Below are 576,716 nucleotides of genomic sequence, written 5' to 3' on the forward strand. Positions count from 1 at the left end.
GGTTAGTGCGTTGGCAGATGGTGCACTTGCAGGTGATTTGGTTAAGTAGGGTTTTGTCTTCAGGAGAGAGAGGAAAAAAAGATTGTAAAAAATGGATTAAGGATTGGGGGCTGGGATGGAACAGGTCATGTAAGAGGCGGAAGAGAGACTCTTTGTCCTGAGAGCAGAGGGCGTCTTGTGATAAGGCTAAAACTGCAAGGGCAGACGGATTGTTGTCTGGTGCGTTTTCTGATAGGGCAACTGACCGGGCTACTCTGTCGGCCTTGTTGTTACCTCTTGCAATGGGGGAGTCATCTTTTTGATGTGATTTGCAGTGGACTATGCCTAGTCGGTGTGGGAGTTGTGAAGCCTCTAAAAGTTTAGTAATTAAGGCTGAATTAGTTATGGAATTCCCTTTTGTGGTGAGGAGGCCTCATTCTTTCCATACTGCCGCGTGGGACAAGAGAATGTGGAATACGTACTTGGAGTCAGTGTACAATGTGAGAGACGTGTCCCGGGCCAGAGTGCAAGCTCTGGTGGCTGCAATGAGTTCAGCCTGCTGATTGGTTGTACCAGGGGGTAGGGCTCGTGCTTCAATGACATCTTCGAGGGAGACTACTGCATATCCTGAGTAGTGGATGCCCTCATGTTTAAAGGAGGACCCATCAGTAAACCAGATGAGGTCGGAGTGTGAGAGGGCTCCTTCGGAGATTGTGGAGTGGCACGGAAGGAAGTTGTGAAGGGCTTCCAGGCAATCATGCGAGGGAGTATGAGGAGAGTAGGGCAGAGGAAGAAGAGTGGCCGGATTTAGGGGCGGGCAGGGGAGGAAAGAAATGTTTGGATTTTGGAGGAAAGAGGACAGTAAGGTCAGGAGTCTGGAGGGGGGGAGAGTCTGTAAACTTTGGTAGGTTAAGAGATCTTCTAGGTGATGTGGGGACAGAATGGTAAGGGGCGCTCCGAATGTTAGTTTATGAGCTTCTTTCTGCAAGAGCTGTCCAGCGGCTAATGCCCGTAGGCAGGGGGCCCATCCCTGAACTGTGGGGTCTAATTGCTTGGAGAGATAAGCTACTGGGGCAAAGGATGGGCCATAATATTGGCCTAGGACTCCTAGAGCTTGACTGGACCTCTCATGAATGTATAATGAGAAGGGTTTTGACAAATCAGGGAGATGGAGAGCTGGAGCTTTTACAAGGGCTTGACGGAGCTTAATGAAGGAGTGTCGGGGTGAGGATGATAATGGTTCTTCAGGGGGGCCCTTGCTGAGGTCGTATAGGGGTCTTGCCAACAGGGAGAAGTTAGGGATCCACGCTCTAAAATACCCAGCCAAGCCTAGAAAGGAAAGGATTTCTGTCTTGGTTTTGGGAATGGGCAGGTCAGAGAGGAGTCATTTTCTGTCTAAGATAATGGACTTTCTTTGCTGAGACAGAAGGAATCCAAGGTAAGTGACAGAAGGGGAAGAGATTTGAGCTTTGACAGGGGATACTCGGTAACCTCTGGAAGCTAGAAGGTTAAGTAGAGACGCAGTGTCAAGTTGAGACTGTTCCCACGAGGGACTGCAGAGCAGAAGATCATCTACATATTGTAATAAAGTGGACTCGGGGTGATCATGGTGAAACTGTTTGAGGTCTTGAGCTAGGACTTGTCCAAAAATATGGGGACTATCTCGGAAGCCTTGTGGTAAAACTGTCCAAGTAAGCTGTACAGAATGTCTGGTGTATGGGCCCGTCCAGGTGAAGGCAAAAAAATCTTGGGAGGAGGGGTCTAGAGGAATAGAAAAAAATGCGTCCTTGAGATCTAGGACTGAGAAGTGGGATGCAGAAGCAGGGATCTGCGATAAAAGGGTGTATGGATTTGGAACTAAGGGATGGATAGGGACAACGGCTATGTTGATGAGGCGAAGGTCTTGGACAAGGCGGAAAGATCTGTTGTTTTTTTTCACAGCTAATATGGGGGTATTAAATGGGGAGTGAGTGGGTCTGAGGTAGTTTTTGTTTAAGAGATCTTGAATGATGGGTTGGAGGCCTATGAGGGCTGAAGTGGTTAGGGGGTATTGGGCCTGACAGATATACTGAGAGGGGTCACGTAATTTGATAGAGGCAGGGGGACATAGGGCCATGGAGGGGCTTGTAATGTCCCAAACTTTGGGATTTACAGGGTGTATAAGGGCAGAACTGGAGCTTTCATTGGGTAGAGGGGGGTTGTCGGCTATGAGGGCCATCAGAAAGGGAGTACTGGGGCTGTGGGATTGGATATAGTTATGGAAACATGGAGGAGGGAAAGGATGTCCCGTCCTAGTAAAGGGATGGGACACTGGGGCATAACTAGGAAGGAGTGGGAGAAAGGTATGGGACTGTCTAGGATTGTGCATAAAAGGGGGGGGGGGTTTAATGGGAAAATCTGTTTACCTCCTACCCCGACTATAGGAGTAATGGCTGGCGTGGTAGGGCCCCGGTATTCTCGCAAGACTGAGAAGGTGGCTCCTATATCTAGGAGGAAGGAGATGGGGCGACCGTCTACTGTTAAAGTAACCCTGGGCTCCTGTTTGGTGATGGAAATGGTCGGGCGAGAAGCCCCCGGGCCCCGTCAATCTTCTTCTGCCAGCCCCACTACGGTGGGCTTAGGATGGGGGTTGTTCGTCCAGCCTCCCCTTCGGGTGGTTGGGCAATCAGACCCCCAGTGGCCCTTTTTGTGGCATCTGGGGCATGGGGTGGTAGGAGATCTGGGGGAGGGGCACGCCCTTGACCAATGTCCCTCTTTTCCGCACTTGAAACAAGTTCCTGGGGGGGGCTTGTCTGTAGAGGGGCGCCCAGGTTGTGGTTTTATCAGCTGGGCCAACATCTGGAAATTGGCCTGATCAGCTTTTTGTTTACGGTGTTCTTTCTCCTCCTCCCGGTTATGGAAGACTTTAAAGGCCACTGTTAGGATCTCAGTCTGTGGGGTAGCGGGGCCCTGTTCTAACTTTTTGAGTTTAGCTTTAATGTCAGGGTAGCTTTGAGCTAGGAAGTATGTCATAAGGACCTGTCTTCCTTCAGGTGTTTCTGGGTCCAGGCTGGTATACTGTAATAGGGCTTGAGTGAGTCTATCTAAGAACTCGGAGGGGGTTTCGTCTCTCTTTTGAATTATGTCTTGGAGCTTTTGAAAATTGACTACTTTACGAGCTGCCTTTTTTAGACCTGCTATTAAGCAGGAGGCAAAAATATCTTGAGAGTGGAGACCCACAGCGGTGTTATAATCCCAGTGTGGGTCTTGTTCGGGGACAGCAGTGGGACCAGGGGGACAGGTGGGGTCAGTCCTGTGGGTTTCGGTAGCATGCATTTGGGCGAAGTCCCAAGCTCGTCTACGCTCCTCAGGGAGGAGAGTATTGGCCAGGAGCATGAAAATGTCATGATGCGTGAGGCTGTAAGACTGGAGGGTCCATTGAAACTCACTGATGTAGGTCGTGGGATCAGTGGAAAAGGAACCTAGGCGTTTCTCTAGTTGGGCTAAATCTCCTAAGGAGAAAGGGACGTGAACACGCAAGATGCCTTCGGATCCTGCTACCTCCCGGAGCGGGGCGATAATTTTGGGAGGCCCTCGGGACCGAGTCTGAGGGGGACTGAAGGGTTCTGGCTCAGTCTGTGCAGGGGAAACAGGTAATGGGGGCAAAGCCGCGATAATTTTGGGAGGCTCTCGGGACCGAATCTGAGGGGGCAAAGACGGACGAGGCTCTTGGAACTTAGTTAGAGGGGGGCTGAAAGACTCAGGCTCGATTTGCGGGAGGGGTGAAGGTGAGGGAGACGGAGGAGGAGGTGGTGAGGTGCAGGAGGAGATGGTGGAGGAGGGGGAAGGGAGAGGATGGCAGGTTTCTGCGGGGGTGGAGGCGGTGGCCGCGATAGAGGAACGGGGAGGGGCTGTTGTAGGAGAAGAAGGGGAAGGGAGAGGATGGGAAGCTTCTGCCATGGGGAAAGAGGCAGCGGTGGCGGCGGTAGAGGAAGGGGGAGGGGCTGTTGTAGGAGGAGAAGGGGAAGGGAGAGGACGGGAGGCTTCTGCCATGGGGAAAGAGGCAGCAGCGGCGGCGGAGGGTGGAGGGGTTGTAGGAGAGGGAGGGGCTGAAGGGGGAAGTCTGTATGGCGGAGGCTCGTCGGCCGGGTCAAAGGTAATTGAAGAGGGACTGGGAGTGTGTGGAGGGGAGGGAGACGGCTTGCAGGCTAGGAGTACTTGGGGCGGGGAACAGGTGGTGCAGAGGCTGGGATTTTGAGCTAGGAGGCGAAAAGCTTCGATATAGGGAATCTCCTTCCATTTTTTCAGGTGCTGGCAGTAGTTAAAGAGATTGCGAGTGATGTTAGGATCAAGAGTTCCCCCTGCGGGCCATTGATTGTTATTGTCTAGGGGGTATGTCGGCCAATCTTGGGAGCAATATTTACGGAGAAGTTTTGGTTTTATATCAGGCGTCAGGGAGAGGGTAGCTAGATGCTTAAGCAGGCATTCAAGAGGTGAACTTTCAGGGAGGGATGAGGAGGCTCCCATGGCTAAAGAACAGAGAAGGAGACAAACAGGGGAAGACAAATGGAGATCCTCGGACTGGAGGCAGACCACAAGGAGACAAAATGGCTAAAGGACAGAGAAGGAGACAAACAGGGGAAGATGAACGGGGATCCTCGGACTGGAGGCAGACCACAAGGAGACAAAGGGCATCCCCGATGATCCTTGGTGGTCTGCGGAAACTCGTATACGAGTCAGAATTTCTTGGGAAGTGTGGGTCGTCACCCAGACTTCCCTAAGAAGGCAGAGTGCCGGAGTCACGAGGTACCTAGCGCTAGGCGTTTTCGGCAGACCGAACAGGTTTTGGCGGACGAAACAGAAGGAGGAGGGGGCGGGAAAGGGAGCGTTCTCATCCGCAAAGGAGTCACCTCGTTTATGGCTGTTGGAGGGGGGTGCCTGAGAGTCGGCCGCAGCCGTGAAGGCCTGAGGTGGGGAGCGTTCCCTCCTCGTCCCCGAGCGTCAGGGCCTTGCCGGACGATCACGGTCAATGGCACTGCGATAGCTCAGGGAAGAGTGGCCCACCCCGGGGATGGGGGGGACTTACCTAAAGGCCAGAGAGGAGTGGTGAGTGTGATGAGCCAGTGCCGGAAAAAGAGGACGAGGGCAAGCTGCTGCTGGTGTTGGGGGAAGACGGGGCCCAGTTGGGGTGTCCCGTCTCCCGGGTTTCGGCACCAATGAAAGGAAAGGAGCGACACACAACAGCAATTCACCGGAGAGTTCCGCTTTATTAGGGAAAGGTGCTGGGTTATATAGGATTGGGCATAGGGTGATTGTGGTGTTACTTCTACGGGGCTGGTGGCTGTTGGCTAGGTGCTGGGATTGGGAGGGGGGGTGAGAGGTGATTGGGCTTCAGGTGGCGCCGGCAGGAACCGAGGACTCCGAAAAGAAGCCGGAAGTTCGCCATCTTACTGGTGGGGACCCTTCAGAAACTATGCTCTTTCTGGAAGTCCTTGTATTGGTATTTTTATTTAAAAAAGAATTAGTTACTTATAGAAGATTGGGATTGGTGAGAAATAGATTTTGTCTATTGGGTCTGAAATCTTCAAAATGGTAGTAAGCACTGATTGAGATATCAGATTTTATTCATCTTTAACTTTTGTTGTAACCAAGCATAGAAAGACATTATTCTTGAGGTATCAAAAGCTTATTTGACAAAGAGACAGTAAGTGAAAACCTACGATTTTTCTTAATAGTATTTTTTTTTGCCACTACAAAGTAGACACACTATGAAAGCCAGATATTAGCAAGTTTAATTGTTGATACTTTTAACTTGATTGCAGTCTAGTTTGAAAACTCACACAATTTGAGATTAAAATTTCAACAAGACTCCACCATCCCTTCTTTTTTCTATGTTTCACTAATTGTACCCGCAATCAACCAATTGCTTGTTCAAGAGGTTAATTAGTTGCACCTGCATTTGTGCACCTGTAATTTTGGTGACCTTTTTACATTAATATGCATGCCTTTATTTACATTTCTTATTTGCTAAGCTAACCAAATAGTAGTTTTTTGCCTTAACAGTTCAAAGATTTTTTTTTAGTGTTTCCAAGATGAATTTGAGGCAAGCAAAAGATAAGCTAACAATGGTTTAATCAAATAGTTGAGTTCTTTTTATTGTAAAATGAACAAATGATTACATTTTCTAAAAGAACAGTCCTTTCAAATAAGTAAAACAAACTTAGGGATCAACTCCAAAGTGTTAGATACGCTACTATATGAAAAGAAATGCTATTTTAAAAAACAAAAGTACACCTTCTCAATCTTCTAAGTTATGTCTAGTTTTGGCTTTGTGGGTATTTTAAGTTAAAAAAGAAATAGTTACTTATGGAAGATTCGGATTGGTGAGAAACAGATTTTGTCTATTGGGTCTGAAATCTTCAAAGGTTGTATTGAAAATATGTTCTTTATGCAGTCTGAATGGTCATCCCCATAAAAGAGATTAATAGTTGGGGCTCCTGGACTCTTTGAGATTTTTATCTTTTACCAAGTAATGTATAAATTCAGGTCCTGGTAATTTGAATGAAGTCAAACAGATAAACTACTTAACTTGTGATGAAAATCAATGGTTGGAAATGAATTAACTCCCTAAACAGTTAATCACTTATAGATGTAAAAGTCAGTGGTCAGGATCAAAGGTAATCTTTTGGCACACTATTGCTCAGTAGGATCTTCATGACTAAAAACTTTGACTTATTTTTAGGAAACATTTATAAGAAAGTACATTTCTTTAAAGTTAAATGGCAACTCTTGTTTGTTCTGAGAATACTTGAATCCTATGGTCTCTGTTCTTTCTCAATTTTTTTATGTAAAAGTGTTGACTAGATGCTGAAATCCTATCAGCACAAACCTAAGGAAAAAATTAGCTGGTTGAGACCTTGAAACAGACATACCAGACCAACCCAAATTGACCAAATGTGTTGTCAACTGTGAGGCTGGATAGATCTGCTTCTACATTTCCTGTGTCTGCTACTCTCATTAATAAAGGTGAATTTGCAAAGGAGAGAGGGGAAGATAGATTTATTCCATGTTGCTCTGTTATCCTTCCTGTTTTGGGATTTGCCAGGTCTATGGCCCTTGACCAAGAATTGTATTTACTGAATATACTCTGGGTGGCTATTATTCAAATTAAAGAAGGTCATAATAAACTGCCCTTGAGAAATGCAGCAATGTGTTTGCTGTAAAGATGTTGCTGCAACCATGATTCAATGGTTTACACATTGTTCTTTTTATGAGTACCATGGGGAAAACACCTCTGGACTTTCCAGAGTATTTGGGTTTCCTGTGACTCAGGAGTTCATTTTTGTCTTATGGATACTATGAATGTGTTGACTTGATCTGTTTTCCTCTTCCTTTCGATTGCCAAGAAGCTTAAAGCCAACATTATGATCAAACTTTAAGAAGAGATTTGTATGTTTGACATGCATTTTATGTATTTATCCTCTAATGTCCCTGTATATGTTTTCCTTTTGCTCTTCATTTCCTTATTTTGGGACGTGGAGGGAAGCAACAGTTACCTCAAGAAAACAGGTATGTTTTTAAAACTGGATACTGAAGACCTTTGTCTCTGATAGAACCTCAGTTTCAGAAGAACCTTTGATCAAAAAACCACTAACTGATTTATTCAAACCTTACAAATTTTCTAGAAGTTTCTAACATTTTTAGAGACAAGTGAAAAAAAAGGAAAAATTAGGAAAGTTGATGTGAAGAGAGATGACAGTTTGTTTGTGAACGTTATGCTTCCTCCTGTACAGTAAATGTTTGTGTGTATATGTGTAGTTCTATGCAGCAGACATAATAGATGCTCACACAACATTTCCCTTTTAACACAGCCTTGATTTTCTTAACACGGGAGAGATCCCTTGATCTCATAGAAAGTAGGCCTAAAACTTGTTTAGGGAATAGTCACTATTCATTTCTCAGCAAAGAGATGAAGGAGAATTCTGCTAAGTGTCTTTGTGCAGAAAATAATTTCACAAAGAGGAAAGCTGTCTCACTGCCATGTCTTGCATCCCTATCTTAGAACGAGGTCTCGAAATCTTGAGCTGCAGCAGCCTTATTGTAACTAGGAGGCAACAATTTAAGACTAAAGGGTAGAAATTCTAAGGATCATGATTTGAAAGATGGAAAACTCCTGGGTTCTTTATGATACTGATACTGCTGAATAGCTGAGCCAACAGTATCAAATTTTTACTTCCAAACTAATCATTATATGGAAGAAAAACACTTTAATGGTACTTTTTGATTTTATAATATCATTTGAAATTACATATGTTCCTGATTATATAGTCTTAGAAGACAATAGTTTGGAATGTTTGTAAGTTTAGTCAATTTTTTCTAGTGATCAATAACAGTAACAAGGACTATTTCCTCTGTAGTTACAATGCTGAAATTTATTATAATTTTCTGTACAGTAAGTGGTCTGACAACTTTATTTCTATGTCCTTATTGGTATCTATCACAGAAGATATCCGATTATCAGAAAAATCAAACCAAGAGATATTTACACTTTCCTGTTTTTACTTTTAAGCTTTTGAATAAGGTATATATATACATACACATTAACAATATATAAATTATATACATCCATATATGTATTATATGCAGTATATACTATAATTATATAATATCTAATGATATTTACACATTTTTATTAGAAGTTAGAAATAAGCTACATTGGCTTCCCTTCCAAAATTGGAATATATTCCTTCTATTGACATATCATTGACAGACACTATCCTACTAATTTCATGTGTACATCAGGATATTCAGTATTTTTAATACATTACAAAATGGCCCCCTTGATAAGTCTAACTACTAAATTCCAAAATTGGTATTTTTTAATGTGGATGTCCTTTGTATTTTGAGCTGGACTTACCAATTTAAATTGGTTTGAAATATGAATTGGGAGATCACTTTTCACTTAACAAACATTATAATTTAATGCTTCCAAAGGAAAACCTGACACTCATTGCAGTAATTTTGGATTTGAAATGGGATGGTATGTACAGAAATAAGAAAAGGAAAACCTAGAGAGAGAATTTCAGAACTTTTCAGGAAGTGTATTTTGCTGGTCTATAAAAATGAAAAGGAAATTAAATTTATGAAATTCAGTAAAATTACAAACAGTGAAAGCTGTTAGTGAAAAGAATATGAAATAAAATGTAAAACTGTGATCAAGAATACATTTAAGCAATGAAAGAGAAAAAATCAGTGAAGTGATAGATCTTAGACAATATTTAGAAAACATTTATCATTTGCTAACAACATACCAAAAAACTTGCAGATAGAGTTTCATTTAAGATTTGCAACCACCCTACTAAGTTATATTATTATTCTATTTTACACTTAAGAAAACTGAGCCCGGGACAGATACAGTAACTTACTCGGTTACACAGTTAACAGTTAAAGCAAGGATTGACTCATGTCTTAACATAAAGTCTATGCTTCCAAAATCCACATTTTAGTGCCTACTAGTAAATATATTAGTACAACAGGGTGTATTCCTATATAAATCACATTTACATTTTTGTCTGGCATATATTTATATACTCATCTATACCCATAATTCTGTTCTCAGAGATTTCAGAACTTAAGTCCAATGTTATAATCTGAGTACTCATGCAATACAAAATTTTACCATTGTACATATCAGCCAAACCATTTTCTGCAACCATTTTCACTTCTGCTCTTCAATTAATGTTAATCACAGTGATTATGCTAATCTAGGTTGTATACAGTATACAAGAAATAACAAGGAGAACCATTTTAGACTAAACAGCCAAAACAAGATCCACATTAGACACAAATACTTGAATTGTAAATAATTTGAATTAGGTCATATGCTGAATAAACAGCAAACTTATTTGAATATTGAAGAATGGGCAGGATTTCTATTTAGAATGGTACACCTTAGTATTTATCTCTTGATATTTGTGCTTTTACATTATTTCTGCCTTGTATGTATTTTCATATTTTTCTGAAACAATATGTACATTTTAAAAAATGATAACGGTTTTATCTAAGTGGACATTCAAATTTATTGATTGTCTGACTCTTCATTATATAACAAAGCTCAGGGTGATAGTGAACACCACCCATGTAACCTTTGGGGAGCTATAAAAGTGACTTTCTACCAGTGCCTGGAAGGAAAAGGCAAAAGACAACTACAAAAATCTTGGAGCTCAAGGAAAATGTGCTCTCCTGTGTGTGTATATCAAAATAATCTCCTTTGTTTAGAGACAAGTGGAAAAAGTTAATGAAAATTCTATAATTTAAAAAATGTGAACTTATAGTCGTAGTCTATAATATCTAGTTTGTTTGTACACACATTGTCAATCCTCATATACCCACCCAGCTGGGACTTAGCCCAGCCCAGGGACTTAAGGCTGAGTATAAAGGAGTATTTTCTTGCATGATAATACAGGCTGGCAATACAAACATATGCCTACTTTTATTTAAAATTTTGATATTTTGCACTCTTAATGGACTCTTTGCATTTATTTAGATTTGCTTAATGATTTGCCTCAAAATGTTATTTATCTTGATTACTAAATATTTTGGGCCCCTGAAAATTGTTCCTGAAGTCAGTGCCCTACTCACTTCAACTAGTCTCTCTCCTACTCTCTTTGTATCTTTCCCATAATTATATACCCAGATTCATAGAAAAGTCTGGGCATGTCCATGAACAAACATTCTCTGTAAAGCTGGTGATTGAGGACACATTGCAGCACATAGTTTGGAGAGCCGCAGAAGAAGAAATCATAACAAGCAATTATCTGAATTAAAAGTTTTCTTAGAAAATAGAATAGGACTAAGAGAAGGAATACAATTGTCCTACTTCCATAATCTTAGAAACAGCACGTAGATGAAAATGTAACACTACTTCACATTTCTTCTTTTGTAAAACGTGAAGACTTTTTTTTTAAGTAAGGGAGATTTGGCTATAAATAAAGATATGAGCAAATGTATGAGGACCATCACACCCAAATAACATGTTGTTTTCTTCAAAGTGGTCATCATATTTCTTTACTAATTCCAGTGAAGTTCCAATCAGCATTTCAAAATCATTCCTGTGACTTGCTCTCAGATCTAGATTATGAACCACGAGAGTGCAGCAGTCTTGTGAATTTACAGGCAAAACACATTTTGTCTTAAAATAATTTTTCCAATTTAAGTGCCTAACACATGACATGAATTTTCAGTATTACTAGAAATCAAGTCTACTAGCTAAGAATGGCCACATGCCAAGATTAATTGAATTTAGATGATTTGAGCAAGCTTCAAAGGATATTCAAAAAGACAAAATTAGAAAATATCTGAATATATATGAATTTTAAAATAAGAGAACAAGTACCAACTTTTAAGAAACTAGTTCACACTTGTTTATAAATGCCCAAATAGGTGTGTTAAAACTAAATTGAATTATTTTATCATCATACCTTGTACATAATTTACAACAGATGTTCTCCAATTATATAAAGCAGGCCAGGATGATGGTGAACACCACACATGTAACCTTTGAAAGCTACAAAGGTGACTTTCTACCAGTGCACTACAGATTAATAATGTGGTGGGTTTCAATAGTAAAATCATATAGTAAAGAGAACAAACTAAAGGCATATAGATAATCATGCACAGTCAATAATACCTTGAAAGTCCCTGAACATTTCCTCTCATTAAATTCAAATCAGCATGTAGATGAAGGTACATCTCCCATTGTTAGAATAAATTGTGGTTTCTTCAAGTTGAGCACTAGGTGAAGTACTTGGATTGTACTTAGGAGCTCATTGTCAGAATAATGTATCTCTAAATTCTAGAAACCCACTGAGTATGGTGAGCAGTTCACATTGTGGGACACACGTGGAAACCAAGGCCAAGTATTGGAAAAGTCACTTTGCATTCTAGTTTTTCATGGTGATTCTGGGACTTTTGTTTATTGAATGGAATGTTGGAAAAAATATCCTACACCATTTAAAACGATATTGTTCTCTATTTAATAGGCTTGTGCGTATGTATGTGTGTATTTAATTTTCAATTCAATTTTTGTAAGTAAAATGCAACTATGATGCAACTTCACTGTATTTAATTAAAGAAGAATGTCTCTTTTGAGATACCTGATAATTATATTATAATTTATTCCTTTCCTATGAAGAAAAATGGTTGTTTTGTTTGTGAAATATGTGTTCTAAATAACCCAAAGGGAGAGAAATTAAGCTAAACTAGGATTTATCATTTATGTGTTGGAAAACCTGGATTAACACCTTTGAGCTACCCACAAATTTGATAACCTAGATGAAATGGGCCGATCTTTTGAAAGACAATTTGCAAAAAAAGATACAATTTAAATAGGTCTATATCTGTTAAAGAAATTGGATCAATCATTAATAAATTACCAAAACAAAAAGAACCAGTCCAGATGGATTCACTGGTGAATACCACCAAACATTAAAGAAAAAAAAATTATACCAAATCACTACTGTCTCTCTCAAAGGAGAAAAACAGAGGGATTACTTCTTAACTAATTCTATGAGATCCCCATTACCCTAATACAAAAACCAGACAATAAGAAAACTATAGACCAACATCTCTTACAAATCTAGATACAAAATCTTCAATGAAATATTAGCAAATTGATCCAGCAATGTATAAAAATAATTATATACTATGACTAGGTAGATTCTATCCCAGGCATGCAAAGCTGGTTCAACGTTTAAAAAAAAAAATTAGTTAATATAATCATCAGACTAAAAAAAAAGAGATCACATGATCATATCAATATGTACAGAAGAAACTTTCGACAAAATTTAATACCCATTCATCTAAAAACTTCCAATGAATTAGGAATAGAGGAGAATTTCCTCAACTTGATAAAGAATATCTAAAAATAGCTATAGCTATTGTCATACTTAATGCTGAGAAACTCAAAGCTTTCCTACTATCAGGTATAAGGCAAAGATGTCCCCTATCACCATTCCTTTTTAAAATTATACTCGAATTTCTTGTCAGTGCAATAAAACAAGGAAATAAAAGATGTATAGCATGGGAAGAAAAAATAAAACTGTCTTTGTTTACAGAAGACATGATCATCTATGTAGAAAATCTGAAAAAAACTGACAGAAAAATTCTGGAACTAACAAATGATTACATCAATGTTTTAGAATACAAGGTTAATATACAAAAGTCTATCATTTTCCTATATTTCATCAATGAACAAGCAGAATTTGAAATAAAAACACAAAACCATTTACCTTAGAATTCAATAAAAATTACTTAGAACTAAATCTAGCAAAATATGCACAACATCTTTATTCATCAAAGTGAAATGATGAATGAAATCAAAGATAAACCAAATAAATGAGAGATATTCCAGGTTTATGGGTAGAAAGACTCCATATTTCCAATGTACCAGTTTCTCCCAAGTTGATCTATAAATTAAGTGCAACACCAGTCAAATACCAGAAAGCTGTTTTGTGGTTATTGACAAAATGAATCTAAAGTTTATATGTAGAGGTGAAAGACCCAGATTAGTCAACACAATATTGTAGGAGGAGAAAATGATTGGAGGACTAACATTACCAACTTCAAGGGTTACTATAAAGCTACAGTAATCTACATAGTGTGGTATTGGTAAAACAACAGCCAAATAGATCAATGGAATAGAAGAGGAGGTCAGAAGCAGACTCTCACCAATAAAGTCAAATATATTTAACAAAGGAACAAAGGCAGTGCAGTGGAGTAAATGCAGCCTTTTCAAGCATTGGTCCTGGAACAACTAGACATCTAGATGCAGAAAGAATCTAGACATGGACTTTATTATCCTTTGCAAAAACTCACTCGAAATAGATTACATGTCAAAAAGGAAAACACAAAACTATAAAACCGCTAAAAAATAACATAAGAGTAAATCCAGATGACCTTTGGTAAAGCAATGCCTTTTTAGATACAATACCAAAGGCACAAATCATGAAGGAAATAATGGATAAGCTGGACTTCATTAAAATTAAAAACTGCTCTGGAAATGACACTGTCAAGAGAATGAAAAGACAGGACGCAGCCTGGGAGCAAATACTTGCAAAGCATAAATCCGATAAAGGACTATTATTCAAAATACATAAAAATCTCTTAAACTTAATAATAAGAAAACAACCTGATTAAAAATTAGGCCAAAGACCTTAACAGAAACTTCAGCAGGCAGATACACACCAGGCAAAGATATACACCACAAATAAGCATAGAAAAGATGTTCACAACCTACATCATCAGGGAAATGAAAACTTGAACAACAATGAGATACCACTACAGACCTATTAGAAACTGGAGCACTGATAACACCAAATGCTTGTAAGGATGTGGACCAACAGGAGCTCTCATTCATTGCAAGTGAAAATACAAAATGGTACAGCCACTTTGGAAGACAATTTGACAGTTTCTCATAAAACTAAACATATTATTACCTTATGATCCAGCAATTACACTCCTTGGTATTTACCCAGACCAGAGGAGCTGAAGATTTGTGTGGACATAAAAGTGTGCACAAGACTGTTTCTTGATGCTTTATCCATAAATGACAGAACCTAGAAGCAACCAAAATGTCCTTCAGTGGGTGAATGGATAAAGAAACTGTGGTACATACAGACAATGGAATATTATTCAGTACTATAAAGAAACGAGCTATCAAGTCATTAAAATACATGTAAGAACCTTAAATGCATGTTACTGAGTGATAGAAGCCATTCTGAAAGGGCTCCAACTATATGACATAATGGAAAAGGCAAAACTGTGGAGACAGTAAAAAAAACAGTGTTTTCAGAATTTGGGGTTGGGGCTGTGGTGAGGGATTAAGAGCCAGAGCACAGAGAATTTTTTAAGGTAGTGAAAATATGCTCTATGGTACCATATGCTAGATACATATCATTATATATTTGTCCAAGCCCACAGAATGAACCCTAAGGTAAGCTTTGGACATTGGATGATTATGATGTGTCAATGTAGGTTCATCACTTGTAAGAAATGTAGCACTGTGGTGGGGGATACTGATGACTGGTGAAGCTATGCATATATCAGGCAGGCGTTATAGGGGAGATTTCTGGACCTTCTCCTCAATTTTACTGTGAACCTGAAACTGCTCTAAAATAGAATCTTAGTAAAAAAAGAAAAAAGTACATGAATGTACAATAAAAAGAGGGAAGAAAAAGAGAAAAAAAAACCCTTGCTTTACCACTTTTTACTTCAGTGACTCTCATTATACATTCTACATTTTTGTTTATTCCTCTGATAAAGGTAAAAACAGTGTAAGAATCAAGTGAAGTTATATATAAGAATATATGTAATATATTTGCTAACATGTATTTTTAAAGCATTATGATAGCCATTTTCATTTAAAATAAATATGCATACAATGTACTGATTTGAATTATTATATACATACTAAACAATCTTTAAATTGTTATAGTATAATAAAAACACATATCTATGTCATTTTTTACCCCCCAAGAAATTCACTGGATATATGGAATCTATCTCCACTGTTGCACAGAATTCATTCTAGCACATAATTTCAGATAAACTAATACCAAATCACAAAATGAAATCATAAAATCCACCTAATTTGCCATACCAAATTATTTTCTCCACCGTTTTTATTCATTTTTTCCCCTAGTCTTCCTTTCCATGCACATTTGTTTTGTGTAGTATTTTATGAATCTGAATCCAGACTTGAAAATCCATGATATATTAGTAATTGTTGATTGTTTTAATAGTAGACAAAGATCTGTGTCTTCCAAAAGTTCTAGTTCTGATAACTTTGGCAATTTTGGCATCATTTACCAGTTATATTTCACACTAAGGATATAACACAATTATATCCTTATATATGACACCACCAGCTTATCCCTCAATCAAGCACTGGTCAGTTCCCTACTCACCACACACTCACATGGGGTCTGTGGGAGAAGAAAAAGGTATTGATGATAGTCTACTTTCGGTTGCTCTGATATAAAAGGGGTCCCTTCTGGCCTTCAGATTCCCCATCTTCTAATGCCCAGACTCTACTTCTCGGGGGGTAAATGGAACTTTCTAACCAGGACCCCTGCCTGGCCTTGATAATCCTGTTTGCACATCAACGGGGGTATTTACAGGGGGCAGAGCTGCTGGTCAGTGATGGGATTGCCATTTGGGGAAGCACCCATTCTCTCCTCACCTCCATTCCTGGTATGTAATGGGTCAGGCACTCGCCACCAATCACTACCAGTGACTGTCAGGGACCTGCCCACGAGTGCCTCCTGGCAGAAGGGGCGGGGGTAAGTGGAGAGCATGCTCTGGCTGGAGAGGGAGAGCCGGAAAAGGAACCAGCTAGAGGGAGAGGAGCCCAGGGAGAGGGGGGTGCGTGGGGGTAGAGACAGCGCCGAGCAGCCATGGTTCAGAGGAAAGCATGGTCGGGGAGAGGGACTGAGCCGTGAGAAATAAACCTTTGATCCCCAGCCTACCCATTCCCTTGTCTTCCTTCGGTCTCATTGGATTCATAGGGAACTTGGCCTAGACGGGGAACCGCCTTCCTCTTGGAGCCACGACTTCCAATTCTAAACACTTGGAGCAGCTTCTCTGATCCCGCCAAACCCTGACTCACTCACCAGACTGATCCCCAGAAGTCAGGTGCGTGACATGAGGCCTCTACCTCCGGAGCAGGAAGATGATTCCAGCTGAGCCAAGCAGAGCTCCTGTCTTTGGATTTAGAATTGGAAGAGATACCAGTTTCCGCTGGATTTTTCTCTTCAACAGGAGACATGGCAGAACAGGATGAGCCATGTTGCTCCATATGGATTTAGTAGCAGGGAAAGCTGATCTGCAGGAAGGGCAGGAAAAGAAGGAAACATATGTCCAGAAAGAAGCAAAGGAAAGAGAGGGTAGGGGCTGTGGGAGGGAAAAGGGGACAGGGATGGGGAGAAAGGAAAAAAGGCGGGGGGGGGGGGGGGGAAGGAGAGGTACTTCCCAGAGCTGGAGGCTCCGATTTCTTTTTGCAATACCACACTGCTTCCCCATGAGTTCCAAAAACACACCTATGTCCCTAGAAAAAATTCTTTTGTGGGTTAATCTAGCTAAAGTTTGTTTTTACTATTTGCAACAAAGTGTTTCAATTTATGTGAACAGCTGCTTTCTGATTTATAATTCTTATCAAGTGAGTGGATGTATCTAAGATAGAGAGAGACTCTTGAGTAAAAACATGTGATTGCTTATTTACCAACTTTCATCAATACCCGGATATGTCTGGGCTTAAGAGGCACATTCCACTCCATAACTCCTGGGGAAAAAAGCACATTCTTTGACCAATTCTGGTTTAGAGATATCAGGTTCATGAGGTTTCTTAGGTCAGTAGATATATTAGGTGATTTTTTTAAGACTCAAGATTATTGGTCTGTTTATATGCACTTCCTGGACATTTTGGCCCTTCAGGGTATGTCTAATATAATAAATCAAAAACAACCCTTTGCCCCATGAACAGAGCTGAGAGATTGTCTTTTATTAAATTCTAATCCTGGGTAAGCTAAGAAAAAATTTCAGATCAAAATTAAAAGCTGGATAGGTTTCAAAAACTTTATTATTAGCTATTTTATCAATTGGAAATCTCAAAAACTCTGCATTCCTGACAAACCCCATGTACATCTGGTCTCTAATAGTCAGAGAGATCAACAGCAGTGCTGAAATATTTTGAAGGACGCCTGCCAAAAAGACAAAGTCAAATGATGATGTCTGGTTGCTTAAACCTAAGCAGCTAAATCTAGAGGGGAAAGTAAATTCCTCCAGGAAATGCCATGCAATTGAAGACAGAGCACTTCAAAAGTCCTGAGGAAAGGGTACCAGTCTTTAATATAAAGATTGATTAGAATGTAAGAACTCATAAGTGTTTCTCAAAAGGATACGGATGAGGAAATTTACACGGAAATCACTTCTAATCAGGGCAGAGGCCTGATGGATTGAATGCCGACTCACCTGGAGCCCTCAGAGATTCTGGTGGTAGGTTAGAAGTGGGATCACTTTTCTGCCCCTTAGATTTCAACTCAGAAGTGGCACAGCCAAGGGAGGAAAGAACAGTGTATTAATGTTGATTAATCATGACAAACATTTTATACTAATGTGAAGAGTTAGTAGGTTGTGAGATATATAGTAACTCTGTTCTATCTCCACAATTTTTCTGTAAAACTAGAAATATTCTATACAAAGTTTTTAAAAATATATATTACAAAAGAATAAGATAAGTGTTCCCTCTCCATATCATAAACTTCCTGAGGGCAAGAACACTGTGAATATACCCTCCTGTTCCCTTACACTGATATTAGCAGAGTGTCTAGAACATACTGGTATCTGGACAAGCTGTTTGAACAAATGAATGAACGCAGGACACTATGGTAATTATTAAAGTAACGCTGGATTTGAAGTGATGAATTATACCAGGGACCTTTAGGAAAGTTTTTATAAAATGATAACCAGTAATTTAGGAAAGGAATTATTGTACATGATGTATGGTCCATAAAGAGCAGAGTATATGGTAAAACCATGTTCATGCTTCATCTCCATTTTCAAATGGTATCGTGGTGCATAAGTATTTAACTCTCCTACCTTGTCTCAGACTTAGTATCTGCTGTTCCTATGGTTCAGTCATAATGGTCCTCAGCTCAACTTGTTCCTTAAATGGACCAATTTCCTTCTTATTTCAACATCTCAAACCAATGAATCCCCTACCTCCTTGCTTTCCCCCTCCCACCCTTACCTGATCTTATTCTCATTCAGTCTTCTCATTCAGATTAACTGTCACTTTGGTTCCCTGCCTCCTTGGACCAGGCTAGGTTTCTATTTATTTTTTTAACTATTTTATCAGTCCCTATTTTTGTTTTTCTCACCACAGTTCTCGTCATCATTGCAGATACACAGACACACCCACACACATTTCATACTGCCAATTCTATAAGAGCAAGGATTACATTAGTTTTGTTCACCTTTGTAACTCCTGCATCCAGCACACCGCATGGGAAATGGTAGGACACAATATATGCTTGTTATATCAGTCAGTGTATTAAAAAATACATTAATTAAATAGAAATAAAACATTTAAAATTTTTTGGAAAATAATAGACAAATGAGTATCACTTCAAACGCATCATTTCCTCTGTCAATTATGGTTTCCTTTAATCTTCCTTTAGCTGTTTACCATAGATTAAGATCTTCCTGTCACCAGCTTACTCTGAAATAATGTATTTTGCAATTGCCCCCTGATATTACCTCTCTATACATAATATCCTCTCAGTCCTTAAATTGCTTAATATAAGAAAGCCAGTACAGGGCACACATGGTAATCCTTTATGTGAACTGAAAATCCACATATACACAGAAAGAAATAATAAGAAAATATTCCCTACTGACCTTGCAGCCTACTTTAAATTTGCTTCAATTTAAGGGACTCCATGAAAGATAAAAGCTAAGTTTTTCTGCTCCATGTGGACATACTGCACTACATGAATTATTTGGCTTGGTTCAGTGTCTGAATCCAAAAATATCTCCTTATGTTATGGCTGCTGCTCTCTCGTACAAAATTAGCTGAACCATGGAGATAAGAATGTTCTCATGTCTCATATAAGACATGCACACTGTATACACACGTACATGAGGGAATGAATGGAGAGGAGCAAATGCAGGCTTTCTTAACATGGAGCACAAAAGCAATTCTGATCATAAATATTCTGCTGTCAATCTTCCCAGTCACAAGATCTTACAGAAATTTACCAGTACTAATTGAATTGAATTATATGCACTTGCAAAATCTGAAAGAAAAAAGTACTGAGGCTAAAAGTATTAATATATTTTAGCTTTTTTTAACCATTAAAAAAAAGGTTATTTTTTTTTCAGACATTTCACTTTGGAGAGTATCAGTAGTTCTATGAGAAACTGAATTTTGAGGACACCAAGAGTGGATATAGAAAAGATCCTACCTAAAAGCAAAATGGTTTAATTTGATCTTATCCTGATTCTATGTAGTCAGAGCCCTCTTCCAGTTAAATCTAATTGCCTCAGTTATTAAGAGAGCTTGTGCACTGTTACGAGTAATCCTATAGAATATTTAAAAGTCCCTAAAATCAGGTATGTTTAGTTTATTTACAACTCAAGGGGCTTCTAGAAAATGTAGCAACCTGTGGTTTTACTGAGCAATCACAGTGGATATTTGTGGAACTCTTCACTTTGTTACCCATAAAAACATTCTACAACTAAGGAGAAATTAAAACAACACAATTTAATTTAGGAAATTAACTAAAACCTCTATCTGCATGTATAACATATTGAACTATTTTAGGTGGCAAAAGATTAGGGAACATGAGGATATGTAAATACAATGAGCTTACAGTTTCATTCTAGTAAAATAATTCTTAAATCCGTGATTTAAGCCAATCTATTAAATCCTGGATAATTCTTACTTATTGAACAATTTTCCATTATGGGAACTTATAGTATTGCCCTCTAAAGGCAGGTTGCATATCAGTTTTTTAGAGTAACAAGACATCTACCTCTACAATGTCAACAGGACAAATATATATTCATAGAGGGGTTATTCTAAGCTGGGTGCCCTCTTGGACCAAGAAAAGAAAAATACAATCACTTTCTTACAGGCAACTTAATCTAGTAAGGCAGAGACATGTACTCAATTAATGTGATATGCATTTTAACAAAAACATGTAGACTATACAATAGGAACTTGTATGAAAGGGCAAATTCTACACCATTAAGGGTAGTTTCAGAGAGCTGTCCCTTGAATTAGGCCATGAGGAGAAGAAAGGTGTCTTCTAAAATTAGTACTGTAAAATTTATTCTAAGTCTAAAATTTATTCCCAGAGGAGGTTCAGAGATTATTTGATCCTTCCCAATCATACTTACCTCTGTATCTGACATACAGGAGACCTTGATTTTTAAAAATATTGATTGATTGGCTGATTATTAAGATACAAGTGACATGAGAGAGATTGGAGGCTGAACCAATGGAAGTAAAAGAAAACAGGAAAAAGACCAAGAGAAAGAAATGGTTGAAAAGCAAAGGTGATCAAATGTTAACAACCATTTAATGAGTAGTCATTTGATACCAGCTGCTTCTTTACATTCTTTACAACCCTCACCACAACCACAAAGTTGATACAGTTTTTGCCTTTTGTGGGTAAGAAAAGTGAGTTCTCAATAGGTTAAGGTACATAGGTTAAGGGGTCTCAGGGCCCCCCTGCCAGTGAGAGGAACTGGGATTCATGACCTGTCTCTCCCATATCACCCCCATCTAGAAGACAGTGTCTGCCATGGCTGCAGTATCATTCGGGGTTTAACTTCTGTGTAAGAAAACTGAGCATTGTGAGCAGTATTATAGCAAATTTTAGTTGGTTGATTGCAATGAAACACAGGTGGAAAACCCTGTGATTTGTATATGTTAAAGACATTCTGAAAAATGCACGCTCTACTGTGTCCAACTTTCATGGTTAAAAATCTTCCCTCCTGCACTACTTTTATAGTTAATTTAAATACATACACAGTGACAGAAAAGAGAGGATCGCATATATTCCAGTGGTATGACAGGTTGCTGATCCTCATCTCATCACAAATATACATCTTAACACTTTTTAAAACTGAATTTAAAAAACAAGAGAACAAAGTAGGCTCTAATTCAGGGTGCCAGCATTAACCTAGAAATTCTTTTCCTTTGTCCTATTAGATAACCATGACACAATAACAGATTGTGGCTCAACTTTATTACTTTTACATGCTTCATTAGCTTAAAGAAATTTAAGAGGAAATAATCTTTGCACATATTATATTTCTATGAAAAGGACCTCAATCTCTTGAGCTGGAAATCTCTTCACAAGATTTTATTGCCCTTACATTTAATGAAGAAGAAATCAAATTACTTTTATTTTGAAGGGTAAAAAAAACCATCAGATGATGTATTTAGATATCTAATTAAAATGCTTATGTACCTTGCCTAATTAAAACTAGACTCTATTCAAAATAACAGGACATCTAATGCATCTATTTATAAGTAACTCAGACAAAATGCCTGGAAAACAGGAGAAGCAAAGTATCTGAGCTCTGTGCCTTAACCTTCAAGCCCCTCCTATCTTTTCACAGGAAAACCCTGTCCTAACAGAGCATTTAAAAAGATTTCTAATTGTGGCATAGCCTAAAGAAAAGTATCTAAAGCTGAGTTTGATTCCCCCGACCCTGAGTGTTGTGACCACAACCCAGAAATGCATTAGTCATGCTAGGATTAGAAGATGGCCTTTTTTTTAAAGGACTTCAAGGATCTCACAAATGCAAAATTCACCCAAAGAGCCTGCTTATTCTTTATTTACTTAAATGTCTTTAATCACAGAAAGACCCTCTATCTTAAAAGACAGAAACTATTTGTAAAAACCCTAAATAAATGTTAGATGAATTCTGGGGCATGCCATAACATTCCTAAATAGTTGAATGAATGATATAGGATAATGAAATTTTGCCTAGAACATGGAAGAACTCAAACTTGATTTCAACACTCAACAAAAACTTTTGCAGAACCGAGTTCAAAATCCATTAAGTTGCAATCTGTTATATTCATTGTCATTACAAATTCTCAGATAAGATTCATGGTACTCTCAGTGTTTGAATATTAACAGCTATAATTTTAGGACCAAAAAAGATGTAAAAAAGCATGTTTAACTGCAATAATTCTGTGTACCCCCCATGGAAATTACAGATGTCTATACGTGTTTGTGAGAAAAGCACTTTTTTTTTTATAACATAATAGGACAAAGTTTAGAATGGAGAAGTAACCTTGTGAATTTGTTCTTTCTAAAACAGGCTAAAATTTCTGAGCATGTTCACAATGAAAATTTGGAAGCCATTTATTTGCAGAAATATTACATTACAGAATAGACTATTAAGAATAACACTTCCAGTAATGCATTCTGTAAATCAGTTAAAATGTCTTCCTTGCTCTTTTCTTTCCTACCTCCTTCCTTCCCTCCCTCCATCCCTCCCTCTCTCCCTTCCTTCCTTCTGTCATCACATGTTACTTGGCATCAATTATGTGCCACGAACTGGGTTAGTTTCTGGTGATACATGCTGAATAATGTAGACATTCTCTCTGTCCTTTGGAAACTTAGAATCTTAAATTGAAGAATCTGTCCATTTAATTGATCCTAGTGGTTAATTGAATCCATCCTGGAGACTATAAAAATAAGTTACACTCTTCTTGTTCAAGTTCATGAACATTTGGTTAGTAAGTTAATGCCATCCACAATCAAAATCAACTCCATTTATAAATCAGTTCTACTTAACCTTAATGATTGGTTATTCACTGATAGTTCAATCCCAGGATTCCTCCAGATTTTCTTTAGGATTCAGAAAAAATGTATATATATATAATAACCCTTGAAAGAGCATTATCACCACTTAATTAGCTTAAACTTGCTTCAGGTTTGCTTTGTTTAAGTGAGTCCTTGTAATTCCAAAATTGACTATGTGACACAGCTCTAAGATTTGAATACTCATATTGATTGACTTGGGTTTATTTTTTGCACGTCCTGTATCTTGAATTTTTATTAATCTCAGCTTTGAAGTTTGACCTATATCAATTATAAACAAACAGACTTAGAGAAGTTATAATTCACAGAAATTCAGTAGTCTTCAGTAGGCCAAAAACTAAAGTCACAGAATCTCCAGAATTATTTAAGTCTCCTTGCAAAGATGCAGTTCCACAAAACTCTGTACTCTATTCACTTGGGATGTCCTCTGAGGTCAGCTTCTCCCTGGACTCTGAAGGGCCACTAGATTATTCAAGATAGTGAGTTGCCTCTGACTTAGAGGAAACATTTTTGGAAAGAGATGTTCCTCCAAAGCATTAGAAAATCTTTCTCCAGCTTCTGAGCAAGTGTTTAAAAATAGTCAACCATTCTTCTGTGTCTGAAGGGCTGTAGTAAATGTGACTGCTGTAGTCAGTGAGGTGGTTTAGCATAGTGGTGAAGGGCACAGACTCCAGAGGTCAATAACCTGGGTTTAAATTTGCAGTTCACTATTAGGTGATCTTGGGCAATTTGCTGAAATTTTCTGTGTCTTGCTTTCCTCACCTGAAAAATGAGATGATGATAATTATTTCACAGAGCTGTTTTGAAGGCAAAACAACTTGATATTAATTAGTAGAGCTCTTGAAATAGTGGTATAGTTTTGGTACTAAGTCATATGTACGTATATGTATATGTTTATGTATGTATATCTGAATTACTTTATGATAACTGGAAAATTAGCTGTCATCGAATTGAGCAGAAGAAGACAGGAATACTCAAATAACCACATGTTTAAATTTCATCTTTTCCTTATTATAGACAGGCATAGTTGCTGCATGAATGGAAACATCAAGAAAAACAAGCTAAACAAGAAAGGTTAGCACTAAACTCAAATAGCCAAGAACACCAGAGCAGCCATGAGAATTACAGTGGAAAGTCATCTAAAAGTTTTCATTCCAGACTGTGCTGTACGTACAGGCAATAAAAGAATCACTCGGGGTAATGAGCACTTCCGTTTTCGCCAAAAGCAGGTCAGAGGCATTATTCTATCTCTTAGTTATCCCAGTGAGCTCTGGGTGGAGGAAATAGTGACAAATGTGTCATCCTTATTGATCACTCTCATGATATAGGAGCAACTAAGCAAAAGTCATACAAAATTTCAAGGAGGAGCCCACTGATCATTACCACATAGATAAGGAACTATCTTTGTTTCCGCCCCAGCTCTAAGCCTAAATTCACAAAGTGATGTAACAGAAGAGCAGATTCGAAAAGAATAGGACCTTGTGGTCTTTTTACATATTTGTCAACAGTGTTGGCTTCTTCTGCCTCCTCAATAACTTGCTAAAATTTCAAATTATTTTCAGGGGATGTTATAGTTTATGAGAACCTATTATGGATTTCATTCTAGATAGTCACATCTATATTATCTTTTTTTTTTCTAAATACAGTGGGTAATTATTAAGATGGTCAAAAGTCAACAAAATTTCCTTCTGACTTTAAATCTCACTGTTGTCTAAATAGTTTTGGCTGCTGCCCTTTGACTTTCCTATATTTACCGCATTGCTCCTATCATTTAAATACTCTTTTTGTTTCCATTAAATAAAAAAGACGGAAAAATATGAAGGAAAGTACCATTTTCTCTTATAATACTCTTGGCATTTCCATTGAATCAAAGGAATCAAGTATAAAAAGCAGAAAATGACTTTTTAGACAGGAACTAAGTGGTTCTTAATGTCCTTGGTTTATTGTGTTTAATAAGAACCATTTAAGTTGTTGTACCTACCATTCTATGTTACACTTTATCTTGGTGAAAAATTTTAAAATATCAGGAAAATGTTGTTTACACAAAATTAAAGTCAGTACATACAGGTTTTTTCAAATTCATGTGTCAGTTGTAGCAATTGATTCACTTTAATCTCACTGACAGCTTGTAATTTCCTGTTAAAATAAAAGACTTTTTCAGAACTATTTGTCAAAAATGCAATATGAATCATTCTGGAGTCCAAATTATCATGCAAATTATCAATCTCTCAAATATTTTGCTTTTTCTCAATAACTAAAATGGCTAGAACATTCAAGGCTAAGTTAAAAGCATGTGCTATTGAGTAGTGATTGTTTCTTTTTAACCTATCTCAGCAAGGAGAGAGGAAGGAGCAGAGGGAGGGGAGAAGGGGGGAACAGAGGAGTGAAAGACAGACAGAAGGACACTGGGAGGGGAGGGGAAGAAAGGAGAGAGAAGGGAGGGGAGGAAAGGATGAAAGAAAGAAGGCAGGGAAGAAAATAAAGGGTATGGAGGGCTCTGGGAGAGTGGGGAGACCTGGAGAAGGAAACAAACATACACACACAGGAGAGAGAGAGGGAGAGAGTTCTTTCTAACAATTTCTTCAACGCATGTATATAAAATTACTTCTAGTTCAGAACATGAATAACCTTCCACATTCTTTTTGTTCTGAAATGGTGTACTGGATTAGGAAAAACTTGTCTTTATGTTTTTACACAAAAATTCTGCATTAGTATGTATCATGTAAGATGCCACAAAACATGTATTTCTCAATAGTCAACACTCTGGCCTAGAATTTGGCCAGATTAAAGAATGACTATACGAGAGCAGTGGTTTCAACCAGGCAATTTTGCCCCTTGCCCTATTCTGGTGCAGAGTGATGGGGAGGAATATTTGGCAATGTCTGGAGACACGTTTTATTGTCATGACAGAAGAGTAGATGCTACTGGCACTAGTGGGTAGAAGCCAGCTGGAACACTCTGCGATGCCCAGGGCAGCCCCTCACAGCACAGACTTATTGAGGCCAAGATGTTAATGTCACTGTGGAGAAATCTTGCTCTAGAAAGAAACTCATTCTGTCCTCATCATGTGTGCTAAGTTAACGAAAGAAAATGCTCTGCACGAAGCACAAATACTGAGCAAGATTTGAAAGTCTGCATTGAAAAATGAGAGGGGATGGTGTTTAAACACTTAGAAAGATGGGCCTTGAAGTCATTCTGATATGGTTTGGGACTCCCAGATCTTTCAGATAATAGCCAAACAAATAATTTATCTTGATTGAGATTTTATGTCTTCATCTGAAAATGGAAAAAGTAAAAACTGGTATGTATATTTATTCATGCATAATAATAGGATGGTATTAAATTTAGAGCCTGGAACATGGATAGTTGATATATGTCTGTGGCCTTTATTACTGTGATTGTTGTTATCATTCTGAAAACATAAAATTAAACTCATATTAAGAAATGTCTAGGCCTCCCACCAATTTCTCTCCTATCCCTACAAGTTAACTAAGGTTAACATCACTTACATTATAACTTATGAAGGAGAAATCTAAGTAAATTTATTTTTCATCACCTGCACAGGACCTGCCAACATCTCATTCCTTTCTAACTCTTCACATATTTATAGACATATTTCACTAGTTCACCATGACATATTATTCTTTATTGTAAGGTCCTTAATCACTGGCTAGGTTTTAAAATAATATTACAGCTAGGTGTGTGGGTGGCTATTTACCTTCAGGTGAACAATTAACATGGTATTCATGCCATCTTCTATATGTAGAAATTGAAATGCTGCATAAAAACAGTAAAAAGAGTAGACAGAAGGTGTGTGAGTTTGTACTGTATTAATTAGTTATTGGATATAAAACTCACAACATATTAATGAGTAATGATACTAAGTTTAAAACAAAGTATATTTTGGTATATATTAATTTACATTATTCTCAAAGCAACACTAGGAATAGGTATTTTTTCTCGTATATTACAGATTCCAAAACACATACTCCAAGTTATGCCAAAGTGTAGGGAAGCAAATTGCAAATAAAGGTTTTATTTCCACCTTTTTGTTTATTCTTTGCATTAGTATAAATCACCTTTCCATGAACAATGAATTAATCAGCAATATTAATCAGCAATAAGTCACTCAAAATTAGTTCATTAGTGAATGTTGAGACTGTTGAAATATGTTGAATGATTTAGCAGAAAAATGTGCTCAATTTCTTCCAAGAATGTTATTCCATAACTACATGTAATGTCACTCTTGAAATCCTTTAGTATTGGAACAAAATTTTTCTTATTAAAAAGAGACTTCAAAAGCAAAGACAAGATACTATCGTATTTTATCAATCTTGGGAGTCTTGGGTGTCACTATTCTCACTAGCATTTGTGTAACAGGAGATCTCAGAAAGATGCTAAGAAACCTTTATTTTTTAATTAAATTAAATTAAATCAAATAATTTATTTACTTGTTTTAATTATTTTTATTGAAGTATGGTTGCTATACAATATTATATTGGTTTTAGGTATACAAGGTAGTCATTTGACAGTTATCTACGTTATTAAATGCTCTCCCCATAAGTGTAATTACTGTCAACATAGAAAGATATTACAATATTACTGACTATATTCTCTATGCTGTACTATCATCCCATAACTAATTTATATTATAATTGAGATTTTCTGCCTCTTTATTCCCCTTCACTTATTTTTTTCCTCCAACCCCCCTTTCCCATGGCAACCACCAGTCTCTTCTCTCAGTCTGTGAGTTTATGTTTCTTTCGTTCATTTGTTTTGTTTTGCTTTTTCGATTCCATATATAAGCGAAATTCTCTGCCTGGCTTACTTCAGTTTGCATGATTCCCTGTAGCCATCCATGTTGTTTCAGATGGCAAGATTTCTTTCTTTCTTATGGTTGAACAATATTCCATTTTATATATGCACATCTTCTTTATTCATTCACCTATTGATGGACATTTAGGTTGCTTCCACATGTGCTGCTGTAAGTAATGTGGCAATAAATATCATGTACATGTATTTTTTTAACCAATGATTTTGTTTTAGATTCTCTATCTCTCTCTGCATATATAACATGATCAATGGATGGGGCTGTCAATAAATGCAAGAAGCAAATATTCTACCAAAGAAATGAAAGAAAAAAGAATCCTTTGTAGTCAAACAATCCCTTGTGGGTTTTTCTGATAAAAACAAACAAACAACAACAAGACCAAATTCCTCTGGATTCAAGAAAGAAAATAAGCAAATGTATATTAATCATTCATAAATAAATTCATTCTTCTGCTAAGAGAAAGTGTAGGATGTGGAATAAAAAGCCAGGAATATTTTGTGAAATTCTCTCCTGTATGAAATCATAAATGATGATATTTATCTCCCAAATCAGAGTTTCAAGGAATAGAGAGATAATTTTGAGCTGTAATAATCAGAGAAAGCAGTAGAGAATCTAGGGCTAAATTAGGATTTGTACAATGGGCAGGATTTGGACAAAATTTGGTGTAATACATGTTTTGGAATGGGAGGAAATGATCTAGAAACTGAAATACACAAGGCAAGTTCAGAAACTGTGAATATTCCTAATCAGGGCACAGAGTGGCCATGAAGAGTTTGAGGCAGACACAACTGGAAAGGTAGAAAGATAAAACAGTCTGAACAGAATGCTGAGAACATGCATCTGTTTTTTCTGTTTTCATGTGTTGACTTTTTCTTCACTCAGTGTTATTAAGCCTTCATTGCAGATATGAGGATTAAAATATTCAATGAAAGGCAGGCAGTAGGTGAACTCCTATAGGGATTTTTGGAAACAGCTCTGGGGCTCTAGGTTGCAGACACCATGGAATACTTTTAGGGTGCTGCGATCAGAATCAATAAGCTCAAGCCATTTCTGTCCTTAGGTCCTCTAAATTGGAGAAAGGATCAAATTGACCCAATATGAATCACCTTCCCAATACGTGGTCAGGGTAAATGGAGAGCTTTAAACTCACAAAGGAAAACTGAGGTGATTTTACAAAAAGACAATAGTACTGTTTGGAACGAATTTGATTCAGAGACACAGGGAAGTCAGAGTGAGAGGTAAGGAAGGAGTTCCTTAAAATGAGAGCAGCAGGGACTGGAAGCTGCCTTGCAGGCAGCAGAGAGTAAGGAAGAACAGAGACATAAGGGGAGTTTACTGAACTGCTTGTAGGTATAGGGCAGATCTCTTGCCAACTTCTAAAGACAGTGTCACCTGGCATCCCATGTCACCTGGAGTCCAGTGTCTGCTTGTATCTGCATAGTGTGGGAACTGAGTCCCTAACACCCCAGGATTTGGGGGAGCTGCAGAGCACTGGATGGAATGAGATTATGTTCTGAGAACTTCCCGGTGGCAAAGAAATGAGACTTTTCAGGCAGGCTACTAAAGAGCATGATTGCATAGCTGCAGTTCTGTCCAGGTCACCCAGGCAATGGGAACTTACAAGCCCAAATCAGAGTGCTTAGCAGCCCCTCCTTACTTATCTGAAATTGGACAGAGACTGAGTGAAGACTTAAGCTTAAGTCTGAAGGATAGGAAGAAATACCAAAGTAACAAATGCTTAACCGTTGGTAGAGCGCAGAGACAAAACATTATAAATTGAGCAATGATAAGTTATTTAAGGCAAATTTGGGTGCACACTTGAAGAAGGGGCAGTGTGGGAAACCTCAGAGAAGAGGTGCCCATAAGGGTTTAGGGTCTGGGGTTTTATAGGACTTTTTTGGGTAGGAGTCAGCATAAGGAATGATGTATACAGGTGATTTAAAATTTCTTTGAAGTTTTGTCTTAAGAATAGGCTTATTTAGGTGACTGTGTTGGTCTGGATCCTGGCATTCTTTGTCCACATAGGTTTATTTACACTTCTGAGGTCTGTCTCCTGCCCTGGTTACAGAGTGACTTGATTAAGGGGAAGAAAGAAGAGGAAAAATCAGCATATAGGTTAAGTCAAAAAATAAGCTGGGCCTTTTAGCAGGCTGAAGTAAATTTTGTAATGACATGATCTAATCGACACAATGAAGACATGGGCTGCACTCTGATACTTTTCTTTACCTGAGGAGTACAGGGACATTCCAAGTTGCTCCTGGCCTTTGGAGCTTCAGCTGATCAACTCATTAACTCTGAAAGTCTTTTCTGGTTCTCTAGTTTTATCTGATTAATGCTTTGAGTCTTTTTTACTGAGCTTTACTGGCTTTATTCTCTCTCTATCCACTCATATCTATCGTTCTGCCTAATAGAAGGAGTGGTTGGTCAACAAAAAGAGTAAGTGTCTAATATTAATTATGTATCAAAACAGTGCAGAAGGAAGATTAAGTCATATGCAGGGTGGGGGTAAGAATGGGAATAAGAAGTGGCACCTGCAAGACTGCTGTATTATGGGATGTAAGGACTCCTGCCCTTCCTCGTTATTTTGCCCTGTGAATACTGAAGATTTGCAGGTACAACCTCTGATATCTCCATTTTCTTACTTTTAACTTTTAGCACTGCTGTTCCCTTGAAATACTCATTTTTCTCTGATTATTTACTTTTAACCCTTCCGTGTTAACCTTTAATGAGCCTTCTTTATCAGCCTCCTCAGTTGCCCCAAACCAGTTTGTTTGTTTTAACGTCCCAGAATCTTATATATGCATTTCTCTTCTGTGGTATTATAGTTGCATCTATTATTATCACTATTCCAATTAACTTGCCTCTTAAATTTATGGAGTATGTCTTATTCAACTTTGCATCTTTAGCATCAAGCATAGCTGCAAATGTCGAAAAAAATGTATATTGTATATGATATGATGCTGTAACCACTTTCTAAAAGTCACTGAAAACAGCAGATTTAGGGATTTCCTTGTGGTTAAGTTATCACATTTTGTTATAATAAATAATCATTCAGTTCCCCGAGGGACAGTGCTTCAGCTATTGAGATGGACCCTGAACTTTCTCACTTCTCACAACCACTGAGACAATTTGAATATGTCTTAGCTTTTTGAATCAGAAGGGAACTATATAATGCAATTATTGAATCATGAGTATTCTTTATTTTTTCAAGCAGCAGAAAGCAGCCTTTTGAGAGTTCATCCCCTTTTTACCACTATCCGTTACATGTACACTCTACCCCTTTACTCCCTACCCTCAAAACACTACATACTCACTCCTTCTCTATCATTTTCCCAGCCTGTACGCCTTTCAATTCCTCCAGTCTTCATGCTTTCAGACCCCCTGCCCTTTATACACAATTATTGTTGTCTGAAAACCCCTTTGTCCTTCACATCCATCTATCCGCCTGCATTCTTCATCTTAGATGCCTCTTTCAGAGGCTATTCTCTATTCCTACCAAAATTCCAAGATGGAAGCCCCACAAGGTATCCTAACAACTTTAACTTCTCATCATCAAACATACCAAGTACCAAGTGCTGTGCGATTCTTAACATTTTCAATTTTTTCCCCCCTCTGGCCACCTCCCACCTATATTCTAATTCTATGAGAAAGGACCATCCATATCTTTCTCACAGCATTGTGTTTGTTATGCCTCATATATTTTTGTTAAGTTAATAAATTACATCCACATTTCCTGGAGGAAATGTAGAATGTTAAACAGCTCACGATGGGGAAAGATAGATGAGCAACTTTTCTTCAAGTTATGATGCATTTTCTGCATGGATATGATACATTTTCAGAAATTTTGTCCTGAATTAAATTATCTTTAGTGATTTGAAAATGAGGAGAAACAGCTTTGAAAGCCAGAATAACAATGACCGTTTTAATAGGTGACTTTTACCAGAAGGTTGTTTCCCTGTACAATTGAAGACTGAGAAGTAGCATCATATATTTGGGAAGATGTTGTTGAAATAACACTTTCTGATTTGAATCATAGCCTAGGAATTTTGCTATGCCTCACGCAGTTAATAACTAAGACATACATATTGGGTATAAATTGAGTTGAATTACAGCTAAACAATAAATTTGGTTCTAATGGGCATATCTAAGCTTTCCTAGATGGAAGTTGACTTCAGTGTGAGTAAAATAAATATGTTCTACCTGATTCCTCTTTGTTGGTTACTTTCAATCTGGATGAGCAGATTGATTATCTCTGGGAATTCTTTGTCATGTGCTATAGGGGAGTAAGTAGTACAAGGTCAAGGTCTTTCTCTTTTTCCTTGAGTCCAGTAAAACTAAGAAATGCAAATTTCTTCAGGTAATTTGCCTCCAGACCATTATTCTGAATAATCTTCTACTATTTCTAATCCAGATTGAAATTAAACCTGAGTATATCCTTCTGTTTACTTATCTTCCTACTCTTCGTGAAAAATTAAAGTATGAATTGGTGTCTTCATCTCCATTGAAACACCAAAGCAACATGTGATCCTTTGCCAGTGTGGGTTTGATTACAATAGAGTGAAGGTTATTTTTCCAACTGTGACACTGCCATTATAGTCATTTGACTTACATTTAGAGTCAAGTGGGAGTGTTTCTTTAATAACTTAGAGCCTTTAAATGTGAAGATAACAAAATGCTCGCTATGAAGCACATATAAATCCTAAGCAGAGAGAAAAATCAAATCACCTGTTATACTATTTATTTTCATCTAATAAAAAAAATGGAGAAAAATAGGAAGAAATAAGCTTGGAGGTTTCCAGGTAATTTTAGGAAAGAAGTTAACAGGTAGTACCCTAAATATTTCTCTCTGCATCCCAGTAATTGACTATGCAGGGCTATAGCTCAAGTCTTACAAAACAGATGGCTCACTGAAAGGACAAGTTTCCCTGGAAAAGAGCGGTATTTCTCATCCTGTTCACTCTCTCATTGCCAGTAACCGTAGCCTTGGTTCAAGTTTCCCATGTGATAGCATTCTCAATTGTCCTTTGTTATTTCTTAAAATATCTATGGAATGACAGTACCTGGTCCTTATGATGGAGAATTAAGCTATCTTCAGTTATGTTTTCAGAATAGTTTAGTCAGTGGGAATGCATATCTTTTTTAGATTAGGTATAGATTTTTATAGTAGCTTTTTTTGATGGCTTCATTTCTGGATATTTGAAAAAAATACAAGTCTTGACCACTGTACAATCAAACTCCATTAATAATTCCAAGATGGATGCTTCAGAGATAGTCCTGTTGGAGAATTCATATTGATGTGATCCAGTTTACACATCCAAGCACCCATTCATGTTTTCTATGTTGATCAGATCTTAGGTAATAGATTCATTTATAGATGTTGATTTTTTTTCTGCATAGTTATATGATACTTTCCTCAAAAAATAAACATCACATTTAACTGACAGGCTTAAGACAGTTCATATTTAGGCTTAATATGAAGATTGATTCCTTTGCACTAGTTTGGTAACAACAATCTCTGAAATTATTTAACATATCATATTCACTTCGCTGGGATAGAAAACTGCTGATTTCAAATGTCACACACAAAAAGTGATCATCTAATTTCTTAAAATCTGATTTGCTTTGGGGACATTTTCAGATGAAAAATGTCCAATGTTTCAAAACTAAATTGTTTCCTTTATCATTCATAAGTTTATTCACTCAACTGCCCATATTTTAGAATACTTCAAAACGTTTGCCTTTTTATATTGTTAATGTAAAACATATTCATGTATACAAGTTGGAAACATAAAAAAAGAACAAAATATGTTACCCCATTCCAAGAAGGTCATTACATTTATCACAGTATTTCTTTTTTGTAAAATTTGTGTGGCTCATGCTCTAAATATGAAACTCCACAGTACTTTTTATATAATATAATGAGCCCTTATCACGACATTTAAATGGAAGTATATTAAAAGCTTTTGATCCAATGGAGAAAAGCAAATCTCCCACCTCTAAACTAAACTGGAAACTTCCAAAATAAGATGCTCTTGTTAATTTTTTTAAGTGTATGTAAGATGATAAGTCCTGCATTGAGAAGATGATGATATCTTTTCCAGTTGCATGAGGGCTTCAGGCACATCAGCTGCATCTGCTACAGAGTCTACCTTTTGTGATCTAGGGATGAGAAGTGTACATAGCTAGCTGGTCAATAAAAAGGCATAACCTGATAACTAGGGTGACCACATAACCTAACATTTGAGCATGATTATTAGTGACTTTGCCAGAGAAAGCCATAAGAAAACACTGTCCTGGTCAAAGATATACTTAAGTAAGGTGTAAAAAGAGGAATTTTAGTATCAATTGAAGTAGTTTTTGATCTATAGCAGAGTCAGCAAACTGTAACTCATTGGTCAAATCCAACCAACTGTCTGTTTTTATGTGTTTCCTCAACTAAGAATGATATTCATGCATTTAAGTGATTCCTTACCTACACTCATCTGATCTGTTCGAGAATTCTAGTTGGGAATCAAGAACCCTCTCTCTCCCAGGATGAGGTTTCACCTAGTACACACAGACAAACCTCCCCGGATGTAGCTGCCTGACAACAGCTCAGTGGACCACAAACTCCAGTTTAAGAAGTACTATTCCAGCATATTCCAGCTGTCTGTAGGATGTGGAGAAGCACTCAAATAATTGTTTTTCTCTTAAAGGCCAGTGTTAAAACTATAAGTAAATGACTTGGCCATCTGCTTAATTTCTTCACTTTTTTCTAGTATTTTTTGCCCTCACTTCCTTTCCATAAATGCCTTATAAAAACATTTAAGTACACAAATTTTTTACAATATATTAAATGACAATAAAATGTTCAGTGTAATATTGTATAAAATACATTTAGAAAAAACTGACATTGTCCTATCAAGTTACTACTAAATTTACTAAGTTTGCAATATTGTAAAGTACTTTCAATTCAATTACCAAAAAAAAAAAAATCTGGTTTTTATCTCTTTCTTTAGATTGCTTATTCAGGTGTTTCTTTAGAGGACTTTTTAAAAATTAGGCACATTTATTACTATTGTTTATTTTTCAAAGCCCAGTCTAATCTCCAAGATTACATCTGGCATTTTTCTATTGATCTTATGCATCTCTCTTGTGACCTTTTTGGTAATGGATCATCCTATTCATAACATTTAATGGAAAAAATAAAACTGAAGATCACCAGCAAACTGTAAGTTTTGTTTAGCATTATCCAAAAGTATTGGGGACAAATATTACATTTATTAATGATTAAGCACCTTCTACGTCTTCCCAAAGGAGGTTCAATAAAAAGGCAAAATTGTATCTGTGTTGGTCACACATATTAAATTCAACCAATGAATAAAATTTCCATTTAACAGCAGCACAAGAAAAAATAACATTAAAGTTAAAGGAGAGTGTCAATGTTTAATTTTCCACATTTTACATTCATATCCTTTCCTCACTCCCTACAACATAGAAAATTTGTATTATCTCTGTTAATCACCTTCTTCCATGAAGTTTATAAACAAGTATTAGAGTAGGAATAAAGAAAAAATAAAGAAATAAAACTTCAGTCCCTATTCACTCTGCCACCTAAGAGCTCAAGTAGTGATATCGTAAATTTTCATTAAAATAAAGCTGATTGTGTTGCAAATCATCCAGTCCATGTTTAGCAACCCAACATTCCACCACCTTCAGGGAAAACTAGGTTTACTTCAGAAAGGGGAAAAACACAGCAAACAACTTCTCAAAGAATGGTGAGGGGCTTTGAGATAGGGACTCAACAAAAGTTAAATATGAAAATAGAGAAGGGATAAGACAAGAACTCAGATTTCTTTGTGAGATCAGTCTGTTGAAATCAAAGTAAATTGGAATTCTGCAATTATCTGATCAATTTTGATAGTGCTGACTGTCGTTTATGGTCATTCAAATCCCCAAATCTAGAGGGATTATTTATCTAGCCAAGTTCCACCAAAATCCCATTGCTTGATAGATTAGGTCAGGGGTACTGAGCAGGAAGAAATTAGGCTATTATATCTTCAAGATTTACAATTTACTGTCAGAAATACCATGCAAATTACAATCCCTGCCATGGTATGTTGTATAATGTTAAGTGAAGATAATTACCTGCCAGTCTGCATCATTAGTGATTCTCCCACCTTACCCTCCAAATTCCCACTTTACAAATGTCTATTTTACTCAGGTAGGTGGGTAGAGTTCATTTTTTTGTCACTCTGCTAAATCATGCAAAATGTTTTGATTGGTACATAAGCTAGTAGAGGGGAAAATGTTAATACTGGCAGAACTTTGCATTCAACTTTTATTCAATCCCCTAAGTAAGTACATGGAACTCTCCCAACAAGTCAAAGATGTAAGAATAAGCAGACTTAAGCCTTCGAAGCAATGCATGCAACTTTTTTTGGTCTCTTTTCTGTCTTCTTTCTAAAATATGTCATTGCATTTTTACGTGTTTGAGATTTTTAATAAAATATTTTTAACCTAAGAATGTTAAGTTCAGGGTAAAGAGACATGTTTGTCAAATTAAAATCAAGAATTTAAAAGAAGAATATGTGGTAGTTTCATTTTACATACTGTTACACCGATCTATGTAGTGATGTTTGGTTCTCACTGTTAGGAAGCCTAATAAATGCACATTTCACTTGTTCACCTCATTACAACTTGTGGCAGACTTCCTCACCATACTGCACTCCTAATTCATTCCCTAGAGAAGGAAGGTCGCCAACTAATCTCAATTTATAAAGATATCTTTGATTTAAGAAATAATATGTCATTTTATACACAGTGAGTTGAATTTTCATCCAAGAGAGAGAAAATATGGTAGAGAAACTTCAAGGTTAGGATCTTCAGAATGTCTGTTTTTCCACGTAGGTAGGTTTTAACAGAACTGTTGTGAGATGGCACAAAAATTCCATGCACTCTGTTGTACAGAGAGAAAGTATTTTCTTTCTCTTTTAAATCTCTGAATTGGATTGGAAAATAAACGTTGTTTAAATAGATACCAACTTAATAAATAAGAAGATAACAATTATTATTTGGGTTGTAATCTGGAAAAGATTAAATGGAATAAACAAAGATAAATTTCTAAAAAGTAAATTATTGGAAAACATAAAACATAGAGAAAGCTAATGAAAGAAAAAAATGACTAAGGTAGAAATACTATGTTTTGCCATAAGTTTTTTCTTTATACTACACATATGTTTCTTTTTAGCCTCTAAGTTTTTGTATTCGTCATTACTTCAGATTATAAATGAACATTTCCTTTACAGACACATTTTTACTCAGAATTAATTTTGCCTTAAATGTGAAATTTCTATAGATAACACCTGAAAAAAATAAATCTTTACATTAATGATAAATTATTCTACTGTTTTCACTTCAGATTTAACTGCCAGCTAGATAATAATTCTCAGGAATTATTTTGATGAAACTGAAGAAATCCTAGCACTATCCTAGGCAAAGTAATATGACAGTTTGCATAGCACTCTCTAAGTCAGCAATTACTGCAGCAGCATCTTCCTTTCTCCATCTTAATTTAGCAGAAATCAAACCATTTAAAATCAAACTGGTACATGCATTCATTCATTTCTTGTCCAGTCAGACTGAATTACCTGTCAACAGAGAAGTACACTTACAAGTATGAAACCATTTGACCATGTTATATTTTAATTTGCAGAGACAAAAATGACAAGCAATTTATTTACATAAAACTGTACAAAAGCAAATTAAATTATGTAAAGTATTTCATAAATAGTTGGACGAGTGTTTAATACATTTCGCCGTGTTTAGCATAGTTGCGTGCATAGTGACTCATAATAAACGATGATAAATTGTTCTCTGCTTCACTATCAACATCCAAGTAGCAGAACAATAGTCAATGATTAACATTACGAACAGATCGGACCACGCTGAATGCAAATGCTTCAAAATGTAGGAAAAGTTGTCTGAAAGTAAACCCTAGGAGCTGAAAAAATGATGCCTTCCTCCCAATGTTCTAATATCTCTGCCTGGGTCACAATGAACAAGCTTTATGATATTCATGATCAGTTTCACTTTTTCCCCCCCTTAAGGACACGTTGTATATTTATCACTGATACACTGTACCTAAAACCACTTAGATCTTCAGGTTTCTCATGCTTGTTTTCGGATGGCTATTTGATTCTTGGCAACTTCTTCTGGTCTGTGTGTTTTATTTTCCTAGAAGACAGTTTCCTAGGGCAGCCTTTCAGCCAGCCATCTTCAGTACGATCTTAGTTTCTCTTTCCATAAAAATAATGCCTCCCTTGTTTTTTGAAACTCAGGCAGCAGGCCAGTCAGAAACCATATGGAAATGATATCTGGAGGTTGAGAATGAACATTAGATTTTAGACAGAAGCTACAGATGTTTTAATACACATAAATTTGTATAGCTACTCATTAATTTATAAATGTGTCCTAATGTGTAATGCATGCAAAGTTCACTTGAGACTCTTGTGTACAGAAAGCAAGTATGGTTTATATACTGTACAACCAAAATGAAGCAGTAGCTAAAAGAAAAGGAACAAAAATGAAATAAAGAATAGAATTCTAAATCAATATTTTACCTTGCAAAATGGACTGATTTCACCTCTTATAATATCTGTCTGTGTTACTATCACAATGAATGCTTTAGCCTTTGAGTGAGAATTAAGCAACCCATATCAATGCCTTAATTTTTTTTTATGAATGAACGATATTTAAGACTGGTCCATTATCTGAGTTTGTCAGAAGGCAAATTTTTAATATATTATTTATTATTTCCAGAAAATAAACATGGATAAATATACAGGATCAAAAAGTCGGGAATAGCCCATTTTCCCTCATTGTCCAAACCCAACAACCTTTTTTTTTTTTACCATAACAACAGGTATAAAAGGCACAGTTGCTTATTTTGCATTCACTCATTTATTTATTTTTTGTTTCTTTTTATTGATTTTTTTTCAAAAGCACTCTATATATGAAGTGGCACCAGATTTAACCTATTCAAAATAAAAGTCATACAAACACAAAATATATTTCTGTGTCATGCCAGTTCATTGTATAAGCATGTTATGATAGCTAATTCTACTAGAATTACTGTGAATACTTACAGTACACTGAATTTTTTTCTTTCACACCCATTTTAGTTCTAAAGAGAGGCTCACAAGTTAAATGACAATGACATGACTGTCCTGAATGTGGTGTGAATGTAATTGGGGAATGTGGATCCAAATTAATCTGAAGGTCCAGTATGACCCGTATTAGCTTTATAGACAACTGAAGGGTTTTAAGATACAGTGTAATGAGCTATCTAATGGTTTCAAGTGTTTCATGAATGAAAAAAAATGCATTAAAATGTTTCTTGAACACCTGTGTTATGCAATTGAATATTTCCTTTGTAACGTGCAAGAAAAAATATGTATACATTTCATAAGTATCTTTAGAAGTATTTTGTCTTAATAGGTACTTACAGATTATACAAGGCAGAACTGCTTTAATGCAGTTTCCTAACAAAGTACTAGAATTGCATCTTTCCAAAATGTAAATAATAATCAAACATAAACATGTTTAATTATTGATATTTTAGTCTAATGTTTTTGTTTCAATTACATATCCTCTTTCATCCTAACTATTATACATAAACTAGCATCAATGAAAACTCCATTTAAGAAAGAGCATAAGGAAATGGCCCCAAAAGAGTACCCCCCGAAAGAAGTGGTTTTCAAAGATAAGCTTTGATGACCTATAGTGAATTAACAACCTATATTCCAGGCTGCTTCACCTTATAGTCTAAGAAATTCTGCAAAGCATGAAACTATCCAAAATTACATTGTTTCTACAGTTTGCTAGAGAGCCATCAAGGCTCTGTCTTAACCAGGTTACAAACATTCAGTGATGGGAACGTTTGTCTCTTCACCTGTTACCCCTTATTTTGTCCCTGGATTGTCACTTTTGTCTGAATATCCCAGCTCAATTTACAGCTGTATTAAATCATCTTCTATAGAGAAAGTGACACAACTCTGCATATTCTGTTTTTTTATTACACTAAAAAAAAGCTACATATTTTCCAACCTTGAGATGTACATACTATGAGACATGTCACTACCCAGAACTCATTTTATCATGTTGAGTCTGAATTTATCTTAAGACATATATTAAAAAATGTTTGAATCACATTAATGACAAAGTCAATTAGGGTGTCACCTTGTTTCAATGTTGTGATTCTCAAAATAGTGCTACATTGCACAGGATTCAAAATTAATGCACTTTTATAATATGGAGGCATGCACTGAACATGTAAACAAATATAATTGGTAATTTGAAATGTGGATAATAAGACCAACAGGAAAAATCTGAATTTTAAAGTGATAATAGTGGACTTAAGTTATAAGACTATATGGCCATGTATCTTTCTTTCCCTACATTCCCACAAAAAGTGGAATCTTCCCTGATATTTTTTTGAAACTAAAGTCGAACCTCAACTAACTATCTATTAAAATACCAAAAATACATCTCATCTGAGCTTTCAATGAAAATCCATTTCAAAATGAAATGCCTGTTTTTTGGGTATAGAGACGATGTAAAGTAAACTAGTGTTGGAGTGTTTCAGTCCATGGGTTCAGCTGCTTTTGTTGCTTAACGGATTTCCATGTCAAGACCAAACCTACTTCATGATTCCCTGATCTTCCATATGATCTTTGGCCTTTTAAGGACACAATTTTTCCAGTTAGTTGATAACACTGGTGCTGTTCTGAAAAAATATATATATAATGTTTACAAGTTGTTTTTAGTGTACTTGATTTATGTGGTCAATCAAGATTGTGTGTATACTAAGAATATTTGACGACTGTATGGAATTGAGATTGATGGTCCTGATTTGAAAAGGAGTGCAATTTGGGATTGCAGTCTCCAACTGGGTACTGTTCAGCTTTCAGTCTTTGTTAGAATATTAAACTGTGATCTTCCCAAGATGTTTCTTATAGAGACCCCCTTTATAGGGACTGGACTTTCAGGGGGACTCAATCATTTTTTTAGGGATTTCCTTTTATGGTGATTAAACATATTCTGATGGTATGTCTGAAACACATTTTACCGTATCTGCTTTTATTGACCAGCCAGTTGACATTTGAACTAAATCAAAGTGACTAAAATCATGCTTCAGCTTAGGGATGATGAGTGTGTGTTGTGTTCTGCTCATCAGGCTTGTTACCATCAAAGAAACTTGCAACCATCTTTTTTCTTTTCTCTCTTCTTTTTGGAGCAGGGTGGGGAAGAGGGAGAGGGAGTGCTGGGAATAATCAGTGAGGGGGTTCAACATGCAAGTAACAAGGATGGTTTCTACATTGTACATTACAATCAGGCTGACATTATCACTAAAGGCCTGATCTGGAGGCAGAAGTGGCAGGCAGAGCTTTGTCTCTTTGGTAGCCCCCTCTTTTTGATTAAATGGTTTTACTCTGTAAGGGTTTTGCCCCTTATTCTCCTTCTCATACATGAAAAGAACTTTGCTGTTGCTCTTTATAGCCTACAGATAAACTTCTCTTCTAGTGAGAGTATTGACGGGAGATGGCTTGTATTCCCCTGTTCTGGTAAGGGGAATATCCTCAGGGTTGGCTTCCTCATTTTTGCTGAGACTCGCTGCACTGAAGGTCTCATAGGATGAGGTCAACTTTTTGTTCAGGAGGTTTCTGTTGCGGTCGCCCATGATGGCGGCCTCACCATTGGCCAGCTTTTCCTGGCTTCCTCGTTCATCGACAGGCATGAAAGTGGAGAGTTTGGGCTGGCTCTTCTTCCTCTCTGGAGAAGTGCGGACGGGCATCCAGCAGGAGTCTGAGTGGCCGTATTCATCGCACTCGCGAGTACACTTCCCAGTCAGGGCTACATCTGGAAGAGGTCGTGAGTCTGAAATTCAAAAAGAAGGAGCCATTAAAGTTGGACATTCCTCAATAGGCTTTTCTGATCTGTATGAATTTGAGGGAGATATACATATATATATTTCCTTTACCAAATTATTTCCTTTTCTCAATACCCTGCAGTTCATCAACCCTTAGAGCAGTTTCTATTTCATCTCCATTAAAGATGTCTTACAAAACCATAGAATATTATAGAAAGAGAGGAGTGGACAGACTGATAAGTTTAAGTGTGTAGAGCAGACAGGTATAGATGCATTTGTTACAGGACAGGGATGGGTGCGTATTCCCAAGTGGAAATAAAGTACATATGTATATCTATATGGGTACAAATTTTTCCACATTTATAAGAAAAGTTACTAAATCCAAATAGATAATCTTCTGTATTTATAAATTATCTCAGAAATCGTGTACTTTGGCCAATTGGATTTCTTCCTGCTTATACATTATTCATAGAATACAAATATGCAGAACCTTTGGTTTAAAATAAATTCTAAAACATCAGGACTCAGAAGTACCTAAATTGACAGCACGTCAGGTGGTTGAAGTAAAAAGGCGAAGTACAAGTAGGTTATGGGTGTGAGTATACTAGCAATATCACCACATACCCACCCTAGCCCACATCCCCTTACCCCCCACCATGTCAAATGACCTAATATGTACTGTAAGACAATCTCCTCAATGTTCACATAAAAATACATTTTCCAGTGTATTTGCTGAATGGAAATATTATGTGAAATGCAATGAATTAGGTAAATATAGTCAAGCTCCTACTAAAGTTTTAATGAAATAGCATGTACTTCTAATTATGGTGTTGTTAATGGAATGGGAAATGTCTTCTACTTACGTAAGGCTAAAGTCATATTTACAGAGTTCTTAGGGATAAGGATTAAAGATGGCAGCTAAGAATTATCTGTATGTATAATTAATATAATAATATGTGACTGTGGACAACAGTTATGTATTTTCTTACTACTGCAAAAATGTTTTTAACAGCTTTTTGTTTGTTTGAGAGAGAGCGAGAGAGAGAAAAACTTGCTCTATTGAAAAGATTCTAAGAATAACTTTTAGGATTTTATTTAATACATATTATAGCTTATTTTAGAGCCAAACAAAAGAAAGTAATAAGAATTGCTCCTATTTATATCTATCACATGGTGTCATTTTATTACAAGGCTTGGGACTTAAAAGATAGATAAATTTTGAGTTCTGCAAATACATTGGCAACAAATGGAATTGGTGAGATTTGCATATACATAATCCTGGGTAGGTGTGGTTTAAAGAGAAGAGGGTGTTGTTTACTGTATCCCCAATATATTTGTACCTTCTGCTTTGTCTCCCCACACCATGCCATGTAGTTTAACTATTCCTATTTTGGCTATCATTTGTTTAAGACATTTTAAAATTTGCTCTGCCAAATCTCCTAAATCAAAGCAGTCCAATATCATATGCCATTTTTTTCCTTCAGTGATGGATAACCTAAATATTGACATTTGTCATTTCATTGATTTTTGAATCACTGTGGCCTTAGATTTTTATGCCATGTACTTTGAGTTCAACAAGGAAATACCAGTGTTCTTCACAGGAAATCTAGAATTACTTTTCTCTCTCCCAAAGGTAAAATGCAAAGATAATCATTTATTGTAGTTGTGCATGCTGCTATTTGACTTCTAAGTGGGCAGACCCTATCAATTTTGTCATCAAGAGAAGAAGCATTTTTTTTCTGTTCATTTTTCATGCTAAATTCCCTGTGTCTCTCAAACCCATATTTTAGATGCATTTAAAAAATAAAAGTATTGACAAATTCTATGAATGATTTTTGTAATCTAGTTACTCTAAATGAGCAAACTGTGAGTTTGTGGGGAATATTTCCTATTTTGGGATACTCTGTTTATTTGAAGCTGACCTAAATCTTTGCACAGGAAAAACCCTATTAAGATGCAAAGTGTAAAATCAGACCTACATTTTACTCGAAGCATTCCTGCAATGCTTTAACAAGTTCAAATTATTCTTTTTCTCTTATGATACTGCCTATCAAAGACACAAGGTAAAAATCAGGAATTTAGCTACTGAAATAAGAAAATAATCTCTGTGAATGTGGTTGCCATTCCCTGCAGAAATGAGCTAGAATGTCCTCCAATCATTTAAGTTTACTTGTCTCTCAGAATGTGTTAGTTTACTTACATAATGACTTACACAGGTGGCTGTTTTTCAGGGATTAATTTATGTTTTCAGTTTGAAATTCATGGCACCTTCTTTTTCCTTTGTTTGAGCTTCATTTAGAGACAGCTTATAATACTATATTTATATATCAATGACTCTTCTTACCTGTTGTTTACTTAACTTCCTTTGCTCATAAGAAATTGTATTCATTTAATAAATTGACTGAATTTCCCATTCACTTGAAGTAAGGTACTCTTGAATTCCTTCCCTTGGCCTTTACTTCATCATCTGGGTTATTTCCTACTAAAATTGATTTCTTCTTACTGTTTTTCATGAAAGGCATCAGCCACATATGGGCTGCCATATCTCTATCCAAGAATCATGACTTGTAATAAGGATGTCCTGTCATTTCCAAAGTCAGACACTTGATTGGGGACCTCAGTGGAAGCTGACAAGCCTAATTGGCTGAGACATGTTGTGGTGTTTGTCATCAAATTTAGAAAATAATCAAGAAAGACTATAAGAGCTTCATCACGAGCAATCAGAACTTCCACTCTTGATGAGTCAAATGAATCCTCAAAAGAAATGCCAATGATTAACAAATGCAATTTGTATTATGATGCAATTTATTAAGGGAAGTCATGAGTGGAATAGTATTTCTCTGCATTTCTGCATTTTCTTATTTTAATTCTGCAAGTATGTTATAAAATTTTTAAAACACAAAAGTTTTATAGGGTCATACAGCATCACCAAACATAACATGTCCCATCTGTTTTGAGGGGTTATAGAGACAGACCTTCCACAATTACTTTTCCTTCCTAGGCTTTCAGTTTTTCACTGAGGGATGCATTTATAATGTCTAACGACATTATTTCATGCTTTTATTTGCTGCTATTTCCTTTAATTTTGACCTGAGTGAAGATGGAAAACAGTTAATGTCAACTTTTGTTCATTGGTATTGAGTAAATGAATTTTAAAAAGTAAAATGTTCTATATTGAAATATAATGGTATTCTCTATCAGTATTTTCTACAGTAAAGTCAGCTCCTTAAAGGTTTTTCCCCAACACCCCCCCACACTTATCATATCAAACCTTAAGAAAAGTGGAAGTAGGAATGGTATCATTACACCCTGCTCTTGCTTTGTCATCACTTATGGAGTGTTCCTTTTTTACCTACTTATGCTATTTGCTTGAATCCTTACATCATTTTGGAGACTTAAGTCCTTTCTTAGACATAAGATAAATTTCCCTCTTGAAAGTACACAATTTTAAGCCATTACAATAGCAAACAATTTTAGAACAATTTATAACATATAACATACTTTCCAACATTCCATCCCTTTTACTTGACTCCTTAACCAAATAGCAAGGAGAATCAAAGCACTGAGGGGTCAGGCCTCTGGGAGAGCAGAGGCTGAAAAACAAGTTGTTTTGACTTTCACTTTAGCATTTCCCATAACACCGTATTGCTCCTTCTTAAAATGTAACAGCTGTGTTATTTAGAGGTCAATTACTGCTACCCATGGCCATTAAAAAAAGCTACTACCGCCTATATATATATAGGTTTTTCCCCAACACCCCCCACACTTATCATATATATATATATATATATATACACACACTATCGCCAAAAATATCTCCAAAACATATATATATTATATGTGTGTATATATATAATATGTATATAATATATGTATATAATATATATATTCTCTCTCTCTATTTATATATATATATATATATATATATATATATATATATATATATATACTATCCCCAAAATATCTCCAAAATATATATATATTATAGGTATATATATCTCCAATAATATATATATATCTGAGCAGCACAGGAAATAAATCCCACAAAGTCACATACTGTACTATTTAATGAAAAAAAAATGGTACCACCTCCCTAGAACTATACATTTCCAAGTTCTTTCCCTAAAAAGAAGTATATTCATCCTCAGTAGGTAGGGTGGGTGGGTGAGGAGACACTGCTACAGTGACTTCAATAAGACATAACAGATGGCAGTATGTAGAATCATTAGAAAAAACAAGGAAAGCCCAGATCTATGGTGGCATTTAATGTTTCCAGAAGCTGTCCTATGCAATTCAGAAACCATCAGGGGCATCTTTATTATAGAAGAGCACAGGAATTGTTAAGACTCTTGAAGACCGCTCTGCACCAATAAGGAGTTTCATATGCTGAGTTATGGATTCTGCCAGAACCCTGGGCACCCACTCTACTCCAGGCCCTTGGCTTGAGGCTGAAGATTTAAGGATATTTCCGTTTGCTGAGAGAAGGCATGAATATGTCACATTGAAGTTTTAAAATACCTCCAATGAGATTTTCTTTTGAGCTCACATACATAAAGCCAAACGCATCCTTTGCTTATTTAGTATACAAATTACTTAATTCCCTGAGATAAGTAAGTTCTTAATCAATGGGTAGATATCTTGGAGGTACATCATTCATACAATTTGTTCTTTAAAAAGAACTAGCACATTCTCAACATTATTTAACAAATTCTGCCGGTAGAAAATTGTATTCTCTCGTTTAGGAGAGGAAAAAACATTTATAGTCACCTTCTCCTTTTTTTTTTTCAGTATTTAGTTTTCTTTTTATACCTCCTGATTTCCTGTTCTACAAAGATTTCTTTTTCTAGGCACACACCTCAATTCTGGTCAAATTTGTGGACCATGAAGAAGTTTGACCAAAGGATGAACAAGAAAAACAATAATTAAATAAGCCTTTTATTGGAAAATTATTGTAGCCCATAAAGATTAGGTGTGAGATCCAAAAGGTACATACTTAGTTAGACTTTGCTATTTTATATAAAAAATCTAAAGATCGCTACCTTTCGTCTATCTGGGGAATGTGGGAAGCCTAGAGAGGGAAGCACACAATGGGTTACAGGGTGGGAGTCACTGACAGGGACAAGCAGCTTGTGACCCTCTGTATATCCTAAGTTCTGGAAGAAGGGGATATTTATAGTTACCTAAGTGTCACCTAAGACTACAACAAAGGGGTTAACATTACTAAATACTATTTTAATTTACCATAAAAGCACTTAGTCCAACCAAATTAGAAGAAGATATAAGGATTGCATAACCACCGAACCCTTATTTCAGTCATGTTGATAACAATCTCCAGCACGTCCCTCATTGAACAGTGAATTTGGGAAAAGAACAGATGTGGGATCCTAAACATTGCAGAATGTGATTCTGGCCCATCATGGATAAACTGCATGACTTTGGATATAATTTCTCTGAGCCTCAAGATCCTCACATGTTAGATAATAATCTGTACTCCCCTATTTATTGTGGGGACAAAAGAGTTAATGCACATGAAGTCCATAGACTGGTCTCTGGTGCAGTGAAAATGCCAGGAGAGACCGAAGGAGGTGGAGAGATTTTTTTTTCTTCCTGCCATCTTCCGTGATATAAATGGGTATTATTTAAGGGGATAGGTTCTGGAGCCAGGCCCCCTGCTTTCAAATTCTAACTTTGCTACCTAGTAAAGTGTGTAACTGTGAACAAGTTACTTGACGAATTTAAATTTTGTCATTTGTATAATGGGCATAATAATTAATTAACTTCTTAGGATTATTGTGGGGATTAAATGGGGTAATACAAGCAAAGTATTTGCAATAATTCTTGACACACAGTAAGCCCTCAATAAATATCAACTACTTCAGGGGCACAATCCTTTACCCATAATTCAGTCCTCCAAAAAGATTCGTGAAAACCCAAAGTTTCGTTTTTTCTTTCATAAATTTCAATTCAAGGCTATTTTTCTTCTCTATCTCACATAGTGTGAATATTTACATGTTTTATTGTAGAAATAGTATGTTTAATTAAGAGCACTTTCTCAGTCTCTTTAAGATTTTAAAAATAATAAATGATGTTTTTGATATTACTTTTCCTAACATACAAAAGATTCTAAATTTTGATACATACATGACCCCAAGGGATTCAGATAACTTTTATGGAATTAACTGAAAATTAACTTTTATGGATAACTTTTATGGAATTAGCATGTACGCTAATAGAGTCAACAATACACCAGCGCTACCACGTACTTTGGAATAAACACCAGTTGCCATGTCCTGTTAATATTTCAGGTATCTCACTAATACTTATTCATTAGAAGTTTTCCAGAGAAGACTTACTCAGTATGTGTCCTTATGGTTGCTCAAAATTAAAGGGGAAACAGTATTATTTTCAGTCATCTTTGCAAACTAAAGGTTCTTCCCCAGCAAAACACATCAACTGCACAGTTAATCATTTTCACTTGAAAGAGACATGCCCCTAAGATAGGGTTGTCACTTGCCATCCTGCTTTGCCTACCTGGGTCACAACATAGAAAGGAGTTCAATTTTAAAGTATGTCAAAAATTAGCACTGAGCTTATCTAAGTCTAAGAAGTTGAAAATCAGGGAAAGACAACAAATAGCAGGACAGTTACCTAAAATGCAATACACCCTTCATACATCAAAAATAATGACACAAAAAAGCCATTCAGTAAATGAACTATGCAGATTTCATGACATATGAGCATGATTATTTTAAATCATAATAGAAGAACAGAATTTCCTCTAATCTCCTTACACATACTCCTTTGTGTCTAATGTGACATCACTGCTCCTGACGTCCAGGTGTAGATTCTATTTTGCACCTCTTGAAGCTGGGCTGCTCTGAAAACTAGAAGGTGGCAGAGGGTGACATTGTGCTATTTACAGACTAGGTCTCAGGAGGCCTGGCAGCTTCTGCTTTAGCCTTGGAACCCTTCAGTCTTCGTCCTGAAAGGAAGCACAACCTCACCTTTTTGAAGATGAAACACTATTTGAGAAAGAGACTTAACTCTCTTAGCAGTGCCTACTCCCAGCCAGCTCTCCGAGTGCATGCAGCCGCAAGAGCGAGCCAGGCAAAAGAGCAGAAGAATCAAAAACCCAATCCACAGAGATGTGAGAAGCAATAAATCTTTGTCGTTTGAAGCCCCTGTTCGGGACTTCAAAAAAAGTTTGTTTGTTCGCTTTTTTTTTAGAGGGTGGGGAGAGTTCATTGATACAGCAAGAGATCACTGAGCTCATGAGCGTATTATATTATTTACAATAAATGAAACTACAGCCTGAGATCTGAAAACAGTATATTCTACTCTATTTTATGTCTTTAAATCATGGGTAACAAATTGACCAATACTACTGAAAGTTCAACACTTCAAAAGAACATTTTGGAGATGTAGGCACATTTAATGAAGTTCAAGCAGAGGGCTACCACAGAAAGCTCTAGAAATTCTGGTCCTATAATTACAGGACTTCACTGTATTTTATACCTAGGAGTGCTCTAGTTAGGGCTGACATGCCAAGACAATATTACAATGCTTAAACATGTTTGAAAGCATCAGCAACTTTTCTCCATACCTTAGGCTAAACTCAGTTAAACAGCAATTGTTATGTATCTCAGGAAGCATTTACTGCCTGGAGGCTTAGACCACTGTCATTCTGAATGTGGTCTTAATCTTATATAGAGGAGACTGCACATCCTGTGTCTCAAGCAGTCTTGCTGAATCAACTCAAACATGAATCTGCTGGTTGGCACATGAAAACTGCTCTACAGCAGAAAATAAATGGTGGCTGTTTGTGAGTGATCAATTTATGCCCATCAGAGATGTGGCTTTACTTCGATTTCCCACTTCACATATACAAAATCAGAGGCAAGGGAGGTTAAGGGAGTGTTAGTGAAGACAGTGAAAGGAGAGGTGGTGCTGGAAAAGAGAAGACGTTCCAATATTGATCAAAAGAGTTTATAAAACCCAGAAAGAAACTGAGGACATTTATTTAACAAGTTAGAAATTAATTATTCCATTAAAATTGATATAATTTTGGTTTTTTTGATCATTCACGTGTTTTTTCCACTGCAATAATCATAGCTTTCATAACTTTATTTCTAGTCTCTTGGGTTTTCTTATAATAGGAATTATTTGCTTTGGGTGTTATATAGAAAGTACAAGTATTTCCTCTCTTCATAAATGCAGGTATGTACCCCCAAAATTTGCATAAAATTTCAAAATACTAAGGCAGGATCACAGTATACTACCAATGTCCTGGCGGATGGGAGAACGAATGGTATATTTCATACTTAGACTTCTTTGAATTTGAATCTAAGGTTAAGATATATTTAACAATTTCACACCCACCCTCGACAAAAAGAAATAACATGCAGTAAACAAATTGCCATTCAGTAACAAGATTAAAAATGAGGAAACAGATTATGAAACACATATTTAGAAGTAAGGAAGGTAATTTAAGTTTCCTTATATTAATATTTTAGGTTGGTCATATAAATGTCCAAATCTAAAACCCCTAATAATAAGGCTTTGTATAAGTAGGAAATTAATACTTGATGATGGATCTAACGGACTGCTGATCACTGATTTGAGAAGGTGTGTCCTTTCCTAAAATCTACATCCCACATTTTCTTCAAACTGGTGGCCTGGATTGCCAGCAACTAAATCTTTATTCATATACCCTAAGAAGGGAGATGAGTTCTTGTCATTATGCAAGTTTTTAGAAAAAACACCATCTGGGTGAGATTCTCTTTTTTAAAGTTAATGACATTTGTTAGCCAGTTTAATATTGGTCTTACTGTGAATTGTGATGTGGATCCTTTTAGAAGAATTGCTAATACCAATTTAGAGTCACTTTCCTATAATGAGATCTGAGTTTCCTATAAACCCAGATCTTCAAAGTTTTCATCATTGGCCATAAGATTGTAGCATATATATCCTACAATAAATATTAATACTGTCTTCAGAAATCTATGTCCTAAAAATCAAACATAAAGGCTCTACAACTGTAAGAATATAGCCTTTGGATTTTCTTCTCGGAGGCAGTGCCTGTTTTATCTTAGCTCCCCTACATAACAGAATTCAAATTAAGAGGTTGAGAAAAGAAAACTGAAATAATCAATCAATAGGTATTATTTTCTCAAGCTTTCCTCCATATAAACCATGATAAAGTTTTTTTTTAAGTGAGAAGTTAAAAAATAGCTCTGGGAATAAGCAGCTGGTATTAAATGTCTTAAAAACTTAGTGCAAATATGTTAAATATTGAAGCAAATAAATTTGGTATTTAGGGGTGTGTTAAGGAAGAAGAATATCAATAAAGAATTTTTTTCTATGGTTTGTTTTGTGTGAAAATCTAAAATGAACTATGTCAAAGCTCTAATCATGTATGAAGTAGAACTATAAGGCAATGTGATTGCTTTTTGAACAGGGACAAACTGTAGCAAGTTAGACTTACTAAAGCAATATTTTTTTGATGTGGCAAAAAACGCAGTAGCCATTCATTTTCTCCTTCAATGTAGTGATGCTGAGAAGCTATGCCAATTTTCCAATTATATGGCCATTTTTTCAGAACACGTTCTCAAACTCTTTGCTTGGGTTTATGTATTGAAATATTTCACAAATCATACAGAAAACTTTATCTGGTTGGAAATACTCCTGTAACAAGCTGTATTGTAATAGAATTTCATTAGTTATTGTGATTTGCGAGGAAGACATAGAGTTCCTCTTTGTGTCCCTTACTGGAAGCTGTCACGAGAACTTTGAGTTTTGAAATACTACTGAGAGATGAGGCCCCAAAAGCTTTTGGTAGGAGCTAAAAAGCTATTTATGGGGAGAGTTTTGAAACATTTGAAAGGCTAGATCCTTACTGTGGTCAATAGGTTGACCAGTTGAAACTAAAATTGACAGTCACGAACAGGACCAGAAGAGCGCTGAAGAGCTGGGAGTGTGTAGGGGGGCGATGATCTCTAATGACTAGCAAACAGGAGTGGCTAAAGTGGGGGAAATCGATGAAGCAACGCTGGATCAGTTTACTTCATTGATTTTTGGTGGCTTATTGAAATGTTTTCCTTTATTTACTTCCTTTATCTTAAGAGAGTGGCAAAGCCTCACTGTTGAACCTTCCCTGGAGCCTGCGGTGGGCAGAGAAGCAAGCTCTGGAGACCCTCGCACGCGTGCATCCCACTGCTCGGGCTGTGTGGATTCTTAGGCACTTCTATTGCTCCCTTGTCGTGCTGCAGGCCCCGCCCTGCACGGCTGCTCCCACAGCCTTCCTGTGCTGGGTGCAACGATGGTCCCTTCCAAAGACGTCTACCCCCTGATATCCAGAACCTGTGAACATGTTAGGGTCATGGAGAAGGGGAATTAAGGTTTCAGCTGGTGTTAGGTTTGCTAATAAATTGACCTTAAAACAGGAAGTTGATAGGGGGCTAGGCTACAAACAGAGGAATATGAGCAGGCCCCAGGAACTGGAAAAGGCAAGGAAACATTTGTTCCTGGAGCCCTGAACAGGAACACAGCCCTGAGGAGACTTTTGTTGGGGGGGGGGGGGGGGGCGCTGTCAGACTTGTGACCTATAGAACTGTAAGAGAACACAGTTTTGTTGTTTTAAGATACTAAGTTTTTAGTAATTTATTATAGTTGCAATAGGAACCTAGTTCCCCGTCTCACAGATTCTCTAGTCAGAGCAGAGAGCATCGACTTGATGCATTTGGTCTTTTCTACCCATATTTTATCTATTAAAGGAAATGGAGTGGAAAAACTTGTCAAAGTTTTCCTTGATTCTTTATTACCTAACTTTCAAGCATCTGCTCAAGAATTTTCATTTTGAACTTTTGAAAATTTCACTACACCCTAATATCTAATTGTCCAAGTTCTGTGTATATGACCAGACAACAAAGTTCAACTTCCTTTTTGTGAGTGATAACACTTTTCGGAGTGATAACATCTACCTCCTATGTCCTTTAGTGATATCTGTCTCTGGGATAATTACCAGAAACCACTTTAAACCATTCTAAATATGGGTTTGTGTGATTCCCAAGAAAAGAAAAGAAATAGGATATGGCAAAATTAGAAGTACAGCCAGGTACCAGGGCACAAACCTAACGAGGGCTTTGCCCTGTTTATGGTGCTATTGTGACTTCCTGATACTTGAGTGTCACTTTTTTTTTTCGTTTAGCTGTTTCCCTCCTAGTGATTAGCCAGAAAGCATCCAATAAAAATGAACTCTATGATTATTCTAAAAACAGCAAGTAGGATAACAAGTTTATCCCTAACCCTCTTCAATAAATTTCAGTATATATTTCCTTTTTTTGCACACATGGTGTTTCAGGGATCTGTATCCTACCTACCTTCTAACTCTTCTTTCTTTCCCTCCTTGCTCCCATTTGCCACGTGTACAGACCTAATTTAGTGCACTTCTTAGAAGCCTCTTGCTGTTCCATGTCTTTGTGATATTAACGTACTGCTTCTGCTATTCCTTGCTTTGTCATCTATCTCCCACAAACCCTTCAAAATCCAGTTTCAGGATGTCTTCAAACCAGCCTAATTCTGATTTCGTTTTGCCTCTCTAGTCTTCAACCTATGTGTATCTCTACCATAACATTTAAGAGATTGCATTGAAAGCTGCCACTTATTCATGGGACATTTTCTGTAAAAGGTAATTCCCTGTGGACATGGATCATAAATGACTTCACTGTGTGCTCAGGATCCCTGTACCAAGCCAGTCACATACTCGTACTTTTTGAATGGGTGAATTAAAAATATGGTATGGAGACATTGCATGTCATCCCTCATGATTATGTCTAACCTCACCATGGCCACAGGTAGAAAGATTATAATGACATCTGTTAATTGAAAACCAACTGTGCCAGCTTGGTCAAACAGAGAAGATGAAGTGGTTTTGGTTGGTCTGTCTAGTACATGCAGATCTGAAGGAACTCCACTACTGACTCTTCTTCTCCCCTTTCACAGCCTGTCCTATAATCTCCCCAGTTCAGTTTTGCTTTCCAACAGAACAATGTACTTGACTAGAATAATCCACGGATATATTTTATAGAACAAAATGAGGTCCACACACCTGGGGTTGGAGGTGGACTGGGTGGAGGAGGCAGTAATAGGAGGTGCTAAGAAACAGTCTAACGGGAAAATCCAATACTTAGTGGTCACAAGGATATACAAAAAAGAACGAGTTTGTTAAGCTTCTTTGTTCACGGACAGTAGCTATCTTAGAGTTTCTTTAGTGTTGTCAGGACCTCTGGTTGGCCATTATACAAATGTTTCAATAATAAGTTTGGGAAATATAATTTATTTTTTTCTTGTACACAGCTTGTACCACAGACAAAAATTTTCAAAGCATGGAGTCATGAAGGAAAGGCATTCTATGTGATAGTAGAAAAGATGAAAAGCAAAATGCTCTCTTCTCTCATTCTTGTAATATGGGTCTATTTTAGTAGGAATTATTGCAGGCAATGTGCTAACTTATTTCAGTTCAAAAAAATTTACTTGCTTTTGGTAGCAACTGGATGGGTACATTTTTAATGGCTAGCATCGTGGGCAATTTAAACCTGTGCATTTCAAACTGAGAGTTAGGATTCACTAGTTGGTGGTTGAACCCATTTAGGGAGTCATAACCAGTTCACACTATCTTGTGAAGGTTTTGTTGTAGTTCTTTATATGTGTATATAAATATGGGTGTGTGTGGTTACTCGGTCCCTACACAAAATGTAATTTTTATTCTGGGTCACACTGAAAAAGACTGAAAGTCTATAATTTAAATCACATCACATGGAAATCTGTATATTCTTGGCTATTTCTGAGTAAGCTATATATGATATTTAATATAAAATATAATCTTAATATGCACACAATGTCATGTGAATTTTAAACTTTACTTTTAACTGTCATTTCAAATCATACTTCAGAAACTAAAGTTTTATCCTTATTAAAAAGGAATTCATATAACCCAAAGAATAAGCATTAGTCACATCATCAGTAACCACTTCAGGAAATCTACTATAAATACAGTTTTTACCTTGAGACATTCTGAATTTACAGTTAATTCCCTAGATTCTAATTTTCTAGAATTACATGTAATTGTGATGAGCCTTCTCATAATCCACTTAAATCCTCTGATAGATTTCGATTTATTTCAATCAGCAAAATTGCAACAGACCATTTAAAAAAAGGAGGACTTAGTGTGACTTCTTAAAGTCACATAGACATTAAAATGTAGGACACATTTAAGCGGTCTAATTGTAAGGCTGGTCTAATGCCTAAGTATTAATCTGTCACAATGTCAAATTACATACATTCAGGCTTTTTTTTTTTTTTTTTAGTAAAACGTGTCTGCACTTAACAAACTAACAGTGTAAAAAACTCAGGAGTGCAATTAGAATGTCATCTCTTCCACAGATGACTTAAGAAAAGCATGAATCAGAGCTTAACAGTCAACATAATTTCATAGATAATCATGGCCAAATTATGGTACTGCAACAACTTGAAGGCAGTACAGTGAGATTAGCAGACAGCGACGATCAACTATTTATCTCTACCATCTGCCATGCATGTTCTTTATTTAAATCTCTCTCTCTCTCTCTTTTTTCTTTTGCCAATGTTTTCAGTTTTCTCTTTGCCAGCAGTGGGCATCTCATAGGAAAACAGGTTTCATGGTGGGAAAACAGATTTTCCCATGTGTTCAATGAATTAGGTTCTCTGGCTATTCTGTAGTTCTAGGCAAAGAAGACTGGCTGGAGGGAATTAATTTCAACAAGCTTTTGTGTACTGACCAATGTCTTGTACGATTCAAATGAATCAATCCCACAAGCAACAAAACAGATAAAACTACAAAATTATTGTAACAATGGAAATGATCATTAAAGCATATGCTTTGGGAGTTTCCTTTAAATGACTTACTTCACAGATAAACCATTGGATTGTATTCTTTGGGTACTTAAGTGAATCATTTGATGGGAGTCTCGCTAACTTGTCAGACTTCTCTTGTCTGCAAATAAACCAAGGATTAGTGGAATTAGGACTTGCTATGGCAGAATACAGGAACTTGGAAATTCCACTATGGAGAGAAAATAACAGAGATGGACTTAACTGCATAAAGCTGGTATGAAGTTTCCAGGTTTGGGGAAGAAAGGGCCCACTGTTGTGGTAACATAATCTGCAAGACCATTATCATTCTTTCAAGAAATATCGATAAACCAGAAACTATTCTAAAACTTTACAGCATAGGACACGTTATATAGTGCCCCCATTTTACAGATGAGGAAACTAAGGCACAGAGAAGTTAAAGGAGTTATGCAAGACTTCACATTTAGTTGGTGATAGAATGACGTTGCAAACCCAGGCAGTCTGACTTCAGAGCTGCGCTCTTAACCACTATGCCATACTATTTCTTGATCAATAACGCAACATCAGTGTGCTATAAACTCTTGTCATAAGTTTTAAAAAAATCATCTTTGTCTAACCTGAATTAAAGCAGAAAAGCATTTCCCCATATGGAAGAAGTCTGGAACAGGCGGTCTCCCTGGATGTCAAATATAGTAGGAATCGAAATAGTCTTAGCTTGAAAGAAGGGGAACAGTTTTAGCTTGGACAGACAGAAAGGTGAAAACTGGAGAGTAAGTGTGTGTGTGTGTGTGTGTGTGTGTGTGTGTGTGTGTGTGTGTGTAGGTGTCAGGGCCAGAATGGCATTGGGATATGCCTGTTTTTCCTTGGGGTTTTCTCTCACAGCTGTGCCTCAGTTGGTCTTTGAATGGGATGAAGAATTTTGTCTCCAAGTCAAAATAAGGAGACTAAATGATTGTGTTGGTAAAAAGCCTCAAACGTATACTATTATTAAAGCCATACTCGGCTAAGAAAAAGTTTCATCTTCACAATATAGTTCTATTCTCAATTCTACGTGGTAGAAAGAGACCTCAATTATGAGGTTTTGAATCATTGTTATTCCAGACACAGAAAAGCGACGTTTGGAAGCCACAGTGTGCTGGGCTGAACTTCTGAGAACGGGAGATGTTGAACCACTCCTTGGGGAATTGAATGTTAAGAATTGGAAATAAATGCTTTAAGAATGGCAAAAAGAAGTATGGACAGTTATTTCTGAGCAACAAAGCATCAAAGAGATTATGTAGGACATATTAACCACAATTGGGTTGGTTAATGTGGAAAGATTGTACTGACTTCTTTAGAGAAAATGAATACAAAGTGATAGTTGTGCTCTACTTATCCAACTTGATTCTCCATACTCATCAGATGATTAATAAACATCTAGATCTTTACTTTATTTGAGAATATATAGTTGCAACCCCTGAAGTTGAATGGTTCAGAGGATTAAGTGAAATAATGTATGTTAAGTGTTTGGCAGAATGATCTACATGTAGGAACATTTGATATATTTTTCTATTATTATCACTACTGTTGCTCTAACTACCCTTCAATGTATCTTTTCCATGCATACATTTGAATGGTAAAATATTGATTCTAAGTTATTGAAAATTAAGTGTTACTCAGTGTTTTCTTGGTATAAATTAAAGGAGTCAAAACCTTAACTTTTTAGAATAGTTACCAATAACTTTAGGAAACAATAGTTTACACATAGAAAGATTATAGCTCCAATTCTTTATATTATAAATTAGAGTCCCAAATATATATCTTTGAAATAAAGTCCCAGAATAGTAGATAAAAAATACATCTTTTAATGTTGTTTTAAAATTAAGTTAATACATATCAAAAACACATATTAGAAGAATCTTAAAAGATATGCAAGCTAATTTAATTTCAAAGATTAGGTGTACATAAGTTAATGGTTTTTCTATAATAAATTTTTCAATAATATAATTTCATTTTATAATTACTAGTTGTTCAAAGTTAACTGAAACATAATCTGTTGTGGCTTGTAGGTGTATAATAACAAAGGCTATGAACAATAATTAGTACTCTGTCATCTACTTAACTAGGTATAATATCTCATTTCTTCCAAAGAAACAATTTCTACCTAATCACTATTTTGTACATCTTAAAATTACATTTTTTTACTGCTTAAATTCTAGTTTGCCTTTTTTTCATATGAGGACATGAAAAGATGATAAAATTGAGAAATGTAAAGAGAATATGTGCCTTCAACACACCATAATCTCTAACTTACTACTTGGGTAGACTTTACAAGTATTTCAGCATTAAAAAAAATGAATTTAGTCTAAAGAAATCTCTAAAGAGATTAAAAAGTATAAGAGGTACAGGATCCCAGTTAAATTCTCTTCAAAAAGAGGAGGAAAAGTTAAGAAACAGCTTTCTGCTCTGCATGTTAAGTAGCCTAAATAACGCAGAGCTTAAGGGCAAAAGCAAGAGGATTTAAAAGGGAAAACAAATATCTTGAGACGACTTGTCTTTTAAAGTGACTGTCAAAGTTAACTTGCCCCTCTGAATAAAAGCTAGCAATGACTTAAGGGATTCATTTATCCTTCAGGCTGTATTAAGAAGTGTCATTTGACTATTAGACATGCTGTCCAGTCAAAATAAGGACTAATTACTGGCTCACGATTTGCCTGTATGGCTTCCCAAGAACACATGGGGATCTGGCGCGATTAAATGCACTTAGAATTACAGTCAGGTTGAGGATTCACAAGAAGATGATCTGAGAAGTATGATGGGTTATGCATTATTCATGAATATAGGAAACCAGTAAGATAAAATATGCTGTTTAGAGTGTGCCCAGATAGTTAAGACCAAGTATTCCAAAACAATCAGCATCGGACTGGGGACTGGCTTTTGCTTCCTTAAAATACTTCTGGATAAATAGTGATTCAGATGTGATAATGATCTTGTTGCATATTTAACCCGAGGGCTACAAAAACCAAGAAGGAGAAGCACCATAAATTTTTCCTGCTGGGAAAGATATAATTAAATCCGCTATCTTGTAGAAAACTAGAGATCCACTTTTTTTATTCATCCTATAAAATGGAGCTACTTACAGATGAAATCACAGAGCCACTATCCTCATGCTGGATTAGGTTAAACTAAATTGGAGTAAGTTAAAATAACTGATTTATTCACAATGAGGGATATGTCTCTCTCCTCCCCTGACAATTTGTTATAAAATACTCAATGTTGTTCCTATTTGGAGCTTGAGAGTATTTCTCTCTCTATATGAAAAGCTAACAACAATGACAAAATTCTCAACACATAATCATATTTTCCAGACTGTATTTAAGAAGATAGTGGGACATAAAAAAGTCCAGAGAGATAAAATATCTCAAATGGCTAAGCAGCCACAGAATATTCTACCGCTGCTTGCTATAAACCTGGGAATCAGCATTCAATAAATAAATTATTCTTAACCATTCTTGCACTTCTAAGCAATCTTTATGGATGATAGCCCTTCTAATTTGCTCCTTTACAGTTAAAGAAAAAAATCATAGCCACTGATATTTTCCCCCAACTCTTCCTTCCTACTTAGTGCTGTTCTATTAGATTAAAAATCAAAAACATAAACAAAAACAAAAAACAGACAGCCTGCTAATTCCTAAATGCTGCTCCTCTCAAAATTTGTCTTAAATGACCATTTTATTCAACCCAAATTGAGTTTGGTTGAATATGTCTTTTCTCCTCTTGCAGCACCTGGACATGAAAATGAGGACAAAGGCATCTCTTGGTCTTCACGTGGACCTGTGAATAATGACCATGTGCTGATTAAACTCAGCATACCAATATTCATTAAGACAAACAGCTAAGCTGGCATTATGAGGGCATGCATTTATACATGTAAAGTGGCAAGGAGAGTTTTGGCCACACAGAGGCTATATCAGTATAAGCTATCATCATCATAATCATCCCCCTAGGAATTGATTATTGAATGCCTGACACAATTTAGGGCATCTTTTCTTCTGAATGAGAAAGAGGCAAGTGTTATTGTGTCCATTTCCCAAAGGGAAAAAAATAAGAAACAGGTGTCAAGTGATTTGTGTAAAAGAACTCTAGAAAATGAAAAAGGTATAAAGAAATTGGCTAAGTTGGGGATCCTGGTGTAAACATGAGCACGATCTAAGATCTAATCTTACCACTTGCTCACAGTAGGAGTTCTGCATGCTCCTTAACTTTGCTTAGCCAATGCCTTCTACTCACTGTGAAGTATAGGATTCTGCACTTCCAATTCCTAGGTAAGTGTACATAAAAATTTTCAATGAATATGTATTTTAAAAAGGAAAGAATGAAGGATTAAGAAAGGAAGGCTGGATCCTTACTATCTGTTTCTTTCCATTATAACTAACTAGTTTTCAGTAAGTATGGTAAATATAACAAAGAGATTGAAAAAAATACAAAGAAAAAATAGAATGAAAGAGAAATAGTAAGAAAGTTCTCCAGCTTGATGTGTGACTTGTGGGAGAATTTATATTTACCATTAATGTTAAACAGATTTTCAGCTTTGTTTTAAGGTAGAGTGTGTGGATTAATTATAAACACTGACTCTCAATGGTTACAGATTTGTGGCAGATTAATCCAGGTTAGATCCATTAGAAGCTGTGCTGGGGCTGGGGCTCCCCTTTCACCCATACAGGCAGGCTGAAACATAAGGCTAAGATGTAATTTTTTAAATGTGCAGGATATTAATACATCTGCATGAAAAATAACAGAATGAGTGAGTTGATCAATCATTTCCTTTCATGAAGAAAGAAAATATATAAAAGCTTCTGAAATGAATCTAAAACAGGAAACAGGTAGACAAGTTAATGAAAAACTATGGGCCCAGTAAGAAACAAAAAAGCTGCATTAAGGACAAAAAGCAGATCAATGACACCCAACAGCTGAACATTTCATAATGGGTGCCCTTAACTTCAAAAACTTCTTGGTAGTGCTTTAGAGATTAAAAAGGATTAAGCCAACAGGAGCTGTTAAATATATTTTGAAATTTACAGTTTTCTTTTCCTTGTCTTTTCTTTCCTTTAGTTTGATTCTTGAATATCCAGTCTAATTTAGAGTTTTCTGAATGTTTTAACTAGTTTATTTTTTTACTGTGTTTAAGAGCGTAATTAACTTTAAGCTCTTTCTGATTTTAGTGTGTCAAGTATCATAAGTAAATATCACTGTTGGTGATATTATCTTTAATATAATAAAGAGCCTCTTTGTCTTTAGCTCTTGTTCATTTCCACCATCAGTACCTTCAGTGTGGGCAGAACAAGGATCAAAAACAAAGATTTAAAATCAGATACTACTCAGGTTGACATACTGTTGTTCTTTTTTGTTTTGTTTTGTTTCTTAGGGGTGAGTAAATACTAAATATGTTTTCACCTAAAATCACTTCTAAACTGGAAATATGATAAGATTCCTAGGAAGGGAAAACTCCCAAATGACTTGGCTAGGCAGAGGCATGTATTTTAGAGCATTAAAAAATACTATTTGAGAATTTTTTAATGTTCTCATAGACGAACAACTAATGACCTACAATTTAATAAAGGACTTAGATGGTTCCCAGTGGCTGATTTCAATTCCCTTTCAAAGTAAGTCTGGGTACTGTAGGGACAGCAGAGCCCTCCTCACAACTCATACAAGCGTTGCTACTTTCTTGCAATGCTGGATGTGGGTTTAAAAGCAAATGATGGGTTTTAATGTCTTTGAGGGGTTATCTTACCTAAATGCAGAATTTTGCACTCAGTTATTTATTCAACAAATAGTTACACAGTATTTCCCACCAAGGCATTGTGGGAGTTACACAATTAATTTGAACATGGATGCTGTCTTCAAGATGCAGGCAATCTAGGAAAGGGAGATACGTACATATGGAACTTTAATCCTGGCAGGAAGTAATTACTTTCATAAGAGAAGTACCGTAAATTAGGTGAAATGTTCTAGGAAAGATATAAAACAATAAAATTTAGTTTTTTGTCATTGAGCCTGTTATTAGAAATTGCAACATCAGTCCACAGTAGTCCCCCACCCACATTCAGCAAAGACATCATAAATAATATCCCCACCCACCCTTTCCAACAGAGGCTGACCTCTGTTTCCAAGTCCTTCCAAATGGCATCACCCAGTGTTGGATGAAAGATGAAAACTTTTTTCCATCCCTGAATATAGTGAAAAGGAAAATTCTTTCTTCTAAATTCCAGCCAATTATCTCCATCTGTCATTCTGTTCTATAGAGAAACAGATATAGACTCATCCAAACTGGAAAATTTGTGTTTTTAGCACTATCATAATAATGCTAATATACTTTAAGGAAAAAAAAATTAGCTTGAAAAATATCCTTCCTAGAAAATCCCTTGGCACATTTTAGATACCTGATGAATAATTATGGGATAAACTAATTAATGAATTCTAAAATATTAACTCTGTCTCTTCATTGCAATACTTCTGATTGTTCAAATACTTCAGATATATACAGGAGTCAAATATATACAGGACTGCTCAGTGCAAGGCTCGGTGCCTATGGCATTACCCTACAATAAGCATCATTGACTTGAGTTTGTACATTAGTTTACTGACCTTTTGCTCAAGACAGAGTCCACAGTGTCTCTAAGTTCCTTAACTGCTTAACATTTTAAAACACAGCCCAGCAAACATTATACAAAATTCACAGATTTTCCATCAGAATGCTATATAATCACACGTACCTGGTTTATATACTTTTATAATTTATTAAAGCTTCTTTTTTTAAAAAAAATCCTATTCAGACTCTTCTATGCAACTTGCATTTGAAACCATACTGAGAGAAAAGAATAAGGGGAAAGATTTTTCTAGAGATGACAGAGTTATCGTGACCTGTATAGGGTTTCCCAAGCAGCCTACAAACTACCTGTGCAAATAACAGAGCCAGTGGAAGGTGAAAATGCCACCTAAGTGTTTTAGACACAACCTTTGTGTGCCTCAGTACACTCACAAGTGAAGTGATGATTTCAGCGTAGCTGAGTTGAAGCTTTTCCTGTATTGGTAAGCTTTCAGGATGTTACAGTTTCTATCAGTTATATAACACTTGTTAAAAACACCTTTTTGGTTACTGCCAGTAACAGCCAGAAAAGTTTGTGAAGAGGGGTCATGGACCTTTTTATAACCAGATCTACTTTTCATAAACCAAAGATGTTTTCATGTTTTTCCAGAGAATGACTACTCTAAGGGTGTCAGATACAATGATGCCAGCCTTCAGATACTCAGCAAAGAAGGAAAGATGCTTCAGGATGTTTTGAGCAAAAGTCAGACTTTTCCAAAATTAGAGGCACTTACTCACAAAGAGGGCTTAGACCTCTTAAGATCATGTCTACCCACTCTGCTGACCAGGTCTATTCTTGTAGAAATCTTTTAAAACTTCATTTAGACAGGGATTTTAATATATTCTGTAGCTCCCAGGAATAAGAAAAGGAAGAGTTGTCATGTCATTATTTTTTCTAAGTTCTTTGTAAATAATATTATTTTAAGAGAGAGAAAGAGAGAAGCATTAAACCATTCCTAAGGCATTTGGACACAATGGAAGTTTTTCTTATCCATTTTGCAAGAAAAATAAAAGGGTGAATTCAATGGTGATAACAGACTAAATTCACTGAGATGGCAAAATGTATATTTTAAACTGATTTTCTGTTGTGTGAGATCCAATTATTTTTGTTAAACTGCTTTAAAATTCAACATCACTTCCTCCTACCCATGATTATTAGAAGGGAGGGAAGCATCGAATATGTATTTTTCAAGAATTCTTTTCCTAGTTATGTGAGTCATAATAAAGAATTCATTACATTATATTGATATTACTAACTTAGAGTAAAATATGAGAAAAACTAGAATCCTATAGTTTTCCACACAGTGAGTGAACACAGCTTATGCAATATACATATATGAAGAACATTTAAAAACAAGTCATTGGATGACAATACTAGCCACAGAAAATTAAGGAATGAGCTGAAAATAAACTAAAGAATTTGTACTAAATAGCTGTGCATATTTCACAACAAAACTGTGAAGTTATCACATCAGTCATCTTACCAAACTACTTTTTCTTGAAATTGAATATATTAGAATAAAAATTATCCATAATAATAACAAAGTAAAAGTTCCAAGGATTAGTAAGAATACTTAGCACACTTTAAAAAGTCGTTATGTCCCCCAAAATTATCAAAATATACTGTTTGTTCATAAGCTTCTTTGTGTTCTTTGTTCAATACATACAATTCCATTAAATTCAAGATAACATGACAACTTAATTTGTGGTGGGCTTTTATTTTCTACTGTGTGCTACTGTGTATGGTGTTCTATTTGTAGATTTTCAGTAAGTCAGAGTGGAGGAGGGAGAGGAAGGGGTCAGAACTAACAGCAAAACTGAATCAGTGCACCCCATGCCAGTGAAGTAATGAAAAACTGCTCTGTTCTTACAGAGGCAATAATGAATATCAATAGACAAAGGGCGTTGAATAGCTACTGGGAGAAAAAGAATGAAGCATCCATTTCAAGAAAGACCCTTTTTCTGGCATCACAGAGAGCTCTGTGGACAGGCTAAATTAGGATGCCATATAACAATTTCATGCTTTAAGTGAAATCTTTGAAAGATAGCTCTCACATATTTTATTTAAGGGATCTGATTTAATAATAGGAATTTTGCTTGTTGTAATAGTTGTACATGCTCATCACGACCTTTTTCTTTCTCTCCTCCCTCCCTCCCCCTCTCTCTCTCTCCTTTTAGTGAGTGTATGTATGTTTGAGGTGGATGACTTTGACATGGACAGTGCTAAAATCGATTCAATAAACTTCATACCTTAATAATACAGTTTTATGCGGGTCCTGCAAACAAGTCTGATTATGGACTACAGGAAAAGAAGGGGTATTTTGAATATAGATTTTGGGTGATTTATATGCCAAATCTGGACTATGATAACTACTTGGAAGGCAGTCTCTCAATGGATTCTGGAAAGTTTAAATAAATATTTAAAATAAATCGTTCAATACATGTGATTCTGTTAAATTCGAGCTAAATATGACAAGTTAATTTGTCATGTGCTCTTAATTATTACATTAATATTAATTATTTATTTACCCATGGACATCACACAGAAATGTTAATAGCTAACCAATTAAATGTCAGAAGTAGTAGTATATTGGTAATTACATGAGGCGATTTCAATTAATTAGGAATGTTTTTAATTGAAAAATAAAACCAGAATAATATAAAAACTATTTCAACAGTGGGTTTACAAATTAAAAGTGCTAAACTTACCAATCTCTAAAACTGTTTACAAATTAACTGACAACAAAGAGTTATTTTGTGATTTTTGTGGAATTTCTCATAGTTACATGGTCAAAACTTGATAGATAAAATAACCTGTTCTATTTCTGAAATTATTAAAGCTAATTCTTAAAACTACACAGATTATAATACATTTTATTGTATCTAAATAAGATTTTGGAATTGCTTATGCAGTATGATATTATAAATGGATAATTTACAGGGAAAGCCATATAAAATGCTTAATTTTTAGCTTCCCTAGGTCACAACAAATGAAAATTCACTGAAGTAGAAGAGTAAAGTTTGTAACATGTTCCCCTAGATAAGGACTTATTTAGGTTAAGTAAAAATTTTAAGACATAATATATAAGAATCATTATTAAATACAATGACATATATTTAACTTTAATAATACATTAATTCTGAGATTGTCTGTTAATGGAAAATCAAATGGAAGATTTCTTCAACCTGTCACTTGACTTTACTGATGAGCATTTGATTCACTCTGAAGATGGAATTTTACACACAGGTGGCTACTGAACCTTCTATACAAAAATGGAATTTATAGAGCTTATTTATTTCATAAATATTAGATCAACAACCGAGTCAGTAATGAAATATTGGACAAAAAAGGAGGCATAATTTGCATGAAATTTTTATCTCTTGTCAATTCAAAAACTTTCCAATAAACAATTGTGAAGTGCAGACAGGTCAATTTTAATATTAAATAGCATTTGTTCTGGCAAAGCTAGACCCAGTTGTTTAAAAATATAACAATAAGAATAAAAAGGGAGTGTGAAAGAAAACCTGAAAAAAATGAATCTGCTTTCATCTAAACAGGATCTGAGCAATTATACTGAAATTCATGTAGTGTAAAGAATAGCAGTCCTAGACAGTAAATCTGACTATTATCCCAAATAGCATAATTATCTCCTCTCTACTAAATACTCTATGATCTCTTCAAAAGGATGGGCAGAGGGATGAATTCTCTGTAGTTATGCAAATCCCGCCTAGAAAGAACACTATCAGTAATAACTAGAGGTCACTTGATTTCAAGACAATATACCAGGTGTCCACATTGTCAGAATACCTGCATTATAATTCCATTCCAGTTGCTGTTTTTAATTATGATGCTCTTCTCAGCAGTAGACAATCCCACAGAGAACTGAAACAATTTATTTAAAATACTGTAAACAACAGAGAGGCTCCTCTTCATGCTTTTGAGATGCCTGTTCATCCTGAGAGCTCACAGCATGTTATGCCAACTGAACATACGATATTGATAAAGATAGATTCTCATTTCAAAATGTTTGCCTCATGAAAGACCTTAAGTAGAGACTCAAATGGCTTTTATTCCCAGTAATAATTACCAAATATTGCATTTTTCTTTATTGTCCTAATAGCTTTCATAGCAATACAAAATATTATATGAATCAAAAATACCAGTTCTACCTCCATTGCACACATACTCCAAGGAAAGCATTTAGATAAAATACAGCACGGGACAGAAGCCTTCAAAACTATGAATAACTAATTTTAGAATAATAAAATGTCCCTAAGTTTCCTCTACCAATACTAACTAAACTTTACCTGCTTAAAGAAGAAACATAAAGTCCCCAAACCTAATGAGTTTAATGAATTGAAAGGTTTCCACTGCGGCTTGCAGGTTAGTATATAAAAAGCAGCCAAGAGGAATTTAAAGAAACTTCAAGAAAAGTAAATATCTGGGTTAATTAACATCTGTCCCTATATGGGCTTATAGAATTTGTAATAACAATATTTGTAGAATGCTTATTAAATGCAGTCATGGTTTTAAATGCTTAATCATTAACCCATTTAATTTTTATCCTCATTTTAGAGATGAGTCACAAGAAAGGTGAAGTTGTTTGCCCAAATCACTGTACTAGTAAGTGCCCTAGTCTAGATTTGAACTCAGTCTAAAGTGTAAGCCAATGATAGAGCATAAAAGAAAAATATGTAAAAACTGTAACCCTTTGCAGGAATTGTTCCACACGGGTGTGACTTCGAGCTGATTGTTAGAAGGCACGTTAGGGTTGGGAAGTGCCTTATCTTCCAGTACTTGCTCCTAGGGTGTCTACAGCACAGAATGGCCTATTGTCGCCAGAATATATTGTTTCCCACTTCTGTTGCTCTGAGTGCAGTTGTTGTTATTCTTGTTTGTTTGTTTTATTGTGGGTGGAGACTAAATTCACAGATGAAAATTGGAACTAGATATCCATATTATTTAAGACAGTAAATGACCAAAATTATTGAACTTCTACTTATATATCATTTTGTGCTGCAAATTACAAAATATGCTTTAGGCCAGCTATCGAGGAGGCACGCTACGGGTACTTGTTTGTAACGTTTGAAGAGTAAGTTACTCTAGAATAAATACGAACTATATATTTTTGGACTGAATCTGCGAAATCACAAATATACAAAAATTGAACTTCAACCATAGTAGACCCTGTGCAGATGCTGTGAGTCTCAATATAGAATTCTGTTGATAAACACAGGCTTAAATTGAACAATGATTTTAAACACATCATGGCAACATTTCCTACATTCATGTAAACTTGACCCTTATTTCATGTGAATTGCTTTTGGCCGTTCTGAGATTTAAGATTTATTTTCTGATATCCAAAGTCATGAACTGCTTGGTAAAAGCAATGAATGCATTTCCTTCTACAATATGTTTTGTGGTTTATATGAGATGACAAACTAGTTTTAAATCTTTCAGCTTAATCGACAAAACTCATTTTATATCTAATGGAATTTCACATCTTTTAGCTTCCATAATTGAACAAATAAAACCTTTACAGATGCTTTTTCAGGAAAAGATGATAAAGCATTAACCAGCAAGTCATTAACACAATGCAAAACTTGTAAGAAAGTATCAGACATTTGATAAGCCTTTTCTTTTCTTTTCACTGAACAGCCTAGTTGAATAAACATCCTATAGTCTGTATCTCTTGGAAAATTTTCCAGACATGGTGAAGTTCAGTGGCAGTAGAGAGCCACTAATTGACCTTAATCTTGGTCACACATAAATATCTGGCATTAGTCTTCTTGGCAGGAAAATACTAAATAATCAACAGCAAATGATTGGTTTCATAAGTGGTTATTTGCATGGGGAGGCAGTATATAGTGGATGGTGAAGAGTGCTGTCGCTTTGGAGCCAGAGTGTCTATTGGAATCATAGCTCCACTGATAGAATATATGGCCCTAGGAAATTTCTGTATTTTTTGCCTCAGTTTCCTCAGCTGCAAACAGGGCTAAAAACAGTACCCACCTCCCATGGTTGCTGTCAATATTAAATAAAATAAATAATACATGAAATTAACATAGAGCAGGCCTAAGAAGCCAGGCATGTTTTAAGTATTCAATAAAAAAGTGCTATTCTTAAAGAGATTGTTCTATCGATATTCATCATTTCTGATTAATAATATTGAGCCTTCAGCTGAATTTCACACCTTCTCTGACATCAGTCAGTTTATACTGAAGCTAAGCATTTTAGAATGGCTGCCAATGAGTTCGAGGTAAGACTATAAGGGAATTCTGCCTGATTTCTAGAGAAATGGATTTACGAACCATCCCTTGGAATGATCAATATCAGGTGAAGGATTGACTGTACAATGGCAATATCTATGTGACATGGCAGGGAACTCAGATTTGGGATTTGGTAATACATATGGGGGAAAGCAAACCTTTTCTTCATTGATCTAAACCAGAGAATTAATTATCCATTTAGTCAGGACTGCCAGACATAAGCTCTTAAAATTATTATACTTGTTAGAAACACCCAGCAATGAGCATGTATTTGTCCTGTCTTCTGAATATTAAAAAAATAAATAACTACATTTAAATCTCGAGGTAGGAGCCAGCTAATGTTCATTATGTTATTTTTACCTTTAAGTACATTAAATCTCTAACATGTAACATTTTAACAATAAATTTGACCTATCCTGTTATATCTTTGACCAATTTGTTTAATGTCTCAATATTTTTGGGCACTGTTTTGTTTCATTTTGAAACAGTCAGAGACTAACAACTTTGCATTGATAGAAGTGGTTAAAGTTATTTCACAAGCAGACCTATCAACGATACTTTTAGTATGGTCTTCACATAAAGCTGCTAAAATGGCCATAATTCTCTGCCCTTCCCTGTATCAATCCCCATTTTGCAGTGTGAATTTACAACTTCTCCCCCCATTGGCAGGTCTATTTCCCCACATGTTAGATCAGGCCTGGCCTTGGAACTTGCTTTGGCCAGTGGAATGGGGCAGAAACAGCATTCTGTCCACCTTTGGGTGTTCCTGCTCTGGTTTTCTTTCTGCCATGCCATGAGAAGCAGCCTGGGCTAACTTGCTGGGACAAAGTTGCCTGTTGTCCCAGCAGAGGACATATGAAAGACTCCAGTCAAGGTCAGCAAAGCAACTCCCAGACCACCCATGGTGGCCCACAGGAGCACAGTGAGCCCCACCATGGCCCCAGTAAGAACCACCCAACTGCTGCTCACTGTATATTGGCCTCAGCTGCTGAGTCTTGGGTTAGTTTGTTTTACAACGACAACAAAAAGAGATGGACAGCCTTCTCTGAACAATTCATACTTTCTCTTTATATGACTAATGAAAATAATGTTTGAGATACAATTGTGAGAAAAGGGGATCTATTAATTGAAATTCTCTAATATGTTGTATTAGCAATTTATTGCACAGTTATTTGTGCAAGGAATGTTCCAAAATTTTACATAAATTATCTAAGTTAAGCACCCACCTTCCCACCCTCACCAAGAAAAATAGCAATTGTGAGGGTGCCTATAGGTTTGTCTTTTCTTGCAGAATTTTCAGTGAGGATGGCGGAAACCAATGTGGCACAAACACTGAATCAAATCACTGAATTAGCAGTTAACTTAGTTAAGAGGATTATTTAATTACTTGGCACCTTTTCTCCCCTCTGTCTTTCTTATATAATTGTGTGTTTTTTACTGGATGCCTTGTGTTGCAGTTTACTGTAGTTGCAGCTCTGTCTTTAGAATGTCAGTATATGTCAGCTGAATTGTATATTTTTTAAATTAGTAACATTTTTTCCCCAGAGGTCTCTGCTACCCTAAATTTTATATTTAAAAAGAAAAGTTCAGTTTTTATTAGTACAGGACATAGGAATGAAGTGAATGTTTCCTGATTTCAGACTATAATTATGTCCAGGGTCTGTTTAGCCTTGGAGATTAAATTTTAAGACAAGTTTTCTTTGATGGGCATCATAAGTAATATACAAATTTCCCTTTCTGTAATTTTTTTTTGGAAATATAACAAACTAAAAATGAAGCAGTACAACATTTTGTATTTTAGAGTTTTACCTTTAATTGCTGGTTCATTTTGCTAGCATACATTTATTGATTCTTTTGGTTATCCTTTAAGTGAATTTAATAGCAGCTACTAATAAAATGTTTTTGCTAAGCTATTCCATGCTAAGGCACTGTACATATATTTAATTGTAAATACATACAAAGTTCTGATAAGAAAGGTAATTTAATACTAATTTTAAGGAATATAAATTCCTTATTCAAGTTGTTGACATAAAAAAAAGCCTCAAAAGAATTATTTTACAGATATAAGGATTATATTTTCCCTGCTAGATTATAAACTACTTTTATTTCTCCCAACTAAGAACTGTGAACTTTTTTAGATACATATTGATATGAAATCTTTTACCCCAAACCCCAAAGTAAAACTGAACCAAAGAAAAAGATTAGAAACTCTAGTCCCAGATGCTTAGCTCAGTGGTACCTGACTCGAAGGAATACTATACTGACATCTCTTATCATTTTGACTGATGTCCTGTTTCTGTCTCAGAAGAAAAGAACATTTTCCTTCCCCTGTCATCTGTGTAAGCCAAAGCAGGCAGGAGATTGCTTTTGGCTCATTCTAATCATCAAAACTGCTTCCTCACTCTCATTGCATGTCTGTGGTCTCTCTGCTGAACAACACTGCTTCAGCGATTTTGTTGCCAGTTAATGGACCTTCTACTACATTTATTTGTATCATCCTTCTCCAGCTCATTGTGAAAAGAAAAAAAAAATGAAAATATAAAATGCACTTTTATTGCCATTTAGCCCTCAATTAGCCATCACCTGTGTATTTATGCCATTACTTGTATACCTTAGTGCTTAGTTACAATATCATCTGGGTCATTTTATCAGATATACACACACTGCTTTGAAAGTGTGTGAAGATTGGAGATAGGGTTAAGTTTTACAGCAAGGAATATTACAGAAAAACATTTGAAAACTTAAAGTAAAAAGGAAATATAGAGACTAAGTTAAGTAGTATTAGCTTCCTATATTACGAGTAGTTATTTTAAGCAAATGATTTTCCAAAAGTTAGGAGAAATTACAAGTATAAATAGGATGCCAAAGAAATTAAAAGAGTGGTCCAGCACGATGGATTACTAAGAGAGGCTAGAATCATCATCCTCAAAAAATCTTAGTCTATTGACTAAAATAAGGCTGGAACCTCTGCTCTTTCATAGATCTCACTGCATTGCCACTTCCAGAAAAAGAAAAAGAGAAATATTCTAAATGGACCATATTTTTGAAGCCATAGGACAAGTCTACCTAAGACCCTTAAACATGAGTGTGGTTATTTCACCCACTATCTCTTTTTTTGTTACAAATAATTTCATGGTAATTGATGCAAAACAAATAGTCAAACTTTGGCTTTCTGGGGCCAGGAAGTATGGTTAATAATCTTAAACTGGAAGTACCACAGCATTCATATTTCAGCCCTAAGGCCGATCTACTTTTAGCACAGATACTAATCAGGAAGTGGTTCTTCCATCTAAAGAAGCAGAGGATAAAACCTCCTTTTCATTTCCAGAGGACACAGGGAAGTCTCATTTCACCAAACTCAGAAGGAGCCGTGGCAAGGGAAGCTCTATTTGTGCATGAAATCTACCTAGTGGCGAGAAAACTGCAGACACTAAGTGAAAAAAAGCAGATCCTTCAGAGAAGCACATATAAAAATTCTGTATCTTAAGGGAATTTGTGTGCAACCACTGATGCAAAGTTTGAACATTTCTGCAAATATTAAAGGTTCAACTCAGGAAAGCCACTTCCCAGCACAAAAAGCAGATTTGGGAAGGTGGGACAAGAAAGAACATGGGAGAACTCACAAAGAAAAGGAATCAAAACTGGACTAGAATGTAAATGATTGCCTTAAACATACCCAGTTATTTTTGTTTTAACTAATTTTTGTCTGAAAGAACATAAAAGTAGCATTGTGCTCCTACTACATACCATTTGAAGTTTTAAAAATATGTATGCCAAGCTTGTGCTTAAACCATAGAATAAGTTCTACGATTCTCTTAATACTCATTATGGCCCCAAGTTAAACACACACACACACACGTATAGGTAGTGTTATCTGAAGAATTCTGGAAGAGTGAACCCTATGTCTTCATTTTATTGAGGTTACAGTCCCCCAGAGTGAGTGTCTAGAATAAACTCCTCCAGAGAACACAGTTCTAGAAGGAATATGCCAGTCAGGGAGTTTCTCACCTCTTCTTGTACCTATTTCCATGATTTCTAGGAGGTTCTCTTGATGTCTCTCTATCTTATATCCAGGCAGAATTTAACATATTGACTTTGTGGATCATTCACATCCATTATTTTAAATCTAATGATGTTATTATAGTCATTCATATGAGCCATATTTAAGGTATGACTTTATTGTTGCAGAGCTCATACAGTAATTGTTATAAACTGGGTAAATAACTTTATATTTAAAGTGTCCTCTATTTATACACAAAGCAATACATGAATTATGACAATTATTCAGTTAGAGTGAATAGCTCAGTTTGAAGCTAGGTTGTTGATTGGACTTTTTACACAAGTAACCTTATTCCCCATCCTACTGTAGATATGAAATTAGACACCATCCCTCTGGAACAGTATGAACCTCTCTTACGTTCTGTTAGGTACCAATGAAGTGCTATCTTCGAAGTATTGTATACAAATTGTCATACATTTCTCAAGCTACATACTGCTTTTATATTAAATAGCTTGTCTCACCTTCTCACCTCCAATCCTCGCCAGATTTTACCTACCCAGCTTTGCACACAAATCTGACTTCCCTTCAGGTTGGCGTACTCCTTGTTTGAGCTGGCACTAGTCAATCAATACGCTCATACTCAGCTGTTCAGGCAGCAGCTACCCAGGCAGCCACAACAAACACAATTCTGGCAGCTTCTAATTCAGATGCTGTTTGCAAAGAGCTTACATGTAGACCACGTTGCTCTTAGAAAGCTCAGTGCTAGGATTTTAAACAGAAAGCTTATTAGGCACACAGTCCTGCAAATTAAATCATTATAAGTAGTTGCTCAAAATAGTTTGGGAAGATGGAGTGCATGGTAATGTGTTTTTATACACAAAAACAAACATTTTCTTGGGCAAGATAACTGCTAAAGAAGATGCTAATATTTTGGCAAGAAGAACTGAGTATGAATTCAATTGAGTACTATACCTTTACCTTAAGAATAAACTGATCTCTTCACAATTTGAATCACAGTGGTTGAGGAAAGAGGGTTATGTATTAAAAAAAAAGCAGTTATTTTTCACTTGCTGTAAATATATTTGGTGGAAAATATAATTTAGTACATACAATTAGGGATGAACATACTATTATAAAATTCATGTACCATTCATTTTGTACAACAGTCTTTGGTTATATTAGACATACAATCACTGTTCTAGGTGCTATGGTGGTAGAAAAATAAACAGAATTTACAGTTCTTACTATAAGAGTTTACGGTATACCAGATAAAATAAATATTGAAAACATTTAAATGCACATAGCATTATGGTACAGCAACCCATATCTGAGGGAGGAATTCTGCCAGAGAAGTTGACATGTAATTTGGGGCTTTAAATGAGTGGCTTTTGCCTACGCAGGAGTGGAGCAGCAGTGAGGAGAGCATTCCAGTGAGTTGCACAAATCAAGGCAGGGAGGCATTGAAATGGTATATTTCAGGCCTTAAGCAGGTCCCAAATGGATGGACTGATCATTAGAGGGCATAGCATTCTGTAGTGCTATGGTAGTGTTGTCTCATATACTTTGATCAAAATGGTAAATCAATAATGTCTCCAGATAGGTCAGTGATATAGTGAGATATATTTTGGGAAGAATGTTCTTACTTCTTTGAAGAGAATAGACTGGAATAGAAAAGAGGATGCTTTAGTAATCCAGGTAAGAGAGTACTGGCCAAGGAGCTGGAGGGGAACAGGGAGATTGGAGAAACATTCTAAAGATAGAAATTGGAAGCATAAGAAGTAAGTAGAACAAAGAGAAAGAGAAGATGCTAAGTCACCTTTTTTTTTTTTTTGGTGAAAGAATGGCAATTTGTTAATGGCATTTGACTGATACAAAGTCAAAAGGACTACACAAAGTTTTCCCTAAAATAAATAAATAAAATACATTTCAACATTATCTAGACTTCCTACTTGCAGACATATTACAAAGAAATATAAGAAAACATATATAAAATAATTTGATTATCTCTCAAGTAATATTATAATCATCAAAAGGAAAGGGCATTGGTCTGGCAATTAGGTGTTTGCCTTGTAAGGACACCTTTATTATGGTTAATATTAAATATCAACCATGAAGATAGTATTATGGACATTATTATTTTTTTCTGTCTGCCACATGGGGATACTAATATAAATATCAAATTTAGAAGAAATATATCCACAAACATTAACAACCCTTCAGTGACTAGACATTATACAAATTATGTTTTTATTAGACAGTTCTAGTAATATACAATGCACAAAAAATAGTATTACTGAATGTAATAATCTAGATCTCATGATGACTGTAAATTATGTCTCCAAAGGTAGATTGCTATTATTACTTCTAGTATATAAGATCCAGAGAAGGTACAGTGCACTATGTATACAGATAAGACACACACACACTTACTTCTCTGTGCATGACACTTGGCTGGCATCCTGATGTCCATTTCACAAACTCCTTCACTTTTCTTGTGTTTACAAAAGCTCTCCCTCACTGTTCCCCTTCCAGAGTAAATCTTCAACATTACAAACATAGGCACCCAGGAATGCTGCCTCTTTCTGTTAATCTCAATAGCCCCAGAGAGGTTAGCAAAATAAAACATTTTATTTCTATATTTTGCACTTGGCTTTGGCTGATACCAGGTGACACCATTACTTTGGGCTTCAGATGTTGTTTGGGAAAGAGGAGGGTAAAACAGTGGATAAAATTGTCATTTCAAAAGTGGCTACATTTTGTGGCTACTACACCTACCAGTTTTCACTTAAAATAACAACTCTTAAGAATGATACCTATTGCTGGAATTCTTAATGTCTTATTCCATTTTAAATAATTCTCTGTTACTAGCAGATAAAAAAAAATTAATAAGGCTTCAGAAATGCTCCACAGGGGTAATATTTAAGTCTTTAAGGTTAAAGCCATGTGAAATTTTTCATTCATAAAGAGATGAGTTTTTTTATGGCAAAGTATTTCTACCTTGTCCTTTCATTTGTAATACAGAATCATGCTTGGTTCGTCCATATTTTACTGGAAGATTGTACAGATGCAACATGCACAGCACACACAGGGAGCATCTCTTGTATTTTTGCTTTGTGCTGTTTTGCATTTATAAAAAATATGCTCAATGCATTTATGTAATGTGCTCAGTTTTTAAACATTTCAGTTAAAGGGGAGATTTTAAAGTTAGTGCTTACTCTGCTAAGATTAGACTTTTCATATTTAGAAATAACACACCAATATGCAGGAATTCAACACTCACATATCATTAGGAACTTAAAAGATAAAGAGTAGTAGGTTTTGCAGAACACCTAAATATATAAAGTTTAAGGCACTTGCACTTAGACTTGATAACTGTTAATTGATTTTCCCCTGTATGCTTATCACAAACAGGAAAAAACAAACCAAACCTGTGTTTGGTTGTGTCATTTACAAACACACATATCTCCTCAAATCTTCTCACTAAAATGCATGAATACCTGAATTATACTTACAGGCATAATTTAAAGTGATGCCTAGAACAAGTTCTCTTTGAAAAAGTCTTTTTTTTAATAAAAACATCAATTTAGATATAACTGTGCAAAACCCAGTACATAATTAAATAGATATGATGAATTTTACAGAGTGCTAAATGCATGTAAAATTTCCTTTGACAATTCAAATTCAAACTCATTTTCGTTCTTATAAATCTTGCAAGAGTATAATTGACTTAACATTTTTTTCCCAAAAACAGCTAATACAGTACTTTCACTTCTATCTGGATTTTCATACAAATGAGAATAAGAAGTGAAAAAATAAATGCTACCTGGTAATAATCAACAGAGAAGCAGCTTGGGAAAACCAAATTAATTTTTTTTCCCTCTCTTACACAGTCTTCTGTGTAAGTTTTTGGTGATTTTGAATATGATTCATTACGACCAACACAGTAAATAGGGTAAAATTAATTTTAGAGTTGCACATCCGCTGATAAGAATCAGCAGAAAGAAGGCTCCAGGCAGAAATTAACAATTTTCTCTGGAGATTATGAAACCAATTTTCCACATGCCAAAGATATAAGTAAATGCATGTGCAAAACTATCTAGATAAAAGGACATTTTTTCTATAACTTTAAGTATAAACAGTTTATGTCAGGCCACAGTTTTATTTTCCTGACACATTCACTTCTGACTGCTCCAGAAAACTGGAGAGGAAAGACCTCTGAGAAGGATTCAGGAGATCTGGGATTCAGGTCTTTTGCTGCTCCATAAACTTGAATTAGCCCCTGTTAATTCCTCTTCAACTCAGTTTTCTCTAAAATGAGAAAAAAAATTATCTCTAAAATATTCGGGAACTCTTAAATTCTGCTTCTGGCTTCCAATGTTAGCCATGTGAGAAAGGACAAGTGCCTTGCCTAATAATAAGAAGTGTTTTCTATCAGGACTCGCCAGTAGTTATACTTCAGAGACCAGGACTCAACATATCATAGAGCCAAGTATTAAGAATTATTTGATAGCACTTTTCTTCTGGGATTGATTATCTCATCTCAGTCTTACTGAATTTCTTTGCCTCCAGAAATATTTAGTCTTTTATTTACATTTTTATTTCATACTGATTCTAAATCTCAAAAACTTTTTCTCCAATCCTGTTTCAGCCCCACTGAGCTCCTCACTGCACCCCTATCAGCTGAACAGTTCTTCTTTAACATCAAAATCGACTTCTCTTTTAACTCTAAACTACAACTTTTTTCTCCCCTTTAGGACCCTTCCTGAACTAAAGAAATCTGAGATATTATTTAAGCTTCAAGTTACAATTTGTATGAATTTAATGCATTTGCATAAGGCGCTTGTGGTTGTGGTTGTGGTATGACACATCCGTGGTGGAGCAGGAAGAGAGAGAACGCTCCTTAGCCATGTTCGCCTCCCTCCCTCCCCCCTCCCTCCCCCCTTCTCTCCTTGATTCCTTCCTTCCTTCCTTCTTTCACCTGAGCATTCATCTTGACCTCATCATGGAGTAGGCACAGAATTAAACACTGCTAATGTAAAGATTCATCAATCACGTCACCTTCCCGCAAGAAATGACAGAAATATGCGCATTACTACAAATGCTAATGGAGAAAAAGTCACTTTTTCTTTTTTTGGCTTATCAGTCGGTATGATAAGAGCATGGACTTAGGAATGCAAGGAACCTACTTACTTGACTCACTAACTGTTTAGTCTTAGAAAAGTCTCTTAGCTTCTCAGGTACTCAATTTTCCCACATGTGAAATGTGGAAAATAATAATCTTCTCCTTACCTTTATGTAAGAATTAAACAGATAAAGTATCCCAGTCCCTGAAATAGTAAGCAATAAATAACTGCATATAGATATCTGTATGCATATGATGTGTTTGTATGCATCCTAAGACAAAGCTTCTTACCCATTATCAGTCACTTTCCCTAACATGTATCTTGCATGTAGTAAATACTTAATAAATATTTTAAAATTTACCACTTGTGATAAATGTAGGTCTGCCCAAGTTTCCCTGATGTTTTTCTGAGAATATGACCTATCAGACCAGAGTAAACAGCATTAGATAGATTCCCTCTGCAGACACATGCTGCTCACTTTACCTAGTGAGGGGATTGAGCCAAACTCAGACCCACAATACAGGGTGATAGTAACTTTACTTCTGCCCCCTTTCAGGCTGATTCACAAGAGGCACATCTATGTTCTATAGTGGAGTACACCAGCATTGGTACACCCAGAAAGTGTATATGGCAAATAAAATAATTACCTTTCCTTCTGTGTTCTGGACTAAATTGTGTCCTCCCCAAATTCATATGTTGAAACCCTCATCCCCAGTGTGATCAGACTTTTAAAATGGACAATTGATGTTAAATGAGTGGGAAGGGCAAGGTTTAATCAGTAGGACTTGTGTCCTTATGAGAAGACAGAGACACCAAGCGTGAGCACACACAGAGAAAGGACCATGTGAAGACACGTGAGAAGGCGGACCTCTGCAAGCCAAGGACAGAGACCTCAGGAGAAACCAAATCTACACACCTCCATCTTGGACTTCAGCCTTCAGAACTGTGAGAAAATTAATTTCTGCCATTTAAGCCACTCAGTCTGTGATATTTTGTTATGCTGGTTTCAGCACACTAATGAACTATATTAAAATGTATCTAACTATTCAATTTTGGAGGCAGAAAGGACTATTAGAAACTAGATTAACATTCCTAATAATTTAAGCATAGAAGAGAACCAATATTTATATTATGTGTTTACTGTTTCCCTGTTAAATAACTTTTGAAGTTAAAGTGACCAAGCTATTGTGAACCTAAGTAGTCTGGTACCAGATCCCCTGCTCGAGCCACAACACTGTTCTTAACTATTTCTAGCAATAGTTAGCTTTGTGGCTCTGCAAAAGTTGGTCAACCTCTTTGAGTCCTTGCAAATTGGGTATAATGGCACGGTTATTAGAAAGATCGAAAATAATATATCTCAACTGGTAAAAATTAAGTGTTCAATATGTGATGATCCTTACGCGAGATTTTCTAAACACTGATTCAAATTTGCTGGAAATGCATTTCAGAAAAATAGGGTACAATTAAGTCTGACTTTTTCTGGCGGCCAGTTTTGAGAACTAGAAACAAGAACACCCTCAGGGACGATGATAGTTTTAAGTACGGGAACAGGAAAGCTAACAGAGGTGTTGCTGGCCTCTCTACGTGGGCAGTAACGCCATGGTGTAGGGGTCTTGGCAGCTGCTGGGACATAATCCAAGACCTGATTCCATTTTTCATCTCTCTGGATGAAGAAACAGACCTAGGGTTTCCTAAAGAGAAGTACATGAAAGATTTGAGGCTACAGTGTTCCTCCCAAATGTGTTCCATTTTTAGGATAACTGTCGTGGCCTGAGAGACATCTCTTGGAAAACCATTCATTTAGATTAAGAATCATCTTATCATGAAACATGCAGATTTTTCTTAGTAAAGATAAAATAACAGTACCCTATGCACTCAGTGTGTTGGGTCTCTGATAACTTTGCCTTAATTTAAAAGAAATCTCTTATTCCATACTTAAAACAAGAGGGTGTACTTATCATAGTTAACATCTGAAGAGGGAAAAATATGCATATGAAGTTATATAAAGCTAGTCTGCCTTCAAAGTAGACCCGCATTTTGTTGTTGTTGGTATACTTTCATTATACTTGCTGGATATATCAGATAGATGACAACTTGAATATAAAGTCATTAGGCCTCACTGCAGAAATTACAGCAAAAAGATTGAATACATATATTTTTGGAGAAAAACATAGCCACTTTCAGATAGTCAGTGCATATGCATTACTTCAGAATACAAGTTTTTATCATTTTTTTAAGATAGAAATATGTCACCATGGCATAATCTGAAAAATTGGCAGGTGCATATCACCTATTTGTCACAGTTTAGTGGATGTCAGTGGTCTAAAATTCTCTCTCCTTCTCTCCCTTTTTCTCTCTCCCTCTCTCCCTCTTTCTGTCTCTTTATATATATATATATATATATATATATATATATATACACACATATATACATACACACACAACCTAATAGAAAATGACACACATGCACACATTGATAGAGCAACCTATTGACAGAAAAAAAATCAAAGGAATTTATTTAGTTTTCTATTCATGTTCTTACAGTGATCAATTATGGATTTTTAGAGAAAATATATATATTTTTTACTTATCTCTCTTTGGGTGCTATAAACTCAACAACAAATTTTATGACCCGGCAGAGAGCAAGATCATAGAATCTGCTCACCTGGATTGCTCTTTTCCTCACATTGACAAATGTCTAAGGTTTAAAGCAAATAACATGTCTCCAGTTATGTTTCACTCTGGGAAATGTTTTCCCTTGTCTATATATCACTTTATGCCTGAAAGTGTGAGATTTGATTACTCCTATACCATCACCTAAACTCTTGCAGCTATGAAATCATCTGTTTTTAAACTCTAGACATAGATTTAACTCAGCCTTCTGAGCTGTAAATCCCACAGGTTGATTATATGCTATAAAAGAAGTTCTAAATTTGCTACCCTTTAATTTAATTGATAGTGCCTACTTTTACCCTGCATTTTGGGGCAAGGTGAAAAGGAGGTTCTTCTCAGTTCCTTTTTATATCCCTCAATTACTCCCTCATTTTTCTTCCGGAGACAGGACCTAACTTTCTATTTTCATGAATGTTTGATCACATCCTTTTCTATATTGGAAAGGTGACTCAAATTTTGGAAAAAGGTAAATATAAAATAGATGTCCTTGAAGTTTTAAGCTAAATACATAGTAAAGTCCAGAAATAACTCCATCTCCCTGCCCCAAACTTCTCATGGAAGCAAAACAATTTTCAATTTTACACAATGCAAATAATTGAGAGTATTTTGTTGGAGCCTAGAGAGTGTCTTTTGCATGTATGGTTTTTTCCTGTGTTGCTGGATATATAGGTATATCCACCATATATACTATTAGAGAAGTTATGTCATAATATCTGAGAACTTACTAGGGGCCTGAAATGTCAGGAAGGTTACTTCCTATTTCCCCTAGATCATTAGCACCAAGTAAATGCAGCACTGGGTGATGGACTCACCATGGCAAGACTGCTTCTGGCTTAATTAGGTAAAAATTTATAATATCCTGCTTGAACTTCCAAAGCTACAATACATTAATAAATGATCAAGTATGAAACAATCATTCTATAACAATGTTCAGAAGAAATACTAAACAGAGCAAGGTTACAAATTAACAGAACATTTCCTAAACACTATATTAGAGCAGAGGGTTTCTCTCTCTTTTCTCTGTTTGAAAAGCATATTATTTCCCTTGCAGAAATTTCAGCTGATTGCTCCACATTGAGGTCTTGATCCACCAGTGCTGGACATTCTGATAAGACTAGGCTCTTTTACAACGTTAGAGGAGTGATTTTGGATTTTTTAATAAATACTTCTACTGAAATCACTTGAAAAAAAACAGAATGAATGATTTCTTATCACAAAACAGAGACCTAGACAAAAACATCAGTGGAAATTATTTTGTAAGATGGAGTGAGTGCAGATGCCTGGACCACTCCCGTGCCCTTTGGCCCCTCTCCTTAAACATCCTCAGACTCAGTACTCCAGGGCGGCGGTGAGGGTGGCAGGGAAGGATCCACTGGACCAAGAAGTGTAATTCAAGTTAGGTACCAACTCTAGCATGGGACCAATCCTTATAACCATAATTAATAGCCTAACATAAAAGGAAAGGAAACAGCACTCGGGAATATTTCAGGCTAGGTTTCAATCATAAAAATACCCTGCCTACTAGATCTATAATTCAGTTCTCTATTATATCTTTGGCTTTCATACAGGCAAGGTCATTTTTGCTTCTGAAAATATACACCCAACTACTGTTTTGGATTTTTTCACCTTATAATCTTTTTACTAAAACGATTACTCATTTGGCTATCAATATTCAAGCCCAAGATCTTGTCTTTTCAAATAACAAAAGAATTATACGGCAAGTTGACATTTGATGCTAACTCTGAATAACTTGTCCCTAAAGCAAAGTGTTTTTGGTAATATTGATTATAAAAAATGTTGAATGTTTTGAAGGATTTAAGGAATATGTGCACTGGCTCCAGGCAGTGTTTTGGAGGAGCAGCCCCAGCTGACCCGTATATATTTTTTCTGTTTATGTGTTCCCTATCAGTGGTATTTGGATGTAGGGCAGGAATTTCGCTAATGCTCTCTCCATTTTCATTTGCTTCTAACAGACACTGTGAAACTGCTTCTCATCCCACTGCTGGATATGCCTTGTTGATTTGCTTCTGTTTATCAGAAATGCTTTCTGTTATCTCAGTATGACCTGCAATTCTGCAGTATAAACTAAAACATTTCTTCCCAAGAAAACACACTGCCTCTCACAATCCATTATGAAGGTTTTTCAGTCTTTGAGACATACTTTGCCCATTTTGGAGCCTTCCATTGGTTTATTTTAACACATACTTACCCAATAGCTAGCAAAGGGATGGTCATACAGCTCTCTCTCTTTTTAATGCAAAACCTAAATGGACTGTTCTGTCTTTACATCAGGATGCCTGCACTGCTTCTATTTAGAGATCATTACAGATATCTGCAGAGTCAGATACTTGGTTCTGCGCATTGAATTAGTTTTGATGACTTTATTTACTGAAAAATCCTCTAGAAAGTAGAACTGTCACCTCATTTTCTTCTTAGTAATTGTACTTTACAAATATTTTTCACACACATTACTTCATTCAATCCTTAGAACACGAAAGAGGCAGGTATTAGGGTTACTATTTTCATGATATGGAAATTGTACAGATGGAAGTTACAGATGTCCACCAAAATGGCACCAAATAAAAGACTTGAATTCACATCTTTTAATGACATATTTATCATAGATTGGAAAAGAATAACAGAGGTGGGAAGATAATTTAAGATACCAGTTATCAGGTAATGATAAACTTAAAGCAATAAAGATTTGTAAATGACTTCTATATTAACTTTTGATATTTTGTTTACAGTAGGATTTCTTATATATTATCTCATTTAATCTTCACAACTACCATGGAGGAAAGGAAGGACTCTTTGGATTATGATGTTGCTTTTCTAAGTCTCAAAAGTATAACTTCTCCAGGATCACACAGTTACTAACCTGGTTAGGGGAGGAACCGAAGATGAATCTCAATGTAGTGGGTGTATTTGCAGTGATGCTTTTAAGAAAAGCTTATGTTTGAGTTTTAGTTTAAATGTTTATCTTCCAACTACTATATAGACAGAAATTTCACCATACCTTGCAATTTCATTTCTATAACTTTGAAACAAATCTGTGGAAGCCAAATCAGCTTCCCTGGAGGCTCAGGAAAATCCCAGCTCTGTGCAATATTCTACCACCTCAAGAGATCGATGAAGAAGTAGAAAAAGAAGCCTGTAAGTCATTTTTTCCCTACCAAATTTCACTGAGTAACTTTTTTAACAAGAGTTATGCAAAAAATAGAATTTATCTCTTGACTATTACTCAGAGCATGAGGGAAACAAGGAGTTTTATCACTGACATCCCCTTAAAATTGTGATGAAATGAATGCAATGGAAAGGGTTTTTACCCCTTATATTTATCAAGTGCCTCATAACTCCTGATACGTTTTGGTTGTCATGAAGCTCTATTCTAGGAGATTCAAAATAATTCCATGCTGTTTACAACAATAGAACACTCCATCCTATTTGAAAATAAGGTATTATCTGTGGGAAATAAGAATATGGCATCCAGGTGCCTGTCACTGGGCAACAGTACCCTACTGCACATGCTTCTTGGGCAGATAGATGCAGAAGCAAATACTGAAAGTGGAGGGAGGTGAGACAGTCTGCCACAGACAAAGCTTTGAAATGCTGATGCGCACACACACACACTTGAAAAAAAGAGAAATGAAGGAATCCCTTTTCCCCCTTATAAAGACAAAATTAGGCAATAGAACAGACTAGTCTCCGATGAAACTGGAAGTTGCTTCTGCACATTTCCATTTCCCTTTGGTCATAGAAATAGGAAAAATGAACACACAGTAGAGTCTGTTTGGAACATTATCAGTACAGATGGCTGGACAACTTGGAGAGGAATTAAAAGGTCAGTGAATTTGGAATTTCAGCGGTTCTTCTTTTGGTCTCTGGCTTACTCATTTACAAAATGAACTTTGCATAATCAGGGGCTCTTTTATTATGTCTATGGGTTGCCTGGATAAACTGGAACTCCTATAAATGTATGTAGAATGGTGGGCAAAACTAATTCTGGCCAAGTGTATAATTTTCTGGTGAAAAGGTTTTTACCCCTTATATTCACCAAGTCTCATAACTCAAGTCAGTTAAGAACCTTTGGGCTAGGTGATCTGTAAGGGCCCTTTCAAAAAAATGTTCTAGGATTTTAGTACAACAAATACTTCCAGAGAAATATAACTACATCTCTCCAGAGACTAAAAACATTACCACTGTTGATATAAGAGAACTTGATCTAAGACATACCTTAATGTTGGCAGCTTTGTCTAATTCCTTATTTTTTCTTTCTTCAATGTCCATCCCTATGAAATTCTTTTAATCTCATTTATTATTTATTCTTATATTTAAGAAAGATAAAGATTTGACATTTGATTTTTAATATCTGGAAAAGGATAATCTCATTTCTTAGAACTATAGAAATATGTATATTTTAAAGTAGGTATCAATGGAAAATATTTATACATTACTTCTCTTATCCATAAAGAAAACTTAGTGCACATCTGCATTGTACCAAGCACTTCTCAGAACATAAAGATTAGTCAGTTTCTCGTAATGTAAAGTATGCAGAAAATTTGAACACGTGCTTGAGGAAAGAATAGTAACTCCATCAGGCAAGAGATTACTGAAACAACCACCGGAATGGAAATCATAGTACTTCAGATTGAGCCTGATTATAATTTCACAATTCAACCATTATAAATACTTCTAATTTTTCATTTCCTTTAATCATGCAAGCATTTAGCTCCACTCTTTAATTATATACATCCAGAATCTCTCTCTGTGTTTCTAAGTTGTGAAATTCTTCTTGAGTTAAGTGGAAACTAACTTTATTCACAAATTTGTAAGTGGAATGAGAATTATACATTATATATAATTATATATTGTACTTTGGTTGAGTAAACGTTCCTCAAAATAACTGAGAATAGATGGGTGTTGAACTAAGATATAAAGTTATGTTTTCCCTCAAACTCATTTTTACTTTATTATTTTAGTAAATTTAATACTATGATTCATTCACAATAGAGACCACAAAATATTTACCAATTAATAAATATGAAAAATCACTGTGAATCCATTTTAAATAAGATACAATAACTTTAACAATCATCTACTTTTATGTCTTTAACCTCATAAAAAAGTAGTCAATTTACTTTCCAAATTTAAAAATATTTTCTTTTTTTTCTGTAACAATCCACAAATAATTGAAATCTATAAGCATACATATAAAAGCCATGCAGAGATTTAAAAATATTTTTCAGGTAAGCAATAAATGAAATATGTTCAATATGCACACATTAAATCTACCTGAAATTATGCGTTTGAAGTTCCCCATTGATATTCTTAACGTGTTTAGATACATCTATCTCTGAGTGTAAACATTTCATTGTTTCCCACGGGTGGGTCAGAACCCATTAGTAAGTGCAAGATGTTGCCTTCAGACTTTGGTGACAGGATGTAATAATGGCATGTCCAAAAATTTTTCTGGAGAATAGGTGTTTAAAAAAATGAGCTAAGCTAGAAATGAAAGTTGAAAATTACTAATCATGATCACATTGAAAGTATTATTTTAAGAGATAAACTCTAATAACGTTATTTTCATGTGTATTTCATAAAGACTTGTTAACTAAACAAGTTCTCTATTCCCAAATTATTTGATACATATCATGAACTTTGGGGAGTCATCAAGAATGGATCTAGTTAACACTTTCCATAGGTATCCTGAAAAAGAGACATGGAGTTAAATTTTATTTAAGCATTAATCAATGAATTCGAAACAGAAAATGGTAAAGAATGAATATAAAAATAGTATGCTTTTCATCAATTTGTAAACCTCAAAGATTAAAATACAAACTTCTCATATATAAAAGTAGGTGTTGAGTTCTAGAGGAAAAAAATCTTTTTTGGTTTCCTTCAGAGTGTATATTCACTTTAGGGTAATTGCAAATATTCTTACAGTTTATACTACTTTCTTAGTATTTATTATCATTTATATTCAAGACATAAACTAATCCCCTTTTCCTTTCTCCCATAAAGTCTTTCAGAACAATGCATACATTTAAATAATTGCATGCATCAATGACCCTCTTCTTGTTAGGCACATTCGATAAAAGTGCAATGACCTGAATATACTGTAACCTGGCAGGTTATTCCTGAAAGCCAGTTCTCAGCCTGCTGACTTGGTGTTTAGCCACTGAAATTAAAGGAGAGGAAGGGGTGATGACTCGCAGTTTGCAGATGTACACTATGTGTGAGTCAGGTGTTTCTTAATGACATCTTTAGGGGTAATTATTAGGTCAAATTACATTTGACAAGCAACTCTAAAATCTTATTGAGTTATCTAGGGCCTTGAAAAGAAAATTAGTTCACTTTATTCAACAGAAATTATGAAAGCTAAAATTCTGAGCTCATTAACAAAGCTGTTTTGGGGATCTTTCTTTATTGTAAGACTCTGAGAGTTAGTTGATGGTTCTCTGACTATAATGTTAGTTCTGCATTAGCTAAAATTCCTATTCAAAGAGCATCATTAAGTAGAATTATGGGGAAAAATGAAAACTGTTACAGGGAGCTTTTGTAAATTGCTCTAAAAAAATTCTGAAGTAAGAAAACATATCTAAATATGTCACTATTCTAAATTTAACTTTAATATTTCTATACTGGTAGTTGAAAAATATAAAAACAAAGTTATGATTTAAGCCCTTTTTAAATATCTTATATATAGCATTCAGTACAGCACCTATCAGTACAGAGGTTAATTTACAATCTTACTCAACTTAGCAAACAAGCAATGCCAAGAAAAGGAAAAACTTCCTATTTTGGTAAAGTAGCCAAAAAAGTTCTTAAATTCTTAAAACAGCAGGGTAGTCTTTAAAAGTCATATTTTTTTCTGTATTTATTACATATCTTTTTTATGTTCCTAAAATACATTGTATTATTTACCTTATAAATTATGTCATGTGTTTTACAGTTTAAACTGTAAAAATAATGTTTTGAAGACATAGTCCAATTATACTTACTGGTATAATTTAGCCAACGTTTGCCAACAACACAATCGCACTGCCATGTGGTCATTTCTAGTGTGAGAGGTGATGAATGACCAGGAACTCATTTATCTAAAGCAAACAAGTGGTGCTCTTTACTATTTTCTGACTGAGTCAGAATTACAAGATAATGGGGCTGAAATACTTCAAAAATGTCAGGCAAATATACCATATTAGGAAGTAAATGTGGAATACTGAAAGTGTAAGATATTTTTGCATGTTACACATACTATACTGTATCATGCAACTAAAATATGTACTGGGGCATAAAACCACATTTTAAAATTGTTATTGAAAACATTTAAGGTACTTGACCCCATCATTACACTCTGGTAGGCAGGTGAAAAGAATTAAGATTATTTGTTTTTAAAGTTGACTTTTTCATAGTAAGTTGATCACATGGAGAAGATGGCCAATGGGGGTACAAAGATTCTAAGGGGACAGATGCATTTTTCTTTATGTTCTTCATCAAATGTGCATTTTAAAGGAATTCAACGATAACATTTTAGGTCAAGTTACAATGTAAGACGCTCTTATCTGCTGATTTTGGGAGTTGTCACTGAAAACTTTTGACTCTTGTACTTTTTACACTAGCAACAGTTTAAATTATAGAGACCATTAAATAATGACTCTTGTCTTCAAGAAGCCTAGAACGAAAGAGAAAGTGTACATGAATAAAACACAAAACAAAATTTATGGCATGTAAAAGATACCAAGAAAGGCTCAGGATAATCAAAGGACATTTTCTTTAAGTGGTTGTTTTATAAACCCAAATCGACCTAAATAACATGCTGCTCTTTGTGTTTACAGTCTGTTAATAGAGGTATTAAGAGGAATTCTTAAAATCATATTCATTTCTCCAAATTAACAGAAGAAAAAGGGCTTCTCTGTTAGGTCTTCTACATGGATAACAGGACACTGACCCCATTGAGGTGATGCCCAAGAATGAAGATAAACCACCTCATTATCAATACATAGCAATGGTTTACTTCAGGCCTAAAAGCATATACATTACAAGGGAACCATGGCTCTTTTTTCATGTACAATATAGCAAAATGGTTAAGAGCATAAGATCTGAAGAAGGAAGGATGAGTTCAAATCAATTATTAACTGAGTGATATTTGGCATTTTACCTAAAACCTCTGCCTTAGTTACAGAAACAACTGGGGATCCTCATTGCATCTACTCCTTAGAATTATTATGCAAATTAGATGAGTTAATATACATAAAGGGTTGAAAAGAGTGATTCTGTTTTATCATCCTAGTGTCTCCAATAGCTAACTGTTGAGCACCTACTATATGCTCATAATAATTGGTGTGTCTTAATAGCAATGTATGATGCTTCAGAACACACATTTCCAGGGCAAAAATATGAAATAGTTTGAATGGAAATAAAAGTTCACAGGAAATTCTGAATTAATTAGTATTTAGTGTGTTTCACATTGATTCCCAACTTTTTTCAGTGGGTGAGTTAAGGGAATCAGGGTCCTTTCCTTAACATCTTACAGCCACTATTATTTCTCTTACTCTGTTGGCTGCTGTTGCTATCTACCATTCTATGCCACTTCTTATTCCACAGAACATTATCTATCCCTTAATGCCAGGCTGCTGCCCTAAAAAAGATGCAGGCTTATTTTGTAAGGGCATTTTTTTTTACAGAAAAATTTGGGCTTTTCCCTAAGATTACCAGATCAAATATAAAGTGTAGAATTCTGAGTTTTACCTTTGGGACAACTATCATTCATCGGTCTTTTAATATAAATCTTCCTATTGAATATCACACTGCCATCGTTCTATTATCTTTGTAACTCTTACTGAGTGACAGGGAGCACAGCGTGTTTTGAGAGGGAATAAAAGTGCAGACACCACACACGGTAGAAAGATTTAGATTCGCTCATGGCTTATAGTCGACATACTGTTCCAGAAATTATTTGAACAGGGTGACTACCTGGTGTACGTTTATTTACTACCAGCACCACGAACCAGGCATGTAATTAATCACACTGCACTAGCAGGAAGGAAGTCTGCTCCCCACATTGCAGTAATCAGTTATTTGCCTCTTTCTCACTTGGCGTTTCTGCAACCCTATTGTGATTTTTGTTTCCAGAAAGACATCTGTCCCTGCTGTTGGGGAAATGTATCTATAATGTCTTGATCCAAGAATTTCATATTCAACAGATGGTATTTTTGGCTATACATTCACTTCGGTTTCTCTGAGCGGAGTGGAGTACTTAATATTGCTTGTTCTCTGCCAATCATCTCATAGCCTACAAGTGAATTTTGATTAAATATGCATTATTCCTTGTGATTTCTCTCTGACTCTTTTGGAATTCTGATCTCTTGCATGAGCTCTGAAGATACCAAGCATGTTATTGTATAGTCCAGTCTTAAGAGAGATGCCCAAGACTATATGTTTACATGCACAGATAAATATAAAATGTATCTATATATAGAAACAGAAATATATACATATGAATTTCCTACAAGGATTCAATCTTTTCTGAAAGTGGAATTTTCTCCATACTATTTGTCTCTGTGTACACAATAAAACATACATATATGCTTGTCTTCAAGTTTTATAAACCAAAACAAGATGCTTATTGTGCATGGTTATGTGTTTAGAATTAAGCATATTTTTTTTTACCAGCCTCCAAATCCTTGTGTGTATGGACAGTATGTCTGTATTTGCAATGAGATGAGGTAATGGTATACATACATGCAAAGACACATACATATACACACTGTACACAAAAACAGACTTCTTAGAAATATCTGTAGGAGACCATCACATGAAAAGTCTTCGGAAATACCGTAGGTCAAGAGTAAGGCTTTTGTGGCAATTTTAATTTACTTTCCTAAAACCAATAAAAGCACTCTCCTCTGCTTTCTTTCTATATAGGTGTGGACATTAAAAAGACAAATGGAATAAGAAAGTGATAGGGACAGTAAAGGCTTCACAGAAAGCAGGAACTCAAATCTCATTCATTTTTCTGCCTCATCTAACAAGCTTCTACAAGGCTACAGCAGAAAGATTCTAAGATTCTATTTTTCCAACTGGATTAACTGATTCAAAACCTTCAGTTTCCTGATGCTTTCCTAGTTGGTAAAATCCACTATTTCTCCTTTTCAGCTTACTTTTTTTGTTTACTTTCTAGCATTCTTTAAAGAGTGCTTCCTGTTAGGCATTAAATCTGCCATCAACAGGTTTGCAATGGCCATTTGTAGACAAAAGTCTGCAATTTCTTTGTGAAGAAAAAAAGATGAAAAAAAAAGCATCAGACATGTAGGCTCTCACAATATATGTTTGACTGTATGATCAATCTTAACAGTTGAATTTCACATCTCAGGCTATTGATACAGGGAGACTGAATTCCTGGTCCTATAAATAGACCTATCGTATATTTCTCAACTTCTAAGTATTTCCCTGCCATTTGTCTATATATTCATTATTGGAAATCAAATGCAGTCAACCTTTCAAGTTAGTATTTCTGTATCCCTAATGTAGGCAGATTTGCTTCAGCCTTGATATAATCAGGTCAGTAATTGTTGTGGTATTTCTTAATAATCTAAATCAAAACTGTACATCAAATCTTTACATGGAATTCCTGGATAATATTTATCCTTTTAACATAATAAATATAATGAATATGGTAAATGGCAAAAGTATTGGCTTAGAGCACACTGTGTAATTAATGACTACGGATTTTTCACTTTTACTCTTATCTAATTTCCACTTATAATTTCTAAAGAAAAAAATATTTATGACATTAGGCATTTCCTATTATTTCAGCATCACTGAATAAGGCTGGGGAGGAAAGTGTTACAAGCAAAAACTGTTGCATGAATTACCACCATATTACATAATAAAGTGAAAGCAGTCCTACTTTGACACAGCTGACATCTTTGGTGAGGTGGAGGGCTTAGCACCCTGCCCACCACTGAAAAATGAGCGTATTGAAGACAGGTTGGAGCGCTCTTAGAGGCGCCGCAGTCTTTCCTTAAGCCTGCTGGAACATTTACAACATCGCAGTATGTCTTCTTTGAATGTCAAGATTAAGAACATAATCCTTTAAAATTTGGATCAGAAATACACAAAGGTGAAGTTAGGCTTTTCACTTCTTTTAAAAGGATGGCAAAAAGATACTCTATAGGTAAGTTTCCAGGAAAAGATGATTTTGAAAATAAAACAATTCAGGTGGTGTGTAATAAAGATAAAAAGAATATGATTTTAAAAGGTCTTTCTTAAAATTGATTGTAACAAGCTATAGTTCCTATTTGAGCTGTGCAAAAGATATCACAAGTTTAAAAATAATTTCTAAACACCAATACAATATATTCTGATTATAATATTTTATTAAAAACGAAGGCAAAATTAAATTCAAAGTCAATTCATTGTAATCCTGCTATTTTAAAGGCTATTTCTCGTCAGTTCCTCATCTACCAAGTTTCCAGATACCTATAATACAGCTCACTTTCACTGCACCCAAAAAAATTGGTAAATATCTGAATATGTTAAGTATTAATGGACCAGTCCTTATTTTACCATATTTTATTCGATGTAATTCAGAATAAAACCTGTGTTTCATAGTTGGGAAAAAATGACTTACAGTATTTTATATGCATATTTAGTGTATGATTCTCTCCTTATACTAGTTTTATTGTTATTACAACTCTACAGATTTTTAGATTGGTTATTGATTGGTGAGCACAGGAAATTCACTGTAACATTGGACAATGTTTAGCCTAGAAATAATGTACATTCATATGACTTGTATCTGTAGTCTAAGACTTTCAAAGCCAGCTGATTTTATATATTACTCAGTGTCTGTTTTCCCAGTTTCCAGAAATTCATTTTCCTTTAGAAATGAGGAAAGTAAAAAAAATGTTCTTCTTAAACAAATTTGTTTTATATTTAAGAGGTTCATTAAAAAGCTATCTGATCGTTCTGACTTTTTTAAATAAAGAAGTTGGGGAATGGGAAAAATGAACCTTGGTAATATTCTTGAGATAAGCTCACATAATCTGAGCTATCTTGGTGAAAAATCATATAAGGGAACCTAAAATAATAATGTTGCAATATTGAAAGAGACAGAAATGTGAGTCATTGTAGAGGTGTATCGTTGGGACTTTTGGCGAAGTTCTAATCAAAAGAAACAAGGACTGTGTTAAGAAAACACTAGAAAATGCCTCCAAATCAGTCACATTTCCACTTATAAAATGATCAAAATCTATGTATACATATGTGGTTATTCTTAATTAACTGGGTGGAAAACCTAAGAAATAAAGTATGGTCAATTTTAGAAATAAATATAGATAGGCTGATTTGATATTTCCTTGATTTCCTTGATTTTCCTAGAATTAAATAATATATAGAGTGTTAAGTACTAGGAGGCCTATACGGTATTTAGAAAACACCCAAATTGAAGGCAACTTTTTTCTCTGGAAATCTATAGTATGAGTGGATTTCCCCCACTTCCTTTTTTTTTTTAATTAAGGTATCATTGATATACACTCTTATGAAGGTTTCACAAGAAAAACAATGTGGTTATTGCATTCAACCTTATTATAGAGTCCCCCCACCATACCCCATTGTAGTCACTGTTCATCAGTGTATGAATGGATATTTTAATATCAGAAATTCCTTTCAGATTTTTTTTCTTTATTCCAAAATACTGTATATTTTGCATTTATTCTACTTCATCTTGGTGCCAATGCTAAGGCCTATGGCAAGTTTATTGCTCTTTTAATAACTTTCTGTGGCTCCATCTCTGCAAACTTTGCTATATATGACTTTTTATCTTTTATTCTCCTTTAAAGGTATAATTACATAACATGTATTAGCTTTAGATATACAGCATGATTTGGTATATGTATACACTGTGAAATGATTATCATAATAACTTTAGTTAACATCCATTAGCACACAGATACAGATAAATGCAATATAAGAAGAGTTCTGCTTTTTTTCCTAAAGAACATCTTGTTTCAATTATCAAAAGCTAGTCATTTACTTGAGAGTGAGACCTAATGTTTTTTATTAAATCAAATAATTAAATATCATGGGTTTTAATAGTACCTGGTACTATTAAACTCACTAGTAATTTTTCACACTGATACTTTTTAAAAATCATAGCCAATATATAATGAATGGGTGTTGTCACTTTTCAATAACTAGGATATTCAGTTGCTTTCATCATATTAATTGCACATACTGTTACTTTTAAAAATACAATATATTAATTAAGGTTGGGCCAAAGAATGAATATCCTAGTTAAATAAAACTTCCTCAACAAGGTAAAGAATATATACAGATTTCTGGGGGAAAAAAAGCAAAATCAGATGATATTTTTAAAACCCAAACATTTTTATCAGTATTTGTTAGAGAAGTAAAAGAGACTATCCAGTTATACTTAAATGTTTCCAACTAATTGTAAGATTTGTGGAAGGCACTTTGAAGGGTTTAGTAGCTAAATTAAACATATATTGGAGACCCTGCTTTTATGCTATGAAAAGACTTAAAGTGGTTAGGGGTTTGATTATGTGAAGTGCAAGAAAGGATATAATGCTTCTTAGTAAACACTGTGTGTTTACTCTTATTACTGATTATTTTTTGTACTTTATTTGTTTTCTTCATCATTTTGTATATAATAATTTCTTTTTCTTGCAATGCATACCATAGTCTCTTCTATTTCTAGGTGCATTGATTTTAACTGTGATAAAATATAACATTGTATGAATTCACCTGTGTTTGATCTAGACTTCTGATAATGAACACTGGGGCTATTTCCAAAACTGCAGTTTACATTCCTGGGCATGTCTCAATGTGTTCACTTATAGGAGATTTTGCCAAGGTCTGTCTAAGAGAAGAATTAGTGTGTTATTAGGTGTAGATACCTTGAGCTTTACTAGCTATTGTCAAATTTCTCCCTAATGTGGTTCTACAAGCTTGTATTCCAAAATGTTTGTCAAACAAACAGTATATGAGAATTTCTATTTCCCTGCATCCTCACCACGCGCTTGGTATTTCCAGATGTTAGCCTTCTTTGGAGTCTGATGGTTGTGAAGTAGTATTTAAATGTAGCTTCAATCAACCTCTACTTGATTAAAAATGAGATTGAGCATATTTTCATGTTTATTGGCCATTTGGGTATCTTCTCACATTAACTGCTATCTTGTCTATTTTTAAAAGTTGGTTTATATATCTCAGTATTGCAAATATCTTTTCACACTCTGTGGCATTCTTTTTTCACTTAGTTTATGGAGTCTTCTGCTGTACAGAAGTTTCTAATGTTAATGAAGGCAAATTTATAAAAAAACTTTCCGTGCAGTTTGTGCCTTTAGTGTCTTGTTTGAAAAAACAAAATTGTCCTCACTCTTGAGACCATAACATTTTTCTATGTGATCTAAAAGTTTTACATTTCTACCTTTAAATGTGGTGCTTAATCTACTGAGAACTGATTGTGTGCATCCTGTGAGGTATAGTTCTGTCCATCACCCCACCACCTCTGCATTTATCCCAAGATCATTTATTGCTTTGCACTGATGTCTAATGCAGCTTCTGTAAGTTAATTATCCACATATATTGTGGATCTATTTTATAGTTTTTAATTCCACTCCATTTGTTTATTTTGTCCAGCACTGTGCTAATACCAAACTTTTACCTGCTTTGGCTTTAAAATAAAATAAGTTTCAACTTTGGAAATTTCCTTCCATCATGAAATTTTTCTTAAAATCTATTTTGTGAACTCTTGGACCTTTTAATCACAAATGAATTTGGGGATTGGCTTGTAAATTTATCTGAAAAAGACAACTTAGTTTTTTATTGCTTTAAATTACAAAAAAATTCTCTGAGGAATATTGGCTTGGGCCTGATAGATGTTTAAAGCTGACTTTACTGTAGGATTTTTCATAACTTCTACATATGCTCCCTTGCCATGTCCTGTCCTTCTACAAGTTCCACGGTGTGGGTGTCATTTCCTTCCAGCTTCTGTATCTGGCCTTAGCCCCCAGTTTCCCAGGGTAGTAGAGAATCTTACTGTTTCATTCCACCATTTGATGCTTGTTAAACAGTAGTATAAAAAGCTGTTAGCCAGCTCTCTCCTCTTCCTGCCCCACATCTAATTCTTAGGGGACGTTTATGCCTTTAGCCTAATGAATTCTGGGATGCAGGCTGATCCTAAATCAGCTGTCTCATTTTAGTTCTCCATCAAGGAAGCTTGCCCGCTCTCCTCTCTTGTTCTCTACATTTCTGTTTAGGACTCAGCCAGTGGCCCATGTGCCTTCTAAATATCAAGGTGATGTATCAGATTCTCCATGTAGGGTCATTGGAGTCGTTCTTTTTGGGTACCTCAGCATATAAAAAGTGCTCTCCTTATCAATTCCACTGAAGAGGGTGGATGAGATGCACATAATATTATCAGTTCTCACCAAAGCTAGCTCTTGCCAAGTCTCTGCCATACCACAATGCCCTTTCAACCTTTTCATAAGTATGTCATGGTGAAGTATGTTAAGAGACAGGAGATAAATCATTTTGAATGTATTCTTTGAGAATTTGCAATGGATTTGTCTACCACTCTCTTTGGTATTTGATGTGTTATCTCTTCAACCCATTCTAAACTTTCAATGTAACAGCCTTTTGCAAAAGCTTTGCATTTTTTTCAAGAGGTTTTTGCATATATATATATACATATATATATTATCAGATTTATGTGAAGTTAGATAGATGATAGATAGATGGAATTTCCAATCACTATATTTTGTTCTTTTCTTGGATTTGCCTTTTGCTCTGGAGACCTCTAGCAAGATGTATTAAAATGGTAGTAATGAACATTGTCTCATTTCATATTTTAAAGAAATTCTTCTTATGTTTCACTACTAACATTTCATGAGGATTAAGCAAATACCTTTTATTTCAAGTTTGCTAAGATTTTGTTTGACATTAATGACAGTTGTTCATCATCTGTTGATATGATTAATATTTCTTCCTTTTATAATGTCAGAATGTGATGAACTATATTAATAGGTAACCTGTGTGGTAATGTTGCATACCAGATCTCCCTTTATGTTTTAGATCACAACTACAATAATATTAACAGGGTTGAAATGCTGAAAAAGTATTATTTGGAATTTTTCCTTTGGCATATGAATAGTTTGAGAAAGTAAGAATAAAACATAACTTAGTATTCATTTGTTTGATTAAAGTGCAGGAAACTTATAAGTATAAAGGTATATAAACCAATTTGGTTAAGAAAACATCAACACCAGAAATATATTTTAGATAATACTTTTGCTTTGAATTAATATGTTATGTTTTAGGAAGATAAAAATAAATAAGTTTCTATCTTTTAAGATTTTCTTTTAGAACACTTCTACATGAGAAAACACATTTTAAAATGTGTTTCTTTTCTAATACTAACAGGCCACAAAAAGCAATTAAATAAAATACAATTAAAACAATCCTTGCTGATACGGATACTGCCACAAAAGGTGAACATGTTGTGTCCTCCATGTAGGATTGACTGACGTTGTTTGCTACACACTAAGAGTGTTGGTAACACAAACTTGTTGATGAGCGTGTCATCACGACAGACACAATTCACTCCACACCATTCTAATAGCTTTACAAACAGCGTGGCTTTCAGACTTCAGATTACATAGAAGCAAGGAAAATAACTGCCTCACTAGAATGAAATATATATGCCAAATAGTATTTGTGTACAACTTAACCTTAAGGAGATTTGAGAGATACAATTATTCCTATGAGATCAAAACACACATTGGAACATCACTTGGTTTCACACCTACGCAAACTCTGCCAGGGCTTGCTGGGAGGGTTCTGTACCCCTTTAAATTTAAAGCTGTTGGAATTTTGAACCTGGGGTGATAAGGAGGTAAAGGAAGAAAATTTTAATAAGGACACTGAGGTCATGAAGCTGATTAAAAGAATAAGGAAAGAAGGAAGTTGCAGACTGAAAAGCTATTGACAAGTCACATTCCTCCTTGGAGCAAATGCAGTTACAGATTTCACTGCCCATGAGACACAATAGGACTCACATCCAGCTAGGCAGACATGGACCTCCACTCGCTGTTGTGACAGAGCCAGCTTTACCTAAAGGGGAAAGGAGCTGGCCACCTGCCTTGAGGTTCTCAGATCGTAATCCAGACCTCTGCTTTTCAAGCCCAGTGCATAGCTAAACTGCCTGTGAATCTTTAAAAAATGTATACAAATGTCAGCCATAAAGAATCAGAATCATCACTTAGGCTATACATGTTTTTCTTTAATTTGTGAGGAAGATACTATAGAAGGAGAAACTAAGATTTCTGGACATTGAGAAACATACATGCCCAACATGTGAACTGACCAGGTAGCAGAACCAGCCATGCGATATCATTTCTGTTGTCTTTTTATTTACTCTTATTCTCCAGCTGTTTCTATTCCAGCACATTGCTAATCTATAAACTACACTACATCATCACTATAATTAGTATCATATCATGGAAAAGGAGCATTTTCAGGCAAATGCAAAGGTTGCTTTGCGTAGAACAAAGCTTGAGTAAATCAAAATAAGGCAACAAGAACAAAAAAAAGGACTTGATGGCAACATATTGTTACAAAGGGATGTACATAACAAATATACTGCCACTTGTATCCACGTATGTCTCTGTTTGTAAGAAAGGGCGAGGTCCAGACAGTCATGTAATTTCTTTTATTCAGGCTCCCTTTCAAAGCCTGTTTCAGTAGAGCCTTAATAAGTACTCTGCAGATGAGAAGAATGGGGTTGATTATATGCTAGAGTAGGAGGAGGAGAAGGAAGGCCACTAACATTTCCTCCTAATTCCTATTAATTTTCCAAGTACAAATGATGAGCAATGTATTAGAATAAACCTCATATGCAGAGTGGCATGACCAGGCCCCTCAAGCAGATGAAACTTTTGACTCGCCGAAGAACCTTATCTTTTGGATAGTGTAGAAAGGACTAAAAGTTACACATTGTTCTTTCCAGCCACACTGAAACATAGTTTATACTATTGTTACTGTTATTAACAACATCTTTATAAATAATGATCTAAATATATGTATATCTGTATTCATTAGACTGAACACCTATTGTCCGAGGCCTTCAGAAAACAGTCATGAGCTGAGTGGAGAGGTTGTTCTCTTATTTTTTAATCTAGTATGTGTGTGGGCAGGAATGAAAGGGGGAGACAGAAGAAACACATAAGCAAGGAGATGAATGGAATGATTTTTAGATAAAGGGGTGATATGGTTGAATGTGACTGGGGCTTTGAGATTGGGGAGGATAGCTAATTTAGAACAGAAAGTCAGCTGGTATTTTGGGCTAGGATCTGAAAGACAAAACTATCAAGAGCATCTAAGGCAAAGAGGATGTGGGCAGTAGGAAGAAAGGGCCTGGGGTGTTGAGCTTGGTGTGACAGAGGCATAGATAGAGAAGCAGTTAGTCTGGAATAGAGACAGTCTAGAAGACAATGATAGGACATGAAATCAGGATATTTAGGGTTCAGGTAATCAAATATTTATAAAGCATGACAAGTAATTTAGATTTCATTCTCAGAGACATGGATTGGAGGATTTTCCAGAAAAAAATTTAGTACCTATATTGAAAAGGATTATGATTTACATGTATTTACCTGAAATAAATACTGTATTTTGTTCTATAAAATTACATATACACACAGTGAGACAACCTCTCCCTGTAACCCTTGTACATCATTAAGTATTGTCTTGATATGAGGTGGGGCAGAGCAGGTCACAGAAACTACTATTTTATTATATAGTAAATGTGCTTCTTTTTAGATTATCATGTTCATGGCCTTATGAAAGCAACAGCTAGAATTCAGTTTTAAAATCTTCCAATTGGCCAATTGAGTTGTTTATGACTTTTAATGAGTTATTATCTCTTCAGTTGCTCTATTCTCTTGAAATTAACAGGCTCATATTAGGCTGATTAGATAATAATGAAGAAATTGGCTAATAGTATATCATATGAATTCTTCAATTCTTTTTAATAATTGACACATTACAAACTCTACTTGCTCCAAGATATTGATATAATTTAGAACGTACTAGATACCAGTGGGTTAACTGTGTTACAATCCATTTTGTTTGTCTGTGCATCCTATAAATCAATGCCTACATAATGGTGCTAAAGCTCAACTAAGATCTTGCACTTCTCAAATACTTGCAAAGGCTGTTGTAGGGCGATGGAATAAAGTTCAGTCACCTTAGCACAGCACTCAAGACTCCGACTCTGTAGAATTACACCCTTCTATACAAAATATTCGTTTACAAATATTTATTTGTTTGCTTTGGCAATTTATCTTACACTCTCACCATCCACTCTAATATTTACATAGCTTTCAGGATTCAACCCAAGTGTCAGCTTCTCTGTTTAGTCTTTCAAAATTCTTCCAAATGGATTTAGAGCTGATATATGTGTTTTACTCCTATAACTCTGTGAAAGTTCCAGCTGAAGCATGTATTACATTGTCTTGTAATTATCTGTTTTTACTTCCACACTCCAAAATAAAGAATGATTCCCTCCTGGACAGGTGTTATTTTTAATTCACTTTTTTTTTTCTGAATTTATCACCAGTGCTATACTAATAACTAACCCATTTCAGGAACTCAATGTACTGGCTGGATGGGTGAATGAACAGATGAATGTGTGCCAGCTATCATTCCTGCCTTATATTTGATTCATTCCTCTAATGTGATCTGTGTAATGTGACTGAGATAAAATAGCTCTCTCAAATGGCTCAAGACTTCTGGCCTTTGTATCATCACTCATGCTGTTCCCTATTCTTGCAGTTTCCTCCTTCCACTAACTACTCTACCTGTTAAATCTTACACATCTCCCAAAACTCATTTAAAATAGTACCCCCTCCACAAAATTTTTCCTGGCTCTTAATCCAATCCAAGGGTCATCCCTCTTGCTCTGTATTCAGTTACACATTGCCAGTGCTTTCTTTTTAATTTTTGTCTCTTTTTACATTGTGTCTGTTTATGCCCAATCAGAATTATTTGTACACAAGTATTCATAGTTGCATGCAATTATGAGCTCTTTAAATGAGATCATATATGATTTTCTTTGTACCACTCATAGTTATGCACAGAAGCCCCTATCTTAGGGTGATGCAACAGTGAGGCTCAGTAAAATAACTGATGACATTATAAATGTTATCCTGTTGGCATTTTTTTCTAAATAGATTTCACATATTATTTCTGCCAAAGTTGACAAAACCCAGCAAAAACTCTTCATTGAATTGGGCACTGTTATTCATCCAAAGGATTTCCTTAGCATTTTATACCAGTGTTTTTTTAATCTGGAGGTGTACTAATGTGCATTTATCTGTGTGTTTTAGATTGCCCTAATACTGTCTTCCAAAGAAAATCAGCTTTGTTAATTTCCAAACTTAGAAAAACAAAGATAGTAAAAATGAGTCATAGTTCTCACATTAGTTTAGTACTAAAAGTAGTTATTTACATGAGCTAATCTAAAAGTAATAACAACTAAAGAAAATGTCTTACTGTGCAGAAAACACAGGAATGCAGATACTGTATTATTGGTATCTCCTATTAATTACAAAACCTCTTTAACACTGTAGGAAAAGATCACTCTAAATGCTGTATTCCTGTGTATTTTTAAAAGAACACAGGGTAAAAAGGAATGGCTCACTTACTATTACAAACCTCAGTGAGAGGTGATTTATGCCAGGAAGGATTATGGGAGTACGTTCTTAGAAAATCACAGCACGACTCTGCAGATGAACGAAAGTGGGTGGGATGAATGCAATGAATTGAGCTCTCTCTGCAGACTTACCCCATTATTTTACCACTAATGAATTGATTTGTCAAACATCAAAAGCAGAGAGAATAGAACTGAGATTTATCTACATTTGCTAAAATCTTCAACTCTTCTGTAATTCCAAAGTGTCATCCTGATAGGGTGCTCTCATCAAAGATGTGTTTGACACTACTCAGTTTATTAAATGTTACTTACTCAAAAAAACACACCAGGTTTTTTACCAAAGTTGTTTTTTTTCCTTAGTGAGTAACTGATTTTCTTCCAGAAGGAAAAAAAAGTAAGCTTCTTTGTAAATAAACAGACACGTACATACATGGTAGGTGTGATAGGATGTCTTCAGATAGGAGTTTTTGACTTTTGGGAGAAGAACAGCCTCATGGTGAATTAATACTAGGTATTTTCTCTCTATGTTTTTCCTCCAATGGAGACTTTTATAAAAGAATCTATTAAAGACTATTCTACTTGTGAATGAGCTTTGAATTACCTTTGCTATTGTCAAAGCCCATTTATCAACCTGACAATGTAAGTCTCTAAAAGCAAACAGGGGCAAGAAGGGGCCCTGCACTCTTGCCTTGGCAGAATTAAGTGTCTTTTCCACAGAGAAAGGAGTCCTAGACACAGCTGTAGCATTTACACAAACTTAGCGAAACACTATATAATGTCTTTTTTTGGAGGGCCCTATATAAAGCGTGTCTGATATATTTCCGCATGCCCCTACCTTGCAACAGTGCATTAACAAATACATATACTTGTCCATCTCCATGAATCTGATGTACATGCTTTTAAAATGCAAAGGTCCAGGAGAAAAAAACAAACATATCTGTTTTCTACAAAGTACCTTCTGATTATGCATTCTTCTGATATTTTTATGTATATTCTCATAGTCTCTATATAGAAACCCAAAGACAAAATGATTTTATATTTGTCTGAGAACTATTTTCTATTGGCTACAGTGATTTTAAAAATCTCATTAGGTCTCTGCAATCTTAAATTTAATACAATGGCCATTTTGTTAATACAACAAATGGTTTGCTCGAGCAAATGTGTACATATAAACATTCAACATCTAGACACAGATGTCTGTGTTTTATTAGCCAGTGTCCTTGAGAATGTATCTATGTAACTTGAGCAACTCCTTTTCACTAATGGAGTGGAACATTGTAAAGAGAATTCTATTAAACAAAAAGTCAGTCTTATTACTGGATCTTGCTGGATCAATGGTGCTAAAAACATTACCCAACCAGTTTGAGAAGTATTCTTGTCAGATGTCCATCTAAATAATTACAGTCATTTTGTTTAAGTGAAATAACTTAAAAATTATACTGTTGAATGGGTGCATGTGTTGCACAGTCGATGAATCATACCACAGGTGAAGTAAACTCTTGAAAATACCCAGAGTGGAAGTTGATGGTAGGCAAAAAGCATTAATTCGCACATAAAAATGCATATTTCACACTTTTCTAAGAAGTCACTTTGTATTATTTCTGCATTGAATGGAAAGGAAAATTCACTTTAGGCTTGGGTTACCTGTACACCTTTTGGTTATGAAAGATCATTGCATAATATTTTATAATATTACATAATATTCAGAAATTCATATTTTGAAGAAAGCCAAACCTCAGAAATTCAACTTAGAGCTGATTTGTTGAGAGAACCTCCAACTGAAAATGAACTTAAACTGAGAACATTTGAGATTAATTTATATTCACGGAAAATACACAAAATAAGTGAAGGAGGTCAAAAAGTACAAATTTCCAGCTATAAAATAAATGAGTCACAAGAATGTAATGTACAGTATGGTGACTGTAGTTAATGATATTATATTGCATCTTTGAAAGGTGCTAAGAGAGTAAATCTTAAAAAGATCTCATCATAAGGAAAAAGAATTGTATAACTATGTATAGTGTCAGATATTAACCAGAATTCTTATGGTAATCATTTGCAATATATACAAATATTGAATCATTGTGTTGTACATCTGAAACTAATATAATGTTATATGTCAATTATGCCTAAAAAAAAATAAGTGAAAGAAAAACAAATACCCCCAAAATAGCTTATGTTATCTTATAGGTAGATATAAAAAATTAACATAAACATAACCATGACACAAATGTTAGAAAAAATTATGCCTCATGGATAGGTGGCCTTGTAAGAAATATTTCCTCACCTTTTATTTATAGAAAGGTTTCAATTTTTAAGGAAACTCTGTTATAATTACATCTAATTTCTATCATCATTTGTCCTGAAAACCTTAAGCAAAAACAAAGGCTTATTCTAAAGGAAGTCAAGTCATTAAAGTACATTTGAAGGAACTGTATTGCAACATAATTTTTGCTTTCCTTAAACATTTTTAATATTTAAGGTGATGCAAATTTCTCCTCTCTGGAATTTCTCTGTTAATCTTTTGGTCAAAAAATTCTTCAAATTTTCACTGAGAATGATTGAAATTCTATGAGAAGTAAAGGTGTTTTTACAAAGGACCCTGAGCCATGAAGTACCATAAAGACTTGCTTATTTAATTTAGCAAAGTGAACGAATTGGATAAGGTTTTTGAAGCCAGGATTGAACAGAGTAAAGGAAGTCCATCCTGGATTAGTATTTCTGAAAATCAGAAGAGCCTCTTCTCCAACAGTTGGCAGAGGGCTGCCTTATGGTAGAAGTAAACTCCGTTTTTTGAAAGCCTCATTTATCCCCAAAAATAAAGATGCAGAGGAAGAAACAGTAGAGTATTTTAAAAGACATTTATATTGTCTGTCAGCTTAGCTTTTAGCTCAGACATAACAGCTATTTCAATACGTAAACACACACATATTAAGAAGTTAACACACACTTAACAAAGAGGTCCTCTTTTCTGTTACCCAACATTTCTAGGACAAAGCCAATCAAGTATCTGGAACCATATTTTAGAACAAACGTGATTCTCTGAATTATAGGCCTTAAGTCTGTTCTAGAAATAGTTGCATGGCCAGTGTAATTACGGTTTGTGTGAGTCACAGAGGCTGCTCTAGGCACTGTTCATCCTATTTATACTTTAGCCCTGGAACAAATACTGAGAAGTTAAGGAAACAATGCCAAAGAACTGTGTCAGGTGGAATTCAATGGCCACAACCTCCTTTCTCATAACTTCAACTAAACTTAATGATCCCAGCAGACAGGTTAGGGAGACCTCCTGCTTCCCTGAAAGTCCTCAGCAGTTACAAGGGGACATGCAGGTAGGTTATAGCTTTGTTTGAGTTCTGACCTTGCTGGGCTATTATAGAGAATTGGATCCAAGGAAAAATTTGGACACAGCAAATTTCTCTATGGCAGAATAATACACTTCACAAGAGAAGTGTCAGATTATTGAATTCTTTGTGCTGAAATGTGCTTTGTATAAGGGTGTATTATATTGGACCCTACCAGCCAAATACGGTTTCTATATATTCTGTCTGCCTTCAGCTTACAAGTCATCTTGATGTGTGGGAATTTTTGTAGAGCAACAAGTTGTTAGTTGAATGCCATCTAATATTTTTTTGTTTTCTCTTGAATTAATAAAATCAAAGCAAAGAAAGAAAATCCAAATTATGAGAATTATAGTTTTAAAAGTAGAAAAAAAAAGAAAGTCCCATGTTCCAATTAGACAAAACTAGTAATATATTTGGAATATCTTGTCTCCATATTCAACCTATAATTAAGTGTATGTAAATTTGATCAAACTGTAAACTCACGATTAGATGAGACTACATAATAAAATTGTCAAGAACAATTAGATCCTTAAGGAAAAGACAGCCAATACTGAAAAGCATCTTTTGGTATGAGAGAGATTGTGAGGCTTAAAATATTTTTCCCCCAAAAGATGAGAGTATTTTTGCGGTTCTCATTATTTTCATTTATGTACTATTTACTTCTCACAATTTAATTATTTACTGTAGGAAATCTTCTATTATATCTTAGAATGAATCTATCATGATTTCACACAGATTTTAAAAGGAAAAAACTTACTTGTTCTATTGAAATTTTTTTGAAGTGTTTTAAACTCAGAAAAATTTAAGCTCATTAAGTTGGGATATCATGAAAGCTTTGCAAACATGATCGAACTCATCACTCACTCCCATTACTTATATTTCTTTCTGATCCCTGATAATGTTTCATTTTGTGATCTGATCACTATTTCTGTCTCAGTTTCTCTGTCCCTCCAGCTAATGTTTACTGACATTATGCTAAGTGCTGTAATATGTGCAGTAAGCCTAGGGTGACAGGAACAATCTGCCCTCATTTTTCAGAAAAAGAACTTGAGTGTTGCCTCACAGGCAGCAAAATAGCACAGGCCAGATTCAAATCCTGGTCCTGCAATTCAGTTAGGCATTTTGCATCTCAGTGATGAAATTTCCCTTCGTTAGACTTGGAGAATCACATCTGTTGGAACTGAAATAGGGCTCAGGGATCCTTAGAATAGTGGTTCCCAAACCCATTGCCCATCCAAATCACTAGGGAGTATAGATTCTTGGGTGCTGGTCCTAATTTCAGATTCCTCTGGGCTGGGGTGGACCTATGGTTATTTGTATTTTGAATATGCTTCACAGCTGAGATTTGGAAAGCATGTATCTCTTTGAAGTCTTTATTTCACAGAAGAGACAAATCAGACTTGTGTTGGTGATGATAAGAAAAGTCCAGGCTTTTACTCCTCATATCAATCCTTTTTCTACTCTATTGTGATCAGCTTGTTCTTGTACACATCAACTGCCAATGGGGATTGCACAAAATTATTTTATTTCCATTTTCTCTAGTGAATGAAATTAATGCATCTATTGAGAGAGATTTGCTCAAAAATGTTCATGGAACACTGTGCTTTTCCTATTATTTTTGTTAAAGGACAGAAGGAGCAATTGAACCCTTATGAAAAAAATTATTTAATACCACAGATGGCACTGTCCGTGTGGCAAAGCATATTGGCATTGTTAAGTATTGTGTCGGTGGCCTGACCAGAATGTATTAAACCCCACTTAAAATCAAATTTCATGTCAAAGGGCCTTGAAAGAGCAATGCCATAGTGAAATTCCAAAGGGGAAGTGCACTGAACAGGTTAATAGAGCCCATTAGAGGGTGTTTGCAACACTGTTACATTTCGAGAATGTGGCTTTGGTGAGTGAAAATGGCTAATAAGGACACCTGAACTAATTTCCCACTTGAATTCTCACTTTGTTTATAATCCTATATTTAATATGGAGAGGAAAATTAAAGGAATATGAATTCTCTGAATATTTCTCAGTATTTGGCCAAAGAAAGACAGACTGTCTTTTTTTGAGGGGGGGCTGGCTTATGAGTACAGTTACCCTAATGGAAAGATCATTAATATTACATGATGACTCATCATATTAAATAATGTACAAGCTGAGCTAGTTCTAAGCCCTTCATTTAACATGGGAGAAACAGAGCATTTCCTTCTAATTATTTGCAAGTATTATCTTCTAAATTAATGGATTTTAAGAAAAAAAAGCTTTGTCTGATATCACATTGTAGTATAACAGAATCTCAAATGAGGCCTTGTTTGAATTAGATGTGAATATTTGTTGACAGAATGATACAACTGACCCAGAACTAGATGGAAGTCATTAGTTAGCGTTTTTCTGAGAATAGAAGAAACACTCACATGTGAGATACTAGCTTTCAAGAATACTTAAGGAAAATGTGGCACTACTAACTAGGTCTAAGACTTAATTACCACACTCTATCATCAGTGAAACTCAGCTTTTGACCCTGAAATAGTATTGTACAATTAAAAGTGTCCTGATAGGAAGTAATTTTTTCCTGGGTTCAATAGATTCCAGTGCCATAAGAGATTTATATTAATACTATAATGAACCCTAGTGGGTAGTAATACCTGCCTATTCTATCTTGACAGGGCACTTCTCAACTTTCTTAAGGGTTAAAAACCTAAAAAAAAACTAAAACAAAGAAGATAAAGTGAATTGCATACAGTTAAGATGACAGACCCTTAACTGTTCACCACTCGGCAACCTGATTCATTTAATAATCATTTGTTGTATGTCTATCATATGCATAATTTTTTCTCTACTGCAACGTATTTTTCAGAAGTTCTAACTGCCAGACAGCATGTTACATTTCCTCTTCCACTGCTGACTACATACCTCGTAACAGGAGAAGCATTAATTTGACCTTGAATGTGATCTCTTAGCAACAGGTAAATGAGGGAAGAGAAAGTTGAAAATTGCAACCCTGACTCCAAACTACAAAGTGAAGACAATTTTCTGTAAAGTCCATTTATTCCCAAATCTTTTTTTTTCTGCCTCTCAGACAGCCTTACCACTAAACGCTGCTATTAAAGTGCTACTCATTCCACCTCACTGAAGAATTGCTCTCCTAGTTGTTACAATGACTAGGAAACAAGTAGACTAGACAGAAGTTGCCACATGGATCTTATATTTATTCCCAATATGCAGGGAAAAGGATGAGAATAGGTCAAATGTCTATTGTTCTTGTATCATCAAAGGAAAATAATAACACACCAGGTTCACATAGCATCTCTCAGAAGGGTGTCTTACTTCTTCACAAAGCACCAGAGGGTGATAAAATACATGGTGGCTATGCTGTTTGACAAGTGAAATTCTAAATTAAAAATTTTAACTAACATATTCACAACCAAAGTTGGTCAACTTGAGAACTGTAATCAAAAGGTAATCATCGTAATTAATGACAACGTAAGTGGCTCACGTTATACTAGGCCTATAAGGCTACAAAATAATAGGGAAACTAAAATTCTCATTTTGGAAGTGTGTATGTGTCTGTGCGCCTTCGTGTGTTCCCTGTGGATTTCGTTGTGTCTCAAAAAAGATACAGTGTCATCCTAACCACCCCTCCCCTTACAGAATGTGAACTTACTTGGAAATCAAGGCCTTGCAGGTGTAATTAGTTAAGATGTGGTCATACTGGAGTAGGCGGCCCTTAATCCAATATGACTGGTGTTCTTATAAAAGAGGGAAGACACTGCAAACAGACACACAGTGTGAACACCGTGTGGAGGCAGAGGCTGGGACTGGAGCGATGCAGCTGCAAGCCAAGGAAGGCCGAAGATCGACACTGCCACTGGAAGCCGGGAGGATGAAAGAAAGGATCCTGTGGCCCTGCCAACACCTCGATTTGGGATTTTTAGCCTCCCGAGTTGTGAAAAAATTAATTTATGCTGTTTTAAGGCACCTCATTTGTGATATTTTATGACAACCCTAAGAAACTTAGAGTTTCTATCTATATCTATCATCAAGTTACCTTTCTATATCATAGACATATATATATATACCAAGACATACATCATCTCCCAGAACAGTCCCCATACATACACATAGAGCAAAATAAGAATATATGTATATATGTCAATATTTTAAAAGTTGCTATCTCTGGGTAATAGGAGAAAAGGTGACTTTTAAAATGTATATTGTTTACAAATTTTCTACATGAAATTTATAATTCTGTTGTAATAAAATAATAAATTAGTCATAAAAGGGTCATCTCCAGCATGGCCAAATGTACAGAAACAAAATTTAATATGGCTTTTTCTATCGATAATCTAAACTTCTTCGTACTTAACATTCTAATTCTTCATTTCGAAAATAGTACTGATACTTATGACATGGCCCAAATATGTTAGGTCTCTTTACTGTTTTTTGGTAAGTTTCAACAATTTTTATCACTGTTAATCAAACTTCGTGTCAGTACAAACTCAAAAGTAGTACATATTTTTCAGTTGGAACTGGGTTGAAGCTCTTCTCCAATTTCTAGAAGCTATTTGATTTGGGATGAATTTCTAAGCCTCTCTCAGTCTCCAATTTTTTATCTATAAAAAGTGGACATTTATATATAAAAATAAAACCTACACTCACCGAGATGTATGATCTTTGGGACACAAAACATACACAGTAATTGCTTAGCCCAATGTCTAATATATACATACTCATTAATGCTCATTATCATTATCTGCCAAGTGGGAAAGAATACTCAAATAATGAACATAGTATTTTGAGTATCTATTCCCTTGTCATGAAGGAGATAACATCAGTCTTTAAAATCAATTATCCACTGCTTTGAATGTAATCAGTGCCATGTAATTTGTACAGTCTCTTTTAGAAGTTACTTAATCTGACAATAAGTTTGCTCAACTGTGTAATGAAAAAAAAAACATCTCATTTGGATAGTTTTGAAATAACAATAATGATAACAACTATTATTTATTGAGTCCTGATGAGGTATCAAGGCTCTAGATGAGAAATTTATGCACAGCAGCATGTTCAATCCTTGCAAAATTTTATGAATTATTTTGAGGAATCACTCTTTAAGAATTAAATGTAGGAGAGCAACATAAATCTAATGGAATTGTTTGGTATTAGAAACAAGGCATATTGTGTACTTGCTGGTATTAAAATTATACTATCTTCTGAATATCTGAATAAGCTTTTGAAGGAAAAGATATACATATATTTACCCTGCCATTACAGTAATCCATGTATAGTCCACAACTTTGACAAATACTTTGAATAAATGAATACATGAATGACAGAATTAACTAATGAATAATGACCTGTCTGGAAGTATCTGAATTTTCAGTTATGTTTAAGATCTGTAAGCTTAACAGGTCTTTCTTTTTAAAAGTGCATTTTAATCTTGATTCTGCTAGTATTTTTCAGATATCCATTAAGGATTAACTCAACAAATACATTTATCATACATATATAATTATACACACATGCCCTATATATGAATATACTACATACCATATAATATATTATACATTGCCTCAAATTTTATGCAAAAAAAAACAACAAAAAAACTTGGTGGTTCCTTCAATATTTTTAAAACTATGAATGTGAAGTTTTTGATTTTGCTTAAAGCCTGCATTGCCCTTCATACCAATCAAAAATGCACGTGAAAAATCAGATTTCATGGGACACACACACACAGAAACACAAAATCACATTTTGTATGGCCCTGTGGCATTTTGACAAAATGGCCCTGAAAAGAATATGAAGAAATAGTATGAGAAGAGGAACATGAATGTAGAGAGAAATTGTTTTTATTGATTTTCCTGGCAGTACAGTTCATAACATGAGAACTAAATTTATGAAGTCAGTTGTTGATTTGGCACCGAGAAGCAGGCCACCGTTACAACTCAGAAGGTTGACTCTTACATCCTTCTGATTATTAATTTCTGAGTTTCTGGCCTGTTTTTGACATCCAAATGATAATAACCAGGATGAAATCAAAGAAATTAGGTACTTTAAATGAACAAGAAAATTCTTATTTTTGGAGATATCCTGCAGCGAGATCTTAGAATCTGTATTGGGTCTTTTAGGTATTATTCAACTTCTTTGTACACAGTGGTACCCTGTTACAACAAAAAAAATTTGACTTGGAAACAGATAGAATGCAATATCCTTAGTAGAAATGGATTTATATGATTGTTCTAGGACACACTCCAAATTTTTTTTAAATGTTGGAAATCATACAATTATAATAAATGATTATCATACTGCCAATAGCTTTTGGTTTCCTGATAACTTAGCTTTACAGAAGCCAAGTGTCAGATAATATCTTTAACAAAACAAATATGAGTAACATACAAACTATGTGAGAATCTGAAACAATTTGTAAGGATTGTTTCTTTGGATGTTAAACAGTTGCAGAATCCACTGTTACTCTCCCTTGTGTACAGTTCTATTTCCATTTGCTTTCTGACACATTATTAAATGCAATCATCAAGCAGAGTGTTTCCTGGAGCAGAAGAGAAGCAGAGGGAAATTATGTTACTCAGAATATCCTAAATTCAATAAACAAAGTCTCTGTGTATATGCACAACCAATTTAACCATGTTGACTCAATTGGTCAATCAATTCTGATTTAAAGCAAAGGTCAGCTCAGTCAAACTAACAATCAGTTCAAAGAAAATCAGTAAAAACTTTCGCTTTCAATTTGCATGCCTTGAATATTACAGATGATGCCATTATTCCAGAAAAGAATAAGAAAAACATCTGTATGTAACACTTAATTTAAGATTATTGAGTTCTAAGTTTGTTTTGTTAAATATTGTTTTTACACTTTCTGGACTCTGTATATACATTTTTTTTTTACTGCAAAAGAAGGAAATTCTTTTGCAATAAAATAGGAAGAATACATAACTTTCCTTGAGAAAAATCTAGATAAATTTTATAATGAAAGAAAAAATTATGATTTCCTAAGAGTTACAGTCTCAGGGACAAAACAAGGTGGCATCCGTTAGAAAAAAAGATAAACCTTCTAGAAGAAGAAAATTCTATAGAAGAAAATGAAAATTGTAATCTTTGGATTTTTCATCATCAAATCACTGTCTGAACACCATATATATTGTATGATTTAAGTAACAGATCAAACAAGCAAACAAAATGATTTCACGGGCCCTGAGAGACAAACTTAATACACTGATTATCAGCAGGTAGTTTCTGCTAAAATACATTTTTTATAAAATCACAAATATTCTATCTAGGGCACACCACAAATGCATAGAATACAAAGTTGTAAGAAAACATGGACACTGTAACTTAAAGCTTTCTTGTAAACTATGCATGTTTTGGAGTTATATCGCATAGAAACCAACATGACAAGAAGTGGGAGTCAGTGACGAGCACAGTCACGCTCTTTCAAAGAGAAGTTTGTCCTGTGAAATGGTTAAAACCTGGGCTTAGAGAGGACTGGACAGAACCAAGATTCCCTTTTATAAAGTATCATAAACTTGAACAAGGCATCTAACAGACTGTCTGGTTTTCTTGAGACTAATGAAAATTTTGTGTCGCGTGCTTACTACAGAGAGCATTGAAAAATTACCATTAAATAAATTATAGCTATATTGTTATTGATACATTACATAGATTAAGTTCATCAATGTGGCAGAGGGTTCTTGGTCTTTTGAGAAAAACGTAATGACAATTTACTAATTTAAAACACACTGTAATCAGATTACAAGAAGAAATTGCTTGTGAGCCTCTAAATATACTGAAAGTGAAAATTTTTAGACTGGAGAGAGTTTGAAGTGATTGGTCTTGGGGAGCATTTGAAACTTAAGGCATATGGACAGCATTAAAAATATACACAGAAGTAGCCTATGTAGACATCAAGGCTTGGTAAAACGAGCTTTGGCAGATGTCCAATAACAAGTCATGAAAACTGTCCCCTCAAGGGACTTTAATTAAATGTTTGGCCACTCAGGGCCATCCAAACAATACAGCAATACACAAGACAAAACTATTTAAGAACCTAATGGCACTGGGAGCTCTTTGGAGATGTAAGAAATAGGGGTTTCTTGAAAATTAAATGCTACCAAAGGTATAATTAAGTGACCTCAAATAAATTATCTCTCTGTGGGTGGGCTCCTGGTTATTTAAATGTTAAGAGAAGTAATTCATTATCATGGAGAGATATTTAATCCCATAACTAAGACAAAGAACTATATATCCACAAAAAGTCTATATTTTATCTGCAAATATGAGCAAAGGGAAAATTAACTTACTACCAGATGCTGTTAATTCTTCTTGATAGGATTTTGCCAAACTAGTTAAACTTTTGTCCAAAGATGAAGGCAACATTTTTTCTGGTCTCTAATATGCCTGACCAACCAGATTTGCTGTTATTACCACAAAAAAGCAGGCTGTTTGCAGTTTCACTATGCCTGAATAACTGTGTAGTTTCCTAAGTCCTTCTGCCTCCTCATTGGTCAATCTCTTCAATTAGTAGGTAGAACTTAGAGTAGATCTCTAAGGTTATTTTCATCTCAATATTTTATACATGCAAGAAAATAATAGTTTAATGAATATGCAAAACACTTCAGTTATATTTATATAGATCCATAAGAATAAGATAATATAGCATTAATAAGAAAATATTATGTTGCTTCTAATTTCTTTGGTGAGAAACATAGAACTGAATTCAGAGATATTCAACTCACCTTATACTGACTATAAATTGTTGCTCACTCTAGAATATAGTGGACACACACTGTGAAAATGAAAATTGCATTTATCTATCTCAAGTTGGGGAATACATTATTTAACTATTTTCAAAACTATTTAACATGTCTCATTGGGGGGGGCTAATGAAACAACATTGAAATAACATGATGCTTAATCATTAAAGGAAAAATGTTTATGTAAATTATAATGTAGATTATGTGTAAATATGACAAGTATTCCCAATTTATACATTCTACAGTCATGTTCTTAATGAGTGTCAAAATAAGACTGAAGCACTATACCCAAAATAATCTTTAAAAAGTAATAACAATTCAATGTTAGAAATGATATTGTGTAGCAAAGTGTTTCATTTATATTATTTTAAGAACATGTTGTTGAAGAAGTTACGAAAGTCATTTGATGTTGTTTTCAAGGACTCATGGAACGTTTCTTTTCAGAATGAACATTCCTTCCAAATTGGTTGTCGTTTCAAGTTAATTGAAATATAAATAATCACAGACTTCTAAAATAAAAATGAAAGCAAGCAAATACAGAAAAATTAGCTTAAGGAATAATGGTATGACATATAAAGTCAAGAAGAATGTCACAATTTCAAAAGAAAATTCTTAGAAAGAAACTTGAAGTGTTTCCTAATTGTTGGTCTTCTCTGTATAAGGGGGAAAAGTTGCTTTAATGCCTACTGAGTCTTGTTCTAGAAGCTATGGCTTTTGCCCAGTAACAATGGAACAACAGGATTAGGTCTGCAGTCAGTTACACGTGGCAGTGAGTGTCAGCCTGTAAATAACTTCACAATTCTGTGCCTTGCTGCCTCTGTTGATTCTTCTACTTGGCTTTGCTTATTCTATTGTTCCCCTTCTGAATGACTGTATCTGGAATCACGCACTCAAAGACTCTATCATTATCTGAAGCACATTTGTCTATGTGAGAGAGTACTTATTAGGCTTGCCACTAGATTGCCAGCACAGTTGGTGTGAAAGGCTGCCAGGCAATTAACTTTTTCATTCAGTAATTTAAAAAATATGACCTAGATTGTATGGAGGCCTTTTACCTCCTTAACTAAATCACTTGTCAAACTATATTTATTGTCCTCGGGAAGGTCATTAAAATAAAAGTAATACAAATTAAGAAAGTCATCATTGTAACTAGATGTCATATATACTTTCCAAGTAAATGCATACTTCCTAGCTACGTGATTACTATCCATTTATCTGTCTACATTTATAAGTTTTTGGATAAAATTTGTTTTGATGGCCTGGCATAGGTAAAAGGAAATTTAACAAGTTAATATTGCTTGCACAGTCATCAACAATATTTAAGGTGAATTCTGAAGAACCTCACCATTGGGAATACTCATTAAATCAATGAGTTAAAACAAAGAATACAGTAATAACTTTAAAGTGAAAATGTGTATCACATAATTTCTCAGTATAGATTTGTCTGTCTTGGAATTCACAGGTGGAAATATTTTGTCTTTGTTTTTGTTTTCTGTGTGTGTGTGTGTGTGTGTGTGTGTGCGCGCTTGGCTATGTGTTTAGGCAAGACAAAATTTCCCTAATGCTCCTATAAAAAAACTTAAAATGTTCAAATTCTTGTTCAGAATCTTATTGCTTTCAGTTTTCCTAGGCCATTTCAACTTAATTAGATATTTAAACCCTAAGAACCTCCTGTGAGTGTCTATCAGAAGATTTATTTTCCTTGAAATTCTAACATGCTATCTATATGATTCTTAAAACACTTAGAAAATTCACATTTTTTTCAGGTACATGTTTTGTCTCCTCTTTGAGAGTGTAAGGATCTTGTAAAGATGTCACATAGAGTTCACCCTTCTGGTTATATAGACTGTATCCAGTAGGTGCTAACTAGGCCTTTCCTAAAGAAAGTAATGGATGAGAAGTAAATGGCTGCAGTGATGGGTATATTTACAAATGAATTTACAAACATGCCTTTTCCAGACGAGAAATTTTTCTCAACTGAGGAAGATTTTTAAATCCTGCATTGTATTTATTTATTTTTTGCCTTTGCTCTCATTTATGGAATACATAGTATTACTTTGGCAGCTGAATTCAGTGTCAGCATCATTTTCTTATAGTAGTAACTGGCACCTGACCTTCATTATTGGATGTACCATGAGAGCCCCACTCGTCCCCAGACACATCAACAAACTTTGATTTTCTTCTCTAATTGCCGATACAGAGAAGCCAATATATGTTTATGTGTAGAAATTCATGTAGTTAACCCCTGAGTGCTTTGAATCACTATTGTTAAAAGTGATAATGCTTATTCTATTTAACAGATTGTGCTTTAGTATCATGCTTTTTCCATTTTTTTTTCTGTTTTCTATGATTATTCTGTTGTGAAGAATATGGGAAAAAGTTGACTACTTAAATAGAATCAGAAAAATAATGTCAGTTTCTCATAGGTGCAGAACAGGAAAAGATAACATGGCTAAACTTTTCTACTTCTATAGGCAAATATCTCTTTGAATATAAGCAAAAGAGATAGTAAGAAAGAGAAAGTCTCAAATGTTTCCAAATATTTTAAATAAAGCACATTTGGGTGTGCTTTTATGAAAGGATTTAATAAAGACCTAACTTATTAGTGAATAACAACATATTTTCCCTTAAACAGAGATTTTCTAAAAAATAAGTAAAACTTTAATATGTAAATAAGGAAGTTGGGATATTCACTGGCAACCACATACATATCTATAAAATTTGTCTCATTTGGATATTTGGTTAATAGATGAAAACAAGAAAGTGTCACACAGAGAGAATATAAACATCCAATGTTTATAGAGATGAAGGTAGTATCTGCAATCTGTTTGTATAAAATATGTTTCTCCTCTTTACACTGGAGCTCAGCTATGTTCCAGGTGGGTAAAATGTCTCCAACTTGAGTCCTAGTTATCAATAACATTATTATGTGAAAATTTAGTGTTTCTTTATAAACAAGATTCAAATAAAGTATCAGGTATTCTCATCTCAGATGCATATGCCTTAAAAATTATGTGAAATTTGCATGAACTGATAAAATACATCCTTCTGACTTTTCTTAGCCCACTTCTAGGATACATTGTTAACCTCAAGGTAAAACATTGCTGACAAATGACTTGGTTCTCAAATTTGAGAATTGCATTACAATGCTGTGCCAATAATTTGTCTAGTATTTCCTATTTGATAAAGATGACATGATGAGTGTTGCCTTCAAAAGTACTTAAAGAAGATTATATTTATATTTTTATATTATAAGACTCAACTTTAGGACCTAGTATGATGCCAGATGCTTACTTATGTGAATGAAATAGTTGCTTAAGATTTTTATAAGTCTGCTATTCCCAAAGCCATTATAAATGTACACAATTAGATTTTTTAAAAACTATTACCATCCAAAGATTTTGTAAACTTCAAAATACAGTTATACATCAGAGACATTAAAAGTTAGTATTTATAAATTTTCAAAATATGACAATTAGAATATCTAAGTTTCTCTGAAATTTAAAAACTTTAACAAAGAAAATGCTTTATAAACCTGAAAACGTTGTCTCTTAAAACAAGTCTAACACTTTTCTTTTTTCCTGGTGGCAGGAAGGTATAAAAACATCATATTTCACTTGAAGATGAATCACATTAAGGAAGAAATAAAAGTATCAAGGAAAGAGAAATGAAGCACGGGCATTTGTGAATTAAAATTAGTGAATTTCCATGTCAAATATATATTTGCTACTATGAAATGTAAGTGTTTCATTAATTATATGTTCCTATAACATCTAGCAATAAAACATGTAGAGATATAGTCATACAGTAACAGCAAGAAAGAAAGCCAAAAGAAAACATTGGTAGCAGTAATAAAATCACATGAAATGGAACTGAACTAAAAATATCCAACATTTGATAAATACCCTACATTCCATATTAAAAAATTAAATGATAAACATAATAGGAGAATATATTGAAATAAATTCCAGTTCTAAAGAGAAATCTGCAGGTAAGTCAGCCTGATTAGAATCAACAAAAGGGCACTGAGGACTCAGCAGCACAGACGCGCCCAGCTGGCACCTGTAACCATCCTGCTTCTCCCTTTTTCACATCATGAAGAGTAACCAGAATTTTTAGTCTTGCTAGTCTAGTGGCAGTCAGATGACTTCTTTCTTATACAGAATAGAGGTGCTGAAAGATTTTTAAATATTAGAAACACTGGATCTAGAGATTTACAAAGCAAGGCAGTGCCTTACGAAGTTTGTGTGGCATAAACTAGAGGTGTCTCTCCCTCATTAAATTCCTATCCAGTGTAAGAGGTCAGTCTATATAATCTTGCTGTAAGATTAATAATCATCACCTCTCTTTGGATATAACTTGGATATGTTAATAATCTTCAATCCTTCTTGTAGATGTTAAGTTTGCTGTGACTGTTTTGAATTCACATGTTGTTCCCAGGAAACTGCTTCAGTTTTTGGATCAAACGTTGTTTCAGGGTCCAGGTGTCCACCTGACATGTATTTTACTACATACTGCTGAAAGCAATTTCAAATAACCAGTAACTTTTTATTTTTTTAATATATTATTTTATTATTTTAAAAATATATTTGCTTAATGGTATGGAGAAATTAACAAAATTATAAAATGGACCTTGACCAACTCCTAGGAAGTAAAATTTAACTATAGGGACAGAGCAAGTATACATGACAGGATACGGGACAACAGTGTTTGGTAGGTGACAAATAGCAGCAAATAGTTAACACACGGAGTGTCATAATGTTAGTAAAAAACAGAGTGCAGTGACATGAGAAGGGCAGGGAAGTCATGAGAAGATGAAGAAATCAAACTGAATATTGACATATGCAAAGGCTCCAAGTTAGTGGTGTGGAGGGAAGAATGGTGTGGGCTGAGGAAACAGTAGGAGCAGATGCATGGGAGCAGGAGAAAACTGATAGGAGCAGATGCATGGGAGCAGGAGAAAACTGAGCTACGTTTGGGTGTAGACTTTGGAACGATAGGCTGTGAAAGCTGGTGAGTAGGCAACAAGATGGGAATTGTGTGTAGGACCGGTGGGTCTGTGAGTTGAATGTGGCATTGTGAATACGGTGTTTTCACAGGAATACCCGGTGATGGCATGCAGACCTGTGGATGTGAGAAGAGATGGAAGTAGGGAGAGTAGCTGGGGAACTCTGACAGAGTACACGCGGGAACTGAGGGAGTGAGAAAATGAGTATATGGCTTCCCTTTTTGCTTTTATAAATCATATCTAATTTTTAGCTCTTACGAAGAAAACCATACACTGCCAACAGAAAAGATATCCTAACTGTTGCGAAAAGAGGGATCTGAAAAATAATTTCTTTTAAAAAAAAAAAAGCCATCAATGCTTCAGTCAAAAGTGTAATTCAACTCCGGAAGGATAGAGAGCAGTCACAGCCTACCATTTAACTATTTAAAAGGAAAAAAAAAAGTTGAGGAGGAAGAAGAGAAAAATCATTAATGAAAAAAAAAATTATGAAATTATGTATTTATTCTGAAGGGACATGGCTTGACTATGTTATTTTATTTGCTCTTTTCCTTGGAAGAGTCTGAAATTCATGCTAATGTGATTCTTGTGGAAACCATCAGTCAGATGCAGGCATCATCAGCCGCTTATCAGATTCAACAGAGTTTACAGTGTGTCAGAAACAAAGGCCCTTTTATAAATGCTGATGCACATAAACTTCTCAGAATCTCTTGTGCTCATTATGATTTTCTGATTCCTGGTCAGAATTATATTTTTGTTTCCTGAGGAGACTTTTATGTTTGGGAGGGTGAGTTGAGGGCAAAGATTTATCATGGGACTCTTACATCTTTCAATAAAAGATATATTTAAAAATTTTTTTTCACAAAAGTGTCTTTGGATTAAATGCATGGCATTGTTATCTACTATTTCTCAATAAAGCTAAAACAAGAAAAAGAATCCCAGATACACTGTGAACTCCAAGTCAAGAGTCTCTATATTTTTGATGTTCAGTTGTATAGTGATAAACTCCTTCGTGTAGTTCAAAAATGGTTAGTGGTGAGGATGATATTACCACTCAAAGCTGATGGTACTAAGAGTAGAAGGGCTTATGTAGCAGTTTCACAAAAACTCAAAACATTGGTTCTGAGATTTTGGTATAAGAGGACACTACTCATTAAGCAAGATTGATAAGGAATTGGCATGAGAAACCATTCTTTCCTGCACCATTTCAAAACTTTCCTAATGTCTTAAACATAAAACTGGCAGTTATATTCAGTTCCAAGACACAAAATTCCATTAGGCGAAGTTCTCTTAATATATAAAGTAATAACCTTACCACTTAGTTTAGATACTTGCTAAGTTAACAACCATATTTTTCTATGAAGCCATAGAAAAAATGTTGATTAGAAATACCACCGATAAGCAAATTAATGTCATAATATTCAAATACAAGTATCACAGAACTAGAGGTCATCCATTTTCTGCCAAAAATATATTAAACGTATAAATTTCATGAACCACTTTTCCCACCCCCAAACACACACACACACACACACACACACACACAAAACAATAGTTTTAAAGAGACCATGTCGGCTCCTATTTAAGAAAAAGTGTAAGATTTTTCTTTAGAAGATTGAATACCTGATGAAGTGTCACCTCAAAGCTGCTATTTTTATGCTGTGAAGGTTTAAGTTCTGCTGCTACCCATGAAAAAAAACATGAGATTTAGTGCTGTTTTACTGTGCTTGTTAAGAATTAAATTTAAGACAAAAGGTATTATTTAAGGCTTTTAATACCTAGGTTAAGAAATAGAATCCAGCTCTAATGTATTCTAGAATGGCAACTTAAAACATTAGAAAACAATGAAGAAGAAATAACTACATAAAAAGTCCAGGCATTATGACCCTGTGGCTGGAAATTAGTTTGCTTCTTTCTAACTTCAATGTTCTCCAACAAGGCACTCTATCCATATAGCCATGCTGCTCTGTTTTCAGTACGGTTCATTCATTAATTCATCAAACACTGATTGCTTAATTCCCAGGTGCCAAGCCCCTGGAGTACTAGTAACTGGGGATACACAGATGCCTAAGAAGCAATCTCCATTTTCAAGAAACTCACAGTTCAGTTGGAGGCAGTCCTGTAAACAAATCATTATAATACAGTGAGACGTGCTAACAGATGCTTATACAATGGGGCTATGATGACAGAGAAGGCATATTTGCTTGGGGATTCAAGGTCTTAAAGAGAAAGTGGTGTGTGAGCATATTTTGAGGAAAGAATTGGACTTTCCAAGGCAGATTCCATAATAATCAATGAAAGAAATGGTAAATAAGTAGGTGAACCAAGTGACTAAGATTCAGGTGTTACTCACAAATAATACCCAGCTCAAAATATATTATCATAAAAGAGGACAGACAATGTGAAGGCAGAGGATTTGGCTATAAAGCAAGATAGTGAAGTGACCCTGGAAAATATATGTAGTTCCATTTTCAGTCTTCAAGATACAGATTAAAATCTGGATTCATAGGATTTTTGAGGAAAGTACATGAATCTGTTCTGTGAGTTTTAAAATGCCTTATGTTATTTATCTAATTATACCTCTTTTTGTCCTATGAATGTAGAAGTAGAGGTCACTTAATAAGTGTAAATATGTGATTCTTAGAAGTAGCAAGGCCAAGAGTCAAATTTCACTTTAAAATAAATATTATTTCAGCAAAATATAAGGGACACACGGTAAAATCTCTTTATATTATATTATTGTCATTAACGCCCATGAAGTTAATTTTATAGATAGATAGAATGCCTTGTTGGAAGGAAGGGAACAGATTATTGTTCCTGAAATTTCACATAGTATATATATTTTCCCTCAATAATTTTATTTTACTTCTGAGCTCATGTAATTTTAAGTACAATTATTGTATCATACAGAAATTATTTTCCATGCTTGCCTCCACCAACATACAGTGTAAAAAATAATGATATAGTCTATGTTATAGAGTGCAGTGATGATAAAGATGAACACCCAATTCCAAAATAAGAATATTTTTATAAGCTGTTTCTTAAAATTGATTGCAATGAATCTGACACAAACCCAGCATTTGGCAAGAGTCTGCCTAAGGCACTCTTGCCTGTCTCCATCTTTCTGAAGCAGCTCTTGATGCCAAATCATGCCCAGAACACAGAGAACTTCCAAAGGGAGTGCTGAGCACCTAGCGTCGCAGCCAGAGATTACAGTCCTCACTGTAACGACCGATTTATTGACCGATGTAGGAAACCTTTGGTGTATTTTTACTGCCAGGATACACTTCTCTATTTTTTAGGGTGAATACGCTACTTTGCTTTGGAAAACTATCCCGTTTCAGCTTTTATTCCCCACGCTGTTTTGTTTGGAGCTAGTCCCATTCCTAGTTCTAAAATAGACACATGATTTCAACCTGAGCCAGTCAGAATATCACTTTCTTCCATACACATGACTGGTTCAGATAGGAGTAATTTGTCTGAGTAGAGAAAGAGAGATAAAGAGATGGAGAGAGTCAAACTGGGGCCCTGGTGACCACATCTGACCTTGTGTTCAGCAATGCCAGGCAAAATTCCACTTTTCAGATACCTGAGGTTATGCAAGTGATTAAAGCTAATTTTGTTCCTGTTTTCTGTCACTTGCAAGTCAATTAACAGATACTATCTACATAAATATGGAGACCCTATCCCCGTTAATAGCAAGAAAACAATTGTAACTTATCTCTTGATAGTTACTTCCCTGGCTGCTCTTCACTGTCTGAGTTCCTCTTGTTTATACATAGCTGGTTAGTATAAAACACTAGTATATGATATAAATGCATATAATATAATTAGTTTGGCTCCTCATATTAGCCTATACGACCTCAATCTCCAAACTGCAATGTCACATGCTGTTGGCAACTGTTTGGAATGGGTTACGTTTATCTAAAACTGACATTCATTGTTACCTGCCCTGAAGCTCCTTCACGTAATAATATAAAAATGTACTTTTAAATTATACCCACAGCATGCTTTTCATTTCTAGTTTTTTGGTGAATTATACCATGTCATCATAGTTGTCTTTTCCTTCATCAGTACTTTTACTCTCAAAGAGGATTTTTGTTATTTTATGGTGTGGAGCTCTGTCAGGACCCCATTGTGAAAGGCATTTTTAATAGATCTTTTGGAGGAAGAGCTCATGTTGTGCTGGGTTAAGTGGATTTCCTTTTTTGAGTAGCAATGACAACCTTACGTAAGGAATTAAGCTTTTCCTTTTTTCTCTTCAACGGCACCAGTAGGATACTTTCTTCTGAAAAACTGAGTATCTAACATATGAGAAAAACCAACTATTTGTAGTAAAAGCTTCTGACGACTTCTGTGGGTATCCCATACAAATTCACTGAGTTGGAATAAACAGGTCTGTCCTTGCATAAATAAACAGAAAGTCTGCAAAGTAATTCTCTGTTAATCAGAGCAAATTAGTCTTGCATTCTACTGACATGGAAAAATTCTAACTGGCATCAAGCCTAAGGACTAGTAATAATTATATTACTAGGGATTAGAAAGTGTTAATATTTATATCCTTTGCTCAGATGTAAACTTTATTAAAAATTGAATAACTAAGTTTTACTCATTATTGTAATACTCTGTTTAGCAACATGCTTTTGGACTTGATATATTCATAGACTGAATATAGTTGTAGTTAAGAAGTCCAGAAACATCTCCCATTAATCTCTCAGTTTTCCAAACTCCTTAAGATGTTCTTATTCTTTACTAGTCATTTCAGTGTTTACTAATTGGTAATCATTTTATTTTATACATTTATTCTAAAAGTATTTATTAAATACCTGTGCTGCACCAATCATGAACTGCATAGTAGAGATAGGATTATGGGAAAGGAGAAGACAAGGTTCCTTTCCTTATGGAATGCATATTCTAACAAATGCTCACATAGATAATTGCTTAACTAAGGTATAGGGGAGTAAAATAATATTCAGCTATAATACACTTATTTTTGTTAAATATACAACCAAGCCACAAGCTACCTATGCATGTAGACCTTTAAAAATGTTAATTGGAACACATTAAATATCTTACAATTTTTTTGTGTGGATTTCATCTCAGTAAACCTGGAGTGGGAGGAGTTCATCTGAATACTTTTTTAATGAGATAGAATAAGTGGTATTTTGCATCACATCGGGCATGATGGGAGACTTTTCATCAGGCATACACTAAGGAAGCCAAAGCATCAGAGTGAATCAGCAAGGAGGGATGGTTAGGAGTCAAAAAAGATAAAGCCCTATTTTCCTTCAAAGTGCTCAGCATCCTTAGACTTTAGGAAACCTGGAAGACGATGCGGAACAAACATTGTGGTGTCATTTCTTCTTTACTGCATCCTTCTAAAATGTAAACTGACTGTTGAAGTGTAAAACATGGACCAGAATTAAAATCCCAAAATATTAAACAAATAAGAAAATAAAATAATTAAAACATTAACTGAAGAAGTCACTAGACAGATTGAATCAGAAAGACTTCCTACCAAATGGGAACTTTCCACTTTTCTGTGTCTCTCCAGTTCTGAGTGTAGAACTGAACACTAGACTCAAGGCAGGAAACGGCCAAATTGAGTGAAGTGTAGGTAAGGACATTTGACAAATTTGCCTTCGCAATTATGAGAGACAGCCAATTAAATAAGACTGTTGGCAACTTGTTAAAGCAACATTGGTTTCAAAATAAAGAAGTGGTGAACTCATAAAGGAAATTCAGAAATCAATCAGACATCCAGTCTATCAGTAAATTAAGTGAGCCGTCTCTCTCTTCAACTCTACAGTATTTCTCTTTTGATACAGGTAAGTACATTTTAAGGAATAAATTTTGAGAAGGGAGAAATGACAACGGTTTGGTTCCTATGGGGTAATAATGATCATATAATCAGGGAAAGTCAGAGACAGTGGCTCCTATTACAGTGAGCATTTGTCCAAAAGATGCAGCTGTACAGGCCCCACTATAGATACAGAATTTTTTAAATTCAGTAATGACTAAGTTTTGAGAGCACTGGTTTGCATTTTGAAACTCATAAATTGACAATTATGTTATAGGACAGTGTACAGACGCAGGGGGTATTTGTTTTTGAATATTTGCCCTCAAAAACAGTTGAAGAGAAATCCACATGAAGTCATTCATTAGTTTCATCTTCAAGAACATTTCGAATCCATCTTATTTTTTTAAAAACTGCTGTTATGTAGTATTTAATATAATCAAGAAAGAAATTTTCAGTTATTTGAAAATTCAGACGATTTTTTAATAGTATTTTAGTTAACTTGAAACCACTAAAATTTAACTACCTACATACTGACAAAATCAAATATAAATAGGCTCTACCGTATACAGAAAGTACAGTGGCAAACTTTCCTATTTTATGCCTTTATATTAATTATTAAATAAAATGACTCATGTCTATGCTTATTAATTATTATGGTGGATTTATAACAAATCTATGGCTATTTTTGTGTAAAACCCAAAAAATTATATTAGAATATTTACCCTCTTATAAAACATTTGCAAAGGAAACAATATGATGTTAACAAAAATAATTTATTTTAAAGCATTTAACTTATTATGCTTTGGAATATTTAATCAAGAGGGTTTGCCTCTTAGAAAAATTAAATCTAAGTCACTTTAGAATTTCCACAAAACTGTATGTATATATGTGTATGCATGTGTGTATATGTGCGTGCACTTCTAGAAATGTCTTCAAAATCTGAGGGAAAGTTTATGGCTAAATAATTAAAAGTATTATAGATACTTTGAAAAAATTAATTGAACATTTTCAATCATTGGATACCAACTACACTTTACACAAACAATAAGCTGGATAATTTGAGTCATGGCAAGGATAATGGCAAACTTCTGAAATGTATAATATTAATAAAATTAGTTTATTATTGTACATATGTAACTCATGTCATCCTCATAACAACCCAAGAAGTCATTTGTCCATATTCACGTTAAATAGTGGAGCTTCTATTTTAACTCAAGAAGCCTGACTCCAGAGGTGAGTATGGCATGTGTATACATTTTATCGCAGTAAAGTCATTTATAAACTACACCTTAAGAGAAAAATGGGAAAAAGATCAATGTAAAGTGGGGATGTTGCAAAAGAACCTTATTATTCAGGGTTAGACTGGACTAATTTTTCCTAGATAAGCCTTAAATTTCATAGCCAAAACTTAACTACCTACACATATCAATTTCACACATAACAAGTATAAAAGAGGTGCTCAGAAACACTTCTTTGATTAATTGATAGCTAAGATTTAAATAGTCTTACTTATTTTCATAGGTGGAACAAGTCAAAAATGGTTATTTTGCTATTATACAGGTAAACCTATGATACGTAATAATGCACAGGTGAGGGGTGTTAACAGATGGCAGGACTGCGTGTGATGCAGAGAATGTAACATTCCATTTCAGGTAGAAATAGATTAAAATCATTCTTCAGGTATTGCAAGAGTTCTTATCAATCAAAGATTCAAATTATAAACAATATAAAACAGGTGACAGTGCCCTCTTGAGGATGCTATTAAAATTTGACACCAGGTACCTATCTAAGAGTTCTGCAGGTAAAGTGATGTTCTTTAATATACCATGAAATCACTGCCTTTCATTTTTACGATTTTAAGAAAATACAATACAATTAAATAACTATTCACACTGATCTTTCAAACTTTTCGACAAAAGGCTGCCTTTGTAATAATACTCAGTATCAAATTTAATAAAAGGTGCAGTTTTGGTTTCCGTAACTATAAAGGAGGTAATGCTGCAATAATTGAACATATAAAGAGCATTATGGCTTAGTACTACTGAGGATTTCAACCAAAAATGTTCTACTAACACATATATCCATACTAAACTACAGCAAATCAGAAATTGTATTCAACAAAGATTACATATATGCTATCATCCTTTGTATTAGCCTGACATTCAGTGTGTCATGCCATAACTTCTAGCAGAAAGAATATAATAGCCTGTCTGAATATTTTGTGAAACTCTTGTTTAATTCTTTGGCCTAGAAGTTTATGCATCCTACAAAAGTGAGTGTGCATGCTGACTCTTCTTCTTATTGTTCTTTGGACGCACACATGCACACACTGCATTGTTCCTTTCTTAAATCTGACATCATAGAAGGTTTACAATCGAAACTACAAATACGCATGAAACAACTTCAAAATAATCTAAAAAAAATGCAAAGGAAAAGAAAAAAGAGAAGATAAGAACATGAAAATAAAAAATAGCCAAGGTTTTATCAGAATGGCAAAGATTCCAAGATTCCATTTGGGAAAAAGTACTGGAAATTAAGGAAGCAAGAAAACAAACCCGAAAGCTCAAATGATTTATCTTTCTTAAGGTGCAGAAATTTCTATGTGTCGCCATGGGCTAGAAACGAATTGAAAAAATACCTGGAAATTACAAGTCATTCATTTACAGGCTGGCTTACTTCCTGAAAAATACAGGTGGTTATTTGGATTTCTTCTAGGCTACATAAGAGATACGGAAGAGGTAAGAAGCAAAAATAACATGCGTAGAAGAGATTCTCCAAGCACTGGTAGCTCGCTGGATTTTAAACCTGAGGTGAAGGAGTGAGGGGCCAAAAACCCACTGAATTTCCTCTGTTCACTTGCATTTCAGCTCTGGAAAATCGACAAACACACAGAAGTAACTAACGGATCTTATAATTACATATACTTTCGAAAGAAAATACTGCAAGCTTATAAAAAATAACCAATTAATTAACTTAGAGATTCTTTAATAATTGTTTGTTAAAGCAGTAAATTATATTGCTAAGAGCACTAACATTTTTATTGTTTCAAGACTTGGTTAGGAATGAGTACTTTACAAGTGTGATAGTAATTTATTATCCTAAACATAAATATATTTTATTGACCCAGATATAAATAAGTGACTATTATCTATGTACAATTCAGACAAAGTACATAAAAGTGAGAGTCTTTGTATGAAAAAACATAGAAATATGAATCAAGAAACTATAAAACCAGTGTCTTGTTAGTTTGGTTTATGCTCTTGCACTGCTGATAGTTAAATTAAGAAAATGAGAAGAAGGAGGCATAATATATTTTTGTCACAGAATCCTTCTTTTTACAGAAATTTGGGATGTGAAATTAACAATATATTTATGCAAAAAAAGGTGTGGTTTTAGGATGTGTACCATGAGAGTTACACCTTTTGGCTTATGTCTGCAGACGCTTGATAAAAATTTTGGAATCCACATGGTTAATGCTGAGAACACCTAACCTTCTACCAAACCTGCTAATTTCTTGCCACCCCCCAAAATGTAGAATCAGCTATATTCCATGAACCCTCTCATTATTTTATCTCAGTGGCAAGCACCACTATTATTTGTTTACTTACTTACTTATTTCTATATTTAAATAGGCATAAATCAATTATCTATTAAAACATGCGCTACTTTCAGGCCTGAAGCATGAAGTTCCATTTGTAGCTGCCAACTTCTCACTTTTATCATTAGACATCGTTAGAGAAATGTACATACTTTCCATAGTCTCCAGTTTCTAATCTCTCATTCAATTTTAAGCTCCTTACACTTTGACCTATGACTTTAGCCTGCCAGAGTTATTCTCCTGAAGGTTTACGAGGATCTACTTCATAAATTTAATAACCTGCTCAGGTCTCATCCACTCTTAATCTCCTGAAAATACTGAGAGTTGAAAACTCCTTGGCCTTCATGATATCATACTTCCTTTATTTTCCTTTTTAGAACATTCTTGTTGTCAGACTTTACCTCCACCCACCTACCTTAACCTTAATTGTTCTCCATAATATTGTTTCTGTTGTCACAACAATAGTTGTGTCATAAGTGCGATGGCTTCAAACATCACTTCTGTGAGGATCACTTGTATGCACATTTTTAAATTTGTCTTTGTCTTAGATTTTAATTCCTTATTCTGCCTCCTCTCCCTAGTTTCCTGGTCATCTGTATCTGTTTCAAATAGAGTACTTCAAATATTACATCAAAAATTAAATACATCTAATGCCCCCATAAGTCATTCCTCTATTCCCTGTTCTTGAAATGTTTTCATGGCCATCAAACAAAGAATTTTCTTAGAGACCTCCCTTTAATTTTTTCTCATCAAATTAACTGTTACATTTTTGTACCTTGTACTTCTTTACTATCTTTCTCTCATGCAACTTAATTTCCTCTTAAATTCTTCTACACTACCATGTTTTAGACTCTGTATCTGAAGAAAAATATTGTAGTAGTTTCTAAATACCCTTCGTCCTCCTGTTTTTTCTCACTTCACTTTATTCTGTCTTCTGCTGTCAAATTATTTCTTCAAAAGCAGAAAAATGTACAATTTCCCATTGTATGTAAGTTAAAGTCTGGTGTCTTGAACTGATATACAATATCTCATATAATCTGGCCCCATTTCACCTCTCCAATATTTTGTGTGTCCTACCATCATTCAATTGTGACATTAGTTAATTCAAGTTTAGTGTAATTTTTTACCTTTATTCCTCTTTCCAAACTATTCCTATCTATTGGAATGCCTTTTCTCAAGGTTTGTTTTCACAAATTCTGTCTATTGTTTTTTTTTTATCTGGAGGGGAATGCCACTTACTCGTTGAAAACCTGTTTAATCCCTTGCCATAGAGGCAATACAAGTAACTCACACTATTTTAAGGCAGACATCGTGCACCAAATCCTTTATGTGCATTATTTTGTTAAAAGCAATCTCTCTTTTCTGTTATCCATCACCAAGTATTATCTGTACTTTTCTTATGACAGTTATTACACTTTGTTGAACATGACATTTATTTTCTCTGCCAAAAGTAAAATCCTTGAGGTCAACATTCTTACATGCTCCCTCCCCCTAGCTAAGCATTATGCTCCAAAGGTAATAAACTAGGAGTTAATTTACAAGTCTCTGTTTACTTGAAGCAACCTGGATAAATGACTCATAAATATGACACACATACATACATATATACATGCACACCCATAGATACATAGATATGATGGTTTTGATGAATTACTAAAATGCCATTAGTCAAAAAAGTCAAATACTCTGCATGCAGTTATAATGAAGAATCATCAATGCAACATGCAAAGATCAAAAAGAGATTAGATACTGTTGGGAAAAGAGTCTGAAACAGTATTTGACTCATTGCTGCTATGCTAACAGTTGGATGATTACCACAGAAAAAGCATTGCTAGGCTTTGCTATCCTGTGTTCTTACCGAAAAAAACAGGGAAGAAATAAAATGACAATCACTCAAAGAATGAACAGAAACCAAGACTTGAAACACTTGCACATATTCAAATGATATATATGATTGAGTGCTACTCATTTCCACATTACGGAGCAAGGCTGCACACCAGCTGATAGAAACTTTAATGCCCTAACTCACTGAACACTCTTGTCGATTAGAAGCACTGTCATCCAGCTGCAGAGGGCCTGCCGCCTGGATTCACATGATGAACTTTTTGATTAACTTTCCTATTCCCATTGCAACCACTTGTCCCCTGTTGCACACAACTCTCTTGAAGGAGAAGATACTCAGTTCCATGAACAGAAAGGCTTTTTTATTCTTGCTTTTCTAAAACTTCTAGATAATATTCATTTCTCCCTTACAAATACTAAAATTTGCTTTTACAAAGCAGAATTAGCTTTTAAAAAATAGTTCAAGTCACTCTGTGGCATTTCTTTATCATCTTCAATATGAGGAAGCACATTGATTGGGCTAAAAAAGCTACATGAACAATTTGAAACAGCTTGTTTGAGGAGACATTTCCCTGCCCTAATGAAAATGTGAGTAACTAACAAAGTCATACCAACTGAAGCAATGGGCAGCTTGGGGCAATTCCCTTCTTTGCAGGACCCCTCAATGCAAGGGCTAAACTGGACTTTAACTTGGATGCTACACTGGGCTCCTTCAGGGCTTTTCCTAAATTGCATGGATTCAGCCATCAAGAGTCCATCCAGTACCTGTGACCTCAACATATTAAACAGGAAGCTTTCTCTTTAAAAAGTACAGAGTAGAAGAAAATGAGATGACGAAACATAAAATACCAGCATCTGAATATTAAGTCAGTGCTCCGTTAAAACATTTTCATTACTCATAAAGCATCCCCAGAAGAAAAATCATCTTAATAGTAGGTAGAAATCCCATATACTAGGAAATCCCATATGAAGAAACAAATTTCCAAAGAAAATGTTCATTGCATCCTCTTTCAGTGGCACTTAGTTGTAGAATTTCACCCTAAGGGTCACATAAATGGATGAGCAAACACAAAACAGAAGTCCTACAGAGCTGTTGTTGCAAATTTGTTTAATATTATAGAATTTTAAAAGTTTAGTGATGAATAGCATAATCGAAGCCCTGCTAAATGGAAGTCAGTACTATCAAAAATCAATTGAACTTTTCTGTCTCAGAAAGCTGAGAAAATATCCCCAGCCTCTCTCCCAGCTCTCTATCTCCATGTGTTCTTCTGGTCTCGGCTTTTCTTCACCCCACATGTCATCTGAATGGTGACTCAGGAGAAAACACTTTTCATTACTAAGCGGCATGTGATTTCGTTTTTCTAAATTTCACTTTTATCCAGAACCCATTAATCTGGGCACTTTGTATCCTTTAATGGCACTAATTTTAGCTAAAATGGTCCAGTTTAGGAAACCATTACTAAATTTTGAGGGTGGTTGAACAAGTGACGAGTGAAAACCTATTAATGAATTGTCGAATGGCTAAATTTTTGTCTCATCTTGGTTTGGCCAACCTAACCTAAACTCAAGAAGTTTCCAATTGCTGACTAAGGGTGGGTACGCTCTTTGCACTCAAGTGAAACAACTTATCATTTATTTCAATGAATTCAATATACTAAAGTGATTCAAGTCATTATATATGTACAAATTTTAAGTGAATATAATTATAGCAAAATAAATTGAAAAGCATTCTTCTCTTTTGTGTAGTTCATGCACAAATTCTTGAGCAAAAAGAAAAAAACAGACACAAAACTTTAACATCACTATGCCTCCATATACATGAAATTTTAGAACAGATAAAATGAATAGACAATAATAAAATCACAACAGTAATTACTAAGGTGGATCAGGAACTTTGGGGAGGATAGAGGGGAGAGTGCAAAGAGTCATAAGGAAATTTTATGAGGTGATGGAAATATACTATATTTTGCTTGGGGGTGGTGGTTGTATGGGTGTATATATTTGTCAAAACTCACTGAAATATACACTGAAAAAAAAAATTTGCATTTCATTGTATGTTTATTATGAAAATTCTAACTCAATAAAGCAGACATTTAAAATATAAACATTTGGTCTTGGATATTTGCTCTCCTAATGCAGAAAGCTACACAATATAATCCTAGAACTCCTTTCAGAAGCTCTGCTTATATTTAAGCCTATGACTTTTAATCTGAGTGCAGATTCTACGTAAGGGCATCATGACCTCAGCCTGCAGCCCTAGCAGCCCTGTCAGTTGGCTAGCATTAATGACATTTACCTATCCTGATTTGAGTATAGCATCATCTGACTGTTGCCTCTAATTTACACTCTCAGCTTAAGAGTAAATGTAGCTGAATTTTTTTCAGTTGTGAAGTGTGCTTACACACACACACATAGACATACCAACAGACTCAACAGAACACACACCTATGTATTTAGAAAAAATAAGACTCTCAATTGCTCTTCTAACAAAGAATGTGTAGAGTCAGAGAATTACTTTATTGTTCCATAGCTAAGAAAAAGGGTCAGGAAGCAAAGGGCATGAAAGGTAGATTTGAGTTTGTAGAGAAGACACATCAAAATCATAAACTGTGGACCACAGACCATCTTAATCTTAATTCAGGACATGTCTCCTGTTCCTGAGAAGGAAGAGCCTTTTGCTGGTTTTTAGCCTTCGGAGGTTCTAATTTTCACATGTGATGGTATAGGAGCTATGATGAATGCTCAAATATCCTCATATTTTTATAAAGTAAACGTTACTCTAACATACTAAAGACAAATGCTAAATTGAATCTATGATTTTGGCATTTCAAGTCACACTGAATATAAAAAGCTAGTATCTCCTGATCTTTAGGATCAATGACCCACATGGAAATGGTTTACCACTTGGGTTAATAGTTAATATTTGCTTTACACTTATGGGCAAGTGCTGCTCTAAGAAGTTGGTAGGTATTATCTAATACGTCTCTTTATAAACACTCTATGTAGTAAGTTACTACAATTATTCCTACATTTCACACAAGGAATCTTTAACTCAGAGCAAGTAAGTAGCTTATCCAAGGTTTAACAGAAGATTTGTGGTGGACCTGGGATTTTAAAATATGTGTGTCATAGAACTGCATAAGAGTATACACAGGCACATAGTTATAGCAAAGAACTGGACATAATTCTAATGTCTATCGATAGAAGAACTGATGAATATACTCTCATATAGCGTTCAATGATATGCTGTAAACAACTGAAAATCACTGAACTATCTAGCTACCCACATCAGCATGGATTAATCTTACACAACTTCTGGTTAGTAAGTAAAGGCACACAGAAGAATACATAAAGTCTGGTTACATTTACATACAATTAATAAATAGAAACACTAAAAAATATGTCTTTTGGAGGTACATATCTATTTGTTAAAATTATAATGAAAAATGAGATATCAATAAACCTTATTTCTTTTCTATATTGCAAATTTTTATTCAATTTCAAATAGTCCCCCAGCTGGCTTTGTTTATTTCACTTACACATAAGATTTTCACCACTATGGAAGAAATATTTTTGCTTTCATCTCATACTTTATAACTCTAATAGTATATTTTAATGAATTTTTGAATTAAAATGAGTAATATAAGTCATAATTACAATAAAATTGTAACACAAACTCTCAGAAACTAAGCATATAGAACAATGCTTAAGAAAAACATGTGCAAAGATCCTTTGCCACTGATAAATGTCAATCAAAGCCTGATCTAGAATGACTTACTAGACATCAATTTACTTTACATTTTTTCCCAGGGTCAAGTAGCTTGGCTAAACCCTTGAGAAAAAAAACACCCTTCTTTTCTATATCTTGGAACTTGTTCTCTATAACTAGATCTCTGCCTCTCCACCATACCTCCGGAATTGCAGGTCAGGCCTGCTCTCAGAAATCTTGACCTGGACCCCAACCATCTGCTGCCAGACATTATTGAATCCATTTTCTTGCCTGCCTGAATTCTGAACATTACTTGTAGCCATCTTCCTTTGTCAGTGAACTCTGATCATCAGCCTGGAAACAAACACGTCACCCGTCATCTACCTGTCTGACAAAGCCATTGTCTCTTTCTGTCAACATTCCATAGTGATGCTATAGTTCATTAAGGTTTCCACTATTTAAAGCAAAATCCATACTGCAGATGCTGGCGCCGCATCAGGGATGTAGTGGGAGAAATGAAAGGTACCTAAATCTTCTCTGGGGTATATTCTCTAGCATTTCTTCTAGAAAAGAAGCAATGGTAGGAAACAATGATTTCATTCAGTATGAGGAGGTAGAAATATTCCCAATTAATGTCGGCTACAGGTATATATTTTCTCAGCATTTTTTCAGTCATTTAGTTGACTAACATTTAGAGACCTTTGAATGTTTCAATGATTGAAAAAACAGAAATAATAATACATGGTCCCTTCTTTCAAGGTGTTCACCAATTTTTTTTTAAAGGAATATATAGAAGTTGACTAGAGTTGCAATAGAAATATTGTAGTAGGACCAGGGGAATTCCCCTCCAGAGAGCATGATTTCTAAGCTGAAACTTGAGTAATATCAATAATGGCAATTAAATGAGCAAATAATTACTGCTTAACTAGTATTTGCCAATTATTTCCAAATAATTGAAATTATTTCCAAAATATTATTTGATTTCATTCTCAATTGTGAGGTTACATTGTTATTCCCAATATAGAGGTGAAGAAACTGAGTTCCAGTGAAATCAGATAAAAGTTGTCAAGGATGGAAACTAGGGCATGGGATGGGGATGCTGAGGTTGGAACACGGAAGAAAACAACGTGATTAATGAAGGATAAATACAGTTAATTAAAAATTAAGGGGATGATATAGGAGAGGTAAAGATAGTAATGAGTTCTAGAATTATAAAAGTTTAATTTAGAGGTCCTACTACAGAAGAGTGCTTTGCATGCAGTCCACTATGAAGACATTTGTTAGTGAAAATATTACATGGGTTTCTCTCTAACCCAAGTTTCTTCTTTGTCACTTAACAAAGTTGACCTTCTATGTATATTAAAACAGTTTCAAGTGTTTTTGAGATGGAATCTACTATTATTGTTACACTTTAAGAATTATAATTTCTTAGCTTCTTTGTTCAGTGAAAAGACCAAATAATATGGAACAAAATACTGATTATGCTATTTTTAATTAAAACAATAGGACACACCACACACATTGATGCAAAAGACATTTATAATACTTACAAAGTTTCTTTCTTAGCACTTCCTAAGGTTTTGTTTAAATCCCAAGAACCAAAAGCATATGAATAGACAACATTTTTCCTAACATGGAAAGTCAAAGGTTAAAGTCCACTTATAATTCTTATGAACATCTAATGATTTATGCCAAGGCAATACCACAGTCATAAAAATTTTACTAAATGTGCCAAAAATAATTACACACAAATGTTTTAAGATAATTTGTATGCCAAGAAAATCCCTCCACATCTTCAAGGAACTCTAAAGAAAATACATTTTAAAATAATAAATTGCCTCCCATTTTCCTCTATTAAATGATTACCTAATGTCAGATACTCGTCTCTTAGTTGAAGCTTAATTACATGGCAGCACCATCATTTGAGGAAGTATGCTCAAATGCCATGCTCACCTAAAAGTAATTTGCATGCCACCTGCTCTTTGGTTCTGAGGATGACATCAGCCACTGCAGCAGTGGAGAGGGAAAGTGTTATTAAGAAGCACAGACGTTCTCTGGGGTCATATCAAATTGATTCTACAGAAAAAGCTAAGGACAAGTACATCTCTTCCTGGAAGAGATGCCATCACCCTGTTTTCTGCCACAAGAGATACAGATTCCTAAAGAACCACATCGATCACTTAATGAAAAGTGACCTGAATTTTAATTCTCTTCTTTAAAATCTGCTTTGAAATATCAGAAAAGCTGTTGATTCTGTATGCCCCAATCTCCCTGTTTTAGAGTTGAGGATACAATCTCCCAATCTCCCGCATTGCAAGGGTGGGGTGTAATTAATTAAGGTGTGTTTTCCAACCTGTGGATGAAGGTAACAGGTGCAAATTACCATTTGAAAGAATGATTCATGTCACCAAAGCTAAATGCTGACTAGAGAGGCTTAAATCAGTCCTATTTGAAGTTCTATTATTTTTTAAACGCTGACAGAGAATCCACACTTAGATACAGTATTGCACAGATAAGCTACGCTGCCTGCCCTCTGGGTCTGTCATTTCAGTAAACAGATGGTGAGATTACAGAATGAATGTGGGAGCAAGGGGCAAGGAAATGAGGATAGATTTTTTACGACCTAAAAAAGTTCTGGAATAACATTACCAGTAGGTAAAAAAAACTCAGATAATGCCAATTTCTAAAATCAGATGTTCATCAGAATGTTTGAAAAGGCACTGAGCAACTAGGTTTCACCTGTCTTCATAATAAAACTGTGTTTTTAAAACAGGCATTATCACTCATGCTAATATTTACAGTGAAATGTGAGAATCAAGTACCTAAATATTCTAATGTATACAATTGTTCTTTAGATCATAATTATTGTTATAATACATTGTTAATGATGAATGATTATTTCCCTTTTTAACTAAGTTTCCTTACTCTCTGAGGCTGTGAAGAGAAGCATTTTAATGTGGTGAATTTGAAGCCTCGGTACAATTTGGTGTGAAGTAGCCAAAGGAATAGGAGGAGGCAGAGAAGTTGGTGGAGCATTACTGTAAATTGGGTGTCAGGATCTGGGGTTGCTGTTGAGGTTTTGGGGCAACACAAAGAGCAAAGAAGGCAGTGGGAATCGTCAATAAAGGGTGCTTAGAAGAGGCCACTTTATTTTGCATAAAGCTGTACTTATATTGCTATACTACTAATTCATGGCTACATAAGTGTTGAAGATGCACATGCATGTGACCTTCATGGCTGGGTGCCTGGCCTTCAAGGCCCTTAGCTAGCTCCTTTCCCATTGGTACAACACCCTGTGTTCTCAGGTTTCTCAAGGCCAGACATATTTGGGGTGAAGCAGTGGACAGCTATCCTCACAGAACAGTAGGGAAACTGGGGATAGGGGAGGGGCCTTCTTACATTGGGCCAATTGATGACCAAGACAGGAATATTTCTTTAAACTGTAAAGATGCTATTTACCAAAAAAAGTAATTCAGTAAGCTTCTAGGAGGAGGATTTGAAAATGCAATCAAAGTAGTAGAACAGAGACTTAAAAGTCAGAGTTCAAGGAGGGAGAAATTGATTAGGGCAAGATAGTTGTGTTTTTGCTGGATCTAGATAGGTTTTAATATGAAAGAAAAAGAGCTACAGAAAAGCCAGTAACTGAAGATGAGAGTGAATACAGAAGAGGAGGCGACGGCTTTAGGAAGCACAGAATATGGGGACAAAGGATTGGCTGGAAAATTGTTAAAAAGGCAGAAATCAATTCCTGTGATTCTTGACTATGCAAATAAGGACCAATGCCTAAATCAAAAGAATTGTAGAGAATTTTTTAAAATATTTTGAATTGAGTTTTTGAAGCAGATGTGTTACAGAATGAAATTGCAGTCAGCACCCAGAATCAAATTCTACCAAAAACAATCCTGTCTGATGCTTCTCCACACCCCATATTCCTTTTTGCTATATTTCTATTTTTTATAATTCCACTGAAATACTACTTTTATTATCTGAGTAAAAATTCTCCAATCGTAATATATATTTTCCAGCAAAGTTGGAAAATACATAAAATTTCAAATAATATTTTATAGCTTTATTAGGTTGCCGTACATAGTCTCATAGATCTATTGGTGTATATTGCTGCAGGTCAGCACCTGTGAGGCCCACTATTAATGAACTAATAGAAATGCATTCCTATTGGCTTTACACCACATTCAGTTAAAAAAAATTACAAATAGTAAGCTTAGGAAACTTAAATATCAATTTTATGTTTGTAATTGATGCTTATATTTTTTACTTTGTAGAAACTGTCTTTTGAAAAAACAGGTAATATTACTTTACTATTTCTCATTGTATAAACATTTTCAAATGTTAACCAACACAGTAGGCAGGGTTACCTGTTTGTTTTCCAAAAGTAACCTTTAATCTCTTTCCAAGAGTAAGTTGAAAGGAAAATAACAAACACAATTATGCACATAAATACAAAAAAAAGGCTCAATCTTGATGACAGGAAACAGCCATCACATAAAATCTACTTGTTATTTTTTATTGTTCATTAAATAGATTCTAAGATAAAACATTATTTTATGGCAAATATCCCTTTTGGGGAGGGGAAAATGTGGGTCAAAATAGCCGTCGATATGAATCACTATTTAATCCTTTCATATATATAATTGTCTTAACCATTCTCTCTGCCTTCAGGAACTAGATCAAATATAATCTTTCCATCTTCCTCATACTAGCAGATCTTTCAATCTCATAGACAAAGTGGACTGTTTCAACATTTGAATTTTAGTTTTCAAATAACTTGTTTTGATTTAATGTATGTAAAAAGATCAAATGTTCAAAATGACATGTATCATTTTCTAAATCCATTGTGTTGATAAAAATAATTTTAAGAGAATATAGGCCATGTGAGAACTCTCTAGATATCTTATATGTTCTATACACGTGCATAATTCTATAATTAGAGTCCAAACCTTTTAAGAACAGACTATCAACTGATAAAAATCTCTCAGATCTTAAGAAGTTGTTTATCATAACTTGACAAATACAGATAATTATAGACAAATAATTTTGCTGAAGTAGTTACAGTAATACTTTTTAAAAAGTTAATTGAAAGTAAAATAAGTAACTACACATTTTATCTTGATTCTTTTTGAGGTTAAGCCCAAAACTCACAAAACTAGTTAATCCTGTACAGATACTATATACTACTTATGTGTAATTAAAATAGTCATGAAAATGCCATTAAAAAATTAAATGTTTAGTATAGCAAAGTCATGCCAGAATCAGGAAAGGCATATGTTAAAATTCCTCTGCTTATATGAGGAAACAATCTCTTATTCTTTGAAATAAGTTTGAAGGAAACTGACATAATAAGAACATTTTTCCAAGGAGTTATTTGAATATGTTTCCAAATGCCATGTTATTGCCTTACACTAAGGGAAGAAATATTTGAAGAGAATGAAGTCTACTGAACATTTGAATAAAATATTGTTTGAATAATGAAAGATATATTTTCTATTCTATTGTATCCAACAGGAAACATTTGTATTGGTGATACTGGAAAGCTAACAACTAAAAATTTGAAATATTTTAATCTGGCATCAAGTTTGTCTACATCTAGTTGTGAACCATTTTTCTAGCCTTCACTTGCCTAGTACACCTTCAGATAATCTACACCTCAGACAAGCTTAACATTTGGGTTTTCCTGAAGATCTCAGTCTTTCTACCTAGAATATTCTTTACTCCAGCATTGCAATTTTGGCACCATTGACAATTGGACTGATCATTCATTCTTGCTGGGGGGTTGTCTTGGAAATTATAAGATGTTGAATAGCATTCTTAGCCTCTACTCACTGAATAAAAGTGGTATTTCTCCATTTGTCATAAAGAAAAATGTCTCCAGACATTGCCAAACATCCCTTTGGGGCGAGGGGAAAATGTGGCTCAAAATGGCTATCTTTAAGAATCAGTATTCAATCCTTTCATATATAATTGATTGTCTTAAAGTTTCTCTCCCTTCCAGAACTAGATCAAACATAATCTTTCCATCTTCCTCATTCTATCAACCACTTGTATCTTAGTCAAACAACCTCATTCTTCCATATATTGCCAGTATTTATGTGCATATCTTATCTACATAATTAGACTGAAATCTAGTTGAATGCATTTTCTTTATTTGTATCTTCAAGAAGCTTTCTTGGGACAAGTTCCTCTAACTCTTAACAGCTCAGAAGTTGTCAAACATTTGTTTTATTAACAGTCAATATTATTATCATCACCATGTTCTTTTCCTCTATGCCACTATCTGTACTATAGATCTTGAAAAAGCAAAACATGATTAATATTAATCAATCTGAAGAATGGTAAAGGCACATTCTAGTCCATTTATTTTTTTCTTTTCACTTAAAACTGGAGAGTAAGTCATTGCTGCTGATTTCAGTTATGGTCTTGTTGTCTTTTCTCTCTGCAGATAAAGTTCATTACTAAACAAATTAGCTTTTCAATCACTGTGTTAAGCCATAAGTAATTGGAATTCAATGAAACTTTCAGTCTTATTTTTCCAGTTGTTCTTTTCTAAGCCCAACAATTTGAAATAAGATGAAGTTATGCTGCTCATGATCAAAAAATATATATATACATACATACACATATAAATGAATAAAAAATGTAACTTGGTTCTTAGCATGAAGACAATCAAGTTGGAAAACTAACTTCAACTTCCTATTCTTTCTGTCTTTCTAAGTCTATGGTTAAGCCTGGTTAGTGTATAAATGGGATTTTTAAATACAAAACTTTGGGTTATTACAGGTAGTAAAGCACATAACTATGTCTTGCTCTATTATTTCTGAGGAATCATAACATTGTAGAAACAAATTGCTGAAATAAGGTATAAAAATGAAGACAGACACAATGAATGAAATTTTGAATCAAATGGAAAATGAATGGTCGGGCCTTTATAAAATGAGTGAACTGGTAAAGCGATGCTCTCACACCCTCCTCCTGCTGAGACTGACATACGTGAAGGATGAGAGCTCCTGGGTTCTCTAGCTCCAGGCGGAGGCCCTGAGGAAGGCAAAGCAATCTGAGGATACAGTGCAGGATAGCTGAGATGATGCGACAAGACTTATAGGACAAGTGGCTGCAACTGGCAATCTTGCCACTGAGTACTGCACTGTACACACACCTAACAAAGACTCAGTTTATCCTCTCAGTCACAGTCAGAGGTGCTAAATTCACAGTTTGCAACTCAGCAATGGGTCTTTTGAGGCGTTGATTCATCCATCACTAGGAAACTGGGCATTTTTTCCAGACCTAGGAGAACCTAGCCCCTGGTAGAGTGGGTTTATTTGTTTGTTTTACTTTGTTTTGTCTTGAAACTACTTTTGTATTAATCATTGTTTCTACTACCTGAACATGAAGGTCTGTCTAGACTAATACATGACCCTTAGAGACCAGTTCTTATGTTTGAGCCACAGTTCATGCTTAGGGCCCTTATTTATACTAGAGTTTCACGATAAGCTCTATCTGCCTGACTGGGGTTTCTAAATTTTGCCCATGCTCCCCATCCCAGCAATATACTGACTTGGAATTCTGAACCACCTCATCTGGGGTGAAATATGAATTAAGAGGGGCAGATCTAATGAGGAAACCCAAATATTTCTGAATTCAGGAGCCAAGCATTGTTAACACTATACCCAGGTGTAGTTCTCCTAATAATGCTGGAGCGATGACCCCTCAAGATCCCCAGCTGTGCCTGCAGATATCATGTCTTCACAGTCCACTCCGGAATCCACTCAGTAATCAAAGGACCTTGCTCTTGATTCCACTGGCTCCCATCTGTGGCTATCCAGTGTAGATATCTGGTTATCTAGGACATTTCTAACTCTGCTTTAATATTTTATATGCACACTTCTCAGAAGGAGACTACTGTTTTTATGTTATGATTGGTTAATAGTACATTAATTTCATCTCCACACAAAAAAATAGACTTACATGTTTAATTTGGGTGAAGTTGTTTTTTTTTCCTGATCACAAAATATATCAGTCATGAACAGCAAAATGAATTAACTGAGCCTTTAAAAATCAAAGATACATCTAATATTTGCTACATTTCAGGGGGTAGAAGATAAATTTTGTAATCATCTATGAAAATTACTGCCACCTGTACCAATTTATAAATTTTTACAGACTTGCTTAATTAGCTGTTCTGGGCATAGTCAATTATCAAAATAAATCAAAACCACATCGCCAGTTTGGGGTTGCTTCTGATCACTGGGGTAGCTTATGTTTTGTAACATAAGAACTTTTTCTGTTTTTCTCCCAACCTGTTACTCTTCCTAAATTTTCAGATTATTCAAGAATGTGCTGCCTTAATTTCTTTTTGCAAGATTAGCACATTTCTCAATGTTTTTCATCTCATGTGTTACCCATTATGAAGAACTCTAGTTTAAGGCTAAAATTAAAACATCTTTTTTAAACAATTCTAATAGAATCCTAAATTTTCAGGAATTTTGAAATGAAATATTTATCTTCCTGTCTTCCGTTTTAAAGGAGGTTTTCATATTTAAATAAACAAATTTGAATGTGGTATATTGCATGAGCACTGAGCAAAGAAACAGGCTGTTAAAAGCTATACTTAAACTCTTCTACTCTAACAATATTCCTATGTACAATACTACATATCAGATCATTTTTTACATGTCCTAATATACTATATACTAATATACTAAAGCCGTGTTAGTGGACATTATGGTCAGTTACTCAAAACCAATATCATACAAAATAAATAATTTGGCTAAACTAAGAATGCCTTCTATAGTAATTCTGTTAATACTGTAAAAGAAAAACAATTTTATTTAAAAGTTACAAAAGGCATAAAATTATTTTAGCCATTAATGAGTCATCTAAATACCAAAAGAGTTTCTATACTGAAAGTTCAATTGGCTAATTTAATTTCCACATGAAATTCAAGTATTTCTACAATTAAATTGAATCAAGTTGATAAAATACCAATGAAGAATAAGCAAAACTGATGCAAAGCAGGTTTGCCCACATGGTGAAATGTTGTAGTCATTTCAAATGGAGGCCTACAATCAGAACCATACTTACCTTAATAACACATTTTAATGGCATACACATATTTACATATATGTCAACATATATATGAATATTACACATATACCAATGATATTTATACATATACATGCACATAAATGTAAAACTAGGGAATTTTTTCCCATAATTTTTCCCCCATAATTTTAAAAAGAACAATGCCGAATACAGTAAAGAATAGTGCTGTATACTATGTCAACACTCAAATAACCAAGGTGTTTGATCAAATGCAAAGTGAAATTTTCTTCACAGAGAATATAATACCTGTTTGTGAAAACGTTCTAAGCAAGCTTAGCTGGCAATACGAAGAGTCCTTGGGGGAAATTAATTTAGCTACTTTATCAAGCTGGGGCTGGGTTTCCTTCTGGAAAATCATGAAAGTTCTGTGGGACTTGAGTGGAGGATTCTAGGGCAATAATTGCATTAGATTAGCTTAAAAAAAATTAAAAAGCTTGGGAATAGATATTAGCAGCTTACTCTTCTATCTAAAATTCAAAAATTTGAAGCTCTTGTGAAAAGACAAGCAACCAGATCACTTTTATTCATTAACCAAATTACAAATCATCCTAAACCAATCAGCTCTGTGACATCGCTGATTTTATTTCTTTTAATGTTTCAATGGACATGCAACATCAGGTCAAGATCAAAGGACACAAGTCCACAGAGATGTGTTTATGTTCATGTGTTTGTATGTATGCATGTGTGCTTTACTTTTTTTCCCCAGAGGGAAGTCAAATAATGCAACATATTTTAATGGAAAAAGTAAGAGGGTTTACAAATATCAGTGATGTGTAGAAAACTTTTAATTCTGTGGGATGCGAAGGTAGCAGAATGTTGTTTCCCAAAGAAAGAAAAAGAGGCAAGTATAATGGTGTGTATGCTAATACATATTTGCTCACAGAGACATACACTTAGAGCTTTAAAGGGAATACATAAAAATTATGGTGCAGACAATGTCTTCATACAAATTTATCATAGCATCTGTCAGCTCCATAATATGTTCATAAAACTAGAAACACGTGTCTTAACAGCATGCTCATTTGGGTAGGCCCACGGTTGTTATCTCAACTTTTTTTGCTGTTTAGTCTGGCTGTTGTCTTTCAGATCATAGCCTCAGGAATTCTTGTTATTTTACCTCTCCATCAAAATGAGAAGTTTAAATTTAAATATATCAAAGGTACAAATTGTGGTACTAAAGCAGAGGGGAATAAAACTGTATTTAGAAAGAGAATTCATAAACCGTCTAGGACCAGCAGGAACTCATGAACAAACTCGTAGATGGCAGGACATAAGGGAGCAAATAAGGAGGTTAAGGAGTTATTCCTGTAAATCTAATTTCAGCAAACATCCTGGTATGTTATTTGGAACTTCAGTAGTGAAATGTAAAGCTTGTTACATAACAGCACTTGATGAATCACTTGATATATACTAATCATAATTGTGTGAAATTTTAGAAACATATATACTTTATAAATGGTTAATCACAATTCTAAAAATACTTGTACCTTACCTGTTAAACACCATTACTTTTTTGGTCTGTATGTACTGAAAACTTCCAGCATTTTCCACAGTTTTCAGTGGATAAAAAAAGATTCTTGTAACATTCATATTGTCAATAGTATCCATTAAATACATTCTGTTAAACTCTACTTTTACAAAGACTAAACTTCCAAAATTCAACCTTTATTAAAATCTAGGAGGTTTAGAATCTATGGAATAATGAGGTTGCTGATTTCTGAAGTATTTGGGAAAGAATAGATATTTGGGGCTGTATGTTGTAGTGTGAATAGAGAGATTTCAGGAAAATTTTCTACTAAATAATAGGTAAATGGAAATATTTTTTCCTTCATTCATCTGGTATCCACCTATGATAATTAGAAAATAAATCATCCACTTCAAAACAATCTCAAAGATTTGCTTGGTACTCAAAGAACAATACAACACTGTGAATCCTAGTTAAATGGGATCAAAACATTTCAGCTGAATGACAAGCAAACAAAAATTCCTCCAAATACTTATACTCTTTGCCAGAGTTGGGACTTCTTCCAACTCTTACTAGAACTACATTAGGAAACAAGTCACTCTCCCAGTACTGTTTGTACACTAATAGCCATTTCATTTAGCTTTTCATAGCTGAAAATTAAGGGCAGATGCTATGCAAGATGTTAAATGCAATGTGTCCTCTATGTGAGGCAGGCATTTTTCTCCGAAAACTCTGTGAAATTTATGTTAACCTTTTCCTTTTCTTTCAATATCCCTTGAGAGAAAAATGACATAGAATCTTGCATTTCCTTAAGCTGTCCTCAGAAAGTAAAAAAATTCTACCAGTATCATAAAAGGATTTCTGTTTCTTAGTACATTTTTTATTATATAATTTAAAATTTAAAAATCACAGAAAGCCTAAATACCTGCTAGAATTTACTCAATTATTATTAAGTAAGAAAAAAACACATGTTCTTTAACTAATATTGCTATAGTTTATAGTTTCGAGGACTAAATTCTTTGAGAGCATCTTGGAAGTGAAAAAAAAATATGGTAAGATGGAAAGAATATAAATATCATACTCAGATTTAGATTCTGGCACTGGCTCTTATATTTATTTGTGTCATGATCTTGGATTATGAAATCTTCCAGAGCCTCAGATACTGTATTCCCTAAATAAGAATAACAAGAATAATTATAAAAGCTGTTATTTATTGAAGAGAGTCTAATGTGTTTCAGGCATGGAATTAGATGCTTTGCAGAATCAACTCTGATTATTTTCAATAACCCTATCAAATAGGTAATATTATCCTAGTTTTTAACAGATGTAGAAACTGAGGTTAGGGGAGAAAAGGAAACTGAAACACAAATAGTATCTACCTTTCAAGTTTTTCCAAATATTAAAGGAAATTATGTTTTATTCAGTGAATAGTAAAGTGCCCTGCTTGAAAATTAAAGTGTGCACTCTTCAAATATTATTTTCCACAGTCCTCCACTCCACTCCATTTTGCTGGTGTGTATCTTTCTAAAAACTTAGAGCTCTCTTCAATCAAATGACCACCCATCCACATTGAAGAAAATTAGCATTTCAAAGTTTTAATGCTCTTCTTACTGACAACTGTCAATCGTGCTTCTACCCAAATGGACATCATGGCCTGCAAAGCCCCTGCCTGCTTCTCCTAAGCCATAACCTCATTACATCCCTCGACCTTGATTTCCCTGACATTGACCTTGCTGGATGTGGAACTCTCTATTTTATATCTCTGAGCATTTCTCCTGTATCCAACTCATTCTAAATCCTGAATATGATTCTCAGGAGCTGTTTTGGATTCAGTCTTTCTTTACTGAAATGGAAGGTGAAGAAATTCTGTAGCGTATTTTTGCAATTTTTGTAATCCTAACCATTCTTCTGTAATTTGAAAAAAAAGGAAGGAAGGAAAAAAAAGGGAAAAAATGACCCCTTACATGAAAGCAGGTGTTCAAGGGACTGAATAATTATGCTGGAGCTCCTTTGTGCTTACATTGTTTCAGGTTCTTACATGCACGCACACGTATTATTTCACTTACACCTAACAATAGGCCTGCAAATCAGGAATTCTCAGTTTTATTTAAGAGTAATTTTAGGTTGAGAAAAGAAATGTCAAAATCATAGTGTTAATTTGTGATAGAGCTGGAATTTGATCCTGGTCTGACTCTGAAGCTCTTGCTCTTCCTGCCAATTCTCTTACAAAAGGGAGGCCTAGATGTCAGGATAAGAACAGGAATAATGAAATATGTCATACACGCAGTACCCTCATCTGAGTTCCACGGGATGTTTTTACGACCCCCAGAGGATTTCACTGCATGGCCCACTTCCACGCAAACAGCCATCTGGCCTTGCCGGTAGTCAAGTCTGAAGATGAGACCCAGAAACTTCCATCTCTATGCGTAACAGCCTTGTTAACTCATTCTCTGCTGCTGGACCGTGAGCTACTCCCCCAGCCCAGCATCTCCTTACATTCAGAAGCATGATGGTAAGATTTCCTAGGTCTTGTCTCAATGTCCATGGAAAACATTTTCCAGTTTCTATTTTTCATATTTGCTTTACTTCCCTATCTCAAGTCTCTCGTTCTAAGCAAAGATTCTTGGCATCATTTTCTTGAGTATTTTGCTTCCATTTCCCTGTCACTTCAAAATCATTTTTTTCTCTTGAATGTTTTCCTTTATCTTCCCCATCCTTTACTTTCTTCTTAACACCTGATCTACTTTTTTCCCTTTCCTCATCATACTCCTCATATCTACCATGTACTGCAGCTTATGGAGCTTACATTTCTATCACTATGTGTAAGCTTTCTGAAAGGCAAGGTCCAAGACTGATTTAATGCTATTTCTCTCAAGGCCTGATATGATGGCTTACATCTAGTAGTTTGCAACCAATATTCATAATAGTAGAGCTAAATTAAGTATTTGTAAGTTTCTCTGTAGGAAAACTAAGCCTAGGAATGGGAGAGAATTTAGAAATTCCACTTACCTCTCCCACTGATAAATGTGACATATAGTTTAAATATCTTTATTTAAATCACTTAAAATATCTAGGGTTGAAATCACTTTAAATACCTAGGTGGTCTACCCTTGATCCAAGATTGTGTTTTTATTAAATAAACACATGAGAAACATACAAAATATTCAGTCATGCATTATTCGTAATGTATTCTTCTACCTTCCCACCATGCTTCAGAAAATGTTTTGCTTCATTACCTAAATAGATTTAATTATACAGTAAGCAAAATCATGTATAATAAAACTAAACACTAGGAATTTTATAGCTTATAGTGAGAATTTTTTAAGTCATTACCTACACTACCATTAGAAATAATCAAACATCAACTGAGCAAAATCACATAATCTCTGCAATGCCAAGAGTACCTTTGTCATTAAACCTAGGAGTTGTTTTCCGTGTGGAGCCCTTGAGATTTATAAAAAATCATTACTGATACCCAAAGGGCACCTGAAACAATCAGCTGTAAGCAGAGTTCATTGCTACAGAAAATCAAAAGATTTATTATTATTTACTATTAAGGAGGCTTTCCAGTTTAAACACTGACTTCCTAAAAGGTAATTCCAAGGAAATGTTCTGTATGTCACACCTTTATAAGAAAATAATTCTCCCCAAAACATCACACATCTTATTTTATATAATTTATTTTCTAAGGACACATCAACCCATTTGGGAAAACAGTTGAAAGTGTCTTAATGAATTAGAGGTAATGACATATAATTCTCTGGGCCTTGTGCTTTTGGAGACCCCTTGCTCATGGCCATTATTTATCAAACAAAACTGGTAATTTCACATCAAGATATTTTTTATTTTCCCACACATGGCTTTATCATGTAACTTGATTAAATATGTACAAATATTTGTTGTTCCCTAGATTCCTCAAAATACTTTCCAATGGGTTATTTTATTTTGAAATGTAGCACAGAAAAATAATGTCTTCCAAAGAACACAAATATCTTCCCTGAGTTCTACCATTCTGAAGGCAAAATAAAGGAAGGGAGAAGGAGAAGAAAATAGTCAATTTGGATGAGAATCTTTGCACACAGTCAGTGGGTAGAAATTAATGTGAATCTTAGTCCAACATAGATTTCACAGTGGGAATATATACAGCCCTGCATTACTCAAACAAATAGTTAGTGCTGCTGTGAACAATTGTAATGAGGTTCGGATTGCACGCATATTAAAGCAGACAGAATCCCACTGTTAATTTACTAAACCAAGAGTGCTAGCTATTATAGTTTGTGACACTTGATAGCAGAAGAAGAATTTAGTTTCTGAACCCTCAGGTCTCCTGCAAATCCATCCCAAAGTATTTCCCTGTCCTGTGTTTCTTTGTTCTGAAAGGTAGCACTGGATGCTGGGAAGAGCTTAAGAGATCTTAACAACTGCAGGGCCTCCCACGTTTACTGTAAAACTACCAAATAGAGTTTGATTTGCCCACACAACTTCAGAAGCTATCACAATATCCAGTGTCTCTAAATTACTCATATCACACACACACACAATATCCAGTGTCTCTAAATTACTCATATCACACACACACACACACACACACACACACACACACACACACACACACACACACACACAAGTCATATTCCTTGAAGTAAAATCCTAATAATAGGATAGATATTTCCTAATTTTATAGATTTTGTAGTCACTCAATGATAGAATTCTCAATAAGTGTCCATTCATTCTCCATTGGAAATTGCAGCAGCCTGCTCCGAGCACAGCACCGTTCCACACACTTCTGTGCACTTATCAAAGTTTCACTCTTATGTTAGGTTAGTGTGTGTGTGTGTGTGTGTGTGTGTGTGTGTGTGTGTGTTCAGTAGAGTAGATATTTCCTTTCCTTAACTGTGCATTCCATGAAAGCAGGAACTCTGTTTCTCTGATCTCTTCATTTTATCCCCTTGCCTGTAACACATAGCCTCATACAAAGAATTCAACAAATATTTTTACTCACTAAATGAGCAGAATATGATCATGGTTTTTTAATTGTTTAAAAAACCTTTTCCTATGTCAATAAATACAACTCCAGCAAATTTTAAGATAACATATTTCACTTTATGGGCATATTATAATTTATTTATCAATGCTCTTATATTTTATATAGGCATTTGTCTTTTTTTTTTAGTGACCACACTGGACACCAGTGTATATACACTTGAGGATTGATCTCCCTCTTAGGAGATATGACTCAAACTGCAATGTAAGATCAATAGTTCTACATATTTACTGACAATACATATTTTTGAGCTACTCATTAAAGGTTGTGCCGATTTATACATTCCCACAAAGTGTAAATAAAAGGGTCTATTTCTCTTCAGTTTTGCTGAATACTATACCTATATTTTTACCTCAGTTAGGTAGACAAAAAATCAGTACTAGAGATATTGAGCTATTTCCCTATAACTTTGGACATTTTCTGTTGCATGTATGTGTGTGTTTTAAAAGATATTCATTCCAAAATATATCCTGATCTTTTTCATGAAGTGGGTAGGAGATACAAGAAAATCATGGAGCAATAAGTTACGAAAAGGATTACAGAATGAAACGGTTGCTGATATTTGTTCAGGAACAATACATGGGATGCTGTACATTTTCACTGGGTTTAAAGCTGTCATGCAAGGGCAGCAGGTGGTTGCAGATTTTGACTCAGATTTCTAATTCTACCAAAATATACCTGATTTACAAAACCTCTAGCCCAAATCTTACAGGAATGCAGAATACAATGGGCACAGCTTCAAGGCTTTGATTTTATGTTTGTGAGGTTGTAAATTACTCAAATGAGACAAGAGAAGACTTGACCTCATATATAGCTCCTTAAGTGAAAGTTGCTGGGGTGGTATCATTATATGGAAAGACATGCATGACAGTGATGTGCTAGGTGAAGGAGACTGGGGAAAACACTGGTTGTAAGGGAGGAAAAATGTAGAATAGAATCAAGAAACTGCCTTGGACTTAGTTCACCTATACTTGCAATGTGTTCTAGGTTTAGTGACCTTTGTTTTCTAATCAGAATCTTCTTTCACAACTTACATCAGTGAATACTTTCCTTTTATTGATTCAGTGGAACTAAAAATAAAACTGAGATAAACTGATGATATAGGAAGAAACTCAAGTCAGGCTAAATATATCAGGATTTTGCAGAAGAAAAATTTCATTATTCTGTCAATCACCACATGCTGATAATCTTCTTTTCCAGTCTTTTCAGCAAGTTAATTAAGACTTCCAAATATTCATAAATGCCAAAGGTTTGAAAAATAAAGTTCCATGCTTTGATGCTATAAATCTTGGAATTATTAAAACTGTCTATTTCTAATTAAAACAAGGCTGTAACTGGCTTTAAGTTGCTCAGGTAAGTGGGAAGTTTTATTGCTGTAACATTATTGGGTGGAAATATCATTTATTTATTTTGGGTAAGAAATAAAATAAGTTCCTTATTTCTTCCCACTTTGATGTAAGAATTATTTTAATTTTCTCTTTTCTATATTGTTTTCTCTAAACAACTACTCAAATAGGCTGCACTACTTTTGTTGTACTGTTTTTGTTTGGTGATGGGGGTGGTGGTCATAGTGATGGAATGTGTACAGTGTTTCATTTTCACGAATACATTTATGCAAACGTTGGGTGTATGTGAATTCTCACTCAGTCCAGTGGAGATGCAACACATAGACATCCCTCACATGTGTAACTGAGTCTATGTACCCATTATGCAGTCTATACTGGGAACAGTTTGTATGTTTCCATATTTATGGGATCTGTGTATATGTGAATGAGTACAGCTAATAAAGTCCTTGTCTGCATTAAACTTTCTTTATAGCCCTTACAATTCCATGCACAGAATGCATTTGAATTATTTTTTAAATAATAACTATCACTTAATTCAATATCTCATTCGTTGCATAAATTATCTTTCATGTTACATATATAAAAGACAGAATTAAAAATATAATTTTCAAGGTCTGCAAGATCTAGACTATACTTAGAAGAGTATACACCATAACTCCTCCATGGATAGCATTTATAGTATGTTCACCAACTGGCTCTGCTATTTTATACTACATTTCTAAACACTTTTATTAAGTGAACTCCCACATTAATTAAGCAAACGAGCCACACATGATCTGGACAATGCTGCAAACAAAAGGAATATATAACACACACATGCATACATATATAACCCACATATCATAAAACAACCTTTACACTCAACTATTTGCTTGAGACATTTTATTTAGATAGTCATGTAAGAGTTTTTCAACTAAATTATCCTATATATTGATTCCAAGTTTTTTTTAACTTTATACAAAGAGAACACAATATAATTATTTCCTCCACATCTTACTATAACGTAACTTATGAGAGCTGCATGCTTGCTACCAAAGCCCATTGCATTGTATGGATCCAAGGACATTGCTCCAATTTTAGGCTGTGTAAATGGTGTCCCCTGGAGTTGTTCAGTGCACAATATATGACTGAACCACTGGTTCAAATTATTACCCTTCCTCCTCTCCTAAGAAACTCGATCATGGTGTTCAATCAGCAAAATCTGTCTTTTCAGTTACTTGCTTTGTAACTCAAGCTCCTATAGTAAATTGAGTGCTTGTAAGAATATCAGGAGTCAATTTTCAGAAAGACTTATTTAAGAACACCCAAAAGAATGTTTCCGAACCTGTTTTTACTCAAAGCTCTCTCTCTATAAAGTGGTTTTAAAGACCGATATCCTCCTTGAAATCTAATATTCATTAATGGGTGGATATTGCATTACCAATTACAGATGTGCAAGTATATGTTTTCATTAGGTCATTTGGGAATTTAAACATGTTTTGCACATTAACTTGAAACTGTAAAAAGAATCTGAACACTGGACTTTAATAGGTGTTACTTTAATATCCCTGGACATTTAGAAACCACTTCAGTACATTTTTGTAATAATTGGTTGGATTTGGCAGGTGGAATACTTTCCTTCCTTGAGCAGCTTCATTGCACAAAATATAATGGCTTATATTACACCCAACATTCCAACCCCATCTTTCTGTTGCCAGAAGCTAAGCAACTTAGTAATCATAACCATACTACAAAATTAATTTGTGAAAATTAATAACATATATGAACATAATTAATAGACTTGATTCTAAAATAAATTTGTTAGATTTTGACATTTCACATATTATTGAATTCTGCTTTTACACACATGCTCTTTAATTCATTTTACTATTTGTAAAGATCCTTTTATGATAAGGCGTATGTTAGGTAGTTTGAGAAGGGCAATGATAAAACAAACTCTGTCACCACCTTGGGGGCATTAATAATATAGGGTGAAGAGACTAGTTTTATTAAAGACCCATATACTGATAGCTTTACTCTACTAGAAAAGAATGTGTTAAATGATATAGTGCAAGCATGGAGAAAAGCATATGTGGTTGTTGAGAGTTAGATTCTGGGCAATGTGAAGTTTTAGAAGAATTAACGGCAGAGATGGAATGTGTACTTAACAGAGGCACAAGGAATTTCCATGCCACACTTGAAAAATATGTTAGCATTTTCATATTTGCATGACAAGTAGTGATAGGAGCAAAGTATGGCATGGTTTTTGTTACATGTTTCCATTTGACAGATGTATCATTTAGTATGTCAATATAATCTATCAAACACACTGGAAATTATCACTTGGGTATTCACAGCACACGTCTGTAAGGTTGTATTATACAAATGTCATGGTCTCAGCATTTTATCATAAAGTGCTGATATGAAACCATAATAGCCTATTGTACTTATGGGCACAATAAAGCAACTGGTAGATTGATGAGTTTACGCATTCTGATTTTCTGACAGAAGAAGCGAGAGCATGAAGTGGAGTGTTGCGATTTTGAGATAGAACAGATATAAAAGCTGAAAGAACCTTCTCATTGCACATCTAGAGAACTCACCCATCAGTAAATATCCAGGAATGCATATGATGCCAAGGTACTATCATCGATGACATGGAAAATATAGCTCCATTGGAAAGGCTAGATTTTTGCTATAAAAATTTTAAAAATTTTACAAAAATATATTTATTGGATTTTATTCATTCATTCAGTAAATACTGTCTTCAATAACACATGCAAAATAATTTCTCTCCTTTGTTTAGCTTACATTCTAGTAGTGGGGCACACATAAAGAAACAAATAAACAAGTACCTATCAGATAGTGATAAATACTGTATAGGAGATTAAAATAGTGTGACAGGATACAAAGTGAGTGAAGGTCCAGACAGGCCTCTTAAAGTGATTTTTCCTAACAAAGCAACTGACATCCCAATCCTAAAAGGGAATTTTCCTGTGATATTATTTAATGAAAGTATGTCTCCTTTTTTAAGTGTAATTCATTACACATCTCAAGTTTTATAGTTTTCTGTACATCACTCAGAAGTGACATAAAAATGTATTCTCATTTAATATTTTAGCCATGAGATCTTTCAAGGTAAAGTGAATGTGGCATTGCAAAGAAATGTCTGATTCTCCAACTAGCTTACATGATATTAATATTTTTCTTTCCCTTCCCTTCTTTTCCATCAGATGTCCCCCCTCCCCTTTATTTTTCTTCTTTTGTTTTTTTGTATATTCTTTTCTTTCTTTTTCTTTTTTTCCTATCTAAAATATCACTAGATGTAATACACGCTGCTTATAATAGATTAGCTACAGAAATAAATAATTTCAAAATGTGTGGTATAAGTCTTTTTTGGGAAGTGATACAGAATTTATTTCAGGTACTTTCTGTATAAAAGTATATAACATTATTAAATGTCTCATTTTTTTAAATGATTCTCAAGTTCAATATCTCTATACATGTTTTACTTTTTGATAGCAGCATTCTAAACATTTTTATGATTATGCTTTATTCCCCCGCTGGTTTTCACCCCTCTGGCTAGGTTTCTGCTGTAAAATTTAAGTGGGCCATTTCTTCTTCCCTATAATAATCCACACTTCTGTGTAAATCAGGATTTTAAATGAGTTTACAATATATTATGTACTTTAGCAAACTTACCATCTCTCAAATCATAATTTTAAATACCTTTTTATTTCATAAATCATCATAAGGTTCTCTTTGTTGTATTATTACTTGACAAATATTAGCCAAAATTGCTGAAATCATTACTTGCAAATCAGAGACTGAACTGGAAATCCCCAGAAAAAGAAAATATTCCACTTACAAGAGGTTATAAATAACATGACTCCTAATATAAGAGAATGGGATCCTATGTGACAAGAACAGGCTTAAAAATCTCATTTATTTTACATGTAAATCATAAAATTCCAGGATTATTTAATCTTTTTTTCCAAAACAGGGCCCTACCTTACCATACACCCTTGGGAAATGTAAACTTACCAAAGAAATTTATGTAACAAACATGTCATAATAGCTCTCTATGTATATTATGATCTCCTTTCCTAGACAGTGTGGCATAACAAGATACACACACACACATACACACACACACATACACACATATATATCTACCATGTGAGATATATATATTTCTACTTTTCAATGTGCATGTGTGTATGTATATATATATATATAATTTCAATTTTATATATATATATATGTGTGTGTGTGTATTCACAAAGAACAAACCTCTCTGATAATAGACTATATTCTCCAGTTTTTAATCCACTTCTCACAAGTTCATAAGTAAACTTTGATGTTTAAACTATAACTATTTTTTCTAAAAGGTGCTTTGCTGATGAATGAGTGATGTGAGTTCACTTGATGCCTGAATAAATTGTAGGTTACTTTACTAAATACTTAAAGTATTTAAATAAAAATCAAAGATGTTATAATAAGAATAATATTTCCTCTGTATTAATGTAAATGACATTATCACTGGAAAAGTAGACCTGAAGAAATCATTATATAGTGGAGATACTGTTTTTGAAAATATAGAAAATATGTTCCATTTTTCAGCATATCATTTGTAAATTTCCTTTAGTATAGTCTCAAACATGAGTTTTAAGTAAACAAATCATGTTCATAATTTTAAAATGTGCTAGCTATTTGACAACTAATTACGGTGAAGTTGAGTTTTGTCTGAACTGCACCTGATTATTCATTTTTTTAAAAATTTCAAATAATCCATTTATGCCCCTTATCTTCTTGGTGGTAATCATTTCACAGGTCCCGTCTCAGTCTGTTGTAGAGTTTCTGATTTAAAATGTATCCAAACATTAGAAAGTGTCTTAGTTGAGCAGAAGGGAGAAAAGAAGAAAAGAAGAGAAGGAGGGAAAGAAATGATCCTCAAGTTTAGGACTCTATTAAAAGTATTAATTATTAGCTTGTAATTCAAGAAACTTCACCAGTTACTTAACATTTTTGAAAATTAGCCAAATACCTGGGATAAAAGATCCCTGTTGAATTTTAGTAACAGACCAAGTTCCAAGAATAGTGTCCATATTTCACTTGACATACTGAATGTAAAAACAATTTGATACACTTTCTTATAGCAGCACGGTTCTTTAATACCTTCTTGTAAAATGGCTTAATGCACTTTTATATCTTTGATGAGTAACCTATCAGTATGTTCCACACCTTCTACAAAAACCGTGACCTTATTGTTGCCCTTGTCAATGGAACCTATTGTCTGTTATTTACCTTGACCTATTTTGGCCACAATGGCTAACAGAGAGATCTGATATATATTATAAGAATCCACAAAAACATAAAGAGCTTGATATTCGGTGTAGGTCCAGAAGTCAGCTATTTGGATATATGGAGAAATGTATTGAAACATAATTACCAGGGGAAGAGAAGGAGACTGGGATTTATTTTCTGTCATGTCCATATAAGATGTTTGTTTCCATATTGCTCTGAAGATTGGAATTATCATCTTGATCTTTTTATTTATTTAAACACAGTAGAGAAAAATGAGGATCAAAATTATCAAACTCTTGTTTGCCACAGTTTTCCCTATTATTTCCTGTAGGTGGAGGTTTCATTAAACATGTTCCTAGCCACCTTTTTTTTGAAACTATTACATCTACTTAAACCATGTGACAGGAGTTGAAAATTAAAGGTTTTCTTCCAGAGTGCTTAAGAATATTGCTTTTAAATTTGACAACATAAAACACAAACATATTTTTAATATAAAAGCACAAGCTCTGAGATACAGCACTTCTAAAAATGTAATTTTGGCTTTTAACTTCCAGTGTCTAAAACTAGAGAAAATTTGATTAAGTACACTGATTCTTATTGCTGAATCTCTCATAAACTTACACTTTCCAATTTATCTAGGCCTGTTACAATCATTAAGTAAAATGTTGCTTTATCTATTTTAACTTTAAAAAGCAAAGAAAAAAAGGGAAAACAGCACAAAACACGCAAATGAGCTAAAAACACCATTAGTCCTAGCCAAAAAAAAATGAGTTCTTTATATTTAAACCTTTAATTTCCCTTAAGTTTGTAACTCTTCCTACAGTAGCAGAAAGGTCGGTTTGAGAACTCAGGAAAAATGCTTATATGGTGCTCATCCAGGCATGAATTTCAAAACCCTCACATCTTTATAAATGTGAATATGGATTGCTTTTGCTTTCAATACACTTTTCTCAATACAATAAGGAGGACAATATTCCAAGTTTGACGTTTATACCACAAGGCAATTCTAAATTTTGTAGGCAAAAGAGTCTTATGGTTTAGTAGGGAACACGTTCCCGCCCCTCTCCTTTTAGCATATAATTTAAAAGTGGCAAATATCTAAGCTCCCCCAAATATTCACCTTCGGCCCTATGTCAATAAAAAAAATTTTACCTCCTAAGATTGCTTTCTGGAATTTTACTAGAAAATTCATCTTTACCTCAGCAGTCAATGAATATCAACTATTCCATCTTTATCTTCCTCAGCAATATACTCCAGGCAAAGCTAAACATGAGCTTTATTTCAGCATGAAGAAAATCTTTATGGCTCGTTATTAAGGAAGTCAGCCCAAAATAAGTTTTCTGATATATTCCAATACATATTTGTGGTATAGGCCAGGGACAGAGATGATGAATATATACACATAGGAAAATACTTTCTGACAACAATATAATTAATTGGATATTAATGACAAACCTCTAATTCTGAGACTATATCCAACTTAGTGGTGGGAATTTTGCTGTTATAAGTTGCCAGAACTTGTTACCACATTGCTGGTGATTTCTGCTATAACTCCTGGAAGGCCTTGTGCTGATATTGTCTTTTCTTTATACTAACAGAAATATGTAATGTGCTTGTATGTGTGTTTATGTGTGTACCTTCAATTTTCATATGAATCAGTTATTTGCTTTCAACAAAATATATTTCTCTATTGACATTGCAAACAGCTGCTTCACCATTTACACTATTTGGAATGAAGTTTTCCAACACCAGAAAAATGGAAGTAGATAGAACAAGTGGCCTAAAAGAAATGGTATCCTGTTAAAAGTGGTATGGTTGACAATTTATTACTTAAGTAAAGCCGTTCTGCATTTTTAATCTATACCATATTAGAAATCACACAATATTTCAGGGTTACTACTATTTTATATTTTAATAACACAGAACCAATATTATAGAAAATTGGATTCATTTTCAATGCCTCTCACTTACATATCAATGATTTTCTAAAGTATCTTTTTATTTTTGATTATGAAAGCTCCCAGATGGAACTGTATCACAGATGTAAAATGATGTGGTATATTATTTAATAGAATGTAAAGTATGGCACAGTAGGTAATAGTCAAGGGACTCATCTAAAATTACATAACTGCAAATTTGAGGATGTGGTAGAAAGAAGAGCTGAAGGTGAAAATAGAACAAGTAAGAACTATGCTAGCTTAAGGGAAACTTTATCCTTAAAATTACTTTTTGAAAGAATTTCTCCCAAACTCTACTGAACTATAGAAAATAGAGAGAAGGATGAATAAAATGGCATGAGAATCCATGGGTGGAGGAGTAAGAAGAAACCATTGACAATTTGGTTTTCAAAAATAGGACAAACAGGTACAATTGGAGGTTCAAAGGAAATTTTAAGCTGTTATTCTTTAAGAGGAAACCCTGATAATTAACAAGAGAAAGTCAGGAAGGGAAAAAAGCACAAATATTCATTTAAGAATTTTGCAGTACTTTTCTTTTCACAATATTGACCCAGGAAATCTTGTTTACAAAGTTAAGCAAATGCATCCTGAGGGTTAATTTATGGATTTATAACATTTGGGTATGATTTATGACAATGTAGCTTTTAAAAGTAAAACATGCAAGTTAACTAAGTTAAAATCAGCCTATGAAACATAACTTCACTTCCTAAGTTAATCACTCGAGCTCTATCTTTTTCCCCCAAAGCTAAAATTCTCATTATTTTTCAGAGTAATACACTGACAAAAAATACGAATATATGTCAAAGTCTGAAAAAACTTAATAGTATAAAAAAAATGTTAGCACCTCTCTGAAATTCAATTTCTTTTTCTTTTTCATAATTCATTTGACTAATGCTCCTTTTCTCTTTTCCAGATGCTGTGTGGAATGTCTGCCTTCTGTCTTAATATCTCATCATCTGCCATCTCCCACAGGTAATTTTCTGACTGTTTCTGTTTATTGTCAACTTTTTATAGCATCCCCACCCCCCACAACACCTGATACTGCAGTGATTCAGTAGTGTGCAAAAGTTGTGAGTAGCAGGAAAGTTTCCATTCTAATGAGGTTTCAAGGTAATGCACATTCAGACAGTAATAGAAAGAAAACTGATTCTGTAATTCATTTTTCACTGAAGCTTCAATGGTAATCACAATGTGCTTGCCCTTGAGTCCTGAGGTCATCTACTAAAGCTATTACAAATGATTTAATAAATACATATTTAATTATGGAATCACTTTGAGTGCACTATTTAATTTCCTTACCACAGATGGCACACAATTACTAGATTTGCTCAGGTTTCTCTAAGTAATTTCCATTAGCATATATTCTCACTTTTTTCCCCTCAAGTTGAAAATTTCTTTAGACAATTACACCAGAGAATAACCAAATATTTTTTATAAGAAGCAAAGCAGTAACAAAAAGCACATAAAACTATACCATCTAGAAACTGCATCAAAATACATGAAATGGAGAATTTTTAGAAAAAACATTAAAATTACAACTAAGCTTAAGTTCTTATATTTTATACTAAAATTTTATAATGTATTCTTTTATGCGGTGATAATCTTTGTAATGTAATCATAGTCAGCCATTCAATACCCTTGACTAATATCAAATACTACATGTATTGTATATGCACTAAGTATTAGGCAGTCCACTTTAAAAGCACCAGTTATTCTCCACAAGGATCCATGAGAGTGTTACAATTATTGTCTCCATTTTACAGATGGAAACTGAGACACAGAGGGATTAAGTCTTTTGCCAGGTCACTTGGCTTGTAATGTAGGAGAGTGATGTGGTCCAAACATTAAGACTCTACTTTTAGTGATATAGCCACTATGTTATACTCTCTCCCACCCTCACCCCTCCAAGCTGGGCTTTCAGATTTCTCTAAATTCTGATAGTTTTCCCCTAGATGATTAACTAGGCCTATTAATTACATCTGCTTTAAAAAAATCTACAAATAATAGTAGGCTTTTGAAATAACTGTAGGAAAAATTTTTAAACCAATTCTCTAAGGTTTTGCTGCTTATGAATAATAAGTTAGATTCACACTGTAGGTGAAGGCAACTCTGAAACTTTTCTTACATCTGTTTGGATACCATCTGAATTAGAAAAAAAAAGAAAAACGCGAAACATGAGACTGTACCTAAATGTTTCCCTTTGCCCGTAGCTACCGGAAGCCTCAGCTAAGATCTGTGGTTGTTCAATTGCAGTAGCTCCTATTAACTGTAGTCTTCCATATGATCCCACCCTCATCATCAATTTTTAGTCTTTCTAAAGTCAGGTGAGTCATTTTCAATTCTGTTGCATTTGTCTTTTGAAAATTTGTTAGCCTCTCATCTCTTGAAAATGGGCAAAAAAATATGAATATATGGAAATGAAATGTGTTACTGTTAAACTTTACAGGGACTCATTGTTTTATTTATTTTTAATCCTCAACGTGTAATTGATTCTTTAATTCATTAATGATAGTTAATTTACTCTAAAAACATGGCTAGTCCCTAATAGTCATCATTTAGTGAGCCCTTTGACACTGACTGATAATGAAGCATTTTACAGATATTGTCTAATTTAAATGAGGCTAAAAATGAACCTGACCAAGATCACGCTGCTAGTAAGTGAGGAAGTCGGACTGAACCCCGGGAAATGAGGGTCCAGCTTGACTTGACCCAACTACACCCAACAAAACTTCCAGCAGTGAGCCCTGTGTGCTATAAAACAGGAGTTAGTGTGACTGAGTCAATGAATTTTTAATTTTATTTAATTTTAATTAATTAGAAAACAATAGCCATGTGTGGGCTAATGGTGACCACATTGCCCAGTGCTATGATACTGCCTGTTTGCTATATTTTATGTCACAAAATATATACATCGGGCCTGTTTCTGGTTCTAGTTGTAAAATGGTTAAAGTCCTTCATCTGAATCTCAATCAAACAATGTTAACAAACACAATGAGAATAGTCATGTATGTCTTCAAAATCATATGCTGACAAGCTAACAGAGTATGTTACTAGGGAGAAAGTCCTTGTAGATCATTGCTTTCCTGGTTTTATTTTTTCACATATAAAATCTGTTTTGAACCTTTTTTTCCCCTTGCAAAGCTGATCCCTTTTTAAAGAAAGGGCGATGATACAATAGTGAAGGAAGCCTCAATATGCATTTACAGGCAGACAGCTATCAGTCCCCTGCAACACAGGCTTTGCCTGTGGCACCTGCATTCATGTGCATTCCCTTCCTTCCACAGCACTTTCAGCATTAAACCCTGTGCCTGGGGAAAGTCTCACAGCAAATAAATGCAAAGGAGTATGGCTCCAGCTTTCCAAAGCATCCCATTATAAATTGCTCAAGCAACTCTTAGTTCCTCATTTAAAAAAAAAAAACTTAGACAGATAAAACAACTAACATGTGCAGAGCAGTCTTACCACGTGCTTGTATAAGGTAAACCACTTGAAGTTCAAGACAACCTGCAAACCAGAGGCCCAGTATGATTACCTATCATTTGAAGTGGGAAGTGAAGCTCAGAAACCTGACTTACCCAAATATTCACAAAAATACTACTTCACAAGGGGAAGACACCAGGGTAGATTTTAGGGATTTTTGGTGTGCCTTGCTTTTTTCTGTTTCACTCCGACCTGTTCTTCCACTAAGTCATCTTGTGTGCTCTGAAGTTAGACAGCCTGGCTTTTTGTATTTTGTTTCCGATGGCCTGTTTATTTTACATTTGTTTCAAGCCATTTGGCTGCATGACCTTAGCAAATTAATTGAGCTTCTGTTTTTTTATCTTTAAAATCAAATAATAGAGTTCCTACTTCATAAGAATGTTGGAAATACTGAGTACATCAAACAGTGCCTGGTATACAGTAAATGTTCAATAAACATCGATATTGTTATTATTTTTTCATTCCTATGAATCAGTCTCACTCCTTATTTTAGTACTGCCCATAACTCATAGTCCAGCAAATAAAGGATACTCTGCCTTGCACTGGAAATTAGTTATCAGATGCATGTATGGCTTCTCCCAGCATTTTTATTTTAGGTCAGGGTTGTCCCTTATTTATTTATTTATTTGGTTGTTTTTTTTTCTTTATGTATGTATCTCTCTTTTACCTATGAAACTTAGTATAATGTAGCACCTAGGGAATGAAATTACATAGAGAATGAATACAATCATCAGTTACATAGGAAATTAAATTAAATGTGTGTCTCCAATGTGCCAATTTTTTACAGGAGAGAAAGAGCTTCCCCACATATTAGGTAATAGGAAATGTGGTCCCAGTAGTTGTGAAGTAAATCGGTAAGATTGAAAAAGAAGCTCTTCCCTTTCAAAACTTTAGCAGGATTTGTACATTTAGCCTCTGGGGTCTCGGATGAGTTTGAAGAGAATGGCATTGTTTTTTTTTTTTTGCCTACACAACCCCAAATACTGCTGCTGGATCTGTACAAAAGGAAAGAAAACCTATTTAACTTTAACTTAGTGTTATTTAAATGAAAAAACTTCAATATATTTTATGAGTTTAATATAAAAAGCTTAATATATTTTATGAGCAATGAAAAACTGAAGCTTAGAACTAACAGACAACAGTTATAATTTTGAAAGAAAAAAGTTTCAGCATTTACTGTGGTGACATGTTTATGTAGTTTGGGAGCTCCTTTAAGGTATCATTATCCCTCTAGATAGAAAAGTTTCCTAATAAGTATGGTGCTACTACTTAAAATTCATTTTGTACATATCCATTACCCTCATGAGTAAAATCTTTCAGTTGGAAAGTCTGCAAAGAAGAAAGGATCTAAAAGTAGCATGTTTAAGTGAAAGCATGCTTCTGGCGGGGAGCTTGGAAGGTGATCAAGAGGCCTGAAACACATAAACACTTGGTACCTATTTTAAAAGACATTTTAAACAAGCATGATTTACTTCTTCTAGACCAAGTGTGGCCTTTTCAAAATACTGTAATGAATAATGTGAAAATAATTAGTATTCTTAAAGGGATGCATTTATCTATGGGAGAGTTATGGTGTAAGATAAAGTCATCTACTCAAAACTAAAGTTTAGACTAATTAAAATACAGAAATTACTTTTCTTCTGACCTCAAGGAGAGTGACACCAGACTGACATCAGCACAAGCCATGGTCTCAGCAAGAGAATTATGATTATAAATGGAACAGAGCTTCAGCTATTACAGGAATGTACATGTCAAAATATTTGGGGCTATAACTACAGACAGAATCAATATAATAGACACAAGCATCATTCTCCCCCTTGATTTTTCTATTAAGGTGAGCTCAGAATATCTCAAGGAATAATTATATCATGCCAAAATTGCAGTAAAATTTGCATGAATTAGTAAAACATGATTTTATTTAAAGAAATAGTCCTCTTTAGTGACATTTTGTTACTGACTTAAGTAGTCTTTTCTATCTTTCTTAGACTATATCTCTATTCATATTCAAGTCAGGCATCAGAAACTAATTTTGTTAGCATCTCTGCAAACATCTTGGCCTCCATCCTCAAGACCCATCTAAGTAGGGTCTATAATTCTAGCAAGCTTATTTATGCCAATTTACTTTAAAAAACAGGTCTACATTAAATAGTGTAACACCTTCAGTGGTGCGTTGAAACTGCTGGGCTGTTAAATGGTATAAATTGTGCACATTGCTTCCAATAGGAAAAAAAGTGTCTGATTCAGAACTGTGTGAATGGCTCCTGCTGATGAAATGCACCTGGGGTGCCTGGATGCCTATCCCCTTGAGAAGTTGATGCACACCCAGAATTAAATTATGACCCAAATCATACCTGTTTTCTTAATCTCTATAGGTTAAATAAGGACTAATGTATTTTCAGTAATATTTTCAAGTCTGTGTCTTTATTAGTATGTCAGTGATTCTCTGTTAGGTGGGGAAAAAAAGCCAGACAAATAGAATTTGCAGGGTGGGGCAGGAGCTGATTGCCATGTTTTTGGTAACAGCAAAGCAGCTTGCTCTAGGAAGATGTATTGTATCATGTCAGCTCATAATACTGGATAGGTTTTTTTTTCAGGAGTTTTTAATTAGTTTAAATCATACAATCCAAATCATGCTCTTGCTGCTTTGTAGTTGTGTACAATTGGTTAACTGGACTTCAATATTATATTTGTTAAGAAAATAACGACCATGATGGTCATAGAAGTAGGGGTAAATATTTCTGATCCTAAGACCAAATATGAGCCTATTTATGGATTTTCCCCTTCATTTACATAACTATTCTCAGCAGTAAAAATAACAACAAAAGGTACTGTTGCAAACAGTTTCTCTATAATCAGGTTTCGGCTCACTCTGGCTTCACTTCATGATTTAATGACTGTGTTAGTAGGCGTCCTTTTTCACTTTCTTTTGAAGTGTAAATCCATGCTGGTAAATGTGTGTGTGAACTGTGTTGGTTGAATAGAAGTGTGTGAGACTCTATATATTTGAAATATATACATATACACATATATATAAATATATATGATGTCATCAAACACATCAGGGATGTATGTGTATACATTAAAAACCATCACATAATTAACAAAATTTGAGGTCTGATTCAGTGAAAACATTCCACACACACACACACACACACACACACATATATAGATATATACCATTGTGGATAAAATGAGAGTTCCTGTGGCGAGGATTCTCACCTGGCCCTGGTTGACTAGCTCACTGCACACCTGTGGGCAATACATCGCCATTGGCTCTACATAAAGAGCTCCGCCCAGTGTTCTGGGCGTGACATGGTGGCAGGGATGCAAGGCTGCAGGAGAGCAGAGCAGAGGCTGCAGTGGTGGCAGTGCTGAGAACAGAGGACCAGAGGATGGCTGTGTGGGACGACTGTGCAGGGAAGCCCAGAGGACAGCTGTGCAGACAGAGGGGTCCCAGAGGCAGAGACTAGCTTGCTGCATACAGACTCGCTCTGAGTGAATGGGATTCTAGTGACTGACCTGCCACCTGCAAATAAAGTTGGATATAACCCTTTCACCCCAAGAACATTTTGCTGTCCTTTTCTTTGGTCACACTGAATCCATAGTGAACTTGCCCGGGGCTGAAGCCCATTGTCAAGACAATTAGCGAAAGTTGGCAGGATTCACTGTTGACCAAGGAAAAAGATAGGCTGCCCTTATGGGAGGGGTGCTTCAGCAGGCTGCCCCTGTGAATGGGGAGACAGTGGATCATCCCCCAATGGGTATGTGGCCTGAGGTGGCTTGCCTCCTAGAGGACTGGGCCCCACCCCAGGACTGGAGGCAAGTGGAGGTGACACCTGAGGCTGTAGGGGTGGCTCTTGGTATAGTAAGCATATCCTTTGAGAAGCAGAGTGCCTGTGAGGCAGTGGGGACTGTGGGTTGGCTGCTTCTCACAGTATTAAAAATGTCTACAGAGGAGACCCAAGAAATAGCAGCACGAGAAAACAAGCTACAAAATTCTGTGGATACCCTGAGGAAGGAGATGGCATTGGTGCAGGAGGAGGTAGCACAAGAGCATCGGCAGCAAGGTGCCATTGGAGATGAGATGGCAGCGCTGCCTGGTGTTCTGAAGCAGGAAGAGGCCTTTAAGGAAAAAGACAAACTCCTGAGGGAAGCACAGGCGGACGTGGTATGAGAACCTCCGCTGCAAAGCATTGAGCTGAAGGTAAGAGACCTTCTGAAGACTGAGCTGGCATTGTTGCGAAGCACTGTAGCAGAGGAGGCACTTGGGGGAGGGGAGAGAAAGGTGCCATCAGCCCCAGAAATGGTGGAGCTGGGGAAGGATGAAGGGGTGGTGCTGGAGGCACTGGCCCCTCCTGTATTGAAAGCACGCCCAGGGTTGTTAAGAAAATTAAGACCCAGCAGCTGAAAGTTCCCCAAGGAGAGGAGCAGCCCCCTCCCCAGGTTAGGGAGCACTCCATGGTCCACCTCTATACTCAGGCTGAGCTGGGGGCTGTGGGACGTAAGGGTGGATGGAATTGTTCTTTTGGGATCAGAGATGGGAAAGCTGTCTTCCCTTACAGTGCAGACCGCCTTGAGGCAGGGATTACAAAATGCGAGGTGACACGTACAGTAGCTGAAGCAACGAGAACCCAGAAAGAAATAAGACCTATTACTCACAGGAAGAATTTGAGGGGCCTCGTGAGAGTTACGAGGACCCAGATATGGGTTGATTTAATATGGGCAGGAGTAGATGGAACGAAATTAGACGGGAAGCCAAATAGGATCTCACTGGAGCTATGGCAACAACTGAAACCAGAGCAGCAGTTCCAGCCATTAAGACCAAAGAGGCAGAGGTCAGAGACAGAGCCATGAGTCTGGCCTGTGTGTCTGCAAAACTTTTTGCTGGGGAGGCTGGAGAACAATGTTCGAGCTTCCTTGCACAGGGACCATTGCAGAGGACTAAGGGTGCACAGATTGAGAGGAGAGAATCCTGGAGGGGTGGAGTGTGGATAAAATGAGAGTTCCTGTGGCCAGGAGTCTCACCTGGCCCTGGTTGGCTAGCTCCCTGCACACCTGTGGGCAGAACATGGCTGTTGGCTCTATATAAAGAGCTCTGCCCAGTGCTCTGCGAGCGACACGGTTGCAGGGCTGCAAGGCTGCAGGAGAGCAGAGCAGAGGCTGGAGTGGTGGCAGCGCCAAGGAAAGAGACCCAGAGGACGGCTGTGAGGGCCGGCTGTGCGGGCAGAGGGGCCCAAAGGCAGAGACTGGCTTGCTGCATACAGACTTGCTCTGAGTGAATGGGATTCTAGTGACTGACCTGCCACCTGGAAATAAAGTTGGGTATAACCCTTTCACCCACAGGAATGTTTTGCTGTCATTTTCTTTGGTCACATTGAATCCTCTGCAGTAGAAGAGCAGAGACTAGAGTGGTGGCAGCGCTGAGGACAGAGACTGATTATGTATGACATATATATGTAATTGTACACTGATTATATATGATGATATGTGTGTGTATATATATATATAATATGCTCTTGCTAATCTTATTAATTATATACATATAAGCCTGTTTAATGTTTTACTATGAAAATAATTTACTAAACTAATTGCTAAACCAATTTTAAAATATTCTGAAGTGTCAGAACTTGTATCTACAAATACACAATATATGTCTTATATTTTAAGAATAAATATTAACTTAAGAATATTAAGTTAATATTTTTAATGAAAGCATATAAATTAAGCTGTTGGACCAAAGATTTTTCTTTTTTTTTTACCCATAGGTTTTTGTTATAAGTCTTTCAATATCTAGCCAACATTTCATTACTATAATTTTTGAAAAAATAACTTTACATGGGTTTAAATAATTATTAAACATATTTTACCATCAATTATACTTCTCTCCACACTTCTGATGCTCATGGTCATAGCTTTACCATGTAATTAATATATTTTCTGAAGTTTCACCATCTTTATAAGTGTGTATACTTGCAAATACAGATTCCAAATTATATAAAATATACCATCACAGCATAACGATTGCTTAACAATGAAGACAATAATAAGCACACCTCCATTTTTTACCATTTTACTAGACATAAGAACCACCTCTTTGAAATACACTGTCTTCTTGTTCCAAACCCAGTTTTATTGGGTTTTATACAGATGGACCTTCTGCTGTTTCTTTTTCCTTTCTTTTGTGTCACAAGTTTTGCTTGGGAGGCAAGGACAATGGGAAGACAGAGGAAAAGAGGATGGAAGGCACCAGAAGAAAGCAGTGAGGGGTGCGTCCTGCCATTGAACCCACCTCATACTTACTTCAGCCTTTTCTTTGCCCCATAAAAAACAAATAACATAATTAAGACTCATATAACACTAGCCAGGTTGAAGCCTTGGGAAAATAGTTTTCCAGAATCACAGATAATTTAACTGTCCATGTTGGTACAGTATAAGAAACAACTGGTTTGTTTTGCTTAAGATACAAGATTTCAGGAACATTGTAAGTGAAGGCCAATACATTCAGATATGAACTAGACGTCTCTCTATATTTGAGTGCCTTCATATAGTGAGAGTGCAAGTGTTCCACGCTGAAACCTCTTTTGAGTATAAAAAAGATATCCTTCTAGCTTGAACACCTACTGACCTTATTTTCTAAATGTTAACACTGACAGGAAAAACCTACCGCTGTTTTCTGTAATTCTTTGCCCACTTCAGCCTTCTCAATTGCAAAGCTAGTCCAGATGGGACCATGAAATTTTTGCAGCAAGTTCTACAGTACATAATTTTGTTCAATAAAGTTATTATGCCACACACAGCTGTATACTGCCATATAAATGAGCACATGTGCAATAGAATTCTTGTATTATAAGTTTTATAAGACTAAAATTGAGATTATACAGCCATGCACAATAATTTATTTGAAACATCAACATGTGCATTGCTCTAGGGTTACAGAAATGGTGCCATTCCTTTTCCAAGAGAAAACTTATGTCATTTAATATTCAGTATTAACACAAATGTTTCCCTCAGAATTATAATCTAAATTAGGTGCTTTAAAATGCATCAATATATCATTAACTTCTTACTTTAACATATTAGATCTATAGGAGAATCAATTCTCCCTAACAATGGTGAAAGAACTTAATCACTCTCTAAATTTACTTTTAATTAGCATCATCTGCATTAATCGGTGTAGCTGATAGCAAAACATTACAGCACATTGCTATTTTATATTTGAAATGTAATATACTTTTTGGTCTCATGTCTCTCCAAGAGAACCTTAGCCATTTTTTCTGTAATCCTTTAGTAAATATCTCAAATATGTTGCTCAAGAATTTTCTCTAGTAAACTAAGTGAAACTATATTACAGATGCACAATTCAAATAAATTTCCAGGTAACTATTTGGTTTTGATCTCCTCTGTATCTTTGAGAATATCCTGAGAAATATTTTTCTCTTCTTCATCCTCTTCCCCTAAATTCACTAATTCTTGGCTAAATTTTTGGGTGATGCAAAGGAAATGCCGTGTAATCAGCAAGCAGCTGAGAAAGAAGAAAGGAATCTATCTTGTAGTATATGCTTCCTATTGACAGTAACAGTGCTATGTTTTTACACACATTATTTATTCACAATAATTATGACTGACAGGCAGTGTTTCCATTGTCCTAATGGGAGAAACAATGCAAAAACAAACAGACGAACGAATGGACCCTAGAGCTCTGAGAAGGTGACTTTCCAGAGGTAACACAGCTGGTGTTGATTGCTGCATAGTGTTACAGATGTTCCAGGTCACAGCCATAGTTCAACTCCTCTGTCCCCAGTTCTAAGCCCCTTTCCTCCACACCACACACTCTAATGGTGTTGCAGCCTCTATCCAGGCTCCTTCTTTGCAGAGGAAAACTACAAACAAATTTGTAACAGACTCTTTAGTTCAATGAAGACCAATTCCTGATATTTGACCCAAGACCTATCCTTTTTTTTTGTAATGACATTTATTTGCCAGTTAAATATTTCCCAAAAGTACCCTTTTTGGACTAACCTAGCTCTCCTCTCACATATCCTATCTCATTGAATACTACTACTTTACTTGCCTACAATAGAAATTTAGCTGTTTTGATTTCTCCATCTTCTTTCCCCAAATTCAATTAATGCTTCAATCTGGAAATACATGTGAACGCAACGGTCTTCAAATATCAGCGTGCCTCAGATTCCCTGGAGGACTTGTTAAAATGAGGTTCCTGGAGGTGACAGATGATGTTTAGGATCATGGTTATGGTGTTGGTATCACAGGTGTATGCATATATTGAAACCTAACAAGATGTATATATTAAACATGTGCCTTTTTTTTGTATAGATTATACCTCAATTAACCTGAAAAACAGGTTGCTGGACCCTGCATCAGAGTTTTTGATTCAATAGGTCTGGAATGAGACCCCAGATAATTGTCATTTTTGGTAAGTTGCCAGATAATATCAAGGCTTCAGGAATCCTTCCACTCCTTGTCCACAGCTACTGCATCATGCTCTCATGATATCTCAGCCAGACGATCACAAAAACATCAATCATTCCACCTATCCCCCACCCATGCTCTGTCTACCCTGTACAATTTAATAAGCAGAAATACAAATCTGATCATGTTATCCAACTAACGAGTCCCTCTTGAATCTCTCCGGTAGGCAGCTGCCTAGAGAGCAAGATTGTCACCTTCACCTTAGAGTTTCATCTTCCATGCTCTTCTCTGGGTCCAGGCTGTTTCCCTTGCATAAAATGTTCATCTTAATCTTAATCTTGTCAAATCCTATTCAACTTTCAAAGTCTATTTCAAAGGTCATATTTTTAATGAAATATGACCAGACTCTCCTTGACAAAGTCCACAGTGCCCTACTCTTGATTTTCTTTTGTGCTTAGTATTAGCTCAATTGAATAACACATTATATTGTATTTAATTATCACTTCGATCCCTTTAGGGGTTTATTTTTAAATGCCTAGTACTCTACTAACAAAAGAACTTTAAAATATTTTTGGATCCTTTATAATCATTTCTGTCTTCTATCTCCCAATAAAAATAAGGAGAAAAAAATAGATCATTTTTTTGGTCTGCTGGCTTTCCTTTATTAAGTGTTCTTTAAAAATGTCTTGATTACACATATATCGTTCAGCATACATTATCACCTCCAACATGCTATCTTAATGCAGCATTACACTGAGGAAAGAATTCAATGTTATATGCATGATTTTAGATAAATAACTTGTATAGGCATGTATGTCTAAGATGCAAATGTCTAAATCAATAGACAGTTATTTTCATGTAATTTAAGTCACTGTCTTCACATGTACACAGATTTTATCTTGATCAGTGCTCAAGATTTGGCCCATCTTCACCTTCAGTTTCAAGATTTTTACCTAAAGCATGAATATTTGAAATGTACTACCATCTACATTTATATTTTCTCTATAATACAGACATACTCTAAACTCTAAATCTATTAAAACACAGCTCCTATACTAAATGCATCTTAAAACCTAAAAAATATTCATCTAACCTAGGATTGAAATTATTATGGACTAAGTTTACAGCAAAAATCCTTTCCTTCCATATCACAACTTATTAGTAATATTACTTACATATATTTTAGATAACTGTAAAACAAAAGAGAAAATGATACAAATTACAGAATTATAAAATAAATTTATTTTGCCTTCATCAACCATTTAGTTTTATTGTATCTATCTTTAGCTAGTATATTTTCTAATAAAATTTACCTATATGGAAATAATGTATAGCTCTCTGATATAAAGTTACTTTTATTGCACTGGTCTGAATGAAAAAAGAGAAGAAAAGAGAAAGGAAGAAAGAAAATACCCAGCATATGTTTAACTCACTGTGTTTAGAGTTCACTGATTTTATGGTTATGCCACTGTGACAATTAGTAGCCAATTTAGTTTTGTCCAATAGGATTAATGAACAGTTTTTTAAGTCTAGTTAAATCACTTTCATTAGTGAAAAGAAGAAAATAATTTAAATATTGCAGTTCAGAATATAATCTCTTGAAATTCTCTTTGAAAAGATTTTAAGTTGTTTTGTGTGAAAATACAACAGCCAAATTCTGACTCCTTAGTACTACTCTCATCAGTTCTCTTATGATTAAGCTTTGTTGCACCTTCCCCCACCAATGGTGAAAACTGTGTCGTATCAATGATACTTAAAAAAGAGCACTGAATTTTTCCAATCCCTGACAAGGTAAAAAGACATTACTGAATCTCTGCTGTGTTTCTACAGGTTTTTGAGGAAGACACTTCTCACCTAACAGTGGTGTGTCCTAAAATAATCTCTAAAGGTCCAAGCAGGAGTGCTAAGCTAACAAATTTTTCTGGAGAAGCAGATATGTACTTTCCTCTTGCCTTTATTTGGCTTTGTTTCAAAGCCTTTCTTTTTCATGAAAGTTCAATTCATTCTCCCCATGCTGAAACCCATGCTCACCAATTGGAATTTATTCTTTCTTTCCAATCTGGCTGTTGTGTCAGTTATTAATCTACCTAAGGGACACAGCAAATGATTCCAAATTCTGAGGGATTTCCCCCTAATTAGAACCAGTAAACTAAACTGAACAACATAGTTTTCTCTGTCAACATGTACTAGCCTTTGGCTACCACTTCTTGGGTGAGATGAAAACTCCTGGAAGCTTTTGGTAGACTTAAATGATAAGAAAAAGTAATTCCACAAGGGAGACAAAGGAAAAAGTCTAAGAAAAACACTGATTTGTGTATTTGTGTGTGTGTGTGTGTGTGTGAGATGAAGAGGACATAGACAGATTTTTATATATTTACATATTACATTAAATAAGAATATAAACATATGTATATACATTGGGGTAGACAGAATAATGGCCACCAAAAGACATCCATGTCTAATCCCAGCAAACTGTGGAACACTTTAGGGTAATGACAAGGGATGAAGTTGGTAGATCACTAGACCTTGAGATGGAAGGTTATACTGGATTATCTAGATGGGCCAAATGTAATCACAGAATTCCTTAGAAGTGGAAGAGGGAGGCAGAGCATTGGAGGGATGAAAACCTTAAAAGTATTTGGCCCACTGTTGTTTGAAGATGGAGGAATGGGGCCACTCCCAAAAGAACTAGCGAGGCTGGCCTCTAGAGGTTGGGAAAGGCAAGAAAGATTGTACCCTGGAGATTACATTCCAAAAGAAATGCAGCCTTGCTGATACTTTGTATCAGTCACTAAGTTGTTAGAAACACTGTGTTTAAAAAAAAAGCAAAAGGATATGAACATACACATATATGCAGTTCCCTCATTATCTTTAAATGACAGAATTGTTCTTTTGTGTTTAAAGGTAAACACTGTCAGATTGGTTAAAGATGGAGGCATGAGAGGAGAGACAGAGGCTTCCTCCTAAAACTGGATAAAATTAGAAAATATAGTTGGTACAACTAATCCTGAGAGAGCAACAGGTAAGAGGACGGTGCCAGACTGCACACACCTGGAGAAAAGAGCAGACCTCACGGAACAGGGTAACGTACCAAAGCTGTGGCCAGGTGGGACCCAAACCCTTCCCCAACCCCAACTCACCAGCGGGAGCAAGAGAAATGGAGCAGGGAGGGAGTGGAAAGCTTGGGATTGCTGAATACCTAGCTCCGGAGATTTGCACTGGGACAACAAACCTACATTTCATGGTGCTTTCATCATACTTTTCTGATTACAGGGCTGGAAAGCTGGGACAGGAGGAGTTCCTGGGGAGACTGGAATTCTGGCCACTTGTGGAAAGCAGGGATCCATATCCAGCTGCTCTGGGACAAAAGCTTATACCTGTGTGCTCGGTGCACTGGTACAGACAATGGAGACAGGCACAGCACTCAGGAAGGGGGAAACAGCTCTTTCCTCCCCCCAGGCACCAATACTGATCCCCTGTGACTCCCGACATTGCTTCAGGGGCTGAGAAGCTCCAGAATAGAGCTTCTGGACACTAGAGGGCGCCATATACAAGTATGAAACTCCAAAGAAATCTGGTTCAGAGTAAAATTATTACTACAACTCCCAAGAAAGATTTAAATGATATTGACTTCGTGACTGTTCCTGAAAGGGAGTTCAAAATAAAAATCATCAACATGCTAATGGAGGTACAGAAAACATCCAAGAACTCAGGAAGGAATTCAGGTCAGAGATCCAATCATTGAAGAGCACGATGGAGGGTATTAAAAGCAGGTTGGATATAGTGGAGGAGACAATAAATGAAATAGAAACTAGAGAAGACAAATACAAAGAAGCTGAGGCACAGAGAGAAAAAGGGATCTCTAAGAATGAAAGAATATTGAGAGAACTGTGTGACCAATCCAAATGGAACAATATTCACATTATAGGGATACCAGAAGAAGAAGAGAGAGAAAGGGATAGAAAGTGCCTTTGAGGAAGTAGTTGCTGAAAACTTCCCCCATCTGAGTAAGGAGATAGTCTCTCAGGCCATGGAGATCCACAGATCTCCCAACACAAGGGACTCAAGGAAGATAACACAAAGACACATAGTAATTAAAATGGAAAAGATCAAGGATAAGGACAGACTGTTAAAAGCAGCCAGAGACAGAAATAAGATCATATACAAAGGAAAGCTCATCAGGCTAACATCAGACTTCTCAGCAGAAAACTTACAGGCCAGAAGGGAGTGGCATGATGTACTTAATACCATGAAGCAAGTAGAAGGGCCTGGAACCAAGATCATTTTATCCGGCAGGATTATCATTTAAATTTGAAGGAGGGATTAAACAATTTCCAGATAAGCAAAAGCTGAGAGAATGTACCTCCCACAAACCATCTCTGCAGTCTGTTTTGGAGGGACTGCTATAGATGGAAGTGTTCCTAAGGTTTCATAGCTGTCATCAGAGGAAATAAAACCACAGTAAGGAAAGTAGAACAGCTAATTACTAAGCAAATGCAAAATTAAATTAACTATCCCCAAAGTCAATCAAGGGATAGACAAAGAATACAGAATATGATACCTAACATATAAAGAATGGAGGAGGAAGAAAAAGAAGGAGAAAAAGACAGGAACCTTTAGATTGTGTTTGTAACAGCATATTAAGTGAGCTAAGTTAGACTCTTATATAGTAAGGAAATTAACCTGAAACCTTTGGTAACCATGAATCTAAAGCCTGCAATGGCAGTAAGTACATACCTACCCATAATCACCCTAAATGTAGATGGACTGAAGGCACAAATAAAAAGACACAGAGTCACTGAATGGATAAAAAAACAAGACCCATCTATATGCTGCCTGCAAGAGACTCACTTTAAACCCAAAGACATATACAGACTAAAAGTGAAGGTATGGAAAATGATATTTCATGCAACTAACACAGAGAAAAAAGCAGGAGTTGCAGTACTTGTATCAGACAAAATAGGCTTCAAAACATAGAAAGTAACAAGAGACAAAGAATGACATTACATAATGATAAAGGGGTCAAGTCAACAAGAAGATATAACCATTATAAATATCTATGCTCCCAACACAGGAGCACCCACATATGTGAAACAAATACTAACAGAATTAAAAGGGGAAATAGAATGCAATGCATTCATTCTAGGGGACTTCAACACTCCACTCACTCTGAAGGATAGATCAACCAGACAGAAGATAAGTAAGGACACAGAGGCACTGAACAGCACTATAGAACAGATGGACCTAATAGACATCTACAGAACTCTACACCCAAAAGCAACAGAATACACATTCTTCTCAAGTGTACATGGAACATTTTCAAGAATAGATCATACACTGGGCCACAAAAAGAGCTTCAGTAAATTCAAAAATATTGAAATTGTACCAACCAGTTTCTCAGATCACGAAGCTATGAAACTAGAAATAAATTATTATACAAAGAAAATGAAAAATCCCACAAACTCATGAAGGCTTCACAACTGCTCCTAAATAACCAATGGATTAATGACCAAATAAAAACAGAGATCAAGCAACATATGGAGACAAATGACAACAATAATACAACAGCACAAAGTCTATGGGACACAGCCAAGGCTGTGCTAAAAGGAAAGTATATGGCAATACAGGCCTACCTCAGGAAAGAGGAACAATCCTATATAAGCAGTCTAAATGCACAATTAATGAAACTAGAAAAAGAACAACAAAAGAGGCCCAAAGTCAGTAGAAGGAGGGACATAATAAAGATTAGAGCAGAAATAAATAAAATTGAGAAGAATAAAACAATAGAAAGAATTAATGAAAGCAAGAGCTGGTTCTTTGAGAAAATAAACAAAATTGATAAACCCCTAGCCAGACTTATCAAGAAAAAAAGAGAAACTCCACATATAAACAGAATCAGAAATGAGAAAGGAAAAATCACTACAGACACCACACAGAAATACAAAGAATTATTAGAGAATACTATGAAAAATTATATGTTAACAAACTGGATAACCTAGAAGAAATGGACAACTTTCTAGAAAAATATAACCTTCCAAGGCTGACCAAGGAGAAACAGAAAATCTGAAGAAACCAATTACCAGCAACAAAATTGAACTGGTAATCAAAAACCTACCTAAGAACAAAACTCCTGGATCATATAGCTTCACCACTGAATTTTATCAAACATTTAGTGAAAACCTAATATCCATTCTCCTAAAAGTTTTCCAAAAATAAAAGAGGAGGGAATACTTCCAAATTCATTCTATGAGGCCAGCATCACTCTAATAACAAAACCAGGCAAAGACACCACAAAAAAAGAAAATTAAAGACCAATATCCCTGATGAACATAGATGCAAAAATACTCAACAAAATATAGCAAACTAAATTCAAAAATACATCAAAAAGATCATCCATCATGATCAAGTTGGATTTATGCCAGGGATGCAAGGATGGTACAACATTTGAAAATCCATCAACATCATCTACCACATAAACAAAAAGGACAAAAACCACATAATCATCTTCATAGATGCCGAAAAAGCATTTGACAAAATTCAACATCCATTCATGATAAAAACTCTTAACAAAATGGGTAGAGAGGTCAAGTACCTCAACATAATAAAGGCCATATTTGACAGACCCACAGCCAAGATTATATTTAACAGCAAGAAACTGAAAGCTTTTCCTTTAAAATCAGGAAGAAGACAAGGATGTTCACTCTCCCCACTTCTATTCAACATAGTACTGGAGGTCCTTGCCATGGCAATCAGACAACACAAAGAAATAAAAGGCATCCAGATTGGCAAGGAAGAAGTTAAACTGTCCCTGTTTGCAGATGACATGATATTGTACATAAAGAACCCTAAAGAATCTACTCCAAAACTACTAGATCTAATATCTGAATTCAGCAAAGTTGCAGGATATAAAATTAATACACAGAAATCTGTGGCATTCCTATACACTAACAATGAACTAGCAGAGAGAGAAATCAGGAAAACAATTCCATTCCCAATTAGATCAAAAAGAATAAAATACCTAGGAATAAACCTAACCAAGGAAGTGAAAGACCTACACTCTGAAAACTACAAGACACTCATGAGAGAAATTAAAGAAGATACCAATAAATGGAAACACATTCCATGCTCATGATGGGAAGAATTAATATTGACAAAATGGCCATCCTGCCTAAAGCAATCTATAGATTCAATGCAATTCCTATCAAAATACCAACAGCATTCTTCAACAAACTAGAGAAAATCATCCTCAAATTCATATTGAACCACAAAAGACCTCGAATAGCCAAAGCAATCCTGAGAAGGAAGAACAAAGCAGGGGGAATTACACTTCCTGACTTCAAGCTCTACTACAAAGCCACAGTAATCCAAACAATTTGGTACTGGCACAAGAACAGACCCATAGACCAATGAAACAGACTAGAGAGCCCTGATACAAACCCAACCACATATGGTCAATTAATATATGATAAAGGAGCCATGGACATACAATGGGGAAATGACAGCCTCTTCAACAGCTGGTGTTGGCAAAACTGGTCAGCTACATGCAAGAGAATAAAACTGGGTTATTGTTTAACCCCATGCACAAAAGTAAATTTGAAATGGATTAAAAACTTGAATGTAAGTCATGAAACCATAAAACTCATAGAAGACAACATAGGCAAACATCTCCTGAATATAAGTATGAGCAACTTCTTCCTGAACCCATCTCCTCAAGAAAGGGATACAAAAGCAAAAATGAACTCATGGGACTACATCAAACTAAAAAGGTTTTGTACAGCAAAGGACATCATCAACAAAACAAAAAGGTATCCTACAGTATGGGAGAATATATTTGTAAATGACATATCTGACAAGGGGTTAACAGACAAAATATATAAAGAGCTTACACACCTCAATACCCAAAAAGCAAATAACCTGATTAACAAATGGGCGGAGGATATGAAGAGACGGTTCTCCAAAGAAGAAATTCAGATGGCCAAGAGACAGATGAAAAGATGCTCCACATCACTAATCATCAGGGAAATGCAAATTAAAACTATAATGAGATATCACCTCATACCGGTAAGGATGGCCAGCATTGAAAAGACTAAGAACAACAAATGTTGGCATGGATGCGGAGAAAGCGGAACCCTCCTACACTGCTGTTGGGAATGTAAGCTAGTTCAACCATTGTGGAAAGCAGTATGGAGATTCCTCAAAAAACTAAATTTGACCCCGGAATTCCACTTCTTGGAATATACCCAAAGAATACAACTTCTCAGATTCAAAAAGACATAAGCACCCCTATGTTCATCGTAGCACTTTTTACAATAGCCAAGATATAGAAGCAACCTAAATGTCCATCTGTAGACGAATGGATAAAGAAGATGTGGTACATATATACAATGGAATACTATTCAGCCATAAGAAAGGAACAAATCCTACCATTTGCAACAACATGGATGGAGCTGGAGGACATTATGCTCAGTGAAATAAGCCAGACAGAGAAAGACAAATGCCAAATGATTTCCCTCATTTGTGGAGTATAATAATGAAGCAAAAGTGAAGGAACAAAATGGCAGCAGACTCAGAGACTCCAAGAATGGACTAGTGGTTACCAAAGGGGAGGGGTGTGGGAAGGCTGGTGGGGAGGGAGGGAGAAGGGGACTGAGGGGTATTATGTTTAGTACACATGGTGTGGGGGATCACGGGGAGAACAGTGTATCACAGAGAAGGGACATAGTGGATCTCTGACAACTTGCTGCACTGATGGACAGTGACTGCACTGAGGTATGGGTGGGGACTTGATAATATGGGTAAATATAGTAACCACATTGTTTTTTCATGTGAAATCTTCATAAGAGTATATATCAATCACACCTTAATAAAATAAATAAATAAATAGATAAATAAGTACAAATAAATAAAATAATAATAATAACAAAATAAAGGTACACACTGTCTGCATCAATGCTGACCAATAGGAACATAATGCAAATCACACAAAGTGCCACACCATAATTTAAAATGTCCTTGTAGCCATGTTTAAAAAAGAGCAAAATAAGTGGCATTAATTTTCATAATGTGTTTTATTCAACTTAATATATCAGGACTATTATCTTATCAATATGGAATTCTTAAAGGGATATTTTACATTATTTTTATTTGTACTAAGTCTCAAGCTGGTATGTGTTCCATACACACAGCATACCTCCGTTCAGACTAGCCACATACCAATTGCTCTGTTGTCACAACTGGCTAATAGCTGCTGTATTGCACAAGCACAAATCTATATATGGAGATATTTTAGCTTTTTGAAGACAATTCTAGTGATGGTTTTGAGTATGTCTATATTATTTGTTTTTAATAAAGGTTAGTAATTTTTTATACACTTCAACTTTCAACTTTTGCCAAGACATTGCACAGAGTCCAAACATAACTAAAAAATGTAAATGCTAACAGTGTCATCATCATCACAACCTGTGATTTTCAGATAACCAAGTAAGAAATGTATGGTGTATGTACCTTCTGTGCATTTAGGTGGGCCTGTTGGAAAGCTGACTTCTGAGTTTCAGACCATTTGTTTTTTATCACCTCTCTCTGCCAATTTACATATCTGTTTATCTACTCTATTTTTACTCTAAAAGGCTTGGAATCAAATTTTTGTAGTACTCTAAAAAGCTTGGAATCAAATGTTTGCAGTATCAAACTACCTGAAATAGAGTGAATTTGCTTATTTCTGTCTACCTCTGCATGGCCACTTTTTCATATCGCAGCACAGCTGCCACAGAGCTTTCATGGGTCATGGTGTCTGTTCAGAAGTATGAAGCAGAAACAGCTTGAGTACTGCAGGTGAAACAAAAGTACTTCAAGAGCTTCTTTCCCCATGATCCGTTAAATTCTTGTATGTCAGGATATTTTATGTAAAGAGAAAATGCATAACTTACTCTTAATAAGATTGTAAATAGACATTTTGCAAAAAAGATAAGTAAAATCAATAATTCTTCTGAGGGTTTTTATTTCAACCTAAACAGGCAGTAGGAATTTTCCCCATTATGCTTCTTTTTCTAAATAGAGCTGATACATCTACGAGCATTTTAAATAACTCTACCGTTATGTGCAAATATCAAGCAGGCAATGCAGTCTTTTCACTGCTGTGTGTACATTCTGTCCAAATAGCTACCAACCTAGCAATTTTTTTTTCCTTATCCAGTTTCTAGACTTACACATTTTTGAGATGTTATAAACTGTGAACATACACCCACACAGAAGCACCCTTTTCTAAACATTGGGTGGGCATTTCAGCTGTTTTTCTGTTTCAATTTTATCTTAATTTTCAATTTAATTTACAATGAACTAAATCTTCCAAACCTAGCCAGTTTTTTGAAGGATCATCATTGTTCGGCAAAATCTTAAATTGAAGGTGATCCTCAATACTGTTAAAATATTTTATTTCCTGAAAAAAGATATATAAAAATAAAGCTCCTACATGTTTTTTTTCCCCCAATTTGCTTTTCTTGGAGGCTGTAACAAAACCTGGGAGAGCATATCTGATGCCTAGAAATGGGCATGCTGGTGTTTGACAATTGTCTAATCCATTAGGAACAGTGTTGCCTACAATTAAGAAAGTTTTGCACTTTATGAATGATCATTCATCATCATTAGCAGTCTCCACAGTATCTTACCCCTCTGAGGGTTCCTTCTTCTGTATCTTAGTTCAGCCAAGGTTATAGCTGCAATAGACCCATGGACAATATGGCAGACTTTGGAAAGCAAAACACCATAACCTGATTTCAAAGTATATGAACACCTCATTTCTCAGAAAAACTTCAAAAATTATCAAGTACAGTTACTATCCACATAGGATCCCCTAGTAGGAAATGCAGAAACTGGGGGTCCAAAGAAGCATAGGCTGGCACATATATCAGGTCCTCCCTCTTTACCTACAGCTGAAGTGAGAGAAAGTGAACATCTTTGGGAATTCCGAGTAGTAGTTTGAGGTCTTGGGATTGTTTGTCGAAAAGAATGGGGCAGTTGCCCTCATTGAGATTGACATGGAAAATATTGTGGGAGGTCTGGGAATGAAGAGCTTATGTATTTTAGTGTTCGTCACATTTTCTGTCCCAGTTAGTAATGTCAGCTCCTGGTCTTTCAGCTGACGTTGATTTATACGATCACAGACTGAAGGGTCTTACATTACAAGGAACATTCCCTAAGTGTGGTTGTAATGAGAAAATGGAGCCCACCTGAAAGCCAGTAGGTGCATGGTTCGACAATTTTACTATTAAAAGTGAAAACTAGAAGTTCAAGGAGAAGCATCATTGCATGAAATGTATGTGTGTCCTTCCTTAGGACAATCCTTTAAACACTTGGAAATATTGCTATTTTCCCCAAACTATGTAAGAGTGTCGTTATACAGAGGCAATCTCTGAGGTCTTAGTGTGGCCAGTGGAAGAGAAAGTGCTAAACACACTGGCATTGTTTCTGTTCAGCTGGGGTGGGAAGTATCCATTGCTAGCCACCTCAAAAAAATGTTCCTTTTGAGGATATGTTGTCCTCACATCACCACTTATGCAGCATCAAGTCTGAGACTGGCTGACATATTGTTATTTACTGAGAAAACACTGTGAGAGGACTGCAATGTCTATGCCTTGAATTATTAGCTCATTTAACCTTCATCACAATTCTACAATGTATGAAGATTTATTATCTCTATTGATGAAGAAATTGAGGATTGAAGAAGTTTAGCTATTTGCCCAAGGTCAGCTGGTCACAGACTAAAACTGATCCCATGCCTTTCTGAATCCAAAGCCATGGGCGTAACCATCACACCAGAGAAGCGTTAAGGGCAGCTTCATGACTAATACAGACAAAAGCTTTTTATAGATATTTACTGAAATTCCACTAATAAAGAAAAATTTAGACATATATATATATATACATACACATATAAATGTGAATAAATGTATCTATACACGTATGTGTAAATGTATATATACACACACACAAATATACACATGTAGACATATGTATAATCCTAATTTGCTGGGTATATTTTAATCATATTCAGTGGAGGATGATAAAAATATAGGAGCCAAGATAAGTGATCTGGAATTAAAAGAAGCACTGAGTCTCCAAAAGAATGATGACTGGTTTTATTCTCTGAGGTCTGTTTCAATGGCTAAATCGAAAACATTTACTCTTTTTGCTGTTTAAAGTTAAATACACAAGTATCTAAATCTACACTGTCCAATATGGTAACCACTAGCCAAAAACAGCTATTTAAATTAAGTTGGAATGAAATTAAAAAAAAAAATCATTTCCCCAGTCCTACGAGTGCTGATCTAAATGGAACTAAGGACGGCGTAATGCTTTGACCCAGGGCATTCCACTCTCACTCTCTCCCCCACATAGTCTCTGGCCTTTTTCTGCCTCTCACAGCCATGCACTACGGAAGAAGACAAACTGTTTGTCATTTTCACATTATCTTTAACAGGATCCAGTAGACAAGTTGTGTGTTTAAATGAAAATGCAGGCTGGAAAAATAAGAACTGAATTAAGACTTGAGGGTGAGGGGGGAGCTCAGTTTTCTCTGAACCTCAGCCAATGGCGTATTTCAGAAGACATGATTTAAGACAACACTTCACTGGAGACTTGAGTGTTTCCAGATTACACTGGAAGAGGAAGAGTTCTAGAAGAGTCAGCTGTTTGGAAAGTATGACATATGAATTAAAAGAAATAGTGTGAAATGAGAGAGAGAGATGAAGAGATGAACAAAGCAATGAGCTCTTACATCTATAAAATCTTTGTTGAAGTGATGAAAAGAGGATGCCTTCTTTCCTCACTATACCACACCCCAGTTTTCTTCATTGTTAAAGCATATTAGATCATTATTTTATGCCCATTATGAAAACAAGGGGATGGGATTATTACACTTAACAATTTCCATAAGTGATTGAGGAGTTTGCATTTTTTAAACTGGAGGTTGAACAAGATAGTAATTTAGATTGTGAGACCATTAAGCAGAAGTGGGTTCACATTATGCTTTCCCAAATATTTTGCCCTTTAAAATGGTTTCAGTGATAAAGACTGGTATCAGTGACATCATTATTTTAATAGCATTAATGATTTTCATAATCACAATAGGCTTCACTGCTATAATAAGACTGCTAGATTGTGTAAGTGGTTTGCCCAAGCCTATTTAATACCTGTTTAATAGGCTTTACCCAAAGGAGATTGGGTAAATTCTTTAAAAACATTGTATAATATATAAAAGAAATTTGTAAAATCTGTAAAAAGAAATTTCACATTTGTAAAAGAGATTTCAAAAAAGAAATTTGTGACCATTTAAAAAAAAAATACTTTTTCAGAGGCATTGGCTAAAATGAGTGATAATTTTTTCTTTTTCTTTCACACATAAGGCTAAGGATGCTTGTGGCAGAACCACAGCATTCTGAAAGTAATTCTCTGCTGTTAAAGCTCTTCTCATGTTGACAAAATTTCTGTATCATACATATATTAACATTGTCCTACTTCTTTGAGACTATCATTGTATAAATTTTTCCTCCCCAGGTACACAAATTGTGGATTTCTGCAAGTGTGAACCGATGCCTAATGCTTTTATTTAACCGACTACATTACATTAAAAAAAAATTCTATTAGAATTATAAAGAGAATCAGCTAAACACACTTGGTATTTAATCCTTAATGTAATTAATTTTTTTATGACCAGCCTATCTCTATTTGTCAACATTCCAACCTAATTAATCTCTGCATTATATTTTCATATACCACATACATTATTTAGACTCTTTTAAGAAATCAACATCATGTATATCCATTATAAAACATTTTTTCTGGTCACACCTTGAGGATAAGTGTTTGATGATTTGCTAAAATAATGATTGACCCATATTTCTCAATCTCTCTCCCTCTCTCGTTTTACATGAAAACATTTTTTTTTTAGGCAGATATTGGACAATAGGTTGGACATATACAACATGGCTCTCACTCAGTTGTTAGCTACTCCTCTGTTTTACTTCCTTAGCTTGGTCCCGAATATCTAAGTCATTGAGAGACTTCCAAAACATTGCCTGAGGGGAGGCACAAGCAGAAGTTGAAGCTCACAAATATGTTGTGCCTTGCCTTTATAAGGACTGCCCATTCTTTTAGTACCTGCAGTTCCTTGGAACGGTGCGGCACCTGTAAAAGGTTAATGAGCATAGAGACTTTCAGGCATAATGCAAATTACAGACAGATGCTACACAGACATTTCATCGATAAACAGACAGGCAACATGCACACTGCAGGCACGCTACAGGTGGCAGATATTACTGCAGCTCCACCATTGGAATATCTGCAAAAGAATGTCTATATGTTTTTCCAACTTGGTGATGTACCATTTTCAAATATCATTTTAAAAATAGAGGGAGAAAATTGTTTTCAACAGTTTTTAGGCATACTTAGCTGGAGTTGCAACTGGATATTTATATCATCCTTTTTGTTACAGGTTACTAGAAGGCTCCTCGAATTATCAAGTAAATAATAAATAGATGATAAATAAATAAAATTTAAAACCCAGTCATTCTTGCTTTTTTAAAAAGCTTGATTCGCTTCCATCTGAAAGGTTTTGAATTCACAATTTAGGCACCTTGTCTTCACTATATTAGGTAAGCATCTTTACTGCTAAAAAAATCAAGGTCTAAACCTTCTGCAATAAGTATTTTAAGTACGTTTGAACTCTCTAAGCTACAAAAAGTAAAATGAAGACTTTTCAATGAACTCAAATGTAAAAAGTCAAACTGTCATGTTTTCTAAAAATCCTGAGTTATTTGCCTTCAAAATTGAATTCATTGCTCTATGAGACTCAACAAGCATTAATGTACATGCATTAATACTACCAGCATTGCAGAGGGCCTGCAGAGAAAGAGTTCTTCCATTCCCAGTTTCATTTTTTAAACAATCTCTTGCTATTTTTGTAGCACTCAATACTAATACAGAAGTAATCAAATCAGCATTAGCGGTTCAAGTTGCAAACTTCAATTTGTATTGCTACAACATCAAAGTAAAAATATTTGCATATCAAAAGTAAGAGATGGGATTTAAATTAATTTAGTGTCTTAGACAAAATTAAGTAGGCCTTGATGGTAAATTAAATAATAAATAGTTGACCAATATCCAAATTGTATATATTTATATTTCTTTTTTAAAAAATCCCGAGGCCTGTATACTAAATGCTAATGAAATATGAATATTAGAAAAAGAATGGAATATGACAGTGCATATGGAAAATGTTGGGTTTCTCATATTCTGATCACTGTTTAAATTTAATTCTGATTATAGTGTTAACAATATTTATAACTCAGAGTATGTGGGTGATAAATCTATCTAACTATCCAACATATTACAATATTCTAATTATTCTCAATATTTCACAATGTAGGGCAATGTAGTGGCTCCAATATACTTGTGGGCATAAACATGCCAAAATAATGTGACTTCCAAAAAATGCATTCCTTCTTTGCTATTATCATGAAGTTTCCATCTGCTTATCACAATGACTAATGTTTTAATATTTCTTTCTCATGTGGTAATTCATACAGCCAAATTGGGAGTAACAAAATGTTTATGAATGGGTATTTTTATGCAACCCATGTCTATACTTTCCAGGGGATAACATGTTTTCAAAGCTACAAAACTGGCCTTTAAAATAATTTACACTCCTGTCTTAGCTCAGTCTCATCCTGACAGTGACCTGGTGAATGACCACCATTAGCAATATAATGCCCTCCCTAGAAATTAAATATCCCTTAATGTACCAAGGGGGTATTATATTCTTTCTCTGCCACACAATCTTAAATTGCCCTAATATTAGAAATATTTCCCAGGTTCTTAGTATATAACTATGCACTGAAATTTAATTTTGTTGTTCTGTATTGCAACTAATATTAAAAATAAAACATGTTTCTATGGTAATACCATGCTTTGAGATATTTTTAAAAAATAAAATAATCAAATGTATTCAAATCTATTTTATCTTTTAATCTTGTGTGTGTACCTGGAAAAGAAAGAAAATGCTATTCTATGGGCCATTCTCATGATTTCAACCTATGTAACACAGTTTAAGAAATATTGAAGACAAAATTTCTCAGAGATATTATAAAGAGAATCCAAACCCTTTTTAGCTACTAAATGGGGTTCAGGGAGCTACTTTGACATCTACAGTTTGAAACTTTTGAGGTATTAGTCAAGAGCCCTAATAGAAAAATATACCAGAAAAAAGTCAATGAGAAAAATAAAGGATTTTCAAGTGAAAATTGAGATAAAGTAGGTATATTTGGTTACATTCTTCTAACTTATAACAACTTATAACTTACAATTGTATTACATTTTCCTAACTTTAAAATGACTAGTTGTTTTAAAACTTAATAGATCAGAAGAAACAAGATTAGGGAAAGGGTAAGTTAATTTCATGATATTCAGTTAAGATAAGCAGGCAAAGATATGAGTTTTATGTTCATTTATTAATGAAAGAATTCTTATCCTTGGATTAAGTTCGGTTTTTGCTGCTGCTGTTTTTAGTTACATGTTCCTGTGAGTTGGAAAAGAGGAAAATTTGTTGAGTATGGCAGAAGAATGACTTTGATTAGCCTTCTCCATTATAAAATCATGAAAGGATAGACTGAGAAAGGGTCAGTCTTTCTAATCAACAGCCTATGAAATTGTCATTTCCATGTAGGCGTGAAATATAATTAGAATATTATGCTCAAAGACAAGATATTTTCAACTGCATTCTGACTATATTAAAACAATATTAAATTTTACTTAAGAAAAATGGAATTGTACAAAGATCACCTTTGTCATTGTTCAACCATTTCTTCATGATGGTATTACAGAGTTATTATTTATTTTTTTTTTTTGCTTTTTGGCAAAGGGCAACTGAAATAGGTACTGTCTATACGTTTCTCATAGGTTTTACATTGCAGGTTTGCTTCAGTATCTATGTAACAGTGAGTCATTTGATGATGTAAGTTGGGCATAGTTTTTTGTTTGTATGCTTTAAGAAATACCCTTTAGCTACAGACCATCTTCATGGGAAATAATAATAATTCTATCCTCAGGAATACAGGACTTAATTTTTTAAAAAGACTAAAAATGACCTTTTGGGCAGAAGGGCAGAGATCTGAATATTAATGTAATCAGAACCTATCATTTAGAAGACAATGAGAAATCAGCTGCAGGCCAAAAGAAAGTGAAACTTAGATGTCTATAACCCAACAGAAAGAATGAATAGTGGAAGGGAAATAACTTTTAAAAAATAGCTCAATATGTGGACTGAATTTTCCTTTGTTTTTAAAGAAAGATTTAAAATACTTATCTCTAGTCTCTTAAATATTCCAGGTAGAAATTATAAAGTTTTTCAAGGTGTTCTCACTCACATAGGAATAGCCTTTGCTTTAAGAAAGTCACCATAATTAGTATATTCTTGGAATATGATGTTTTGCATCGAAAACCATTACAATTGTATGGAAATGGGACTGCATCTATTTTGTTGGCGCTGTTTTTTTAAAACTAAATAGATCAGAAGAAACAAAATTAGGTGAAAGGGTAGCAGAATATTTAAGATTACATAGTTCAAACCTTCCTTTTACAGATGAGAACATTGGAGCCCAAAAGAGCAATGTTTTGCCCAAGGTCACACATGCTACAGCAAGGCCAGGATTAAATCACAGGTTTACAAACTCCAGGAACTGGAAACTGTGTTTATTTCAATATGAGGATGAATAAATTGAGAGAAAAGTTGAAAATTGATGGTCTACTCTATGATGGGTACTATGATGCGTGTTTCCTACACATCCCTTCATGTCTCCCTAACACAATTCAGAGGTAAAGATTTTACTAATTTTTCAAATAAGAATAGTGAATGTCAGAGAGACTAGGTAAATTGTCTGAGGTCACAAAGCTAATAAATTGGTTGGCTAGTCACTTGTAAAACCCAAGACATTCTCTTCTTGTACCATGTTCTTTCCATTTTAAAACATTAAAACATCTGAAATTCAAGGCCTGTTGTATAACCTAGCATGAAATACCATTTGTTGAAATAATGAAGGTGATGACCTATGATGCTTCCTGAAGAAGAATCCAAGTACAAACTCAATAAATAATTTGCTGAATTAGCTTAGGACTCAAAATGAACACAAAGGAAGCTTTTACACAAGAGGACAAATAGAACAATCCAGGGATCTATTCTTTCTGTCCTTTAAGGGTACTACTGATCTAGCCTTTGGCCCCAGTGGGCAAACATAGCTCAAGTTTGAAGGGAACTTCTCTTCACACATGTTTAGCATCATCAAGACTGTTTTTTTTCTAAGATGAGTGTTGTATTTGGATTTAACACACCATTGCCACAGTCTATTTGGATCACCTTATTGCCCATGGACAGCTCTTTGTAGCTAACCTGGAAATTTCAATGCCATAGAAAATAGTAAACTGGTTGCCTTTAAAGGAGACTAATAAGGACCCACAAATAATTTGTGGAATTACATACTGACAGACAATTTTCTCCTGGATACAATTCTAACAATTAAGTTTTGCTCTCAGTACATCCTACTCTATTCTTTGAGACATCAACCATCTTATATTAATGTTCACTGAATCACACAGCCTTAAAGAGCTGATTGAAAAGATGATATTACTAAGTGTAATGCCTTTATGTTTATGAATGAAGAACCCAAAGGCCTGAAGACTAAAATCGGATGGAAAACAAACAAACATTTCCAAGCAATGTAAGATTCAAGACCAAATCCACAATTCTAAATCCAGTGCTTGTTCTGTATGTTTCCACAGTAGCAATGGTAGATAAACACTCCACTGGCAAAGATTCCTAGATGTCCAAAGATGAGAAATGAAGACTGGCCTTTATTCAAGAATGCTATTTTGAAATCTTGTATCCTTCAGTGTAGTTATGATGTAATACTACTCTAAAACTAACCCTTGGGTATTGACCTCTCCCCTCAGTTCAGCTTTACCTCCCTCATAGAACAGTCATGTCACCATTTATTGTATTTTATGTATTACTATTAACGTATTTTTATCAATGAGCTTAGAGTACATTTTACTGAATCCCTTAATTCTCCAGCTCTGTAAACAATGAGATTTTTTTTTCCAAGTCCATCAATCTCAGTACTATAGATACTAGTGCATAAGAGACCTTAGTAAAGCTGGTCTCCTGAATTTACTATAGAGCAATGTGGAATGACTTCTGTTAAATCCACACAAAGACTTTCTGTGACTCAGTGGTGTGGAGCACCATGACAGCACTGAGTATCAACAGACAAATGGAAATATACTGTTACAGTGCTATTATTAGTATTTATAACAGCTCTAGTGCTCTTGATAAATGAAGCCACATTAATTAGTTTCAGGATCTTATTCTCACTTTGGCATATCCAGTAGCACTTCTGAACATTCAATTAAAATATTTCAAAATGTCACTTATATTTCCATTCTGCAAGAAATGCATACTGATTATGAACACTTCATTTGTACTAGGCCACATACATTTAGAAACTAAAATATGTTAACATTATAGGGGTTCAGAAGTCTCTCCTACACTGCTTGCAATAAAAACCGATGAAAAATAAAACTATCAATGATCATGCAAATGTACAACTACACTATTTTTCTAAGTATGAAATATTCCCAATTATATAACTTTTAAAGCTTCAATCCTGGTTTTAATTTTGGAAAATGTAAATTCAGTGAGGATTTTGGATGACTATCAGTGAAAGCAGACAGCTTTTTGACATTCCATAAGTTAAATTAGGTTTTTATGAAACAAATGCCACAGTTGATTTGAAGGTTGGATGATAGTAAATCCATGAACTGACTTTAAAACAAATTACCATACCCCCTTAAATTGGGGGATTGATTTTTATCTTCATCCATGGATACCAGAAATACTTTGGTTCATACTAAATATAGTTTAGAATAAAATTGTTACTTGTTTCCTTTTCCATTGAAAATAGAAACTAAGTTATAGGTTAGATAAAGATAAAAAATGCACATATACATACAGATGTGTGTCTGTAAAATAACTTGTACAATACTTTTCCAAAACTGTGTGGCCAATATAAGTCCAACTGGACTTCTGGGTCAAACTACTCAAAGACCAAAGTGAAGCCCCAAAAAGGGCTTTTGATCCTGGGAAGAGGACAGAGATATCTGGACATGCATAAAGGCCTGCTGTCAATTTCTTCCCTATAAATGATAAATTGAATTTTGTGGAAAGCACATGTTATACAATGCTTCAAATGAAATTTTTTTCTCCAAATCTTAAACTCCCTCTAGTATCAATAATATAGAAAATTACTAAATTCCTCCTCAACCCTGCAGGAACGTTCTCGGTACTATCAGAATTAGACTCATGTATTCCTGCTATCCTGGAGATACAAAGGATATTAGAAGAGAGGTCACAAGGAAGGGTGGATGGAGAAGATGCTGCTAAATATGAAGGAGATCAGCAAAACAGCTGGAAAAAAATATGCTGACATCATCAGTGGCATTTTACACATAATGTAGCGGGTAACACATGTTACACAAGGGGCCCTATTGAATCAAGGGTATTTTGTTAATCATTTGAAAAGGAGGAAACTGGAAAAGGGATTCCCAAATTAGGGTTCTGAATAGGTAATGGCTTTGTTCTGAAGACCAGATCAAACCTCGGTTCAGGCTTGAATGGCACCGTGATTGTGTCTCATCTGTATGAGGAAGTAGTGAGGCTACTCGAGGGCTCTCGAGAGAAAGACGCAGAACCTGAGTGGACGTGCCAGATGAGCGGGATGAAGAGCAGAGGTGAGCAGAAACTGGGAGAGGATTCGCAGGTGAAAGGGTGCTGGGGGTGCTTATGAAGAGTCCCCGGAGAGACGCCCATGAAGGGGCAGAAAGAGCTAGAGCAGATCACTCTGCTTTCCCTTAGTCTCTCCGTGCTCCCCTTGGTCCCCTTGGTCCTACTGCCCCTGTACTTCTACTCTAACAGAGTTCACACACCAGCAGTAGATACGGGGCAGAGGCTGGCCCACAAAGGTCAACGGTACTCTAGGTGTAAAAAGATATGAACTCTGACAATCTCTATACCAGGCAAAAAATGGGTAAGAATAACACTGTAAAAGGAAAGAGGAAAACCTCCGTGACATAGAGCACAAAGCATTTTCATATCGGACCGGCATTGGCACTGGAAGACTTGACATCTATGAGCAAGGTTAGGAAGAAGGGTGAAGACTGAATCCTTTATTATTCTTGGATGTTGTATTATAATATGCAAATGGATGTATTCTATTAATTTACAAGAGGATCTTTGAAGAGCTTCTACTTGATTCAATAGGGCCTTGTTATTATCTAAAATTGACTTATTTCTAACAAAATATTTGCTTCAAACTTGAGCAGCAAGGCAGAAGATAGTTCAATGTGAGATGGTTATGTGAAAAACTGTGACTTTTTTTTCATGCAGCTCAAAGCCTCCTGTGTTATCCATCGAATTCATTTCCCTTGCAACTAAATCTGTCATAAATCTGGCATCCAAAAATGAAATAGTTTCCCAACAATAATCTACTGTCAATAAATTTAATAGGGCCTTCAAATAATACAACACTTTCTGGTGGTTTTTAAATGCTTCTCAAATAAATTACTGATCCTGGTAGTGATGATGATTTTAATAATAATCAACACATAGGAATGGAGGAGGGGTAATTTGTCCTAACCATGAAAGCTTTACTCTTTTTTTAATTCTTTCATGATTATAAAAAGTCATAGGTTAATTGCATATCCTGATAGAATTTAAATTTATTTTATACAAAACTAACCAAAATTTATACCATTTTTAATAATTTAAGAATTGTTGAAAAATGTAAGGTAACTTTAAGGAATAAAAAAGAAACGAGTTTTAACTACAATTATTAGTTGTTTTTTTTTCCTCACTCAACAATCAATGAGTTACTTGTATCTGGATGAGTATGACACCCCCTTCATTTTTTTCTTTACAAGTCTTGTGTTTTCTTCCCTTCAGAATCCACTGGAGAAAACACAGTAGGAGTATTGAAATTAAGAATAATTATTAATGTTCATATTTGGCTTCATTACATGTCTGTCACTATCTGTTGCCTAGACTAAAGTCTGTTAAACATGGAAGGAAATCCCATGCTTATTTCTAGTAACTAAATATGCTTTTCTCAGGAAAAAAAGTCTGTATTAGTTGTAACATCTCAGTTTTAATGATGATAGAGTCTCAGATTATTATGATTTTAAATTACTAGTCTGATATTTAGTAAAATATGTGTTTTTTACCAGAAAGCTCTAGTGTAAATAGTCATGTTGAATACTTTTAAACCTCATGTTATTTTACATGAGACTCAAGATGTAAAGTGAATATTGACACCCTGTATTCTTTTAAAACAAGATGCATCTTTAGTTTCTATATAAGAGAACAAAGAAATCAGAAAGCTCCTTATTCCCCAAAACTATTAACATTCTTGGTCTGGTAGTCAACGAAGGAAAAGGAATTAGAGGTGCAGTTCTTGAGACTGTTAATGTCACGGTGGCAACAATTCTCTTATAGCAATGTCCCAGCATTGTCTCAGGGTGGAGATTGTGGGGCCATGTCCATGAACAGGAAAATAAACACCATCAGACTGAGGTTTGTGAATAAAAACTTGCTAGAACGTGACAGATGAAGCAGTCTGTGCGGAATGTACATTCACTATTGAAAAATCTGGTCTGACAAGTACTGAAGAACATAACTTATTTTATGCATGCTTGACCAAATGCTGGGAGAGAGACACAACTAATGAAATAGTGCCCAGCTTCAAGGCCCTTAGATCTAATTGGACATCAGAACATGTTTAAGTGGAAAATAAGTAACAATTAGGCAATGAGAATAAAAAGAAAGACTGGGATTTCAAATCACGTGATCATGCCTGCCATCTTGCACATGCCCAGAGAGTACTGACTGAGAGTAACAGAATCTTCTGGTTTGGGAAGAGAACACATTTTCTATTATCAGATTATATTGCAAAAGTCAAACCACTTTTGATCTGTGGTTGAGATAATTAACCGGTATTGAAGTTTATGACACTGATCATCTCATTATCTATTTTTATTTTTAACATTTTCTTATTTGGAAAATTAAACAAATTATCAGTCTAAGATTCAGCTTCAATTTTGGGTAGGGCTAAAATACTTTTTAAGAGATCATTAATTCAGTCTTTTTGAGGATTTACTCATTTTTCTTCAACCATGAAAACTGTTATTAACTTGAAACCTCATTTAGATATGATTTGTTTTGTAGTTTTGTTTAATAATGAAATAATTTTTATTAATATCTAGAAACAATTACTTATCTTGTCATATTCAAGACTGATTTTTCATTACTATCCCATTATTTAATTTCAGTGAAAACTGAGTATTATTTGCGAGTGAAAAATATCTTGAATTTTTAACAATCATTCATGTGCAGTAATTAATTAGTTATTGATGTATTTTATTACAGATATTGCTAAAACAGAAGTATATGAACATGTGCTGTGATTGGAGCTTTTAATCCTCACAACTTTGAAAATATTACTCTGTTTTGCAAAGATGAAATCAAAGCTTAGAAAGGTTAGTTTTCCTAAGATCACAAGGTAAATAAAGACTTGAACATCGGTAAAAATGAATAAAATTACACTTTCCAGCTAAACCACAGTGCTTCTCATTGCAAAAATATTGTCATAAAAGAAATCTATGTATTTCTGGCAGCAGGCTTATATGAACTATCAAATACAATGCAGAGATGCTACCGTTTGAGTGTTGAAATAATTCTTGCCATGGAATGTCAGCATGGAAAAGTATTTTGGAAAATAATTAGTGACACATAATCATTTAATTTTACAGATAAGGAAATTAAGGCTCAGAAAGGAAGAATCGGGTACCCAAGGTCACACAACATTCTGGAGATAGAGCCAGGATTGAAAACCAGTTCTCTTAGATACTAATAGGCCCTGATTAACTTAAAAGACATTTCCTTAATACTAGGATAAGGAAATAAGGATTCTATGAACTCAGATTTTTTTAAAGAACATCCCTACTGTAAGTTGGACCATAGATACAATATTTAGTTCAATACAACATTATAATAATCTTTTGAATGGCACTCATGAAATATGGCCAAGCAGCAAAGAACATTCAGAGTATAAAAGAATAGTAATCAGCTAGAAAGCTTGTAGGTTTGAGTGAAGATAGGGCACATGCACCTCTACATCAGTACACGTTCAGTGGTCTTCACCATGTGATTTAAGTACCAAAGGAGAATCATTTCATAATGGTCCACATAGTGGGTCTTTGAGAAGGAAAAGACAATTGTTCAGAGTTCTTAACATAGTAAGATCATATGACCACGTGGACCTACTGCAGGGGGAGCACTGCGGAGGAGAAGCCCATGATTTGGGCTGCATGACAAAAAGCTACACGCATCCATGAAACTTCTATGCCTCTCACTGTAATGAGGCAAAGACAGAGTGAGTAATGGAAATCCTAAAGAAGAATTCAGATAATTTCTGAGACCCTAGGACTTAAAGATTTGCACTCAGTGATAATTCCTTGATATACCACCATATTCTAAACTTGGTTGAAATACAAGTCATAGCCGCTCCCCACCCCCGAGTTGGGAGGCAAGGAGAGGAAGGAAAGATGGTGAAAAAACTTATCTTGTCTCCAGAAGAAAGTCTTCCATTGATAGAAGACTTTCCATGAAGCAAATGTGCTCTGGCTTCAGAACACCTAACTAAGCATGCCACAGTTGGCATTGGGTCTAATTATCTGGGGAACAAGGTAAGGGAGGGGCTGAGAATATTTAGGACGAATACACAGTGGCAGGGAAAGGAACCCAGTGCTAAAGAACCTAGATTATAGTTCTGACTTTTGCAAATGAGAAAAATGACCTAAATATTACTAAGATTTTTTTCATATCTGTATATACTGAAGGCTTTAAAGGAAGATATTATAAATGCCTGCTTATTTATCAATATTGTTTGTTTAACTCAGATAAGCAAACTTATCCAGATAAATAAAATACCCATACATTTTCACTGGGAATGACTACTTACAAATAAGCACAGAATGGCTTTAGATAACTATTATTTATGAAAATAAATTTGGTGAGTATTTAGTAGTTACAGTTTCCACTCTTTTTTTAAATGAAGTAAAACAATTCTCACCTACTGAGCTTGAAAATTGAGATATTTAACAATGAGTTTGTATTAATTCCTGGCAAATTTGAGATTAGAAATAGGCAATAAGACCTTGATAATGGCAACCAAATATTTTCCCATACAGTTGTATTTTCTGGCTTTTCTTTAAGCTCTTTATACTGAAACTAGATATAAAACCTCATGGAGGTTCTACAACTCAGTCTATGAGTTGAGAAATCATTTTGGAAACTGCAGATATTAAAGCCCACTGATACTGTGATTCACATTAGTTAATCAGGGGCATCCTAATTTTGAAGCGATGGGCATTTGTGAATAACAGCACTATTTGGATCACAAATTCTCTGGAAGACAAATGCTCACCTGAGGAGGTAGGGATTTACCAGGACTGAAAGGGATTGAAAGACGTAATGGAAGTGCTGCAGGAGGTCTGTGGCTACAGACCAAAGGACTGTCTGGGGGACACTGAGTTCCTATCTGGTTTAAATACACTAGAAGGGATGTAGGAGAACCTGCTTTAATATTCACAGACAACAAGCACTGATACATTTTTAAATTATTGCTCTTTCAGATCAAAGGGCATTTTTCACTATTATGAAAAATCAATTCTATACTTCTATCAGAGAAAGAAAAGTGTTCCAGTGCTGAAAATGAATGAATGAAAAAAATAAATAAATGTAACCAGTAAAATTGGGGAAATTAATATCATCTTGCTTTGTAAAATACATGTACTTTAAAACATAAGACACATGGGCCCAGGTAATATTACCTGTGTGCTCTGATCGTTTGAACATTTAGTAGTCTTCCTAAGATATAGAAAAACACTGAGAATGTCAGGGTATTTTGTATGAGTTAAAGTATTCTTGTATAATGATCTACCATGTGTGAAGGAAAACCCTGTATTTGTATTAGTAATTATGGAGAAAAAGGATTTTGATGATTATGGAGATATAATATTACTCATTTTTAGAACATTCTGGAGTGATATATCCCCTGTGGGACTCTTTCCCATGGTTGTTTTATAAATGAATGGTTGAAAGAACCAGTGTTCCATGAAACTTAAACCCTCCCCAGTTCCTGGTAGGAGGACACACACACACACACACACACACACACACACACACACACAGAAAATGAAAGGGAAATGCAAATGGATTTGTAAAGTATTGTTTTGTCACTCCTTCTCTGAGGGTTGTCTGCTCCCTGAAATGGCTCTTGCCGGCAGTCAGGCTGTCTGGAAGCTCCAAGTCAGCCTGTCACAAGCCCAAGAATTACAGCACAGCTGCCTCTTGGCTTTGGTGGTTCTTTCCAGAGAGAAATATTGTACATGCTGAACTTAGGCTATGAAGAGTGAGAAAGACTATGACAGAGATACCAGCCAACCAAATAAATGGCTTCTTTCTTTTGTAGTTGTTAGTAATTCCTCCCAGTTAATGCTTTTTTCCCCAAGCTCTATCTCCTTCAAAATAGTCCCTATAAAATATCATTAAAAAGGAGTGAAATTCCGTCATTTTTTGAATGGTAGCTTTCTACTCACATTAGATACGGCTGGACTGTATAGACTATTGAGAGGACAAGCCTTTCCAAAGGAGTTTATAAAATACCTCCTTAAATGCTTAATTTGTCTTCACATTCCTGGATATTTTGGTTAATTATCACATATTAGCTTGAGGGAAAGATTAATCTTTTTACTTTGCCAACACACAACTGCTAGCTTCTAGTTAGTCAAGTTCCATGACAGCTTCCACTATTTCTTATCATTATCAAGAAAAATGGAAGGCTAACATGGTGAAAGTCTTTATTGCCCAGTTTATTTCATTAAGTATTTGACTTTTAGTTATAAAATGAAGCATGCTTAAATTAAAAAAAATATATTAGTGACAAAGAATTAAATCTTTGTAGAGAATTTGTTTTGTTTTGTTCTCCAGGTCACCCAAAACATTGTCTAATAATCAAAGGTAAGCTCCCAGAAAAAAAGAAGAGAGAAACGGAGAAAGAGAGAGAGAGAGAAAGAGAGAAAATGAAGGAAGGAAGGAAGGAAGGAAGGAAGGAAGGAAGGAAGGAAGGAAGGAAGAAAGGAAGGAAGGAAGGAAGGAAGGAAGGAAGGAAGGAAGGAAGGAAGGGAGGGAGGGAGGGAGGGAGGGAGGGAGGAAGGAAGGAAGGAAGGAAGGAAGGAAGGAAGGAAGGAAGGAAGGAGGGAGGGAGGGAGGGAGGGAGAAGGGAGGGAGGGAAAGGGAAAAGAAAACTACAATGATCAGATTTCCTGGACTTAGGACTTGGCATGAAGCAGGAAAGCATTGATGAGTGTTTATTCTCCAACACAATTCTAGAGGAGATTTAAAAAGGCTAGGCAGCAGGGGCATCTGCCACAAGTCTACCCCTTCCAACTCCTGCAAATATTCCTTCTTGCCATTGCTATGATGCTAGTGATTGAACAAGCCTTGCTTTTTCTAAAAGATAGAAAGTAAATTCACATACATGCAAAAAGCAGCACTTTCAAGCAAATCTCAGGTTGTGCTTTATTTTATTTTTTTATAAGGAAAGTAACATTCCATTTAGGTGATTTTTTCAAGGCATAATTGAAAGCCATTATAATAAAAACTAATACATTTTCCACTCTCTAGTACAAACTAGATACAGTGGATTCTGAATTAAGTTATGCATATATATATATATAATCGTACCTGTACGGATTGCTGTAGACATGTGTTAAGAGGTACGATGTATAATAAACTGGATATATTGTGCTTTGTTTACAAAGTTAAAAAAAAAATCAGAGATTTCAATCTCTGGTACCCCAGCAGTCCTGGCACATCAGCTTTACTTTTATTTCACCCACTAACCTGCTGCCATTACCACCACCATTCTCTCTTCATTGAATGCATCCAATAACATAAAGGCTTGACTTCTGCGCTTTTCCTCAAGTCTCAACTATTCCTTTTTTTGATGTACTGCTGGAACAACCTACCTAAAATTCTAATAAGTTAGTTTTCTATTCAGGCATTGTTGGCGATCCCTCATCACACTCAAAGTTAAACCTCCTGATCTGGCAATGAAGGGGTCAACGATTTAATGCTGAACATCTACCCAAACTTATCTCCCCAAATAATACTCTGTCCCAACCAATGTCACCTGTTATCCCCAGATATGCCACAGGATTTGCCATTCTCAGCTTATGCTGCAACCCCACTCTCTCTGAACAACCTTTAGCAAATCCTTAACCTATCATGAATCTATTCAAATTGGTCCAGGATGCATGTGGCGCTTCCCATAATCTCTCTCTACTCTCATCTTTTAATTTTGATTTTTGTCCACACTACACACTTGGCTATTTAACAGCAAATTTACTATGTGTTTAATCTGTGCCTAACATCATACTACCATATATTTCAGGGAATTTGTTTCTGGATGTTTTATTTCTTCAATCATGTTATCTTTTGAGAGATCCTCAGATCTCTTAATAACACTGAGTATGTATTTCCCATCCAGCAAGTGCTCAAGAAATATTTGTAAAAATGAAACTAGAAAGAAATTTGTATTAGAAGGAAATAAACACAATTGAAAACAAAATGATGAAGAACCCATTAGAGGATTGGTTCATTTTAGGATGAGTGTGAGTTTATGTTGTCAAATGTGCCCATCTCTGTGGGGTAGGGTGGGGTAGGGGCAGGTAAGATGGACCAGGCTTAACTGCGCTGAAGTGATTATGTGCCCTGTTAAGTGGTATGAAGCTTGGGGTGTGGGATAATGTGTGTGGGGCCAGTGATTATATGAGCAAAATAAGATACATGAAGTGCAACTGAGTTTTAGAGATAATTTGTTTATGCTGTAGAGGACAATTACACTAAAATTGGGTTGGGCATTATAATAGTTTTAATTACCTCCCTCATTTTAAGAGTCCTATGCTCATTGGGAGATCTGTTTAATAGACCTACATCAGAAACTGACTCTAAATTTTAGAGGTGAAAGGGACTTTGATGGGTCACATTGTTAAACTTCTTTATTTTCTAGATGGCAGTGGCCTCCCCGTGTTTACCTCTTATAGAAACTGTGGGGCAGACAGAATGGAAATAGCCTCTGCAAAAACAAAAACAAACAATAAACAACAACAAAAAAACCCAAACCTACACACAAACACATAAAACAGAAACCAAAGTATAACAGTTAGCTGAATGACTCACATCAAAAGAAGCACTTGTTAAATTACCATAGTAGCCCACAGATTTTAGCAACTGCAAATGAAATACTGGCGTTCAGATTAAGAAAAATTGGAACACTTTTCATTACCCTAATAAGAATTCTGACAATTAAGTAGAGAATTATTTTAGTCATAAAAATATTTTTCTTTCACCTTTAAAAGTGGTATGACTAACGTCTATTATCACAGAGACTGGTGCTTCTTGGATTTTTCCATAAATGTTAAGCAAATTATAAACAAACCAATCTCACTATTGTACTGTTCAGATGACCTCTGTAGCTTATCATTTTAATCACATACAATTTTTACGGAAAATACATGGTTTGTGTGGCTACTATAGGCCCATCATTAAAGGGAAATGACCTAAAATGTACCACTTGTGCATTTTGGTCAAAAGTATTTGAAAGCCATTGACAAAGGTGTTTGTTTAAACAGTTGAGAGAGAGGAAGAGAGAGGGAGCAACACAGAGGGAGGGAGAGGCAGAGAGGCAGGAAGAGGAAGGGAGATACTGATGCTGACTGAAAATTCTGAGGACCCAGAGAACTGCAGTTTTAAGGGGTGATTCTTATACAGATGGCCTGAGGCCTACATTTTACAAAACACTGATAAAATATACAGCATTTACTGATAAATCGGGAATTATTGAGCCACAATTTACCTGAGACATTGTAGAGAAATAATCCTGCCTAAAGTTGATTTACATAAACACACAGCAGGTATTCCCGTTGATTTTCTTACTGCTTTCCTGCCACAATTCACAGAGCAATTGGATTCCTGGTTTCAGTCTACTTGGAGATGTTATTTTTGTTTTATTTTATTTTTTCCTCCCAGATTAAGAAACCTGAATATAAACCCTGTTAGTCCTTTTTTAAGGTATCTCTGATTACATGAGCATTTATTTTAAAGAAGCAAATTAAGAAACTCAGGGTCAGAAACAAACTTTCTTTAAGAGCTAATATAGTTCACCTTTCAACTCATCACAGATGTACCTTCTAAATCAGCTCTTGCAGGGAATTCTTTTGAGTATTTCTAATGACGTGGATCTGCTCACTTTATGTATTTATTTATTTCATTAAGGTTTCATTGCTATACATGTACTCTTACGAAGGTCTCACATGAGCAACACTGTAGTTCCTACATTCACCCATATTCTCAAGTCCCCCCACTCCCATTGCAGTCACTGTCCATCAGCGTAGTAAGATGCCACAGAGTCACTACTTGTCTTCTCTGTGCTACACTGCCTTCCCCATGACCCCCCTACATTATGTGTGCTAATCAGAATGCCCCTTAATCCACTTCCCCCTTCCCACTCACCCTCCCCAATCCCTTCCCTTTGGTAACCCCTAGTCCCTTCTTGAGGTCTGTGAGTCTGCTGCTGTTTTGTTCCTTCAGTTTTGCTTTGTTGTTATACTCCACAAATGAGGGAAATCATTTAGATCTGATCACTTAAAAAAGTAGATGACTATATAACTGGATGACCTGAATTATTCTAATGAGGTGCATGTAATATTCCTTCCAAGGACTTTGCCTACCAAACTCTGAGGTCATTGAGTTGACAGCTACAGGCATCATTTGCGTTTGAACTCACTTTACACTTTAAGTCTGAGGAACCTGAACCTTGGGCAGATGAATCAACTTTCATCACTTCACAGAAGAGCTTCTGGAGACCTGGACTATTGATACTTTATACTACAATGACATTATTTTATGTGTTGCACTGTAGCTATAGAAAATACACTAAATCCCTCTTGCACCTGACAAAGCTAGTTAAGAGTTAGCAGTATGGCCTGTAAACCTGTATTGATTGCCTGGGATACTTTGAAGCAGTAAAGAAAGCCAAGTTTTCCTTTTGGTCTTTCAAACAGTAATAGGAAAAAAAAATGACTGGTATTTAAAAGGTATCATTAAACTTCTATAAATTATATTTGTGCCAGGAAGAAAGCAAAGTTACTACTTTGTCACAGTTCTGTGCTGGGTAATTTACAATAAAATGCCTGGAGCATAATAGGCCTATTTCAAAATGCTTATTAATAAAACCCTATTTATATAGCATTTATCATGTGCCAGGCATTACATGAAGGAAATGTGTGTGATGCAGCAGTGTACACAGCATGTGGGGTTCAGGCTGTGGGGTCTGACTGTGAGAAACACACTCACTCGTCCAAACTCAGTAAGTGGACACGGAGACAAAGAGAACAGTGGAGCGAGGCTTTATTGACTGTCTTGCAAGATCGGGTGTCTGGTGAGCAGGCGCACCTGGGGAGATTGGCGCTAGTAATTCATCTCCTAGGGTGCGAGTCCCTCCCCTGGCTCCTCATTAGCTGAGTACTACAGGGTTCACATTCTTTCCCCCTCGACGTCACCTAAGCCAGTTATATCTTTCCCTTACATTTGTCTTAATTTTATTGGTAGGTTAATCAAACAGGTATGGCCAAGCCTTCACCAATTCCCACCCCGCACCCCCACTCTCCGCCTGAGCAGCTTCCTGGCATATTTTCCACCACGTGGCTTGTTAATACCTTACTGTTAAAATGTTTAAACCTCCTGGTGGGAATAAATCACATTTAAGTTTTATGCTTTTTCTAACACGATCTCCAGGATGAAAATATTTGGTGGGTGAATGAGACAAAGTAACTCTGAGCCTTGGTTTCCTTTGTAAAATGGGGACAATACCACTGTTGTGATGATTAAATTAATTAACACAATTCAGTTAGCCAAGTCAAGCATGTGGGAAGCAATTAATAATTAACAGTTATCTCTTTTATTCATGAGAAAATTATTTGTGGAAAGGGAGGTGCAGTAAGGTCATTTAAGTAACTAGTGACACTCAGCTTCTCAGTATAGGAGATGAGATTTAAGGATGAATTTGTTGGACTCTAATGACCATAATTTTAATCGCCATTGTTATTTAAAACTAGAGAATAAAAACTTTGAATTTTGTCCCATACGCGTTGATGAGGGATAAGATACCTTAAGAGCAGGCATTCTCTCTCTCGCTGCCTCTCAGTCTCTGTTCTCTCTCTCCTCCTTGCAAATACGGACAATCCCTTCCATCACTCGGTTTTCTGTCTGCCAGTTTTCTCTGAATGGTAGGGGCACCAGATACTCTGCCTCACTTGGGTTTGTCAACATTATTCTCTAAATTGCTTTTGCAATGTGTCCTTCAGGGGTCCTGAAGGATTCACAGCACAGGAATTGACACTCCTCTGGGGAAACTTTGAGAAAAAAGGTGAAACAAAACTGAATTTCTTTCTTATCTAGGAATTTGCCACGTAGGTGCAGTAACACTTAAGTGCTACTTCAAGGGAAGGAACGTGAAATGCCTGGGGATTCTTTACGGGTTGTATAGGGGCAACATTCAAAATATTTAACAAACTGGTATGGCAAGGGCATGAGGCATTTGGAATGGAAACTGGCTGCAAATAACCAGTAAGTGTATGCTCTTCATTCTGACCAAAAACAGCCCTGTCTGTAGAGTTGAAATGACTCTTTGTTCCTGGCACAGTGCTTTAAACAAAACAGGCTCTCAGTAAATATTCTCTGACTGAGATATACACCAAATGTTATAAACGGAAGGAGAGAATATCATTTTTTGCAGGATCCTGGAGCTGTTACATAAGTTTGCAGTGAGAGACAGTATTTGTAGATGTTAGTGTATGAATAGGAGCTGTCCAAGAAGAGGGAAAACCTGTCATAGGCAAAGGAAACACAGCCACATGCATGCTGAGGGACTTGGAGCTGTCATGCCGCTGTCAACTATTCTATGTCCTTCTCAGTTGTTCAGCCCATAATGAGACTTACTTTAACCCACGTGACTTTCTTGTTCAGAGAGGGACAAACTAATAATTGTTAAGCAGTTATTTATTAAAGCTGGATTCAAAATAACCGGCAAGTGAACTTGACTTTTCTTTCAAAATCCTGAAAAAAATTAATTATTCTTTGTGGAAAAAAAACTTGCACAATTATGTGAGTGGAAGGTTAAGGGTGAGAAGCATGGAGTGTAAGGGTTATTTTAGGAGATTAAAGTACGAAAGAAGCAAAGAGATTCTGTTCATGTGTTTGTTTCCCCATTAAAAAGTCTCTGACACTTACCATAGGCTGCATTGGCTGTCCTGTCCCTTTTTTATTCTGCCATGATATCCTTTCTATACATTTATGACTGCTTTTGTTTTTTTCTATTAGCCGTGTTTATATTCTTCTTCCTGCTGAATCCTGAATTTGTACAGGGCCAGGGCTCTGTATGGTTAATCTTTTTTCTTCCTGGAAGCTAAACGGTCCTTGGAACACAGTGCCGACTCAACAAATATTTGCAAAATAAGTAAAGGCAAAGAGGAGCAGTGGAGACTGCATATAGAAGAGTTTCTGTATCTGATATGTTTTTTAAGGGCATATTTTTAATAACATCAGGGGCCTACATCTATTCCTCGAATATTATATCTCAGGACCTTCTAAGCATGAGACTGAGTTATGAATAAAACAGACATGCAAAAGATTCTCAAAAGAGTCTCAGATTAGTGCAAGAGTCAGACACACAGACTAAGCCTCCTCTGAGTTGTGGTATGGGCTCTGCTAGAAGTTCATATAAAGTACAGAATTCACTTTACTGCATTCCAGGACAAAAGTCTGCAACCATGGGCTCCCACTGGGAAGAGTTCTATAGAACAGACACAAAGGGTTTGGATTCAGGGGTGCAGGTGACTCATTTCTTAAATTCTCTGCTTCTTGAATTTTTGGAAATGCTACTCAACATATCTGTTCTGAAGGCTAATATTGATTAATGTACTTATTTTTAATGTCATTGTAAAAAGGCTCAGTTTGAGTGCCGTGTGTGTGTATGTGTGTGTATGTTTATGAAAGAGAAGAAAATATGAGAGCATCTTGAAGATCTTATGGTCTACTATAGGAGTATTTTCTACTGTTGAAAGTATACTTCAGTTTATACAATTGTCTATATTTTCTACCAGTCACAGTCTGTCTAGTTTTCTTGCAAAAGCATAAACTGTAATTTTACACAGAGAGCAAAGTTGTAAAGACATATACAGACAGTCCACTGAAGAGAACACTATAAGCTATAAGAATTGCTTGATTGTAAATCTGCAGGAAATTATATTTGGCCCAATTCTAGAAGCTATCTATTGCCAGCTATTAGGCTTCTTTATGATTAATTTTGAAAGTACGCTCTGAAAGTACAATTCAAACAAAACCAAAAAAAGCAAGAGGATAAAAATCAACTGTGTTTATGATTAGTTTTTTCTTTCTTTTTTTTCAATTTGTAATGTTGGTCATTGCTTTCCCTTCTTGCAATGCAACATTCTTCTTAGCCACAATCCTTAAAGGGGCTTAAAATAGCCTCAGAATTATTATAATTTTAATGACAAATTGTTTTTACTTTAAATATGCACATTTTATTCAATTAGCTAATTTAAAAATATTCGGCACAGAGAAAAAAAAATCAAATGAAAAAGTAAATGATATTTTAAAAGTGTTTAGCCCAGTTCCATAGTTTCACAACATGGACATTGACGGGTAAAGAGGCTGATAAATTGCCTGGTTTATTTTTTAAGAAGGATTAAAATGGAAGTCCTTAGTTCCCATTTGGGTACTCTGCTTACTAAAATATGTTCTCTCACAAGAATAAAAGGATTTTGTCCTTGGAAGCAATTTTGACAACCTGAACTGTTATTTCAGCTTTAACAGTAATCAGATGCAAGGTCTCAGGGAACATGTTCATCCCTATTTATAATGTTGCCAAGTCTCAACATAGGGTGTGTTCTTCTTCTTTCAGTCACTAATAATACGGAATCTTTGGGTGGAAGCTGATAAAGATTCTTTATGTGATTTCTGACTTTTAGCTTCTCTTGAAAGTTGTAAGCAAAAAACCCCCAAAAAAACACCTCTGCTTACTCAATACATATCCTACTTCCCTCAAGGAAACAAAAATTAAAAGACCAAAACAAACCAAAATATAAAATGTGTTTGTCTTCCTTTACGCTCATATCCGAAGGGCCAATTTCCCATGTCCTTGAGTAGTTATTACTCTGCGTTTGGGAGCTTATGTTAAAACAGTCATGAAACACTTGATGGGTATTAAGTCCTGTCACAAAAACAGTGACAGCTATCCCCAGTGAGTAATTAGCTCAAAAGAGTGTATTTTTTTCCTGAAGACCCTTATGAAAGAGAAAAATGTGACAGGTTTTTAATCCAGCGGAGATATTTAGGTATGTATAACTCCAAGTTCATATGACTGAGTTATAACTTCAATGGAAATCCTGACTCTGTAGTTCTTGCTCAGCAAGAATACATGCTGATTGGAGAACAGTGCCTTACAGTTACTTGGAGAGTATCTTCCAATCTCTGACATCTAGCCAGCAGCAGTCAGGCATCCCCATGAAAATCCTGTGATTTAAACAGCTCTTGCTTTGGTAAGTCTGATGAGTTATAATGTTGATGGTCAGAAACAGTAAACATGTTTAAGAAGGCCAGGTTATCCACCTAAATCATCTGCATGCACTGAAAATTAATTATCCTGAAAGATTCCAAGACAATGCATTTTCACTCCACAGAAATACTTTTGGATGAAAATGGCCATCCTGTCTGGATATCCATAATAAGTTGACTATTGCCATTGCTGAACTTAGGAAAACATTACTTTTTTCTCTTCTTAAAATTTTTCTTCTTGAAAATATTTCTTCCACAAATATTCAAAGATTATTTTATTTTTGATGGAAGGATACAGATGTAAGAACACAAAAGGGCAAATTATTTAACACTGACTATCTCTAGCTGGCCAGTTTTGCACGTTCTTTTCTAATTTCTTTCAACGCTCACTGGTGCAGAATGATGAAGAAACCTAATTTGCATAGAAAGAGTCAACAGTATGAGATAACTTCTCTCATGAGGGATAAATGCTTAGAATTTTGAAGATCTTTTGCTTCACATGATTGAGAAAGGTGATCTGATATCTTATCATGTGATGTGGAGGGGATAGCTTCAGGAAAAAGCAGAGGCTTAATAAAATAATCAAAAATGTTTAAAATAAAATTGGTTTGATAACAGTGATTCACTACATTTTTAAAAGGCTGGAAAAATTAACTTTCATATTTTTCCCAAGAATTAGCCATTAATTTTAAAGATGTCATTCAATATAATTAGAATTATGGAAATAGAGATTATTTAATCAGTTTATATATCTACATGCCTTGGCTGATCCAAATAACTTCCTCTCTAGTTATGAGTCAGGATCATCAAATTTACATTGCAGAAAATATCCATCATATTTTATTATTCTATACAAACTGTTATATAATTGAAATATAAATGACTGGGCGCTAAAGACCACCTACTAAATCTAGGCACAAGTATTGCAAGAATACATATTAGAATACAAACTAACAGAAACCAAGAGTTGTTGAATTTAAAATAACTGGATATAAGCTAATTAACATATATTCAGTTCCTATGGATTCTAGAGAATGCCTCAAGTCCTTTGAGTAAAAAAGCATGGCATAAACATGAATTAAAAAATAAGCACTCAAGCAAAACGTAGAGCAATAACTCTCTGAAGATTGCTCATTTTCCCTGAAAGGGAATTTTAGGCAATACGATGGAAAGTGCCTCTTTGCTCTTCACAACTGGGAACAGCATTAAGAAAAACAAAAACAAACAAACAAAAACACCCTAAGCAGTTCATCTATAAAATGTGGAAAAGGGAAAAGGAACTTTCTAATTTGTGTGTGAATTGCTTGAGTGAGTGGAAATGCATGTAGAACGATTTCCCTTTGGTGCATTATACATTATATGCTGGTACTCCTTCAACTGCCACTTTCATTGTCCAAAGCTCTGAAACTGCACATCTTCTGTTGCTATTTCTGCTTACCTCACGGAGAAAAGAAAAGCAGTACATTTGAGGTTCCCATATGCAAAGACATGAAAAATGAAATGCAGTAAGTCCCAAATAAATATAACTGTTGCCACTGAAGGAGCTTAATACACCTTGTCAGTTCCCCTATAGCAAACTAAGACTGTCAATGAGATGTTCCCCAAACAAAATGAACTTTTAGGCACAGGATAGACTACACTTTGCACCATTATTGAGATAACAAAGGTGAGGACAATTCAGTGGTAGTTGAAAATGGAGTATTTCTTATAAAGCCAAAATGCATGCATTTACTGAAGATGCAAGGGAGTATGATAATATGTATGTGTTTGAAATTGAGAGACAATATGTTTGTATCTAATATATTGTAGAAATTATACTGGACTGGTTCATCCACATAAAAATATTTCCCCTCTGATACTGTCATCATCCATAAGACTCATAGAGTGATCTTCTGAATTAAGCCTGGTTTGCAGAATTGAGAAAGGATTTAGTTCATGTCACAATTTCCCTAGACCTAAAAAATTATTTTGGAAATGAGAAAAGGGGTAGCTTTTCTTGGTTGTGCTATTTCTCCTTCTTCTGCTTTCTGTCAGTCCACTCAGATTTGACAGGTATCAATTCTAAAATGTACTGAATATACCATTTTACTATCTATGAACTGTAAAAAATGAAGGACTATCCAGCCACTCCATTTGCAGTGAAATGTGGGGGAAAGGTGAAAGCACCAGATTAAATTCTATAAATTCAGTCTAGCATCTGGCACAGGATTGGGCACAAAGGAGATACTTTTTACTATTTTTAGTTGTTAATTGAATTTAATTACTACCATATTTGCGAAGGTACATTACACAGTAACAATGCAAATGTCTTATTTGGTTTAAAAAAAACACCAAGAACTGAAAAAACTTCTTCAAAATTTATAGATCTCCAATATTGATAGGAAGCATATATACAAAAACCGAGAAAATATTATCCAGGAAAAGCAACTGACAAAGTTAGAACAGAATATGAAATCTCCAATGGCTTTTAAGCCTCAAAACATATGCTTAGTTAACATATGGCATGATATTTTATACTTAGAAGCCTTATTTTTGATTGACTACATTTAGGCCACAAGCCAGAGGAATCTGTGAGTCAGCCCCTATCAGATTGTCCTGATTATAGCTACCATTAATTAGCCAAGATTTGAGTTTCATATGATGCTTCCCATAGTGGACCAGGGGTGCAAGTCCTCTATTTGTCACCCTGACAACAGCTGTCATATACCCTATCTTCCCATGACTGGTAAATACCTGAAATGTACACGATAAGTACTTTGACTGATTAGAAAACTAATGAAAACAACTTGGTCTGCAGGCTTCTTGCCTTCATGGTGGAAGCCCAGCTGAATTGTTATCACCAGCAGAAATACTGAACAAGTGGGACAGTGAGATGTATTCTTTCACATACAACAACAATATTATTATACACAGCAGTAAAAAAAAGTAGTATAATTCCGTTCAGGATCTGGGACTGGATTCCAGTGTGTGAGTGTGAAGGAGGGGGGTCTTCCCACCCATAGCACCAGCAGGCTGTCTGAGAACTCAAGTGAATTCTGATGCCATCTTCTCAGAGACAGCACCAGATTCCCCAGATTAAGGGCTCCATCCTACAAGACTGCCCTCCGTGCCCCCTCTCCAGAGCCAGTCGCAAGCCCCAGGCTGTTACCAGTGCTTCTGACCTACCATCTACAGATAGGACGGAAGTATCAAGGGCCTTCCTCTTAGGTCTGATTTCCTAGAGTGGCTCTCAGAACTCAGGAAAACATATTTACCAGTTTAATACAGGATACCATAAAGAATACAAGTTAACAGCCAGATGAAGAGAGACATAGGGCAAAGTCCCAAATAAGGGAGCTTCTACCTTCATGGAGCTTGGGGCCTGGCTCAGTGGCACATGGAGGCATTCTGGTTCCCCAAGCTTAGAAGCTGTCTATGACTGGGAAGCAGGACCAACCAAGCAGAGACCAACAAGCTCTTCTCAACGGTTTTTGGGAGGGCTTCACTGCATAGTCACGATTGACCCAATTATTGGCCATTGGCTGATTCAGCCTCCAGCCCCTGCCCTTGGGTGGGGTCCAAAAGTCTCTCATTGAACATGACAAAACACTATTTTACCTTTAAGATTACAGTGTTTCAGGAACTGTGGATGAAGACCAAATGCACCAGGGAAATAGATATTTGGACATCTGAATGATCAAATATGTATTTCTTATGATGCATTATATCACAGACAGCTACAAAAATAAGAAATAATAGAAAGTCAAGACTTACTGCAATCTTTTGCCACGTGAATACAGTCACTTATTATTTCTTTTAGAGGAACATTACTACCATACCTTAATAGTGCATTTAAATTAATGTGTTTTCATTCATATCTTATTAAAATGATTTAAAATGGCTTATTAAAATACATTAAACCTCAACAACTAGTTACAGTTTTGTAGAGAAAACAGACCACCTCGCAGACTTATAAACCCAAATATTTTCATTTCCATGTTAAGTAACAACTAAGCCTTCTTTTTCCTTAGTTCATATATTTTAGTCACCTAACTTCTTTAATGAAATCAACTCTATTTTTTTGTAATTCTGTGGATTCAAGAGGAAAGATAACTCAGTTTACTCAGATTAAAACACTTTAAAAATAAATTTTATTTCCCTTTTCCTCAACTCGGTAGAGATCTTTTCGGTCTCACTTATGGCTCTACTGTTATTTTCTCACCTTATGTTGTGTAAAATCATGTGACTGTAACTGAAGTTCACATGAGAAATGGAGGAGGTCCCACTAGCTGCCAAAGTCAATTTATATCAATAATGCCCAGAAAATTCTGGAACAAAAAATAAGTTGAAAGGAAGCTGAATGATATTTTAAATAACTGCTATTTGAAAAGTAACAATTTTCACATAATTTTCAGTCTCATGTTTACATTTTGTCTCTTTATTTGCATTTGCAAATTATTTGTAGCCCAGAATTTTCTTCACTTGATTCATCTTCTTTTATCTTAAAACAAGCAATCACATGTGTAGGGATCATTCCTCTGCGATTTAGCATGAAATATATCCTGTATTTTCTTTGGCAGATCTTTTCTGTGACCATTGTGTAAGGGTGCTCTAGAAGGCTATCCCAAAAAAGTGGCTATGACAAAGGGGTCCCACCTCTGCTAGCAGTAGGAAGTAAGGCTACAGGGCAGCATTCTCTATGCCCTGTCTATTTGGATGCAGCATCTCCAAACTGCACTGACGGTTGACCCTTCCATAAATCAGCGGGACATTTTTCTCTCCTCCCTTCTTCCCTCCTTCCCTCTCTCCCTCCTTTCATTTTCATACCATCTGTATACTGTCTGCATGAACTATTGGGAGATTAATGTATGGTACTACGTTACCACTTTACAGGTGAGGAAATAGAAAACAGAGTGGTTAGACTGTCTATCAAAATTTAATAGATGACAATTCAGTGTAAGTGCTTTGCTCTGCCAGCCAATTACTCATTGATTAAATCTATGGCTCCTTTCACTTAGGACTTGTGCTAAATAAAATGGAAGCTCTCAATTATTTATTCCAAGTAAAAGAGATAAATAAATAACCCCTTAGTAAAAAAGATGAAGGCACACATTTTCAGAACTGTAAACTATTTCAGATAAAAAGCAACTTTCATTTACAGTGTGTCTGAGAGTCTCCTTATCAACAAAGAATATCCTTACATGCCAGGGTCATAGGAACTAAAGCAACTCACAAACACTTGAAAATTGATTTACTACCATAAGACTTCTGGGAGAATAAATAATATACACATTCTACTTATAATATTCATGCAACTACAGGAACCGTGCTTTCATATAAACTATAGCTATGCCAAAGTGAACTCCATAACACTTAATAATCTTAACAATAATAGTTTACATATTTTTCTTTTCCCAAAAATGCTCAGCAATGAACAGTTACAATGTTTAATTGTACTTTTTCCTAAAAGGGTATAACTCATCCAGTAAGACAATTAATTTATATGTCTGACATTTGGACTTTATGAGAGCTTTGAAAATTGTTCATCATTTTAATTACTAATGGAACTGTGTATATCACATATTTCCTTAGAGCAAACCACTTTAAAAAGTAGCAATTATTTATAATAAATCCTTGGTATAAAAAAAGAACTTCACATTGCTAAAATGTTCCTTTTAGTGCCCCTTAATTTATGAGCAAAATTAAAAAACACAGTCATTCTCATCATTGAATCTCATAAATAAACTGCAACTGGAGGTAAAAGCTAAATGTATATTCAAACATCACAGCGATGCCTGAATCATGACATCTCTGGAAAATATTAGTCATATTTATACCACCTGTAGATGATTTATTACTTTCCTAAACTTTCTGAACCATCTAATTTTGCTAATCTAGTGCTTTGAGCCTCACATTATTGCAACAATAAATGGCTTTTTTCCCTTATAAAATGTAACAAACATTTAAATAATTGATATCTCCTTGAAGTATTATTCACTTTTATTTATTGGTTGCATTAAAATAAAATGCTAACAAATATAGTTCCATTTGGAAAAATATATTATTGCTTATTTAGTAGAATATTTTTATGGTTTATCTGTTCTTGATGCTTTTACTTTTCTTAAAAATTTATTTTTATATTAGTAATAATTTGATTTTGCCTCTTACTGGTCACTACTTTTATACAGCAATGGTTTATTGCATAAAATTACTGGTTTATGTTTTCTCAATTAAATTAATACATATTAAAATTTACTCTTTAAGAGACAAAATGCTATATCCCTTAAAAGTCCTATGAAATCGTTTTTTTTTATTGTAAACCATTCCACTTCTAGATCAAAGTAATTAATTTAGTTAAAACGTCATTAGCACTGTAATTATGTTGTTATACAAAATGTATTTCATTTTCTAAAGTTATTCTTTAAATGTACAGTAATGAACTGTAGTTTCAAATATACAAGAATGTAATTTTTTTTGAAATATTCTGATAGCATTCTTAAAGCAACATGGATGGTCATAGGTAGATTCTATATTCTTTGATATGTATTTAATAGGTTATTCTGTTTACAGAACTGTAACATACCCATGACGTGTATTCTGGAAATGTACAATAGAGCCGTCTGCAGTTAACCATCTGACATCACAGAAGGACCCTTGAGCAGGCCTGGCCAAGTACTATTATGTCTCTTCACCTTCCCTCTTACTTTCCCCTGCTCCCATTCCACCCTCTGGTCTTGTCATGCAAAAGGCAAACCAACTGATAAGCTAAAAGTTAAGCACATTTTAAAAACTATAACTTCCTACCTCACTGATTCTTTGCATGCACATGTTGTTTATTCTGCCTAGTTTTAATCTATCTCCTCTCTTCACTTTCTCATAGAAATACTTTCTACCTATCACAGTTCAACCTCTGCAGCACTTTCAGTCACTGAAGCTAACCACAATGTTCTTAAGTTCAAGTGTTGCCAAACATAACCAAATGATTTTATTCCTCTGCTTTTCTCCCTCCTACTGAAGCCAAAAATAGTTGGATATTCTCTCCTAACCTAATGTGATCCAGCAGTTTGCAGTAAAGCATATTAATCTGTTAGCTAAAAGTTACTTTTCCATTGATTTCCATGATGCAATTAGAACTTCCCTGGAAGAATAAATGTTATGGATAAATACTAAAAGATACTTACTATGAAAAATCTGTTTAATTTACATTTTAAAAACAAATAATATATAATATCTTTTGATAACTGGTTCAGAAATAAGAAAAAAAATCATTGATAAGGTAGTGCTCCATTAGGAAAAAAAAAAACTTTAAAATAAATTAGCCAAAACACTATTGTAAAGCCATCAGACCTCCCAATCTCATATTTTGTTCTCATTATAAATAGAGAAATCAGTAAAATTTTTAGCATTATGGCCAAGTTTTCCATTATCCTCACAAAAGTGGCACAATTTCAAAATGAGCTCTCCATTTCTTTGTTAAATTAAAAATATTTACCTGCATTTTCTTCATTAATTCAGAACATTGGCTTATCATGTGCTCAACTCAACAAAGATCACAAAGAATTAAAATATTGAGCAATATGAACTACAGGGTGTAAGGACATTTTCCCCCCGTCAATTAGCTAATTTCCTATTAAAACCAGCTAATGTGCCTGTGTTAACAATTCTCTTTATAATCAGATGTTCTATTTATTTAATTGATGCCTGTTGTCCTGATTAAAGTGGACAGACAAGCTTAAACAATGATGGTTGAGTCTGGTTAATGTATGTCATTGGAAATCGTTGGTAACTCGCTGTGCTTTATTTGCTGTTAACTGGAGGTGTTGCATAGGGGGATGCCCCAGCCACAATAGAGTAATGATGAGATCCTGTTATGCAGTTTCTGATTTTAAGCTGGAATATGTTTTTGACTGGTTCACTTCTGTCAAAAGTTGTTAGTTGATTGCAAAGAATGTTTGTAATGTCAAGCTTTGTAAAAGGATGCCAACTTCCATACCCATACCCACTCCCACCCCCAGAAGCCCAGCAGGTTATACTATCTAGTATTTTTCTGTTACAAGTAAAATTGTTTGTTTGCTTTTCGGTTTCATCCTGCTGATTCAACATAAGTAGCGCATCTAAGGACACACAGTGTCAGCTCACCAAGATCTATACTTTTAAGTAAACTACTATGCAAATTTGGTTACCTCTGCACTGGGATTTAGGCAGTCTGGACGCAGCTCTCTCACTGACTGAATGACCCTGAAGTCACTTATTTTTTCTTAACTGAATTTCAGAATGAAGAATTTTCATAATCTCTTCCAGATATAACAATTTATGATTCTATGTGAATGTTTTATTTCCCATACCTTAACATGTTGAAAACAATCAATCATTAAATTAATTTGCAAGTGATCTTTATCACAACTTTTATTGTAGTCAGTTTTATTGCAATAGAGATATAACATTTCAAATGAGGATAGAGCATAGTCTCCAGATATAAGAGAAGTAATGGTTCCACAAATGAAAGTTAGTGAGTTTCTGTTTAGAAGGGTAACTTTGGTAAGATAGCAACAGCACTTCATTAGAACACTGTAGCATTGGCTAACAATCAGATGGCTTGTGTTAAAAATTCTCAGTCACCAATTCCACAGAAATCTTTGAAAATTATGTCATCAAATTCCAGTGTAGAATTACTGCTATTATTACGTCTGAAGATTATCATAAAACCACAGGTAATTACCACTGGATTTCATTTTGTCTAACTCGCTGTCTTAGGAATGAATTCCTTTAATAATGGTTTTGAGAAATTACCATACAACCTAAGTTTTAACATCTTTAGTGATAGAGATTTCAGAAAACAGACCATTCTAAGGAACAGATTTTATTGACCATTTCTTAAGATAATGAATTATATCCTAATATGGAAGCAATTTTCTCCCATTTAAGCTTACTGGCATTTGTCCTGCCCTCAGGAATCACAAAGAATGAGTCAAATCCTTTGTCTCTCTTCTATATTAAAGTCCTTCAAACATCTAAAGTGTTTCTCCTCTCCTCAACCTGTTTTCCTTAGAACACCAAATATTTTCTTGGATTCACGTGCTTTTAAAAGCACAAGTGGTATTTGTATATGCATTAAAAATGAAAAATGTAGCAGATTAAATTGATAATAATTGATATTTTTCTTTTTTGAATTAAAAGTCTTCTTAGGAATTATGTAGGAAGCCTATAAGATCAAAGGTGGTTGATCAAATGATCTTAACATTCCATGCCATTGAGTCAAAGCAAGTTCTCATTATCTTTCTCAAGAGGAATCTCCAGAAAGATAAATAAGCCATCACATGAAAATTATATCCCTGATCTCGCTTGGTCTGTATATTGTACAGATTAGCAAACCATGTCCCAGTGAAGTTAAACAGAGTTTATTAGTAAACCTTGAACAACCCTCACTTTCTAAAATTCCTCGTCTTCCCTATATTGTAGAAAGTTGGAAGTTACTTTAAAAACCAGCCAGTTATATCCCTCATTTTAGTCAAGTAAGGTTTTGAGAGTTAAGTCATTGATCCAGACCTCCTGTATTTTACTATCCTCTTCATAAAGTACTAAAAGGCAGAGTGAAATATATTAATTAAATACACTGCACATAGCATACATCTTCAATAGCAGTAACAGACAAAGCAGATGGAGGTCCTCCATTGTTAAGAATATTGTCTAAGAATCTTATACATGGCCAACTACCTAAAGGGTATTGCTTTGGTTATTGAATCTAAGAAAAACAAAACAGGGAGCATATATTCTACAACTTATAAAGCATCATTCAGTATTACAGAGAAAGAATTTATGTAGGCACCAGAGCTTTTGAGAATATAGAGTCAACATTACAATTACCATATGGAGGATGGTCATTAAGATTATATAGGTTTGTAATATATGAAGCACATTTGGAAATGGAAATCTTAGACAGGGTCAGAGAAAAGGCATGTGGCATGAAAAGTATTCTCTGCCAGAAAATTAATTGAATTTCTCAGTTCTAGAAAAGGCTACATATTCTGCACAGGCACTCACTGAAAGTCAGATGTGCATGGCCTCTGAGTGGGTGCCATAATCTGCTCATAAATAGGACTCACCGAGGGCCAGTGACAGCAACTTGGCATTAAGGAAGGGTTCACGTAAATGAAAAATTTACTTTGCAGTAAATTTTATTAGGGAAAGTCCATATCTGACAGGGCATCTTTTATATTTATTTCAATATTATTTTCTATTTTGACCTTCATGTAACATATTGTTATGTGTGAGTACAGATTACTGGTCATTAAAATCAATGATGTGCATTTGAGAAAATAAGGTTTGCTTTGTTTTTGCTTCCTTTTTTCACCTCTTTTGATCCATTGATATTAACCACGTAAGAACATTTTTCTTTTAGTGCCAAATTTGTTAGAATGGTGAATGGGTTTCTTAGGGAAAGATCCATCTCAGGCAAGAACCAAGCTGAAACATGCATACAGTCGAAAAATAAGAAGTAAAGACTGAAAATTATTTTGCCTTCATCAAGGGCTATTTTTCTATATTAGATTATATTTTCTCTGTATTTTTCAACCATTTTTATTTAAGTTTGCATTTATTTATATACTATATACTATTCAAACCACAAATTGAGATGCAAGCCATATGCAGTTTTAGAGTATATCTACTTTTTTTTCTCCTTAACATACTACATGGATTTTCCAGGTTCTTCAAACTGACCAAATATAAGAACACAAACTGGGGGAGCCCATCCTGAATTCCTCATTGTATGAAAAAGCATTTGCACTAAATGAATGCTAAAAGGACTTGCAACCAAATAACACAGAGCAATTAGGAAGACTGGGGCTGTGACTCAGATAAGAGTATCTATAGAGACATTATATATCTAGATATTATGACACAGTGTCTGTCTGAATTTAGGTCTTGGAAGTACTTTCATTTGGAAAAGGACTACAATTTGTGTTGTGTTTTTCCAAAGGGAAAACACAGGATACATGGATTCAAGGTACAGGAAGGCCGATTTTGGCTCAATGTAAGAAAAAGCTGGAAAGTTAAAGATGTCCCAAAATAGAGTGAGCGACCTCTGAATTTTGGAATAATAACTGAAATTATTCAAGCAGATATGAGTGATTCTTATAATCGCATTGAGGGTTATGTGCACAGTCTAAGACTAGATTAGTTGACCATAATCTTTCCACCAGCTCTTAAAATTCCATGACTAATTCAGCAAACATCTTTTCTATGCTCCAGTCACTCCACATAAAAAAAATAGATATAAAATGATCCTTATATTTATGGAGCTACCAGATCGATTAATTCTATGACTATCTGGGCAGAGAGAGCAGTGGGGAGGACTAGGTTGACATGACTCCTAACTTCCCACCAAGCTCTGTCTCAAATGTATTCTCTAAGCACAACCTTTTTCAGTTCTTAACACATAGCTCCAAGTTAATGCTTAAGCCCTTATCTTGCTATCATAAGCATACCTCCAATTGAAAAAGTCCTAGAAAAATGCAATATACACAAATCAACCTATATTAACTTGCCCTTTTTTTCTTTGTAGCCATTTTACTCAAAGGTTTTTGTAAGAATAAGGGAAGCACAAACTCATAAAGTTCTTTTTCTCTATCTATACTGATTTTTTCTTCTACAGTTTTATTTCATATCTCTTTAAAATCCTCTCAGGGTCCATTGTTTTCAATGTTGTTTCTTTCCATTTTTATTACTTTTCAATTTATTCACTTCTCCAAATTTTTGTTTCATTTCTCTCAAAATGTTTTTCCTTCTTGTTTCATCCTCTTTTCCAGATCTGTATTTTACTTCTCCACTTTTTTATTTTCATGATAAACTGGTAAGACATTTTTCCTAGATGGTTCATATTTCCTTTACTTTCCTGTAATGTAAAAAAATAATTTCTCTGCTTACCTTTCCTCAAAACTTTAGAACATTTTAGTTGGATTTTCTTCTTCCCACATGAGATATATCTATGCTTCTTTTCTTGCCACTAGATTTGGTACATCTAATAAAATGCAAATTCTCTCTTTTCTGCATTTGTAATTATTGTATATTTATTTGGTTTTAAATTAAAGTTTCCATGTTTGGCAGAAAATAAATTATTTCTTCTGAGGAAAAATATATTGAGTAATCTGTGAAACTAATAATGGTCAAGAACCACAAGTTAAGGGCAATATAGACAGAGTGGAGGGAATGAATGAGGGGAAGAGCCCGCATGCAGGTATAAAAGACAAACGGCTGTTTTGTTAAGTATCCATTCATTTGTCCAACACTTAAGAAGTAACCGACACTAGAAACATAGAAAAGTTCATAAAGGGTAAGATTGAATCATGTCCTCTAGTAACTCTGAGTTGAGTTTGCTTGGGAGAAATCAGGATAAACTTCATAAGGCATATCACACTTTAGTCAATTCTGAGTGAACCTGTCAACAATGAATCTCTCCAAGCCTTACTTTTTTAATCTGTTAAATATGGGTGATAATAGAATGCCTAACTTTGTTCCTTTATGTGGATGAGTTAAAAAAAAAATAAAGATTAAGTTCATTAACATTGTGCCAGACAGTAAATTCTGAGAACATGTTTGCTGCTATTATTATTATTGTGAGTTTTCCTAACAGACCTGAGAAAAGGGCCCTCCAAGTGGAACCAACTGTACAAAGGCCTGTGGACATGAGAGATGAGACCTATTTAGGAAGATGTGGAGGCCAGAGCACAGCATGCATCCAGAGTAAGCACATAATATAAAGACCAGAAACATGTATAGAAACAGAATCATGAAGGACAAACTGTGATTTCAGAACTTCATCAGATAACAAGCCATGCATTCCTTTGTGAAGACTAAGGGTCCAGCCCTTAATGGTCACATGGGAAAAAATGAGTATAAATCAAAATAGTTTGTTTTGTTTATGTACACATGTCTTAATTATGTTATCATTTCAAAGAATACCACAAATAACGCTGCCACACACATGCACACCTATAAACACACTCACTGTTTTTGTTCAGACGTCTGCCAATAATCTCCCTAGCCCAGAGGTAGTATACTAATCACATGTCTCAGAGATCCTGACAGAGTCACAACGATGTAATACAGAGCCTGACACATGCTCAGAACAAGACCCTGCAGGAGCTAGGAGAACCAGTTCCTCCAGTGAAAAAGGAAATGAAGAGGGTGGAGCTTCCCTGTGATGACTGAGTGTTGATGTTTTATAGGTTATGACTCTGCTGGAGTTTGAGCCTTGAGGGACTAGCTCCTTTCAAAACGTAGCAGTCTGAACGGAGGTAATCCTGGGACTGAGAAAAGAAACATTTCCTTCCCTCTGCCTCACACGCCACTAGCTGGGTTGAGAAAAGGAAGTTTTGCGGAAAGCAGTTAGCATGCATTGAGCCCTCACATTTGAATGTCACAGCTTTATAGGGTGTTTAGATTTATTTGAACTGGCTTATGCCTAATTTTCTATAACCAAATGAATAAGCATTATCATTAATGTGCATGCAATTTTTATGCAGTGCTTTTGAAAATCCAAATGTTATAGTAGTTGAATTTTGAGTTAAAACTCACAAAGTATTCCCATTTTACACTTTCCAATGATATGTTATAAAACAGTTGTTTTTAGGCCTTTGAATATGACATAGTTAAACATGCAAGTTTCATTTCTTTCCTATATATTCAGTTGAGACAACTGTGTAACACCTTTCTCTAAAAATGATGTCATTAGTCCTTCCGTATCTTTACTTTAAAAAAAAACTGTACAGGGAATTCTGAAATGTATAGCATGCTGAAATATGGGAAGATATACTCAGGGCAAACAGTTCTTCCACTCAGTAGGCCCTGTGTAGTGGATAAATGTGTCTTGTAAACGTAAAAGAGAGACTATTAATGGAGAACACAGAAGAGGGACAGCTGCACTGCTTCATGAGAACCGCCATACCTGTTGATTAATGGAGAGGCCTTAACAGCACTCTTCTTCCATGCGTCTTGCCATGAGGAAAGGGGAGGAGGGGAAAGGTAGTGATGGCCGCAACACCTGGGGAAGGGAGATGGGGAAATACGTAAAGGGAAAATCAGCAGCCCCTACACAATGGTGTCCATCCACAGACCTCGCCAGTAAAACAATTCTGAGAACTCTGAGCTTGCTTGCTTTCTTTTTTAAAAATCCAGATAAATTTCAAAGGTAATTTAAACAAATTAGGTCCTTTGGAAGGTGGTAATCTGAACATCCTCACAGCTATCATCACCCATGTCTAGGGATGGGAAGGTGGAGTGCTATACGTAATGAGCTACCATCTTATTCTTGCTTTTTTTAACTAAAGAAGGTAGCTTAAGCCAGGCCTTTGATATATGGACACAGAATTTTTTTTAACAGTAGATTTAGGAATAACTAGAGGATAAACAATACCAAATATATATGTATATTTTCTCCAACATAAAGTAGGATTCTTATTTCTTCATTCTGCCTCAACCCACTTGCTATATAACTGGCTCACAATGCACCTTCCTTTCTACATTCTCCTAAGGGTATGTAGTTTTGATATAAAAACAACCTTAACTTGTTAACCTAATAAAAAAGAATTAAAGTTCGCGGAATCCCTACATACTGCAAGAGGTCTAACTAACAAAAGTTATTAAAAGTTCATATTTTAATTATAGTTTTGTAGCCATGGTTTAACCTCAACTGTGTATGTTTTTAAAAGTATATATAGAAAAATATATGGAAAGAAATAAAGTGATGATGTTTAATAAACTTTTGGTAACAGTAAGTTATTTGAATTTTAATACTGTATAATTGCTTTAATAATATCAGTAGATGAGATACTACCACATCTGTAAAACAATGCTACAGATTTTGCTTAGTATTTAAAGAAATCTTTAACCTTGTATGTTTATATTTAAATATAAACTACATATCAAAAATGATTATTTTATTATTTAGAGAAACTTTTATAAATAATGGAGATCAAGTTATAAAAATACATGCTTATTTTACAAAGAAGAGAAGAGGTACCTCACTATGAGTTGGGGAGGTGCTGATAATGGGGGAGCTGTGTATAAGTGGGGCAAAGGGTTTATAAGAATCTCTACCTTCCTCTGTATTGCTGTGAACCCAACTGCTCTAAAAACAAAGTATTAATTAAAAAGTACTCAGAAGGAAAAAAGAAATGCTGTTAAATTGAATAAATATTGAAAAAATTGAAAAAATTGAAAAAAAATATTGTCCTTTGTGAAAAAAAAATTCTTTGACCTCTCACACCAATATGGTTTTTAGTGTATTATTTATGGAAAGGCTGGAGCATTCTTGAATTTTTTCTCTAAAGACAGGGATTTTCACGAATACATGATTGCATTCTTGTTTCTGAATGTGATTCTAACCTTTAATCCTGATGTTTAGGAATGCAGCTATCACAAAAATCTTTGGGGTTTGGAGCGTGATAATCCTTTTAGTCTTGCCTTAATCCTGTTTAGACAGGGTGACTCAAAACTTTCCAATTTCTCAACTCCTCTGGTCTTTGACACACTGCTTACCATCAGCCATCATCTCTGTTTAAAATAACATGACTCACCTAATGCTTAGGCAATAGTGTTAGTCAGCCCTTGAATTGAGAAATTTGGAAACTAATTAGTAATCATAAGAGATTAGCATAAAAGATTTCTAAGGCATATGCAGTATCTAGGATTGTTGAATTAAGTGAAAGAAACTCAGAATAGCAAGCTTAATTTTTATTTGATATGACTGGACATGATTCTTTTTTAGCTTTGCCTATTTTCTTACAAATTTTTGATTTTGCATTTAATTTTTAAAATATTAATCATTAACAATTTGAAATTTAAATCCCCCCTTCAAAGTTAAAACCTATATATTTCAGTAATATCAAAGTAAAAAAAAATTAAACCTAATTCTTACATTTAAATATTCCTAAGTGATTATTTTGGGATCAGCATTTTGTCTTTGGAAGAATCAAATGTGGGAATGTTGCAAGCCAGAAATAACGGAATCCACATGCTTTTAATTTGTGGCAAGATACTTGAATCTAAAATAAAATGCAACAATTTTTTTGTATATAGGTCCCTAAATATCCTAAGGATTTTATATATAGTAAATTCTTCCTTTGACCTTAGGAAGTATATATTATTATTATATAATGGATTTGCAAACTCACATTACAAACTATGAGAGATACAAAAATAACCAAACCTATACATGTGAGAAACTTTGGAAAATAAATACGCATACACAAAACTCAGAACACTAATAGTTCAGCTAGTACAACGTATCAATACGTAACAAACAATATAAAATTATTTTAAAAATAGCTCAGTTTATAAGTGAAACAACATAGAATGATACTCTAAAAGATTAGTCTGGAATTTTAAAGAATCATGAATACATATTGTGGAGAATAGAACATTACAGAGCAAGAGAAATAAAAACAGAAGCTATTTTTTTTAATATTTGAAAGGTAGGGACCAGGATAATAAAATAATCCTTGGTATTAAGGGGTATTTGGTAGAAATTTGCTTATGGACAATGATCTGAGCTAGATTTTCCTCTGGTGAAGGGAAAAAACCCATATGCTATATGAAACTAAAAAGTAGATAGAGAGATGGTTTGTGATTCTTACTTAGCAGAATTGACAGCGAAGAGTTTGTCATGAGATCGGTTTTCTAAAGGGAGAGGAATTCTCTGCCGTATAGATGAAACAACAGTAACATCATAGAGAGTACTGTGGGTCAGCCCATTGTAAAGTCAGTTTCTTCCAGTTTATTTTTGGAAAACATGTACGATCAAGGTTGAATACTGATTCTAAGATACTGATACTAACGGCTGTGTAGTTTAGTGACATAAGCACAGAGAAAACAATGTTGAACTATAAGGTCAAAGAATAAGGCATGTGTCTTGGTTCAGGTCTTCAAGGAAGACAATCGTTAAGTGGAGAAGAAAAATAAGGATCAAATTTAATAGTGCTTAGAAGTTAAAAGTGAAGACATAAAGGGGAATAAACTTTGACAAGATGGATACTGAGCTTCTTTGTAAAGACTAGGTAGGTTATGAGTGAAGGATGGAAATCACAGTTTGCAGAAAGGGAAGCTGGCACAGCCTAACATAGTGCGGTGGGGAGGAGGTGGTTGAGTGCTGGATGGTCTGAAGTTAGTCCAACCAGAGTAGACTGTGTGGTGGGAGGAACACTAGAAGACACCTTGGCATGTAGGAGAGACACATAAAATGATACATTATAGAGGAGATTAATTAGGCAGGAAGACTGATGTTCTCTGCTTAATGCCCTTAAAACTTTATCAAAACCTGATGAGCCCATATAAGTAAATGTTATTACCATACAGCATAAACATTCCAGATAAAAGTATTGTTTCCTTACCCGTTTTGTGAGGTCCATTTTAAAAGTAAATTTTCTTTCACAATTAGAAAAGATACATTTTAACTCTGCGTCTCACTCTAAAACTTTCACAGTCTCTCACATTCATACCCAAGGCTCTTCTGAACGTGAACTATCCAGTATATCCTCTGGTGGTGGGCTGGGGTCATGCTCTAGGCAATGAGAGGGTTCAGATTTTCTTTCATCCTCTTTCTTGCTAATAGTGGCTGGAAAATTACTAAAAAGGGCATGTTATTAAACATAATGCTAATATACAAAGTGTGAATGGGTATGGCTGGAATATAGAGAGGCCAGCATGGTTGTTTATGCTATGGCTGATGGGGTTAAGGTCGGCCCTGGGGGCTACAGGAAGACTGTGAACACCTACTCAGAGCAAGGAAGGCTCCAGGTCTTGTAGCACTCAGCAGGCTGCTCTACTGCACAAAAGGCAGTTCCCAATTCCCTTTTTGTTAGTGAGGAACAAAGAGTACTACGTAAGTAGAAAATATACAATCATATGAACTATGGATGTACACACTTAACTACTGAGACCACAGGAAAAAAAAAAACAGAAAATAGAAGGAAAAGAAATTGTGAAGGTGCCATCTGAAGTTTTCTTTAAAACAATAAAAATTTAATTAAGATGAAAGAATAGTTATTAATTCTTCATTAAGCTCTCTTTTAATAAGTGTTTGTAGTTATCCTGCATTATATTTGTATTTCTAGGATTTAAAGGCATAGATTGCATAGCTTAATGGCAATAAAAATCAGCTAAGTAAGTGTTTAATGCCTCCAGCTACCAGCTTTAGTAAAACAATTGTACAAATGAAGAAATTAGGAAATAGTATTAGAGATTTAAATGTAAAATTTAGCTCTAATACCAAATTACATTTTAATTGGGTTTGATATATACAAATTTAAAGTATGATGTATTAATTCAGTAAAAAAATGAAATATCCTTTTCATTTTTTCTCTTTATGTCAAGATGTTATTTTATTTAATGTTATATACTACTTCCTAAAATTAATTTTCATGACCAAATATTTGCCATATAAAATCTAGAGTTGTGATAAATTTTTCTGACAATTTTATTAAATTTCAAGATTTAGTTGCATTAAAAACAAAGCTTCAAGCCAATCCATAATATTTTGAATAAATGTTTCCAAATTTGTAATGTTTTAAAATCTGCTTTCTCTAAAAACCTCACAATTTATAACTATAATAGCATGCCCCACTATGTCTTTTATATAAACTAAAACCTACCTGAGTACTCGGTTAATTGCTGATTAATATATTGGAGAATGTGCACTTAGAACTCTAACATTAATTAATACATGATTTTACTCAATTGATATCATTAATATTCTAAATTTACTGTTTTCTAAAATATACATTTGAATATGGATTTTTTTCATTCTCTTCGTATAACTGAATAAATTTATAAAATTATGGGAAGCCTACATCCTCACACAGATGTTTATAGTCTCTGCAACTGAAGGTTGTTATATGAATTTGATTACTGAGTTTTGTTCATAAAATACGTAATGAGTGCTCCATCTATGCTAGACACTGCAAACTCAAACACTGGAGTTTCGGGACTCATTTGCCTTCTTAAAAATCATAAAGGACCCAAAGTACTTTTGTTTTTATATGGGGTTTATTATCATTGATATTCATTATATTCAAACTTAAAATTAAAACACCTTAAAAACAATTAAGTATAAATGTATCTGAAAATAGACATAAATTAATTCCCTGCTGACATAAATACTTTATTTTTTTAGTTACTACTAAATTTTCCTAAACCAAAAAATTAAGAAGAGTGATATTGTGATATATGCTAATAAAGGTGTGCACTAAACAAAGCGCTGAGGACCAGAGTATCAGCCAGGGCTCCACAGAAAAGGTGCTACTTGTAGTAAATTTTAAAGAAAGAATTGGTCAACAGGAAAGAGATGTGCTAGAGACAGCAGGAAGGTGAAAGAAAGAGGTTAAGACCATTCCAGTGAAAGGACATGGCTAGACACATCCTGATGTAATGAACATGAAGAAAGAAACGGTTTTTTTGTTTGACAGATTTTCTTCAAAGCCCATCTGAACCACTCACTGGCCGCATAACTGAATGAACCCCCGAAGGTCTGTGAATCTCAGTTTGCTCTCTTGTGAATGAATAAAACTTACATATTAAAAATGTCCTGAGGATTGAGATGAGATATATATAAAGCATTTTCAAATACGAAAGCTCGTGAGAACACTCAATAGTATATTGATTTTAGTTACATATTTAAGGAGAGTGAGTTGGGCATCATGATGAGAACACAGTGCAGTGAGGTGGCGGGAAGGGGAAGGAAGTTACAAACAGGAATGGAAAGGGCAATAATGAAGTGGAACTGGTGTAGAGGTCCAAGGTGAATATGAGCGATTGGAAAAACAGAAATACAACAATATGAAGTGAACTACCTTGGAAACTCCGAAGAGTATCGCTATTCAGACCTTGGCAAGCCCACTGCAAATCCCTGATTTCCACCTACTGTCATCTCATCCTCTCCCAGGAAAACAAAGCAAAACAGGCTGAAATCTAGAAAAAATGTATTCTAAGATCTTCTTAAATGTAAAATGAAATAGGTAAAGAATGACAGTTGAGTGTGGGAACCTTACTTCAAAGAGAAATTTAACCAATGTTTTCCAATGGCTTGCAGAAGTTTTTTTAACCTTCCAGCTATCTTTGAAATCAGATTCCAATTATGCTTTAGTAAATGAATGAATGAATATATAAATAAATATATATTTAATCCTATATGAACAATGTATCAAGAATGTGAACTAGAAATTGTGATGTTCACAACCTGGATATGAGAATTAGTAGGCTCATAAAGTCTACTAATCGATGCTAATTTATCCAGAAAATACTTTTATTAAGTGTGTTATACAGAGAATATTATGATTTTTTCCCCATGTTAGGTGTGTGCCATCCAGATGCTATCGTTGATCTCCTAAGTCCTTGATGATTAGAATGCTAAAAATACTATTTCCCAATTACAAAATAAAGATTTTTCTGTTGTCATATCTTATATCTTCATTCTGTCAATTACAACAAAAAGAAGAACGATATATTTAACAGAGAAGCATATCTTTGAAATACAAAATCCACTCTTCATGAAGGCCAAGGTTTAGAATTTTATGAAACACAATAAATATCCTGTCTCAGGTATAAACACTCACTAGAGTAGTAAGTCAGTAAGAACAATATGAATGAACAGCAAGAAAAATATGAATTTTAGGTGAGAAAGTTTGCAATTCTCTGTATACAGAGTCTGGGATTAGCCTGTTCCTTTTCTTACATGTCATATTTTATACTAATAAATCATTCACTCATTTCTTGACCACCACAATTCAACCCAGAGTGAATTACCAGAAAGGACAATGAAAATAAAGCATAAAAGCCAAGGTAATAATGAAAATCATGGGTGGCCCTTGGACCTAGAGACTATTAATTTATTATTTGTTTAATTCAGCAATTATTTATTAAGCATCTACTCTATACCAGCCATTGCCCTAGTAGCTGGAGATGCAATGAACATGAAAACATGGTCTCCATTTTCATGTTGCATAATTAATCTACTGACAATTACTAGGTACGATATTTAATAAATAAATGCAGGCCTCCATTCCACCCAGTACATATACAAATAATCCTAGAAATTACTTTTCAAGAGAATGTTTTTATAAAAATTACTTGTAAAAATTAAACCAAGCTCTCTGCTTTATTACTTCTCAACCCTCTTACATCCTGAACTTGTAAATACAGATTTAGTAAAGCTCCATATCCAAGCAGACAGGTGTCTGACTCCCAGAGCACTCATCATCTAGGACTACAAATGACTGTCCTAAGGGCTGAAATTAAATATTAGATAACTTTTACCTTTATTTCTCAGGTCTCATGTATGTGTGCATGTATGTGAGTGTAGTTTATAATCAATTTACTGTGATAACTCTAGGAAAAAATTTTCCTATTCAGCACAGTTGGCATATAGGTTCTTCATTGAAATGTCTCTGCACAATTTTACTTGCAACCTCCCTCCTCTTAGTACCAACTACCATAGTCTATCTTTGCCAACTCAAACAACAGTTGTCAATTCTCAGTGAATTTAGCCACATAAATGTAATAGTCTACTAACAATTGGGAAACATATTTTTGTCAAAAATGCTTCAGTCTTGAATGAGATTAGCAGCAGCTATGCAAAGCCATTTTGAGTTTACTCAAATGAAAATGAAAACAAAATGGATGATTTCCTTTGTAACATTGAAATAACTCCACTCTGCACTGTTATTTATAATTTTTAAACCTCAAGGAATGATTATTCATAGATACGTAGAATAGAAAGAAAGTAAAAACAGTCTGTTCACATTACCCTTCATTTGCAATACTTTGCACAATGTTCTTAAAGAATTTTAATTTATTTTTAAAACACAAGTTGTTCTTTGGCTATAAAACATCGCAGATGCTTAGTAAAACTCTTTTTTTTTGTATTATTTTCTTCTCAACATATTCATGTACCACCAAAGAGAGAAGCAGCATGCTCTAAGTTGAAATTCAGTTAATACATGAGAACACCTTGTAATACTGCCATTTAGATTATGTGAACTAAAATGCCAATTTGGGGCAATTCTATTCCCTCAAAGCATATATCATACTTCATTAAATATGTATGAATTCATAATGTTTTATTTCAAGCCTATAAAATACAGTATACTCTTGAGAAATCTGACAGATGATAAAATTGCATGAGTGGTACATATGCACATGTTTTCATACTCCTGCAAAATTGCTGATTTCTTTTTATTTCAATCAGCTGTCTGAATTGGTTGACTAACATCAAATTTAATAAACAGCATATGGGCCTGCTAATATATGTGAAGAACCTGTTCTTTCTTTATCCCCACATATATGCTCTTTTATATGTCAGTTAAGTTATACATTTTCTGGGTGGGAGGGAACTTGAAAATATGCCATATGCCACATAAATTTCATTGTAAAAATAATAGCTACCTTTATTTAAAGAACACTGCAGAAAAAGTGACTAAATACTTCTCTTAGTACTCTATTCTTATATAATGCACTCAAAATGCCTTTGTATTTTGCTGTTGCATTTTTTTCTATTTATAAAATATAACTTCATAAAATCATATTTTGTTTGGCCAAACTCTTGAGTCTTTTAAAAATCAGTTCGCATGCCAATGAATGGTAGTTCGTTACAAGAAGAATCCTAAAATCATCTTTTTTATGTTAAGATTTCACTGATCCAATACACTAAATTTCTCAACAGAGTTTCAATTAAAATCAATTCAGAATGTGTGATGATAAAAACTTCTTAAAGGTTCAAGACCAAAACAACAACAACAACAACAACAAACAAACCACTCTTTAAATTGTGGACGAGACTTTTACAGTTTAATTCCTGGGAGATCAAGAAAGAGGTTAACCCTATTTTGATATGCCACCTGCACTTTCTGAGCATTGGTTATAGCCCTGAATCCCTCCTGTCTCACACCAATATTCCTCATTCTGGGGTAATCACTAGTGTCAAATTCTGGACTTAGGCTCATTGATCTTGCTCTGGTTTTCCTCAAACATGAATCCAAGCAATTTCTTGCGCTTAATTGACCCTTCTTTGTCAATACAAGAAACAGATGAAAGAACAGCTATGCCCATGGAACACTACATGATGTGTAAGAGCATGTATTTCCAAAATAAATGTGTACTCTAAATTTTCCTACATCAAATTTAGATAGGCAAAGCCACGCCATGCCTGATGAGAAATGCTAGTGGCATACCTCTACAGTGGTTCATGCATTCGAGATCTGAAAGCACTACAGCATCGCATTTTTATAAGGCATCACTGGAATATTGTCCAATGTGAATATTAGATCCTTTATAGAGACAATCATGTTTCCACAAGCCATAAATTTAATAAATCACCAGTTATATAACTTTCATTCTCACATTTACATTACCAAGTATTTTACGAAGCAATCTTCTTAGTCATAGCAGTGAGACTGTTCAATGATAGAAGAAATAAATAAATAAATACTATTTCAACATCAAACCCTGAACTCTAAAGGAAAATAACTGCTGGAGTCTCGCAAGAATACAATTCACTACTAAAGATAATTCAGTTATCAGTAGGGTCTATCTTGGATTGCCGCCATGAAGGTTTATGACAAGTAGCAGCAGAAAGACTTTATTCTAACAAGCATTGCTGAAGCCAAGGACAGAGCTGTGGCAGGGTTCCCGTGAGGAGAGGCAGAGCGTGAAAAGGCGAACATGCCACAGTATTGAAATTGTTATTATAAATAACTGGTACATTTACCTTGTATCATCATATATTCTCAACAGAAACTTGAAATATCAACTATGCCAGCGTCAGTCTCAGGGAACAGAGTTTCTTGTTAAGACCTGTTCTTATGCATTCACAGTGCCAGGCCTAAGTGCTCTCGGGGATGTTTCAACTTAAATTAAAAAATGAGATCCCTTGTAAGGAAAGCCAGACCTTTGGTTGTAAAGGATATTTGGAAATGATGAAATGTGTAAGGAATCCAGGGGAATAACCTTGAAGCAATATTTTAAAATACTCCAACTTACCATATAGCTATTTTAACTAAATCAGCACGATTCTGTAAGTCTGTATTGTAAAATTGTAAGCAAATACCTTATTCTTGAAGGGAGAAAAAGCAGTAGAAGGCATTTGAAACCCATAGCCTTAAGCTACCTTGCAGTCTCTTTATTAGTATTTTACTTAAAGGATTATAATGAATTCCAGGTTGGCATGTTAAGCAATGAGAGAAAATGATGCAAATTTTAAAGGCACATGTACTACAAATTTTCTATTTGCCCTTTAATAAGGCTTACTTTAATATAAGAATATTACTTATTTTTACAATATGAAGTCTCAATATGCAGGGGGCTGTCCAGTTTGCAATTGAAACTACTGACTTTAACAGAGCATTTCCAAAATAAAATCTTTCTGAAAGCATAACTTATTACTCAAGTTATTTCCAGATGTGTCTTAGCTCTCGCAGGCTAGCCTGTCAAGGGTGATGTGTGTGTGCGTATGTGCATGCATGCATGCATGTGTGTGTGTCTGTGTTTCCCAGGCGAGCAATGCTGAGTCTTTTTGAAGTTTGTTCATGAATTTCAGAATGAGTATCCAAAACACACAACACTGGGAAGTCAAATTCTCTACATGTCGAGCCATTAAATAAAATATTTGTCCTCAAAATTGTTAAGGACGGCACATCAGGTACAAGAAGATAGTTCATGAGATCCAATCAATAAGAAGACCAGCTAAATGAAGTGAAGTGCAAAAAAATTATAATGGATCCTTTTGCTCTTTGGAATCAATGGCATTAACCTTCCTTCAGAAAGAATGTGTATCTGAGCAATAACATGTAGCAATACCTCTCAAGCTGCTAAAAAGAGGCAGGCCTCTCTCCATATAGCTGTGTTACATTTTCTGTTCTTTTTTCCTTTACTGAGGTGAAAGAATTGCCTTAATCACTTCAGAAATGCCCTGACTTCTTAAGGAAGGAAATGAAGGCCTTAGCACTGGTGCTAAAATGTAGATGATAATTACAAATGAGCAGCAGGGGCAGATGGGGGCTTTTGGTTGCTTAATGACTAGGTCAATTACTGGCAAACAAAACATGCCACATTCTCAATGAAAACAGATATTTTTACTTAATTCCACACTGAAATATTCATCATCTTGTCTGTGTGTGTGTTCCTAAATTCATGAAGTGATCCATATGTCAAACTAATAAAACTATCTTTTTATTAGTAGGAAAGACGATTTACAATATCTTAAATGCTAGCACCAAGTGAGCCATCAATCAACCTTTGTAAGGCATATTTTCCCTGACTACAAAAAGATTTAATAAAATATACTTGAGAATAAAGGACTTGGAAATTCTTCTGTGCAGATGATATATATACACTTTAACTTGTTTATGGCAGTGATTTCAAAATTCTTTTCCAATTTATTTTAATTCTTTATCTTCTTATTCTTAAGCAAATTTGAGCAAGTTCAATAATTAATATCAACTGATCGGCATAATTAAAATAAATATTTCTTAGAGAGGCAGGGGGTTTGTGTTGCAGTCAAAAATATGTGTACCCAATTTTTGAAATTGCTAAGATATTTCCAAAGTTGATCACAGACTATAAAAACATATTATTTAACAAAGTACAATAGTTTTGAAGATAGCAATATGGGTATGGAAGTGTTTCTTTCCTATATTTATCAGAGAGAAAATTTTGAAAGAAAAACCACTAAGAGTTTATACATTTAACTTACTTTTTTGCTTATTTTGAAATTTCCAATATTACTGAGACAATATTAAAAGTATTAAATAAGCTGTTTAAACATCTTTCAGTGCTTGCTTTACTGAATGGTTTGCATAATTAAAAAGTTAATTGCTTTGTTTCCACAATCTTTGGGAGTCCTGGGACCAACTGCAGGAGCAGGCTCCTAATGCTGTATTTTCTTATGAGTAAGCATTATCCTGTGTGTGTGTGTGTGTGTGTGTGTGTGTGTGTGTAGACGGAATTCCCAATTAATACAGGCATAAGAAATATAACTATTAAATGTAACCAGTGAATAAAGCACCTTTAATAATCCTTACCCTACTTGGGGTATACTGTATTTCATTAGGCAGCTCATGATATTGAGTCTATTATCTTATCATTCGAAGAAAAAACAAAAATGAAAACAACTATTAGCCTCTTCCTGATTTTTATGATACAAACACTCGGCTACTTCACTTATGATCCCAGGTATCAACCTTTATTTCAGACTACAAATTAAATTTATTCTTAATGATGAGATAAAATATTGTTTGTACAGGTTATAAAAAACTGCATTTTGTTTTAGAACTCACATAAATAAAAAGAGGAATTCCCTTAACGTCCCTGCAAAGTAGGAATGGATTATTGCCTGCCTTAGACAATGAGGCAGCCAGATCAGTGATTTACTCAAAACTACATAATAAATCAGTGCTTCTATTAAGGAGAAAATAAAAAGTAAATTTTTCCTACTCAAATATGTTTTTAAAATAAAAGTAATTATCATGACTACAGCAGGTTTTCCTGAGCTTTGAATGTCATGATGCAAATGTAGCCCTTTGGAGCTAATAGCAATAAAGCAAGATTAACAAATAACAACACCTACTATGAGTTGAATATGTAGTATTAGCAGTTATTAACCATATTTTTACATATATTCTCCCCAGTTTCACCTAGAAAATGCAGATAATTTTACCTTTCTCAGAGTGATACTACAAAGCAAATGAACATTATTTGCTTTATATTCAGGTTAGTTCTAATGCACCATGAAAGTATTAGTTTATTATTTGAATTTTTCCTTACCCTTTTATCATTTATTTTTAGTTACTTAATAAGGACCCTATTTCATCATTATAGTACCTTTTTGATAGAAGACTATTCACTGTATGGAAGATTTTTCTTTTCTGGCATTTCTCCCTTTGTGTAGCTATGTGTGAGAGGGAATTTCAAGGTCTACAATTCCTTTGTGTCTGACTTCATGATGAATTCTTCTAGTTAGGATCCCTTCAATTGGGGTGTTTTGCACTGTGTTGTGAAAATTATCTCAAATACTCCCAAAAAGTTGATTTCTACAATTATAATGTATTTAGCTTAATTAGCAGTTTAAGTAGAGAAATTAATAAGTACTATGAATCGGTGCCTAATTGGCAGAATCGATCCATACTCTGTGATTGGTGATCATTTTTACAAGGCTTTTCTTACTGCTATTAATATTTGAGAGCTGTCTGTAATCTCAGCCTTTTAGGAGCTGCTTTGCTACTGGGTACTGAATGATCTTTAATAATTATTTGATGACTATCTCTGTAAGCTACTGGTTTCAGTCATTTACTACTCTTTAACAATAAATCCAGAAAAAAATATGTAGGTCTCCTAAAGGCAGAAGTCAAATATCTGCAGAAAATAATGTGAAATTTTTAATATGTTTTCTTTGTGGTTTTCTCAGAATTATATCTGTTATAAATATCAGCACTTATTATTAGTATATAGAGAGCCATGTGCTCTGAGCCTTGACAATCAAAAGGGAACCCAAAAGGGACTAAGAAACCACTCTTTGTAGCAAACTGTGAGGCCAGAGAACATTTCTGTAGGTATGAAAGCAATCACATGTGTAATAAATATTATGAACACAGTGAGTCTGATTGAATGTGCAAAAAACTGTAGAACCCAAAGAATCTTTAAAGTATCTATAAATATGTGAACATAGCATATAGCCAGTTAATATAGTTTTATTAAATGAAAACTAAGAAAATGTATGTTCTTGTATAACTGCATGACAGCCTTTTAAAGAAGATGGTAATTATTATAATTATTATAATATTATCCCTATTTTGTAAGTGAGTTATAGAGTACCTGGGATTATTCAGGTCCCCTTCCTGAAAATATGATGAAGCTTGAACTAACTTGGGCATCAGCAAATGTACACATTATATTATATCCTAGAACACAGCAGAATATAAATTTAAGAAGGACATTTTGAAACTGAAAACTTACAGATCAGACTTTTCAAACAAGTACCCAAAAGGCATACAGAAAACTGATAGTCCAAAATGACTTACAGAGTCTTTTGGTAAAGAAAATGAATTACTTGAACCTCAAAATGTTATAGACAAGGTATTGTAAGGGAGAAAATGTGCCTGGGAAGGTGAAGTGGGAGAAGCGAAGGAGTAAGTTTATTAGAATAGACAAAATAAAGAAAAAATATGAACCTTCAGAGTCAATCTGTGGGCCAGTTCTCTAATCCTCCTTCAGAAGTGACATGACTATCAGAGAACTCCAAACTTTCCATTAGGGTATGGCAGAGTAATGCTATTTTTGAAATCTTAAGAAAAATACCAAAGGCTAAGTAATCAAGTCAGATGTCCTGTACTTTGTGCTCTGAAATAAAATGTGGCTACTTAAGGAAAACACACATGGGGACCTCTAAACCCATGGACAATTGATAGAACTAATTTAATAGCTACTCAATCCCTAGGGGCATAGATAATACTCAGACATGGGCTGCAGAAGAAAAGCATGTGGGTTTGATTTCACAAAAGAGGCGAAAAACGGTCTGGGGCTGAAATAGGCAAGAATTAGATTTTAGATCTTCATTGTTCTGGGAGAAAGAGATGAACCCGTGTTGTCCAGGAAACTAGAAGTGTCTCTCAAAATTGAATTCTCAAAGAACTAGTGAATGCTGAATACAATTGATCACACTGAATAAAGGGCAGTAAGCTTACGGGGAAACACTGATAAAATATGGTTCTGTGTGAACACCTTGCTTCCAATCACCTGTTCAAGGGTGATGTATGGTTAACAACGTCTCTACCAAAGTGAAGGGAGAGAATAAGGATTGGGCCCTAAAACTCAATTTCCCCAAGTGTTTCTATCATTGAAGACTGAGTTTATCTTAGGTGAGAATTATCAGAGAAATTACGACTATATAAATTATAATGTTAAGAATGACATATCAGCCTGGGAAATGTCTGGTACACAGACATTTTGAGTGTCTGGCACTCAAATTTTGAGTGTCAGGCACCACATACTCAAGAGCTACAGCATGAAACTCTTCCCAGTAAACAACAAAATTGATGGATAACTGGTTGAATGTTTAGATAATGCCAAGACACCTTACAGAATGGGCCAGAAGCAAGGAGGGAAAAGAAGTCTGGCTCTATCACCATGCCCGAAGCTGATACTGAGAAAGGCATTTACATATTTTAATGAAAAATTTGCAAAATCCTTCAGAGATGATCCAAAATGAAGAGAACCCAAATACCAACAAGGAACACAAGCTAGAGACACAGGGTCATGGCTGGTGCCAGGGACTGAAAGGCTGTGGATTCAGGGAGCCCCGGCAATCCGTCTTCCAGGATGTGCTTTCAGTCAGTGGTGTTCTTGTTCCAGCCGACCTCATCTGGCCTCGCTGGGTCTGGATGGAACCCTCTTGCTGATTCCATCTTTATCAGGCTGTCTTTTAAGAGGTACGCTGATTTTGCTCAGGTCTCTATAAAAATAAGGAGTATTGCCTTGGATAGAAAACAGGGACTTTCCTATTTCTTGAAAGGGATAAAATTCTCCTGTTCAGAAGTTATAAACTGATATTCTAGTTTGAGATGAGGATCTTGTAATATTGTTGAGAATTGGTCTTGGATCTGTACAGTTCTGTGCACTGATAAAATTGTGATTTTTGGATTAAGAAATAAGTGTCCATGTACTTCCTAGAGGCCACTTGGTAACCAGACAGGTAGCCTTCAGGCACAAACCACATTTTCATACACTCTATTTGGTTCTTCAGTAAAATGGAGAGTGCATTTGCAGGCCAAAAATTTTCTAGGTATTCTAATGAATCAGATACATGTATGTATGACTAAATAGGAGCTGCAGTATTTTTTTGGAAATTATTATGTAGAGATTGGTTAGATTATCTTGGGCTGGGAGACAAGTTTATCAATATAGACCCTATTCATAATTCCTACTAAGCAACAATGAACACAGAGAAAGGAGAATAAATTTATGTGACACTGATGGCTATTCTCCTTACATAAAAACAACATCAAAGGTGACATTTACTTGGCAAATAATTACTAGGAAAATCTTTGCACATAATATTTTGGAGGCACTTCTTTCCTTGCATGGCATGCTAGCTGTGGTAAGCATCTTTGACATTTTGACATTACATTTTTGTGGTGTCATTCAAATATACAATAGACTGGAACTGGACCACCCTTGTGCTATATTATTTGAATTTATTTCTCACTCAAATTCTATTTTCATTATTTTCTGTTTTGAAACATACCTATTTGCATAGTATTACTAACAACTGATAACATTATTACAGTGTCAAGAATCCTATAGTCACAAAATAAAATGTTTTGATGATAACCAAGACAATGTTATCAATTATTGGATCTCACTAAAAATGCAATTAGTCAGAAATGTTATTTAAATTTCAAGCCAATGAGATGGACAAATGGTGGCCCAGGATAAAATAAAACATAAAGGTCATATTAAAGGCCAAAACTCATTTAAAAGAGTGATTATTATATCACTCAAGGAAAGATAGCATCAGTTATTATATAGAAATTTCAAACTCCGTAGTACTTTAAGAAAATTAAAAAACAAAATCCTGAACAATGAAAGTAGAAGACGATTAGAAGTTCATTAAGATTGGGGCCAAGGGATGCACCCATGTCCTGCCTCTAAGAGTGACATTGTAGTGAACTTGTTGACCTGAGAAAGAAATTCTCAGTATGTCTGCACTGCATTTCCGGTCTTCTGCTATCTCCAGCGTCCCACTTCTATCGGACCTCTAGCAATATCGTTTCCCCTAGTCCATATACCTCACTTCAACAATGTTTTTCGATACCTGTGTGTAGGGATTATTTCAGACGTACCACACTATGTTGAACAAGGCAAAGGTGGTATCCTCAAACAGCTCACAGTGTAATGGGAGAAACAATGTATCTCCCAGCTGGGTCTTCTAGAGCTCTTTCTTCATTAAGCAAGGTCTGCCTGTTGGTGGGCATACTTTACTTTCATCGCTGCGTCACTGGACATTTGAGAGCTGCTGTTTCGCTAATTCTAAACTTTCCTCTATCCTGACACAGTTTTGCCTGCTTTTGCTTTAAAAAAAATCCTCAGTAACCCTCACTGAAACTTACTTCTCCATTATTTTATTTTCAGTATCTTTTCAGATTCTGTGTTGGGTATTACGTCTTCTCTGGTGTCTTATGCTTAATTGATGTACTCATATATTCTCAAGATTTCATAATCAACCAGGGTTCTGATGACTCCTAAATTTATATTTCTGCTATTTATTTATACTCCCATTTCAGATGTACATTTTAAATAGGCTGCTATATGTCACCTGAATTTCTCAAAGGTACCTTAAATCCATATATCTTAATCAGACTCATTTTCCTAGAAACAAGCTATTCTTCCATTTTCCCAGGTTGACAAATAGCACTACTGTTTCACCATCTTCTTAGGTGGTATCATTTGTATCACTCATTATTGTCTATAACCTTAGCCATATTTCTGCTTATCAAATCCCTACTTACCTATCCTTCAAAATTTGGCTATGGTTTTTCATATCTCCAACTCATATCCTCCTCTGGTTCTGGTAGCAATTAATCTCTCCATATAGAGCCTCCCATGCCTTTACTTTGAAAGATCTAATTCTGTACATGTCATTCTCCAGCACAATATTCACATGCTTTGAAGACAGAGAGCATGTCTCATTCACCTCTGAGTCCTTCATGGGAATTTTCAGAGTAAGTGCTCAACAAATGGTCATTGAACTTAATGCATTCTCACAATACTCCAAATTCCCTATTCACTGTATAAAGTTCCAGCTATAGCTGCTATTGACCTTTTGCTACAAAGGCTGAGTTGGGGAAATACAGCCTTACACTGAAGAAACAATGTGTATAATTCAGTATAGGGCACTGTGGCTCATAGGAATGCAACCTCAGGGAAGCATAGCCCTTTCAGATCATATGTGGGCCCCCCAAGAACCTCACTGATGTAGATGGTGAGCATTTCAGAGCAGAAATAAAATCAAAAAATATATTTTGCAATACAAATGAAAGAGCACATGCTTTTTAAAACAGCAGAACACTGTTCTATCTTGTTATTACCAAGTATTTTATAGCATTTATCACAGATTTCATTTGAGCAAACAGTATCAAAAATTGGTTTCTTTTGAGATTAACATAGTTTAGCAGTTGAAAATCTGTTTAAAATTTTCATTTAAATTTAAATTTCACTTAAACTTGCATACATTTCAAATATTTTCTCATTTTGTAATTAATTTGTAATTATATTTTCTGGACAGTAATGAGAAGGCAAATTAGATAATGACCTGCATAAATTATTCAAAACTTATCAGAAACAGTCATTTAAAACAAGGCAACCTATCACTTATGTTTCAGATAGAAATGCAATGTAACATAAAGACAAATACCCATAAACTTAACTTTAACCTTCAGATAGCAATTACAAAAGCAATTTTTATTGTAAAAATCAAGGAACTAATTGTTTTTTTAAACAAATGAACTTAATCTAATCCAATCTACTCTACTGTAATCCAATCATCTATTCAATATGAGTAATACAACTGGTCTTCTGAAAAGAAATAATAACTTCAAAAGATTATTTACAGGCTCTCATTAAGTTTGAGAGGCTTTTGAAAATAAATATATTTTTATTAATTGTCCGTATTTATGAGCAGGGAGAGGACAGAGACATAAAATTTATCTTTTCTGTATTTTAGACCTGGATTTATTGTCTACTGCCAATTTCATCAGTGATAAATTCTGGGGTTTTTAAACTAATTATATTTAGTACTAAAAAAAGAAAAAGAAGGAAGACACAGAATAGTAAAGCACTAAATCAAATGATTTGACTTTATTTGGTTTAACATGAAGCTTCCAGATCCTTTTAATAATTACTTCTAAACAATGTGGAAGATAGGTAGATAAAAAGAGAGAATGCAATGTACATAACATTCCAAGGCCTTCCAGCCTAGCATGTTATTTATAAAATGCAACCATTTCAATAAGTGCATTTAAAATAGTTTCATCTGCATTAATTTTCCTCTTCCTCCTCTGCACTTCATGCCACTCTGAATGTCTCTACAGAGCTTCCTCCTTTTAACATTTTAGTGAATTTGCTGGAATCAAGGTTGTATCTCCCCAATAGAAGGGCTTTCACCATGAAGGCAGGTGCCCTTTCTCCTTCACTTCGGCTTCCTTATAAAACCTTGGTCCAACTTCATTTTCAACGCATGTTTGTTGAATCCAAATTAATAAGTATAGCTTTGTCACCATGTAATTACCTCATTAAGAAGAGATGGGAAGGATATTATTCTGCTTTGCCATATTTAAGATGAGAATGCTTTTCTTAACAAAAGTTACCTGCAATAGAAGAGGTAACAACGGACAGTGTTTTACCCTAGAAGAGGAACAGCGAGGCGAAGCAGTCTCTCACTCAGTGGGTTAACCTCGGAGGTTGAGTGCTAACTACACTCTGAGAGCCACGTTCCAGAGTCCCTTTATCACATCGAAGATGTGTAAGTATTTTCATATTTCAGCAACAGCAAGTTTTTATACATAACTCTAGAAAAAAATATCAGAGGAAGAATGGAGGTGTACACAATCTATAAGCAAAAAAAAATGCAGGAAATATGGGGTCAGTACCATAACTAAGTAAGGAGATAAACATAGCATGCATTAGCTATAAAATTCAGAGAAGCAAACGCTTTGAGAGTCTGGAGACAACACACTCAATAACTGACCTCCGAAGTCACTTTAAGATGTGATGAGAGCTCGTTCCCTCCTCCAGTATCATGAGGGTTCAGCATAGTGATCTAGTTTTAAAGGACCAAATTAGAAGAAAAAGGGTCACGTGGCCACAAATTTTATCAGTGTTAATTATAAATACTGAGAGTTCAGTAACCATATTAATCGAGCACTCTTCTCAGCTCGTTTTCCTGTCAATGTGAATACTTTGCAGGAGTTCAAAGGGAAATATACACCTGAAGAATAGGCATTCAACTGGAATCCTAAGTACAAAATGTAAAAACATTAATTTAAAAAGAAAAAAAAAAGAATGTAGGAAGACAACAAGGGCTTCTCTCCACCTTGAATAACAAAGAGCACAGAGTTGGGTCGATGTGATCCTAGAAAATAGAATCCTTCCTTCCTCTCATTTTAGGTCCTTGGTATCTTTAAACATTACTGCGCCTGGGTGCTACCCCTTGGTGCCCGACAAAAATCAGAAACTGATGGAGAAGTATTTGAGGTGAGAATATTGTTCTTACCAGTCATTTTAGAATGCTATCATTGTGAAACTAAACATTTTAAGATGCTTTTCTGATTAAGCCACTGTGCTATGTCAAATCTACCTTAAATTAATAATCATCATAATTATTTATCAGTACTATTTAAATAATAGTGGTAAATAATTTTATCATCACTTAATAGAATGAAGTTATTGCCACTCCCATTTATTTATAAATTATTAGGTGCTATTATCTCAGTTTCTCCCACCAACCTATGATTTATTAATGAAGGAAGTGAGGCTAAGAGAAATCAGAAAATTATACTGCTAGTAAGAGAAGAAACCAGGATTCAAACTGTTGTCAATAGATTTCAAAGCCTGTTTTGCAAGCCCCTACTTTCTATCCACAACACTGACTCTTCTCTAGGACAATATCTTCTTTAGATTCTTTCAGATTGTGCTGCTCATTTTACTGGAAAGCTGCTGTAGCACACATCTTGATTGCCCGAAATGCTGCTTTGGGTCTCTATAATCTCTATAATCTGTCTCCATCACCACTATGAAGAAGTAGGGGTGAATAGGGCCCTCCAGATGGGGGCATGCAGACTTGGGGATACTTGGAAAAAAGTAGAAAATACAGTATGACACTAGCAAATGTGAGCAAATGGTGAAATGCGGAACCATGAACATGAGCGCCTTCCAAAGTATATTAGTCTCTTCCTACAGAAAATAAAAAAAAAATGCTGGGCATTTGTTTTGAGGTATTATGTTTATGCCATTAACAAGTATGTGAGCATCTTTGGAGAGGGAAGAGGCAGCCTTGCTGCTTAATTCAATCTAAATGAAAACAGCAGAGAACAACAGTGACTAGATAGATGATGGTGCCTTACAGAAGACTGGTGAAAACTGGGTGGGTGGGAGAAGAGGAGAGAGAGTGAGGGTCCTTTATCCAGCACATAAATATGAGTTTAGTCTCCATTCTCATTTCTCTTGGTCATATAAAAACAGTGCTTCATTCCCAAATGATATTTCAAATATGCTATCGTTTATTTCTGAAAGCCATGTGAAAAGTCCATGGCAGACCCAAAATGGGTTCACAGCAAACTGTAGGTTCACAGGGTTCCATACCACATTTTAACCCTCAAGGACAATGGACACACTATTTAAAACATGTAGATTGAAGAGAATTGAGTAAAACAATAATTAAGCTTAGTCTATCTTATATGTCTGAAAGAGTAAGGAAGTTCAGTATTTGGGAGCTCAAAAGTATTGGCATGTAAAAATAAAAATTATTTTTTAAATACCTGAGGAAACCTGGAAGCATACAATTAATTAGGCATTTAGAGTGACCAAATTTCTGACCTCACTTAACTTTTTAAAACCTGCCTTTTGGATCAGCTGCTATTTTCCTATTTTAGTTTATTTCTGTTATGTTATTTGTAAGTTTACCTAGAGGAAAACATACTGTTTTCTACCTTTTGTTCACTTTTGCTCTGACCAAAGCTTACATTGTCAAGGAAGAAAGTAAATATTGTGAGATCACTTAATCATAATTAATGTTTTTAGAGGGCATTGTATCCAGGGCCAAATCGGATCTACAAATGGTTCTTGCATAGTGTGATTCCAAAACTATCTCCAACAGTGGCCCACTGTGGTGCCAATCTTTCTATCCACCTGGCCAGAAATTACACCATTTAACTCAATCCACTTCTTGGATTTAGGTCATATACACATTATCTACCATTAGAATGCAAATATGTGGGTTGTGAGGAAGGCCCTGGAGTTACTTCCGTCCTGTCCACCTTAAAACATATTATCAAATTCACTCACCATCTCTCTCTAAGAGACCCACAGTTCTCTTTCTGTTCTGGAGAGTAAAAGATAAAAGAAAAATCGGATAGAAGTCGAGAATCACAGATTGTTGGGTCTAGATGTGATTCTAGAGTTAATTTTGTCAGATACCTTACAGATGATCACAAGCAGACCAAAAAGGAGTAAGTCATCTACCCGATCATATGGTAAAATTGGGAATAAAGGTCAAATAGGGTGACTTCTTTATTTGAGTTGTTAAACACGGTATATGATTAAATGATGCATAGCAAAGATAAGCTGCCTTTGTAAAGATGATTCAGGGGTAGACCTTGGAAGAAGACTCATGGCGCAGAGGCAGGGACCAAGATAAATACTGATCAGAGACTTAAAGAGTCACTTAAATACCATGACAAGAGAAAGTCTGAAGAGCCTCACATAGTTAAGGGCAAGCTCTTGTGTAAACAATATGTGCCTTTAATGAGATGTTGCTTTTAAGAATAATATTTGGATTTCACTTGAATTTCCAATTCATTACAGTAGGTTTCAATTAATTTAACATTTTCACTATCAAATATTTTATCATTACTCAACTTCCTACCGTGAACTTCGTATTTCAAAATATTTTATTTTGCTAAATGTATTTTCATGAAATAATAAAAACCAATTTCCCCAATCTTATCAAAGGAGCAACATGAAATAATTGGTAGTAATGAATGAAGGGCAAAGAGAAAATACACTGGTGAACTTGTTCATGAATAAATGTAAAATTCATAAGGGATTTCTTAAAATATTTTTTAAATGATATTATTTCCATTATTACTTGCTGAGACCTGTGCAATAAATACTTCAGATTTGGAATTATCAAAATGGTGGGACTCATTCAAATGATTCCATTCAGGTTCCAAGACATTATGTTTATTCTTACAGTGTATTCTTTTTCCTAAGATAATAAGAGAATAGAACTTCATACACCATTTGGCTTTAATGTGGATTATATAGGGCAAAGTTTGTTATAAAAAAAAAATTCCACAGCCCTCTTTATTATGCTAAAATCTAGAAGGCAGATAAGAGCTTTTGTAAACAAAGCACATTACACTGCCTATCTTCTTAAATTTTCCTATGTTTTTGGTATTTCTTTACAACGGCATTTTTGATGACTTATTTTTATCATTAGCTGTCCCAACCTATACTCAGTTTGCATCATGACATTGGAATATTATGTTTTGCCCTGGAAATTATCTTCTAAAATTTACAATAAATGTTAATCCAAATAATTAGTTACAATTGCATTGTTTCACATAGGTTAAAACTCACGGAAAATATCTGAGGTAATAATAATTAGGGACTAGGACAGCATCCAAAATGGTATTTTCATGGAAAATCCAATACAAATCCTGATTAAAACCTAACCAAGCAAAACACTGCAGATTACCTGGATTCCAATTAAATGTGACAAATGAATAGTTGACAGGTTTCAATTCCAATTCTATTTATGTCAGAATGATCCATTAATATTGAAGATAAAATTACCAGAATTCAAGCAATACAATTGCACTTTATGCCTAGATAGTAGTCTAAAACTTGGACCCAACAAAACTCTTAACTCAAATGTCAGCTGCTACATTTGGATCACCCAAAGTGAATCACATCTCCTTCTGTCATTACCTATAGATCAGGCCTAACATGAATCACAGCTAACAGATGACAAATGGCTATAAAAAACTCTGAATTTCAAGTGTCAGTCACATATAAAATCAGGAAAAATCAGTTATATTATCATGGTGCTTGCTGTTGACAAGACTGAAAACATGGTTAAAAATAAAAGACTTCTTTGGGAAATGTTCCTCAGTTAACTTTCTAGTTTCTTATCAAGCTCACCTGCTAACTTATTCGTGACATGTATGTGTCCCAAAAAGTAACCGATATGTGTTGGTCATATATAGTTATGTTTATTATCTATCGCTTTCTTACTTTAAAAGTGTCGGATCCCCTTAAACTCAAAAAACAGAAAATTACATTAAAAAGTGATTTTAAAGTCATTGACACAAAGTCTTTTCTATTAATATAGCTGACATTCAAAAAATAGACTTAGTAGTATATATGTTGTTTATAGTGAGATAGTACTTTTTAAAATGAAAGAAAATTATATAATATCATCAAATGTAATTGCACACATAGTAAAACCCTTAAATTAATCCATCTTCCTTAGGGGTGTGTGTGTGTGTGTGCATGTGTGTTTGTATTATTATAGTATTTTTAACTTAATTTTTACTTTTGTGCAAAGCATCTCAAACATAATTGCCTTCAATGTATATTCATTAGCATTGCAATTCATCCAAAAATGTTTATACTTATTTAAAAAATACTCTAAAAGGTTAATTCTTAAAAATCACATCAAACTCAAATCCACATAAGCCACACACCAGCATACACACAGATAAGCATGCTTTTATAGCCCTATAGGCAAAACGCTGTTTAAACTCTGGATAATTAATCAAGAGGGGTATCAGTCATCAGACTCTAATATCATATCCTCTCATCCAGATAACACTGTAAAAAAAATAATTTTAGCATGATTTAGTTTAGCAATAATTTCACTTGGGGTCATTTATGATATATTACTCTGAAGTTGGATTTTAATATTCATAGGTAAAATTTCAGAATAAAAGCAGACTTTCTCCTGCATTAATATGCTCTATTTGCATAACATCACTCACAAAACTTGTATGTAACGAAAAGTGTAGGTCTTATCGCGCTTCAGGAGTGGGAGGCTGAAAGACAAATCCATTTTGAGTTTTCACTAGAGGTAAGGTATGTGTGATTCGCCTTCCTTCCCCTAATATAACTACATCTCTTTTTATATTTAAAATAATAATACAATTAGTAAGCATATTACCATTCCACATGTGATACAACCTGTTCCTCAGGCATTTACTTAATACCTGAAGTACAAAAAAGCAAGCACCTCATTGTCTTTGGCAACACAAATATGAAAAGTTTTATAAGTACTATATAAGTACTACTTGCAATCTAACTTTATAACTGAAAGGAAAGTATAAGGCCAATTGTGGTAATTATGAGAGTCATCTTGCAACAGGTAAGAATATAGAATTCTATGTTTGCTTTCCTTCCTTTTCTCTTGCATAAAATTGAGAAAACCTTATGCTTAAATTAGAGGGGAGTTCTAAAAGTATTTACAGTATATTTTGGAGAAAAAGATAATACTGTTCTCCTTTGGCCCCATTTCAGCTATCACTCGAAAGGAGAGGTTTGAAAAGATTTTTCTAAATACCTAGGAAAAGAAAGAGTCAAGCAAGGTGTGTTTATTCTCATTTCCTTTCTCTAAAACAGGACAATTGCAATTGAAGAAATAGTTGCATGACAAAAATGAATAGAAGAAAACAATAACACAAGATCTCTCTCAATTGCTATTATTTAAGTATTATTCATTGATTTAGGATTTTTTCCTATGAATTACTCTGATTTATGTATAAAGTGTTTATTTCTGAAAGGCTGTTTTTAAATGATGGTGCGAGTTTAAATGAATTTTATCTATATAGTTATGTTCCTTTATTGGGCATTTCTGTCCTTTAGCAAATATTTATTTTTTTAAATAAAACAGTTTTAGTGTCATCTATTTTATTTTGATTTTAGACTGACCTTCGCGGGTCTACTTATTACAGCTCACTAGCGTGGTGATGTGTGTGAATGTTGTGTTTGCCCCTACCATTTTCCATATGCTCTGCCTCACCAACACTGCCATCCGGCGTGGTCCTCTCATAGTTGTCCTCTGGGAGTGGAAGGGCACCCAGCCTTGGCCCTGATGAGCTCTTACTGCTTGGTGTTTCTGACTCCTCCAGCCCGCTGTCATAGCAACTCTGCAGGGACCCCTGCTGTGGGTCCTGAGGCTGACTCACAACAGAAAACGTCACTCTACGAAATGGCTGTAAAAGAAAAGATTCTGAATGTCACTAAGATATAAGGTTGTAAAGGATCTTATTTTTTATAAATACATAAATTACATACATTAAGGCCTACTGACAACTAGTTCAATACAAAATGATCAGCTATGGCAAAATCTATTTGTTAACTCTATTATCTGAGGCAATGCTTAGAACTTAGATTTGATGATGGAAAAACTGAAAATACCCTTTCTGAAATGGAGAGAAGAAAACAGTAGCTTCACTAAAACACACATTTAAATCTATATAAGTTCCACATATTCAACCTTTGTCTCTTCTGCAGTTTTTGCTCCAAATGTGCTTTTAACAAAAATATTCTCTATAAAAACAAGGGTCAGTGATTTGGGAAGACAATAAATATTTAATTAATTCATTGGAAGAAGATTTCACTTTAAAATGCTTTGTCCATATGATGTGATGGTTTAAAAATAAGTGTTCTGGCAGTTGACTTAAACGATGAAAAGGTGAAATAGCTAAATAGGAATTCAGATGCAGTGTTGGGAAATTGGAATATATTTTTTATTCATATTAAGGATATCATATTACCAAAAATTGTAAAGGTAGTATTGAAATAATAGATAAAAGGTTCCTTAACCAGGCAAGAGAAAATAAATTTAAAAGTTTAATTGTGTGTGCTTACTATGACTATTTGTAGTTCATTCTAAAAGTAACTATGAACAAACAGTAAAGTGTTGCAAATCTTTTTTCCAACTGGACAACACGATTTACTATGATACTGACAATGAAGATTTACTAGGTATGAAATTTACAGATTATTGCAACTATAAAATTTGTAAAAATTAGGCTCATTAAAGGAATAAGTTAATTCCATGCATTGACATGGTACATGCATGATATTTGAAAAAAAACAAAATAGAAATGTTCTATAATATCTGTCTGAGATTATTTTTGGCAATAGATATATTTACTAAGCTCTTATATGATTTGAAAATGGCATACATGTATGGATTTTTAAACCTGTAACTCAGACTGGTTATTTCTAATATAAAGTATAAAACTATTGTTGCCAGAATATAGTCAGAAAAGTAAAGAATCATATTTTGTGCTTTCATAACTTGAATACTAACAGTAAAAATAAACTAATGAAAACTGGGACCAGTAGAATATTTTTAAATGTTAGGAATTATATATACATGGTAGATTATTAATGGGACAGCTGAGAAGAGTGTGACATTTCTTCCAAATTTATGAACTGGCTTTGCTAAAGACAAATACATGCTTCCACAAATCTTCCCTTTATTTTGTCTGAGTTTGGCTACGCATATTGTCTACTATTGGTATTTCTAGCCGACTACCTCACCCTCCATGTACTTAATTTGGCATGTACAGTCTTTATAAAATCTTCTTTTCCATTCTAGTTCAAAGTCACACTTTCAGAAGTTTGCAATCCTATTATAACAGAAAAACATTTAAAGCACATTCTCTTTATAACATTTCACTGAATTGGGACTGCAGCATTTTAAAACAATTACACAAAATATTTCTAGTATGAACAGTATATACATCCTGGGTCAGTTTACCAGCAATAAACTCTTTAGAAACATTATCCTTATTCCACTAATAATTCTCATATTTTTCTTACAGTAGTAGGACTGTGATATTTTACCTTATATCTAAACAAATACAGGAATCAATTGGTATTTACTTTGCTTTATCTTATATGTACTTAGTTTCTTTTATTTCTTTTTTCATTTATCACTCCCAGTTGATTGCAAACTATTTGTATCTTTCTTCTCACCTCAGAAGCAAAACCATAGATGGTCTCATAAAGCCACATTGTTGTACAAACAGAAGATACCCAGCAAATACTACTGAACAAAGAATCATAATAACAACATTGAATTTAGGCAACAACAGCAAGGGCAATGCAAACTTACTGTCACTTCAAGAGAGCAATGGGCTAAAAATACACATGTATATATATAGACAGAGAGAGAGAGAGAAAGGAAAGGTCAGATGCTGCTCTTACTGTATTTCAGTGACTTTCTAATCTTTTAGAATAAGTCTGTTAACACAAGAAAATTTAAAAATGAATACAGAAATACATTATATATAATAACAAATTAACAAAGGAAAATACATGAGAAATTATGAGCGATGTTTCATTTTGATAGAAAAATTTTTTTTAAAAATTGATGTTTGGATGCAGGTCATAAACCCAGATTCTGTGTTTAAATGCTGGCTTCACTGAAAATAATATTAGGAAACCACAGAGGTGATAGTCTATGTTTGTAATGAAAAAGGTCGTAAATAAAATAATGATTTTTCTGTAATGTACTGCATGAGAACTGCTATGAATCTGTGTTTTTTATTTTCTTGATTTCCTACCCTATTAACTGTGCTTTAATTTCCATGAATTACTTTAGGTTACATATTAAATTTAATGGTGGAAGGAAAAGTGTTGTAAATTTAAAATACTAAGATTTGTTTATGTAGAGCCACAAATGCTTTATTTTGTATAAAGTTTTCTTTTATTAAAAATAATATCTGAATGAATAAAAGAAATTCACGATAAAAATTTTAAATAAAGAATATCATACAATGGATCATGAAATACCCATCTACCATTTTTTTTTCTAGTCCTGGTACCACCCCTACTTGTTTTTTTTTGTTGTTGTTATCATTAATCTATGTTACGTGAAGAACATTATGTTTACTAGGCTTTCCCCTACCCCAAGTCCCCCCAACAAATCCCATTACAGTCACTGTCCGTCAGCATAGTAAGATGTTGTAGAATCACTACTTGTCTTCTCTGTGTTGCACAGCCCTCCCCTTTCCCCCACTCCCCACATTACACATGCTAATCATAATACTACCCTTTCTTCTTCCCTGCCCTTCACCCTCTCTACCCTCCCATTCTCCCCAGTCTCTCTCCCCTTGGTAACTGTTAATCCATTCTTGGGTTCTGTGATTCTGTTCCTGCTTTGTTCCTTCAGTTTCTCTTTTGCTCTTAGACTCCACAGATGAGTGAAATCATTTGGTATTTGTCTTTCTCCACTTGTCTTATTTCACTGAGCATAATACCCTCTAGCTCCATCCATGTTGTTGCAAACTGTAGGATTTGTTTTATTCTTATGGCTGAATAATATTCCATTGTGTATATGTACCACATCTTCTTTATCCATTCATCTACTGATGGACACTTAGGTTGCTTCCATTTCTTGGCTATTGGAAATAGTGCTGCAATAAACATAGGGGTGCATCTGTCTTTTTCAAACTGGAGTGCTACATCCTTAGGGTAAATTCCTAAAAGTAGAATTCCTGGGTCAAATGGTAAGTCTATTTTGAGCATTTTGAGGAACCTCTGTATTCCTTTCCACAATGATTGAACTAATTTACATTCCCACCAGCAGTGTAGGAGGGTTGCCCTTTCTCCACATCCTCTCCAACATTTGTTGTTGTTTGTCTTTTGGATGTTGGCCATCCTAACTGGTGTGAGGTGATATCTCATAATGGTTTTAATTTGCATTTCTCTGATAACTAGCTATGTGGAGCATCTTTTCATGTGTCTGTTGTCCATCTGAATTTCTTCTTTGGAGAACTGTTTGTTCAGCTCCTCTTCCCATTTTTTAATTGTATTATTTGCTTTGTGTTTGTTGAGGTGTGTGAGCTCTTTATATATTTTGGATGTCAAGCCTTTATTGGATCTCTCATTTACGAATATATTCTCCCATACTGTAGGGTACCTTTTTGTTCTATTGATGGTGTCCTTTGCTGTACAGAAGCTTTTCAGCTTGATATAGTCCCACTTGTTCATTTTTGCTTTTGTTTTTCTTGCCTGGGGAGATACGTTCATGAAGAAATCACTCATGTTTATGTCCAAGAGATTTTTGCCTATGTTTTTTTCTAAGAGTTTTATGGTTTCATGACTTACATTCAGGTCTTTGATCCATTTTGAATTTGCTTTTGTGTATGGGGTTAGACAGTGATCCAGTTTCATTCTCCTACATGTAGCTGTCCAGTTTTGCCAGCACCATCTGTTGAAGAGACTGTCATTTCCCCATTGTATGTCCATGGCTCCTTTATGGAATATTAATTGACCATATATGTTTGGGTTAATTTCTGGAGCCTCTAATCTGTTCCACTTGTCTGTGGCTCTGTTCTTGTGCCAGTACCAAATTGTCTTGATTACAGTGGCTTTGTAGTAGAGCTTGAAGTTGGGGAGTGAGATCCCGCCCACTTTATTCTTCTTTCTCAGGATTGCTTTAGCTATTTGGGGTCTTTGGTGTTTCCATATGAATTTTTGAACTATTTCTTCCAGTTCATTGAAGAATGTTGTTGGTAATTTGATAGGGATTGCATTGAATCTGTATATTGCTTTGGGCAAATGGCCATTTTGATGATATTAATTCTTCCTAGCCAAGAGCATGGGATGAGTTTCCATTTGTTAGTGTCCTCTTTAGTCTCTCTTAAGAGTGTCTTATAGTTTTCAGGGTATCAGTCTTTCACTTCTTTGGTTAGGTTTATTCCTAGGTATTTTATTCTTTTTGATGCAATTGTGAATGGAATTGTTTTCCTGATTTCTCTTTCTATTGGTTCATTGTTAGTGTATAGGAAAGCCACAGATTTCTGTGTGTTAATTTTGTATCCTGCAACTTTGCTGTATTCCGATATCAATTCTATTAGTTTTGGAGTGGAGTCTTTAGGGTTTTTTATGTACAATATCATGTCATCTACAAATAGTTACAGTTTAACTTCTTTACCAATCCGGATTCCTTGTATTTCTTTGTTTTGTCTAATTGCCGTGGCTAGGACCTCCAGTACTATGTTATGTAACAGTGGGGAGAGTGGGCATCCCTGTCTTGTTCCCGATCTCAGAGGAAAAGCTTTCAGCTTCTTGCTGTTCAGTATGATGTTGGCTGTGGGTTTATCATATATGGCCTTTATTATGTTGAGGTACTTGCCCTGTATACCCATTTTGTTGAGAGTTTTTATCATGAATGGATGTTGAATTTTGTCAAATGCTTTTTCAGCATGTATGGTTTTTGTCTTTCTTTATGTTTATTGGTGGATGATGTTGATGGATTTTCAAATGTTGTACCATCCTTGCATCCCCGGGATGAATCCCACTTGGTCGTGATGTATGATCCTTTTGATATATTTTTAAACTCGGTTTGCTAAAATTTGTTGAGTATTTTTGCATCTATGTTCATCAGGGATATTGGTCTGTAATTTTCTTTTTTGGTGGTGTCTTTGCCTGGTTTTGGAATTAGGTGATGTTGGCTTCATAGAATGAGTTTGGGAGTATTCCCTCCTCTTCTATTTTTTGGAAAACTTCAAGGCGAATGGGTATTATATCTTGTATATATGTCTGATAAAATTCTGAGGTAAATCCATCTGGCCCTGGGTTTTTTTTCTTGGGTAGTTTTTTGATTACCGCTTCAATTTCATTGCTGGTAATTGGTTTGTTTAGATTTTGTGTTTCTTCCTTGGTCAGTCTTGGAAGGTTGTATTTTTTCTAGGAAGTTGTCCATTTCTTCTAGGTTTTTCCAGCTTCTTAGCATATAGGTTTTCATAGTAGTCTCTAATAATTCTTTGTATTTCTGTTGGGTCCATCATGATATTTCCTTTCTCATTTCTGATTCTGTTGATGTGTGTTGATTCTCTTTTTCTCTTAATAAGTCTGGCTAGAGGTTTATCTATTTTGTTTATTTTCTCAAAGAACCAGCTCTTGGTTTCATTGATTTTTTTCTATTTTACTCTTCTCAATTTTGTTTATTTCTTCTCTTATCTTTATTATTTCCCTCCTTCTGCTGACTTTAGGCCTCATTTGTTCTTCTTCTTCTAATTTTAATAATTGTGATGTTAGATGATTCATTTGGGTTTGTTCTTCCTTCTTTAAATATGCCTGGATTGCTATATACTTTCCTCTTAAGAATGTTTTCGCTGCGTCCCACAGAAGTTGGAGCTTTGTGTTTTGTTTGTCATTTATTTCCATATATTGCTGGATCTCCATTTTAATTTGGTTGTTGATCCATTGACTATTTAGAAGTGTGTTGTTAAGCTTCCATGTGTTTGTGAGCCTTTTGGCTTTCTTTGTACTATTTGTTTCTAGTTTTATATCTTTGTGGTCTGAAAAGTTGGTTGGTAGAATTTCAATCTTTTGGAATTTACTGAGGCTCTTTTTGTGGCCTAGTATGTGGTCTATTCTGGAGAATGTTCCATGTGCACTTGAGAAGAATGCATATCCTGTTGTTTTTGGGTGTAGAGTTCTATAGATGTCTATTAGGTCCATCTGTTCTAGTGTGTTGTTCAGTGCCTCTGTGTCCTTACTTATTTTCTGTCTGGTGGATCTGTCCTTTGGAGTGAATGGTGTGTTGAAGTCTCCTAAAATGGATGCATTGCAGTCTATTTCCTCCTTTAGTTCTTTTAGTATTTGTTTCACGTATGCTGTTGCTCCTGTGTTGTGTGCGTATATATGTATAATGGTTATATCCTCTTGTTGGACTGAGCCCTTTATCATTATGTAATGTCCTTCTTTATCTCTTGTTAGTTTCTTTGTTTTGAAGTCTATTTTGTCTGATACTAGTACTGCAACACCTGCTTTTTTCTCCCTATTTTTTGCATGAAATATCTTTTTCCATCCCTTGACTTTTAGTCTGTGCATGTCTTTGGGTTTGAGGTGAGTCTCTTGTAAGCAGAATATAGATGGGTCTTGTTTTTTTTTATCCATTCAGCGACTCTATGTCTTTTGATTAGTGCATTCAGTCCATTCACATTTGGGGTGATTATCGATAGGTATGTACTTATTGCCATTTCAGGCTTTAGATTCGTGGTTACCAAAGGTTCCAGGTTACTTTCCTTACTATCTAAGAGTCTAACTTCACTCACTTAGTATGCTGTTACAAACAGAATCTACAGGTTCTTTTCTGTTTCTCCTCCTTTTTCTTCCTCCTTCATTCTTTACATATTAGGTACCAGGTTCTGTACTTTTTGTCTATACCTTGATTTATTTTGGGGATAGTCAATATAATTTTTTATTTGCCTCACCATCAGCTGCTCCATCCTCCCTACCATGGTTTTACTACCTCTGGTGACAGCTATCCCATCCTAGGAACACTTCCATCTATAGCAGTCCCTCTAACATAGACTGCAGAGATGGTTTGTGGGAGTTGAACTCTCTCAGCTTTTGCTTATCTGGAAATTATTTAATCCCTCCTTCAAATTTAAATGATAATCTCTCTGGATAAAGTAATCTTGGTTCCAGGCCCTTCTGCTTCATGACATTAAAAACATCATGCCACTCCCTTCTGCCCTGTATGGTTTCTGCTGAGAAGTCTGATGTTAGCCTGATGGGCTTTCCTTTGTATGTGATCTTATTTCTGCCTCTGGTTGCTTTTAACAGTCTGCCCTTATCCTTGATCTTTTCCATTTTAATTACTATGTGTCTTTGTGTTGTCTTCCTTGAGTCCCTTGTGTTGGTGGATATGTGGATCTCCATGACCTGACAGACTATGTCCTTCCCCAGATTGGGGAAGTTTTCAGCAACTACCTCCTCAAAGACACATTCTATCCCTTTCTCTCTCTCTTCTTCTTCTGGTATCCCTATAATGTGAAAATTGTTCTGCTTGGATTGGTTACACAGTTCTCTCAATATTCTTTCATTTTTAGAGGTCCTTTTTCTCTCTGTGCCTCAGCTTCTTTGTATTCCTCTTCTCTAGTTTCTATTTCATTTATTCTCTCCTCCACTGTATCCAACCTGCTTTTAATACCTTCCATCGTGTTCTTCAACGATTTGATCTCTGACCTGAATTCATTCCTGAGTTCTTTCCGTACCTCCATTAGAATATTGATGATTTTTATTTTGAACTCCCTTTCTGGAAAAGTCATGAGGTCCATATTATTTAAATCTTTCTCAGAGTTGTATTAACAATTTTACTCTGGACAAGGTTCCTTTGGTGTTTCATGTTTGTATATGGCACCCTCTCGTGTCCAGAAGCTGTAGTCTCTGGAGCTGCTCAGCCCCTGAAGCAATGTCTGGGGTCGCAGAGGAGCGGTACTGGTGCCTGGAGGAGGAAAGAGATGTTCCCCACCTCCCAGCTGCTGTGCCTGTCTCCACTGCCTGAGCCAGTTGGCCGAGCACACAGGTATAAGTTTTTGTCCCAGAGCAGCCAGATATGGATCCCTGCTTTCCACAAGCAGCCAGAATCCCAGTCTCCCCAGGAACTCTGCCTGTATTAACTCTCCAACCTGGTAGTCATGCAAGTCTCATGAAAGCACCATGAAATGTAGGATTATGCTCCCAGAGCAGATCTCTGGAGCTAGGTATTCAGCAGTCCCAAGCCTTCCACTCCCTCCCTGCCCCATTTCTCTTCCTCCCGCCCGTGAGCTGGGGTTGGGGAGGGGCTCAGCTCCCATGGAGCCATAGCTCCGGTACGTTACCCCATTCGCTGAGGTCTGCTCTTTTGTCCAGGCGTGTGCAGTCTGACACCGTCCTCTTTCCTGTTGCTCTCTCAGGATTAGTTGCGCCAATTAAATTTTCTATTTGTATCCAGTTTTAGGAGGAAGCCTCTGTCTCTCCTCTCACGCTGCCATCTTTAATCTAATCCCCATCTATCATTTTTATCCACATTTTAAAATAGTCCATTAAATTTCTACAAATCAGGATTATATAACTATCTCTTAGCTGTGTTTTGATAATTTTGAATAAATAAAATTCTTGTGGCTAAATATTTAAGTTGGCAATGTGAATCAAGTTAGCACAGAATCCTAAATTCTGAAGGAGAATCCATTGTATAAGAATTAAGCTTTAAATCCAATGGTAAATCAGATATACAGATTTGATGGTAGATAGATATGTAGATGTTAATAGATGATAGATAGAGACAATGATAGACAGGCAGACAGACAAGTATTTACATATAAACCTTTATCATCAAGTTGGGTCTATTGAGAAAATAGGTTTTGTAACAGAAGTTATGGCACAGAACTGATTTATGTATTCCAGAAATGCTGACTAAACCAGAAATGTAAAGCAGTGTGTTGACTGTGTGACAGAGGGAATGAGTTTGCATTATATATGTCACTATCACTTTGTTAATTATTGATACTCTGAAGTAGGATAGTTTAAGTGGTGATTCTTAAACCTATATGTGCCTCAGAATGACCCAGAGAATATTGCACAAAAAAAACCACACAATGCCAATACATGGCCTCAACTTAAACCCAGTGAATCAGTGTTCAGAGTGGGACTGGACATCAATAGTTTATAAAATCTCCCCAGATGATGAGGAGGCAAGGAGTAAAAGGAGAAACCTACAGTGAAAAAAAACATATGCAGACTGGTCAAGAAGAACAAATTGCTCCAGAAAGCCAATTGTTTGCCTATGCATTGATAGAGTTTCCCTTGTGGGTCAATAGAACCATGACTCCATCTTGAGATGCCAAAGTGTGGACTGAAGACATCCAGTGACCTGAGATGTGTGAGATTTGCATTTTTTTTTATTGAGGGCAATAAATGATTTCTTGCAAAGGCAAACTGGTCTTTCTAATAAAGGAAAAAGCATAAGACCTTGGGGAAAGAGTGTCAGCCTTTTAGCCCTTTGAAACTGTGAAAATATGCTCAAAAATTTAATAAGTAATACAAGAAAGAGGTCTCTAAGAAAATCATTCCAAAAAAGTATAAATGGGATATGCGTTTGAATTATAAACAAAAGGGAATAAACATTGAAGACTTTATTTAGGCAAATGAACAATCTGATTGAAGGGGTGAGATTGAAGTCATGCTCTGACAATTCCTTGCCAATGGCAGTAAGAAATGTTGAAGGATTATGCTAAGAAAAAATGAGCTATGTAGAAACAGCAGTGGGAACAGTAAGCAAGACTGTTATAATGTGTGGCTGATTGGATATGGTCATTATTTCACTATGCCTACATTTGGTTTGTACCTATTATATACCAGCATTTCAAGAATGTTCCAACAGTAATTCTACACATTTAAGAAACTCCAAATATTATGTGCATGTAAAAAGTGATGAAATATGATATGATTAAGTTTCTAATAAAATAAAGGTGCAAAAATTTGCCATGAAACCTGCTTAGGAGTTACAGGAAGGTATCGCCAAAGAGGAGTTTGTGAGTTGAGAGCGCTAACAGGGTTTTGATAGCTAACATATTTGAGGACTAATTATGGATTACATATTTAGGCCCAGCAGCAAAGGACAAAAAAGAGGGTGGGTGGGAAAACCAAGTCAATCTGAAACTCAAAAGCCAAGGAAGCAGATCATTTCTGGAAAGGAAGAAAATCCTATATAATCAAAGGCATCAGAGACAGAGAGAATAATGGTGACTACCATATATCCATTGGATTCAGCCACCAGAAGGTAATTTTTGCCTTAACATCTCTAAACTTGGAAGAAAACTCTAGGAAATTAAACCAAAGGAAGTAAAAAACCAACCTGTAAATATATGGAGAAAGTGGAGATAGACTACTAACTTTTAAAATATGATATAAAAGAAAAGTAGGGTCACAGTTAAAAGAAAAGCATGTGTAAAGAACTTTATCTATTTGTATGTTTTGCCTTTCTTCATTGTTAATGAAAAACTGGCTTTGAGGCAAATATTTGAGTGTCTCATAAGATTGTAGGGGAATGAATAAAATCAAAGGAGATAAACTATAAGAAAGAAAGAAAATTCTAAAATTAAATTATAAAAGCAAGATAAATAGTAAAACATGTCGAGGAAGTGCATGTATGGGGTGTCTGTGTGTGTGTGTGTGTTTAATGGGGAAAAATTGTATATTAGAAATAACAGAAAAAGAAAACGATTCTATTTCAGACAAACTTATAGATTCCCTATTGATCAGTTAGCTGATCCTTGTTTCTTGACCCTTAGGCTCAGGGTTTATAAAATGGAGATATTCATACCTGCCCCTTACTAACTTAAAGTCTCTGAGAAATAATGTGGTAGTATATGAAAAGAGCCTTAAGCTCCCTCAAAGGCATATCCAAACAAGGTATTAAACCTCAGGCCACAGCTATTTAACTAGAACTATCTCCCAGTGTGTTTTAGAGTTGGTTATTTTTTATTTTTTGTCTTTTAATACATAGCTGGGTTAGTAATACACAAAATTTCTAAACAGAATTTTAAAAATACATGTGAAATTCCAAACCGAATTCCCCAGCTTACGCACTTTTATTGTTCTAAATGCAACTTATTTGTAAAACAAATTTGTGCATACAATGGCACCCCAATATTCCCAAATGTATTTGAATCTAATCATACAGTGATCATGAATATTTCTATCTTCAATTGCTTGAGGTGGCAGTTATCAACTATATTTTGTTCCCATTATGACTGACACAGGGGAGACTCACTTAAAGACACACCCTACTCCAGGGACTACTCAGATAACTTAGAGATTCTTACAAATATATTCAAAGGTGACTCCAGATAATATGCAGTCTCTGGGGCCTTGAATGAACATTCATTGTTGTCCCAGGCCCCAGCTGATGGAAATGAATTAGAGTTGGCATTGCTCTTAAGCCTTAGAACCAGCATTCTGTATTCTTCATATAATTTTCTGGTAATATAGAGGTCACATGAGTAGTGGTTGGTGGAGGTCCTCTACCTTCTAGGAGTGCCTTCATTCTGTAGGGAGCCCCTGAGGATGGCTGCCTCTTCCTATCCCACCACCCTTCTCGTAGGAAATGCTGGTGAGCCCAAGGTAAGCGTTTGCAATTGTGGGGATCATTTGCCCCCTAAACTAACCTTGGATTTGGAAGGACAAGCATAGGAAATAAGGGTTTGAGTTGGGTGCTATGGTGTGTACAATGTAATGTGTTTCAATAAATGCATTTGCTGATTAATATTTTTGATACTTTTTTTCTGGAAAATGTGAACAAATGCTAAACTCATATACCAGTGAACTTGACATCAGGAGAAAGACCTATTTAGATGAGGAGGGGAGTTAGAATATATCTTGATTACAGAAATAATAAAGCTTGCGTTTTAGTGACATTATTGCAAGGGGTTAGGCATTTATGAAGGGAAAATGTGGTGAGCATTTAATTAATTTTCCTTTTTTTGTAAAATTGCATCTCCATAATTGATCATGTAAATCACCAGACAGTAAATCCAGGCAGTCTAGTAGGTTTGGAGGTTGCATGAGAAGTTTTCACAATCTTCACTTTCATTCAGATGTGGACTAGCAGCAGGGTCTCACCCTGCTCTTATTCAGAGAGCTCAAAGGAAGTTAAGTCTGTGCATTCAGAATTCATAAGAGGACTGAAACAATTTTCTAAAAAGTTTTCTTTAATGTCTACAATGCTGATGTCAAATTGTACTACAGATATAATAACTGCTTTCTAATTTTTCAGATTCATTTTCTTTAATTTTAGAGAACCATATAACCACCCTCTTTTTTTGAAAATATTAATATAATAATATGTACTATTTATAATCTGAAACTTTGAGGAAATTAATTTTGAAATTAACACTAATATGCTATTATGTTTTGAGAATATGTAAAACATTACCAGGTGCTACCAATTAAAAAAAATCATTGTCACAAAATTCACTTATAGTTTCTAATAAAGCAATAGAAACCAAATGCATATTCACATATATATTAATAATGATAAAATATTTATTTTATCCATTCTTAACTGTTAGATTGATTAAAAAGGTAACCATAAAAACATATATAATGTCCCATAATCAGACATACTTAAATATATTTGCCTTCCATCTCCATTAGCAAAATCTTATAAGTTACAACCTATGCTATAAAAATAGACTGTTTTCTCTGATAGGTCTGTTGACAATTTTAGTAAAGGGAAAAGAAAAATGATGAACTTTAGGAATATCCTATTATATACAATACTTACAATAAAAGAGAAAACAGCAGCTGGCTAAGAATGCAGAAACTCTTCCCTTGGAGTCCATTTCTTATAATCTACTGACATTACTTTTATGGGCATTTTATTTGCAAGAGGATAGGACCCCAAGGATGCCCCTAGAAAGAACTTCAGGTTAAATCTCTTTCCCTATCGCCTACTGCTCGGGGACTTACAACTTTATTGGGAACTTTAAAACTGCACCTTCCTTTTAGCCTCAGTAGTTTCTTCATAAATCTTGTCCTTATCTGTAATTCACATACAGCTGTCTCAGCCACATCAATTATTTCTGAATGGGCTGAAAAGGCTTTTTTATTTTTTTCAATTCATTTAGTTACGTCCATCAAACAGACTTCTAATGACTCTCTTTGTCAGTCATAAAGCACTGAAACAGTCATGGAACAGAACACTGGCGCATTTTAAGGAACCCAGCACTTCATTTTTAAGGAGGAGCGCTCCAACACTGAGACCTTTCCTCAGAAATGAACAGGTACTTGATTAATCTGCAAACATTTTCAAATGGCATCAATGGTTTACTGAACAAACATACCTAGGATTCCATAGTGCATTAGTTGGAATATGTCTGGCAGAACCTTCAAACAACCTTTAATCAGGTCTTTTAACGTTTTTAGGGGCATCTTTCTTTGCTAACATCTCAAGAGTCCTCATACTTCAAACTGCTTTTCTATCTTTCAAGTCAATAGCAGATGAAAGGATATTAAAAAGAAACATGTCGAGACATTTGGATTGGTTAATTAAAACACTCACTTGGGGAAAAAATTAAATAACTATTTCTTTTGACTCATATGCAATTACATATTTGACATTACTGTTTATTTGTCCTGCAGAAACTAAGATTGCAGATGATACTTTATAACTCTTAGCCTAGTTGATCACAAATTACTTAATATTGCAAAAGAACAATAGTGATATTATTAAAATAGCAGGTAGTATGTGCCAGGAAAATTGAATTCATTTCACTCATGTTGTCACTTCTCACCCATCTCTACATGGATTACATTAATATTCTGATTTTGCAAAAGAGAAAAAAATAATAAATTTCAATATTTAACCTACTGGAAGAACTACTCTAACCTAAAAATAAAGCAGCTCTCCTATTTTCTTTCCCTAATGAAAAATGTCAGGAAAACAGAATTTTCTTACTAAACGTATGCAAACATTTTTTCTGAAAACTTCTAGTATCTATATAACACAAACTGTGAGTCCCTATATTGTGGGCATAATTGTTCAATTTATTTTTTTGCTCTTTTTTTTGCTGACTTCTGTTAAACTTGGTCCAGAATTGACACACTTTTTCCATTAAGGTCCAGAAAGTAAATGTTTTAGGCTTTTTAGGTCATATGCCTCTGACACAACTACTTAACCGTGCTGCTGTAGTGCAACAACAGCCATTGAAGATACATAAAAGAATGAGGATGGCCCTGTTCCAATAAAACTTTATTTATGGAAATGGAAATTTAAATTTCATAATAATCTCCCCATTCCATGAAATGATACTTAAAATTTTTTTTCAACCATATAAAAATGCAAAAGAACAAATGTAAAAACTACAACTTTTCCATTGGATTAACATTTTTAAACATTACTGTGAACTTCTTAACTAGTGTATAGGGTCCTCATAAGCAATGTTTATCCACTGACAATGACAGGTCTTGAAAATAGTCTATATTCAATTGCCACTTGTTAACATGTTTTGATATTTCATGTCCTTTTGGAAATAACTCAGGAGACTTGGATTCAAGTGTTAGCTCTGATATTAAATGTGAATTCTTCAGTCATCTTTTAGCTTTAGCATTTTCAACTTTAAAATGAGTGCATATCCTTTTCAGTTCTTTAATTCTCTGAAACTTTTAAGAAAATAAGTGTGTGGGATCAGTGAATAAATGGTTTGAAATCAATGATTTCAAAGTAGATTTAGCTCACCCATTAAGAAATTTGTTAGTATATTGCGAATATTAGTGCATCTTGAAAGCATTTACTCATCAAAAAAAGACCATAAACAGAGATATGCATAACAATCAAACATTTTAGTTAATTACCTTAATTAAAAGATGGTATGGTTCCCTCAGGCTTAACATCTTTTGAGAAAGGGAAGACATTCTCTGGAAAGTCAGCTCTGTGAGATATGCTTGTGCAAATCTTCCTATCCTCTGAAACCACCTCTTTTGTGATTCCTTCTTTGATTCAACCATATAAAAATATCAATTGAGCTCCTACTGTGTGTTTGCAGCTGTGAAATCTCAATCTCTCTCAAATGTATGAATGTGTGATTCAAATAGCAGAGGTTAGCAATGTTGGTATGAAATACAGTGGTGAAAACATGCTGGGACATGATTGGATTTCACCTCCCAATTCATTTGAGACCCTATATAGTCCCTTGTAAATTTCCATGTTTACATGCCCAGAGAAACAGGAAGGCAGAGGGGGTTACAGTTAGGAAAAGAGAATATTGACTGGCAACTAATGAGAAAAATACTATCTCCACAATGACATTCAATCCTATAAAGACTTATTAAGCACTTGCTTCGTGCCCACCACTGTGCTGAAAAATCTACATGCTGCAAATAAACATTCAGGCATTAAGCTCAGTTGGGCAAGTGTAGATTAATCATACAAAAGCACTCACAGGATACAAGCAAAGGTTTCTTTTTCTTTCTTTTTTTTCTTTTCGCTATTGTGATAATTATCAAAAGCTCAGTTCACATGCCGCTCAGTTGCCCTGCATGACTACTCTACACACCCATGGAGTTTCAGAAGCAGCTGAATGAGGTCGATAAACCTATGTCTCAAGCTTCATAGCTGGAGTTAGTCTGCAGCAGTTCAAGGAAGCAAGGGTGAAGAACCAAGTGGAACTCCAGGAGAACTCCCCAGGTTTCCAACTACTAAACCACTAAAAATGAGCAAATAACAACAAGGACAAAAAATAAATAAAACTTGAAATAGCTACCTTCTAAAATACACAGAAGTTTAGAAGCATAGATAGGAGCCTCCTTCACAAGCACCTGAATCAACTCCCCCGTACTGAAATGAATGAAAATGAAACGCGCACTTCAGGATCCACTCAAACAGATGCTCCAGAATTTTTTCTCTCTTTTCCTTTCCTATCTTAGACATTTCATCTGAACTGCACCTGGTGAAATCTGTTTAGGAAACTATATACATTTAAAAACACTGGGTTTTCATATTTTATGGAATGGAGATTTGTGTCCTTAAGTACCCTTCCCTGGTCTGGATAGATTAAAATGTTTAACAGGACTCAAGATAGACAAATGCAGTAAGGCTTTGAGGTGTTACTGAAGCATTTCATTATTAAACTGAATTGAAACCTAACTCTTGAGCCAGAATCTTCTGCACAGGTGAACTTTCTGCTACCCAGGTGCACCCATTTCTTCTGCCATCCACACTGGCTCACTTGTCTCATCTTATGTGCACTTTGTTAAAAGAAAAGCTACCAGTGCCCATAAGGAAAAATGTATTTGATGCCTAGTATGTATTAATGTTCATTCATTACTACATTTCATTCAGAAAACTCAGTGAAAGTGAGTGTGGCAGGTAGAAAAATGGACACTATGACGTACACATTCTTTGAATAACTGATCTTACACACAAAGGGGAATTTAAGATTGCAGATAGAATTAAGTTTGCTCATCAACTGACCTTAAAATAGGAACATTATATTGGATTATCTGGATGGGCCCAGTGTAAGTACAAAGATTCTTTTTGTTTATTATTAAAGTATCATTTCATAAAGGTTTCACATGAGCAACATAGTGGTTATTACATTCACCCACATTATCAAGTCTCCCCCTATCCCCCATCACAAGTGTTCTTAAAAACAGAGAACTGTGGGGAAAATGGAAGTTCCTATGTCCAGGATATTCACCTTACGTTACGTAAACTGCTTGATGTAACTGGCCTCCTGCTAGGCTACTGCTTTTATACCTGTAGGCAGTGAGCGACTATTGACTGAGTCATTATATAAAAAGCTCCTCCCAGTGCCCCGGGGGGTGAGCAGAGACAGAGGTGGACTGTGGACCTGCAGACTGCTGGATGCAGATGTGATCCTAGTGCTCGACCTACCACCTAGAGAATAAAGCCGGGTAATAAACACTTTTACCCCAAGAACATTCTGCTGTCATTTCTCGAACTCGCCAAATCCATAGTGAACTTGCTCAGGGCTGAAACCCTCAGGCAAGACAAGAGTGACGTCACATAAGGAGGTCAGAGGGAAGCAGTGTGAGAACTGCATTCACCTTCTCCAGGTTTGAAGAGAGAGGAATGAGCCTCTCTTGCCAAGAGGTTTCAGCCCCAGAGAAATTCACTATAGACTCAATGAGAACAAAGAAATGACAAAGGAATATTCTTGGCGTGAAAGGGTTTATACCCAACTTTATTCCCAAGGTGGCAGGTCAGTCACTAGAATCCCATCCACTCAGAGCAAGTCTGCATGCAGCAAGCCGGTCTCTGGCTCTGGGCCTCTCTGCTCCTGCAGCCGTCTCAGTCTTTGTCTTCAGTGCTGCCACCACTCCAGCCTCTGCTCTGCTCTCCTGCAGCCTTGCAGCTGTGTCACCGTGTCACCCAGAGCACTGGGTGGAGCTCTTTATAGAGAGTCAGTAACAACATATTGCCCACACGTGTGTAGTAAGCTAGCTGACCAGGGCCAGGGGAGGATCCCTGCCACAGCAACCTTCACTTTATCCACAGTGCCACATGCCAAGGAATGCAGGTGGCCTCTAGAAGCTATTAAAGGCAAAGAAGGGAGCCGATTTTCTTCTAGTGCCTCCAGACTGAACAGTACTTTCCCATCACCTTGATTTTAGTCCAGAGAGACCCATTTTAGATTTCTGACCTCAAAACCATAAGGTAATGAATTAGCAGAGTTTTAAGCCACTAAATTCTTGGCAATTTATGATAACAGCAATAAGAAACTTATACAGTGAGTCACGGAGCCTGAGATAGGGTGGGGTGAAAAGAGAAGTGTGGCAGTGGGGCTTAGGGTTCACATTTGTGAAAAACATTACAATCACCCTTCAAATTTAGGTTGGTGTTCCCTCCCTGGATCACCCCACCTTCAGGGCATTGAGAACTAGCATGTCATTCTAATCATTACACTTATTTATAAAACACTCCACATATTGTGCTGTATACTTATTTTATGAACCACTCAAACATATTGCGTTGTATATTTTAAGTGTAAAATGTTAAAATCACCTTTATAACTTTATTTTAACATTTCTCTTCCTCTTACTACAGTAAAAAATCCAATAACAATCAAAACAAAACAAAAAATGAAGAGGACTAGATCTCTGCCCAGTTTTCCATGTAGGGGAAAAACCAAATTTATATTTCAGCCCTTGCTTATCAGATAACTAATAGTGTATTTAGGAAAACCATGAACATTTAAATCAAGAAACTAGAATTTCTTTTCCTGATATCAACTAAAAGTTGAACAACTTTGGGCCACCATACTTAATTCTGAGTCACTATACATCTTTTGTAGATATACATTATAATCCATTTTAAAGATGCAATGGTCTAATTTGATCTTATCAGTGTAACAGTTTTCACTGTAGATTTTTCTATAAATGATAATGAATTGAGAACTGTGTGTGTAGGCCAAAGATTTAGGGAGCTGATAAAGGCACTTAAATAAAAAAATCATGAACTTGGAATAAATAAATTATTCACACCACCCTAGCATTAAAAAAACAAACAAACTGATAATGAATGTCTTGTTTTTAATAGTCTCATCTACACTGGGGAGAGTTAACAGTCCTAACTGGTGCCAAACTGGAGTTCCATATTTATAGATACGGCCTTTCATTTGCTACCTTCTTTCTTATTTCCTCCTTGTTTTATACTTTTATATTAAAGAAAATTTTTTAGGAGTATGAATTCTTTGCATAAAAACCTTAGCTTGGGGCGGAGCCAAGATGGCGGCATGAGTAGAGCAGTGGAAATCTCCTCCCAAAAACACATAGAGCTATGAAAATATAACAAAGAAAAATCTTCCTAAAATAGAGACCACAGGACACAGGACAACATCCAGACCACATCCACACCTGCAAGAACCCAGCGCCTTGTGAAGGGGGTAAGATACAAGCCCCAGCCCGGCGGGACCCGAGCGCCCCTCCCCCCGGCTCCCGGCGGGTGGAGAGAAACCGGAGCGGTTTTTTTTTTTTTTTTTTTTGGCGAGCGCTTTTTGGAAGCCTTAGAGGGACGGGCCCCCGTTGCTGGGGAGGCAGGGTGGCGGGACCGGTGAGGAGGTGCCTGGGAACGGCGCCGGAGGACAAAGAATATACTGCGTTTCTCCCTGCGAGACCTGGGGGCGGGTGACTGAGACCGGTGCCTGAGGACGGAGGAGGTCGCGCGTTTTTCCCCTTTTTTTTTTTCTTCTCTTTTTGGCGAGCGCTTTTTGGAAGCCTTGAAGGGACGGGGACCCCAGTGCTAGGGAGGCACGGTGGCGGGACTGGTGAGCGGGTGGCTGGGACCGGCGCCTGAGGACAAAGAATATCCCCCGTTTTTCCCTGCGGGACCGGTGGGCGGGTGCCTGAGACCGGCACTTGAGGACAGAGGAAATCGCGCGTTTTTCCCCTTTTTTTTTTCTCTTTTCTGCGAGTGCTTTTTGGAAGCCTAAAAGGGACAGGGACCCCGGTGCTAGGGAGGCAGGGCGGCGGGACTGGTGAGCGGGTGCCTGGGACCGGCACCTGAGGACAAAGAATATCCCGCATTTTTCCCTGTGGGACCGGTGGGTGGGTGCCTGAGACCAGCACCTGAGGACGGAAGAAATCGCGCGTTTTTCCCCTTTTTTTTCTCTCTTTTTGCCGAGTGCTTTTTGGAAGCCTTGAAGGGACAGGGACCCCGGTGCTAGGGAGGAAGGGCGGCGGGACTGGTGAGCGGGTGCGTGGGACCAGTGCCTGAGGACAAAGAATATTGAGCGTTCCTTCCCTGCGGGACCGGTGGGTGGGTGCTTTTTGGAAGCCTTGAAAGGACAGGGACCCTGGTGCTAGGGAGACAGGGCAGCAGGACCAGTGAGCGGGTGCCTGGGACCGGCACCTGAGGACAAAAAAAAAAAAAAAATCGCTTGTTTTTTCCTTTTTTTTCCTTTTTTTTTCTCTTTCTTTCTGTTCCCTCTCTCATTGTTGCTGTTGTTGTTTTGGTTTGGAGAGTGCTTTTTGGAAATCTTAAAGGGGCAGGACAGGTCACTTAGACCAGAAGCAGGGAATCTGGGGATCTCTGGGCACTCTAACCCCCTGGGCAGCAGGGAGCACAGAGGCCCCTTATGGAGATAAATAGTCTCCTGGCTGCTCCCCCTCCAACGGGGCTCCACCATTTTGGAGGAAGAGCCCCAGCCAGGCCAAGCCCACAGCAACAGCGGAGATAAACCCCAAAGCAACTGGGCAGGAAGCAGAAGCCCTGTCTGCACACAGCTGCCCAGCACAAGCCACTAGAGGTCGCTATTCTCCCAGGAAAAGGCTACAAACCAACAAGAAGGGAAGCTCTTCCAGCGGTCACTTGTACCAGCTCTGCAAACTATCTCTATCACCATGAAAAGGCAAAACTACAGGCAGACAAAGATCACAGAGACAACACCTGAGAAGGAAACAGACCTAACTAGTCCTCCTGAAAAATAATTCAAAATAAAAATCATGAACATGCTGACAGAGATGCAGAAAAAAATGCAAGAGCAATGGGATGAGATGCAGAGAAAAATGCAAGAGCAGTGGGATGAAGTCCGGAAGGAGATCACAGATGTCAGGAAAGAGATCACAGAAGTGAAACAATCCCTGGAAGGATTTATAAGCAGAATGGATAAGATGCAAGAGGCCATTGAAGGAATAGAAGCCAGAGAACAGGAACGTATAGAAGCTGACATAGAGAGAGATAAAAGGATCTCCAGGAATGAAACAACACTAAGAGAAATATGTGACCAATACAAAAGGAAAAACATTCGTATTATAGGGATACCAGAAGAGGAAGAAAGAGGAAAAGGGATAGAAAGTGTCTTTGAAGAAATAATTGCTGAAAACTTCCCCAAACTGGGGGAGGAAATAATCGAACAGACCATGGAATTATACAGAACCCCCAACAGAAAGGATCCAAGGAGGACAACACCAAGACACATAATAATTAAAATGGCAAGGATCAAGGACAAGGAAAGAGTTTTAAAGGCAGCTAGAGAGAAAAAGGTCACCTATAAAGGAAAACCAATCAGGCTAACATCAGACTTCTCAACAGAAACCCTACAGGCCAGAAGAGAATGGCATGATATACTTAATGCAATGAAACAGAAGGGCCTTGAACCAAGGATACTGTATCCAGCACGACTATCATTAAAATATGATGGTGGGATCAAACAATTCCCAGACAAGCAAAAGCTGAGGGAATTTGCTTCCCACAAACCACCTCTACAGGGCATCCTACAGGGACTGCTCTAGATGGGAGCACCCCTAAAAAGAGCACAGAACAAAACACACAACATATGAAGAATGGAGGAGGAGGAATAAGAAGGGAGAGAAGAAAAGACTCTCCAGACAGTGTATATAACAGCTCAATAAGCGAGCTAAGTTAGGCAGTAAGATACTAAAGAAGCTAACCTTGAACCTTTGGTAACCACGAATCTAAAGCCTGCAATGGCAATAAGTACATATCTTTCAATAGTCACCCTAAATGTAAATGGACTTAATGCACCAATCAAAAGACATAGAGTAATAGAATGGATAAAAAAGCAAGACCCATCTATATGCTGCTTACAAGAAACTCACCTTAAACCCAAAGATAAGCATAGACTAAAAGTCAAGGGATGGAAAAACATATTTCAGGCAAACAACAGTGAGAAGAAAGCAGGGGTTGCAGTACTAATATCAGACAAAATAGACATCAAAACAAAGAAAGTAACAAGAGATAAAGAAGGCCACTACATAATGATAAAGGGCTTAGTCCAACAAGAGGATATAACCATTCTAAATATATATGCACCCAATACAGGAGCACCAGCATATGTGAAGCAAATACTAACAGAACTAAAGAGGGAAATAGACTGCAATGCATTCATTGTAGGACACTTCAACACACCACTCACCCCAAAGGATAGATCCACCGGGCAGAAAATAAGTAAAGACACACAGGCACTGAACAACACACTAGAACAGATGGACCTAATAGACATCTATAGAACTTTACATCCAAAAGCAACAGGATATACATTCTTCTCAAGTGCACATGGAACATTCTCCAGAATAGACCACATACTAGCTCACAAAAAGAGCCTCAGTAAATTCCACAATATTGAAATTCTACCAACCAATTTTTCAGACCACAAAGGTATGAAAGTAGAAATAAATTCTACAAAGAAAACAAAAAGGCTCACAAACACATGGAGGCTTAACAACATGCTACTAAATAATCAATGGATCAATGAACAAATCAAAATAGAGATCAAGGAATATATAGAAACAAATGACAACAACAACACTAAGCCCCAACTTCTGTGGGATGCAGCGAAAGCAGTCTTAAGAGGAAAGTATATAGCAATCCAGGCACACTTGAAGAAGGAAGAACAATCCCAAATGAATAGTCTAACATCACAATTATTAAAACTGGAAAAAGAAGAACAAATGAGGCCTAAAGTCAGCAGAAGGAGGGACATAATAAAGATCAGAGAAGAAATAAACAAAATTGAGAAGAATAAAACAATAGCAAAAATCAACGAAACCAAGAGCTGGTTCTTTGAGAAAATAAACAAAATAGATAAGCCTCTAGCCCAACTTATTAAGAGAAAAAGAGAGTCAACACAAATCAACATAATCAGAAATGAGAATGGAAAAATCACGACAGACTCCACAGAAATACAAAGAATTATTAAAGACTACTATGAAAACCTATATGCCAACAAGCTGGAAAACCTAGAAGAAATGGACAACTTCCTAGAAAAATACAACCTCCCAAGACTGACCAAGGAAGAAACACAAAAGTTAAACAAACCAATTACAAGCAAAGAAATTGAAACAGTAATCAAAAAACTACCCAAGAACAAAACCCCAGGGCCGGACGGATTTACCTCGGAATTTTATCAGACACACAGAGAAGACATAATACCCATTCTCCTTAAAGTGTTCCACAAAATAGAAGAAGAGGGAATACTCCCAAACTCATTCTATGAAGCCAACATCACCCTAATACCAAAACCAGGCAAAGACCCCACCAAAAAAGAAAATTACAGACCAATATCCCTGATGAATGTAGATGCAAAAATACTCAATAAAATATTAGCAAACAGAATTCAACAGTATATCAAAAGGATCATACACCATGACCAAGTGGGGTTCATCCCAGGGATGCAAGGATGGTACAACATTCGAAAATCCATCAACATCATCCACCACGTCAACAAAAAGAAAGACAAAAACCACATGATCATCTCCATAGATGCTGAAAAAGCATTTGACAAAATTCAACATCCATTCATGATAAAAACTCTCAGCAAAATGGGAATAGAGGGCAAGTACCTCAACATAATAAAGGCCATATATGATAAACCCACAGCCAGCATTATACTGAACAGCGAGAAGCTGAAAGCATTTCCACTGAGATCGGGAACCAGACAGGGATGCCCACTCTCCCCACTGTTATTTAACATAGTACTGGAGGTCCTAGCCACGGCAATCAGACAAAACAAAGAAATACAAGGAATCCAGATTGGTAAAGAAGAAGTTAAACTGTCACTATTTGCAGATGATATGATACTGTACATAAAAAACCCTAAAGACTCCACTCCAAAACTACTAGAACTGATATCGGAATACAGCAAAGTTGCAGGATACAAAATCAACACACAGAAATCTGTAGCTTTCCTATACACTAACAACGAATCAATAGAAAGAGAAATCAGGAAAACAATTCTATTCACCATTGCATCAAAAAGAATAAAATACCTAGGAATAAACCTAACCAAGGAAGTGAAAGACTTATACTCTGAAAACTACAAGTCACTCTTAAGAGAAATTAAAGGGGACACTAATAAATGGAAACTCATCCCATGCTCATGGCTAGGAAGAATTAATATCGTCAAAATGGCCATCCTGCCGAAAGCAATATACAAATTTGATGCAATCCCTCTCAAATTACCAGCAACATTCTTCAATGAATTCGAACAAATAATTCAAAAATTCATATGGAAACACCAAAGACCCCGAGTAGCCAAAGCAATCCTGAAAAAGAAGAATAAAGTAGGGGGGATCTCACTCCCCAACTTCAAGCTCTACTACAAAGCCATAGTAATCAAGACAATTTGGTACTGGCACAAGAACAGAGCCACAGACCAGTGGAACAGATTAGAGACCCCAGAAATTAACCCAAACATATATGGTCAATTAATATTTGATAAAGGAGCCATGGACATACAATGGCAAAATGACAGTCTCTTCAACAGATGGTGCTGGCATAACTGGACAGCTACATGTAGGAGAATGAAACTGGACCATTGTCTAACCCCATATACAAAGGTAAACTCAAAATGGATCAAAGACCTGAATGTAAGTCACGAAACCATTAAACTCTTGGAAAAAAACATAGGCAAAAACCTCTTAGACATAAACATGAGTGATCTCTTGAACATATCTCCCCGGGCAAGGAAAACAACAGCAAAAATGAGCAAGTGGGACTACATTAAGCTGAAAAGCTTCTGTACAGCGAAAGACACCATCAATAGAACAAAAAGGAACCCTACAGTATGGGAGAATATATTTGAAAATGACAGATCTGATAAAGGCTTGACGTCCAGAATATATAAAGAGCTCACACGCCTCAACAAACAAAAAACAAATAACCCAATTAAAAAATGGGCAGAGGAACTGAACAGACAGTTCTCCAAAAAAGAAATACAGATGGCCAAGAGACACATGAAAAGATGCTCCACATCGCTAATTATCAGAGAAATGCAAATTAAAACTACAATGAGGTATCACCTCACACCAGTAAGGATAGCTGCCATCCAAAAGACAAACAACAACAAATGTTGGCGAGGCTGTGGAGAAAGGGGAACCCTCCTACACTGCTGGTGGGAATGTAAATTAGTTCAACCATTGTGGAAAGCAGTATGGAGGTGCATCAAAATGCTCAAAACAGACCTACCATTTGACCCAGGAATTCCACTCCTAGGAATTTACCCTAAGAACGCAGCAATCAAGTTTGAGAAAGACAGATGCACTCCTATGTTTATCGCAGCACTATTTACAATAGCCAAGAATTGGAAGCAACCTAAATGTCCATCTGTAGATGAATGGATAAAGAAGATGTGGTAAATATACACAATGGAATACTACTCAGCCATAAGAAGTGGAAAAATCCAACCATTTGCAGCAACATGGATGGAGCTGGAGAGTATTATGCTCAGTGAAATAAGCCAAGCGGAGAAAGAGAAATACCAAATGATTTCACTCATCTGAGGAGTATAGGAACAAAGGAAAAACTGAAGGAACAAAACAGCAGCAGAATTACAGAACCCAAAAATGGACTAACAGGTACCAAAGGGAAAGGAACTGGGGAGGATGGGTGGGCAGGGAGGGACAAGGGGGGGGAAGAAGAAGGGGGGTATTAAGATTAGCATGCATGGGGGGGAGGGAGAAAGGGGAGGGTGGGCTGCACAACACAGAGAGGACAAGTAGTGACTCTACCACATTTTGCTAAGCTGATGGACAGTAACCGTAATGTGGTTGTTAGGGGGGACCTGATATAGGGGAGAGCATAGTAAACATAGTATTCTTCAGGTAAGTGTAGATCAAAAATTTTAAAAAAAAAAAGAAAGAAAGAAAGAAAAGGGGGATTACTCCTTAACAGGATAAAACTATTGGTAAATCAAAGATCAACGCATGCTTTAAATATCCTTAATGTTGATCACTTAAAGGGTGTCAGATGATCAGCTATGGAGGTACTCTTTTCTGATAATATTCCTTTCTCTTAATTAAAAAAAAAAAAAAAGCAGTTACTGTGTGCTGACCTCCAATGAGTTCTGCACAGTGGTATAGAGGGCATGTCAAAGTGTGGGCAAAGGGTCTGTTTGTTTCTACGCAGAAGATCAAGGCCTAGCTTGGATACCCAGAAAATGAACTAAGATACGATATGAGGAGGAGCTTCCGGCATCAGCACTCTCTGGAGGACTCGTGCCGGGGGATGATCATCAAAAAGCCTCCACAGGGATCCGGACGATGCTGCGGTTGTGGCTGCATCCAGCCCACCGTCTCCTGGACTTGCCATAAGAAGGAGGAGGGAGATGTCTAGGCTGGCATGTGCATACAGTGAGACAACGAATTTGACTGGATCTGTACTGTTGGAACTCAACCAGGAGTTGGGAGGGGTGCAAGTTGTAGCACCCCAAAATCTCATGACTATAGACTATCTATGGTTAAAAGAACATATGGGATGTGAACAGATCCCAGAAATGGGCTGCTTTAATTTGTCTGATGGTTCAAGTACAGTTGGAAAATATCCATCATATCATAGATAAATTTTCACAAATGCCTAGGGTGCCTAAATGGTTTTCTTGGCTTCACTGGAGATGGCTGGTAATTATAGATTTGCTTTGTTTATGTCACCGTATTCCTATTATGTTAATATGTGTGTGCAAATTAGTTAGTAGTTTAAAACCTATACATACTTAAGGTACTATACAAGAAGATATGTCAAAGAAATAATCAATCCTCCCAAGTTTCCTTCATATGCTACATCTATAGCTTTTCTTCTTCCTTCCTAATTACAAACCTTAAATAGAATTCGTGCCTCATATCGAATTTACCGAGTATCATAATTCCTCCAGGTGGTAAAGATACCTCGAGACAAGTGCTGGGCATAGAAGCCACAGGGCATAAATCTGCAAAGAAGTAAAAAGCTAACCTTTGCAAACAATATGGCTTCTCTCTCACTTACCAACTTTACATTTCCCTGTATGGCCCCGGAAGATGACTGGTTAGCCAGAGACGGGTAAGATTCCTCAAGGGAGGAACAACCTAAGACAGGCACAGTCGCAGGGGGGCCATCAGGTGAGAATTTGGGGATCAACAGAGGTGAGGCTCAGAACCTCACCCCCCCCTGCTTTGAGAGAAATCTTCTGCATCCGTGGATGTCTTGCTGCCCTTGTCTAGCCTGGATTAATACTTAGTCCATAGGCACACACCTGATCATCTGATCATCTACATTTGCCTTCTTACAGCACTAAACTATGTTTTCTACCTTTATCTTGCATCTACCTACCACTTCAGCATTTTATTAAAAATAAAAATAATAATAATAGGAGAAATGTGGGATCAACATATAAATCAAGTACAAAAATCAAATGAATATTCATATTTGACCTGATGGTTTATAGGTCATATTGCATGATCAAAACCGAAAGTTTCTGTGATGAATGCCCTTGTACTGTTCACCATGTAAGAATTTATTCACTCTGTAAGAATTCGTTCACCATGTAAGAACTTGTTCGTTATGCTTCAGAAGATTGGAGACTGACGAGAATTAGGCTTGAGATGGATTAATGATTGTACATTGAGCATTGACCCCCCTATACTGAATTTTATTGTTGTTAACAACCATTTGATCAATAAATATGAGAGATGCCCTCTCAAAAAAAAAAAAAAAAAAAAAACCTTAGCTTTGCAGAGGGAAGGAGAAAAATAAATTCACTAAATAAAGAATTGTTTTTTTAGGGAAATAAGGACACGCACAACTTGACCCTAATATGAGGACTCAAACTAATTTATAAAGTAAGGCAGATAGTCAGAAACACTGTTTAATTTTTCAGCATATTTTGAGAAAGTAACCTCAATTATCCAATGTTTGTAACATATTATTTCATTATTTCGTGATACAAGAAAACTTGTAGCACTTCCTTGAGAAAAATGGTTGGATTCTTAAGTTTCTAGAAAAGGAACATATAAGTATGAGAGAAAAGTTCATGAAGCAATGACATTAAATTTTATTGCTACCAGTACTATTTGGCTTTCTAAATTGGTGGTTTACATTTCATATTTAGAAGATAATTAGGGAGCTATAACTAAAATAAAATACTTATAATCCTTCTTTTTTTAAAAAATCTTAATGGTTTTTCCAAGTCTCTCACCTTTTTCTGTTTTCACCCAAGTGCATATACTTTGCCATTTTGTACACATTACGTTATCAATATCTTAATTTCCATAGTGGAAGCCTTAAAGTGGTAACACTTTGGCACCCCTGGTTTGTGAAATTTATTACAGCCTCTTAAAGTGTTTGATTCACCAGCCCTTTTGCCCCTTGGATCTCATTATATACATTCCATGTTTGAAGAAGTGACATTAATAATAAGCCATGTAATTGCGTTGACTCTTGTATTCTGGGAGAGGCAAGGCAGTTTGACAGACTTTTTCTTTTTTAATATTTACTTCAGTTTCTTAATGACTACTGCTTATACTGGCATATTGTAAATTAACTAGAGATTGTATGTATTGTCTCCACTCTCAAGTAAAACAGAGACACATAGTTGAGCGAGAGATATACGCTGCAACAACTGATCAAAGGTAAGAGAAACCTTTCTAGGGGGTAATCAGAAACTGATAGCAGATATTTCCCAGAACATATTGAAAGAAGGCAAAGCCTCCTTAATGATGTAATGGATAAAATATCTATACTTAAAATGTGTAGTGATATTCCCTGACACTCACTGATTGCTTACTATGTGTCCATTCACAGCCTATTAGCACCATGGGATAAATGTCCATGGAGATTACTTGCCCACCGACACACAGTTGCAAAGTGGTCCATAGGTTATTTCTCACTCCCCAAGCAATAGCTTGGCCCCGATTGAACCCTGAGCAGTTCATAAACAGAGAATGAAACATCTGTATATGTTGACAACAGCATATGAGTAAATCATATTCTAGCACAAATGAGCTTCTTTAAAAGTAAAGGATGGTAGAAATTGCATCCCACCAGACAAGTCCTCAGGGAAATAGTCAAATTATTTTAGCCACCTCTGAGAAGGGTTTTTCACAGCTTCCTTAGACTGAAAAATTAAGCATTCAGATTTGAACTCTACTTTCCATTATCTGTAGTTTGTTGTTACATTTAAGTCAATTGTGAAGGAGAAGATTAGTAGTTCACCTTCTACTATTTGGGCTTAAGGCATTGTCTTAAAGTCCAATAAACCTTCCTGCCTTGTTTTATACAGATCAGCTGTTCTCAACTCTGGCTGCATATTTGAATTACCTGGGAAATTTAGAGGATATTTATGCTTGGACTACATCCCAATATTATCTTGTGATAGTGCTCAGTATTTATGTCAGTAGGGTTGAAAATTCACTCTGCTGCTAAAACAAAATGGGAAATCATCCTAATTTCAATCTGCCTTGGCTTCTAGTAATCTTAGCACATGATCACCATATATTTATAAGCTCAAGTAGGGTAGGCATATTTCCTTATACTTCTCTCTTTGTGGTTTTTGAGGTAGTCTTTCTATTTTAAAAGTCTCTTCACAAATGTTTTTGATCATAAAATATCTTTTAGAAGCAGATAGCTTCAATTTTGGAAATGATTGTAGAAAACATAAAGTGTGTGTTCCTTATCATTTATTTTCTCTGCTTTGGAAAAAAATGACTTGGGTGTTATTTTTTTAAAAGCTATGATGCATTCCAGAGAAAGTAATTTGTAATTAAAATCAGCCATACTTGGGGTTTTGTTCAGAAACAATGAGTTTTATTTATTTATACATGGGAATGACCATTTTGCCATTCAAGACACAAAGTAATTCATCTTCATGCAGTTATCTAACACTTTTCATGAGACATGTAAGAATAATTTTGCTCTTCAATTAGGAATTAGTCCATATGAGACTGGGGATAGCTCGATGTCTTTCATCATCATGTTTCATGTGTACATTGCTATTCTGACTTTCTCCATATATGATCATTTCCAGTTCTTCCTTTAAGACCAGGAAATCTCCACAGACAAGACCATCACTAGGCAGCATTATGAAACATTTCTAGAACCACACCTTTACCACCTTCATCCTTTTAGCATTTCTTATGCCATATTTTCCTTCATTTTTTTTTCTCCCAAGTCTCTTAAGTCATTTTACTGACATACTGCATCAACCAACTAGGACAAGTTACTCTTTCCATATCTTATGGCTTCCGTGCCCTGATACTTGAATACACATGGTATCATAACAAGCAGCATTTACCTTCTTGATGGTGTGTTGCTCCTGTCAGGTAACACAGTGTCTTAATTAATTAAAATACTTGATGCCTTAAGAAAATTATTCTTGAGCAGTAAAAATTTCAAGAACTGTGCAACTGACAATTGAGAAAAGTTTGAGGAAGGAGATCAAATTCAAATCATAAATGGTTTGCTATTCTTCCTTCAGCTGTAAATAGCAGTAGACTTGGAAGCTGATACTGTAGCCTTCTCATTTCAGTAGGAATTCAACACATTTTTTGGTTTCCTTTGCTCACACTAGCTTTACCATTCATAAGCACTATGACATACGGCAAGATATTTAATTCCTCTCTCTGTTTCCTAATTTCTAATATAGGGGAAAAACTGGGAGCACTACATCAGAGTGCAGCTAAGAGATTTAGGTTCAGACTCACAATCCAGTGAGTCCTAATATTTATGTGCATGGCAATCACTTGGGAAATAGTTCAAAACTCAAAAGCCCGCTAGCCTCATATTCAGAACAACCAATTCTGGTGATTCAGGTAAAAAACAAACAAGCAAGCAGATGACTGTGATGCACACCAAATTTTGGGAATCACTGATATAAAACACTAAGTACATTATTTGTTTTATTAATATTACAATTGCTATTAACATTGCCACTATTATGGCTAACACTGAGATGCTCCAAATAGCTGGAAATCGAGGGGAATTCAGGTCACCCCTAATCAGGGCATTTAGTGATGGCAAGAGTCAGTGCCAAGAATTACAGCCATTCATTGCTCCTTCCACCCCACACCACCGCATACATAAAAAAATGTATGTGGTGAAGAATTCATGCAAGATGGTAGGGTACAGCATCATAGTCAAGTGAGTTCTGTTCTAGAAAGATTCTGGGGCATGTTAAGAAGACAGATTTCAAAGGATGGACTCAATAGTAAAGATAAAACCAAAAAGCAAAAGGACATCTTGGAAGTTACCTGATGCTTCAGCCTTGTCCTGGAGGACATGTTCCTGCTCCCCTCTGGCTGGTTGGAAAGCCTAACTCAAATGAGAGATATCCTACCTCACGCAGGGCAGGCTCAGAGGGGATGAGTCTCACAGGAGGGCCTTTATCTTATGGCCCATAAGATAAGATATAAGGAGCTGAGAATGATGAAGGCATGGTGAATTAGGCAAGGGGTGATTATTTGAACAGAAACAACAAAAATTGACACATACACAAAATATGCATGTCGGGAAAGTCACAATAAGGGCAATGTTTATCACTACCAATAGTAAGAAATAAATTTTGCATCCCTATCTTGTACACACACACACACACACACACACACACACACACACACACACACATATATATAAAACCATATTCCATGTCATTCTCTTCTCTTCTTTAACTTAAAAATGCTGGTTATGATTCACAAAATCGATTATGTGACCTATTACTGGGTCTTATTTAGAGTGTAAGAAAAAAATGGCATGTGTTAAGAAATGGAGATTTCAGCCCCATTTTCATCCCCAAGATATATATTTGATAGTTCTGGGGTAGGAGTCAGGAATGTGCATTTTATAAGCATCCTTGGTAATTCCAATGTCTAGAAATACTGTGACCTTCAGAGGTAAAATCTGCATTCAGATATAATCTCACCTTCCCCGATGCCCTCACCTTCCCGCCCCTGTACTTCTCTGCTAGACGCCAGAACTGGAGCTGACTTGAAGCCTGACTCAATCCCATGTCTGGCCCCATATTAAACAGATGAATAAACTGAGGCCCTAAGGAGGGAAGTGCCAAACTTACATTTAGAACCTCTTTCTCATCTAACTGGTCTTTAAATTCCTTCATGTTTAAATAGATGTCAGAGTTCAACAAGAACCAAACTGAAAGAAAGACTAAACAAACAAAACCCAGAAAACCTCAAATTCAATTGAAGGTTTACTTCATGCAGTTTCTCGCCCCAGGCTACTTTTGTGGTTAGAAAATAGGAACACGTTAAACCAATTTGACTGAACTCTACTTTTAATGTAGCATATTTATCTTACTGAAAATTGGAAAACTTAACTTCTCAATTTTCTTATTAAGGTTCAACTACAAATGTACCTTTGAGGGGAAAGAGAGAACATTAGCAAGGTACTCTGGAGCTGCATTAGTGAAGACCATTACAGGGCTGAGAGCTGCTGATTAGACCAAGCTCTAAAGATGTTTCTCATTATTGCTTAAGAAGCAGGTATACTGTACTAATTGTCTAAAATTTGAGCAAAAGTTTCAAATAAAACTAGAAGAAATTTTGCTACCATTCTCATGGTATAACGACAATAAAATAAATATGACCCAATTTATTTGTGTATAATATTGACAGTTACTTATGACTTATTTCAGAGGGACAAACAGCTGTGTGTTTAAATTTAGCTTGCCTGATTACATTTACTGACTATTATCAAGAACAAAATTATTAACTCACATAACTTCTGTTAGGGAGTTTATGAATTATGGAAGCCTTTCTCTTTTAAGCCTGTAATCAATAGAAATACATCTGACTAATACCCAAAACAAATACCTTTATATAATCTTATTAAAATATTCTTATTAATCAGTTATTTTATATTAATAATTAAAGGAGACCCTTCTGTAGCTAAAGATATATTTTATACTTGGAATTCCCGTAAAATAACCTTAAAAATTTCTGCAAATACTTTGGATATATAAATATTTGAAGTTACTGAATTACCATCATGACTTAGTAGACTATATACTACTTGACAAAATATTGTTGAATGAATGAAGTAAGAAATGAAAGAATGATTTTTAAATCTCATATCTTCAAGCCCTTTAAATATTCACATTATCTCTTCAAAAGGAGTTTCTGAGGCAGTTTAGTGGTAAAAACAGAAGAAATGGCAGCAAGCAGAAGAGAAGTGAAAATGTTTGCATAACTATTCAAAAGCATGCTGAGGTCATTTATGTGCAGATGTAAGTGTAAACTGCAAATAATTTACATGTTTTTTGCTTTACAAAGTAGTTTATGAAGACAATATAATGACAGTTACTAGTACAAGATACAGTAAATTTTCAAAGAAATAACTTTAACACATCTTTATCAGATTTTTCACTTCTTCATTAAAATTTTCCACACAATTAGTCTAGATTAGTGTGGTTTTACTATACCTAATTCATTGAAATTCATCTGTAAGGCTAAAAAGGAAAAAATAATAATTCCTTGCTCTAGTGATAAGGTTTGTACTATATATTCAAAGTATAATTTAGTTCATAACATTTACAAAAATGGAGTTTTGTTATGTTTGTCATCATGGTGAGTTAGAGCACAAGAGGGGAAAGAAAGCATGTACAGAAACAAACTATTAAGAGGCAGTTCAGCATTAGAGTAGCTGTTCAAATAAACAAAAGCAATTAAACTACATTCGAATAATTAAAAATTTCAACAAAGAACATTTTCTATTTTGTTTAGTTTCCACTTTCATAGCAAGAATTTAGTGCTTGTTCAAACCCGTATAACTAAATTGTAAATTAAATGCCCTCTAGAAATACCGAATTTACAGTCCAAAATGCAAATATAACTGGATTTAGTGAGAAGTTGTTTATGAGGTAGTGAAAGGGGGGGAAAATGTCATTAGAATATTTAGAGTTCTGTCATGGAGTTCAGAAAGAAACAATTACCCCTGCAAGTCATCACATATGCAGTGAAAATCATTCTTGCTTATAATATTGGATGGAGCCCTTTGAATACCCTTGACATTGAACCACAGTTCTATGTAGGGTGCTTTTAGATGAAATGGAAGAAAATAAAGCATTGATAGAGTTTTGAATTATTGATACATTCATTGCACAAAACAGGTATCTTCATTGCCCACATCCTTCCATGTGCTCAGCTTTACTTTGAATGGGTTTACTGTCATTTAGATTCATTTGTCATATAAATTCAATCTGAGTAAGGTGACATCTAGTATGGAGTCTGCCACAGGCATGGGGCCAGGAAAACCCAGTCCTTGGGGCAACTGGCATCAGGGTTCTTAAATTTTTACTTTCTTCGGGGAAGAAGAGTTGTCTTTTCCACACCCTGGGATGGTCTGCAATGTAGCAGGATAGGAAATGTTTTCTGAAGAAACAAGTGTTGCTCTGCCTCCTCTTGGAAACAAAATAAACGGAGGAAAATAACATTCATGTTAGGAGAGCAGGTGGAAGAATGGAGAGATAGACACTTTGCGAAATACAGCTATACTCTACATGACATTAGACATACATCACATGTTCCTGTAGCCAAATTGTTGGAAGCACTCTACTAAGTTCATTTTTTAAAGATCACTTTCATTTTCTGGTTATCTTACATCAGATACATAAGTATTTCTTTTGCTCTACATAGCTGAGATCATATGCCATGAATACTACAGATGAATGCACAAGACAGTGTGGTAAAATATTTAAACATACTCCTGATAATTTATTGCATGTCTTCCTGAATAGACTGGAAGATTCTCCAGAATGCTAGATTTGTCTCCCTTTGCATTCACCACTGCTATTGGCACAAAGTTATTACTATTTTTCCTGAACTATCACGTTCATATTGAAAATGTAGCTATTTAAATTTAAAAATATATATTAACTTAAAATCCTATAAAGAGAGAGGATATATATCACCTCTGGTATAAGAAAATGAAACTGATGCATGACATAGTACTATGATAAAAATGAAATAACAATATAATAAAAATAAGTATAATTTATTTAGCACCTACCAATTTACTAAGTATAATGCTTCAGGTTTTACATATGCTGCTTAATTTATTTCTCACAAGAACCATATGGCATGTGAATTATTACCTGTATCTTACAGAGAATGAACCTGAGTTTTAGAGGGTGGAAAACATTCCAACAATGGAACAGAAGGAGGCAGAGCCAAAATGGAAACAGGTTCTGGATCATTCCACTCTTGGAGTTGCTTTTTAATCTAGTAGTAGTCCTGTGGTCCATATTAAAACATCTGTATTTTTGCATCATATATTTCTCATGACCAAAGCTTACATTCACAAGATCATATACCTGAATTAAATGCTGATGTTATGACCTCAAAGCATAGAATCTTCTTTTCCCGAAGGCATCTGGTCTCTAGACCATGCCCTTGGCCTCACTGATTCCACACTGTAATCAACCGGGCCTCTCTGAGAATCTAAAACTCCAAGGAGACCGATAAATATTCAGAAGTGCATACTTTTCATAGACATTGAAAACATATTTTCCTATCAATTCATTTCATAGGACTTCAATCTAGCAGAGTTGTTCTTTGTGATAAGTGTTCACTGTAGGGTGTTGTTGTCTGGGTTGATGGCAATCAAAAACCTGCCTAAATTGACTGCAAAATGTTAAGCATCTGCAGTCCTACACTTTCATTGGAGATGATTCTTTAGAATGTGTGGCTCATATTCCTGCAGGAATAATTTCTTAAAAATAATAATAGCCCAAGCAGTTAATAAATCATTATCAAGATTGAAAGACTCTATATCTAAATCTTCCACAGGGTAGATAGGTATCTGCTGGGCATTCTACACTGTCACCTAGAACCTATAAAAGTATATGCTTGGCTTTAACTACTAGTGACCTCCTTCTATCATAATTATTACATGAATCCTTCATGGGGATGACCTAGAGTATACCACTCTTTGGACACTTTTCTAGCCTACTCAGCCATGGGGATACATGCAGGTATGTGTAAGTGGCAGTTAATTTTTCATATGGAAGGCATTTGGTCCCAAGAAGAAAAAGAATACTTTGAGAAACAATTACTAAAATAAATAGTACATTTTGTTGCAAAAGAAATTCACCTCTGGCTTAATCCACAAATGGCATTATAATTTGTGTAAACATGATAGCCAGTTTCTTTGTCATATACTCAAATTTAACTAAATGAGGCTTACCACCAAGAGATGAACCTTCCAGATCATACATATTGTAAGTCACATTTCTGCAGACCTGTTAGCACACATATCTGCAGACCTGAATATGTGTTAAATTTCTGATGTGTCTTCCAATGGGTTTCAGCCCTGGGCAAGTTCACTATGGATTCAGTGAAACCAAGGAATGACAATGGAATGTTCTTGGGGTGAAAGGGTTTATTACCCAGCTTGTTCTCCCAGCAATAGGTGGAGCATGAGAATACATATGCATCCAACAGTCTGCAGGTCTGTAATCCTCCTTCATCTCTGCCTCCGCCCAGAACACTGGGCAGTTCTTTATACAGAGACTCAGTCAATAATAGCTAATTGCCTAGGGTGTGGAAGCAGTAGCCTAGCAGCAGGCCAGTACATCATCAAGTAGTTTAGGGTCAGGTGAGGACCCTGCCCATAGGAACCTTCACTTTATGCACATAATGTTAAATACAAAAATGGAAATAGCCGTGAGTAAAGTAATAGGAAGATAATTGCTACCACCATTACAGTCTACTGACTACTGGTATTGGTGGCACTTTTAAATTTAATATCATATATATACATAAAATCTTTTCTCCTTATGTGAGAGGAATGTCAATTCATACATATTGAATTTAGGTTAGTTCTTTTTTGGAAAGTAAAATAAACCACTTATTAAGTTACCACAAACTTGGGAGAACAATGAAAATGGTAGCTTGTAAAATATTTGTTGAAAATAGTATCTTATTTTAATTTTTCAAACAAAAGTATTTCCTGCTTCTTTCATCATGGAAGACAATCTAGTTGAAATTTTAAAATTATATAGTATGTGGCAAAGAACATATAAAATGTAACAGAGTAATTTTCTATGAAGAACATAAAAAATGTATTCAGAAACATGAGTCTAGAATACTTGTACAACATTTTAAACAATGGTAATCACATTCCAGTATGCTAGTCAGACGTAATGAGAGGGCAGTTTCATGGCTCAGAGCAATCAGCTGTGGAAAAAATTGTGGCCCATTTTCGTTGTGGAAGAGGAAGTGGCTCAGGCAAACAAGAAATGACAAATCAGTGGGAGGGGTCAGTACATACTATTTAACTGAGAATTCTTCAGTGTCCCAATCCATGAAAAGACTCATCAAATGTATTTCCTCTATTTGGGGGAATACAGTACAATCAATAAATTATATATGTGTGTGTGTGTGTGTACATATATATATGTACACACACACACACACACACATACACTGCACTTCCCAGAGTTTCCAGTGTATCAATTACTTCAGAAAACACTGGGGAGATATTGCCATATTCCACCTAGGTGACGCATATATACATATATATTCCTTCTTTGTTATCTCATTTCCTATATGCATTATATACATAAAAAGAAGATTCATAAGAATAACATATTAAGATGTAATCATTCATCTCACAAAAAAGATCTTCATTTACCAATTCACAGTTTAAATCCATCAGAGAAAAGGAGTACTGAACATATATAATTTTTCACAAACCAATGCATGCAATATATTGCATATAAAAGGCTCCACTTCAGAATTCTGTTTGGAGAGACTATTTTCTTCTGTTAATATTATTTGATTCAGTTTCTAATTCACTGTGAAATATTCCAATAACTTTTAATATCTTCTCAGTTATCACTCTGAATAACTGGAAATGGGATCACTCTTCTGTATTTCTTTCCTTTTCGTATATACTACATCAATGTGCAGCTTACAGAATTCATCTTTCCATCTAGTCTATTTGAAAACTAACAGATAGTAATTCCTATCAATGTTTTTCCATATTTTATATAATAAGATGTTTAGGGTAATGCCATATAAAAGCCATTAACTTATTGAACATTCAAAATTTTTTGGCAGAATCTCTCTTTTTCCTATCTATTCAATGTGAAATGTGTCAGTGCACATAAATTCTCAGGAAAATGTTCCCCTGATCAAATCAACTGTCACCTAGGTGGAAAATGGCAATATCCCCCCAGTGTTTCCTGAAGTAATTGATACACTGGAAACTCTAGGAAGTGCACTTTAAGTCTTAATAGAAAAGAGCCAACTGAAAATTAGGGAAGAAACACACACCATCAACTAATTGGTTACAATGTGTCAGTAAGAATTAATATATTAGCCAATAAATGATCTTTGGTCATTTCTCCTCCTTTCCTTAATAGGCTTTGGGGCAGCTGTTCTAATTTCGTTTAGTTAAAGTTTATGGAATAATGGTTTTGGATCAGACACCATGGTAAGTTCACTCGGGACGTAATCATTTCCTCATAACAGGGAAGAGGAAGGCTTTAGGGATACGAAGCTCCTAATCAATCATTCAATTAATCTACATCTGACTTGGTGTTTTAGTTCTATAAATTATTCTACATATTTATATGCAGTGATGTATCTCTGGGTTAGGTTGAAATAAGGGGTAATATTTCTACACCACTATGAATTTAAAAAAAGGAAAGACTGAAATTATAGTGCTAGAATCCAGATCCTGCTAGAGAAAAGCAACTCTCTTTCAGTCCATTTAGTAGAAAACCTTTCTCCCTTTACCTGAGTGGCTCAAAACAGTTAACCTACCTCCAAATGTAATCAAATGTATTCTCCTGCCTGTAGTAAAATAGAGTTGATTGTTTACTATCACATGAAACTTAACTTAGAAACCAAGTTAATTATTTTAATGAGTAGAGAGGGGTTAATAGATGATTCAAAATGACAGTTGGTGATTAAAGGCCTCTTTCTCACTTTAACAGAGCTAGAGAAAGTGATTTTAAAAAAATGTGGCAGAAGATTTATAAAATTTAATCTCATATGACCGCAATAAGAGTTTTCATTTTTCATCAAGCATTTATGGAGCCCTACCTATGAGCCTATGCCTGACCTTGGGGGACATTCTATCTATGTTAATTCAGCATGACTAATAGCAAACAGGCCCTCATGTACCTGGGTTGCTACAATAATTCTAAAGAAAATATTGCCTTTTTTGGTGACGTTAGTAACTTCACTTGCACATTACTGAAACGTTACTGGTACCATTTATTATACTAGGTAAATAGAAGGTTTTAAATATACCCTTATAAATACTATTACTTCTTTTCAAAAGAATGTTGGTACAATGCACTTCTACATAAATATCTTATGCATGCCACTTTTCCTAGAAACCTACAAATTATTGACTCTTTTTTCTCTGTGACCTTGAAAACTATTAAGATAAACTACTTGAACTTCATTAATGTACATCAAAATAAATTAATTCTTTTAAAAGATTCCCAAATCTACCCAGGAGCAAAGTCGATCATATATTTAGGTTTAAGTATTCAGAACATTTTATTTTCAGTGGTTGATATTGACTACATAGTGATCAAACAAATAATAAATGATGAAATCTAATGCAATTTCATCTTTTAGCAGACACACAAAACAAAGCGCATTATAAATCATGTACTAGTCTAAGGTATTTATACAGAGCATGCAATTAAAATGAAAGTATATTAAGTGTGTAGGACACTTTTTCTATCACTTCGTTTTCAGAATCCTTCAAATTAAATGAGTATGAATTGCATTAAATGAAAATAAGACACACTTGGCATACAAATTATGACTCTCTTTGACAGTGATTTTCATTTTCTATGTTTTAAAAGATATCCCTATAAATAGTTGTCAATGGCAAATTTTATTGTTTTTATTTCTGAACGTCTGCTAACAATGTCTCCTTAGTTTATGGTTGAAATCATCACAAGCAGTTGCTGCTCACATAACATGGCAAAGCCACATAACAACATTTTCTTTGATGTCTATGCTGATGCCCAATCTGAACTGATTACGATCCTTCTGTGTTACGCAGCTCTATTGTTGCACTTACCTTACAGTGTTACAATTGTTCAATTCCATATTTTCCTGCCTACTAAGACATTTCATTTAGTGAAGTTAGGGCTGATTTTTGTCTCTGCTGTTGAGCACAAAGCAGACTGTCTACATTTTTCCGGTACTATAACATTATGAAGCTTATTGTTCTATTAACTTAAAGTCTCATGCTGTTGAACATCACTATGAAAGTTCTCTCAGTATTTTAGATTCTAAAAGTTTTGTAATGTAGTCTAAGATCAATTTGCCATAGCTTATAAATGTTAATTTTTATTTGTAAAGAAGACAAAAGTGAAATATGTTCCCTTTGTATATTCCAAACCATATTAAACTTATTTTATTGAACACCTGAGTGACTACTTTCAAACTACCCCATACATGTTTAACTAACATACACCTACTTTTAAATTCATTCATTCAAACCAACTTAATGGATAGGACTAAAGTAAATCTATAGTATGCTCAAACCTGTTTTTCTATACATCATTTCAAATATACACAAAATTTTGAAAATAGTATATTGAATTCCTGTGTATACACTGACCAGTCCCTCCAACTGTTATCCAAGAGCAAGCCTGCCCTAACCAATCTTCTGTCCATATTCCTTCCTTGACACCCACTAGAAAACAAGTCCCAGAAACCACTTCATTTCATCTATATTTTACTAATAACATCAATAGAATATGGACTGTTTTAACCAAACCACAACACCATCCCTCTTAAATAATTAACACTATTTCCTTAATACCATCAAATATCCAGTCAGTGTTCACATGCCCAACTGTTTCGTACATGAAATAATTTGTTCTATGTTTTTAAAGTGGAATCTGAATAAATTCCACACATAACATGACAACTGATCGCTGCTTCTTTTAACCTATTGGTGTTCTATCTCCCTCTATATTTCTTCTTGCCACATGTTTTTGAAGAGTAATAGAGGTATTTATTTATTGGTTTGCTGTTGCATTTCAGCATGGTCTGATTTTGCTCTTTGCATTCTTGGGTCCACTTCAACATATAAAAACTTACCAGATCCTCTGTGTTTTATAAAGACTACTTCAGGGAAAGGACCTACAGTATTTTCCATGTTTGGACTTTAAGACTGTGGCAGATCTGTTACATATAACCATTTAGGAGAAAACAAAGCTCACTGTTTCTTCTGTTATTAAAATCAGATAAATGCAACGTGAGTGCAGACTGATATATTTCACTGAGTGCAAGTTCATTTGTCTCCAAGTTCTGGCACACAAACCTTCACATGTAAGATTGAATGTGCCTGCCTTTGCAGTTTGTATCACATCTAAACTGTTGAATATAAAAGTAACAAAAATATTTAGACCAAATTCTAATAACATTTGTTTCATGTTTTATGGTGAAAAAAAGTTCTAAAAAATGAAGGGAATGCCTTTGCTTATGTACATGAAGTACTAGGGCAAAACATGGTATACTATGGATAATAAATATGTATTTACCTTTTTCTGTAGCCCTAAATTGCATATGGCACTTGACAATGTGGCTCACTGTATTAGAGACAACACAATAACCATTTATTGACTGCCTGCTATATTCTACTATTCTGGACTTCTAGGATATAAAGAATAATTTGAAAAGTTTTCAATAGCATATGAAAAAAAAACACATACACACAGGTGACCGCTGTAATCTTATCATGGTACACATATGCTTAAGACAACCTCAGCTGTAAGAATTCAAGTTGAAAAGAAACAATGGTTATTTCAGTAAATCTGATATCCTTACTATGAACAGAAGATTATTATTTAGTCATGGCTAACTTAATAGACCACCGCTTTATTTACTAAGAATAAGATTTTGACCTTATTCAGTGCTCTTAAGTATGACTCATACATGCTTGTGCACACACACACACACACACACACATACAGATATCTCAAAAGAAGATAAAACTTCTCTTGAAAGAGACTGAGGAGCGAAGAACACTTGCCTGTTGCTTATTACATACCATGTGCCATTATAAGTGTTTTGTTCCCTTTAACTTATTTAATTCACTCAACACTTAATACATAATACGAATTACTATATATGAGAAAACTCAGTTTCAGCAATTTGCCTGATGTCTCACACTAATAAAGTGACAGAGCTGGGACTCATACTTACCATACATGCCATATATACATATCACAGAGTCTGTGTTATAACCAGTCGGGTACACTGCCTTTTAACCAAAGCATGTATGTGACAAACAAAGGAGGAGAAGCTAACTGTGTCATCCCGGCTGGAATTAGATTGCCTGAGTTTGGATTCTGGCTCCATGGCCGTGTGCGATGTACTTCAGGCCTCCTTTCGCCTGGTAAAATGTGAATGTTGATGGTACTGCAAGAATTCATGAAAATGGTGTGGATGGTGTTTGGCAACTAAGTAGTAAGGTGCTCAAAAATGGTAGCTTTTTGAAAATCATTATATGCCCCTAACATAGGTCATGGGAGCCACCATATCTAATATTTAATATTAAAATAAATAGAAAATGAGGTAGGGAAAAATATGTCTTCTCCTGCCTCCCACAGAAATGAAAAATTATAAAAGGAAACCGAAAGTGGTAAAGGGAGCCAATTTGTCAAGAAAGATTAAAGACTATAAGCTACTCGCACAGGGACCTCACTTGGTGTTCACTCTGACCCCACACCAAAAGAGCTCTTATGCCCATGTTACAGTCAGGACAACTGAGTCTCGGGGATCATTCGAAATCACAGTCAGTAAATGGTAAAACCAGGAGGATTTGAAACCACATCTCTCTGGCATCATACTTCTACCCAAGAGCTTTTCATACTGCAGGTCACAATTTAAAGAGTTATAAAATTATTTTAGGGGATTGCAACCAAGATTTTTAAAAATAGAATAGTAAAGAAGACAAGAGAAAATATTCATGGGCATCCCAGGAAGTAAAAGCAAATAGTATTTTGTGAAAATGTTGCAGTTATATGTGCATGTGTGTACCCACAGGTCCACTGAGTTGCCATGGAAATTGTATTTGTTAACGTCTGGAGCATTCAAAAATTAGAATCACACAGTACCATGTCACATTCTTCATGTTGGTGCAATAGTCAAACAAATATTTATTGATGCCCAAACTACTGAGATCATGATCCAATAATTGGTTGGATTTATACATACTCTCAAAGTACATCAGGGAAAAGAGACAAAAGATCAAAGCATGTATAGACGCACACATGCCATACACACACACATACATGTATATGGATAAATTAGTGTGTGGCTTTTTGCTCTGTCTCACGTTCCCAGGAAGTATGAGGAGAATATGGCTTGGTGGTTATACCATCACTAACTCGCTGAGTGGGTTGATACATCAATTACATTTTATGTTCCTTAGGTTTTTCCTCTATAAAAAAGAAGATAACAATTCCTTCCCTCTAATTACCTCCGTGGGACTCTGAGCTATTTAGGCAAAAGTCAGTCAGTGATTTAGAGAAATAGTCAGGGGAAAGGTGGCTGTGTGTGTGTGTGTGTGTGTCTGTGTGTGTGTGTGCGCGCATGCACAGACACACTTGCTTAATAGCCGAAACCGGTGTGTGTGTGTGTGTGTGTGTGTGTGTGTGCGTGTGCGCGCGTGCGCGCACACGCACAGACACACTTGCTTAATAGAGGAAATCGGTGCTGACAAGAAGAATGGCAAAGTGTGAGATAACAAGGCCAAGTACACGTCACAATGAGAGAAATCACAGCTTCCTGAGATCAATAACGGGATATCCCTAACACCTGGCTGAGTTTGTAGATAGTAAGAGTCACAGGTGATAAACTGGGAAAATATGAAGTGCCAGAGAAGTGGGGTAGTCTCCACAGATACAGGAAAAAGCCCGCTAAGAAGCACTGCCTACTGCTCTCTGGCCTAGGTTCAATCCTCAGTAACTGAAACAATTGCCAAGGTGGTGACTTCCACAAGCAAAAATTTTGCTTTGTTTTTATCTTCTTTCAGCTCTTCCAAGATTAAGGCACACAATGAAAGATTTATTTCTCCACATGACCAAAGCTCAGAGATGGCAGATTCTCCAAGTGTATATTTTATTTATTTTACCACTGGTAGAAAGAAAAAAGGTCTCTAGCAAACAACCTCTGAAGCAGTAAAGAATAAGCTTTCTCAGCACAGCTGGTCTCAAATTGTGGCATCCAGAGAAACAGGTATGTTCCCCCTTGGTGGCCTACAAGGCCGTCCCTCTGCTTTTTGGCCAGTTACGTTGCTAGTGTGGAAAACGGTTTGTATCAGTTATTTTATATATGACCCACATTTATATCTCAGCCTTGTTAAAAACAAAAATAAGTAAGTGGGGAAAAGAACAATTTTAGATTCAGAAAAATGCACGAAACCCCAACCCTATCAATTTAAGGACTATTTCTAAAGAGTTAGTTTCAAACAACACTGTTAAAAAAGTGAAGGTAAAACCTACAAGGTTCAATTTTGGCCAGTTTTAAACTTAGTGTGAGAGCAGCAGATAGCATGACTTATTGAAAGCACTTTTCAGTTTTCTGGGCAAAGTAATTTCTTAAATGAAAGGGCTCCTTTAGGCATGCACACACCTTCCAAAGCTGTTAAGAGACCTAACTGCAGTCACAAAGCTAGAAATGGTGGTAGGAGACAACTAGAACTCAGCCTCCTAATTTGTGTGAAAGCTAACACAAATTCTTCATTGATATCTGGTGGTGTAAATGTATGCTTGTTTCCATACATTTGTGGATAATTGTTCTTTCAATTGGCCGCACATCCATCCTTCTTCTGGTAGGATAACTATAGTTTCTAAATGAAATCACTCCTTTCCTACTCTCTGAACTTGTGGGAGATACGCTGATCCCACTCACCAACAATTATAGAATGGATCACAAGACCCAGTCGGCCTTTGTTTCCCATCTTCCAGGCCACAGTGATTGGTTCAATATGAGAAAATGTCCTGTGTATTCATACTGACTGCTCAAAGGAATTGATCCCAAAAAGTTGTGTGATCTGAGTTGGTTCAATGAGAGCTAATCTGATGGTCTTGGAGTTGAGAAGGTATGAATCTGAATTTATAGAGAACACCATGGAAGAGAGATAGTGTGGCCAAGACAGAGGAGAGCAAGGAGCACAAAGAAGCCACCAAATCTTGGTGTCATTGTTTGAGTCCCCAGATCCTGCCATGCACACAGCAATACTCTGCCTCAGGACTTCCAGTGAAGTCTGCCAATCAATTCGATTTTTGCACCTTCTATGTTTGTTTCACACTAATTCACTTCTCCCTGTTCTCATCATTGTTACTCCACATTACTCTTTGTTACTCAAACAGGAAACCATTTGCTGTATCTTTGCTAAATAAGGAGTGGTTGGCCTTGAGGCTTCAGGTACTTAAAGAAATAAGTAGGAAGCAAGAAACAATGGAAATATGTCTCAGAAGATAGAAGAACTCCTGTTCTTATGTTTGTTTTGTTTGTTTGCTTCAACTTTACACATTAGACACTCATATAGGGAGGTATATACATACCACCTTTTTCACTATTTTACCACAGTTAGTTAAAACATTCGGCTTTCTTCAACTATTTCTAGGTATTACATTTTGCTAAGAAGTTAAAAATCATCCTTAAGCTGTGATATAACTAATAGGGATTCCATGAAATATTCCATCAGTCAATTTAATAATTTTAATTGTTCAACAATTTGTTTAGTGTTAGGTTAGAAGTGGGAGTTCCAAACTGTGGGATCTGAAATGGAAAATATAAACAGGGTTTAGGGGGTCTGTTAACCACTGAAGTTGTATGCAAGGTATATTTAGGTATTTGTTTTGCAGGGAAAGGATGCTACTTTTTTCAAATTCTCAAAGAGGTCTATAACCCAGAAAATGTTATTAAATAGGACAAGCAGAGGAATTTTGATCTTTAACAAGCAAATCAAGGGATGAGGTATGTTACTGTGTTTTCATGATTTCCATTTTCTATTTATCTTGCTGAAAACCAGCTTTCAGTATAATGTTAGGATCTGCAGGTGGCTGGGTTATAAATATGTAAAATGAACCATGACATAATCTGCTCAATATTGCATATCATCATAGCAATAATTGCTTTATTGTTTCAGTGATCAAGGTCCCTGCCAGTAAGCATAATCCAATGAGAATTAAATGTAAGAAGCGTATCTCTATGATATCACAATTAAGCTCAGTACAGATAGACCTGAACTTTACAGACCAATTTATATACTTTCAAGGATATCACAACATAAATGGTAAGAATTCTGCACTTTGGGATGAAATTTGGCAAAAATACACTGGTACGACTTATGTGACCCAGTTCTAAAATTTAAACTGATCTTATATAAAGATTTTCCTCTTAAGGCACATCCAGTTATGTTAATCTTGGAAAATAATCACTTCTTGTGCTTTTATGTTACTTATTGAAAGAATAAAGGAACAAACCAAGACAGGAGGGAAGAAAGGAAGGAAGGACAGAAAGAAGGAAGAAAGGGAGAAATGAGGAGGGGAGGGGAGAGGAAGACTGGAAGCCAAGTATTTTTTTGTATTAACTGCAAATTTGCAGAGAAACTCGCATTTCCCTCTAAGTTCTACTGCTTTGATTTTGCTCCATTTCCTAATTATTTTATAATAGTTAATATATATATTTTTCTGAACACTGTTAAAAGAGATATTTTTAATATTTTTCCCCATCCAGTTATATTAGTTAGGAGTCTGGTGGCTAGGTAGCTAAGCAAAGAAACCAAAAAAAACACAAAAAACCAAATGCAAAAAATCACCACAAAAACAGTAGCTTAATAACAGAAATCTATGTTATGACAAGGTCTAGAGGTGAGTGATCCAGCTGTCAGCATGGTTTGGCTCCAGAAGGTCACTTGGATACCCACTCCTTCCAACTTGTCCTACCACACTATGCAGAAGCTCAGTGTGGGTCAGGGCTACTGGCTGTCCTTCAACATCCATTCTATCCTCTTCCCCAACACACAAACCCCATGGAAGGTCAGAAAGAGACAACATTTCTCAATCTCCCTTGCAGGTAGTTAAGCTTATTTAATTAATTTGTGGGCATGTGTGCAGACATGATACAGGAAAGTTAGATCACACTTTTAAGGGAAAAGAGGTGACCTCCCATGCATTTTCACTCTCTTACCACTGGCTGAAATACAGATATCATGGAGAACCATGAGAGCCCCAGTAGCCCAGTAAGTGCGGGGAAGCATGAAATCAGAAGAACCAATACCTAAGAGCATAGAATCAAGCCATTGTACCAGCTGGGTTTTTAAGTGAGGGAGAAATAAGTGAGGGAGACAGTGCTTTTCTTTAAGCTGATGTTATTTGGTACTATGTCACAGCAATTGAGCCTGTATCCTAACTATTGCATCAAGACAGTATTTCCTACTCTGCCTCATACCTTTTTCTTCAGATACAAGCATACTTCCAAGTTCCTCCCGCTCCATTTTTGTCTACGATTGGGTTATTTTTGCTATAAGCAAAAAGACATCATAGCAATTTAGGATTCCCATTAAGAAAAAGACTAATAATGGTCTTCAGAACTTTTACTGATCTAACCAACCAAATTTCCATATCCAGACAAGACTTAATAATGGCTGATTTCCATCTCTAAGAACAGAAAATTTGGCCTGACAGGTTACGTACTGAATTTTCCACCAAAAACCAAGTAGCAACCAGTGTAAAAATAAGAATGAAATCTTAGAAAAACAGATTACAAGAAAGATAATAGGAGAGAGTTGCCAACAATATTCCTGAGCACTGACGTCAGAGACGTAAGGTACGTGCTTGGTGGCAGAAGAGCGGAGAGCGAGCAAGCCCTGAGGAGGCTGCGGGAGCGCTGACCTGTCATCACTGGCTGGCTGCCTAGTTTCTTCTAGGTCAAGCCTTCGTTTGTTTCATTTATCCTTAGAACAAGTTTTGTTGCCTTAGGCACGTTTTTCTTCGTTAACCACACCTTCCTCTTCTTACCGCTAGTCTCTGACTGATCAATACGCAGCACGATGTCAGAGTAATTTCCTTTTGATAAGACTCGTACTACTTCCTGACACTTTGCACATTTCATCCTTAATTATTTTCTGATTTTGACACCAGATAGAAAGGTCTTGTCCTGCTAACAGGCATTTGGTCCTCCACACATTAGTCCAACTTCTGCTCAGCCCTGGCCCGTGGAGCTTCTTTGTTCTGTCTTTGCACCTGCCACCCTCCCAAAAGACATGCTCCAGCCTCACTTGCTCTGATATCTTAAGTAGTCTTTTACTTTTATCTAATTCACTACTCTTCTCAAAAACACATCTTAAAACTTTCAGGTGTCCCTCAATCATTATTAAGGAGGCTTTATATATGGAGGGAAAAAACTGAACACAAGAAAGTATTATCTGTCTGGGGTGGTACAGAATATATTACAAAATATAGGTCATAGATAAATGACTTAGATCTCCACCTTCTGTTTCTCAAGTAAATACCTGTTCTCTAGAGTTAAAAGTATTTTAAAACTAAAGGTCTTAACAAATGTACCTCAAAATCAGCATGCAATTTTAGGATGCAAATATATAGTATTACAACAAAGTATCCTTCTGAATGTGTTAAGGATAGCGGGAGTACCTACACTATTATTATCTACACCATCTTTAATACATTTTTGGATCTTAAATATAAAAAGGTAATAATAGGAACTGTTGTTTAAACTTCTCATATCTTATGTACATTAAGCCTAAAATAAATATACATTTAATATATCACATATTTAGTATATGTTTACTGCAAACTTGGCCTATAAATAATTTCTATTCTGATGTGACTTCCTATTCCCTAGATGATAAAAGATAAGAATATTAACACTAAAGGTTTATGCTAATGCAAATTGTAATCTGATACCTTCCCTGGTTGATAAATGAGTGAGTGGCCGAGGATGAGGAAGAAAGCTGGTGATTGAAGTTTCCTGTGACCGACATTCCTCACTGACATCACAGAAACACCATCAGTACTTAGGCATGTTATAGACGCACTTGGTTAGGAGTCACAAATGCTCTTTGGAGAAGAGTACAACCTCAGAAACTACTTACACAACTGTTCGCACACTACTTAAAACTGGTTAAACTAATTTTCTCCCCACATCCCATGACAAAAGAGAAACACAGGTCCCATTGAAATTAACAGCCTAATGTCTAGCCAGCACCAGGACTATTGGTTTCTTAAAAAAAGCTTTGCTGAATTTAATTAGTAGTTTGTTAAAACCTATACATGCTTATGTTACTCTACAAGAAGTTATGTCAAAGAAATAATCAATCTTCCCATGTTTTCTTCCGTCTGCTACTTCTATAGCTTTTCTTCTTCCTTCCTAATTACAACCCTTTAATAAAATTTGTGCTTCATATCGAAAATTACCGAGTATCATAATTCTTCCAAATGGTAAAGATACCTCAAGACAAATGCTGGGCATAGAAGCCACAGGGCATAAATCTGCAAAGAAGTAAAAAGCTAACCTTTTCAAAGAATATTGTTCTCTCTCACTTACCAACTTTACATTTCCCTGTATGGCCGCGGAAGATGGCTGGTTAGCCAGAGACGGGTAAGATTCCTCAAGGGAGGAACAATCTAAGACAGGCACAGTCGCAGGGGGGCCATCAGGTGAGAAATTGGGGATCAACAGAGGTGAGGCTTAGAACCTCATCCCCGTTTTGAGAGAAATCTTCTGCATCCGTGGATATTTTGTTGCCCTTGTCTAGCTTGGATTAATACTTAGTCTATAGGCACAAACCTGATCATTTACATTTGCCCTCTTACAGCACTAAACTATGTTTTCTACCTTTATCTTGCATCTACCTACCACTTCAGCATTTTAGTAAAAAACAAACAAACAAACAAATAAATAAATATGGGAGAAATGTGGGATTCACATAGAAATCAAGTATAAAAATCAAACGAATAATCCTATCTGACTTGATTGTTTATAGTTCATGATGCGTGATCAAAACCGAAAGTTTCTGTGATATGACTGCCATTGCACTGTTCACCATGTAAGAACTTATTCACTATGTAAGAATTTGTTCACCATGTAAGAACTTGTTCGTTACACTTCAGAAGATTGGAGACTGTTGAGAATTAGGCTTGGGGTTGATTAATGATTGTGCATTGAGTCCCCTATACAGAATTTTATTGTTGTTAACAACCATTTGATCAATAAATATGAGAGATGCCGTCTCAAAAAAAAAAAAAAGCTTTGCTGAATGAATAAATGGTGACTATGTGTAGAAGATAGATAGAAAATTGGATTAATTAATTCTTCTTTAAGAATCTTAAGCTAAGAACTGTCAAAGCACATACAGATTCAGGGGACCCTCAGTTGTTTCCACATTAATTGAAAAGTAACCTGAAGTGAGTTCAGTGCTGAGAAGCTTCCAGTCTGTCTGTGCAGAAGAGAGCAATGCGATAACCCAGACAGAGGGTAACAGACTATTCCAGAAAATTTTTTTAAAAGTTAATTTCTGATTCTGATTCTGCCATAAACAGAATGATTAAGCTTAATCTTTAGTCTCTCATCTCTAGCATTAAAGAGGTAGATGTCTAGAAAGTCTGTGATATGGATTGAATTGTGTCTGCCCCAAATCCGTATGTTGAAGAACCTCAGAATATGACTTTATTTGGGCAGCGACAGGGTCTTTACAGAGATAATCCAGTTGAAGTGAGCTAAGGAGGATGGACCCTAATTCAATATGATTGGTGTCCTTACTAAAAAAGGGAAACTTGGGCAAAAGGGATATGCATACAGGGAGAATACTATGGTGAGCAGGAAGATGGCCATACAAGTCAAGGAGAGAAGCCTGGCACAGCTACTTCCCTCCCAGCCCTCAGACGGAACAGAGAGCCTTGATTCCAGACTTCTAGCCTCCAGAATTATGAGACAAGGAATGTTTGTTGCATAGGCCACCCAGTTTGTAATGCTTTATTACAGCAACTCTAGCAAACTAATTCATTCTCTAACTCTAAAATACTATGATTTTGGAGAAGAGAGACTTCCACAGACTGAAAAAATCCTACTAGATGCAGATTGGAAAAAACAATGAGCAGAGATACGGGGATTTGTATGATACACAAAGTCTGAGAGTGAGCACAAACCATAGCATACAGTTGGTCCTTGAACATGGGTTTGATGGACAAGGATCCACTTATCTGTGGACTTTTTCAATAAATAATCTAGAAACTTTTTTAGATATTTGCAACAATTTTTAAAAAGCTTTTCTTTTCCATAGCTTACTTTACTGTAGCAATATAGTATATATTATATAAAATACATATTGATCGACGTTTTATGCTATGGTAAGTCTTCAGGTCAGCAGTAGGTTATTGGTAGTTAATTCTGGGGGAGTCAAAAGTTGTTTTCAACTATGTGGAGGCCAATGCCCCTTACGCTTGCATTGATCAAAGGTCAACTATAGGAGCCACGGTAAAAATACTTATTGCTATTTAGTTAATTAATGAAAGGCTCCATTGACTATAACTGAAGAGCAAATGCTAAATTCCTCAGTGAGTGCAGGGTAGCCAAGTAATGGTTTCTACTATGGAAGAAAAGAGGAGTTGCCTAGAGAATCAGTATGAAAAGAGTTAAAGATTCACAAATTCATTAAATAAAGTAAATGATAATGAAATCTTTTTTCAAGTTCAATATTTAAAAATTTACACAGCCCAACTGAAACAACTAGGAATTTTCTGCATCACTAATTTATAGAGAGCCTTTAAATATTATTAAGGTGATGCAAACTTTTATTCCCTAAAATTGTTTTAAAACTCTCCAAGTTAAATAAGTAACAAAAATACAAAATGATATCTCTATGGATTTGAATTTATCCAAACTAGTGTCAGGTGGCATTTATATTATGAACACGGAGCATAACACATGCCATATTCAACACATAGAAATAAAAATATTCAGTTTTAAACTGAACTCATAACCCCTCGTGAATATACTGCAAAATCACTAACTGAAAAATTTTGAATATGATGGACATTTCCTTGTACTTTAAGAAAGTGAGAAAATAGCTAGAAGACCATCATAGTTAGTTCTCTGCAAGTAGGTCTGATCATTTAGGTTTCACATGTTTTTAAATTAAATTTGTATTTTTGTTACTAAAACCACATGTTCACTAGCTGAGCAGTTTTCTGATTAACTACTCTAATTCTAATTCTAGATTACTACTTAAATTCTGATGAATCTTCATTATTTGTTTCCAATAGAACAAGGCACTCTTCTGAAAATCACTAAGTCACTGTCACCAAGGAAAATACAGTAGACAAGAATTTTATCTTTGGTGTAGATCTTTCAAAACTTCTCAAGTATATATTGGAAAAATGTTATCCAATATAATTTCTTTGTATTAATCGAAAGGATTTAAAATGGCATCAAAATCTTCAGGTACAATAGGTAAGTATTTTACACCATAGTTGGCTCTAAAGCAAATTTCCATTTATTGAATTCCATTTTCCTTTAACTTCTCATTGTAACATGGGTGACAAACCTCAGATGTAGTGTGATCGGGGCACAGAATGGTTGTCTTAAAAGTCTAATGCCTTTATCCTCCATCATTGTGCAGAAATAGCATAGAGAATAAAAGAGAAACTATTCTTTCACCCTAATATAACTGATAAATCAGAAAAAGAAGTTACTTAGGCCTGAATAATCATCATGTATTCATTGAGTTCATTCCCTGACATAAATTCAGCAAAAATAAAATTCAGTAATATATCCGACTGCTGAGCAACAGGGGAAGCCAATTATAACAATGATGGCCATTATGAGTAGGTAACATTTACTGAGTGCTTATTAAGTGCCAGACACTGGCCTAATTGCTTTTCATGTATTAATACACTGAATCCTCATAAGCAAGCTAAAAGGTAGGCACCATCATTATCTCTATTTCAATGATGAGAAAACTGAGACACGTGATATTAAGGATCTTGCTCAAGATCAAACACCAGGAAGAGCCAGTCTGATTTCATAGTTCTTGCATATATTCATTTTATTATACTGCCTTTACAGAGGAAGATCTATATAGACAACTACATCTGAACACTTCCAATGAGCTAGGCACTGTGTGGATAACTTATGTAAACTGTCCTCATTTTACTGATGAGGGATTATCGCCTGCCAAGGTTAAGTCTTTCAAGGTCATAGTACTCAATTTATGGCCAGAATTTGAATTGAATGTGTCTGAATTCAAAGCTGGGATTTACTTCACAATGCTTACATCCAAGTTAAATGGACAAGAGTTTACCACAGGGTTCCAAAAACGACTGCCCACAAGCTACATCCAGCCTGCTGCCAGTTTTTGTAAGTAAAGTTTTATTGGAGTTTACATGAGCCATGCTCATTCATTTACTACTATCTGTGGAACTTGACACTGGTAGCCCTAGGAAATTAATACAATGCCCTTTAAGACATGCAGAGACAGACGACAGCACCAAATTTCTTGTTTCCAATAGTTTGTCAGAGGTTGACAACTGACTATGAACAGTTTTATTTTTTTTAGTAGATTTGTAATTGGGAGGCTGCCCAGCCAGAGACTGTATTTCTTTGTCCACAAGTTAGAGCCATGTGACTTGTACTTATCAATACAATATTAGAGGGGACAGAATAGCCCAAGTGACTAAGAAAACAAGTCTGCTTTCTTTAGGCTGCATACAAAGGATCTAGCAGTTGGCTCAGAAGCCCTAAGGGTGGTGGAGCCACAAGATAGAAGGAGATGGGCCTCAGGAAATAGTCAGTGAACAAAATGTTACCTTCTGCCAATTGGTGAATATGAGAGAAAAGTAAACTTCTGTCATGTTAAGCTGCTGTTTTTATGTTTTATCAGCTAATGTTACATTAACTATTAAACACAAAACCAAATTTCTCCCCAGTTCTAGAACCTGAACTTCCCATGGTATTATATTATGATTTCCCTATAAATAGTTTTAAAACCAAATAGGGAAGGAACCAATGTAAAGTTCACAAGCACAGTAATTCAAATCCGAGAACGTTTACCATCAGCACAAACTCCACAGAGGAGCCAAATAAAATACATGAAAGGAAAACATCCAAACTACTGCTATATGGTGAACAAAAAATGAGTAAGAGCTCAGAATTTTGGCCATAGGAGACGTTTACAGGTGCCATGAAATACAAAATCTAATGAAAAGTTTGAGTCGTGGATATCTGGGAAGGAAAAGCAACCCAAAATCAGTGAGACGCACAACAAAGACTGCTTGTTAAACAAAAGGTGAGGATAAAAGAGTCACACACAGCCACACAGCTCTCCTTTCTGAAAACAATGGCTTCTAAGTGATGCCAAATTGTGATCTTTCCATGGGTGCAATAGAGTAATCAATCAGTGCAATTTTTGCACGTCTTAGATGGAATAACACACTCAGCAGTGTCTCTTAAAGATAGGCCTTTAAACCTGCAACACCATGGAAGCTATCTATGGTTAGGAAGAAGATTGACCTGCCTTGAATAAACGAAGATGAAATGACAAATGCAAAAATTTCCATTTGAGACATTCCATGTCTTTCATCTTTTTTTAAGTAAATCAACTTGATTATTTTCTGAATTTGCATAGGTAAACTACAATTTATTAATTGAATTTTGATAATATTTCCTTTGACTTTGATTGCAAACTTCTTTTTTTACAGTAAGCCCTAATGAGAGTGCAGATTTATTTTCCTGGGATTGCATGCTGTTGCATGATCAGTAACTATGCTACCACCCTGGTGCTGGCACTATACCTGCTAATATTTCTGCGCTATCTGACAGAAAGGATCCAAGATTATCACGTTGTTCTCCATCACTAGCTGAGGAGAAAGAAAAAAAAAAGTTGGTAACATCCTTGGCTCTTTTTGATTTAGTATATTTTTAATTCTTTCTTTTTCATTTTACTACTTTTTCATATAAGCAAACTATTTTTGCAGATAAAAACCTCAGAAAGTAAAGGAAAAATCTTTGAGTAGAAGTCACACTATACATCAGAAAGCCAGAGTCACAGACAAAAACATCTGTCAACATATGGCCATGGGGATGCATCCCAACACTTCTGGGCTTGACAGTTTTACATTGGATGTGCTCTTGAGTAAAAGAACAAATTGCTTTTGTTTCCTTGGATTCTAAAACAATAGGCCTGTGCTAGGGATCAAGAATTTTCATTATTAGATTTTACCTTTCATCAGTCACACTTACATAAACATAGATATTTCTTTTCTCCCCCATCAGAGGGTTTATCATTTAGTTATGTGGTATAAATGCACAGAGGGCACAAAAACAAAAGAAAAGAAAAGAAAAAAAAAACTCAGCACAGGGAATTGCCATTACACAAACAGAAGTCTTTGAATAAACATCATAAAATGGAAGGTACTGAAGGTTCCTCATGGAAGTAGCTAAATCAGAACATATACAATGCCTGTGCCTACATGCTCAGGAAAAGGCAGAGACAATAGAAAGAAACTAAAGTCAGCAGTGCAATGTTTAAAATTGGGGTTTTGCAAGCAGCACCACTTTGTATGATCATAACATGCAAATGAACCTAAATCACCATTTCTTTATCTTTAAAATAGCATTATAACAGGGATTAAATGAGGTGATGTATGTAAAACACTTAGCACCAGGCCTGGTATATAGGAGTTTCGCCAGATATGGTGGCTTTAAAAAGTGAATATTCATAACCGTTGGAATCATTAACTGAAGTCCTAGTTAGTAGTGCATGAATTTTTATTTCTGTCAGAATGATTTTCTGACAGCACTACTGAAAAGTAGTGAAAATGATGGATTTTACAAGACGTGTAATGATGGATAATAACTATTAATAATAACTTACGTGGCTTCAAATTTGAGCCTCTTTTAGAGAAAAGTTTTGCGACATCCTCATATAGAAACACCAGCATGATTGACAGACCTAAATTTTAACATATATTAAAAATACCATACAATTTTTAAACTGCATCCTAATCTGGAACTATATGTTAGTTTCTCAAAAATGAGAGTTTTATCTCTGATAAAATCCAAACAGTTCTTTTGAATAGCCTTACAATCAGACTGAAAAAATGAATGCTATTTTCCCCTCAGGTGATCCACAGGGGTGACAGGGAGAAACAGGCATATTCCACATCACCCCTTATAGCCTGTCTTCCCCTTTCTCACAAGGGAAGTTGCAATACCAATGAATCACCAAATCTGTGAGCTCCTACTGAATGGGAGGCACTGTACCAGGCTCTCAGATAGTTACCACAAATGTATAAAACCTTGCATTTCCTTCCCCCACAGAGCTTAAAACTTAGGGGATGAGACCTAGGAAAAAAACACAAGTGCAAACGCAAAAGCTAATGGGAGTGTCATGTGCCATACCAGCAAAGGCTATTTCACTGGTCTTGTTAAACAATCATTTTATTGCTAGGTGCCCCAAATCATAAGGCAAGTGTTCTAGATGGTCACAAAGCAAAGCACAAATCTCACATATTTTCTCCCTGCTTCTAGTATATTCTTAAAAATCAAACCATTTCCTGGAGGGGAGGTTTTGGGAAATATTAAATTGGCTCTTATCTCCAGTGTCCCCTGTCTTCACCTTAACACAAAGAGGCTAAATTCTGTGTGGGATAACACAGCCAAATCAGAACTGAAAGTTCAAACCAGCAATAATTCTCACTTTGTGGTTTGTGTTTCTGGAAAGCCACAAAGAGCTCTGGTCTATGGACCTGCACATATAGCCACGTCCTGCACATATCAGTTTGATCTGATCAACCTAGGCAAACAAAAGCTTTAATTCTATCTAGATAGTAGCAAGAGGTTTTGGAAATAAAATATCCATTTCTACCCCATGAACTTAGTTTTTACTCAGATTTAAGGGTAAGGTTATATTTCTTTTTTGCTCCCCATTCAGCTTAGCTCTACATGTTGGGGATGGAAAAAAGCAAAAAAAAGAAAGTTTGCTGCCCTGTCTAATGAAGGCCACATGCAGAAATATCTTTATTGGCTGGTGGAGGGTTTCATTTGTCCTTTTCAAGCCCTGTTTCTCTATAAACTATTGTCTTGTTGCCATTTACCATGTAAGGATTTCAGGGAAAGGAATAAAAACACATGAAAAAGAACAATACTATTTTTTCCCCCAAGATACTATTTGTGGAAATCATTTTCCTTTTATGGTCATGGTTAGAAAGGAAATGATTGCTCAGCAAAGCTGTGTAAGCAAAATAACACTTCACTTCATTTCACAGAAATACAACCTGAAAAAGTGAACAGAAAAGTTAGAAACAGGAGTACATTTGCTCTAACATTATCGTAATCAGCCTAAAAATGCCTCTAGTAAAAATGTAGCAATCAAATAAGGGAGTCAGCTTGTATAACAGAAAGCACCTGGACATTAGGTTCAAACAGATCTCAGTTTTACTCAGTTTCAGTCTCAGCCACATAAACTGATTAAGCATCTATTGCCTTAAATTTACAATGTTAATAATGGTAATACTTCTTCCCTGGGGAAGTCTAGAAAATTTAATGAAATCGTAGCTTTGTTAGGTAATAAGTAAGCCTGTTAGTAATAAGGGAAATTAAGCTTCTCAAACCATGTCTTATTACCAATATACAAATAAATTAAGTTATACTTCCTGATATAGTATCTTAAACATGGAATGTCTAGCTTCATTCATTTTACCAAGTAAAGCAATGAGGATAATGGAAGGATCTGGAAGGAACCATGTGATACTGAGCTGATACTGAGCAGAGAAAGCTCAATTTCAGCTGATAACAGAGATTATCAACTAATAACAGTCTTAAAAAGACAAGAGTTGAGTCATATTGTGTTCACTTAACAAATGGAATTTATAGGGAAAAAATGGGGGAGACTAGACTCTTTACAAGATTTTGTCCAATTTTCATCTCATGAATAGACATATGCCCCCAAATACAACTGAGATGAGAGGAACTGATCAGCTCTTCCCTTGGTCACCTTAGTTCCAGCCCTCCTCTCAATACGTGAGATCTTTCCATGCCCAGTGTGATTCAAAGTCAAAAAACACATAGTTTTCATATGTCATATTCTATAAATATGCCAACTAGCAGCATACATGAGCTGTTATCTCACTGAAGAGTCATTTATCCATCACCAGAGAAAATACTGGCAGTGTTGGAAGCAAAGAATGTTATGTACATTTCTTTCTTTTTTTAAGTTTTTTATTGAGGTATTATTGATATACAGTCTTATGATGGTTTCACATGAAAAAACAATGTGGTTACTACATTTACCCATATTATCAAGTCCCTACGCATACCCCAATGCACTCACTGTCCATCAGTGTGGTAAGATGCCACAGATTCACTATTTGCCTTCTCTGTGCTACACTGTTTTCCCTGTGATCCCCCACACCATGTGTACTAAACATAACAACCCTCAATCCCTTTCTCCCTCCCTCCCCACCAGCCCTCCCACAACCCTCTCCTTTACTAAACACTAGTCCCTTCTTGGAGTCTCTGAGTCTGCTGCTGTTTTGTTCCTTCAGTTTTGCTTTGTTGTTACACTCCACAAATGAGGGAAATCATTTGGCACTTGTCTTTCTCTGCCTGGTTTATTTCACTGAGCATAATATCCTCCAGTTCCATCCATGTTGTTACAAATGGTAGGATTTGTTTCTTTCTTATGGCTGAATAGTATTCCATTGTGTCTATGTACCACCTCTTTATCCATTCATCTACTGATAGACACTTAGGTTGCTTTCATATCTTGGCTATTGTAAAAAGTGCTGCAATAAACATAGGGGTACATGTGTCTTTTTGAATCTGAGAAGCTGTATTCTTTGAGCAAATTCCAAGGAATGGGATTCTGGGGTCAAATGATATTTCTATTTTTACTTTTTTGAGGAACCTCCATATTGCTTTCCGCAATGGTTGAACTAGCTTACATTTCCACCAGCAGTGTAGGAGGGTTCCCCTTTCTGTGCATCCTCACTGGCATTTGTTGTTCTTAGTCTTTTCAATGCTGGCCATCCTTACTGGTGTGAGGTGATATCTCATTGTGGTTTTAATTTGCATTTCCCTGATGATTAGTGATGTGGAGCATCTTTTCATGTGTCTGTTGGTCATCTGAATTTCTTCTTTGGAGAACTGTCTCTTCATATCCTCTGCCCATTTTTTATTTGAGTTATTTGCATTTTGGGTGTTGAGGCATGTGAGTTCTTTATGTATTTTGGATGTTAACCCCTTGTGAATGTATGTACATTTCTAAGACAATTTTCTTTAAAATATTATGTCACTGTGACTCATGAAGAATATTTATAAATTATCATTTACCTTCAACTATTGTCTCACTGCCCAAATTTCATGAGCTTTTAAACTTTACAAGATGATAAGTTTACATTTAATATGGTTAAAGCAACCATGGCTGAGAAGCTCCAGTCTCTTCTGTGAGATTTACTGAACCACCTTCCAAATGATAGTCAGGCTGCTGTTGAAGATCCTGAAGGGATGGGCATTCACTGCTTGCCAGGATTCCCGTTTTGCTTTTGGATATGCCCCATTTGAATATTCTACCAGTGATCAGAAGCTACTCTTCCTATAACTCTCCATTCCTGTTGGCACCACAACCTGATTCCTTCTGACCGTGACAGATCTTTGAGTATTTGAAATGTAAAAATGAAGCACTGTAAGCAACCCATGTCTTATATTCTCCAAGACAAAGATTATTACTATCTTCCACCTTTCTTTTTGCATGGTCCTTTCACCAGCCTGACTTTCTATGTCTTAAAAATGATTCCAATTTTGGAGTGTATTATTGTTACGTATTACCTGAGATGCCTATGCATAAGCACAACTGTTGGTTTGAAATGTCCATAGTTTTCCAGGTGAAATCTGAAACTGGCCCCATACACCAAAGACAAGAGAGACTGAAGAAAGTGGCAGACCACTCCAGATAGGTAGGACGCAGGTTTAATAAAGAAAGAAATTTGCACACAAAGTTTGTCTTGGGCAGCAATGAGAACAGTAACTCTGCACCCACCCGCCAGAATTTTAACAGTGTATATAAATGCCTTTCCTGGGTTCAGTGGCTTGTACTGTTGAGGCAGCCTCCACAACAACGCTCACTCAAGGCTAAGCCCTTGAAAATGGCTCATACTGTGGGAATAGTGAGCAGAAGTACATTCCACCGATGGGGAGGGGGTGAAGAGCCTCCAGCTGACTGGGTCAAGCTCTCAGGTCAACTAGCGGTCATGTCCTCCCAATGGCCTTCTGCAACACCAATACAACTAGTAGGGTATGACCCCTGTGGGGCCATCAGCCCTTTCCCATGTGCTATAATCTTAATCAAGTGGTCTAAAACCACACAAACTGATTCTGTCCTGAAAGCACTCAGTGCCAACTTATGTTAAATTTACAATCATATGAAATTCCTGAAGACTTTTTCATACCTGTTGCTTTCAAAGTTTATCTCCATTCTGCATTTGAACATAGCCTGTTAAAACATGTATCCATATTAAATAGCATCTTGTAAGACCCCCACCCCTAATCCAGCCTGTAAAAATCTTTTGCACTTGTTCACTTTGAGATGTTTACACACTGGGACAAGCCACAGTCTCTTGGTAACCAGGAATGTGAAACAGGAGTTTCCTTAGCTGAACTTTGAAAATGCAAACCTTTTCATTCATGGCATAAGACAACTGTTCAAAGAGAATGCAAAAGCACCTGATTTTTATGGACTGACTTTATTGTGCCATAAATAGTCTGTCATATGTTTAAATTTAGTATAAAGTCTGTAGTCTACAGACTCAAGAATGAAAAAAAAATTAAACCTCACTAGTTTCCTTAGTGAATTCATCTGGCTCCCTTGGCAACAACATGGTGTATGTGTGTGAATGTGTGTGTGTGCTTGTTTTCCAATAATTTGTCTTTCTAATATAAAATTTAAAGGACTTCATCATAGTAACTCTTTATTAGCTTTGAGTCTACAACATTCTCTTTTTACAATAAATGAAGAGAATTAATATTTCCTTATAGGTTTATTTACATGTCTGTCACTCATTATAAGCTTGAATGTACAAGAGGTGAGGGGACATGTTTTGTTGGCTTTTGTTTCTAGTGTAATTAATATTCCCCTACTGTAATTAACACATTCCACTGAATGAATAAATATATGAATGAATGAATGAAAAGGTCATACAATTCAAAATCAATATGGGAACAAAGAGATGGTCTTGGAATAATTAGCCAACTTCCTCTCTGCTTGCAGAATTCCTCTGCCTGTCTTTTGTGCACCATGTTGAGCTGATTACAGATTAAAGTAATTACAGTGAATTCTTAATTCCTGTAATGCAGTCTAGCTATTCTGTGGATTATCTATCACAACTAACCCCAAACTTATCTACTGCTACCCAGCATATGTCTGAGTTACAGTCAGCCTCAGTGATAGCAGCTGCATCCTTCAGCAAAGCACATTTATGTTGATATTTCTGAATAGAATAGATAATTATGAAATTCATTCTGGTGGGGGTTAGAGAGAACCAACAAGTATTCCAAATTGAAATGCAGGGTTTATTTTTTAATTCCCAAAGAATATGAGATGGCTTGGATTAAGAAGTTCCAACAGTTGACTGGTACCTCCCATACTAGCATGATGCAGCATAGTTAGGATGCAGCCTTTTCCCCATAGAGACTTGCAACCTATGTCTATTACCACTGATAACTAGTAATAATTGTTCTTTATTAATTCATTCTTTAATCCAGCAAATATTTATGTGATTCTACACTGTACTTGCATTGCACTAGGTGTTGGAGACCTAGCATTACACAAGACAAGTATGGTTCCTATTCTCAGGGAGGTTAAAATCAGAGATAAGCCTTGTCGTAGGCAGAAGAATGGTCCCCCAAAGTTGCCCATGCCTTAATCTCTGAGACCTGTGATTATGTTAGGATACCTGTCAAGGGGAAATTGAGAATGCAGATAGAATTAAGGTTTCTAATCATCTGATGTTAGTATGGTGAGATGATCCTGAATTATCTGGGTAAAACCGATGTGATCATATGGATCATTAATGGGGAAGAAGGTAGCAGGGCCAGAGAGATGGCATGAGAAGAAAGAATTCCTCTTCCATTGTTGACTCTGAAGATGCAAGTAGGGCACTATAAGGAAAGTAAGCAGCCTCTAGGACCTGGAAAAGCACTAAATGGATTCTTTCCTTAAGCCTCCAGAAATAAATGCTATCCTGCCTCACCTTGATGACAGGCCCCTGAGACTCATTTCTGACTTCTGAACTACAAAGTTGTAAAATAATATATCTGTGTTGTTCTAAACCACTACATTTGTAGTCACTTTTCACATCAGTGATGGGTAACTAATACAGACCTTAAATAAAAATTCAAATCAGATTAGACTTTAATTGCAATTGTTTAAAGTAGAATAAGACTTCCCAAGAAATGTTATGTGTGTGTACTTAGAAAAAATTACCAAAGCCGTGTCAGGAAAACCTTCACTGACATTTCAGCTGAAGTTTCAAAGAGGAGGGAGAGATCTCTAACTAAATGAAATAAACGTGGAAGAGACTTGTAGGGAGAGAGAACAGCATGTATGAATGACCTGAGGAGAGGAGAAATCTGGTTTTACTCAAAATCTGAATAGCCAATGAGGATGATGCAAGGTGATTTTGTGAGAGGCCTAAGGCAATGCTAGGGAAATGCCTGGAGATCAGACTATACATGGCCATTTAGCCTGTATGAGCTTTTCACCTTTATCCTACAGCAGTGGAGTATTTCTGGGGCTTTACACACTAAAAAGATATAACAAGATTTGTAGTTTACAAACACAGGCTCACTTTTGGATTATTAATTGAATTGGGAAAGAGTGTGTAATGACGGGAAGATCATGATGGGCATTCAGAGCAGAGCAGGTGGGGGCTGGTTAATGGAGGCTGATACTTAGGTGAACACTGGAAAAATGCAGAGAAGGGGACAAATTCAGGATCATTTTATGAGGTGGACTTGTAAGACTTGGTGATTCTTTGGAGGTGGGATGAGAAAAGAGCTGGCAGCAAGGGCTCCCAGTTACTGGTATGAACAATGGAACGGACAGTGGTCCTAAAGACTGAGTTGAGAAATACGTCGGTGAAGCAGCACAGAAAGGAAGACCAAGGCTTCCTTTGGAATCTGCTCAGTCTGAGATGCCTATGAGAAATCCACGCAGAGGTGGTAAGAACAAAACTGAAACACTGGCTTTTAGTCTCCTGCAAGATAGCATATACTTGGCATGTTTGCGCCCACTCTTTCTTAATAAATCTACAGTTGACCTCAGAACCTCAAAATAGTGTTCCCTGTAACCAGCAAGAACTGAAGGAAGTTGGCATTAGAGAATAAGCTTATTTTTTTATCTGTGCTCGGATAAAAAAGCATTGGAAAATACTAAATTATTAGTGAAACCACTATGAAAAGGAGAAATGCTAGTAATCATGGAAAATTTTAAAATGCTTTTTCCACTTCTCTCCTCTTTCTGTGTTTCCTCACACTTTTATATTTGAATTTGATTAAAATGGTTCCAGAGACTCCATCACAACAGAGAATTAATTTGAACACATACATGTCAATATCACACATTAAGAAAAAAAAAACCTCTCGGTACATAATACCACTATACTTCGTCATCACTACCACCACCCCGTACATACACACACACACACACACACACACACACACACACACAATTGCTAAAAGAGAAAAAAAAATCAGTCCTTTCTTTAGAACTTCTTCCTCTGGTATCAATCAATTAATCAGGTGCTGTGGGGTGTTCTTTAAACCTAAAAAAATTTTTGTACCTATAGCTGCCCAAAGCAGTAAGATGTCTATTTATAGGTTTTCATATGAAAAAGACATATTTCCTACTATAACTATCTTTTTCTCCTGTCAGCTAGAGATTATGGTCAGCTATAGCATACTCTAAGAAATTTAATAATTCCTTTATGCTGTTTTCATCTCTTTTTCATTAGCCTGCAATTGTTTACTAGAAGAAGCCATGACTGTAAGTTCAAATGCCAGAGTTCTAGTTCCAGCCCCATTACAAAGAGCCATTTTCTCCTGGGCAAGTAACTTTAAATTTTCCCATGAGTTTCAATTGTAAAATTAGAGTATTGTACTAAATAATTCATTAGCTTTTATGAAGCCTTAAAAAGCTATAATCTTCTTATATTATGAGATTATAATGTCTTAGGTGATTATTATAAAATTGTACACTGTATAATAAATATAGTTCCTCTCCTTATGTACAAATAAATATCACATATCATCAATATATGGTTTTAGAAGGACAGTATTCAATTGGGAGAAAAACTACCATTATGAGATGGAATAAAGATTATCTAAATAAGGAAAACAAGAAGAAAAAAAGATACACATGTGGATGAAGAGTCCAAGTAAAAGGTCAGTAGGTGAATTGAGCAGAGTGGAGATATGTGTGTTGTGGGGAGATGTGATTGACATAAATCAATAATAACTGCCTCTTATTTAACATTAGCTGTTGTGAAAAAAAAGCTTACAACAGAAACCTATGAAAATAATAAAACAAAACCTAAGCCTCTTATCCAATTAAGTTGTGCCTCAGTCACTAATGTTAGAGGTCATTTTTATCAGAAATAGCAACATATTCCTTATAAACTCAAGATATGCTGAAGTAGGAAAAAGGATAATTTTGCCCATCTTTCAGTTTGATCATGTCTCATATTTAAAGTTGAATACATGCATTTCCCTTATGATCTCATAATTTCGCTTTGAGTATATACGTAACAAAAATGTGTGCATACACACACCAACAGGAGAATGTTTAGACTCCTATTAACTTTAATGGCTTGATACTGGAAAAGACCAAAATATCCATCACCGATTAAATGAATAAAAAAAGGCTGGTATATTAATCCAATGATAATACTATTAGGCAGTGAAAATGGACAACTTACAACTTTACATAACTTGGATGAATCCCATAAACAGGCTGTTTGGGGACCAGAAAACAATTTTGAAACGGAAAATCAGTGTTAGAAATCAAGATGGCCATTATGAGTGGAGAGGAGGCAGGAAGTGGTGCTTGGGAAACATCGTTTATGGGAGGCTGGCAACATTTATTTGTTGGCTTATGAAGTAGTTGTATTGATATGTTCATTTTCTGATGAATATTGGCCTGTACACTTAAGTTTTGTGCAATATCTATATGCCATATGTCAATACAAAAGTTTAAACAATGATTTCCAAACCTCACAGTAAGTGGAGAGAAAGTATAGGTATGTAACTACCACAGTAAGACTTAACATTTGAGAGTCATTCAACATTCAGTGTTCATGAACATGTACCATATATAGAATATACTTAAGGAGGCAGAAGACTATTTCTTGCCCAGTAAAACTAGTAAAAGCCAGTAGAGTGTAGGCACGTGCCAAAGAAAGATTACAATACAATATAATAAGTGTTAGAGCAGAGGTTCTCAGCCCTCCCACTACTGACATTTGGGCTGAATAATTCTTTGTTGTGGGAGCCTCCCTTGTGCACCGTAGAATGTTCTGCAGTACCTGTGCCCTCACCCACTGGATGCCAATAGCACCCCCCTTGTGTGGCAACCAAAAACATCTCCAGACATTGCCAGATACTCCCCTGGGGATACAGTAATCTCTGGCTGAGATCCATTGTATTAGAGCCATATACAGCGGCTTGGGGTTACCAAATAGAGAATAGCTAACTGCATACTCAGAGAATGAGCATCATTTTCAGGGCAGGACAACCAATACAAAATTTTGGAGAAAGGGGAAATCATTTCATAGCCATCAGGAAAAAAGTCCAGTTTCCCTTAGTGGCACTCTGATCCCAGAACACATATGAACTTAAAGAAAGTTTTGAAATTGCAAAAGACAGACACTCATTGGTCATGGTAAAGGTTTTGGGACAAAAAATGTCTCTCTTAACTGATTTTTATAAACATAAAAGAATTTATTTTACTTTAGCATCTGTTTCTTGCATAGGATAGAAAATCATTTGTTTATTTTTCATTCTTTTAACTCATTTTGGGCAGTAAATTCTTATCACGAGAGTTACGTTCCTAAATCATGCTGTTCAGAGCAACACTAGATCAACCTCACAGTACTAAATTAAACCTTTTAAAATGTAGTGCTGCAAACATCAGAATGTCAGGAGTACAAGGATTTTTATTTCAAATAAGAAAGACTAAATCAAGTGACATTCCACCTGATCTCACTTAGGACTCCTTTGTTGTTAAGCTGAGAGAAGCTACTGAGACAGCAAAAGGCAAGATTTTTCTCACAGTATTTATTTAAAACCTGCAGTAACAAAAAGATTCTGAAGAGGCAGCAAATCCTAAAAGGATATTTGCAGTTGGCACAAGATATTATTGTGGTAAAAACACTGGACAAAATATGTTATCAAGTCTGAGACATAATTCTGTGATAGCTTTATATAGATATACACACACTTCAAAAAAGGACTCTTCGGAGACCAATTTCTACATCTCACAATGGCCAAGCCATTAGGATACAAAACTCTGCTTATATGAAAAGAAGTTAATACAATTCCTCAGCATGATTTTAATACACTGTGAGGTAGAGATTGTTAATGGCAAGAAAGTTTTCTGTGGAGAGAATAACACGATTCCAAAAATTCTAGGTCTTATAAAGGAAATATGTTAAGCTACAGAGAATTTCACACTGTTGGCATTTCTCTCTGAAATTCCTGGAGAGCAGAGAACAGTTTTTGGCTTGCATCACCGCCAGGAATTCTACTAGATTTAGACACTAATCATCATCAACATCTCATTATTAATTATTTTCCAGTCTGAAGAAATGTATCGTGGATAAACTGGAAGACTGAGGATTCGAATTTAGAGAACCAGGGATGCTAACTAGCAGTACAACACTCTCCTTGACCACAGTTTCTTCAACCATAAAGTGAGGGATTAAAAGCTCTCATTTCCAGGGATATTTTCAGCTTTGCTACAAGACAGACCAGACAGACTCCTTAGTGCCCTTAATAGAATTATATTTTTCCATGCTTAGTATTTATACATAATTTATAATCTGAAACTAACAAGGGTCAAGGTAAATCAGAAGTTTAACTTTGAAAAAGGATAACAAATAAAAAACAAAATACCTTATTTCAATGTTACTAAGGCATAACCTCTGGCTGACTGAAACATGTTTATTTTCTGTCACTGAAAATATGTCATTGATAAATAAGTCACGGAATATTATTTTGACCTGTACATATATCCAAAGATAATAACAACATTGAGCTTATTCTCCAAACAAGAACAACAAAAACAGAAATGCCTAAGATAATAAATAACACAGTACTATGGGAGGACTTAATGTGTGGAAATCAATCTATTAGTTTAACTACATCGAAATAATGAACCAAGAATTTTTAGAATTTGAGAATATTCAAAAATTATCTATGCTAAATCCCCTAATTGTCAGGTAATGAAATGAGGACTCCACAGCAGAAAATAAGGACTTTTTTCTTTGTCATTTTGTTTCTTTCTCAACATGAAATTTACATAGCTACTTTGTTCAAGGGGTTATGATAACATAATGCATAAACAAAACATATGTGCATTAATTGCTCAGCTCCACTGTTAAGAGACTCTCAAGTTCAGGTGGCTAGTCATGTTAGAGCTGCATGCAGTGTATCCCTAGGGAATCAGAACCAAGAGAGTGAGGGTGAAAAGTAATTACCTCTACCGGAAAAACAACTCAAGATTGTGTAATGCTGAAGTTGAATCATTAGAGCTGTCATCTTCACGTTCAGAGAACAGCACTTTAAGTGAATAAGGTGGGTCTGTCATGTACTACAACCCAGGAGTCTCCCTCTCTGTTACTCTGCAATCAGCTTTTCCTAATTACCAGGAAGTAAGGTCTTCTAGCCACAAACTCCAAAGGTCAAATCCATTATGTTTAATACGCTCTAAAATATGTAGACCACAAGAGGTTTTATTTTAATTATTTTGATACAGAAAAATGTTCTATTGAACAGCATCAAAACAATTCAATTCAAAAGCACATGACAGCATACTGGGTGCTAGAGATTCAGACAAGCATAAAATGTTTTCTTCCCTCCATGAGCCTAGAACCTAACGATCAAAACTAAAATTAGTCTGCATATTAGACTATGAGAGTCACATGTTAAATTTTGAAAGGTTGAAACAAAAGAATCCTGGTACATTCATATTTAATTTTACATAAAATCTTTAATACAGGTTTTATCATCTCAAAATCTGAACATTATAAAAGAGCAGCTGATGCTGGTTTGGGGCCTGGGGCTGACTGAGCAAAAAGGTGATCACCTGGGAAGAGAAGATCCTGGGTGGGTGAGAAGCACATCAGAGCAGCCTGTGCTTGTTCACACAGACTCCCAAAGTATGTAAGGAATGATCGTGATGTGAAAATTATAATAATAGACAGACAGGCAGTATTTGGCAAATTTAACCTGAAACTTTCCACATTGAAAATACAGGTGATACTAAAACAAACCACGAAAAAAACACTAGGTAATCATTCATTTAAACCTACCAATCTGCCCGCTACTCTATTTCCTCAGGGTGGCACAGGGAGATTTTTCCCTGTCCAACAGTATGTGTTTTGACAATCAGAATGTTCACCAAATCAGTTTCCTTGGGAAATTATCTTCTTCCTAAGACCCTCACTGGGAGAGAAAGAAATGGGGCTCCACTATTAACTCAACACGTTGCAAAGTCTTTGACGTCTTTGACCTCAAATTTGACCTTGGATTGCCCCATCTGTAAAATGAGATTAGTGAGGGCCATCTTTTAAAGCTCTGAGAATCTAATGGTTTACTGATGTTTGATTGAAAAGAATCTAATGCATGGTAGATGCTGCCACATTGCTAGTTCTCATTTCATTTACTAATTTTAGTAGATATCCTCCAAGAAAATCGAAAAGATACCCAACTTCATTTACATTTCATAAAAAAGCTTTACTTTGTATTGATTTTCCCTCTGAACTAGTGTTCAAAGTACCAACTCCTTGAGACACATCTTTCTCTTACTTTTCAATGAGCTTTACTCAGTCTTTATACTTCCCTATATCTGCTGAAACAAAATCCTGCTGTCTTTTAGTTTCAACTGTGTAAGTTCCTCCCTTTCCTAACCGGGAATGATTTTGCTCTCTAAAGAGTTCGGGCCCTCCCCACAGCACATGCAAGGGAACAAAAATGGTAGTTATTGTTTTTAAAATATTGAGAGGGCAGTACACAAGTATCAGGACAGATCGACTGGCTTTATCTGATGTCAACATGATCAAATTGCAACAAAAAGGTTGAGGAAATCTTTATATGCTGAATCATAATTACTCATTGACTTTTGTTACCTAGCATTCCAGTTGACTTCACTGGAGATTGAAGGAGCCCAGGATGAAAGTAAGAGTTTTGGATAGACCAACAGAAAGTCCTAAAAAAAAGAGCATGCACTACATTAAAATCAAAATGAACAACTTCATGACAACAGTAGGAATAGTAAAAAACAAAAAGAGAAAAGCATAGAAAGAAAAAATTAACTGTATGAAGTATCACAGCCATAAGCTCTAGGGCTCACTATGAAAGACAGAGAACATGAACGCTGTTGGCCAAGCATATCTGTGGCAACGATCCGTCAAACAAAGCAGAATCCTCCAGGAAAATCATCTTATTTCCACTATTCAATAATCAAATAGCAGATGACAAGTTGGAAGAATTCAAGATAGAAATTTAATATATTCAGCTTACAAACTACTTCTATACAGGACATACTTAAGGTTAAAAAAAAAGACTTCATGTGGAGTGTCAGGACAATACTAAGATGAAGAGCTAAATGCCCAAGGGACACTAACCCAATGGAAGGAAATCAGTAAACAGCTAATTAGCCTGGTTACATATCTCTCCCTGCTATACAGATATTAGAAATACTACTTAGTTATGTAGAAAGATATTTTTTAAGTAACTTATGGTATTATTTACTGTTAATGTGCTTATCTACAGGCCTACCTCTGAATATAATTCCAGTAATTAACTACCTGCATGGTTTAAAATAGTAAGTTTCTTCTCACTGCAAAAAGCAAGACAAAAACTTACAACAGAGAAAAAATAAAATAAAAAACAATTAACAAAACAGCAAAAGAAGACATATGTAGCTGGAATTTTTTTTTTTTTAACTGAGAAAAGTCTTTCCAAAATATCACATACAGAGAACAAATAGCCAAATAAATGAAAGATTTCACAAATCAGTAACAACCAAAAGAAGGACATGGTTAGGTCACCACGAATAAGAACAAAAGACGTGGAAAAAGTGACTTAAAGGCTTCTGTTGTGCTAGAAGGAAAAAAGACATTTTTCATGCATATCAGAATGTTAAAAATTTTAAAAATTGACAAAGATCTATATTATCTGTGTTAAAGGAAATGACACCTCAGGCACTATATTATATATTTATATGGTATAAATCAATGAGGGCAAAAATTTATAAGTATATGAATAAATAAATCTTTGCACAGATTTAACAATCGATAATATGCTTGCCAAAATATTAGCCATGGGTTTGAGAGGTTGGTGTAATTTGTTTATTTTTAGTATTTTCTTGATTTAACTCTGTATCATTTCAAATTTATACCCAGGTTTCATTTCTACAAAAGCAAACATGCTAGTCTTATAAAGAACTGCGTTGTTCATGTTAAGAGTTCAGCCCAAATAAATCATGGCACAAAACGGAAGGCTGAGATCTTTGCTGCAATTCAACGTAAACAAGGAAGAAATGATCCAGAACAAAAGGGCTGATAAAAATATCCTGGTTTTCATAGTCTCAAAATGTGGTTGTAACAAAGATAAGAGGGATGCAACAGGACAGATGTGGAAGAGGAAAAACACACTCGAGGTGTCAGGATATTCGCAAGAGGACTGTTACATTGATGCTACTTATCAGAACAACCTGAATTTCAGTTCTCTCATCTCCAAAATGAGGAATATGGGGTCCAGTTCTAATGGGCCAAGGACTCTTGAGAACACCTACTCCTAACCCAGCTATGCTTTACTGCCACGAAAAAACCTTGTAAATTTTGCAGGAAGCAATGCAGACAGACATAAACTGAAATTATAATGGAAAACAGTTACCTTCACATAAAAAGTTAACTTGGTGAAACCACATCCTTTATAAAGGTTAAGGGGCTGTGGTCTTTCACAAATAAGATGCTCTGAAGGAAGGGAGGTAACTTCCTCATGTCACCGTCAATAATAATGTTAATGACTTGAGGAAAACAGCATCCAGACAGTCTAAAATGGTTACGTTTCCACAGCATCGCTGATCTGAATCAGACAGCGAAATTAGATTTCTAAAATATGCCTATTAAATGAAAGGCATTCAGAAAACACACCCCAGAAAGGAAGTCAGTGTAGAAGGTAGCAAGGTTGCCATGCGACTCAAACAAGAGGGGAAAAGAAGTTGTGTTTTGACAGTAGATTTGAAAAGGTTTCATTCAAACATCACCATTAACCTTGTTTTTTAATTTCGGAATGTATTTCATTAGCTCTCTGTTTCAGCCTCACATTGACTCACCACTGCCGTGCTGTTCCTTAGTAATTGAAATACCTGACAAAGTGGAGTCATTTGAAGATTTAAAAAAAAAAAAAGCCTCCAAAATTATTCTAAGAATAAGATGCACAATTTCCCAGTAAAATAGTACATGGTTTTGTTTTCAGAAAGTAAACCTAATTATCTAGAGCAGTAAAAAGTGTGGGTTTTGAAAGTCACTAAATTCATATGTTCTGTAAGACGCATATATACACCTCCATTTAATCTTATTATGAGAACAAATTGTAGTCCTGCTTTAAAACATGTATCAGAATATATATAGTAGGTATTTGCAGAATGACCTACAGACACTTTAGCTATACTTCCCTAAGCATTAATATAGTATATATATATATATATATATATATATATATATATATATACACACACATATATGTAAAATGGTGATTTTGTATTTTATAAACATAAAAACTTGTGATCAAGCTTATATTGGCATATGACAACTGCAGAATATGAATTCCATTTCTAATACCTAACTTCTAAGCTTTAGTAACATCTTATAATCTTGAATTATTTAAGAAGCTCAATGTTTAATCTATATTTCTTCTTTAACCCGCCTAAATTATCTGTCTAAAAGGGAAAGAAAGCATATTCTATTATGAGAACTTTGTCTGAGCAATATCATGAATTAATACAACTCGTGTTCATCCATGGTGGGGGAAGTACTATCCTCTGTTCAAAAATGAAATGGAAATATTTCAAAAGATTACTACAAAAATAGTAATTCAGCACAAGATAGAAAAACAGAGTGCTTTAAATCTTGTAGAATTACTTTCCTTCCTTTTTTGGGGGTAATCTGTTAATTCTTCTTGGCATAACCTCTCAGATGAACTAAATTTAGGTTTAAGAGTGAAACACTTGTTTAAAACCAACACAGCACTTGCTGTATTTTCTAAAAATGTCCTCATTCCGTCAAAAGTAAGAAAATGGGTTCAAGGAAAAAAAATGAGGAGGGTTAAGTTCTCCGTTGGTCCTTCAATAAAACTACTTTCACTGCATTCAGCTGATGGTTACCCAGACATGCCCCTCACATTAACAATACCAACAGGTCCGACGTTTCACTGATGGCAAGGGCCGTCTGGGAGATCAAAGCACAATGTAGATTTAATCTCCACAATGACTTGATAGCCTCAGATGAAGGATTCTCAAATTTCATGGTTCTGACCTATTCAGGGTGAATAAGTATACAATAAATTACCTGTTCCCTAGCTCTGTAACAAGAAAAAGAGCAGGATTGGACTATCCCTGGGCTAACTCCCATGTATTACTAAATTTACCAGGGTAATCTGCATGCCACAGAGCACAAGATCATCCTATTTAACAGGTTTCAACAAATGAACTTGCACCAATACGTGACTCTGTTTGATGCCAGTACAGTAAGGTGGCAGCATCAGGTTACAGAGAAGCCAGATTTCAGAAGAGGCTCATTTGACTGGTGATTAAGGATAACTTCCAGTGAAAGTGATTTCTCACCAGGGAGGAAAGCTGTGTCTGCTGCAAAAAGCAGCAGTGCCCACTGGCCAGCCAGAGTGTAGTCATAGTCACACCAAATGTGCATGTTACAGTCATTCTGGAGCGTATAGCCCAAGGGACAATGGGCAACTGATGACTTAGGAAAGGACAAGAGTTGAGAGACATAGCAAATCACAGCTACAAAGGAAAAATCTGCTGGTCTACCTTGATATTTTGTTTTGAGCCTGACAAATGAAACATCTTTAGAAAGCTTTAATGTATGTGATGCTTTCCCTAACTCAGGATGACAAAATTAGAATCTCCATTATCCTGCCAATAGTGCTGCCTATGCGTAGGCACTTCACCAACATGTAGCTTCCTGTCCTTGTCAGCAGACCCAGAAGTACCATGCCAGCAAATCTGTGGACACTGCAAATTAACAATGAGCTTCTAGCTTCACAAGGCAAACGCTTGACTTTCATTCTTTGAGCCAAAGAAAAGAAAAGAAGCTTGAACCAAGGCAATGGCTAGGTGGGTTTTCGGAGGACTCCCTTAACTCAAAACCACGGAGATCCTAATTAGAAAGATACAAATAATAATACTTGCTTTGCCTGAAAATAGGTTTTTTTAAAAATTATAAGCATGGTATAGAAAATAATTATTTACTTCTTGAATGCCCCTAGAAACTTGTCATTGCTTCCATCCCCACCTTCCACATCATCCAATTCCTCAAACAGATGTCCATGGTAAAACCAACTATAAAAATTCAGACTCGTGGGTGACCTTTGTAAAGAATATGCATGACTCCAGATTGCATTGCTTTAGTTGCAGCAGTCTTGACCCATTTCTTCACAATCCTTACTGCTTCACCCCCACAGACTATCCTCAAGGACTTTCTGTCTCTGGAATATTGTTTCTTTCCTTTAAGAAAGTGATAGAACTGATAGAAACATTCTAAGCCCTTACCTACTTAAGTTTAAATTTGATCTACAGAGAATAGGTAACAATAAAAAGTTACACAATTAGTGGGTCTTAGAGCCAATGAGTAGTGACCCATTTCTCTTAATTCCCAAAACAGTCATTGGTATCTGGAGACATTTTTGGTTGTCACAATGGCCACCAGTAGGAGGAAGCAAGTTCCTACTGGCACCTACTGGGTATGGAGGCAAGGATGCCGCTACATCTCACAATGCACAGGACAGCTCTGAAGAGAGAATCCAGTCTAAAACATAGGTGGTGCCAAGATTGAGAAACTCTTGTCTAGACTAGGAGGTAGGAAAATCTGGATTTTTTTTAGTAGAAGTTGTACTCAAGTTTATATCTTGAAATGTCAAAGCTAGTGTGTTAATAATGGCATTCCTTTCAAATTTCCATTCTCTGCCCAAATGCGCCATGAAACAGAACATGTTTCCAATTCTGCATAGAACTGGTATTTACTATCATCACATTTCTTTTACCTTGAAATGTTAATTGCTGTACAGCAGGGCTCTGTGGTTGCTTTAAATTTGCATTTGCTTTTAAATTTGATTAATCTGGTCTCTTAGGAGCCTATTCTTCCATAGCTACTCAGAGAGAAAATAGGCTTTTGAGTACACAATGATTAAAAAGAAAAAATTCTGGCTGATTTGGTAGTTACACTTTCACATCTAAATGACTTTTAACTTTAAGTAGAAAAAAATAAGGGATGGCAATAGAAGAATAAAATATATTATTATTTATACAGGATGTCTGTCCTGAATAGCTTAGGCATGCTGTGACATGGTAATAAATATAACTTTAAATACAACTTCAAGTTATTTTTCATATTCCAAAAATATGCCACCTCTTATGAATACCCTCATGTGTTTGATTAAAGGTAAATATAAATCTACAAAATTTCAACAAGACTTCTTGGAACCAATAAGGTGGTTTACAAAGCACCACCTGCCCCCAGCTTCTGCCTCAATTTTCAGCACTGCTTCCTGGGACTTTCTGGTTGGACATTGCTAAGTGGAGGCCAGAAGCCCACTGTGAGAAGGTTCTTCTGGCTACACCTAGGAGAGGTGGTTAATGATAAATGGAAGAAAGACAACATTTCTTAAATACTTATTACTCACCAAGCACTCTCCTAGACATTTTATTTCTAATCCAGAAATGGCAAATACTGGCAAGCATGCTCTCACTCCCCATCCAAGGCAGGTCTCTCTGATCAATCCTGCCATTTTCCAATAACATGGATCATCAGAAAGTACTTGTCAAGGTGGCACTCCAGGAAGCCATTGCCTTTCAATCCTTATGAGGCAACAGGTTGAATGAAACTATTTGCCATCCCCTGATGAACAGTGAAAGCATACATAAGGGACACGTTGGTGTTCTTTGAGGATGGACTAACATTCTTGCACAGAGGATTTTTCTTTTTTTCCCTGAGATTGGTAGACCTGAGTGTAATTATGGTTCTGACAGTCCTACACCAATTTCCATGAATTACTCCACCTTACCTCCACCCCACCCCTGGCCAGGGCAACTGGAATTCTGTGAATAAGGTATTGAAATTTGAAGGGCACCACATTATTAAATAAGTGTTCCATGTGCAAAATTTTAAAGTCCTTTCTCCTTCAGGGATTTTTCAGAAGGACTACTATGATTCAATAAAGATTGTCAAGTGGTGCTGCTTGATTTGATCACCAAGAGGCTTTCTACTCTACCACCAATTTGGTTAACATATTAATAACCTGAGACTCCTTCAAGGAGTCTCAAGAGATAGTTTAGGATTCTGGCTGATTAAATGAAATAATATTGCTGAAGGACAGATTCTCCTCTAACTTATCTGAAGTCCTTAGTAGCTGGGGATACTGCCTCAGATCTAGAATAATCATTTTGACCATCCTCCAATCCCCTCCCACCCCATACCCATGACTTTCACTTCCTTGACTTTGACACAATAGCCAAATTGCATAGTATATGAATCTACGGCCTTAATTGAACAAATGGCCTTAATTGAATCTGATGTGACTATAACTTGGTAACTTTTGCCTCAGCATGGGTATTATACATTTTGCCATAACCCTTTAAAAATAAAACTTTAAAATGGCACAAAGACACTCAGTTCCCTGGCCAGAAATAGAGATGCTTATGTCACACCTCTTTTTAGAAAGGAAAACACTATTCTTAGGTGTTTTGTTGAAGTAAACTGCATAAAATAGCACACCATTGAATGGCAGTTTCTGCATATTTTAGTATTATTTTTCACCAACAAATCTCTTTTCCTAGGTTATAACTTGGGTTTTCTATGAAGGAAAAAGCCCTAAGTTCCATTACTTCTATGTAGCCATAATATGTAAGCTGATATTTTTGCGTATATGTGTGTTAGTTTTCAGGAGCAAACTGTTGTAAAGTACCATTCATATCTCAATACTGATATATTCAACATTGATGACCAAAAAATTTACTATCTCAACAGTACACTCTGAAGATATATATTAATAATAATCTGCTATGGTCTGAATGTTTGCATCCACCCCAAATTGATGTACTGGAATACTAACACAAGGTAACCCATTAGGAGGTGGGACCTTTGGGAAATGATTTGGTGACGCAGATGGCGCTCTCATGAATGGGGTTAGTGGTTTTGTAAAAGAAATCATGCAGAGTTCCCTTGTCCCTTCTGCCTTGTGAGGATAGAATGAGAAATCTGTGAACCAGAAGAGGGCCCTCATCCCACAATGTTAGTTTAGCATCGTGATCTCAGCCTTCCAGCCTCCGGAACTGTGAGAAATAGATTTCTGCTATTTATAAACTACCCTGTCTATGGTATTTTGTTATAGCAGCATAAACAGACTAAGACGTAATCATTGCTTATAGAAAACTGTACCTTACTCAATTTCTTATGGAAAGTAGAATGATAGTTCTTTTAGAGCCATTTCTAAAACATGTCTCTTACACACATGATCTTATTTTAAACATACAACTTACTTTATCTCAATGTTACAACTAAGGCAGCTCAGAGATGTTAAATAAATTGACCAATAATTAGCCTTCAGTCATGCACCTTCAGGTAATATGAGCTCGTTTGCCCTTTCCTTGAAAAGCAGACAACCACGAACTCTCATGTCTTCGGTCATGTTAAATGAACATTCTTTCTCAAGTAGAAAAGGTTTTACATGATGGTGTGTGAAAAACAGATTTTTTTCGGGCTTGGTAAATCTGCCTTTGAATTCTGACTCTGGCACTTATTTAACATGTAATTTTCCCAAGGTCACATATGTAGTATCTGGAGAAACTGGGCTCCAAATGAGCTGAGCTTGATTCCTAGGCCCAAACCCATCCCATTATACCACAATGCCTCTAAAGGAATCTTTCCAATGGCATCATGGTCTTGGGGTGTTTTTTTTTTTGGTATCACTTATGTGATACTTCAACATAAAAATACATACACACCTTTTATTTTTGCAGTCTCATATGAACGGAAAGAAAGCTGCAAGGTTATGAAGAACATGTTCCCCACCCTATATTAGAGTACACATCTACAAGTAACCTTAGAATGACTTTATAAAATATTTCCAGGAAAGGCTTGGCCCCCTTCAATTTCTCCATAAGTCAGAACAAGAAGCAAAATCAAAAATAGAGACCAGACATACATAATAATTCTCTTGGGCAGGAAGTGGAGAAAATGCAGGAAGTCAATGAAAAGCATGGTATGAGAAATATGACAGGTGATACTGGGTGGAAGCCGAGAAGACCTCATAGAACCCACACAGAATTACCAGGCAGAGAGTCAATCACGGAGGCAGAGTCTGTGTATTGGCAGTAAGCAGGCAAGAGGTAGTCTGTTACCTAGTGCTGAGTGCCCAACCTTGGGGGCAGAGCCCTGATATAGGCCCCCAATCCCTCTGAAGTTTAAAAAGAAGAAAGTCAGGCCTCAAACATAGATGCCAGTGGTAACAACCTAGTTACACTGAATACAAATCAAGGATGCAGAGGTAGAAAGAGTGCAAAGTTAGAAATTCTAGTGACAAAACAGCACCCAAACAAACCTGATTTCTACACCCTCTGAATAGATTCATGACAAATTATGTAGGCTCTCTGAATCTCAGTTTTCCCACATATAGATGGGATGAGATTAAATTATCCCCCGTTATTTGTAGCATAAATAGTCTATGGCTTAGTCTGAGGAAGAAGAGCAGTTATTAAAATTGAAGATAGAGGGAAGAGAAAATCAATATCAAGCAGACTCAATGTTTAACCAGCAAGAGGTAGTTTAAAAGCCTATTCCCATTTCCTCCATGAAGACTGAGCACAGACATGGAGATATGGTAAAACCATGCTCTGCTATATATGTTATGAATACCTTCTTAGTTGGAATTCACACAAAAAAAGAGTAATTTAATTGTGTTTGTAATAACAGGATTATATAAGAAGAGATAATAGCTCATGTCTGTGGAGAGAGACATTCTGGAGCTATATGAAGACATGGGTAAGAAAAAGATAGAGGACTGGAAAGAGAAGGGCTATAGCCATAGAAAGCAAAGGAGACTGGTTCTTTTCAGAATAAAAGCAATTATGCTACAGGTAGAATAATGATCTAGACAAAGACTAGGGACATCAAAGACTATTAGCTTTCAACAGAACAATTTTGACCTGAAAATACAAATTATGGTGCCAGAATAACAGCTGTGCTCACAGAGAATGGAGAACCTACTGTGCCTACTGTGCATTGGATTCAGGAAATAGAAAAGCAGGGAATAACGGTGACCTCAAGAAGTTTGGGGCTTGAGAAGGAGGAAGTCAGTGTGGCGGGGAATGGTTAGTGGAAGAAATGATCAATGCTTTGAATTTAGTGTATTATACTCTTGCAGAGCAATCACCATAGTTATATTTTACACGTGAAGAAAATGAAACCCAAAAAAGGTAAAGTAAAAAAAATGATGTAGCTACTTAATTTTGAATAAGCAGATGTTACATATCTGTAATTAACCTAATTCATATGCACACATGCACACACACATTATAATCTAGGTTTTTCTCTACCATTAGTAAAGCAGAAGCCTTTAAATTCGTTGAGAGTCTATTCTATGGTACCTTGGGAGTCAGAGGGAAGAAAGCTAAGAGTAGCATGAAATGGACAGAAAGACCTGAAGCAACACAGTCTACTTGTATCGAAAATCAGGAAACCCATGTTGTGATCTGACAGCCATCATGGCCTTGTCTCTGATCAGAGGAAATCATCTCCACTTTAAAGTAAGTTGAACTAATGTGATTTTCATTATAGGAGCCTATGATCCTCCAAGGATGGGCTTTGGGGTGTTCAGTCCTCTCTGGCACACAAGCACACAGCAGCCAAAAGACCAAGTTTCCTCTAACAAGATGCTTTCTCGGATGGCAGTTTTCCATATGGTTACTTAATGCACAAAAACACAGACATCACCATACTATTTTTCTCCACCTACAAACTGCAAATAAATGAATGATTTTAGTTGAAATGGAATGGCAAAGGTCAATAAGTATTAGTAACGAAGCAAAAGAATGTTCAAACAACTTCACTTTTAAATCTGGAAAGAACCTAAGGTGATTTCTCTAAACAGGTCAACTGTGGTAGTGTGCTTTTCTATTTTACAATTAGTAATAAGAAAAGGTATTGAAGAAAAGAAATAGTACTACCAAAGCCTCATCGCGAGGGCTAGTTTATCACCTAGTTTGGATACTACAATTTTAATTGCATATTTAGGTCATTGGCTGTAACTGCTGATAAGCTGTTACCATGAAACATTCTAAAATCATTAAAGAAAATGTTAAAAGGAGAAAGAAGTTGTAAATGGAAACGTTAAGAGATTCTTAACTACGCCGTCTTAAATGCTACTGTTAGAATACAAACTGAACTTTAAGCCTGATTTAACAGAACTATGAAAAGAAAACCTCTGAACCACAGCACTTATTTTCAATTGTACTGAAAGCTAGCAGTGTTGTGTTTATGCCAGACTAATTTAGTCAAGAGTAGAAGTATTCATTTAAGCACACAGACCTCATTGCATCTGTCCTCAACTGAAAAGATGGAGAAAAAAAAATTAAAAAGGAAAGAGTGCTCTCTTTGCCATAGAAATCTTTAAAAAATGCTCAAAAATCACTATTTAGTATGCCAGCACTGTGATAAATACACATTAAAAACATAATTATGCAGAGAATTATCTGACGATACATTACCTCTACTATTTTTGTTTTCCAATTGGATCACATAGTTGTTTATACAGAATACTTTAAATTCTAAAATGTATTCAGAATTGCCACCTAGTCAAAGGTTAGCTTTCTGAACATTTTTTGTCCTAGTAAAGACTTCAAATTGCCATTCCTACACTCACTAAAACTATTTTGGAAGGCAGTTGACATGGAGAAGATAATATGATTGCCCAGTTGCATGTGTTTGTAGTGGAAGGAAATAATTCATTTATATCCAATTGATTGGATATATATATTTATGGGAGTGAAAATAGTATTGCTCACTAAAGACAGAGTGGCACATGTCAAGGTGATTCATTAAATATATATTAATAGTAGCAAAATGGAAACAGGTTTGCATTTTTCTCTTGAAAATTACTTTAAAATATCATGCTACCTTTATTCATGTCAGCTCTAAATTTCAATTCATACTGATAGATTACTAGTTTTATAGATGCATAGTAGCAGCAAATATGACCAAAATGAAAAAGGAAAGTTGGGGGAGAGGAAAGGGTAAGACGATTGGATAAAAATGGAAAAACTCTAAAATATATAATGCAATTCTCAGGAATGCAATAAGAATCATACTGTGATTTATTTATAAAATTCCTTTGCATTATTAAAATCCACTATAAGCTTAACTTAGAATTACGATTTCAGCAAATGTCGGAGAATCATTTCCATCATTCAATTTTTTAAGAAAAGGTGCACTAGACCATCTATCTTATATATGGAAAAATTTCAAGTTCACTCGGTTGGCTAAAAAAGTGATAATTTAACAGTATACTGTTCACATTCGCATTGTGCCTTTGTCTATGTGAAGGCAAACAGACACTCTGGCAAGTCACACATTCATGCACCTGGGCGTGCGCAACAGTTCCTTCACAGGACAGCTGCATGAGTCCTGTGAAGACACTTCAGCCAAATGTTGATTCTAAAGCCTTCTGGTGTGAAGCTCAGGGGAGGCCTGTGGCACAACCAGTCTGAATCTGCCTCCAGTACAGAAAGCAGCAGCTATGAAAGGGGTTTCTCACTCTTGCCTGTTTCTTGAGCAAAAGGGTGCAAATCTGCATCCATTCTTTGTCAAGTCAGCACATGGGGAAGGGAGGTAAGAGCACAGAATTCAATATTCACACTGTAAATTATGAACAAAGTTAAAGAATGTTCTTTTTGCCTCTGTACCCTTGTCTTCTAAAATCCTGACACAGAGAACTGACAGGTTAAACACATGCACACATATATTCACATCACTATTTTGAACAACATAGTTATGTACATTTACCTTACAAACAATAGTTCTCAACAGAGCATGATTTTCCCTCTGGTGACAGTCGGCAATGTCTGGAGATATTTTTGATTTTCACAACTTGGATGGCACTGTTGGCATGTAATGGGTAGATACCAAAGGTGTGCTGAACATCCCATAATTCACAAAACAGTCTGCACACAAAGGAATTATCTGGTCCAAAATGTCAATAGCGCTGAGGTTAAGAAACCTGTTTTAGATATATTAAGAAATGCAGCTGTTACTGTTGAAGTAAAAATTGAATATGTTGATAAATGTTTTATCTGCCAATTAAACTGTCACTTAAAAGATAATTCCAAGATGGAAATTTAGTTTAAAAAATACAGCTAAAGCACTTTTTACAAGTATTGAGTCAATCAATTTCTAGTTTCACAGTATTCAAACAATTTAATATCAAGACTGGATGGCAAATCATCCCAATTCCTTTCTAACTTTACAGAGACCTTTTTTTTCTCTCTCTTTTTAAAAAATATTTTTTTAGAGTATTATTAGGCTCACTGAAAAACTGAGCAGAGATTTCCCATATACCTCCTGATACCACTATACCAGCAACTTCCCCCACTATCAACGAAGTGCACCAGAGGTACATTTGTTAAGCACACTGAACCCACATCAACACATCATTACCACCTAAAGTCCATAGTTCACCTTAGGGTTCACTCTTGGTGTTGTAAATGAATTTTGACAAATTTATAATGGCATGTATGTACCATTAAAGTATCACACAGAATAGATTCACTGTCTTAAAAACCCACTTTCCTGTGTCTGTTCACAGTTATTTCCCTCTGAATGCACAGACCTGTGTTTTTAAGTTTTAAGTGCACCACAATACAAGTGGTGTACTCCCATAGTAAATTCATATATGAACTAGATATATCATGAGGTTGGAATAGTTTTAGTAAAAGAACTATAACTTTAACTGCATTAATTAATTAAATGGTGACACACTCATAAATATGGAAGACGTATCCTACAAGTTTTCTAAGTTATATTTCTGTGTCAAAATAAACATCTCACAAAAACATTCAAAGTAAAATGTGAGAGGGTTATTTCCATCAAACACAGCATCTGAAAAGGTTTAACCTCCTGTTAAAAGAACCAATATGCTTTTAATGTGTTTCACCTTTTGAGCCCAAGGTGTAATAAAACTCTCAAATTAAGTAGATTGCAATTTAGCTTAGATAAACTAATAGCACAATTAGAGCACCACATAATTCACCATTAGGGCTCCAAGGGAAATCACTTAAGTATTTAAGCTCTTTAAAAGGACTTCACTGATAAAGTAATGACTATCTACAAAACTCTCCTGAAGATTAGTGGTATTGGTATCTGCAGTAGGTGAAAAGGTGTTTGGGGAGGGGAGGGCACTGCACATTATAAAATGTACTTTATAAAATGCACATTATAAAATGGCCAAAATCATACACAGATTTTTAAGGATGTTTGCTGTGCTCTTTGCCTCCATCTCACTCAAAATGTAGAAGATAGGTGGCTTGGCCAGTCCCACCTCATTTTAACCATGTGAAGCACAATTAGAATGACTGCATCATAGTTATTAGATGTATTAATTTGCACTTTTTCAATAACACCCACTACCATATCAGAACAAGTTTTTATTTCATTAATATGTAAGTTGAAGTATACTCAAATTCTTTTTTAAACAAAGATACGTGTACAGAAACATTCATGTGTAATTGTTATATATGTATACGCTGTTAAAGAAGAACCCCACAGACCCAAAATGGAGTTACTTTTGCTAGGCCGAGTCACCAAACTAGGGCTTAATATGTATCCTAACTGCAGTTTCAAACTCCTCAAGAAATGTAGTTAGTCAGGAATTTTCTGGTTAACATCAATGAAATAATCTGTCACCTGAACCCTCTCTATTCCTCAAAAAGGTCAGGTAATTAATCTGCATGATAAACCCCCCCCACCCCCACAATCCTTCCCCCAAAGGGAAGGTGGCTGAAACAATTCCTTCTTTTCTTTTGCTAGTAACTTCTTATCCCACCCTCCTTCTTAGAAAAACCTCCCCTTTTGTCGGGGACTCCTGGGAGCATCTCCCTACTTGCTAGGTAAAATGCTGCCAATTCATGAATTGCTCAGTAAAGCAAATTAGAGCTTCAGATTTACTCAATTAAATTTTTTAAATAAATAATGTAATTATATAAATTCTTGATTTGGGGAAGGAAACTTACAGCTGTGTGTTTCCATAACTTCTTTCCCAAATACCTTAATTCTACACCTACCTTAGAAACAACCATAAAAATATAAAGCTTTAAAAATGTTAGGAAAAGCCAAGTCTAAAATAAAAAGTAGGCAATGGAAATATATGGGAGTCAATATATAACTGAAATCCATAAATGATCGATTAAAATGCCACTTTATGAAAAGCTTATTTTTCTGATAATTAGAGCTAAGTAAATAAGAAAAAAGTTAAATTCCTGATCATACTGTTAGGCAGAAAGATAAGCGCAGGATGAAAAGAAGGTGGGGCCCACCAAGAACTCAGGGAGTTAATTAGATACAGCCAGAGAGCCAGAAAGGACTGAAAGAGTGAATGCCCTTTGCAGTGTGAGTTCATTCCGCATGCTCTAAATCTGGGCTGACCTTGAGACATGCTCTAGCTAATGCAGGTGAGAAAAAGCAGAGACATGGGACAAGCATCATGACTAATTTTCCTAAAAATGCCGAGATATGAATAGCATAGTAACAACAGGAAAGACTTATCTAAAGGCTAAGATTCCGTTTTAAAAAGCAGACAGTTGGGAAGTTAGATTCCTAACATAGTCTTTGGTAATCAGCCAGCAACCTATCAAGGCAAGGCAAGCAGTCTTGACTAGTATGTTTCCAGTGCTTGAGGGTAGCCACTATCTTAGACAGCAACAGGAAGTTTATCCTACAGAACTATCTGGAGAACTGATTATGGATAATAACATATTGCCTCTCACCAGAGATAGACATCAGGAGACTGTGTGACAAGCCTACATCCCCTGACGCTTTACCTTCATCCCATTCTTGAAAATCCTTAAAAGACAGAATCCCAGCTTCTAAGCATGCCTCCTCTCTGAGGTTGCCTGCACTCCCCTTTCTTGGAGTGTGTATTTTTAAAAGACTTCTTACTGCTCAACTTCTTACATTTTGTCTCCATGCTCTTCCAGTGGTGTCTTTGTCACTCTGCTATTTCATTCTGCTTTCCAGACTTTATGCCCAAGTCTTCATTCTCTCTGTCCTACTTTAGATAAGTAGGGAGGGACTACTGAGAGCTCTGATTTGAGCTTGCAAGTTCCCATCAGTGAGCTTCCCCTTTCTCTCTGCTTTATTCAAGTAAACCTGCCTCTATCTACTTCGAGGCTCATTCCGCCCTTTCAAATAAAACTTTTGCTCTGCTTCACTCCCGTGTCTCTCTCTGCCCTTCAGTTCTTTGCTGCAGTGGGGACAAGAACCAGGGAGAACAAACTCAACCCACTAACAATACTTTTTGTTTATTCCTGTTGTGGCGACTTTGCCATGGTAAGTTGAGTTTTTGTTTTTGCTTTTGTTTTTTGGTAACACTATAAGACTCAGGAAAACTACACAAATTGACAACAGATCATATTGTTTTAATTTATTTGTACTTATTTAGTAAGAGCTAAGAAACATGTCCACATGCTACATAGGAGAAACCAGCACTTTGGAACCATCCACAAGGTAGACACAAAATGAGCCACATATGTAAATGTACTGATTTCCCTAAGAAAATTCTTGGACATTGAAGACAAGAGGACCATACAGTGTAGTAATGTTTAAATAGGAAATAGAATTTGGTTATCAAGATCATTTATTTGCTTCTGGATACCATGACCTTTTTTTACTACAGAGACCAGCAAGAAAATAATCACTGTGGATTTCTGCCTGACGTTTTTAAAGAAATTTAAATGTGTAGGCACAAAGAAATATTTTTTGCTACTAGGAAAAAGTGCAGTCCATGCAAACTTATTTAAATATATTCTTGTACTGGTTAGATAAGACTACTCTAATCTTAACAAAAAGGTAAATTGCAATCTCAGATCAGATGTACTATAAATCTCTAAAGAACAAAATCTAGGGAGCTGTAGGAGCAAGCTCATTCTTTCAATATGTGTTAAAATTAGCTCAGATGGGTGATTGTCATTTTTGTCTCATGTCTAATAGAACACAGGCTGACAAAGTTGAATACAGGAATCAGAAAATATGACAGTCATTGAAGATAGTTGCTATATCCTCAATTGTAAGAATTATGCCCATTTTAATTGCAGTCCTGGACCCCTTCAAAAGGGAAAGTAGATTTAAAAGATGAATGTCCAGGTAAAGAATAGGCAGAAATAAGATATATTTCAGCTGATACCAACCACTCCCTAACTATGCTCAAGTTCTTAGAAAATTACTTATTTATTGATTCAATAAACTGGACCTACCTTACATCAGTAATTGTGATTGCTGGGGCTGCAGCATTGAATGAGACAGACACTATCTATCTCTTCTTTCATGGAAAGATAAGGAGAGATTAACAGACAATAAATGTATGAATAAGCAAATATCAGGGAGTAGTAAGTACTATGGAAAAAATAAAACAAAGTGTTGTGGTATTGACTGCAGGCACATTTTCCAGTGTTTTCCATGTTGTCATCAGTGTCAGGATCCCTCCTCAATGAAAACTTCAGAGTAGTGTGCAAATGATCACTTACTGTGTCACATTTCTGCTAAAATTCTTTGCCTCCTACAGAGCATAAGCTAACATCCATGGTATTCCAGATCCTTCACAACCTGCCTTCCCACCTGTTCCCCTTCCAACCTCATCTTCCGTACAAAGTGTGTGTAACTTTCATTTATTCATTCATTCATCCATCTTCCTACTCATGAAGGTTTTTATTGAGATGCATTTATGTGCTGTAGCACAAGGTTGAATATAAATATTCATGGTCTCTTCCATTATAAAAATTTAAAGTCTGGTATAGAAAACAGATATTAATCAAATCCCACAGAGAAACTACCAATTGCAAATATGAAGAGTGCTTCAAAAGAGAAGAACATGATATCATCAAAATGAATAAAAAGAGGTATTATCTCCACAGGAAATGACAACTGGGAATTTTTCTTAATATGTTTAAATTATGCATTTCTATGAATTCAGTAAGTTTCTCTTCTACTCCAGAGCAGGTTATTTCTGGGTTCCTAACCCAGTATATCAAACACCATGTAAAATTTTATAAGCGACAAAGGAATTATTTCCAGTGGGTTTATATCTCTTCCTAACATATTATAAATAGCTGGGATTGTTGCTAGAAGCAGAGACAAAAAAACCAAAGCCTAGTTTTTATTAGTGTCAGGTTTGTTTTCCACATCAAGCTCTCTTTTTATCCTCACAGCCAATTCATGGGACCAATGGTCTTTGTTCTTCTCCTTCCTCTACTATGAAATTCTGTTTCCAGACTCCATGTTCCTAAAGGAAATATATTTACCTACTGACACCTTCCCGAGGTGTAAGTTCTTATATGTATAGATAGGTAGGTTTTCTGTCTGACAATAGCAAACTCCAGAATATTAAACCTGCTTTACCCTTTTTTATCAGTAGTAACATCTCCTCTCTATATATGTACTACTACCCATCCCCAGATGTTATTATTCCAAGATCCCCTGGAAATTATTAGGAGACAGAATTCAGATAATTCTGACCTGGCCTAGTGTGGCATTTATTTATATTCTCATATTCCCAGCGATATGTGTCCTTCTATATTTTCACATATTCACGGGGATAACTACAAACCCACATTTAGAGGTCAAACACTCAAGCTATCACCTATTTCCATTTATTTGTGTTTAATGCTTAAGGCTGAAAATGTTTCAAAGAGATCATAAAAATCACATCATGTCAGAAAAGCAACTTTTTTAGAATGTCCAGAGGGTAATGTTTTGGATAGATTAAACTGAAACATCCTATCAAGGAAGTTGCTGGCCTGCAAAACATAATGTTCCTTTTAACTAGAAAGATAGAGCACAGAGCTGCAGACCAAGAATGGCAGAGACATTTAATTTTTTTAATGTATAAACAGTTTAGCTCCTTGAACTCATTATATCATGATGAAATTTGAGAAACCATTTTTCCCTATAAAAACCTCTGGAAAATCTTACTAGGAAGCAAATTGTGAAGTCTTAAAGTAAAATATATAGCTGTTTCATTGTCTTCCTTTGTGCCTGTCTTAATCGAAGATTATTATCTTGAAAAGAACCAAATTATATCAGAAAATTAATGTTTCTCTCTTCAATTTAATTGTGTTTCTTTTTTGGAGTCCATTAGAGCTATTCTAAAGTACTCTTGGCAGGTGCAGTACTTCAATGTATATATTAACATCAGTCAGTTGCATTTATTTAAATCCTGTTCTCTTATGTTTTAAGTGTATTTTTTAGTTGTCATTTTAAGTGCATTAGCAAAGGAATTTGAATTCCCCAAAACTGAGTCCTTATGCGTGGCAATGTTTCCCTGTATATGTGAAAGCAAACTCTTGATTTTGCAGGAAAAAAAAAGGTCCAAAGAAATTATATGAGAGCAACTGTATGTCCTTTTACAGCTAGAAGTTGGCTTTACACATTCCACGACTCATAAATAAACAGAAGAGTTCTGTGAACTATATGCAGATGGCTGGGTCTACACTGGGAGCCTTTGTGATGACTTTGGTTTGCTTCCCTGTTTTGCCATCTCTTAAAATATCTGCAAAAAAATTTTTTTTTTTTTTTGCTCTGCTTTTCAGAAATAGGACAAGTAGAATCCTGTAACTTGAGAATTTGCCCTCTGCTTCACTGGGGCTTTTATACACCAGGGAGATATCCATTTTTTCTCCCCCTCTCACTTTTGTTCACACAAAAAATATCTGCCCCCATAACTGGCACTAAATAAGGCTTTCTGTTTTAAATATTTATTGTTTCATTTTTAAAGGGTAACACAATAAGAGAAGTAAAATGAGAGAGGCGAAATCTGAAAGGTGGCAGAAGGAAGAAATAAGCCAAAGAGGGGAAAAATCCCACAAACCACATAAAGGAAGAGATGAGATCAGCCACTTAAGTAAGCGAGTTTAAGGTTACCGCACTGGCACTGAGCGAAGGCATTTCTGCCAAGCCCAAATGAGAAAAGGAGTGGGAAGAATAAGGGCGTCTGACAGAGCAAAACAGGGGGACCAGGCACCAAAGTCAAGTGGAAATGCTAAGACAGCAGTTTTGTGTCTTACTTTTTTTTACCTGATTATGGCAGAAATTCTAGCAGGCTGGTAAGAACATCAGATTTTTTTAAAAAACTGAAAAAATATGCAGACCTGTTATATGTTATCATTTATCTGTTGCAAATGATTTTGTTCAACTGCCTCCACTCCTCCACACTTGCATGCACAAATACACACTTGCAAACACACACACAAGTACACACACACCCTAATCACTGTTACCATTGTACAACAGGCATTTGCTTATTAGTTAATCATAAAGCTTCTTTCTCAACAGGAAAGGCCTAAGGGTTTTGGCAATGTAGAAAGTATTGACATTTCTCTGATGCATATTCAAAAATCTATATTACAATTCTCAATTCAGCATGCATGAGTCAGCAAAAGATACACTGTATCTTTAAAAAGACATGAAGGTTTCCAGTCAAACCTTTTAAGGCTTTACAAATAACATTTCAAGAGGGTTGAAAATGTGGAGGAAGATAGCAGATGGCTTTTAGTACACTACTGCTCCAGGATCCTTTGATTTTATTACTTTTGCTTTTTGATGGTGCTCTTTTCTGGTTTGTTTTGATGACTTTGTGGCCTAATGGACTGAAATCAGACAGTGAAGCTGAAAACCCTTAAGTTCTAATGACAGAGAGTGACTTATTGGGTGACCTTGAGCAAGTGTTACATTTCCCTCACCGCAGTTTCTATGACAAAAAATAAAAATTACTCTGAGCCTCTAAGGATGGGCTGAGGAGACTAGTAATCATTACTCAACTTGCATAATATGAAACAATAACATAAGCTGCCATTTACTAAACATTTCCATGAGACAGACACTATTTCAGATACTTAACATATTCTGTGACTTTGAATCCACCAAAGAGCCATATAAACTATGAATAGTTAACCCGGTTTTACAGATGAAGAAATTAGCCTCAGGAAGTTTGAAAACTTGAACCTCAGTCAGCTGCTTGACCCATCCCTTTCTCTTTCCCTTATGTGACCCCGTCTCTTCTAAAAATAATAATAAAGATCAAATGCTTAGTAATTAATTGGTTATAGCATATATTGTAAATATATACACTATAGAATAGCAATTACTACATACAAGTAATACATACTTATATATAATATATAAATAATTATATAATACTACATGTTATAATTATTAATTGATGATATAATATTATGACTTCAGGGTGGCTTTTCAGCACTAGCATTCCACCGTTATTTGATTTCATTCAGTCCGCATCTGTTAGTGTATTCCCTTAAAACAAATAGCCAACAGAAAGGAAGGCTGGGAAGAAAGAAGGAAGGGAAGGAGAGAAGGAAAGAGAGAGAGAAGATTCTCAGGCTGTCTGGTCTGGTCTAGCAAAGCTGGGAACTTGTTTGTTAAATGAGCGGTTTTGTTTCTAAATAATCCTTCTGATAAATCACTTCCACGTGGCTAAATGCATTTTGTGTTTTAAAGATTGCAAAGAAGAAATATACCTTTAGAGTGTGCTTGAAAAGTGGTGACAAGCTAAGGATGAGGCGAGGAATTTGACTGGAATGATTACAGCCACTTCTGAAAGCTAAGGTATCAAGAAACTGCCTAATGTCTGTACCTTGCCCAACAGTTAATTCCAGAAAAGGAAGGATCAAGTCCTTGAGTCTTTTCAGACTCCCAATTCCAATCCCTGGGGAGAACCACATGCCTATGATTTCTTTAAAAAAAATGTTTTTTTTTTCTTTTCATTTTGTCTGCCATTCATTAAGCAAGGGCCTCAAAGCACATTAGAACATTAATTTATAATACTTATGCATATGTAGCGGAATCCCCTAAGATTTTAAGGACAAACGTGCCAAAGGAAAATAGGCCATATGGAGCGCCCAGGCATTCTGAACACGACTGAAGTCGATTATCTCCCCTAGCCCCCATCCCCAGCATGATGAAGAGGATATTTGGCTACAATATTTTGGAACCTAAGATGCTCTTGTGCATTGTGGATGCCAAATTGGAATGGAATTGGTCTCATACAGGACAATAATGGATTCAAACACAAGAATGTTATACGTATTTCTAATCAATTATTTTTAAAGCATGCACTTTGTTAAGTGTCTTATATTACAGTTTCATTTGTAGAGACATTAACAATAGAGATAATTAATTTTTAGAAATTAGAGAAAATAACTTTTCAGCTGGCAAGTATGTTAGACTCAATCTGTAAAACAGTACCTTTCCCGAGAATCCGTGCACGTTTGTCAGAATGCAAAGGAGACACTGTTAACAGCCTTAGAGTTTTTCAACCTGAAAAACGGATGCATATTGGTAAAGGGAACTCCACCCTCCCTCAAAAACTTGACAGACCTACATATACTCTTTTTTACCCTCATTTTCCATTTTGTTTTTGATTGCCCTCTTTGTCTAACACTTTTTATTTCTTTTTTTGGGTAACACCAACCTCTTGTGGATCATCACAGTTTGTGGTATTTTTTTTTAACGTAACTCTTTCCTAGATAACATGGTGGGCAATTACCTCTGGAATGTGGCAGGAAAGAATTCCTTAAACCTCTGGCGAGTTGCAGAAGAGTTTACATCAATCACCTTCTCTGCTTGCTTGTCTCCTCTTAGTAATGTGCAATGTCAAGTCACAGTCCATGCAGGGCCCTTGATAGAATGTTGAAAGGGCATTAACACACACTGCAGGCGGCCAGGGGAACAAAGACCTGGTCCCTGAGGAATTTTAATAATTTCTGCACAGATCTAATCCAGTCCTTTGGGGCATATTTTTTCCTGGAAAAATCTTTGTTAGTCTACTTACCATACAATTGCTGATTCAACATTAAAACAAAAAAAATAGATGCGGTTCTTAACATTCCAAACCATTCTATGTTTGGTGTGTCTGTCACTTGGGGCTTTCTTTTTGAAAATACTAACAACCAAAAGTTAGCTTCTCATTGTTAAATGTTTCATTTGGGTCTCAAGGTTGAGCCCGGAATGCCCTACTGTGCCAGCCAGTATGGCTTAAAGTGCTCCAGATATAATGAAGTCCAAGGCACTCAGCTCAACTAGTGAGGTTAAACAGTGAGTAATTTTGACAAGCATTCAAGGTCATAATAATGCAGATGGGTGTATTCTTAGGGGTTTTTATCTCTGAGGCAGATATTGTAATACCATCATGGAATGAGCTCAGCCAGCTAGAGCCAGACATTTTTTTTCCCCATTATCCTAACCTCAGGGATGCAGGTTTTTATCATATTATTTTTCCCAGATCTACTGATCATGCTTTCAAGACTATTACTCTTCACAATAAAACTTTCAGGAGAGAAATTTAAATTTTCATAAACCACAGTAAATGTTGCTATGAAATAAATTCACCAACACATACAGTCTCCTGGGCAGCATAGGGTAGGCCTTAGAAAATAACAGGTGTTTGAAATCATTGATAATACTTTCCCCTACACTTCCTGCTTCTTCCACATTGCTTGATTTTAAACTCTATTTCCCTAACCACAAAATATATATATATATAAAATCCGGATTGTTAGTTACATAGTTTTCCATTTCCTAGGCTTATTTCCTCCTGTGATTCTCTGCAGCTATCCTATATTACTAATACTTTCTGTTTTGTATGCATGCATTTTATCCCCGTTATCACTAGTAAACTGTGTTCTCAGTAAAAACACAGAATACTTCTTACTTATCTTATTCATCTCTGCCTTACGTGCAATACTTTATAAATAATAAATGCCCAATAAAGTGATGAAATGAATTAGCTTCATATTTTGGCTTTTCTATTAACTATCTGAGTCAACCAAATACAGATTATATAAAACTGAGAATTAAGGATTAGAATAAATTAGAACTGCTAACGTCTTCAATCTTTTTGTTTTGGCCTAATAACTGTTTGAGTCAACCAAATACGGATTATATAAGGTAGAAAAATGGAGATTAAATTAATGTAGGTGTGCTTCATGTGAAATAAGGCTTTTTTTCATATTTTGTGATTTTATTGCCTATGTCTTCTTTGGAACTATACTTAGTGCAAGGAAAACACCTTACATTAATATCTCCCTCATTCTCCCTTTGAAAAAAATTTAACTATCCATATTTATGGATACATTGAATACTTTTATCACCTCATGAAATAAATAGAACAGATACTGTTAGCCCCGCTTTACAGATGGTGAAACAGAGATACCATGATGCAACAGAGATACCAGAGTATCACCACACAGAGATACAGATGGTGAAACAGAAAAGGGCTGTGAGCTGCCCAAGGTTATACATATTATTAACTGGCAGAATAAACACTAAAACATCTAAGTCCTAGCCTCGGCCTCGTACTATGCCCTTTTTTCCGCCTTGCCATAGATTCTGGGATGAGCCTGCCGTACGATTGGATTTCTCAGCTCATGGGAATCTGTGCTCCCCGCGGATGACTTTTTATTATTATTACTGATAAAATTATTATTAATTTCCCTCACACAACCTTGCATGTGACACATAGACCCCACCCTACTCGTTTATTTTTATATATGGCTCTCCTATTTCTCACTCTATTTAATATACATGTAATTACACTTCTTCAAGTAATTTAATTAATGGATTTATATGAAACCACCATTTTCTAAAATTTAAGTTTTTTAAAAATAAACAGGGACAATAGTGAAATTACACCTTCCTTTGTGCAATTTTTTCTGACATTTATAGAATATTTTGCTGTATAAATCTAATTAGTAAATGATAAATAATAGATCTCAAACAAGGGAATATCCTTAGATGATTATGCAAAGGGAAAAACATTGATTTTGGTCTGCTTGAACGAATGTCTTGGAAGAGATTCAGGATTTTTTTTTTTACTTTCATCTCTATTAGTGAAAAACTGAAATGAATATTTTTACCAAAGACCATCAAACACAATTCAGTTCAACAAGCACTTAGCGAAAGTTAACCATGTAGCAGACAGTGAGTTATAGTGGGAAGAAGACACGTGTAAGAAGATATTATCTCTGCCTTCACAGAAGCAGGAATCTGGTGTGGCTCAGAGATCACTTCCCTTGGATTCAAACACTGCCTCTCCTGCAGACTAGTGACGTGTCCTTGTGCCTCAGTTTCTCTTCTACCAAAGGTTGATAATAATTTATCTTGTACCTTGCTTTGGTTTATTTACTGCATAAATTACATATTTTTGTGGGGGGCGGGACCGCTGCCAAACGCAAATGAAGGACCCTTTGTCCATAAATGAGCAGGAATTACAGAAAGGTGGCAGTGGAGCCCTAAACTAAGGGCAGGCCCTGTGTGACTGCAGAGTCCAGTGCCCAAGAAGCCAGGCTTGGTGATGAGGAAATGATTAGTATTTGTAAAGCGGTGAGAAGAGCAGCCTGGCAGGAGGTAAGTGTTGTGTGTTGGCTTATTATCATTAAAGAGTTTACAACTTCATTGAATGTGTAAGAAATATGAAGGAAAATGGTTGTTTTTATAGATGCTGAGGAGATCTCAGTTTTGAATGAGCTCCAAAGTTTGTAAAGATGTTCATATCTGCCCTGGATTTGGTGTCCTGTCACCAAAATATACAATCTCTTAAAAATTCCACAGAGATCATTTATCAGTCTTTCCTTCAAACAGCATGTACGGAATGTACATTTTTCATATGACATTTCATATGATTTTCATTTGTCACTTCCCATTTGTTTACCTGCAGAACTTTTATCTCAGCATGGCACACAGTGCATTTAAAGAAGACATTCAAGTCCTGGTCTTGTCTCTACTGGGCAGATAGATAGTACTTTCAGTTTATTACTTATTTTTTACATTTTCTCCCCAATATTCCCACCTTAACTGAAAAAAAAGTACATTTTTGTGGTATCAAAATAGATCCCCATCTCAAAGATGTCCACATCCCAACCCCTGCATGTCACCTTGTAGCAGGGTGCAGGGTGATATTAAGGTTGCAGGTGGAATTATGGTTGCCAACCAGCTGACTATAAAATAGGAGATTATCCTGGATTACCCAGGTGGACCAGTGAAATCACATGGTACCTTAAATGTGGAAACAGGAGGCAGAAGACATTAGCACCAGGGAGATAGAAAGTGTGAACACCGGCATTGCTGACTTTAAAGCTGGAGGGAGGGGCCATGAGCCAAGAGGCAGCCAGGCTCTAGAAGCCAAAAAAGGCAAGGACGGATCCTCTACAGCCTCCAGAGAGAAACACAGCCCTGCTGCAGCGCTGATTTTTATCCCATTGAGACTTCTTTATCATTTCAGACCTCTGACATCCAGAATTCTAAGATAGTAACTATGGGATGTTTTAAGACTCTCAATTTGTGGTAATTCTTATAGCAGCAATATGAAAACAATATAACATCTTTATTTATATGTATGTGCATACACATATATGCATGTGCATACACACACACACCCACACACACACCCAGATATACTGGTGAGCACTGAGCACTGCTGTCCTTAAGGTCCATCAAATACACAAGCTGTTCTTGCCTGAAATCAGTGAGGAATCTCCCTCCACGCTGAATGCCAAATGAATTCCCACCATTCTGCTAAGATACTGAGGTAGAAAATGAAAAGAGCCTGCCTTCCATGACCTAGACGGAGAATTTTGACCCTCCACACTGGTTCTACTGCCCTGAAACTACACCTCCACTCCTGTTAATCACATTAGTTGAGGTTAATATACTTACTTACCTGTCTTACTCACTAGACGGGGACAGCCTGCAGGAGGGGAACTGTGTCATTCATTCATATCTCCATATCCATAGCATGGCAGTATGTGGCATACGGCAGATCCATCAGTGTGTCCTGATTTATGTACTGAACAAACAGCTAGAAATTTCTTATGCACACACACACACACACACACACACACACAACACACACACAAGCACACAACACATATACACTGGGGTAAATTTACACCTTCATTTTACTTACTCCTAACAATTTTATAAGATAAGCACTATATTTGTTAGTGATGGTAGAGTTGGATAGTAAGTTCTGGTTCAGAAATCCAGGCTTGTGGCCACGAGTCATTAGAATTTTTAATCACAGTTTGAATACTGGTCAATCAAAGAACACAAGGCTTCATTGCTATCAGTCAATGTAGCATCATATTAACTAAGAATTGGTCAATGCTCACAATATATCTGATTTCAGGATACACAAGATACATCCAATAGCATAAAATAAAGAAAAACAAAAACAAAACCTCTTCAGAAACCTAAAAGGTAGGTAGACACCATTCCTGCCACACATGGATGGACAAGTGAGATAAAATTCTTCAATAGTGGAGTCACAGGGTCTATTTTCATATTATGGATTTTATCCTTTGTAGCTGAAACCCAGTGTCACTTACCCATAGCAAAGAAACCCCTCACAATTCTGCCTCAACTTGTGAGCTGAGCTCAGTTCTCAAAGTAGATAAATTTGTATTATTTCAAAAGAAAGTTAACAAATCCCATTCAGTCATTTGTAAATTACTATGCTTTTCTGAAGTGTCACTTTTGGGAGCTCACTGAAAATAATAAATCACTTAAGTACTAATTCACATGCAGCCAGATCTCAATGAAGAGACATGCATTTAAAAATACACAATTAGGAAAATTATGAAATATCTGAAATATGAGCCATCCACACAACTTTAATTTTAGGTACAGAACTCACTAGCAGAAATAATACTTGCCTAGAGGAGCATGACAAAGAAATATTTTATTGATAGCTGTATATGCATCAATGATAACCCTATGAGTAAGGTGTTATGTCCATTGTACAGATTCAACTTGTTTCTGCACCAAGGAAAGAAAACAGGCCTTACACTGCCTTAACATGTGCTGGATAAACTGTAGCTAAGTTTGACTCTAATGTATCTCTTACTGGTTTGGAGTCAGCTTGATGAGGGAGGGTATGAGCAATAAGTAAAGACCCTTCTGTCTTTTTGTTTGCTTTTTCTATCTTAATCAGTTCTAAGAATAGTTTCACTGAATATGTAAATGATGGAAGATAATAATATGTTTAAATATGTTAGCATGCTCATATCTATGACCCTATTGTGCTACCAGGAACTTGTGCCCAGAACTTTACAAATGTTATCTCATTCGGTTTAAAATGTACATTACTCTCTGTATAGTTATACCCATTTTACAGATTGAGATTTTTATTTCATAGCTGTTAAAAGCCAAGACCTACAACTGAGCCCAGTTTGGTGAATTTTCCTTTCTAGTAGTTCTCATGGGGTGGAAAAAAGCAGGAACATATCTCATGTAAATTCCACTTATGACTCTCTTTGTCCTTTTAATTGTCCAGGCATAAATCAATGAAGCTTAAGAGGCATAAAATCTGGCCAGTTGGAGAAGAAGTTGAAACATCACAGATAACAGGTCGGATACACAAGAGAGCTATCAGTGCATGTGAGAGAGTAAAAATAGCATAACAAATAAGCAAAGGCACTAATGTAAGGCCACATATGGGAAACTGCTAAGTAATGGTATGTCTAAGCATACATACTTACAGAAAATTCTTTTGATGAAATGCTCTCACTCTCCTAAAAGTGATAAGACTTATTGTATTTAATAGAGAAAAGTCTAACAATCCAGACAAAGAAGAGAAAGAGTAAAATGAGTTGAAGTAAGAGAATGTAGTGAAAACTTGGAGGTATTATAAGGAAATAGAAATTAGAGAAGTAATATTTTTAGCTAGAGCAATAAATGTTAAGATACATGACACTTTTACAAAAATAAGAACAGTTTGAGAAATGCAAGAAACGTGTGGTGATGTTGACAAGAACGTAGATAATTCTCATTCTGGAATGGCTAGAAAGCTAACTAAAAGCAGAAAAGTAACCCCAGTGACCTCCAACCCCCCACCCCCCAGATATAGGTCCAAGATTTCTGTCATTATTAGTGTTAGCAGAGCAGGAAGGAGTCAAGATAAATGAAGAAAAACAAGTCGTCTCTAAACTGGGAAATGGGAGCCAGACACGGAAGGAAAGAAAAAGAAGCATGAAGGATGATTTAAAAAGGAGCTGAAATAAAGAAAACATGTTATTTTATTTTTATCTTTTTTACTCCAAAATAATGAAATAGAAAATGTGCAAAATGTGGAACCTAAATCCATCAACAGCAGGATGTACAAAATTACCATGTCTCTATTACATCACCATATGTAGTACTTTTGATTGCTAATTACACTATCAGATGTATAGATGTATGTGATATGAATAATTTATCTTCTGGGTTTTTTTGAACCTAACTTTGGTTCTTGCATACATTGACAAGATTCAAGTCTATAATGTACATGATGTGGAAATGTAGTTTTGAGTAATTATGATATAAGTATACACTTTCCAAAGCATTCATATTTAATTTAAATAATGTGCATTTAGGTATCTTAGTTGAATTTGATTTGACATGTGGTGCATTTTTAAATGTCTCAAGATGAGGGTCTATTAAAGAAAAGACTGCTATAAAATAAAGAGTGATAAAAAGAAAAATGAAAAGAAGCAGAACAAATACGTTTTACAAGTCAGCATGCCACAAAACCAGGGCAGATTCTGATTGGCTAGACACGCAACCATGATTTACTAGCCTATTTGCTCTGCTTTTCAATAAATAACATGGTGTCAATGAAGCAACTGTCATATCGTAAAGAATGCAGGCCATAAAGTGGTCCACGTGACAATATATCAACAATTTTTTTCCATCCCCCTTCTATTTTAGAACAAATTGTGTGCAATAACACGATAAAGGTTTCCATGTTTTAGTAGACATATTTCTAAAAACTGTGGATCATGCAAATTATTTGGTTCTTTTTCCCTCCCAGTTTATTGAAAGCAAGGATTGGTGGCTTTATAATATTCTTATCTACTTAAAATAATGACAAGTGGCAAGATTTCAATCTAGGCACCTGGTGGTAGAAGAATTACCCTTTATTGCTGTTAAGAGAGTTCTGAGAATGTTTTCTAACAGTTGGCATTTGCAGAAGTACTTCATGGACACCAGTTAGGTACTGCTGACAATTGCTTCATGAAATAGAGCCATATCTGTGGGCTCAGGCTGTTGCTTCTAAATACTGATATATTGATACCCTAGTCACTAACCACTTTGCTACTGAAGGGCAAAATCTGATTTATTCATACTGCTTTTCACCTTCCAGATTTGCTTACAATTTGGGAAATTTTTAAAACCACCGCTCTATTTCCTCTCTACTAATCCATACCATTTGCTTTGTCAACTCATTGTATACAAATGGACTTCATTTGTTTGGTAACTAAGAAAATAAAGGGACCATTTTCCATATTCATATATGTATATGCATTTAATTTACATTAGATATTTAATTAATGCTTGTGTAATGAAATGTTGCATTACATAAATAGAACCACTTCATTTTTCCTGCCTATAATGTGGTTCTGTGGGGAAAGTCCTTGCTGTTGCATCACACAAAACCCTAAAATCAATTTCTCGAAACCTCCTTCTCCTCCAGAACCACACACAGAACAGAAAAGCAGCTGATGGACTGGCCCAGTTAGAGAAGACGAAGTAAGAGAATGAAGTGTCAATACACGTACATCCGCACATGTACATGGGTTAGAGCTTCATCACACACGGACATCAACCTTCATGTCCAGGTTAGTTTACTCAGGTTAGTTTACTCAAAGGAAAATGTGCTCTAGTAGCAACATTCAAAAAGTGCTCACAAGGCTTAGAGACCATTAGAAGCTTTTATAAAACATAGTCAAATGACTAGTACAAATGAATACAAAATGCATTGATTAAATGTTGCTATTAATATCTATAGTTAAAGAAAAATTCAAGGTCAAGATAAAGGCATGCTGTACACAGAGCCTTGTGAATTGAAAACTAGATAGTATCTTGGACAATCATAGTTTCACACATGCATGACAGTAAATGGGCATATCGTGGGTGGAGAATAGCACTTTAACAGAGAATCACTCTAACCAGAGAACGATGCTCTTGGGACAATGATCACCAGCTCTTAAAACACTTTTTTTTCTACAAGAGTCAATTCTGAAACACATGCATGTTTATGAACCACACTTTTTTTTCATTATGTTTCTTTCACAAACTATAATGAGACTCCATGATGAATACATATATTCTCACAATGCACACTGCCTCCTTAAGCAAACAGAAGAATATGAGGGGGATCACTGACACTGCTTTTAATCTACTAATATATGAATAACTTGGCATATCTCATATGTTGGCAATGGTAATTAAGAAGTTCATTGTGCCACATGCCACTTGAGAGTTCGTCCTTATTGGTCACCAGAATCAAATTAATGACTGGCTCCAGCAGGCATATATTATGTATTTACTCTTCTTGCTATAATTTATGCACATGACATTTCCTCTGCTTTCAATATCTTTTCCTGCTTCTTTGCTAAGGAAAATATTTACTGAGCTGATATTTATTACATACTTTCTATGTGCCAGCCATTGCTATAAATATCTTATATATCAACACCCTTTATTCTCTCAATACTATAATAGTACCTACCAAGTTTTTTTGAGAATTCAATAACTTATTATTTGGAAAAGTGCTTAGGACACTGCATGGCACACAAAAAGTGCTACATAAGTGTTTGCCAACCAATCATAAGAAACAGGTTGTATTTGTTATTCTCATTTAACAGATGAAATAATGGAAGCAGAGTTGGATTAAGGAACTCCCAGGGATCATGAGCAAACGAGTGATGGAGCTGAAATTAAAACACCAGCCGTTCAACTTCAAAACCTACATTCCTAGCCATTCTTAACAACCAGGCTAAACCACTTCACAAAAATGTGCATGGATTGCCCCTTCAACAGCTTGATCTTAAACACCTCCTCCAAGAACTTTCCAGAATTTATATCTACACACACATTAGATTGTAGGTGTCTTGAGAATACAAACCACATCCTGTCACAGTTTTCTCCTCCAGGGTACTTTCACACCGATCTGCACGTAGCAGATATACACTAAATGCATGGACACCCATGTAGACTGATGGCCTGTGAGTATAATGTAAGTGATAATGTTTTAACTTTAAAAATGTAAGAGATATGCACTGAATATTTTATGCTTAAAGATACAAATATCCATCCAGTTTAATTATCCTTCTATTTTTTATTTCAGAGTAGGTGACACTCAGACATCTATCTGCTCAGTGACCGCTCTCTGTACTTACTGTTTCCTAAAGTATTCCTTAAAAAATACCCTCACAATCCTGTATGCATATTTTTGTACTTTTCAAACATGAATACTGCTGTCCCATCAGGTTTGGGTTTGTGCTTCTGTTCTACCTCTGTGAGCTGTACTAGCTGTGAGTTCTGGAAAAAATGGCTTAAGCTCTAAGAACCTCGGTTGCCTTAGCTTTCAAATGGGAGTTCCGGTACCTACTTAATAACCTGGTGGGGAAGATTAAACAAAACAAAATGAGAGTGGGCCTCGTAAGTAAACTGCTTCGCAAGCTTTATGCAAAGAAGGGAGGTATAAACTACAAACCAATCAACACACAAGTGAAGTTTAACTAGCTATTTGGTTTAGATATGTGGATTTTCTTTGCATTCTTATCTCTCTAATACTGACGTAGAAATGTATTTGTGTCATTTATATACACACCAGCTGTCAGAGGTGGGATACATAAGAGAAAAATCTACAGTAGCATTGTAAAATCAAGTTGAAATTCAAAACTGCCTAAGAATAATCAATAGCCAGATAACAGTATCTTTTCTAAACGGTATGGTCCGCCACATTTGGTGATTTGGAAATTTCTAGATGTTGTTGGAGGGGTATATCCACTTCTTGGTACAGGTCCAAAAAAAAAAAAAAAGAAACTTCCTGATTCTTATTTCCAAAAGTGATGCTGCAGGTCAATACTGCCTAAAGTGGAGCATGTCGGGAATAAGCTCCGGAATGGCTTTTAATATACTAGATATGCTAGAGGCTCAGTTGCACTAACGATGATTATTGACAAGCTGTATTACTGTGATGCATTTTTTAAAAGGATATGTTTACTCCTAGAAGGCACTGTTCCAAGTATATCTCAATGTCCAGTGCATTTATTTGCGTATATTATCCTTGTCCCAGAGAACCTAGCTGCAATATGACACAATACACAGACTTTCTGTAAGTCCTGCTTCCCTTCTAAAAAAATCCACAATGACATTTATGATTTTAAATTCAGTATAGGTCCTTGGCATAAATAAATAAATAAATAAACAGTAGTGCTACCATGGCTTTAATGAGGTTATCAAATGGAGCAAAATTTAGGATTTTCTATTAGGTTTGCAAGACTGGCCAACTAAGAGAGAAGCCATCTTTGTGGCATGAATAATGAGAAGGATACAGCAATAAGGCTTAAAGGGAAGAAACAAGGTAGAAAGAAGGGATGGGGGCAGAAAGGATGGAAGAGGAAAGACAAAAATAGCTTTTATAGCCAGATACAAACCAGAAGCCAAATCTGAAAAAAAAATTCTACATTTATCCAATCACGTTTCCTACTCTTTCAAGGTACTGGCAGCCACTCCACTTTATTAAACATTAACTTAAAAAGCCAGTCAATGCTTGGCCTATTATCTGACCTGCCATTTTAGAATCTTTAAAAGAAAAAAAAACAGGCATACAAAAGCATATTAGTATCATTTAATATGTTTGAAATGATCCAAAGACTTAAACACTTAAACCCCCATAGATCTTTCTCAAAACTCCCTTCTGAAGTTTTGATTCTCTCCTTGTCATGTCACACATGTTCTTCATACTTCTACAGAGAAGCAGCCAATTAGGACCACCATCGGGGCAAAGTAGCAGTTAAGCAGCCAGCACCAATAACAATGCAGATCTGATATGTTTCCTTTTCCCTGGCTTGCTGACAACCCTCAGGAAATGAAGCATGTGGTTTCAATGAAGTCGTTTTTTAAATCTTAATGTGGCATTGATCTATCTTAGGATTCCTAAAGGTTCACAGGCAATACATTAAAGGAGGGGAACTAACAGCTGAAATGAAAAAAATAAACGAAAGCTTAGTTATTATATACCAACATTCCATAAAGTGCAAATTAGAAATGGTTCTACATTACCCCCAAACACAGTATCAGTAAATATCTTGTAGATCTTATCACAGATTTTCAAAGTCAATGTTGAAAAATTAATTATGTTAATAGTATACCTTGTGCATAAACCAAGACATGATTCAACGAGGCTGAAGCAATAGAGGGAGAAATACATGTACTAATGATAATACCTAGTGTCTAAGTGGTAGCTTTCATCTGTTATTGGCACTGCAGTCCACTCCATTGCGTGAGATAAAAACCACAGAATAATCTTTATGTCTTCACCCTTTATGTCTGAACACAACATACCCACAACTATTTCACTCCATCTTCACATACCCCATGCATCTCTCCCTGTCCTTCCTCCACCACTGCCACTTGATTTGTTAGGTTACTCACCATCTGCCTCCCACAACCTACTCCAGTCTCTTTGCCACTGATTTTTGTCCTCTCAGTCCATCTGCTGTCAGAATTATCTTCCTATAATACAAATCTCAAATAATTACTCTTTATAAGCTTCGATGACTTTCCATTTCCTAAGGAGAAAGTCAGAACACCTTTTCATGGGTTTTGGATGGCTCCGAGCTACCTGTCATCGCAGTGCCTTCCCCTCACATTCTGAGCTATGTTTCCGCTTCCTTAACCACAACGGAATACTTGTGGCTTTAAAACCATTTTTATGCTCCTCAATTTTGTTTGTGTTATTTCCTCCTTCTCTGCCAGATAAAATTTTACTCATGTTCATGGTCAAATAGTGTCTCCTCTGTGGAACAGACCCCTCCCCCAAGGCAAGGCGATATCTCACTATGTCCTCCAGTAACTTCTGGCATATATCTCTATTAACGGGTCGTGGTAAGCGTTTAGGAGCTTCATCTTCGAATAGTATACCATCCACATATAGAAGAAGAGTATTTTGTTTATTCACTCTTTTAAGGTTAAAATGCCTTTCATTTGCCTTCATAACCACAATACCACAAGCTCAACGCAGAAGTTTCCTGGGAGCATATTAAATCAGGTTTCAGAGCAGGTAGTGTCATTTTGCCCACTCTTTGGAATGGACAGAGAACATGCACAGGTTATACCAGGTGGGCAATGACCCAGAGAAAAGACAACGAAGGCTTTGAAATCTATCACAAAGAGGAGCGGAATAAGGAAGATTTCCCAGATGGTGGAGGAGGATGGGTGCCTATGAGGGAACAAAAAAAAAAAAAGAAACCTCATTTTAAATACACGCTATCAGAGAGACAGCCATCAAAACGGGTTCTGCCTTTGCTATGACTGTTAGTTCTCTAAAATCTTCCTAATTTACTGGCCTCTTGAGGTTCTAGGTTCTTTACTCCAGAATTCCTAATGAATAAAAGGAAACTGGTTTTTCTGAGCAAAACAAGAAAAAAAGCACTTTTGGAGTGAGATGCAAAAAATAACCCTAAAGTTAGAGAAACTGGAGATTCTCACTTTTGGTTGGGTGCTTTTTATCTGCAGAGGCAGCATGCTCAGACCCGTTCTGAGACAGCCTGTCCCATTCTGGGATCATTTGAGTATGTTAGATTTTCAACTCCTCTACACAGCAATAGATTCTAGCTTCTCATATTATTAATCTAATAAGAACCAAGAGTTTCTATAACACTATTTCAAGGTGCCGCTATAGTATTTTAGTCTCCAAAAGACACTTTTTTTTTGTCTTAACTTCATTGTTTCATCGTGTACAAACTCTACAGAACAACGAGAGCAGATACACGTCGGGTAAGAAGGGCCCGGTGAGGTAAGTTCACAGGGCAGACAATGCACTGGGGCCAAGAGAGCAGTACACAGGCCATATCTATAGGGAAGGCGGGGCAGAAAGGGATTAAAAACAAGATTCAAACCAGCCAGATCACAGGGAGGTGCAGGGGTGTCGTGCACCTTATGATCTCCCCCCAAGGTCACAGTGCATGCAATAAAGTATATGTACAGGAGCTGGATTCCTCCTCTGCAGGGTCCCTGAGGGTCCAGAGCGCCTTGGAGTGAGTGGTGGGAAGCCACTGGCTCCCCCTGGTGCCCAAGCCGGGTTGGAACCACATGCGGCAGGGGTGGCTGTCAATCCCAGCTGTTGTCTTTGATCATGTGATTGAGTTCAATGATGTACTTCCCCTCTTTGTACTTCTGGCTGCTCTCGAAAGCCTGTTTATATTTCCAGCCCAAAGTGGTCTTGCAGTTCTCGCAGTGGATGTCAGCGACAGCATGGAGGCCTGTCAGCAGCACCCGCTCCTCGGCTGGCCCACCGCCCACGTTCACCTTACACGGAGTTGAAGAGGTAGGCATGCCCCTGACTTCCCTGGAAAGACTTGGAGATGAGCTCATTGTGATTGGCCAGGTGAGTGCGGCAGTGGGCACAGCTATACCTCCAATGACAATCATCCAAGTAGGCCTGAAACGTCTTGGGCTTTGAAATCCACACCATGGCCCCCCATACACAAGGTAGCCTCATATTTAAATTTGCAAGGACTTTATTGTAATCTCAGCAGTATCTGGTTGTCAGAAAGAAGATGCAATAATGGACTATGATCACTTTGCACAGAGTAACGACAGGTCTAGCAGAAAATGTTTAATTCTAGGTGATGGCTCCTGCAGAGTCAGGAAGGGGCACATACTAATAAGGAATTGCTAAAAGGTACTGGTGATGACACACTCCAAAAGCAAGCTCAGCAGATTTCCTGCAGCTAATAGAACCATTACTGCATGTCAAGCTATGAAAAATACCAAAGGACAGGAGCACCGGAGTGAAAGGGATAAGATACCAGCAACAAAAAGAGATAAATCATGCCTCCAAATTTTTTACCAGCTGAAAGTGAATTTAACCACATTATCAAATCTAAGAAACGAAACTGTGCCAAAAAATTTGGACAGGACAAACAATCTCCATGTCTTAATTTGTTATAAATATCTGTACTGTAACCCAAGTCTTCACTATACTGGCATCAGTCCAAAGCTCATTCCTAATAATGCCTGCATTGTCTTCTGCTATTACACCCAGGCTCTAAGGCTTTTATCTTTGTTATTTAATGCTTTATTTTTCTCTTTTCTTCTTACTCATGTATAAATGCAAAGCTGGGCAAATGAAGAGGGTAACACATGAAAAGGATCCTATTGCTCTAAAAGGGCATGAATTCTTCACACTGTTTCTAAAGGCTTCTGTTATCACTTGAAGACTGAGTGTCAAATAGGTTCTCTAGAGAACTGGGAGCCAGACAAGGAATCATGCCATGGTCCCCAGAATTCGTGTAGATTATCCTCTGCTCACCAGCACTCACCACAGTGTCATTCTATAAGGACAGCCCAAGAAGCACCTAGGCTTAAAAGCCACATATTTGAAATGTCTAACTGGAAGATATGTAAATATTTAATATAAAGAGGTGGAAGCACAAAATAAGTAAACTAAGATGGATATATAAAAATGCATACAATATCCCCATAGGAATGCAAAGTAGCTATTAAGACTTAGAGTACCATTTATTAGCCAGGAAAATAATAACACAAACAAAAGATGCATACGCAACACCTGACCTTTTACACAGCTCACTGTTAGTCTGGGCCAGGCTGTGGCTGTTTAATGTGACACAACAATGAGAAAATGTTTCTGGAGGTGGCACGTGACATTTCAAACCCAGCATTCACTGGCCTGCACCGTAAAACATTCATAGCATTCAGCCTTCCATTAGGCACGGCTTCACATTTACTCATTATTTTGAGTAAAATTGAAATTGAATAATAGAAGATTCCTGCAAATAAACATAGAAACAGGTACTCTTCGAAAATCAATTTGCTTAGGTTTTGTGTGTGTGTTTGGGTGCTGGGTGGTGGGGGGACCCCTCTGATCCTCCCATCAGCTCACTAGCTAAGAGTTTAATGAATCATGTCTAGAAGAAGGAGGAAGCACTCAAGTTACCAGGCTGCCCTTTAAAAACTTACTCTGTGTTATCCGCCAGTATCTGAGATACTGATCCTTCGTTATCACCACTTAGTAGGCTGCCATATGATGGGGCTTAACTCTATTTATCTAACTCTTAATTTAACCGTTAATAAAAATTGAGCATCGAGGCACATGGCTCAGAAAGCTCTGAATAGTGCCTCTGGGGTACACATTTTATTCTTCCCACTGTTTCTATTCTGGTTACATCAGTATGCAGAAGCCATTTCAACTGAGTATTCCTAGACACAATAAAATTGTATGCAGAGGATGGGTCTGGGTTTAAATAAAAAGTTTCAAATTCTGGCAATTTGTACATGTGTACAGCACCAGCACACAGAAATCCTGGGCATCCATGAATGAGGGACATTTGTCAACTAGTGATTATGAAGAAAATCAATGAAGGAGCAGGGATATCTTTTTGTTCAAGTTAAAAAAGACAAGTGCCTTTGCAGCAGAGTAATGCTCCTTTATCTGTTTCAGGCCAGCCTACACAGTGAGAAATCTAGAATGGAGAGGACTATCTCTGCCCAGCATCTGAATTAGACCTTGAGAAGGCCACAGTCCCTCACTTTTTCCCAAAAGCAGTTTAGCCACATTTGTATTCTCTGGACATTCTGCCAAGCTGCAGACATACTAAATACCACAAATCAGTTGTGTAATTGCACATTCCCTTTCCTTTCAATATCTAAATTGGGTGACCATTTTCTGCTGCATGATATCAATTCTTCTGGAAACCCCAAAATATAAGGAAATGGATGAAACTCTTATTTTGGATCAGTGCTTGTTTGAGAATGCAAAGAGATACCTCTTGGTGATTTCTCAGTATCTGCAGACAGGAAGTGGGACAGGGTGCACAGACTTGGTCTTTAGAATTCGACAGACCTTAGTTTGAGTCCAGTGCTATCAATTACTAGCTATAAGGCTGCAGGACAAGTTATTTAACCTTGTCCTGATGCAAGACCTCAGTTCGTTCATCTGTAAAATGGGTAAAATAGGACCGATCTCACATCATGACGATTCAAAGTCACACATGACTGGCCTATTTGATAAATGCTTGAGAAATTTATTTTGTGATGATGATGCTACAATATCAGAAGTTGAACTGTAGGTCTTTTGTATTTTAATGAAGCATATAAAAACAGAGCAGTGCTGGGAACATGTGCTTAACATACCCTGCAAAATTCAATAATGACCTCCCAAGTTTTCTTCACTGTAAGTCTTTTTTATAAATATTGCATTTTCCTTATGTGTCATCTACAGTGAATCCCTAGGTCTGTTGTTTCTGCAAATGTGCCAGATAATCAGTATATCACATTTAAAACAAAATGTTCATACTCATATTAAAATATGTTGCTCCCTGCAACCCTAGCTGTTCCTAAATGAGCTTCATATTTCATATTCTGACTATATTTTACAGTCATTTTTATATGCCATGTGTTGCTGTGTTGGCCAGAACCTACATAATCTTAAAACTTCTTTATTCCTTAAAAAAAGGCTAGTGTTGTTTACTTAACATAAGCGTTTGACACAGTAATATGCTCAGTTTCCCATCAGAATAATACATTACTATTTTTAAATCCATTTGAATATGATATATTTTACACATTCCTTCCCATATGCTCCTTCATAGGCATTACTGGTCAAATATACTACTGCCTGTAGAACGGACTCTTCTCAGGGGTTAAAATTAAACAAGTATGAAGAATCATTCAGTTTAATACATCACTTTTTTGCATTAGTCCTTGAGGGTGCTAAAATAAGTTCTTTTAATTGTTTTTAAATGCCTGAGTTAAAAGTGTGAAAACAAAGATAACCTGGTAACTTAGAGTCTTTCTTGGTTTTTTTTTATATATGGAGATATTCTGTCAATAAAAATATGTATTTCATATTATTTCTTTTACAACTTTGGACCTATTTTGAAAGTATTCATACTATTTTCTCTTTTTTTCTATACTGTTCTATTGGTTTTTCTTTAATGGCAAAAATGTTTTCTATCATCAAGCTATATACAATTGTTAATTGAAATAAGCCTAAGAGTATTATTTTAAATGTTTAATCCTGGACTATTAGAGCTCTGACTATTTTAATTGTTCTGATCAACATTTTTATGAAAAGTCAAGATTCTATGAACATATTTGAAACACCACCCTTCAGACCGGGCATGTTCATACCTGCTCTATATGACTTCACACAGGTTTTACTCAGAACTTGTGTATAATCAGCTGGTTCCTATAACTTTACCTCAAGACAGAAATGGCCCTATTATCCATATCCACACCAATTCCTTCCAAAAATCTTTAAAATAATTTTCTGGAGGATTTATCCTTCAAAAAGAGATGAGCAATCTGGTCAAGCTGATTACAGGAATTTATTCACAGTATCTTGCTAGAGAAAAGTTCGATATATTGAAAACGATCGAAGCAAAATTCACCAAGTAAATGATTTCATGATCAACTTTAAGTAATTATTCAAGGAACTATCATAACATAACACCCTCGCCAAATTAATGGCAGGTATAGACAATCTTAAGATGAATCATTTAACTTGTTCTTAGCAAAGTGGCAACAGAGTCTATTTTTACTGGATTCAGTTTTCCCCTAACAATGCAGAATTCTTGTACAAGCACAAAACCACCTGCACTTAATTAATCACACAATCCACCCAAACACTATCAGATCCCAGGAGAATGAGAAAGTATAAATACATTTATTTAACTATATATCCACATACACAGTCAAGTAAAGTGTTCGATGCATTTAAATCAGGGCATATCTAAATGGTCTAGAAAAGGCAGCACTGCTCTGCCCAACCAATTAAATATCATCTCAACGCAGCAGCACAGTCAGGCGTGGGTTCCCCCTCAGGACTTTTTATCCTCTTAATCCTGATTTTTCTCCCTAGAAAGCATTTGTTGCATTGAAAATCCTGGTATGCACACTGGGAAATTTCAAAAAGCGCTCATTGATTCTGAGGCACAGCCCCACCACCCATACAGAGAACAAGGGACCCATCGCCTTAAGACAAGTGCTCATCAGTGTGGTGTGTTCTTTGGGCCACAGCTCAGCCACCTCGGTCTCACCCTGTGACAACAGAAGTAATGCCGCCTGAAAAGTGTCCTTCCCTTCCCCGTCAGAAGACAGAAACCCGAAATGGTTAGGAATAGGAATAATCATAATGAAAATCAGTAAGACTGAGCTTTAGAACTGTAGGTATAGGGGAAAGAAAGAAGACTATAAGTGAACCTGCTGGACTCCCTTTTGCAATCTTCCCTTCCAATAATCCTTTGTTTTCTCAGATTTTGTCGTGCTTATTTGTTAGTCATGATATTCCCTCAGGTTAGTTTCCTGGGATCATTAAGCTGCATATATTAGAAATAACACTGCCCTGGGAACCTGGTGTTCTAGATTCTAATTCAAACTGCCCCAGGAAGAGGGGGCTTGTCTGAAACAGGGGCATTTGATAGATGCTATCTAAGTCTTAATCAGTAAAAAAGTCTTGACTTTCCAGTTCTGCAGGGAAAACCTGAGGTTTACAATGGTTATCTGGTTACCTATCCATAAATAGAATTAATTACGACAATTGGAATTGTTGAGCTCTCTTCAAAGGGAAAAGGCTACTCCCTCATTGCAGGAAGAAATCATCTGGTTTTGGGAGTTAACAACAGTCAGTCCCAAATTACAGAAAAACAAAAAAAGCCTCATGTTGTGGATTCCAAAGCCTTCATTTGAGTTGATAGGAGAGTCAGAATATGGAGACTCCAAAACATTAAATAATTTCCTTGGTCAACACAACAGATAAGATAAGTACCTACTCTTGACTAGGTACTGTGATATGCATAATGGATACAGCAGTGGAAAAAAAACACCACAATAATTCCAAAAATAGATAAGAGAGAAATCAAATAAATAGGTAAATATTATATATATATACACACACACACACACACACATATATACATATATATACACACACACATATACATACACACACACACACACACACACACATACATAACATATCCCACGTGGGATGAAAAGAAACAGAAGAAAAGCGGGGTGCCTGGCATCCAGGAGGAAGGTGCTATTTGAAATAGGGTAGTCAGGAAGTTGTCACTGTTTAAATGTCCAGAAGGAGGAAAAAGGTTGACCTCTGTGGGGATTTGGAAGAAACGCCCACATTCTGAGCAGAAATTGAACCTGGCCTTGTTGCAAGAACAAGGGAGAGCAAGTAAAGCTGAAGCTGAGTGAGTGAGAGAAATGTGGTCAGAGATGTGTTTAGAGATGTAAGGAAGTCAGATCATGCATGGTCTTGAAGCTTTTGGCTTTAACTTGAAGTGAAATGGGAAGTCCCTGGAGGCTCGTGAACAGGGGAGTCATGTGAATTATATTTTTCAAGAATTACATTGATTACAGTTTTAAAAACACACTGTTCTGCGACCAGGGTTAGAAACAGGGGGACTAATTAAGATTCTTCAGACACTCTTTGCCACGCAGAAGAGATGGCAGAAAATTAAACACTATAATAGCATGTGTGCTCCTATACAAAAACAAAACAAGAAAGGCCCTTCCACAAAAATCCACAGTATCCAGTTAACTTTCCCCAAAGTATGAATACTCATATCAGAAGGGGAAAAAAAACAATGGGGGCAAAAAATGCATGTTCTTTAACAAATTATTTAAGCCCTTCATACTTCATTTGCTTTATATCATTCCTACACGTGTTTTCCCACACCTACTTACTTAATGAAATCTATAGAACAGATACATGTAGCCAAATGGAAAAACTGAAATCCAAATGTTTTTGTTGGGCAGCTGTTTTCTCTTAGGACTCACTAAAAATTAAACTAAGGCCCAAACACTAAACTTGACTAAAGTGATGTAACAAGTCAGCATACTGAATCATAGAGAAGGCATCTAAAAATGTTTAAGCATTATGAGTTAAAGGCGCCGACACCATGTTTCATCAAGCCCTCACACATCTTCAAAGACAGAAAGAGAAACCTGATGAGGATTCGCAAGGGTAGATGATCTGTCCAAGGACCTGTGGCAAGTAAACATCAGGCATCAATTCAGAACCAGGCGCCTATTCTAAATCCTGTTTTCTTCTTATATCACAGTTGCCTTGGTCTTGACGATTTTCTTCCCTTTAAATTCCTCAAAATAAGATTGCACGAGCCAAATGATCAAACACCTGAGGAGGGTCAGTACTGTCAATCACTTGCCTCGATCCGATCATCTGCATTCGGTTTGTTCACGGATTTCTGGAGTGATGCAGGAATAGACCACTAGCTGACTCGTAAAGTGGCCAACTGATGAGGTTCTTCTATGTTTGAATGAAAGTAAAATAAAAATGCTGGAGAGAAACCTTAAAATTGTCCCCTTCCCCCAGGATTTTCTGATGAATGCTCCACCCATCAGTATCTTTTTTCTTTCCTCTTTACAGTAAAATCCTGATTCAAATTCACTTAATAAAGCTTATCTTGAAAGGCAGGTATACTATTCTGTAGATTCTCCCTGTTTGGAGCACAGTGTTTTGTCTTCCGCTACCTAACTGAACAGATGAAAAAATACTTCAAAAATAATTCTGGATTCTCACGGTAAAAATATGCACTTTCCGCTCCCAAATCTAAGAGAAGTAAAATAAATCTCATCCCCAAATTCTACTTTATTTTGTAAAGAATTACAATACAGATTTAATTTAAAAGAGGCAATGTAATTAAAGAGGAAAGTCCTTGCTTACATGTTTTAAAAGGTCAGTGTCAAAACTTGACAAAAGAAAATGTGTTTCATACCGTACCTTTTAAATCTAAATTCTTGTTTAAACATTTCTTTACAAAGTCGATCACTGCAGGAGAGCAGTACTTCAGGGATTTTAGATCTGAAAATATATCTTGAAGCAAAATATGCCACTTGAGTTTTATACAAAAAACTCAAGAAGAACCTGACATCATTAGAAGAATTTCTTTAAATGTGTACAATATATTTTAAAATACATTTGAAGCCTGGATGTGTTTTTATGAGTTTACTATAAGACAAATAGTATATTAAGAAGATGAACAAAACAACTAATTCATCTGCAAAAAGTTGAAAATTAATAATTAATCCAGAATCTCACTGGATGAGTATCTATGTAATTTAGAGATCAGTCCAGTAATTTATTGAGTGAATCCACTTGCACTGTTTCAATGCCTTTTCTCAAAGTTCCATCTGTAGTAAGATCCTGGATTTATTTCTCTGGATTTTTTCATTAAAGAGTTTATATGTGCATGCATACATATATATAATACATACTTACAAATAAATGCAAATATATATTTATAGTCCTCATCACATAACTTCTTTTGGCTTTATTCTCTTTTGTATTAACATAGTGATTTTTACTTTTGTGCTTGTTAATCTGTCTCTGAGCTGTACTCTCTAAAGCCTACCCAATAGGGGGAGAGAGTCCTACACTATTTTTTACATTCCCATCACATCAAACATAATATAGGAAAGCAGATGCTCAATTCATGAGTCTTAATTAACACATTTACTTTAATAAAAATTATGGAAAAAATGAACTCCAATCTACTCTTACATCCTTACATTAGGAATTAAATTTGAGTAGCGAAGTATTCCAAAACTTAAAGAATATATTTAGATAATAAATGGTATAAAATTTATCTGATATTTTAAGCCTTAGCCATCTTTGCCAAAGGGAAAGGACCCATGTGATTTGTTTTCATTTGTCTTTGTATCACTATTAAGCATAGTGCAATGAATGGGGAACAAAAATTAACAGACATTGCTGTTACAAAGGGGCTTCCTCATATTAAGAAAAAATTAAATGAAGGGATCGCTTTTTCTAGGAGAGGACAAGGTAAAAACAATGCCAAACAATATTCTTCAGAGGAGAAAGAGTAAGTAAAATGGAATTGATGGTGCATTTCCTACCATTTCAAAATAATTCACTGAAAAGTAAAATAAACTAAAGTAAATCATAACTAAATGAGTCAATTCATATAATGAATGAAATTTTTACTGTGCATATGGTATGAAATTAAAGCTACAGAAAAATTTGGAAAGCCATGATGAAAAAAATTCCAGAGTATGTTCAAAATGATATTTGCTTCCTTCTTTTATATATAGATATTTACATGTATATGTAAACATTACCTATATGTAATATAAATAAATGTTAGCTTTAAGTAAAAATAGGTAATAAACTGTGGCATTAAAGTATATTTGCTTCTCCAAGTATGACGAATAATATATAGAAGAAATCATAATTTCATGATAACATCAGACAGATAAATCTATATATATTACTTTGTATAATGTACCCAGTTCTTCAAAAAAAAAATGTGAGCAAAGTGGAAGTTACTTCCACCACCTTCACTGCTCCATAAGCCGGAGTTCAGCGTCTTTCGTCTGAGCTATAGGGTGAAGTATTCGTCACATCAAACTGTTTCCTTTGTGTTTCCATTTCTCCTACTAAACTGTAGATTTTCTGAAGGCAAGGATTGTACCTTATACAGAAGTTCCTGTTGTCTTTAGTGTAATGTTTTGCTAAGTCAATGTTTTGAGTGAATAACATTTATTTATTTATCTAGGGATCCAGAGATTGATGGAATTTTGGCAAACTTACTCAGTGAGTAACATTCCAAAAAGAATAGTTCAATTTTTGCTAATGTCTTTGTCTCCTTTCACAAATTTCAGAGTAACAAATAAATATGCAACAAATGGAAAAATGTTTTCAAAGCTATATTTTTCTCCAAATTTGAAAACACAGATTGCAATATTTAATAGTTCAACTACGTCCTCACAGACATAGCTGGTAAACTTGAGTTTGAAGATAATGCTATGATCAACTATAAAAAGGCACATCCTTTTATTCCTTCTATGTGATCATTACCATAGATTTGCAAAAGTTCTACTCAGGATAAAACTCAAGTATGACATACTGATTGAGTTACCTCATCTCCTTAGCGTTAACCACCAGAAGCCCAATACGTCTTCATAATGCTTAGAATTATATTTCCTTCATTTTCTAATTAAAGCCCTGATTATATTTATGACAGTTAGAGAATTTAATATGTGCATGTTTACGTAGTTGAAAAATTAAATTCATCAGCTCACCTACCATGCACTACAGCTTTTATAATAACAAGAAAAATGTAAGTAGCTTTAATGTTATTCTCTCAAAATAAATTAGATGAATAATGTTCCCCTTCATCATATGAAGGGGGAAGGAAAACAAGGTAGTACTGAGAGGGGGGAAGGCTTAGAAAATATAGAGAGAACATACCCTTTAAGAAATGATTAAAGTTGTAATGGCATGAAAACAATAGTACATACTGGCATGAAGTTTTACTTTATGCTCTAAAATTTTGAAAGCTGCCTAACAGAATTCATCAGTATAAATTATAACATGACTCACTTGCCAGATTGGGATTTTGAATTTGTTCTAGAAATTTTGTTAATTTGTTAGTCAGATTTGTATTCAAGGTACTTAAGAATTCATATTTTGACTAGAGTATTCAAGTAATCTTGAGTGAATTTTCAAGGTGAAAAAGGATTACGTTATTTTTAAATGTAATTTTAAGGTGTTAAATTGCAAGGTAACATTTTCAACATGTATAAAGAGAATAATAAAACAAATAGTCATAAATTCATTCTTATTGATATGTAAATATTTTAGAGCTTGAAGATAGTCTCTAAACCATACTACCACCCACAGTATTCCCAATTACATTACACATACCAGAAAATTGAGAATTTCACAATGGTAGACTTAAACAGCTTTATTTATTTTAATTGTCTTATTGTCTTAATTCTTAGGAATCTTAAAGATGCAGGAGCAGTTGCCTTATTTGCCATTCTTGACATAAACACATTATCTCTTCTTATAACTCATCCTTGCATATATTTGCCTCTGTCCACTGAACTGAAAATTTTAATTTGGGGACTATGATGTGCACCTCTGCATTATCTCAATCTGCATTTTCACAAGTCTGCAGCTCAGCTTTGGCAAGTCTTTCTCCCAAGAACTTCCTGTCCTCTAACTAGTGAAATGTTACTTTTATTTCAAGGCTTCATTCAGGTGGTTGGTATCTTTTCTGACTCCAGTTCTGGCTTCAACTTGCCCCCAGGCAGAGCCACATGATGACTTTCATGGACCCTAGGCCTGTCTGCTTTCGTCAAACACTTCCGTCATTAAAAATCTTTATAAATTGTATAGTATGACTGTTTTGGTACATAGATGAACACATCGATAATGCATCAAAAGTACAAATTGTATCTGATCTGAAAGGGCCTTGTTTTCCTTCTGATTTTAAAATAAATCAAAACATTGTCATGAGTCCTAAAAGTACTGTGAGTCCAAATCATTGCACCTAAACTACCATGCCCCATGGAAAGGCAGTTCTACCTCAGTGTCCTCCGCCAGTGCCAGAGTTAAAGATTCTGCACTACTTTGATCCTAAAGCACTTTATTAGCACCCAGCACAGTGCCAAGCAAAGAGCAGGCCCTAAGAATGTTGTTAAATTAATATTTTACCCTTTCTTTTTAGGTGATTATGTTTTGCCTGCCTAAAATTTGTGAGCTCCTCAAAGAAAAGGCCAAACTCCTCAAAGAAAAGGAATGGGGAAAAGTATATAGAATTATATATACTTTTATATACCTAGAGACTCATAAATTACTTAGTGTATAGTAAATGTCTGTTGAAGCAAACTGAATGAAATTATGCTTATCTTTGCCAACTCAAACCAGATGCCACCGAATGCCACTCTGAATGAAATATGCTTCCAGTAGAGGGTACAACACACTTCCAAATGAGAGGAAGGTTTGAAGCTTCTGATTGTCACCCAAGAGTATTTGGTAATCCCAACCTTAGTTTTGACAGGAATGGAAAAATAGCTAGAAATCACCTCTAAAGGCAATCCATTACAAAGAGTCACCATTAGATTTTATGAGTTGTGTCTTCATAGTGATAGAATGCCTCTACTGACTGTTAAGATTTAGGCATAAGCCTCAAGATGAAAGTACTCTAATACAAAAAAAAAATAAGAGTATGAAAAATTAACTTTAAAATGGTAATTTACATGAGCTCTTGTCAGTACAATTGTGTTTATTTGTTACAATAATAACATTTATTATTCATCACTTGTTTCTAGTGAGTATAAAAGCAGAAAATAAACTATAAACCTATCTGAAAGATGTTATATTAACTGCAGATCTAATTTAATTAGCTATTTAATATTGTCACTATCTACTTACTAAATTAAAGTGAACTACATGTATAAACTATTTGTTTATACATACATTCATTCAACTGTGGCATGTAATAAATAACTATTACAGATAAGTATACATTAAAGAGGGTCTCAATCTAGTGAGACAAACAGTCCATTATATGACATTTGGATAATTATTAGGAGAGGTGAACACTTGTGCTAGGAAAACATCCTAGGGGCTCTTAAACCTTATTCAGTCTGCAAGAGAGGTACTTCAGTTTTTTGTTAATAAAATCTTCAAATGACATTTTTAACTATTAAAAGTCACAAAATAGAACTAAATAAAGTATAAAGAAGTAAAACTTTTGTCATCTATAATCCTATCACACAAGGTTGAACTACACACTGAAGGACAATGAAAATGTAGCCAGGAGAAGAAGAGAATCTGCATTCCAGACGAAGGCAAAGAGGAGTGAGATGGCACCCCCAAATCAGAAAAGGTGCTGGCATATTTGAGCAGGGACACAGTGTGCATGACACATACACCAGACCAACCCATTCTGCCTCATCGGAGAGGGTCACTGGGGTGTCAAAGGCAAAAGGCAAGCAGTAGAACTGGTTCCTCTCTGCGAGTCTATACAGAACCTCCACACAGCAAGGATGAAAGATTGGTGAATATTCACAAACCTCCAAGGGCCCAAGGCTCAGAAGGAAGCAGGGCAGGAGCAATTCTACATATACTTTCCCCTCAGAGATAAAATATTGTAGTCAAGGTAGATGATAAAGATTGTTCTTTTCCAGAAGCCTTCATGGTGAGAGTTATCTCTGCCTTTTGTGTGAGGGGCTTACTTTTACAAAATATTTTCACATTTTTATTTCTTTAATTCCTCATAACAGCACAAAGACTGTAGAGATATTTCTCACATTTGACCATTACAGAACTGTTCCTCAGAACTCAGAAAATTGCAGTTTCACTCAAGGTCAAAGAGTTAAAAAACAAGATCAGTGGAGACACCTCAGTATCCACATTCTGCAGTGAGCAACAGAGAACTGGGAGAAGTGGGGAGTCGATACTGCTATCCAAATTATAAAATATCGATTTTTTTGTCTTCATTTATTTAGATAATTGCTTTAATTTTCCATTTTGTTGAGGATATGTATCTCCATCATTAATCCAGTCTGATATTTTAAAAGGTTATAGACTTTATAGAGATTGAAAAAAGGAATGATTAACTATTTTTCTGGATATATTTGTAAGCTTTTCAATAGTGAAACAAATATGAATATTTCATAACTGCATATTTTCTTTTTGAGGACCCACAGCCATTTTAATACAGAAGCCATTAATAGAATTACCAGATGGGCACTTTATTTGTTTTTAAAGTGGATTACAAATAGTAGCAATTAGTCGCTGATGAAGACCTCTAAGTCAAGAGGTTTTTTTTTATTATTCAGCACCATGATAATTTCTGGTGTCATCAGCAAAACAATAAATATAAAACATTTGTAAAAAAAAAAAAAAGCAACATATGTCTTGACAATTTTCTAATTATCTGTGTGTAAAATATTCAATTCTTCTGCACAAATGGAACTTTTCACATCACACATTTGTACTCTAAAGACGAAAAGAAATTACTAGAAATTAGTGAGCCCATATTTCTACAATTTGTTTTTATCTGAATCTACCCAGTTAAACTCTGGAGTTGTATTTATTTCTCCCACAAATAAAAGGTAACTGTGTATATGGAAAACAGAGGGGAGGATGGGTGTTGAACTGAAAGCTGAATTTATTCAGAAATAGCATTAAAAACTAGACTCCACACTTTTCAGTGAAAATAAGAGGGGAATGATGCCAGATGGAAATCAGCCAAGTGGTGTTCTTTTAGGAATCGTGTCTACATTACCCTGAATGGGAGACAACTATAAGAGAGAAAGAGAAGGAGATTTCAGTAGGATATCCTGAAAAAGTATTTTGGCTTTTCTTGCCAATAAAGCAGAAAACAGTTATTATTCAACATCTTAATAAATCCATGTAAAAAACTACTGAATATTTTAGACTAGGAAATACAATTTATGGTGACACTTCTGTGATATTTGGAATTTACCAATTGTACTCTCTGAAAGCAATGATTGATAATTGCATTGAACCCCTTTGTAATACGTTTGTATTTAGTTGGTGTCGGCACCTCTTCTATCCATCCCACAGCCTTGGTGTGTGTTTGAAGCTCAGTCATCTTCTGCAACCACCAACACAGAGAAAACCACAAGCGCCCCCTCTCCCTCCTACACCAGCTAAGAATAGAAGCCACCCATGTCACTGCAAGCTCCCCAGAGAGTCCCCTGTGACTGCACATGCGTCTGTCCTTAGGGAGAAGAAGGAGCCTGGGTTGAGGCCGCTCTTGCTTGAGAGTCTCCAAAACGTTAGGCTCTAAATAAGCATCTTACTTTGGGATTTCCGAAATATGTAAGATCAGGGAGCCTCTCTCATCGTCTTACCAAGTAGAATTTTGAAAGCTTTTAGTAACCACCACATTTCCTTTTCTCCTAATAGCTGATGACTATGACAGTATGTGCTGGGTCAGGCCTAGGAATGTACCATGTAGTCAGAACACTTTATCACATATTTAGAAAAGCAACTGGAACCCAGATATATAATATTTGTGGTTTTATATTACATATACAAAGCCTAAGTTCACTTTCAAATCTTAAGTGATTGCAGCACTATTTACAATAGCCAAGATATGGAAGCAACCTAAGTGTCCATCAGTAGATGAATGGATAAAGAAGAGGTGGTACATATACATAATGGAATACTATTCAGCCATAAGCAAGAAACAAATCCTACCATTTGCAACAACATGGATGGAGCTGGAGGATATTATGCTCAGTGAAATAAGCCAGGTGGAGAAAGACAAGTACCGAATGATTTTCCTTATTTGTGGAGCAGAACAATGAAGCAAAACTGAAGGAAAAAACAACAGCAGACATACAAACTCCAAGAAGGGACTAGCGGTTACCAAAGGGGATGGATTGGGGGAGAGCAGGTGGGAAGGGAGGAAGAAGGGGATTGAGGGATATTATGATCAGTACACATGGTGTGGGAGGGATCATGGGAAAGACAGTGTAGCACAGAGAAGACAAGTAGGGACTCTGTGGCATCTTACTACACTGATGGACAGTGACTGCAATAGGGTGTGGTGGGGAACTAGACAATATGGGTGAATGTAGTTAACCACATCGTTTTTTACGTGAAACCTTCATAAGAGTGTTTATCAATACCTTAATAAAAAACATTGTATTAAGAAAAACAAAAAGAGTTAGTTGGGACTGAAAAGATAACATTACATTTGATGAGTAAGAATTTATTCTGTTTTTACAGTGGAAAGCCCATGATTACAGTTCAATCATACTTGACATCTTCATGTATTTATTTTAAAACAGCCATCCATGAGTATGCCTCCATGGTCAATGTCTTGATCCCACGTATATTTATTACCACAACACATGAATTCTCAAGTAGTTATTATTCTTGCTTCAGAAATAATGAGAAGCATGTTTCGCACTGCTTTGCTCAAAACAAATGTGAGTGTAGGAAAGGCAATGTTTTGGTTGTGCTTGTATTTCATTTTTTACATTTTGGGGAACTATTGATAAAACAATTAGAATCTTCTGATGCATTAACTTTATTAATAAAAGAATACATGATTCAAGTAAAGTACTTCTAGGCTTAAACACAACCTTCAGGTCATATTAGCAGTTCCTTCGTAGTTATTCCTAACTTTTGTGAATGAGATAGATATATCTTGTGTGTGTGGTGTGTGTATATATATATATATATGAAAAGAGTAACAGCTCAATTTTCCAAAAATTATATACATGCGAATATATATTCAAAATATATATGAATGATATATATATAATATATGTATAATATATGTGATATATATGTCAAAAGAATAATAGCCCAATTTTCTAAAAATTATAGTTCTTCAAAAGAAATCCAGGTCCAGCACAGGTACTATTTTATTCATATTAATTTCACAAATATGAAGAGGGTACCTGAAGATGCTTACCACTGCAAATGTATAATGCATAAAAGATAACAATGTATCACCTAAAAATCATGTTACTTGCTTATATGACCAAGTATACATAAAAATAAAATACAAGAAACCCAATCATCAAAAAATGTAAAAAATCAGGTAAAACAAGTGAAACTCTGTAATAGGCCTTTTTTATTTTTCCCAATGTAAGTGTGACCAATTTGGGCAAACTAAGGTTGAGGGAAAGATTAAGATTGCCCATCCTAATCAGTGCTACAAAAACTATGGCACAGTCTCATGATGGCAGGTGCTCAAGGAAGCCTCTGGGAAGAACTGGCATTTGAAGTAAGACTTAAATCATGAAGAGGAGGCGGGCATATGAAAACTGGAGGAAAAAGTTTTCCAAACAGAATGAGTAACAGGTTCAAAGGCTTTGAAAGCGGAAATCTTTTGGTATGTTTGAGTGACAGAAAAAAGGTTCACCGCAGCTTTGGTTTAGTAAACAATGCAAAGAGTGTAAGAGTTGAGGTCCCAGAGGCATGCTGGTCCCTGATCGGGACATGCTGGTAGAACACTTTGGAAGATTGGATTTTATTCTCATTGTCATGGAAAGCTACTGGAGAATTTTGAGTAGTGGAAAGATATGTTTGCATTTACACTTTAGAAAAATTGTCCCATGGAAAAGGTATTTGTAGGAAGTATAAGAGAACCAAGACACAGCAGGTGCTGGTGGCTCGTACTGTGGTTTAAAGAAGGAAGTGATGAAAAGTAGTCATATATGGTATAGATTTTTGAGGTAAAGGTAATAGAAATCAAAAGGAGAACAAAAGATGACCTCAGGATTTTTACCCTGAACGAATGGATGGATATCAATACTATTTATGCATATGAGAAAGGTTTATGAAGAGAGCAAACTGAGGTACTTATAGGAAAAACCAATCGTTCTGCTTTTGTTTTGTTATGTTTATGACACCATTAACAACTTACATTTATTGAGTACTTACTCTGTGACAAGTAAATCTCTAAACATTTATGTATTTTATTTATTTATTTGTTTTTACTTATCTAATCCTCCCAAGGGCCCTATGAAGAGTTTATCATTATTCTCATTTTAGAGATAAAAAACTGAGAACAGTGAATTTTCCCTAGTCAGCCAGGTGACAGAGCCAAGGAGGATCTGGTGCCAGAGCCTGCCTCATGACCACTCTGTCTTTTACCAGTGGAAAATCCAAGTAGAGCATTGTACTGAGTATGGAGCCCTGGGGAGAAGTCTGGGATGGTGATACACAAAAACAAAATCCTTGTGCACTACATAATTTAGGCATCTAGTAGAAGCAACACAGCCAAATAAGATGTGACCAGCAATGAAGAAAGAAAACCAAGTAAATATGGTGATACAAAACGCTCCAGGGAGAGGGAGAAAACAATAGTTGTTGCAATGCCAAGATTTAGGCAAGGAGACAAAACTGACCAGTGTATTCATCAAAATCAATTCTAGTGACCTTGATGGAGTTGTATTAGTGGACTGGAAAGGACAAAAGACCCATAGGAGTAGATTAAAGAGACATTAAGATGTGACTAAGTAGAAAATGGCCATATGGACAACACTTGGACATGTTTTGGTGAAAATGGAGATCAGAAACATGAGCCTGTAACTTGAGGTGGTAGCTAAGTCAGAGACCTTTTTACTTGGCTAGTTAGATATTTGGGCTTAAAATAGGTTATATTATCACATGTTTAAATGCAAATTAGCATGATCTAGGACAGAAGAATAAATTAATCCATTAGAACATATCTTAGGGTAAATACAAATTAAAGTTCTGTGGATGCGAACTGTTTACAATGAGGTTAAGTTTTATTCACATAGATTTCACTACATGCTAGAACACTGTTAAAAACAATAATCATCTCCTTATTTCAGGGCAGAGATGGAAGGCATTCTCTTGGACTTCCCCTAGAACAACTCTGGGACACTGTTCCATTATCTTAGTTCAATAAGTCCTACATCTACAAAGCCCAAACAATCAAAGTATCTAATTTCCTTCTAATCTTGTGATCTACTAGTACTTCATCAATTAACTTGAGTAATTTGGCGGCTGGCTTTTTTTTTTTTTTCCTCTTCCATCACTTGTCACTATTCTAACATGACTTGGATGACTCATTCATCTATTAAGCTTCAAAATTCTTTTCTTCCTATATTCCAGTGACAATCACTTCCACTCAGCTCTGGCCATTCACACCCAGAGACAGATACAAAATGGACTGTTTCTAAACAAAGAGTGTTCTACTGTAATACCCAGAATTGTGAAATTCTCCTCTCTAATCTCCTGTCCACTAGCTCATGCCCACAAAAAACTCTTCTGAGACTTCAAAGGCTGATGCCCACCACTGCTCCACAGTTTGCCCTTCCATTTCCTCCAGTCTCCAATCCTTCCTGGCTTGACTGCCTTCTTGTCCTAATTTCGATCCCCCTGATAACACACTTCCATGGGTGCAATTGATTCTTCCCTTCTTGAACCTTCTCTCTCGGCTGCCTTGCCAATCCCATTACCAAATCAATCCTACCATCTGTTTGCTCTCCTCCTCCTCCTGGGCTGCCAAGAGTTACTGAGAAAATTGAATAACCACGCTGATTGACTCTGCTGCAAATGTATGATTTCCAATGTCGTCTGAACTCTCAGTGCTGCTTAGCAGCCTTATTACTCATCCCCACCTTGGCTGGTCTTCCCATTCCACACAGCAGCTGTTCCCAACACACCCTCCTCCAATCCCCCAGATTCACCCCCACCCCCCTCATACTCAGTACATGATTTCACCTCCCACTGCTGGGAACATTGAGGCTATCAAGTATGAAACCCTCCAGTCGCCTCCTCTACATCTCCAAATTTATCTGTATATTTATACGGGAGCTACATTTTGTACCTCAAAAGAAGAGCTTTTATTCTTTTGCCCATTTGACCTTTTGAGTCCACGGCTTCCTACCTCTGCCAAGATCTTGTTTCATCAATGTGCATTCTCTCTTCTCTTCAACCTCTAACTTTCTTTCAAACTACACAGCTACCTGAATTTCCCTGTTTTGTAAAAAAGATCTTTCCTCATCCCTTCCACCATCAAGTTGCTGTTTATTTTCTTTCCTGCAAATATTCTTGGCAAAATACCTTGCATTCAACGGCTCCACTGACTTGAGACTGGTTCCCTAAAACCTAATGTAATCTTACCTGGCCATCATGCTGATGAAACTATTAGAAATGCTGCATAAGAGACTTCTCACTCTTCAATTTTCTTGGAATGCTGGGAGTTTGGTTTTAATATAAATTTGTTCACTTACTAACTGCTTAAGTTTGGCAAGGTATTTAACTTCTGTAAGATTTAGCTTCCTCACATTTATATTGGGGATACATTAGTCACTTCAAAAGACACCCCAGGTTTCTTTGAGCAAATTACTTTTCACCCCCTTAACTTAGGCTGGTAAGACTGTTATTCAAAGTGTTTTGCCCTGCCTTTACCAAAAGTATGACAAGTATTTCAACATTCCCTGAAGTCGGAATAGTTAGCATATGAAATAAACATAATTAGATTTAAATCATTCCACTGGGAGTGTTTGAAAGAGATAGTACACTAGTTCCTACTAACCTCTAAATTTACTGCTGCCTTCTGGAGCTGGAATAGACCTTTCTCTTTTCTGAACATAATCCCTTATCCTCTTCTAGTACCTTGTGAGCTCTACCTCATGGTTCCCAAAGGTATCTTTGGTTTAAAATATTGTTATAAATTTGGATTCTATTGCTTGAAAATAAATTTTATTATTAGGATTACATGAACTGATCCATGTAATATTTTTAGTGCAAAGTCTCATGTCTCATAAGATTTAAGTCAGTTTTTACTATTATTATTGCTTTTGATACTGTTGTCATCAGTCTATCTACTCCATTCTTACTGACTACTTCCCATTTTTGCTTCTCAACACACAATTTTCTCCTGGTTCTACATTTACTTCTTTGGCTTTTCATTTGGTAATCCTTCCCGTGGCTTATCAGGATCGGTCTTCTGCCACTTTCTGGTTTTACTCTCTCTGTATATTCACTGGGGATCTCATATACTTTCATGGACTCACCTATCACTAAGTGGAGATGTACTGTTGATTTCCTTTCCCAATCTTAATCTCCTACATTTCAAATTCTACTTTCTTATAAAGATACTCAAGACCAAAATCTGAAGCAAACTTCGTTTCCATTCTTATTTTCTCTCTCCTCTCTTCCCCAACCTCTAATCCCCTATCAAATAACTTACCTACGCTGTCCATATGCCTCTTGATCTGTCTCCAAGGGCATGGCACGAGAATCATATGATCAGACTCTACCAGACTACACAAGTTCCCCGACAAGTATCTCTTTCTCTAGTACTTGTACTAGAAAATGCCCTCTACCAACAGAGGCATCATCCTAAAACACATATTGTGTTATACCCTAGTTTGAAAAGTTTCAGGGACTTCCAAATGCTTACAGGATAAACCTAAACTCATAGATCTAAAATTCAAGACTTGTCTCGAGCTGAATCCAGTTCATATCTGGTCACTCATCCCATGTTCTCTGTACTCTAACCACACACTAGATTATGTGCCTTCTACCAAGTAAGCAATGAACTTTGATGCTGTCATTACTTAGCTCATGATTTCTTCTCTAGCTGAAATGACTCTTTCTGCCCTCCTTTGTGTAAGTAAACTTAATTTATTACAAGGTTCAACTTAAAAGCTTCTTGTATCATTAAACCTTTCCCACATGTCACCACTTTACCTCTTTGTCTCTGTCATCCTATAAATCTTGTAACACATCTGACTCTCTTGATAACAAGTTCCTTGAAAGCATAGATAGATAATTTCCCATATTTATATTACCAGTCTCAAGCACGGTTGGGCTAAAAGCAGGTAATTAATAATAATTCTTGAGTAATTCTTTGGTGATCTTAATAATAAAAAATACATCCTAAAATATACATAAATTCTATGAATACATATGGATATATGAATATTTATGAAATAAATGTGAAGAAATATGTATTTCAAAATATTTATTATAAATACATATATTTAGATACACACGTAAGCACCCAAATTAAGCCAGTACTTTTATATTTTTACATACCATGAATTAATGCCATGTCAGTCAGTCAGTATATGACTCAGCACTGACATTAGTATTTCTGTTATATCAGTAGAAGTTATATTCAGAATTAGAAAATCAAGCATTGAGGAAATCCTAAATTATATCGGATGGTAAGATAGTCTGACAATATAATATATCAGAGGTTGAACCCTTTCATAATAATATCAATAAGAACATTTTGATTTCTAAGTGAATTTTCAAAAGAAAACATTTAAGTCCTTCAATTAAAAGTAACAAAATTTGAATTGTCACACCTTGAGTAATGGCAGCGTTAAAGGCATGATGGTATTCCTTCTGAAACCTATCAAAAACAATAAAAATTTCAAAGACATGAGTATGATATATACTGTATCTTGCAGAAATTTAATGATAAAGCAAAAAATAGGTATTTTGAAAATCATGCATTATGAATGTGAATATTTATCTATAGAACCATGGGTTAAATACTTTACATAGATATGGTATGTGCAGCTTCTGCAGTATGTGCAATATTAACAACAGCTTCAGCAACACAGAAAAACTCTACAGACACCTTTCCTGGACACGATGAAAGTACCACACATGAATCATTATACATAGACCAGGGGTACTGAATTCTTAAAATCCTAGGTATCTCCTGGCATGCTGTGGGCCCTTTCAGCTCTAACAGACTGAAGCTGTATTCCCTTGGTTCCACATCAAAGATCAGCCAGAAAACATCTAGGCAGAAAGCATCTAGTCTAGTCGAATATCTTTTAACTGGAATTAAAGGTGAAAAAAGAAAAATGTTTTTAAAAAGTAACTCCACAGACTGTGCCTTCAATATTGATGATCCTTAAAATTTCACTGTCCCGGAACTGCCAGAACTGTCTTACTACAAGTGAAATCCTATGAATTACTTTATTTTTTTCAAAAGAACACAGTGAATCCTATAAACTACAGGACTGTTTAAGTCATGCACTATTTGTGGCATAAATTAAATTATTATTATTTTTTAACCATGAAGCAAAAAGCAAACAGAAGTCACTGGAAACACTTTAATAATATGCTGCAAAGTAAAAATACTTCTGGATAAAGTCTGAAATACAAATCAGCTTATAGCTAGAGCAGTTAGTTCAGACAATAGCAGAGGCAGAAATGGGACACTATGGATTGGATGAGTGGGTTATTTAGCCTTCAGCCTTAAGATAGCCTCCTGGGCATGACTTCATTCGAGACTACAGCTGGACATCAAGGAAAGTCTCTTTGATAGTCAGTATAAGAGCAAAAGAACTTTATATTAAAATCATGCTTTGTATCTATCCCCAAGCATCACACCGATCTGCCCTACCATCACACATAAACAATTTAAGTGAACTGAATTCCATGTTCCAAGAATGGTTCTTTTTGTGTTTATGGATTTTTAGAAACCACACATTAATATGTATTTCTTTATTATTAATCAAACGAATTCCTTTCCCAAGGACAGAAGTCTCTAGTGCAGAGCACTATACTGGTGCCAAGAAACGACCAGAGAGCAGTTTCTCTACTACTTCTTATTCCACATAAACTGGGGGCCACTAAAGGCACAGAATTCCAGATCTAAGACAAATATGTCTCATTGAAAGTGCAACCCAAGTCCTTTCAGGGTTACTTGTTCCTTCCCTCTTTGGTGCTTCCTTTGAACTGCTTTGAAAGCTATTCCCCTAACAAATCAGGGCCTCCACTCCCCTGTCCTTAAAGGCCTCTGACGTCTAACTCCCATTTCTCCCAGGATCAAGTTGAAACTCTTTAAAATTAAATCTAATGTCATATACTTTTTAATCTATTTTATAGCCTCTTATTATACCATCCTGCCTTGGCACCCACTCATTCTCCACCAGACCCCGTAGTCTGAGCACTCTGAAGTTATCACGCTTCAGCAATACGTATTGATCTCAGTAACGACAAAATTCCTTCAGTAGAGCAGATCTTGAGTAACACAGAAGAATGTGAACTCTCACTGTGCTCAATGATTCATAATATATGTTTATATATAACTATGTGCATATCACTTCAACTGTTACCCAGCACTTAATGTTTTGTAGGAATGCATTATTCTCAGCACCTACTTTTTTGAGAAACTCAGTAAGTTTCATTGAATGACTAATATTTATGTATTTTATTGAATGCCTTATAATCATACAGAATTCTCATTTATAGGATCAAATGAATCCAGCTATGGTTTAGTAAGCATCGACTCATCTACTATAAGCAGGACACTCTGATGGAAGACAGTATAAATTAGATTTGGACCTTCCCAGTAAAGAGATTATAGTGTAATAAAGAAATAATGCACATACACACATTCATGCACAAAGCATTTGTCATTAAAAGTAGAAAGGTACAGGTAGCATAAAATCACACAGATAAAATGGCAAAAAAATAACACTAATTATGTGGTAAATTAGTGAAAGCTTAAAAAAGGAAGATTCAAAGAAGGTAGGACTCACTGATGTAAAATTAATAAGATAATTGTATGGAGGAGATAATGGTATGTGTTAAGATAAATTCGTAGGCAAATGTGAAGAACATAAAGTCACTTGAAAGTTATCTGGCTTAACTGGACGATAGAGTTCATGAAAAAGGGAAAATGGAAAGTAAAAATGGTAGAGGGAGATTAGAGTCAGAGGAATATGATTCTAAATTAAGGAATTTGAAAATTATTGATTAGAAATGAACAGGCACTAGATGTTTCTGAGCATGGTCTAAGAAAAAGCAAGTTGTTTAGCCCTTGTGAGATGTGGAGGCAGCAATGTGTGTAATACAAGCACCTTCAATGCAATATGCAAACCCACTATACATAATGTGTACACAAACTTTAAAAGCAGTTCAACTATGCTCTCCATGCCTAACCATGATCTATTTTATTACAGTCTTGATCAGTTAACCAGCAGCAGAGAGAGATTGAGAGAGAGAAAACTTTTCTTTTTAAATACACATTTTTATGATCAAATATTGTTTGATGGCACAGTAAGTGGAATAACTTCTAATAACAGTCACTAGGGAATGTCAATTTCAAAGTCAACTAAACAGTAAGTGATGGTGGCTGTTGGTGGACGACCCTATGAGAACTTACAACTTCCTACCCGAAAAATAGTCATGATAAAGATCCAAGTATAACATACCTTTTTAAACAAGTTAATAGGAAAAATTGCAGTAAAATGTTTTAAGAAAACTGAATAAAACATTCCCAAACCTCACAGTTAAACAAGCCTGAGTGGCCACACCAGTAGCATAGCAATAGTCAAGAAGAGAATGTCTCTGTGTACAAGGTGCTTCCCACATCCATGCCAGTCCGACACCTTTGATTAATAGAAGGCCAAATTTTCAAAGAAAATGAAAGTGTAGGTGAGAACAGGAGCTTACCTAATTACCTTGCTGAAGTCTCCTAGAAAATAAATAAAACTTACTTATTTCTCAGGGTTTGTTTTAGTGAATAGTTTCTGAATTCAAAGAGATACTCATGGGAACAATTCAAAGTATGTATTGATATCAATCTTTATTAGATTCTCCTTTATAAATATGATCATGTTTCATAAGCATGTCTGTATTTCCTAAAAAAATAATTTCAAAAATGCGTTGTCAAAGGTATGCTAAACAGAGAGCTTATTTATAAATGTTGTTAAGTCTATACCAATAAACGGTGCTAAAATTGGGTTTAGATGCCTGTAAAGGTTTAAGGAAATCAGGATTTAAAGATGGACACACCTACAGTGTGAATCCCAACCTCACTCATGATGAGTATAAGATCTTTGGAAAACATGTATGTTTGTTTTAATAGCACATAACACTTACAGACGCCCACCGTGTGACAGGCATTGTTCTGTATTGCATTCAGACCACTTCTAGCATCTTAACTAGTAAATAGCTTTGTGATTTGTGTCACATTTCTGAGCTTTTCTTTAAGAATGGCTGTGATTTATACTTGCTCACTTTATGCCAGGCCGTTGTTATAGTAAGTGGTATATATTAACTTATTATATATCACATATAACTTATATCACATATTAATTCATCCATAATTCCTAATAATGCCTCAAGACTGTTATTATCTTCACTTCAGTACATAATAAGTTAAAAAAAACTTGCCCAAGGTCTCAAAAACTGGTCCATAATAGGTGCTCTAACAACTCACCTTTTAATTTTATGAATTATTTATACCTTTACATCCTGTATTTTCATAGAAAATCCAAGAGAGAAGAAAACACAGTAACTAAAATACTTAGTAAATGTATCCAAACTAAAAGATCACTCTCAGATCAAATCATGATCCATAACTATCAGACCACAAATTAAACTGCAATTCTCTGATCATCTGAAGACATAACATCGCCAAACTAAAAAGAAAGATGGTGAAGTATCTCACATCATTAGGTCCATCCTAGCACAAATGTACACTGAATTATTTTCTTATCAAATGCAAACTTGTAGTTATTTTAGAAAATTGAGCTCCCAATTGATTATAAACCATCAATTAAAACTCCATAATATTTATATACTTCCTATTCTATTTGCCAAAAATGTCTACTAAGTGAAAAGGGAGAGATTTGAATTGATGTGCTAGACAAGAAAAAGAGTCAAGGGAGAAAAAAAAACTTAGACATCTTTTTCTTTCTATGGCTTTGCATAAGAGTGACTTTAGATTTCCATAAATAGTTCTGTGTACAATTAATTATCTGTGAGCAACATAATAACCAGTTATGGTCCAAATGCCATCCATACATGAACTGCCAAAAGAGCCTGCAGAACCATTTTTGAAAGGGAAGAAAGAGCCCCATGCACCTATTACAGTATACAAAATCAAAGGAAACGAACAGTCCAATTAGATAGCTGCAAAGCTGGAAGCTAGTAGATTTCAGCGACTGGGAAAGAAAGCTTGATAAAATCCAGGGATATCAGTCAGATCTGTATTTCTTTGCATGTTCTGAATTGTTAGTCATGTAAAATGAAGAGAAAAACACCTTCAGAAGGGTCGCTGTGTTTTAGAGTGAAAAGGCAAGAACCGATTACTGGCAGATGACTTTCTCTGGCTCAGCAGAAACTTGCATTTCATGTAATAAAGACAAATACACAGAATATGAATCTATTCTCACTGGGGAGGGAAAGAGGGATGAGAGACCCCTTTCATGTCATGCACTTGATAAATTATTTCTAAGATGCATATTTCTTTTTCCTCAAGGCTGTCCAAAGGCAGAGTTCCACTGCGGCTTTCCAAAATGCAGTCCTTTGTGACTAATTTCAATGGCCCTTAATAGAATCCTATGAATCACATTATATATTCAAAAATATGATCACCCTGATACATATTTTTTATGTTTTCTCTCAAAACCATGAGAGATGCTTCTGTTTTATCTAAGTCAATCCTTTAGGCATTATTTGTGGTCCCTGGGATTTTAAGATGTAGTTCATTAAATATTATTCTACATACAGTTATTTGATATGCTTTAAGTAGGTGGAAGTATTTCATACCATAAAAATGCCTTTTTTTAAAAAAAAAGCTGTTCCTGATTCAGAAAAGAAAAGAGCATTTGTATGTTCTCTTATTTCAAAATGAAGAATTATTTTTAATTCTGGTGACATGTGACATAACCATCAACAATTCTGAAGCTTCTTTTTTTCATTGTCTCCATTAGACCCATTGGGAGTACAATGGCTTAGGTCACAACATGAAACACCATGCTAATTAAACTGCTAATTGGTATAAGAAATATATTGCATGAAATAGATTGCTGTATTAACTTTGTTTTAACTTTTGTGTCATTTCAACTTGGTACCCACTAATTTAGAATCCTCTAATCATGCTCTTTAATCCAAATGTTAATCTCAGATGACAAGAGTACATGATTGCTAAGGAGCCTTGGTGCAAGATATATATTGCATTTCTTCCTAGTATTAAAAGTGGTTTGTTGAAAGATAAAAAGATCCTGTGTTTACAGACTCTTCCTATTGATTTGAGTACAACCTCTTATAAGCCAGGACTAATTACAAGTATCCTCATAAACATTTTCTCAAACTTCTCCATCTCAATAGTGAGATATTTATGTGACTAGTCATCACAGGATTTTTTATTTAAAATGTTCATATAATAAAGAATTCTTTCTTTTAAAACTGTCAGTGTCTTTCTTAACACATATTTTTTCTCAATTACAGGACTTCAAAAATTAAGTTTCAATTCTGGGTTCAAAAAAAATGACAGATATTTACTTCATAAATATGCAGGGGTTTTAAAAAGTCAACTAGCAGAGAGTTAGAATACACAATACCTGCTTGAAATGTATTATCAGGAGGAGCCCACTTTCTGATCTTTCTGGAAAGCATATACTAAGTATATGCTTCTTTCAGGAGACTAACACATAAGTGAGAAAAAATCTTTGCTGACCAACCTTTTAACAGTTAGACAAGAGAGATAAGTAAGATTCTATAGAGACATAGGTCCCCCTCAGCTGCTACTGAGACAGAATCTTCACTGACACAATTGGATAGTAGCAATTAGAAAACAGACAGAGCTGTACCTGATCAGAACTCCAATCTCTTAACTTAGGAAATGTTCACTTTTTCCCCTAACATCTAAGGATATAGTCTAGGAAGATATTCATTTTTAATTACATAAATTTTGACTCATTAGAGATTCACAAAAAGCAGCATAAGATAGATTATTATGATGATATGAACATCCATAAAAATATATAGTAGCCAGCTTTCATTAAAAAAGTAGAAATTACTGAAACATATGGTCTAATAAAAATCTGTCATTGGTTTTGTTTCTTTTCAGATGCTCAGTTACTACACTGCAATATGAAGTTAAAATACAACCTCATATTTTCATAAGCAATGCTGTGTTCCCAAGAACACAGAACCGTTTCTGATGCCCACATTTTCTGCAGTCACAATTATCATTCAATGTTTTTCACCCAAAAAGTAGTTTCAAATAGGCAAAACTGAGAATTTTCAAGGCTTGTTTTCTTATCTGCTCCAGTATGCTTAATTAACCAATTACTATGTATAAAATGAAAGCCAGTGACTTTCTACATATTAAATATCATCCAGTTCAATTCTGCAAGCATTTATTTTGCTTATATTACATACATTCAAAACTTATCATCTTTTTTATTTATTATGAAGCACACTTCCTGTTTAATGAAGGACTTTGAAAATGAACCCCTCACATGTGTAATAGATAATTATTAGGTATTTGCAAAGAATAGCAGCTACTTATTTGTGGATTCGTTATCATAATCGGCATTATCCTTAATTTTTATGATAATCTAATAAATGATGTATCATTCTTAAACTTCACAACTTTTAAACTCCTAATAATTGGAGAAAGTTGTATTCCCTTATGATTTGTGGATAAAGTGATCTTCAAAAATTGTTCTTTGACCTTGTAGCAACTTTCATCATTGGATTGTGACAGGTTTGATTTCAGCTTTCACAGTTTCCTTTCACTTGTCTATGACCCAAAAAAATTATAGCTCACAGAACTTCAAGATTTGAATTGTGTTAGATCAGAAACTGATGAATTTCCTTAGGGAACCTGTCCCTGAAAAACTATGCCGAGCTGCACACCATAGTGTATGGAGAATATTGAGGGCTTGGTGTTACCTTTCTGCTCCGTGCCTTTCATTTCACTTCTGACAGTGATGTTTATTGTGGCCCATGGACATCTTAGTCAGCGACAACTACACTCCATTCATATGTCAGGTACAAAAACGACAATAAGAAAATTAGTAACTGGCAGTGTTTATTGAGTTCTTGTTATGTATATAATTGAGGAGGAAGATAATGTTATTTCCTTCATATTACACATGAAGAAATAGAGGCAGAGGATGTTATTTGTCCAAAGGTCACTAAATCTGTACAAATGTGAACCACTTTTTAAAAGTAGGCAATGTGTATTCCAGACACTGCACTCTTCACCACTACAATTTTCTGTCACTTAACACATGGCATTGCAATAATTAGCCTGCAGGCTGGAATTCCCATTAGACTGTGATCTCTCCCTGTTCAAAGAATGTAGTCCATTTTCTTCAGTCCACCCAGATACCAGCAACAAAATCTTCATTTTCAAAAAAATTTTGAGCAAATAGTATTTATAGTAAGATATTTTAAGCCTGCAAAAAGTAAATTAGGGAAGCATTTCTCCTCTTCCCAATCTACAGTACTTAGTACAGACCTGTTATCACAGATCCTACTTTATCCAATACTTTTGTGGGCTTGAACTTCTGAATACCTTTCACATCTAAGTCATGCACACTGAATCTGCTTCACTCACGCTAGTAGATAGGTGACCTATAAAAACACAAAATGCATTTCTGCACCCCCAAATAGTTCCAGAATCTAGTACCAACATCTAAGATAATGTTTGGCATGAAAGTTCTGTGACCCACCTTTTGAGTACAGCCACAGAAATCAGAGTGGCAGGACTCAAAGCCCAGCACTAGCTTCTGCTAGTTCTGTAGCTTTGCAAGTTCACCAAAACTCTTTGTGCCTCGTTTTCCTCATCTGTAAAATGGTGACATGATGATGATAGTATCTGCCGCATGAGACTGATATAAATATTAAATAAAGCAATTGATATATCTGACAGTATTGTCACTCAGTAAGTTCAGTTAAAAAGTTATCAAAGAGATAAATCAGCTCAACTAAATTATCTGAACCAAAACCAGGGAGAGGAGTAATAACGAGAACCAAAGGCAAAAGCAAGTATTTTAATCCTCAATCTTTTCAAAAGTTATTTATATTTCAGTGAAATTTTTACTCCTGTGACTCCAATCTGATGGCTTTTGAACAAAACTTTCCAATCGTTAATTCTCACTCACAGTTGTCCCACTGCTGCTCTACACAGCCATTTCCCGTGAGCCAAGTGTAGTTTTCCTTTTTAAATTTTTCTTTCAGATACAAAGAGACAAGAGGCAAGGGTAGAAACTTTATTCAAAGATAGTGGATCATGGAAGAGCCTTGGTAGGTAGAAGTTGGCAAGTCTCCCATCTATATTTCTAGTCACATAAAAAAAGAATAAATTGATAAAATGCAATTGCATTACCTAAATGAGTTCCATAAATGGCCAGAAATTTGCCTAAGTGAAGGATTCAGTGTGACCAATTCTCAAAATAAGAATCCCTGCAGATTATCCATACCACCTTTGTGATTTTAAAAAATAACACTATTTTGCAAGTCAGTATGCTGTCATGAAAATATATGTATATATATATATGCTTTCATTGTGGTTCCTACTACTTCCCTGACCTTTCCCAGTTGGAGTAGTAGCAGGAAACTAAAATAAAAGAGCTGTTTTTCTGTGTGGGGCACTTTGAGACTAAACATTAATGGTGAAATTATAACAGTTGCGAGACTCCTCTGCCTGTTGCTTCCCCTGAGCAGAGAATCACTAGATGAAAGAGCCTACAGCAATAAACATCAGGGGCCAGCCTTTCCTCCTCCTCTGAACCTAACCCTGCTGATCCAAGTCCAGAAATGCCTTTGAAGTCAGGGAGACCTTCATGTGCTGATCAATCCTTGGGGGGTAAAGAGCATGAAAAACTAGCTCTAGCGCTTTAATATTCTGCCGGGGAGTGCATTCAACTCAGTGCAGAACAAAAAGGTTTCCTCTGTTACAAACTGAGTGATTTTGTACTTGGGTGCTTCTTGGATCGATTAACTCAGAGTGACCTATTGATCCTGGGAACATGATTATTTAGACTTCAGTACATATTTCCATTAAGTCAAACTATGGATGGTACAGTAACTGTAAATCTGTATTTTCCCTTGGTCTTAAAGCATGTGTTGAGCTTCGGATCAACTTAAGTGAAAAACAGTATGTGATTTCCTTAATACAGATGACCAGTACTGACTATTAATATGATCAGTATTAACTATCACACTATAATATGTTGAAATTTCCAAAACCTTAGAAGTTAATAATTAAAATGATGTTAAAATCAATAGTGCACTCCAAGTCCATCGTTTATGGATGAGAAACCTGAGTATCTGAAAGTAAAAAATGTATCCATCCGGTCTGGCTTTTTAGGGGCACAGCAAAAACTCCTGACTTGGTTCAGGGCACTTTTCTCCACATACCTTGAAATAATCTGTCAGACCTTTCCTCTTTATCGTAATTGGCTAATCTCTTCACTCTCAAATTCTAAAAATGTGGAGAATGTATTCTAAAAACCAACAACATGAATATACTTTGTGTCCCATTATGTTTTAAGAGATTTGTAAAGTAGGAAATACAGGCATTTTATAAACAGGTTTTTTTTATTATTTTGGTCACAGAAAAATATTCAATACAATAGAATTATACAGCTTGTAAACTTACAGTTTATTAAAATAACATAAAGACAAAAATCCCTGTAATAGTATAGATAGGGTACCATCTCAGTTGATTGTCACATAGAAAGAAGAGGTAAAAATTTCAACTATAAAGTTAATCAGCAAGATACAGAGAAATGAATACAAATACCAGTGCACAATACCTTCAAAATTATTATGGCACATAGTAATTACAAAAAAATATGTCAATCTGTTTTAAATATTCACTATCTTACATATGTTAATATATGACTACTTGTTATATATATATATATATATATATATTACAAGTAATATATAATGACTTGACCAAAAGTGGGGAAAAAAAACTTAACTTACAGGTAGCTGAAAACATTATAGCCAGAACACAATAATTTCTTGGGTCTCTTCTCTAAGACCATCTGTGATTCACATCCTCAGCCACTGAGGAAGTAGCCTGAAGGAGAATGACTTTCCGACTGTCTTCAAACTTATTTCACACCTACTCTCATTATTTTCAGATGTTGGTACTACCTTAATTTAAATGGCTCAGTGGCAATAAATATTATATTTAATTGGAGAGCCTTTGAAGTAGTTTGTTCTGGTTTAGAATTGCTTCCTTTGTGAATAATTTTAATAATGATAATAACACATGTGGAATGGCTTAAGACAATTTACTCCACCTCTTTACATTCTAGGTAACAAACCGAAGCACAAAAAACATCAATCATTACAATTGACCTCCCTCCACTTATATATGCACACACAAATGCATACACACACATTCATACTCATACAAAAATTAGACTTTATACAGTATCATTGAGCAAGAAACTATAATGCAAAGAGGTACTCCCTGCATGCATTTCATCCCTAATAAAATTAAAACACCCTCCTCTTCATACATAAATGCATAGGACCACAACTTTTAAAGGCCATTTTCCTATTGATAAAGTGGCCATACATTCCTTGAACACTTACATGGTTAACCCTAATTCAATGGGATATTATATTATGTAAAATGTCTGTAGACGTATTTCTGCTTTTATCCTGTAATAAATTATGTCTCAACAAATATCAGAATGACCTAAATTTTATCTTTTCTCATGTCCACTAGTTTCTCACTTTCCCTGATTGGCATAACATTTCTTCTTAGTGCCTTATTAAACAGCATTGAACAGTCTAATTTTCTCGGAATCCAGTCCTGAGGTATACAGTTCCATTTTCTTTGTTGATCTAGCACAGGCTCAGGTGATTTCTACACAATGCATCCAATTAGTTCAAGCAAGGCAAATGAAACCACATCTATACTAATCTCTACGTTATTAACTATAAACAGTAACAGGATATGTGTCTCTACTCTTTGCTTGAGTCCCATTCAAGTGAAGCAAAGGAGATTTCCTGTTCTTTTCATACACCTGAGTATGATGATATTTGATTCTATCTCTCCACAATAATTGATAAAATTGCAAAACCTCTCTCACATCCCTCCTTTATTTCACACTGAGAGCTTGGTTTATTTTTCAGTTGTTTGTAAAGTGTAGTTTGATTCCTTTTTGCAGAGATTTTATTTTAAATCCATTTTTGTTTTCTTCAAAATCATAGCTTCATTTTAATCAGCTAGTGGTCCTGCCCCTGGGGAATCAATTTCTTTTTACACAAGAAAAATCCAGGTCTATTAGGATCCAACACACTGAGTTGGAACATTACTTGTATTTCACTTACGAGCACATACATTCATTTAACACGATTCCTCAATGTGGCCAGAGGGGTTCATGGTCTGCACTGTATCCACCTATAAAAAATACAAAAATATATGTCTGCTTTACAGGGATGTGAGTAGGGTTTTGCTAGCCTAGTTCCAAAGCTTGGATGCACATATTGGCTGATACTACTACTTCCTTCGTTAAGATGTATTTGTAATGTCCACAACCTTTTTCAGAAGTCATAGGGACACAATAGTTTTCACTACATTTAACACCCTAGGACATCTAAATCAGTATTGCTGGCTAATCTCAGGGATGCTATCTCTGACAAGAGATATTTGCATGGTAAAAGAAACGTTGAATTAATTGTATTTCAGGCTTCAAGCTTTTCAAGACTATGAAATGTCATCAACAGAAGGCTGGGGTGGGAGGGAGGGACGCTGGCTTTGTTAATACTACAAATGCAAATCAGAATGAAATGGTAATTTTGTTGTCGCTGCTTTTACAATTTACAAGTCCCTAAGATCTCAGGGATGTAAGCTAGATGTGAATGTTCACACCCTTCAAAGTAGCTCTCTTGTCCTCAGATGAAATCATTAGATAGTTCAGTCTCTATAGAAATCTAAGCAATTTACATGCTATCAACAAACGACCTGCTGATCTCAGGTCAAGGATGAATTAATCTCCCCTTCAGAGTCATGACGGTAAAAGGGCAATGTTTTCCAACTTTGTATCTAGTTTGCACAAATAAAAGTGATGACAGTACTCTTTAAAAGGGGTTTGGTGCCAATGTCAATTTTAAATATTTCTCTGAATTTAAACCTTATTTATCCTCTCAGTGCCAGAAGGTAGGGAATATTGTTTGACAGTCTGATGGTATAACTGATGTTAGCAAAACTTTTAGTAAGATTGAACATTGCCAAACGATAATAAACGACTTCCATAGAATAATAATGCTACAGTTCACTATCAAAAGTATTTGTCTTTAAAAATTAGAATCGGAAAGAGAAATATTCCGACTCCTTTCCAATGTAACAATGCATCTACACACAAGAATCAATTAAAAGATAAGCAGATGATTCCTTTCACTGAATAACTGACCATTTCATTTTTGAAAGTAAATGGAGTTAAAAAGAAAGCAAGTAATGTCCAATTTTAAAATTGTCTATATTCAAGAGCAGAAAATGTTTAAAAAGTGCTCTGACAGCAGATTATCAATATTAGCTGTATAAATTTAAGCAGCTTTAAAATGTCTTAATTTTTAAATTATTTTTTACCTTTTCGTAGAAATTAAAGGACATTTTTTTCTTTCTTTAGCAGTTTTAATGGGTAAAATAACTTGAGATGTTCAGGTCAGTTACACAAGCTGCACATATTTGCTAAGGCATCTATCATAAGTGAATCATCATGATTTAAATGGTAAGTTTAAGATAAACAGTTTATTTTACACAAACCATGTCACTGTACATTTCATTTCAAAACTGCTTATGTACAGGTAAAAGGTATATATTTCTAAGCTTCAGGTATATATTTTTTATTCTCAAGTCAACTACAACAATTGCATAATGTGAGCCTAGAATGTTAGATCTTTCTGCTGGGTACTTTGTGTATAGCATGCTGCCATAGCATTTATCAACTATTTAACAATTTTTTGAAATGACACATTTACTCCTCACACCTCTACAAGGCTACAACGTGCTCCATGAGAGCTCAGGTCATGTCCACTTTATTAATTGCTTCATTCTCAATGTTGGCACATATTTGGCCCCTGATGAAAATTGGTTTAATGAATGAATACATGTTTGGGAATAGCTAATTAAGGAAATCATATTACTTGCCACATCATAGTTATCACTTTGATCTAATTTTTATATTTGAAGTCATGTGGTTATCTTCGACTTTCTATTATTTGTCATATGATAGATCATGGAACACCCCTTTTCTAACTGCAGTAAATGCTCTATTTTACTAGCATATTATTGCTTCTATTGTTTTCTCTCTAATTCTTTCTTAAGTGTACTCTGTCTATCTAAAATTTCTTAACTCTCTTTTTAATCCTTCTCATATAAGAATCACTCTGTTCTTTCCTTAAAGGAAAGATACTATGTAAAATTCTTTGCAAGGTTTTTAATAAATGAATAAACAAGCAAAACAACTTTTTAAAACAGAAAATCAGAGGCATCAAAATGTTTCATTTTCTATTTTCAAGACCTGACATACTTTTAACTTAAAAGCATACCCAAGAAATAGAATGCATTTAAGTAATTTAAGTAATACAGTCACCATACTGCCATGCAGCCTAATGAAATCCTCTTATTAAAATGTTATTGAGAAATAGAGCTCTTTCATTTCATGAATCAACCATGTAAAAGCAGGTTTCATGTTTTTGTGGTTCTAAACTTTGACGCATTGAACAAATGGATCTGGGCACTAATATTCACCTGTCACTAAAGCCAAGAAAAATGGTTTCTTTGCTCACCACAGAAGATTAATGTTTAAAAAAAAAGTGCCTATCTCAAATCACTGACTGAGTTTATGGGAAACTGCTTAAGGACCACCATTCTGAAGATTGTCCTTAGTGAGGGCCAGTGTAGAAACGGATGTTACCAGGAAATGTTTGTTTTGATTTGAATCAGCTAATTAAAATGGCCCTGGAAGCAATTTTCAGATCACTGCCACTGAGCAGATAGGCTCTAGTAAATCAGACTAAACCAATCTTTCAGTCAGTTCCAATTCAGCTGAAGTTGTATAGACAACAGCCTTTGTCTTCACCTTTTTCCTCAATTTGTTTTATCACCCAAACAACAAGTCACACACACACACACACACACACACACACACACACACACACACACATACACACGCGCGCGCGCGCGCGCGCGCGCACACACACACACATCCAGTGACATGAAATCAAGTCAATCTCGGAACATTTTCTACCAAGCTCTCACTGTATCTCACTCAGTCCTCATTTCTTAACCAAAGAGACCAAAATAAGGTAGGATTTTAATTTAAAAAATTATCAATAAAAAGTTAACTTATAAAACCTATGTTCGTTTTTTCTAGACTTCTCTGGCCAACAATTGGTGACTAATGCTAGATGAAGGACACTGAATTATGCAGAGAGTAGAAATAGGATTTAGATTTAAGAGCATGAATACACTGAACATTCACAAACAGGAATACACATGCTGTTAATAATTCTGAAAAATTATAAAACCATGAACAAGAAAAAATATATATGTATTGAAAGGGAGTATGTGTCTATTTTACTACTTATTTTTATTAGGTATGCTTCAAAACTAAATCACACACCTATGTAATTGGTATAGATTAAGTACAAGTAAGTATCTGTTGAATGTGTTTGCGTGTAAGTGACAATATGTAAAAAAATTTATGAATATTCATTATTTTTTCCTGACTGATATTCAAGTGTAGGGAAAAGTAAAAGGTATAAAAGGCACAGTCTATTCTATGGTGCAGAACCAGACTGATGGCAGCTTTTGTGATCTAGGAACAGGAACTTGATATTCATATTGTAGAGCATAAATGCATCATATAGGAGTTGAACCAGAGCAGAGCCACCTATCAACACTGAAAATTTAGCTGTTATTTTTTTTCTTTAATACAGGAAAATAATTTGAAATGGAAAAGAGACATAAGGTATGCACGGTATTTGAAGAATGGAGGACTATAAGCAGGACAGTTTGGATGGTATTTCTCGTTTACTTGCTTTTGATTTATATAAACAATGTACCAAAAGCCATTAATTATAATAATTATTAGTTACTGTAACACCTGTATATATGTTTATGACAAGATTACATTTAACTATCTGATTTAACCTCACAAAGTCCTTCTGAAGTAGAAATTAGAATTTAGCTCATTTTACGTATGAAGAAATTGAAACTTGGACAGCTTAATCTTCTTATATAAAATCACAAATATACATGGTTGAATCAGGACCCCAAACCAAGCTTTTAGCTCCTAATCAAATAATTTTTTCCCTATATTATGTTCTCTCAGAATTAATTTTAAAAACCTGACATTGAATCTTTTAAAAATAGATAAGTTATAACTGCAAATGTCTCCATTTTTGCTATGGCTTAAGGAATAATAAGCAAATTTATGCAAGGTTCCTAAACTATCATAAATGAATATGTTAAGAAGTTCAATCCCTCTATTTATCACACTCAGGATTCTATCACAATTATTTAAATTCATGAATATGTAAGAAGCAACTTCAAGCTAAGAAAGCTGTCTACAATGCCGAAAAACGAAAGGGAGAAGTAAGACAAACTCTATCCAACCAAAGAAAGGGAAATCTGTACCCATTTCATGTGTGAGAGTGCATGTGCACACACATACATTCACACACACACACACACACACACAGAAAGGCCGTTCATTAGAACTGTCTGAACTACACTCATTGTAAGTCAGCCACTGAACTGGCCAAGGGATAAAAGGGCTAGGTAATATCAGAGCAATTCCTCAACTTTGCCCTGACTTCAGAATAGGAACTGTTTGGGCTCTACAAAAAGAATGCCTTAGGTTAGATAGCCAAGCAATCAATATTTACTGAGTGACTTAGAATCATGGAATCTCAGAATTAGAAAGAATGACAGCGGCTAGAGAGTCCATTCACGTCAGAGGCATGGAAGGAAATACAAAGTAACGTAAGGCACAGCCCTGGTTCGGAATAAACTTTCACATATGCGTACAGATTACTAACCTGGTAATAAAGGGAGGAAAGATAGGAGCCCAGAAGGTAGAACTGTGAGAACTCCCCAAATTGAGAAACCAGTGTGGTGAAGGTTGGCCTAAGCCTCATTCACTAGTTGAATTTAAGCTGGGTCTTAAAAGACGGGTAAGCTTGAAATCTATAGAAATGAGGGAAAATTTCATACCAAGAAGAGGCAAAGATATGAACAAAAACATGAGGTGTGGTCAGGAGGCACTGAGCAAATTTCCCGGCCTGAAGCAGAAATTTCCATAATTTCACTCTTCTGTCATGAGCTGTTTTTCATATTTAGCTCGTCTATATATAAAAGAAGCCAATATCATATTTTTTTAAAAACACAAAACTTCCCTGAACATCCTAAATTAGAAATACATGAACAAATTAACTGTCACAAACCAGAGTAAGCAATTAAAAACTCTATTTTTTTAAACTAATATAGGTAATTATTTGAGGATTCCTGCTCTAGAACCAGCCTACTCTCTTAAATGCTAAATCTTGTATGTCTTAACTCATAATTTTACTTTTTCTCATCTTTCTTTTAAATAAATATTTTAAAGACTTTCTAAATTGGAGAAGGATAGAGCTCGACACAAGTGAACTGCTGTGTACTACACAAGTGAAAACATTAAAATGGATCCCAGCATTACAATTCCAATAACATTTGGCCAAAGTTGAGCATTAATGCATTTCCATTCTTAAAGTTCATATTAACAATGTAAAAGGGTGCAACCTTAAGTTATCATCATTATCCTCTTCAGACCAGAATATTGGCCACCTTTGGAAACAACTGCAGTACTGGCCAGTATCCCTATGCCAAAGCAATAAGCCGCCTAAGAGACACAAAGACGAGATGTTAATGAGAAGATGAAGTGAATAGCAGACTCGGCTGTTATTAAATGCCACTGAAATTGTAATCCTGTGCCTGAAAAATTGACAGCTACTTGGGGAGCCATAAACACCTACAGAGGGGAGTAGAAAGCAGTCAAAATGTTTCCAGATGATGGATAAACTCACTAAGAGTTTGATCCACCAACAAGGAAATGAAGTAAAAGTCCAAAAAATTAATTGAGTCTTGAAAAAGTCAATGTGAGATGGGACAAAATTACAAAATCCAGCCAACTAGTTGCCTGCTTATGAAAGATATGATAAAAGTATAAGAATTGGCACTGTGAATATGTGGTTCCTTGGTTAATAATAGAGGAATTTCTTAAGTTGAATCTAATTCTCTCTTAATGTGATTTGTGGCTAACCAGCTTCAAAAATCTATGCTTTCTGATAATTAGAACTATCTAGAAATGTTTTCATAAATAACTAAATGGCACTGATTTAAGGATTGATATAAGCATATTAAAATATTGACTTTTAGTACACAGAAATGCATTAATAACTAATGTGGAAATATAATTCCAGAGTTAAGAAAGTCACCTGGCATCATGCTCTACCAAGTATTCATTTTACCAGTGATAATACCGAGGATGACACGGGTGATAAGATATATTCAGTGTAACACTTACAGACCTAGGATTAAAACCTAAATGTCCTCACTCTCAGTTCAGTGGCTTATTTAAATTTAAATTATGAGAATTATATCTCAAAGAAATGAAAGACATGGGGATGAGGTTATTTCATATAAACCAAATATCTCTAATGTCAGTACATTCCAGTTGCAAAATGCAGTGAAGATTCATCAGGGCTCATCAAGAAGAGCCAATGGCAATGCAAAAATACAGCAAAATATGTTAAATACCAAAATAAGATTCTTTGTAATAAAAAATGTTCCTCCATGGGCTAACTTTGCAGAATATCCTTTTGTTTTGAAGAATTTAAAAAGTCCTAAGAAATTAAATATTACCTTAAGCCAAGCTTTTTTAGAGTTTCAATTCATAATTTTCTTGGGTGGTCCCAATCAATACAACATAGACAATTTTTAATATGTCTTGTATGAAAAGGACTGTAAATCTTACATTGTAAAATAGGTCACAAGTCTTAAAGTGCTTAATCAAAAAGCAATATGGTGTTTCTTAACAGAGGGGGGAAAAAAGATTATTTGCTTCTCTTTTGCTCCTTTGTCTTCTAAGTGCAGTGTGATGTATTAGTTTAATTAAAGTCTACCAAATTATCATAAGGATTTTATGCGCTGCAAATAATTGGCTTTTTGTTCTCTGCTCACTTTTTGTTAATGGAAGCAGAACATATTTTCTTTTATGATAGCTAGTATGAGATACCAGAAAACTACAGAGAGGAAAGGCAAATGTGGTGCCTAATGAAGTGACCTTTGTCATCTAGAACATGAAATAAAATTAAGCCTGCAATAACGCAATGAAAATAAGTCAGTGTTTCCAAAGAATTAAGAGGATAGATAATATTATGGCTCAGAGCCAAATCCTACTAAGAATCCTACCACACATAAAAATGACAATTCCATTACATGAAAAGCCGATAAGCCCTAAAATGAAGTAAAATATATAAATAGCCCATGTTATAAGATTTTTTAAATGTACACCATAACACATCAATCTTTTTTTATGGGACAGATTTTAGTGGTCACCCACATAAAGCATACTAAACAGGCACCTCTTTGATAAGAGACGAATTAAGTGCACAGTGAACAGAATTCATGAAAATAACATATTAAATAAAAGTTGTTTCAGAAAATAAGAGTGCTAACATAGCCACTCTTGCCAAAGCTGAGGTGAGACAGATTATAAGTAAATATACACTCAATTACAAGACATTGCTATCGCTAACGATAACATAAAAACTGAGAATGACTTGTGAACGTGAAATCAGTTAACTGATTATTTGTGGAATCTGAAAGACAGGAATTACCGGTAATTTTCTTGTAGTATAACTCCTAAAGTACATTACAGAGCACGTATAAGCTGTGTGAAAACCAGCAGGGCTTGTTTGGGTGGGGGGATAAAGGTGAGCCGTACTCATGTATTACTGTCCTGAAGGAAACAGTCTACTTGTTTCCTTCAGACTTCCTGAAAATCCTGAGCCTTTAATTCATCTTCTGAATTACTTAAAAAAAAAAATTCTGCTTCTATTCTCGGCCCCCATAATAGGTTAAGACTTTTCAATTACTACAAAGAATTGACATTCTATTGAGTGTTTACGAGATCTCAGGCGAACTCACAAGGTCCCTAGGAAGTAGATGCTATCCTTTACCCCATTTAACAAAGAAGGGATTCAGGAACTGAGAAATAAACTCGCTCGAAATCACAGTTCTAAAAAAACAGCAATGTTGGAACTTAAGTCCCAGGAAATTTCACCCCCGTTTCAATGCCCTTAACTAGACTACACTCCACGGCCTCTCCAATTAGTGATAAAATTGTCTTAAAAGCAGGTTTTGTCAAATTTGTTATACGTTTTCAAATATACTGAACATTTTTCAGGTAAGAATATTAAGGGATTTTTAATATATCCATCAAAATATAGCTTCTACAGTTTTTCTTCTCTCTATTTGACACACACACTCACATCAAAATAATAATTACATTGTTCCATTTATTCAAACCGTGCGCTATGTGTTCATAATAATATACTGAGATGGTGTTAAGCTTGAAGGCTCTCCTCTCTTAAAGGCACCACTGTGTTCTTGTGAAAATCCGTGACCTCAAAATGTGCCAAATTAATAAGTAAGCCAAGGAAATGATAGTCTTCCCAACCCACGATACATTTTTTGAAGTTAATTCTCTCATTAGTCGTCTCTGAAGAAACACTCCGAGGAAGGGTTTCCTCAGTGAGCATACATGCATATTTTGAACAGATACACTTGATTTACTCCATTTGTTTTAAGCCAAAGAGTGAAAGGGAATCTTTGACAAGACTGTCATCTTTAAAACACGGTGATATTTCATTTTCCCCTCTGCACTATTCAGATTGCCTGGAACTGAAATGCTTCCAGCAGCTCTCGTGTCCAATTTTTCAAAACTGTCACTTCCTAGCCAATCTGCTTAAGCAAAATACTTATGTTGTTAGAAAAGAGAACAAACATACATTATAAAATACATTCTATTCTTTTTTGCAGGTCAAAATCTTATTCAAGAATGGGAACTTGGAAGGACATGTGGAAATAAATTAAAAGATGACGATGATGGATTGGTTTAACTTAATGAATCTGATGCACTTCTGATTCGTTTCCAAAAATGTATTTGGACTTAGCTCAGTAGAGTTTTCTACACAATAATCATATAATCAAAATGTGATTTTTGATGCATTCAGTAAAGGTCATTGAATTGAGAAAGAACAAATCTGGAGGAAAATGGGACACTGAAAGATGACCCTGGTTACTCTTCCTCAGTTCATGTCTATAGCAGCTATTATAAGGTACTTGTCAACATTCTATGTCCCTGAAGGTAACAAAAAATCGCCCATCATAACACCTGTAGATCTCTAGCCTTTCTGAATTGTGAGCATCATAACTCATATCTTATAAAACCTAAGTCAAAACACAACAGAAACAAAATGCAAAATGATTACAAAAAAAAGAGACCAAAACATCAGTTATTACCAAATACTTTCCAAAAGTGTGAAGAAATATGCTTTAAAATGTTCTGTCATATTAACTTGAAATATTACTCATCATTCTTAACATAGAGTATACTTTCTGGATACACACATACTCACATTCTCTGAATTATACATATAAATAGGTGTAAGGTATATATTTATCATTTGTGGAGCTTTTTTTCCTAAATGCATGATCACACAATTCTGGTGTAAATTAATCTTTCCAAGTTTATGCAATAAAGATTACCTAAGACTTACAATTCATTCCATTACTTTAAAAAAGCTAGTCATGTCTCAGCGAAAGCCAAGACTGCTTCTGGTGTACAGTCTGAAACCCAATTCTCTCTTGGCACTTTAACACTGGATCTGTCACCCTTTAACACCACAAAATCAATGCCCTGGAATGTCATGGTTCTCTGATGGCCCACAAAGTCAAGGCATGATCAATTTCAACTTCCTTACTAGACAGAAATAGACTTAGACAAATAAAAAAGATTCTATTCAAGTTAATTTCAATAAAACTAAAGAATAAAAGGTAGAGAGAGTCAAATTTGTTAGAATTCAGTCCAATAAATTTACACTTAAATCTAGATCCATTTTTAAATTCAACTACATTGCACAACCATACAAAAGGTATGTATCAGAAACTAAAGCCTAGAACTTACTCCAATCCTCAGATTAAGAAACACTATCAACTATGTGTGCATGTGGTGTGTGTTTCCTTAATTGTATTAGTTAATACGCAGTAGGAAAAAGATGGTGTCTGAGTTCCTTATTGTGTATCCCCAGAAAATATTTCCTTATCCCAAGACAGTTTTTGGTTATACTGCTCACTAAGAGCAGGAATCTTGTCATTCTTGTCTTAAACCATATATCCTATACCTAGAGCAGTCCATGACACAGAGTAAGTCCTTAGTAAGTATTTCCTTAGCATATGAAAATCAACACAGGCATTTAATATAATCTGGTATATAAATTCTATTGAGGGGAGAAGATGCCTCTTCCTGGATTCTCCAGGGCCTAGAACAGAGCAGCCACTCAATGAACATTTGCTGATTTGAATGCCTCCAGAATGGCTCCTATTATACTTGTTAATTTCTAGCATTGGGCTGAATTAAAATGAGAGTGGTTATTTCTAGAGGTTTTTTTTCTCCTGCAATAAACATTTTCTATATCAGTGGTTTGTTTTGCTTCTAAATTTTGACATAAAGAAACACAAAGACTTATTATTTAGTAAAGCAGGACTGAGTTAGAAGACATGGAGTATAGTTTAGGTTCACCATCTTGCTTTGTAAATTTGCTTCTCCAGACCTCACTAGTCTCATCTATAAAATATACAGGAGGGATACAGAGAGAACAGGATGGTTCTCAGGTTTCATCTTGGGATTACGTAGGTCTGTATCCTCTTGGCTATGAGTCTAGATATGGATCCAAAAGAAATCAATGAAAGTAGCTCTGCATATCATACAAAAGCTGGAAAGCAGTCTTACTTAAGAGAGTTAAACGGGAGTCATTCAATTGAACTCAGAAAATGCTGAAAAGGCCTAAGGGAAGCAAATCTGTGTGGGAGGCCTTACAGGCATGTGGGACACCATGACCTGAGGTACTCCTTCCATTCCCATAAAACAGAAAACATAGGTTGGTTCACACCCTTGTCTTCCTAAACTATCAAAACTGAAAAGAAAAATGCTCACATTCCTACCTACCTTTCTCCTATGAGAAGCCATGTGACAAAATTCTGGTCAATATGATACAGAGAAAAATCTTGCAGAGGGAATCCTTCACCGGATAGAAAGGAAATGCGATCAAGGAGAGTTTCTCCTTCTCCTCACCTGAAACAGGGACAGAGTGGCTGGAGAGGGGGCAACCAACTTGGTACTAGGAGAAGGAAAACCCCAAACTAAGGATGGTGGGGCAGGAGGTCAGCAGCACCACGGCTCTTCAGCAAAACCTGTTGACTGATGACTTCTTGAATCTTGCTATAAGGGAATAACAAACCCCTCCTTTAACCATGGCTAACTTATTACTTGCAGTACATGCATTCTTAAGTGATATATTTGCTAAGGGAAACCCCAGAGAAAAGGATTAGCAAAAGGATAAAAAAAAGTTATGATTGTAAGGGTTCTTTGACACCACTATTAGACAGCAAATACAAGGCTGTAGGTATCTTTGGTCTGATCAACTACCACATTTTACAAAAATTTGTATCACAGACACTCTGCAAAAAGGAGGCAGTTTTTAAGTGTAAAAAGCTCTGGACTAGGAATCAAAAGATACAGGTTTTAATTCTTTTTCTGTCACTTTAGCTCACTTAACTCTCAGCAAGAGTTTTTTCAATATGTGATGGAAATCATAGCATTTAGTTGATAAGACAATTGTTAGGATTAACAATATAATGCTTGTAAAAACACTTTTTAAACTCACAGTGCTTTACTAATAGCTATTCACATGAGATGATGCAAGTAAAGCGCTTAGGCACATGTTACAGCACACAGTAAGTGCTTATTTATTATTATATTATTAGTATTCACCCTCATAATCTCTAGAATATCTTGCCACTGAGGTAGTCTCTCAGCAGTGTTTTTGTTCCTGACCCTTCCCTTCTAGGCATGGCTGACTGAAAGAAGAATCAACTCTTATTGCAGGCAGAGCCAGAGTTGCTCTCCCTGGCATTTGAAACTGATACCCAGAAAAGTGCCACTGTTGAACATAGAGGGCCATGTAGCCTGCAAATTCAGGAACTATGGAGTTGTCAACCATGGTTTATCATGCAGAGTAGATAAAAATATCTTTAAAAAAGAAGTGCACAGTACACAGAGATGAGAGATGGGCATTGGGGAGGGAAGGGGGAAGGGAGAGAAAGCAGGGGCTGGTGGCATTAAGCATCTATCCATTTTTGATCATTTCGTTGTGTAATCCCATTTTAACATAATCTATTGTGACCTAATGTCTCTTATTGGCAATCAAAGAGTGCTAATTAAATTTACTTGTTTTGGTTTTGTCATTGAAACATGTTACCAACTTAGCTATAGAAAATTTGAATCTTGAAGGCTTTATAAGAAAAGGCCACACATAATTCCCTTCTGTTTCTATAATTTTGTTAGCTCCATAATTTCATGATAAAATTTCATAAAGAACATCATAAAACAGAACAAACATAATTCAAAACAGAAACCTTTTTATTTATCATTCCTAATGAATCTCATGTTAAAGAAAACACAAGATTAGTTAAACTCTTGAAGCTACAAAATAGTTCTTTAAAGTTTTAAATCTGTTAGTCATCTTGCAAAATAAAATCAAATGAAAATCAAATTTATGTATACAATTTTTCCTATTTCTCTCCTGTGAACAACAAACAGGCCAAATAAGAAAATACAGATTTTAGGTGCCATGAAAATAGAAGTGGCCAACTTCTAGAACCTCCCTGACTATATAGTGAATGCTAGGATCCTCTGAGGACATCAAGGTACCAGACTCTGGAATCAAAATATGGGTTTTCTGAAGGTGGGTACAGCCAAATTGTTAAATGCTTTTGGAAGGAGTCCCAGAATGCAAGGGCTTATGTGTATCGTCTTGTTTTGTTTTGTTGACAGTGAAGAAAAAACTCCCGAGTTTGACTATATTCCTAGTTTAACAAAATAGTCATTTTTTCAAATGTAGGACCGTTCAAATATGGTCAGTTTTATAGAAGTTAGAACAAAACTATGAATTTATTCGGATTAAGTATAAGAAATGTCGAGAAATGTTTGTATTTGGTAACAATAAATAGGTCAAATAACACGTGTCCTGTTCAACATTTGGGTAACTCATTCTGTCAATGAAATATTAGCTTCTGATGGAAAGAAGTTTTATGATATGACCTTCCTGGAACACAGAAGACTCATATTTAGCATATTTACACTTGAAATTGTCACAGCTCAGATCTAAGCCACCTGTTCACTTGTGACATCCAATGGCAAAAAAAAAAAAAAAAAAAAAGATCAACCTTTAAGCTTATATTTTACATAATTTCTTTAATATTAAATTTTGAATTGTATACTGACTGTTTTATTATAAAGACAAATGGAAAACAAACATTTTTTCCCCTCAAAATTTGGTTCATTGTACAACTGCAGCAACAACCAGTGGAATCTTTTTATCATTACTAAACAGGCTTTTTGTTTGGTTTTCCAGTTTTCTAATGGAGAGGCTGCATTTCATTCCTATCTATTTATAGGAATTTTGACAGGCTTCTAGCTTATAATCATGTGAAGCATAGGTTATAACTTTAATTATAACTTTTATGCTGGAAGAGTGGTCTGCATCATGTAGCATTCGGTTAGTATTCATGGGCTGAATGAATCTATAGAGAAATAAAAGTACACATTATCACTGAGCACTCTATTCCCACCTGAGTTTCATATTTCTCTTTCCATTTACTTTGCCCCAAAGAGTTCCCATAACAAACGCATTGGGTAATAGGGCTAAGACTCTCAGTCCTATTTCTTATTGTTAAGAAGCAGGAAGTCATAAACCAATTTCAAACCACAATCCCATTACTAAGGAAATCTGCCAAAATACATGAAAGCAATAATAACTTACGTCTTGAAAGAAGAGAAAACCTGATGGAGTAGTTCAAGCAAGGACAACTGGAACATGGTGCATTAGCAGTATCTGTGGGATCTACTTTTAGAACAGATATTCCTTGTTTGAAAACAGGGCATGAAATGATGTTAATCTGCAAGTGGAGGAAACTGTTCATGGCCCTCTAATCAGAGCACGGTGTACTTGAATCATCCGCCCTTTCATTTTTCAACTCAGTACCCACCAAGCCTGCTCCACCAGCCATTATGAGTACACCCCTCTTAATAAATTTAATGGGTGTTTTACAAATGCAAAGTCTGCGGGATTGGACACTTCAGACTAAATTTTAGCTGCACAATCAAGAACATAGCTGAAAACGCCAATTAATGGTGCAAAGCACAATCAAACTTAGGCTATAGAAAAGCCCTTTGTAGACCCAAAATATCACCTATGTAATCTATCCCTGACTGCTGCATGGTTCACCAGAATATTACAATCAACGCCATCCATGTTCCTGCTGAAAAGTAAAATCAGAGTGAAAAGTGACCCCTTGCTGAAAGAGAATTATTTAAGATTAAAACGAAGTGGAAACAATGCCATTATATATTTAACTAATCATATTTTGCTGTTAAACTTTAAAGGAACAAACCTTGCAACATGATAGATCTTAATGAATTAAGCTCCTTAAAATGGAACAGACTACATGAAAAAGGACCCTAATAAGCGTGATAGAGTACATCTTAAAACAGGAATATCTCAAAGGTAAGATTAAGTAATGATCACAAGCATATATAGGAAAAACACACCCATGGAGAAATTTCATTTTGAGTCGTAACATGGGAAGGCAAGTCTTTAAGCCAAATTGAGTCTTATCAGACAAATATATGCATGCCAGGCAAGCAGTGAAAAAAAGCCTTGAAAGAATATCAACACAGATGGGAACGAGATAGCTGACTTGCAGGAAACCATGCGGAGTGACAGCTCGGCAGTAACTCCACAGCTGATCTGGCAGCAGGGCGTATGGGGGCAATGCTACAACCAAGTCAGTGGGGCCCTTGGGCAGATGTGGCTGGGCGCTGGACACTAAACAAGAAGTCCTGGTGCCATCCTGCAACTCTGCAGGCGGTGTCTCAAAAAATATGTAAAAATCCAACCTCACTACTGGACTCATTGATACTCAACAAGATGCAAATTACACTTCTATTTGGAGGAAACTCATCAGAAAGGAAATGTCTACCAGTAATTGCTATGAAAACATTTATCTGACCCTGATGCATGTTGTTCACCAGGTTCAATTATTCTAAATAATGTATGGAAGTGCAAACAAAATCATTGCTAGTCAATACCAGATTGATTCAGTTGTAAAAATCTGTATTTTTTAAAAGCTACCTAAAACTATCATCTCCTCCTAAAGCCGATTTGTTCCAAACACTTGATTTAAGAAACTTAGTTTAAAATGATGTTTTATTTCAATTTGTTTTTACACCTGTTTGTTCAAATTTATTGAGTCGCTAAACACAAGTCCCTCTGAGAGAGGTTTCTAGTTGATTTGAAAGATACATGGGAAGGAGCAGAATAACTGAAATTGAAAATCAAGTCACGGGTAAGAATGAAATGTATATATACCCATAAAGTTGTTTTCATTGTAAATAGCAATACAATGTTGGTAAAAAAAAAAAAAACTTTTACTTGAAAACTTCCTACTCAGAAACTCTCACTCACAGTATTTATGGAGCCCAATTTCCTGCTTTAATTTGACTGAATTTCAGGGAGTTAATCTCTGATTCAGGCTGACTGAGGTCTTCCTGTTCATATCTCCTTTGCAAATAGAGCTTCCTGGGGAAGCTGAAAAGGAACCAAATGTTTCACAGCTGAGGCTATTCATCCGACTTTCTTTTGGTGAGAAAGTTTTATCCATTTTTAAAAGTGTTGATGTTTCCCAGTATTAAGTAAATGAAAGTTGAAGAGGTAAATATACTACTTGTGGTAGCCAGTAAATTTAGTAAATGTTTAATTGTGGAATTAAACAATACATTCAGAGACCAAAGAAGACTGAATTGCTAGATCTTTAAAATCTCATCAGTGGATTGATGCATGGCATGAGATTTATTGTAATGGCAACCACACGTTTATATCTACTAAGGGTATTTTACCCTAAAATAAAGTAGAAACCATTTTTTTTTTTATTATTCTGTCTAGCTTTTCTGGTTCTGAGTATCATATTATTGAAGTACAATGATGAATAAAAGGTTAAGCAAACTCCTCTAATGAAGTAGAAGTACATATCATTTTCAACTGATAAAACTGTAACAATGTAGGATGCGAGGTGAGTTACCCAAACTGGAATTTTGCCAGCTCCCTAAATGGTTTTAGTGCAATAGGGCTTGAATTTTCCTTTCTGTTGATGTTTATTTTAATCAGTAGATGTGAATAAAAAGATTTTTCTGAGAAGTTTAATTCTCTCAAATTTCCAGATGAATGTTCTAAGTTGCAAGATAAATACCGAATTCTTTCCTACTAGTAAGATCTGATTTTGCTGTTTTACTTAAATTTTAAAACCCCTTTTCACTCAGTACTTCTGGGAGAGTAAGTGTTTCCTGATTGTTGGCAGAGACACTAAAAATTAGTGGTCCCAGCGAAAGGGAGATTTTCATCAGAGTCCGAGTTTTTAGAAACAAACCTTCACAGTTCTTGTTATTCTCTCTTTCCCTTTTAAAAATGTGCCTTGGATTTCTGCTAGCAAAAGGTCTCAGATCAGCTGGAATATCCAATAGATATTGCCCTGTGTTGTGAAATTGCAGTTCAGTATTTTCTCAGAGGCAAGTTTACCACTTGATAAATCATTAGCATCACTTCCTGTAGCACTGAAGTTTTCCCTAGGGGTTCCTACTAACTAAGGGCTAATCACCCATGTTCTTATTTAGCTCTTGAGTTCCGATTAGATCATAGTTTAAAGTGGATGACTGAAGACTGCTAATTCTTACCTGACAACATAGTGAACAAAGGCTACATATTCAGGAAATACGTTTTATCTTTCCTTTTAACAAACCCATGCCATGCTATTGCATCATTAAATGTGAACCCATGCTGGGTTTGGGTGTTCAGGGAAAAGATACTAAAAAGATTTCAGTGGCCGCATGTTATTACTATGGGAATTCATCCTGGCTAAGTTATTTACAGCCCACTACTAATTTTAATACTTGATGAGGCATTACAAAAATGCATCAGATGCAGGTTCATGCCAGTAACAATGTATTAGAGATCAAACCCACTCAACAATGTTTAAACATAATTTAACTCAATATTTGAGATTAAATATTTTGATACATATTTTCCCCCTTATAAAATCAGTCTTTAAAACATTTTTGATAGCACATTCTACACTTCTGTTTGTAACTGAAATAAAATAAATACACACTTTTGCAATTTGAAGGGGATGTGATGAAAATGGCAATAACTGTATTATGAATAAGTCAGACAACATTCTAGGCACCCCTGTTTTGATCATTTTTATGAAAAATGTTAGTAAAATATAGAAGAGTTTTTCCTTATTTTTTCTTGTATAAACGATAAATGGGCCATTGTTTTACTAGTTTACATATATATGTACATGTATACATATATATCTATCAAATTTATTCCCTATATTGGAGGTATCATATAATACAGTACACTTCTACAAATAACACATTATTGTATATTTATACAGCAGTATCTCAGTTGAGTGGATTTAGAAACGTGTTTTCCCTCAACATATTACTGCAGTTGTCATAAAATTAAAATTCCAAATTACGCATTCTCATCATTTTGCATAAGACTTCTTAGAGCAAGTCACTTTACCAATGAATCCTTAAGAAAGGAAAAAAGCAGAGAAACCAAAATTTGAATTTGGTTGCCTATTTAAAAATTATATGTAAAAATTCTCTCAAATTTCTGATAGTTATAATACTACATTTAACTTAGAGCACAGTAACACTTTAAAATTCAGGGGGCTTTTCATAAGGATCGGTTACCTGTTTTTTATTTTTCTACGGGTAAAAGGAAAGATCCCACTGGTGTGCGTCCCCAGCCACTCTTTGCTATGACGTCTTTTTCAAGCCCACTAGTGTCTCATAACAGGCGTCATTCGGTTGCTTTCTCCATCTCAAGGGAGTTTGGCTCCTCCCCACACCCTCCCAATTATAAATATGCAAGTTAGATAATTGACCCACCCCTGTGACTGATGCACAGTCTAAATGGAACAGACTAAAGGCAGTTAGTACACCACGAACAACAGGTGGGAGAGGAAGTACTAATTAATCAACCTGAATATCTGAAGTCATTACTGACTCAAGTCCTTTGATACCTTCTTCAACTCTCTGAGCTATTAAAACACCCCACGCTCTTACCCACCTGCACATCCCACATTTTTGTCAGAGAACACAGTAAAGGGTTTAAGAATTGCACATAATATACACATAAAATATACCTGCACCATACATAGTTGAAACTACTTTTCTTCCGCCTTGTCATTCAAGATTTTACAATTAGATCCTCAAATTTAAACAGCTGGGAAGTCCAGAAGATACAACTATGCAGTAAAGAAAAACCTATTCCCTTGGCCAGTAGAGTTCCTTCCAATGTCTCCACTGGAAGTATAATGGAAGCCCATGAAACTGCAAAATCAAAAAGAGTGTCTAGTGATTTGTCAATGAGTAAAAACAACCTTATACAAGAAGTTCTAAGCCTACCTAAAGTCATGAAGGCCTGAAGATTCATTCCAGAATGGAAAACAACCACCACCGAACCAAAAAAAAAGCATATTCCAGAATATGAAGATTAATAAAGAAAAGTCTCTGCGAGGACAACTGATAGCCTTTATTCAGGTGCCATTGATAAGAAGCCTTTTTGCTCCTAGATTCTAGGTGGCAAAATGGGATGTGTATACCAAGGGAGGAGGGTTTTTCAAGTTGTTTAGCCAACATCGTAACTTTAGGTTGATCATTCCAGATACTTTCCAGGAACAATGTGCAGGAAACGCAGCACCTTGGCACATAAAGCACTTTACTTCCCTTACTACTTGGACTCAAGTCCCTGAATCCATTCAAGTGCCTGCAAACCTCCCCTTTCCCTTTAAAGACCTCTTCTTAATTACAAAGGAAACTCCCTAAGCAAAATATATGTGCAAGAATACTTGAGACAGAAGACCAAACATTCAATCAGCTCAACTGGGTGCATTTAAGTAGAACTAGGACTGTAGTCTTCATCTCACATAACAAAAAAGATTTGTTGCAACCTAAACCCGGTATCTTGAGCGTTTATTACATTTCATCTGCACACTTCATTCCTTTCAGTGTCACATAAAGATTTAACAGTAACATTTACTTTCACTTCTTAAAAATCTGCAGTCGTAAATTTACTGGGCATTGTTGCATAGATAAACATACTAAGGTAAATTATAAAATATAAATGCTTTATGATGCTAAATTCTTGAATCATTATTTAAAATTAGATACAAGGATGGCTCACTGATGCTCATGACAATCAAATCTATATGGTATCATGCCCATTAAACACATATTTAACCATTTTGGGTAGAAATTTTCTACAAGGTGTTCCATACTGACCTGAATTCTTAAACAAAGGACACACATGGTTACTCCATGATTATTATAAACACAAAGCTACCTGAGTTACCGTCATCTGATGTCAGTGAAGTATGTGTAACTTTACTTTATGGACCCACATAAAGATTCTCTCTTGGCTGCTTTAACCAAGTTAGGAGTGGGAAAATAAATAAGCATAGTTGGCATAATCATGGATTACACGGGAAGCTGTTGCTGAGTGAAGACTTAGAAGTGAATTATGTCAACTTTCCCAAATACATTTGGTAACACCTTTTTAAAATTAACTTAGTGCTCCTTTTTGCTCACTGCTAAGTTTCACTTATATTCGAAGTAGTAAAGGTCATGCGATGAGTTAATGTTCAAAATGTGTAAATTTATCGAAGTGCAAGTAAGTATTCATAGCAAAGCAGAAAGAAACTTAGATTCCAGATGATTGGATGTGAGCAGCATGAGTTTCCTTTTTCTTTTTCCAAATAACAGCTCAGGATATTGAGACCCTATTTCATCATTAATGAAAAGGGATTTAAGAAATACTGGGATCAAAAACAAAACTGATCCTGAAGTCCCAGGCTAACAGAGCACTCTGGGATTACACTTCCTACTTCTGACTAGACAGCTATACCCAGGAGGTCACAGTTATACTTGATGTAACACTGTGATTTACTGACTTGGTAATGATTGTAGCCTCAACACTGAAAGAAGTCTCTAGGCCTCCATGCTTATCTTCTATATAGGTAGATGATTTTATGTGAACAATGTAAGAGAGCCGTTGATGTTAAAAATATTTCACACTGAATTCTGTACATATGAGATAGCCCCATGGTGAATCATCTAACAAGAAAAAAAATGTAACTATTGCTATCTTTCTAAGAAATCTTACTCATTGACAAATCACTAGACACTCAGGATTAGAAAATTAAGATTTTAAAAACAATACACCCATTTTTGGCCAAATATATTTAAATTGCTGTTTGCATTATTGAGGCCCTTTTCATTAAAGAGAGTAATCAAGTTTGGAACATTATGATTGTATGTAGAATCATTCTAGTGATAGATAAATACATATCCAGTAAATTCATGCTACTTAAAATGACTAAGAGAAATAACGTTTGATTTTGTGTTTACTTTAATTCCACATACTATGACTGGCTTTAAATTTTCAAAGCAATTGCTACCATAATCTGAAGATCTTATGCAACCCGGTCCAAGACAGTAATAATAGAAGACTACTGTTTTCCATTTAGAATAATATTTTCTTTGGTCTTTCAAAGTCTTCGAGAGGTGAACTATTCTAATTTAATAGATGCAATCGATTTTCAAATATTCAGCAATATTAAAAGCAAAGGAAGTCTTTTCTTTTTAATCAAATTAGAACTAAAATAAATGAAGATATTCATATCGTGAGTTCAGGAAGCAAGGGAAATGAAGAGTAAATAACTTTTGACAAATCACCTTTGAACAAATGAAGATATGGTAAGAGTCTTCTTGAAAATCTGTGGCTCTTACAGTTTTAATACACATTGGCCAAGTTAATTAGTTAATTAATTTATTCATTAACTAATTCATATATTTAAGATAATGAATAACTGTCAATAAATGGTCTTTCTATATTCTTGGTTATGATGTTTCCCTATAGGAGAAAAAAAACTTGTCTTAAGAAATGTAAAATTGTTAAGCAAAAGCCACTCATGTAAATGTTTTGGCATTTTCATAATGCAGTTTTTATGCCCATTTCTTACAACCATCCTATACCAATGAGGCTATCCCAATTCTAAGAGGTTAAATGGCATGAAGGATTAATATATAAATATAATCCAGTTACCTCTGAATTCTATTTTATGATAGTTTTATATTGTACAATCCCTTGAACATGTATATCTAAGACTTTCACATAAGCAAGAAGCCTGCATTTTATTTCATTTCATTGTATAGGAAATAAATCTAGTGTAGAAGAGGATACTCAAGAGTGGATAGTGGGTGTGCTCTGAGATATATCAGACTGGCTCTGTCACTTGATTTATGATTTTGGACTTATCAACCTCTAAAGTCTGAGTGTTTTCCCTAAAAAGGTAAACTAGACTATGTCACATTCCCGTCACACGAACTTTGTAATAGGGTGCATTTTAAGAACTTAGCTTAGTGCCAAGCATATGATAAGCACAAAATAAAGCATATTCTTATTTAGCATCGCAAGCTTATTTACTAGATTTGACAGCAATTCTCTAAAGCTGTGTTGTCACTAGCTCCATGTGATTATTGAGTGCTACTTTCAATGAAGCTAGTCCAAATTGAGATAATGAGACGTCATTGTAAAATATACCAGATTTTGAAGACATAATTTTGGATAAAAGGAATGGACAATATCTCATGAATAATTTTATAATCTTGTTAAATATAAAATCATATAACAAGCGTATGTGCCTATCAGAAAAATGGCTCAATTTTTTCATTAATATTATAATAAAAGTTTGCTGGTTGTTTATTTAATTTGTGTGTTTTATTCTGTCATGTGCCAGAACCAGCACAGAAGTGATAACAAGCAGCAGAAGCAGAAGCAACATGTAAGGGGGGAAAAAAATTGTAACTGAGAAAAAGTGATTATGCATTAATTATTTTTTTCCTGTAAATTGAAAAAAGAAAGAGAGATCATTAGTAACTTACTTTAGATATACATCAGCTCAGCCTAATTTCCAAATAGCAGAACTACCAACTATCAACAAGAAGAGACTCAATCGCTGCTCGATACAGAAACCAGTAGATTCTCTATGATAGAGTCTAATAACGGCCCACAAGTTCTGAGATCCCTGGGAAGTGGAAAACATATCTGAGACAAGGAAGGGGAGGCTCCAACTCAGAGGAGGATGTGCTAGAGGAAGGAGGGAGGAGAGAAACAGTGGGAAGCTAACATTGACTCCCTGTCCCCATTTCTCTCTCCTTCCTCCTTAATGTCTCACCCTTTCTGGAAGAGCAGTGAAAGGGACATTGTGGGAAGGATTCTGGCAAGGGAAGACACACAAATAAGGAGGAACCCTGGGGAAAACTGACCTTGAGAGGCAAGCAATGGAACGTGAAGCTTAACTAGCGTACCTGTTGAACTTTGTGTTTTTATTTGCCTTTTCAGTAATAAAAAATGTACATATGCATGTTGTATATGCATATGTATATTACATAGCACACATCTATTTCAATGTAGAGAAGTGATGCCAAAGTTTCTAAGTTAGTTTAATGAAAAGGTAGACCTAGGTTTCATTAGGAGGGAACTGGAGAGTGGAGGCAAACCAAGAGAGATACAACCGTAGTCTTTTGAGCCACATGAGTGGGTGACCAAAAAATACATAGGCTGTATCTGTTCTTAGGATGTAGATTTGTTTATAACAAATACAGCAATGGTACTTTCTTTAAAAATCTAGCATTTTCACATTGATTCATTTAAAAACATTTCATTTAGATTACTATTTATTTGTCTATTTAAATTACTATTATTATAATTACTACAATTGTAGAAAACCTTTGAAATCTTTTATATACATACATGTCAATGTTTTTATATATTTTAATGTATTTATTATATATTTATGTTTCAATAAAATTACAGTTAAGATACATTTTCTTTTTACAATTTAATTTTTTTTTGTCTTCATAAAAGGATTAAAATTCTGGTATCCAGTCATTTACTATCAAGCTCCACCTTTTGACTCTTCCTAGAAAATAGGAGCTTTATCTTTCTCTAAAGAAAGCTGAGTAGCATAAAGAGGACTGTTTGATTGGGTATCTTTTGTCATTCAAGAACCTTTACTTTCATAGATTCCTAGAAACTGAGTTACCCAATTCTAGGAAACTCAATATCCTGCTTTACCTTAAAAATGCATGACCTCAAAGTAACTATAAAACTGCAGCAAGGAACCAGGATAGGAAAGAAATAGAATGACTTCTATACTTATCCATAAAGAGTCCTTGATGCAATCATCTCAAAAACTTCTGCCAAAGAAATAAAACAAAAGGAAAGCAAAACAGATACAAAAATTCTACCTATCTGAATTTCTACCTAGTTTCTAAGAAATACATCTTTTTACCTGATTAGAATACAATAACTTCCCACACAGCATACTCTCTTCTTTGCAAGGTAAACAGTACTTAAATTGCAATAACCAATCCTGCACATCCCCAGCCATGTTTTCCCCCCTTCCGGTCCACTGAAGCAGACAAGTGCTTGTTTCCTGCTTTTTAGTGCCCACAGAACTGTCATGCTGTTGCAGATGAAAATGTGGTTTTTATCTTTGTGAATATTGGCTGTCCTCACATATATATGTCTGGGAAAATAACCACAGTACCAAGCGCCTTCTAGGCAATTCTCAAAGCCAATGTCACAACAGGCAGCTATTCATAATGGCACTGTGAGATAAATATTTTATATTCTATTAAGTATTCCACTTCTCAGCCCATCTTCCAATGGCTTTTTGATGTTACTCAGAGTAAAACAATCTAAGCTCTGGTCCTCTCTGGACTTATCTTTAATACTTCCCCTGCCCTGCCACTCCCTTCTTCCCACCATTCTGGTCTCTGATACATGCTTGTCCCATGCATGTCCCTACCCTTACCCTTGACACTCTCTCTGCCTGGAGAGATCCTCAATTCCCAGATGGTTTCCCCCCTCCTCTGCTTTAGGTCTTTCTCAAATATCACATTTTTTTAAGGGCTGCATTGACAATCATATTTAAAAGTGCAGCTCTCACTGTCCTGTGGCTCATCTCTTATCGCCACGTTTTTTCATAGCACTTGCCACTAATTTTGTATTTAGCTTATTTATATCCTATTAATTACCTGCATCCTTCCAGCAGAATATAAGCATCACGTGAAAACAGTGATTTTTATGAATGCCCCTCTTTACCACATCCTAGTGCCTTGAGCATTGCCAGGCACAGAGCATGTTAACTATGTATTAAATCAAAGTTTATTGTTTATGTTCATTAATTTGATCATGCAAACCATTCTAGAAGCTTTTACTGAGAGCCTACTATATAAAGGACATTGTGCATTTAATGACAAACTAGATATAATCCTTTTTCCTGAGGTCACATTATTGAGGGAATAGGCCTATAAAAAAATTAACTACAATGCAAAGTGATTAGTATATGTTGAATAAAGACCAAAAGAAGGACAAAAGTGTGGGAGGTAGGGGAAGCGACGCAGAGGAAGTGACATTTGAGTTGAGTCACTGAGTCATGAAGTGTAAAAGTATTTCTGAGGAACAGAGAGGAATCAAGGATATTTCACACAGGGAAAAAGGAATGTAGAAAGGCATAGAGTAGATAAGGGGATGTTCCACAGGGCAAATAGCAAATAGTTTAGTGTGGCTAGAGCAGAGAGTACATTGGAAATAAATCAAGAAACGTAAGTGGATTAACCTCTTTGCTAAGAATCCTTTTACTCTGCCCATCAGTCTTCATTTTATCCTATGGGATGCATGGAACTGAAGGTTTTTACCCATGTGAGTGACATGGTGCTCTAGAGGGCAAGATCTATTTCTCGGAATGATAATTCTGAAGGCAACACGAAAGAAGGATGGTCTGCAGATGGAAGTTGGAAAGAGAAGCAGAGATGATGTTCTGCCAAAAGGGAGATGATGAGTTCAGTTTTGAACATATTACATTGAGATGTGAGAGACATAGAAGTACAGAAGTAAATTGTCTCTTGAAAACACCTCTTCTGGTAGGTGACTATTAAAATAAGAAATGTAACCCTCAATAGAAGCTTTGGGGATACAACACTTTAGGGGAGAAAAAGATGGAGACATGTTCAAAGAGGTAAGGGTATGCCCAGTATATAGTGATAGCTGTTACTGTAAGCTCTGGGGATAAGGTGTTATAAAAATCATGGTCCAGTGAAGTTCAAAGGTCCAAACCTCTCAATGAGACATGACTTAGCAAGAACCCACTTACAGGAGTGGGTTAGGGCATGAACCAGATAGCAATGAGCTCAAAACTAGAAGGTATATAAAGAAAGGGATTACAGTTAGTTAAAGACTCCATTTTATGAATAAAGACTAACGAGGTTTGTACTTTTAAAGGCGTTAGACTAGAAATTTGGCTATGTTTATAAAGAGAGGGCAGAGAGCTAATGGGGAGAGAGACTGAATATAATACAGGTAGAGAATGATTCGTGAAACAATATTTTAGGAGAAATATAGAGGGTGGCATGATGTACATGGATAAAGACTTTTGCCTCAGCAATTTTTGTACTCTGATACAGTAATATAAAAGGTAAGAAGAGGTTGTAATATAATGTAGGATGACTGCATACTGAAACGGTTAAGACCAAAGTCTCTAGCATCAATTGCTTTGGGTCAAATTTCATTTTAACCACTTAGTGGCTGTATGACATTGGCAAGGTTCTTAACTTTGAGGGTCTCAGTTTTCTCATCTGCTTGGTGGGGGATGATAACAATCCCTTCCTTGTTGGGTTGTTATGGAGAGTCCATGAGACAGCCTTTCTTGTAAAGCTCCAAGGACAGTGTCTGGCACTACTTAGTGACTACATAAGAATTTGTTGGGAAAACAATATACAAGGGCAAAGGTGTTTTGAGGGTTTAGGCCTTTTCTCTCTGAGATGCAACAGAAAAGGCATGCAGGGAAAGCAGCTTTCAAGGCTCTTTAGGAAGCTTGTTTACAACAGACTGTCACATATGAACTTCTCTACATATAAACAAGTACAGAGAGAACCACCATTGGGCCATACCTCTAGCTACCACCAATAGATGGGGAGAGGAGCAAATAGTTACAAAATTAAAAAAAAATAAATTTATATATATATAATTTATACACACACACATAAACATAAAGGGAACCTTATTAAAAATGGAGAGATGCATCTACAATTTTAAACAATTGGGTTATTTAAATTTCTATGATCAAGCACACTTGAGCTTTACTCCCCAATTAATATTATAGAAGAGCACAAATACTGTGAAATGCTAGGTGAGGCCAGTGACCATCAGAAATAGAGAAAAGTGGTGCACGTCTGGGAGAGCTTCTTCTCAGAACTCAGAGGGCCCTGGTTTCCAGTCCAGCTGTACTCCATATTAACTATATGATGTTTGGCAAGTTATTAAACCTTCAGCTTCAGTTTCTTCACCTGAGAAAACCAACATAAAAAAATATCCATGGAGGGAGTGGGAGGGAGATAAAGGGGCACAATAATCTGCAATCACAATATAAGATGGTCATGGGGACAGCAGTATAGCATGGAGAATACAGTCAAATGATTGTTACATCTTTCTATGTTGCTAGATAGTAACTGTACTAGGGAGAGTGAGGATTTAATAATATGGGCAACTGTTGAACCACTGTGCCGTATACTTGAAACCAATATCAGACTGTGTATCAACAATACCTCAGTAAAAAAAAAGTATCCATTGACCCCATTAGAAGGAAATGCCCTGCTCAGCCTAAATATATCTGGCACAGTGTCCTCTGCCAGTGTGGATTTCCTCAGACCTCATCATAAATAAAACTGTTGAAGCCATCTGAACACCACCAAATAATTATGGACATCCATCAAAAATCTTGACCACCCATTTACTTGTTAAACCATGCAATTAGATAATGTAAAAAAATATATACATATGGATTTGTAAAGGATTGACTTAAAATATTTAAACACCAAATCAAATCAAAGATAAAATACTGAAATCCTTTAAAAGGATATCTATATGTCATATGAAAAATGATGAATCTCTTTAAATGTCTTACATATTTCTCTGAATAGTATTATCTTGTGACCTTCATTTTTTCTACAGCAATAAAAGTACCTTGAGCCTGACAAGATTTATTGTTTCCAACTAATATTTCCTGCATTGGGTGTGAATTTCATTCCCATTAACACCTTATAATTTAGGTCCTTTAATTCATAACTTTTGCAAGCATAAAGCACCTGAGACCCTAAATAATCTAAAATAGTTCAATATATCATGTTTTCTGCAGAAGAAAGGGAAAATATAAAATGATACCTTTCTGCTCTCATCAGTGGAGCTGCTGGAATATGACAATCTTCTCCCTTTACACTTGATAAATTACTTGGGAATGTTCTGCCACTTGCTTGATATGTAGCTAAACTTATTTCAGGAGACTAGGGAATCACTTCTACTACTTCCTTGTCCTTTCAGAAAAAAACTACAGATACACCTCAGATATAATGCAGGTTCAGTTCCAGACCATAAGAATAAAGCAAATGCTGCAATACAGTGAGTCAAGTGAATTTTTGTTTTCCTAGTCCATGTAAAAATATTTACACTACACTATAGTCTATTAAGTATGCAATAGCATTATATCTAAAAAATAATGCACATATATTAATTAAAAAATATTCTATTGCTAAAAAATGTTAACCATCATTGGAGCTTTTAGCAAGTCATAATCACTGATCATGCATCACCATAACAAATTTAATCATAATGAAAAAGTGTGAAATGTCGGGAGAATTACCAATATGTGACACAGAGACACACCATGAGCAAACGCTTTTGAAAAAATTATGTTGGTATAGCTGCTGAACGCTAGGCTGTCACAAACCTCCAATAAAAAGCACAGTATCTGTGAAGCACAACAAAACAAGTATGACTGTACCCAGTGTTTGCAGCAAAACTTTACAGCTTTAAGAAGATAAGAAGGGGCCAACTGCTTTGAGAAGATTTAAATTTAAGTCAAAAAGGACTGTCCAACTTGACTTCAATTTGACGAGACAATGTATAGAGATTCAACATATCTTAGGAAAATGTATTTCAGATGTGTACAGAGTTGTTATGATTGGCAGTTTCTATTATCAGTAACACTTTTGGGTAAAATCAAGGTTTTGTCAGTAAATGTCATATTAGTCAAATACAATTTCAACCTCAATTTTTTTTATTAAGGTTTCACATGAAAAACATTGTTACTACATTCTCCCAACATTTTACACTTTTTCATTATGATTAAATGTGTTATGTTGATTCATGATCAGTGATTATGACTTGCTAAAAACTCTGATGATGGTTAACATTTGCAACAACATGGATGGAGCTAGAGGGCTTTATGCTCAGTGAAATAAACCAGAAAGAGAAAGACAAGTGTCAAATGATTTCCCTCATCTGTGGAGTATAACAACAAAGCAAAACTGAAAGATCAACCATATTTTTATTATAGAGTTAATGATTTGTCTTTTCCAGTATAATTCCTTATTTACATGTGCAATGAAATCAAAAAGTTCTGGTTATTAGCCCCTTAGGAGTAATATTTGGAAGAGGCTTCTTCACAGCTGTTTTTGGATTCATTACAAATGTAATAATGTCTGTCTTCATTTCAAATTAGAATGTAAGCAACATGAGAACAGGAACAGAGTCCAAAAGAGCATAGGTGTTTAGTAAATATATGTTGAATGACAGAAGAATCAATTTTCCCTCTAACAGATCCTAAAAAATATACTGCTACAGAAATTAAGCTCAAACTTAACCTGAGACCTGTGTCAAAAACCCATAGTTCACATGACACACAGAATACCGCCTTGTTTGGGGTGTCTCCCCTACACTAAGTGCCTGCCTGTAGAAATGTTTCAAATTTGCCTACAATACACTTTCATAATCAACTTAGCAAAATTTGTAGTTATGTGAAAATTACTTATTATATGAGTCTTGCTAACTTAACTATCTTACCACTGAGAAAAGTTCACAGATTATAGCAACTGAATATAAACTGGGGACTTTCATTCTGTATCCTTACCAATTAAAGAGAGAGTTGTAAAGGTTATCTCTCTCTTTACAGTTAAAGATACTTGAAGGGAAATGAGATATGTACCAGAAATAAAAAGAATCTGAATGGAAGAGTTAAGAGAAATGCTCTGACCTTGTCATTTATAGTGCCCATTACTGTTTATAATGACTTAAAGAGTCACCCAGCATGATGTTGACATTTATGGTATTTTATCTTCCAGACCCAGCAGCTGAGAATTCTCCCACTTACATTAATATATTTTCATCAAAGATTCCTGGAATCTAAACATTTCTTATTCCTTTCAGAACTTTCCAAAATCCATGACACTAACTTCAAATATTCTCATTTTTAAGCCAAATATTTTTAATGGGATACAGTAACATGTCATTACTTATCCCTTGGAGAATAAATTATTTATTTAAATATCAATAGCATATGTAAGACAAAATACCTTTATTCTCAAAATTTGTCTTATTTATTTCAGATATTTTTCACCCCTAAGCAAGAAACACAAAGGTAAAAAAAGAAAGACAAGAGACTGTTTGTGTAAGCATCTGAGTCAAAGTTCCGCCACCAGGTTCTGCAACCACCAATAATTGCCAAGATTTATTCCCTGAAAGAGGACAACTCAGGAAGGTTTGTAAAAAGTGCCAGCAGCAAAGAAGAGTCCGTATCTTCTAATATTTACTTGCATTTTTAATCCCCCTCACATTCATAACAAAAGATAGCTTTGAACATTTGTTAATTTGGGACGTGGAGATACTGAAGCTAACTAAATGAGATTTTCCTTTAAGCTTCAGGTTCAACACCAAGGAGAAGAGACAGCAAGTGGTGGCTGCCACCCCCTCACTCCTGGCATCCATCCCGTGATTGAGAGATGGGTCAGACAAATGCATGGTCCTGATCTGCCAGGCCAACACAGCCAACCAGTAGTGCAAAGAACAGAACTGGGGAACCACCTAGATATACTCTTTCTCTTTAAGAACAATCATGTCATTTCAATTTTATCTCTAATATGAATATGCCACAGTTGACTATTTTGAAACAGGAGAAAAATTGCGTTTTCACAATGGTACTGGGTAGGAAGGAAATTACTTGGCAAAAATACTTCCCTTAATTTTACTCCCGCAATATTTGGTAGGGCAAGTAGGAGATAAATAAATATCCTGCAAAAAATGTATAACACTATTTAAAGATATTCACAAAAGTGAACACCTTCAAAATCTAATTGTCTAGCTGAAGGTGAAGTCTACAATATCAGTTCAAAAGGATTTTTAAGCACCTACAAGGCATGGCACTTAGTTCTGTGGGGAATGCAACGCTTAACAAATTTTTTGCATTAATATTTTATACAAAGTATATATGTATTCATATTTAAGTAGCATCAAATTATAGGATTATCCATATAATATAAAACAGTCCCAATTATATAGCTTACAAAGTTTCTTTAAAGTTTCAGAACTCTGTAAAAGATAATGATATAGGACTATTTCCCAGTGTGTGTGTGTGTGTGAGGATTTCAGGGAAGTTTATAGTTTAGAAACAGAAGAGAGACTTCTATTCTCAAAATATTTTTGAGATCTTTGATCCTCTAACACTCTAGTCAAAATAGCCCAGCAAAGGACATTTATTAAGTGCTATCACTTTTGAACATTAAAATGCCTCAATAAAATCATCACTAAATTAAGCTCATTCCAAAATAATTGAATCTGTACAGCATGAATTATAATATATTATTTTAAAGGATTTTAACTTAAAGACAAAATATTGAATGGCTCATACCACACAAGCATATAGAAGCTGGAATTCTTTTAAGTCAAGTCAATTTGCATTACCCATATACCCAATGATTCTCGATGACTTTAAGTTATAGTCCCAATCTTAGCCATGGCACATAACGTCCTTAGAGATAGAAACTCCACCTAACTTTATCACCCACTGTTTCTACTCCATCATAAAGGACACCTCTCAGTTGTGTACAAACTGTTCTTGTTTCCCTGTCCAGAAAACACCTAGTTATCCTTGAAGACTCTGTCAAGGTCATCTACTTTGCAAGGCCTTTCTTCATCCCAGGAAAAATTAGGACCTCCTTCTCTCCCATGCTACTTTAAAAGTAAATGCTTCAAATGTTGATATAGTTTGTTTATATGGCTGTCCCCTCTACCATACCCAGTGCTGCTTCCAGAACAGGCACCTTTTCATATTCATTTTTTGTATCTACTGTACTTGGACCAGCACCTGGCATGAGCACACTCTCAGCAACTCAGTGATTCATGGTAGGGGTTAAAGAGTTTCTGTTTCTTATCCCTGCCCCCAGCACACACCTATTCTGTGCACTCCATTGTGATCGTGTTCCATATCCAGGAGGTTGGCCCATATAGATTACAGTCACAGGATCCCCTCCTCTCTGGCTTATAGCTAGGTTTGGCCAATGGCAATTCCTGACTCAGACTAAAAAGGAGAGAGAAGAGAGAGGTCAGAGTATGTATTCCCTGACTCTCTGCCTTCAGGAGCACTTTGGCCAGTCCTCTCCAAATGCACCCCTTTCTTATTCCATTCACTTCACTCTCTCTGTCGCCTTCAGCCTCCAAGTGGAACAGAGTGACTTCACTCACCACAGGGCAGGGGCTCTTTATTGTGGCATTACTTACGTTTGGGGCACCGCATTTCTATGCTGTGAAGAGCTACTCTCTGCTCTGTGGAGTATTTAGCATTCCTGACATCTACCCAATAGATATAAATAACCTTTGTATAGCAGTTTACCTTTTATAGGTTGCTCTCACCTGTTTAATCTCACTTGAGCTCCATAATTCTATAAATAGATATTATTAGAATACTTATTTTTACAGATGAGAAAATGAAATCCATAGATATAATAACACATAAATCTGCACCTAAAATCCTACAGAGCAATAATGTTTGTACAGAAATTTTTATATCCAAGTTATAATCTCATCTCATACTGGCCTTGTAAACATTTATTGAACTAAATTTTCTTGTTTTACTATTGGCCTAAATGCCAGTGTGTTTCATCATCAGGGCTATTGAGTTTCATATGAAATACAAAAGTCATAATGGAGTTCTCTGGGCATTATATTAAATGGGAGTGATACAGTTAGTCATCTATTATCACTTTTTCCTTCCCTTACAAGAATAAAGTTACAGCCATGTTGTATTGACAACTGGAATCCTCTTCAAAGAAAATGTATTCTGAACTTCTACAAAACTACTCACTAGGATTAGAACAGAAAGACAGAATAACTGCAGGCATGCTTATGTGCTTGATCATTTTATGTTAAATCAAGATGTTTAATGCATTGAGGAATTCCAGAGACTGCTTCTATTTTTCTCTCCTCTGCCTGCCACCATGATTATGTAGAAAACTTGGACTTACTAAAATTTGCTTGTTGTGACAAAGAGACACCAACTGCTATCAGACTTAAAGAAATTAAGTGTGTCAGCATATGTGTGCTGTGAAAAGTTCAGAAATCAGAGAAGCGGCAGCTAATGTCTCCTTTAGGATCTCAGGAAATACTGATTGATAAGACTTGGTGAGACTAAATCTTTTCTCCAGAGTCCACATTTCTTTTTCATTCTCTTGTTTTTTATTTTGGAGGGGTCACTTGTGGCTTCACAATCTCCAAAGAAAATATATTTGGAGTACACTGAATGAATTTGAGTAAGCTATAACTGAATGAATGGTCATTTCTAACCCCAAACTTCTTTCCTCTGTTGGTAACTACTTTGTTGGTACCTAGTCCAGTCATGGGTTTCTGCAATAAAAAAATATCATAAGCCAGTTAGAGGGAGAGGCAGTTAAAGAGAGAGGAATTGTGACTAGTGCCATACCTCAGGATAGTCCTAGGGAAAAAAGACACTCTCTTATGTCATATATTCCCATATATGTTGCAGAATCTTGAATCTGTTATGTCATTTAACCCTCGCAACATGCCTGTAAAGTAAATCAGGTTTACTCTACCTGAAAGCTAGTCTTTCACCTTCACTGCTTCTAGCTGAGCAAGTCAGTCATAACCTATCTAAGTAAAATCATAGTATTTGTACATAATAGACACTTAGTAGTTGAATAATAAACAGTTTGTAAAGTTGCATCAGTAGTATGCTCCTATTAAAGTTTAGATTGATGGCTTTATATGTGAAAGTAAATCTTTCATCCTATGGGGGAAGAAAAGGCCGACCACTTTGGCTCTTTCTATCCTTAATTTTTTTTTCAAATACAAATGAATTATTTTGAGGGGAAAGTAAGGTATAGTAGAGGTAATAACAAAACATTTGGTGATAAAATAAAATGTTGATATTGCATAGGAAAAAATACTGGGACAACAGATGGCCCAAATAATATTTTGTGGTTTATAAAATGTGGTTATCAAATGTTTGGAATATTTGCCTGTAAGACCTACAGCGAGTAGAAAAAGTCCCCTTACCCCAAAAGATGTCCATTTCTGAATCCTGGGAATTTGTGGATACATCACATCACATGGTAAAGGGGAATTAAAATTACATATGGACTTAAGGTTTCTAATCAACTGACCTTAAAATAAGGAGACTGTTCTAGATTATACTAGTGAGGCCAATGTAATCACAGTGTCTTTAAATGCATAGGAGAGTCAGAATGATATGATGTGAAGAAGACACTACCAGCCATTGCTGGCTTCGAAGTGGAAGAGGGTCAAGAGCTAAATGAATGCAAGCAGCCTGGAAGCTGGAAAAGATGAGAAAACAGATTTTTCCCCCAACCGTCCATAAAGAAACAGCCCTGAGGACACTTTGATTGTAGCTTGGTGAGGTTCATTTGGATTTCTAACCAATAGAGCTATAAGAAATAAATATCTATTGTTCAAGCCACTATTGTTCATGATCATTTGTTACAAGGGCAATAGGACACTAATACAGGACCAAAGTAAGGCCTGGAAGACATCTGGAAAATTATAGTTAGATGTGTTAATTAACATGGCATAGAATATAAATTATAGTTTCCTGGTTGTCTACTACCACAAAGCCTCCATTTTCTTAGATGAAATTCAATGTTAACTGTATAAAGCGTGTTAAAACATTTTTTTATCATTACACAGATAATTTAAGCCAACACCTATTAAAAACCATGATGTAAATTGCCATGGTACAGAATAACTCAAAAATGCATCGGAAGATTTAAAGTATTAAGACACATCAACTATCTTGTTCAAATGATTAATTATACTGCTCTGTTGTGATTATGAAAGAATTCACCATGATAACAGTGGTGTAAGTGACCCAGTGATAAACATAACTTGGATTTACTAAATTTGCAAAAGCCTACTGCAACATATACGTATGGTTTACTAGATTCTCCCCAACTAAAAACTTGAAAAAGGAAAGAGAGGGTGGGAAAGAATGAAAGAAGGAAAAAAGAGAAATGAAAAAAAAATTATTCTCTTCCATCAGTCAGACTTAGATTGTTGAAAACACCATTATTAGCTGGAATGTTTCTGTATCAAGCCAATTTCCACCTCCTACAAATAGTCCCTAGCAATATTAACATATGAAATCACTAATATTCGCCAGCATAAACATGTTCTCAAGAGAATATCCCAACCTATGTATTAGCTCCAACCATTGTCCTGAGAGAATTATATAGAGGTACTGCAAGATTTTGTACAAAGTAAGTGAAGTAGACTTCGGAAAGAGTTCCTGAAAAAAGGGCCTCACAACAGTGGAAACGCTACCGACCTAGGACTCTAGGAAACACAGATGCTAAAGTATTAAGCGGAGGAATACAACCACGGCTAGCTGCACCATGATGCCCTTCTAGAACACCTGCCCCTCTGCGGCTCTCCCTTTATGTTGCAAGATTTAAAAATGAAGCTAATTCCCCCAAAGGCAGTCTGGTTGTTCTTATAATAGGTAACCTTCTTTTTAGGGTCTTCTTACTATAAAGGCAAGACAAGAACACTTAAAATGGCCCTCTCCCTGCTGCTTCTTTTTAATAGTTTTCAGAAATGACAGAAATATGATTTTCAATTGTTTTATTATCATCTGTGTTAGGGCATTCACCTCTCTTATCTCCTGGGGGTAAGGGTCTTCCAAACTGAAATTTACCCTAAGATTTTAAAAAAGAACCTTTTCTCTTTAGAGGAAAACAATTATATATGTATATATATATATTTTTTTTATTTCAAAGGAACTGAGTAACTTGACAGCGAGCAACATGAGCACTAAATAAGGAAGAGCTTATTTTTACTGCCACATGGACACAAAACCAGAGACCTACTATGAAGTGACACCTTTAAGAGATCAAGGGGCCACATGATAAAGTCAACCAGGATTGCTTTGTCTCCATATGTTTTCCTCTGTATTCTGGCTAACATCTCATATGAATCCCTTCATTAGTCAGGCTTACATCAAGGCCTTTTTGTCTTTCCAGAATCATAACTTGGACAGGCAATATCTTAAAAGCTCTCATCAACCAGTCACTTAAATAGGATTATCTGAAAGCCAGTTGATAACAAGTATAAGTGTTAATAGAATATATAATAGGTGCCTGGGTCCACAGGAAAGCAATAAAAGAAATGAAAATCACCTAAAAATTATTTGAAACTGCTAAACAAAAAATCATTATGATTTTTTTCTGGGGATATCCCAGGGCTGCAATACTTTTGATAATCAATGCGTAAAATAAATACAAGGTGTAAATATACATTACATGTCTAGCTAGTTTCAGGAAAATAACAACTTAGGACTCAGACGGATTGCTGTATTTTTCAAAGAAGTTGCCTTGAGAGGTCTAAATATCCCAGTAATGTTGCTGTGATTAAAAGCATTTATATAACTCTTCTTTTTTGCAGCATGTGCCCTTTCCTTTTGATCTTTTCAATGATAGTATAATTCCCCTTTAAGGTGGTTTGACATCAGAAAATTACTTAAGCCATTCAGAGCCAATTGCGACCAGTTCAGTGTGAACAGTTACAGTGAGTAAATTCAGTTGTTGGTCACGATCATAGAATGACTAAAAAGCATTGAAACTAATGAAATTGCTCATTAACTAGTTCTAATTTTAACAATCCCCTAAAAAAAATTCCATCGGATATACATAAAATTCAAAAACCCATTGAAGTGTAATGAGGATTGAGTGTAGAGAAAATACATTCCAACAACTACATGAGAATAGTTAATGTCCTATGGCCAAGGCTTTAAGACTGAGGCAGGGCTGATGCAGTGGAAAGAAATTAAAGCCACAGGAGAACTTCCTTGGTGGGTAATTGTCAATTGCCAACCTTCCTAGGAACCCCTAAGTCCTTCCCAGAGTACCAATTGCTCTCACCATAACCCTTATCATATGACATTATAATTATTCCCTTACAAGTCTTTCTCCTCCACAAGATTGTGAGCTCCTGCTTTATATTCCTAGTACAGTGCAACCTCAATAATTGGGGCTTAAATCAATGAATGAATAGCACTCATTTGGACACAGAATTCCCAGTAGTATTATTTAAGGTCTCTTTTTTCCTTGGAATCATACAGGCTTGTTGGGCCACATTTTAGACAAACTTTGAGTTCTGCCTGATTTTTTGCTAATTTTTTTATTATGTGATTAAGGAAGATTGGAAACTTCCTGATAAAAGAGAAAATCCCAAATTTGTTAGTCCTTTATAACTTCCTCAATGCAGCTAGGATATGAAGACTTTAAAAAGATTGTGTCTCAAATGTTCTTACCACTTGGTGCTTGGCACTTGCTGACATCTGACTTCCTTTGAGACAGTGAGAAAACTCAGCCTGCCCGGCGGGAAATGAAGCAAGAGCAAGTGTAAAGCTTACAGGATGCCACTGGGGAAAGTGGAGAGTATCACCCGCACTGTCATAAACTGACCCTGTGGTACAGAAGGCTGGAGGATCGAGGGAGACCCAGGCTGCCTACGGTCTAATGTCTTTCAGGAAGATTACCAAGTGCAGAATGTCCACTTTGCTGTCATTATTCTACAATCTTGCTCCACAACTTGAAATCTAATGAAATGGTTAACAATCTTTCTGAAAGCATCTTTCAAAAATGCCAGTACGCCCCCAACATGTCAGTGCTCACTAAACTGATTTGATTTTTCTGGTTTGCAAAGATAAATGTATCACTGTTTTAAAACACAATCATTTGACTTTGTGAAGGTATGCCCGTGAGCGAAGGAGAAAGAGATGGAGAGAGAGTTGGGCATTGAAGGAGCACAGGATGTTATGGTTTATGCTCATTCCTCAGGGCCTGGTATTTTTTTTACCAGAGCTTTCAACTATAAGTTTAGGGGAGAAATGTAGGCAATCATGAAAGTACAGAAAGAGACAACTTCCTATCTATAGTCCCTTAGTACTTTTATTTTTTGCTCTCTTTCGCCTTTGATAAAAAAGTCCTTCCCCCACCCATTTTCTTTCAATTATGCAATAAGAAGGCCCAGCAAGAAACCAGCTTAAAAAATAAAGAAGAAAGAAACTAAACATTTTTGGATCCCTGAGGAAAACCCTTCATTTTATTCCTTTTGTAAATTGAGACTTTCCCCTTTAGTTCTGAAGCATATTTTTTCCTCCTTTCTCCAGTAAGACATTTCTGCTTTTCCTAAGCCTGATAAAATAATGTCTTCAGCTCTCCTCACAGATGACTGCTAGGAATAAAATGACAACATAATGTTGCTATTTTTGATAACAAGATATTCTTTTCTTAAAAAAACTAATTCTTCTAGGAAAAGGCTTAGCTTCAATTTTTGGCATCTTTATCTCATATTTGCTTAATCTCCTTCCATCCTTACAAAGATAATTTGTTTGCCATAAGATATAATAGGAAATACATCATCAATATCCAATGTTTCACTCTTTGATTTTTATAGTTCCTTACATTTCCCATGGAGTATTGAGTAAGTTGGAAAAACGAGATAAAGAAAAGTTGAATCATCTGCTCAACATCAGAGATCAAAAGCAAAATAAATCTTATAAAATCTGCAATCTGCATCTGCCTCTCAGCCAGGATTTTACCCACTAATGCCAAGGCATATTATATGGTAAGTCATGCTTTTAGCTATGAGGATCTTTCTGCATTTCAATGTCTTCTTATATGAAACAGAATGCAAAGAATAATTTCTTTCTTTCTGATGCTAAAAAAATCAAAACAAAATTCACAGCTCAAGTGGCAATGCCCTTAGTCCTTACTAATGCTAGAGATCAAAAAAGCATCACAACAGGCTAACTCAGAACACAGGTAAGTTGCACAAGTTGCGTGACACACTAAGGACTAGAAATGTTGCCGGATTTCCTTTGTTTAGGCTTCACATAAATCATTTTTGTTTTCTTTGCATGGGATCTTCGTAGCCTGCAATGGGGAGCAAAGCATTTCTGATGATACAGAGTGGAGAAATGAATACAGACTGTACACAGATTATAAAAGTACTATATATGGATTCATTTTTTTAAATAAGCCATGTATGTTCTTCTTCACACTGTATATTCACCATTAACTGTAATGGGACATGGTGGGGACATCAGGCACTTTAGGTCCTTCAAGGATGTAACATCATCCAATGATGAGCAAACAATGTTATAGATAATATTTGAAAACATAAACATGTAGTAAAACTAAGTTCTTTATTAAACCATTTCCCAGGTTTAAACAAAGCAGTTATATGGTGTGAAATAACAGTTATAAACATGTGTTTGTCATTTGGAGCCCCTGACTCGTGCTATACCAACAACTGTCCTTGTTTTACAAAAGAACAATTAAGAAGTTCAAAATCAATAGCCATGAATCCTCAAGAACATGTATTTATTACTTGCTTATGATGTAAGGTAGGTATGCATATTACTTATTACTGGGGACTGAAAACAATCCCCACTTGCCTAAGTGAATACAAAACACTCACACGGTGTAACCAGGGCACATTTTGCCACTGTGATCATCACACACACAGACTGAATCATGGATTTCGTCAAGCTCTGACAGTGAATGTGGTCATGCAAAGCACATTGCCTTCTTTGTCTGTTTTGTCTTTTTCCCCCACTGGAAGTGCAGCAATATCTGTATTGAAGTTGATAGATTCATGAATTGCCCATTTTCAGACAGTAAATTTGAACGAAATTTCCAACTCAAAACAAAATGTTCCATCCCTAGTTTGCTTACGCTTTACCAATCTAGTAATTAAAAAATGCATTTAGGATGTTCACATTTAGTAAGCCAATAACAAACACATACTAATTTTCCGAGTAGCTGGGCATTGAGTTGGTTGTTTCCAAATGAGAGTGAAACTTTTAAGAGAATGTTAAAAAGGTGGTCGGATAGGCTTTTTAAGAAATCAAGTAAGGCCTGAATGAGATCAGTTGGGTTCCTTATCATCTCGTCTTACCATACTTTCTCTCCACTCGTGGGAAATAACTGCCATGCAGGCAATATTGTTAATACCTATTGTTAAGGAAACAGAATTCAACAAATTCTTAAGTTGGACTGTGAACAACAGCTTCAAAATTTTGAGTCAGTAGTTATGAGGCTTAAAAATTTTAAATCATTCCAATAGTGTAAAAAGATCAATTCAGATTACAAGTATACAGAGATATTATACAACAGAACCCTCGTTATACTACAGAGATACATATTTGGGGACATCTACTCAGTTGAGTAACATCCTATAATGAAAAGTGTCATCAACATATTAAGAAAACACTGTCATAACAAAAAATTAGCACACCATTATTTTCATAAAGTGTGTACTTCAGACAGGCTTTGGTGGTATCATATGCATTTTAGGTGACTGGAAAGGTGTCTCCTAAAGAAATATCTATAAAGTTTAAGAAACAAAATGGTAATATATTTAAGAGAAAAACTGTATAATGATATGTCATTTTAATAACAAGCACCTAATTTGTGGAAAACTAGAACAAGTTATAGAAAATCTTTTGTAAGAAATTCTCTTTCACTTTGCTTTCTTTCAAATGCTGTGAATGCTTAGGAAAAAAAAAACTCAAGAGAAAAGCATATCTTTTCTTTTTTGGTAAAAGGTAAACAAAATATATGTATTAAAAATATTATTCTTATTAAAATTGTATTCTCTATACAAAAGCATTTCCTATCCTAAATCAAATGGTAACTTAAAAAAATAATGAATTTATGTTTTCCTAGTTGTATTAATAATATACATAACAGACTATTTAAATACTTAATGAAATAAAGAACATTAAAATTTTAAAGAAAGGAAACATATATTTCCAGGTGTTCGCAAAAGCAGAGAATGGATGGAAGGAAGAAGGACAAATGTCTGCTAGTCTAATATCTATATTCCCATCTTTTGATTAGCACTTTGGGGTTTAAGATGGTCCTATTTAAAAAATTGGACTGAGTGACCTAATTTCAAGAACACAATATAAGGTATTAAAATGGGAAGGTTGAAATATCTCTGAAGCCCTTAAAAGAAGTACATGAATCCAATTTCATTCTCATAGAACTAGTTGGCTGTAAAACAGATGTGTTCCATCCAATTCGTATATGCACAGTAGTTGAAAGTTTGGCCTTTATAGCCAGATTGTCTGTACTTGAACCTCAGCTCTGCCACTTTACAGATTGTGTGACCATGAGCAGTTTACATTGACTCCGCTGTGCATCACTTCCCACATCTACAGAAAGAAGATAATTAGTGCTACTTCACAAGATAGTTGTACCTGTTTAATGAGTTATGCCTATTAGTAGCCATGAAATATGTTGATCGTTGCATAGAAGATAGCATGCAATGCAAGTTTATCTATGATTATTTATGTATTATCCCACTAAAATTGAATCTCAAAGGGGGAAGACATTTTTCTACCCTTTTATTATTGTTGTTTCTCCAGCACCCAGAATAGTGCCTTGAGCATAATTGCATAATTTGTATACAGTAGTTACTCATTAAGTACTTGCTCTGTGAAACGTTAATTGTATTACCTCTGTGTATGTGTTGTTTGTATATGTATATATGCATACATATACTGTTCATACATGTACATGCACACACCCTAGTATCTTAGTAAAGGTAGACCATTAAAATAAAGAGAAAAGTTTTAGTGATACAGAAAATTTTAATTTTACTGACCTCATACTATGTGCATTGGTTTGGAAAAGATAGGCATCACATCTTTTATTTCTAGTGCCGTACAGAAATGTCATCTCTGTATCTAAAATTGATCCTTGTGTTCAACAGTTAATATACTCAAAAGCAGATTCAGATGCAATAAAAAAAACTTTAAATTTATGCCACAATTATTGCCATTTCCCTGAAAAAAGAACTGATTAACCTGCCATTTTTAATATGGGAGGTCAACTGTAAAATTAGCTCTAGAAGCTTAGAAAGGTACTTCTTTGAAAAAGCCTATTCTTTTCTCATAAAAAGCTGTTATGTTCTGTTGCCTAGAAATTCTGACCAAAAGACAGAAAGGAAGAGGTCCTCTTCCTGATGCCGGTGAGCTTGTCCTGATTTACCCTAACAAAAGCATCACTTCGTACATCCCCTTGGACACATGTGGATCCCAAGCTACTCATTATGCATTTATCACATGAATTGTTAATTTTATTAAAATAAAAAGTCACAATGGAAAAGGAGTGCAGTCCCAGCCTAGGGTATGTTTTGGCAGTTTCCATAAGCCACATGAAACCAGACCCACTGGATCGTTGTCAGACCAATTATGCCACTGTGCATGAAAATCCACTGAGACCGTCCTTTGGAAAGAGGGATTATTAAACACACATTATTACTGTTTCAACTGACTCCCTCTCCACTCAACTCCTACTGCTTTTCATTTGGATTTTAATGCTGAAAATACACTCAAAATGTAAGACTAAATATTAATATCATCATTTTTGAAGACCTTTGTTACATCTGTAGAGCAATTTTTGGAGCAGTTTACATAATACTGATTTTACATCAATTACTGTACCTACATGCACTTACCAGTTGGCAGAAGTAAAATAACTAAGATGTTATTTAATATCATAAATTCCTATGAAAGCTAAAAATTGCAGAAAGCATTCAATGATGTGCATAAAGTTAGATATAGTAAGCTAAAAAATAAACTTCAAATTTTATGCACATGCCTGCATTTACAGACTCATGTTTTCACAAAAGCTATAGCGATCATACCAATTTTTCATCAATCCCAAAAACACATCCATAAAGTTGCCTTTTAGAGCTGATGTGAAAAGGGACAGTTTGCTTTAAAATGGAAAGCATACCTTCCTTCCTACAAATGTACAGACTATATGTGATGAATGACAAGCTCATAAAGAAATGATGGGTTAAGAATAGACTATTTGTTATAGACTGAATTGTGTCCTTTCAAAATTCATACATTGAAGCTCCCAACCCCCAATGTGACTGTATTTGGGGTTAGGACCTTTATGGGGTAATCCTTAGTAAATGAAGTCACAAGGGAGCAGTCTACTCTGATGGAACCTAGAATCAGCATCCTTAGAAGAGAAAGGGACATCAGTTCTCTCTCTCTGCACATACACAGAGGAAAGGCCATGTGAGGACACCACAAGCTGGTGGCCTTCTACAACCAGGAAGAGAGTCCTCATCAGAAACTAGCATTTTGATATGGGACTTCCAGACTCTAGAACTGTGAAAAAATAAATTCTGTTGTTTAACAGCCCAGGCTATGTTTTTTCTTAGGGCAGCCATAGCAAGCTGATTAAGATTATCTTTGAAACCTGTTTGCTCAGAATACATAGCAGGTATTGTGGACTTAAAAAAAATGCATACAAAAGCCTAAATATATAAATATGTAAATTAAAATGTATCAGGGATACCATGCTAATAAAAATTCTCAGATTGGAAGTGAGCAGTATGTTGGAGGGGCATTAACAGCAGGGAGTTTAAGGGCCCTGTTGTAAGTAGAGGGGATGGGATCTAGGAGAGGTTCTGCTTTGTTTTTCCGAGTTACATATGTCATATGGAGACAACAGTACTACATTCTGAGTTGTTAGGAAGAGTAAATGATATAAAAGTAGTAGGCCCCTCGATGGAGTGACTGACACAGGATAAAAGCTCCATAATGGTTAGCTGTTAAAGTTAGAGGTTGGGCATGAGTGTGAGGGAAAATTTCTAGGAAAGATTGCATGGAAGAACCAACTGTTAAAAAAGTTAGGGATTTTTTTTTTCAAGTGTCAAAATGGATAAGATCAAACTGTTGTGAGCCTTTCCTGAACAACTTGCTCTATGGTAATAAGCTATTTTTTCTTCTACATCTTTGAGATGTCATCAGGCACTGAAAATCTTCCAGACAATAACCAGTGCCTATTGGGGTATGTAGAGGAACACCCTTGTTGCATCTTCGAGGATCAGGGTAACTTTAAGGGAATTGACCAGGATAAAAAGAGAATCAGAGGTTTCAAACAGTAAATTTTTTAAAAGTAAAAACAACCGAGTTTTTAATATAATAGGTGGTAAAAATACCCCAACTGTAATGTATCTTAAGAAGGGTTTAGAGAAATTCATGGATAACCAGAAATACTACCTTAAGTTGTGTAGTGCTTTACAAAGCCCTGTCATGTAATCAGAGCAGGGGTTACTATGTAAAATGACAAAAGACAAATCTGGAGTTCTGAAAGGCTTCAGGACTTGTAAGGACTCAAGGTCACACTGTCACTCGGAGGCAGAGCAGGAAGGCAGATTGCCTTTTCCGGTTCATTTTCTATTTTGTCAGAGAACTTCAAGCAGTGATCTGATAAACAGAAGTTAGTTATTTCTGGGGCTCGAACCTACAATTTTTATAGCCTGACCTACCCTCTATAGTCAGAATTATGAAGGGAGTATAGTAAGTGTTAAAAATTCAGTTTTCTGGACTTTAGTACAGACCTACTAGAACTCCATTTCTAAGAACTGATTTAAACAAGGCTAAGAAAGAACTACATGCCAATAATGTGGCCACTCTTTTTATTACAGTAGTCTAATAGTAATAGTAGGGAGGAGGTTGATATAAGTGGTTGCATTTATTTCCTTTTCTACTTCTTTGTTCTTCACTTTCTCCCAAAAGTATGAGAGTAGAAAATGAATGGAAACAGCAATTGGACCTGATATTCTAGACAAAAAATCAAAACCAAAACGAAACAAAACACCTGGTCTAAATCGAGACACTGGAGGTTTAATTCTTTTGGACACTGATTTTACATCATCATCAAGCCATGGCATTCAGTGGCATCCTTATGGTCACCAGAGCCCTGGGCCAAAATTCAAGGCCACAAACTTTGCCTTTGTCAGGCCTGAGTATCTCCTTCTGATATAAATTCACCCTACCTCCCTGACTCCTAGGTGGACTTTGAGGCACTTGGTGCTTTAACAGAGTTCCCAGATTTCTAAGCTACTGAAGGCTGCTCAACCTTCTTCAAGACCCTAATCAAAATCCCCATTTCTTAAGGACTATTGATCTTTTGTGAGGTGCTGACCTAGTTATCTGCTTAAAGGAATTTACACCAAGGTGTGCCAAGACTGAACTGAAGTCCTTCTGAGGTCACTTGCAATTTAAAAGAGGTGCTTCTTAGAATACCCAGGTGGTAAGGAAGGCTTCTGAGTTGCAAGGTTTTTCTCAGAAACCACCTCCCTTCCCATCACTCCCCAGGAGGGGCATATTCCCTCTTCTGGATCACTTTCCTGAGTAAACCAAGTACATGTTTCTCCTTACAGATATGCTGGACTCTCATCTTTAAAAATGACTCTTCACCATGGGCAGTCAGAATGAAAATGGAAACTTATCCTTCATCAGGGAGCATGAGTTGGCACAATGAACGAATAATATCTGTAAGAATATATAAATTGATGAATACAGAGGCTCATACATGTGTTTAGATACACATGTATCCGATTGTTTCCATAAGAATAGGATAAGGATCCTTAATGGATAAAGGACAAAGATCTCCCGAAAAATACTGAAAATCCATTTGTTTGCATGCTTCTTTTTCATACCCCCTCAAAACATGTCAGAAGTCTACTGTGTGGCCAGCACCTCCCTTATGTGCCTTGAATATTTGCTTTAGCTTAGTTTCATCTTTTTTAAGGATTTGGTGTTTACACCACCAACAAAGAGAAGGAAGGAGAGAAAACAATAGTGCACTTACAGAAGGCAGGATTCCAGCCAACACAAGCAGGTAGCCTTTTATCATGGAGACATCCATCCAGCAGGGAAAGAAAATTACAGTTAGGATGCTCTCAGAGTCTGATATAAAAATGGCCACACCATACTCCAGTGAGGAGGGATCTTAAGACTACAGCACCAAAGCCCAGGTCCTTTGTTCCTAGTTCAACAAATTATCATACATGTCTCCTATATGCTGGGCACTCTAGTAAGCACTGGGAGGACCACTGTGGACAAGACAGACTTGCAACAGTTCCTCTGAGTTTCAAGCATACCTTGCCTTATATGATTATTTCTGCATGCTCTTGTTTATGAAGATAAGAGCCTTGTTGTAACCATCATTTTAATTACACCCCAAAGCCTTGAACTGTGTATTAAAGATACAGCAAATCAATACAATCTCTATAAAATGGATTAAAAAAAGATCACACACATCAAGAAGAAAAGTGTTTTGCAAAGTTACAGATTGAAAATTACCCCAAGAGAGATACTTCAAATTCCAGTATTTGAATTTTAATGTGAATACAGAGATATTTCCAATGTGGAATTACTTCTTAGTTTTTCCAGAGATACCCTCAAAAATATAGTTAGGGTTAAAGTGACTTGGCTTAATTCTTGAGGTTTTGGTTTTGTTTTGTTTTGTTTTTTAAATCACATACAGGGTTATTTTTATAAATCCAGTTAATCAGATCTCCAAATTACATCCACACCCCCTTTTTTTTTTTTTTGTAATATGAAGTGTAGTTTGTGACTGCAAACAGTCTTAGAAACTGAGGCTCCTAAGGAATTCTTTGGGGAAGATTTTACCCAGACAAGTCTGAAAATACACCATATTCAAAAGCACAAATTTCACAACTTCCCCCAAATGCTTTCAGCACTCTTGAATTCTGACCTGGTATTTCTTCGAAGACTTTATAAAGTTCTTAAGCTAGTTTCATCAGAGTTGTGAATAAGCTGTTCATTTTTTCAGTTCCTTACCTCAGAAATAATAATGGTACTTTTCCTCACAGATTGCTCTTTGGAGCAAATGAGGAAACATGCATTCAACACTTTGAAATTTAAGATGCATGATGCAAACATAATCGATCACTTCTCTGCTCTGTAATCTTCTTTACAATATATTAATTTCATGAGGACAAAGACCCTAGCTCATTATTTTTTGCAAACCCAATACCAGGGCTGATATTGGATGTGTGAAAAAAAATAAACCTTACCTAAACCAGTCTCTGACATTCTCATATTCCTCTGTAGATTTGGAGATGGAAAGTGAATTATTATCTTGCCATTCGAAACAAAATGTCCAGATCATATTATTTACAGGGTTATGTGAGGTTGGTTCTGGGTCTGTGTCCCATCATTCCATAGACACCTCCCTAAATGGTAAATTCCAGTAAATACAAAGGCGACTGGTCAAAAAACCTGAGGTAGATGACAAGTTGGGAGCAGGGAGTTGGGAGAGAGAGAAAGTCTGTGAATGGACAGGAACCAAGTCACCACAAGTTCAAAGATGGAACAAAAAAAAAGGCAGGAAAATGATAATAAGCTTCTCAAAAGCTTTGTCTTATTGATAAAGGCTGACATAATAGTATGTTGTAATAGATTATTCTGATTCAACTTAATAGTACACCAAAATGCTTGGAAGTGTTAGTAATTATTTTTTGTTGTTTTGATTTATTATGTTTTTTCAGTCATAATAGCAAATAGCCATAATTCAACTCTTTTCAACTGCTTTTATAAAAAGACAAATTTTTTACATACCCACCAAGAATGGGAACACATACCACACATGCACACAAACACAACTGAAACAAATATTGCACAAGACAATATTTACTCTTATTATATGGGTGATGTACTTGAAAGTTTTCTGTACCTTTTCTAATTGTGGTAAAGACACACAAATTAATTCATACCAATAATGTGTTGCACCCCAAGCTTGCAAAACACTGCCTTAGAATGTTTTTCTTTGTAAAAGTATTCATACATATCCCCTTTAAGTGGCAGCACATCAGATTATCCCCAGAGTCTGGACATTTTTCTCTATAAATTTGTTTTTGAATTGATGTGATTTGTTACAAGATCACACTCTAAGTATATCTAAGGAAGTGTACTATGTGAGATGAGGAAACACGACATTTCCAAATAGCTCAAAGTGGTAAGAATTCTTTTCACCAGCATCTTATAGTGGTCCTTGTGTTCAAACAAAATGAGAGGTTGAGGAAAATTAGGTTTTATTCAGGAATTTCACTATCTTCTCAATGGTATTTCTGAAAATGTCCTCTTTCTGCAAAATTAAATAAACAGCTAAGAGAATAAAAGGATTGAAATTTATGTCTGAGAGATTTACATGGGTTAGTGCATAATTTATCACTCCACATTTTAATGTTGTCCTAATATGTATGTTCCTTCAAGGGCTTTTATATTGACAATAATTCAAAACAAAAAATCTGAAGACTCTAGTATTCTTGGTTGGTATTTCAACACTTTGGGAAAACTTTAATAGGCAAATTTATTACAAAATTATCAAACTCCACATATGGGACACTTATTTTTAAGCACATAAACAAATACAACAAGACAAATAAACACAATAATATACAAACATAAAGGGACCACCGGGAGAACTCCCTGACTCACCTAGAATATCATTTATGCAACCAGAATTCAGCTACCTGCTCTCTCAACAAGACATAACATGCTGAATTCTCAGAAGTTGCTTGAATCTGTTATCGGACATCTAATAGAACAGTCTTCAAACAAAAAAAAAAATGTAGTTCACAAAACCAGGAAGCCACATATTCCTTTTGAATGTGACCACAGTGACTTCAGTAAATCTGACAGGATCTAAATATTATTAAGGAATTTAACCAAAAAGAAAGAAAAAAAAAACTTGAATGTTCTGTAGATATTTTGTTTAGTATTTCAAAATCAAGGAAAAAACAGTCCATTGGTAGTGCCTTTGATCAATAAAAACATTCATATATCAAATTTGTTCTACCAATAATACATTTTTTATAAAGTCCTTGCATACACATGTGTGGGAGCAAATACAACACACACAGTGGTGTTTAGAAATACACAGAATGAGCAAGAGACATTATCCTTTAACAGAACTACCGCACTGGCCTGGAGAAGGCTGTGATTATGTCACACTTTAAAAAATATTAATCAGGTATGGATTTTATTCAAAGTTGGTATTTAATGTACCATAGACAAAGACAAATAGGCTTAGTTTTGCTGGGTTCACAGAAAGCCAGAGTCTTCAAATTATTGTTGAAATGTGCTTTGGACTTTTTTTGGAAAGACTTCACTATTAAGTTCTGCTCATTTTCCCTTTGAGAATGGAATTCCTGGTGACTTAGACATATATTAGTGCCCATTTCTTTATTAGTAGTGTTTCTTCTATAAGTTTATTTCAATACTATTTTTTCTTAAATGAGAAAAAAAAAAACTTGAAAAGCAAATGCACAAGTGGGACAAATAGTGATTGGCTGACACCCCACGGCCAAGAGCAGGCTCCAGCCAGTTTCAGAGTAGCAAGGGCATCAGAGTATGGTGCATAATGGAGCATCATATTAGCGTGGAATTCAGCCAAACACAGTAATGTATGGATGTAGATGCATCTGAAAGAAGGAAAATAAATATCTTTGCAGGTAAAAAAAAAAAATGCAATGAAGAAATTTTCCCCAACAACTTATGCCCAATCGGACTGCTGTGGTAGAGGTTTTGGAGCAGATAATTTTTATTTGCAAATTATGTGTTTGTAAATAATAAATATGCTCAGAGGAGAAAAAAAAAGTTAACTTGTCAGACAAATTCTACTTGGAATCTTTAATAGTTTTCTTGTTTGTACACAGCATTAGAGTTCAATGCAAACATCACTAAATTCCTGAAAATAAACCTTTATTCTGCCTTTAAAACATTAATTCACCAGAAGTGATAATTAAGATTAGTTTTAGTGGTTTCAGCTCAGTTCTTCTTGGAATGTGATTCTCCCACAACACTAATGCTAAATAAAGCACTGTGTAATGTTCCGAAACAGAGTCCCTGCTTTAGAAAAGATTCTAAGGGCTTTTAAAATAAATAAGAAAGAAGAGCAAAGCTGACTCAAGATATATATGAACAGATCTTACTATTTCTATAGTCATAGTAAATAAATGGATGGGGAGTCTTGCTATAGTCTAGAAATTGGTTACATGCAGCATAAACATAAAGGTCTAAACAATTATTAGACTTAATTTCCTGCATAACCTCTACCACCACCCTCTCCCAGGAAAATAAATGTTAAAATATCTAATAACATCAGTACCTATGGAAAACCATGGTTTTCTCATACAGTATGTAATACAGTTCAGATTTCATTTCTGCAATTAATAAGTTCAATCGTTTATATTTTATAAGTTACACACTACATTGTGTAACTGCCTAACAAGGAAGGAACCCGACTGAACAATTTAAAAATGTCACATTTTTCTAAAAATTTGTTGGAAAATAAATTTAGAGGAAAAATAAGTTCATGATCGTGTGTTAAGGATGCTACTGAGATAAACTGCACCTGCAAAACTGGCAAATGCAAAGGAGTACAGAAGTCAAAGGGAGCCATCAAAATTGATGGAAAAGGTAAAAGATTATCTGAAGCAGAATGCATAGAAAGTTTCATACATAACATATAGAAAACTTCTGTTAATTTCCATTAAAAATATGATTTCATTGAAGATATTCTAATGCCAGATAGGAGCTAACCAATCTACTGTCTTTATTTTGTAATTAAAAATTCTGTCAATTACCTTGTTGAAGATATGTTCTGCACAATGTTAAGTTACTCTAATGTATAACATCAATTGCTATTTTACAAAAGGGAGAAAAAACTATTAATTTATTTTTGAAGTGTATGAAATTTGGATTATAATTTCTGCTATAATTTTCATTTAAAAACTAAAGCCTAAAGCAGAATTATATACTATAGTGAAAATGTCAGTCTTCATAGCCAAATATATAGTTATATATATAGATTAAGTAAATCCCAACAGATTTCTGTCGTTATTGAAATGTATGCAGAGAAAGTATCAGAAATTCATTTTTTTTTCCTGAGAGGTAATATTATAAATTAAAAAAGAACATTGGACTCTGCATTCCATGAGTTGGACTCTAGTCCACATCACATTTCTGACAACCTCATGAACTCAATCAAATTACTTTTTCATATTAGGTCTCAATCTCCTCTTATAAAGTGTGGAGGCTGGTTTGGTTGATACATTTAATTCTAAAATGTTACTACTTCAGTGACTTTAGATACAGACATAAAGCAGTTGATTATTATATATTTTATTTTGAGTTTGTATGTGTTTAAAGTTTAAATATCTCCCACATGTTAATGTATGAATATCACAGTTAAAGTCTAATGGCATCACAGTTGGTTTATATTAATCAATCTATATGTGTTTGTGTGTGCATTTGATATATACCATGTGGGTACTTTTTCACATATGAAATACAAAATTACTCAAAGATAGAAAGATAATAATAAAGAATGGTTTTGCTATATTAAACTAGCTGCATGATTTACTTAATATTTATAAATTGACTTTGTGGTCTTATGTCTAAGTTGTTAATCAACTTTGGATAAGTCTGAGGTAAGTTTCAAATGGCCATATTTGGACTTCCATAAGATGTCTGTATTTACTGTAGATCGAATCAGTGGAGTCATGACCCTTTCCTTGTTTCCTAGACATCCAGAGAACCAGGTAATGTTGATTTAGTGGACACCTCACTACTAAAGACATAGCCTAACTTTCAACATTTCTTAGCCTCTTGTCTGTGACTTCAGGCGCTAAATATAAGGGATTCTACCCTACAAATTCATTGTGCCTCTCGAAAGTACACTTGGTTACAAACAGGAGAATCATATTGTAGAAATTATGCTTATAGAGCTAAAATTGGAAGCTGTGGTTGACATTGCTAGGCAGATTTCCACTATAATATATATGCTATATTATACACATATACAAATAAATTGATACTTCATTTTCTCAATGCTAGAACTCTAATAGATGATGGCAAGTCATCCATTTGCTTCCAAAATGGAAGTAATTTAAAAATAATTTCTGCCATATTTTTTGATAAGTATACAATGAATATATTGAGCACAATTTGATCAATTAAAGAGAACATTATTCAGATTACATTCAGAAGTTCCTTAGGTAAGGGAAGCTGTCAATAGAGTTAATATGATTTTTTCTTGAGTATTTCAGGATCAGCTACAAATGGATTTTTAAATTAATGTTTATTCAAGCTGTATCCTCTGTACTCCTGACAAAAATTAAGTACCTTCCTTTTCATTAACTAAATACAATAATTTTTTTTACTTTGCTGTGCTTATCTGAATAACACCGTGGCAAAGATAAGGTCAACGGGACTTGGAAATAATAAGTAAAGTGCTAACTAGACTTTTACATTGTCTATTATCTTTTGGAATTACATTAAATTTTTAAAGAGAATTGAAAAATACTTAATACATAGCACAACCCTGGAGATTTAAAAATAAATAGAAAAATTAAATACTTCTGCCTGTATTTTACAAATCAAAAGCATAGCTGTATTTTCAGGTCACAAAACTTTTAACTACTGCCAAGACCAGGTTTACCAAGCAAAGCAAGAATAAAACAGGAAGGTGGACACTTAATCTCAATCTCAATAATGCTGCCAATGAACCCCATTTTGCTCAACTACATACATTATTTAGTTGAGAGCAAATACTTTTGTTTGAACTGCAAAGGTCTGAACTATGAAAACCTGGGCTGCGTCACCAGTTTTTCGAATGTGTGCATTTCAGCAATAATTCCAGAAACTCTAAACACAAATATCCCAGATTACTCCAAAATATAACTGTAAAACCCTAATTTGAGTGTCTCTAGAGTCTGTGAAAACAAACCCTTAAAAAGCGGGGTTGGGGAGGGCACAGGCATAATTTACAAACTTTAATTTCTACAGAGCTATTATGATAATGTAACCATTAATAGGATTAGGAACAACACTTCAAAATGTCTAATTCTCAGGAAAATAAGAACTCTCTAACAGACATCACCACCATTATATCACAAGTAAGAAGTATGATAAGGCAATTCAGGAAAATTATAAATAAAATGAGAGCTTTATGTCAGATGAAATTCCAGATTTTAAATTAATTCCTACTGTAAGGAATTAAAATATGTCAACCCTCAAAGTTTTAGATAAATTCAGTACCAAACAGGGGAATCTTATCACAAAACCCTGCACTTTTAAAAATTTTATTATCAATCAGATTTCATCAAAGAAAATAATTTTGGCAGTTGCATAAAAATTAAAGGCAATATCGTTTTTAAATAAAAATAGAAAATCATCTACTTCTGGTACAAAAACCAGAACAAAAAAAGAACCTCTTTATTATGTCAGATGTCTAAACAGAATGTAACTTTGTAAGTGGATCCCTTGTCCCCTGATAGCAATATTAAGGAGATGAAGCATATCAATTACTATTACTGATTACAATCAGGGGCATGTGTTTCATTCACCTTCATTTCATTTTAGATCAGTTGTTTATCATGGCTAAAACTTTATACATCTTTTGAATACAACAACCTAATGATATAGAAGTTTTCCGGTCACTTTTGGGAAACTATGATTTGTTACAATGGCTTTGTAGACTTTTTGTTTTGGTATATGGACTTCTTTGCTCAGTTAAGAAACTAACACCATACACCATACATTAGTTTATTTATAAGCATATCACTTTGCCTTCTAAACAGGATGCTGCAACAGTCTTGATATTAGCTGTTTTAAATATTCAAGAATATAAAGTTAACCCCATTTAATGAGCCAAATAAAGCTTAAGTGACAGCACAGAACGTAAGAGGTGGTTGCATAAAATATCTATAAATCTGCCACTTGATATGTCCACTCAAAAGTTTAAGATTACACAATGTAGAATGCATATACCATTCAGCCAAAGGATTATTGGATATAAAAGGGTATTATCTGTTCTTCCTTATCCAAACAGCTACAGTGAAGTACTATATATGGAAAATACTTCTTTAGGAAACTCATTTTTTTAAATTATGAAAGCAAAAAGGAAATACTATTTCTTTTCTATTTTTAATGTATGTATCTTTAATGAGCCCATCAATAACATCTTTAATAAGATTATAAAGTATTTTTTTCCCTTAGCCTTATTTCCAGGTTGCACATTTCACATGCAAAGTATGTTTAATAGAAAAACTATTATTCAATATTAGTTGGCAGTCATAAGTGTGTTCCTTAAGATTTGTTTTGGTTGTAAGAAATATATGATGTTTTGTTAATGGAGTTGCTACAGCATTAGACACAACTAACAATAACCTCCAAGTAGCTTATTTGCTGTGTGTCACACTTTAGTGGATCTTCTTTAAAAACTGTAAACTTTGTGAGTATTACATTTACAAGCAAAGCTTTCCAAAATAAAGTTCATATTTTCTGAAGATCACTTCAAAATATACTTTTTTAAACCATCTCCACATTTTACTGAGAAACAACTGTGTCAAATATTCCATGTATTCCAACATTATAGACTCGGTATATCACAATAATACCAAATATTCTTGCACACTATGCATCAAACAGGAGCATTTTTGTTGCTTGGTTTACATAATATATGGTTCATGCCATTTACTTTTGCTTACAAATTTTTAATACCACATGAGAAGAAGCAAACACTGATTGCATATCCTCACAGAAATCTAATTGTTACAGGTATCAAAGCATTACAAATAGAGTTTTGCATGACATTTGCATACTTAAATTTTTTTAAACCAGCATTTTTGTCAAAGTAGTCAGTATTTCAGTATCTCAGACTTGGTACTATGTTTGCATAAATCGGCATCTGTAAAATCCTGCATTATGTATAACATAGCTAAAACTTTTATAGTGTCCACTTTGCATAGACACCAGTAGTAACTTTAGAAATTTTCTCTCTGGATGCAATTATCTACTTAGTAACCACAAAAGAAAATATCTTCAGATCAAAACTAACCATTAAGCAATATATACATATGTATTCTAGAAACAGAAAATGTAGAATGAATTAGGACTGTCAACGACAAAAAGAAGGGCAAAATACTGCCCACTTTGAATATATTCTTTGGTAGCTTAGTAAACATTGGCCTTACTTGCAAAATACAGTGGTGCACCTTGTGTAGATTGCCTCTACTAAATTAATGGTGTATGAATTAATATTGAATTCTTAATCACAGCTTTCAAAGAAAGACAAAACTTTACAGTAGGTGCTCTGTCTCAGAGTTATCAGCCCTCTCTGGGACGTTAAATATATTTGGGATGCATCTTACCTGTTTGCTGTACTTGTTATTGGTTTGACAGCTGTACTCAGAGCAATGATCTGATCCAATTGAAATGTTGTCTCCTGCTCCCACAAATGTGTTGGCTGGTGGTAGATCTTGTACGGCCTGGTGTTTTTTTCCTGCAGTTGGTGACTGGGGGTGAAGCTGGACAGTAGGCAATGGAGAACTAGATTTGTAATGCCTGGCCAGGTCAGGACTGCCAGGCCCACCGTTAACAGATCGGTATCGCCCCATGCTCGGGCTATCTGACAGCTTCTCATTGACACTGTCATACCTCTGTCCATTTGGTTTAGAAGCTTCTACAGTGACAATGCTGCTGTAGAGAGGCTGCTTAGATTTTTTGTTTTTCTTGTCCTTTTTAGGCTTTTTAGATTTGTCATGCTGTTGGGGTGTAAAAAAGTCTTCGTGATCTTTTTTGCCGGCTTCATAGCCATTTTTATTTTTGGACCGGCAGTACCTTGCCATCACTACAATTAAGATGATTAGAATCACTGTCATAATTCCAGCAACCACCCCAATGACAATACTGAGTCTCTGTTTGCTAATTTCATAGCTTGGGTCACCAGCTATGTCCTGGGTGAGTGGCGTGTGCAAACTCCTGGCTATCTGGGAGTCAATCACAGTCGCGTTAGAAACACTTTCATTGACAAACACATGCACCAGAGTGGTGGTGGACTGGGAAGGCTGCCCACTGTCATTCACTTGCACCACCAACCTGTGCAAGCCATAGTGCTTTTGGGTCAGTTTTCCCACTAAGGAAACCACACCACTGGTGGAATCAATTTCAAACAGTTTGAAGGGATTCCCTCCCACAATGCTGAAGTTAAGGTCTGCATTGATGCCATCATCACTGTCTGTTGCCAAGACTGTAGCTACTACTGTCCTGACATTACTTGAAGGTGGCAGCAAAGTGTAGGAAATGTTTCTGGGAAGGGTAACCATGGGAGCATTGTCATTCTCATCCATCACAAAGAGAGAGACTGTGGCTGTGGCTGATCTGGGAGGATCTCCCCCATCCACAGCCTTAACTCTGAATGTGTATGTGGTCTGATGTTCCCGGTCAAAAGACATTGTGGAATAAATGGTCCCCGTGTCATTTTCAATGGAAAAAATGTTACTGTTTTCCTCTATGTACAGGCTCATTTCCGCATTGCGCCCCTTGTCAGCATCCATCACCGTGACCATCCCCACGGGGCTGTTGGGCTGCAAGTTTTCTTTCACATAAAAGGTAAAGATGTCCTGCATAAACTTAGGGTCATTGTCATTCTTGTCAGCCACCTGCACAATCACCGTGGTGCTGCCCTGCAGCACCGGGGTGCCTTTGTCTTTGGCGTTAACTTTAAACTCATACCTGTCAGTCTGCTCGCGGTCCAGCACCGTATTGACGAGGATGTCCCCTGAATCAGGATCGATGGCAAAAATCCCCATCACGGAGGAGTCCAGCGAGTAGGCGATCTCTGCGTTTTTCCCGCTGTCCGCGTCTGTCGCCAGCACCGTGGCCACCCTCTCTCCAGGGATGTTGTTCTCGGGAAAGTAAACCTCCACCACCGATTGGCCAAAGACGGGCGGGTTGTCATTGGTGTCTCCCACCTTCACAACCAAGGAGTTGTTGCTGGAGAGGCTGGGGCTACCAGAGTCTACCGCCACTATGACCACGTTGAATTCCCGGGTGGTCTCATAGTCCAACGGGGCCGAGGTGTGCAGAAAGTACTTTTTCTTGTTCTGGTCGCCCTCCGTGTCGCTGGCCGGCTTGAGCTGGAAGGGCACGTCGCCCACCACGGTGCAGGTGACCACCCCATTCTCGCCTTGGTCTCGGTCGGACACCTGCACCAGGGCGATGGGGGTGTCGACCAGTACGTCCTCGGCCACGTTGGCCACTCCGTCCTTGAGGGGGATGCGCCCGATTTTACGGATTTCAATGGACGGTACGTTGTCGTTCTCGTCCTTGATGTTGAGGACCACTGTGGCCTTGTCAGTTTTAGGGGGCTGCCCGCGGTCGCGGGCCATGACGGTGAAGCGCAGCTGGTTCACCTCCTCGCGGTCGATACGGTGCAGAACACTGAGCCAGCCGGACGTCTCGTCGAGGCGCAGCAGCCGCCGCACGGACTCCGTAGCCGCCCCAAACACGTACTCGATCTGCCCGTTAACCCCAACGTCCAGGTCAGCGGCACGCAGCTGCAAGATGGGGGTCCCCGGGGCGCTGTTCTCGGCCAGGTCAGCCTCGTACACGCTCTTCTCGAAGCGGGGACTGTTGTCGTTCACGTCGGTGATGAGCACCCGCAGGATGGCCTGAGAAGAGCGAGGTGGGTCGCCCCCGTCGCGCACACGCAGGGTCAGCTCGTAGGAGTCGCGCTGCTCGCGGTCCAGCGCCCCCTTCACGATCAGCTGCGGCTGCTTCTCGCCATCCGGGGTGTCGGCCACCTGCAGCTCGAACACGCTGCTGCGGGCACCCGGGTTGGTCCCGCCGCCTCCCTCCGGTGCGTCTAGCCGCCGCTTGGAGCCGCCGGGGCCGCCACCGCTCGCGCCGTTCCCGCCGCCCCCGGGGTAGGGGGCGCTGTCGGCAGTCCCGGCGCGCCGTCCGTCGCCGCCGCCGCCGCCCCCGGGCTCCTGGAGCAGCTCGTAGCGCTCGATGCCGTTGCGGCCGAAGTCACGGTCGGTGGCGGTGGGCAGCAGGTACAGAGTGCCCACCGGGCGGTTCTCCTCCACCGTGAGCGTGAGCACGGGCGACGGGAAGGTGGGCGTGTTGTCGTTGATGTCGAGCACGATGACCCGACCCTCGAACAGGTCCACCCAGCTCTGCGACGGCCCGATCACCGACACCTCGAAGTCCAGGAAGCACTCGTTCTCGTCGAAGATCATTTGACACTGGGGCAGCTTCTCGCGGTCGATGCGCCGCTCGCTCGTACTCAGCTCGCCGGTGAGGTTGTCGATCTTCAGGTACTCTGAGCCCGACTCGAGGCTGAAAGTCACCTCACCCGAGCCGGTCACGATGCCTAGGTCCGAAGCCACGTTGCCGATGCGGACGTCTGCGGGGCCCTCCTCGGCCAGTCGGTACCGGAGGAGTTGCTTGGCGGCCGCCAGGCTGAGCGAGAGCGGCAAGAGGAGACAGCAGCCCAGACACCAGCCGCGCGCCCACCCCGCGGTCCGCATCCTCAGCATCTTCTCGTGCTGCTGCTGTTACTGTGCCTTCTAGTCACAGCCCCTTCGCTCCCGCCTCCGGGGCCGGCCGCCTGCCCTTCTCCCAGGCTTCTCCGCTCACCGGGAAGGAAGGAGAGAGAGGATGAAGAGGGAGGCGGAAAGCAGCGTGCAGAGTGGCCAGAGGGGAACAACGATAGATCCTTTTTTTTTTTTCCTCCAGCTTCTTCCGAAAGTTATTGTTTCATAATTCATGCACCGGGTGCTAATCGCCCGCTCGCCCGCCGCCGTTCAGTCGCAGTACTCACAGTTCACGGGACACTGCGCGCCGCGGGCCCGGCGCCCCCCACCTCCCCCAGAGTCATTCCCGCAGCGGGCGGAGGTTCCCGGGCTTGGGTCTCCGCTCTGTCGGATGGGGTCGGTACCGCTCCGGCAGGCGGGAGGTGGAGCAGGGAAACGGTGGGGAGCGTGCCGGCAGCTTCAGCCGCTTGGCAACCCTGTTCTTGGCTGCTCCTCGAGTTGAGTCCAATTCACGTTCCAGCCACTCACTCCAGACCCAGATTCTGCTCCGGCTGCCCAAGAAAACGGGAGTCGCTTCCTACACGAGGTGCCGGGGCCAGCAACAATCCAGTCTCAACTCCGACTCTCCTCTGGCAGCGAGGAAACCAGTCAACAAATAGAGAATGAAAAATCCCCGGCAGGTCGCTTCAGGCACCCTGCAGTTTAGACCACTCGCGTCACACAGCAGTCCGCGTCCGGGTCTCCCCAGCGCGCCGAAGAGCAGCTCGAGCCATCTTCAGAGAGTCAGTCCTTTCTCACCCCCAAGAGCTCGGGTTTCTCTTTTTTCTTAACAACTCTGCGCAAGGTCATTAGTCACGAAGCCGCCTCCTGAAACCGCAGCAGCCGTTCGCCCGCGGAGGCGAAGGCTGGGCTGTGCGCCCCGCGCGGTGCCCAAGTTTGGGTTCGCAGCCGCAGAGTCCGTGCCTTTCCTCACCTGCATTCGGCCCGCATGTCGGAGCACTGGGATCTGCAGCGCTGTGCGCGATTCGGGGAGGAGATTGCAGCCTCTCTCCCCGCTCCCTCTCGATCCCACCCCTCGCTCCCTCCCTCTCTCCTCCCTCTTCCTCCTCCTCTCTCCTCCCTCCTCTCCTTCCCCCTTTCCCCTTCTCCCACTCTCCAACACGCTCCCTCTCCTTCCTCCCAGTCCCAATACAGGCAACTCGAGCTGAACTTGATCCCTTTGCAGTTCAAAGGTGAGCAAACTCGACTCGGTGCGCAGGCGATGTCGGCCTGGCGAAAAACCTTCGGCCGCCCCACCACCCCCACCCTAGCGGCAATTAACAAAGATGCCCAATTCTGTCCGGATTTCCGAAGAAAAGCCAAAGCATTAGGGAGGGGAGTAGAAGGGGAGGAGGAGTTAGAGACAGCTGCCAAGTAGCTTAAAAAAAATTTTTTTTCCAGTTTGCCAAGGGGAGAAAAAGTGCCAGTTGGTTGTTGCCTCGGAAGTGCCCTGACACGGCGGGTGAATTCCGCAGTTGTCTCGTCCCCTTTCGCGTCTGGGAGAGTCTGGGTGCGGGCGCTCCCGCCGCCCCTCGGGCTGCCGCGGCTCAAAGACACTGAATGGCAAGTGGGAAGCTCCCGCTCGCTAGCCGGGAGCCGGAAACCCGCAAGTTTGCCCAAAGTGGCGGTTGCTGCTGGAAGCCCGCTGGCTCGCTCTCGGCTCAAGCTTGGCTCTGACGCTGCTGATGCAGCGGCGGCGGCCGACGCCGAGCCGCCGAAACTACACACTAGCAGAGAGGGAGGGAGGAGTGCCGTGGGGAGGGAGACAGGAGGGAGCAGTAGCCAGCCGCCCCGCTCCGGAAAGCTCAGTTTCAGCTCTGGGGGCCACTTCAATCGTGCATAATCCCAGCCAGTCTTCTTCAGCCAAACCCTGCCCTCCTCCCCAGCGAGTGCAGCCTCTGTCTTCTTGAGGGGGCGGGGGGAATTGCTTTCCCTCCCTGGGGCTGGTAAATTTCCTCCTCGCTTTGACTAATGCACAGTGCGTGTGTGAGTGCTCCGGTGCGGGTGTCAGGAAACGTTTCCCCTTCTCTCCTTCTCAGACGCTGCTCCCCCCGCCCTCCCCGTGTCTCCAGTTCAAGATTTATTATCTTAGGACACTGCTAACGGTGGCTTGGGGGACCCCGCGTGCACCCAGGGAGCCACGCTGGTGTTCTGAGAAACCATTGTGGGTTGCAGTGGTTAAGAGAACATCAAACTCCAGAGAGAGCGGGAGAGGGTTCCTTTTTTTTGGCAGCGCAGACGTCGGAGGGCTGGGGGCGGGGGTGGGGGTGCCTGTCTTTGTTTAAATGCTTGGCATTCCTGTCATCGCGCTTGCTTATGGGGGTAGACCGTGAGTGCGCGCGCGCCTGGGGAATAAACACATGTTGGAAGCCTAGATATTATTTCTGAGGATAAACCTGCAGCCTTTAGTAACTGGCAAAGTGTAGCGTCACCTATCTGAATAAAAGGGAAATAAACTTTAATGGCAACTTTGTGTACCGAAGTGTCCCTAACTCCTTTTCTCTCCTTTTGACTTTGTGTCTCTTGATCGTACATGGTATTCCCCCCACGCAAGGCTTCCCCAGTTTTCAATCTCGGCCACCGAAGCCCGGCTTATCAGGTCTCAGTTCTGCTTGTGTTTTCTGAATTGAAGGCATTTACTCTTTATTTCAGCTGCTGTTAAACAAGGGGTTGAGTTGGTTGAGGCGAACGGGAGATATTTGGGGAGAATTCTTACCATCTCAAAAGCCCGTTTGGGCTGCTACTGGGATCTGGTTGGTCCTCAGCTCATCTGCCCAACCTTCAGGCGTATGAAGAGCCCCCCCCCCACCACCACCACCACCAAAGGAAAATTTAAAGCGAAAAGAAAATAGGCGTCCAGAGTGGGTACTTCTCCTTTACGAGACCTGTGTGAGCAGGCAGAATGATTTAAACAAGGCAAACACCAATAAAGTCTCCGAGCAGATGCCGCGCGCGGTTGTTTGGGCGGGCACAGCCAGCAGGAATTGGAGGAGAGGGGGAAGAGACTTCCAAGCCCTCGCTATTGGGAATCGTGGAGGCGCAGAGGTGGCAAGTGTGTGAGGTATGTGCCAGGGAGCTGGAGAGAGTATTTTCCAGGAGGCTAAAGCAGTAGCACTTAGGGGCCAGAAGCTCCTCCTCCTGGGCCAAGCCGTGAAACCGGCCTCCCCCTCCACCCCGCCCCCACTCCGCCGCCTCGGTCGCCGCCGCCGCCGTCGCCGCCCGAACCTCTCAGCTCTGTATCTGCAGCATCAGCGAGAAAAGCCCCGCGCGCAGACTCAGTGCGCACCGCCGCAGTCTGGAGCGGGGGGCCGGGGTGGCGGCGAGCGCTGCAGCGCTTTCGCTGCCTGCTAAGTGACAGTAACGACAAATACCCCTTATACTTGGCCAACTCAAGTTTATCAGAACGCCGGCCTTCCGCAATACCCGACCCGGTTCTCCCTTTTCCTAGAGCGTCCAAGGCGAAAGAGGGCAGCCGTTTACACTCCGCGGCCCTGCGCCTGTGCATTCCGATGCGCGGCAATATGGTGCAGTGCACTCAGTCCCCTCGTCGCCTGTGCTAAGATTTTGCAAACTTCAAGCAGCCGCGTGGGTAGAGACATTGTGCAGTCCCTGTTCCCTCGCTAGACCATAAACTAGCACAAGCCCTTGAGCATCTTCAAACATTCTCCCACCGCTCCAGCGCGCAAACTCCAGGCACACACACACACTAGGCAAAGGGCGAAGGACTGGGAGGCTTTTCCCTAGCGCGCTGCAAATTTCTTTCCAGATGACCAGGCAAAGGGGGTGGGGGGATGTAGCGCGTCCTTCACAGTGGAGTGGTTTCCTCAGTGCGAGCAGGAGGTAGTCTGCCGCCCTCCCTACTCTCATCCCTACCAACTCCACCCCGGAGCCAAGCCAGCGTGGGAAATGGGTCCGACGTGTGCGGCATGGAGAACAGCGCTGTCAAGACTGCCGGGGCCGGGAAGCCTCCGGACTTTCTCCCCCACTCCCACCCCCAGCAGTCCTGGGCTCAGACCTTTCCGCGGGGGCAGCCGTGGAGCCGCTCTTTGGAAAGGGAACGGAACGGGCGGGGAAGGGTGTGCAAGAGGTGAGAGGAGCCCTCGGGGCGCCTTTGCAGCGTCTGGCGCTCCCAATCCTCTTCCGCCCCCTGTCTGGGGACTGACTCTCCAACTCCAGCCTCCCGCCCGCGTGGAGGATGAATGGAGGCGAGAAGCCGTTTGCCCCACCCCCGCCCTATTTCCGCAGTCATACAGCCAGTGTCACGAGTGCTCAGCAGTTTTAATAAATGGGACCGCGGGACTTAATCCCAGCCCCCACGCCTCTCCTCTCCCCACTCCCCGACCTCACCCTGGGAATACGACATCCGGCTTCGCTCCCACCCACAAACCCCGCCCGGCTTTTCAGACCCGAGACTGCAGTTATCTTCTCAACCTGAGAGGAAAGGGTTTAGAAGGAAATGGGATCGAAAGTGTAACCGGCTGCAATAAATTAAAGAGCCCGCTACTTGTGCTCTGGAGGCCAAAACTGGAGAAAACGAGACCAGTGTCCTGAAACCTACGTTGGTCAGAGTGTTAGCACGTCATCGTTTTTATGAAACAAAATGTTTGACAGAGTGCTGAAATGTTTTTTTTTCCTGTTTTTTTTAAGGACAATAAAAAGAAATGTCCATTTGTAACCAAGATGTGAAAAAACTGAATTGACTATCGTTCTAATAGACATCTAATAAATGCTAGACCAACGATTCTTTTTTTATGCCAAGCATCCTATCAACTTAGACTAGTCAGTATTTTTTGTTTTTTGTTTTTAAATAATTTACCTACTAACCTTGCTGGCTTAGAAGTGCTTTGCAGTTAAGAAATTTCAGTCACTGAGCTGAAAAATAGCATTCCCAGTCCGTGATATAGTTCAAGCCTCAAGTAAAGACGGGAGAAGTAACAACGAGAACAAAAGTTTATGGGTAATAATACGAAGAAGTAGGTGCCGGAGATAAGATCTCAGGGGGCCTTTCATTATTATAGACGCTGTATTCCCAATAATACAAGAAAAAGGTTAAATACAGTAAACATGATAGCCAGTTCTGGAAAGAAATATAAAGCACTTTGACGGGAAGGGAGAAAGTGACTCAAGAACTCCACCAAGGGACAAACAAGGGAAATGACACCCCTACAACTACAAATCTATTGACCTTTCGTCTTTTTAAAAAGACTGTATCCACTTACATATGTGTAGATATGTTTTTGAGCCCTATACAATTAATTATTTCTCCAACTACTTTTGATAAATTCCATAGTCTTCTTTCTCTAAATAATTAGAAGTAATTGTCCCTTAAACATACACCATTTCAAATAGTAAATATGACTGCATAGCTGTTGTCTTATAGCACATATGATTCTGGTTCTTGGGACTATGAGACACTTAAGGCACATTTCGCGGCCTTAAATCTATGCTTGTAATATTAAAAAATGTAATAGACTGAAACGGCTAAATAATTCATTGCAATAACAGACTTTTTGATGGACATTAAAACTCAGCAGTTTAAATAAGGAAACCACAGATTTTCTTTTAAGGAGGTAATAACTGCTTACATCAGTGGTTATTTAATTCGTCTCCAGCCAAGAAATAGAACCAGTTGTGTTATTTAAATCATGAAGTCATATTATGCAAAGCCATATACAGTATTGCAACATATCAATAAAACAAAAACACAAGCTAAGAACTAAACTAGTAGTAGACAGCATGTATACAATCTATTGGATAACTATAAGACATTTCCACAAGGCCAGTATACAAACTCTGTTAACAGAGAAAAAGAAACTCATGAAAATCATTTTGTTTTTCTAAATGCCAATTCATTAACTGTGTGACTTGCCAATTTAAATAGTGTTTTCAGTTTTACGGTGACACTTGTTAGAAATGATTTTCACTTTAAGCTTAGCACAGATTGAGAGTTGATTTTTTTCAATTTCTTAAGTTTTAAATGCCAAAACATATGCAATATAGCATAAATTTACAATTTATGCTATATATATGTATGTACTATATGTATAAAGATTTGGTCAGTTACTATAATTAACAGATTGTTTTTTAAAATGTAATTTATGGATTTTTTTCCATCTTTACACTAATTTTTATGTATTCACAAAAATCTAAGCTTGGGACAGAAACAGTATCTTGCCGAATCTGAATGAGTTTCTGGGAAAAAGACACTCAATAGGTGAAAGCAGTGTATCCTATTATTTGTGGCCATCTGAAGCTGTTCCCCGTCACTATATTGGTAAAAATTGAACATTCCAATATCCCCTTTGAAGCATGAACTTGAGACATTTGGCATTTCCTTACTATCATGGCAGGATATGTCACTCTGCTGTGAATAATGAAGGCCTCTAAGCTAGATAATATATTAAGGATTTGGGGGAAAATATCTCATTATAATGACATGCACGAATATAATACTCAAATAAATGATCTTGCGTGTACTAAGAATGGCTGAAAATTTTGAATTAGCTTTAAAAGTTTTAGCTTCTAGGTTGAACTATGCTAACTAATGACTTTTTATGTTAATTACCAGTATCAGCTAGTACAAAACTTGAATTAATCAAATTTAACTGATTGCATTTAGAAAATACAAAATGTGGAATATTTCCAGAGTAGGTAATATAGCAAGTTGGACTGACTTTTGGCAGCAATGAAATTTCTAATGATAAATGCTTCTTCTTGTATGATAATCACTGGTACCTTTCCCCAAGTATTTCTGACTTCTGGATCTAAGGTAGGAATGCATTTATTGGTCCCCTTGCGGCTAGATGAGTCCATTGATAAGTTCTGGGCAATCACCAATGGAAGCTAAGTTCACTTCCAAAGTCAACATGGATGGCTGAAATGAAATCATTGGTCAACACTGTCAGTCAAACTGATGATTAACCTGATCTAGGACCATTACCTGGAAGCTGTCAATAAACCTCAGGCTGACAATGACTTTGGAAAGTAGCAGAATGTTTTAAATGCCTGTTTTAGCACTTACTTGATGAATTATCCAAGAAAACGTAGATTAAAAGGCCTACCTAGTATACAATATGGGTTTCAACAGTACATCCCTATAAATCAGCAATTGAGCTACTTAGCCATAGGTTAAACTACATTTTCATTGGCAAGATAAATTCTTCATAAAGCTATGTAAATTTATATTGGTGACTTTTAACATTAACAAACATATTTTATCTAGTTTCTTTTTTTCCTATGGATTGATATGGAGTTACTCTGAATAGAACTTTCAATAAAGGATTGTTGACTCATAATGAGATGGAAAGATAACAATGATGTTATGTATTTATATTTGTCTATTTATTTCCTGTTTTGGCTGCATAACTGATTATCAATATTGTCTCCAAATGACTGGATACAAAACCCTCTATACTGCTGTGAACTGAAGCTTTTAACTTGGTGTTTTAACGCATTATTAAGCTAGCAGCCATGATTACTACCAGTATATATGATCAGTAGTATGTATCTGAAGAGAGCACGGAAAGGTATACCAGATAATTCTGTTTCTGAGTGTATGTTCCTCTCTCCAGTTGTTAGTGAGGGCTTGATCATGTCTGCCTACTAGGAGGGAAGAAATAGCCTTTTCCATGACATCAGATATAAAGCTTTCCTTTTCATCTAACAAGTGGGAAGGTTTGCTTTTATCTTTCTTGTAAAGCAGATTTATTTAAAACATAGGAGAGACGGTGAGAGAAAAACATGATAAAATTAAAAAAGTATCAGTGAAACTAAGACAGTGCCCCAGTTTCTGTTTTATTTTGTCCTATAAAATAGTATTTTCCAAAGGTCTATAAAACAATATTACCTTCAACTACAAAAGTTACTCTCTAGGCATCCTGGTCAGTGCTCTTCAGTCTCTGAATTACTCTCATGGGCCGACTTAATGTGATGCTAATGAAGCTTTAGTTTTAGGGTATCTCACTTGCACCGACCTCCTCCAAGGCCTTGGGGTGAGGGAGTGAAATAATGTGTTTGCACAGTCATTTGTTTTTGAGATTTTCAAGAGTAAGAATTTTTAAGCACAAAAGATTAAGAACATTACTTTATTCCCCTTCAGTTTCCTTCGTCACACTTCTTGTTTAAATGGTGTTAGAAAGCCCCAGGCATTTTGGGGATCTAGTTAAGGGAAAACTCAGACCTGAATACATTCTAATTAAGGGAAAGCTGAGATGGGGATATATTTAATTTGGGTGTGTTAAGGTGTATTTTTGTGGATTCATAGTTGAGTTATTGCTAAGAACCATTATGCACATTAGCTTCCAAGACTTGGCCCCATATCCACTGTGGTGTCACAAAGGTGCCAGGCCACAGCTTCTACTGTGAATAGAATATTCTCCAGTGGGGTATCAAGGCTTAAGTGTGTGGAGCCAGAAACAAGTCTGTAGAAAGTTCATCCAGTTACAGGTATCCTAGCTTTCCGAAAGATCACATTACGCCACTTTGCTTTTATGAAAGACATATATTAGTGCATGTTTTTGTTAGCCTAAAGAAATCTAAGGAGGATTTTCACTTTTAGAAAAAAAGACAAGAAGCAAAAATAGCATTTAGTGTTCATTTTGCAGCAAGTCCAGCTCTTGTAGACGCAGTGTGCACCCCAGCAGCGAGACTGGCACAGCCAAGCCCCTTCCTTGGGAACCACACTCAACATAAAGCCTCTGTAGCATTTGAACTGAGTCTGTGAGTTAAATGTGCTTTATCTCAATTTATTTTGTGTATTCATTAGCAAGATATGTCCTAAGATATTAGAAAAGCCTAGGAATGCTCAAAAAATTTTCCATATAAGTTAATGGTAATTGCTTTATGCAGTTTCAGCTTATGAAAGATTTCATAGAAATACTCTACTTTCAGATAGTGGGTAACCTCTGTTAGACATGCAAAATTTCATTTGGAGAATGTGCTTCCCACTGATGTCTAATTAAAAATTCTCTTTGGTCAGGATTTAATCTGTAAGGCAGAAGATACATTTAAAAACACACTATTCTTGGGTGTGTGTGTATGTGTGCAGTTCCTAAACAGAAATTGTACAAATATAGAATTTATCAGTATCCTTATGGTTGAGGGCACAATATGTAGCAGTCCTGCAAATAGAGTCTTTGTTTCTGTAGTTGGGGACTTTTGCTTCTAGTGTATTGGAGTTAGTGTATGTGCCATATTTTTTTTCTGACAAAGTCTGGATCTTTGACATGAAGTAACACACTCTATATTCCTGAATGTAGTAAAGATATCCTAAAAAAACAAGTGTTTCAGTTACAAACTCTTACAACTATTCATTATTAAGTCAATATATGTTATATTTATGCGACCTTGAAGCTGGATACAATGCAACATTTTAAAAATTGAACACTTTAATTACTCTTCTGTATGATTTAATTTCAAAATGACTCCGTCTTTTTTTCAGAAGTGTCCTCATATCAAAGTTGAAAAAGTATTACAGAGCTATGTCAGCCCACTGATTAGTTAATAAATTATGGTTTTATAGGAGATATTGTGATACTTGTTTTGTTAGATTTTTAAAATATGGAATTTCTTATAACTTGTTTTATGATTTTAAATAGGTATTTGTTTTGTATATATTTCTGTATCATATTTTATATCCTTTAAATAAGTTTATCCTGCTATACTTATATTCTTTTTAGAGAGAGGCCACCAAAATTATATAACCTTTAGATCCCACAAAACCTGAAACTGTCCTTGCTTATAATCATTAAGAGTATAAATAGGGAGTAGTTATGAGTAAAACATGGACATCAAAGATTTTCCACAGTCACAAATTCAATTCGGCAAAACAAAAATAGATAGTTAAACTTTACATAACCTAATTTATAAGTAAATACTGCTTAATGATTTTTTCCTAAGGACAATAATCGTATTGCCATAACAAATAATTATTGGTTCATTGGTTCATTGTTGGTGCTAGAACTTGCTAAAGTGGTAGCATGGTGAGAAAAAGTTGGGTGAAGTACTTGGAATCAAAGAAACTCTGAATTCCAAGACCTCCATCTTGGGACCTTGATTTTGATAAATCTCCCTGAGTTCTGTTTTTTTTTTTTTATCATTTATTTCTTCATCCAGCATGTATTTACTTTTTACTTGACAACAGGGTCTGTGTTAAATTTTGAGTATAAGTAAAACCCAAATTCCTGACTTTAAATAGCTATTTTAATTCCATTGGTATACTGAGAATAATAAGCCACCTTTAAAATAATTTTGGGTAGCAAATATGATAACTTTTTAAGAGAACCTGGCACTGCCTGGTAAAAAATTAAGTTCTTAATAAAACTTATTTTTCCTTGGTTCTATCAATCTTCTAAGGATTTAGGGGTGAATATCTTAGATTTTATATGATTTTCATTTCTACTTTGTATGGATTTTCATAGTTTAGAATTGGAGTCATTTACATGTGTATTGCTCTTCATTTGCTCAGGGGTCAGCAAACTGTAGCCTGCAGATCAAATCTGGCCCTTGGCTTGTTTCTGTTTGGCCTCCTGAGCCAGAATGCTTTTTTATACTTCTAAAGGGTTGTTAAAAACAAACAAATGAGAATATCAGACAGGGATGGCCTGTGGTCAGCCAAGCCTAGAATATTTACTATCGGGCCCTTAACAGAAAAAGTTTTCTGATGTCATTTTTTGGAATATCAATTTCATAAATATTGTGGCAATACTAAAACATAAAGTATTTCACATTACAACATAAAAGGAATTACAGCAATATGCAAGTGCACAGAGAGAGCACAGGTTGCTAAGCTCTGTATGTAAAGCTCCAGCCCCCTAATGCCCTAACTCAAGTACACCCCACATCCCATTACATAATCCATCTATAAAGTGATAAGCTGCTTGCATTATAATACGAAGAACCTATAGTGTGCCTTGTAATATATCAAAGGTGGTCATTCCTCCCACAGAGTTGATTCCCTGTCCCCTCTCCTTGAATGTGGGCAGTTTCGATGGCTAGTTTTACTGGTAGAACAGAGTGGAAGTAACACTATGCCAATTCCTGTCCCTTGGAACACTCTCACAGGAGCTCTAAACTGCCATGTGGGAGACCAGTTACCCTGTGGCTAGCATACTGGAGAGGCCTCATGGCATGTATGCACTGTAAATGACAGTTTCAACTGAGCCCTGCCTTCCAGTCATCTCCTTCAAGGTGCTGGAGAGGAGTCAAGCCATACTGGACCCTCTAAATGAGTCCATCTGACAACTGACTACCATTGAGTGGCTGACACAACAATGACACCATGTAGAAACAATGAATCACCCACCTGAGCCTTGTCCAAATTCCTGACCCACAAAATATGACTGAGACATAATAAAATATTCATTATTTTAAACCATTGTTCTTCAGGGTAGTGTGTACCCATTAATAGCTGAAATAGATAACTGGAGTGTGAATATTCTGTTTGCAAATTTAATGGATGCTGAATGTCAGTATTAAATTTAATATGATAATTGTTACCATATTGTGGCTCATCTATGTGCTAGACACCCTTCTCAACATATTTCATAAGGTTATCACTTAATCTTTGAAGATTATCACAATATAATAACACTATGAAGTTATTTCAATATGGAGATTTTTTTTTCTTTCCAGTAGCACAGAAAAGGGTACTGAAAATTAAGGAGGATAACTTTCTTAGTAACCCTGTGAAGTTACTAGATTATAGGGATTATTTCATCTATAATAAGATGAGGACACAGGCTAATGAGGTTAAGTAATAACTTACTCTGGTTTATTATAACTAATACAGTATAATAGGGAACCGATCTAATTAGTTTATGAGCTTTTACCCTTAAGCAGACAAAACAAACATCCTTTTTGTTTGTATTAGTTTAACTAATCTATGTGTTCCTCCTTTGTAAAAACCTGTCTTCAGTGTAGCTGATCTTAACTGACAGTCTACTCTGAGTTCTCTGGACTGAAATCTAGAATAGGTCTGTATTTAAATGCACTTATCTCCTTTATGTCCAATCAAAGCACATGTGCCTTTTGCTCCTAACTTTCAAGGGCACCACTTTTAATTCAAAATGTTTTGAAGGAAATATTCAGACCAAGGAGCTTTATCTCTGAAGGTGACACAATCAGTATTTATGGAAAAAGCCCATTCATTGATATTTCATTTCTGTTTCACTGTAATGTTTTTTTCTTTGTGATCCATGCTACAGCAGTAGTGTTGTAGTGAGTTCTCTTGGCATTTTCTGAAAGAGGCTCTTTAAGAGAGTTATAATAATATAATTTTTGTCTGTAGAGCACCATTTTATAACAATGACAAGAACAATTGGTAATATTGATTGGGCACTTTTATACCAGCTCAAATTCTAAGCTCTTTACATATATTAAATTACTTAATAAAGAATCCAATGGATTAATATACATAAGATTTCAAATTTCAGTGTACTGTTTTTGGCCTCCTTTTGTTCTCACATCTTCTGTTATGGTTTTGGCCTTCATTATATGCCTAAAAGGCAGGCAAGTAACCTGACAAAACTGTACTCTACTGCAAACTGAGAGTGTCTTATTCATAAGCATCCAAAATTACTGGATAGTCATTATTCATTATTCACCAAGCTGCATTCCTGACTACTTTCAAACATAGGAAGAAGTATACTTCCATTGTATCTACACATCAGAGTGGCCATGTGAATTGCTCTGGTCAACAATATATGAGAAGAAATGATGTGGGTCTCTTCCTGGTAGAAGTATTTAAGAGTCAGCATACAATTCTCACCCCAACACCACCCCAGCAGTTGAAGCAGGGCAATTTACCTACATGCACACCTCTCATGCTGCAGGAAAAGGATTCTGACCCCTCCTCTGTGGAATCTGAAATGCTAAAAGGTGGGGGCCCATTGGGGGCCCTTGACGTACATGCTTAAGCAGAACAAAGGAACTCTTACTGAGAGAGAAACAAAGATATTACCACACAAGGTGATGAAGTGTGTGGACAGGCTGTGTGGGCTCTGATCTCTTGGAAAGGAACCAACCGTTCCAGGCCCAAGGCTCATTCTTGTGAGGCTGAGTGGGATAGACTGCACACAATGAGACTCTCTTTCCCAAAAGGGAACATGATAACACCAAGGAATTCCATGCCGGTGGACCCATTGCTGTACTTTGTTTGCTGTGAACTGAGTCTCTTGATCAGAAGCAATGCTGAGTGGAATACCATGACAGTAGGTAAGGCATTCTTTAAGTTGATGGATCATAGTTTTGGCAGAGGCACTGCATGTAGGGAAAGCAAATCTGTACGTAGAGTGTCTCTTTAGGTAAGAACAAAATACTGCCTCTTCCCTGCCGTGATGGAATCAGTCCAGTGTAACCAACCTGCCACCAGGTGGCTGGCTGGATAGCCTTGGGGAATGCTGTCATATCACATACTCAGAGTTGATCTTTACTGCTGGCAGTTTGGGCTCTGAGCAGTGGCCATAGCTAGGCTGGCCTTAGTGAGTGGAAGCCCATGTTCCTGATGCCATGCATCCCAGTCACCATGGTCCCTTTGGTCAGGAGCCCACTGGGCAATAACAGCAGTGACTGGGTAAAGAGGCTGACTGGTATCTGTAGAACAGGGCATCCTGTCCACTTCCTTATTACAGTACTTCTCTGCTGAGATCACCTTTTGGTGCACTTTCATATAGGACACAAAAATCTCCATGTTTTTTGTCTATTCAGAGAGATCTATCCATATCTCTCTTCACTGAATTTACTTATCAATTTTCTAGTCATGTCTCTTTCAAGTCTGTGACTGTCCAGCTAAACCATTGGCTGTAGCCCATGAATCACTGTAATCATACTTTTGGCCATTTCTTTTTTCCGTACCAAGTGAGCAACAGGTGCACTGCTTGAAGTTCTGACCACTGCTGTTCATCAGTGTTCTTCAGGCATGCCCCGTAAGGTTCTGTAGTGCTCTAGCCATTCACTTTCAGGTGGCCCCTGCATATTGTGCAGAACAATCTGTAAACCAGACCCAAGTTTTCTTTCCCTTTGCCATTTGATTGTAGGGAACACTCCATGAGACTAGAGATACAGATTTGAAGAGAGAAGGCAGTGTAGCAGGAGTCGGCATTCGGACCACTACTTCATGTACCTTACTTATGTTATCAAGGCCCACTTGGACCTGAGCACATATGTGTCTTTCCATTTGATGATAGAATATTGCTCTACATGCTCCATTTCATGGCTTGGTGTGTCAGATAACACCCAGTCCATCATGGACAGCTCAGGTCACATGGTAACTTGGTGGCCAATAGTCAAGTGTTTAGTCCCTACTAAGATGTAATAGCAGGCCAAGTGCTGTTTCTCAAAAGGACAGTAGTTATTTGCAGAGAATGGCAGGACTTTGCTCCAATATCCTAAGGCCTTTTGCTGTGATTCACCTATCAGGGCCTGACAAGACTGCAAACAACATCCTTATTTCAAGCATCACTGGATCTGCTGGATCACATGCCCCAAATGGCAAAGAGCAGCTTATATAGCAGCCTGGGTCTGTTGTAGAGCTTTCTCTTGTTCTGGGCTCCACTAAAAATTAGTATATTGGGTCAATGTAAATGAGCCTCTGTAACACACCCAAGTTTAGCATATGTTGCCCTTAAAATCCAGAGAAGCTAAATAGGTACTGTTTCTCTTTAGTTTGTTGTAAGGACCAGAGGCAGCATGTATCATCCATCATAGAAGGAATATCTTAACATGCCTCAAACCACTAGACTCCCAGAAATTTTACTCAGGTAGAAGGTCCCTGAACTTTAGTCAGATTTATTTACCACTCTCTGACACATAAATGTCTTATCAATTACTCTAGAGTAGTTGCTACTTCTTGATCACTATGTCCAATGAGCATTATGTCATCCATGCAAAGTGCCTGTGTGATATCAAATGGAAAAGAAAGGTGATCAAGATTACCATGAACTAAATTATGATGTAAGACTGGAGAGTTTATACACCACTGTGGTAGAAGAGTAAAGGCATATTGTCAGCCTTGGCAGCTGAAAGCAAATTGCCATTATCGACAAGGATGGAGTAAAAGTTATTTGCCAAATCGATAACTGATCTTAAGAACCAGGGAATATTAATTTGCTCAAGCTATGAAACAATGTCAGGTATGTCAGTTGCAATCGGATTCACCACTCTATTAAAATTAGAATCCACTGTCATTTTCCAACCTCCATCTGTCTTCTGCACATGCCAAATAGGTGAGTTGAATGGGGATGTGGTGGGAAATAGCCAGAGGATGAGTTGGCAGATCCACTGGGCCCATTGTGAGACAGACCTGAGCTAAACTCCATTGATCATCTGACGTCTGTAAATTCCTACTCTGACTGGTGGACCACAGGGATGTTTTTGAGTCTCTTGGAATTAGTGTCACTTCAGAGTTAGTGTCCAGGAGTCCCCAAGAGGTCCAATTATTTCATTTTCCCCAGTGTACAGTTACCCCAGAAAAAAGGCCATAGGTCCTTTTGGGAAAGGCTGGGAGAAAGTTTAAGCATCCACATTTTTGGTGGTTTACAGGGTCCTTACTCAAGGGAACCAGGCTGTCCGTTCATTCAAGGGGTGCTGGGTCTATAAACTAGCTTAAGTCAGGGAATTTATTGAGGGGTGTTACTCTCTGTTATATGATTCAGGTTAGACTTCTGCTCACTTGACCAAGAACTTTTCTGCTTACACAAATGAAGAATTTAGTAGGCATCCTAACTATTTCATTTCCAAGAATCAACCAAAATCTGCCAGCCAGTGTCCTGAGGTCTGAGTGAGCCAAACTACCACAATTCCTACTACAAGGTCTAGCCTACAGAGAACAGTAGTCATGGAGCTCTTCAGTTATGCCAGGGCTCTCCTCATAAATGTATTTCTCAAAGTATTAGTGAAAGGCATGTCTTTTGGACACTTCCAGTGAGGTGGAGCATGTCTTGATTGACAAATCCACTCTAATATTCCAATCTTCCTATGCCTTTTAATCTTTTCCTTGCATTAAACTAAGACAGGTCTGGCATTTCCAGACCAATTAATCTGGACACCTCTAGGTCTGAGTTTCAGCCAACCAACCAAATTGTTGGATCTCTTTCTAACTCCCCAAGCTGCAACATTAAATGTAGAATCTCTGCATAATGAGCCTCTTTCTATAAATTTGGGCTGACCCAAATTTGTGTTCCTTCCACCATTATCTCATGCTCTTAATATTCATTTGCACATATGTTCCCAAGATTTTTGTCCATTAGACAAATATAAATTAGAAAATTCAAGTAGTTCTTTTGGATGGTAGCACATGGGCCACACCTGTACCTCACCTTTAAAGGCTTGATGGAACTTGAGTCTAGCGTGAAGCTTAGAAGCAAAAGGGGGTGGTACAGTTTGCTTCTGAAGTAACTCAACATTGTCTTTCATGGCAACTACCACAGGAAAGGCCATTACACTTTCCTCAGGCACTGGGTGGAGGGAGGACTCTCTCCTAACAAGAAGGCTTGTCAGAATTTAGGGGTTCAATGTCCCTGGCTTCAGCAGGGTCTTCCCACACATCCCCATTCCAACTTTCAGGATACCATTCCTTCCCAATGAGTGCCCTCATTTTTATAGCAGACACTCTGCAAAGGTGGGAGCCCAACTTGCATTGTAATTCAGCCAGTCACAGGATGATAGTCTGTGTGTTTTTCAGCAGATTCAGCCCTGCAACTGCTGGAGATAAGGAACTCCTTGAGGGTATCTATAGAAACTTCTGGGTCAGTTAAGGGCCCTTGAGCTGGAAATTTGAATCTCTGAGCTCATCCTTTTCTTTTCTTAATCTGTTTAGCTACAATAGGAGCAACCAGTCAATCTCATCGTGTTTGTTAGTTTGCCAAAACTGTTCAAAGTACATACAGACTTTCAGATCCTTGCTTCTACGTGGCTGATTTGGGGTATCAGTGCTCTTTATGCTACTTGGAATAGTCATTAGCATCTTTAAATCTACTCAGATTAGAAAGCCAATTCCAGAACCCCAATCAATTCAGAAAATTTATCCTTAAAATTCTGTTCCTCTGGAACTATTCTTAGTGCAAAAATCTATGTATCAGTCTCTAGAAAACCAGAACACCTATAAGATATAGCATATATATAGCCTATAGCCTATATCCTATATATATACAATATGAAAATTCTATTTTATATTATATATATGTTACATATTATATAAAAATGTATGTTATACATAAACATGCATATATATATATTATATAATATATAATATGTAGCATATATATAACATAAAATGAAATTTTTTTTGAGAGAGACAGGAATATTACAAGGAATTGGCTTATATGATCGTGAAGGCTGAGAGGTCCCAAAATTTGCAGTTGGCAGGTTCAAGGTGCATGAAAAGCTGTCATTTCAGAGAAAAGCGCACACTGGAAAAAACCATGTTCCAACTCAAGCCATCAGGCAGGAAAAATTCCTTCTTACAAAGTCTTTTTGTTCTATTCCGTTCTTCATAGCACCCTAAAACATCCTCATAGAGACACTCAGAATAATGTTTGAACAAATATCTGGGAATCCTGTGGCCCAATCAAATGGACAGATAAAATTAATCTTCACATATAAGTGTCATAAGATTGAAGCAGCCTGGGGGGTTTAGCCAATAGGTAGAGTACATAAAATTCCCCGGTCATCCTTGGTAAGGTCCATTGTACGTCATGCTGTAGTGCTTAACTTGTGCATCTTTCAGACATGTAGTAAATGTTTGGTTCAGTAACTGATAGAAAGTGAGTAAAGAGTGAAAGAATGAGAAATAATATATACATGTGGTTTTAGTAGTAACTCATTAATTGGAGCCTTATTAAGTTATTTAATACAGATGCCCTATATAGTTGCCCAAACATGGAACACTCTTTGTGGGAATGATAAATAAATCAATCTTTGCTGTTTAATGTTCCTAAGATTTAAGGAGTATTTGTTTCAGGGGCATAATGTAGCCTTTTCTGATGGATATAATCCCTTAATCTATAAAATGTGGGATTTTAACTACATTTCTAAGGTCACTTACAGAACTCACATTGTTTGATTGCAGGTTTCCCAATTTCAAATAGGAAACGCAATAATATGAAAGAAAAGCAATTGCACCCAAGGCCACTCAGCCCATTAGATGAAATTCTGGGGCTAGAATTGTGGTTTTCTAATTATCTACCCAGTGATCTATTTCCATTAGACTGATTCATGTTCTTCTGAACTCAACAGTTGTTCAAAATAAGCATTAAAATATATAGCTTATTTGGGAGTGATATTTAGTTCGAAATTAATTGATTGTTTTGCCCATGTTTACAGAGTGTTATTGGAAAATGCCAGAGTAGCTCATCTTTGGTCAGTTTTACACCTAAATTCAATTTAAACTCATGTTATTTACCTACTTTATCTGAAGAAATATATGCTGTGACCTCAGTCATTTCATTAACTAGCATGGGATATAATCACACATAAATCACACAATTAATTTGTTTAATATCAATCTATTCATGCCTTATCTTTTTGTTGGAGAATAGCACTCCTCTAAGGTCGGGCTAACTATGATGTAAATTATTAAAGACTTATTTTTGAAAGGTAGCAAATCAGAGTCCATCATCTACTAAGTGCAGTTACCTTCAAATCCATCATATTGAAAAGTTGTGCAATTACTCCTCTTACACCACTAGTGCTTTGAACTGTCTTGGATTTCCTCTTGAGGGTACTTGAGGCCTTTCTGTGACTATTCCTTTCATTCTTTGAAGGTGATATTGATATTGATTACTAGAAATGGTCATTCAGAGACTTTTTATGTGAACTAAATATGTAATAGAACTGGACAATATTAAATTTATTCAAATAATACACTTAAATATTTGTTTGAGTCTTTTGTGGTTTGTAAAAACAGCTTTGAAAACAATTATAAAAAGGGTATCCCCTAGAAATGTCAAATTATATCAGAATCATCAGAATTATCCCATAGTTCCCAAACTGACTACATTGAAGTTAATCATCCAATGATGGGTTTAGGTGTGTGTATGCATCTAAGTATGTAGTATGCATCTTGTATCTGTGTATATGTTTCTGAAGAGAGAAAGATTCATTATTTTATGCTTTATGAAAGGTATTATCTCCACTTTTGAAGCATTTTGATCTACCTTGAGGAGCTAAGCCATAAATGTATACAAAGCAACACGTCAGGAAGCCTGAGCCATTGTACTGCAACCACTGAACCAGTGTGGTGTGACATGTTGAACAGGAGATTTCTTTCTCTAGAGACTTTAAAGAAAACGGTAGGTGGTTATTTATGGGTTTTTGTGTGTTTTTTGGCTGTAGTATTCCTGGAGGTAAAAGAATAAATAAGATTAATATGAGGTCATTTCTATATCTCTAAAACTCTCTGAATGGGGCAAAATGAAAGATAGTATTAAGGGCTTGCATTAGAAGACAAGTAAAGGGAACATTAGAACTACTCTGATCATTAACTACTCCTGTAAGAGTCAGTGTGCTGCAGAAGGAATAGAAGGGCTACCACCTAAGAGAGTAATTGTGAGGATTTAATGAGATCATGTACATAAAACGCTCAGAACAGAGAAAAACATACAACTTAGGCTCCAAAAATATTAGTTTTCTTTCCGGTGCCTATTTCACACTTTTGCTGATTATTTGCCTATCTATGAGTATAAGATGCAAATGAATAATTTGGCATTGATATGCAGTATAATGAGGACATAAATAGGGAAGAGATATGATCTAATCAAAATAAGTTAGTCATAATCCCTTCTATTTGAAAAATAATAATATAATAAATTCATATTTATAGCAAGTTATTAATTTTTCATATCCATGATTTTCTTTTAGCCTCTGAGTAGCCCAGAGACTTTGGCCAGAGTTTTTATCATCATGCACTTTATGAGAAAATTTGGCTGTGACCTGCTGAAGTCATAACTCTTTTGTACTAGAGTCTAATTAAAGAGAGGTCCCATGATTGGTGGACTGCCTCTAAGATGACACCCAGTTATGTTTGCCTCTTGGTATTCCATGTCCTCATGTAGTCTTTTCCCCTGTGTTGGCTACACTTAGTAACTCACTTATAATAGATTATGGTGAAAGTAATAACTGTCACTTCCAACATGAAATTTAAAAAAGACTGTGGACTCTCTCTTGCTTTCTCATTCTCTACCTCTGGGAAAACCTGCTGCCATGGTGTTAGTAACTCCGTGGAGAGACCTAAATGGGCAGGCATTGTCTCTGACTAGTAAGTCTGCCAACAGTCATATGGAAGAACTTGGATCTTCTGAGGTTGCCCAACATCCATGTAAATGAACTTAGAACAGGATTCTGTCCCAGTCAAACCTTCAGCTGAGACCTTAGACCAAGCAGATACCTTGAATGCACTATTATGATATATTCTGAGCCAGAGGCACTAGGCAAGCCACTCTCAATTTTCCTGACTTAGAGAAACTGAGATAATAAATTTTGTTGATTTAAGCCACTAAGTTTTTGGGTATTGTGTTACATGGAAATAGGTACCCTGTATAAATAGTATTTCTTACTGAATTGTATTATTTGTCAGCTATCTTAATTTTGAAATCTCTTTGTATGGCAGTTTACAGGTATTTTTTTATCAAATTATATAAATGTTAATATTTAAAAGAATATGTTTTGATTAGTTTGTTATACTTAGATATATATGAAGGTTTTCTAACTTTCCATGTTTCAAACATCTAGTTTATATAATAGATCTCAGTTATTAACTAATTGTTGAAGTTTGGGAATTAGAGTCTTCTGATATTAACTCTGTGACTTTGGCCAAGTTATACAATTTCTTATCTATGAAATGGGACTAATAAAAATAAAAACTACCTACAGGAAGAATAAAATAATAAAATCTATATCAAGTGCTTAGAATTGTGCTGGCCCATAGATAGTGCTCAATACATATTATTATCATTCCTTCATTAAAGGAGGAAGCACAAATAATATCACAAATAAATGGAGATAGAAAACTAAGCAAGCATGAAAAAATGCAGTAAATATGAATCAATGATATTAACAAAGTTCACCAACAGAAAAATGCGCAGGATAATGTCCATGTAAAAGGACCAATCATGAACTAGAAGTTATAAGCCAGTATGGTTCTGGCATATTTAATGTGTATTGATTTCTCTTTGATAAATAGTATTTCTTACTGAATTGTATTATTTGTCAGCTATCTTAATTTTGAAATCTCTTTGTATGTCAGTTTACAGATATTTTTTCATCAAATTATATAAATGTTAATATTTTAAAAAATATGTTTTGGTTAGTTTGTTATACTTAGATATACATGAAGGTATATGTCTATTACACATTTATTTGTGTATGAATTTATTTAAGTATAAACAGAAAAGTGTCAAAAGTTTTAAATAGCATATATTTAGAGGAAATCATGTCTAAGAGTAGCTAAGATTTATGCCATCTTAAATAATGAATGGGGTGAAAACAATCAATGCTGCTCTTGGACATTATCTAAAAGATATCACCAAGAACAGAAATAACCGTTAGTCATAATGGCATTGAGAAGGAGTGCTGGGAATAAATACTGACACACAAGATAGGACTTAAAATATTTAAGGATGCTTGGATTTAGAAAACAAATTACATTTTTAAAAAATTTAATAAACACTAAACATTATCATTGCTGTTTTCATTTTTATGATCATTTTTAAAGTGAAGATAAGTAATGAAGACTCTTTGCAAGTATATCAAGTAAAATTTGAAGAATTATAATAAAAAATAGCTGAAATTCTTTTTCAGCATTTTCTAGTCTTCATCAGACCTTGTGATTCCACACAATGTGTAAATTGTAAAGATCCATAAAAACAACATGTTTTTGTTTTAAGGGAAAGATTCCTAGGGACTTTTCTCAGAATAGCTGGAAATAAAAATTGCTTTTATCAAATTTATTAAGTAATACTGTATGTTAATATTTGTAAAAGATAGTACTTACAATTTTTATAAAGAGGAGATATTCTTTTCTGCATATGTGGTATCTAAAATCACTTTCCAGATACAGATTCTTCTAAACTTTAACATTATAATGACACAGTCTGGTTAATTCTCTAGGTCTACAAAAGCATATTTTCTAGATTGTTCCTTATAGACACACTGTTTGTGCATGTGCGTGTGTGTGTGTGTGTGTGTGTGTGTGTTGTTTTGATAAATAATAAGCCAACTGATAATGTAAGGATACTTCACAGACAATGAGTACATACTAAGCCTATTCCTTGTGTCTTTCCTTTATGGCCATTGCTATTGTTAACTAGAAAAGACAGAATGATCTTTCATGATTTAAAATATCATCTAGGGATGAAAAACATATCTAATAGGATTGAGATTTATGACCATCTACCAAATTAGCTTCCATGATGGTGGACTCTGATGTAAACCTACTTGCTGATTTTTAAAACCAAATGTTCATATGTTTATTTTCCAGGAGGAAGCTTGATTGAAATTTAATGTCTCTGACAATATGAGTGTTTTTCTTCATGGACAGTAAAAATTCACAGTGGCACAGAAAGTAGAAATATTATTTGACAGCGAAGAGCAGAGCAAAAATGAAAGATGTGATATGGTGAGGTGTGCACAGTTACTGAAACAAATCTTCCCAAAGAGAAGTGAGACTCTTTCCTCATCCAACAGTCCCAGATGACTCAAAATGCATGGTCTGGTGCTGGGATTTTGGGATTTCATTCCTGTTCTCTTTCATACCTACCCTGTGATTTTTCTCCTGTCATCTTCTCTTGCTGTTCCTTTTTCCTTTGCCCTCATTTTATTTATTTTTTCTACTCTTCCTTTCTTTCTTTAAAAAAATATATTGGATTTTAAAAATTATAATAGTGATTCCTGCTACTTGGAACAATCAAACAGTACACATGTATAAAGTGAGAAAAGAAATAGAAGAAGATGTGGTACATATACACAGTGGAATATTATTCAACCATAAAAAGAAAGAAATCCTGTCATTTACCATAACATGGATATGGATAGACCTAGCGGGTATTATACTAAGTGAAATATGCCAGGTGGAGAAAGACAAATACCATGTGATTTCACTTATTTGTGAACTACAAAAACAAAACAAAACAAAATGAACAAAACAGCAGTAGACTCATAGACACTGAGAAGTGACTGGTGGTTACCATGGGGGAGGGATTGGGGTAGAAGAACGGAGTGTGTGAGGGGGATAAAGAGGAACAAAAATCTCAGTCATAATAAAAGTTGGTCATGGGATGGAAGGGCAGCATGGAGAATGTAGTCAGTGACTCTGTAATATCTGTGTTGACAGATAGTAACTGAATTAGTTGGGGTGAGGATTTAATAATATAACTATTGAATCACTGTGCTGTCTACTTGAAACCATATACATTGCATAGCAACTATACTTTAATAAAAAGATCACTTAAAAAATTAATGAAAAAAGAAACGAAACAAATACATAAATAATGTCCCCTTCTCATTCTAGTGTCATTCCCTGAGGTAACAAATACTAACACATTGACGGTATAACTTTCCTCATTTTACCCTAATGTATAAAAATACTACTTGTATGTATATATATTTTTTATTTTTGTTCTTTAACAAAATAATTAAATTATACCAGTTTGCTCTATAAATTCCTTATTTGCTTAGTAAAGAAATTTTCTCTAAGTCAATATGAACAGTATAACTTATGGTTTTTTACAGCTCTGTAATATTCTATAGTCCATATGTATTACATTTTATTCAATCATTCTCCATACAAAAATAATTTAGTATGTTGGTAGGATTTCATCATTACAAAAAATGCTTACTTTAGCAACTGGTGTTTTTATGTCTATAGAATAGGTTCCAAAAGCAAAAGTGTCTAAAACATGTTCACAATGGATCATAGACCTAAATATCAGAGCTAAAAGTATAAAACTCTCACAGGAAAATATAAATATATTTTTGTGACCTTGAGTAGTCAAAACCTTATTTATGACACCAAAAACATAGGCATAGAAGAAAAAGATAGGTAACTTGAGCTTTGTCAAAATCAAAAACTTTGTATTACAAAAATACTATAAAAAAAGTAAAAAAACAATACCCATAATGGGTTAAATATATGCATATCATATATCTAGTAAAGGATTTATGTCCAGAATATATTTAAGAAAATTACAATAAATATTTTGGAGACAAATTACTGAATTAAAAATTTGTCAAGGGATCTACAGAGATTTCTTTAAAGAAGACATGCAAATGTCCAATAAGTAAATGAAAAGATCAACATCATTAGCCCAGGGAAATACAAATCAAAGCTATATTTGCTAAGGTGATGGGTAATAAGTGTTGACAAGAATACAGAGAAATGAAAAATCTTTGTACATGGCTGATCATCAAAGTAAAATGATATAGATCCTTTGGAATGACATAGATCCTTTGAAGAACTCTGCTTATATTTTGAAGAATTCTATGTTTAATAAAAAAAATCAAACAGTTACCATATGACCCAGCAGTTTAACTACTTTGTATATTTCCAGAAGTGAAAACACTTGTCCACACAGAAACTTCTACACATATGTTCCAAGCAACATTATTCATTGTACTCAAAATGTGGAAATAACTCAAATGTCCATGAACTAATGAATGAATAAACAAAATGTGGCATATCCATACAATGGACTATTTTTTGGCAATAAAAGGGAATGAGATATTCAAATATCCTACAACATGGAAAAACCTTGGAGATGTTAGATTATGTGAAAGAAGGCAGTCAAAAATGACAATATATTGTATTATATTATTTAAATGAACTGTCCAGAATAAGCAAATCTATAAAGGCAGAAAGTAGATCACTTGTAGAAAGTAGAGCTGGGACAATTGGGAAGAATGGGGAATGACTGCTAATTCATACAGTGTCTCTTTTGAGGGTGATGAAATTTAGAATATAATATGTTAATTGTTGCACAATTCTATGACTATATTAAAGATTATTGAAGTGTATATTTTGACAAAAAGGAGCAACTCAAAATAGCTCATTAACTAGTTGGCCACACTGCAAGAATACAAAAATCCCAGAGCTAAAGCATTGGGGAAATTTTCTTTGGTGAGAGTTATACTTTATTCCAGCCCCTTCAATCATAAGGCATTAGCTTTAAGGTGACCATTCTGGGGGCTTATTAATATGCATCTCCTGTACTTTGGAGGACACAGTGGGCTGGAATCCACAACAGTTCTTATTAATCTAAAAAATGAATGACTGGCTGTCTAGCCACTCCAGTGTTGGAAACAGGAGAGCATGCTGTTTTACCTAGTAATCCTCAGAGTGTGTCCAGGGCAAAGGACATGTGAAGTTTCCTGTGTATCTGAGGCTAGTCAAGAGCATGAGGAAGATTTGATATAGAATAACTGGCCCTGCCAAGTGAACTATCTTTCCTGGAAGGGCAAGGAGACCTCTGTAAAAGAAATAAAACCTCAGTCAGATTCCTAGGATTGGAGAGGAAAGGACTTACATACCCCAATGCCCTCATTGCACAGGATATAAACACATTGGACCTTGTTTGACAAAGGAAATGTAGAGATAGACTTAGCAATGGGAAAATCACTGGACAGCCAATGGAAATGCGGGGAAAATTTGTTTTAGTCAGTTTGGGCTGCTCTAATGAAAAATATCATAAACTGCATGGTTTATAAACAGCAAACATTTATTTTTCCCAGTTCTGGAGGCTGGAAAGTTCAAGATCATAGAACCAGCAGGTGTGGCACTTGGTGAGAGCCCAGTTCCTGGTTCATAGGCACCATCTTCCAGCTGTAACTTCACATAGTAGAAAGGGCAAGACCTCTTTTATAAGGACATTCATCCCATTCATGAGGGTTCCATCCTCATGATCTAATCACCTCCCCAAAACCTCACCTCCCAGTACAATCATATTGGACATTAGGTTTCAACCAATGAACTTTGGGGGCACACAAATATTCAGATCATAAACAGAAGTGCCAACTTAAAACCAGCTGTTATATTCAAGCTGACAGAGGAGGCAAAGATGTGCTATGCAGAGAAAAAGGGAAGAAGCCAATGTATCCCATGACATTTTCCTGCCAGCTATGGGCCCAAATTACAGGAGGGGAGAAGCTTCAGCTTTAAATCAGATTCAGAGCTTTGATAATTACACGGAGAGAAGTTCTAATTACTGAATTGATACTATGTTTTGTGACCTAAAGTCACTGTCGAATTTTCTTAGAATGTCCAGAAAAGTCATGGACTATCTTAATTTTTTACTTAGGAGCAGGAAAGACACTAGCCCCACTGAGTATATTTAAGAGACAGTAAGAGACACAATTTACATTGTTTTTATCCCACCAGTCATGCTTCTTCACATTCTAAAATAAGAATAATAACAGTTCCAATCCATAGAATGGCTGTGATAAATTTCTTAACTGCTAGGATAATAATGAGTATTTTTAATTAATGTTATTAGTATCACTTCACTTTTACCATTGCTAACATATCTTCTAGAACAGTGCTGTCAAACAGAATTGCACCTGTAAATAAGAATGTTCTCTGTACTGTCCAGTTAAGTTAGCCACTAGCCACAAGCAGCTACTGAGCAGAGGAAATGTGGCTAGAGAAACTGACTGAGGCACTGAATTTTTAATTTTATGTCATTTTAATTTAAATGTAAATAGCTACACATGGCTAGTGGCTACTGTATTGAACAGCTCAGATCTAGACTGATATAGGTAAGAAAAGGTGATTGTAAACTCAAGCCAACAAGGAAGACCTTTCCAAGCCGAATTATTGTTTCAGTAGTATAAGTTGCAATGCCAGAAAAACCACAGAATGAATTAGAAGCAAGTAGAATTGCAATTTATACAAGATTAAGGCTGTGGACAACAAGAGTAAGAAACATATGCACATTGAAATTTGCCAATATTAAAAGATACTCTCATTAACCTTTTGACATGTACTCTGGCTCATTAACATTGACCATAAATTGCATGTGGAATTTGATCTAACCATTTGCTAATAATGCAAAGTATTAAACATAATATCTTACTAAGAGAAGCCACACCATCACATTCTCAATTAATCTTGTACAAAAGATGTGTGTCCATGTGATTGGAACATGCTAGCACAAACCTGTGAAAGGTTCAATGTAATTCCTCCGTGGTATTAGGAGAGGTTACAACCTGGTAAAGGGAAGGACATTTACCTGTTTTTGGTGAACTACCTGACCTGCTCTTTTGTACAGCCAAGAACAAAGTTCACTTTAGTGAGCAAGGTAAAAAGGAAGCCCTAGAGTAAGAGGTCAGAGTCAGCAGGGTTCCACCTTGAAGTTGGCAGACTGGAAGAAAAGACTGTAGTTCATTTAGCAATATACACAAGCCATGTCAGATGTGGGGGTAGATTTAACAAAAGTCAGGCAATTCTGGCTTTGTTCTAACTCAATATAAAGCCAAACAGCCACGTACAGTGGCATTTACTATTGCTGTCACATTAAAGATTTATGCCCAACTGTGGCATCTTCCAAATGGATCTAAGAGCTTTGACTTTATATTTTATGAGTAATGTTTGAAATTGTTTTTGCTCTTTTTCCCCCAACTAAGTCCTGCCACCTCACATACACACAGTTTCCTGTGCAGAGCTGGAAGGGCAACCTCTGCTTGGGAATAGGGCAGCTGTAAAGAACTTACAATATTCTGATATATTCTCAGCTAGAGTGTCTACTATATCTAGCCTTCACCTGACTGGATGCGGTAGCAGCAGATCATAGAATCAAGAGTGTTCTACAAACAATGTGAAATTAGAACTGCTTAAGAAGGCAAACGGCTGTTATAAATATATATGTATACAGCATATCTAGCATTTGTAAAGTGCTTCCTTATATGTGGCACTTTATATGAATTGTTTCATATAAATATTGTTATGAGGTAAGTGATATTTTAGCCCCAATACACAAGGAAAGTGACCAAAGCTTAGCAAAAGACTAAGTAATAACATGCTCAAGGGAATATAATTCATTATTGATAGAGGTCCTGAGCCATTTTTGTTAAGCACAGTGGAATGTGTTCTCTGTGATGCAGAATAGAATTCTCCCTATCAATCAAGGTCACAGGCAGTGCCATCATCTCCCTGGGGTTGTAGTGACCTACTGATATATGAAAACACAGTGCTGCTCTCTATAAATATAACTTGTATGTAACCTAAATGCTCTTCTCATTTCTTTATACATGACTATAAAGACAACTGGAGGAGAAGGGAAGAGCTTGCTAATGTTGTAAGTCTGTGAAGTCCTTACTGGAACCTGATCCAGGGAGCAGGACAACACCCATGAGCTTTGAATCAAATCCTCTAATCCCCGAGCATTAGACAGATGGACCCCAGGAATGTGACATTCCACAGTTAAGCCAGCAGAAATATGTTTCCTGGGTTTTTCTTCATCTTTTGCCTTTTACATAGGTAAATTTGTGCAATCCTGCCCCTTACTGCGGAAGGTGATGCCTACATCTGAGGTACTGTCTCTTTCCCAGTGTCCCACCTGGTAGGAGCTGGCACCGGTCTTCAGTTTGGCTTCAGATACAGTTATGGAAATTCTGACAAAGGACTATGACCAACAGAATGACACCTCTAAACAGCTTTAATGTGTAGATCTGAGTCTGTATAGACCAGAGCTCAGAGATTTACCATATACTGTAAGGTCTTTCCCCCTCATTTGCTCATAGCCCATGTTTTTTGTCTTCCCTTTGAGTGCCTCTTCACCCAAACTTTTCAACCACGAAAAGCCATCAGGTGATTTGGGATCAAGATAGAAACCAACTTGTTTTCCCCAGCTTGGAGTTTACCTCAATGAAAAGACCTGGAGGCATAGATTCTCATCTGCCTCATATATGGGCAAGGCACAGGACCTATGGGGAAAAAAAGGAAAAACACATTGAACAAAATCAGGAGAACTGGGTTTTAGTTCCTGCTCTCTGTTTAATCGGTGCAAGTGCCACTGGCCAAGCCATTAAACTACTTTGAGTTACAGGATTTTTGGCCTTAAAACAAGGGTATTAAAAATTAGGACAGTCATTTAAGTATTTTAAAACCTTAACTTCCTGTGAGTTGAAAATCTTAAGATAAAATTTTCCCTCAGTATATCCAGGAGTCATATTTTCACTAAACCAGTGTATCCTTCTTCATTATTCTTGTGCTTCAAAAGCTAGTTCAACAGCAGTTCTTTTATGAGGATGCCTTTGGGTGTCAGTCAGGGTTCTTTGCTGTAAACAATAGATGCTATGCTGGCTAGATCAAGCAGACAAGTATATTAGATTTAAGCAGACAAGTGTATCAAGTTAGAATTTTCTAGAGAGCTAGAGCTAGACTAGGAATTTACTTCACCATGACTGCTACAAAACTGCAGAAGGAGAAGGGACTGGTGGAAATGGGATGGAGTAAGGCAAGTAGGATTAGGGGACTTCTTTAGGCAATAAACTGCTGTCACTGCTTCCATGCTCCTAGGATATGGGGACTGGTAACCTGGGGCAATGACACACCTCTACAACTTGACCTTTGTAGGAGGTAGATTCTGCATGGCATGCATGGCACTTTGTTTATGTTGCCCACTTCCAACCCATGTTTCCATGGGTGCTTCTAATGGTCAGCAGCTAGTTCATATGTCTGCACCCAGCTGCAGAGAAGACTGAAAAATGTTGAGTTTTCTGACTTGTACTTTGGAATGGTAAGGATTTGTAATGTGAGAATGTAGATGCAGAGGAAGGAGGTGTAAGACATGTCGTTCAGCCACAGTTGAGGACTGTCTTCTATAGCTACAAATAAAAGTCTTTGATGTCATTCTCCAGACTGAAGTTTATTTTCAAGTGTCAATATGAAGTAAACAATAATAAAAATGGAAAACTTTCATAGATGTATTAAATGAACCTCTGCCTTTTGAAAGAGAAGATGGCTAAACAAAGTGTAAACTTTTCCTGGTGACTAGATTTCTGTAATCTAAATTCAATACTATGAAAATGATTATATAATATGAGGGATCAGATTACTCATTATCTGAATCCTTGAAGCTACCAGTCATAAAAGAACTGATCACTTATAAATCTGATTTTATTAGTGGGCATTTTTCCATTTCTAATTTTCATGGGGATTATGAAATATCCTGGAATCAGATATGTGTGAGTTCAGATCCCAGGAGGAACCTTGGCAGGGGGGTCTAATAACATTTCTGGTGGTTATATGAGATGATGAATGTGAGCGTAGCTCAGAGCCTGACACATTCTAAGTGTTCACTGAATGAGAGCCTGTGGTGTTACCTCTTTACTTTTCCCTGACATTTCTTTTGTGTCTCTGTTTCATTTTCTGATCACACCTGCCTCTTACTCTGTTAGGTAGCACTCCTCTTCGCTGTTTCTACTCCGTTATGACTTTTCTTTATTAAGAACATAGGTTAATAGCCTTTTAGCTTATTGATTTCTCAGTTTCAGATTTTGTGTCAGTCCTGGTGTCTTTTGGGGGGTTTCCATAAAGGAACCACCCACCCCAGCCAATTAGCCTGCATTAGACTTGACTTGTTGATTTTAAACCTTTAATTCCTCATTGTTTCTGTTTGGCATTTCTGGAAGGGCTAGCCTGCCTTGCAATGCCTTGGAGGTAGATTCTAATGTATAATTAAACATCTTATTGGACAAAGGTTAAAGAGAGAAGAGCAACAACAAAAGGAATTTTTCTCCTCATTAGCATGTAAGAAAGGATTTAAGAAAAATCAAGAAAAATCTGATTCCTAGCCAATATATTTATTACTCAAGGTCTTTAGGCAAGATGGTTCACTCTGAAACACCTTCCTGATTTCTAAAGTGGGAGTCTTGTTGCTGATCAGGCTTGGAGTGCGCTTTCCCATGGCAGTGCCGGGCATGAAATCTGCCCAAAGCCGTAAGGCTTAGCCTTCCTATTCGCTGAAGTTAGGAGGAAGCCAGTGGATAGCAGTAGACTCCTGAGAAGTGGATGCTGATTACGGCGAGGTGGGAAAGATGTCCTAGAGAATATATCATCTACTTCTGCTCAAGGTCAGGCCTGCTAGCCTGCCAGCAGGCAAAGACCTTTAATTTCACGAAGTCATTTTCTCTTCCTAAAAGTACAGTCTGACATATATTTGCTTTTTAAATTGAAGTGAACTAAAATTAATCTCATTATGGGAATCTGATAGTCCTTAAGGTACTTGGAGACTCTGGAGTGTCACAAAACTAGGATCAAAAACTCTGGTAAAATGCCAGTGGGAACAGCAAAGGCAGGTAAGTGGACGCCTGTGGGGCTGGGGGTAAGGGGCCAGGGGAGGCTGATGTATAATTTGACTCCTTTTGACATTTTGTCAAAATACTGTGGCTCAGCAGACATTTGAAGCCTGATTATTTCTGAGAAATCTTGAAAGACCTGCCTTGCTTCTTAGTCAACAGTTCAAATTTTTTGAAAGCTCTTTAAATATTATTAAAATTTTATTTAAATATTCAGTAGAATCCATTATTAAACGTTAATTTGCACACATACTTTGGGCAACCAAGGATTCGGGAGCTGTTGCTGGAGCTTGATGTGTGCCCGTGCAACATTAGAGGACAGGAGAATGAGCAAAGTATAACCTAGCGGTGCTGTGCGCTCCAGATGAAAACCTCTGTGCTTTTCCATCAAAGCAGGAATAGAGGAGTAACCCCTGGGAATAAAATGGGTGTTGAATCCCAGAAATCCCTATTTTCTCCAAAAAAGTCTTCCAGTTCCTATAAGATAGTTTTCCCTCTCTGGGGTCTCTATCTTCCCTGGATTTCCTGGCTCTTTGATTGCCTGTTAATGCTCTCCACCCTGACATCCTAAATCTCTGTACCCTAAATCTGTGAATATAGGACTGTATCTTGCTTATATCTTGAGTGCCCTAGAGCTTCCTGGTTAGAAAGCCTTTAAGATCGCTACTTATGAACCAACTTCTCTTAAAAATATTTATGAACAAACTTTGCTTAAAAATGTCTATTTATTTTGCTGTAAAATTAAGCCTCTATTTTAAGTTTTATCATTTCCATATTCTTGATTTTGAGAGTCATTATACCATCTTGACCTTATACATAGTTCTCTCCAAAGAGAGAAGCAGCCCTTTTCTATTCTGACTCTGAAAGCTCCCTGGGTCTCTTGCCTCTCTTGCCCGTAATATTTTGTGCTACAAGTTTTCCAAAGGTCATTTCCTCCTTGGAAACAGCACAGTTCACTGTATGTATCCATCCCTCCTATTGGAAGACAGAATAGCTTAATTATTACGAGTATGGCTCCTGGAGGCCGATTCCCCAGGTTTTTATCACTGGTGTGCCAAGTCGCTCTGAACCTTAATTTCCTAATCTGTAAAATTATCTCCTCGTCTGTAATATTACTATCTTAATAACACCCACCCTAGAGATTTTGATGATTATATAGTGGTCACCCATATAAAGCACTAAAAAATAAGGGAGAATCTAATTTGGCCAATAGAGTTGGAGAGCAAGGTGGAAAAATCAGAAAATAATGATCTGTGTTGATTCCTGCCTACCTGAGAACTTTCCCCCTTAACGGTGACTACTTAGAGTGCTCCGTGTAAGGCCAGGCACCTGGGAAAGTGCTTTAGAGTAAAAGCCTGCCTCTAGGTCAGCCTGACATCATAGATTCTTAACTTCTATGTTTGTCACCTTTGTACAGGGTGGATCTAGAGGGAATTAGAGTAGCTTTACCGATGTATATCTACTGCAATTACTGCTGGTTGTTCTGGCAGATTGCCTGTGTCCTGCCTCCAACACCCATGTTTCCCTAATCACGGACACTGCCAATTGCCAGAGAATGTTCTTTGACTTGAGATTGTTCTGCTTGTTCCAGGTAACCTAAAGGTGCTGAAGAATTGGTATACCACCTGCCACCTGCTAGGAGCCTTCAATCCATGGCTGGCTGGTGTTGGTGCACTAATACCCTTGTTCCCTGGCTGCTCCCAAGGGTTGTGTGGGATAACCCCACAATAAGATCTTCACCAAACTCTCAGAATTCCTCAGTGGGAATTAACTCCTGATATACCTAGTGGTAACTGAATTGATAACACACAATGTTTCCTTGTATTCATTCCCTTGCTTCCCTCACCACTCCACTATTGGTTTCTCCTGAGACCATCTTCCAAATAAACAACTTGCACTCAAATGCTTTGTTTCAGTGTCTGCTTCTGGGGGAAACTGAACTCAGATTGATGCTGTAAGAACATGACTTGTTGTGAGAAGGTCATAGAGCACCAGGAGCTGGCACATCGTACATGTTGATGCATTCCTTTGTTTTTTTGTAAATCAGCTGATTCATTTGTTGAAGTTAGTGGGCCTGTGTATTACTTCCAAGGTCTATAGAGTCTCAAACAACAGCCCTGTCTGTTTGAGAGGAGCCGAGCCTTGAGAGCTGCAATTACTGATGAGAAAAGCAGCTTTCTTGAGGTCTCACTTGATCTGGTCACCCATTGGCATAGGCACAGGAAGTGCAAAGGTTTTTATAAAGAGGCTTTTTTTTTTTAAGACAAAGGTCTTTCTCCTGAGAGTTCACTAAAATTTCTTCTTTCCTCATATATTATGAATGAGTAACGTCATGAAGTGGATCTCAACTAGGAATGATTTTATTCCCTAGAAGACATTGGCAATGTCTGGAGATGTTCTGACTGTTGTAACTGGGAGGGAACGCTACTGGCAGTGAGTGGGTAAAGCCCAGGGTTGCTGCTATGAAATATCCCACAATTCACAAGACAGCCCCTCACAACAAGGAATTATTGAGCCCAAAACATCAATAGTGCTGATGCTGAGAAGCCCTGAATAGAGAAAGAGAATATGTCAACCTAAATGCTGACCACTTGAAGAAGAGCTCTAGCTGTTTTTGAAATAAGCTCTATTCCATAAGTAAGGGAATAATAATTTCTTATAAAGCAGTTCAGTCCATTGTAGCTCTGTCCCAGGGTACTTATACCTGCACTGTCCGTTATGGTACTCACTGAACCCACGTGACTACTGAGCATTGGAAATGTGGCGAGTGAGATTCAGGAACTCAATTTCTAATTTTACTGAATTTTAATTAATTTAAATGTAGAGATTCATAAATGCTAGTCTGGATTACATGTGACAGTGCAGGTCTACTGGTTGAGATTTCAGAGGCTGGAGTCAGGGGACCTGAGTTCAATCCTGATTCTAGTGTTTACTTAGTACCTCTGTGACCTCAAGCAAGGCATTTAACTTCTCTAAGCTTCTGTTTTATCCATCTATATGATGGAGATAAAAGTTGTATATCCCTTTCAATACTACTAAAAGGATTAAAAACAGAATATATAGCAAGTTTACATACATACATGTTCAACGAAGTATTAGTAGTAGTATATGAACTGTTAATATTTATTTACTGAGGCTTCTTTCTGCACCTCAGCCAACCTTAGCAACAGGGCCTGGAACCAGCTAAAACAGCACAACCCCCTTCCCAGAGCCCTGAACTCAAAACTCTATTTATGTCTCTGTCTTTGGGTTTAATTCTAGATCTGTCTATGTATGTATGTATGGATGGATGTGTGAGTGAATCTGTCATCTATCTATCACCTATTATCTATCATTATCTAATCTATCATATATCATATTTTAACTAAAATTGTCTGTTCCTAACCCATTCACACACAACCCTGCCTTCTTTTCTGTTTTGACCTTCTGTTTGAGCCACACCAACAGTTTGCACCCTACTTCATTGTAATTCAGCTCCCCTTCCCCATACCACCCCTCCCACCCCTCTGAACCTGGCACACATTTTGAGACCTTGGGCATAGCTCTTCCTTGCTCCTCCTAACCCCTGCTTCCAATGAAACAAAACCATTTGTAAATATTTTCACCCAACTGATGATTATATTTATGGATAGAGCTCTAGAAAGAAAGGCTATTGAAGAATTTTGTTTAGAAAGAGGAATTAAGAGAAAACTTTGTTTAGAGTTTCTCAACAGTGCTTAATGTTACTTGAGAAGAAAAGGTCACCACAGTTAATTTGAATTATACCTACTTCATGTGGGTTTTATGTAGCTCATATAGTGCTCCCATTATTCAGAAGCAAAGGGAACAAATGATTATTCAGAAGACACCATAAAAAAGTATTTAAAAGTGTGTAATGGTTTAGCTTTATGTGCACATTTATTAGTTTGTCTGTGAATGAGTATGCAAGAAAGACAGTTGAGAATGTTTTTTGCTTTTTATTCTTTTTGCAGAGGTGGGGAGTATAAACTAATATATTGAGTAATGCTACATCATTTCATTTAATTCGGCAAACCTTAGTTAACACCATGCCTTTGCAGAATAAGGCACCTTATAAAAGGAGGCTGTGAATACCGGGAGTCATAATAAAACAGCATGTCTCCATGATACACACTCACACTCATACACACATACAGATACATGCACACACACCCACCAACAAATATACACGTATATTTGAATAATCAGCAAAAGAAGAAAAATACTGGATTGACAGAGACAGAGGCACCCTTAAAATTTAGCACTAATAGATTTCCATCTCTTCTCACAAATTTCCACTAGGGTTAGTTTTTATATTTAGTTTAAATATTCAAGAATAACTTTTAAGTTATGTATTTATAAAATAATGTTTAAGATGTTATAAATTAAGATAAGGTATATATCATTTTTTAAAGATAAGTTGTAACATATTTAAGATAAGCCATTTATTGTTTAAGGTAAGTTATATATTGTTTTAAGATTAGTTATATATTGTTTTCTAAAGAGTGAAGTTTTACAAATCATGTCCTGCTCAGTAAAGATATCCTGGGGGATGCCTGTCCATGCTGGGACATTGTGGGTATCAATAGTTACTACAGAAGAAAAAAAAATATTTAGCATATAATGCACAAAATCAAAGCTATTGAGTAAAAGGCCCATTTGTTAGTCTTTAGTAAAATTGACAACATCAGAAATACCTACTGTGGATAATTAAAACCAAGGAAATACGGTATTGGTTCCACTAAATTTGTTCAAGGACCAGAAGAAGAAGCATAGAAGTAACTGCAATAGTAAACACTTTATTTCATAGTGAATAGTGCAATTTAAAAAGACAGCTCTTTAGCCAATTTTTGCTTTGAATCATTGCCTTTGTTAATTAATTACCCAAACTGTGATTGAAACAAAACGTTTTTATTCAACTTATATAATCATACAGGCATATGACTATGTATTTTTTAAGTTTGGGTATTTCTATTTTTGCTTTCTATCATATCTTTCCTATAGTAATAATTTAATAAGAAATAATATTTGGGTACTCACAGTCTACTGTTTTAGGCATTAGATAGTGTTAATTTGAAAAAAAATACTAAGTATATATGTATGTGTGTACTGAATAGATTTTGAGGGAGTTTGATAATTTTTTTATTAAAACAAATCAAGTGGTTGGATGGTATATGGTTTCTTTGAAACGCCATTGAGTCTTTGAACAACAACGAGTCTTGTATATTTCTATTTATTTTTTCTTTGATGACTCCCCACCACATGACCAACCATATTTTTATTGCAATGAAATTTCACTACTAATAAAGAGTTCCCAAAATAGGATTGGAACACAAATATGTAAATAAAATAAATAACACAATGCTATACATTATTTAGGAAGTATAAATCAAAATATGATTAAACAAAATTCCATTTGGTATAATGACTAAGGAACAGACATTGAAATTTTAAATATTTATTGAAGTAATATTTGTTTAAATACTTTTTATAAATTCTTAACAAATCTTTAATGAAAGAAACATCAAACAAATATTTTTAGCAGAATTTGTATTGATGACACAATATGTATTTTAAGTGACAGGTTAGGGAATAGGGTAATTTAGCTCATTAAACTTTCATGGAAGATGAGTATTTTTACATATATGTAAATAAACTGTCTAGACCAAGACTATAAGATGGTACAGGCTTATATACCATCTTATATATTTGGTTGTGAAAACATGTGCCTTTGAACTCTCTTATACATGTATACATGTGGATGTATTCTGATTTGTTAGCATTATACACATATCATCAATTACATAAACAAAAACTCTCTTTAAATAAATATCATAAACTTCTACTTATGGCCATGATGATTTAACAAGAACTGGGCTTAACTTCTAGTTAAAAACTAGAATATAGGATAAAACTATTTTCAGGGCCATCCTTCAAAAGAAGGGAACAAATGAGATCTGTTCTATTATATATTGGATTTCTACTTAACAGCACTTTTTAAAATGCAGGATAGGGGGAGGAATCCCAGAGGTTAGTGGATTCATGGAGATGAGAGCACAGGGACTCAGAGTCCACTGTAAAGTGCAAGACAGAGTTTTGGAAAGGAGGGAGCTACACTGTACTTTGTTGGTAGCTTGGAATGAGGTCTGGGTTGGCAACATCAAAAATACCTACTGTGGATAATTAAAACCAAGGAAATATGGTATTGGTTCCATTAAATTTGTTCAAGGGCCAAAAGAAGAAGCACAGAAGTAACTGCAATAGTAAACACTTTATTTCATAGTGAATAGTGCAATTTAAAAAGACAGCTCTTTAGCCAATTTTTGCTTTAAATCATTGTTTGGTTAGGAGTACAAGGGAATGCTTTAGGAATGAGGGTAGCTATCTAATTTTGATGGTGATTGCATTCAAAACCCATCAAAATATACAATTAAAATTGGTGAAGTTCATTGTATATACATTTATCTTGTTAAATTGTTTTGTAAAAGCACTTATAAAACTGATCAGAAACAATTGGAGGAAGATATCCAACTTTAGACTATGAAAAGATTTCATTCAAATTTATAAAAACTCATAAATATTCAAATTATATAGGATAATAATTTGAATAAAAATCTACATTCTCTGATTACCATCTTATAGGCTTTGCTTTAAATACTTGATATGCATTAACTCATTTAATCTTCAGAAGAAACCTGTAAAGGAGGGAATATTATGATTTCTATTCTATAAATAAGGAAACTGAGAACAGGAAGTAAGCTCAGAAATGAACTCAAGGTTAAGTGGAAGAGACAGCATTCATTCCCAGGTATGCTGGCTATTTTTATAACCACTGTATTAATGCCTCAAATGTACTGCCTTATGAGGTGATGGGAATACAATGTTGGGTAGAAACAGATGTAATATGGTGAATGAGTCAGAGATAATTGAAGAGTGAACAAATATATGCAGAAATGTCATCAAGGTAGTAATAAAATCTACTTTAAAGCAAATTTAAGATACTATTTTGCAAATATGGAAGTAATTAATAAGAGCAATACTTTTTTTTATTAAGGCATTATTGATATACACTCTCTCATGCTGCCATCTTTAATCTCGGTCCAGCAATACAATTTTGACCTGGAATAGATCCTTTCCTAAAATCTCTCCGAAGGGAACCAACTGTAATGACATCTCCATTTTGGAATTTTAGCCTCCAGAAATGTGAGACAATAAAGACAATAAAGTTCTGGTTAAGCCAGGCATTGTTATGGTCATTCTGGCAATCTAATGTAGTTACTGATGTGGCTATTAACTGCCATTAGTGCTACTCACCAAATATTTATAGCTCTCCCCATCTGGCACACATAAGATTCAAGTTCCTTTCCCCTTGAGGATAGGGATGGCCATGTGCGTTCTTTGGCAATGAAAGTTGTGCAGACATAACGCGTGCTGCTTCAAGGAGATGTTTGGAGTCACTGCATGCCTCACCATGGTCTCTTTTCCTCCGCCATGGCAGCTGGAAATCTTAGAGATGACAACAGCTTTGTCAGAGAAAAGTGCATGCAACAGTGTTTCCAGCTGGCCTGTGATGCGCATATAGTGTGAAGACGATATAAACCTGTGTTGCTTTAGTCTACTGATAACTAGGAGTCATTCATTAATTGCAGCCAAACCTAACTTATCCCAAGTGAAACGGCTAGGAGGGCTCAGGCTTTGCTCACAAGGACTTTCAGGTCTGGGTGAGAGCTATAGAAGTGAGCAGATGATTAAAATTTAATATGAAAAATGCCCTGATAAAATTATGCAAGGCATTTTATGGGTGCACATAAGAGACACTTAACCTAGACTATGAAAATTTCCTGAAGGGAAGTGACACATTAGTTTAGTCTTGAAAGGCAAATAGGAGTTAGTCAGCAGAAGAAATGGAGCTAGAGAGACGACATGTGTACAAAGGTGATAATTGCAAATGTCTCATTATGCTGGAATGTGACATATGAGGGTCAAATGAGTAACAGTGATGTTTAGGGAGGATAAGTCGACAGGACACTGGTCCCGGAAACCCTGTACACCACGCTCTGAAGGTTATACATTATTTTCTTAGGTACCTTCCCCAGGAAAGTTCACAAAGGAGTGAAATAATCAGTCATAATTACAGTTTAGAAATGGAGATAAAAGAACTATATACATTGCGATTGCAGTTATGTAAAATATAAGCATGGAGAACTGCAAAATAATATATGAAAATAGTTATGTGAGGGCAGTATGAACATAGGTAGACAGCAGTACCTATTTAAAATGTTACTAAATATGTTGTTCAATTAAAAGGAAATTTAATATAACATTCTGAGTAGGTAAGCAAAATAAACTAAAAATATTTTCCCCAAAATCTTAAAAACCTATGGGAAATGAAAATGTATGTTTACAAAATGCAGTTAAAGATCAGATGGGAAAGGACTTATTAAGATAAGCAGCACAAATGGAGATGAAATGAGTTTTTCTGTAGCTCTCTTGCTAGGAAAATTAACTTATATCAAAAGCAGAATAAATATTTTAGAAGGCTGTATTTCTAGATTGGAAACTCAGAGAAAGAGAGTAAAAAAAAATGAAAAAGAAAGCCTGGTATAAACAGATTTCTAAGCTATGCCCTCAAGTGTCCTGTTATCTGATTCTTTAATCAAACACTAATCCAGATACTGTGTAGAGGAATTTTTCAGATGGAGTTAAGATCACTAATTAAGAGACCCTACAATATTTAGAGTCTTCTACATTATCCAGGTGGGTCCAATGTAATTACTTGAGCTCTTAAAAGTAGAAGAGGCCATCAGAAGGGAAAGAGAGAGAGATGGAGGGGAGAAGAAAGCAGAGGAGAGTCCTAAAGCATGAGAAAGACTCAACTCTTTGTTGCTGGTTGTGAAGATGGGTGGCATGACCAAGGAAAATGGGCAGCCCCTGGAAACTGAGCTTCACTATTAGCCAGCAGCGCACAAGAGAAATTGTACCTTAGTGTTACATGGAGCTGAATTTTGTCAGCAACTGCAGTCGGCCTGAAAGTGGATTTATTCTTACAGCATCCGGAAAGGTATACAACCCTGCCACCGTCTATATGTCAGCGGTAAGATTAGCTGAACCCATCAGATTTCTGAACTAAAGAACTTTGAGAGAATAGATATGTGTTGTTTTTAAGCCACTGTTTGTGGCAATTTGTTACAGTAGCAATAAAAAACCAAATTCTTGTAAAAAAAAAAAAACCCGTGAAATGTGGTAGGGAGATGGTGAAACATATTTCAGTCATTAATCAGTTAGTAATATGCTGTAGTGATGAAGGATGTAGACCCTGGAGCCAGATGGCCTATAGGATCAAATTCCAGCTACAACACTGGCTTGTGACCTTGGGCAAGTCTCTGTCCCTCAGTTTCTTTATCTGTATAATGGGAGTAATGATAGTCCTTACTATTGCTTATGATTATAAGGTCTTAGAACAGTGTCTAGCATGTGGAAATTTCTGCAAAATTATTAACTGGTTATTTAGTTTGAATGGATTAAACTTTAACCCAGGTGCCAGCAAGCTCAGGGCTTGTTTTGCATAGGCTGAGAGCTAAGAATGGCTTTTATAGAAAATGTTTTCAGGTCTAAGGGTTAAGTTCACCTATTGAAAGACAGATTTTCCAATGGTATTAAAACAAAACAAAATTGTTTACAAAAAACACATCTAAAACAAAATGTGGATAAAGTGAAGGTTCCTGTGGCTAGGATTCTCACCTGGCCTTGGTTGGCAAGCTCACTACACACATGTGGGCAATACATTGTTATTGACTTTATATAAAGAGCCAGTGACACCGTGGCATGGCTGAAGGCCTGCAGGAGAGTAGAAATGGGACTGGAGTGGTGGCAGCACTGAGGACAGAGACTGAGAAGGCTGCAGGGATAGAGAGGCCCAGGGACAGAGACCAGCTTGCTGCATGCAGACTCGCTCTAAGTGAATGGGACTCTAGTGATTGACCTGCCACCATGGGAATAAAGCTGGATATAACCCTGTCACCCTGAGATGTTCTATTGTCATTTCTTTGGTTTCATTGAATCCATAATGAACTTGCTTGGGGCCGAAACCAATTGGCAAGACTTAGGACCCAGGACTGTTGGAAATAATGCATGTCTAGTAATTCCTTGTCCTTAAAAAAAAAAAAATTGAAGCAAAAATTCCGGAAATATAACAATGGTACAATTTAATATGGATAAAGAATGATTTAAAATATAAATATTTGGTTCAATAAAATTCTGGTAGATTGCCATAATTATTTTTATATTGAATATTTTGTTTCTAATTTCTTCCCATTTTAGATAAGGCTACAACACACATCTTTGTACATAAAGCTTTTATCATTTCACTGGATTAATTCTTTTGGATACTGTCTTGCCAATGGTTTCAGCCCCAGGCAAGTTCACTATGAAAGCAGTGTGACCAAAGAAAATGACAGTAAACCGTTTCTTTTTTTTCTAAGACCTTATAATAATGAGCAGTAGAAGGACTCTCATTATCCCCATTATTCAGATAAAGAAACTGAGGGACAGTGTACTTCACTGGGGTGAAAGGGTTATACCCAACTTTATTTCCACGGTGGCAGGTCAATCACTAAAATCCTGTTCACCCAGTGAGTCTACATGAGGCAAGCCGGTCTCTGCCACTGGGCCCTCTCTGCCCGCACAGCCATCCCGGTCTTTGTCCTCTGCTCTGCTCTCCTGCAGCCTTGCAGCCATGTCGCCCAGAGCACTGGGCTGAGCTCTTTATAAAGAGTTAATAGCAACGTATTGCCCACATGTGTGTAGTGAGCTAGCCAACCAGGGCCAGGTGAGAATCCTGCCACAGGAAACTTCATTTTATCCTGTCTTGCCAATGGGTTTCAGCCCCTGGCAAGTTCACTATGGATTCAATGTGACCAAAGAAATTGACAGCAAAACGTTCTTTGGGGTGAAAGGTTTAATTACTCTGCTTGTTCCCCCAGCAGTAGGTCAAGCAGTAGCGCCTCTACCTCTGCCCAGAGCACTGGGCCAAGCTCTCTATATAGTGTAATAATAGTTTATTGTCTAAAGGTGTGGAAGCGGTAGCCTAGCAACAGGCCAGTTCCATTATCAGGTGGTTTAAGTTCAGTGAGGATCCTGGCCATAGGAACCCCAACGTCCCTACAATCCACAGATACATTTCAGGAAGTGTAGTTCTTAAGTCTGAGTGTATAACCATTTTAACATTCCTGATAGTGCTACCGAACTGTCAAAAGGATTGTATGTACCAATTAGTATTCCAGTCTCATAAATTAATCTTAAATTTTATTTTTTTCTTTTTTCTGAAATGATACTGGCAAAAGTCTTCCTAAGAAGTGTGTGTGTGTTGACTTCTTCTCAATGTTCTAGAGAAGGGCTTCTCAAATTACAAAGTGCATGAAAACTACTCCAGATCTTGTTAAATTGCGGAACCTGATGCAGCCCAGCTGGGGTGAAGCTTAAGCCCCCGTTTTCTAACAAGCTTCCCAGTTGCTCTCCTGCTGCTGGTCTGATCCCACTCTGACTACGGCTGGAGGCCTGAGCTGCCGTGGAGCTGTAGGAAAGCCTGTCCTGAATTTCTAAAAACCGAGGAAGTCTTCTCACTTTTAGCAAATGTTCCAAACAAAATAATCTCCCAAAATTATCAAAATTAGATCAAAGATCAGGGAAACAACACAACAATCAGGAAAACAAAGGTTTGTTTTCATTCACCTGCTGCCTCACACTGGTCCCAGGAGGTTTCTGAGCTGGGGACCATGTGACCCTGGACCCACTCTGAATCCAGCCAGTTTCCAGATCCAGTCTGGAAGAAGAAATGCTCAAAGTCTGAAAGCTAGTCACAAAGAAAAGCTATGGAGAAAAGTTGCAGGATCTCAGAGGCACCTGCAGGCAGCTCGCTCGGGGTCAGCAGGTATCCACAGTAGGTTGCCTGTTGCTCCTGGGGGCTGTTGTGGGGGAGGGATATCTCCTTAGATTCCCTCTTCTGATACCAAAACTATCTAAACTGCAGTCTATTAAAACTTTTAAGAGTTTATCTGAGCAAACACAATTCCATTCGAGCAATGCCAAACCAGAAGTGGTTAGCACTCCCAATTGTGATTTTTCTGTGTTTAAATTTTCTCCTTCCTAGTTTCTCACAACTACTATGAGACATACATACCACTAATCGGTTATTCACTTATTTTGGAATAGTTTTCTCTCAAGCTATTTGCTTTTTCATAGTAATGTGTGAGGACTTAATAACATTGGGTCTCTGTCCTGAAAGTTGCAAATATTTTTTCATGGATTATGATTGTATTTTTTTTACTTTGTTTCTAATAGTGTTTGATCTAAAATGTCTTACATTTTCTAGATATTAGAAATCCATTCATCTCTCACACTATAGATTCTTCCTTTGCTTTTATGTTTAAGCATATCTTCCTTTTCTGTCAAGCAAATAAATATAAAATATATTTTTTCAGCAGGGCGATTACTTTTCAGCATTTCACATTCTACACAAAGGGTAGTACTACTACCTTTCAAAAGTCAACAGCTTTCTCAGCATTTTTGAATTTGAAAATTGTAAATATATCCTATCTGTACTGATTTCGATTTATCCTATTCAAAAGAAAGCATTGAATTTTGAAATACTTCCTTTAATTCAACAAAAATATATGTAAAATATTTAATTTTGAAATTGAGGTTTGAAGTTGAGGTTTCTTAATCTCTATAAAGTACAAAATATGACTTGAGTTAGAAATAGTTTCTACATTAAAGTTGAGTAGGATTTTGAATAGTGGATCATTTGCAACTGGTTATAAAAAAAATTGTATCCTAACTCCTGTTCCTTACATGAGCTTCTGTGTTCTGAAGACAAATGTACAATCCTGTTTCCATATATACTTTCTTTTTATTAAGCAAACTTTATGTAGTCATGTGCAAGGTCAAATGAACTTTCTTATTTCCTGTAGTAAAGTTAACTTAAACCCTTTGTTTTGAGAGAAAAAGTATTCTCAAGCCAAAATATCTACTTCATTTCTATAGCAAAAGGTATTTCAATTAAAATGTAATAAAATATGTAACAAACATTACAGTAGAGAACAATAGTATTTTTACAGAAAAAATGATTCATCTTTTAAATCAGATTTTAGATATACTTAAAATCCATTTTCCAATAAAAATAAGTTTTCCTTGTTTACTGAATCCTCATAATCCCAAAGCAATATATCTGAATTTGATATACTGATTGGCTTATTGAGATTGAGCTCTTCAGTAGATGTTTAAATATCAATTACCTTATGAATATTTAAATTCAAGAAATGTCAAAGGTTTGCTTATTTACTTTTAAGAGTTCTTCAGAAATATCAAATAAGTTGGGATCATATTTGGTGATAATTTAAAACTTTTAAAAGCTGATCTTTGCATAGTAATACTCCAAAATATTCAGGAGGAAAATACTCATATATAACTTAATCTTGGGGCTTATTAAAGGAATGCTTCAATCTCAGTGAAACTTGCTATATTTAACTTTGGCATTTTCCAGTTACTCTTGTTCTAATATAGTGGACTTAATTCAAAGCTGATGTACTGGAATGAAAAATCAATTGTATTAAGCAGTTTTATTGTACGATTTAAACAAGTATCAATATAGTGGTTAGTTTTGCTACATTCTGTTTCTCACTAGTTAACTTTTTGAAAACCCCCCCACCCACAAGGCACTTTGATTGTATTTTTTCACTTCTATTCAGACAAAACTTAATACCTTAAGTTTTGCACTACATTAACTATACAAATTAAATAATACCCACATACACACAATTTAGCTTACTGAGGAAAATTTTATTATAAGTACATATTCTCCTTAAGGGATTCAACAAGTCCTTGAAAAACAATTTTTCCTACTGTGTTTGAATATAACTCACCAACATGTTACATACATGCTTGAAGTCATTTGTTTACAAAATTTATCCATAGAGTAAGAAAATCAATATCCACTAAATAATGTATACTGAACTTCTTCTACTTTATGATCTTAGATTAAAAGGGGTGGGTACATATAAAAGAACAAAGTAACTGCCTTAAATGAACTTGTTGCAAATCCATGTTTGTAACTTATTATTTATAGATAAATAAACCTATTTGAAAATCACCAGAGCAGTCTGACCAAATTCAGAATCTGACCAAAATATTTAGGGCTGTAAAGTTTTCCAGAGGCAGTTCGATTTTCTTTGTGAAGCAGGGATAGAGAGTCAACTTATTCAGGGTCATGTTAGTTATCTAGGACATTTTCAGCTGTTCAGTATTAAATAGCATCTCCTACGTCTTTTCTACCTGCTACTCCCTTCTCCCTTTCCCACACAGTCTGGAATTACCTTCAGCTTTTGAGTCAGGTCATTTGACTCTTCCATTAGTTTCTAACATATCTTATCTTCCTGACACTCACAGATAATCTTATTTATTTTGCCTGAGATCTTCAATCCTAGCCTTTATAAAGGGTAGGCATGTTATCTGTCTTGCCTGGTTTCTTTCTGCCTCTCACCTTTACAAATCACAATCCATCCCTCAACTTGTTCCAGGACTTGGATTCCCACCATATTCATAAATAGTCTCTACAGATTTTTGACAGTGAAAGAGACAATCATAATAAATAGGTCTTTGCTGAATTACATTTTTCCTTTTTCCATGATTTTCTATGCAGTCATCAAATTCCTAGAGTTTGAATTTCTCATCTTTTCGAAAAGACTCATTATTTTACCTTTTTTTCTTTTCAATGAAAGTACAAAGCATACTACAAAATACCTGTGTCCTCTTCCTGAAATTAACAAATGTTAGAATATATTTGCCAATGTTTAAAAAGAATAAATCATCTTATATGAAGTTGAGATCCACTATGAAACTTACTACAGCCCCGTTCCATTCTTTCTTGGATATATTATTTATACTCAGTATCCTCATACTTTTGTTCTTTCTTAAAACTCTTCCTGTCCCCTTAGATTTTTGTCCCCATCACTACATATAACTGTTCTTTTCAAGGTTACAAACATTTCTGAACTGTTAGAGCCAGTGTGCACATTTCAGTATCTTCTAAAGTAATCTAGTGATGTCATGGGATGTATTTGATCACTCCTGCCTCTTTGAGCATATTAATTTCTTAGCTTGCAGCATATCCCACACTATTAGTTTTCCTCCTATAAAGTCTCACTTCCTTGTTACCTTTCTTCTTCTGGATCTCTTAAAGTTGTCATCTTTTCTAATTAAATTCACCAAATTGGTGATTTTATTAAGTCTTAGGATTTTAAATACAATTATAGGCATGTAAACTCCTATTTTTAAAAATTCTTCCCTCTTTCCCTTGAATTTAACATCTACACATAGCTGTCTAAATGCCCTCTCAAGATTATGTATTAAAACAAACTTCTAATCTTTTCCTAAACCTGCTGTACCTACGATCTTTGCCATCTCAGTGAGAGACCACTTCTTTCCAGTTGTAAGTTAGAAGTTAGATCTCGAATCTAACTTTGACTCCTATTTCTCTTCCCCTATATCCAAACCTTCTTGTAGACCTTGTGGCTTGTTTTCAAAACACATCTGACTATATCTCAGTACCTCCTTCTCTATAATCCTGGCCTATCACTTTATACCTTTGGTAGCAATGTCCTTCAACCTTGTTTTCCTCCATTTCCGTCTAGTCATAGAAGCTACAGTGATTCTTTTAAAATGAGTTAGATCATGTCAATTTGCTCAAAATTCTTTTTTCACCCGAAAATCCAAAGTTATTATAATAGCCTACATAGCACTACAAAATTTTGCTCCTTTTCTCCTTCTCTGAGATTCGCTACTTTCCAGCTTGCATACTCATCTCCATTCCCATTAACCTCCTGGCTACTCCATGTCAGATGGAGTCCTACATTTTTCACTGGCTATTCATTTTGCCTGAAATCCTTTTGTCCCAAATGTCTTCATTGCCCGCTGTCTATGGCTGAATGCTATGGCTATGGCTGCTAAACATTTCCTGTTTTAGTAGGAAGAATGTATTTTGCTACCATATTTGAATATGTGACCTATTTTTTTTTTGGCTTGTTAAATGAACAGAGTAATATATGTCTCTCCCAAGGAGAAGCTTTAAGAGATATTGTACAATTAATCTTGGCACTTTTTGCTCTACTATGAGGTCTGCATAATTCAGATAGGGGCTGTTGCTTCAGCCTAGGCCTGGTATGAAACAACAGAGAAACACAGCTAAACATGGGATACTTGTAATAGGAGAGAAATGAATTTTTGTTATTGGAATCCCCTGAAACATTGAGATTTTTGTTAGTGTATCATCATACTTAATGAAAGCTAATGTAGAAATTGGTATCAAGAATTGGGGTGCTAGGTAACACAATGATAGTTCACACTGACTTCCCCTATTGACAGTGGGTACCCAAGAAACTATTATTGGAGTCCCAACAAATTGTGATGTTATGCAGTGGTGAAACATTTGGTCAGAAACAGAATGTCTTGGTTGAGAGCCTTGGTTGATGTTGACAGCTTTGTTCAGTCAGTCTGAGGAGATCATTTTAAATTGGGTCTTGTTATGGGTTTGATTGTACTCCCCTTAAAAATGATATATTTAATAGGTTTGTTGCAAAAATAATAAGATGAGGTCATACTGGAATGGAGTGTGAACTCTATCCCAATATGATTGATGTCGTTATAAGACTGCTTCATGAAGAGAAACACACATATGCAATGCTATGCGATGACAAGGACAGAGAGCAGAGCTACACAACTGCAAACCAGGAAACACCAAAGATTGCTGGCAAATGACAAGAGCGAAGAGGCAAGGAAGGCTTATCCCCTGAAGGTACCTTTCAGAGGTCCTGTGGGAAAGAGCTCAGGCTTTACCTTTACCTCAGTTTTGTCTCCTTCCTCCTTGTACTCATTGGAATAAAACTGTTGTGATCCCCACCACACAGATATGATTTTACATTCTCTTCACCTCTGCCCACACTCACAATTGAACTGGTTATGCCTCTTTCCTCACTGTATAATCTCCTGATGTTTTTAGGGTTTTGTCATTTTTTTTATCGAAGTGCCATCGTTTTTGCCAGTTTGCAAGACTTAGGAGAGCAGGAACCATTTGACTTTTCTTTGTATTCTTAAAGTGTCTGACAGAGTGCTAAACTCATTGTAACAGTTTAATATTTTTGGGTTAAATATTTTTAAATGAGTAGAAGCAATCCTCTTGCCAACTACTACTTGTCAACAATGAAAGAAGTCTCTTATGTGGACTCAGATTCACTTCCATACCCCTAACCCCTAGAATAGTGTCTGCCACCTAGATGCTCTAAGGATTCGGGCTGTATGAAAGTAAAAGTGAACTGTCCTTACTTTACCTCATAAACCATGTTATAATAATTTTTTCTTAGCTAAAAATATATAATGCTTTTATTTTTACAACTTACAAGAAGTTACTTTAAATTGCCTATCTAAGTAAAAAATTGATGTACAAAAATATCTTGCATTTTAACTTGGGAAGTGGAGACACTGAGCATTCCAGTGGCCAACTTCATCCCACTAAGTGGCTATGTTCAGATTTGAACTCATATTGATATAATTTGTCCATTTCTTAAGGAGATACAGAAGTCAAAGTGTTAGAAGTACACTTGACCTCCAGAGTACTTAACAGCTATAATGCCTTCCATGAGACAGTAAAACAAATGCCCTTGAAAATCCCAGGGGAGCCTGTTATAGGGTAGCCATTCAATTATTGTTTAGTAAATGAAAAAATGGATGGAGTTAGTAACCAGTTGTATTAGTCAGAGAAGAGCAGAATTTGATTATTTTAAATGTCAAATCTGATTAAAAACTATTTAATAAGTATCTGAAGAAATAGTTTAATTCAAAATGTCTATTACACATGCCCTTCAACTTATTGTCAGTTCATATGTCCACCTGGTGAGTATTTTAGGAATCTTTGAGTTTTGTTTTCAATGGCTTCTGTGAGGAAGTAGAGCTTATATTAAAATAAACCTCTGAAAAGAGCAACCTGGTACAGGAAAAATGTTCATTTTTATGGAGAACATACCTGACAAGTTAGAGGTCTTTCTCTAGACATTGGGATTCACTAAATTAAGTGTAATAGCACAGTCTAATGCTTGACAATTTGAATCTTTCATACTTAATTTGAATTTTTTTGCATCACCTATTTCTACTAGTACATAGCTATCCAATTTTCTATTAAATGAAAAGTGTGAGCTTTTAGTCCCAAGTTCCAAAGATCAGGCATTATGTTCTTCTCTAACACAAATCTTGAGATGTCAACATTTTTCAGGCTGATTAAACTCCTTGTCACACAACTAAGTAGTAAAACACAGCCTGGCCATATGACTTGAATCACTGTATAACATGTTTTTGGTGAAATACATCTAAGGGAGGAAAAGTATGTTTTTACATGGCCAGCCTTCATTTGTATTCCTCCAGACACTTAAAGTTAAAAGTTTACACAAATTTAAAGTTTTAAAAATATTGCTTCTTACATGATTAATAGCCTAGCTGACATTTGTGAATAAATAAATTTATCATAGAGCTAGTATATATTTTTTGAATACTCCTTACGGGTATTCTCCAACCTCACAACATCTGACAAGCGTGAATGACAAGGCTGTTTTAGTTTTAAAGAAAATCTATAGTTTAGTGTAGCAAAAAAGGTGAATAAACTGTTATATAGGGATTACTGAAAGGTTTACATTTATTTCATCAGCACAGTTAGCTTAAGTACTTAATGTAGGAGTATATTGTAGGCTTCTTGGATTTAAAAAAGTGCTCAAGTATGTAAGTAGGGCCAAAGCTACACCCCATGAAAATATTTTTCTGAATCTGATAATTTGCTAGGCAATCATTTATATGCTAAATATATAAGAAAAGTCATTCGTCTCTGAGCTAGATGAAGAAAAGACCAACTAAGATTTTGCAAAAGGGAAATTGTAAAGCTCAAGTATTGGGAAGGTTCAAGGTCCATGAAGCCAGACCAATAGATTGGTTTATCAACAAACCCATGACCCAAGCTTTGCTTTCTTCTCCATTTTGCCATGCCTCCTTTTTTCACTGGTGAAGACTTCTAAAATATTTATTTTTGTCATTTCTTCAAATCCATAAACTTGAAGAATCTCATACTTGAGTGGAGATTTTTATTTTTAATTCTGAATCTCTTTGGAACGCTAAGAAACAGACATTTTGTAACCACATAGGGAAGAAGGTAGTAAGCTTGTTCATGAATGTGGAGTGTGAGGGGACCTTGAGAGAAGGATTCAAAGCACAGGACATGAGGGCATGAAATGGGACTACAGTGGCTGGAGTTAATGCTTTTCACTGCACACCACAGATTTACTACTGGGGAGAAAAGAACAGGAGGGAGGGATGGTGATTAACATTCCAGAGGAAAAACATTTTTTTTCACTCTTACCTGACACATCCTGTGCTTAACGTGTTGTGTTTCTCCAATAACAGTTGGTATCATTTGCGTACATTGTAGAGAATGCAGATGGTTTTCTGCTGAGAATGCAGTAAACCCAGGAGGTCATGTTGGGAATAACTGAAGTCTTAAACCACATCCTTGTGAATACTATAATTTTTAAATCAAGACCTTATTACTTAGTACCTTAACATATTTTTTTCTCTGTTTAAAACATATGTGTTCTTGACCTACTTAGGGAAAAAAACAAAAAACAAAAAAACCCCTCAACATCCACCCATAAAGCAAAGGCCAGTAGTATAAATGATTGAAGTGTCTTTAAAAACATCTTCCCGGGAGAGCAGTCTGCTACTGAAGTTCAGATCAGCAAATATACTTGCCTCATTATTTTTGCATGCCTCACATACCTGCTGCTTTCCCAAACTTCCTCATGCTACTTTCTATCTTTACAAGTGCTACACTCTCATCTAATAAGAAATGAAGGAATCTGAAAACCCTTGAAGAAATAATATAACTTAAAATGTATTCCTAAATTCTGTGATTCTGCTGCTGTTTTGTTCCTTCAATTTTTCTTTGTTCTTATACTCCACATAGGAGTGAAATCATTTGGTACTTGTCTTTCTCTGCCTGGCTTATTTCTCTGAGCATAATACCTTCTAGCTCCATCCATGTTGCTGCAAATGGTAGGATTTGTTTTCTTCTTATGGCTGAATAATATTCCATTGTGTGTGAATGGACTAACAGTTACCAAAGGGAAAGGGACCGGGGAAGATGGGTGGGAAGGGAGTGAGAAGGGGGGGAAGAAGAAAGGGGGCCTTATGATTAGCATGCATAATGTGGGGGGGGCATGGGGAGGGCTGTACAACACAGAGAAGACAAGTAGGGATTGTACAGCATCTTACTATGCTGATGGACAGTGACTGTAATGGAGATTGTTGGGGGGGGGGACTTGGTGAAGGGCGGAGCCTAGTAAACATAATGTTCTGTATGTAATTGTAGATTAATGATAACAAAATAAAAAATAAATAAAGATGTATTCCTGGACTAAATCTTGAAGTATATTAAAGATTTGCAAAAATCGGCTCCACTCACATTCAGATAAAATATTTACCTTCTTTGTGAAGCAACTGTGTCAGCATGAATGGACATGCTAGTGTAATGGCACTTTGGCTAATAGTCTCTTGGTTGGACTTGAACTGGAGGTGAGGAATTAAGGGCACTAGGAATTAGAGAAGACCCTTATTGCTAATTTATATTTTTCCTGAAATAATTTATTGCCGCCAAGGATAGGTGGATAATTTAAATTTATCAGACCAGAAAAATTTTTATCACAAATGAGTCATTAATTAATGATATTTTAAAAATATATTTTAAAACAGTTTTTATGTGTACATTAAGTATATCTTTTTCAAGTATCTACAATAGAAATGACACTGTGGGATATTTTCCATGGATATAAAGATAGTTTAATATAATTTTTCTTGTGGGTTGACCTCTTCCAAGACTGTAGTAGTAGATGGAAAGCACTACTTTGAATAAGCGTAAAGTTATGTCCAACTATTAATAACAAACTTTTAAGAAAGAAATATTAGCATTGATTTCATGCAGCTAAATACTAAACAAATATATTTTAATAATTCTAGGTTGTACTAAAGGTTATGCAGTGGTATAAAGGGATAGAAAGTGAAGGAATGGAGAGAGGAAGAGCCTGGGAGAGAAGGTTCTTTAGGAGGATTTCCTAGGGTCAGTTGAGCAAAAACCCAAATAACTGAGGGAGTGAGCCCTACAAAGATCTAGGAGAAGACTAGGAGGAAGGCACAATGTCACAAAGTGCAAAAGCCCTGAGATGGGGAACAACTTGGTGATGCTAAGATCAGAGTGGTAGCAATGAGTTAGAGATGTAGGCAGTGGCAAAGTCATGTAAAATGATGGAGACCAAAGTCATGATAAGTGGCATAGATTTTAATCTATTGTCAAGAGTCCAGAAATAGCAAAATTAAACCAGTAGATCACTAAAATAGTACTTAGAGTATATTGTGCACATAGGAACTGTTCCTGAACTGGGAGCTTTCAAATTGTGTGAAGCTTAGAGGCATAATGTTATAGGATGGTTCATAAAGTGAAAATAAAGTAGTTTCTTAACCTTTAGAATGATTGTTTATTACAGTAGGGTTTCCAGGTGGCAAAGAATTGGTCAAAAGTGATGATCTTATACCATTTTTAGGAAGATGACATAAGTCTCTTTTGATTATCAGAGGTGTTCACAAGAAATAACCTAAATTTTGGTTCTGTTCAAGAAATAAACTCATTTTGTTTACATGGCGTAAATGGTTTCATTTGTTCAGGGAATTCTCAAGTCTGGTCTCCATTTCATATTTTACTTTAAGATTATGAAGGATGAAAACCCAGTTGAATGTTTTAAGCATAGATGTGCATGTATAACAATGTGAATTAAGAAAGCGGGTTGCCTCAGTTTCAATCCTAATCTGTCAGTTAACAGCTCTGATCCTAGACAGTTACTCATTTTTCTTATCTGTACAATAGGAAAGTAAATATAACCATCTTACCAGGTTTTTTTTTGAGAAAAATAAATGAATATATGTAAATTGTTATTCATATTTAACAGAGATAACTCTTGTTCCTTGTAGAAAATAGACCACAGGAAGCAAGATAGGAAACAAGGTATTTAGGAGTCTATAGCACATAGATATTCATGCTACACACAAAGGAGCTCTTGACCAGTGGTTAGTGTTTGAAATGTGAGAATTAATTGGATTTATTTAACTTTTATTATGACAGGAAACCTAAGGGCTGAGATGGGTTAGATGTGAATTATTAGAAAGAGGAAACAGATGGCAAATGAACAATTGGTTCAATAGTTGTAACAATGCTGGGTTAGAAAAGATTATTGGAGGACAGGAGTTAGGGTGGACTGGCAAAGAACCAAGAGCTGAGTTTTGGTATATTAGGGTCATGATCTCTATTAGACATTTATATGAAGATAATGGGTAGAAAGTTAGATATACAAACATAGTGGAGTTGTTGATGACTAGGTATAAATGTCACAAAGTTTGTAAATGGTATTTAAAGGCTTGGGAATGAACAAGTTTGTTCAGATAGAGAAGAGAGTGATGCCAAGGACTGAAGATTGGAATACCACAACATTTAGGAGGAGGAGCAAAAATAGAAAGAGTTGTCAGAGAATTAGGGAGAACACAGGAGACTGGTATGGTAAGAAACAACTGAAGAGAAGATTTGAAGCAGTGGGATGAAGAATGACAACTAAATGCTCAATTTGGCATGATGCAGGTCAATGGCTGTTTGACCAGAGCATTAACAGTGACCAGACCAGTTTGGAAGGGATTAAGAACAAAGTCCCAGGGTCAGTCAAAGGTCAGAAGATTAAGATATGAAATGCATTAATGACTCAAAACAAAGATCATAGAGGAGCTAGAAGAAAATCAGTCTGAATTGGTAATTCATTGGTAACTTCCAAAGCTTTGAAATCTTAATGGGAAATAGAATGAAACTACTAAGATATTTGAATATATATGTAATAAAAGCTCTGTAAAATGTAAGGAATGAAATTAAAAAATAACAAATGGAAACATTGTTGAATCAACATGACAAATAAAACATCTCTGATTATTATAGGTAAAAACAAAAAATGCATAAATTATAATGTGTGAAAAGAGACTATCAGAAGTGCAAGTGAGCTTGATGAGTCACTTTTAAGTTAAAATATTAGTAATTCTTTAAAAGATGACACAAAATGACAATACATTTAATACTAGTATATTTTACATTAGTTAGATCATTGTTACTTAGAAAAAAATCTTAATATACAAAAAAAAATTAAGACCATGAAAATGATCCATTAATTTTACCTCTTCTACTTAAATATATTCCAAATAAATAATTTTGAAAAAATCCCTATATAATGAGGACAATAGTCATTGATTAAACACTTAAATGGTATATCCATTATGACAATGATTTGAAACTCAGTTGATAAAAGTATGGGAACAGCATTTGGAGTACTCAGAACTACACTAGTATCATTATTATTATTAATAGTTATGCACATGGATAAAGGATGGAATAGAAAATGAATTATTGTGCTTGTTTGTGCTGCTTGTGCTTGTTAACATTTTCTTTAATATTGTTCGTGTGTAAATGTGTATATGTGTATTTGTGTGTATTCTAATTAGAGAATGGGTCACTAATTCAGAGGTCTTTATTTCAATAAAAACATACATCTCTCCTTGATATTGGACTTCAGGCCTCCAAAACTGTGGAATACCTTTGTTTTTGTTTTTGTTTTTTCTCATGTTTGACACACACACACACACACACACACACACACACACACACACACACACACACATTTATTGAAATATAGTTGATTAAATCTTCTATTGGTTTCAAGTATACCAATTAATGGTTCAAGTTACCCCGGACTAGTGCAGTAACTGTCAACATAAGATGTAACAGAATTATTAGCTATGTTCTCCATGTTGGACTACCATCCCCATGAACAACTTGTATAATGATTGAGAATTTCTGTGCCCTTTTATCCCCCTCACCCTTTATACCCACCCAACTCAAACCCTCCCCCATGGTAATCACCAGTCACTTCTCAGTGTTTTGTGAGTCTACTGCTATTTTGTTTTGTTTTTATATTCCACAAATAAGTGAAATCACATGAAACCATAAAAATTCTGGAAGAAAACAGGCAAAAATCTCTTGAACATAAGCATGAGCAATTTTTCCTGGACACATCTCCTCAGACAAGGGAAACAAAATAAAAATTAACAAGTGGGACTATTTCAAACTAAAAAGCTCCTGTGCAGTGAAGGACACTGTCAGCAAAACAAAAAGGCATCCCGTAGTATAGGAGAATATATTCATAAATGATTCATCAGATAAGAGGTAACATCCAAAATATATAAAGAACTCTTAGGCCTCAATACCCAAAGCACCCCCCAAATAACCTGATTAAAAAGTGGACAGAGGACCTAAACATTTTTCCAAAGAAGTAGTGCAGGTGGCCAACAGGCACATGCAAAGATGCTCCAAATCACTAATCATTAGGGGAATGCAAATCAGAACCACAATGAGTTAGCACCTCACACCAGTTAGAATGGCCACTATCTGAAAGACAAGAAATGACAAATGTTGATGATGATGTGGAGAAAAGGGAACCCTCATACAGCATTGGTAGAAATGTAAATTGGTGCAGCCACTGTGGAAAGCAGTATGGAGGTTCCTCAAAAAAAGAAAAACACCCAAAAATAGAAAAACCATTCGACCCAGTAACTCCACTTCTAGGAATTTTTAGACAACAAAATCCCTGATTCAAAAAGATATATGCATCTGTATGTTTTTTGCTGAATTATTTACAAAAGCCAAGATATGGAAACAACCCAAGTATCCATCAATAGGTGAATGGATAAAGAAGATGTGGTACATATACACAAAGGAGTATTATTCAGCCTTAAAAAAAAATTCTGCCATTTTCCACTACATGGATGGACCCAGAGGGTTTTATGTTAAGTGAAAAATAAGCCAGGCAGAGAAAGGTCTTTGATCCCCCTCAAGTTTACTTTTGGGTATGGATTAAGACAGTAATCCAGTTCATTGCATGTAGCTGTCCAAGTTTTCCCAAGACCAGTTATTGAAGAGACTGTCTTTTCCCCATTGTATATTCATGGCTTCTTTATTGTATATTAATTGGCCATATATATGTGAGTTTATATCTGGTGCTCTATTATGTTCAATTGATTTATGGGTTTGTTCTTGTGCCAGGACCATACAGTTTTGATTACTGTAGCTTTGTAGTATAGCTTTAAGTCAAGGAACATAATACCACAGCTTTCTTCTTTTTCTCAGGATTACTTTGGCTATTCAGGGTCTTTTTGGTTCCATATGAATTTTAGGATTATTATTTTTTAGTTCATTGAAGAATACTGTTGGTATTTTGATAGGAATTGCATTAAATCTGTAAATTGCTTTGTGTAAGATGGCCATTTTTGGCAAAATTATTTCTTCTTATCCATGACTATGGCATAGAGTTCAATTTATTTGTATATTTATTTTCTCTCATGATTGTCCTATAGTTTTCAAAGTACATTTCTTTCACCTCCTTGGTTAGGTTTATTCCTAAGTATTTTGTTCTTTTTGATACAGTTGTATATGAAATTTTTTTCCTCATTTTTCATTCTGCTAGTTCATTGTTAGTATACAAGAATGCAACATATTTCCGTGTATTAATTTTATATCCTGCAACTTTGCTGAACTGTTATTAGTTCTAATAGCTTATTGGTGTAGTCCTTAGGGTTTTCTATGTATAATATCATTGTCATCTGCAAATACTGACAGTTTCACTTCTTCCTTGTCAAACTGGATGCCTTTTTGCTCTTTGTGTTTTCTGATTGTCATGGCTGGACCTCCAGGACTTTGTTGAGTAAAAGTGGTGACAGTGGGCATCCTTGTCTTGTTCCTAATCTTAGAGGAAAAGATTTCAGCTTTGCACTGTTAAGTATGATGTTAGCTGTGGGTTTGTCATATATGGCCCACCCACTCCCCTCCCCATTGACAACCACTGGTCACTTCTCAGTGTCTGAGTCTAATGCTGTTTTGTTTCTTCTGGTTTGTTATGTTTTTATATTCCACAAATAAGTGAAATCATATGGTATTTGTCTTTCTCTGCCTGGCATGCTTCACTGAGTGTGATACCCTCTAGATCCATGCATGTTGTTGCAAGTTTCAGTTTTCCTTTTTTTTAAAATACCCTGCTTCAAGTTTAAATGATAATCTTGTTGGATAGAGTATTCATGGTCAGAAGTCCTTCTGTTTTATTACACTAAATATATCATACCATTCTCTTCTGGACTATAAGGTTTCTGCTGAGAAGTCTGATGATAGCCTGATGGAATTTCCTTTATAAGTGGTCTTTTGTCTCTCTCTGGCTGCTTTCAGTACTTTCTCCTTGTCCTTGATTTTTGCCATTTTAATTACCGTATGTCTTGGTGTTGTCTTCCTAGGGTTCCTTGTGTTGGGAGATCTCTGTGCTTCCATGACCTAAGTATCAATTTCCTTTGCCAGACTGGGGAAGTTTTCAATGATTATTTCCTCAAAGAGACTTTCTATCCCCTTATCTCCCTCTTCTCCTTCTGGTACTCCTATTATGTGAATATTGGTCCCTTTGGATTGGTCACCCAGCTCTCTTGTTATTCTTTCATTCCTAGATACCCCTTTTTCTCTGTTTTTTTTTAGCTTAATTGTTTTCTTTCTTCCTTATTTCCAAGCCATTTAAAACTTCCTCAACCTGTGAAAGTCTTTTGTTAAATACCCGCATTGAATGTTTCATTTCAGATACTGTATTCTTCAGTTCTGAGTGACCATTTGCAAGTTTTATATCTTGTTGTTGAGGACTTCCTTGAGATCTTCAGTATTTTTTCTGTAGATCCATGAACATGTTTATGGCTTTTACTTTGAAGTCTTTATCAAGAAGATTGGTAATTTCAGTTTCACTCAGCCCTCTTTCTGGTGTTTTGTCTTGTACTTTATATGGAACAAATTCTTCTGCCTCCTCATTTTTTCAGTGTTTCCTATGGAGTAATAGTTTTATTGAGTTTTATGGTACCCGTTAGTGCCCAGAAGCTCAAGACACTTCACTTGCCAGTGTAGGATCCCTAGCTGTTGGAGTGCTGTAGGAGGGGCACCTTTCAGTCTGGCTTGTAATGATATGATTTCAGGCAGGCTCTGGGGCCATCAGCTGGTTGCACTCACAGGGAGAAAACTCAGGACTGTGCCACTGGAGTTCCTGTCAGTAGAGCCATCCTCCCCTTGGCTGGCAGCAATGGCATGGGCCACAAGTAAGTGGGACCAGTGCCTGCCTTAAGGAAGGTGCTCCCAGGGCTGGATCCTACAGCACTTCCCCAGCTTGGCCAAAAGAGGGCCATGAAAGCTGGGAGGGTCTCCCTCTGCCTCGCTGGCAGCAATGCCTGACACCACTTCCAGACCAAGTGGGCCATCCACAGACCATGCACATAGGGAGGAGCATTGGGGCTGTACCACTTGCTTTGTTGTGGGTGGAGTTGTCCTCCACTGGGCCTGCAGCAATGACAGGCCACAGGCAAGTGGGACCAGTGCCTGTTGGTAGGTAGAGCTCCTGAGGCTGGCTCCTGCAGGCAGCTTCCAGGCTGCCCCAAAATAGGGCTGAGAAAGCTGGGATGGTTTTCTTCTGCCTACCTAGCAGCAAAGTCTGACTCCACTGCTGGGCCAAGTGGGCCATCTGCAGGCTCCCACTGCAGGGAGGAGCCTCAGGGCTGCATGGCCAGCATGGAGGATGGAGTGTCTGGAGCTCCCAAGAGTTCCCAACCTGTTGGGCTGAGGGCAGGCTGGGGAGGTATTTTACACCTGCCCTTTCTCCTAAGCAGAGAGCTCTGTGTAACCCTTGTCCCTCTGGTGTCCCCACCTCCACTGCTGGGAAGTCTTTCAAAGTGCCCACTTTGTTTTTATCTCTGGGGGCCGGTAGAGTATGCCTGCTCTCCATAAGTGTCTGGAATCTCAGCCTTCCCGAGTGTTCCACCTGTCTTTGTTGTCTAGCTCCACTAATCACCAGAGCACCATGTAATGTGGATTCGTGTTCCTGGAGCACATCTCCAGGGCTAGGTGTACAGTGGTCCTGGGCTCTTACTCACTCCTGCTCAATTCCTTTTCCTCCTGCCTTTGGGCTGTGTTTGGTGAGGGACTTGGGTCCCACTGGATCTCAGCTTTGCTACTTTACCCTTTTCTGTGAGGTCTTCTCTTCTTCACCAGATGAAGGTAGTCAGTTTTGCAGTCTTCAGGTCATTTTCAGGTTTAGTTGTATTTGCTGTATTTTCATGTTCTATGTGATTTGGGGAGGAGGTTTCTGCCTTGCCTTCTTACTCCATCATTTTTTTCCCCAGAATCTGCCTGTTTTCTTTTAGGAGTTTTATTGTTTCATGTCTTACATTTAGGTTCTTAAACCATTTGTGTATGGTATAAAAAAGTGGTCTAGGTTCATTCTTTCTCATTTTGCTTTCCAGTTTTCCCAATACCATCTATTTAAAAGACTGTCTTTTTCCCCATTGTATATTTTTGGCTCCTTTGTTGTGGATTAATTGACCATATACACATGGGTTTACTCTGGACTTTTTTTTCTGTTCCATTGTTTTATGTATCTGTTCTTGTACAGATACCATACTGTTTTGATTATTATAGTTTTGTATTATAGTTTGAAATCAGGGAGAATTATACCACCAGCTGCATTTTCTTTTAAGATTGCTTTGACCAATCATGGACTTTTGTGGTTCCATACACTTTTTAGGGTTATTCTAGTTCTATGAAAAGTGACATTGATATTTTAATGGGGATTGCTTCAAGTCTATAGATTTCTTTTGGTGATATGGACATTTTTAACAATATTCTTCCAGTTCATTTTCACACTATATCTTTGCATTTATTTGTGTCATCTTTAATTTCTTTCATCAATGTCCTAAATTTCTTAGTTTTCAGAGTACAGGTCTTTTACCTATTTGGTTAAATTTGTTTTTAGGTATTTTAATCTTTTTGAGAAAATTGGAATTGTTTCCTTAATTTCTCTTTTTCCTACTTCATTATTAGTATATAGAGCACACTGATTTATGTATATTGGTTTTGTGTCCTGCAACTTTCTGAATTGATTTATTAGTTCTAATAGTTTTTGAGTGGAGTCTTAAGGGTTTTCTATATTTAGTACCTTGTCATCTGCGAATAGTGACAATTTATTTCTTCCTGACCAATTTGGATGCTTTTTATTTCTTGTCTGATTGCTATAGCTAGGACTTCCAGTACTATGTTGAGTAAAAGTGGTAAGAATGAACATCCTTGTCTTGTTCCTCATTTTACAGGAAAATCTTTCAGCTTTTCACCATTGACAATGATGTTAACTGTGGGTTTGTTACATATGAACTTTCTTATGTTGAGGTATGTCCTCTCTATATCTACTTTGTTGAGTTTATATCATGAATGGATACTGAATTTTGTCAAATGCTTTTTCAGCATCTACTGAGATGTCCATATGGTTTTTATCCTTCCTTTCATTAATGTGTATTATGTTGATTGATTTTCAGATGTTGAACCATTCTTGAATTCTTGGAATGAATTCCACTTGATCCTGGTGAATGATCATTATAATGTAATTTTTAATATTATTTGCTAACATTTTGTTGAAGATATTTGCATCTATTTTTATCAAGGATATTGGTCTTTAATTTTCTGTTTTGTAGTGTCTTTGTCTGGTTTGGGTATCAGGGTGATAGTGGCATCATAGAATGAATTTGGAAGGATTTCTTCCTCTTCAATTTTTGTAATAGTTTGAGAATGATAGGTATTAACTCTTCTTTAAATGTTTGATGAAATTCATCTGAGAAACTATCTGATCCTGGAATTTTGTTTGTTGGCGATTTTTTAGATTACTGATTAAATTTCATTAGTAATTATCAGTTTAGATTTTTCCATTTCTTCCTGGTTCAGTTTTGGAAGATTATGTATTTCTAGGAATTTATCCATTTCTTCTAGATTGTCAATTTGTTGGTAGAAAATTTTTCACAAATTTTCTTATCTAAGTTTATATTTTTGTGGTATTATTTGTAACTTCTCTTTAATTTCTGACTTTGGGTCTTCTTATTTTTTGTTGATGAGTCTGGCTAAAGGCTGATGAAGAACCAGTTCTTAATTTCATTTTCTTTTGCTTTTTTTGGTCTCTGTTTCATTTATTTATGCTCTGATTTTTATGATTTCCTCTATTCTACTAACTTTGGGCTTTGTTATTTTTCTAGCACATGTTAAGATTAGATTGTTTAGATTTTTCTTCTTTTCTGAGTTAGGCCTGTATACCATAACCTCCCTTTAGAACTGCTTTTGATGCATCCCAAAGATTTTGAACAGTTGTGTTTCTGTTTTCATTTGTCTCTGTGTATTTTTTAAATTTCCTCTTCAATTTCTTCATTGGCCCATCTGTTGTTTAGTAGCATCCTGTTTAGCCTCCACATGACTGTATTTTTCCATTTTTTTTCTTGTAATTGATTTCTTCTTTCATACCACTGTAGTTGGAAAAAATGCTTGATACTATTTCAGGTTTCTCAAGTTCATTAAAACTTGTTTTGTGGCCTAACATATGATCCATCCTGGAGAACGTCCCATGTACACATGAAAAAGAATGTGTATTCTGCTGATTTTTTTATGGAATGCTTTTATGTCTGTTTATCTGTACTAATGCATTGTGCAAAATCACTGTTTCCTTACTGATTTTTTTGTTTGGATTATTTATCCATTGATGTAAGCAAGATGTTTAAATCCCCTATTATTGTATTACTGTCAAATTCCTCTCTTTATATCAGTGAATGTTTGCTTTTATATATTTAGGTGCTCAGGTGATGGATGCATAGATATTTACAATTGTTATATCTTCTGGATGGATTGATGCCTTTATCATTATGTAATAACCTTCTTTGTCTCTTGTTACATTCTTTGTTCTAAAGTCTATTTTATCTGATGTAAGTATTTCTACCCCAGCCTTTTATTTTTCTGGGGGGTGCTTCCATTTGTGTGGAATCTTTTTCTATCCCTTCACTTTCAGTCTATATATGTCTTTAGGTCTTAAATTAGTCTCACAAGCAGCATATATACATGGGTTTTTTATCCATTCAGCTCCCCTGTGTCTTTTGTTTGGAGCATTTAATTATTTACATTTAATTATTAATAGGTATGTACTTACTGCCGTTTTGTTAATTGTTTTCTGGTTATTTTGTATAGTTCTTTGTTCTCTTGCTTCTGTGATTTGATGACTTTATTGTTTCACTTGGATTCCTTTCTCATCATTTTTTGTGTATTAAAGGTCTTTGGTTTGTGGTTACCATGAGATTAAGTATAGCATCACAGATAAAGCACTCTATGTTAGTTTTGATGGTTGCTTAAGTTCAAACACATTTTAAAGTACTACTTTTTTTTTTGTATTATTCCCACCTCCACATTTTATGTATATGTCATAATTTACATCTGATAGTCCTATGAGAGTGCCCCTGTATGTAACTGTTTGTTTTCTCTTGCTGCTTTTAAGATTCTCTTTTTAACTTTTGCCATTTTAATTATTATGTCTCTTGGTGTGGGCCACCTTGGATTCATCTTGTTTGGGACTCTCTTTGATTCTTCAACTTCAATGTGTTTATTTCCCCAATTTAGGGAAGTTTTTAGCTATTATTTGTTCAAATAAGTTTTCTGTCCTTTTCTCTCTCTCTCCTCCTTTTGAGAACACTATAATGTGAATGGTTTGTCACTTCAAATTGCAAAGATTTCTTAACCTCTCATTTTGAAAGTTCTTTTATTCTTTTTGTTGTTGAGATTGGTTGCTTTCAACTACCATGTCTTCCAGATTGTTGATCTATTCTTCTGCATCCTCTAGTCTTCTGATGATTCCCTGTAATGTATTTTTCATCTCAGTTGTTGTATTCTCCAGCTCAGAATTTTTTTTTATATTTTCTGTCTCTTTGTTAAGGTTCTCAATGAGTTCATCCACTCTTCTCTGCAGTCCAGTGAGTGTCTTTACCACCACTACTTTGAACTCTTTATTAGGTAGATTGCTTATCCATGTTTTGTTTAGCTCTTCCAGTGTTTTGTTTTGTCCTTTCATTTGGAACATATTCTTTTTCTTTGTTTGTCTGGCTTTCTGTGTTTATAGGTGTAGGTTAAAGGCCCAGCTAAAGCCCCTGCACATGTGCTGATGGACAGGGCTAGACCTCAGCTTGGCTCTCAGCAATGGTTGGTAGACAACTGTGGGCATGTCGGTGGGCAGTTCTTACTACTGGTGTGGCTGCCTGAAAGGCCTGGTTGCATCTACTATGGGCCTGCTGGTGTACTGGGCTGGCTCATACCCTCTCCAGTGCAAAAGATACTCTAGAGGGTGTCAGTTCCCTGATGGTGCTGGTCACTGAGCATAACAGGGCAGTAGGTGCTCTCAGGGGATGATAGTCCCAACTGAGGCTGCCCTCAGGTGTGGTGGTGTAGAACCTGCTTTGGAGGGGCACCTATCAGAATGGGTGAGTTGGTAGGATGAGTCTGTAGGGGAACACAAGGTCGGGGAAAGTCATGCTGGCACTGTGGATGGACAGAGTCAGAACTTGCTTCCAGGAGCATCTGGTCAGCGAGACTGAAGGAGGAGAAGAAAAATGGTGCCCACCAAGCTTTCCTTGCCTAGAGAAAACTTCTGCAGATCCCTGCATCTTCAGCACATGTCCCAAAGTTTATCATTAAATTTCTGTATATAACCCAAGTACTATTCAAAATGCTGCTTCTGTCCTTGGTCTTATATTCATTAACTCTCCAAGAATGGACAGCTGGCTTCCCATAGCCCTCTGGCTCTCCCAGAGTTAAGCCCTGATGGTTTTCAAAGCAAGATGTAATGGCAACTCATATTCTCAGCACAGGTCCCCAGATGGTCTGTGTGTAAGGCTTTATCAACTTTCCCCTCTGTGTCTTGCACCCTCCCTGTGGGGGAAAATTGATTTGAGGCTCTGTCCCTTTTGCCCTTCTCAATGTGGCCTTCTCTGTGTCATTAGCTGTGGAAGTTCTGTTCTGCCAGGCTTCAAGTCATTTTCAGAGTGGGATGTATGTAGGACGTGTATTTGCTGCTTCTGTGTGTACATGGAGGAGTTGATCACAGGGACCTCCAATTCTGCCATCTTCCCAAATTCCCCACTCAAACCTCCTTAAATCTCACTAGGATAATTAGCTTCTTAAATGTGTCTCCCAATTTCCCCACCCCAACCCTACCTATGTTATTACCAAAACAGTTTACAATTCTTTAATAACTAACCTTTGACTATAGAACATATTACTCAAATTAGCCTAGTATTTGTTTCAGTTAACTCAATTTGTTCTAACCAGTGAGAAAACATATTATCTTAATTAATAGGAAGTCTGAGGTCTGGCTTGGCAAGTATATTAACTTTATTAAGGGGTTACTTGTGAAGGTGTGGATGACATTCAAGCAGTTGTTCTACTGAAGTAACTGCTCCCTGCCCATTAAACTACCTTTTTATCAGGGAATGGGGAAAGGGCTCTGTGCAGAGGAATAGGTAAGTGAAGAGCTGCTTCTTCTAATCTTGTGTTTTGATGGACTCAGTGAATAGTCTTGCAGTCCTTGGGTCTCTAGTCTGCAGGTCAAGGCAGGGGGAGTCGTCCCCATCCCCTTCTCTTGGAATGCAGCCCAGCAGTTTGTCCTCTAAAATGGCTACTTTAATCAAATTGGCTTTACTTTATCAAGTTTCAGAGGATCGTATTACAATCTTCATCCTCAGCTGGTCCCAGAAATTTATTTTCTCACAGTTCTGGAAGCTAGAAGTCCAAGACCAAGTAAGTGATTGACAGAGTTGGTTTCTTTAGAACCCTCTCTCCTTGGCTTGCAGATGGCCACTTCCTCACTGGGTCCTTACATTAACAGCCTCTTCCGGTGTGTGTGTACCTTTAGTGTCTCTCTGTACGTCCAAATTTCCTTTTATTGTAAGACACCAGTTAGATTGGTTTAGGACCAACTTAGTGACCTCATTTTATCTTAAATAAAATTAATCACCCCTTTAAAGATCCTATCTCTACATACAGTCACATTTTGAGGTACTGAAGGTTAGAACTTCAACATATGAATTTTGTGGGAAAAGAGTGCATTCTATGACAGTATCTATGAATATACTCTGAGCATTTTCACCTCCATACCTGATTCATATTTATTTAACCTGAAATATTTTTTACCTTATTTCTGATTGCCAAACTTATTTCAGTTAGTTCAAAATCTACCTCTATTGTCATCACAAATGAAGATTTTTCTCAACAATAACTTTTAATGTCCTTCCACAATTTTTCATGTACTTGTCAGGAAAAGTTACTCTCTTTAATAATAGTGTTATTCATGCATTTATCTTACATCTCATTAGATGATAATATGCTGCAGAGGAGAATTCCTTGTATTGTCTCTCAGTGTCTTGGCCATGGTTAGTACTCAGTATAAATGTATTAAAATAAACATGTCCACAGAAACTTAATTTACAGCCTCATAATAGGATATGAGTGGAAGAAGAAATGATTATTTCTTAGGTGATAAGGGACAGATTGGTGAATGAGTTGAAATCTGAAACAGGGTTTCAAGTATGGGTGGAATTTGATAAATGGGTATGTGACAAAAAGGGGATTAGAGATTAAGTTAAGTGTCCATTCAAAGCAGAGGCTGAAATCAAGGATTAAAAGTAAAAAGTATAAATCTGTGTAGTAACATATAGTCAGTTTGATTATACTGCAAAATGTTTTTACATAGAAGAGAGAGCTAAACACAGAAAGACAGTTTGAAGCCAAGTCATAAATGATACAAATGATATTCTAAGCAAGTTGGAGTTTCTTTGGTAAGCAATGGGAAGTCACTGAAGTATTTCACATAATAACATTTACCAAAGCACTGGGTAAGGAAACATATGCACTCTAGAAGTATAGAGTTCCACTAGTAAAAGTAATATGAGGAATGAAGAGGAAATTTGAGGGTGAGGAAATAATGAATTTGACAATATGGAAGGATATCTAAAGAAAATGTCTAGAGGTCAGAGTGAAAATAAGAAAATTACAAAATCAAAATTCTCACTTTCCAGCATGAGATGAATATTAGAAAGTAGAAAGTATTTTAGATATTTGAATATACTCACTTATGTATTACATTAGTTATGGCTAATCAGTAATGCTCATATTTGGAATATGAATTTATTGTGTATTCTAAATCAGGGTAATGAAAATTATTAATCCTTCAAATTATTTTTTCAAGAGCCATTGTAGTTTGCTTTGTTATATATTTAAGAACATGTTAATGGAAACAAAATTACATGATATATGTATGATACACACATTTCTTTTAAGTATCCACCTTCTTAGCACCTTGTTTGTAATTTACAAAATGTGTATCAAACACTGCTCCAGATATCTCTTCATTAATAAATGTAAATATTAAATCAGCTTAACTAAATTTTATTGTGCTCTATTTTTCTAGCTGGTGGAATTAGGTAACAGTTATACCAGATTTTCAATTTTTAATTAAAACCTAGACTAATTCATTGCTCCAATTACTTTTCATTTGAAAGATGTTATTTTTCCTTTTTAATGAGATACTATAAATTCACATTTGCCTTTTGGCTGTTTTCTATCACTAATTATAATGACCAGTAACAGACTCAAGTGCCTATTAATTTAAATGAATAACTTACTGACATTACTTGCCTATATTTGTTAAACTGTCAGTATACCTAACTTGATACATTTTTAAAATAGAAGTTCACCTTTATCAAAATTATTGTTATAGGTGAAGACATGTTATTCATAAACATTAAAAACATATTTAGCATTTAGAAAAATGACATGCATTACACAAATACATATATTTTTACACATACACATTATATATGAAGTAGAAAAGATTCAATAAATCAGACAATTAAGTTAATAATAATACATTAATGCTTTAAAGTCATGGTAAGGAAATAGTATTCAGATAATCTGGAGAAAAACAATTCAAACTGTATTCTCTTTGGTCACCCACTTTTATAGTCCAGGTTCTTGACTTTGTTTCTCTGTTCTTATTTTCTTGAATGATTTATCTTAATTATTAGTTAATTGGTTTTCTTCAGCTGTTTCACTTTCTTATACAGTGAGCATGATTAGAAAAGATATAATGTACTTTTTCCACATTTTTTTCTTTCCGATTTCTCATTTTCCAGTGAAATCATTTCTCTCGATTAAAAAAAAATATTTGCACTACTGTCCATACCATCTGGACATGGGGAATACAGTGGTGGGTCCATCCACCTCGTTCCACCCTAAGAATTTGGAAATGGATGAAAGACTGACTCCAGAGCACTACTCTGGAAATTTAACTCTAATACATAGGAATTAAAAGCACTGGAAAGAAATGCAAGTTCTCTAAAATAACTTTCCTGGACCATAAAGAGAGAAAGGGTATCTAAAGAAAGATTGTGTTAATATGAAAAGAAGTAAAAGTTAAACAAACACGTAATCCAGAAATATCATCACAGGACAAATAGTACCTGCCCATTTGAGTATGTTGGAAATGCAAATATGATCAAGATAGAATCCCTGTTTTGTTGTCTGTCTAATAGTGAAAGAGATAGAAAAATAAACTGAAGGTAATCATTTAGAGCATTAATTGCCTGGTCGAGGAATGCAGAGAATTCAAAAGGAACAAGAAGGTGGGGGGAGCACTGTGTCAGAGGAGGTCCAATAATCCATAAATGAGAGTGAGTTCTTAAGCGAAGAGGAAAGGATAGTTCTGGCAGAGAGACCAGCATAAACGAAGAAGGAGGAGTGACAAACAGCATAGTGTGTTATGTGTGTGGGGGGAATAGTTTTATGCAAAAGTTTAAAATTTGGGGGTGAAGTTAAAATTGCAGGTAGGAGTTTGCCTGGGAGGTGCTTTGTGAGCCGTGCTTTGCCCCACCATGCATTCCCTGTCCAACTCTCTCTGATTTATTTTACTCTAGAGCACTTATCATCTAGCCTATTTTACTTTTGACTATCTGTCTCTACTACCAGACAATAAATTTCAGGAGATCAGATTTGAGAAGCTCAAGCCTAAGTGACAAATGAAGACTCTGGCAACATTCTGAGAGAAGTACGATTTAAGTATGGAGAGGGCTGTGTTTGGAGAAAAGAAGGGTGGGGGGCACGTGGGGAGTGGGCACAGGCAGGCCACTCTTTTGGGTGATAAAAGCCATAAGACTTGGTGAGGGGTGAGATTTGAGGGTGAGGGACAAGTACAGTTGAGGGTTGACTCTATGGCTCAGTTTAGTAAGCAGATGAATACATGATCTTTAGACTCATAAGTTTTGTGTTGAAGATACAGATCTAGGGATAGTTAACGGATGTTTCATCCTGGAAACCTTAAGATGGGTAAGGTCTTCCAGCAAGTGCTTCTAGGGTATGAGGAAAAGAATTCTAAGAACAAAACCCTGAAATGGATGGAAAGCAAGGAGGCTCCATAGCAATGAGGAGGGGAAAGGTATAAGATTCATCAAGGGATTATGTGGACAAGTCCAGAAGAAATAAACTTTCAAGAACAATGGAATGATTAACTAGTATAAAAGCAGCAGAAAGTTTTGGTAAGGTAAGCAATAAAATATGTTCTTTTAATATGGCAATTAGGGTGTAATTTGGATAAATTATGTGGATAAAACTGCAATATTTCCAGAATCTCTTGCCTGGCCTTAGTTTATCTGCTTATCAATAGATGTTTCCAAGGGATGGACAGAAGTAGCCCACCTCCATATCTATAGGTGATTCCATGGGGGAGCGAGGGTGTACTGTGTCACAGAGACACAGGTGAGCGGAGATGGATGACTGCTTGAAAGCAATCAATGGGTTTCTCTGACTTGACTTCTCCCTTTGACTGATTCTGGTTTCAAAGGTAATTTGTCCCAGGCTGGAAAAGTATTTTCCCTCCAGAGTTTCAAGTCACCATAAACAGAGCTTGCTACAGTGGTGGGAACCAATGCCAAATTCCAAAAATCTAAAGAGAGAATGGGAAGTGAGGAGGCTGAACATGATTGTGAGCTGTTTGAAGGAGAACTCATCTTGTTCATGAGATCTTCTGTTTCCTGGTTTACTGACCATTGACAAATACATTTGTTACTATATCATTTCCTTCTAGTGTAGTTGCATTTAAAAACAATAAGTTTCTGGAGGGGAAATAACTTAATTTGAAAGACAGAACATCTCATAATAGAAAATGCAGGTGACATATGGTATAATACCTATGAATATAAGCTCAGATACCACTAATGCACACAAACCATGGCTCATTGTCCTTTGTGGCCCTTCTCTGCAGCAATATCCTCCCCCCTCCCCTGGCTCCCTCCCCAGCCCTCCCCCTCCCCTAGCTCCCTCTCCATCGCTCCCCCTAATTCACAAAGACAGCAGTGGTTTAGCAGGCAGTCAATAGGAACTTAGTCAAGCTGTGCTAAAGGATTTGCTTCTTGGCTTTTAGGCCATGCCTCTGTGGCATGACTAAGTTAGTTCTGGATTACCTGATATATTCTTCATTTTTTGCCATGAATATATTAATAAAACAGCCAATTACATCTTGGCAGGAATCAGAATTAGTCTTTAAAGAGCCCAATACAATGAATTCTGCAAAAATTTGCCTTTTTTTGAGGGCGTGGGAGGAATGCAGTAAATAAGCCTGACTTTGCTTGTGCAAATGTCACATGTGAATGCATTACATGGCTCTTAATACACTTATAATATCTACCTTTCAAAAGCATTAAGTGAAAAGCTTTTTGCATTATAATCCTTGTGAAAACATAGTACAAAACTTATTAAATATGCAGCGTAAAATACACTTAAGCAGGTGGTTCTATACTCCAGGTGCTTCAGACATTTATTTAGTTTGACAATTATTTAGACAGCAGCTGGAAGAAGATGATCAGGAATGTTATGTTTGTTGCAATTTTGTAAGATTGTTTATGAACACACATTTCTGACTTTTTAAATAAAATTGTATTCTTTTATAACTGGAGAGATAAGGTGTATATTAAGATTGAAGGAAATAGAATGATTTGTAAGAAAAAAATATGAACTAAGAGTTATTTACTATTTTATTTTGGAACTTAAGAAATGGACTGTTTTACATATGGTCATTATGTATCTGGACATCTTCAAAAAAGGATTGAGGTAATTTAAGGCTATCTTAAAGAGAAATTAAATAGCCTTACACTTCCATACGATCCCTGTTTTCAAAGTGCATCACAATTAAAATAAATGTCTCTCTATATTTTTAGGATCAAGGAACTGCAAAATTTTGTCCAGTCCTATATTTGTTACTATGTAACCATTCCAGGCTACAGACAAAGACAACATCCCTAAGGAATTGATGAATCTGGTTGATCGTCTTGGTCCATTCACTTTGGGACGACGACCTTGTATTCTTGTTCAGTGGCTGGTGGCTTTGAAATGCATTGAGTTTTGAGGGGATTTTTTGAGAGTGAGAAGTTCTTACAGATAATGATAATAAATATCTGGAATATTCACTCCATTTCCTTTTCAAGGATAAGCTTAACTTGAGATCATATTTAAATAGTTCTTCCTAGTTTAAGAAAATATTGTGGGTGGAAATGAAATTTACCCTATTTGTTTCCTCTATCCCTTATACCAGAATATTACAGCTTATTGAGCTTCCCAATGGAAATGTAATCCTCTTCTGCTACCACCTTTACTGCCAGAGCCTCTGCTAAAAGCTTGTGAAGTCTGCTCAAGGCTCAAGTTACCTTAAATTTTTTGGAGCAGTAATTGAATATACTAGAAAGAATTGTGGCTTGGAGATAAATTTGATGAGGGGAAGGGGGAATATTATTAGAAATATCTTTATCCAAGATACTTGTAAAATGTTGGCAATGTTACTTATTCAAAATTACTATGAGTTTTTAGTGATATAATTGTAAGTGAAAGACCTAGAAGAATGACTTGCAAATTATGACGCATTAATTAAAAATAGTTTTTATGATGTGTTTGCCAAAAAAGCCTACTACAATTTTTGGCATCATTTTGCTTGTATCTGTTTCCAATCCTTTTGCTTATTTCATATTTACCAAATATTTTCTCCTTTCACCACTTGTTTCTCATGCAAATTACTAACAGATTTCCTATTATACATGTCAAAAAAGGACTCTGGTGAGTTTAGATCTTGTGACCCAGGGTGTTAAGAGCATAAAACCCTTAGACAAGATCAACTCTAATAGCAGAATGGGTAAATAGCCCAGTGTGGGACCTTTGTGTTTGTTTGGTTTCTTGTAATAGGTGATCTGATAACACATTCTTCAACATTACCCCAAAGTGTAAAGCTTTACATATATAAGATGCTGTACAAATGTTAATTAATGTTAATGACTGCCATATGGCAAAACTATTGTATGTTTGGATTCAGCCTTGTAAAGTTTCCTAATATTTATTTCTAAAGTGTGACTGTCTAATTTTGGAGTCCACTCTGGGACACACAGGCAGCTCAGATGCAGTGAGAGCAAGGGTATGCAGACAACTCTGGTAATACCTAGATTTATTAGCTGTGTGAACTGAGACATGTTACTTGGCTTCTCTGTGTCATAATTTATGTGTTCATTTGCTTTTCAATTGTGAAACTTTCCTACTTCATAGAGTTGTTGTGAAGATTCAATGAATTCCTGTATTTAAAGCCCTTAGTACAGTATCTGAACATAGTAAGTGCTGAGTGACTGTTAGCTAATGTCTCATTTTTAAGCATTTTTAAATTCAAACTGCATTTATTGGGCATTTCATAAGTTTATGGAGCTGTAGCAATATTATAGGAATCTTTTAATTAATAATTTCTTTTTAATACCTGGATCTTACAATTCAGCCATTGTTTAAAGCACGTAAGCGTAGCTTTGTCTTCTGGCAATAGCATTTTGTCCTCATTCAATTAAATCTAGAGATCAAAATGTTCAGTTGTTGGGTTGACTGATTTAATCTTAAGATTTGGTACCAAGACAATTACTCCTTTATGTATTTCTGATTAGCTGTAGTTTGTATCAATTTATTTTGAAATAACAAAATGACATGAGGCCTCCATCAAATAAGCTTTATATAGCAGAGGAATTGACACAGAATCCTCTAGCATCTAAATTGATCCAAACATTCCAAAAATTATATGAAGGGTATACAGATCTCCACATAATTTCAGAATTGCAGTATGTTAGTATTGAATGGGGCCTTATGGAGTGGCTAGACGATTGCCCTCACTTATGGGAGTTTCTGACTTTCCTAAGGTCCCAGTCAGTAGTGGAAGTAAAGTCAGTAGGCAGCACTCCTGACTGTCCAGATGAAAGGATTTCCTGCCTGGAGAGCCACCTATTAGAGCAAGATACAGATGATGTTTAGCAAGGACTTGCAGAAGACTCAACGCTGACTTAAATTCAGGACTCTTTCTATGACTTGTCAGTACCTGTAACTTTAATACTACTCCAGTCTCTGATACTAATGCTATACCAAGCCTGAAAAATATAAATTGCACATGGTAAACGATTCCTAGGGGATAATTGGATAAACATTGTTTCATACTGGCTTGGATTCTGAGTGCCGTGCTCCTAGTCAGTTGGTGATTTGGGTCCTGTTCCATGTGATACGTCCTTCTGTGGGGTAACTCAGTCGATTAATTACTGGGTACCCTCCAAGTGCTCATTTTTCCCAGTGGCTGGAATACTGTCTTGTTTCCCTTGCCCTTTTCGTGGTTTGATTCCCTGCCATGTCTCTTCAGTAATGGAATTCCTTGAGTACTTTATTTCCCAGTGGCTGGGATTTGCTACTGCTAGCTTCTCCTGGGGGCAACTTTTTTCCTATTCTGGTCCTATTACTTGATTCTCTCTGATCACCTGCCTTGCTTTTGCTAAGGAAGATCATCTTGGTTTTTGACTCATTTAGGAACTTGTGCTGACAATCTTCTGCCTTGGCCTTCACCAGATTCTTTAGGTGTCCTGTAAATCACCACTAGCATAGAGCATCATAATCTAAGACCTGTTTTCACAGATTTAATATTTAAGTAATTACCCATGAAATGGGAAAAAAAATGAGAGTAAAAAGTCATTCAAAGAAATGGATGTTGGGTTTGCGTATACACGTGGAAGAAACAGGCTATCCTTAAGGGGAGAATTTTGTCCTTTCCAGAGTTGAGGAACAGCAGTTTCATGTGAGTAAGGGTTGTGAGGAGGTATTCGCCCTTCTCATTCTAGTTGCTATGACTGATGTCTACTGAGTCAGCTGTCTCTCTGGCTCTAAAAACACATGAACTCCCACTTGTAGGGCTGACTCTATCAGTCAAAGAGTTCACCTCTAAACTATCATGGCTAAGGCACATTCTCTATCCATTTTATACCACCTGATTCAGAAAGTCAGCTGTCAATCACAGCACTGATTGGGTATCCTCTGTGCCTTGGAACAGTGCCTGTTCTGTAAAATGGAGCTGTTAGAGCATCTGATTTGTAATGTTCTTGGGATGAGTCATTGGATTAATACATGTAAAGCCCTTAGATCTAGGTCTGGAACATAATAAGTCCTCCATAAATATTAATTGTAATAAATATTAGTTTATTGGACAAAAGTACCCTTTGAAAGTGATATTTTTCAATAAGGATGAGCTTAAAAAGCCAAGATTTTTTTCACTGAATAAACTTTAATAGTCCATAGAGAACATGCATGAACTACAATTTTCTTTTCTGTGCTACACCCAAGGATCCTCCCCATTTCATAACTGGAATATATTAACCATGTTCCTGGGGGGGTGTGGGGACACAGGGCCTGCATCATATGGATTTATATTTTGCAGATTCAAGTTGTAATGTGGTCAGAAGTACCAGTGCTAAGGTGAATCAGTCTTATCAGGCACTTTGTCAAACAACTGTTGATGCAAGAAAATTCTAGGTAAAGTAGGCTAACAAAAGCATAGGTGGACAGTGGACAGGCAGGGTGGGCATGGAAAGAAAGGCAGGAAAGGTTAGGGATTATCAAAAACTTAGCACATAAAAGAAGAATAAATAGTAATATGACAAGAGTCTTGATCAACAATTGGAGAAGTCAGAGGAAAATTCTTAGTTCCCAAGCCTGTGAAATCTCTCAGTCATCTCTAGGAGAGATATGCTAGCATTGCACTCATTGATTCTGCCCTTTTGGGAAGTAGTTTGTAGCATCAACCACCAGCGGATCTTCTTCCTCATGTCCTCAGGACCAGCCAAATTCTCCTTAAAGGCTGTAATGGTGAATTTTGTGTATCAGCTTGTCTGGGCTAAGAGAAGCCCATGTAACTGGTCAAATATTGTTTCTGGGTATATCTGTGAGGGTGTCTGGGAAGAGATTACTCAGTCTGCTGGTTCCAGTGCTAAAGACCACACCAGTGCAGGTGGGCATCAGCCCATGTTTGAGGGCTCATGCAGAACAAAAATGAAGAGGAGGGCAAGTTCACTCCTTTTGCTCATGCTGAGACAGTTGTCCTCGCCTGTTTGTGGACATTGGGCATTTGTATTTAGACTGGGACCTATACCAGGAACACTCAAAATTTTCAGTTCTTTGGTCTCAAGCTGCATTATAGCACTGCTTTCCTGGCTTCTTTCCAGCTTGCAGACAGCAGACTGTGGGACTTCTGGGCCTCCACAACCGTATGAGCCAATTCCTGTAATAAATCTCCTCTTATAACTATATATATATATATATTCTCTTGGTTCAGTTTCTGTGGAGAGAACCCTGACTAATAAAAAGGCCACGGAATAACAGTGTGTGTGAAATATGATTGAAACCAGACAGATGTCCAAGGCAGCTCAGATGTACTGTAATTATAGCAAGAATAGAGAGAAAGGGGTCAGTATTTAAATATTTCAGAAAAATAATCAGTACACTTGGAGACTGATTGTGTTTGTGAATGAAGGCAAGGAAGAAATGATGTCAAGAGTTTTATGAATGGTGGCAGTGATAGATGATAAAGAGGACTGGATAGATTTAGAAATCTGGACAAATGCAAAATAGCACACAAAAATTCCTCCTTCAAGACAGTTACAACTTCTTTCTCCATTGTCTACAACACAGAGATGGATAAGACAAGGCCATGTAAAAATGTATAAAGCATCATGTATGCGCAAAGGAGATGCTCTCTACCAGAAAGCTCTTGTTCAAATGCGTTTTGCTGCAGAATTGTTTTCTCACTGTAATGAATTCATTTTTCTATATTTAGTTTATAGCATATAAAAGCAAATATGGGGTTTTAAACAGGATTCTTTAAAAGATTCATGCTTTCTCCCATCACAGCTTGTATTATAAGCAAATTGTTATTTGGTTGCACAAAGCATACATAAATCTGTTGTAAATAACTTAACTTTGAGAGTTCAGGAAGTTAGTGAACAGCACTGGAAGCATGTTTGAAGTAACTAGAATTATGGAACAAGTACATTAACCCACAACTGCATACAATAAGAAGCCAAAAAATAATACTTCACATTTATCTAGGTTGAATATTTTGATTAGAGCTTGCTTTACAATTGCAAAAAAAATAAGACAGCATTAAACCTTTTGCTTAGAAAAATGGTGTTAGTATGCAATTGATCAATAATTTATTAAGTGTCCATAATGTGCTCACCACTAGGTATTAAATGTAGCAAAGATTGTTCCTCACTCCATATCCAACTTCTCCCTATTCTTACAAACAGCCTTGGTAACAACCAGAGTGATTATTCTGTTAAGACATCTGTTATTTATCCTTTGAAAACAGTGCAATGCCTCAACCTTTTTATTCAGAAAAAAAAAAAGAGCAAATTCCCTACAGAGGCATCCCAAAGTCCTACCTGATTTGGACTCTTTTAACTTCTGTGATTCCCTGTCCTGCCATTTTCCCACCTCAATATGCCTTGCTGCCTTGTTGGCCTTGTTGCTCTAACATGCTCTGCTGCGTTATTCTAATGCAGGGCTTTTGCACCAGCTGTATTCTCTCTCTGAACTCTTCCTACAGATATTGACAAGGTTAAGTTCTTCCCCTTTAACAACATTTAGCTTAAATGTCATCTCAATGAGGGACACTGTAACTCTCTTATTTATCTCCCCTTATCCTCTATCTCTCTATTTAAACCACTTTATTGATATATGCTTGTCATACAAAAAAGATGTACATATTTAATGTATACAATTTGATAAGTTTGGATATAAGTATACATCCATGAAACATGACCACAACCTGTGCCATTAACATACCCATCACCTCCAAAAGATTTTTTCTGCCCTTTCTCCTCCTCCTTATCATTGTTATAGTTGTTTTTACTGAGAAAACTCTATATTTGCTACCATCTTAACAAATTTTTAAATATACAATATATATAGTGTTGTTACCTATGAGCAATATGATGTATAGTAGATCTCTAGAAGTTATTCAATTTGTATAACTAAAAGTCTGTGCCATTTCTTTGTCCTCCCTGACCCTGCCAACCATATTTCTACTCTATATACTTCTATGAGTTTGATATTTTAGAATCTTCACATAAGTGGCATCATGTAGTATTTGTCCTATGAATGGCTTTATTTAGCATAATGTCCTCCATGTTCAGTTATAATGTTGTCACAGGTGGAGAATTTCCTTCTTTTTTAGGCCAAATAATATTCTGGTGTATGTATGTATACTTTCTTTGTCCATTCATCTATCAATGGACATTTAAGTTATTTCTATATCATGGCTATTGTGAATAGTGCTGCACTGAGCATGAGAAGGCAGATATCTCTTGGAGATTGTATTTTCATTTTCTTGGGATATATACCCAGAAGTGGGTTGATAGATTTTACAGTTATTCTCTAATTATAATTTGTTTATTTTTAATTGAAGTACAGCTAATGAAACCCTGTTAGTTTCAGTTGTACATCATAGTGATTCAATTTTTTCATCTATTATGAAATGGTCCCCAATACAAGTCTAGCTACCATCTGTCATCATTCAATGTTGTTATAATATCATTGACTATGTTCCCTATGCTGCATTTTGTAATCCCATGACTTACTTATTGAATAACTAGAAGTTGACCCAATGGTTGTTCAATAGTGTGTTGTTCAATTTCCATGTATTTGTGAGGTTTCCTTTTTTTTTTGTTATTGATTTCTACTTTTAATCTATATTGTTAGAAAACATAACTTGAAATGATTCTTAACCTTCTTAATTTTTTAAGAATTTTTTTGTGAACTAATGTAAGAGCCATCCTGGGGAATGTTACATGTGCGTTAAGAAGAATATGTATTCTGCATTGGGATGGAATGTTCTATATATGTCTTTTAAGTATGTTTGGTCTATAGTGCTGTTCAAGCCTGTTGTTTCCTTATTATTTTCTGCCTGGATAATCTAGCCATTATTAAAAGTGAGGTATTGAAATCTTCTACTATGATTGTATTGCTGTCCTTTTCTGACTTCAGATCTGCCATTGATTTGCTTTATATACTTAGGTGCTTTGGTGTTCAGTGTGTATATATTTATAATTGTTATATCTTCCTGTTGAACTCTTTTATGATTATATACTAACCTCCTTCATCTCTTTATAATGCAAGGAACTATACAAAAAACAAAGCCCAAAGTTAGCAGAAAGAAGATTAGAAGAGAAACAAATGAAATAGAGAATAATGTTAGAAAGACAGACGAAAACCAAGAGGGTTTTTTTTTTTGACTTAAACTCTATTTTGTCTCACAAAAATATAACAACTCCTGCTCTCTTTTGGTTAATATTTCCATGGAAAATCTTTTCTCGTCTCTTCACTTTCAGCTTATATTTAAAGTAAGTTTCTTATAGATAGCACATAGTTGGATCTTGGTTTTGTTTTTCTTATTCACCATTAAACCATGGTTTTGTCACCATTCAATGACTCTATTATCTTTTAATTGGTGAGTTTAATCCATCCATGTGTATTTATTGATAGGTGAGGACTGACTATTGCCATTTTGTTATTGTGTGTCTGTTTCACAGTTTGTTCCTTTCTTCTCTTGCTGAATTCCTTTATGATTTGATATTTATTTTTAGGTACATATATATGTATAGATTCTCTTATTTGTCTTTTATGTATCTACTGTAGGTTTTTTCTTTGTGCTTAGAATGAGGCTTAGAAAAGAATTCTTAAAGTTATAACTAAAGCTGATAACTTCAATTGCTTATAAAACATTTTTACTGTTAATTTTTTTCTGCTACAAGTTTTGTCATCAACACTATATTTCCTTATTAATATTTTATATTCATTACCTGTAAAGTACAAATTCCTTGTCATATAATTAAATTCCCCTCAAATTTTTTTTCCTTCCTGCCTTTTAATAATAATCTTAGTCTGACCCACAATCTCATGTACTTTAAACTGCCTTCACACAGGTATAATTTTTGTTACCCATATATGCTGTGTACTTTTCTTCAGTTTGCCTTTGTAAGTTCTGCTTTTTAACTGAAAATACTTACCCTCTTTGTTGTCTGTAAAGATCCTACTAATTTACATTAATCAGGATATACAGGTTATACTACAGCAGCATGCAACCTCTAAACTTATGGTTTAACACAATGAAACATACTCAAAGTATGGTCCATGGATTCCCTATGGCCCATGTCCTAGGATTCCCTGAAGCCTTTTCCAGGTGTTAATGAAAGCAAAAGTATTTCCAAAATAACAGTGAGATGGTATTGCATTTTTTAACCTTGTTGACATATGCACAGATGATGAAATAAGTGGGTCAAACAGTGACCTCGAACTGAGGTACTATTAGACGTATTTTTCACTGTATTTTCCTGGCAAGACAGGAAAACAAAAACAGTTTCATTTTAAATTTCCTTGATGAAGCAGTAAAAATTACCAATTTAATTAATTTTTTATTTAAGTATATGTCTTTGTAATATTCTTTGTGACACAGTGGGAAGTATTCACCAAACACTTCCACTAGCATGTGAAATTATGATGATTGTTTCCAGGAAAAGCACTTGTGCAATTGAGTCGTGAGCTGACTTTGCACTATTTTCATGTACATAATTTTTACTTGAATGAATTACTGACAAACTATGCTTCTTTTAATTTGGGTATTTACCAGACATTTTCTAAAATAAATGAAGTAAGTTGTTGCTTCATAGAAAACAAAAAGCTTTTATGACCAATGATACATTTCGAAATTTCAAATAAAAGAACTTTGGAAATCATATATCTTCCATAGTGAGCTTGACAGCTTCCCAATACCTCAAGATTTTGCAGATTAGATTAGTGGTGATATTAACAATTGTCATTTTTTAATATACAGTAAAACTATGTCAAAAGCCGGAAAAGCTGCAAAACAAAGTAAATCAATTTTGTTTTCAGGTGACCAATGTATGATATTATAAAATTATGCCTCTGTAAAAGATTCATTCAAAATCCATTTATCTATCTTGCATTTTAACATAATGGAGTATAAAAAGTTAATTGATATGGCTTTAGATTCCTTCTTGCAATTAACCTTTAAGACTTGTTTTGTATTTTAGTCTAATATAAAAGTATAAGATCCATAATTATCTGAAAAGCCTTAAAACACTTCTGTTTTCCAACTACAAATCTGTGCAAGTCCAGATTTCCTTCATATGCTATTAAAACAACATATTTCAACTGATTGAATCCAGACCCAGATAAGAAAATGCAGTTTTATAAAGTAAGGTATAAGGCAGTTTTAAAAGTGTAAATAGATGCAACTCTTACCTCTAACTTTGTTTTTTGTAATATGTGTTTGTTTTATATAAAATGTAATTTTAAATGTAAATGAACAGTTTAAAATTAAAAAAATTAGTTTTTATTTGAAACACAGGGATTATTTATGGGTGAAATGCACATAAACAAGAGCTCTTTGGTGTCTTCAATAATTTTTGAGAATGCAAAGCAGTTCTGAGACCAACTTATTTGAGAGCTACTACAATAAACATTTCTCATTCATAAGACACTCAAAATTGTTGACTTAGTTTAACAGAGGCTCTACTATCTTGTAGTTGCACCGTTATTGAGAAAGCTATTATCAGCATTGAAGCAGACATATAACACACATATCAACATGCTAAATTGTGCAATGGCTTAAAATCCCTAGAAATGGGGAAAGCCAGGATTTTTTACTTAATTGTAAGAACTTACAGTATGAATTTGTAATTGGGGGGCAAGAGAGGAAGGACAAAAGATTAGGAGAAGAAAAATATAAGACACAGTTGGAAGAAAAACTAGATGAATTATGTTGACTGAATGTTGGGAATATGATCTCCGTTAATAAATATCATTTAGCAGCTTCTGTAGAGCTTTCCTTCACCTTTTAATACAGCCATTCCTCTACTCAGAAAGCATTTATCCCAGAACTATATGCCCACAAAGAGTATCACTCCTATTTGTACCATCATTTTTTCCTTATTGGTATTTTTACATCTGTAGATATCAAAAGTCACTAAGATAATTTCCATCTACCACTGTAGCTTAACACATTGCACATACCAGTACTTAATATTTTTTTGGTGCAGGATAGTATTGTATAATTGCTTTAATTCAAGAAGAATGATTTAGTCATTCAAGGTTCAGAGATACGTGAATGAGTGGCATTAAAAAGTTTGTTGCCAAATTTTTCAGTTTGAACTGAATTTGCTTAATTTTGAAGGCAGAGCTAGAGTGTAGATAGCATATAATATATAGCATGACATTTTCCTTCCCTTTCTGTGTTGCTTGATAGCACGACATACGTTCCTAGCAAATATTGCACTTTAAGTCAAATGTGAGAAACTCAACCAGACAAAATGATGGTGATAAATAATATAAAACAAGATATAAGCCTTCACTTACAGAACACCAGACATTTGCCAGATACTTTTCTAACTGCTTTCCACATATTCATTAATCCTCAAAATAACCCTTTTACCTCTGCTTTATACATGAAGAAACTGAAATACAGGATGACTAAGTAACTTGTTCAGTATCACATGTATGTGTAATATATGTACGTGACAGAGGCAGCATTTGGGGCAGGTCATGCTCACAAATCCTGTCTTTGGAGTTGAGATTTTCTTACTATGATATTACAGAGTTGCAAAAATCTCATAAAAATGTTATTTTGTTAAATATGGTAGTGTTTCATAGCTGTAAAGGGTGATTTCTTTTTCTTTCAAAAAAGAGCAAATTGGCTTTGCTAGATTACATGAAGAGTTCACAGTCACTTAGAAAACCCCACGTGTTTATAGATCCAAAGTAGTCATATGCTTCTTATTTTACAATGAAATCTTAAACATAAGGATTTAAAATAGGGAAATAATGGTGCAAGTTCTCCTATACAGATTTAGAAACTGGGGTTCCAGAATATGAATGCAAAATTGGATATGCTGATGATTCAAAGCCTGTGTGAATCTTGGAAATAGCAAAAGGCTCTTATTAAGAGAAAAGGTAACATATTATACACTAACAATTTTTCAAAAAATGTACATGTGAGAGCTACTAAAATCATGAATACACCATTATTATCATCATTTTCATCAGTTGCCATTTTTTAAGTATACAGGGTTCATGATACTGAATTAAATTAATGCAAATCCAAAAAACATTTTTTTAATTGCAAAAGAGCTCAAAAAAACACTGGTGTTACTGAAGACATTAACACTAACTTATTTATTGATCAAAGCTTAATACTTTCCAACTTCTAAAAGATTTATTATTTTCCTAATAGTTTATATAACAATAGAATCTCATGTGAAAGTTAATGTAGGCATAAAATTATCTTTAAAAGACTGCTGAATGTGGGAGAATATGACTCAAAATTTGCAACCAATTAAGTTTTCCTATATACAGAGTTGACATCATTGCTTAAAAAAATCTGTACATTTTTCTTTTACTGTTTTGTTGTGGGGAGATGATATTTAGATGAAACTATATATAGTTTTTTCCACAAAAGGGTGAGATTTGAAATGAAGACTTTATATCAAAAGGATAACCTTCATATACATGGATATATAATAAAATTCAGTGACATATGCATTTGGAAATGGAATAAAAATGTATTTTTTTAAAGAGAAAGAATTCAGTTCATATTTTACATATTAAAATTAAAGTAAACCAAAGCACATGTCACATATGTGGATTACATATGTACATGGCAGAGAAAGCATTTGTTTGAAGCAGTTCCTGCTCCCAGTTCTTGTCTTAATTGGTATGTAGAAAAATGGATTGGGATTCAAACAGTCTTTCTCATTTTTTTTTTGTCTTTAAGAATTAGTAGAAAATAGTGGGTCAGTCCCTGAGTGGGCTGTGCAGTAATCATTTCAAGACTCAGGAAGATCCATTTCCTAAACTCATTCATATAGTAGATGGTAGCATTCAGTACCTCATGAATGTTGGACTGAGTGTCCCAATACTTTGCTGTCCCTTGGTGATAGGTGCCCTTAGTCCCTTGCCACTTCATGGAGAAGTTCAAAACATGGCAACTTGTTTCATCAGAGCCAGTGAGGAGAGAGCAAAAGATGGAAGAAGATGGAAGTCACAGTCTTAACTGAATTTCAGAAGTGACATCCCACTACTTTTGTCCTATTGGCTTCACCAGCAGCAAGTCAAGAGGAGGGGATCATACAGGAATGTGAATAACAGGAGTCAGGGATCACTGGGCACTATTTCAGATAATTTACTAAAGAATATGGGAATATAATATGTATTATGTACTTGGTGTCTCACAACACAAGTCATTTATACAAACAGTAATCTATCGTAAAGGAATGTCTTAGGAAATTTTCCTTAAGGCATTTTGCTATTAACAGTTTTATTTGCATATTGTCTCATTGGTTTCATGTTTGACAATATACATTTGGGCCCAACTTCTGTCTATCCACCAGTCATCCTAATACCTGTGTTTGGGGTGTAATGTATATTGTGATGAGCTGTAAAAAAGTTAAAACATGCTCTGTCCTCAAGGAACTAGCAGTATTGTTGAACAGCAAACCTATAACTTATGAAAAAAATTCTAAAATAGATAGAATATATATAAGTGGTAAACTGAATGATCCTGACTCTAAATAAACCTGAGTTGTCAGAGGGAAAAAATAGTAAAATGTTGAGGAAAGATTTTGTTTAGAAGTTGAGGCTTAAACTGGGCCTTAAAAAATGGTGAATGTTATTTTATTATTTTGCCTGCCAATAAACCTTCTTACTAATTTTGGGGGAATTCTCTATTGTGAATTTTCTGGCAAGAAGAAATGTCCTGTTTCCCAAAGTACAGAATATCCCCATGCCAACTGGCATGAAGTGCCTGGCAAATGGCTCTGTCTATCAAACATGCCTACTTACAATTTTCCATGCTGTACAAATTAGGCAAAGATGTAAATCCCTTTGTGGCAGTGGTGTGTTGTTCTTTGCTGCTGAGCCCTCCAGAACTGCTTTGATTTTTCTTGGTTTTCTAAGTCTAGTTTTCTAGTCTTGCAAGGGTGCTGGGCTAAGTCCTCTTTTGCTTACAATTGTTGTCTTGCCAATGGGTTGCAGCCCTGGGCAAGTTCGCTGTGGATTCAATGTGACCAAAGAAATTCACAGCAAAACATTCTTAAGGTGAAAGGGTTATACCCAACTTTATTTCCAGGTGGCAGGTCAGTCACTAAAATCCCATTCACTCAGAGCGAGTCTGCATGCAGCAAGCTGGTCTCTGCCTCTGGGCCCCTCTGTCTGCACAGTCAACCTCAGGGCCTCTCTGCACAGTCGTCCCACACAGCCACCCTCTGGGCCTCTGTCCTCAGTGCTGCCACCACTGCAGCCTCTGCTCTGCTCTTCTGCAGCCTTGCAGCTGTGTCACCGTGTCATGCCCAGAGCACTGGGCAGAGCTCTTTATACAGAGTCAACAGCCATGTATTGCCCACAGATGTGCAGGGAGCTAGTCAGCCAGGGCCAGGTGAGAATCCTGGCCACAGGAACTCATTTTATCCACACTCCACCCCTCCAGGATTCTCTCCTCTCAATCTGTGCACCCTTAGTTCTCTGCAATGGTCCCTGAGCAAGGAAGCTCAAACATTGTTCTCCAGTCTCTCCAGCAAAAAGTCTTGCAGACACACAAGCTGTACTCGTGGCTCTGTCTCTTAGACTTAATGGCTTGAACTGCTGCACTGCTTTCAGCTGTTGCCATAGATCTAGTAAGTTCCTATTTGACTTCCCATCAAATTTCCTTCCATCTGCTCCTGCCTGTATTAAATCAACTCCCATCTGGGTCCTTGTAACCTTCATGGGGCCCCTTAAATTCTTCTTGTGAATAACAGGTCTTATTTCTTTCCAGGTTCTTGCTGCTTCAGCCTTTCCCAAGTCTGCTACTGTATGTGTCATCTTGCATTTTGTAATCGCTTCCTCAAGGCGGGCTGCACTGTCAGGGAAGACAGCTTTCCCATCTCTGATCCTGAAAGAACAATTCCATCCACCCCTAAGTCCCACAGCCCCTGGCTCAGCCTGAGTATAGGGGCGGACCACAGAGTGCTCCACCACCTGGGGAGGGGGCTGCTCCTCTCCTTGGGAAACTTTCAGCTGCTGGGTCTTTATTTCTTTACAACCACTGGGCGTGCTTTCAATACAGGAGGGGCCAGTGCCTGCAGCACCACCCCTTCATCCTTCCCCAGCTCCTCCATTTCTGGGACTGATGGCATCTTTCTGTCCACTCCCCCAAGTGCCTCCTCTGCTACAGTGCCTCGCAACAATGCCAGCTCAGTCTTCACAAGGTCTCTTACCTTCAGCTCAATGCTTTGCAGCTGACGTTCTCGTGCCACATCTGCCTGTGTTTCCCTCAGGAGTTTGTCTTCTTCCTGGATGGCCTCTTCCTTCTTCAGTACACCCGGCAGCACTGCCATCTTGTCTCCAATGGCACCTTGCTGCTGGTGCTCTGGTGCTGCCTCCTCTCACATCAATGTCATTTCCTTCTTCAGGAAATCCACAGAGGTTTGCAGCTCACATTCTCATGCTGTCATTTCTTGGGTCTCCTCTGGAGACCTTTTTAAGACTGTGAGAAGCAGCCAACCCACAGTCCCCACTGCCTCACGGGCACTCTGCTTCTCAAAGGATCTACTTACTATACCAAGGGCCACCCCTCCTGCCTCAGGTGTCACCTCCACTTGCCTCCAGTCCTGGGGTGGGGCCCAGTCCTCTAGGAGGCAAGCCACCTCAGACCACATAGCCATTGGGGGATGATCCACTGTCTCCCCATTCACAGAGGCAGCCTGCTGAAGCACCCCTCCCATAAGGGCAGCCTATCTTTTTCCTTGGTCAACAGTGAACCCTGCCAACTTTTGCCAATTGTCTTCAGCCCCAGGCAAGTTTGCTATGGATTCATTATGACCAAAGAAATTGACAGCAAAATATTCTTGTGATGAAAGGGTTATACCCAACTTTATTTCCAGGTGACAGCTAAGTTACTAAAATCCTGTTCATTCAGAGCGAGTCTGCATGCAGCAAGCTGGTCTCTGCTTCTGGGTTCCTCTGTCTGCACAGCCATCCTCTGGGCCTCTGTCCTCAGTGCTGCCACCACTCCAGTGTCTGCTCTGCTCTCCTGCAGCCTTGCAGCCCTGCCACCATGTCGTGCCCAGAGAACTGGGCGGAGCTCTTTATATAAAGTCAACAGCAATGTATTGCCCACAGGTGTGCAGTGAGCTAGTCAAAAAGGACCAGGTTAGAATCCTGGCCACAGCAACTGTCATTTTATCCACAATGGTCAACATCTGTTTATCATGCCTACATTCCACAAGTTGGTTGACATGGCTTTATAATATATTAGGAGAATTTTAAAACAATTTGGAACTTTTCAGTATATTAACATAGACAGATGTGTATGTCTGATGTAGTAAGCATATCTGTGACAAAAATGATGAAGTAAACAGAGAATGATAATTAGACAACACCTGTCTCTGATAAAGATGAATGTGCATATTTTTAGTCTTGATATTTGAAAAAGCTTCATACACACTGGTAGAGTTAGAGACTAGAAGAAAGTTGTGTTATCAAGGCTTGCATTGGTAATGGAAGAATTTCTACCTGGTATACAGTCACTCTTCTATGCAGCAGTTTCTCTCCTGGAGAAATGGTTTGTGCAGTAGACAAATGATCACTCAGAGTAGTCAGTTTTTAGTGATTTTTGGAGTATAGAGTACAGAAGAGAGAACAGATGCAACTGGAAATTTAATTCAAGACTCAGATGACTTCTCTCATTGTTCTATTTACTCTTCATATGAATATGGAATAAGTCAGCACAGTATTTGGAGATGAACAAGAAGCCCTTGCATTTTCCCAAAGTTGTCCCATGTCTAGTGGGTATCAGCCCTTAGGAGCCAGAATGATTTCTAAGCCCTGCTAGATGTCAGACAGTTTCCTCCAGGAAGATAGACTGCCTGTTGCTGCTTTACTGTAGCAAAATAAAGATCTTAAATATAAAAAAAAACTAGTCTTCAGTTATTAACCAAGCCATTAAAAATAATATTTTATTACTGCAACCTGGAGCTCAATGACTTCAGGAGGGGCTTTGAAACCCATAAAGCTTTCAATGTAGGTAATGCTATTTTAATAAACATCTAAGTCTAAAGCCATCTGCATTTTTAATTCCTTTCACCTCTTTTCCAGACCTTGTTGATCTAAAAGGGGAAGTGCTTTACAGTGCAACTTGTTTTTATGCATATTACTCAGCAGTTGGCTTCTGAAATTTGTGAATTCATTTCCAAAGTGAAGGCTGAAACTTTAATGTGACTCCCTTAGCATTCTGTTACTGGAAGGTCCATAAGTACTAGAAGTGCAGAGTTAACAGTGCATTGCACTCTGACTTCATCATTTACTAGTAATCCTAAACAGCATTTTGAGAAGAGTACATAATAAATGCATTCAGACACTGCAGCTGTTTTTTGTCTGTTTTCCAAACACATAATGTGCTAATTTGGAAAAAAATCAACAACAGCTGCAAATACATGTCAACAGCAAGGTCTTCAAGGGAAGTCCTTAATAGGTTTTGTTAATCAGTGGTGAACCAGGTGTGAATAAATAATTAACACACTTGATAACAGAGCCCTGTTGCCACAGCTGCTGTACCTAAGTTCTGATAGCCTTTCCTTTAAATTCAGATTTACCTGACATACTTAAAAATAAAAATATTTAATGCATACTGATTCAATAAGGCTAAGATAAAAAAGAATATTGAATATGAATATCAGGTAAGAAAGCTCACAGAATTTAGAATGCATTTAAATCTTATAAATAAAAGCAGATGTCTAACAATCCATTTCATTGGCATATTATTTTTTTTAAATAAAGAGCTAGTGCCTGTGAATCAAGAAATGATTAAGCAAAATTGATCTCATGTAGAACATGTAAGTATATTTACTAACAATTCTGACTGTTACATTTTCCTTTGGAAGGCAGGAAATGCTATAATATAAAAGATATATTGTCTTAAGAGTGAGAGGGCAAGAGATGTGTATCAGAACTCTTTAGTTATTACCCTTAAATCCTGTGCTGTGTCAATAAGCCTAATTTAAATACCTCCTCTATAAGGAAGTAGAAAAAATGTAAGACATCAGTTTTATTGAGTGTAAAAGATACTTGATGAAATATTTTGTGGATGTTAATAAACCAATATGACAGGAAAGTCCTCATTTTAAAAGAGAATGTACCGTATACTGAGTTTGAATATGCTGGTGGTTCTCAAAGAGTGGTCCCATGACCAACAGCCACAGCATTACCTAGTACCCTGTTAAAAAGACAAAATGTCAGGCCATACCTCAAACCTAAATCAGGACTGGGAGTGGGGACCACAGATCTGTGGACCAAGAAGCCCCTGGAGGTTGATTTTGATGTTTCTTAAAATTTAAGACCATTCGCTTATGCTTGTCACTGATTCATACAGATTAGTGTTAATTGCCTAGTGCATGGTTTGATGACTAAGGCCCACGTCTGGGGACAAAAGCCTTTGACTATCCCCCACACACTCTGCCACATCAACCACCAGCTGTTGGTGTCAGATCACCGTGAGGCTTGCTAGAGGCACTAGACAGAAAAGTCACTTGATACTAAATTATTTTTCCAATGATATAAGTAGTGGACTCTGAGAAAGGTCACCTGTTAAGGAAGTGCAATGTCCCAAGGGAAAATTGTTCCCACATTTTCAGCCCAGAGGTGTTGAGGAGATTTAGGGGTGTTTTACCCCAGAAGTAAAGGTGGAAGCCTCCTTGGACTGGTAAAGTTACACTTGCCCACACAGTCACCCCTCCATCAACAGCGGGATTGTTGTTGTCCCGCTGTCAGCAGAGTGACTACGGGGATAGAGGCTGACACTGCTGCCTTACCAAACTTAGAAGCCAGGCGTTTTCCAGATGAAAGGATTATGGCAGAAATACTCAGACTTGAGCCATCTTGCCCCTTTCTCTTATACCCAGGGGCATTTTTCTAGAACTTTTTCACAAAGGGGCCATTCATTAATGGCATGCACAACCAGCAGTGGAAGACGAGGAGGAGGAGAAAGAGCCAAACAAAATCATCAGAGAAAGTTCAATTCCTGCGCACTAAACCCCCTCCCCCCAAAAAACTGATTGCTATGAACTGAATGTTTGTGTCCCCCAAATTCACATGTTAAGTTCTAACCCCCCAGTGTGATGGCATATGGAGATGGTCTTCTGGGAAATAATTAGGGTTAAGTGAAGTCATAAAGGTGCAGTGCCCTTATGAGAAAAGACACCAGAGAGCTTGCTCTCTCCCTCTTCCCATGTGCAGCAATGACTGAGGGCCATTGAGCCCACAGTGAGAGGCAGCTGTCTGCAAGCCAGGAACAGAGCCTTCATCCAAACCTGAATATGAGAATAATTTTCTGTTGTTTAAGCCACACAGTCTACAGTATTCTGTTTTGGCAGCATGAGCAGATTAAGACATCTGAACTTTGTTCCTCATTGCTTGGGATACTTGTGGCTTTGGGGACAGAAGGCATCCCTCTTTTCCTCCAGTGTTTAGGAACATTACATTCTTCCAGGAGGCAGACTCTGTCCCTCTCTAGATCCTCAAGTCGCATCTGAGTGGTGGGGGGAAGGGCGCTTCACAGCCGGTCTTGTGGGGAGGTGGGTGGTGTTTCTTTCAACTTGTTGAGGGATATGATCCCCTTGTATTCTCAGCTGAGCAGCTTTGTGCTCAGGTGCAGCACCTGATAATGAAGGGCATCCTGTTATGTTCATTATTTGACCTTAGTTTGTGATCTTAGACCAGTCAAAGAATGACTCTATTTCTTCATTTTTACATGTAAGTTGTTTGTATAAGTGAATGGTTGTCGGGCACATAATGGATACTCAGTAAATATCCTTTAGTGAGTTTGAAGTAGATGAATTGATGGAATTTGTTAAAAAGTGTAATTAGTCATTAAATGTGGTCGAAAAGGCTATCATACTCAGAAAAATTGTCTTTAGGTTAATGGAATACAAGCTAAATTTTGGGAGACAGTAATGGCAAATAGATAGGACATTATTACTCTTGCGACATTTGGAAAAATGAGGAGCCCTCTCTTAAAAATATAACAGACCAAATTAATTATAATCATATTAAAATCCTACATTTACTGAGAGGTTACCATGGGGAGGCCATGTAATAAGTCTTGACATAAACCTCTAATCCTCCCAACTAGCCTGATGATAGAGTATTAGTTCTAGGAATTGAACTGTATCTCAGCAAACTTGTTAAAGTCCCGACCCTTAGGACCTCGGAATGTGACTTATTTGAGGATACCATCTTTACAGAGAAAATGAAGTTTAAGTGAATTCACTGAGGTGTGCCCTGATTCAATATACTTGGCATCCTTTACGTGGAGGGGTTATTTGGGCGCAGAGGAGAGCTGTGCAGATGAAGACCGTGAGTGGGGCGACGGGCTCCCAGCCAAGGAAGGCTGAAGATGGCCAACAGCCCACCACACGCTGAGTGGGAAGGCATGGAATAGATCCTCCCTCCCAGTCCTTAGAAAGAGCCAACTCTTCAACACCTGGAGCTTTAACTCCCAGCCTCCAGGACTGGAAGACAGTTTCTGTGATTTAAGACCCCTAGTTTGTGGAAATTTGTTAATACAGCCTTGGGAACTAATCCAGTTCCCATCCCTATTTTATAGGGGAGGAAACTGGGTCTAAGAACTCATTCGTTAGTGGTGTGGCAGACTGCCTTTAGGGTGCTCCCTACACTCATTCCCTTGCGAGCCCTCCCTCCTGAAGGTGGGGAGCCCTGTGACTTACTTCTAACCAATAGAATATGACAAAGGAGGTGGGATTTGCATGATTATCTGTGCTGGATTGTGTTAAAGAGATTGTAACATGTCTTGCTAGGAGACTGTCTTGTGCTAGCTTTTAAAAATAGAAATGTCAAGCCATGAGCTGCCATATAGAAGGTCATTCGACAAGGAGCTGAGCACAGCCTCAGGCTAATAGCAGGAAACAAGTTTCTCAGTCTAGCAATCTGTGAAGAGTTGAATGTTGCCAACAACTACATGAGTTTGGAAGCAGTCCCTTCTCAAGGGAGGCCCAGATGAAAGCTCAGCCTTTGAAATCAGTATCTTGATTATAACCTTGAGGAAGACCCAACTAGGCCGTGTCCAGGCCTCTGAATGTATAAAGTGTGAGATGATCAATTTTTTCAAGCCATTTTTAATCACTTTTGAGTCTGTGATAAATTAATTTTTGCAACACCAGATAACTAATCCAGGTGATATTGCCTCCTTAAAAATCTACTTTTGGCAGGGAAAATTCCCATCCAAGTTTTGTTGACTTAAGGGACTTGAGGGAAATTTCAGATTTTTTTTTTTAAACCAGCTCCCCATTATAAACAGAAAGAAGACACCACATGTAAAGACCCTGATGAGATGAGGGTTCTGAATGTAGAGTTACAAGACTGGATTTTTAAACCCTGTCACTGCTACTTACAAAACAATATGACCTTGGGAAAATTTCTTGTGATTTTTCTCTCTACTGTAAAATAGGGTTAATACTATATGTGAAAGAACCTAATACAAGGCATGGCAGATAACAGGAATTAATAAATGCTTCTTGTTTTCTACTTCTCTACGTCTTCTCATTCCTTGATGGAGGTGTATAATCTTTGGGTGCTATCAGGGAGTGCCACACAACTTGAGGGCAAGTGGGTTCATGATTTTGGTGGTTTGAGGTGCTGGTTATGCTTCTAGCACCTACAGAGGATTCAAGGTGAAAGACATTTGGGGATCTAAACCAAAAAATGGCTCACGTGGATCTCTGGGAAGTTACATAAATGTTGGCATGCTGATCTTCTTTGTGATTGAGGAAATATTTATTTCTTATAGTGGAATTTCAGAAGAACTATCAAGACCCTTCATTATTCATTTGTGACAGTGCCCACTTGGTCAAGTAGTCATTAGGGCTGGAAGGTCTTTCCCCCCTTCATCTCTCACAAATAAATACAACTGGGAGCTAGAGCAGGTAAGCTAGGACCTTTGAATAAGGTGGACCATAATTGAGTTAAGTTAATTAACAAGTGACACAAGGAGACAACTTTAGAGCCTGTTTTAGTGATATTACAAATTACAACTCATTTTCATGTATCTGTATAGCTCCATGGCATTATTTCATAAACTTCCCCAAAGTGCTACTCAATAAGAAAGAGGTTCATGGTGTGCTCTCAGCTACCACTTTTAAATCTATATACCTATATATAAGTTTAAAATATTTGTATCTACTATTTTTCTTAAGTAATACTTTGAATCCACTGGTCTGACTACCTCAGGATTATATATCCTATGTGAGCTTGGTTCTGTTTTTTTTTTAAATTTTATTTTGGTATCATTAATCTACAATTACATGAAGGACATTATGTTTACTAGGCTCCGCCCTTCACCAAGTCTCCCCCACATCCCCGTTCAGTCACTGTCCATCAACATAGTAAGATGCTGTAAAACCACTACTTGTCTTCTCTGTGTTGCACAGCCCTCCCTGTGCCCCCCATGCACTATACATGCTAAACATAATGCCCCCTTTCTTTTTATCCCACCCTTATCCTTCCCTTCCCACCCGTCATCCCCAGTCCCTTTCCCTTTGGTAACTATTAGTCCATTCTTGGGTTCTGTGCTTCTGCTGCTGTTTTGTTCCTTCAGTTTTCTTTTGTTCTTATACTCCACATATGAGTGAAATCATTTGGTACTTGTCTTTCTCCTCCTGGCTTATTTCACTGAGCATAATACCCTCTAGCTCTATCCATGTTGTTGCAAATGGTAGGATATATTTTTTTCTTATGGCTGAGTAATATTCCATTGTGTATATGTACCACATCTTCTTTATCCATTCATCTACTGATGGACATTTAGGTTGCTTCCATATCTTGACTATTGTAAATAGTGCAGCAATAAACAAAGGGGTGCATCTGTCTTTTACAAACTGGAGTGCTGCATTCTTGGGGTAAATTCCTACAAGTGGAATTCCTGGGTCAAATGGCATTTCTATTTTGAGCATTTTGAGGAACCTCCATACTGCTTTCCACAATGGTTGAACTAATTTACATCCCCACCAGCAGTGTAGGAGGCTTCCCCTTTCTCCACAGCCTCGACAACATTTGTTGTTGTTTGTCTTTTGGATGGCAGCCATTCTTACTGGTGTGAGGTGATATCTCACTGCAGTTTTAATTTGCATTTCTCTGATAATTAGCGATGTGGAGCATCTTTTCATGTGTCTGTTGGACATCTGAATTTCTTCTTTAGAGAACTGTCTATTCAGCGCCTCTGCCCATTTTTTAATTGGGTTATTTGCTTTTTGTTTGTTGGGGTGTGTGAGCTTTTTATATATTTTGGATGTCAACCCTTTATCGGATCTGTCATTTACGAATATATTCTCCCATACTGTATGATACCTTTTTGTTCTATTGATGGTGTCCTTTGCTGTACAGAAGCTTTTCAGCTGGATATAGTCCCATTTGTTCATTTTTGTGTTTGTTTCCCTTGTCTGGAGAGATATGTTCAAGAGGAGGTCACTCATGTTCATGTCTAAGAGATTTTTGCCTATGATTTTTTTAAGAGTTTTATGGTTTCATGACTTGCATTCAAGTCTTTGATCCATTTTGAATTTACTTTTGTGTATGGTGTTAGAAAGTGATCCAGTTTCATTCTCTTACATGTAGTTGTCCAGTTTTGTCAGCACCATCTGTTGAAGAGACTGTCATTTCCCCATTGTATGTCCATGTCCCCTTTATCGAATATTAGTTGACCATATATGTTTGGGTTAATGTTTGGAGTCTCTATTCTGTTCCATTGGTCTGTGGCTCTGTTCTTGTGCCAGTAGCAAATTATCTTGATTACTGTGGCTTTGTAGTAGAGCTTGAAGTTGGGGAGTGAGATCCCCCCCACTTTATTCTTAGTTCTAAGGATTGCTTTAGCTATTCGGGATCTTTGGTGTTTCTATATGAATTTTTGAACTATTTGTTCCATTTCATAAAAGAATGCTGTTGGTAGTGTGATAGGGATTGCATCGAGTCTGTATATTGCTTTGGGCAGGATGGCCATTTTGACAATATTAATTCTTCCTAGCCACGAGCATGGGATGAGTTTCCATTTGTTAGTGACCTCTTTAATTTCTCTTAAGAGTGTCTTATAGTTTTCAGGGTATAGGTCTTTCACTTCCTTGGTTAGGTTTATTCCTAGGTATTTTATTCTTTTTGATGCTATTGTGAATGGAATTGTCTTCCTGATTTCTCTTTCTATTAGTTTATTGTTCGTGTATAGGAAAGCCACAGATTTCTGTGTGTTAATTTTGTATCCTGCAACTTTGCTGCATTCCGATATTAGTTCTAGTAGTTTTGGAGTGGAGTCTTTAGGGTTTTTTTATTTACAATATCATGTCATCTGCAAATAGTGACAGTTTAACTTCTTCTTTACCAATCTGGATTCCTTGTATTTCTTTGTTTTGTCTAATTGCCATGGCTAGGACCTCCAGTACTATGTTGAGTAACAGTGGGGAGAGTGGGCATCCCTGTCTTGTTCCCAATCACAGAGGGAAAGCTTTCAGCTTCTTGCTGTTCAGTATGATGTTGGCTGTGGGCATATCATATATGGCCTTTATTATGTTGAGGTACTTGCCCTCTATACCCATTTTGTTGAGAGTTTTTTACATGAATGGATGTTGAATTTTATCGAATGCTTTTTCAGCATCTATGGAGATGATCATGTGGTTTTTGTCTTTCTTTTTGCTGATGTGGTGGATGATGTTGATGGATTTTCGAATGTTGTACCATCCTTGCATCCCTGGGATGAATCCCACTTGGTCATGGTGTATGATCCTCTTGATGTATTTTTGAATTCGGTTTGCTAATATTTTGTTGAGTATTTTTGCATCTACGTCCATCAGGGATATTGGTCTATAGTTTTTCTTTTTTGGTGGGGTCTCTGCCTGGTTTTGGTATTAGGGTGATGTTGGCTTCATAGAATGAGATTGGGAGTATTCCGTCCTCTTCTACATTTTGGAAAACTTTAAGGAGAATGGGTATTATGTCTTCTCTGTATGTCTGATAAAATTCTGAGGTAAATCCATCTGGCCCGGGGGTTTTGTTGTTTGGTAGTTTTTTGATTACCACTTTAATTTCGTTGCTGGTAATTGGTCTGTTTAGATTTTCTGTTTCTTTCTGGGTCAGTCTTGGAAGGTTGTATTTTTCTAGGAAGTTGTCCATTTCTCCTAGGTTTCCCAGCTTGTTAGCATATAGGTTTTCATAGTAGTCTCTAATAATTCTTTGTATTTCTGTGGGGTCCGTCGTGATTTTTCCTTTCTTGTTTCTGATTATGTTGATTTGTGTTGACTCTCTTTTCCTCTTAATAAGTCTGGCTAGAGGTTTATTTTCTCAAAGAACCAGTTCTTGGTTTCATTGATTTTTGCTATTGTTTTATTCTTCTCAATTTTACTTATTTCTTCTCTGATGTTTATTATGTCTTTCGTTCTGCTGACCTTAGGCCTCATTTGTTCTTCTTTTTCTGATTTCGATAATTGTGACATTAGACCATTCATTTGGGATTGTTCTTCCTTCTTTAAATATGCCTGGATTGCTATATACTTTCCTCTTAAAACTGCTTTTACTGTATCCCACAGTAGTTGGGGCTTTGTGTTTTTGTTGTCATTTGTTTCCATATATTGCTGGATCTCCATTTTGATTTGGTCATTGATCCTTTGATTATTTAGGAGCATGTTGTTAAGCCTCCATGTGTTTGTGAGCCTTTTTGCTTTGTTTGTACAATTTATTTCTAGATTTATGCCTTTGTGGTCTGAAAAGTTGGTTGGTAGTATTTCAATCTTTTGGAATTTACTGAGGCTCTTTTTGTGGCCTAGTATGTGGTCTATTCTGGAGAATGTTCCATGTGCACTTGAGAAGAATGTGTATCCTATTGCTTTTGGATGTAGAGTTCTGTAGATGTCTATTAGGTCCATCTGTTCTAGTGTGTTGTTCAGTGTCTCTGTGTCCTTATTTTCTGTCTGGTGGATCTGTCCTTTGGAGTGAGTGGTGTGTTGAAGTCTCCCAGAATGAATGCATTGCATTCTATTTCCTCCTTTAATTCTGTTAGTATTTGTTTCACATATGTTGGTGCTCCTGTATTTAGTGCATGTATATTTATAATGATTATATCCTCTTGTTGGACTGAGCCCTTTATCATTATGTAATGTCCTTCTTTATCTTTTGTTACTTTCTTTATTTTGAAGTCTGTTTTGTCTGATACTAGTATTGCAACACCTGCTTTTTTCTCTCTGTTGTTTGCCTGAAATATGTTTTTCCATCCCTTGACTTTTAGTCTTTGCATGTCTTTGGGTTTGAGGTGAGTCTCTTGTAAGCAGCATATGGATAGATCTTGCTTTTTTGTACATTCTATTACTCTTTGTCTTTTGATTGGTGCATTCAGTCCATTTACATTTAGGGTGATTATTGAAAGGTATGTACTTATTGCCATTGCAGTCTTTAAGTTTGTGGTTACCAAAGGTTCAGGGTTAGCTTCTTTAGTATCTTACTTTCTAACTTAACTCACTTGTTGAGCTATTAAAAACATGGTCTGATGATTCTTTATTTCTCTCCCTTCTTATTCCTTCTCCTCCCTCTTTCTTATGTTGGGTGTTTTGTTCTGTGCTCTTTTTAGGAGTGCTCCCATCAAGAGCAGTCCCTGTAAGATGCCCTGTAGAGGTGGTTTGTGGGAGGCAAATTCCCTCAATTTTTGCTTGTCTGGGAATTGTTTAATCCCTCCTTCATATTTAAATGATAATTGTGCTGTATACAGTAATCTTGGTTTGAGGCCCTTCTGTTTCATTGCATTAAGTATATCATGCCATTCTCTTCTGGCCTGTAGGGTTTCTGTTGAGAAGTCTGATGATAGCCTGATGGGTTTTCCTTTGTAGGTGACCTTTTTTTTCTCTCTGGCTGCCTTTAATACTTTGTCCTTGTCTTTCATCTTTGCCATTTTAATTATCATGTGTCTTGGTGTTGCCCTGCTTGGATCCCTTGTCATGGGAATTCTGTGTACCTCTATGGTCTGAGAGGCCATTTCCTCCCCTAGTTTGGGGAAGTTTTCAGCAATTATTTCTTCAAAGACACTTTCTATCCCTTTTTCTCTCTCTTCTTCTTCTGGTACCCCTATAATGTGGATATTGTTCCATTTCCATTAGTCACACAGTTCTCTCAAAATTCTTTCATTCCTGGATATCCTTTTATCTCTCTCTGCATCAGCTTCTCTGCGTTCCTGTTCTCTGTTTTCTAGTCCATTAATGGTCTCTTGCATCTCGTCCATTCTGTTTTGAAGTCCTTCCAGAGCTTGTTTTATTTCTGTATTCTCCTTCCTTAGTTCTTGCATATTTCTCTGCAAGTCCATCAGCATGGTTATGACTTTTGTTTTGAGTTCTTTTTCAGGAAGATTGGTTAAATCTATCTCCCCAGGTTCCTTCTCAGGAGAAGATGTAGAAGATGTCGAAGATGTCTGGGTTAGTCTTGTCTGGATCAAATTTTTTTTGCCTTTTCATGTTGATAGTTGCAGTGGAGCGCTATTGACACAACTATCAGCTGGGAGAGTCAAGACTCTTTCCGCTTGGCTCCTGGACTTTCTTTACTGGGACAACTGCAACCCCTAGTGGCTTGTATTGGGCAATTGTGTGTCGACTGGGTCTTTTTATCTTGCCCGGCAGGTATGGAGGAAGCTCCCTTGCTGAGGGTGTGACCAGCCTCAGGCTTTTGCTCTGCTATGGCCGGGCCTCGGATGGGTAATGAACAGTGAGGCTGTTTGGCTGTTTACCTCCATGAGGGGTCTCAGAGCTGTTGCCCAGGGGGTTAGTGTGCCTGGATTTCCCTGGAATTTCCAGCTGCTGGACTGTGACCTGGGATGCTTCTGTCCAGCAGTGAGGTCCCTGTCCCTTTAAGACTTTCAAAAAGCACTTGCTTTTCTTTGTCCCAGGGGCACCAGCTTCGGGACCTGCTCATAGGTCCTACTGTCCTGCTTCCCTAGTTTCCAGCACCCCACGCATGCACTCTGTCTGCGCTCTGGTGCGGATGGCTGGGGCTGGGTGTTTAGCAGTCCTGGGCTCCCTCTCCCTCCCAGCTCCGACTCCTCTCCTCCTGCTGGTAGCTGGGGGGAGGTGTGCTCTGGTCCCGCCGGGCCAGAGCTTGTGTCTTACCCCTTTCACCAGGCATTGGGCTCTCACATGTGTGGATGTAGTCTGGCTATTGTCCTGTGTCTTCTGGTCTCTCTTTTATAATTAGTTGTATTTGTTGTATTTTCAAAAATATATATGTTTTTGGGAGGAGATTCACACTGTCCTACTCATGCCGCCATCTTGGCTCTGCCCCCGTATTAGTCGCTTTTTCTGTTTTAATGGTACCACAACAGTGGAATGAAATTGATAATTTTGAGAACAGGGTTGGTAGACAATATTGCAACTTTTGCACTGGATACTGAAAACTTAGGAAGTTAAAATCCCAGGCAGGCTGAAGTTATAAGGAGGTCCTTACAAGACCTAAACTAGGAGATTCATAGAAGAGATAACCTACAAAGAGCACCCAACCTCAGTAAAGATGGCAGCTGGTCCCCAGTGTTTCTGTACAGAAGGAGTTAGAACTCTGATGGAAAGGAATAGGCACGGGACTTGTTTTGAAGCTGGGTTGGCAGTGACTCACAATAGATGGAAAAGAATCCTGTGTCTGTACTGAAGGATGGGGGTTGGTAGGAAATGAAGACCTTGCACCTGGAGCATCACTCTCTTGCCACCATTCTTTTATTGGCTGTGTAATCTTGAGCAAATCTCAATTCTCTCATTTGTAAAATTAAGATAATAGTATATAGCTTTAAAAGTTGTAATAAATTCAGTAATGTGTGTTAGATGCTTAGCTTGGTACATGGCATATAGTAATTGCTAGATAAATTGAATTTTTAAAATATGCTATTGTATTATTGCTCAAGAATCTAAGAAGGCTAATCAAATTGGGTCACCATTACTAGTGCTTAGAACTGAACATAATACTTGGGAAATTATTTTCTCTCCAAAGTGTTTTATATTTTCTTCTGGATAAAGGTGGCCTTGTATACTGTTACATACAAAAAATAATTGCTAGTAGCTGATAATGTACAAGTATACTTAGTGTTCTGAGAGATGACAGTGATATTTTCCCTTTATTTTAAACAGTCTAGAGATAATCTTTCTTGGATTTTGTTAATGATATGAAACTGATTTGTTGGTTTCCCATCAAATTGAGGCATGTTTCAAGTTTCCATTTAATTTTTTAAAGGTACCTGTATTCTTTTTTCTTCTATGCCTACAAAATCTAGTTTCTTGAAAAGTGCACATGTGCATGCTATTGAGCTAGAACCATCCATCACATGAGAGATACTTAGCAGATAAACAAAACACATTAACATTTAAACAACAATGAGTTTTGTCCCATCATGTTACCTACTTCTGATATAAGAACGGCGAGAAAGAGGCACTGAACAAAAATACCTAACAGGAACCATGATTGAAACTGCAGTAAAGCTGGATTCCTGTGATGGGGAAATGGTTTATAATGAAGTGTGACTGAATTAAACACCTGGTGGTTGCAATATCAAATTAAATCACCCCCTTTGAACTCAATTTCACTTATGAAGTAACTGTAGTTTTTTTTTTTAAACAGTCAAAATAAACTCATCAACCCTAATAGTGCTAAAGTAAGGGGAGTTGGTTTCAAAAAGGCCACATTATCATCTCTTCCTAATTAATAAGGCCACATTCCATCTTCATATTTATTAATCTCCATAAATTAATTTTGGTAAACTATTTCATAATCTCTGTTCTCCCATATTTACAATGTGAGTTTTATCAACTCAGACTATTTTCATGGGTCAGCGTCTTAGTCCATTTGAGCTGCTGTAACAGAATACCATAAACTGGGTAGCTTGTAAACAACAGAAATTTATTTCTTGCAGTTCTGGAGGCTGGGAAGTCTAAGATCAATGCACTGGCAGGTTCAGTGTCTGGTGAGAGTCACTTCTGGGTTCATAGACAGCCACCTTCACTCTGTCCTCACGTGGCAGAAGGGACCAGGGAGCTCCCTGGGGTCCCTTTTACAAGGCCACTAATTCCATCATGAGAACTCCACTCCCATGACCTGATCACCTCCCTAGTGACATAACAATGACAATGACCTACTGTGACATTGGAGGCAAGGATTTCAACATATGAATTTGCAGGTCAGGACATAACCATTCAGTCCATAACAATAGGTCATCAACATTTTAATAATTATAATATGCATAATTACAGCTACCTTTATTAAATGTTTTTGTTATATCAGATATCATCCTAGATCTTTATATGTATTAACCAATTCATAAGGAAGACCCTACATGTTGCTTACCTTTCTCAGGATAGTAAGAACTCCCACTCCCTAATGCCACCCTTGTCACCTCAGCATTAATCTAAGATCACCTGGCTTCCAAGAAGAAACACAGCATTCCTGGGAAGACTGTTTTTTATGACCTCTGAGCTTTGGCCTTTACCAGGAACTCTCTTTTTCATTCTTTCATTTCAACTCCTATTATCCCTTCAGACTGGTTTTAGCCATCAGTCTCTTTAGAGAGAACTCCCTAACCCACTAAGACTAGAATAAGAGCACCTTCTTTGAATCCAGAAGAGTGGATATTTCACCCCATCATAGCTGTTTATCACTTTGGGAACCTTCTGGTATGTTCCATTTTTTGATAATAGGGACTGTATCTTGTCTATTATTTGTAGCAAAGTGCCAGGGCACAGTGAGTGGTCAATAGATATTTGCTGAAACAATGAATAATTAGACTTATTAGTTTTGTAATTTCATTTGGATTATTTTCCAAATAATTTCTGGATTATGAACTACAACACAGAAGGGAGGGGGGCTGAATATAGCAGGGCAAGAATATTCAGACAGTAACTGATGAGCAGTTTACTTTTTGTAAAAATCCTAGAAAGGAAAGGGAAATAGATTCCAGGGCATCAGACAGTTAATTCTAAGGATATTGTCTATAAATATCTGTAGTCAGGGTTTTATTTCACCTTTTAGTTATTGAGGGATTTTCAAGTCCACTTAAAAAGCATTGCCAAAAACTTATTAGTACAAGAGATTTCAAGCTAATGGAAAGAAAATTGGATGGACAAAGACAAAAACAAAGAACAACTCCAAAACAAAATAAAAATGCGAAATAAGAATCTTCGCTTCATGGGCTTGTACAATGAACAATCAAACTGCTTGCATTTCTTCAAGATACATTCATCTGTTTTGTAAGAGTAAAGTAATGTTAAAACTTTAAACTTTCTTATTTTTTATGGGTTTTTTATGATTAATGATACCTCTACTTTGAATGCTTTGAAGACATATTTAAATAGGAATCAAGTAGTGTTTAAATAGCAAACAAATTCTGTGAATATTTAATCTATGTCCTTCAGAAATCAAATACAGAAATAAAAACCATATATATTTTTAAATAAATATTGAAAACAAATCAAAATGATGTGTGCTGTAAATGCCATGCATTATTTATAGAATCGATTACAATCAGAAGTATTACATATGCACGTATATCAATTATGTTAAATAGATTTCAGATATTTAATGACTAAGACTTTCATATCAGCCTCAGAACTAATTATAAAATGAACAAGCTATTATCCATCTTTCTAGCTGTTGCTGAAATATCTTTGAATATTTAGCATTGTTTTGAGCAAGATGTTGTATATTTTGTATATTTGACAGCAAATTAAATTTAGTAATCAAATAGATTTGCATTCATTTTGTCACTAAATCATACCAAGAATGATTAAACTCTGGAAGAATTATCTAAAGGAATTTTCTCAAGATGACTGAAACATTGAGCATTTGGTTTTGTTGAAATACTAATACCTTGAAAGTCTTAATACCTTTTCTTATTCTACTTGTATTTTGTGTTCATATTTCAGTGAAGACTGAAACTTGGGGTAAAATAAGTAATGATCAAAATGAAGTAAACTTCTTCCCCCAAGTATCAGGAAAAAAAATACAAAGTTATTCTTTTAAAATTTGAAGATAGTACTTCTGTTGGCCTTTAAAATATAAAGCTGTTGCCTTTTTAAAAATTAAAATTGGACTGTAAATGTTTTCCATCATTCTGCCTTCTTTTTGTTCCTATAATTGGTGTCAGGAGGTAATTATGGTGGTTAAAAATATGGGATTGGTTAGTGATGTCTGACATATTGTATGTGCTGGAGAAATATTTGGTGAATGAATAAATATTCAAATATCTCCCTCCCACTTTTCTATGTGAACTTGGGCAAATACATAGTCTTTCTAAGCTTCAATTTCTTCAGGAAAATGAGGATAATGGTTGTAATGATTTAATAATGTATTATATTTAGGAAGTGCTTTTATTTCTCTCAATTTTGTTCTCTCATACCACTTCCCTGTGGCCCCAAACCCTTCTGATATGTTCCCTGACAACAAGGAGCTTCTCCATGAAGAAAAAACTCTCTACTATGGTACAGTTTACTGGTGGTAAAGCATCCTAGAGGAAACTGGTTACAAACCATTGTCAAATGAATGTGCCTCTCTTCAAACAATGAATCAGTCTTGGCACTCCATGAAATCAAACATTCTGATTGTAAACTTCCTCTCCAAAGCTTACTGTGAGATAGTGCTCAAGATTTCCAGAGAGCCAAGCCATTTGTGGTACTCTGGAAGGCATAGAAGGGCTAACTAGGTGTGTCTGAACCAAGAATTTTGTAAAATTTATGCCAAAAATGTAACAATTATATTGAAAGATATCTAGTTGCCATGCATACATGTTGCCTAACCTGTACAACGATCAGAAACATTTTATTGTTCAATACAGAGATTTCTTAATCCTACTGATAAATACCAGATATTTTTCCTCATAGAAAAATAAATCTAAGGATGCCATAGCAAATGGTGAACTAAGGTCATATGTAATTTTGGTAGTTTTTTTTGTTTTTCAATATTATTTATACTAAAATGTTATGTTAGAGGAATAAAATATCAAAATAGATAAACTCTAAAATACTTGAATGAAAAGAATCCATCTGATTTTCTTGGCATTACATGGATCCTGTGTGGTTTTGGAGGTTATCCCTAATTTTCTGATTTAGTTTTATCTTTTCAAGTAATGGAGAAACTGACTTCTGGTGGGGTGAAAGTACCCATACAAAATTGAAAGTTAAGATTAAAAATAGGGTTTTCCTTTGAGATAAAGCTACAACTTTCCTGTGTATAAAGATAAGGTCAGCATTACTAGCAGATATGAAAAAACCAGCTGCCATTTCTTGTGGCAATAATGTTACATACTTGACATTATCTAATTTACAATTTGTTTTGAAATAAATATCTGCCTTCATTTATGAGGCTCACAAATTTCAAAGGGGAAATAACTTCAACAAAATCACACTGCTGATGAGATGATTCGCTGAGCACTGTAGATTAACCATGAACTTGCAAAAATTGTGCATCTAGCTTTCCTATAACTATATTCTATCAGTTTTTGATGATCAAGAGTTTGACTCTCAAAACTACAAATCTTAGAGAAATGTGGTAACGTTGGGTTAAAATTTTAGACATTTTATTTAGAATCCACTAAGAGTAGAAGATACTAATTCAGTATTGAAATGGAAGTTTTGACAAAAACTAAAATCTTCACAACTTCAGAAAACAAATGATAAAGGCCATTCAGAAAATTATTCTTAAAAGATAAATATTTAGTGTTAGATCTGTTACTTGAATATGAAAGACATAAGATCAACCTTAAATCTATGCTGCCTGGTCTAGGAATCTTACCACCTTCAGGACATGGTGCTTTTGATGTACATGTTTATCCCACTCTGCCTGTAATAAAGAGCAAACAACAGGTTTCTCTAGAAACTTGCTTCTGTGCATCACTTTTCTTTCACTCTGTGCTGTCGTACAACCTAAATGCTGCCTGAAGTCTAACATCTTAGAACAAAATGCATTAATTTCTCTCTGTCATGTTAAATCTAATCACTTCTATTGTCAGCATGCCCTCTAGGATTCACAAAATCCTTTTTCCACCAAAATAAACAGCAAAACAAGCAAACAAAAACACCAACCTCCACTTTGATTAACACAAAACTGTATCACTATAATCTCCTTCTCACTGACTTCTCAGTGTCCATTTGTTCTGTCCCCAAATAGTTGTGTGTTTTGCTTTCAGAACATCTGAAATTCCTCCTGCTCCCATCATGCCTGTTTCTGTAATGAACTTATCTAACTTTCACAAAACAGAAAGCTGGTTTAAACTGCTGAACTCCACCATTAAAAAAAAACTTAGAATCGGAGAGTTTATGTATCTATCTGTATGCACATATATAGGAAAGTTCCCGTAAGTATACAATCAATGCATTTTCATAAACTGAACACACTCTTGTCACCAGTTCCCAGAACAAAGCAAAGCATATTTCTGTTCACTCTTTTTAACCAACTTTGACTTCATTCAAAGTTGCCCTTTTTACTGTGCTCTCCACTGTCATCAGTCATGATGGGCTAGGTAGGTTATGCTGTGATAATAAACAACCATATTCTCAGTGGATTAAAAGATAAGTGATTTTTTTTTCTTTCCAATGCTACATATCCATTGGGGCCAATGCAGCTCTGCTAAACCTTATCTTTATTCATTATTTGAAATGTTTTTTCTCTCATGGTAAGAGTAATGAATTATGGAGCATTACACACAGGTACCTCAAGCCTTAAATTGCTCATATTCTCATTTAACCATCTTTCTCTGTATTCTGTACAAACCATATATTCTCTTAAAGAGTTGACCCATTTTATAGTGTACAGTATAGATAATATCCTCAACACGAAGCCCTATTGACTGTATACTTACTACATTTTAAATATTGTGTTTATCTGTATAAATCAAACAGTCAAAAAGGGAGATACAGATTTGACCCAACGGGCATAAAATCACATTGGAAGATATTGTAGGGTTTTTGATTGAGGCTACTTTCCCCTATTTTTCTGGACTATACTTTTAAAATTGTATACATGGCTTGTATCAAGGTTTTAGGCCAACCCTTGAAGTTTCTCTTATATTTATAGGACTGTAAAGTAGTCATAAAATATTCTTTGTGTCTTAAATTGTTTTGTGTATCATATCTAAGACATGTTGCCTAATCCCAGTTCACAAAGACTTTCTCCTGTTTCCAAATTTTGTAGTTTCAGGTTTTACATTTGGGGGTATGGCCCCATTCTGAGTTCATTTTTTTATATGCTATGAGACATGAATAAATTGGAATAACACTGGATCTATAGATCATTAGGGAAAATTGATACATTGGCAATATTAAATCTAATGAACTATATTTCTTCTTTTATTTGGATTCTTCAGTTATTCTCCACAATGTTTTCTCATTTTCAGTTTATCAGTTTTTCACATCTTTAGTTAAGTTCATGCCTATATACTTGATTGTTTTTGATACTAATATAAACTGAGTTGTAAAAAATTTCATATAGCATAACTCTGTTAAGTGGTTGCTTTAGGGTTTCTAGTATATTTCTTTCACTTATCATAGTCTACTAAGTGATATTATGCTACTTCTCAAATAGTATTGGAATCTTAAAACTATAGTATACTTCTATTTCTATCTCCTTCCAACTGCCCCCTCCCCTCCCCCTTGCCAACCACACCACCCACCAAAAAAAAAAAAGAAAAAGAACAGAAAAACAAAACACCTGTGGTACTTGGTCCTGTGAACTCTAGCTGCCTTGGTCTTTTTGGACTTTCAGCTCTGTCTCCTCAATTCAAGAAGACTGCTAGGCTCCACCTGAGATTCCCTCCTTTCATTCTTTTAAAGGACTGTTTTGTATAATCTTGGGGCTGACCTCATTGGTTAAATAATAAATGACCTCATGGGCTAAATAATAAGCTCCCAAGATGGCTGCATCCTAGTCTCCAGACCTGTGAATATTACTGTATCTAACAAAAGGAACTTTGCAGGTGTAATTAATTTAAGAGTGTGGTAATGGGAAGATTAGCCTGCATTAGTTTGGTGGACCCACTGTTATCACAATGCTCCTTCTAAGGGGAGTAAAAGAAGCCTCAGGGTCAGAGGAGAATGTGGTGAAATGCTGGAAGCAGAAGAGGGAGGCTCACACTTTGAAGGTGCAGGTGGGGGCCACAAGCCACGGCACACAGGGGCCACTGGAAGCTGAAAAAGGTGAGGGGATCAATTCTTCACTTAGTCATACTTAGTCCTGCTGAGTCGTTCATTTTAGCCCAATGAAACTGATTTTGGACTTCTGACCTCCAGAACTGTAAAGACAATACATTTTTATTGTTTTAAGTCACTAAGTTTGAGGTACTTTGTTATAGCGGGGATAAGAAGCTACTACATTTTGCATCTTCCAAAAATCACTGTCTTTTAATGGCTGATATCGCAGCCTTTAAAAACCATTGTTTTATATATTGTGTGTTTGTGTTTGCTTTTGGCTTGCAGTTGACTGTTTTAGGGATAAAAGTATTCTGAAGGGTATGAGTTTTATGCTGATGATAAACTGATAGTATCGAAAGGAAGTGGCATAAAAATGGTGTCTTCACCTGAAAGACTAAGACAGGAAGTCATATGGTTGCTTAGTGGAAGTAGCACAGCATGGTGACAAGGCAAAGAGCTTTGGGAGGGGACCTCAGTCTATTTCCTGGTTTTACTTTCCTCTTAGTGAGTGAGGCAAGACATTAATTACTCTGAGCCTGGATTCTGCTGTTATAAATAGAGATGATGTTCTATGATTCTTGCAAATCATAGATGTAAAGGACTTACTCTGGTGCTTGGCATGTGAAGGGCTTCATGTATGCAAAATTCCTGATTTATGATTCTTCTAATAAGGTAATAAAGCATTGGACAACAGAGGACTTCTGGGATCTGGCTATCAGCTCCTCTCTAAAAATGGGCAGGGAGGGGGAAGGAGTGTTTAGATGCCCTGGTTGGTAGCAGGGAGCTCTTGGATGAAACTGGGCTGTTAAGGAAGAGATGGTGAATTTCTGCATGCTAAGTGATATTGTCAAGTTAAAGTTGGGACTTGAACTGTCTGTAAACTTTTCAAATTGGAACTATCCTTTAGTTTTAAGGCTGAGCTAGAATGCGCCGAAACTGAGAGCCAAAAGTCTTTTGTTCCAAAGAGAATACTTAGAATAGTTTGGTTAACTAACTTCAAAAGTAAATCCCAAACTGGCCTGATCCAGCCCCACAGGGAAGCACCTTCTCCCTAGCCAGCTCTGGGCCTCACATAAAAGGAAAGCAGCATGTACTGAACACCCAGCATTGGTCATTTTAGCTCCTGAGCCACAGAACTTCACAAACTCTACACCTTTCATCCTGGGTTGCCCTATCCCATCCTCTGACATCAGCGGCACTCACCTACCGCTTTTTATCTTGCAACGCCTTCTGTCATTCCACATATGTTGCTCTTCTTGGCCACTCCTGCCTGTGTCTGTCCAGGGATATCCTCCTGTCCTTTAGAACTTTCCTGGATTGAAACAAGGAACTCACGCAAAAGTTAATGCACAGAATGAGATAAAATGGCAATTTCATGTTATGTAACTTTTTTAAGATTTATTTAAGAATTACTTTTATTATATTTTGAATTATGCTGACTTGGAGGTGAGCAATATTATTTGAATCCTTAGCCACTATTTTTTAGCTTTATAACTTTGAGAAAAGTTGTTTAATTTTTATTAGTTTTAGTTCTTTTATGTGTAAAACAGACAATTACGGTACCTCCATCAGATACCTGTAAGAATTAAATGGCTAATGTATGTGAAAGTGCTCAACTCCGTCTGGTGCATGTTAAGTGCTACAAAAATTTATAATTATTATCAGTGTTCCAAAATATATGCAAATATACTTTGATAACTACAAATGCTTTGATAACTAATAAATACTATAGTTTGTATTTATTACAGTGGAAGTTTGTATTAAAATATAACTTAAAACAAAAAGTAAAAATAATTTACTAAATTTTGGAGTTCTTTCTCATTAAAGCCTAGATGTTTTACCCATGTAATTTACCCTTTTGATGTCATCATCAGAGGCATCAGAATTACAGGCATAGTGGCCATTACAGAACTGCTTTTGCAAACTCAGTGCCCTAGATTACAGGCAGGAAGGGATCAGACAATTCATAGCCTTTGAAGCACTGGTTTATGTAATTTAATCTATTAAGGTAGCCTCTTCCTATGGGCACTTACTTCAGTGTAAAGAGTATGTGCTCCTTACTGAATGAAGATTCCAGAGAGTGCTTAGTGCTATCAAATTTAATAGGCCTGCAAATCATCTAGCGACCTTGAGAAAATGCAGATTCTGAGTCAGGACGTCGTGTTTGCTGCCTGAATTTCTGCAGGTATAGCAAGTGCCCGGGTGCCGTGTCTCTGCTGCTAGTTCTTGAAGCACACTCTGAGTGGCTAGGTTATCAGATGTGGGGAGTTAGAGTGCTGGAAGGCTAATAATGGAAGCTATAGCTATTTTGAAGCCCACTGTTGGTTACCAGGTACATCTCTTACACACATTTGAGATGAATGCATTCTGTGCTTTGGAATTCTTAATAAACTGTGTTAGTAAAATATGTTTCTGAGATGTCATGCTTCTCTTGATGTTCATTTCATACATGATGATCATTTCAGTTACATGGCATATTTGGTTAAACATAGGCTACCGAATACATATGCATTAAGGAGTAAAGATAAAGTTGGCAATCTTGTGGATTTTTGTGTGGTCATAACATAGAGTTGAAAATGATCATTTAAGAAAGTATTAATTAATTTTTCCTATAAAATATCCAAGTTTATGTCCTCTTTCCCTGCCATACCAGAAAAGTTATAATCAACAGATTAGTTGATATAGATAGCAATACATGTTGCCTAAAAAACAAAAACATTGGCTAAGGAAATATTGAACCCAAGAAAAATCTCTGGTTTATATTAACTTATATATTAACTTAAATTAACTTATATATTAACTTAAATTAACTTAAGTTAATTATATATTAACTTAAATTTAATAGCAATAATTAGAGGAGAGGAAATCACTAACATTGAATTCTATATATTTTAAGGCACTTTTGCAGATTTTAAAAGATTTTTGCAATTTTGAAAGATTTTACTGAATAATGAAAAATATTTCAGCTTTTATTAATTAAAAAATATTAATGTATTGAAATATTTCATAGAAAAGAGTCAGACATCCTTAGCAGAATTCCAATAACTACTTTTGAAAAATTCAATTTTCATCTTTTCAAACAATAACTTATTTGCCTCATGTGGGCAAGCTTTCTACTTCCAAGATACATTTTATACCCAGCGCTCATTGGTGTAGGGTCTGTTTATCCATTCTTCTTCAGATTCCCTGTTCAGTTTAATGTTAAGATTCTCTGTCCTAACAAAACACTGTCTAAGGTTTGCAATGCCATGCATGAATAGAAATTTATTTTCAATAAAGGGTTTGAATAAAAATAAAATGATGTAAGATAGGTTTCCTTCTTCAAAAAAGCACTTTGCTTTACCTACAATTTCCTTTAGTTTTTTTGATATTTCTAATTACTGGAGATTTTTACACTGGGATTCAACTACCTTTTTATACCATTATCTCTTATAATGTTTATAATAAGGTTAGATGTTACCATGGAAATCATTGTGCCACTGCAAATTTACATGCATATTTTTATATAATGAGATGATTACGGATTATAGTTTTTCAAACTTTAAAAGATTTAGCAATAAGATGACAAGGAACACAATTTTAAGCACTCAAAATTTAACAGATATATGTTACAATGTGAATATTTCCAAGGATTTTTTTCTCTATGAATACATCCATTAGAGAGAATAATATAGGTTAATAACCTTTAAATATATGTTGTCATTTTATTACCAATTAAACTCAAAAATGATTCCTTTATTGAAAGGAGACTTAGTTTACTATCATTATAAATGGAATCAATTATGTCCAATAAGTATAAAGTCACTTGGCACCTCTTAAAATCCATGTTCTTGATTGTATTAAACCAGTGACTTTCCAGATACCTCTAATTCATTTAATGTGAATTCATTTAGCTTCTAATAAGTGCCTGAAGGATGCAAGTGACTACAATGGATGTGATTTGTCTGTATTTTAATTATTTAGAGGACAGTGATCTAATTATAATGATACAGAATGGGAGTGCCCATTGCTCTGCTTAATTTCAGCCATTAATTAAAGTGATATATTTTGGTTTCAAAAAGAAAGACACTCTCAATATCAGAATAGCAGAAATTCTAGTGAGCTAATCAAATGCTAGATCTGATATGTTATTTTTGGAGTAAAGAGAGGATCTTTATTTCTGTATAAAACTATCATTTTTGACTTGGTTCTTTTTTGCTCAGCTCTCTGCTAAAACATCACATCCTGAGACCATCCCCTGAACATGCTATGTAAAATAGCAAGTTCCAACCCCCAGCACTTTAGGTACTTTATTTTTCATCAAAGCGCTGATTACCACATAGGATTGTATATCTTTTGTTTTTTAAAAAAACACACACACTATGGTTTCAATATTCCAATATACTCACTGGAATATAATTTCCATGAAGGTAGAGGTCTTGTCTATTTTACTCTTTGCTGACCTAGTATCTGGAACAATATCTGGTAAATTGTAGGCAGTCAATAAGTGTTTGAATGAATAAATGATTATATTACTTACCGTGGGTACTGCCCTGTGGCAGAGTATGCCACTTTCATGTTTGACACCACCCTGAGAGTTATGCAGAGTAATCAGAGATATTTTTTAAAAGGTAGCAAAGTAGAGAAGAAGCAAGGCAATTGCATGAAATATAGCATGGGCTCGCCTTACTCTCAGGGGTCTGTTTCTATATTTTATTTCTTGATTTTTAACTTGCTACACATATTTTTTTGTCCTACACTAGTCTTCTATTTGCAATTCAAAATCAACTGATAAATAATGAAATGTATAAAAGCAACATAAATGAATTTTTATTGTACAACTGATCTTAGCAGTTGAGGTTCTATTTTACTCTTTGCTCACCTCGTATCTTAATTTCACAAATGGTTAACAAGAAGAAATAAGAGAAACGGATAAAAGAATATGAGCGAGGTGGTTCTGGGAACATTTAATTCTCATTTCTTTGCCCAATATGTAACATTTGGGAAATACATTTAGTAGGCTTTCTTGTTGTTTTTGTTCAAATAACTGTTTCCAGAAAAAAGATGGACTCTTCAGAGTGCTGTATTTTTTTCATTTAAACAATTTAGCTTTAAAACATTATTTAATATTTTTGGAAGAGAGATTTTTAATACAATGTCCTTCTGTCCAAATGAAAGTTGATAGCAGTTCCATTAGGAAAAAGGGTAAATTTTAAAGGAAAAACAAATTTAGATAAAGAACAGTCTTCCTGGATTTGTTTTCCTTTATTTATATTTCTATCCACACATCATGACACGGCTCATACGCCTCTGGGCACAGTTAGAAATGATCAAGACAATATTAACAATCGATCTTCCACATCTAACTCAGGATAAAAGCCAAACTAAATCAATAATTTTACCATTGTACAACACTTTGCTGTAATTTTCTTCTAGGGTAATTTACTGTGTATGTGCATGAATGAATAAGAACTTTATCCTCAAGAGCGTCTTCAACCCAGCCTTAAGGCACTGTTGCAAAAATGTCATTTTATTCATTCTCATATTTTATCTGCCCTGAACAGCTATAATTTTGGATCTACTGACTACAACTAATCCTAAATATTTCAAAGAAGGGAATGTAGTTCCACAGGTGTCATTTGTATTCTTACACTAACGTATAAATTCAGGGCCTTATATTCGATTTTCAGAAAAGTCAGTGTGAGAGAGTCACTTTACAATCAGCTGGAGACTCTCAGGGGGTAGATTATTCCCTGGGAATAAATGTGTAAATGTGTGAGAATATAGAATCAGGGTTGAAAATTCACTTGTCCATTTAACTAGAACTTGGCTAAATGAGCAGTAAGAGTAGGAAGAATATGAAAGAAACGAACGGTTCCATTAAGAGAGTCTCCGGGGTTTAGGAAATGAGACCTGTGGTTCCATGATGGATTTTCCTGTGCCCTGTACTTCCGACCTGACTTGGCCGTTTGGAAGCAGAACTTGCTCATTCAAGTAAAAGTATGGGATCCTGATTTCCCCTAAACAAAAACTTAACATTGAAACAAAAATGGAAACTCCGTAAATCCTAACTTATTACCTACAAGTAAATTATTTATTGGGTGAACACAATTTTCAGGGCTGCTTCAGAAAAATGAGTATTATTTGTGGCTGGGTGGTAAGTGTATGGGGTAGGAGACTGTAAGTGATGAATGTTTCTGATTCTGTCTCAGGCTAATTAAGTCACATTAAGCAAGTGGTTTGACTTTCCAGTGCTTCCAGGGTTTCCTCAAGTGTAAATAGAAGTGATTTTTGCCTCAAAGCATTGTTAAAGTGATAAAATGCTACTACGAATACAAAAGGACTTGGAAAGGCTATGAACGCGCTTTACAAAAACTATGGATAAAAAGGTCTGCTTACAGGGATGTACATGTATACATATATGTGCACATACATATAAATTGGTATGTCTATATCAGATGTGTATATATATATGCATACATATGGATTTTGTATATACATAGTATATATGGATTTTACATTATTCAGTTTATCAAAACATTTTGGAAAAATGGTAAGACTTGAATATATATTTGTGGATCTATAGTGAATGAAAGAACTGTAGTTAGAGAACAGGTGGATTATGAGAACTATACTTAATCAAGTCAGTTTGGTCATTTATGATCTGTGATTTTAAGTAGATATTGATAAATCTTTCATGGTTCAGATGGGGGGGGAGTTTAGGTGCTTCTCCACAAAGTCTATACCAAATAGAAATGAGGGCAAATCTCAAATTCATTCTACCTCATACAAGAAAACAGCTAGAATCTTACTATGCTGATGGACAGTGACTATAATGAGGTAAGTGGTGGGAACTTGATAATAGGGGGATCCTAGTAACCGTAATGTTGCTCATGTAATTGTACATTAATGATACCAAAAGAAAAAAAAAAAGAAAAAAAAGAAACAGCTAGGGCACAGTTTTATGAAGCCTCAGCTTTCTAATCTCTTAGGCAATTTTGACACTTACCTTTGTACCTTTTCTTAAAATCTTATCAAAGTACATGAAACAGTATTCTACCTAAATTTCATGTATGAATGAGGTGATAAAACCTGCCTATAACTTTCTGGACAGAGGATCTATCAAACTATTAAACTATATTAATGTTATCTTAAAGTCTAGTTTGCTTAAAATGTTTGATTCTTAAGCCCTTTTCATGCAAGTAAGGAAGTATCTATATAATATTTCTTGCCTATATCATGTCTTCCATACATCAGAAATAATGAATATAATCTCTAAACTATTCTGTTGATTGAAAAAGGCTCTGTAAGGAGCTTGATCCATGATAAAGGTAACTGAAGCAGTAGCCATCTCTGAATATGGGTTTAGAATTTGAGTATTTCAAGTGAAAATCAACCATCTCTACAGAAAACCTTTTCCTGACTGAGCTCTTCAGAGTAATAACTAAGAAGTAGGGGTAGATGAAAACTAATATACGTATACTTTTCAGTTTTTTTCTGCAGAAGGATTTTAAGGTAAATTTCTGGCACCAGAAGAGCTTTTTGGTAGATTTCTCCATTTCTCCATACTAATCATTGTGGGTCAGTCAGTTTGAAATACAGTCAGTTCTTCCTTAACACTTATTTTGAAAATCTAAGTTTATTCCAACATGGTTGATACATTAAGGAACAATTTGGGTGAAATGTTAATTTTGCTTTTACTTATGAACAATTGAATCCATGAGAAACACTAAATGACATGGGAAACTGCCCCTAGCTGACTGAGCCTGGTGGGACACACAAACCACAAGTATGAACACACCTCAAAAGTCCAGCATTACCTTCATTCACAAGGTGCCTGAGGAGCCACACCAAGCCACATCTGGTGGTAAACTTTCCACCCAATCTCACATAACCCTTCTATCTCCTTCTACCACTTCATGATGAGCAGACTCTTTTCAAAATAAAATACAATATTAATTGTAGTATTGTAGTATTTCTTAACCATTTAGAATGTGTAAAATTTCACTTTGTTCAAAGTTTGTTTGTGTTTAAACATATCACTGATGAAGTTGTTGAGTGCTGTCATAACTAAATTTCCCCAATAAGCTGTGTGGTGACTGTTATGGCTTGATTTTATGTAGCCAAGCCTGGTGATTTCTAGGGATACATACAAGGCTTTACTGTAGAACTGACTATATTTACAATGAAACTTCGTACAGGTAGTTTTTTCAGATGTCTGGTACTAGCCAGGGGTACAACTAGAAAAGAAGCTACCTGTGTAGAATCTATGCAACTCTATAACTACATATTTTTTTTGGTATGGTGTGGTCGGTGACCTAGGCACTTCTTGGGAAGAGTGTGCTGGGGGTATGAAAAGGGATAGGAGTGTGCTTCTAGATAAGCCATGAGGCTACTTGAAATTTTTGAAAGAGGCAAGATGAGTTGCTTTATCATTCAACTTAGAATTTGCCATGATTGTTAAGCCTGTTTTCTGCCAGTCATACTGCAGGATCTTACATATAAAAAAAAACACTTAATATTGAGTAATTATAAAAATAGAATAGGTGAACTGTATAAACATTCTCAAACATCCCCCTTAAATACACCAGGGATAGATTCAGTATATTCTGAAGGGCAATGCAGACACCTTTCAGGGAGGAGCTGAGACAAATTTCCCAGAGGCACAGTCAGTCCATAGAGATGCTGGCTACTCCTTTGTTGAAAACAAAGTATAGAATCTGGTCTTCAGTATTACTAAAAGAGCACTTCAGTGTTACTAAAAGACCACGTGTTGATCAACAGATAACAATTTTGTCATCAGATTATTTAAATTGAAGGAAAATACTTTGAAATCATATTCTTCCTTTACATATAATTACAGAACTGGAAAAATTAACACTTTAAAAAGTATAGTCTGAACTAATGTTGAACAAAATGTATGGAGTCTGTGCTGATTTGCAGCAAGTTTTAATTTACCAAATATAACCACATGAGTGACTCACCCCTACGTTCAAGGCTATCAGTTCAGATAATCCCACATCTACTGGTCCTTAGTATGATTAGGCTGTAGTAGGAATAACAGGGAATTTTAAATATTTTCTGGTCAGTCAGCTGCAATGTTTCAGTGACATTTCTTCTTTGGACTATGGGCCATTGCCTCAAAGCTTTGTACCAAAACCCATAGAGCTTTTGTAGTGTTCAAAATGAGGTTTGTAGTAATATTCATTTCAAGGGAAAGCAGAGTTCTATTAAATAGAATCCATACAACTAGACAGCTTTGCCAGGATTTTCTTACATGTATGTATGCACCTTAATTATTTCTATTTAAATAGATGAACCTGAGATTCTGTAAAATCTGTAAATTGCCTATTGAAATATCAGTATGTATTTGGAATAATCAGTATATTCATATTCTACTGAATGCTAATAATTTGAAAATGTGAGATACATGGATTATTTATAGGAATTACAATCATTCAGTGAAGCAGAGCTCTTTAGAGTGAAAAACTTCACAGTTTTGAGTCATTCAGACCTCAGTTAAAATATTGGGTTTGCCAACAATTACCTAATAATTTTTGTCATTCTAGTTAAATGTTACAAGCCTTGGAATATTCATATATAAAATGTGTATTACCATGTCTACTTTACATGCATGGTGATTATAAAAATTAAATGAGATAATATTATATTAAATACTTGGCATATTCATTCTCTGTAAAAATACTTGTTTTCAATTTTTTTCTTTCTCTTTAATTTTCTGATTCTAGTTTTAAGCAGTATTTCTAACATATGTAATTCAATAGCTGATGATAATTACAGACTATCCTTGATTTCTTAAAGTATTATTAGGTTACTGAAAGTATTGATGCTATCTTCTAAGTTATAGTGTAGAAGATAGAGCAGTGACTTTCTGCACTATAACTCAATAATGTTGGTAATAGAGGTTATAGACTTTGGTAAAACTTGTAATTCAAATATAGCCACAAAACTTCCACCAGAGCTCTACCTGGTCTTGTTATCACAGTAGCTGGAAGCAGCAACGTTTCCACAAGATCGGCAGAATTGTAGTCCCATAAGGGAAAGAAACCTACATAGTTGATCAAATATGATAATTGTCCAGTGAAATGTGTAAGGAAATGTACTAGAGGAGTTGAAGGGTCATCCTCATTTGGACCTTATATCCGCTTTTGCTTCTTCCTAACTACACAATAACAACGTCATGGGATATCAGAACCAGTTTTATATAATTGTTTATATAGTGTCACCCAAAGGATGATCAAATATCTTATTGGAGAACAGTGGGTTTATTTTCAAACTTGCATAGTGATAGGGTTGATTATGGAGCACATGAGAATGAGTAATTTTCTTACTACTCACACAGTCCTTTTATAAATTACATGAAGAGATTATGTGGTTAATATTAAAGTAATCAAATTTGCAAAAGCCTTTTAAATAATTGAATTTTTTAAATTTAACTTAGAACAATATTTTCTCCTTGAGATTTTATTGATAATAAGGCACCATAATTAAGTAAGCCCTTGATTTCTGGTTTTGTTTTGTTTTAATTTTGAAGGAGTAATTACATATTTTTTTAATTGAGTATCATTGATGTACAAACTTATATAGTTTCAAATGCATAACACAGTAGTTCAACAGTTCCCCATATTATTAAATCCTCATCCCTTCTAGTGTAATTACTATCTGTCAACATAGAAACATGTTGCAGAATCATTGACTATTTTCTCCATGTAGTACGACCATCCCTGTGAAAACCTTATATTGTGATTGCAAATTGTTGTGTCTCCTTATCCCCCTTGATCTTCCCCTCATACTTTCCAGCCCCCCTTGGTAACCACTAGTCACTTATCAGTGTCTATGAGTCTACTGCTGTTTTGTTCCTTCTATTTGTTTTCTTTTTATGTTACATAAATAAGTGAAATCATATGGCACTTCTCTTTCTCTGTTTGGTTTATTACTCTGAGCATAATATCCTGTGGATTCACATTTATAATTACATATTCAAAGATATTTTGTCACTAGCAATCATATAGAGGACTCATTGGGAACAAATCCTAGGTACTTAATTTCCTACAATTGGACATATGAATTATTATAGTCCTTTTGATCAACCATACAGATTAGGTAATTTTATCTTTTAAAATGAAAAAGTCAACTATGTGAACCAAATGTCATTAATCTTTTTTTTTAATCAAATATCTTTAGTTTTACCTATTTACATGGAGATATTTAAAGAGTATGAAAATAGGTGTACCATGTTGTAGGGAATGCCAGACATTTCCTGAAAGAATTAAGGAAAATCCTCTTTAAATTGTTTCAAGTTAATTTTTCAGATCTGAGATATCTAGAAAATTTCTTTAATTCACTTGGCAAACTCAAGGGACTTCATTAACTAAAAGTTTGGAGTTGAGAGATTTCCAAGAAGGGGTGGCCTTGGTAAACTTTCCTGTCTTTCCATGGAAATGCCAAAAGGCTAACCCTTTAAAGTCAGGAAATAGATGGGCTTTCAAATAACTAACTCAGGTTTGAATTATCTCAACTGATTGAAATAAAGTATTCTGAGATTGCTAGAGCCTCTAGGCACAAAAGGAAGATGTAAATCCTCTCTTATGAAAGAAACATTAGTCAGAGACTTAAACTGTCTTTATTATATTTTACACTCATTTCCTAATGCTGAATTAAAAATAACAAGACATTCTAGGAGGTGCTGTTAAATCACTGAAAAGTGAGAGAAACAATAGAAAATATTAAAAGACTTATGGAGGATCCAAGTAATGGAAATATTTGAGAAAATAAAGCAAGAATTACTGAGATTGGTATGGAACTAGAAAATGTTTTAAGAAATGTAACTTTTTGATGAATATACAGGGAAAATACTGTAAATGATTTTAAGAACTCAACCAATGGGTTAAAGAGTGGGTTAGGTACAAGGAAAGAAAGTCTGAACAGGGAGATGGGTCAGAAGAAAACATCAAGATTTAACTTTAAAGAAAAAAAAAAGATAGAAAACACAGTTAATATAGCCATAGTGGGAGATGACAATATAACTTTTTCTAAACAATAATTTTGAGAGTAAAAGGAGATCACTCAGTTAATAGATATTAATTGATCTCTATAGGTATAAATTTGGATTGACTCATAAAATCAAAACATACTGTCACTCAACACATAGGATATGGTTAAAAGGCCAAAACATCCTAGAAAGTCAATTCAAGTCACAGAAATGGTTAACTCAGAAAATGGAGAGAATGAATGTTTGTGAAGATAATAGAATTTTCTAAAACAGGTGATTGAATCAAGCCAATGAAAACCCTTCAAGACTATGAAGCCCTTCAAGCCTACTTCTCCTTTTGGTATGAAGGATTAGACTTCTAACAAGTAAGTCATTCAAATAACTATTCATACTAAGATACAAAAACAACTATTTCAGCTAATGCAGGCAGATTTTGTTGCCAGTATCATAGTGTGACTTTCATATTTTTTGGTGGTTAAACTCTGAAAGAAAAGCCTGTCGTCTTTCTGGCTAGAGGAACCAGAGGGTGGAGCCCTGGCATGGGCCACAGGACAGTGCAGAGGGAACCCCAGAAGAAAAGAATCAGAGAGTATATTACAAATTTAGTGCATAATCTCTACCTTTTGTCTACCTGACTGACTACTGCTCATATGAGTAGTAGACAAAAGCACTCTGAGATCCAAATTGTTTTCAGACATGAGAGAATTGTGTTTTGTAGCTTACCAACTTAACTGTCAGTTAAAACAAAAACACCCTTTGAAGCCATGTAACAGAACCCAGAGCAATATGAGCAGTCTACCCAAGGTCGCAGAGAGTAAGCGGTACCCAATCTGCCGGGGGAGCCACTGTTCCATCACAAGTCTCTGGTGCCTCCATGGTGCCACAACTGCTTCTGTCGCATCTGGGTGCTTTCATTTTCCAGCTGCAAAGAGGCTGATGGTGTATCAGTGATACTCATAATGTCTAGGACAAAATCCCAAATTGTTCAACATAAAGAACCATATTAAAAAGTGAAAGCGAAAGAAAAGGTTATCATTTCAATATATGAAAAAAAGCATTTACAAGTGCTCTGTGTATTGAAAAAATTCACATATTCATAATAAAAGAAAATCAATAAATGAAGAATAGCAGAGAACTTCATTTAATGAATGACATGTGTGGAAAAACTTTCAGGAAACATATGCAACGGTTAAAAAAAGAATACATTCCCCTAAGAGTAAAGAAAAAGGCAAGGATGCGCTTTCTGTACAATTCTAAACAATGTCACATTGGAAGGGATAATTCTTGCAATGGCAAATCCTAAATGAATGTACTTTATTATATATTATACTTCAATTAGGTTGATTTAAAGAAATACTCAGTCACCAATGTCTGTAAGAAATTATGAATAACTGTAGAGATAATAGTATAGAATTAATTAAATGAATTAATAATTCTTATGATAAAACACTGGGTATTCCATAAAACCCAAACAGACTATGGTAAAATTGCTAGAAAACAAAGACAAAAAGAAATCATGGGTGAGTCTGAGAAAAATATTGAATTAATTTTTTTATATTCTGCATGTTCAACAAGTAGTATGATGAGATTAGAATCAAAGATACGTGTTGCAATCTCTACAGAAACCATTATAATAGTACTGCAAGACTGTACATCAGAAAATTAGTTGTAGTGAAAATACAGAATAAAAACAACAATCGATTGAAAGTTGCCAAAAAATGAAAGAAGGAGGCATACATTGAGACAAAATAAGTGCTAATATTAAAACGGTACTTTAAACTTAAATGTGTCAGCTATTATACTAAATATTATGATTAAATGTAAACACCATCAAATAGATTAAAAAGCTAAATGTTACTTAAATGACATACTTTGAAAAATAATTAGAATATTGGAAAAATATCTAAACAAAATGCAACTGTCTAAACAAAAGTTGATCAAACTCTTAATATCAAGATAAAGTAAAAAGCTTTGTTAAAGACTGACATTTTATAATGATAAAAGTTTTGGCATACCAAGAATATATAGCAACACTAAATTTTAAGGAGCCATTGACATAATTTCAAATATATAAAACAACAAGAACTACAGGAGAAATAAATAAATCCACAAATATATTTGGGGATTTTCAGATTATTTTCTCAGCATATAGCACAAACTAGAAAATATATAGAAAAGTTTAACAAAAATGAGGTAAACAAACATAATCTAATTATCATATAAACAACATTGCACTCAACAGATGAAGAATAAAGATCTTTTTAGATTGCTCAAAGATAATTTACTGAAATTGAACATATGTTGATGCATAAACCAAGCACCAACAATTTTGAATGAATGAAATCATAGGGTATGTTTTAGACCCAGTGAAATTTAGAAATAATAATGAAAAGCTAGAAATCCTACAAATAATTAGAACTTATATAACATTTCTTCTAACTTTTAGACTAAGAGCAAACATTACAATGGGAATGAGTAAATAGAACATATCAAACATTGGGGGAAGCAGCCTTATTTCACTAATGAGAAATTCAGAGCCATAAATGCATACAAGTAGAAGAAACACTAAATATCAGTGATCTAAGACTATACTAAATGAAGTTAGAAAAAATATCATTGAGTTATAACTGAAGATAACAAAAGACAGAAAACAATACAAAGATGAATAGATATTGCTAAAATAGATAATCTATGATGGAGGTGATCAATTAATGCAGAAGTTAGTTCTTCACAAAGACCAATATAATTGACAAATGTCTAAAATGCCTGGCAAGACTTATCAAATAAAAGTGTAACTAATAAGTAACCAAAACCATAAATCAGAAAACATATAACTAAATATATCTCTAATTTTAAAGATTAAAAAATGGGGATCACTTTGAAAAAGCTAGGTCAATAATTTTGAAAAACTAAACATGTAAGTTATAGAAATCTTTACTGAAGCTCCTAAATAATAGAATTGTTGATACTCATTTAATATAAATAACTTTCTATAATTCTTGGCCCAGATTGCTTCCCTGATAAATTCCACATAATATTTAAGGAGGGAATAGTATTACTCTTTATATAAACTCCACTGGTGAATAAGATAAGAAATATTTCTCAACTCTTTTATGAAATCAGCATCACCTTTATATCAAAACTTGACAAGTTCATCATAATAAAAGTTCAAGCCAATCTCATTAATTTAGAAACAAGAATCCTAAATAAATACCAGCCAACATATCCAATGACACAGAAACTATATGTCAAGAGCCAAATGGGGTGTATTTTAGGAATTCCAGAGTGGCTTGTTATTTGAAAATCTATTCACGTTTTTCAGTATATTAACAGAATAACCATAATAAAGTCATAATAAAGTCATAGGGTCCTTTCAAAATATTCAGAAACGTCATTTGATATAATCCAATACCCATTTATAAATTGTTAGAAACTATGTAGATTTGAGCCTTCAGAGTGTATCACACACATCTGTGAATTACACACACACACATATACCCTTTATTCACATGCTACTCCATCTCCTTAGGAAGTTCTAAGTTCCTTTTGGTTGGAAACCATATATTACAATTAATTTTGTATTTGTCTTAGCCTTTGTACTGGGAAAATAATACACACTGAATTTAATTTCAAAGTCAGGGCTTTCACATCTCTTCGCTTGAATTCTGTTAATCTATATTTTGTATGACTAGCTCCTTCTCATTATTCTGATTTATTCAAGTGTCTTCTTTTAAGAGAGGACTTCTCTAGCTAACCTAGCCAAAATGATCCCCTAAGGTCTCTTCCAACATGTATACAACCAAGTCACCAGGGATAAAAAGAATCAACTGATGTGATTATGCATTCCTGCTTGCAGGCAAGAATTTTTTTTTGAGTGCTTCTAAGTTCCAAGTGTTCTTCTACTTACTTACCAAGGGTAGAGTAGTGGTGAAAACACAATTCTTGATCTGCTTTATTTTGAGAGGAGAAAGACAGTTAAAATAGCAAATATTAAAACTTCAGAAAATGATAAAAACTTGATGATAAAACAGCATAGCAGGTATAAAATGGATTGTTGTTTTCATCCTTGGATTCCTCCTGTCAGTGGCAAAATCTAAGATTAATAATAGATGTTCATAATTTGACAAAATACATTGTAATAATTGCTTTTGGCTTAAAGATATGTGCTTTTGGATAAACTAGTAAAGGAGATTATATACATGTTTTCATTAATCTTTACAATTAAAGATCACATCTGCGTTTTGTTCAGTATCTAGAAACAATGTTTTTAATAACATATATTGGAAACTTCAAAGTATACTTTTCAAAATCATTTTAATGGATTATTTAGTAGACATTCTGTTAACAATGTGGCTTTTCCTCTAACCTCCAGAATTTATCCCCAAAACTGTGAAGCACATACTTTAGTTTTATAAAATGTTGTCATTCTGTAGTGGTGCATTACTAATTAGATGATTATTTCTGTACTGGTAAAATGTTCCTTGAAGTATTTATTACAGCTTTTAGAATGTTAACGAGTTACACAGTTATAAATTGCTTACATTACATCAGGTATCATTTGCCACACAGTCCAAAACTGTCCTTTCTCACACCAAGAGTTGCATAATTACAATAAGTGACTGCAATTATAAACACATAGCTTTCAAGAATGACATTTATTGACTTTGTTGAAATAAATTTGGAATGTTTTTTCTTCAAACATAAAATTAATAAATACTGACCTTTGTAGAAGACCTCGAGTACATAAATTTTGTAATTTGTATATCATCTATTCACTTATCCTTTTGTTCAGTGAATACTTTTAGAGTGTCTAATGTATGGAAGGAAACATACACATGAAAGTCAATGGAACTAGTAATGTAATATAATGTGTGTTAATTAATTTGTCAAGCAAATTGTATCTATTGCTTATTATCAGGAATAGGAGTCCGAACACTTCTGCCCACTGCCTTTTGTTATCCGAGTTCCCAAAGAAAACATAACGAAGACAAACTGTAGATGGAACAATGCTTTACTCACATAGAGAAGAGACAGAGCCAGATCTGCAGTGCGCGTGCGTCCGCCGTGACCAGCCTGTCTCTTCAGTGGATGATGCAGGCAATTGGCATTTCCGCTCTTGAAATGCAACCAAAGGATGCCGACCTCTCCTCTCAGGGAACAGACATAGTACTGGGCTTGCCTGGTGCCGTATGACACACATGCATAAGCAAAACAAAGGAAGACACATTGAGTCTGAATAAGAAATGATATATCTCACACAAGATGATAAATTCAGCACAAGCTGTGTGGGCTCCGTATCTCTTGGTGAGGAAGTGTTCCAGGCCCAAGACCCATTCTTTTGTGGCTGAGTGGGATAGAAAGACTGCATGCATGCCTTTCCCAACAGAATTCATCTTGAATTCGTGCTCACTGTGAGCTGCCTGGAGATTCAGCTGCTTATATGAAATCTTAGCCAGAATTCATGAAAATATGGTGACTAAGTCAAGAGAGTCACCACTCCATGGTGATCCATTACTGGTCATCTGACATGGGATTCTACTTCGTTTTTAGCATCATGTTTTAGAAACGCCTTGCCAACTACAACTATAAATAGAAGAAATATTCAGAGCCATGGGTTTGGAAACTTTCATACAAGGCAGAGTTGAAGAAATTGGGAATGTCTAGCACTAGCTTATGATAAATAAAATGAAGATGGAACAGAGATAAAGGAAATATAATTTGTGCTAAATTCCTCATAGTGAAGATGTAATTCACAAGACTCTGAGTTTCATAACTTATACATCATGTAATATGACATCAAAAATAAAAACATTTTAAGGAGAAACAGAAACAATAAAGTTAAAGCAGACAAGACTATAGAGGAGTAAATTGCATAATTATTAAATCCAAGAGACATATATTGAATTCAAAGCCTGAGATCAGGAAGTGAAGTTTCTTTTCAAGGACTCACAGAACTTTTAAAAACTCCAATTAGAATAGAAATTTTAATAACTGAATCTAAAAATGATAGAAACTCTAGGAAACAAGAACCTCAGAAATCTGAATATTAAAAAACACAAACTACCCCTAATGATTTTGTAGTAAAAAAAAAATCAATCCTAAATTGCCATATGCTGTATAAATAATAATGAACACTTCATATCTAAACTTTTGGAAGGTAAAACACAGGGGGATATTTTTATCTGAAATATTTGCATTATTTAACAGGAAATAATTTGATTAATTGAATTATTTAATAATCTAGAAGGGTTTGCAAAATGGTCAATGAAACAAAGGGAACCTGAAGAAAGGATATAGTGAGAGAAAAGAAAAAGATGCTAGTGAGTTGAAAAATAAACACATTTTAAATATCATTGGTTCTTTGAAAATGAAAAACAGTTAAGCCTATCAAGAAAAAAATAAGGGATAAAAATGATATCAAACCATATATGGAAAAAGAGGTTATGTATTGCTAAACTCTATGAAAAACTAGAAAAAATGAAATATTTTATACAAAATACAAATTGCAAGAATGAACTTCAGAATGCTGGGAAAATAAACTGATCAGATATCCTGGAAGAAAATTAGGACATGAAGTACACCTAGCTCTGTCTCCCACCACCATGGTAATCTTTTTAAAATTTTCCAGAAATACACATCCTATTGCTATTTGAACTGCTTCATAGTTGAGAAAGAGGGAACATTATGAATCATTTTTACAAAGCAAGTATAATATTGTTTCATTGTATCAAATTTCACAGTAATATGCAAATAAAATTATGCACTGGCCACATTTTTGAAACAATGCAAAAGTGTTTTAAAGTATTAGAAAATATAAATTTGAAACACATTGGAAGAAAAACATCATGTGGGATTGGCTAGTAATAAAATGTAGAGTTTATTAGAAATCTATTTAAATTTATCAAAGTAGGAATAACATTAAAAAAACTCTATAGATGTTTAAAAAGCAGTTAAGAATACCCATTTCTGATTAAAATATTCTTTGTAATATATATGTACACACATACACACAAAGCCCCAATTATGTGTAAATGTGAAATACTAGTTCATTACCATTAAAGTCAGTCATGCCCGATACAGTCACTATTTTTAATCACTCTCAGGCAGTACTTGACAATGCAATTAAGTAAGAGAAAGACATAATTGGTATAAACATTGGAAGGAAAGCATCTAACTTATCATTATTTGCAGATGATATAGTTTTATACCTGGAAACTATGAGAAAGTCAACCAAAACCCTTACAAAAAATAGAATTCAATAAGGGAGCTATTTATAAGATTAAGATATAAAAAGCAATAGCAATCTTACATATATACTATAAACATTTAGAAAATACTGGTGAACTCTCTGCAACTGGGCGTTCTTGAGCAGAGGTAAAGCAACCATCTGTCAATGATATAGTAAAAAGATGTCCTTGGATGGGAATGCAATTACTCTGGATAATAGAATATAAAATCCTAAACTCTAATCCATACTAGCCTTCCATAATTTGAGGACTCTTGGTCTATGACAAGAGTTTTTGACACTACTGGCATATTTCCTGTGATCCAGGTTGATGCAAGTGCTGTACCTATTCTGATAATTCTTGTATGTGCAATAACTTTTGGTTAAATTCTGTCATTCTGCACTTTGATCTGGGTGCCTGAATATCATCTTGAACACCAGACACCCATTGCTCTAACCTGCTAACTGTAAATATTTTAATTCCTGTCTCTCACTGTTTACTGATATAAACTTGGCTTGATGCTAACAAGTAGGCCAACCCAAACTGAGCTTTTTGAAGATGTGAATTTTTGTCTTTGCTGGCCTTCTGCTGTATTAAAAGTTCTGGCAAATAATGGGTTTTAAATAAATACTTAGGAAATGAATATGTAAGTTCTGAGTTTTTACAGAATTCAGATGGACATACTTGTTTTGTTTTTAAGATAAGGACTTTTCCCAGTTGGGCCTGCCTAATTGCTTCTGGACTTCTGTCCCAAATTTGAAGTTTGGAGATTTGCTCCTTTTCATCCTGTTCAAAATTATTTCTTAGAGGTTCTTCATGGGGGATTCATGCAAGCCCTGCAAGTCTGTATGAGGACTCAGGTTATTTTTGCAAATACCCTAATTGTGCAATAATAATAGCTTTTATTTATATGCATATATTCATATTTTTCTGGAGAATTGTTCCATGTACCTCATCCCAATTATATTTCTCTCCTCTTCCTGTGTTCTTCCTATGTCTTGTTGAGCCTGCACCAGTGTCTTCCATTACTGAAACTCAAGCTGGGAACCGACAGTGATGGTACTATGTTTTATAATAATATGTGTAGCTTGATGTCAATAACAGTTTTTAGTTGTGAAGGCTTTCACTTCTGGAGATGTTTCTCTCTTGGCATGCTCTGTCCAGGAAACAATACAGCAATTACAGATGAATATTACTAAATTTTATTGAATTTACTAATTATTTATTAAGTTTTACTAAAAATATTACATTTTTCATCAAATTAAAAATATATTTTTGCAAGTAATAAACCCAGTGATAACTTTTCTCCTCATTTCATGTGGTTAGGCTTCAAATATAGTGCTGTAGTAACATCCCATGTAGGGCAAAATATTCGTGTTATGGATCAAACTTGAAGAGTTAACATTTTAGTAGCAGTTTTATGCTTACAGCAAAAATTGAAAAAAAGGTATACAAAGATTTCCCACCTCCCTTTCTCCAAATATGCATAACCTCCCCATTACCAACTTCTCCTACCAGAGTGGTGCATTTGTTACATTCAATGAGCCTAGACTGACAATCATTGTTAAGTCAAAGCCCATAGTTTACATCAGGGTTCACCCTTGGTGTTGTACATTCTGAAGGCTTGGACAAATTTATAGTGACATGGATCCAGCATTACAGTATTATGTAGAGTAATTTCACTGCCTTAAATTCCTCTGTGGTCCACCTATTCATCCCTCTCTTTCCCCTACACCCTGACAACTACTGTTTTTTAACCATCTCCACAGTTTTGCCATTTCCAGAGTATCACAGGGTTCAAATCCTACAGTATATATCCTTTACAGATTTGCTTCTTTCACTTGGTCACATACGTTTAAGTTTCCTGCATTTCTTTTTGTGGCTTGATAGTTCATCTCTTTTAGTGCTGAAGAATATTCATTGTCTGGACATACCACACATTATTTATCCATTCACCTACTGAAGGATATCATAATGGTTTCCAAGATTTTTCAATTATGATTAAAGCTGCTAGATATATCTGTGTCTGGGTTTTTGTGTGGTCATAACTCCCTTGGGTAAGTACTGTGGAGCATGATTGCTGAGCCATATGATAACAGTAAGTTTTTCTTTGTAAGAAACCACCAAACTCTCCCAAAATGGCTATACCATTTTGCATTTCCACCAGAAATGAGAGTTTCTGTTGAGCTCATACTGATCAGTATTTTGTGTTGTTTGTGTTCTGAATTTTGACTATTCTAACAGTGTGTAGTACAGTTGGTGGGTAGTGGTATCTCACTGTAGTTTTAATATTGCACTTCCCTGATGACCTATGATATGTAACATCTTTTCATATGCTTATTTGACATCTGCTGAGGTTTTTGTTAAGGTCTTTGGTTCATTACAATGGGGATAAGTTAGTGTTTTCAACAAATGGTGCTGCAGCAACAGGATATCCATGTGTAAAAGTGAATCCATATAGACCTTACACCCTTTACAAAAGTTAACTCAAAATTGGTCATAGACTTGAATATAATACACAGAACTATAAAAGTCCTATAAGATAACAGAATAAAACCTTGAAGGTCTTGTATGTGTTGATTTCTTTTTAGATGAAACACCAAAGGCATGATCCATGAAGTGACTGATAAGCTGGACTTAATTAAAATTAAAAATTTCTTCTCTGTAAGACACAGTGTCAAGAGAATAAAAAGACAGGTAACATTCTGGAAGAAAAGATTTGCAAAAGACATGTCCGATAAACAACTGTTATCCAAAACACACAAACAATTCTTGAAACTCAATGATAAAAAACCAACAGCCTAGTTAAAAAAATGAGCCAATGATGGTACTGTGTTTTATGACAATATGTGTAGCTTGATGTCAGTAACAGTTTTGAGTTGTGAAGGCTTTCACTTCTGGAGATGTTTCTCTCTTGGCATGCTCTGTCCAGGAAACAATACAGCAATTACAGATGAATATTTCTAAATTTTATTGAATTAACTAATTATTTATTAAATTTTACTAAAAATATTACATTTTTCATCACATTAAATATATATTTTTGCAAATAATAAACTCCCTGTGTCTGTCTGTCTCCCAGTCTTGGGGGCAACACTTTGTTCTATGACATCACCTCCCTTACTGATCCAAGAAGACTTATTTTTCAGTTTTCTTATCCTTTTACTTGTTTAAATGGAATGGTGACTTTTAAGCTCTTTACATGCATAACCAGAAACTGAAAGTCTGTTCTGATCTTTCTTTAAGGAACAAATATATTCCACACTTACTTAAAAATCGGTAATGTCTCACAGAAAATCTGAACAGACCAATTACTTAGCAAGAAAATTGAACTGGTAATCAAAAACAACCTAAAAACAAAACGCCTGGACCAGATGGCTCTATCACTGAATTTTATCAAACATTTATAGAAGATCTAATACCCATTCTCCATAAAGTTTTCCAAAAAGTAGAAGAGGAGGGAATGCTTCCAAACTCATTCTATGAGGCCATCATCACCCTAATATCAAAACCAGGCAAAGAACCACAAAAAAATAAAATTACAGACCAATATCCCTGATGAACATAGATGCAAAAATACTCAACAAAATACTAGCAAACTTAATTAAAAAATACATAAAAAGATCATCCATCATGATCAAGTAGGATTTATTCCAGGGATGCAACGATGGTACAATATTAGAAAATCCATCTACACCATCCATCACATCAACAAAAAGGACAAAAACCACATGGTCATCTCCATAGATGCAGAAAAAGCATTCAACAAAATTCAACGTCCATTCATGATAAAAACTCTTAACAAAATGGGTATAGAGGGCAAGTACCTTAACATACTAAAGGCCATATACGACAAACCCACAGCCAGCATCATACTTAACAGCGAGAAGCTGAAAGCCTTTCCTGTAAGATTGAAAACAAGACAAGCATGCCCACTCTCTCCACTTTTATTCAACATAGTTCTGGAGGTCCTCAACACAGCAATCAGACAACACAAAGAAATAAAAGGCATCCAGATGGTTAAGGAAGAAGTTAAACTGTCACTGTTTGCAGATGGAATCCACTCTAAGATGGATGCAGACAGAAAAACACTAAGGAATCCACTCCAAAAATAGTAGATCTAATATCTGAACTCAGCAAAGTTGCAGGATACAAAATTAATACACATAAATCTGTTGCATTCTTATACGCTAGATGAACTAGCAGGAAGAGAAATCAGGAAAACAATTCCATTCACAGTTGCATCTAAAAGAATAAGATACATAGGAATAAACCTAATGAAGGAAGTGAAATACCTATACCCTGAAAACTACAAGACACTCATGAGATAAATTAAAGAAAATACCAATAAATGGAAACATATCCCATGCTCATGGATAGGAAGAATTATATTGTCAAAATGGCCATCCTGCCGAAATCAATCTACAGATTCAATGCAAGCTGTATCAATATAACAACAGCATTCTTCAATGAACTAGAGAAAATAGTTCTAAAATTCATATGGAACCACAGAAGACCCCAAATAGCCAAAGCAATCCTGAGAAGGAAGAATAAAGTTGGGGAGATTACACTACCCAACTCAAGCTCTACTACAAAACCACAGAAATCAAGACAATTTGGTACTGGCACAAGAACCCAACCATAGACCAATAGAACATTTCTAGAGAGCCCAGATATAAACCCAAGCATATATGGTCAATTAATATACAATAAAGGAGCCCTGGACATACAATGGGGAAATGACAGCCTCTTCAACATCTGGTGTTGGCAAAACTGGACAGCTACATGCAAGAGAATGAAACTGGATTATTGTCTATAATAAATAAACTCAGTAATTTATTTATAAATTAAACTCAGAATGGATCAAAGACCTGAATGTAAGTCATGAAATCATAAAACTCTTAGAAGACAACATAGGCAAAAATCTCCTGAAAATAAACATGAGCATCTTTTTCCTGAACACATCTTCTTGAGCCAGGGAAACAAAAGCAAAACTGAACACATGGGACTACATAAAACTAAAAAGCTTCTGTACAGCAAAGGACAACATCAACAGAACAAAAAGGCATCTTACAGTATGGGAGAATATATTTGTAAATGACATATCTGACAAGGGGTTAACATCCAAAAAATATATATAACTCATATGCCTCAACACCTAAAAAGCAAATAACCCGATTAAAAATGTGGAGAGGATATGAATAGACAATTCTCCAAAGAAGAAATTCAGATGGCCAATAAGCACATGAAAAGATGCTCCACATCACTAATTATCAGGGAAATGCAAATTAAAACCACAATGAGATATCACCTCACACCATTAGGATGGTCAGCATCAGAAAGACTAAGAACAACAAATGTTGGTGAGGATGTGGAGAAAGGTGAACCCTCCTACACTGCTGGTGGGAATGTAAGCTAGTTCAACCATTGTGGAAAGCAATGTGGAGGTTCCTCAAAAAGCTAAAAATAAAAATACTATTTCACCCAGGAGTTCCACTCCTAGGAATTCCCCCAAAGGATATGATTTATCAGATTCAGAAAGACATATGTATCTGTATGTTTATTGCAGCACTATTTACTATAGCCAATATATGGAAGCAACCTAAGTGTCCATCAGTAGATGAATGGATAAAGAAGATGTGGTACATATACACAATGGAATACTATTCAGCCATAAGAAAGAAACAAGTCCTACCATTTGCAACAACATGGATGGAGCTCTAGGATATTATGCTCAGTGAAATAAGCCAGGTGGAGAAAGATAAGTGCCAAATGATGTCCTTTATTTGTGGAGTACAACAACAAAACAGCAGCAGACTCACAGACTCCAATAAGGGACTAACGGTTACCAAAGGGGAGGGGTGGCAGAGGGCAGGTGGGGAGGAAGGGATCAGGGGATTGAGGGGTATTATGATTGGCACACATGGTGATGGGGGGATCATGGGGAAGATAGTGTAGCACAGAGAAGGGAAATAGTGACTCTGTGGCATCTTACTACACTATTGGGCAGTGACAACAATGGGGTATGGGGGGAACATGATAATATAGGTGAATATAATAACCACATTGTTTTTCATGTGAAACCTTCATAAGAGTGTATATCAATAATACCTTAATAAAAAAATCAGTAATCTGTCAAAAACAAGATCTGAATGTCCTATTTTTAAAATTAAACATATTTGAGGGATCTTTCCATAAATGTTAGTCTACAGAGAGCATTCTTACATTTCCTTACAGTTGTATACCACTCAATTTAATGTAGCTACCAAACCTATTAGGGAATCTTTAGAATATTTTCCAAAAATGTTTTATGTATGTCATATTGCAATGTTTTACTGGTGCTAATTTCTTAGATCTGCTACTATCTGGCCTTCTTATCACACTTACGATGTAAATACTATTCACTTTTGTGTGGCATCTGCCAAATCTTAGTTCCTATTTGCCTTTACCCGTATTTTGGAGATCAAGGGTTATATTCATTGAAAAATGTATTTTTGGAATATTTCTCTTGCTCTTACTTGATACCCCATAGGCAAAGGGAAATTCTTAAAATGCCTATTTTCATACTCAAAGTGTTAAGATATTTTAGAATATATGCTCATTTGATATTAATGATTCTATGAATCTAATCTTTTTAAGATTCATGTTCATAATACATATTTTTAGAGCTTTTATTAGTATTTTCTACTTTTTTTGCATTATTATTTTGTGGCTAGAAAAACTGATATGGAATCAGTATATGAAAAGTTTGGTAACCAACCAAAGACCTTTAGACCATGTTAATCTTCATATTATTTCTAACTGTATGTGAGAACTTGTGTCCCCAGAGAGGATATATTTGGTATTTTGTCCCTAATTACCAATGGTCTATGTGAATGATAACAATCATATCTGGCATATTTTAGGGAATAGAGTGTATGCTACTTCTGTAGTTCCAGGATATTACATTGTATTTAACATACATAATCAGCTAAAATGTTTTTTTCATGACAATGCAGGAGTTACTCAAGGAATGAATGGATCCTAGTGGGACAGCTAACTGAAGATAATCCTTTGATACACAATCAATTTTACTGTTTAGAAACAAAGAAAAAGAATTATTTCACTGAGTAGAGAATGTTTGACATGATCAGTTTCCACATAGCTATTTTAGGGCTAACCAAGCTGGGCTAACTATATTCGAGAATGGATAAAAGAGGGAGGAGGGAGGCTTGACTGTGTGGGATGCTTTAACTTTAATTTCTGGGAGGCAATTGCAACCACTATATACATACACATGCCAAGAAAAGTTTGATTGTTTTATTTTCCACTCATTTTCTGCTATGATCTAAGCCTTAGGGAAAGTGTATGCTGGTAATTACTTTAGTCTCAGTATTTAAAATAATAGTGTAGTGTGTCATGTATTAGAAAGATAAGGAAAGTTACCATCAGCACAATTTTTGAGTTTTGCTTCTGTAGGATGCATGAACCGCCAAGGGGAAACTTCACTTGGTGACTTGTGGGAATGGGAAGCCAAAAGGGAAATGTAGGAAACTCAGTTCCTTCTATTTGTGTACTCATGAGAGCAAAAGTGATAGCAGTGTTAAGTGCAATCTAATTGTCATCTAAATTCAAATGTGTTATATATTCTTGAATGCAAAGTAATTATGCTTAAGTACAATGCTATGGAGTGAGAATAAATTTTGGTTTCCATGACTTGATTAGGGAAATCAGTGTGAGCTTCCACTAGCAAGTGCTACACCGTCCAGTCCTCACAACATGGTCACTGCTTATTCTGATCAAGTCAGTAACTTACATATTTTCTATCCGTAGGGATTACATAATTCCTGATAAAAATTAGATAATGTGGTATATAACAGAAAAATATAAAGTGTATTTTTGATAGTTTGAATACTCTGGTTTCCAAATTATGGGAAAAGTTGTCATTGAAAAAACGTATTGTTTCTTCAAATACTCTTAGGAAAGAACTAAAAAAAATGAGTTTATTGTTTATTATGTTATATTATCACTTGTAAATGTTTATAAATTATGTTATATTAAAACATTAATATTCACTTGCAGCTCATGATTAAGTCCGATTTAATTAAAAAAATCTCTTTAAATACGATATTTTTAAACTACTTCAATTAAATAAGCATTTATTGAGTCTCTGAGATAACTCATGATTTTTAAGCCTCATTCAATTTTTTACAATTTTTCTTTATATTTAATCTTTTTAAACTACCTCAATTAAATAAGCATTCCCTGAGTCTCTGGGATGTTACAGTATTCTGTGATGGGACAGAATAAAGCAAAATAGAATTTAGTCCCATTCTCTCTCAAAGAGACCTCTGTCTACTTAATGAGGCAGATGAATAAACAAACAAAAAGAAACCTAACGAAAAAATTAAGTATGGCAAAGAAGATCATGGTGGGTCAGATACTGAACATAAAGTGCATAGAAGGCATGTGTGCTTATCTAAGATTTTTTCATAAACTATAGATTTTATAATTATCAAATCTTGTACTTCTAGCTGGTTATTAATATTTGAAAGATAGACACAAAATTTAAAGCAAATTAAAATTTTCCTCTCAGGATTTGATGTAATCATGAATAAAAATTTCAACCTGAAAAAAATGGCAAATTTTAAATCTAGGTGCCACTCAATAATAATATGACTGAGAAAGGGTCTGGCTCTTCTGGCAAATATTAGGACTGAGACATTCCCCAAGCAGTTAGCTATGTGAAATTGGCACATTCCCTTCTGGAGTAGATATGTATTTTGAAGAATTTATCCTATTCCTCTTACTTGGAGGATGCTGACCACCAGAAAGGTCTTTGTCCAAAACATTATAAATCAGTTATATTCTCATCTTTTATACGTGGAGAGCAGTCATTACAGGACAATGACTTCTTATTCAGGTAGGACCAAAGCAAAGTAGGAAGGGAAGTTGAGTACAATTATGCAAACTGACGTGACTCACTAATACTTTGGAAGACTGTCTTACAAGTCTGCACCCAGTTAGAAGTCTTTCCTTCTTCTCCTTTGTTGGATGAAATGTGATGAGCTGCAACCTAGGGGCCTGATGCTACCCACAGAGGTGCTGCTTTTGCCTGCACCAGCTTAAAAATGAATGATTGCCAGCCTTTAAAAGTCATGGGATTTTTTTAACTGAACAGAATATTAAAAAAGGTTTCTGCCTTCATCAAGAACCCAAGAGGTGCTGTGGTCTCCACTTCCACAATGGGACGATCAGTTGAATCTGAGCAGCAGCTGCCTCTTTTAGACAGGCTTGTTCACCTGTTTCCCGCTGCCTGACACTGTCAACCCAACACAAGAGGAGTGTGAATGCCATTTTCCATTGCACTGATTCATCTTATGTTGGTCCTATTTGACTCATGTGTGGCAAATGACCTTTAGAATACTTCTGGTCCTAGAGTAAATGGCAAAAAAACAAAATAATAATGAAACATCAAAGTATATATTAGACATGGAGGCTAGTGGAAGTTACCCAAGCAGCTGGCTTGTGTAAAATGCTTTCTCAGGTGATTATTTATCTCCCTGTATTGAACGCTTATTTCCAATACTCTTTTAATTTCTTCTTGGATTATAACATTTGTATCCAACAGGCTGTGGAAGATACCATCTACATTTCCTAAAACTTCCCAGATTAAATATAAATTTACTGCCTTATTCATATTCCATTCCCATTCCCCCAACACTCTCTCTGCTCTATTCCCTTCCATCTTTGGTGAGATTCTTCTCCTTGTTTTCTTCCATACCCCAATGGTTTCCTCTCACAGCACTCGACTCATATTTCATCAATATTAAGAGATTCTCACAACAAAATATAAATGTGGGGGAACATTTGAGGGAATTTGTGTATGGACAGAGTAATAGACAATGATACGGAATTATTATTACAATTCTTAGATGATATTGTGGCTATTAAAGAAAAATGTTTTATTCCTAGAGATGTACGTGGAAATACTATAAAGGAAATATCAAAGTTTGTAACTGATTGTAAACACTATAGAAACATTTACCTCAATATATGCCTAATTGTTAAATCCAGCTGATGGGTTCATGTATATTATCTATAACCCCATACATTTGAAATAATAAACATTTAAA

The 576,716-nt window shown here is 35.9% G+C and overlaps 2 protein-coding genes, 3 long non-coding RNA genes and 1 pseudogene across 14 annotated transcripts; 4 read left to right on the plus strand and 2 right to left on the minus strand.

The window, feature by feature from the left end:
- Nucleotides 1–37,856: 37,856 nt before the first annotated feature.
- Nucleotides 37,857–442,185, minus strand: PCDH7 (protocadherin 7). Of its 10 annotated transcripts, none has more exons than XM_036994722.2 (4): nt 438,151–442,185; nt 245,261–245,453; nt 219,374–219,469; nt 41,911–42,111 (listed from the first exon to the last, which is right to left on the minus strand). In XM_036994722.2, the coding sequence occupies exons 1-3, from the start codon at nt 441,319–441,321 to the stop codon at nt 219,381–219,383; spliced, it is 3,453 nt and encodes a 1,150-aa protein (XP_036850617.1). In that variant the 5' UTR covers nt 441,322–442,185; the 3' UTR covers nt 41,911–42,111; nt 219,374–219,380. The 10 variants fall into 10 exon arrangements, 9 of the variants coding, with proteins under 9 accessions (XP_036850615.1, XP_036850614.1, XP_036850613.1 ...); XM_036994721.2 differs by having other exon boundaries at nt 245,237–245,453; XR_012131774.1 differs by lacking the exons at nt 41,911–42,111; nt 219,374–219,469 and adding exons at nt 183,762–183,776; nt 383,546–383,605 and having other exon boundaries at nt 245,345–245,453.
- Nucleotides 103,390–124,908, plus strand: LOC108397337 (uncharacterized). The gene is made up of 3 exons (XR_001853161.3): nt 103,390–104,750; nt 107,611–107,719; nt 117,110–124,908. It is a non-coding gene; the product is annotated as an uncharacterized lncRNA (long non-coding RNA).
- Nucleotides 288,969–301,170, plus strand: LOC140849643 (uncharacterized). The gene is made up of 3 exons (XR_012131773.1): nt 288,969–289,497; nt 297,552–297,738; nt 299,985–301,170. It is a non-coding gene; the product is annotated as an uncharacterized lncRNA (long non-coding RNA).
- Nucleotides 315,767–359,209, minus strand: LOC140849644 (protein yippee-like 3; annotated as a pseudogene).
- LOC140849646 (uncharacterized) lies at nt 440,333–464,518 on the plus strand. Its single transcript, XR_012131775.1, has 3 exons — nt 440,333–440,465; nt 460,475–460,643; nt 463,829–464,518. It is a non-coding gene; the product is annotated as an uncharacterized lncRNA (long non-coding RNA).
- LOC108396359 (uncharacterized) lies at nt 441,551–443,831 on the plus strand. Its single transcript, XM_017659155.3, has 4 exons — nt 441,551–441,718; nt 441,839–442,018; nt 442,171–442,550; nt 442,759–443,831. Exons 1-4 carry the CDS (start codon nt 441,551–441,553, stop codon nt 443,198–443,200), a joined length of 1,170 nt encoding a protein of 389 aa, XP_017514644.2. The 3' UTR covers nt 443,201–443,831.
- Nucleotides 464,519–576,716: the final 112,198 nt, after the last annotated feature.

Source organism: Manis javanica, chromosome 5, assembly GCF_040802235.1.
Source record: "Manis javanica isolate MJ-LG chromosome 5, MJ_LKY, whole genome shotgun sequence".
NCBI classification, from domain to species: Eukaryota; Metazoa; Chordata; class Mammalia; order Pholidota; family Manidae; genus Manis; species Manis javanica.

Excerpts from the sequence above, each read along its gene's own strand:
- PCDH7 (XM_036994718.2), bottom strand. The coding sequence starts at position 441,321 with ATGCTGAGGATGCGGACCGCGGGGTGGGCGCGCGGCTGGTGTCTGGGC. Across the intron at positions 245,454-438,150 it reads ATAACAAGTACAGCAAACAG|CCATTTCGTAGAGTGACGTT; the intron begins GTAAGATGCATC and ends TTTCTTTTACAG. Across the intron at positions 42,112-245,236 it reads GGCAGAGCATATGGAAAATG|ACTCACGACCTCTTCCAGAT; the intron begins GTAGGGGCAAAC and ends TTTGAATTTCAG.
- LOC108396359 (XM_017659155.3), top strand. The coding sequence starts at position 441,551 with ATGCACCGGGTGCTAATCGCCCGCTCGCCCGCCGCCGTTCAGTCGCAG. Across the intron at positions 441,719-441,838 it reads CGCTCTGTCGGATGGGGTCG|CCACTCACTCCAGACCCAGA; the intron begins GTACCGCTCCGG and ends TTCACGTTCCAG. Across the intron at positions 442,019-442,170 it reads GTCGCTTCAGGCACCCTGCA|TCACGAAGCCGCCTCCTGAA; the intron begins GTTTAGACCACT and ends CAAGGTCATTAG.